The sequence below is a fragment of the Passer domesticus genome, chromosome 3 (genome assembly GCF_036417665.1).
Source record: "Passer domesticus isolate bPasDom1 chromosome 3, bPasDom1.hap1, whole genome shotgun sequence".
Classification (NCBI taxonomy): Eukaryota; Metazoa; Chordata; class Aves; order Passeriformes; family Passeridae; genus Passer; species Passer domesticus.
Window position 1 is genome coordinate 31537574 of NC_087476.1, and position 536140 is coordinate 32073713.

Consider the following 536140-nt stretch of genomic DNA (forward strand, 5'->3'; position numbering starts at 1 on the left):
TGGGGTTCTAAAAGCACAGTTGACTACACTTTCTTAATTTACCATGTAGTGGAATGTCTAGGTATCATAGAAGCATTCTTCCAAAATGAAAAATATTTTAATGAAAGTTATGGTGTTGTAAGTTATCACAAAACCAATGTGTTATATCCTGACCTCCGTACATTTTTGAAGCCTTGACATACATGCACAAAATCTTACAAAGACAGTTGACGGGTAAGAAAAATAAGGGAGATTTGCCTTTTTTGATCACTTCTAGGTAAGATCTGAAATGAAGCTGTTCTTGCATATGTCCATGCAGAGGGTTTTTACCTCTTCAGCATTTCTAAGTTCAGTTTGAATACCACCATCTCATGAGACCATCTCAGCAGTATTTTTAAGTAGCAATGAATAATTTTGAGATCTCAAGAACCCTTCATTTACTCCAATATGCAAGATGGATCTATTAAAATTCATTATATTACTGTGCAGAAAATAGGAAAATCTTGTGATACCTAATCATATGTGTATACACACCCACACATATATATATAGAGCCATAATATTACCCATTCATCTCTGAATTAGAGACATAGAATGATTCAGAACTAAGAAAATAATTTTTTCATTTAAAAGAAAAATTTAAAATTATAAGTTGCAAGTCTGAGTAATGCATTTATACTGAGTTTGAGACATCAAAAATGGACTGAGTCAGTCACACAGCTGAATGAGCAAGGTTGTTAAAGAAAATCTTTGTTTCAGGAAATCGGCAATATCACTACCGACACTGTCAGTGTTTGGCTGAAAGATTTATCATTTATGTCTCCTTTTAATGTCTTTCCATTTAGAGCTAATTTCAGTGAGAATTGTCTAAAATATCTATTTATAAAAACTGTGACTCTTATCCATTCTAAATTTCTAGGAATATTTCTGTATACTGTACATAAGGCAGGATATAGGTATCATTCCCATCTCTAACATGTTCCCTTTTGAAAAAATATCAATCACATTCTGCTTCCAATTACTGTACTTTTAGAATATGCAGAAATTGTGTCTGTGTATCGTCTGCCAGAAAGGGATGGTGAGTGCATTTATTTTAAAGCATAGGCCTCTTCTATTTTTATATTTCTGTAGATCATCAGCTACAATCTTCACTAGTTTTTCCCAGTAAGTCTCAATTAATCACAGCACAAAGCAATGCCTTAAATATTAACAAGAAGATTTGTGAGCAAAACTGTGGGTTTTCTTAAATTTTACTTCTACTTCAGTGTCTGTAATTCAAGTATTTTATGTGCAATATCTCAGTTTTTAATTTATTCCACTTCTCTGCTTCCAGCAAAGGCCTCATTTTCATCTTTGTTTAGTGACAAACTCACACTCTTCCATCCCTCCAGCAAGACTGAGCTGTGCTGAGTCACATTCCAGCTACTGTCCCTCCTAGCACACCTTCAGCCTTAGTAGGAGCAGCCCATACAAACCTGTCTTAAGGGAGAGGTTTTGTACACTTTTAACATCCAACCCAGTGAAGGAATAGTCTCAGTGACAAACATTTAATGATTTCCCAAACTAAATATTGTTAAAACACTGCATGAGCAGAAAATAGTATTTTCAGAGATAAATGCTGAGCCTGACTGTCCTTTCCAAATAAACATGGGGACCTCCTCACCCTCCTATGCTCCAGGATGCCACTTCAGCCCAGCCTGGGGCAATCAGCCCCTGCCCCAGCACTTGTTATGAATCATGACAACACTTTAAATTTGTACCACTAAGGAAAGCTTTTAATCTTTACTATACATTTAAACATATTTCTCTTCAATTTTCTTAAGGCTTCCTATTTCACTAGGAAATTTCTTGCCTCCTCTGTAGAGAAGCAAGTGCCATAAAAGGAAGACACATCTTTCAGAGTGGACAGAAACTGAACAGATATAGGAAATGTTTGGTGCTGTTTTGACTTTTGTTGCTACTGAAAAGAGATCAGTTCAGGAGACTGAGAAATATAACTGCAGGATACTACCTTAGAGGATGTACTGGCTGGTATTTTACAATCTACAGGCATTTTCTGTCAAACATACTGTACACAAAGGCATTGCCAAATAACAACAGAGAGTATTCATGGTATTCTGAGGAACTGCCAAAGAAAACAAGCCTGCAGATTACCCTTTATTTGATGTTATGCTGACATTTTTCACATGAACAGGGTTTCTGGATCTGAAAATTAAAGGATGAACATCTAAGAATGGATTCTGGGCCAGGATTCCTGCTTTCTATTCAAACCCTGGTTATGGTTTTATCTCTTCGCTTATTTACCCATAATGCAAACCAATATTTAGATTAAAGCCTATTGTAGTTAAAAGACTCTTCTTTTCCACTGTTTTCCAGTGCACCAAAAAAGTACTTTTGTTCCTTGGAATTGCATAGAAGTAATAGATTTGGGTTAAAATCATGTCTTGAACCATCTCACTTCATTGCTGACAACTATGTAAAGCTACACATAAGAAGAAAATAATATTATCTACCCAGAAGACTTTCCACTTCTTAATCTATCATAACAGGAGTATAAAAGCTGGAAGAGGTCTAACAGTTCAAAAAGATACAGGGAGACTTAGAAAGGCCGATACTTATAAAAGTGTCACCTATAAGAAACCCTGAAACTCTGTGTCCAGTCCCCTGCTTTGGAGTTCTGGATGCAAGACAGGCAATAACAAAATGCAAGTCACATGGAGTACATGACTCAGGAACCCTAGAGACTTCTTAATCTTTTGTCCATGTACTGCCAGAAAAATAGCAAGTGCTTGGAATAGCAGGAAGGCAAAGGGAGTGGAAGAGAGCAGAAATATTTCTTTTTGTCAGACTTTACTTTGCCAGGCTAAACAAGCCCAACTCTTGCAACCAGCAGGTGCTCCAGGCCCTGGACCCCTTGGTGCTCCCCAGATGAACTAGCTGTAACATGCCCTTATCCCTCACATTCCCCAGAGCTGAACAGGCAGGAGGCCTTTAGAGTGGGGAACAGCACATCAGCCTCAGGAAGGAAAGAGGGCATGGAAGAAGAGAAGGAACACCATGCCAGGCACGACACGTTGGCAAAGCATGAGATACAAAAATGCTCCTGTACAATGTACAGTAATTTTAATTACTTTGCTCTGTTCATTGTCATGAACAGAACCCAAAGCTGCAAACATTGAATAAAGTGTTGCAATTTTCCAGTAGAGGTTGCTATAAGGCAAAAATATCTGGGCACTAAAACTGATAAACTTTTTTTTTTTTTTCAGTTTGGCAGCAGCAAACCCGGTATTACTCAAGGTATTTATCAGTTTTATATACTTCTGCTTATCCCAGACAAGAATACTTTTTTTTCATAATGCTGGCATTCTGTTTCTTGCTCAGAGACCAATAATTCTGGTGAAGTTCATGACAGTAGGCCCTGGATATGTTCCCTCTCTAATGGAAAAAGAGACAGCTTTTGTTTTCTTCTTTCTGGTATTTCCTGTGCATCTGAAGATTTTCTACTTTCATTACAGATGAAGGAAGAAAATACATCTCCTTCAGTATTTTTAACTTCAGAACTTTACAGGGACAACACACTCTAAAAATGAGAAACAAAGTATTTTATTTCTTCTCTATCCCATTTTCATTGATTTGTTCAATATTTAATATTATAGAAATATCTTTGTAGTGACTTGGAAGGTAACTCAAGGTTGGTTAAAGAGGCCAAGTTATTAGGGCAATATTGCTTTCTGAAACTCAGAGATCAATGGGTGTCTCAAAGTAAGCACCCAGAAATGTCCTGTTCTTAAAACTTTAGGAACTCTTGAAAATCCAGTGAGTAGCTTCCATCAGCCCAGGAAGTAATAAATATGAGCTTCACAAATAAAATGTACAGTGGTAATGAATAAAAACCTCAAGACATCCTGGACTGCCTATAAAGGAATGGGGGAGTGAAACTGCACACAAAACTATTCTTTACAGACAGTCCAGAAACAAACAGGAGTGCTCAAGGATGAAGAAATTCATAACCACAAAGCTGACACATAAATGAAACTGAGACCAGTGCTTGTGGGACAGCTCAATACAGTCTTGCTGCATTTCCTCATCAAAAAGCAAATCTCTGATTACTAGGGCTTCTAAATCTCCAAGCTTAGGGAACAGATTTGGTCACTCAAAGCCGGAGGAAAAATGCAACCTCATTAAATTTGGTGGGAAAAACATAGTTGATCATAAAAGAGAATTTCATAATCACTGTCAGAAATGTAACTGTCACAGTTAGATCAATGACAGCACAAAATAACAAAAACAAAAAGGTGGAAACATATTAAACATAAATCAATGAAAATACAACTGAGCATATTTTTTCAGATGCCAAGAGTGTATCAGCACTAAAATCACTGGTGTATTCTATTCTTTTTAGCTGAGTGTCATCTAGGAAATATTCAGATCTGGAGAAGCATTCAAGAGAATTTCTTTTAATCCTCAAGTCCTTTTCCAGAACATGAAAGTGATCAGTAAGCATTCTTTAACTAGTTGGTCAAGGCAAAACTGTGAACCCTTCTGCAGGATACTGAAGGTAATAAACCCTGTATTAGAAGCTGTGTTTTCTTGATGGCTATAAGCTATATGAGGTATGATCTTCTTTACTTTGAAGACCAGAAATACAATGATCTTCATATCAGTACGTTCAGTGGTACATCAAAAATAAAATTATACATGAGGTGTTCATTCTCATTTAAAAGCTGACATGAAAAAAATTTCTATTCTCACAGTGCAACATATTCGCAATTTTTTTCCCTTTCATAGCTGTGATCTGAGCTGCAGTCAAAAAATGCCAACACATTATTTCATTTCTTAACAACAAGGGACAACCTCAAGGATTATGTGCCTTCTTTAATGTATTTTCCACAGAAGAAAATATTTTGACACTTGCTAATAAGAATTATTGCCTTTAAGATCCATAGAGATTGATCAATTTATGACTAATATATATATTTTAATTTGTTTTACTACAAAGAGGGGCCTTCATGGGAACTTCAACTGCTTGTGTTGTTTTTGAAACCCTTTGTGTCTGGCCAAATCAGTTATTTTTCCTGTATCATCTTCTTTTATAAGTCTCTCTGTGCAGTCAGCACTAGAGAATTCAGCAGAGTACTGCAAAACCACAGCAAAAGTAAAAATTAAGGACAGCACTATTACTTCCTTTCCTTTGCTCCATTTTTGCCCACTATTGCACAAAGATTTCAGCAGAGATGCATTGCCACAGTATTTAGCCTCCATCCATCAGTAACATTGGATATTTTTTCAGTCTGGCTATCCATGCTATCTATCAGAAATGCTAAGCCCTTGCTCTGTGAGCAGGGGGCTTGTCTTCATTCAGCTCCTTTCTGCAAACATGGAATCAAAATCACAGAGTCACAGAAGGGGCAAGTTTCAAAGGGATCACAGTGGGTCATGTGGGCCAACCTCCCTGCTCAAACAGGGCATCCTAGAGCATATGGCACAGAATTGTATCCAGATGTTTCTTGAATATGTCCAGCGAGGGAGACTCCACACCCTCTCTGGGAAATCTGTTCCAGTGTTCAGTCATTCACAAGTAAAGAAGCTCTTCCTCATATTCAGATGGAACTTCCTGTACAAGAGTGCCCATTGCCTCTTGTCCTGTTCCTTGACACCACTGAGCAGAGCCTGGAAACATCCCCTTGGCACCCTCCCTGCAGGTACCTACAGAGTTTGATGTGTTCCCCTCTCAGTCCTCTCTTCTGGAGGCTGAACACGCTCAACTCCCTCAGCCTAGCAAGGGCTCCACGCTGATTGCAAGCAAGCAGCAGCCCTTTCCCACCTGCTTGTTGGGATCCCCAGCTTTTGCCAAAATGAAAGGAAATGTGTATGCAATTAAAATTCTGCTTTCAAACAATTTCTTTCTTTCAAACTGCCAGTCTATGTAAACTGCTCAATTGTATATGAAATATTCAGGAACTGAAATTTGTTTGTATTTCCATTGAATCTGTATTTTTCCAGGATTTCTTTGGTTCACCTTTCCAACAGCTTTCCCAGAAGTGTCATCAGTAGCCCCTACCACCCCCTTAGAGCCATACACCTGAGAATTCCTGGAAATAAATTTTCTTCTTTGTTGGCATCAAACAGTAAACACTCATTTATAAGCTGCCCAAACATCGAAACTATTTTCTTCATATTCTGGATGGCCCAGTGAAAGTTCTTTTTGCTTCAAAATGTAGTCAGAATTCTGACACATGTCAAACAAGTGAAAGAAGTGTTACCCAGCTTTGGGGATTATGGGGATTTTTAAATTAAATATAAACACTTATCAGCAGATAGACAGATGCAAGATCAATGCAAGATGTCATTATTTTCAAATACAATTCTGATAAATCTTTTAATCACTTCTCCAAACTTCTACTTTTTCTTTTTCTAACTGACACATGCCTCTCTTTATTGTATGAAACTGCAAAACATGTTTTTGATATTCAACTCTGAACACTTAGAAAAAAAGCATAAAGAATTAATAGCTTTGATTCTCCTTCCTTAGTTTGACCCAGAATTTGTCTCTTGCAGTCAAAAAAACATGTGGATGCAATCAGGATCACTCTTTGAAATGCCACTTTTTTGTATTTCATGTCACTGATAACAAGTCAGGCAATCTAAGGAGTTGTGTAATTTCCATTTGTGGACACTAAAGTTTGCCATGCAGCTTCCAGTGCAGATTCAGCGATCAGGAAGCCAGCCTGCACATCTAGCTTCACTTCTGTGACAGACGTCTTGCATGAGGAGAAATACAGCTCCGGCTTTCCCAATTATCTCAAAAGGCTTTGCTCCAAGTCCTATGGCAAAAGCCATTTCTACTTATCAGGAGGACAGTGGAGATGCTGTGGAAAAGAAGGATCACCACAATCCACTCTTTCCTCCTCAGTTAGCAAGTAACTCCCCTGGCTCACTGCTGTTCTCTCCCAAATCACTCTTATCACCCGCTGCAGGTAAAGCTCCATCACAGCCACCACTGGTGGCTGCTGTGAACACAGCTCCATTACAGCCATCAGTGCTGGTGTGAACAAAGATGACCTCCCAAGGAGGGAGGAGCCAGCTCTCCTACAGTCCCTGAAGGATGGAACTTGGCAGACACCACACCCTGCTTCCTCAAGCAAGCTGTTTGCTGGTGTCAGCACTGCCACAATGCTCACAGCACACCAGTCACTAGGCTCTCCCTGCAGTTCAAGTAGCTCCTCAGGTGAAAAGTTCTCTCTCCCTGCATGTGTAACCCTAGGCAATCCCTGCAGATTGAGTAATTCCTCAGGTGGAAAGTCTCTCTCCCTGTGGCAGCCATCCTCCAGAAATCCCCCCAAAAGACAGCAATTAATCCTCACAGTCAATCTCAGTTTCCTCGCCAAAAGCCTTGCAGACCGAATTTCCTAAAAGTTATTCATACCTCAGACAGAGGAGGCATCTCCTGCTTTCATCCTACCATGTCTAGCCACCACAGCCCAAATACCTGTTAGACTATTCCCATCCTAATTGATTTTTGATGCCTGGCATTTCCAGATTGAGTAAATAACACTAATACAATACAAATATATGTCCCACAATGCCTTTCAAAAAATGAATAGACACATACATTTTCAGTAGTTTTATTGAAAAATGCCTCTTTCATTTCAGAAATAAATAATATAAGGCAGTGAAATTCACAATTTGCAGTTAAAATATAAAAGCAGCAATTCTATATCCATAGTCTTGCAAACAATTTCCAACTGCTTTTGGTAACTAAGAAACATTGTATTCTGAAAAAAAAATCCATACTAAATATACAACATAAACATGCAATTCCATCTCTGCAGGATTGACTGCAATTTGGCATAAATGTAACTGTGTCTACAAACAAGGAGATTTCAGGCATTATTAAACTGTATCCAGTTGATACAATGACTTCAGCTATTTAATGTTTGTGGTGTTTAGAAGAGATTTATAAGAGCGGTATATGCTCTGCAGATTGTAACTCAGAATAGAAGAAAATTACAATGATACTGGAAGGAGAGGGAAATTTTGGTTCTTTTTAACTAGATATTGCAGACCTGTGATCTGACTGAACTGAAGACATGCATTTGAAAAAGAAGAAAAATGTAGAGCTAAAGAAGTCCTTAGAAAATTTGCAACAGCTCTGTGGTAATTTTTGTTTTGGTTTTTCAGTTTTCTCTTTTTTTTTTAATGTATTTGTTTTTACATTGTTTTAATGAAAAGGCAGCACTGGGATAACTGAATGCACACCTTAATCTGTATGCAACCACTATAAGCAACAGTATTTTACAAGCATTTCCAGAGCAACATGAAGTGTTTGGGTACACACATTGCTATCCCCACATAAGCATGATACAAAACAGGGGTGCGTCTGATATGAAAAGACCAGAAAAGCCATATTGCAAAAGGAATTATGCACTCTCCTGTGTGTATCTGCAAATGCAAGCACAGCAAAAAAAAAACAAACAAAAAAACACCAACCAAAAAAAAAAACCAAAACAAGACACACAGATCTTTTACGGTTTTGTTTTTGCATTTCTTGACAGTGACCTTTTCCAGCGCATGTGCTCAGGGTATTCTGGTGAATGCATTTCAACTCCATAGTCCTCATACTCGTCCTCTCTCCTTTCTGACTCCATAGGTACTATAAAGGGTTCACCTTCAGGCTGATAGGGTCCACTTTCAGGCACGTATGGTTCTGGTTGAAAATAGTTGTCCGATTGAACATAATAGTTATCGCATGTCTTTGAATCCACATATGCAATGAAAGTTAGTCTTTCTACATAATGTTAGTTCAACCTTATTTTCATATAATAAATATATATAAATAATTAGTTCACTGGGGGTATTTCTCAGTTTTGCTCATGAATGCTTTTTTGGCAGCAAAATAATAAAAGGTTTTAAATTCATCTTGAAAGACTTTGTATTTATAATACACAAAACAGTGCAGAAAGAGTCATAAATTAGGCAAGGGACAAATCATGGTAAAACTATTAAAAAAAACCAAACAAAACCAAGAAAAATCAAGTAAAATTACTATTTTACAGCTGCTTCAGTAAATCTAAGCATTGGTCTTTATTTTAAACTGCATAATTAAAAGACATGGAGCAGGTAAAATGAAGAGATGGGTTTGGTATATGCTAATTTTCTCTGAGAATGGGAAAGTAAGTGTAGACATAACTATCACCAGCGGCAATATACAGTACATGTCATTTTGTCGTGCTGTTCCTCGTAACAAACCGAGTTACAGCTGGTGCTTCAGGAACACCAAAAACTACAGCAAAACAGAAGAAAAATTATTATAAAACTTTGGTATTTATAACTGCAGTTACAGATCCAACAAGATTACACATAAAAAAAGGTATATGCCCCAATTCAGTCATGTTGGTAACAAGCAACAGACAGGTAGGTTTCATAAGTTGTCAAAGATGTTATTCTGGCATACAGCAAGCAGCAGCAGGCTTTTATGCAAAAGTATCACGTAGAGTTGTTAACAGATTTTAGTGGATACAGTCCCATACAAATCATCTACAAGCCACAATTAGTTTACTATTTACATAAGTTATTTCTCATTTTCCAGGTTAAATCTGTCTCTCTTCTAATGGCATTACCTTCGCTGGTTAGTAGTTTTACAAGCCTCCTTCGCCACTGAGGTTTTTGGTGGTCTAGGTCTTTTTTAAGAAAGAAAGACTGTCTATTTTATTATTGAAATGCAATAGGCTTAATGAATTGATGTCACCGTCCTTTATCTCATTCATGAGTTGTGTTAGTAAAAGTATCTCCCCGTTCTATGAGGTCAACATGGTTCAAGAACCATATCCGTGGTGAAATATCCATACGGACTCATTTTCTAATAAGCACGTGCGCAAACATCTCAGAAACAGGATTTTCATGTATTCAAACTGTAAGCAGCACTGGCGACTTAGAAAATGTGTTAGCCGAAACCTGAAACAGGTCAAAGATGATGTTAGTCTTTTAAAAAGTCCATCTGAAGTGCAAAAACATACTTTCATCCAACTAAATACATAACAGTTAAGTCTTAGGCATATATTTATATATGTATACATAGCTGCTTGCTAGAAAGAACACTGCTGAATCACACGCACAATTTTCTTTATTTTTCATTTAAATAAGAATTTTTTGTGAGATCTGCACAACCAGCTGGCTCTTTAACCAGTATCACTGAGTCTGCAAGTGTGTACATATATATATATATATTTTCTTTTCTTCTTCTTTTCATTGATACATGCACAATTACGCTAAAGGCAAACCACATCCAATAGTAGTATCACATACACTAATTTTGAGATCTGGCAAGGCATACATATTAATTTGTTAACAATACTGTGGTCCTGCAGGATCCCCATGTTAAAATATATTAGAATCTTTCCAGTCAAAAATTGGTGGTCACTGGACCCTTCATTTTGACTCCAGAAGCAGCCTACTGCTCTGAGTAATGTCACAAAGTGGAAGGCTTATATAACTCAGGGCTAATCAGAGACTCCATGGCATTTAACTTGGTAGATATTGTAGGACAGTGGTGCTTTTCAGTTGTCTGCACTGATATTAACAAATGGATTTCCCTTGTGGAAAATTTTTATTTCAGAAATCAATTTTGTATAAATCCTAACATGGCTCAAAAAGAGACACATGGAAACTGCCAACCACAGCATTCCTTTTATTTTTCAAGAGAAACATGGAGAATTCAACCTTGTTCTGAAGACGGTTGGAAGGGGTGGTGATAGAGGGGGAAAAAAGAAGAGAAGAAATTGGTCACTTAAATCCTATGAGCAACACTACCAGCTAGTAACCATCTACATTAAATAAATAAAATTTAAAAAAAAAATTAAAACCACCAAGACTACAATATTTACGCACTACTTCCTATTTAAAACAAATCATGCATAACATCAAGTAATCCTAGACCAAAGTCTAAATGGCTCCTCATATACTTGAACATTACAATGAGGCAGGCCTGCTCACTGACCCATCTCCTCCTGACTCACTGTGCTCAGATTAGCAGGACTGTCTCATGTAAAGCAGCTCAGTAAGAACAGCCACACCGTGAAGGCTATTTAGGGCAAGGTTAAGGTTAAGTTGTTCATAACCTACCTGGGAATCCTTGGCCATTGTAAGGGATGCTAGCACACTGGGATGAATCACAATATCCTGGTGGCCCTGGTGGACCCCGAATACCCGCATTTCCAGGACGGCCTGGCGGCCCTGGTGGTCCTCGTGATCCTGTGGAGCCTGGTGGACCAGTTCTAGATTCTCCTTGTGGACCTAATTTTAGAATTGAGAGGTTGGTTGTTTTTTTTTTTAAGAGACATCTTGATAAAACAGCTAACAATACTTCTGTCTAGACTACACAGCCCAGGCTGTCTTCGGTGAGAAAGCACTCGCACTCTGTTGCTGTATGGGGGTCAACAGAAAGAAATACAAAAGAAATCTAAAAGTGTGACTCATCATGAGTTTCTTCCCTGTGTGTGGCTTACTTAAGTATTTATTCTTAGAAACTAATTTAGTAAGGTTTGAGCCAAGTAAGAAATGCCAATGCATTCTCTGGTTAATTTCCCCTTTGTGTAAGATATGATGATCTCAAGGGAAACTACTAGATTAGACAAGCACACTGGATTTCTATTAAAATATAGGAGTACATCAATTATACTGCCCAGTAGCCCCAGGATAGATGAGGTAATGTTGTTTTTGGAACCAGTCTTATTATGGTTAGCAGAAAAGTAAAGCTTCAAGTAACTGGGGCTACAATTTGCTGCCAGCATATTATGGTTCCTGTAATGAGTAGCCTAGTAAACTACGAGCAGAAATAAGTGATGCAACTGATTTATGCTAAGGCATAAACAAAATTTCATGACACAAAAACCAAAACTAATAATCAAATAATCTGTCTCTATTATCCAGTAACTCTGCATTTGGGAGTAATTTGTAGTCCAGCAAGTAAAAAAAAAACCTACATACTACAAAAGAATCATCTGACAAGACTTATGAAAAATATCTGTCAAATATTTGGATAATGTATTTTATGATACACATTTTCACATTAACAAGCATGTCAGATGACTAAATTAAAAGATAAGCACCTATTAGCCATGACCAAATTCTTTCTAAATTGCTATTTTTGTGGTGATTTCCTACAAATTTATTAGAGTAAACTCTAATATATGTCAAAACCATGAAGTGGGCAAAGGGTGTTCATTCACCATATCAAGTCTAGTTCTCTTTGAAGAAATATTTGCTTTTCTCTTACTTTTCCGTAATCTGATTAAACAAAAAATATTTACCAGGTGGTCCTGGCAAACCTCGTGGTCCTTGGGATCCAGTTCCTCTTTCACCTTTCTCTCCAGGGATTCCTACAGAATAATAAAAAGGCAATGAAAATCAAAGAAAGGAAACCATACCAACAGATATTTCTTCACATTCTCTCACTGACATTAATTTTTATTACCCATGATTTAATACAACAAGAGTAGTTAAAAATTATATTCTGCAGATGTTCAAATGCGAATTTGTGAAAATAATTTGCATATAAATATACTAATCCAAGAATAAAATAGGATGTAGATGTAACTTAGCATGAACAAACTCTCTCAAACATAGAAAAGTTTTGAGATAGTGAAGCACCACAGAATCTTCTTATTTTAAACTACAATCAGAAAGGTATTTTCAGTCTTGCATACATCTGCTATAAAGGATGGTTTACACTATCTTAGGAACAGTTATAATCAAAAAAATTTAAGAAATTCTTCTGAATTCCTTGATTTATTCCTAGCCTTTTTAAAAGAGTGTATAAAATATATCCTAGAAAACATAGCACTGAGTCTATACTATAGTAGAGTAGTGGAAATAAGTGAAGGCCACAAAAGACTACACTACAGACACCCCATGTGATTGCAGTGATCCAAGATACATGTGAAGTAGGTTTACTCATATATTTATTTTCAGTTCAGTTGCTTCCCTCCCTCAGTATATTGTAAAGAGCTAAGGGTGTTGATCTAAGTCTTTAATGGTCTACATTTATACTTGTTAATGACTCATTTTCTCTCTTAATCAGTGTTCTACTTTGCAAAGAGTTGTCTTACTCCAAACAGCTTTTCAAGCTGCAGCTGTATAGTGCCAGAAGAGATCTGAGAACATTTACTTTCCTGGGATATTATGTGGAAGTCTCAGACAGCAGCCAAAATGTTATACCAACTTGTATTTCATGAAACCTGAGCAAGAGAGAGACAGGAAAGCACTGATCTATGTAACCTTGCCCTTCAGCACACCAGTGTCCCTCAGGCAATCCAACTGGCCTAGCAGGGCTTCCTAGTCTGACATGGTAAAGGGAGCAGGCTGCTCCTCTGGCAGCCTCTGCACTATGTCCACACTACAGCTGCCTTGGAGTTTATTTACCTCTTTCACCAGGTGGTCCTTGAACCCCAGGAGGTCCTGGGAATCCTGGTCTTCCTCCAGGTCCAGGTTCTCCTCTTGTCCCAGCAGCTCCCGGGGGACCAGGTGGACCTGGTGGCCCTGGCTGGTTTCGGTTTGAATAATAATCATTTGGAATTTGATTCAGCATTTGATTGAACCGGCTCATTTGACCTTCAAAAGAAAAAAATGTGAAATGAGTGAAAATCTTTTGTCAGAGTGGGAAGGAATAAAATATTAGCTCTCTTAATTAAATCCTATTCTTGTTTCTCTTCAATAAATTAGTACAGATTATTTAGAAAGATTTAAGATGAATGTCCAATAAGAAAGCTGAACATAAATGGCAGAGGGAGCGGGTCAGGGAGGGAAGGTAAGGGAGCTTCTGGAAGCCAATGACATTAAAACAATTATCATAAAACTATTAAAATCAAAAAAGAGGCAATTTTTTACAGTGCTCTTGCTCTTGGAGTTCTATTTAGAGGTTGGTTTAACTCTGAAGAACAGAAAGGATTTGCTCCACTTCTAAAACAGTAGTATCACATTTCTCTGTGCTTTCAGACCTCTGCAGCTACCAGAGGCAGTATAAATTATTCATGTGTAGAGTTAGCAGCACAGTCGATGAAGTCATTTTCTTAAGCCTGTAGGAGGCACAGGCTTGTACCTATACCCTTTCTGCATATGGGCAAATTTCATTTCCAATAAAAGGATTTGTGAACAAAAGCAACACCATTTTGAAGCTATGCAGGAAGGAAGTCTTAATGGACACATCTGATTAGTATAATGTGTCAGTCCTAGCATAACACTGAAGAAAGAGATCAGCTGAACATGAAAAAAATAAGGCAAGAATGCTCTAAGAAATGTTAAAAGATCTTGGACATGATATCCTTGTTCATAAACCTAACACATTCACAAATGTACTTTACTTCTTCTGTGATGGCTAATAGACATGTTTGTATTAACAGCCCTCACGGACCATACAGTCCTCCTCCCTGTACACAGGCGCTCTTAAAGACCAAAAGGTATATCTGTTTTCCTCAGTCAGCACTTAACCTTGTAATAGATATAATATTAAAAACCAGTTTGCCTTTGTCTTTCTTGGCAGGTCTACTGATGGCAAAAGTGCTAATTCAAGATCAGAGAGAAAGCCTCTGTAAAGAGCAACTTCATGGGCTTTAGAGCTGCACTATGTGGCAGTAGAGGACTGAAATTAAATTTGAAGTCCTTTTCCAAATGTTTTTCAAAATATTGCTTCTACTTGCATAGGACTACTGATTCTGTGCAAGGTGTTTAACCATCACTCATTTGAGTTTCCCTGCTGGCAAAGTACCTGCAGTAAGTATCCTTTTTCTTACTGATTCCCTTCTCTTGAAGATAAGACATGTTTAATGAGAAAATATATACTGAATTTTTTGCAAAGATAAAGTAATTTTGGACCAAAATGACAAAGGGAACCTCACCAGAATGTTAGGATTGCATGTGTATTTCCAAAGGCCACAGATTAGGTCCAACTCAGCTTATTCTGTTATTCTGTGACTATCCAGCTAGCCTCTGGATCTGGCAAAAATTTGCTGCTACATTTTTACCATCAAATCATTTGCATTGGACAGCTATCAGATTGGTCAAGTCCTTGCTCTGCTCTGTGGCCAATATCTGTCACTTCAAATTTGAACCATTGTTTTATCTTTTTAAGAAAATAGTTAATTACTTGTATGGGATACAAAGCAAGCAACACTGTTTACCATTTATCAGTTGTTCACAAACTTGTCTTGCAACTGCTCGCATCATGTTTTGAGAAGCAATATCACCCTAAATAATCAAATCCAAAACAAGTGTTTCATTAGCACTTTGTACTTTTAAATACATAGTCTTTAATTTTAAAATTATGAGAAGAATTGACTTTTAAGCAGACTTACTCTGTCACCTTTTTCTCCCTTCATTCCAGGTGCACCCTAAAATAAATAAGTAAAAAATTAAGCAACTGAAGGATTATGTTATTTCATCCCAACTACAAGTTTGAGATGTTCAATTCTAGAAAAAGTTTTGACTCCTTCAAGAAGATCTGGTTCTTCTTGAACTTCACATTTCAGAGATGCTAAAACAGGTACCAGAAAAGAGTGGAGAAACAATGATCTTTGGTGTGTCATCAAACACACTAATAGATGCAGAAGAAAAAGATCTGAAGGAAAAATTCAAACTAGGACAAAAAAATGTATGTATTCTGACACTTGGATCACACTGTCAATTTCAAAGTTGAATTTCTAGCATCATGTTTGTGTAAATGATCAATGATCTTGTAGGAGTATATTAGTTCTGTAATACAACTTATTACAGAAAGCATGTTAGGAAGAATAACACATGTCAAGGAAAGGTAATTGTATTCTTGAATCCATATAAAAAGGATTCTATATTAAGTGAAATAGAGTTATGCAGAGATGAAACATAACATGGAGAGAGTGCTTATTCTATTTATAATGACAGTTTCCCTCTTAATTCTCAACCATTTCTAGTCTTTAAAATGTCTCATAGAAGTCTTACTTTGAACTCCTTTATAATAACTAACATTTGTCAACTTTTCTCTAGCAGCACTTTCCATTTGCCTTTGAATAGTTTAGTGGTTGTGGGGTTTTCAGTTTTTGAGAGTACTATGAAAGAAGCAAACCAGGAGGACTGATTCTAATTTTGATGTATGTATGTGCATGTGAAAAATACTGGGAATAATGATAGGGCTAGCATGACTTCACATGGATTTTGATTTCTAGACCAAATTACTACTTAAGCATAAGGCATATTACAAAGGTGAAAGATCAGTTTGGTCATCTGCTGCTCTGCATGGCTCTCCATGTAGTAACACACACATCCTGGGTGTTACTGCTTTTTGCAGTGCAGTATTTCTTTAAGGAATCTATTTATCACCATTAACAAAGCAAAGGCCAAGTGTGGGCTGCAGCTGTTTCTCATAACATTCCTACAGTACCCGCAATTAATCTCAACAACACGGAACACCAAATCATTCCACTGAGGTCACAACAGATACCTCTCGAATGTGGTGACACTGTTTCACAGACTTCTGTCGAGGGCTTGGGCAGACAAATGCCCTTGGGGTATGTCAGGGTGTGAGCTTAGTGTGGTCTCGGAGCTTCTCTGCTGCAAAGCTGCACACACCTACCCCATGACATGCCACAGAAAATATGAGACAGTTCATCCATCACCGAGTTAAGTAGTTGTCATACGCTGCATTTGCATCATGAATAACAGATCGTTCTTGCAAAATTAATTGTACAGACTCAAATGAAAGACTTAGAATGGTGACACCATAAATGTGCCATTGGAATAAATTATGCCACCACTGAGGCAGCTGCTAATATGTATAAAATATACCCATGAAGCTGATGAATATCCTTTCCCTTCTGTCCGTTGCTCTCCATCTATATTTTTCTTACTCTGAAGTCCACAGGGAAATGTTTGTCTTTTAGTTTTGGCTTATTACAGCCACATGCTGAAACAGACTATGGACTTGTAAATGCCATTCCATAAATAAATGGTAACAACTAAAACCACCAGGAAAATATGACATTTCTGTCTGTCATTCTCCAATAATTAACATTGTGGTAAATGATGATGTACTGAAACTAAAAAAACCTTAATTTGACTCCCAAATAAACAGACATTAACATCTCGTTCATAAACTATTACATGTACCTGAAGCATTAATTGAACAGAACTGTAGGTTTTTAATTGCATTGGTCTATTACATGAAAATCTGAAGGGGAAAAATGGTAAAGAAACTATTCATGCTTCTCTTTCTGTTTGAAACTTGCCAATTTTTCTATTTCCTGCAAGCATATTCCTTTGAAATTACCTGCTGTGTATGTATTAATAATACATGCTTGTTTTATTCTCATTCTTTCTATGGCTTTCATAGTAAGACCTTCTACCAGAAGCAGTCATACAGTACATCTTTTGTTTATTCACTAGGTAAGAGGAGAGGGAGGAGGCAAGGCAGGGCAAGACAAGGAAATGAGGTCCCCCAGCTAGGAAAATGCAAATGCCATTTACAGTCAATTTTAAATTTCACCAAAATAAAATGAGCCTCGTTCCATAATTTGTGACCTTGCAAACACACACTGATTCAGCCTTGTGGCTGGAAGTCTGGAGCCTATTTGGAACTAACTTCAAAATTTGAAGAGTAGAGGATGACTGGCCATGTTAACAATAAAGTGCATTTTCCACCTAGATATTTTAGAAACAAATTTTAAAAAAATAATTACAACTGCAATTACTGAGTTACTATTTGCGTCTTCTTCCCTCCCTTGTTATATGCCTCTTAAATTTAACTTAATTTTCTTTTAACAGACAAAAAAGTGCAGTTTAGCCTACTGCTTGACAGCATTTAGAGAAAGAGCAGCTGCTGCTGGCATTCTGTTTTGTTGCTATCCTGCAGTGAGGGAGTCACTTGGGGTCAGTGCAAGGAAAAGCTGGTTTATGCTGCATGTGGGATTTTTCTGAGCTGTGGGATGAAGGCTGGGGCTGCAGCATAGTTCTACTGCTGAAGGAGGACAAAACAAAGGAAGTTTTGCTATTTTTACTTTTAAATATAATGTGTTCAATTGTTTTTTCCCAAAAGAATGTTTGCTTCCCTCAAGAACCATCAGCTCATTGCTCCCAAAGCAGCGCTTTTTTGAGACTTCATCTGAGACATCTGCATAGATGGATGCAACAGCAGTGAACACATGGCAGCAGAGAATGCAAAATTCTCAAAACCTGCACATAACTCACAACAGACTTGGACTACCCTTAAAAGGTTTTCACAATTTATTTGGTCCTGGAGGCATCAGTTTAATAGCACCTTACTTATAAAATTTAAATGCCTTGCATTTTATCCCAGGAACTGTCTAAATCAACAAAGTCAGACCCTGTTGTCAGAGAGTCTGTTTTATAAACAGGACAGCTCTACCTTAACACAGATTGGTCTGCCTACCCATTTTTACTGTTTTCAGTCTCACACCTATAAAACAAGTACTGGAACTTTTCCTCTCTAATAGTCCAACATCTTCTATTTCCCATTATATTTATTCATAGAAAACATATCCCTTTCTTCTTGAACCAATATCCTCTTCTAGTTTAATGAGTCTTACTGTTGATGGTTGTTACCTTATGATATGTGTATGAACCAATATGGAATTCTCACTCTCTGACCAGACAGACAACAGATATTTTAGTCTCCTCTAGGATAGTCTGCATACAGTTCTCAATAAATTACCAACTCATTTATGTTCTTACAGTTCCTTTTTCAGTCATTTTGTTGCTACACTGGAAAAAACAGCTAAGTTTCTCTTGGAGGTACTTGTAAGCAGACCAAAAAGCCAAATTTCCTATTTCCATGAAAATTCAGTTAACACTTCTAGGATTTACTTGTTCTAGTATAAGTACACAGTGAGGTAGAGAAATGTTTACAGTGTGGTCTGCCTTCAGCTTAGCACATTAGTGGTATTGAATACACCAGGAAAGAGCTCCAGCTGACCACATTCACTGGGAGCAACTTCAGAACACCAAAGCTGCTCATAAGTTGCAGGTAACTGTATACCTTTTACCTGGAATGCAATATCCCTTGGTTTGCAGGGGTCTTTCTCCTCACTTTCATTTAACAGTACTAGCAATACAGATTGTTCAGCTAGAAGAAAAACTGGCAGGATCTGGTGAAAAATTATTTATTCCTTGTATTTACCAAAGGTGAAGTGAAGCCTCATTATCTTTCTCTTCAGGCAGAATTATTATTTATGACAGTGCAAGTTGCATTTGGCTGTCAGGCCGCACCTTTGGCAGCTGTAATACTGCAAACAAAGGAAGGCCTTGAAATTCTGTCCACCAGGAATCTGATAGAACATCTGTACAATGTACAAGCCAGAATTCCTGCTGGGATCTGTTCTAGAAACATTAGAAATGGTAAATATGATGCTCAGTGTCCCATTACAAAAAAGTGCAATAACTGTGGGGGAAAACGTTTATTTCTAATTGAAAGGAACTCTTAAGAATTTGAGTGCAGGAGAATTTAGACATGGTGCTTGGACAGGAGTTGACTGTCTTGCTTTGCAAAAGCCTTTAAACTGGGATTATAGCCAGATTTCCTTCTAAACACATTATTTATCTGCAGAAGATCTTCTGAACTGGGTCAGCTATCCATTGTCCTAGGTGAAGGAAAAATCAGATACACCTGACAATTTAAAGCTCCCTCGTGAACAAAGCACAGCACTTTGTGTTCCAGCCACGTCTATTCAACATGTAACCAAGCACAAATATCCCAATAGCAATGTATATCTAAAAGCAGGAAAGTTTCAAGATTTTCCTAAGACACTCCATGTCCTCTACTACAAGGAGAAATGTAATTTATAGTCCAGCAAACACAAACTGAATTCAACATGTGTATGAGAAAATGACTCAGCTTCCAGGTGCTCCTGTGAGCTTCCACTTCATGGACATCAAATTTCCCAGCCTACTACATAGTCTTTCAAATTGTCCAGCTTTTTTATATACAACTACACTGAGGCAGGATAGAAAATTCTAGATGACTGCCATACGTTATTCACAAGTAATGAATGACTTCTCATTTCACTTGCGGTCTCCGCTCCTGACTCAAGCACAACTTCTCAGAGATCCTATGAATGAATCAAATTAAATTTCTCCTGAAACTGTTGGTGGGAGGCAGCACCTCCTGCTCTTTCTCCCTGTTCAGGAAGCACTTTAAAAGTTTGAATAGAACCTACAGAAACCACTCCTAAATAATTGTGAAATAACATTGTAAAAATAATGAAACATTTGCAAAAGAGAACTGATTATGTAATATTATCAAAGATTGCCCACCTTCAGCAGTTTATCACTTTTTTACTACACACACATGCACTAGTGTAAAGACTTTACAATCATTTTGCTGACCTAGTTTTCCATGCTTATGCAGTATAGGGATGAATATGTCTTGGCACATAATAGCCTACAATCTTTTTAGTGGAAACCAGAGACCACAATTTCCAGCCCCAACTATTAAACTCAGCAAAATGGCATACTGTAAAAATAAAATTATTTAAAAAAAAAAACTTGTGGGTTTAGGTCAGCTCCACTGTATTAACCACCATCATAAGTGCAAGACAACTATTTCAAGCAGCAGAAGTCTCATGTTCATCAACAGACTGTAATTTTAAATTTGATATTCTAAGTGTATCATTATCTTACTGGTGTCCCACGATCTCCTGGTTTCCCTGGTTTTCCACTTGGACCAGCAACTCCTGGAACTCCGGGAGCACCCTGCAACAGAAGACGAGTAAAATGAATTGTGGAAATACACAATTACCTAAGCACTAATAAGAAATGTGTTACTGTATTGAGTACAAAGAAATATTGAAAGTAGTTCCTATCAGGTTTTTTTCTGCTAGATACATATTAGGCTTGAAAATTTTTTTACAGAATAAACAGTTTGTTTCCTCTTAGAAATGTGTTCTTTTATGGAACGCCACGGTTTAACACGCGTTGTGGCACTGAAAGATGCAGAGGGGGTGTATATGCTTTTGGTACCATTCTTAATGACCGATTCCTAAAGCAGTACAAAACAGTTGGGCCTTCTAAGTTCACCTAGCAGATCTGTTATCCATGTAAAAATCCACAACTAGAAGACCATAAGCCGTTCTAGTGATACTAGATAAATAAGAAAAATTAAAGACCAGTATCAGATTATGTGACAAAAGTTCATTTGCACATTCACAAAGGAACATGAGGAGGACAATTGTGGGGGCATGGGGCCAGCCCAAATACTACCCTGCCTCAGAGACTGCTGTCTATATATATAATGCAAATATGTGTTCTGTGTACATCTGCCTTCTGGAAATGCACATTCCAACTTGCTATAGGTTGGACCCAGTGTCATGGCGCTGCAGCACTTGCCTATCTCAGGCTGTGTGACCCAACACAGGCTTTTCTCTAGCAGCCAGCCTCTTTTCTAGCATGGTCCCACAAAACACAATGAAGCGGCTCTGTAAGCAAAAACTAATCCTCAAATGGTATTGTCAAGAAAAACTAGTATTAGCAGTGTTTGTTTTCACCAGGGTACAAGTAATAAGCCAATTGGTCCTAGCTATGCATTTAAAGATCATGGCTAAATAACCAGATAAACTGGTTCTTCCCTTATTTACCCTGGCAGAAATCAGTTTCAAAACCACTGTTATGAGCATTTGTGGATATATGGTTTGCCCAGCTCTCTGCTCACCGTCTACCAAGAGTTTTTCTGACTCATTTAGGAGACTGAGCAAAGGATCCATTTCATATTTGACAGAAATTGAAAATGTCAATGTGGCCCTCTCTTGGTTCAGGTTTCTTAATTCAGAGTATATCAAAGACAAAATTATATTTACCGCTGGTCCTGGTGGGCCTCTGGGACCTGTGGGACCATCTTTTCCTGTGAAACCCTATTCAAAAACAAAAGCAAGATTAGAGAAAAGTGGTCTTTACAATTATATAATTGTATATATATGATTACTACTGGCATTTCTTTTAAAACCTATCCACAGTACAAGTTATAAAATAGCTATCACAAATCATGCTGGAGAAGGCTATGGAACAATGAGCTTCAGACACTTTAGATGTTCAGCTGCTGTTGATTAACTGAAAATGAAATCAATATTTCTTAATATTTTTAAGAAAAGGAATCTTTATTCTATCCCAGAGGAGCAAAATCTCTCTTCTCACTGTACTCTCATTCATGGTTTAACTGGACCATCACAGATTTATACTTAACTGGAGAGCAAACTCCCTCTCAGATATTTCCCCTGCAAGAATGAAGACTGAGAAATCCCATTTCAGTAATCCGACATAGCATTCACAAGTGGATGTTGATGGTCCATGACCCAGCAATCCAACAGTATCCTCTTTGGCAACTGGCTATCACACGGTCATGTTTTCATTTCCAGCTATGAATTCCCACTAAAGGATAGCTATAAATGCATGTGTCAGCTATTAATTATGACTGTAAAGGCAAATAATTGATTCAGTCATCTTAAAGGCGATATTCCATTGCGACAACCAAAGAGATTTACTTGACTCCAGTTCAAAGAAAGGAATTGCAACAACTCCACAATGAAATACCTGTGTATGTGCCCTTCATTAGGAAGACATTTCAGAGTTCTCCACCCAAAGAAGCTCCTGACAGCCAAAGGTTTAGGGGCAAGCCTAAACTTCACAGCAAGTTTGGCACAGACAGATTCCTTACCAATATGGCATCTCCCAGATGTTGACATAAGCAGAGTTTCAAAGGGATTCCCTGTAGCAGCAACAATGTGGGGAAGACAGCAGGGCTGAGTCCCTTGGCAGAGCCCTGCCCAGGGGACCTACTGCTCTAAGGGTGAAGGCAGCTGAGAACCTCATCAAGGGAGGGAGCAGGGCAATTTTACAGAACCTATCTGGCTACCAACAGCTGTCTGGAGAGGTTTTCACCCCTGAGGTGTTTCCAACCCTTCTGCTTTTTTCTCTCCAGAAGGGATGCTGATAAAAGGATTCCTCTTGAAAAAACATTTGAAAATTGAAAGATCTATAAAGAATGGGAAAAAACTGACAAAACATAAAAATTACATTACTTGGTCTTTTCAGAATATAAACTGAGGAAACCTTACCCTTTCTCCTGGAGGTCCCACTGGTCCAGGTGGTCCAGGTAAACCTGGTGTTCCCTGCAGGGAGAAAGAGTGAGAAATCGTATCCATGACAGAACAAATATCACTGCTATGTCATCCCATATATCACAAGTATATATGTCCTTCCTCCTTTCTGTCTAATGTCATTGTACACTAACATGTAGCATTGCTTCCTAAAAGGACATTACCACTCCCTAAAATTATACTGCTCAGGGTTATAAGGACTAATGAAACAGATAAGGAATACAAGGCCCTTGGCCCATAGCTGACCTTATCTGATATATGAAACTAAGTTCACAACAACACTTAAGCATTCTTCATGTAGTCTTTGTATCATCAGTAAATTAAGGACAATATAGTAACCCAGGAATATTCATCATGCCAGGACACGTGCAGATCAATGACCTTAGATTATCTATAAATTGGGCCAATTAAAAAAGATCCTAGTTTTTTCTCCTCCTTGTAGAGTTTACAATACAGAAACCTGCATGTAACTGAACTTTGATATTGTTTTCATCTTTCAGAAAGCATACAATTAATGGCCCAAGGCCATTTGAATTCCAAAAGTAGAAAGTAATTAGACAACATTGCTAAAGAAGGGTGCAGCAAAGGCTCTACAATCTTTATTTTAGGAAGACATTTAACTGCAAATGGTCAGAAGATGACAGACCTTCCTGGGGAATTATCAGAGCACTCTTCCTAATCGAACAGTCTCTCATTGTGCATTCACAGCCAAATGGACATTTGGCTTGATCAAGCACAGCTGGTTTTTTCACGTTTGCCATTTTGAATGGTTTACTATTACCTATATTTCCAATTTCTAAGTGTAAAATAACTGTGTTTGCAAAACTGTGGCCCAAGGAAGTATGAGAAGAGCCCATGACTCCTAGTGATGTCAAAGACAACTGTCCAGCAGCCAAGCTGCATCAGGAATAGTGCAAAATGACATTACCTTGTCTAAGTGCCAACTTACCGATCGCCCCGGGAGTCCAGGCTGGCCAGCATCCCCTTTCATTCCTTGACGGCCCTACGGTTTTCACAAATGGTTACAGAATACATCATACTTCTAGGACACAAGGTGTAGGAGCACATAAAGGAGCAATCTGCTGCCTTTTACAACTAGCTTGTCTTCCATATATGCTCCATCACTGTAGTATAAATGCACAGTCCAAACCCACATGAGCTAAACTTGGCAATATAATGTTCATTTTTTCACAGTGGCTTGCATTATAATCCAGCATTAACAAGTGGTACTTATCAAAAAATTTGTAAACACGGACTGAGAACGTGGTCTGCAATTGATACGAAAAACAAAAGTACATGACTCAAAAGTGCCCTAAATTCATGTTAGCTAATGAGAAATTCCACAAATGTTGGTGTTTTCATTCTTCAGACTTTTTCAAGTGAATGTGACAAAAAGTCTTGTTTGTATTACACAAATTATCTTATTATGTAAGAGGAATGTTTTTCTTTTCTTGCTGTTTGATACCTCTAGATCTTCTTTAATAATTTTTTCCTCACAGTGTATATAACCGAAAAAAGCATGAAAATAATCTGCACAGGGTAACAAAATCATTCTACTCTGTCCTTACAAAACAGAAGGTGTTCCTAATGTCTATCTTAAAGTGCATTTTGTTTTCCATTTCCCAAATTCCATTACAGATGGAGCAGGTAACCAACTTTCAAATGAAAAATGACACAGCATGCAATTAGACATCATTTCTTCTTTCCATAGACTTTCTATTTTGATCAAAGACTCCATAAAAAATCTCATGAATATATGAAAATTCAAGTTAATCCTAAACAGAGAACATCAGAATTATATTATTGCTTTTAGGGTGCTTATTAATTGAAATATGGCAAAAGCAGCCTTAATACATTCACAATGCAGTGTTATGCATGCAGTCTTCTATAAAAACCAGAACACAGTGAGACTTCAATAGTGTTAATAAGAATTACTCTGGCTTTGAAGGTATGCACATGAAATCAGAAATAGCATCTTGCTAAAATATGGATGCTGTTGCCAAGAAAACCCCTAGCTACTGATTTAAGCCAGAAAATAGAAGTTGAAAATGTAAGTCTGTGAAAAAGTCTTCAAAATAATAGTGAATGCTTAATCTTCCTGTACCACAGTTTGATAGTTTTGAGTCCTTAAACTGGAATGCCTAGCAACTCTACAGAAAAGCCATTAAGACTGACAGCAGAGAAGCACAACTTACATTACTGCACTCAGACCTTGTCCCTTCATTAGAATCCCATAAGTACACATAGCATTCAGGGCAGAAAGTGCTATTTTATTACGAGACTTGTTTCAGAAAAATATGTGCTTCACAATGCTACTGCATTGCAGGGACAAATGAATGCTCTGGCAAAGCTGCCACCCTCTTCCCAAGGCCACCATCCCCACGGGCAGCTCTGGCTCCACACAAGCTGATGTCACTGCCTGCTGATAGCACTCAGAAGGGCCACTCACCGGTTCACCTGGGATTGACAGCCCATTGGGACCCTGTGGACCTGGGGGACCTTGAGGGCCTGGAGGACCTGTCTCACCACGAGGACCAGGAGGCCCCTTAAAGCAGAAAATTGAAGCAAAATTGTAAATCACAATCTCATCTGAAATCCATAACTGCAAAATGCTTTGGGTTAGACACTTAAGGTAACTCAGAAACCTGGAGACACATTTAATACTTCAGAACAACAGTAGAAATAGCTGTTCAAGAGGCATACTCTTTCATAAGCTATTCTCTGATTCATGTTGGCAGTCTCAGGCCAATACATGTCCTCTGACAGTGCCAATTAGAAGTATTGCCATGTCCTCTGTAGAGATGACAGAACAACAATGCTGTAGAGTGTGTATTAATACTCTGATGCACATAATCCCAGTATCATGATGTGTGGTCAATGCCTTTGGGGCTATATAGACTGAGATATATAGTCTCAAATAGATAAGGTACACATAAGTAACAAAGGCACATTTTCAACTAAATTTTTAATCTACATTCTTAGACTAAAGCATATACTAAACTAAGCATAAAATTTTTCATACAGGTAAGCCTGTAGTAACAACATTATAGATGCATTTTGGGAAACATACTTACAGATGATCCAGTCAAACCCCTTTCACCTCTGGGACCTTTAGCGCCTGGGCCACCCTATATTAAGTATTTGGAAAGAAAATGTATTTAATACACGGAAAGCAAAGGTGCATAATACTTGTATGCATTATAAATTCTCTTTAACAAACTCTTAAGTGAAACCCTAAAGTTTTGAAGTGTACAGATCATACTGCTAAAAAGAGTAGTAGAATGAAATATGCATCAGGAACTCAAGGAAACCACATCAGGTTCAGCCTTGCCAATTCAGCCCATGAAAAATTATTATTTTGATTTTTGTCTCTGCAGACATAAACTTCAATTTATATTCATCAAAAACTCTGAATACCTCTCTAGTAGACTACCAGACAACTTAACTGGGCTTTAGATTCCTCATGCAGCACTTTTGATGGTTTCAAAGTATGACTACTGGGCTGACTATAACTCCCTAATATTCAAAGCAATTGACAGGACTATGTCCATTCCATAAATTAGTATCTCTCTCCATAAAACATAATTTATTTCCCTGACAGAGTAAAGAATCTTTCCTTGGACTGAAATCTTGACTCTGTATTTAGGAAAAATATTTTTTCAGTCCATTAAAAATTCCTTGTACATGATGTGCAAGAGAGTGGGCCAGAGTCTTTCAGGATATCAAACAATGAGGAGCTAATCTCAGTGATCACACTGGAAATATAGGAAAAGATCATACAAGCAAGTAAATGTGGTAGGAGCTGATGAAAAAGGGAGGGATTACCAACAAGGGAGTTGTTAAGGATATGTTGATAGAAACTAGGTCTCTGACTGACATTTGTTTCACAAAACCACAGACCTACACAAAACTACTTCCATAAATTTAAAAATCAGAAAATTTGTCTATTGTGAATAGTTACAGCTGGCAACTTACAGCTGGTCCAGGAGGTCCTGGAGGTCCCACACTGTCTTGAGTACAAGTGCAAGCATTTGGAAGAGCTGGGCACTTTGCTTCATCTCTCTGAAAATTCAATCACAACTTATTACTGTCATTTTAAAGAAATGTACTCAGTGGCAGCATGCTTTTCTGAAACAGTATCAGGAGGATTCTCTGTGATCCTGTTTCTAAGTAAAACTCACAGCTAAACTGTGGTTTCCAAATGTTTCTACAGGATCTTTTATATTTTTAGCAAATTTTCTCTGAGCTATGCAAGGCATTAACAATAGAGGCACAAGTAAAATGTTGTTCTAGTATTTATATGCCTTTGACAATCAGCTTGTGCTGAGAAAGAACAGTTACTTTTTAAAGGCCACTCCAAGAACAGGTGAAATAAATAAATAATAATTTTCCCATTTATAGTACCTAGAATTTGAAACATCACTGGAATACAAATATAACAGAAATTTTTTGCAAAATTTCTAAGGGGCTCGATTCTAGCATTACAGCTTTACTGTCTCAGACACAAAACTTTGAAATAAGACTGGCTGCTCTGACAACTGTGATTTAGATGAGTTGTCAGTACACAAGGTTTAATAAAAGCCTAATAATAATATTATTAAATTTACTGTCAATAACATTTTTCTGGATAGCCTCTAGTTCATTTATACTTACCATAGAAGGGAGATCACAGCATCTGTCTCTGCTAGTCCAAACTGGACTGCATACAATGTCAAAATTCTGGATTTCTAACTGTAAAAGAAAGTAATACTCTTGAAAGATCATTAAATTAGGCATGTTGTAAAGTATGAAATGTATCAACTTTATCATTCAAAATCATTCCTCCATTTATTTCTAATGATTGAGTGTCCACAATATATGCACTCAATCACTATCAGCTTTCCCTATTAAAAGAAAAAAAATTCCTACCCCGATTTGAATTTACCTGAGTGCAACTTCCAGCTACTACATTTCTGTTCTTGCAATTCTGCTAGAACAAGAAGCTGCAAAGAATAAACTTCTCAGTTAAGTACACTGGGTTTGACAGTACAGATGCTTGAAAGCTTTGGATGATGCAACAGTGGTTTCCCAACAATCCCTAATCTCTATCCTCAGAAAATGTCAAGGTCTTGGAAAAATTCATGTTTCTTGCTTACTGTTGCTGATCTTCGGTCGCCTTTTAGAAGCTTCCCAAGTATTTCATAGCCATCAGTTGTGATATTGCCAGCCTCCTTAATTGGTTTTTCCATTATTTCACTGCAGTCAATGTAAATCTTAACATTTGATGAAGTAACAACAATATGGACCTGAAAAAAGTTTAACAAAATATTAAGACATGGCACACAGACAGAGTTACTTTAACGCCTTAATAGTATTTCACTGATTCAATAGTACTATTTTAAATTTTGTTCCCAGTAATCCTGATTTACTTCCAACTGGTGGAAAAATTCAAACTCAGGGAAAGTCTATGACATTTATAATCTCTTTAGAATGTGTTGAAGGTCAACAAGATGAACACACAAGCACAGCTAAGAAATACTATTTAATGTAATAGTTGACTATTATTAACTATTTTAAAAGCTTTCCTCAAAAAACTTTTAAGATGGCATAAAATAAAAAAAATAAAAACTTTTGAAAGGAAGTGAATATAAGAATTTCTTGTTCTCTTCTGATGGCTGGGACCACACAAGATGTTTATAAGCCTGGGACTGCCCACTGGCTAACAGACTCTGTAGCTCAGAGAGTGGATTGTTTCAGACCCAAAGATACAGAGTTCAGTTTCCACAGATGACTCAGCCAGAGGCATTAACTGTATTGAGGTCCAGGAAGTAACCAAGGAAGCCTGCCCAGAGCAAGACAAAATAATGGAAGAAGCAAGAGAAAAATTCCACAAAAGAAATCTGGTTACACAAACATATGCCAAAACAAGGGGAAACAGGGAATATGAAGGGAATTAATTCCAATTAATTATTGGAAATAGAAGACACTTAGGAGGGAGAAAGGAATTATTGTAATAAAGAGAGAGTACATTTACCAGGAGACATGAATGAAGAGCTTGGGGGAAAATAGTAAACCTTAAACAGAGAAACATACAAAACCTAAGCGAAAATTATCTTTCCCAACATTTAGAATATGTATGGCAAAGGTTACAGAAGTTAATTTTCAACATTTCTCTGAAAGCACAGAAAATATTTAGGGGTCTCTGAGAAATAAACAAGGGCTATTTCAGTACATCTAATATGCAGTTGATGCAAGAGCATTTCAGGCAACAGAAAGTTTTCAGGGGCTTTATATACCTTACCAACAGCACATATTTCATATACATCATTACAATATCTACGTAATTGTTAAAGTATCAACACATTAAGATCAGAAGTAAAGAATCCCTGAAGCACGTATTTATTTTTTAAATCTTATCACAGTACATAACCATACAGAAGCATATTGCTATTTGATGACTGCTTTAAAAACTGGCATAAAGTTGAGAGATTCCCCTAAATGTCCTGTGTCAATAAGTGCCTGAATAATCTCCTGGGATTTTTTTCTTTTTTTTATCCCTTTTGAATATTTTCCCATGCAGACTTGTCTCCAAGGCATCAGCACAGCTTATCTAAAACTCTTTTTTTAAATTATGTGCTTACATTTTATATCTCAGTGCTGTGTATACAAGTGGGGATTTTAATTAAAATTCCCAACCGTATTCATTGAACAACTAATAATAATGAAAAATTATTACTGCATCATCCAGTTTAAACACACCACGGATGTAATTTACTAGCTCTGAAAGGTATCTAATATGCAAGTTCTTCTACTGGAATATTAAGTATTTGTCACAATTTAAACAAAATAAAACACATTGCATAGCAAATATAGATTATTTTCATCAGCACTAAAAACCAATTTAGTAAAAGTAATTCTACATCAGAATGTTGAATGAGATCAGCTTGAAAAGGTTCAAACAGGAATAACTGCTAAGCATCACCTATCCATCCAAAGAAGAAGCAATCCCAACAATCAAAAATAAGGAGAGCTCTCCCAAGTCATTAACTCAGTCACTTAAACACTGATTTACTGCCAGATCTGCATTTCAGCCTGAATCTCATGGCCTAGGCAATAAATCTAATTAAAGGAGGCATCTGCTGTTTACAGTAAATAGCACGTCTCTGTATTCAATTCCAACACTTTGTTTTCAACAGTTTCTAACACACCAACATAAAGAATCTGTTCTGACTATTTCATTTATGACATTTTAGGAAAGAAAACATTCTTTAATTTTTCTCTCCAGCTGCCTTATAAGACAAATTCTGATGGTGTTCTGATCTGCTGCTAAGTGAGTCTCATCAATAAGCCAGGCAAACTAATTTCCCATATGTATATCAGCAGAAAGATATACACTCATTATCAAATTTTCTCTTGCTAACTACTGCAAAATGGCAAGCTAAAAGGAAGTCTAGTGTGGTAAGAATAAGAAAGTAGAAGTTGTCTGTCTCTCCAAAACATCAGTTAGAAATTTAATGACTGTCTCAGGCAGTCTGAATTTTTCCTACCAAACTTGCCAGATTCAACAGCTTTCACCATGGCTCTGCTGCACAGAGCCTTCAAGTCTGCCAAAGTAAATTTCCCCTCAGTTAGGTGTAGTTAACTGTATTTCAGTGAATAAGCCAGTAAATCATCAAATGAAAGCCACAAAAACCTTTAATATTTTGGAAAACCTCTTCTTGCATTGTGAAGATTTGTCATTTCTTTGAAACTGGACAGTAGGAGAAATTGCAAACGTACCTTTAGAAATGTGTTAATCTTACTTTCCTTCCTTCATTCGTCTGAAACTACTGCTATCCCCTATTAGGAGCTAAACAACACAGGTGATGCATAAGGCTTTTCCAGCAGGTGGGCTGGGGAAGCCCACTATGCTATCATTAACAACTCGACTGAGACAGCAATTTTAGTAATCATCTGGAGAGAAGCCAGAAAAGTAATCTTAGTTTCATGGTGAAAAATCCCTAATATTGCTTTAAACCAAGGCTCTTCCCGCTACTTTAAATATTATCAAAATCTGAACTTTTGATTCCTTTCTGGGGAAAAAAAGACAGGGAATTACACATTGCATTAAGTAACTGAGAATTTTTTTCTTAGGAAATAGTCTTTTCAGCAAGAATTCATAATTGTAAAGCTTTAAGATAATTTGCAAATCACTAATAATCCTGTTCATTTTTTGGCATCTTAGGATCACTTTCTCTCCATATGTATTACTGCATTTAGCTATTAAAATGATACAAAATTTTTGATTTTTATTTGCCCTGTAATTTTATTTTTTTTTTTACTGTAAAGTGTAATAGACAATTTTACATAACTGCTACTTTCTGGCAGCTAGCAGGGATCACAGATTTTTATCCTTTTGTTCTGATAAATGATAGAACATCACTGTAAGGGCTGTCAGCTAAGTTTGCTCAGCTCTATCACATTTAGAGAAACAAAGGGAAAACATGATTCTAAACATCAACTAAATTAGCAACAGATATTTAAAACAGACTGCTGGTAGAACAGCATGTGGAGAGCTCCACACCACTAGACAAAATAAAGGCTGTTGAATGTAGGTATGATCCAAAGCTACTCAACTATCAGTTACAAAGTCAATGACATAAACATTTCTTCGTATAGTAAAAATAATCAGGCCTAAAATCTAAACTAACCAGGCATAAATTCTAAAACAAGAATAACTGGATATAAGACCAATTTGGGAAGTTACTGCAGATTCTGAGGAAACCAATAGCTTTTATAGCTATTTTTTATTTTCATAATCACCTGTGTTTTAAACAGATGAAGTCACAAAACATTATAATGGTAGCACCAGTTATCTTTCCTGGCTTTCAGTCTAGCAAAGCTCAGTTGATGATCTGGCCTCCAGTGTCTGGAAGCTGAAAGACGCAACCCCTTATCAGTATCCTCAAAGGAATGCTGGTAGTGACAAGTCATGTAGAAGATGGTTTCATAAAGACAACAAATGCTATACTCAAGCCATATTTAGTCATCAGATGAAAACTAAACTAAGTAGAAGGGAGATAAATGAAAACATGGGAATGTGAGTTTCAGCTAACCAAAAATGTTGCAATTTCAGCTCGCTTTCTTGCCCTAAACATATATACTTAACACAGTAAGAAAACATTTTTAAACTATTTTTAGGCGTACGTGTAGTCTGAGTCAAGCACCTTCTGATGACTAGAGGCGAGGAAGCTTGGGAACATCAAATTTTCATAACTTGGTGCACAAAATTAGAAAAGCAAGCACAGAGCTATGACAAGTGAAGGCAGATGCAGCAACATGTAAAGATTTCACTAGCCATTTTGTCAATTCAAAACTGTAAGTTTCATTCTAAATTATAATGTGACCTTTTATGGGCTCTCCCTCCTTCTTGTTGCTTCCTCAGTTAACATGACATTGGAATACTTCAAGCCCAGTGTTTTTAAGTGAAAAACAAAAAAAAAAATCATAAATATATACATACACATGTATTATGCTTGTTAAACATACAAATCTTATTCAATATGTTATTTACCTCCCAACACTGGTTCCCTGCCTACTCACTTTCTCTGGCCGTATCTTCCTCTGCTCTGAATGATTTTAAATCATTACACTCCCACACAATCTTTTCTCACCACAACTTCCTTTCCTTTCTTTCTTCCACTTTAACTTTTATTCTTCCTCTTTCATGTGGCAGGAACCAGGCTACAATTTCTTCTTCAGATATATCCCTCCACTTGCACAATCTTAAATTCCTAACAAGTCTCTTACACTGTACTGAAGAAGACCTATAACTTCAGAGATCTTGTTTGACATGATCTGCAGGTCCTTATGTCAACTTAAAATACTATCCAAAAACCAGATACAGCCACCTGACAGTCACTTGTGCTTAGCTTTCTTCTATTTAAAATAACAGTACTTCAGAAAGCAACATCATAATTTCAATCCTTTACCTTATGGAAGCTTCCATAAAAGATTTTCTTTACGTCATCATTATCAAAAGCTACAGTTTGAACCTCTCCTCTTGCATCCTTGTTAAAGAATGACAGCACTTTGCTGGCAGCTGCAATAATAAAAATAACACATTTCATTTCATACATACTACTGAAACCACCATACTAATATAACCTTACAGATAAAATCTAGCTTACCCATTATTGGGTAAACACAAATAATAGATTATCTTAATGACCTGTAAGTATATAGATGTACTTTCCACTGATTTTAGAGTTAATATTAAAGTTGAAGTACAGTTCAGATTAATTATTCTTAGCTGATCTATAGATGTACAAAGTTTAAAAGAAATTTCTTAAAACTAAAAATGTATAATCCTTTTATCATGTAGAAATGCTTTGGGTTTGGAAATATTTGGTAAGAACACATGCAAAGTAATGTAACATGTAACTTCTCTATGCAATAATTATAATCATCCTTACGATCAAGCACAACTCCAACTTGTGGTTTGTAATCTCTGTCTGTAATCTGCCAAATTGCAAAAGGCTCATTGGGGGATTCAGGCAGAAGACGGAACAACAGAATGATAGTGTACGCCTGTGGCAACCCCTCCGGGTGAATCTCCCTGTTAAGACAATATAAAGGCATTTTTTCACATGGAAACACATGACAAAAATAAGATCATCATTATTTGCTCTTTTTCAAAGAAAAGACACAAGAGTAACAGGGAGACCACAGTATTTAATGGAAGAGAGCATTTTAACTACTCTCTCAAATAGAAAAAAACATTGTGATATAAAAATATAGTTATTTGTTAAGATGAACTCACAACTGTCTTCAGTTGGTCCCAGCACCACAATTAGAGAGGTTGCCAGTATATGACCAAGAACTCTTGGGCATGTATTCTTGTGGCAAAATTCTGTATAAACTACACATGTTTTAAATTCCTTGTTGATAAGTACAGAAAAGAAAAGACCACAGCTTTACTAATTTTTTTTCATCTGGCCTGCTTCAGTCAGGCAACAGCATTTAACTATTGCTGCCCTTCAAGCACAGCTACAGTGATGGAATATTTAATGTCTTCTTTGCAACTGGTGATGTGTTTGGGCTCCAGCTCATCCTTTAGTGGCTCAGGTTTAAATTTCTGATATTTGGACTGTTACACATTAAAAAAGCAGAGAGCCAAAAGTAGGTAAAACCATGCATGAAACAACCTCCAGAATTTTCTGTAGGGGAAAGGAGGGAATGCAGGAAGAGAAGGTCAAGAAAAGAGGTGATCACTGCTTCTCATGAACCATTATAATGGAGCTCAGAAGTCACATGAACATAAACATAAAAACCCTAAAATTAAGAGAGGAGCTCCTTTGCATGTTGGACAAAGTTTATGAATCCATACAATTAGTAACACTGCAATAAAAACCATATCGCTAAGTCAACAACAATGAAAAATAAGTTCCCAGAATTCTCTGGGAAGTGTATTCCACCTCTTTAGCAAACATTAGACTGTGTACCACAACATTTCTAAAAAAATGAAATAAATGTGAAGCCTATCTTTTTATTATCTTTTCATCAGTTTATCCTAAATCTACCAATGCAAGACAGTTGCAAAACTGAGATTATCTGTATAAGACTGCAAAAATCCATGCTATCATAGACCTATCATCCCTATAGGTATTAATGGCATGCCAATGAACTTAAAAATCCTCAAGCACACAACTTTTGAACCTGTGATCTCAGAAGGCTAGCAAAAATAAATTATTTCTTTATAAACTTCAGCTTCTGTGCTTGTGATCTTTACCCAATCTGGCAGGACTGCAGGCGATTTCAAAGGCTTCCCTGAAAAGAAAACTAAATTTTCCTAAATGTAATGAGAACAATGGGCTATATTTAGGCATCTTGTCTGAACCAGAACAACCTTTTTTGAAACTTACTTAAATAAATGGGAGAGAAACTGAGAAACTAATTAAAAAAAAAAAAAAAAAAAGAGGGAGAAAGGTACTGCTCCACTTCTAGTAAAACTAACTGCTAACTAAGTCCTTTTTCTCTTTGGGAAAAAATGTTGGCCATAACCATCATATTACCTATCTATAACCAAGCTCTAAGACCACAGGCCCTTGAAAACTCTGCTCCATTTGCCAAATAACGCAAGACAAGTAGAGGAGAAACTATCCCAAGTCAATGGCATCAATGTGCTGCCTACTGCAGTAAGAACAATGCTTCTGGAAAAAATGATGCTAATCCTTCCATATTGAAACCATTTCTGTTCAGCAACGTGGAATTCATTGTACTAAGGGGGTTGCTGTTCAACTGCCTAGGTATAAACTGTGGATTATATGCAACTTGAATAATTAAGAGGCATAATTTCAAAGAAAAATAAGCAACTAGATTAATAGTGAGCTATGATCACAGTGGAAGAAATAGATTAACATTTAATGAAAACAATGATAGATGTGCTTCAGAGTGTATTTCTTGAAGCTCAGTAAAAAGAACATTAAATTAATGCATCTTCCGTAACACACAAATGCTATCTATAAACTCTGCTAATCCTTCATCACCTGGTCACCCTAAATATAAGTCTTGAGGTTTACTTACCGTATTGGCTGGCTAACAAAGGCATTTTTGTGGAGTTTATATGCTACATAGCTTGGGAAAGAGCCTGTTTCCAGTGAAACTCCTTGTACAGAAGCAAAATGCTTCTCTGTTAGATTGTATGATTCCAGCATCTTGAAACCTTTAAGTCCAGAAAGAAAATAAAAAATAACAAACACTGTAGAGTTGTAAAAGACACAAATGATCCTATGCCAAAATATTAGACAATTACTTACCAGGTGAAGTGTATCCCTCCAAGTAAATAAGGGGACAAGCTGAAAGATATGAAACAATATATAATTCAAAACTATTAAGCCTAACAGGATATGAACATATGTATACTTCAGAAAGTTTTATTATCAAGAAGTCTATGCTATTATTAATTCTGGGACAGTCTTTGCTACATTTGTCACACTGTGTCCTGTGATAGATGTAATGTCAAAATCTCTACTCATCACTTTTAGTAGGGTATTTCTACTCTGACAAATTATATGAAATAACAAATGAACCCCAAATATTTTAAGATTATAATTCATAAGAAGAAAGGAGGACAATGACACAGTCTTTCCATTAATATTTAAGGCATGAGTCAAGCTGCATAATAGCTGTCAGATTCTCAAGAAATAACTGCAAATTTATGTGGCTCCTCAGGAGCCAGCAGATGAGGCAGTTAGAGAACATGCAGTTGCACATGACAGGCCTGAGAATTTCTGGGTTTTGCCATAGAAGGATCTCACTTGAATAAACAACTGAGCTTTACTCAGATAATTTTAAAACAATGTCACACAGTAGAGCTATACATCTTTAGCACTTAGTCCAGGGGTGAATAAGAGACTTGTGCCCTGCAGTTTACATTAGGCATCATTCTACTTCTTAACATTGTCAGTGACTGCTAATCTTTTCTTCTTCTAGTAGTACTTTTGAAATGCAAGATTAGATTACATAAAACACAACACTCACTTCAAAATTTTAAAAAGTAACTTGCTTCCTTGAACTATATCCAGTTATTCTGAAATCTAACTTTTTAAAATGAACATATCTTCTGATCTACCAGATCTAATTTTGCCACCTAATAAGGTGGCAAATTGTGTTCAGTTTGCATGGCGAGGCTTTGCTAATGGGGGAGCTACTAATGGGTGATTTCTGTGGGAAGCTGTCAGACACTTTCTCCTGTGTCCAACACAGTCAGTTCCATCTGGCTCCAAGACAGACCTGCCACTGGCCAAGGCTGAGCCCACCAGCAGTGGTGGTAGTGACTGGGGAATAACACATTTAACAAGGGGCGGTGGCTGGGGTTGAGGGGTGTGTGTTGGAACAGCACAACAGCCTGCAGCTGGAGAGAGGAACGAGAATGTGTGAGAGAAAAAACTCTGTCAGGCACCAGAGCAGAGATTCCAGTGCATTCCTGGTCTTCCCTGTGGTGAAGACTATGGTGAGGCAGGCTGTTACTCTGCAAACCGTGAAAGTACATCCAGCCAAGGTCAGCCCACCACTCACTTTCAGCAATATATAAACAAACATATTAATTTGGGAAAAATGAAACCAATGTCTTCTACTCACTTGAGGTAGCTGTCTCACACACAAAGGTGACGAGGTTATCTTGAATCTTCTCAAAGGCATCAAAGTCATCAACAATAAATACATGACGCTCACTGGGCTTGCTAGCAATCTTGGCTAGTTCATTGTAATCCACATCAGCCACACCAACCACAAAGACACTGAAGCCTGTAAATTAACACTTGTTACTTGAAACGCAGTAAACATAGATTAACACTTTTAATGTTAATATTGCACAAACCATTGACTTGTGATGAGCACACATTCCGGATCTCTTTTCACCCTGTCAAAGCTCTGAAAGATATTTCACATCTTTCTTTCAAAACTTTCTCCTCATTCATTGTTTTTTGGGGCATTATCCAATCTCATGCGCCCTTGGCTACACAGTCTCCTCACTCTTGAATACAAAACATACAATTCTCTCAACTCTACAGTATCTTAAATCTGTTCTGCAGCCAAAAACTGCATACAGGCCATTAGTTATCCAGGTGTCTATCTGTTTCCATCTCTTGCATTTCATGCCTCTTGGTTTCTCTTTCTTAGAGTGGCATTCACCTCAGCAACTTCTACTTTCTATGTTGTCTAATTTTTCTCTATAATCACCGGAGAGACATGGCCAGATTCAGAAAGCAATTCATCTTAGCTCCCTCACATGCTGAATTCAGGATAGGAAAAGTCATTGTCTATAGACGCCTATCTGTTCCTCTCTTCACCAGTCATAAAAGGTTCCTACATGATGACCTTAGACTAGACATTTGGTTGTCAGATGTCTTAAGTTAAATGAGAAGAACCAGACCATAGAAGTCAATCATAACACCAGGTGTAAATTTCATTGAAGAGAAACTTCACAGACATTGGAAAAGCCAGTTGGAGACTGAAACTGGGATTCATATTTATTCCAAACAATAAAAGTAACTTTTTTTTTTTAAAGAAAGTAATTATTCCCCTGTAGCCAGTTCTGGTGAAACTTTGGCTGAAATACTCTGTCCAGCTTCAAGCATTCTTGTAGAAAACAAAGCAAGTAGAGAAGAAACTAAAAATGATGAGGGGTTTCAAAAACAGGACCAACAGGACATTGAAGGAAAAATAGGTTCATTTGGTCTAGAAAACAGAAGACAGAAAGAGGAAATGAAAACAAGTTTCAAATACAAAGGCCCATTACAGTGAACAGTGATCAGTTTCTTTCCTGGTTAACTAGGTAAATGAAGACAACTATCTCACTAGCATGGAGAAAGACTAAGTGAAATGCAAGACAAAGGTCTCCTACCAGTAGGGTAGTTAAGCATTGAAGCATATTGTCCAGGGAGACTGAGAAACCATCTAGACAGAGCTAATTCTTCCAGATTAAAGAGACAGAGAAGATGACCACTTGTGCTTTACATGCATGTGATTCCCATAAGGAACATCCCCCTGCTCAGAGATCAGGACTAGGTGGTTCACGCACTGAAATGCAAAATGCCAAGTGCTGGGACAGGAGCAGATTACTGCACTCACATAAGCCACAATCATCAAATCTGGTGAGGAAATGATTCTTAGCTTAAAAGGCAACAGAGGAGTCTATTAAGACTCAGCTCCTTCAAAAGCAGTTACTTAAACTGGAGATCCACTAGTTTATACCAGATAAAACATAAACCTCAGCAAACCAGGCTCATTAAAACATAAGCTCTAGTATGGAGTACACTTCCCAATGATTTCTGGGATCCAAACATCAAAAAGAGGAAGAAGTAACCAAAAGCTACATCTTTGAAGTAATATGCATATGAAATCTTTGGGAAGCTGCATCCTTCCCCAGAGAGAAGGCTTAAGAAAGAAAATGTAAGACTAGAGAGCACAAATTCTTTGAATAGTTCTGAGGTTTTCCCAAATACTCCGAATATATTTCCGAGTCCATAAAGGATGAGTAAATGATTCCCAGATAATTGAAGCAATACAGAAAAGAAAGAGCCAGGTGCTGTGAATTGCTTACCAGAATGCTGTATGACTGTCGCTGCTTTCCTCACCTCATCCTGAGACCGACCGTCTGTGACAACAACAAGTACCTTGGGAACACCTCGCCGCATGCCACTCTCCCAAGTCAAAACCTTTTCTTTGATAAATGTTAGGGCTTTGCCTGTGGAGTGTACAATAAACAAGAAATCATCCATATTATCCACAAAAGAAGAATTCTTTTACTTCTTAAAGGCAACAGCCACAGAGCTAAAACACCACAGAAAAACCTACTTTTTCAGTCATGCAATATTAAGATAATTACATACTTTCTGAAAATATTTTATCTTAAATAAATATAATTACAGCCCAGAATTACCTGTCCTTGTGTTTCCTCCTCTGTATTGAATGTTTTGAAGAGCACCTAGGGCCTGGGCTTTGTCATCAAATGTATTCAGCTTAAATTCAGATTTTGCCTCATCACTGTACTGCACAAATGAAACCTGAAATGGAATGTAACAACAAAGTGTTCAGTCTCACACCTCCACATTCAGGCCAACTGTCTCCGTTGAAATATGTAAGTCTGTATATAATAATTTTTACATAATCAAAAATTATTTTTCAAATATGTCCGATTACGCACACATATACATATTTCTAAATATAGACATCACACCAATGTGCACACAGCTATCTTTTTTTTCTTCTTTCCTTCTTACTTTCTTTCTCTTCTATATATAAAATGTAATATGGCCTAAAAGGCATACGATCAAATTCTTCCTGTTATTATGGTGAGATATATATGCCCATTTTCTACTTCTGAGCAGATGTACATTATCTACAAAACTTCTTCCAGCTTTTTTTTAAGAATAAAAAAGAATTCGTCAATAGGATGTCAATAAAGTTGAGTACACACATAAGTGCATACTCGCTTGCCTTAAGCACTGAAATACAATCACTAGAAATTTATTCCTACATAATCTTTACTTTTATTTTTTATTTTTCTCCTTTTAATATTCTGTAAAATTGCAATATTATAGCATTCTATTTTAATGCTGAATATAAATACTTCTGTTATGTATATATTCACATTTCTTTAGTAAATTCCCCTTTAAAAATTATTAATTTCAATTAAAAACCTCAGATTGTTGCATCTCAAGTGGTATGTGACTTCATTATTTTACTAAACATTAGTCTTTGCATGTGTCTGTCACCTTTATTGTCTTCTCTACTTCCATATATATTAGCAAGAAAAATATGTGAAACAGAAACTAAATGAACAGGAAAACTACCCAGTGTAGATTAGAGCTAAGAATGATAAACATTGACACACAGTGACTTTAAGGAGTGTCTTTCCTTTAAAAGTCTAGAGAGTTAAAGATAGGGAATCAAATGACTAAAAATATGCCTAGAAGTTGAAAAGCAGACCTTTAACAATGTAAATATCCTGTCAGCCTTCTAACGAAAGAAAATGCATTGCACCTGCAGCTCTCTGCAACCAGAAATACCATGTAAGAAACCCCCTTAGACCTCATGTCATTAATTTCATCTAGTGAAAGGGAAGTGGTTATGGGAACCTAGACATTGATTTCATCCAGCTTCCTACCAGCAGAAGAAAACTGATAATGGTGCAACACTTACAGTAAGAAGCCTGACAGGAAGTTACTTTGACAGAACTATGAGCAGCCCAGGACTCCTGAAAGTCTATCCCTCATTAGCTATTTCTGTTTACTCTCTCAAAATGCACTAATTCATTAAGAGGACATTTTCATACTTTTACTATGCCCACTGTGGAGTGAACCCATGTTAGCACAGCTTGAAAAGGTTTCTGTGAGCACCTTTTTTTACAGCATGCTGCTACTTAGTGCAGTGGGATTCTAGGGAGCTCAGCAATGGCAAGCCAGCTGGACCCTCCAGGCACAGGACTCCTCTTTTACACTGAGAATTTAAAATGTAGCCCTCAATCAAAAGTTAGAATGTCCCTAAAAAAAATTTCTGATACAATAGAGACAAAACCTAGGCTATACAAACTAAGCAGTGTGCCAGTGGATGCTGTATACAAATAAGCAAAAATATAAAATTGACCATAAATCGTCCCAGTTTCTCTACCTGGAGGACTCCCACAAACTGTAACTTTTGTATTTCAGAATATTAACAACTCAAAATAGAGTGGATTTCCCTTGTATTTATAAAATGCCACATATATTTAATAAATAATAGGCTTGCACACCCATATACATGTCTTTTACAGCAATCTAATATAAAAAATGACAGCATTCTGAAAGTAACAATTCAGTTAATCTTCAATTTCCCTCCAAAGTGTGCCCAATGGGAGTAATAAACCTACCTGGATTCCAGCAGGATTGATTAAATCAAAGGCTCCTACTGTACTGAAAACAAATTTCACTACTTTGTTGAAATTATCATCACCAATACTCCAGGAAGCATCAGTCAAGAATACTATGTCTGCTTTGGCACCTCTGCATACTGAAAGTCCAAGAAAAGGAACCCTTAAAATACATCAACCATACCACCATGAAATAAATATTGCTTCAAAATTTGAAAATTCAAGAATGACAAATATTCAGTAAATGTCCTACTACCACACATTCAACCTGGCACATGACTAATGCACTCCACAAAAACATTTATTAAAATATATCAAAGAAAACTTCAAGAAAAGTGAAAGACTTCAAGACTAAAATGTAAATGTTGTAAATTACTTTTTTTCCTTGATCAGCTACATAAAACATTGTCTGCTGAGATCAGATAATCTCATAGATTTTCTGCAGAACTCTAGCATATCAATAATATTTTCCCCAAAGGTTTGCAGCTTGCTGTTGTAAACCAGGAAATGCTGAAGTCTAGTAAGCTCTAGAACAAAGGGATGGCATTAAGAAAGGCCTGAATCTTCATTTTGCTAAAAGGCTGTGCTAGTTTTAAATCCACTTAACGTTATGAAAAATGGAGGTAAACTATGAAGTAGTACAGGAACTATACAAAAATATTGAATAATTCTAGAAACAAACATACCATCCCGAGCTGGAGGGATTGTGGGAGGTGGAGGAGGTGTAGGTGGTGGAGTTGGCGCCTCTGTAGGTTTGAGGACTGAAAAGAAATAATAATTTTATTCCACAGCTGAAAGAAGACAAATTCTATAGCTAAAACTTAAAGGTCATTGTATCTGTTACCTACCCGTATGCTCCCTCATAGAGACTGGAGGTCCCTCAAGGTTAGGGGTCTGAACAAAGACAGTAGCATTGTACTCTGTGTCTGGTGAGAGGCCAGTAAAACAGTGGCTTGTTTCTGACCCACGAATTGTGATCTCCTGTCCTCTGGAACCTGTCAAAAAAAAGCCCAACAGAAAGAAAGTTAAAACCTATTACTTCCCTTCTAATGCAGCAAGTGTAGAAATGAAGAAACCTCTTGAGAGGAGGCTGGGACAGCACTCTTATTCTTGTCCCATAACAACCTTTCTAGACCAAAACCTATGGTGATTTTGAACCCTGGAGCACACTGGAAAGTACATTTGCATCCCACATGTGAAACCAGGCAACTGGTAGATGTAGGTTCACTTAACATAAGCAGTACTCCCTCTTTGCAGCTTTTTCACCACTCAAGAAAAACAGGTTATATTCAGAGCTTTAAAACTCAACCAGATGTATCATATGGTTGGTGCTTGCCAGCAATCCAAATAAGTGGTGCTGTCACGGACATTACACAACTATGTTTCTAGAAAATGCAAAAAATAGAACACACTTACCATCAGTTGGGTTTAGCTTCAGTCTGTAGGAAGTTGCTGACCGATGAGGTGACCACCGGATACAGAGAGTATCCCAACCCACTTTGTAAGTTTTTAGGTCAGTGACATTCAAATATACTGTGAAGAGAGAGAGAAAATTTTCTCTGGAAAATAGTATGTAATAGGTAAAGCACATCAAAATGAAAATTATATTAGCAGTACTGGTTTGGAACTTGATTTTTAAAAACACTTGCAGAAAGAAAGAGCAGTTCTAGTCAAATCTCTTTATTTTACACCCTACAGATCCCCACCTAGCTATTTGCACCCAGATCCCATAATGGATAACAGCCCACTTTGAGTTTTCACATGAAGATGATTTCTTTACAAAATAAAATACCTCCAAAAATAAAAATTTTACTCATATATATAGCAGCATGAAAATAATGTACTTGATTCATCATAATTAAGAAACTTTTAGAAGTTTCTTAGCTGAGGGCATCATCAAAATCACTGGACATTCCTATGAGGTAAAAGCAGAATATCAAAAAGCCTATCACTAAGCCTGCTTAGTAACATGGTTAGATTCTGTAGTACCCTGGAGACAGGTAAAGATTGACTGCAAGTATAGTATAACAAAATTTTAGGAAATAGACTAGAAAATTTTATTTCATCATGTCATTACTTCAAAACATATTTTCATTACTCTTTCCAAGATTAGTAAAACGCTAATCTTGGAAAGAGTAATGAAAATATGAAATACAAATATCTACCTCATGGACAGATGACAAGTATTCCCTATGAGAGGGTGCTCAGGCTCTCTAGCAACCAGACATTAAAATCTTCTCTTAATCAATGTTATTTCATACCAGCTTATGTATCTAGCATGACTACAACAAAATTGTTCTGACTTACATGTAGTGCCTTGATCTGTCAAAGGTATGCTCATTCCAGAATCATACTGGGCATAAACATTCACATCATAAGTAGTACTGGGAGACAGATTATGCAAAATATAGGAAGTCACTTCTCCCACAAAAAACTCCCTGGGCTCATTTGAACCTTGAATCAACGAAGCATTAAGAACAGAGAAAGAAAGAATCATGATTACATGAGCTACAAAACTATTCCATCTCTCACACATCAGTAAATATTAACTTCATTTTTTTTTCCAAAACAAAGCATATTGATTTCTTAAATTTTAGCATATTACAATGTTGCAAACAGAACATACACAGCTTTACAAACTATTGTGCAATGTTTGTGTTCAGCTTCCAAAAATATATGTATATTGTTGGAAGGCCACATAAAACAAAAGTTCTGCAGGCCATTAGTAACCATATACCTGTCCAATATCATCTCATATATACCAGTTCATAGCCTTAGAAGGACAAGAGGCATTAAAGAGGCTAAAAACAAATCAGGTCACTGTATAAAGTTTTAAATATACAATTCAATCCCTGTAATTGAATGTATGAAACTGCAACTGATAGTTTGTGTTTATTATACAAATTGATCATAAGACTAAAGTCTTCATGAAAATTGGTAAACAGATGAAATAAATAGCTCCTTTAACACAAAATGATATATATGATTTCTACTGTGATCTGCTATTAGCTACTCACTGTTCTAAGAGTAGTATACTCAGAATGAACAAGTTTTCTTACCCACAGGCTTGTATACAATTTTATAGCCAAGAACAGGGGATGGTGAAGGATCCCAGGAAACTCTGAAGCGTGTATACCATTCATCAGTTATATACATATTTTGAGGAGGAAGCAGGCCAACTAAAAAGAAAGAAAAAAACCCATTCTAAATAGGCTAGTAATTGTTTTTCAATTTTTAGAAATGCAGGTTGTTACTCACTCTGCAGGTAACAATCACATCAAGAACATAATTACCTTAATGAAACCTTTACAATGTTGAAGTGTTCAAGGAATCTGTCTTAAACTTAAAAAAGAATAATCAATATGAAAACTATGATTACCAGTTCTGCCATTTCCAGTCAGTTGTCCACCATCTCCATCTTCATACACAGCAACAACAGTAATTTTATATGGCGTATCTGATTGTAATGGTTGCAGTATCACATTATTCCTTATGCCAGGAACTGTTGTCTAGAACACAAAAGAAACAGAGGTAAATACATTCACAGTCTTGCAATTGATCAGTAGTGACAGTAGCTAGAAAGAAAAATTTGTTCTGCCATTTGGCACACTATGTTTTATGTCCATCATAGAAAAAGTCATTCAGGATACCTTAAGGGTTATAGCCTATAAACAATTATCAATTTTTATTTTGAAATACAAAACACTGTGGCCATTACAAAAACATTAATCAAATTGGTTCTTCAGTCCCAACACTCACATCAGACTGAGATGCTGCAGTTCTCCATCAAGATTTCAGTACTCTTCCCTCATAGAAATATAGAAGTCATAATGATGTGGGTTTTTTTCTTGGCAGAAACAAGTTATTCTGAGAGAGAAGCTCTAAATATATTGACATACAAAAATGTCCCTAGTTATGCATCCCTCAATCTCAACTTCCTTATGCAGCCATGCACTCTATCTCCTTTCTAATGAAAATGTCGGTATAAACCCAAAAGTGATCCTGCTCCATGAAGAAGATATAAAGCTCTGAAACTAAGGGAAGTAACTTGAGGTATCTCTCTCAAAAGCACATGCCTGTCAGCACTTGCTATGAATACTTGATTAAAATTTTCAGTTGTTTGAGACTTGCTGTTTTTATGGATTGTCTAATCTTTTCTGCAAAGAAGATATGTGCGTTGACAATACGTGTGTCCTGATTAATGAGTCCAGTAGGGAATTTTCAAACAGTGAATTTTCAGCATATGCTATACAGTAATATAAAAGCAATAAAAATATCGTTTTGGCTGGTGGCAGTTGGCAGGAATTCTGCCCTTGTCCTCTATAGGATCTGAGCTTAGCTTTGCTATAAACACTCTGAATTTTATACTCTTCAGAATAACTTGTGCTATCATTAAGGTGCAGGAAATGAAACACAATTCATACTGAAACTTAGAACAGCAAGTTACATGCTGAATCAAAGTTACCATTGCTGTCTTATGAGACTCTGTGAATTCTCTTCAATTTATGAAACACAGACTTATGTTTATTCTGTATCCTAGAACACTGACTTTGTAATGAATACAGTATGAAGTAATAGATGGCTATTCAATCCATCACACTTCAATGAAATGCCAGAAAGCAGATTCTGTTCAGAATCTTCTGATTAATGCATGACTCACATATTTAACATTATTTCACACACATATTTCTTCAAGAAACCATATATAACTTCATGGAAAAAAATCCTGTTTCATACAAACCATGGCTTCCTAACATTGACAACAATGACCCAAAAACCCACAGAGCTTGCACAGTGTACTACATGTAGAACACATCTTTTCTGTAGCCTAAAGAATTAACTGAAAACATCTCAGTGCTTACTAAGGAATTACAGAACTTACATATTCATCAATAGGGTCTCCCACAGTGGGTGAATAAATGATTCTGTACTGCTGGACTGGCCCATCAGCATGGTCCCATTGCACAGAAAGGCTGTTTGTAGTCTCATCAAATACTCTCACATTCCTTGGACCACTGCGAGGCACTGAAAAATGAAAATACAGAAGGTTGTATGGGGCATGATACTTCTAGATCTGTGTCACCCTCATCAATTCAAATGTTGCCCTGAAGCCAAAGTCAAGGGCCCTTCCTGAAACCCTGAATAAATGAATATACATGGGCAGATTAAGTCAATGTTCATGCAGCAGTGTGTGAAGGTCTTAAATAGAAAGAGAGCCAAATTGGAGCAGTACAAAAGGGAGAGAACATCCAGATGTGCAAAGTGAGCTTCTACACACATTCTGCTTCTCAAACTCCTGCAGACAAGTATAACTATAGCCTGTCATATCTTCAAGTTTTAGCTGAATATAGGGATGTTACAGGGAAAACACAGAAGCAGCAAAATTATTTTTGTTGACAGGTTCTGTACCTGTTACTTCTAGTATGAATTTTAGAGTTTAAACATAACCCAACCAAGATCCTGTGAGATAAGTTGTAACAAGGAGATTTTGGTGTTTAGGTGTGGGCAGCAAAAAACAAACAGCTACGGAGGCCAACACGTACAATTACTTATCAGACCCTGAACATGAAGCCCTTTTTTTAGTTTTGACAACTAATTCTACCCATCTTAGGCTATTTTTTTTTTTACAAAAGATAAATTGTTATTCACCTGTAATTTGATTTTGAAAAGAGCTTTTTAACTCTTATGCATTCAAATTAAGTTTATTTCCCAATTGAAAATTACATTGCTAATTACTCAAGTACCACAACTGACTGACAGCATAGCAAAAGTCCCCTGCCAGAGAGGCCAATAATTGCTGCAGGCATAATTCAGATGCATAATTCAGAGTTGCACTAAATAGCTTACGTTATTTGTAATTGTAACTAATTTTATACATTCTTCACACATGAGTTGTGATGTATATTTCACAACACAAGTAATGTCTCTTACAGGTTCTTCCTTGTGCTTGGCTTGGATTTCCCTCTCCATCTGCATACAGAGCTATAACATTTATTGAGTAAGCAGTGTCAGGAGTCAAGCGCTCCAGAATCACATCACGAGTGTTGCCTGGCACCACAATCTAAAAGAGAAACAACAAGCACCTATATAAATAAAGTTTCAGCTTATACCATCTCTTTTTAGAAAACAACTTGAATGAAATACAAAAAAATTGGAAACATGACCATGCTGCGCGCTAAGAAAAATAACACAAGTTTAAAATAAACGTGCAATATTGATAAAAATTCAATAGCAGGTGAAAAAAAGAACAAACAGTATAAGGAGCTCTCATTCTGCAAACACAATTGTTACTTTTTACATTTTACATTAAAATAGTTCAGAAAAAATAAGAGAAACACTTAGAAACTAAAAAAGTCATCTGTCACAGTTTACTGTGTATAAAGGACATCAAAAGTCCTTACGATTCCTTACATAAAAACATGTACATCTACATTTACAATAAGGGTGTACATTTTATGTTAGTACATTTATAGTCGAAACTTTAAAACTGCACTTATTTCTACAGAAATCCAAGAAGTCTTACTTCACACCTAGAGGGTACTTTTTTACCCATATCCAGATGTCACTGGCCACCAACCCTCACAAAAGAGTAGTAATTTAGGGTAAGCACATGGCATCTGGATTCATAATTACACAAATCCTAATAAGCATTTATTATCTCAGACTCTCTTGAAAAAAAAATTATTTAACTCATATTTACCTGCAATATGATAAAGGATACTCAGCCACCAATACAGAGTTTTAAATGGGAGAGTCTTATTTCTTATTTCTCTCATTTTACCAAATTAAGCCTCTTTTAACAATGGACTAGGTTCCTATAAACACTGTGCTTTCCGCAGAGACTCTCCTGGGCAGACACAGTTGGCCTGAGTTTACTATTATTTTTTACACTCATTGAAGGAAGCAGTATTCTCTACACACATTTGACTAATAGTATAAAAGCTAAATTACTTACAGATTCTGATGGCCTTGGGCCAGACAGTGGAGCATAATTAATTCTGTATTGCTGTACTGGACCTGGAGCAGGTTCCCAACGAACATTCATGCTGTTTGGTGTGGGATTGTAAACGTGAATGTTTCTTGGTGTTCCTCTCTCCACTAGATCAAGGATAATTTAAATTAAGTTTTACAAAGTTGCTTGTGTAAGTTCTAGTCCAAAAAGAATATACAACAGCACTCAAAAGAAGCTGAAAAGTACCTCAGCCCAAGATAAACACATTACTTTTGTTAGCCCAAAATTTACAAAGCTGACAATCTCCATGTTCAGGCTTTCCAAACTTCCATACCAGGCAGCAAAGTACATGTCCGTACTGCAAATTGAAATTATGATCATAACACTTTGTTTTCCTGTTGTTGATCAGATATGTATGAAAAATTACCCCAAACTACACATTTTAGGTCAAGCTGACTGACATTAGTAGCCCAAACTTCCTGGAAAATTTTAAGTACATGCATGGACATTGGCATGGATTAACACCAATATTCACTCTTTGTTCACAAGTATTTCTATGAGCACTACAATTAAATTGTTACTGTTCTGTGAAGTAAACACTAAGTGTGCTGCACAACTTTTGGAGCTAAGCTTGTCTGAGTTAAGTGGACTGAAATCCTCCACACAAATAAGCAAGGGAAACAGAATAAGTTACAAAGCTGCAAAAATAAACAGGTAAACTTTTAATGCAAAATCAATTTCTAATGATCTGAGGCCATTCATAAAAAATTCCTAATATTTTCTTGAAAAGGGCTATTTTACTTACAGGTGCGTCCAGTGTCAGAGGTACGTCCACCATCCCCCTCTGGGAAAACTGGAACCACAGTCACAGTGTAAGGTGTGTTGGGTTCAAGAGTCCTCAGGATGACATAGTTTGTATTTCCTGGTACTGTGGTCTATAAATTTAAAAAGAAAGGGTCAAGAAACTTACAAAAACATGCCAAAAAATAGTTTAAGCTTTTTTTATTTATCACTTATTCCCCTACCATATCTAATTTACAGACTGGATGCGATAAAAACTTTACAAAAGGTGAAACTCAAAATAACATGGTTTGTGGTATCTTCTAAAACTGCTTTTCAAGAACATTCTCTCTCAGACTTAATACAAAGGAGTTCCATGCATTCCTATATAGCTCCTTTACAGCTCTCTCCACTTTTGGGTCCAGATCCTGCTGTACTAATGAAAGTAGCAGAATCTGCCATAATCTCTTTAAAGACTACTATTTAGCAGCTCAGATGCATTAAAATATCACTTTCTAAGTTTAAAAAAAACCCATTACATAGCACTACAACATGCTGATGACAAGAAGTATAATGAGCAGCTCATCTTAGGAAATAAAACTCCACAACACTTAAGAATATTTGTCATCAGTAGCACCTCAGTTCCTATTGAAACAATAGCATTCACGTATGACTCATTTCATGCGCACATTAAATTGCACTGATGTAGAAAAAGAAACACAAGTGGGAAATTATATTTCCCAGTCTGCAGCAAGGGTTTCCTATTTTCAGGATTCTTTTAGCTCTTTAGTAATTAAAAAATTTTGGGAGATTAGAATGTGGACTTTTCTGCTTCCACCAATACCATTGAAGCCTACAGTCACATGACTTCTTAGCAGTAAAGATGGGTAGAAATGAAGTCTCCCAACTTTAGAAGCTTTTGTACACCCTGAAGTCAGCTTTACATTCACACACAGTGCCCTAGGGATAAAGAAACAAAAAACTGTGTGTGGTATTAAATCCCACGCTAAGAACTAATCACTGATGGTCTACTTTATGAAATCAAACATCTGTAATACATATGGGAGGAATTTTCATGGAGTTGCCATGCATTTTCTCCAGAGGGGCTATGAACAGAAAAAAAAGCCACTGCATAGGCAAACACGACCTACTTCACCCAGCAGCATTTCTCTCACTACCACCATGAGCTGTAATTTATCTGAGATGGTTAGTGAGATCCACATGAAGAATTTACCATTTCTTCTGCACCTCCAGCTGTAGGTCCATAAAACACTTTGTATTGGCGAGGACTGCCTTCTGCATGATCCCATCGAACATTCAGAGTACTAGTGGTTGGGTCATAAACCAGCAAATTCTTCACAGTGGTGAGAGGTTCTGAAACAGATCAATAAGATGTCAGAAATGTGGAACCCTATTCTCTCCTTTTTGCTGTCAGATCACATCTCTGTAATGTATCCTTAGGAAATTTTGAAAATAGGTTTAGTAGCTCATGTTAAATCTTATTTATCTTCATTGCTCAGAACACATCAGCTCTATCCAACACCACAAACAATGCTAGTTAAAAAATTTATTTCTGGACACTATTTTGGAATTATGCAATAATTTCATTAGGATTTTTTCTTCATTCCTCACCAAACCTATTGCTGTGTCAGACTTTCCACTGCAAGCCCGTAATTAAAGTAAATGCAACTGAATTAATAATTTTACAATTATATAATTATTTAAGTAAATACATTGAAATGGGTTTTATACCTGGAGTGTCTCTGATAGCAAATCTCTCAGTGATTTCTATAGCAGGATCAAAAGAATATAAAATAGTGCAGTCCTAAAGCTCACACTATGAAGGTTAGCCTCTCAATTGAAGATGCTTAAAAGCACGCTAACATGAGAGTAACATGCCCTCAGATGCTTTAAGGTTATTACCAAATTATGGCATAAAACAATTAAACAAATTTAAATTAAGAAGTTCCATAGTAAGATTTGGGTTTCTCTCAGCTTTAAAAACTGGGCATCCAGTCAAAGGCAGTGGTCAAGGGTTCCTCTACAGCCAGTAGACTGACAGGTGTTCTTACTTCAGAAACTTGAAAGCCACCAAAGGAAAAATGACACATACATTTTCACCACAAGAAAGTTTTCTCAGCTCTTCTGAAAAGCAATATATGGATATTGTCTTGTATCTATAGGTCTTCTTGTACAAGACCTGAAGATGTTACTCACTGGTTCTGCCTCGTCCTGTCATTCGTCCCCCTTCACCATCTGCGTACATTGATGACACAGTAATAGCATATGGTGTGTCAGGCTGCAGCTTCTGTATCACCACACTGTTCTGTCGTCCCCCAACAGTAGTCTGCAGCAAAACAAAAGGAAAATATTAAAATCCCTTTTACACCCTCTCTTTTGTGCTTATTGCTACAGTAAAGAATGCATGTATTTGATGAAGAGTGGAAAACACAGTGTGTATCAATGCTGCGATTTTCTTGTGACTGGCACTGACAGTAGACATTGAACAGTAGTAATATTTAGTACATATTGGTTTTAGCAAGTTAAGACTTTAGACAAAGCCACTGTTCTTTAAAATCTCCAAACTTGAATACAACTACAATTATATATAAACTCCCAGTTCTGTACCAGCACAAATGATATTGTAACTCCTATCATTAATTGTACTTTTAAGACTATCTGCACATTTTCAAAGCCTATTCAGCTAACGTGTTCAGCATAACATTTCCAATCATCTGCTGTTGAAGAACTGACAACGAGCAAGCATTTACTCATCTTCACATTTCATAGCAGTAGATTATTTTAATTTACAAGCAGACTATTTTAACTTACAATCAAAGGGGGTTTTTGTACTCAAGTGTACAAAGCTCCTTTCAAAGCACAAATGCTTTCATCATCCCATCATGGCTGCTTCTACATTTTAGTATGTGACTGCCTTTCAAAACCTGACACTAAATGATCATGATGGTCTCTGCAGTTCTGTGTGCAGTTATGGCAGACCTTTTTTTCTGTCTTCAAATCACCTGTGATTCCTCTTGGTGCTGAAGCCATTAAAAGTCAGACAGGGCAACCAAAAAAAATCCAGAAATTATATTTTAAATACTTTGGTGGGACTATTCTACTGCCTACCCAGCACCTACAGTTTAATAAAATATCAGAGTAGCAAAAGCAGACAAGGAATTATAATCATATGACTGCAAGTCATTTGGAAACAGACATTAAATGCCATGAGCAGAGCAGGAGAGTTCTGTGTGCTCTCCTTAAATAGAGGTGTTTTCTCCAACTGCCACTGCTTGACTCTATCCAGCTGTAAGCAATTAAGTTTATTAACCATATTCTTTGCACAGATTTCAAGAGAATCATTATAATTCCCTTTTTACTCCACTGCCTGCAATTAATTACAGATGTTAATTAAACATATTGCTGTTCCTCCTTATTCCTCTAGAGGTTTCTCACTAAAATAGTGTCTGCTCAAAATACTTTGCAATTACCTCAACTCAAATGCATGTTGTGCGGAAGAGATTTAAAATGGGCGTGTAAATATCCAACTGATTCTAAAGTAAATATTCCTAGATATACTTCTGAACATGGGTGATCTCCAATTACAGAGGTGAGCTAGATGAATGTGGTTCTCATCTGAGACTGTTCCTCTGACTCATTTGACAGTAACCACAACAGCCTCCCACTACAGAATAGGGCATTTTTAAGTAGCACACACTTCTGATAAACAGCCTGACTGAATTACCATTCCCAGGCTGTGTTGCATAGGCTGCCAGTAGCCAAAACTGTTCACGCTGACAACACAGGGAAAACTGGCTGATTTTAAAGCACTGTCTCTTCATAGCATTACATCTTCTCATCACATTAAAAGAGTCTAAAATACCTTCAATACTTCATCAGCACATGTTTTGCCTGTATTTCTCTTTGCAATTGCTACCTCTGTGTGTTTATTCTGACCCTAGAGCAGTGAGAGTCTCAACTGTTCACAGCATGTTCCATGGCAAAGTCTTCTGGTAACATGGGAACTACACTATGAAAATGATGGCAAACTCTGGACTATAAAAGTAGTCATGGTAGTTCATATTATTGATTGTCCTGACACCTCTATCTGTGAGTTCCAGCCTTAGATGCTGATTGACTTATTCCTCAACACATTTTATTTTAGTTTTATCCATGGATAAACAGTGAACTCAAAAGATCTTTTCCAACCTATGATTATGCGATTTTTGAGATAACAGGATTCATCCAAAATTATTGCTGCTAAGTTAAGAGTATTCTAACTTGGATTTGAAAGGGAAGAAAAAAAAGGTAGGATTATATACTTATTCACTACAAATAAAAAATCTTCATGTAAAAGGTAATTAATATATTCAGTATTGTGCTTTGAAAAGAAATTCTTCCAACGGATTACTTTGCAGAAGGTTGCATTTAAGGTTGAATAACTTTAGCACTTTAAAAATTAGTTACCGACTGTTCAGGGCCATCCCCACTGATAGGCTGGTAAATGATCCTGTATCTCTGCACCCGACCACTGGCAGGATCCCATTTGACAGTCAAACTGTGTGAAGTTGCATTGTACACCTGAAGGTTTCGTGGGCCACTCTTTGGGGCTGAGAAGCATAATGAAGAGGAGAATAAATACGTAGCTCACCAAAGAGCAGAGACAAACACTTAATTCTTACTTTTAGGGCTGCATAAATGCCTGATCAAGAGGAAAACGTATTAAGTACAGGGGAACATAAACTGTAATGTTTGTAAAATAATAAACATGTGGTAATCTAGTGTTTAGTATTCTTCCAAATACACAATAATATTTATTAAATGATCTCAGCTTTTTAATGTCAACATTTGTCACAGTTTAGAAAAAGAGAGTTATGAGTTTCCTTCAATAAAATGGTACCTGGAAATTCAGATTCTTACCTTGTGTAGTGATAGGTACCAAGGGTACTAGGAAAAAAGTAGAAAGAATTTTCAGAATTCTTGTATGTGTATGCCTTCTCTTTCAATAACTATGAATAACAACATGCAGAATCTCTTTATTTACTTACATGTTCTTTCACTGCCAATGAGCTCATCACTTTCTGATTCATCAGGATAGATGGCAGTAACTGAGATATCATATAATGTATCTGGATTCAAATTTTCAAAGACCAAACTATTCTCTTCCCCATTTAAGATAGTCTTGTGAATAAATTTAAAAAAAAAAAAAGGAAAAGGTAAATAAACAAAACCAAAACATACAAATGAAACAGGCAAACAGAGTGGGATATAACTGAGTTTTTACTCAGTAACATTACTGGACATGCTGTAAGTATGTGTCCTACACCTTCCCACTGAATTTCCAAGTTATAGGCCATTTATCAATTACATTTGAGTTTAAAAATACAGCCTCTGAGATACTGCCCACAAAAGTATAGGGTGGCTGATTATTCTTACCTCCTGTTTTTCTCCTCTTCCATAGGGCCCCCATGTTATTCTATATAGAGAGACATCTGGAGCTCCATGATCCCAAGTACCTCTGAAACTATTCGTAGTTATATCTGTGATTCTGAGATTGACTGGTGCTGGCACAGGCTCTATTATGAGAAAAGGAAAAATATTTCACAAAATGTAAATACAAAATAAATACAGTTAAACAAAGGAATTACTCAGACAAATAATTTAGAAGATTATGTAGAAGATTCATCTCTCAGCTACCACACTTCTAATGACTACAATCAAACACAGTAGTATTACCTAGTCCACAAAGCAAATTATCTCTCATAAGGTCACATCATTAGGTCATTGTCTGATAAAACAGACCTCAGCAGATGTCACAACTCACATGCCTACTCAAACAATTGAAGCCCTGGCTGTTACATTTTGGAGTTACATGGAGTGAATATGAACTCCCATAGACACAGGTCAAGTTCCAGCAGGAGTTTCTCACAAATCTTAAAATTCTTTATATAAGCCAAATAAGTCGCCACTTATTTAGAAAGAATTCACAGAGGTTAACTGTAGGTTAAGGAGGGAAAATATTATAGCCACTGGGAAGAAATATGTAAATAGGTAGAACCAGAGAATTAAACTTGAAATAATTTCTTTGGCAGACCTTTCCTCTTCTTTCCTTACAAACACATTCACACAAAACCACAGTTACAGAGCAAAGACTAGCACAACAGCAAGCAGGAAATCTCACAAGCATTTTAAAACACATAAGACTACCAAATGAAAAATTCAGAAGAAAAAATGAGAGAGAATATTAATGGGATTTTTACCTTTTCACTGCCCCCCAGATGGAGGGGCAGTGAAAAGGTAAAATTACTCTTTTCTACTGTAAGTTTTCTGGTTAACTATATTCTTAAATCCTGTGCTTTGATGAGGATGACAACTTGCGTGATAGCTGCTTTCTCCTTTCAGTCTGGCACATCTCTTGTATGGAGATCAGCTCCTACAGCTTGTGCAGCTCCATCTCCTTGCTTTTATTTGTTGAGGTTATTCAAAAGCCACCTTTATGACTGTCTAAAAGTAAAGGCTGCTTTAGCATTCCATGATGCAAAAACTCTCTTGCATCAGAGGCAGGATTGTGTCTCTCTGATCCTCTAGTATATGGCCCAGCTTCTGACTCACTTGCCTAGATTTCTGCAAAGACTTGCTAAACCTTTCTTCTATTGTCCTTATATTTTCTAATAGATTCTACACCTACACTTCTCCTTCAGTCTTTAAAGAGAAATAGTTTTACTTTAGTGGCTCTTCACCTCTCTGCAGACTTCAATGCTGTGTTCACTGCAGTAGGACACAGCTCATCTAAGATTTTTGCAGTTTATTATATTGCAAATAATGCTACAAGTGCAAATAAAGTATTTCTCAGATTAAATTAGAGCTTCACATAAACTCAGTAGCATATTGCAACACATACCATTTAAATCAAACATAAGGCAAAAACAACCACAGGAATGATTATTAGGAAACTTACGAGTAACAGCTTCTGCATTTGTTGGTATGGATTCCCCTTCGTCATATACAGCAACAACTTTTACATTGTACAGTGTTTGGGAGGAAAGGTCAGAGAGAGTAACGCTGGTTTTGAGTCTGTCAAGTTCCACCTAAGAATAAAAATAGTGACTTAAAGGATTGAAAATTGCTCTATTTCTTACTCTGCATTTGGTCTAACGGCAGAAATCCCTGCACTGAAAAACAAAGTATTCTGCAGTAAGTTTTACCATTTGCCCTTAAATTTACACCTAAATTTTGAGTGTACTCTACTAATTCCTTTGCAAAACATATTACATCAGAGAAACATAGTCCTTGTGGATTATTCACTGATTTATTCATTTAGAAAAAAGGATGCAGACTGAACCTTTGGAAAATTCTGGTTCCTTTAAAAAACAAATTTAATTCTCCAAGAGCTGATTTATGCCTAGCAGCACAATTAAGAAAAACTTGTACCTAACTAAAAGATATCTCTAGCAATGCTCACACATGTTCTGTCAGTAGGCAAAGGGGTTAACATACCTTTATTCCACTATCCTGTCCTCTTAATTGTAAGCTGTTCTTAGACCTTGGCAGTACAATATTTAAGCAGAGCATATATATGGTTATTTACCAAAACATATTCAAATTCTTCAGCCAGTTTGAGGATTTTTTCCTCTCTGGAGGAGAAGGAGGAAGATGAGAGTACCCAAGAAATCTATCTTGTGTTCATTCAATTTCCAAGAAATCCATACACTTTCCAGACTGCAATCACTACGAACTGATGTTCTTTACTCTCACTGGTGAGTTATAAGACTACCTTTATTGTTATTTTAGTAATCTAGCTTCTCAAAATAAAACTTTCCTAGTACTTTAAAAAATTTACCTCCTTTACATCGGCATCATCAGCTATTTTGTATCTTAGGATGTATCTTCTAACTTTTCCTGGGGCAGGATCCCAAAGGACTTTCATGGTGCTGTGAGTAACATCCTGAATTGTTAAACCTCTGGGTCCAGGCAAAGGTACTGTAAAAAAAATTATAATAGTAAGTGAATGCTATTCATAGCAGAGGTATAGGTCTCTCACAGATAGAAGTGAATTCTCTTCACGCCTTTCAGTTAAGGTCTTTTCAGTGAATGGAGGCAACCACTTTCTGACAAGTTCATTGTCCTAGGCATTAGATGAGAGAGTTCAGAAGTTTATTTTCCCAGCAATGAGTAAAATAGCTATAAACTATGGTAGTTTCAACTTTGTAACTTATGAGCACAATACTTCCAAAAGTATCAGGGATTAAGACCATAATGTTTGGTTACAATAGCCACTTTTCATCTACGGTTAATGGTTTAAAATTTTTAAGAACATAAAAGTAGCCATGCTGCATGCATCTATACCAGAAGCATGACTCTGTCAATAGGAAAATTTTAAGGAAAGGCATAAAAAAGGAAGCCAATTTAGATTTTTTTTTTTTTTGATATAGCATGTTTCTTTAGTATTTTCTATGCTTAAGAGGATGCCTGAATTTGGGAACAAGGTTTTTAAATTAATACAAGCAAAATTGAAACCTTTTAAAAACACTATGATCTCGAGATTTCCTTCATTTTTTAAGTTTAAAATTATATTGTTCCCCTTTTAGTAATTGGACCCTTCTCATTGAAATTGCCTTTGAAGTCTTTGGGAAATGTGTAAGTGTTAGAAAATGCATAAAACATGGTTAAGATGGTCTTATAAATGAAACAGATTATATAAAAACTGTTGCATGAAATATAATTAAAATTAGGTGTTGCTGAAGCAATAACAAAGCAAAAATCAAGATGCCCATACATGTCACTTCCTGTGTGGTGAGTGGGTCACTCTGCATATCACCAAACAATACGTAAGCTGTTAAAGTGTACTCGGTGTTGGGGATGAGATCTACCAGCTGCACCTCATTCACTGATGGTCCCACACGCATCTGCGCATGAAAAATAACACACCATGTTTAAAAACTGAAGAAAGCAATGGCAGAAAAGCAAACAATGATTTAACTTCAAGGGAATTTTGTTTGTGAGATTCACAGTATATTTACAGTTTCCTGACTGATGTCATTGTATATAATATCCCAGTAAGTTCACTGCACTTCAAGAAGCACATGCCAGTCTTTTGACTATTATGATAGTCTAACATTTTTTCTTAATTTATTTTTGGTATGGTACAGGTAGCAAAGATAAATTCTCTTACCTCTTTCTCTGTGGCTGGGACTGTGGCATTCACAGGTTCATATGTTAACAAATAACCAGTAGCTCCATTGAGAGGTTCCCATCTCACTCGCATGTAAGTTGATCCAATGTCATAAACATTCAAATTTCTAACTGAAGAGATTGGCACTGTCAAATAAAAAATACATATTAATTTATTTCGTTCAACTTCTTAATATTTTATATCACAAGTCATACTACTGAGAATATTGCATATGGGTATTAGGGCATGTTATGGGTAGTAGAGAGGTGATCTGCAAACAGTGGTATTTAAATGCCTAGTTTAAGAATGAGGTAATGGTAATACTGTTTTGAATGTGGCCACAGATTTTTTACATACACAGCTAAAACTCTTACAAGTCTGCACTGAAACATGTTAATCTTGTAAAAAGCAACATTAACTCACTTGAAAATTCTAATATGAAACAACATGACTGGCTTGCGATCTATACAGAGAGGATTTTTGTCCTTTCTTTTTATTTTCTATATTTCTCAAATTACTAAATAAATGAAAAGTTTCCATGAAACCATAAGAAAAAGTAATGAAGACTTCATAAAAGTTATATATATTTTAAGGATTTTTGACAAGCTTAATACAAAATAAAGAAGTGAAATGAACAGCAGACATTCAATATTATTAAACAGGTAGAAGAGTCACCCTATGTTGCATACAGCATAAATATACCTGAAATCAATGTAGACAGCTCATAGGAGAAACATAGCTGAGTTATAACTCACAGAAGTGGCATAATTGTGTTAAATTAGCTTGTGTTAATTAGAAATAATTCTGTCTGGTAGTTGAAGGAATTAATTACGTAACAAACAATTTGTTTATTATCAGATTTCAGGTATTTATAAACTCTGTCTTGTAATTCATGTCTGTTGTTCTAGTTTTGTACAGCCATGCTTTATGAGTCTAGAAAGAAGCTGGGACCAATCTTTTCTACCCCACTGCAGTTTCACTTTGTTGAAGTCTTCAAGACAACAAGGTCTGAACAACCAGAGTAACACAATGCAGTTTGGTAATTCAAATTAAATATTTTACTTCTGCTAAGAAGAAAATCCATAGTGCTGAAAATTCTACTGGACAGCTCCCCAGATGCCAAACTGGCTGTTAACATGTTATTCAAGACCCATTCCTAACTTACAAGTTGTTTCCCTGCCGATCAGAGGTTCACTGCTTTCATCTTCTACCACAGAAAATACATTAACCACATATTCTGTTTCAGGCTGCAGATCTTTCAGAACTGTTGTTCTTTCCATCCTACTTACATAAAACTGCAAGAGAAGCAATGTTAATCACTGTAAGAAAAATATGTTTGTAATCTTATCTCTAAGAAAAGCAATCATTCCTTGTGAAACTGCAGAAATCAATGACAAAGAGATAAGTCTGGTCCTAATTTTGTATACATTTTGTCTGACAATATAACATTGTTTTTGCAAAGCAAGCTGTAGGGAAATCTCAGATGGACACTTATTCCAAACTGTGCTGGATCTGCTTAGCATCACTTACAGAGCATTCTGATTTCACACATAGTTTACACTTCTATATTACTAAAAAACATAAAGAAAGGACCAGGAAAAAAAGGGCCACTTCAGGGAAAAATTTCAAAATCTGGGATAATCTAGATGGTTACAGCACAAGGCATTGGAAACACCTTGTAGAACAGAAATGCCTGGAACAAGTGAAATTGTAAAGTCAATGTGCACTGGAGCAACAGCTCAAACTTTAATCAAAGGCCAAATCTTGAACTCTCCATGAGCCAAATATAAGATTTAAAGCCACAATTAGAGATGGGACTTTCAGAGCTAGGTACACAGAGGGACCTAACTACTTTCTTCTAAACACTTAATTTTCCTAGATCTTATTCTGTTTGGTTAAAAACAGTAATGAGCAATTCAGATTTCCCAGGACCAAGAGTTGCCAGCCACTAGCTCTCTGTGTAGAGAAGTAGTAACCACAAGTTTGATCCTGTGCAATAACCAGTTTGGAGTCACATAGTGTTAATCTGAGCACTTCTTACAACCTGTATCCTCCACTGTCTTGTTCTCTAAAAAGCAGGAAATGCATTAAAAGGACAGGGGGCCTACCCATGAGTATGGTCAGAAAACTTCTGGTGCAGACATATTTCAACTAATATATGACAGTGGAGAATGAAAATAAAGGAGTTACTAGAAATAAAAGACAACTCTTTATAAGATATATATTTTACTTCTGGATTCATGACATTAAAACAACCAAAGTAATATATATGCTCCTAATTTTTGTAATTTGTGTAATATTTACCACGGCATGATATTCTTGATCTTAGCAGCATTTTTAAGTTGCTGTTACACCCTACTCAGCACAAATACAGAATTATATTACCATGATGTGGAAGTCCAGGGTTATACTGGACAATGTAAAAGATGAACATACAATACTAACCTGTTTAGGACTACCTCCAGAGGTAGGGTAATATTCCACTCTGTATCTATCAACACTCTCAGGAGGTGGGCTCCATCTCAGTCTGAAAGAACGAGGTGTTACTTCTGAAATAACTAAATTTGAAGGAGGTGGCAAATCACCTGCAAGAGGGAAGCAAATTAAAAAGATATGAATTTATCTTGTCAGAAGGGGAAAAAAACCACTTTGTGTAGTTGCTTATATTTCTTTTTCCTCAGGAATTCTTAAAACAACTGCATGAAGAGATAGCTTATGATTAAACTCAAGATTAAACAAGTTCCCTGTAATTCCTATTCCACCTTCAACACCTGTGTTTCACTGAAGAACCATCAGCTAACTTTACTTTTTTTTCATGCTCAGCTTTGGTTTTGGGCTGTCAGGCATTAATACTTGAACAGGGCTGCTAAAATTTTCCTTATTGAATGAGTAACATCAAAAAACGTGCCACAATGAAGAAAAAGCTGACACACTAAGAAAGATACTTCACAATTCTGGGGAGAAAAAGAAGACACATCCAGGAACGTCATGCTGTGTTAGTTATAACAGATTCACTGTTGGAAGGAAAGGAAGGACCCCTGCAGGGTAGTCCAGGTGGTCTGCACAACTTCCTCACACCAGCAGCTGAAAAAACAGCCCACAGCTAACACAGTGTTCCCAATAAGTAATAAAAAGGAACTAGCGGTGCAAGCACATAAAAGGATAAAGAATTAAATAGACTGAAAATGTGATGTACCTGGACCTTTCACACTGTTACACAGATTCGTGGTTACATTATCAACAATGGTAGACAGGAAGGAGAAATCTGCAACATTGTAAGCGTGGATGTCATCTGGATCTGTTGCAATCTGCTTCAATTCATTTTCATCTGCATTTTTAATACCTTACAAGAGAAGAAGAAAGAAAAACCTTTTAGAAATGATGGCCATGAAACACAACAACATGCAATTAAGTCCCTAAACACATTCTTCAAATAACCTTTTATGTACTTATGTATGTGGCCACTTCTCTGAGGGTTTAGACGAGCAGGAGGGGGTTGCTGCAGGCCATGCCTTCATAGAGTACTTACCAATTGCATACAGTTCCACTCCCTCATCTCTGAGCTTTCTTGAAGGGGCGACTACATCATCTTGTGATTTGCCATCAGTGATGAGAACACCAATTTTGCGAGCTCTGGGCCTTAAGCCAGCAACTGGTTTGAAGTTGTTTTTTAAGATGAAATCTAAGGCCATTCCTAGCATGACGCAAAAAAAGTAACCGTCACTGTAAACTATTCATATAGTAGTCATGGTAAAAGAAATTAGTGCATCCTACTGACTTCACTCTGACAACATAGTTCCACAGCTTATTTCCTTCTAGAAGCATTTTGAATCTAATTGCAGCCCATCTTCTACATCTCAGCACTCATACTATTCAGATGCTCTCCTACCTGGTGTGCATCTCCCTCCTGACTTCCACTACCCCTCCTTCTGGTTCCTGGTTGTCTTCATCCCAACCCTGAAATAGAACTAAACTTTCTTCTTCTCATAGGCTCAACAGCAGCACAAGCTCTTCATCACCCAAAACCTCTTCTAACACATTTCTCCTGAGTTTATAACCTATGCTGGGCCTCTTCCAACTATACTGAGCTGAACTGTTAAGTCCCTTTCATCATGGACACATTTGAGTTCCCTGAACAATATCAGGGTCAGCTACTAGAATCACTTTCACCGGAGTTAAAGTAAAATCCTGGCACTGTGACATACCTGTCAGAGTATTGCCTCCTTTGTATGGTAAATTTGCTACAGCCTCTAACAAAGACTGTTTGGTTCGGTAAGCATTGAGATTCCATTCTGTCCTGGGATCACCACTATACTGTGCAAGACCTGGGAAAAAAGCCATCATTTACTCAGTCGTTATGTGTCTCTGTAGCAGTTATGCTCCATTTTCCTTCCAACATATGAGAACTTACCAATCTGTACTTTGTCAGGACCAATATCAAAAACTTCAACAATACGGGCAATGAAGTTCCTGATGGTTTTAAAATTTGGCCGCCCGATACTCCATGAGCCATCCACCAGCAGCACAATATCAGCTTCTGCTCTGGTTCTACATTCTAAACCTGCCGTGTCAACCAGAAAAATATAGCCTTAGCATGATGGCTTTCTTTCCCCATCCTTTTAGATGACATATGTCATGAGTTAGCTTCCAAAATAGCTCTAGTTTTATTCACTGGCACTCCATCAAGTATGACCTATTTGAGAGCATTATTCACACTAGTCAGTGGTTCCATGGCAAAAGCTGTCTAAATTCCTTCATGTATGTTTCCTTTTAAAAATAAGTCTTTGCAAATGTCAAGGCCAGTGCTCTCCATTGTCATGTCACTGTCTGTTTTGGCCTTTAAATATGGCTGATTACTTGATTTCAGAAGTTTTGTACAAGACTACTAAATGAACCACTGATATGGCAGTAAGCACTATTAGATTATACAACTTTATGGTATTGTAGTCTGCCACATATAGCTAAACTACTGATTAATTTTCAACCATGTAAAAGTGGGATTAACAGCATGTATTACAATCACTTTCAAATAAATAGCATTCTTCAATTTTCAGGGGAAAAAGACATAATAATACATGTGGTATAGAAGTTCACATGTACAGAAAAGAAAGAGCACAATCCAGAGAAGACATACAAGCATAAACATAGGTCAAGAGATATAGAGGGAACAAGAACAAACATTCATATAAAGCTGCAATGTTTTCTAAAGGTAGGAAGTTATTTCAGATATCTTCAGTTTACAAATTACAAAATAAAATATGCATCATATTGTTCTCATCACAAGGAAAATCACAAAATATTTATACAAAACAGAATGACACAATTTTATCCACAGCCATTTGCAAATTAACAAAAAAAAAAGCCAAAATCCTCTCTCTCTTTTTTTCTTGTAGATTTTGTTACCAGCTGCAAATTTTCTGGCTTCCTGCCATCAGAGCTTCTGGTCTTTATATGGAAGAAATCCCATTGAGAAAAATCATCCACACTCATCACAGTTGAAAGATATTGTGATTTCATACATGTTCCACAGAATTGATCCAACACTGTAGACTCATGAATATAACTATTCCATGTACCTGGGGGTTAAAAGCATGATCCTCTTCTGCACAGAAAATATAGATCTAGTCTTTAGTCAGGACAATAAAATCAGTTGGGAGTAGGGTTAAAGTCAAACTATGTTAGTTCAAAAAATTGCATGCATAACTTTAATATGAAAGTTAAAGTTAATATAATGTATTTATGTACAATAAAAAAGTTAATCTATTTTGACTTTTAGGTTTCTTCCAACATACTGTAGTCCCCCACATGGAAAATTCTAGTAAATGTGCCAGATCTAGGGTGACTTTTTCCCCCATTAATAAATAATTTACTGTTACATTTGCAGTCCAAGACATAAATTAATTTTTCACATTAACCATGACTCAAATCTATGCATTAATAAAACTAATTAGCTTAAAGAGTATAACATTGAAGACAGAAATGAGAGCTGCTACAATGAAAAATAACAAATCACTCTTCATGCAACTTTTTGTTGCCAGCCTTATTAAAGCTTTAGTCTAATGCCACTGATGGCCTGTTTTAGGGGATTTTTTTTCAGTTTTACCCTCTATTATTAGACAGAATAGGACACATTTCTAAAAATGTTTCAATAAAGTCAGATACAAGATGAGTATTTTTTATATAGCCTAATGTGAGCCAAGCAAAAACAATACAGGCAGCTGTCAGAAACCTTTTTTTCTTTATTTAACTCTGGAAGATCTTTGCAGTTAGGTTCTTTCTCCTCACCAAATTCTCTCTGATTGTTACCCAAGCATTGAAATGGCAGAGGAGAAAAGGCTTTACCTATTCATGTATACTTGGCTATTCAGAAGCAGATCTGCTTTTTTTATGCTTTCCATGAAGGACTGAGCCCTGAAACCTTCTTCAGGTGGTATAATTGAGAGTATGATGATCACAAATATTAACATGCAGAGGCCACACCAAAGGGAGGTAAATACCATCATATTCACAGAAATCTTGAAAGAAAGGTTTAATAGCTGCAGGTTTACTAGTGAGAAGCTCCCAAAGAGATACTGGAGAGCACTCTGCAATTGCCTCTGTGAAAAAGTCTCCTCCTACTATAGAAAAAAACCCAAAAGACTAAACAATGACTATGTTGAATATAAACTTAAATAATATACATTAACACTCATTCCCAACTATCAGATCTTTGTTTATTATATCATCTTAGTTTTAAAAGGAAAAGTCACCATGTAAGGACAAGAAAAGGGCAAACAATCTGCTTAAAATTCCTTGTTCTACTCCTGTGAAGACCCCTGTAGATGAGCCATGATCTCTGTTCAAAAATTTGACCTTACACGATCTAACACAGATGTGGACAGCTTGAAAACGCAATGCAGATGGCTTTGAATAATCAGCAAAACACAGATTGCCTGCATTATCATCTTTGTAAGATCATCTGGAGGGTGCAGAGGACTAGAACTGTGAACTGGGTCATGCTTTGTGGTCATTTCAGAACAGGGTTTATATCATCAGGGAAGGGAATATATTGAATCCTGTAAACAAGTATGTATGTGCATTAGGAAAACAAAAAGGAAATGTAGTCAACTTTTTATCTTTTTTTAATCCAAAATACAAGACTGCCTTTTTCTCAATTCACTTATGTTTACCTCTAGATAAAAATGGCTCTGTAGTGGTATCTGAAAGGGTGGTCATCTCTTGTCCAACCAGAGGGTTGCTCTCTCCTCCGTCAAACATCCCAAAAACATTTACCTTATAGGTAGTTCCTGCCCTGAAATAGTCAAAGAGGTGTACTTTAACTAAAGTCATTTGGCTAGTTAAATGCTAAACACTTCACTTATTAAATTCTCACAGGAAAAAATAGCTCATGGAAAAGAAGGTGCTCAAACATGAAGCCCAAATACTGGCTCTTCCACAAGACATTGATGTTTCAACAATTTAAAAGCTGATTTTACACTCTATACTTAAATGTATAGCCTTCCTCATTCAAGTTATTTAATTCTGTGAAGAGAAATTGTCCAGGCAGCCAGAGATGAGGTTAGGAAAGCTAAAGCACTGATAGAATCAAATCAGGCCAGAGACACCAAGGGCAACAAGAAAAGTTTCTATGGTACATCAATGATAAAAGGAAGACTAGGGAGAAAATGGGCACCCTCCAGAAGAAAACAGGAGACCTGGTTATCCAGGATGTAGAGAATGCTGAAGTACTGGATTATATTTTTGCCTCAGTTTTCACTGAAAAGTGCTCCAGCCACACTGCTGAAAGGTCACAGAGGGAAAATTAAGGGACTGGGAGTGATGCCTGGGCTGCAAGTGACCAGCAGGTCAAGGGAGTTCATTGTCACCCTCTATTCTGCTCATGTGAAGCTCCACCTGAAATACAGTGTCCAGCTCTGGAGCCACCAATATAAGAGCTTGGACCTCTTGTGATGAGTCCAGAGGATGATCAAAAAGATGATCAGAGGGATGGAATACTTATGCTATGAAGACAGGCTGAGAGTTGGGGTTGCTCAGCCTAGAGACGAGAAGAGTCTGGGGAGACCTTGTGGTAGGATTCCAGCACCTAAAGAGAGCTTAAGGAAAGCTGGAGAGGCACTTCTGACAGGGGCATGTAGTGATAGGACAGGGAGTAATGGCTTTAAACTGAGACTAGATTTAGATCAGATAGCAGGAAGCTCTTTACCGTGAGGGTGGTGTGACACTTGAACAGGTGGCCCAGAGAAATTGTGGGTGTCCCATGCCAGGGCATGAAGACCAGGTTGAATGGGACTTTGAGCAACCGGATCTACTGGAAGGTGCCCACAGCAATGAGGTTGGAACTAGATGATCTCTAAGGTTACTTTCAACCCAAACCATTCTATGACTGTATGATTCTTTGACTTGATGATCTTATTTTAATTATATTTAGTATACTTGCCTAACAGATTTTGACTTGGTGTGAAGCTTGCCTTAAAAATCCAAGCCTCTGAGAAATTGAATCAAGAGCTAAACTAAGCATCTTTTGAGAAACATGAGACTAGAAACTTTTGAGAGGAAACTTTAGAAATCCCAAATATCCTTCATTATTCCATTATCTTTCTCATTTGTGAAATACAGAACACAGTTCCAGCTGATATCTTTGCCTCCTTCAGTTCCTGTGAGAACACCACAAGTGATGTAAATGGATAATCTTAGAAAGAAACCTGCCAGGTACCTTTCAGAGATGCCATAACAGGATTTTCATAGCTAATTGACAAAATTACTTGCCTAACTTACAGTAGATATTGCCAGGCATTTCAATACCAGATCACAATTAAACAAAATCCTAGGCTAAAGTTATTTAAAGGAAACAAAACAAAAACCAATATGAGGGCCAATATGAGGGAATAACCATACCTCAGCTCCTCCAATACTACTGTGCTGTCATATGGCCCCACTATTAATTCTCCAAGGCTCCCATCATCTTCAGTAGGGTGGAAAGTTACTTTGTAGCCCTTCACTCTCCCCGGGGCTGGCTCCCAGGTTACTCGGAAGCTTGACATAGTTGAATCAGAAGTTCTCAGATTTCGAGGTGGCTTAAAGGGAGAGGCTGAAAGGGTGGGAAACAAAAAGAGTTTAGATCAGGTCTGCACATGTCAAAAAATCAACAAGTATGCTTTTAGGTGTATATATATATATATGCAAATCTAGTATTAATGACAGTCCTAAGCTCTTTGCTCCTTTCTTTAGACACAAAGACAAGTATTAAGAGATGAAAGATGAGATTCCTGACACTTACTTTTAGCTATCTAACCAATAGGTACGTTGGCTAAGTCTCTTGTCGAGGCTCCCTCTGCAGTTAGTGTACTGAGGGATAAATTGCCTGGCAGCTAAAGCAACTTCACCAACCACAGGTGTGGCAGTGTGTCAAAAACCAATTCTTCTGAGGAGTGCCAGCCAAACAGCTTGAGGTTTTTAGGTCAACAGCAACTTTCTCAGAAAACAAACAGCTGCCCACTGCAGGGCAGTACTCACAGACAATGGTTAACAAGCTGTTGCTAACTTCTGCATTTTGTGCAACTTTTGCTTGTGTGCAACTCTGAAGTGCAGTCATGGAAAATAATTCATCAGTGTAAGCTCAAAATTTAAAAAAAATAAAATGGGAATTAGAGTAAACAAAATCTACCAGTATAGCTTTGGCCTGAAAGACAGAGGAAAAAAAATGCCCTCATCCCTTTGAATATGCAATTGTCTAGCTGTAGGCAAAAGATCATAGATGTCCTCAAAATGTGAATTTTGCTGAGAAACAGTAGATACACTCCTACTCACAAGGAAAAGTACAGATTCCCTGTCTCATCTCTCATCATACTCCCTGAATTATCATAATAACTTCAACTAAAAAGATGACTCAGGCCTCACTTGCTTCCAAAGAGTGATTACCACCACAGCTATTTAGACTGAAAGCAGAGGCATATCTGTATCAAGATGAAAAGTTCAAAAATCAAAAGCAGCTGGATGATCTAAAATTTATCTCAGTATAATTTTCAGCATTAAACAACCACATATTGGTCAAGAGCTGATCAAGTTCTCGTGACTTCTCTATATCAACCACATTTTACGTTAAGAAGAAACCTTTCTTCAGTAACTGAGGTGCTCATATCTCCACTGTTAGGATACCTTTATCTTACTTCCTGTCGTTCAATATAACATATATATTCAGAAAATAGAGAATGGCATGAGCTATATTCAGAGTACCTCAGTGAATGGCACTAGTGTCAGACTGGCAGAAACATCCTGAAAAGGATTCTCTTTAGGTAATAGCTTTCCATCTATGGAAGCAGAAAATTGACACTAAATCTGATTGATCGGAACACATAAAGAACATTTCCTTACAAAATATAAGACCAGCATCACATTCCTACTAAAGGTAGAGTAGAAAATGAGTTTTGCTTTTTTCCACAAATATGCCTTCACTGAGACTTAATAAACATTTTAAATTTTCAGTTTCTGAGGGAGAAGACAGCCTGTCCAAAAGACTATGAAGTCAGACTTCCACAGATGAATCTTCAAAATCATCTACTCCCCCTTTTTAGTACCTTGGGTGTTCCACAGAAAATATGGTGACCAGAGAAGACAAATCTAAATTACAGGATGCTGGGTAGCTATTTAATCAATACCCACAAGCAAAAGGCAAAATATGCAACAGCTGACACCACTCAATTAAGTAGCCTGTCTTCCTCACAAAACACCTTGTTTGAACTTCTGATGACAGCATTTCAAAACAACTCTAATATTTTTAAACAGATTTTACACTGTACTTACACCTTTTCATATCAACAGCAAAAAGCTGTGCTCAGGCTATGCCACAGTGAAATTCAAACAAATCAAACTCTCTTCTCAACTCATAATATTTTCTTCAATTTTCCTGTCAATTCATGATCTTGGCAGACTCCACCATGCTTTTCTGTGTTACCCATTTATTAATTTTAAGCACAAAACTTGCATTATGAAATCCTGGTCAACCCTGTGGTACATACCTGTTGTTCCTTCTCCTTTTCTTGATTTCCCATGTCCAAAATCATAAATTGGAATAACAGTTAGGTCATACGTAGTGCGGGGCTTAAGTCGCTTCAACACTATGCTGGTGGCAGGAGCATTTACTCTTCCAGACATTTGCCTTCCTCCGCTGCGTGCTCTGTAGTTCACACGGTAAGACAAGACTTTCCCAGGCGAAGGCTGCCACTTAAGTCTCATTGTATTTTCTGTCTCGTTGTCTACTGTCAGAGTCCTGGCATTTGGTGACACTTTTCAGTGTAAAAATATGGATAAATTTTTATTTTATCATATGCAGATATATTCAAATGCATGACTACAAAATTAGTTCTGCTGTGCTAAAAAATAAAATTGCCCTTTTAAAAATTACAGTATTTGATTGTGAAGAAGACACAGAGGAATCTCACAGGCCATTGTTAATTATTTTTTAATGATAATGGACTAAACAAACAGAAGTGTGGTTTTCACTGCTAAGACCAAAAAAGGGGAAGTATAAATCACATGATGACACAGCATAATTGGGAGTTTTATTTAGTCATGTTTTTCAGTAATCCATTAAATAATGGATTCAGCACTTTCAAATGAAAGTGATAAATTATAAAGCCATTGATTTGCATGAACACAATTGACTTTTCATGACATTGATTTTTCGTGTCCTATAGATTTTCTAAGTTTTGACTTTACAGGTCTGATAAGGTACTGGTGAACACCTAAACAGCTGGCAGTTGAACCCCATGCATACTGTCCTTCAAATAGAGGTGAGTGACTTTCCAAATGCTTGGAAAATCACTCATCACAACATAGCATATGTGCTGAAATAGGCCGTTGAACTAATAAAGCATTTTCTCGACAAATTGCTGTATTCAGCTTCTAAGAGATATTTTCCAGACTGTACAAATGGTATAATATAAATAATCCTGAGTGAACTGACAGGTATGCAATGCTGGCTGTCAGCCAAAATAAACCATCTAGGTTTTGGGAAAGCTGAACCCTCTTGGCATGGTGGAATTGGTCAGTATTTCAACACACAGTAAGGTAAGCTTTGTAGTTCCTAGGAACTGGCAATTTCTAACTGTGTGTATACCAGAAAGATACAATAGTTTCAGGCTATCAGGCCCAGGTCTGGGGCTATTGGTAGGCAAGTTCCCTCAGCACAGAGAGAGTCAACACCAATGATAAGGCTAGGCTACCCACCTAACCTAGAAAAGCTAGAATAGCTAGTGTTGCTGTGCTTGAACAAAGAAGGAAGCCATGGGACAGCAGTCTGCTTTGACTCTGGGGAGTCAGCTCTTACTAACAGCAGCAATCACTACTCTTGCAAAACCTTAAGAACAACTGCACTGGGTCAAGGACAAAGGTTAATGTAATTCAGCAGCCTGTCTCCAACAGTAGTCAAAACAGATGCTTAGGACAGAGCAGAAGAACATGTAAACACACATGATGCTTCCCCAGAGCCCTCCCTCAGGCTTTGTCTTCACATGGCCCCTTTAGGCAAACAGAAATGTCAAGCCTTTTCCAGGACATCCCTTCATTCATTCTGATTCCTTTACTTGCAGTTCCTGCTACACAGAAACAAGCCATTCCTGGTCTCTGGTTTTTTCACTTTGCCTACACTGGAGAGGCTTGAGCCTGCTTTGACAAATATAACATAGTGTTCGGCAAATAAGAAAAAGAAGAGCCCCAGAAAGGTAAATAACAAATATCAAAATCACCCAGTGAGCCTCAGTTTGAGGACTGTGGAGATTGGAAGGGTAATAACTTGGAAAGGAAACTCATTGATTCTGTGGGAATGCATCCCATCTTTCCTCCTTCCTCTATCCATATTTCCTTCACCTGATTTTCAGCAGTCATACCAAACCTATAAAAGGCTGAATTCAGAGTAATATACAGACCAAATAATATCTTAACTTGGAAGTAATTCTTGCTGTATCCAAACCAATATGACATAAAAGAGATTTTTTGTAGGTTTTTTATGGTCCAACAAAATGTCAAAATTGGCTGAGCTGAGGTGGCATTTTGGTTTGGGGAAACTTTTCATCAAAAAAAAGGAAAAATAAGGTCAATTTTTCTAAAAATTATAATTTCATCCACAACACAACATTACAAATGGTGGTAATGTACTACACTTACCATCAGTAAAAGCCTCTCCTTCTACTGGGTCTCCTTCTCCACTGCTGTAGGCTGCATATACTGAAATCCTGTATTTAGTCTCTGGCTCCAAGCCTTCTATCACAGCATCCACTGTATTTCCAGGGACTCTCTTCTCTCCCATGGTATCATCATAATGTGATTTCCATACTATCCTGTAATGGTCAACTGTTCCTGGAGCTGGTGTCCATGATAACCCAACTGTAGTGTCAGTTATGTCTGTGGTAACCAAATTACGTGGTGAACCGCGTTCTGCAAGAAAGAAAACAGCAAATTCTCTCTTAAACACAAATAGCAAAAGTTAGCAAAGTACAAATATAAAAGTTCAATGATCTTAAGAACTAAACCAAACTTTTCCCATCAATATTATTTTCAATAATATACAATGGTAGTCCCAAGAGAAAATATATTAAGGTTTCAACATAATGCTTAAAGCAAACTTTAGATTATGAATGATCCTATCCTTACCATGTAAGATACTTAGCAGTCATGCTTTGCAATATGAAAAATAAAAATGGAAGTATTTAAAGGCATGGAATGAAGCCAGTGCTTAAATGTGGTGCAGCTAACTTTGGCAAATTTTAACTCTCAAAAAAAGATTTTATTTCATTCATTCATTTTCATTGTTATGTGTGTAACTTTTTTCCTAGGGTTAAATAACAGAGACTTTTCACAGAATCACAGAATCTTTTGAGTTGGAAGGAACCCAGAAGGATCACCAACTACCGGCCCTGCACAGCACTAACCCCCAGGAGTTACATGATGTTCCTGAGAGAATTGTCCATGCACTTCTCAAGCTCTGTCAGGCTTGGCGCTGTGACCACTTCCCTGGGGAGCCTGTTCCAGTGCCCAACCACCTTTTTCAAATATCCAGCCTGAACGTCCCCCCAAATTCAGGCCATTCCATTGGTCCTGTCACTGGTCACCACAGAAAAGAGATCAGTGCCTGCTCCTGTCTTCCCTTTCATATTCAACTCTCCATCAGAAAGGACTCGCAGGTCCCTTTCCCTGACACTGCTTTCCAGCATCTCAGGCCCTGCTCGGTCCATACATCCAGGTGCAGAATCCAGCACTTTCCCTTACTGAACTTCATATGCTTGATGATTGCCCAGGCCTCTAATCAGTCAGAGTCCTTTCTCTGACAACTTTATTTTGTTATTTATTAGTACTAGTATATTCTAGAGTCCCACTTACCAGATCAGCTATTTCATTTTAAGTTCACATAAAATTTGCATGTGTTTACATCATCCCAAACTTTAGAAAACACTCTCCATCTTTCCATTCATAAGACCTGTACCTCTTTCCTCCCTGTAGTTTGTTTCAGCCAGCTTGGAACAGAGGAAGCAGCTCATTAGTCTGTGAAATCCAGTGTCAGATGGAAATGTAAGTCTCACCTAACACACCAGACTAATTCCTCTGCCTAAAAATCAAACTCGTTGGTCTAAAGTTGTGCAGTGAAAGGAGTGCCTCTGCTTAATGTTCAATGTACATTTATAACATATGTTCAATTTTCCTGTTGCAATGGCTTTCTTTTGATAGCAGGAAAGGAGCATTGACTGGTAGATTTAGTGCTACAGCCTCATCACAGAAAAATCTGCAAAAGGGCTCTATGAAACCAGATCCACATAGACAAAGAAGTACTCAGTTCTTTGGTGTGTATTCTCTGTGGGATTTCTCACTCTACAGGACATTCCTGAGTGGCTCTTACTTAGCAAGATGACTTAAACACTTGGGGTGGCCTCATGGCATCCCTGATGTTTTAACCTCACTGATAAAAATATATCCTTATACTAATCCATAGCAGTCACAGGAGCAGAATCAAAATTCTTTGAACACAGAGGAATTCAATACTTATCCAATTTCCACTACTTAGTCTCATTGCAAGAACAGACCTCACTACATTCAGAAGCCTGAAGCAGTTTCAGGCTGAACAGCAAATTGCTCATAGTCTGAGTTTTCACTTTTCATATTAATTTGTCTTTTACTTCCACCACAATCTGCAACACTTCCAAACACAATCCCAGTGGAACAGAAAAATATTATCTGTAGAAAGTTTTGTTTTAGAAACATCTCATTGCTGGTGCAACTTCATTAAAAGTGAGCCAACTAATCCCACTTGACTTAATGATGAATAGAAATGAATGTCAACCTATCAAAGATTCACCAGCTACACAAAATGCATAATCAGAGAGTACCATAACAATCACAAAGATTACTCCTAAATACAGCTAACAGAACATGTGTTGTTGGCGGGGGGGTGGGTTCTGATTTTAATTCGGTGTTAGGGACATTGCATCATGAGTTTCTGGACACAGTTCTTTTTCTTTATCCTAACTCTGCATCAGTTCTTAAAATTGTACCCTTCAAAGTGAATTCTAACAGCATAATACAAATTACCACAATTTATGGCATCTTCTCTTCAAATAAAGGTTAACATACAGAGGGATTGGTAAAGTTCAGTTAACATTTCACAATAGTGATTGCATATACTGAAGAAGTTATAGTGAAAAGGCACAATTCAGCTCATGCTTCATGAAGTCTCACCAAATTCAGTGGCTGCATTAAATGAAAGCCAAGGCAGAATCTGAGCTCCAAATAACAATTTTCCTGGAAGCCTGAAAAAAAGATTTGCCTTCAAAAGTAAATTACAACAATTTTTCTGTCTGCTCTTAAGCTCCTACTCTCAAATCTTGGCTTTTTCATACAATAAAAAAAATATTAAGGCAATCCAAATGGAAAAAATATGGAAAACCTAACTTGATAGAATGCACAGATGTCTCACAATAAAAACCTTTCTTTCCATATTTTAATGTAATATAAATATACAAGTCACTTTATTTTGGCTACTTTAAAACACGGCTCTGCCACAACATGATTTCAGTATTCAAGTATCTGCTACCACAGCACAATTTTTTGCAAGTCTACTCTTGGATACTACAGCTAATGATATATGTTGGAAATACTGCAAAAATAACCTCTTATTTAAAACCCATATTGATTAAGTCATTATTGAGGTCATTAAATAACAGAGGAAAATAATTTGTTTGGAATGGGTTATAATGAACAGCAGTTACTGCAATATGTTGGTTCTGAAAGAAATATTCTTTGGAACTAAATGTCTTTTTTATAAGTCAAGGTAAAAGAGGGAAAAGGAACTGGGATTTCTACCAAACCACTAGAACTAAATGGAAAATTTTTACTTCAAATAGTTGGAAACTGCTGACAAGACAACCTACCTACCAAGGGAAATTGGACATTTTATATGTTACTCTGCAACTGAGAACATTTCTTCAACATAACACGCTAACTTGGTTTGCACCTCACAGGTGAGGTGGAAGTTCACTCACAGCTTTTTTCTGCTTCACTTATCTCCCACAGTGTTGTTTTTGTTGTTTTGGTTTTTTTTTTAATTTATTATTAGGAGAATACCTATGTTTAACATGCACTCCCACACTAAGTCTTAAACTGTTAGGATTCCATAATATAATATGGAATAATATAATAATATCAATGCTGCTACACTCAGAGTCAAGAAATACATTTGTCCTCCATAATAACAATGGTATAATGTGGCCACTAACACACATACAATGAGACCTATGAAATATTCTTCCCTTGGATTAAAACAAAATACCTAGAAATAGGGAGGAAGTGGCTCAGGGTTGTAGGGTTGTAGGAAAAGGGCAAGGAGCCAATGAAGTCTTAACAGATTTTTGAGGGAAGCTTCTTGTGTCTCCCTCAACCAGGAATGCCCCACAGAGTCTCCACACCTAGGTAACTTGCTTATATCTCATGTACACACAAAAATCTTCAAACTGTAACATCTGAACCTATTTTTTTTTGTCTGTGGTCAATGCATTCAGAAATGCTTGTTGAACATCCACTTCTTGCCTCCTTGTTTAAACAGGATAGTTGAGGAGCATGGAGAGACAATGCACATCATGAGAAAGAAAAGTACTGGCTGGCTAGCAAAGGACTCCTGCTTTTCCTTGACTGGAAATGGAAGCTAATGTATGTTCATCACTTCATACAGCCCCCAAAACATCAGCAAACAAAGACAGAGCTGTTTTTTTTTAAATTATTCCCTAACAGGCATGAGTCCTATGACACTCTGGAGCATCAAACCAGCTGGTGTAAGCACAGCTGCAAGCCATAATGAGTACGTACACAGGAAAACAAAGTGCTTGCATGGACAAGTCATACCCTTGCCTGGGAGAGCAAGCCAGGCACCAGATTCAGGCTGTCAGATTCACTTTGGCAGTTTTTATCTCAGAGCACTTTTCACTGCCTGCAGTCCCCTGTACAACTTTACCATCACTTAGAGCAGACACACTGAAAAATTCACTTGGTAACCTTCAGTCAGGTGCTTTAATACCCTATTCTGGACTTCTGAAATGTCCAGTTTCCATATTAAGTTTTTCCACTGTAGTGTGCCAGAGACACAATATGATATTAAAGCAGTTTCCCTCTGTCCACTTGGCATACTTCCCATAGCTCTCCAGCAATCACAGTTGTTATTGAACACAAGACTGAATCAGCTAAAATTAAAATGTTGACATTCATAAAAAATCAAATGTCCCTATTCAAATGGCCTTTCCCCTCAGAGACATTTACACAACTCCAGCTGATCTCAGTGGGATTTTTACATGCAATTTGGGCCCAAATTGTAAACATCTTTCTGTCTGTGTTTTTTTAGAACTGGGTTTCAAAATCAATCTGCAGTGGTAAATTTTGTGCAGAGCTATGTTTCATTTAAGTTAAACATAGGATTTCTGTAAGCTAGCATCCTAAAATGTCAGAATCAACAAAATAAGCCTTCACTCTTAGAGGAATAGACCAAAATGTTCTGGCCTGAGTGCTGCCTTGCTTACAATGGGCAAAAGTCAGGAGAATCCCATTGAGTCAGGAGTATCGCATGGTGTCAGCAGGCTAGATTGCCACAGGCAAGGATCCAAGTGTATGCATCAGATGAGATGATAGTAGATGATACTCTAGATAGTAGATAGTACTCTAATGGTCAAACTCCTCTCAGCACTGGAGGAGGCAATCACTTAGGTGGGCTGATATCCCTCCCTCCAAGACAAAGCAGTTAGCAACCAGCCTCAGGCAAGTAGAGGGGGGATGTGGCCATGGTGCAGGGGAAAGCCAAAGACTTACTACACAGAGGCAACCTCACATGACCCCATGAAAGCAGATTTCTTCTCTTCTGCAGAAAGGCAAGAAGATGTCAACCAGGAGAGTTCTAACTCAAAACAATGAGTCCCTGATGTAGGATAATACTAACAGGTGTTCACATTCACCTTTAATATTCTGTCTTTTCCAAAAGTTATTCAGTTAACACTATGAAGAAGTATCTTCTTATTATTCACTCAACCTTTCCCTGCTGGGATTTTTTCCTGATACATACTTCATTTCCTAGAAAAAACTAAGATAATTTTCCAGGGCGTCCACAATTTTCCTCAGATTATCAAGTCTGTTTCAAAGGTCAAACTCAAAAATCTTGGAATGTATAATTTTAAAAATGCATGACACAGCATTAAATCTCCTGAGTACACTGAGTCCTTGTTTGTGTCAGGATGGAAGCAGCACTATGCTGTCTGACCATTACGTAAAGTGCCTGTGATAGGCTAAAAATCTCATTGTAAGAAAATGTCACTTGAATTTGTACTATTCTGTCTGTAGGAGGCCATTCATTTCTAAAGCATTCTTATGTTACTACAGAAACAGCAAAAAAGAATAATTTATTTAGCAAAGAGCTGCTACTCATTTTCTGACCAAAAACAAGACTGCCTCCAAAATCCCCAAGCCTAAACTATAAGAAATATATACAACAGAAAATTAATTCAAACTGAAAATGACCCAGTTATGACAACATTTTTTTCATATCTTCTCTTGGTACAGCCTAATTCTCACAACACAAATAGCTACTCCTCAAACAGGATGGAAGGCTTGGGTCCTATATCACTGAAACAAAGATTCTCATTCTAAAGCAGAAGACACAATGACATAATTATTTCTCAATTTTATTTATACTCTCCTGAATATAATGCATCTCTTTTTGCTTATTCTAAAAAGCACAAAGATAAGAAACAAAACAGCCTGACATCTCTGCTAATGGAGACCAGCAACTTCACATATGCCAAATTGTTCTTTTTTACCAACAGCGTGTCTAGCCTAGGATCTTCAGTGATAATAAGTGGAAATACTTGGAAATTTCTCAGTGCAAGGAAGATGGAAACTTGATTACTGAATATTTTTCTGGGGAAAAAAATGAATCAGCCTTTTTTCTAAATTTCTCTGAAATTTGTATTTAAAAGTGTAATGACTTCCCTGATTACAGGCAGTTACGCAAATATTCTTAAAACTTTTCTGCAAACCATATATCTGCCAGCAAAAGGACACATAAAACAGATCTTCAGCTTTCAAGCTTTTAAGACATTTATTAGGATTAAGCACTTCTGTATTGATTGCTTCATCTTGCAATGAATTTTTTAGTCTTTAAAACAACTGCAATTTATGAAAGTTAATCTGCTTAGCAGCTAATGTGCAGTATGTTCTTTTCATCTGACAGCATGCATTTGGGCAGAAAATCAAATTCTTGCCAGACTTAAAACCACTTCTCTTATTAAAAAACAGATTAGAAAAACAGTAGCTCTCACAAACTGCCCGCCATCTGCTGCATTTAGACTCTCTGCCTTCACCATGTTTCTCAGTGTATTTTATTTCTGGTGTATGAGGACTCGCGTAAAGATCATACGATCCCAAGAAATATTGAAAGCCAAATGGTTTGTTTGGAGTGTTTGGAGATAAGACAAAGACTTTTCCCTAAGACATTCCATGGGTGTTTCTTGCTTGTTCTTCAATCTGTATTACATAACACCAAATATAACCACCAGGGCAAATTTTTTGAGTTCCCCCAGCTGCCACAAGCCCTGTTCCACCCCAAGACCAATGGTAGCATTCACTGATTGCATTTACTTTAGCAGATTCAACAACTTTGTGTGAGCTGAGGGGAATCATAGCCAAAAAAGTATGTCTGAGGAAAATTTTTCCATGGCACCTTTATAGAAGTGCTCCAAGCAAAGCTGCCCAGTGATGGATTGCCATGCACTTTTGAAAGTGAGAGAATAAAAGTGGAGAGTTTTCTACAGCACATATTTTGCACATGCAGTTATGTTTAAAGCAGTATGAAATATAAAGCTCCAGAATTTTCACCTCTGGATGGTACTTCATAACTGTAGACAAAATCAGCCAATGACTGAAAGAGGTCATATAAAAGATGAGTACATTATAAGTTTTCTAAAATCTGGATTAGTGAAGAAGGAAAGCATACTTCTTCGACAAAGGGGCAAATACATTGTTTCCCTTTTCCTGCTCAAAAACTACAAAAAAAAAAAGGAAGAAAGAAATCAATTCTCTCTGAATAACAATTACCTGGTATATGGAACAGCACTCTCAGAAATGAGTCATTTTCTGATTACTCATTTGCTAAACTCTCTACACTATGTTGTCTGTGAACAGTTCATAAAATGCTGATCCTCTGGCATGTGTTTATCTTAGGGCTGGACCAGAGAGCTATGCAAACAGTTTATAAAAGAGATTATCTACAGTTACTTGGGGGATATTTGCCCTCTCTGTGTTATGCAGAGAAGCAATAAGGGCAAGCATATGCTTAGCACAAAAAAAAAAAAAAACACAAGGAGAAACTGAGATTACCCAGATGGTAAATTATATCAAGTACACAGAATGGTTTCTGGGTTTTTGTGGATCAATTTTCCCATGAATCCTGAAACAAACAAACTACTTCAAAACACTGCAAAACTACCATGCAGAGCAAAGCAGAGGAATATGGGGGCAAACTGTAACTGCTCCAAAATATTTTGGAGATAACAAATATAACTGAAGGGCCTTCAATGAATTCCTGGCCAGACATGTCCATGCAGATCAGATTAGAGCAGACTAAAAACTTCTGGTCTTTTCCTCTCTGCTGAAGGATATTCTTGTCTGAGAGTAACTGCCCATGTGGGTTCTACTACTACATACAGAACAAAAGAAATCATTACTGAAAGCAGGAAGAATGCTTGCCTACATCCTTAATCACAGGAGACCATTTAGTGATTCAGTAAAATTCCATAAACATCTGAGAGTTTGGATTGTTCATTTCCTGCCTCTTGACTACAAGAGAGTTGGAGAAGGTACTGTATCCAGCTCTTCTTTTCTCACTTTGCTATTAGTGCTGAAATGTTCTCTACACTCAAATTCACTCCTCTTAGGCTACATATCAATTCCATGAACTAGTAACCATACCAGTCTGAAAGGCAATCTCAAGCCTAGCTCCTGATATGATGAGCAACTATGGCACCACTGACTGAATAGGTTTGGTGAGAATTCATATGGTGAAGACATCAAGTAAGCCCCATAGGGATTCCTGATACAGAAAAATACTTAAGTGCTCACTCTTTCTGGGTTGTTGGCAATGAAAAACACACACCACACTATTTTCTCAGACACCATGGCTCATGGAAAAACTAACTAAAATACTAAACACTTTTTATGCTTCCTTTCACAGCTTTTTTGTCATTACTGTTGATAAGTTTATTTCTCCAGAAGTTAAGACCTGTCCTATTTCCAGCCTCAGTCAGACAAGTTATTTCAGCTACTCATTAGTCAAGTATTCACTTCACTGACCTATGTAACTTTTCATCCTGGTCCAACCATATTTATTTTAGCTTCCCAGCCAGCATGACAACTCTTTTTATGTAAATTTCTATATTAAGCTTTGAAATTTGAATGTTACCTTTCAGTTCTAAAATTGCAACTCTTTATTCATAATTGTCTGGGTTTCTTTAAAGGTTTTGTTATTTTATTCTTCACTGTGGTAAGATAGGGCCATACAGTGAAATACTGTCTTTTATGCTGCAACAAATATTCTGAAAACCTTTCATACTGTTAGTCAGAGAGTTTTTTTAAAATATCTATTACTATGTTCAAAGAGTCCTGGCCTAATTCAAGTACTTTTATTGCCCCATGAAACCACAGATATGCTGATTACTGAACTACATGATAGATATTCCATGAGGAAATATCATGAATTAGGTCTTTGCTGTCATGCAAAAAGAAATTTGTATTCTGTTGCTTCCCTGTTGCCGTCTTGCTGCAAAGGTTTCATACCTTCTTGGAGATTTTCATGAGCAGCTCCTCACAGCACTGGCTCCTTCTTCTCAGCACAGGCAACAAACTCCACCTCACCACTCGACCAACCAACCTGCTCTTTTATAATACCCCTCTTAATTGGATCCAGCTGTGGCCTGTTAAGGGCAGGCTTGTTCTTAATGCTTGATAATTAGCACAGCTGTAACTCTTTAGGGGCCAGATTACCTTCACCACTGTCTCTATTCTCCTACCTTTTATCTAACCACAATTCCCCCTTTTCTTTCAATTACAAAGTTACTTTAATTCATTGCCCAAACTTGCATTACAGACCATCAGAAACTCTTCTACTGATTCATTACCCAAACTTACATTACATATAATTAGAAACCATTATATTGACAATATCTACAGCTGTACAACTTATGCTTATGGAATATCACAGTTTGGGGTTTGGGGGGTTTTTTTGTGTGTTTTTCTTTTTTTTTCCCTTTCCACATATATCAAACAAACAATCTGTTCAGCACTCAATATGTTATTTCTCATTGTGTCCCCAGCGGCTCACCTGTACCTCAGGTGTCAAAATCTGTCCAGTCCAGATCAGGCAGCTTCCCCTGCTGCTCTCATTGCTACGCTGGGCTCCATCTCCGGCTGCACCTTGCCCTACAGCCCACTCCCAATCACGTTGGGTTACTGTGGAAATGGCCACTATACATTTTTAGAAGGCTTCTCTTACATGTTGTCTGTGCAGCTCTGACTCTGCCTCTCAGAGCTCCATGTTGCTTTTGTTCCAGTGCTCGTGTTGAAATGACTTAGCAAACCTTCCCCCATACTCCTCAGGGGCCATGCTATTGCTGAGGCACCCCCTGCTGCTGTGGCCTGCCATTTGCCACTTCTGTCACACAGCTCGTGTCCTGCTGCACACACTGCCATTCAGGGGGAACTCAGCACCATCCTGGGTCCTTGATCACGTCGGGGTCACCAATTGTTGTTGTCTTGCTGCAGAGGTTTCCTACCTTCTTGGATATTTTCATGAGCAGCTCCTCACAGCACTAGCTCCTTCTTCTCAGCACAGACAACAAACTCCACCTCCCCTCTCGACCAACCAACCTGCTCTTTTATAATACCCCTCTTAATTGGATCCAGCTGTGGCCTATTAAGGGCAGGCTTGTTCTTCGTTCTTGATAATTAGCACAGCTGTAACTCTTTAGGGGCCAGATTACCTTCACCACTGTCTCTATTCTCCTACCTTTTATCTAACCACACTTCCCTTTGATCACTCAGTAAGGATTGACATCTCTACAGTGCTTTTACTAACATTTTATCTAACCAAGAAAATTTAAGAGACAGCTTTAATATGAAGAGTAATGTTTTCTGAAGAACACCCTGAAAGGATTTTCAAATCCTGCTGAATCTTCAAAGAATTTACACTTGAGTCATAAAGCTATACATGTAAAAATAGTAAGTAATTTTTAATTTGGTTTCCTCCCAGCTGAAGAACTGGATAAGAAGTCATTCAGTTGAGTGATAGGATGCTCCTTTATTTATATTTATCCCAAGAAGAAATCTGTCACTGAATTTTAATGTAATGTTTTAATTCAGTTACTTAGAGCAAAATATCTTACAGAAATGCTTCTGTGACCCTTTAAGTCCAACACCTATTTTAAACTTCATCTGGTTGCATATAAGCCTATTCTTAAGATAGAGGAAAATATTCTTTCAAATTATTTAGCTCTTTAAGCAATGTTGAGAAAGTTTTTCTTCTTGTTAACGATTTAGCAATGCAGAAAGTCCAAATAAGAATCAGAGCCTTTGAGAGAGATACAGGGCAGGGAGCACAAGGACAAGACAATCTGTACTTGAGACTGAATTCTGTTTTTCTGATGATTTTGGCTTTTGGATTCTACTGTATTTCATTCACCACTCTCTCTAGGATGTGTTTTAACTGCAGTTCTGGGCAGTGCCCTAAAAGATTTTTCTTTTGCTCAAGTTTTATGATAGGATAAAATGCTAAGCTTACTTTATGAATTTGAAACACACTTGGTGTCTCCACGACTCCATGTTAATAAAGGAGCTCTCTTAAGTTTACTGCAAACATACGCAATGAAAATGTTTCTACCAAATGTAAACAGCTAACTTGGTCAAACCTTTACTAAAATTTGAGGTATGTCCCTAAGGAAGTGAACCATTCAGTCTGTTTAACAGTGAGACAGAGGCTTCTCAAGATTTGCAAAGGAAGACTGAGGCATTGCTCTACACACTGATAGCACAGAGCAGAAAGCAGGGCTGTCAGCTTCCTGTGTCTGCTGGGACCCAGTTTGTTTTTGTTCCGAGGGTGAAATTTGATTCCTGGATGGACAATGGCTCATGTTCAGTGGAAAAAATAAAGGAGACTCTTGCCCAATATATTCTGCAGTATTGTGAACCTGCTGGGGTGTGGAGGTGAATTCAAACTCTCCCACACAGCACAAAATCCACATTTTCACCCTCCCTCTTCCTTCCAAAAATTTTAGACCTAAGAAATAGCAGCGCCACCACCAACAGGCAAGTTCATTATGTCCTGATCATCTCTGGCTTTTCTGGGGATTGTGGGCAGAATATTCATACCTGATTTCATTTACCTGGATCTCAGCAATGTTCTGAACAGGAGACAGGCTCTTTTCTCCTACAAAAGGATCTCTTTGGACCTTGCATTTGTAGAGAAAGCAAGGCAGTTAGGAAATTTTCAGCATGAACTGCAAGGTGCCTAATTCTCTGACAGCTGCATCCATCAGAGTAAGCGGGTCTCAGGCAGTGGGATGGGCAGTCAGTATCTAGATCTCCCACTTACTCCTGTATAGTCAGTGGACTGAGAAATGCTCATTTGAAGGAAAAATTATATCTCAGATGGACTATCTGCCTACTGGAAATATTTGCCTTTCTTCATCAATCACAGAAGAATCCTAGGGAGCCCATGCTGCAAACAGCAGTGTTCAAGTGCCTACATTTTAGTAGGAAGAATTCAGCACACTGATGAATCATTGAAAGTGATTTTTTAAATGATTTTATATTTTCCTATTTAAAATACGTTTTCTGGATTTTTTCATAACCTATGTAATAAACAAAAAGTTGAACTGGTGGAGATACTGAGAACCAAATATACTCCTACTGTAACTTGACTAGCATCAAGAGACAAGATTTAATTCCACATAATTCATCCATAAGATGTTTTCAAGTGTGGTGCCTACACAGCTGCAGTGCCAGATTTCAGCAGTGCATCCCTGGCCAGCACAGAGCAGAGTCACACTTCCTTTCAAGGCCTACGAGGAAGCTTTCCCTATCCTCTGACAATCTACAGATGACATTGAGAATGCTCACAGAGAATTAGTCTGGGAAATTATCTGCTCAATGTCAGAAAAAGAACAGCCTTTCCTCCTTATAAGAAAGCCTTTGGGTCTGACTTATGCTTTTGCCAGCATTCTGTTTATGGTTAGCTTCAGGTTCTTTGTTAGAAGCAGAAATTGACTCCATATGCCTAAGACTATGTGTTTCTCTGATGCCAAAATGGCTCCTGAACATCTTTCAAACTCAGTACTGTAGAAATGCTGCAAATTTTCAAATGGATGCTTTAACCCCATTAATTAATCCTGTTACATTAAGAAGAATATGCCAAGAACAGCTTGGAAGATAATAGTTATAAAACAAAATATTTAATGGAGGCTGGTGTGGAAGTACAGTCAGTTGTGGTTGGTGCTTCTGGCAATAGCTTTTTCAAGAGACACAGAGTCATCTCCACAACTAGTGATTTAACCCACTTTTCTTCTCTAAGGACAGAAGGTTTGGAAAGTCCATGCAAAGTAGGAGAGTGTCCACATCTATTTTTCATTTAGATATTTACTTCTACAGAAAACTTGGAAAGACACTTTAAGACACCATAAACATCGGTCTGATAATGAATAAATAATAACAGAAACAATAAATAATTACCTTCAAGTGTTTCCCCCTCTCCAGAAAGGGCATCTCCTGCTCCAGAGGCATACAAGGCAGACACAGTCAGTGCATACCTAGTGGCTTGGTCCAAGCCTTTCAGCACTTTAGAGGTAGTGTCACCTTTCACAGTCACTTCCTTAGTTTCACCTCCTGCGACTGGAGTGTAGGTGATAAAGTACTGCTGCACTTTGCCAGGAGCAGCACCCCAAGACAGCTTCATTGTTGATGTTGTAGCATCAGAAACTCTCAAATTCCTTGGATTTCCTCGGACTGCAAATGTGAAAAGACGTTGAAAACAAGTTGAAGCAAGCTTAATTTCTTGGTTTATCTCTTAGGCTAACACTACATAGGATTTTATGCTAAAATATAATTATCTAATAGGCTGGACCAACACTGCTACAGTGTACCTTTACTGTAATCAGGACTGTACATTCTCATCCCCACCCGCCTTAGGCAAAAATGCACAATAAGGTCCACTTAATTTCTTTTTTCCCTGTTAAAGTAGGCTCAATCCTGGAGCACTTACACATACTAGCACCTCTAGATATGCTCAGATTCAACAAAGATCCATGTTGAAGTCACTGTCTTCAGAATCAAGTTGAAGATGACAAATGAAATGTGAAATTAACATGTTTTGATTTCCTAAAGAGGTCTTTTTGATTATGACTTTGATGGATCAGTGAAACTTCAACAATGATCAGGACAGCCATACTTTCAGTATTCTCTGGATTTTGTTTAATAAGGCATGATACATGTTAAAGGATCATGGATTTTCACATATATTAAATCTACAGTGATAACTTGAGAAAATTAAATGTTCCATTAATTTATTGCTAAACATTCAGCACAAAGTGTAAACAAATTTTCTCAAAAGGTATATAATTTATATCATTGACTATATGAAGAATCATGGAGACAATTAATTAAACATACAAGTAGATTCTTCACACAAATTACCTTGCCGTATCAAGTTCAAAACACTGTATTTTAAAATGAAATATTACAATTTTGATAAATTCCATTGTCTTACATTATCTCTCAGCTAAGCTTGAGCAATATTATAATTTTCTGTGCATTTATGATAATACATATAGACTATATGGCTTATTCTCCTTTCAGTATGAATATGTCAACATGCAGTGAGTTTTTCTCATGCTTACTAAGTTCAAAACATTGATCATGTACCTTCATCAGTTTTTGCATATCCATTCAATGAATTCCCAGGCCCAGACTGATACTCAGGAACAACAGACACTTCATATCTTGTATCTTGGATCAAATTCTGCAGAGTAGTTGACCTATCATTTGCTGAGACAGTCACTTGTCTCCTTTCTCCTCCAGTAAGTGGTCTATAAACAAGCCTGTACCGCAGAACATTTCCTGGAGCTGGAGTCCAGCCAACTACGAAGCTATCAGTAGTTTCATCTGTAATCCTTAAGTTTCGAGGAGCACCTTTAACTACAAAAAATATACACATGTAAGTTGTAAATATTTGCCTTTAATGAAGAAGTATCTGAAGCAAAACCACGTCAACCATTCTGTTAGTTCATCCAGCTTACCAAAACTGCTTATATTGCCCTACCATTGCTTTAGGGTACACACACCTTTAGTAAGTTCTGAAAATTTAGGATCATAGTTACATTCAGCAGTGGAACGAAGTTGTCTCCAAAAGTACATTCATCCCAGTTTATACAACTGCTTCTGAAACTTAAGATAGTCTGACTGTGTTTAGTGGTAACAGTAGAACTGAACAGTCTAAGGGGACATTCGGGCATAGTGAGGAAACTTCTTAACACAACAAATGGTACAAGTTTCCTTGCTGTGGCCCTTTGCTTCTGCACCTCTTCCATTTACAGGTAGAAAATGGCATTTGTCAGATACACCTGACTACACACTCAGCTATCCTATTTGCAAGAACAAACAAGGAACAAAGGGAAAAAAAACCCCACCAAACCAATTCTATTTCTTTGAATATTTCAAACAAAAAAATATATTCATTGAAATATGAATTGCATCTAATATTTAAAAAAGGTTTCCTAATTTAGTCTCTAACTCAAAGAAATGGCTTGTTACCCTAAAAAGTAAAGAAAAAAAAAAAACCTGTGGTTAATCCTTTAACCTAGCCTGCTCCTTGACAAAAGATACAGCAGTTCAGATGAGCTCAGTGAGCACAGCAAAAAAGGCTTGACACTTCCAACAGAAATAAAGATCTACTGTACTGCATGCTGCCTAGCAGTACATAGCACTGTCACTTAGGAGGAAAAAGTTCTGGTTTTTTGTTGTTTGCTATCTATATTCCATAAGTATTGTTCTTCAAAGTTAAGAGTGGAGTAATTAATAATCCCAGTTTAAAAACAAGAAACTTGTTTTCTATTAATCAGAAACACAATATTCAACCTCAAATCCTTTAAAAGCCTGAAACCAAAGTTAATTGCCAAGAAAGCCATCTGGCTCAAACTGTCAGCTAGATCTGCATGGAGAGCTGCTGATGTTTACGTGGCTGTAGAAGAACTCTGTCTTCTGAGATGTGCTGGGATATCATCAGATCACAATGTTAATAATTATTTAAGGTAGTATCAGTTACAAATGGGAAGGCAGATTATTTTTATTAAATCTTTTCCTTCTCCTGTCCCTTATGCACACAAGATACATGTTCTATCGGCCAAGAGTTTGTCTGTTTTCCTAAGGGAAAATTATGTGTGGCCAAAATATTCTGGTACAGTCATGGAAATGTGCACACTGACAGTGAAACCTGTATCTTCCAAACTTAACATCCAAACTAAGCAATTTTAAAAGTGTTTATCTCTATCAGTCTTAAGAGGAAAGAGCAACTAACAAATCTTCAAGCTGTTTCTTTTGCTCTTTGGAACCATTTGTGTCACCAAAGGTCACGAATGACAGCATGGAATAATGAAAAAGAGTAGATCAATATCTTTAAAAGCATGATTTAAAGTAGACTGAGTGTTCAGCTACTGGAATAGACTATCAAATCTACTGCCATGCTGCTCTTTTCAATCAGGAGAAATGCATCATGGCAACTCTATCAAGAGAAAGTAAAGCTACCATGCTTAAATTTACAGCCACTGATCACATAAAAGACATACTGACATCAATGGAAGTTTTGAACCAGTTATTGGATCAGACCAATTAATTTCTGATAAAAAAACAGTTAACTAAAACTCAAGGCCTTTTAAGCCTATTGTATATAGAACAAGATTTCTATTAGTGTTATATTAGTAGACATAGCAAATTGCATAGGCACATATTTGTGTTTAAATGGATAGAAGTCAGCATGCATTCCTGCATCAGTCTCATAATTATTAAATAGAATAGAATAGAATAGAATAGAATAGAATAGAATAGAATAGAATAGAATAGAATAGAATAGAATAGAATAGAATAGAATAGAATAGAACTGAACAGTTCCATTGGAAAGGATTTGCAATGTTCATCTAGTCCAACTTGAGTCTATATTGACAATAATTCATGCCATGGAATTTAATGTTGAGAGCACACTATTTCATTTGAAAGCAGGCCACTGCAAAGGAACACAGCACAGGAACACATCCAACCTCAGAAAAATTAAAGTCCAATCTTAGCAATTTTGCTTGCATATTATTGGAATTTTAAATCTTCACTGAATGCACTGAGATACAACAATGTTTGTTCTCATCCTGCACAGCTGTACAGCTTCTCGGCCTTCGTTGGCTGTTCCTCATTTCCCCTTTCTCCAGTTAAGGAAATTCTTATTTGAACATATGGCTCCCTTGTGTCTGAGAATAATGGGAATCCTACCTTCTAAGGTGGTTTCCTCTCCATCCAAGGGAGGGCCATCACCATCTTCATATTCAGAAATCACACTGACTGCATAAGTAGTTTCAGGTAGTAAGTTGGTGAGAACTGAGCTAGTACTTGAAGCTGGTACAGAAACAATGAATTCATCTCCACCGACTGCTACTTTATATTTAATGAGATAGGACAAAACCTCAGACCCAGCTGGAGACCAGCTCACTTTGAAACTCTCCGATGTTATGTCAGAAAAAACCATGTTCTTTGCAGGTACGTAAGCTGTATGGAAACAAAAATGTGCATATGAGACAGACTGGCAAGAATATGTTAAATACAAAATTTCTACAACAAATAATTAAATGTTCCTCAATCATTTGACTTATTCTAATTTAACAGATTTTTTTTTGCATGCACACAAGATTTGTTTTCTACACTTGCTTATATCTATCAAATTTCAAGAACATCATATCTAGGTTGCCTAAAATCATTCACAGTAAGTAGAAGCACCAACTCAGTGATTTCTAGATCAAATGAAAACAGTGACTCTAAAAAAAATATATAGTTATGAAAACTTAATTTAGAATCTGATTATCAAGTTGGGTTCCCGATTTCATGTGTCCAATGAACAGCAATAACATTATGTCCTCAATGGAAACTAAAAAGTGTTGGGGTTTTTTTCAGATCTAGATTAAAAACAAGACAAAATAAAACCCAGTATTTTTTCAGGAGTGAAGTCAAAGGGGGAACAAGGAATTTGACACTAGGCACAAACACAAATCTGACATCCTGGGCTTGTTTTGCTTGGCCTAGCCATCCTGTCAGTGGGGATCTTAAAACCGTTCAAGCCCTCTAAAACAAAGGCTGCTTTGCTGGTTTGTTCCTCAAAGCTATCCTGAAACAAAAGGTTTCATTTTAAAGAGAACTGGGCTTTCAACAACGGGGACTTTTCAATGTTAGTGTCTTGCTAAGCATAGGTAGGGACGTTATGGGTGCAACTATAAGTAACTTTATCTGACCAAAGTTGGCAATTAAGAAAACTGCTGAATGTTAAATATTATCCATGCTGGCCTAATTTGGATGCATGTGAAGGGTTTCATGTGCTCTTCACTTCAGTCTTTACCATTAGATTGCAATCACTATCACCTAGCATCTTCTATCTCAAGTTGTCTTGTCTAAGCCTGTTCCAGAGGGCCATTAATTTTACCCTAAAACTTTATCAAATTGCCCTTTAGAGTTGTTGGCCTTACTTCATTGCCTTTCAGCATCTAAAAGACAAGCCTAGACTTGCCACCTCTTTTTGTAGAGCTAAAAAAAGAATGCTCTGGTAACTGTTTTACTCCAGACATTGAATGCAAAAGCAGAGCATATGCACTAAGGCCATTCCAATAGACACACATTTTATTAGCTTTTTAAATACCTAGCAGGGGTGGGGGAAAAAATTCTCTAATATTTTTTTCATTTCCATTTATCCATTAATTTCATCTGTTGCTTTTAATATATTTGAAAATGAAAGCAAATCCCCGGTTATTAAAATTATCATTTGTATATGGACAATTTCATCAAAATAAATTCTTAAGGTAACTATAAGCACAAAACATTGGTTCAGATCCTCTTTTCATTGCATTTTCTACATTCCTCTAAGTAATAGTAGTTGCTTACATTTTCTCCTTATAGCAGCCAGCTCCTGCTCAATTCGTAGGCAGACAGACTGTGTAAGTTCAAATGATATTCTTTGAAAAGCATCAAAATCTTCCACTGTGTAAACATGGGTGTCCGCAGGAGGTGATGCGATAGCTTCCAACTCCGTACGCACTGCATCCTTCACACCAACTGCAAATATTTCTACATCTGCATCCCTCAGCTTAATTGCAGGTTCTTTAAAAGCATCTGACGATTTTCCATCAGTGATAAGAATCATTACTCTTGGCACATTTGGTCTTGATCCTTTGCTGGTAACAAACACTTTCTCCCTCACATATGTCATTGCTTTGCCTGTGTTGGTAGATCCACCTCTGTAGGGGAAGGTGTTAATAGCCTGAATTATGTCTTCCACTCTGTTGTATCTGTTCAAAGAAAACTCCATATGGGGATCTCTGCTGTACTGGACAAGACTTATCTGCACTTTTCGAGGTGATATCTCAAAGCTTTTAACTAACACTTCCAAAAAGGCTCTTACTTTTACAAAATTGGCGATACCAATGCTGTAGGAACCGTCCACTAAAAACACAACATCAGCTTTTACATCCACACCACGTGAGCATTCTACAAAGAAAAAGAAAAACCACTGTAAATGCATTTTCAATAGCCACATAGCATTACAATTGTATCTGTAGTTCGTGTATCACACACAACTGCTTATAAGCAATGTAAATGATGCTGAGCAAAGCTGTTTCTCAAAAATAATAAAGGTATGATATTAAAACAAGCATCAGAGGTTCCATCAACAAAGAGCTACAATTTGAAAATAAGGTGGGTCCAGACTTACCCACTTGAACTTTTACTTGCTGTGTTTTTTCCATTATCGTTATTGGCTCACTGGGGGTCAGTCCTTTCATTGCATAAACATTAATTTGGTACTCTGTGTCTGGAGAGAGATCTTTAACATTCAGAGCAGTTGTCTGAGGACCCACACTCAGTACATGTTGTTTTCCCCCAGCTATCATTGGAATGAACTGCAGACGGTAGCCAGTTATTTGGCTTGTGGATGGATCCCAAGTGATTCTAATAGACTTTGAGGAGATTTGAGTTGCCACCAGATTTGAAGGAGGCTCCACCACTGAAAGAAATCAAATGCAAATCCAAAATATTAGTTACAATTATAAACATATGTTCTTAACAGTTTTTATTTCTGGAATAAGTTTAGTTATCTTTGCTTGATTTTTACTGAAATCATTTTTGGGTTTGTTTTTTTTTTAGCATAAATAGACAGAAATTAACTACAGGACAGTCCAAATGAGACATCAGTGAGAAGGCAAAAATATGAGCAATGCATTTGTGGTCCTTCAAGTATAAGTTCCAGGAGAAGTGCTGCCCAGCTCTAAAACTGCTTCAACCAAAAGTGAAGGAACCACTCAAAGGAACACGTTAGAAAGTGTGAAAAAATGCAGCTTAAGCAGAATACAACAGCAGAGTCATCTCTACTGCCATTTTTGCCAAAAAATAACTAGTTATTAAAACTTTACAGGGCAAGAAATCTGCAGTGATACAGCTTCATGTCTTTGTTTTCTTAGTTTTCTCCAGTTTTCATGCTTTGGTTCTCCATCCATTACATATTTTGACCCTTCACCAAGCAATTTTTTTCCCTTTAACACATTTTTCCACAGAAGTGATACCTGTGTCCAAACTGCACATCACTGTGTTGCCTTTGAAACTAGGGAATAATGGAGCTAATCCAAATCTGCTACATCACATGTTCTGTTATCCTGCGTTTAAAGACACAAAACTGAAACCAGTTTTCCACACTTGCTAAGTGAGGCAACGGATGAAACTCTAGAAATAAAGCAAAGGAAGTAGGGATAGCCTCCTCAATAGACATTGGGATAAACTGAAGCTACAAATACTTTTTTATAAAGTATCTCACCTTCTTCCCCACTAACCAGTTCACCTAGTTGTTCATCAACACCAGAGCACACTTGCAAGATAATTTCATTCTGTATATCCACAATTCCATCAAAATTAGCCACATTGAACACATGCTTCAGTGATGGCTGAGATGCAATTAGCTTGAGTTCCTTTGCATCTGCTGCTTTGATACCTAGAAGTTGTAATAGACAGGGCTATGGTTAAGTAGCCTTAAAATACATACACCTTCAACGTATTTGTGAAGTATTAAAACATCCTGGGTGTAAATCTGAGTTTAAATTAGTTCTGCCTCTGTCATGATCAACAATCAGACTACAAAATAATGATTAATAAAATGAAGTGGCAGACTCAATTTTCAACCAGGGAAAATAACATGGTGTAAGGGACAATGAGGCCAAGGTTGAAACCATGCTAGTCAGTCATATTAATCTCAATGTAGAAGCTACATATTTACCATCAAATTAACATAACTGGTGTGTTCCCCTCTGGAGGGCACAAATGACCCATTTCAAGGTGCACACACGAAAAGAGGGGCATAAGGAAATTCTTCAAACTGTCTGCAAAACTTATAAGTTAACTTTTTATGAAAGTTAATCTCTCAATCATTAGAAAAACTCAACATACCCAAGGAAAAAACTTCAACTCCTATGTTACGAAGCTCTCTTGCAGGAATTTCTACGTCATCTTGAGCTTTTCCATCAGTAATGACAATGGCTACTTTGGGAAAGCCTTTTCTTGCTCCAGCAGACTCGGTGAAGGTGTTTTGAACAAGGTAATCAATAGCCTCACCTAAAATCAACATCACAAGTTGTGTGTTTTTAGACTTGTATGAACTAGGATTTAAAGCAAATTTGAACTATGAAATCAAATGCTGAATAAACATGTATGTGGGAAATCTGTACCTGTCATTGTGTTGCCACCTTTGTAAGGTATCCTTTTAATTGCATCAATGAGATCACTTCTTCTGAAATACTGATTTAAATTGAACTCTGTTCTTGTATCTGAACTGTACTGAACAACTCCAACTCTCGTTTTTTCTTCCCCAATATCAAAAGCTGATACAAGGGCAACCATGAAGTCCAGAATATATCCGAAGTTATTTCTTCCTACACTCCATGAACCATCTACCAGGAAAACTAAATCTGTCATCGCACTTATGGAGCATCCTGAAACAAAACAGGGAAAAAAGGAAAACCAACTCTATTAGCAAATTGGCAATTACATTCTTACAAATCAGTGAGAAATGTCTAATGAAACTTAGTAGGTAAAAGCCAAAGCAATATTTAAAAGATTGATCTTATCTGGGATGCTTTGCTTGGAGAAACATTACTCACATAAGTGAACACCCATATGAGTTTTCTAACAGCCATTATCAAAACGGAACTGCTTTGAGACACCTTTCACGCTAATCCACAAGATCCGTTATGCCACAACAGATGAAAACACCCATAGAAAACTTTTTGCAATGATTTGATGTTACAGAAAAAATTTATTTTTTTACCATTTGTGCCTCACATCTTTATTTCCCCATTGTAGCTGCACAGGCTCTTTTGCAAAGCCTTTTATTCACAGCATGACACCTTTTGTTGATAGGACCAAGACACTCATGGGCTTGCTCAAGTTAGTTGCATGAAATCCCTAGTTTCAATGCCAACTTTGTACCTTAATCTTTAAGTGCAGCTTGTCTTTCTATCACAAGTCTCTTCACAAGTTTTCTCAACTCTGCACAACTTTACAAGTTAACTTCTTGGTAGGTAGCACAGAAGCACAGTTTAACTTTGCGAGCTAGACTTCAGATAAGATAAATGTCAGATAAGTCGAAAAGCAAAGCACCTTACTTTGTAATTGAGCCTCAACCTTCTTTTCCTCTGGTATCCCTGGGCCGCCTGTCTGAACTACACAAAGCACAACATAGACAGAATGAATGGGGGAAACAGAGTTAAATTTTTAAACATCAAAGAAATGCACATAAGGAATTAGAGACATGCATCTAACAAGCCTCAGAACACAAAAACATAAATGCAGATCCTGAATATACCACCTGTACTTCCAGATTTGACAACGTAGTATTCGGCATGACACAAAATACCAAAAATGTAAATATTTAAGAAACTTCTGTATTGGTACATCTTGTAGATGTACAAAATTCCTGAAAATTAACTGCAACATGCCTGGAAGAAATACCAGTATTACCCGTCTCTAACACCTAGGGGAATTGATAATTTCCCCATGGTTCTTTGTGAAGCCTGAGACATGATATGAAATGTGTCATAGAAAAGAGTCTGCTATGCATATTTATTTAATTAAATTTATTTTATGCTTTTTAATTATTCATATAAACTATTAAAGCTTAAATTCCATATTTTAGTATGCATTTAGTTATATTGTGTCACATTTTATTATTATTTGATTAATATAGTTTGCTTTCTCACACAGGATGCCAGTTCAATTCATTTGTTTCTGAGGTCAAGGATTGTCTTCCCTTTGAATTCAGCAGATGCAATTTATTGGAAGTAGGTATAGCTCAAAAAACATAGTGGCCTCCTGCCAAGAATTATGTAGGGTTGGCAGACACTATATCCATGTTAGTGTCCTTTGATCTCGTGCAAATTTTCTCTGCTTCTACTAGGACTAATGGAAAAAAGCTGTTCAGGCAGCTCCATTGAAGGAGAGTTTAGATATGTGGCAATTTGGTTGGAGAATTGAATCAAAGCCAAGTTTTGTGAATGACCGCTCAGTTTTCTTAATTTGCATTCTAATTGTACTGCAGCTACTTACTTGTCAGCTGGCCAAAAACAGGCAGACTCTCCTCTCTGTTGTCATATGAAGCTATTGATACAATATACTCTACATCAGGTATAAGATCTGATATGACAGTTTGGGTAGTGCTAGGTGAAAGAGTAAATTCTTTAGTAGGTCCATCTGCAATAAATATATAAAACACTCAATGCAGCCTTAAAATCCAGTAATATTGATAAGCTGATTGTGAAACAAAATGCAACAGGCAATAACCTATCTCAAACAAAATAATAATTTTAGAATTATACACTTTCTGTTTTCATGAAGTATAAATATTGAAACATGAAACTTTAGGCCAATGTAATTTTTTTATAGTGAAAAAATTGCTAAAGTGTTTAATAAATTCCAGGAAATTTGAAACTTGAAATGTGCATACAAAATGTACTATCATCTAACAAATCATGTCCTGTTCTGATTCAATATAATTTTTATACTGATTATTTCTCAAAGTGAAATAGAATAATGGCTGTCTTACACGGCATAATACAATTCTTGAACTTTAAGGTGAAAGCATAGAAGAGGAGCAGAATGATGATTCAACCTTCTTTTGCCACTTACAAAGCAAAGGCATCCAAAACTTGTTACTTGCAGTTCCAAAATGGTAAACACTAAGGCAAGAATAGCTCTAACTTGGAAGAATAACTGTTTTTCCTGTATGCCCTTTGCTGCTACCCAGGCTTGATCACTAACTTACAACAGATTTTAATGGCTACTCTCATACCTAAGTTAGATACAGGCAAAAATAAACTCAACATTTCAAAGCTTGTAATCACATTAAAAAATTATACAGAACTCACCATTTGTTGGAACCACAGTTATTCTGTAACCCACTATTGCATCTGGTGGCCTTTTCCATGACATTTGAACATTATGTTCATCTATAATTGTAAAATTCAAGTCTGATGGTGGGTTAACTGCAAAAGATTTATATCAGGTAGATGTTTAAAATCTTGAACAATTTTTGGCAAATTAATAAATAAGACAATGTTGAGCAAAGCTTACTAAAATTGTCTTTGCATAAATTTGTTTCCAACAAATATAAATATATATTGTTGGAAAAAGAGTAAAATAAAAGCTGACAAAATATGACAAAACATCAGAGTATATGCATTACAGAGGACAGCACAGAACATATGTTTCTTGAGTTGCCAAGACATTCAAGAATGGCCAGCAAAATCAAGCACAATAGAAAACACATTTGGATACATGTACAATGAGTTCACAGATAATCACCACATATGCAAACATTTCACATAACAATTAAAGGAATTTTTTTTACATGCTGGGTGCAATCCGTAAAAGCATGCCAAATCACAACCTGCTTACAATATCATGAGATCATTAAGGATGTGGAGAACACAGTACTCTTCTTAATTAGACATCAAGGAATTTATCAGTTTTTTTAATATAGTCTCTGCGTATTATATTTCTTAACAATTTCACTGAAACTAGAAACTTGGCAGAGCAAATAAACTATTTAAAGAATATAAGAAAAGACTGGGCATTTTATGTTCAGTAAAACAATTTCTGTTAGGGTCTAGATAGGAATATACATGCAAAATGTATATCAGCAATAATGATACACTGATGTATCATTATATTACAAAATATGGAGAACTCCACCCCTTTGTTCCTAGAAGCCACTAAAGTGACACACTTTGCATATAGCAACAAAGGATTTAGGAACTAAGGGAATAATAAATGGCATTAGTAGTGGTTGCAATTTGCCAAAATATTCAAGCTGATGCGAAGTTCTCAAAAATAAAATTCTACCTGTTTACACCAGATTTCTGTACAATTTCAAAGGTGCAAACTATGTTTTCATGTTCCCTTTGCAGCAGGTGTACCCATACTAATAGCGGCATTTTAACATAAAATGCCAGTATGGTTCCAAACAACACAATGGTTAATTATGAAGAGACAACATCAAAATATATTTAAGGACATTTATTTTACAGAATTTATAGGAAACGGCAAAGAGGGCACCAGTGAACTGAACAAATGACTGCAAATAAAACTTGTAGGAGCTGATGACAGAAGTAACTGAACAGTACAGAAAGAAATAGTTTATATATGCTTATTTGCAGCATCATGCATACGTAAATGAAATGTTGATTATTGTTTTTTTAGCTTCCCACAATGGACAAAGCCTCCATGTACAAGATTCATTACACAAAGACATTTAATAAATATTTTATAATGATATTCTCTTTTTAAAATTGTCATGCTTATTCATGCAGTATTTTACTGACTCACTGTCAGTGCATGGTAGGTGTATTATATATTATTGTTTAAATAGGTCTACAAAGTAAGATTAGATCCAGCCATACTTTCCTTAACTACTAGTGAGAGAGTTTTGCAGGCATTTTTAAAAGACAGATCTTCTGTTTCATAGAAGATGTCCATCATATGTCAGATTTCATATCAGATTTGAATATAATTTTAAAAGCAGATAAAGTAGTAAATGCTACAATGTTTAAATATGAAAAGACACTGTCCAATTACAAAAAATAAAACTGAGCTAAAAATAGATGACATTTTTTTCCTTTTAATTTTCTGTAATTTCCAACCATAGGATAATATGGCTTTATAATATTGATACAATAGATAACACTAGTACTGAAGTAAATGTTATGTTTCCTGTTGTCCATACACAGGCAGTGAGATTAGACCATTAACCTGCATGCACAGTTTATTCATCATTCAGTTTATGAGTATCACAATGCTAGAGATGGCAGGGTAGTTACTTAGTATCAAAATCATGCAACATGTGTTAATAGTAAAATACATTTAGATTATAAGAATATCATTATAAAATATTGTTTCAGTAGCAATGGCTCAGGACAAATTTAATGCAAAGGCAGAGACAACTGACCTGAGCATGCTTTTAAAAAAAATTCAGTACATGGAAAAAATAGCACCACCAACCTTGCAAGTAAATTGGCATGTTGCAGCAGAGACTTTAGGCTTTAACTGCTGAAGGACAGCAGCAGCCCAGCTTGTTGATATCCAAATGACCGGATTCCAGATAAACTGAAAAAGCTGACTGTGAGGAAAAGTCTTTAGCATTTTAAAGGATGTTTTTCTGTTTTATGAAAATTCAGATGTGGGTCTTGGCAGGTAACAAGAATAGTACATTGACACATGAGTGATGTATCCATTCATCCAGGTGATCATAACAATGGCATTGCAGGGGAACTTGAAAGCCCCCTTGTCCATCCCATGGTCAAGACAAGATTGGCCACCTTGTGTCATTCCTGACGTTTTCCTGAGATCATTCTTAAAGACCTTCACTATTGTCAAGACTGACAGCTTCCCACAGAAATTACACCAAGACCTCAATGCCTTTATCATCATATTTATTTCTGACACCTAATCCCTGCCTTCATTTCTGTACTTTAAATCCATTCATTCTCAGCCTATGGCTGGCTTATCAAACTCAAGCACTGAATACTTCTCCCATAGAAATCCAAAAAGGAATCTTTCTTGAGTGGAAAAAAAAGCTGTTTGGATCCAATGTCATCAAAATGTCTTCCAGATGGCCTGTGAGCTTTTGATATTCAAACAGAATCTCCAAAACATCCATGGACCTTCACAGGGGTCAGATTTCACCCAAGTGAAACCAGCTGTGGGGTGAAGACCAAACCATGGTCATATGACTGAAAGTAGTAAGCTGATCTGAAGTACAGAAAAATGTTTAGATTATAAAAACCTTATTGTGATAATAAAATAGGGCAACTGTTACTCCATCTCATTAAAATTCTTCTCCAGAAAGGAATTCATAAGTGGAAAAATAATACATTTGCAATACTGAATCAAACCAGACTCTAGGAAAAAAAATGCCCCTTGTTGTAGTTGGAGTTTGCCCCTTTACAGGGACAAACCTTAAAACTTCACATAACTAAATCTTATGTGTGAATCCAGCAAGCAGTCTTGATGTCAGGCTACTTGCAGCAGTGAAGTTGCACCTATTCTTATTGTAGTGACACTGCTGATCCTGTGTCCATCAAAATCCATGCCAAACCTCTCACTGACTTGTCAAGGTACAGGATCATGATCACAACACGTCATGGTATTGTGGTATTGCCTTCATACAGTGATTCAGCTGTTGATGCACAGAAATGCATGGGCTCCCCTACAGGTTTCCAGAGTAGCAAAAACATATCCTGCTGTACAACAATCATGTTTCCATGGCATTAATTTTGACCATTTGTGTAAATTACGATTTGTGTTATGATAATTTCCTTAACTGGATCTTCTATATTATGCATCACAAAAGAAAAACAAAAGAAAAAAAAATCATACATAATATACTTAAAATATTGCCAGTTTTTGTGTTATATACACATGTAATAAGGTTATGATTTCTGAAAAAAAAAAAAAAGAGGGCAAAGCATCTTTCTCATGCTATGCAGGTCTTATATGTCTTATATTATCTTGTATTACTTCACAGGAAATATGAAAATTTTACAGCTTTTTGCAGATAACACAATGTTATTGGTATCTAGTGGATCCAATTAATACCTTAGCAAGAGAGAAATAAAATTAAACTGGAATATCAAGTAATTTATATCTAGAACCAGATTTGGAAGTGATATTAAGTTTGAAGTAGCTGCCATCCACAATCCCTATGTGAAACATATTTTGTGATTCTATCGCTGGAAAGGACACACTATAATTAGCATATAAAATAATGCATTAGCCCATGCTAAGATATCATACAATCTACAGAAGCTGAAGAGTAAGCTCAGCCTAACCATCTCAGTGATAAGGCCTGCTGAAGCTGGAAGGTGCCAGAACTCTTTATTTACTATTTTTTTTCAGAAATGGCAGGAATTTGGTACAACTAACTAGATCATGACCCCAGTTAAGCTCCTCTGAAGCCTGCATTGTCAACGTGACTGGAATGACCTACAGCCTAGAAATGTAGTAAAGAGCAGCTTCTAAAAAGAGCAGTTATTACACTTGTTAGCTATTCATTGCCAATCATAACACAGAAACATTGCCATCAGTATCTCTGCATTTTTAAATATTTTATATGTTTATGCAACTTCTTCAAAATTGAAGATGCATAGCTCATAAATGTACTTTTAAAAAGGTATATAAAACTATATACCTATACAAATAACGACATACATATCTCAACATAACCCATATATATATACACACATTGTATGTATGAATATTTACCCAATTTTACACCAGTGTGCATATATATGTATATGCATGTGTATATACACTTACACATACATGTATATTTTGCTTCTAATTAGCAGCAGGAAAAAGTATAGTCATCTTCATGTACATAAAAATTCCAATGCCAATCTACATGGCTCTCTATTTAGGAACTTTGAAATCAACAGATTCTTTCTCAAAAGATATTGCCATCAAAAGACAATAAAGTAATGGTTCTACCAACCAGTTTCAAAACTTCAAAAGTTTTAGCTATCCCAGATCACCTCTGAATCATTCAGTCAATGAAAATTAATGTACTCAATACAGCTTTATTACAAGCCAAAAATTCCAATCCTTTGCAACTGCTATGCTGCAATTATTTGTCACTTACTATACTGGTGTTCTGGTAAAAAATTTTTCGGCAGACAAACCTTTTTATGTGCAACATAAAGGTTCCACACCTGGATCAGTGATGCCCTCCTTCCCTACCTCCAGCCTAGAAAACAGACTTTTCCAGGTCTGAACCAATCCCTGAAAAACTATAAAGTCAGCACTTTCAGAAGCTCAGTTAGGCTACACAAAACCAATGATTTCCTCATTTCTTTCCTGTGCCTTTGAAAATCCCTCTATATTAAGAAACATGATATGCTACAGAAGCCATGACAACAGCACAGCAGCAACTGGAGGTTATAATTAATAGATTCTTCACATGCCAATGTACTTAACTATGACTAGAATAAGAGCCCTTGGCTCTCTGTGATCACAGATGAATAAAATACTCTAACAGAAAGAAATTCTGACATGTGGACAGACATGGAATGCACTGGAATATTGCTGTTCTGGACTAAAAAGGCACAAAACAATTTTATGTTTAAACAACTTTATGTGTAAGTATAAAATATAGAATCACACACAAGGAGTTTAAACTGGGAGATATCAGAAGGATTGCAAAATAAAGCAAGAATTTCACTGTAAAAGAAAAGAGCAAAAATGCTGAGCATGGAAACAGATTTGCTTCCTTGACCACTGTAAACAAACAACTTCCCCAGTGAAAGGCCATGAAGGCATTTAGACTATATGTGGGCTTTCCCCTCTCTACTCCTACACTGACTGCCCAATTGGAAGCTCCTGTTCTGCTGTACCTCTGTAGAAAAGCTCTAATTCCATTACTGCAGCTCACTTACTGCTCATTGCCAAGAGCAGCAGAGCACAGTCCTCACAAAGGACTTCGGAGCAGCTGTGATGCTGATGAAGAATCAGTTTCATACTTGAAAGTTCAGGAATCTGTGGACAGCAACATCAGATAAACACCAGATCTGCTCCCAGGGGAGACTGAAAAATGAAAGCTGAAGGAGGGGAGAAAATAAAACTAAGCTTTTTCTTTCCTCTACTATCACCCCATCTTTCCACATCATATCAAGAATCTTCATCACATTAAATGGCCCTCTCCTTTATTCTGCTCTCACTTTTTCATCCCATCAAGTGTCTACCCACATCTTTGGGAAAGAAATTTTAAAATGCATGTCCTGTGAATGGTACATGGAAAGTCAAAAAGAAGCAAGAAAAGAGAAACAGGACTGACTGACTGACTGACGGGGAAGATAGCTTTGCCACAGTGATGTGAAAAATTTGTTCCTTGGTCTTATTTGGAAAAATAAGACCAAGGAACAAATGCTCACAGGACGAAGTCAGTTCAGAAGACAGGATCTAAGTTGCAATGACACCAAAATAAAGTAAATAAATAATTAAGGAAATAACTTGCTAAAGTAAATAAGATGCAATTTACAAAATTATGCAAACTTCAGCACAAAATTAAAACAGTACAGAAGAATGATCAGTATAGTGCAAACAAAAACCCCACTGTAAAAATCTCTGCAAAAGCAGTTCCCACCACAGCAAGTTCTAAGGCACTCCTAGTTTTGAACTTTCATTTTCAGCGCCACTATTTCTCACTCTGTTTTCAGCACCACAATTTTTCACCCCACACTTCCCTACTCTTACTTCAAAACTCTGGAGCTAGGAGAATTTTCTCATAGAAATATGATCACTGTAAATTAGGTATTTTATTTATCAAACATTTCTGAGTGCAAAGTAATGTAAGTTCTGTCCAAAAGCCCTCTACAACTCTCAAGATCAGGTTTTATCCACTCTTTTGCTTGGCAATAGTGCATCCTCCAACATCTAATCAAGGTCATCCAGCTATGTGTCAAGATTTGCTATTATAACTCTGCTGCTCCAAATATATTTCTGTAGCTTGCTTTAACAGTACTAAAGCTATGGCTGGTTTAGTCTACACTATAGCTAAATAAAACACCTTCACTTATGTTCCGAAATAACATACACCACATATGTAAATCATAGTGCAGGATAACAGCAATATTACTCCAGCTCTAAGTGAGCTCCCTTCTAAGATGGGGAAGAATGCACAAACATATCCACTCCCTTCCTCCATCAAAAATGTACACTTTCTCTGCTTTCTCTGGCACAGCAGTCCTGCGTTTCAAATGCAACTCTGAAATGAGTTCAAATGACCTTTTTCGGTTCCTTTGCCAATAGCAACACAGCACGAGAGGAAGGCCGTAGACTGATTCACTCCTAGGATGACCAGATGTTGCACTACTGGCCAAAATGCCATCTTTTTCCAGAAAGCCAGTGCATTTTACATCTGCATGCCCCAAGCAAGCACTATTACTAATGCTTAGGGGGCAAACACTGCAGAGGCATCTCTGACACCCCGTGCTTTTAGAAGAGATCAGCCAAGGTTACCAGGTCCAGACAAGGGATCGTGTGGCAAGCCATGATCAGGGAATTTGTTTCAGTTCAAGACAGAAAGAGAAGGAAGGCAAAAAAATAGAATTATCAGTTGCTGGTTTCTTTTTTTTTCCGGTAAATCCAGAGGAGTTCACACCTACGATGGAGTCAGGTCCCAGAGGTCAGATCAAGTCATTTCAGTGCAGGACGTTCAGCCTTTTTATTTCCCCTGGAAGCCACTGCTGGCAGAAATGCCATGACTATGACCACAAAGCCAAGCAGCTCACACTGAGGGCACAGGACACAGCTGCTGTTAGTCCACTGGAGAGCAAATGCCAGGCCAGGCCATGTTGAGCCACGCTGTGGCAAGTGTGGCAGTGAAGATGGGTCTCCCCATGTCTTCAGCTGGAGAAAGGATGCTGCCAGGGCTGCCAGGGGCCTCAGCCTCCAGAGAGACTGCACTGAGGAAGAGGAGGAGAAGGAAAAGGAAAGCCTTTTTGGAGGTGACAGTACTACATGCCTGCCAGAACCTTGGAGCCCTGGCTGCCACAGCAAGGCCTGGCCCAGCCTTCCCTTCAGCGGTGCCCAAGACGCGTGTCACAGCGCTGGCAGCACCTCCCCAGGCGTGTTCCCCGGGTCAGACCCACCACAGAAGCTGAGGTGTCCCTGAGGGAGGGTCCGGCCACCCCGAGGCTCAGCCGGGGGTCGCCCCGCCGAGCAGGGGAGGCCGATGCACCGGCAGGCCGGAGGGGCAGGGGCGAGGCGTCCAGCTGGACAAAACACACAGGCGCAGAGAGCCAGACTGTTGGAGCATTTTATTTCAAAGATGCAGGTTGTTGAGTAGTAGGTTTTCCGTTTCCTCTCTCAAAATTACTAAAAGAGACCAGCCCTTCTTGGTCCATTCTGGGGGCAGAGCCATGTCCCCGGCCACGCCGGGCTGCCCACCAGTGGCAAAGGGCTCCTCGGGGCGCTGCGCCTGGGTGGCCACGGCAGCTGGCCCACGTCCTGTCTGTGGGGTGGTGTGGACAGCACACCAGAGGGACAGAGAGAGGGAGCTACGGTCCGGCTCACTAGCCGGGAGAAACAGAACACAGAAGGAGCTGGGCAAGGAAGGAGAGGCGTTTCTCTGAAGGAGAGAAAGAAAGAAGGTGAAGTATTCACACTCAAAAACAGAGAGGGAGAGAACCAATAGCTCAAGGCTGATTGGGAGGTTTGCTGGTCAGCAGGGCACCGGGGCAAGAGGGCAGGGAGGAGAAGGTTACCTTCAGCCTCGATGGAGGAGAGGAGGGCGGCTGCACACAGAGCAGCGACTGCCGAGCACAGCGCTGTCTTCATTTCTGCCCTTTCAGATCACAACAACATGAATGAATCTGCAATGATGGGGAAGGGAGGAAGGGGGAGAAACAAGAAGGAAATGATACATATGGATTAAAGGATTGCGTGGGTGTATTCATGAAACATAAAAAAGACAAACCGTGGATTTCACTTTGTTCCCTTATCCCCAGCCCCCCACCCACGGGACCAGGTTGAAACCTCTAGACTTGAAAGCTGTCCAAGACGACAAATGATTTGTATGACTAACTGGAGAGTCTCGTCTCGCAATAATGTGCCTTTTGTTGCTGAACCCTTTCCAATCACAGTAAGCACATGAAGCTTTAACCTAGTTAGGGTTAATTTGATCAGGGAAGAGCAGTGAAGATCTGTGCCTCCGCACAGGCAGGAGCCAGAAGGGAGCTCCATGACTTCATCGCTGAATGTGATGATAGCTAATTCAGAGGTCATTCCTGCTTTGGATCAACTAAATGTCTCTTTCAGCTGGGGATTTTAATCGGCTCCTTTTCATAACTGTTGAACCACTTAGTTAGCTTTGTTTTACTGGTCTCAAGGCAGTTTGGAAACTGTAATAAAACTTTTTTGAGGAGTTCTGCCTACAATTGCGCTATTCTTCATTTCTTGAAAGTCTGAAATAGGTTATACAGAAGTGTGTGTAACACACATCTGAAATTTGACACGTCTGTCTAGCCATGATGTTTCAACATCTGATAATTCATTTACATGTCCTGAGAGAAAATATATTTAAAATTCGCTATATAAAGCTGACAGGCATAAGAGTCTCACAACCACTGCAGGTTGTCTAGAAAAAGAAGTGGGATTAGGCCAAGTTAGTGGCTCTTAATTGCAAACAGCCATACCTTCATAACTATATGCTCTAGTTCATGTAAAATTACTGCCAATTACTCCAGCAAAACTTCCAAATTATTTCCTTGTCTAAGTAAAGCCTAATGTGAACCTACACATGCATGTAAGTGTTTCTATAGTTTCAGATTTTCTATCTCAAGAAGTAGGAGAGTGGCAATTTGTATGAATAAAGTCATACATTCTTCATATATCATGATTAGGCTGTGGGAAAGAGAATTCCAAAAGCAATTAGGCAACAGATTTTATCAGGAATGTTCCAAGAGCAAAACAAAAGGAGAAAACCTATAAATCATTAGTCCGCAGAAACAACTGAAAGGGAAAACAATATTCTTCTACCATCTAAAGAACTACCCAGCAAGGCACATTTGGTGGGAAGACGCTATGGAGATCCAGGAATTTCCCAGTTACTGACTCTGAGCTTAAAAGGCTTCATTTCAGCAGCTGTATATACTTGCCTTAGCCAAATGCCTTAACTGCACACAAAAATACCAAAAGCTCAACAAAACTCTAAGCAAAGGTTTCAGTCTAATGGCAGCTCCAGCAGCTAAACAGAAGAGTAATATTGACCATAATATCACTAACACAAGAAAGGCCCAGGTTAGTATTAAAATGCTCTGAAAGCTTCAAAATCATATCACTGCTCTGCGTGGGAAACGGCTGCCCCTGGGCAGATCTACAGCATCCTGCAGTGAGTTTAAGGATTGCCTAAATTCAACGCAAAAGGACATTTTGTCCTGACAATCTCGTGCGAGCTTTGACTGCCATCTTTTGATCATTTTGAAAAGCAACAGAAATTAATCATCTCACAAAGGCATCTAGGAATTCTCCACTGCTGCAGGTCTACCATTCCTAATACACGTTTTGATTTCATTAAATACACCACCTCAGTTAAAGCATTCATGTGCTAACCTAAAAACCTGTTTCTTTCTCGCGAATGTAGGTGTGAGAAAGAAACCCTGGAGGTGGCAGAGGACACCTCCTGGCTCAGCAGGGACACAGCAGACTTCGTGTCAGGACTAAGGGTTTTCTCACTGATCTTTGGAGACCACTTAGAAAAAGTCAAACCCGAGCTTTCACAGTGCCAGTCCCATCTCAGGCTAATTCAACCTACAAAACCTTAGCCAAAGCATTTCTAAACCACACAATGCACGACATTTAACACTTCCAAGAAGAAAAAACTAAGGTAAACGGGAAAAGAAAAAAAAACCGCAGGAAAAATCCACTACCTATCAAAGATATAAAAAACTGGAAGCAGCATAAAGCATCACCGGCAGCTGCACACACAAGGGAGGGAAGCGAGAGCTCCTGCCAAAGCCGCAGCGGTAGCGTGCCTGCAGGCGCCCTGGGCGCTGACAGCCGGCTCCGCCTGGAGCCTCCGGCCGCCCCGAGCCTCCGTCTCGGGGACACCGCCGCCCCTGACCGCCTTTCTGCCCAGCACCGCCGGGCAGCGCTCGGGGCCGGCATCCCGCCGGGCTTCCCCGTGCCTTTGCCGGGCTGACAGCCAGCAGCCCCGGGGCGCTGTGCCCTGAGCCTCTCCGCCCGCCCGGCCGCACGCCTGCAGCCGGCTCTGACATGCCCAACGCGCGCACACACGCTCCCTGCTAATCCCGTGTCAGCTTCCAGCCCACGGTGCACTGGCAGGGGCTGCGTGCGGACGGAGCGGGACACGGGCCGGGCAGGGGACCCCGCTCCTGCGCGGGCACACACAGACCTTCCGGGGTGGCCGCAGGGCGCCGGGGTCCGTGACGGGACAAATCCTCCGGCGATGACTCCGGTGGTGCCCGCAGCGGCGGGAGCCGCACCGTCGGACCTGGATAAAGGGAGGAGGATAAAGGATGAAGCTCCGGGGGCACCTTGTGGAGGGAGCAGCAAGTAGCAGCAGCGGCGAATGAGGAGCAGCAGCAGCGGCAACAGTGAGCGCAGAGGAGGCGTCTCGATTACTGTAGCTCCCGATGCGAGGGGTCTGTCTGGGAAGACTTGCCTTCTCCAAGTGGGAAGAGCCTCTTCTCAATCTGCTACTTAATAGAGGGCTGTTCCCAACTCTCAATTTACCCTCGTAAGCGGTTACGAAACTTCAGGGAAGGTGGACTGCTGCCACCGGGTGATATATGCGCTGCTGTGCTCCAGCAAGGAAGGGGATCCACTTCTGGAAACTGGCGCATACCTCCGCGCATTCCTGCGGCATGAGACGGGAGCCGCGGCGGCAGCGCGCCCGGAGGCAGGGGCCCGGCCCGCCGCCCCCTCCCTCCCCTAGGCTTCCCAAACGGGGAGGACACGGGAGGGCAGTGGAAAAATTGAGTCTTCGGGCAGGCTTCGACGGACGGCGGCGCGGAGGGTGTCCCCGGGCGGGGGGTTCCACGCAGCCCCCGCCGCCCCCGCGGAGGACCCGAGGCTGGGCTGAGCTCCCGGGAGCCTTGAGGGCAAAGGTGATAATAATCATTGTGACACGGTTCAGGTGTGTCTAGCCTCAACGCTATGCAGCCATACATACATTAAACCTGCATTAAATACACACTCCCTCCGACAGCCCTCCGCCTGCGGCGGGGCGGGTACGGTTCCCCGGGCTGAGGGACGGGGCGCACGGCCGAACCCACCCTCCCTCGGACCCCGCGGAAAATCCGCGCCCGTAACCCATGTCTGAAATTCTGTGCTTTCAGGAACTTCACCTTCCAAAATCAGATAATTCGCTGGGGGACAGGCTCCGCGAGGGTCTCTCTCTAGGGTGCCTCGCGGGTCACCCGACGTGTTCCGGCCTATGCAGCTCGCCGTGCCAAAGAGTGACACGGCGAAATAGCCGGGCCCTTCTCTGCCCGAGGGCCCAGACAGAGCATCCCAGGGGGCCCCGCGCCAGCAGCGGGGCTGCTCCCACACCCGTGGGGAACGGCATCCCCGGTAACGCTCGCGGTCCTCCGGGACCACTTCGGGCTAAAATACGGGATGTCACCGTCCCCTCGGAGCGGGTGCGCACACTCGGGACGCGGAACAGAGATAGCGAGGAGCAGGGGTAAACAGGGAGGGGGAAAAGCTGCGGGTTTCTCCCAGCCGCAGCGCCGCTCGTCCCGGAGCCCCAGCGCCGCGCCGGGGCCATCCGTGGTGCCGGAGCGCCCCCCGGTGGCGGCAGCGGGCAGGAGCGGCGACCGACAGACCGACCGTCTGACCGTCTGTCTGACCGTCTGTCTGTCCGCCTAACGGGGCTGCCGCTGGGCCCCGGGGCCACCACTGTGGGGACGAGATGGAAAACAGGGCCGGGAGGGACGGAGAGAGGGAGAGATGGGGCCATGCCTCAGCGCAGAGCTTGGGACCTGGCGCGGAGCGGCCGCGGAGATTGCAGGGCCCCTTCGGCTCCGGGCACGACGTGACTGGCGAGTCACCGCGGGGGCTCCAGCCGGGTGGAAGTGACCGATAGCGGAGATGAATATTTTATCAGTGGGCCGCTCCTGGGCACTTTTCCGCAGGACTGGGAGATCAAGGACCTGTCGGCAGGAGGATTTCTGTCTCCTGAGCTTCATTTCTGCAACAGACCTGTCATCTACACATCAACCCAAATGCTGGTGATAACCAGAAGACATGTGCTGACATTTCCAGACACTTTGGAAGCGAGTCAGCTCCTCTTTAGGACACAGCACAGTTTCAGCTGTCTGGTATTGATAGAATGCACTTTCCAAAAGCAACATCTCCTCCACTGATAAAACTCTTGACCTGTTAAACCCCCTTGCCCAGCTGCTGAGCTGGGTTTTCTCTTTTGGCATCATTTTGGCATAGGGAACTGGATTTCTTCCTGTCTAGCTCTAATATGGAAAATAAATATTTCTAAGAAATAATGTTTTTTCAATTGTAGTTCCCTGAATGAACACACCAAGAATATGAGTATAAATGTGGTGTGGAAAATAGTTTCTTAAGAATGGACATCAGGGATTACAATGAAATATCCTTCCACAGGAACTGAATTAATGCAAATGAGGTATTTTTATCACTTGTGCACTACAACGGTATTTTTTTACAATATACTGTGGATTTTTTCACCATAGGATAACTAAGATTTTATGTTAATAGTTAAAAGCAATTAATGCAAAAATGAAGCTGGAAGAAAATATGCATTATTCTGTTTTAAAGGTCAATCGCTCAGAAATATTGTTTAAATAATTTGGTGTATTGCTACAGGTGGATGTACATTAGTGGAGACTTTGAAAGCAAGGGGTCTCTCAGGTCTGCAAGAATATCATACACTCTCCCTCACAGCCCTAGATGCTGCTGAGGGGAGTATCTCCCCTTCCTCTCAGCTGACCAGTGTTGCTTAATTTCTTTGTGTGAAATAGATTCAGAGCTGGCAAGAGCAAATAATTAACTTCAAGGGCAGCAGGATTTTGCTCTTATCCTTAACTCCTTATTCTAACTCTTCTAACCATGATTCTCCTAAGATCATTTACGTGCAAAATACACCAACAAATTGCATTTAGAGTGTGTGCTTCCATATATCACAGTAATTAAATGGGTTGTTTTCAATCAGCACTGTTGCTATGTACATTCATAGTCTGAGTACATAGTATGTGATGCAGAAGGCATTTCTGAAATGCATAAACATTTACTAACACTCTCCTGTCTGCTTGTTTCTTAGACAAGTGTTAAACACATTAAGACCATTGCACTCCAACTCCACAATTTTCTTTGCTATCTAATCTGAACATACTGAAACAGTGGCAGATTTAAATACAAAAATCAACATTTAAATTCATAATTTTACTTCTAATAATGTTGTCCATTTCTGGTGTAGGTGTGTAATAGTGATAGTGCAGGTAACCAGGAATTTCTTAGACATTTTGAAATGGTTTCAGATCTAGAGTAATTCAGGAAACTTTGCCTTTCTGACACCTCTTTTTTTTTTTTTTTTTTTTTTTTGTTACCTTAAACTGCATTGTCAGGGCAGAATAAAACAGTATATTCTGCATTTCAGCACTGTAAACCTTGAATATCATTTCCATGTGGCTATCACACTAGATTTGGCCTCTGTATTGTCCTGATAGTTAGTTGCATCTGCTTTACATATGAATATGATAAATGTGTTATTCATATGTATATATGCATTTGAGTATATGTTTTGCACAGAGGAAGAACAAAAATAAAAAAAAAGTGTCAGCTCTTTGAACATCAAACAATATAAAGATTAAGTGCTTTTATACAAGCAAAATTGTGGTACTGCCAGCGACTTGCAGTCAGCACTGTACATCTGCCCAGGAAGTACTTTGCTGGTCAGTCTATCACTGCATTTATCACTACAGTGCATCTAAATTAAACACTGTCCTAGTACAGTCATTTAAGAGGCCCATTTTTTCCTGACTGCACAATGGACAGCCTTTCCAGCATATTTTCTATTCCCTATTAAATCAGTCATAGGACTAATATTGCACAGGATTCTATCTGCACTCATAAAATGCAGAAGGACAAAACACATTAAACTGCTTCCACCAAGCTCTTCCTTATATGAGAGATTTCCAGTCAATGGCAGGAGAAAAACTCAGTCTGGTGTTTGTTTGGATAAGTTAATTTCAGAGCTGGAATTCAGAGAGCAGAACTAGTCTGACCTCTCATAATGGGGATTGGCTTCTTATATTCGCAGTGTTCAGAGAGGATTTGTTGTATCTGAAATCTGCTCATTCAATGGAACAACTACAGAAGCAGCATCCCTGGAAAGTGTGACAGCCATGAAATAATTATCTGCCTTACCAGGTATGTTTTCCTTAGCAACTATTTATTTCTCTAATTTGTGTAATTGTTTTTTTCCCATCATGTAATGTTCTGAAAGTTAATTATTGTGACTCCAGATAAGTAGAACTGGAAAAACAAATAAATCTTTCAAAAGCAGAGTTATAAATAGAAAGAAGCTGGTATTTAGTGGAGTTTGGGAGTCTGAGAAAGTCCAGTTAATTTGTAGGCAGTAATTTTTTAAAAAAATAGATCTTTAATACTAAAATTGGAAAAAATAGATGCAATGATCTTAGAGTCACATATATATACATAAACACACTTTATATTGTAATATTTCTAAATAAAGTTGCTTTCTTTCAAAGAAGCTGGTTCATTATTTCATAACAGAGTCCTGATCTATTCAGGAAGCATTCCTCTATAAAACCAGTACAAAATCTTGCTTGATTAAAGAGGACAAGAAAATAAATTAAGAACATTGACTGTATATTTTTCAGGTATCACTATATGTTTTAACATAATTGTTCCTGTCACAGCAATGGACTGGCCACAAAGAATTGTGAATGCAGATCTAAACATTTGTCTTCATGTAGCTGAGGGTTTCTTGCTGAAACAATGATGATTCACTGAGAAAATCCATAACTTTGAAAAATTAAAATATTTTTAGAAATCACTAGCTGCTACTTGCAGAACATTATAGTACAGTGCTCACTGAGTACCTAACTGGATTCAACATCTGCTGAAGGGTTAATAGCCATGGGTTTCCCTATATTTGGCAGGACTTCAACTATTGCGAAGTAATTTCTTCCTATGAAGAAGCTCTCGATATTAATCAGCAACAAATGCTGAAATGGCACAGTGCCAAGGTCTGAATAGGAACATTTTGCTAATTCTTCTTAGTACTTCTACATATGAAAAAAGTCAGAATCTATTGGGACAGCAGGGTCTGTGTAGGTGGTAGGTAGTCTTATAGAGAAGAAAAGCTTGTGTATGAATGTAAAGTATTCAAAGCTGCTGAAAGTTCAGATTGCATTAGCTAATGAGTGACCTGATCCTTTTGTTGCAGACAGTGGAATAATTAATGATGGAGGCAATTTTAAGACTCAATATCTTGTCATTAGGCTGACTGCTGATGCTGGCCTTCTCTTCCCCACAGACACAAACGACGCTGAGGATGTGGTGATTCCTCCGACTGAAGAGCAGGTTGGAGGAAAGCTGTCAAGGGGGAATAATGAGCTGTTGCTTCACTCTATCCCAATACGTATCTTTCCAAGAAGGTTTAGAGGATGTAAAGGTCAATCCCAAATCCTCAGCTCACCAGGACAAACATTCAAAACTTTAAGCATTCTGACAAGTGAATCTGATGTGAATGCACAGAACCATAGTAAATGAGGCTGGAAAAGATCCCTAGAGGCCATTTAGTTCATGACCTGTTATTTCAAGTACCCCAGGACTTCAAAGAGAAATTCTCCATACCGTACTTAGTACTAACAGCATACTTTGGGGAGCTGTTTTGTAGCAGCTGACAATAGATAATAACGTGTTTTAGGTGAGTTACAAGTTGTCCAGAACATGACTATGAGCACAGCCATCAGAAATAAAAAAAAAGCCAACTACACCAGAGAAGCCTCTATCTTTGGATCAGAGAATCATAAAATGGTTATGGGTTGGAAAGGATCACCAAATTCCAACCCTCTGGATTCCACAAAAATAGCTTTGGTTTATTGTGAAAAATTGCTTGCTTAACTGGCATGTCTGCAAACTCTCAGAGAGCAAAGAAGACAGACTGGGAGAATCCTTCTTGTATGTGACTGCCAGAGGTACAGATCCCACCAGTCTTGCTAAAACCCCTTCTACTGTTACAGTATGTCTGCATATGATAGTCACATAATTTTTTCTAAACTTTGTGGGAGGTGGACTTCATGGTTACCACCATCCCTGCTCCTCACTCCCCCCAGCTTCTCAATCTGAGTGCCTTCATATTCAAACTGCTAGACTGTGTCTTTCATCACAGTTTTTTCCTCTGCAAAAGAAAGTGCACCAGAGGCAAAACTTGGGCTAGGACACAGCTAGAGAGTGCACCAGGCCCAAGGAGCTAGATAACCTAAATTATATACACTTTCCTGGGACATACCATCTGGGGATCTCATCTGCATATCACCTGTCACAGATATTGATGGACACTTGGACACTTTGAGGGTTTGTGGAAAAAAGAGTCAGGCAAGAGTTTAGCTCAAAGGCATTGAAAACACAGCCTAGATATCACCTGTCATAACATTTATGAGTTCCCCATAAGCCAGCTTTGAAAAAGAGACTGGTTTCTTTTGCAAAAGTCATAATAGCCAAGTGACTAAGGACGAAAATACATGGACCAAAACAATGCAGATCTACATCAGTATTTCTTAATGCAGCCTTGTGGCTGCTGCTTCCCAATGTGTTGAATATGGACAGTTCCAAATACCAGAACACAAGATTTATTTGGATTATAAATAGATGTTGCCCTGTGCTTCAGTATCAGAAGCACTCTATTGTGTAAACAGAAAACTATTGGCTTTTGTTTCTACTTTTAAAGGTTACTTGAAAGCTTCCATCTACTCTTTGCTGACAGCCTTTTTCACCTGTTGGAGTTGAGTCTCTCACTTGGGTATCAACACCTCTACAGCCTGCTGAGAGGCTTCACTTGAAGCTGTTAAAATATCTCCTCCCATATGCCCTTTCCTCCGATCTCTTGGATGCTCTCCAGCTGGCCTCACTACTCTGTTAGTTTTTAGTCAGCCCAATTTAGTGAACATGTCTTGGGTTTGGCATTGTTTTGATTTCTGCGCGTATTTTTTTATCCAGAGAAATGTGTTTGCTACTAGCTCCAATATCTCTTATTTGTTAAAAAATAATATTTTTTTAAAATAATAAATAAATAAATAAATAAATAAATTTATCTGCTTTGGATTTTTAAACAAATAGGCTTTTGGCAAACGACCTGTTGCTCCTTTACCCTCTGCCCAGTGCCCTTTGAAATGTATTTAGGGAATTTCCTGTTTAAGGTACATCACAATATGGGGCTTTACCACATCATTATCTTCTTCCCCAGTTAAGAACAGCTGCTGCAAGATGAGATCCCTTTATGCTAGGAGTAGCTGTCAGGACTTTGTTTTCTTATAAAAACTCTGGAGTCTGCTTCTCTAACCTCCAGAGCGGTTGAGGAGGGAGGCAGATGACCTGTACTCCTTGACACTGGCCCCACCACTGCAGCTTTGCCCTTTAGGAACATTGGCTGTGCCCACTGCTCTCTCCTGCATGGCCAGTTCAGGTGCCATTTGGCTCTGGGTTATGGTACATTTCATGCCTGACATGAGCCCAGCATCTAAACTTCTGCAGTGGCTGATGAAGCCCTGAGTTCCTGAAGTCAGCAGTGCCTGAGCAGTTTGGCCGCCCACCATCCATGGGGTTTGGATCAGTTGCTATCACAGTGGGCTCCAGAGCCATCTGCAGTGTTCTGCAGCATCAGAGATCTCTTGTGGAGCTGCCAGCTACAGACAAGGACCCACATATGCTGACACATCTCAAACTGTTCTGGACCACCCAGGAGGCAGAAACAAGAGGAATGCTGGTGCTATTTTGGGTATTACAGACCTCCTGATAGTTCCCCTTTGCTGTAATGCAAGTGCATGACTCTCCTGCAGGTCCTGTGTTGTATTTGCCAGCTCCAAGCAAATGCCTCAGGTGTAAACTGAAATGGTGTTGGGCACCCCAGTTGAGGCATTGGATCAAGCACTTTTACTTTCCATCTCCAGGCCTGGAGCTGATGAAAATATCTGATTTTCAGGTCCTACTCATCTGTTTTTCTGCTTTTGGATCTCAGGCTCAAACAGAGAGGTACAGATTGAGACAGAGATTCCTGCCTAGCTCTGTAAAATGCATCATATACAGACAGCCATAGTGTTGAGGTCTATCCTGCACCACAACCATTTTGTGACTTTCTTTCAGAAACTGCATTTACACCCCACAATTAATTAAGATGGGGAAACCAAAAGTTGTGGTTCCCCTCTTCTTTCCCATATATTTGAGCACTATTTCCAGAAATAAGAACATCTTTCCTTCTTGTTATAAGACATTTTTCTATTTTATTATTTTAATAGAAGAGAATTTCTTAGTATTTATTTTCTGAAAAATCAGGCTATTTATGCAAATGTCAGAGTATGGATTTAGTAGTCTAAGTTTAAGCACTTCTTTCTGAAAATCTCAGCCAAAGGGAGGTGGGCTAACATCCCATGCACTGCACTCCAGCTCTGTGGCACAGTGATCCCAATGCAATGTTCCACATGGAGCACTTATTAGCACACCATACTATATTTAGCAAAATGTGCCCACTGCTCCTAAGAGATGACTGAATAAACCTTGATAACACAGTTGGCCTGACTCCTGTGGGACTTGTAACTGCCCACTGAGCAATAGAGATCATTATAACGTTTTAATGATATAATTCCCTTTTGCATAGTGCTATGATAGATAAGATTGTGTGTCAGCCTTTCCATTATAAACTTCAGGACCCTGAGCATTAGTCATCAAGAGTAAGTGTTCATGCTGAGATGAAACAATGTAGAACCATTTTTATATTACACAAACATATATAGCTCAATTATTATTAAGAACACATTAGTAACCTAAAGGTCCTGATGGAATTACAAGCTTCTCTTTGGAACCCTGTAGGAACAGAAGCTGCTCACAGTTTTTCAGAGCAAACTGTCTCAATACTTTCAATAAAGTGTAATAAAGCACTGAATCTCCCTCGCTCTTTAATTCCCAAAAGAATTTCCAAATATCTATGAATCGTGTTACAGTCACACTGATGAGGATGATACCATAAGATTTACATGGAAACTCGTAGAAGAATCCTAATCTGTAAGAAGGAACATTTTGGACAGTTCATGTACTTTGGATCCAGATTTCTTGGCTAAAAGGGAAAACTTCCACAGAAAGGTAAGACAGCTATCTAAAAGTATTAAATTTTTTTCTTCTCTTTCAGATATTGTTAAAACTGGACTATGTCTCTTTGGGCCTGAGAAGTCCTCTACAAAATGTTTAATTCAATTAGTACATTTTAAGTATCTCCATTGAACATCTCACTGTTCCTTCCAAGGAAAACATTCTTCTGCTGCTCCTGGTGAAATCACAAGGAACTGTATCTCTAGGTGAGCTTCACAGGCAGCCTCAAGAGAGCTATTCCACAATATATCTCTAAGGTAAAGAATACAATTTTATTAGATTGCCATATCACAAGACACTCTACTTCTCTCTTATTTTACAACTCTGTTAGCAGTCAAACGTAGTTCACAGAGGAGAATGCTTATGCTGAAATATACTTTTAAAGCAATACTGTCACCTTGTTCATTTCATACTTTCATACAAAAGAATAGTTTGCAACAATTCTTTTTAGGAAACCTTAACTTCAGTAACTTTAAAACTCCAAGCCTCTGTGGTCTTTTTTATTGTAAGTCCTTCCATGTTCTTGTGTACATAAAGCTTAAATATTACTGAATCTTACCTCATCATCACTTTCCAATTTATTTCCATGTCCACCAGACAGCATCTGGCCTTTTCTTGCAGAGAGCAGAGACCCAACAAGGCAAGAGACAGACATTTTCATGAATGAAAATACTAAAGCAGGTTAATATAATAATAAAATAATGAAATACCGTGGAGGCGGAAGGAAGACAATAATATTGCACCTGATAAATCAGACTGAAGAAGCAAAAGATCCCTGTGTTTCAGACAGTTCACATTTGTGGACTCAGAACTCAAAATAACACATAAACAAAGGATAAATTCATCTCTTTGGCAGTTTTCTCTAGGACACAGCAGACTATATGCAATGGGAGAGAATGTTTTGAGAGCTTAGTGAGCTACATACAGACACGGGCTTTCTCTGAGGATCTAAACTCAGAACTGCCTGACTGGGGACTCAGTGGGATAACCCCTTCTCTCAAGTACCTCCCCAGCCCCCTGAGAAGGAATTTGGCTTGTCACAACATTTAAAAACAGGAATCCCAGCCAATGACCATTTTTGACAAGGATGCATATTTTTGAGGAAATAGGTACAAGTGTGCTTTTAGATCTAGATGTGTTTTGGGGGAGGCTGTGATCAGTAAGTCTAATGGAAAACCTGTGAATAATAACAACTCTTCAAAAATACTGACAAGACCAAAACATGTATCACAGACTGTATGGTTGCTGTCTGAGTTTGAAGACTTGGATATAGGCTGGGCTTCATGATCTCAAAAGTCTTTTCCAGCTTAGTTAATTCTGTGATTCTCTGAATATTTCCATGCAGAAAAACTACAGTCCAGCCAAGAGACTCTCCTCAGATGGTGTTTCTGGACAAGCCATTATTTTTACAACAGAATTGACTGAGTACTAAAAAAATAAATGGAAAGGCTCGGGCAAGTTAGATTAGAGAAGGTGGTGTTATTGCTAAAAGGAACTTCTTTAAAAAAATAATCGCACAAGCATGCACATGAAAAGATACATTAGTTCTGACTTACTCATCCCCTAAATACCTTATTTAGGGTCAAGTCAGGTTGATCAGATTGATTTTGCCTCTGAGAGTCTGATTCACCCTAGCAACTGTGAAGATTAATCTCCAGCTCTGATACTGAAAAGAGCTGAGAAAGAATGGGAGAGTAAAGAGTGACAGCACAGTATGAAAAAAGAAAAAAACATTCATCATGGTTTCTCATAGTTCAGAGCAGTGATAACTAAGGTCAGCAACATTAGAAAAGTGATATTTTTACTCTGGGATCTGGAAAAAGGAAAAAAAAAGAAGTAGAATGAAGATCATACTCTTAGAGATCTCCCTGGTTTGGTTTTTTTTTTCTTTTTTTTACTTTAGAGAGTTTTCACAGTGTCTTTTAGGAAGTCAGTGCTGTGTTACTGTGGTATTATTAGTACTCAGAGTTTTACTGGGGAAATTTTTGTGTGTGTCAGGCTAATTGGATGTCTACATGTATTCAGCAGCCAAGAAAAAAGTAGCCCAGGGCACCATTCTAAGAGTTGATATTCTGAGCTACCTTCCAACTGGAGAAAGTAAAACATGGTCCGTACATCTGGAGTCTCAGACAGGATTGTGGAACTTGGAATTGCAGTAATGAGGATTTAATGTTCTGTTTCATCCAATTATTATTTGAATATTACTTTCTCTTACAGGGCATGAATATTTTTTTTTCATTTTGACAAAGCTGGCACACTTCTAAGCTGAGGATATTAACTGCTAGAAGCCCATGAGTTCATATCAGTGACCATTTCATTCGTTTATAGTTACAGCTTTTTCACATTAGCAAGGAGTAATGGATGTTGCTTATTTTATTATCTGCTCCTTGTATAGTACCCATAAGAAGACTGAAGTTAAGATCTTCAGATATTTTAGCAATAGAGAAGTACATAGCTCTCTTTTTGTATTTTCCTAGAGAGACAGTATATGGTACATAATATATATATAATATATACAAAATATATATTTATATTTTTATGTATATATATATAGAGAGAGAGAGAGAGAGAGAGTGTATATAATATATAGTATGTAGAGAGATAGTGTACAGTATACCTCTCACAATTTGTGATGTGGTTGAGCCTCCAATGAAATACATATATAGACTGCACAGCAGATGGGAATTTCCCTGCTAGTGCTGTAATGCAGTCCCATAAAGTGGTGCTGAGCAGCTGACGGTGGGTTTTGTTTAGTTCCCTCCCGCTCCCGCAGCAGCAGAGCTCCCGGAGCGCTGGCCGCCCCGCGGGTGGCGGATCGCGGGCGCCTCCCTGTGAGCGGCAATGCCGCCCGCTCCAGCTCCAGGGACGTATCCCGGCGATACTGCACCCACTCTGCCAGAACAAGTTTTTGCCATTTGATATTCATTTAAATAACACTTGAAGGCTCTGACTAGAAATGGTGATTGCTCTGTAGGATGAAACTTTTTCCTGGCTTGCCTTTTACCCGACCATGCTCTGCCACCAGGGCTGCTGCCAGCCCCACACCTCACAGCCTGCTGCAGATCCCGGGGACATTGACTCTGAGACACAGCTCAGTGCAAAAACAAGAACAGCTGCACATTCTGCTTTGGTTGCACATACAAATGTACACACAAATTTACTGCCTAGCTCATCACAGGATTTTTATAGTTTGGACAATTACTCCTTTCAAAATTCTTCATAATCCCTGTAGGCAGGAAAAGATGTGGGCTTTTTAAACACGTTGAGCTTTCCTTACGCTGCCTTCCAGATGCCCATCACCTGGTCCACATCTTGAGGGTAACACTGGCATGTGATGGCAGCAGAAGCCTTACCAGCATTGCACAGAGCAGACTGATTGCTTCACATTCTGTGCAGTATAGTTTACTGTGCCATGAGGTGTCTCTTTGTAGCAATCAATGTTCATCCCCACTTTCCAAACCTTTTTCCCACAAATCCATCCAGGTATTTCTTATTCTTTTAGTCATGCAGTTGGCCAAAGCCACCTGTGCAGAGAAGCTACCATTGAGGGGCATTCCCCCATTCACCTTTTTTTAAGATTTTTGGTTCTACTAGAGTCCCGAGTACACTCGTCCTTCTCTTCCAGTTTGCTTCAAGTTTAACAAGTATACTCTGGTTCTCCAGGATAGCAACAAAAAATTGGAAACAAACTTAATCCACAAGAGGCTTAAAATAGCACTGTAGTGGGAGGCTAGATGTTTGAGCTTGTTTTCACATTTTGAAAATCCCACTGTTTCCTTGAGAAGAGAAACAAAAGGATAACTTTGATGAAATTGTTTGTGCTTTTTTTAGAAGTCCCGTATTTGTTAGAGTCAGACTTATTATGCCCAGACTTTGGGCATAATAACACACAAGTAGCAACTGGACAGAAAAGTAAAAAAGGCACAAATTCTATTAGGAACTGAACTAGGAATGCACAGGAAACACAATGTGTTTCCATTATGACCTTCCCCAATAATTTGCAATCAAGCTAGTAAGAGCCATCACGGTACCTTACAAGTGCTTATGCCCTGCTGTGTTGTCCCTCCAACAGAGACTGGGGTGAAGTGTCCCATGAGGCCCAGGGCTACTGAATATGAAGCTGCTTCTGTCTGTCTATTAGATTCATACACTCAGTCCTCCTGGCTGGGGGGCCAGCAACAGGCCCCCACCACAGACCTGTCCCTGTCCTCCCTTTAATCCTGACCCATAAGCTCCCTGTCAACTCCTCATGCATCCCCAGGCAGAGTTCCACACACCCTGGCTGTTCACTGACATGAAGGGTAGCACCTCATCATCCCTGCTGGTCCTTCCATCCCATCACTTCTCTGTGATGCCGCTGAGTCCGCAGCCTTGCCCGCATCAGCACGTCTCTAACTCCTCCTGCTCATTCCCTATGATGCGTGCATTCCCACAGAGGCACTCCTGTGCTCCTGATGAGACAGAGTTCCTGGCTGGAGTGTCTGTGGGTCCTTTGTGCTGCTCTGCAGGTGCTCCTGCTGACCTGTAATCCCCTTCCTGGCTCTGGGCTGACAGTGGCATTAAACTGAGATGAGGAGTGGGACGCACTGAGGATCTCCTCTGCCAGCAACCTTAGTTTAAAGCCCTCTTCACCAGCCTGGCAGCCCTACGATGGAAAATGCTCACACACATAAACAGATGATACAGTCCAGACACCCACTACACCACATAAAAACTGCTTTATTGATTGCAGTTTACATGTTACAATTAACGTATGATTCCAATCATTTAGCCAGCTGCTTATAATAAGCTGCCACCACAGTCACATGGGAACTGGACAAAGAGATGTTAGTTGCTGAGGCATCCTCAAATGGAATCAGTTCGGCTTCTTGGGCATTGAAGAGACAAGCAGATAATAAACAGCATACATTGTTCCTGAATTAAGAGACAGAAAAGATATTTTCAGATTAGCACACAGAATTCCTTTGAAGTCAGCTTTCCAGTTTGTTCCAGAAGAAATACTGACAATAAGCAGCTGCAATTCAGACAAAATACATTTCCACAGCCAGGTCTCAATTTTTTTTGGTGATTCATATTTTAGAGAAAAAAAAAAAGCTTAAATACATCTCCACAGGCTGCACAAAAATAAAGAGATGGGGAAAAAAAGTGGGGAGAGGCACGTCTGTGGAACCTACACAACCATGAAGTAAGTTACTCATTCTTGAAGTAGCTGAACTGAAAATCCATGCAATCAACACATTTAAGAGCTTATTGCAAAATTAGGTAACAAGCAACATAAAGATTATATATACACAGTATTAGGAACTTTGGTTATAATTCTGCTAGTTTTCACAGCACATGAAAACTCAGTACACTGAGTATCACCTATCACTAAGAGTCAGGCTAGTGTGAAAACTGGTTCATGTACATGCTATAATTACATTTTACTCCTTTGCAGAATAAATTAAGTAGTTCTGTTTTTCTCTAACACCATACATAAAACCTGAAGTATTCAGACCATGGTGCTTAGTCTGGGAAAAACCCATATGAAAATCTAAACCTGGAAAAAGCACAAATGAATACACAGTATGTCCAAATGTGGTTTTTGCTTCTCTACATAAACTTTGCATGTTATAAAGAAGAGACTGAAGACACTGAGTAATTATTTTACAGAAAAAACACCATCCATGTTGGAGATTATACCAAAGAAAAAATATTTTAATATTAGTATTAGCCTTACCAAACAGCGTCAGACCCGCAGTGGTTCTATACAACATAGAATCTTTTGGCCCACCTTTAAGATGCACTGGGAGGCCATTATCTTCCTAATGGAAACAAGTGACAAAAATTAACTATTTATATGCAGTTCTTGCAATATTGTGTTAATATAATTACAATTACCCAGCAGAAGAATTACTACCCCACATTATCTTTCTGACTCCCAAAAGACACTGAACCTTATTTAGATCCTGCTCTGTCCTGACAGTTTCCACTCTGCCACAAGGTAATGACTCACTAGGGGAATATAATAAATCACAGTTTGTATCTAAAGCAGTGACTGGCAGATGCCTGAACGCTTCTGACACCAGCCAGACCCCTCAGGTGCACGGGATGTGATTACCACCCCTAGAAACCTCCCATCCATCCATCCCAGTACAGCCAATCCCTGCTACAGGAAGCAACAGAGTCTGTATTGTCACTTGGCAGCATACAGGAAGTTGTTTTGCTCCACCCAAAGTAAAACTCCTAAGCACCAGATCCACGTGATCTTTAGCCCTGTCAGCAAGATGACACTGCTCTGGATTTCAAGCCAGCCTCCAGTGCTGGTGACCTGCACCTTACCCCAGCTTAACTTGCTGTCCCACAAGAAAGGAATGAAAGGAGGAAGAGATATGCCTATAGATCTCTGCCAGCAGAAACTGAACCTCTGACCCCCTCCCATCACCAACATCACCCTCCCATTCCCTTCCCCTTGGCTCACAATGAACAATGTGCTCCTTAGTCAAGTGTCTCAACAAGACTGGCTTTGTCTTTCAGGGAAAAGAAAAGCAATAAAAAAGTAGAACTATTTAAGTGGGGCTTCTAATATACTTGGTCCCTTTCATTGAGCTGAAGCCCAGTTTATTCTCAGCATGAAGTTACAGCTCCAGGCTGTGGCTCACAGCTGGGATTACTCTCTTGAGTGTTCTCTGCTTTTACTACTTCACTTAGTGGCCCTATCAATCAGGAACAGAGTAATTCAGAAATTATTTTTAAAGATTCAATAATTTTCAAGGAATTAATATAATCATTTAAGATCCTTACAGTTTTCATAACTGAGAAATAAGGTAATACCACATCCTCATCCTAAAAACTATGGGGCTCATCTATGAGCTACAGAAAGAGATGGAAAATTTCAGGTTTACTTTTTCACTGTATTTCGGTCTTCTCGCTCTTTTTCTCTATTTGTTCATTGGACATACTCCCCCATACCAACTAATTTCAGAGTACTTTATCTTTGTACCATGCCTAATACTTATAAGAAACTCCAGTACAAATAATTTCATGGGGTAAAAAAAAACCCCTAAAGAGTCAGCAAGTCAAAAATGCATATAAAAATACTCAACCTCTGCAGAAAATAACTGCTAATTGCAAATACTCTAGTCATACAACTGATTTTGAGAGCTCTCTTCAGATTTGAAGGCGAGCCTGACCAAACGTCTTTAGAAAAAAACATGCAGGTATGATCTGCTAAAACCTTGTTAATCTACTAACATTATTCAACTCATTCATACCTGAAATAGTTTCTGACTCTCAGAAACTCTATTTTCAAGCTGCCTGCGTGAAGCAGTGCTTATGGTTCTCTGGGAAATCTGGCGAAGAGCCTGAAATAAAAGATAACAGTGTTTTAATAACAGTGGCATTTTACAGCTCAGTCCACACTGGGTAGAAATGGCTTCTTCGAAAAGCAAGACAGAAGTGGGACAGAAAGGCTTTTAAAAACAAACAAACAAAACTTCACCAAAGAAAAGAGAAAGGATTATAAAAAGAAAGGCTTTTAAAAACAAAGAAATACAGAAAACTTCACCAAAACATGCTAGTTTTGAATTCAGTAATTCTTTCACCAAACTATGTAAAGAACTGCTTAACTAGCTACCTGAAAAGGAGAAACTCGGAAAAATTACTTTCAGTAAGATACAATGGATTTATGGATCTGCAGCATAACCTTCAGGTTCCCTTTCAGAGGAAATCTCAGCCTGTGCCCCCCAGACCTCAGTTTTAGGCACCATTTTCTGTGTCTGACTAGCAAAAGGGACAATAATATTTTTGAGAAACGTGTTTGTGAGGGCAACGAGTTCCCGTCACTGCTGCAGTTCACTTATGAGCCACCAGCACAGGAGACAACCTTGAAAGTGATAAGGAGACACCTTCATCCCACAACACAGACAGCTTAAATCACCTTGCTGTGTCCTGAGCTGGAATCTGTTTCCACCGTCTGATCATATAAGGTAGCCTACCAAAATCAATGGCCTATATACAATTCTTTAATCTGCCTTGGCTAAAATGTCAAGGCTCAAAGCGCGGTACCTCTAAGCTGCGAGCGGCCTCGGCCTCCTTCAAGCAACACTGACAACACATCGTTCCCACACAATCACCACCGCAGAAAATGCAGCCACGGGGCGAGCAAACATACAGGTGATGCTGGTTGCAAGGAACGGGACCAGGCATCTGCTCTCCTTACCCACCCCAAACAAAGACGCTATAAAATATATCTCCTTAGAGACGAGCTAAGCGTACCCGAGGCCCTCGACTCAGCCTTATCCTCTCAAGTTCCTGCAGCTCAGCACTACACGGACCTTGCCCCGACCCCCGCAGGTCGCTCCGCAGCGCCCGGCAGGGAGAGCGGCCACGGCGGCCGAGCCCCGCAGCCGGGCGGGCACGCTGGGCGAGCCCCACACAGCGCCGGCGGCAGCGGGCCGCCCGCCCCGGGCCTCACCTGCACGTTCCGCCACATCGCGGCTGTTGGTCCTGTCACCTCCCGCCGGCAACAAGGGCAGCGGAAGGGGAAGCGGCTCCCCCGCCCACGGCGGACACACCACAGAGGGAGCGGCCCGGAGCGCCGCCGCAGAGCCCACAGCGCCCCCCGCCAGTCCGCCCGGCACGGCTGGGACCGCGCGGTGGGGCCGGGGCCCGGGAGCCCGGGCTGAGAGCCCAGCGCCGGGAAGGGGGAGCGGTGACCTTCAGAGCACGCCGGGCCGGCAGCGGCTGAGGCACACCGGGAGCGTTCGATTGCCCACGCCGCACAGCCCCGGCGGGGAACCTGCTGCCGCGGGATTCTGTGGTTGCGGCCGCCTCCCCGCGCCTTCAGAATTGCCTTTGGGCAATCCATGAAACGTCCCCCCGAGCTCCTACACACCGAATTTTAAATCTCCTTTCGTTGAAAAGTGTAATACCTGCAGAGGGCGGGATGCGTGTCCTGGCACTCGCTGGAGATCCCCAGGGGCCGCACTTCAGGCAGGGACGGCGAGGCAGGGCCTGGGTCCAGCTCAGGGGAGGGGTTCTGGCACCCCTGCGTGCACGCGGCATCCTTTGTTGAGCCGCTACACTCAGAAAACCCCAAACCACCCCATGTAGTAGCTGCCCACTGCCTCAAGCTCCGTTAGTTGCTGGGACACAGAGTACTCTGCATGTGGGGAAAAAAAAAAAAAAAAAAAAAAAAAAAAAAGAAAACCCCCATCCAACTTCAACTTCGTGTTTCACAATGTATAATTATATAGAGCAAAGAAATGCCAGAACTGTATGAAATACAAACCTACTCGAGTCTCAGGAAAGAATGATTTGCCCTTCAAGAAACTACTCTGAGAAGCCTGTGTTTTTTCTGCATTGCAGATCTAGCCCCATAATTGCATCTTCTCATGCTTCATCCTTATGCTGAAATACAATGCTGTCGAATGCTCTTTCCTGGCTTTGCTGCAGTTGAAGTGCACTTAGTTTTTGGCATTATTACTTTTGCACTGGTGCCAAACCTCATGATGAACATCGTGTGTCAAACATGACAAATTAGTGCTCAATTCAGTATGAAAATAACAAGGATCATATCTCAAAGCACTACACTTCTTAATCTTACGAGCCGTCCCAGAAAGAAACTAAAAATGCAATGATAAAGAAATATTTACAGGTACAGCCTTAGCTGTGCTAAATATTAAAAAAAAATTTAGAAAGCAGAGTTGTGGGCAAATAGGTGCTTTAACAGAGGAGGAAATTGGATGCATTATTTAACAAATGGTTTTCAAACATTGAAACATTGAAACATTTCAAACATTGAAGCAGTGCTATCGCAGAATAGCACTTAAAAACACATCACTACCACTGCAAGACAGATTTCCATTCATTCCTCTTGCAATCTTATGAGTGCATAAAATATTCTATTCTGATTTTTATACACTCAGTTGAATACCAGTATCTCAATTGAGATACTGGTAAAAGGATCATCATTCACAGAGAAGTTATTAATCCTGATTTCTGTTGCATGGGCTACTTTCTGGTATATCTGAATCTAAATTTCAGGGATATTTTCTGTAAAAATACACTTTACAACAGAAAGGCCATACTTAAGGATTGGCATGTAAGTTACCTACTGATGAAAGCTACGTAATAACTGCTCAGAGCACGCCCAGCTGGTCTCTTCAGTGTTGATTAATTCGTGAAGAAATGAAAACTTGAGGGAATGAGAAATGCAACTTACTGCTTTAAGGATGAAGATGTTTCATTAGAAACAAACACACTGCTTCTTCATTACTGAATAGAGCAACTCTTGCATCTATTGCATTGTATAACAAAAATGTTTCTCAAAATTCATTGTTGAACAGCTCTGTTTAAGCCAGAAAGAAAGCAGGCCTGGTAACCCAGATGTTTAGAAGCATTAGTCACAAGTGTTCTACCTCTTCAACCAGCAATACAAGGGTACATAAATCCTGCTGAAGGGATAACACATATAATTAGGCCTCAGTAGGCAACCCTAGGGACAATATTTTCCTTTCTTCCAAGAATATCACAGTTCAGTCCTTCCCATTTTCATAACAGAACTAATGAGGTTATTAATTACATTCTTACACCTCTAACACAAAGCATCTCTCCATTTTATTTTACAAAATTTGGGCACAGTCCTCAGGTAAAAGTTCAATTAAATTTGCATGTAACTGGTATTCCATTTGCTCAAATTGTTTATTTTACATGATCTTTATCCAGGGTCTAGTAAGATCTCCACATAGTTCAATTTATACTTTTTAAAAAACTCCTTGTGCTTCCTTAATAATTGACTTACACTTTTATTCCTCTTTATTGCATCCCTATGACAAAAATGAGAGATAATCTTCCAACTTCAGACTTTGTAGCAGCAGTTGTAGTTGATATAACTCAGGTGGACAGTATCACTTCACTTTCAAGCACAGGCTAAAGATGTTCAGACTGGGAGGCTTATGGGGAGGTAGTTTCTTACTTGAGACTCAGGTCATGTAAGGACCTGCTAATTCTTATCAGGCCACTTCGTAATGGTCTTCAGTCTTAATTGATACTGTCAAGTAAGATTAGACTTCACATGTAGGCACAGAATGCAATATGGTGATCGAACATTCTGTGAGCTAGAAGGGAGGGAACTTTTACAGGAAAATACTCCTGGTGCTCTAAGGAAAATTTAATACTACTGCTAATCAAACAAGTAAAATCCCAAAACTTTTAACAATTGGGCTTTCTGAAAATAAACTTCAGAGTCTATTTTTAACGCTGCCAGAAGCAGTCTCTTCTATATACTGGCCACATTGCTAAGAAGCAAGCAAGCATAAAATTGACTTAGATTTTCATAAGTTTTTCTTCTCCTTGGAAAGAGAGCATTTTGGGCAGGTTGTTCAACACAGACAAGCCTTTTATACATGGAACATTTTGAGGTGTTGAGAGGTTTCATGTTGTGTAATTGAATTAAAATAAAACAAAAACCAACTTATGTAATACTTAGGGTAGATTACATTTTCAGGAAAGATCAGAAACCCTTGTCTTGTCACAGGAACTTTGAAGATCAGATTACTCTGTGTTTATGCAATGTTCCTTGTCTTCCTCAGCAGTCGCATTCCAATAACTTTTAATTTACTGTAGGTACCTGATTTAGACTTAAGTCACCTTTTCCCACTAAGCACTCTCTTCAACACAGTCTAACTGTTCTTTTCCCACTGCAAGTCAGGTATGTGAGAGAAGGCTGCAGTCAATAACATTTCCAACCAGCCATGCTCATTGCTCTATTTGCAGATGTTACTTGACCTACATTCTCATCGTCTTTCCTCCCCCAGAGATTTCTATTAAAAAAAGACAAGACTTGCATACTTCCAGATTTGATGTTCATAATTAATCCTTGAAAGATTCCACGGATCCTTCAAGGATCTCCATTGTTATCAACATGACTTCCAGACAAATGAGCATGAGTGAAGGAAGAGTTTACAAATTTGACCAATATTTTGCACTCTTATAAGCATTTTAAGCTCCACAGGCACACTGTCCCATGTATTTACTGCTAAAGGCTCTCAGAGAACCCACTTAATTGCAATAAAAACCAGACAGCAATTCTCACCCTGGTGCACTTCATTGAGATTGAAGACACAATGGCAGCTATAGTCAGTAAAAATAAAAAGAAAGGCATTGAAAAATATTACAAGGTGAACAGAGAAAAATACTTCTTTTTTAATTTTAAGCACAGCCCAAAAAGCAGCCTTTCCCACTTGGAAAAAATAGGAATTATGAATGAAGCAGAATATATTTGCATTCCAAATAACAAACACAAACTTTAGAAATCAAAATATTTTAATAACCAGTAATTTTGAGACATCCCCTTGCTCATTTACTCTATCTTGGACTAGCAGCTACCCCACAGCTGAAAGCCGTTTTAACACGTTCTGGAAGTTTTCAAGGGTACGTTACCCTTATTCTGAAACTCCAGCAACATGAATACAACACTGTAAATAAAATCTTAAAAGGTACTATTTGAAAGCCCTGTTCTGCCAGGCTGTACTACGCAAATAAATTATTATATGTAGTTACAGAAAGCTAGCACACTGGAAATGCTGCCTCATTCCACAGTTTTTCCAGACTTACACATTTAAACTCTTAGGCTACACAAGTAACCAGTTATGTGATTATCTGATAAATAAATAGTTTTGTTTAAAGTTGCCTGTAGATTAAGCTATTGGACCATGCATTTTTGTAATAAATATGCAATCCCAGAAATACAACTCATTTAAAACTGCATTTACACTTAATGACGTCTTTTCATCCAGATAAAAATAAATACATGTTCAAGAACAAAACCCAAATCTCTTATTAAATGGTTTGCAGAATTTATTAGGTCTCTTTTAATATACTCCATACTTTATCAAGCTAGTTGCATATAAAGTGATCTCCACCATATACATTAGTTTCTGTGCATTGTCTAAAAAAAAGTCACCAAAAAGTAGTATTTTGCAGTTAACTTTTAATTAACCTAAAGGTGAATCCTTCTGTAATTTAAGACACTACCTTCACACTGCGTCTTAACTGCAAGATTTAAATTACGTTTCACAGCAAGCTAAACCTGCATTTCAGGGAAAAATGTCACTGCCCTCTCAACTTCTGAACTCTTAGTTTACTTCCTAAACACCACAAAAAATTAATGTGGTGTTCACTCCAAATAAGGAAAAAGTATACAATTCCCTTAAAACAAAGCCTGCTCAGAATACATATGCTTTAAAAAAATTAGGAAACTCCTAGAGTAAAAGGAATTCACCCCGATGTATGAATGGAAAAAAACCTTTTAAGTTCTTCTTGATTAATGCTAGGTGCTGCTCATAAAAAGCAAAACCAGCAAAAAGTGAACTAGGATTGGATATGACTTAAAGTGAAGAAAATCAGAAGATTATATCTGCAACAAACATGTCCCAATTTAGAACAATCTTTTAAAGGGTCTCACGCAGATAATTAACAAATAGGTTTTCTGGTATTTTCATAGGATGCTCATTTACTGGCCAGGCACATATATTGTAAATATACAAAGAATCCAGAGTGCTGAAGTTTATAGAGCACTTAAAGGATTTAATATAATAGAGGTGGGTAGGACACAGGAAAAATATTTAACAACTTGTATAAATATATTAAAATCTCAGCAAGAAATGTAGGAGCCCATGCACACAAGACAGTAAATCGAAGAAAACATTTAAGACTTGACTTCTTCCAACAGCACTGACACCTGAATTCTGGTAAGTCAACAATTTACAGTATCTTATAACCATCTTTCTCCACACAATCTAAATGTACTGAATCATACCAACATTACATAGCACGTGAACAAGCAGCAGATGCATCAAGGGAACAGGAGCTATATGCATCATGTGGCCTGCCCAGTTAGAGGCAAACATCAGAAAAACTGTTTCTGACATAGGCAGAGATACAATCAATAGAGCTAATTGTATACCCGTCATTTTCAAGAGTTAATCCACAGTATGGGAAAGGGGAGCTTTAGATAAAAATTATGCACCCAGTCTCAGAAATGACAGAAGCAGAGATTTGTCTTTCAAAAACTGGGTCCATTCTGGACTGGCCTTGATGCACATGCAGTACATTTATTTTCAGAATGCAAGATTAATTGGGAATGTCTGCACTGGTGTTTCGATTGCCGTATTTATGATGAATGAACAGCAATACCACTCCTAAGAAGAAGCATATGGACCCAACAGTGATGTAAGCAATTCCCAGGAAGGGATTTTTGCCTCCCATCCACGAGATGGTGCTGAGGATCATCCTTTTTCGTCCATCAAAACTGTGTACAGGATAATCTGAAAAAACATTTAGGAAAACAAAAAGCAAGTTTCTATACCCAGTTTGAAGTGAGCACATTAAAATTTTGGGTGATTTCAATCAGGTTCCAAATACTAACTGCTGCCTCTGGAACTGGAATTGCAAATATAGAACATTCAGCTTTTCTTTTTGGATAAAACTAATCTGGGCATTGTCAGCTACTTCAAAACAAAAGCCATGTTAGGAGACACTAACCCTGAAGAAGAATAAAATGCACGATTTTGTGTGTTTATGAAAGTAGTTTCAATAAAGTGAGGGAAATATAAATTTTAGTCCTTGTGTCTATTTTACTACTTTTTTTTTTACATTCTCTCATTTACATACACTCCCCACAGTTTTACAGCAAAGAAGAATACTGCAGTAGCTATACAAAAAGTATCATTAAGTGCTTTTGAATTTTAAGAATTCAGTAACTATGACAACCCTCCTTCTCTAGTCTCCTGCATTTCTACCTAATATTTAGTCTCCCTAAAAAAGAATGACAGACCTTCACCTGATCCACAGCTCTGTCATTTTTGTGACCTTCAAGGTCAGTTTGCCTTTCATTACATAATGTCATTTCATCTTGAAGTTACAGTTCTTAAATTCCTTGGCTACCAGTTGCCTTTGTTCTTTCCACTCTTCCTATGCTTTTCTCAATTCCTTTCCAGCACCCAACCAATCTGATTTCCTGTCTCTATGAAGCTATTAATGCTATAAAACTAGCACAGAGTTAAAAGATGTAACAGTCTATCTGGGTCTCAGTGCCAGTTTTCAACCACAGCTCAACACCATCTCTTTTTAGAGATGGTAAGAAGGAAGGCTAGCTCCATGCGATAACTTGCAGATATGTATTTGCATAATCCAGCTAAGGCCTGCTTTCAAAGGATACTGTATGCAATATCCAAAGAGTATTTTCCAGCCTGTAAGGTAGGCTGAAAGTTGTTCTTCCTTTCGATGAGACGATAGAGCTTGCGGAACGTTGGCAGAGCAGCGGTGCGCATCCACACGATGAAGTCCTCATTGATGAAGCCGTTGTTGTCAGGCTCTGAGTCCAGCATATACACTGGCTTGGGCCAGTTCACAGGTTTTGTTGTGCCTAGGATTAAACAAAAATAATACAGTATTTCAAATACAGGACTGAGTAACACACTGCCTCATCAAAACCCATTCTGATGTCAAAAAAACTCACATTAACTTCTAAACAGTATGAACAGACAGGCTGACTCGCTACTACTACAACACCCTGGGCTGTTTATTTTGCAGTTTAAATAGTCTGAATTCTATAAATAAATAACACAATTCATAACAGCACTGTCCATTTGTTTAAACAATTCATGCAGGTGGGAAGTTGTGTCTCAAAACACTGCTTGGTGGGTAATTCTCCATTATGATGATAGGCACTCTGCTCACTTGGTAGAATTTGAGAACCACAAGTATATAATACTGTAAATATCATTTCAGATTATGTCCAAATGCTTTTACTGTTATTGGAAACAATTCCACGTTGTATTAAGGTAAGGCATCTGCTTTTCCAAGGGTAGCCATCACACTGACAACACGTAATTTGGCTATGACTAAGCAAGAAACCCACATCAGGTTGAGCCTGAAGTTATTATATACCTTGCATAAACACACATGCTCTTAGAGGCCTAAGAAGGGGCTTTTTCAGACACAGTAGCCAAAGGAAACTTTTATTTGCCAAACTGTGTATAACCTAAAAAATGAGACACATAAGTCACTTCTAATAACAAAAAAACAAGAATCAGTTTTTTTAGAGAACAGCACAGCCTAGCCAGAGAAACATTTAAACAAAAACTCCATATGAAGAGTTTCATTTAACAACTGCAGGATTTCTTTGTAAATTAAATCCAAACACAATATAACTTGTACTGGTCTTGACTGGAGTAAAATTAAATTTCTTTACAGTGGCTGGTATGAGACAATGTTTTGGATCTGTGCTAGACACAGCGTTGATAAAGAGTCATGTTTCTGTTATTGCTAAGCAGTATTTGCCAGCATCAAGGCCTCTTCTGCTCCTCACCTCAACCCACCTGTGAGGAGACAGGAGAGGTGTCCAGGAGAGACTGGGAGGGGACACAGAAGGTATAGCTGATCCCAGCTGTCCAAAGAGATATCCCATACCACAGAAAAGGGCACGCAGAGGTAGGCAGGCCTAATTTAGCTCAGGTACTCAGATGGTGGTGAGCAATCATTTTCTTTTGCATTACTTGTTTCTCTTGGGTTTATATTTTCCTCTCTCCTTGCTGTGTTTTTGGTCTGGTTGTTTGTTTTTAATTACTGAACAGTCATTATCTCAACCTATGTGCCTTCTCACTTTCAGCCTTCCAATTCTTCCTTCCACTGAGCAAGGGCATGGTTAGTTGCCAAGTGGGGTTAAACCCCAGCAGCATACATTACACATTTTTTAGTATTCAGGGTACAAAAAAAATCCCAGAAATTAAAAACTACCAAATTAATGATTACAGTAAAGGTAAAAATCAAACATTATCAGAAACTTGCAGCTTTTATTATTTAAGACAACCTTTCAAATAGCAGAGTAGTCCTTAGCTTGGATTTCTTCAGAGAACATTTATTTAGCACATTCAGTAAAATGTCAGTAAGGCAAAACTCTGAAATCAAAATGTGTTTGAAATCAAAACTGAAATCAAAAGGTGTTTGAAGCATTTTGCTGTTCTTAAAATTTCACTTTGTCTTTTTTTACCTTGGAAAAGTGCAGTTAAATTGTTTCCATCTCCTGTAGGATTCCTGAACTTTACATTTTTATCTGTCCACCATGCAATGCCTTTTTTGATCAAAGGGATCGGAGTCCTTGTGTCATTATCGATGCGGTATAACTCCAGTGTATCTAAAGACAAAATCAAATTAGAAGATCAACTGCAGAAACATTCATTATACAGATGATGTTGATAAGCACTGAAACAATTACCTCCAGGAGAAAACAAAACAAAAATAACCAGACAAGGCATTTACTATCTGCCTGACACAATAACAACCTGTTGTGTAAGAATCAGTGTATATGAGATAGCAGTTTATTATCCATGTATAATATCTATGTTTCTACATCACAGCAGCAGCAGATTCTCACAACAGTTATTTCCATCCTTTGTGTGCTATGAGATTAAATTAATTATCCTAGCAATTTTTAAACAAATACAACCAGTACAGGATATTTATTTTATTCTGAACAATGAAAATGTGTTAATTCAAAACCAAAAAAGCCCATGGTATCCTTATCCAGAATAATGTGCAACACAACAGAAAACATACACTAGATCACAGACCCATATAAATGAGAACTTAAAATTGTGACCATACCATTAAACATACTGTTGGCAATAGCTCCACAAGGAGCAATGGGTTTGTCCTCGTTTGTGCGGTAAGGCTCACATTCCTTACTTGGATTCTGATAGTTAGAAAGAAAAAAGGCAGATGAGTCTGTGCTAGTTTATACAACTAACTTGCTTTTTACTACATTATCAACATGAATTATAATACTTTACAGTTATTTTCAGTAAACAAAATATCAATTCCTTATGGTTGCCTACTGTTATACAAAAATTCTAGTACCTCATTATCATGAAACAAAATAATTGATGTTGTGCTTTATGCAACAGACAGAAATTAGATGCTCATTCACATCCAAGCATTAATACCTACAAGTAGTGAACTGTTGTCTCCATTTAGCTGGCTGTCATCTCGAGATTTCACGTAACGACGGTGGTTTTGATAAAAGTTGGAAAGTCCATAATACATGAATACATTGCTCTACAAAAAGAAAGATGAGGAAAGAGGGATTTCATTCACACAAACCTGCAATTTTAAGTTCTTAAACTCTTAGCTTTATAGCAACATTCATAAAGCAAAAACCTCAAACTTCATACTGAGTACATAGAAGTACTATCCTAACAAGGCTGAAGTCAAACAATATAAACATGCTACCAGCTATCAGAATGATATTTGGCCAGCACCAGTCCCAATACCTGTCTTGTCCAATGTAGAACCCATAAGCCTCATTTGCCTCCAATCTGCCAGAAAGCACTTATCTGGCATCTCCAATTCCTGTTAAACTGAGATTTTTTGTATTATACAGGAATAGCTCATCTACTCTCCAGCTGCGTGACACATATGGTAACTCTGAATGTGTCAAACACAAGGATTCCACTTAATGTTTTACATTTCCAGATAAATAGAGGCATTAAGAAACATCTCATCCCTCCTGATGAAAAAGAGAACACAAAAATCAGATCCAAGTTCAAAGGAAAACTAAAACTAATAAAAATACTTTAGTGACAAAACTTTCATTTTCAATATGAAATAGATCATATAAACTGTTCTGACTTCATCCTGCACACGGGGCAGCATACCTCAAATGAATGTTCCAGTGTGAAATTGATGGTGCATGTACAAGGGGGTGTGCTGTCCCAGGACACATTTAAGCATTTGTTGCAGGGACTAGAAGGTTCTGTTCCCGTATAGTCAATCTGTAAGAGGAAAAGCAGTCATTAATTTACAATGGGAGAGTAAAGAAAAATTATTAAGCAAGAGAGTTGCTGTGGCATTTATTTTGCAATCATATCTCAACACCAAGAGCATATTCAGGCCTATCTGACAAGAAGTCTTTTCCAAACTTAACCATTCTGTAAATGAGTTTTTGATTCTGACCATATGCTTGATTTCAGATGCAAACAAATTGAACACGGAGGTGAAGTTACTCCTGGAGCAAAACCAAACAAAACCAACAAGCCCCCCACACAGCTCCAACCCCAGCCCAAACCAAGCAACCAAAAAAACCACACCAAAACAAAACCAGCAGACACTCCACACAATGTGATGTTGCCAAATACACACGCTATGAAAAGCAGATCAGTTTTTACATGCTTTCCAGAGAGATAAAGCTTTTAAAAGTCTAGCTATTTAATAAAAACAGATCTGTGTTAGAAAACTTGCTTTGTTGACCATTTTTAGCCACCCAATTAGAAGAAAAAATTTAAAAATTACTTAATGCCCAAAAATTGTCCTAAAACGGGAGAGATTATTACACCAATATTGTTTTGTCAGGAATGGCAAAATAATCAGTATATGGATAAGAAAGATGATCAGTATTTATCTGGTTTATACAGGATATTCTGTCTTGAATATTGTAGACCATAGAAAGCATTTTTTACAAATCAGTACATTCAGCCTTAGCAGCCACAAGCTCACCCTGCAGTCCAAGCCAACTCAAGTAGCTTGACCACATCAGCTCTCTCTCATGTGTAGCTCCAGCAAGTGTGGCAGGAGAAAGCTTACATCTGCCTACAAAAGATGTATTTCTACACTTAACATGAATTACCTACTTAGAATTTAGACTCAGATTGGTGAAATATATACCTCACTGCAAAAAAAACTGTGCAGCAGCAGTAGCATTTAAACTAGAACATCTGTACAGTTATACGAAAGGCTGCTGCAAGTGGTTTGTCCTGATTTATGTTTGCAGTGAAAGGCATAACAAGAACTAGTGATTTATGACTGGGCCTAATACCCGTATTAAGGTTAGCTAAAATAAACGCACACGGTGTGTTCAGGAAAGAACTGAAGCCTATTTTCCTCAGCATCTTCTTCAATCTCTCTTCCTGTGATTTCTTCAGTATCTATTAAGCTGCAACCAGCTCCATCAGCAAGCACTTTTATTGATTGGTATTTGCTCTGCTGCCAGATTTCTGACAGACAAAACCTACACGCAAATGAGCCTAGCTGAAACTAGACAGCTTCAGAAGCTATCACCTGGCAGAGAGAGGGACATTGAGAGAGGATCACAATCTTTACTGCTCAGCTAAATACAATATTAAGTTTATGCTGATCTAGAAAATAGCACTGCTGCAGCAGCCATGACCAGCTTTGTTTAGCTACAGCAGACAGACCCTTCTGCTGCTCTCAATAAACAATGCATCTCATTTGTTGAAGGCTAACTCAGGGGTGGGTGTGTTCTGCTAAAGTAAACTGAAGCAAGCATTTCCTTTAGAAAGATCTTGCCAGTGTGAGAAGTTGTTTCAGGTCAAGAGCACACACTAAAGACTAAGATTGCAAAAGACCTAAAGACTTCACTTTTAAAAATGTAATGGACTGAATTCTATGGAGCATGAAATTGATGTATATTGAAGCAGTACCATGCTTTGATGCACTGTGGTCAGCTTGCAAGCTATCAAAGAGCTTTCCTGTACAGAAACTGCCAACACAAGTGTATTTTTCTGCATCCACATTTACAGATTACATTCAAGAGAGTTTATTTAAAAGGATGAAGGCATCCATCTTCACCTCTTGACAAAGTAACACTTTTGACTATGAGAGCTAAGAACTGACTATGGAGTCCATGGCAAGAACCTGCCTGACCCCACTGTTCTGTCCCGTGGGATCAGCCAACATCCGACAACCAGACGCAATGAGCCCTTCCAAAAAACTCCGGATTTAAGGGCATTGGGTATATCCAAGTTATTCCACACCAATGCCCTTTCAGGCTTGTTGGTGTCTGTCAGCTGACATACACCTACAGAAATAACATAATTATTGTATACATATATTCTCCAAACTATTTGTGGTTTTGCAGACTTCTCTGCATAACCATTTCTTGTATAAAAGGCAATCCATAAATATGGTCCTCTTTGCTGTTCCTCTTTAAAGGTTTTATTAATTTTTGTATCATTCCTGACATGGGGCTACAGGAACTCAAGGCTGAAGATGCAGGCAACAGTAACGTACTTACTTTCAGTTATCCATTCCTAGCCATGCCTTTAGTTAATCTGGCGTTTTATCTACCATTACGCATTTCACATCAGCAGTCACAAAGATCTCTTTCCTACACATTTAATACTTTGTATATTCCTCACATTTTATCATATATAAATATGCTCTGTCAAAGCTTCTTATTCACTCCATATATATTACAAAAAAAAAATCTACCTCCAAGAAATACAGAACTCTCTCATCCTTTACTAACAGGCAAAAAGACATTTAGCTGATTAATTTTCCACCCGAATGAATATTTTAACGACAACTCAAGATAAATGACTGATTACACCCTTTTGAAACCATGAAAAAATGCTGGAGAAAACACAACAAAAACCTGATAGTTCTAGTACACTTAAACTGCTGGAAATCTTCCACATTTGAATTCAAGACATCTTATAAAGGAAATCAATGGAAGAGGTACATTCTGCTGTTCAGTCCTTGCACCTGTAGAACAACAGCGCAGTCCACAGAGATACTAATGGCTACCATACCTTGTTTCAGGAAAAAGTGACTTGAACCTAAACATGTATTCAGAGTCACAAATTATACATCCTAATCAATTCCAATACACTAAGTTTACAGGCACATACACACAGATTTGAGAGGTATGCTGTTGCCTAGGAGGTAGGTGTAAATCACCACCTGTGACACCTCCCAATTACATTTCTAAAAAAGCTTAGTCACTGCATGTAGCTTCTGGACATCTTGTCTCCCACAGCTAAACTTAAAGCTGTTTGTGAGTAACTTTTGGAGGTTATAACAAAAGCCAGCATTCTAAGCAGGGATGTATGTGATCTAAACTTGATTGTGATAGCAGTGTCTTAAACTGCACCCCTCAGTGGTGTTTAGAGCCCAGATGTTGGTCCTAATTGGTAAAATGCTTTATCTGTGTTTTGCAGCTGCAACTATAAAGCCTTTTTTGATTTAAGCCTGCTTTCTTTTTGAAATTCAGCTGCCTTTAGGATGATAATCTTACTTGCAGAGCATCACTTCATAAAATAAGTACGAGGATCGGGCAACAGAACACAAGTCTCCCCCTTCTGACTTAGCACAGACTCCAAAGTCCCTCCTGTCCTCACAAAAGCCTAACAATTGGATTTTTGAGAATTTCAAAAGATGAAAGAGTAAATCCATACAGTAAAACAAATAAATGAAACTTTTCAGTCTTGAGTATCTTGAAATTGGAGAGGAATGAGGGTTGTGCCTGCCAACTGGTCTCCACAACAAATGGTTAGTGCTGCTGTATATACACAGCCTGACTGTGTAGGGGAGCGTTGGTGGTGCTTCCAGCTCACCTACAACTTTTGTGCCAAATGTTAGGTGGGAACAGCTGGTTTTTGGGTTCTACTGGAACTTACCAGGAGTACCTGACTGAGCTGCTCAAGCAACAACAGAATATAAAAATCCTGTGTATGCATACAGCAGCAATATAGGCGCAAGAAGTCATATACATTTTTGGACTTATGAAACTGATCCACTTCTTGTTCCCATAGATCAATGCAGATTCAGTCATAATGGGAAAAGGATGTATTTGTCCAATTGTAATGATCGAAAACTTTGTACTGCTTTACTATAGAAATGGCTATTTTAAATGCAGTTGTCAACAAAAATCAGAGTTAGCAAGGGTATTTTTATACTTCTCTCCAGGGAGTCTTGAAAACATGCAATTGTATTTACCTTAAATATGCTACAATGTGACAATTCAAAAATCTTTGTGCCCATGACAAGTAGGCCATGTTCTCTGAAGCACCTGTGCCAATTTTCAGGTGTTCAGCACAATCCCAATACTTGTTATAAGCAACTGTTTCCTAAAAAATATGCTTGCATACAAATTAGAATGCTGTAAGATACACTTCAGCTTTTGGGTTTTTCCCTTCTTCTTTTCTCCTTAACTGTAAGCATAGATCTTAACATAAAAGGGGATAAAATTTGTTTCATTGTAACCTTATTCACATTTTAAGAGAAATATAGAAACACCATTAATTCCCTACGTCATGATTTCTATAGTTAATTGGGCTTCAGTGACAACTTGCCACCAGCCAAACTATTGTCTTAAATGCTACTTATTTGAAAGTGACAGCTTAGTCCAGTAACTGGAGTGATTTGATCCACAGAAATTCATACTCTCCAATAAAAAAAAAAACAACAAACAACGACACACCTTCTTCCCTATAATCAATCTCAGTCATATAAGCTCACCGAAACTAATAATAGCTGTCAATTGCTTCTCAAGGCTGGCCATCCCTAAGCCCTGTGCGTTACTTCCTTTCAACACAAACTGGTTCTGTTATCAAATGGATCTAGCTGTGATATACAGTTCAGTTTTCAGCTAATGCTCAGCAACTTTTCACAGCAGTAGCATGGCTGATTATCAGATTTAAATCTGATAAAACTGTAAATCTGATAAATTCAAGTTTTGTAAATGTTAATTAGAAAAAGCCATACTCTTTGATCCTTGTTTCCAAGCTTACTCTGGAAACCCTGGTCTTCGATAGAGCACCTGCAACATTAAAGCATCAGTGCAGGTAAGAGTAACAGCAATGCATTCACCACAGAGCTTTGTCCTGAAAACACAATCACTTTTGAACATCTGGAAATAAATAATGGACTGCCACAGGCTATCCCACAGATGATGCGCTTACTGTCTGTACTGCTGAACGAAAAAACTGGGCAGTGTCGATTAAAGGCAGGCAGTAACTTCCCTGGAAGCTCCCTGGGGAGCACTGACAGAACTCACGGAAGAGCTACAGCCTATGCGGAGATGACTGTCAGCCCGGCGCCTGCTCAGGCTGATTAATGGACGCTTTGCTGACGAGCACGGACGCTAGGCCGGATCGGAACCACCCGGGTGCCGCCTCCGCTCCGCACAGGAGCCGCCTGGTCCCGGCAGGCCGGGGGGTTCGGCGTTCCCGGGACTCGCAGGGACAGGCGATCCCCGCTCGCCCTGCCCGGCCCGACCTCCCCGAGCGGGCCCCGAGCGCTCCCAAAGCCCCGGCCGGGCACAGCCGCGCCGCGCACCTCGTACTCGCGGATGTTGTTGGAGGTGACGAAGATGCCGATGCCGATAGGGATGAAGATGAGGCCGATGATGAAGAAGGCCGGCAGCACCGTGCCCGCCGTCAGGATGGGCTGCCAGGCCGGCAGCCGCTGCTGCTTGAATGCGGTGTTGTCGGGCTTGCGGGTCTTCACGGCGCCCCCGCCGCCGCTGCCCACCGCGCCGCCGCCCGGCACGCCGACGCCGCCCGAGGGGTGCCCGTCCGCCTCCTCCTTGGCGCTGTAGTTCACCGCCATGGCGCCGCCGCCGCCGCCGCGCGACACGTGACCGGGGGCACCGCGCCTGCGCACTCGGCCGCGGCGGCTGCAGGAGCGGGCGCGGCGGGCGGTGACGCGCCGCGGGAGCGCGCGTGCCCAGAGCAGGGAGCCCTTTGACATGGAGGAGTCGCGGAGTTAGGGAGTCACGGGGTGGTCAGGATTGGAGGAGACCCGCAAGATCATCCGGTCCGGTCATCCACCCGGCACTGCCACTGTGACCCCTAAACCACGTTACCCAGTGCCAGATCCAGTCACCTCTTGAACACGTCCAGGGATGGTGACTCTACCACCTTCCTGGGCAACCTGTTCCAATGCTTGACCACCCTAATAGTGATTTTTATTTTTTTTTCCTAATATCTAATTTGAATCTCCCCTGTCTCAGTTAAGGGCACTTCCTGTTGTCCTCAATGCAGGCACGGCAGAACAAGCCAGTCCCCCCCTCACCCCAGCCTTTCCTCAGGGAGTTGTAGAGGGAATGGTGTTCCTCCACAAAGCCTCCTTTTCTTCCAGCCGAACACCCCCAGCTTCCTCACTGCTCCTCATGGGACATGTTCTATGTGCTGGCCTGGCAGGCTCTGCTCTGGTGAGGATCAGGATTCCAGACTTTGGGCAGGGGTCCTGCCACCTCGTGCCCAGGGTTGAGGCAAGACCCAGACCCGCAGCCTTGTCATCCCCGCTCAGTGCTCCAGCAGCACTGCCCTTCATCCTCCCTCGTGGCATGTGCTGACCCAAGGCAGCGTCCATTGGGTCAAAAACGGGGAAATCAACTTCGGCTTCCTACCCTCATAAATAGGATTAGTGCCACTGCAAACATATAACAATGCATGACAGTTTTGAGAGCTTCTCTTGATGGAGCCATGTGTGCCAGCCACCGCTTTTGGGAGCTGTTCTGCTCTGTACACCTGCTCTGCTGTCAGGAGGTGTGAGTGAATCAGTGCAGTGAATACAGAATCACAGAGTGGGTAAGGCTGGAAGGGACCACAGAGGGTGATCTGGTCCAACCCCCCTGCTCAGGGTCATCCCAGAGCACATGGCACAGGACTGCATCCAGACAGTTTTTTAATATCTCCAGACAGGGAGACTCTGCGGCCTCTCTGAGAAATCTGTTCTGCTCAGTCACCCACACACTGAAGCAGTTCTTCCTCATATTCAGGTGGAACTTCCTGTGTATCAGTTTCTGCCTGGTGCCCCTTGTTCTGTTGGTTGGCACCACTGAGAAGAGTCTGGCTCCCTCTGACTCAACACCCACCCTTTAGGTACTCACACATATGGATGTTGTTGTTTCCCCTTAGGAGCTAATCTGACTGCACTAAATAGAATCACAGAATCAGTTAGGCTGGGAAAGACCTCTGAGGTCATTGAGTCCAACCTTTGACTGAGCACCACCATGCCAACTACACCATGGCACTTACTGCCATTTACAGTCTGTACTTAAACACCTCTCAGAACAGGGACTCCACCACCCCTCCAGGGCCACCTGTTCCAGTGGTTAAAAACCCTTCTGTGGAGAAGCAGTCATCTTGTGGAATGCAGTGTGGGAGTATGTACCTGTATCCCAGAATACCTGCTTTAGCAGGCATTGCTCAAGCTAATGCAACCTTGGAAGTCCATGTTTCTCACTTCATTGGCACTTCTGCATTAAAGTGTTTTGTGAGGACTCTCCAGTCCTTCCTATGCAGGACCCCAAGAGTGCTGCCAAATCCACATCCAGCAAATATTCATGTATTTACTTAATTTCAAGGAAAAAAGAAAGTAGAACTATTTCATTAAATAACTTTATAATGTAGTCCAATCTGAAGACTTTTTAGCTGGCAGTTGAACAGTTTATGTAAAATAAATGCCTTTTAGTTCTCTGGAGCACCAAGAGCATCAGCCAAGACCACTGGGGGGAGCACCTGACTTGTGCAAATGTATTTTGCTCTGGAGGCACAAAAGGCCTCCTTGACATAGAGTAGGAAATTCATATATATATATATATATATATATATATATATAAAAATGTAGGTATTAATTCGATGCCTAAATAATTATATAGCATACAAAAGTTAATCATATTCCTTTTGGCATCTGTGCTAAAACTATTTTTCTTTCCTAATTTATCTTTTCCACTATCTTGTGGACCCCAACTTTTGCTGCCCTTCCCCCTAAATAAGCCCGTTGTCTCTAGTACCACCCTTTCCTTTATTGTCTTCTGTTTGCACTTATTACCTTCAGCTATAGTAACTTTTATTCTCACAGCATCACAGAGAATCTAGACAGATGCAGCCTGGGATCCCAAGGGTAAACCTGTGGTGAGAGATGGCAAGAAATTTCCCTGGCAGCAGGATAATCAAGGGGCAATATTGGGAAGCTAGGGGCTGACGCTCTCAGGTGTGAGATGAGTGGCAAGAAAGAGTGTGTTAAATTTGTCTTAATTATGTTTCACAACAAGACAAAAAGAAATCTCACAGGCTGTAGAGTTTATCTCTAGAAATCTAAGTATTTGAGATTTTTTCATGGATTGAGACTTTATATTTTATCACTACAATTATACTACACAGGTCTTTCAGTCCTCTTTGGACAGTAAAAGATCTCTAAGGGAAAAATAGATATTTCACTGGTTTTTTATTGCTTAAAAACTTCTGATATCTATAGCATATATATATATATAAAATCTGTATTTCACATTATCTTAATGTGAAAGCTCTTCCCAATTACCTCTTTTAAAACTACATTACTTGAAGAAGTTAATCACATCTTTAGTCTATATTAATAGATTTCTTCCTGAGTGACCCCAAAGTACAGGCTAATTATGTGGCTAATGCACTTTTTTACATATTTATCTTAGATTCATATCCAAGTTAGCTAATGTAAAAAATTGATTAGGAACATAAATGCAAGATGAAATCAGCGGTCTCCTACTCCAAAGTGTTGCAGTTCATCAAAAATATTTTAAAATACAAATTATTTCAATACACCATGATTCTATGTATGCTTTAAACAAAGCTTTATTTTGGGAAGCTTTAAAACTTAATGTAAGTGCAAAATCATAAATGTTTATGTATTTGTGTATGAATCATAAACTTACACTCATAATGAATTGGCTTTATATTAAAATTTAGACAAGGAAAAATATTTTCTACTTCAACTGGGACCTTTTAAATCTAGGCTCAATTTTGGAATACCATTTTACTTGTATTCTACTCATATTTAAAAGCTGAAGTTTATTTCAGGCATGTCATCATCACTTTCAAATAGCCAGGAATTTCAGTCCAGCTGAGCTTAGTGTAGATCTTAACATGGATAGGTTTCAATTCCCAAGTAATGTTTTGAAAATAGAAGATCTGGGTCACTACAATGTTCATTCTGCCGCACAGTAAACTGAAATGTGGCACACACTAAACTTTATTCACCTCAGCTGTATTGCTCTCTAAAAGCTGGAATTTTTCTCAGCTTGCACTAAAATATGATCTACAGACACAGCTATGTTATTGGCATATACTGTCTGTTGTACAAAAAAAACAAACCACTCCTTTTAAAACATAAAAGTTTGGTCTACCAGCTAAGTATAAGCTATACCAATGAAATTACTCTTCTGCCAGGATAAGCAGCACTTAATTTTGATTCCTCAGTATGGCTGTATTAATAAACTCTTCACAATGGAGATCAGCTCCACAAAACTTTATACAGGTGCCAGAATATCCTGCTTCTTTAGAGTGTCAGCATTTGCTGCAGAACTCAGATGTAAAAGGAAAAACGGCTCCCGTGGCTCCCATGAAGACCTGATTGACTACACAGCAGTGTGATATTCCAGCTCCAAAGATGGACCAACCTAACCATCCCAGTGGGATGCTGCATTATTGCAGTCTTTCTGGCATCTCACAGCACATCTCCTGCAAGCAACACTTTTCCTTTCCAAAAAAGTAATTTCTCCCAGTAGCTTCTGCAGTTAAAAATCTGCAGTATTTTGGGTATGTGCCAATGACTTAGAATAAAAATCATTGGTTATGAAACGTAAAAGAAGAAAAGACCCTTCCTGGATTGCATGTAGCTTTATTTATTATTCATTCAAAAATCATCCTAAATACAGCTGCCACAGAACTCTCTGGATGCTATTTGAGAAGCTACAGCCAGTGTAAGAGGGGCTCTTCAGTGTGTGGAGAGTGCCTGGTGTCTAGTGCAGGTGCTAGTCCAGGATTAAAGATTCTGACAGTACCAGTCAAATATCTGTGCTGTGAAAGCACAAGGTTAGAAACAGTTAAGTCATTAAGGGCTTGGTGATTGATCCATCTCTGTATCTTCTGAGCCTACAAGAAAGATGGAGAGATTTGCATGGGCATGTAGTGACAGGACAAGGAGGAATGGTTTCAAACTGAAAGACAATAGGTTTAGATTAGATACTAGGAAGAAGTTTTTCACTTTGAGGGTGATGAGACACTGGAACAAAACATGCCCAGAGAAGCTGTTGAACAGCTTTCCTGGAAATGTTCAAGGCCAGGTTGGATGGGGCTTTGAGAAACCTGATCTAGTGGAAGGCGTCCCTGCCCATGGACGGGGGATTGGAACTACATCATCTTTAAGGGCCTTCCAACCCAAACTGTTCTATGATTCTATGAATCAGTTTCACCCTGTACGTCACTGTGACACCAGTCACAGTATGAGACACAGTCAAAAAAGGGAACTTCCAAACCCGTATTCTGTCCCCATAAACAGATACATAGATGAGCACTGCCAACCTTGAAGAAACTGGAGTTTAAATGCAAACACCTGGTTACAGTTGCATAGTTGTGAAAATTTATTAGTTACAGTGTAATGAAAATCAACTTTTTTGGTACAGGCAGAAGTAAAAACATATTTTATATAGAAAAAAAATCACAGCTTTAAAAACTGACTTACATAGTTTAAAATGAGTAAATTTGGTTGTATTTCAAGGCATTGGACTTTAATACTTAATTTTATGCCAAACCCTCACACAGTGCAAGAAATATTCTGCAACAAATTCCATACAGCAGTCTTCAGAGTATTTAGTCTCACAGAATCTCATGGTGGCAAAAAAATATACTGAATACTTTTCCATTTAAACAGAAAACATTGCTGAAGTTACATTTTTCTTTCTTCACATACTCTCTATTACAAAAATATCAAATTGCAAATTTGACAGTGTATTCTACAAATAAATGTGTCATAAGCAACAGGAATTGCAACTTTGGCACAGCTACTTTACAAAGTGTATTATAAAAATAAATTATATGGCAAATATCAAACAAAATCAAGCACGTGCCTCAGGCTTTGCAATTAAGAGTGAAATTCAGCTGGCAGAAAGACTGCTGCTCTCCCTCTGATTAGATACTTTTAAAATACCAGCAAGGCCATTGGTTTTTAAAGAAAAAAAAATATATGTAAAACCTAAGGGAAGCACTAATACTTCCACAAATAATCAGTAGCACAAGTGACCCTGGTGTTGGCGGCAGAGAGCTTCTACAGTGATCCATCCACAGGCATGGAGGGTAGCGCACACAGAGAGCTCTAGCGGGCGGTAACTCATCTAGAGTTCACGCGTAACTGGTGAATGATGACACTCTCTAAAAGAAAAGAGAGCAAAACATTCGGGTTTATGAAACTACAAATGCAGTGCAGCTTACTTTAAAGAAGAACAATTACAATGGCAGTGCAAGGCATTTTTCTAAAAAAGTCTCACAAACTCACTCTCACATCACTGCTTGATAAAAGTGTCCTGGCTAATGCTACAAGGGGAAACTAAATTAGTAGCTGTCAAGGGCTCAGAAGGCCTTGGCTTCCACTTCAATGTCAAGAGCATCATTTGGTTGTCCGTAGGGAAAAAGGAGTAATACAGTTGAATGGATTAAAGCAGAAGGACACCAAAGTTCCAGTTCCACATCCAAACTAGGTAGAGAAAGACTTGGAGTTGGGCGTCTAGTGTATTGTCTAAGCAACTTCATCACAAATCTGGTGGCAATTCATAAATAGGGATGAGGAAGAACTATGGGGTCATTTTTCATTTTTTTAATTTAAACTTGGTTTATAAACCTATGCTGTGTTTATTCAGCAAGTCGTCGTGAATTTTGCTACTGACTTTAATGGGGATAAATTTCAGCCATGGCATGCAAAACTATGTGTTGGCATTTTCTTTAAAAGGCTGGATTTAATTTTGTCCTGTGTAGTATCAGAGGTCCCTGGCCCTGATTAATCTACTGAAGTACTAATGGCCTGGTCTTCTGTTCTTCTGCCTATATATTCAGCTCTTAAAGGCAACTTTTTTAATATAACAATTTAACTGTCAATTAACATTTTTCTCCAAAAAGGTGTATTTTATGCATTTCAAATAATGTGACTGTACCAATACTAATTCAAGCATACAGTTATACATTTTCAAAAATATTCATCTTTATTGAAATTACTTTTGTTACCCTCCTTTCTCAATAGCCAGAAGATTTTTCAAAATTTACAGGACCCAAGAAATGACAGTATTGATATAATTTTTGCCTTCTACTTTTGTGTATCTTTATCTGCTTCCTAACTAATATTTGCAATGTGTTTAATGAAGTTATATTCTAAGAAAGAAAAATGAAAATGTTTTCCATGTACTCTTACTGCCAGAACTTTGCCACTAGATGGCAGATCCCAGTGCTGCTTTTCATATGTGGTGAAGTAAGAGCAGGGCTGAGGCAACGTCCAATAAAATACCTTAAGGCAAATGAAATAATAGAATTTCCCGATTTAAAAGTATTTCTTTTCCATAAAATGTATCAATAACAAAATATTTTCAACAAGAAATGTACACCAGTTCCACCATATTTGAGCAGTGAATGTGAAAGAACCACAAACTATTACATGATTTTACCTTACTGTTCTAACTGTGCTGTTCTAACTTGAAGCTCTTGTGAAATATGATGTTAAAAGCTACATTTACAAATTATTTTCTTAATATCAAAAATATTATTTTTAAGGAAAAAAATTAATATTCACTGTGCACATTTCATAAGGACACAAAATTCTAAAAAAATGGGCAGCAGAAAAACATCATGCTCTTTGTTAAGGCTCAGTCACTCAATAAACAGCAAAACTACAGTTGATGTCTGAATCAGACACCTTTCTCCTACAGACCTAAACAGTAGCTGTGCAGAAAAGAGTAGGAGAAAATTTTTTTTTTTAAATCAAATAATTTCTACTGATATTTATCTTTCATTCATTTCTCACACACCTAGAGGACACACACTCTAAGTTTGTCTCAGTTGTTCCTATTTGAAATCCTTACATACTGATTTGTATGTATGAATATGTATATTAGGTACACACATGTACTTACGAAAAGAGGTGTCTGAATAGTTACTAAGCTAAAATTAAGAGCAGGGCTGATTTTGTCAGTTCTTTTGGGTCACCCTCTATAGGAATGTGATTATATTTAAAGGATATGATTAAATAAATTTTTTCTAGGGTTCCAGATTGGAATATTTCAAGGAGTTAAGTATTCGCTTAAACAAAACAATTTATTTTAATGACAAAAAAAGAAAATGAAGTTAATGTAAAACAGCTAATTGTGCTTTCAAGTCCTACCAATGTAAAGCAGAACTTCTTGAGGAAACATATCAGGATACCAGTTATATAATGAAACACATCAAGTGACATTTTAACATATAAAGTTTAATTTCTCCTTACAATATATACAAGTATCACCAGATAATACAAAAATAAATGTACCACAGACAATGCACACCCAAGCAACAGAAGAGAATCATCCATCAGTATTTCTGTTTTTAAAATCCCAAGGAGAGGTTTTTTTGTTTAAAGAACCATTCACACCTGAGTGTTTCATACCCTCAGAGCTGATAGCTCTGCACCTGACAGTAGTTAACCCTGGTTACATTTTAAGGAAAAAAAGCCATGGTAAAAGCAATGTGTAGGGAGTAAGATTCAAAGTGAAGTTAATATCTATAATGAGAAATATTGCATATAATTTTGCCCAAAAGAGCTCAAGCAAAATAAGAAGAGGATAACTCACACTGACACAGGGGAGAAAACCATTCCCCTAAATGAAAGCAAGTTCAAAAGATGAGCTCACAAAAACTCCTGCCAGCAAACTATGTGTTACAAAGCAAGTCAATGAAATTGGCCACTGATGTGTGATGGGAACATATAATTGGTCTGAAAATTGTCCTGACTGTTGCAGCTTATGCCAAGTACCTAAAAGCCAGCTGGACAGCAGCTTACTCTATTTAAAGACCTGCTGTTCCTCATTTGATCAAAATTACTGAATATTCATGTAAATATTGAGCATATTTTAGAATCTATATGGCATATTTCAAGCTGTGGCATATGACTTGGTATCCTGTTGGCATGGATCAACATATTAATGTGGCTTCAGAGATTACTCCCATAGTGGTAATTAATATGTGCTGTAAGTGATTTGAGGTTTAAATACAGTGACGTGTTCTCCATGGGCATATTACAAAGAGTCACAAAGTTTGGTTTTTGAAAAATCACACTAATGGGTGTCACAAAAGGAAAAAAGGTGAGTAAAGTTAATCAAAATCTCTGTTTTTCTTCTACCATTTGCTTAGGATGTTTACTATTCTGAGAGAAATCTCTAGGCATTACAGTTGAAGCTCTGTGCTCCTTTTTCAGTCACACTTACTCAAATGTATTGATCTACTAATGACTACATTAGCAATACCCCTATGTAGCAGTAAGATGGGATGTAACTCAGGGAACACAGTAGAAAACTTGCTAGGAACTAGACTTAAAATTAGAGACATCATCTGGAGAACTGAGGGTGCACCTTCTCAATCCATGTGTGCTGCTCATGAACGGGCTGGCATTTTGCCTGCTCTTTCCCCTCTCCACCTTTCTACTGGTGCTAAGCCATATATTACTACTGCTAGGCCTGAGTTATCAAAACTGCTTGCATGGCCACGTGATCAGGCAACACAGGGCTTCTCTCCAGCTGACACTGAATATGACTAAAAGTGCAAAGATTACTCAGTCATCTTAGTTCCTATCATGATTCTGAGGGCATTATTTTGCTACTGAAATTGTTCTGCTTCATTACAAAAAACCCAAACAAAATGACAGAAAAGTTAAGAGAGAGAAAGCATAAGGATGAGTGATTCCAAATGATCATTTAGGAAGGCTTCGTTTATTACGCATTATAATCCAGTAATGTAGAATACACAAAAGCCCTAATATTATCCTTTGGATGTGTCAGAGATTGATTCTTTGGTGCCTAGTAAAATCTGAGGTCTGAACAAAGCTTGTCCTTGTGGCATTTGTGACATCACTCTTGTGTTCATTCTTTGATGCTGTATGAAGGTGAGCTCATGCCCTACTCTTCCACACAGTGAGGCACTGCTAAGGTCCTGCTCCTCTTCTCTGCAGTCCTTTTCATTAAACTGGAAAAACTTCTTATTCTGGAGATCTCTATTGCTCTGCTGGGTTTGCATGAAATTGGTTGGTTGTTCAGTGTTATTCATTAGGGAAGGAGAGATGGAAGGATGGATGAACACAGACACTTCATCTTATAAGCCTCCTTTTCAACAGGGCCAGGCTTAAAGGCAGCCTTTGGAACAGGGACACAGATCTGTGGGGGCTCCCTCCTAGTTCAATATCCTCACCCCTCAACCACTCCCTTGTTTCTACTCAGTGAATACTGAAGCATTCCATGCAGAACGGCACAGCCTTTCCAGGAGGGAATGAGAATGCCACCTTCTTCCTCAGCTGTCAGTGCCACTAGTGAACCTGCCTGCAGCTGATGTGGGTTTGAGTCTCCTCAGATACTGTCTCCTACCTTTGAAAAAAGGTTTCAATCAAAAGCTTTTGAAAATAAGCAGCACTACCCCTGCATTTGTGTGGTATTTGATCTACTAGAAGGCATTCATGATCCTACAGTCATTTTAAAACACCAACTGGTTTCCTGTGCCCTCCTTCTTTCTTTTTCTGGCCTGTGAGCCTGGCACTAAGTTATGTTAAAGCCAGCCTTTACGCTTTTTTGCCAGATTCCTTTTCATTCAGATCAGTTCCCCAGTTAAATTCAAATACTTGTGCCAGCTCAAAGGACAACTACATAGTCAGTGAGTACTTTCTTGGCTGGAGGTGACAAAGACAGGACTAGAGCTTTGCAGTCCATTGTGGAGTTATATCCTGACTTTAAGTGACCATGAAATTCTGTCTTAAAAGCCTCAGAGGAAATACAAGAATACCTGCATTATGGATCTCAGTGAGGTACAGCAGCTGCAGTGCTACATTTAAGTCATAATAGAAACACTGACTAGATAAGGTCTGTGGAAGAACAGCAGGAAGATCTTCAGGATGCCTCTTGGGCTTCGGCATTGTTTTTAGATTTGGTTGTTTAAATTGCCTTTTGGAGCTGACCTACTGAATAGAGTGTCTTACTGTAGTCATTAAACATAACTGTCTTCAGAGGTAATTTCAGTGTAATACAAATAGTTAGGCTTGAACTTTTAAGACTTCTGAACTATAGGCTTTCTTTTCATCTTACCCTTCTTCTACCTTCAGGAAACGAGAATATTATGTCAATTAAAACAGATGTCAAAAGTTTTCAGTATAACAAAATACCTCATTTTAGCTAATAGTTTAACCAGATGCCTGATTCCAACTCTTTAAACTTCATTTTTCTTTAGACACATTTTTGTTGTGCAGCCCCTGGGGAAAAATAACAGGATCCTAAGTCTGACCTCTCTGGAATTTCTGAAGTCTGTCTCATCAAATCGTACTGACCCTACAGGAGCAACTCCCAGCCTGTGCCTGCAATTCTGGCTCTAGCTGTGCCAGTTTGTGTGCTCTAGATTTCAGGTACTGTGAGGCTGGCTTGTTTCTTCAGGTGAATTAGTTTCTTAGACCTAAAACAAAACCAAAATTTTCAACCACAGGCACACATAGAACATTGAATATGGCAACAGTTAACTAAGGACCTAAGTTTCTTTGACACAAGGAAGGCTTAAGGCAGCTGTATCAAGCTACATTAGCTTGGTCATATTTGCAATATTGTTTGACTGCTTTGACCTTACAACTTCCTTCAGTAACAGTATTTAGAGTGAATATCCAGAAAAAACCCCTTTTTTTTCTTTAAATATCTGTTAAAAATTCTGTTACAAAAAGAACAGTAAGATCTCAGCAACAATTTATTGACATACTGAGGCTTTTAAGTGATAAGAATTCCTTGAGAGGATCCGATGTATTTCTAACATATTAACTCACATTGCTTGCTAATTCCAGTTTTCAAGTTTTATCTGAAGTACTGCGAATAGGAGTTATGAAAAAATGCTACTAATACTAATCTGATTTTTGGATGTCATAGGAACTAGAACCTTAAAATTAACAAGCATTTCAGGTGCTACACATGTAAAAAACCAAAAACTACTTTTTTATGTGGCACAGAAAAAATGCCCTTCATGTGAACAATAAAATGCCAGCTTTACAATGGGATAATTGTCATATCTGGATGTGAAATTAGAAAGCAATGCAAAGCAGATGGAAAACTAAACATTGCTTGGATTGAATACAATATTGTTGACCTTTGGTGACAGAGTTCTTCCATCAAATACCTTCTCTCAGACCAAATTTCGTATTTCACCCACCAGTGCATTTTCCTTTCTGTGAATTTTATTTATAATTTATTGGTGGTCTTCCCACCTTGCTCTCTGTTTTGACCACTGGGCCCTTCACAGCTTGCTGAGGTGGCTGAAGCATTATATAACGTTAAACCCATCATTTATTGGTCTCCTCAGCTTCATTTCTTTTGGTGGTGACTTTCTTCTGTGAAAATCGATCGCTTAATGGAAATGTGCTTTAATAACTCTACTGTTATTAAATAAACAATCATAACAATCATCAGCATCCACACTTTTTCCATGCTGGAAAAATTCATTAAAACATGCTTAAAAAATGCAAACATACAGATGAGGAAATCACAAAGAGGGAAGGAAAAATTATGAATCACCATGGTATTGTAAGGCAGTCTTCATTTTATGACAAAATATTTTAAACAACTGAAAAGTGAGGGTAATTTCCTTACCAAAGCCTTTCTCTTTCATTGTCTGTACCTGAGCTGTGTCTTTAGGTAGCAATTCCTGCCACCAGCAGGCTGTGCTGACTTACCCTCCAAGATGTAAGGATGCGTGGGAAGTAAGGTTTAAATGTAAGACCCAACCAGGAAAACTGAAAACCTAGTCAGGTCAATGGAATGAGTTGCTTCATAGCCATTAGTGGTCTTTGGAGCAGGCACAAATGAATTGTATTGATTTTTACCAGAGAGTGTTTCTCAAGCTTTTGCTGAAGACTAAACACCTTCTGGCTCATAAGCCTTCATCTGAGCCCTGAGCTAGCAGTATTCCAGTGTGTGTAAGAGACCTGGTTCTAAGTGTTGTCTACAAGTGTTGACTCTCTCTGGAGGAATTAAATTGCTGCCAAACATTGTGCAACATCCCTATGCCCCTGAATTTAGTAACTATCTTGAGAAAGCAGCTCACCGCTGAGAAATGGTGATTTTCATGGGAGGCTCCTAGAGAGGCCACATGGTGCCCATGCTTCCTCTCTTCCCCTCCCACACACGAGGTACTGGCTTTCATTAAACAGGACCTCAAGTGTGCAGGCAAGTCTTTTGGCATTGCTTCCCTAGGCCATGTGGCATTTCAGTAATGTGATTACAACAGGAAGGAAAGTAGACCATGCAGCAGGAAAGGTGGAAAACAATCTAGTTAAAGTGACAAAACCTCCTTTGATCTACTAAAAAGTGACCCAGTCTATCATTAAGAATTCCCAATAATTAATAACCTATTTAAGTTACCCATTCTCCCCTCCTAGACTGAAAACCTTTCTGGCACAAAATTGCCTTTTTGACACCTTTATTTTTTTTAAAACTTGAGTAAGAAAACAAAAGGATTTTGTTATTTAAGTAGTCAGTGCACACACTTATTAGTTTGTTGTTAAGTGACAGCTGCAGGACTTTGTTAGTACAGGCAAACGTGAACAACTACACGGACAGGGTAGCTGACTTCCATGGCAGCAGTAACACCTGCAGAACGTACCCCCTGAGCCACTGCCATCAGCCCTGACCCCCGCCCAGGGAGGCAGAGCTGCTGGCTGAAGATTTCTTCAGTTCTATTTTCATAGACTGAGTCTCAGCACGAGGCTCGAATTTTGTCACATTTCCTGCTCCTGGGGCTGCCACTACTGGCTTTCCTGCTTTCATACCTTTTGAGACAGGAATGCGGGTGGGTGTAGGTCTCGGGGATGACCCATCCTGTCCTGTCTGCAAAACAAAGAGCAGAGAAAAATGCAGTGAATTAAGGACTTTTTCTCATACATGCTCATCTTATACTTTTCTTTGGCTCTTCATTTACCTCTCAAACAACAATATCCCAAATCATGTCTATTAGCAAAGTAATATTCACACTTGGAATGTGGCCATACTGCTAGAGTAGGGCCAAAGGCACAGTTGCAATCAAAGAGTTTCCCAGAGGTGAGAACCAGGGTTTTGAATCAAGATATCCTAAGGAAGGGAATTTGTGCAAACCTCCCATTCTACAGCATGACACAGTTCAGGACGGCCTTAGAGGCTACTACAACATTGGCTTAGCTGTCAGGACAGGTAAAGTATTAGCATCGTGTATAGACGCTAGCACGGGTTTCAGAACAGCATAGTCAGGTGAGGCTAATGATGAACCCAGGGTAACTGCCAAATTTTAGGAGCTGGGGCTCCTAAAATATGTATGAGTGATCATACTCAGCATTGTAAATAAAACTGAATTTTACTTCCCAAAGTAAAATGGGAAGTAAAATGGCTGGGGCCACTTATTTCTGCACTGGGAAGAGCTGGGGGTTGGGAGAGAAAGAGACAAAGAAAAGATCTGGATTTCCTTTTCCTGTGGCTGTGGCAGGAGGGATGTGGGAAAGGGCTTTCCCAGTCCAAGCACAAATCACAGCTTGAGAAACTCTGGTGAGGGTGAAGCTGTTAACCCAGACTTCCAAGGATACCTCAAGGCAGTGTGGACATGGCCATTTTACTATCTCTACCAGTTTTCTGCCCTGAACAACAGCCTAGCAAGCACACTTATCCTCAAGTTTGAGTAATTCAGAATTTTTTTTAAAAAAAGAGCAGCCTAAGTGGTTTGCTTGGGGCTGGCAGACCCAACACAGCTGCTGTGTCCTTCTGAAGCCCCAGCTGGAGACCAGGCCAAAGCTATCCCATGTATCCCAATGGAATGAGTATCCAAATGAATATCCAATGAGTATCCAAAGCTATCCCATAGCTTTGGACAGATAATGATCTGCATACTCTTCAAGGTCAAATCTGGAGCTATCCCATATAAACCATGACTTAAAGAAAATACTTATGAACATGACAATTCTGGAAGGAAAATGGGCTTTATCTCCTGCAGTGTGCAATACAGAAACAAATGATAATGGTGACAACTTCAGTGTCTCGGCTGAATTTCCTATATGACTGACATTTCTCTTCACATTATGGATTAAGACTCTGATCTGACAAAAAAGAACAATTCTCCAAAAATCCTGAAATCCTAGCTACACGCATCTGCTAAATGACTAAACTCTGCAACTTATGATATATAAGCAAAGTAAAACTAAACTGGTGAAATAGATAGGACTGGGGGTTCATGTCAGCTGCAACATGCATTTGTACATTTACTTAAAAATGCTCTTGATGTTTTTTAGCCAGTGGCATCAGAGCTTTCTGTCTGCATCCTGAGCATGCAAAGGAAAACCATTCCTTAATCTTCTAAGAACGGTTCAAAACCCCATGTGTACACTCAAAAAAAATCACAATTGGAAAACTTGAATGCTGTCTGCCTGACAGGAAGGAAGCCATTCTCAATAACTAAAAGCAACATTTACAATAGCACTCTAAAGGCTAATATGGAACTCACATGTAGATGTCAAAACAAGTTAGGCCCATACAATTCTGTAGGGCAAAACATGCAAATGCATTCCATCAGCCTTGGAAAATATGTCAACATCCCAGGGAACCCAAATGACAAACATCTTGTACTCCCTGAAAGAGTCCCACAGTGAGTAAACATGAGGCAATCAAATGGAGTAGCTGGAATCTCAGGCATTTCTTCAGCTTTATTCACATGTAAATTATTAACTAAGGATTTGGGCTCTTTCAAGTTACTCATTTCAAGCCTAAATCACTCAAAAGCACTTTGAAAAGAACTCTAACTTGCTTTAAATTTCTTAGTTGCCTTCATTCCAGCTACTAACGTGTTGATGGAAGCTAATGCCTACTTCCCAGGCAGCTGCAAAAGCATTTTGTGTTTGCCAAGTGAGATGGCACAAAGGTGCCTCCCCAGCCGGCTGTCCCCTTGGGCGCGGGAAGGGGCAGCAAGCAGAGAACACATCCAGCCCACGCCTGTAGCATCTGTGCAGAGAACACACACGACTGCCTGTCTCTCCATCATTCCTTCCAGCTGTTTGTCTGTAGGCTGCTGTCTTCTGGTTGGTCCAGGAATGTGGCTCCAACCAGAAACTAACCCTTACACAGCTGGAATGGGGTGCCCAAGATGCTGCCCTGAGAGACACTGGGTGATGCAAGCTGGATCTGAGCTGGCAAGGCAAGACATGGTGCTGGAACAGGGACCCAGTGAGGTCACACAAGACATTACTGGGAGCGAGATGAACACAGGCATCTGCTATGGTGCAGTCATAATCAGCTCTCACTGCAGACACAGGTGTATTAACCTGTGAAGTTGCAGAAAGGTTAGGCAGTCTCATTAAAGGAAAAAAGCAATCTGAACATACAGAACACGTAGCATGTTTGAGTAGTTTGTAACAGATGCTGCTTGGTGCATTTTATTGACACACAAAAAGACTGCTTTCATGCACACACTGGCTTCTGGAATATTTTAAGTTAAAAAGTGCTTTTTTAGCATTTGTTCTCAACCTGATCAGGCCCCAACTTGCCCTGGACAGAAATTGTGGTGTTCAGTGACCAACAGACACCTTGTGCAATTTGAAATGCCCTGGGCTACTCAAGCAATGTACAGGGCTGGTAGACAAGACAGATGACCCAAGGAGACCTAAAACTTCTGATAAGCAGTTGGATAGTAGATAGCACTGAAAATGGCACTAAAATAAAATATGTTTAGGTAACTTTATCCTGAAAGGCTGGGATTTGAGATCTCAGCAATATAGTCAGAGGAGCCAGTGGGCAATTCAGCTCACACAGAAGCTAGCCCTGTCTCAGCTGCATCACCCCCCAGTCACCACAGGCCAGCACACAGGCCTCAGTGCTGCCATGGGGAGCACACAGACTACAGACTGACTCGGTTGCCCACACTGAGGCATCTCGTGCCATCTGAGGTGTCCCATCAGCTGCCACTGCAGAAAGGTATGGGTCATTTATCCCTCCCAGCCTCCCACACGTCTCAGCTGCCACAGGCACACAGCCAGCAGCACAACGCCTCTGCGTAGGCAGGTGAGCTGCCCTCTGCACCTCCAGGAGCTCCAGCAGCAGCTTAGAGCAGACATGGGACACCTACAGAGCTACATTTAGATGCCAATCTCAAACTAAGTGCTGTCCAATTGCAAGTGGCCTTACAGCCGCACAAACACTTGTCCCCTTCGCTCTGGCACCCAGCAGCTTCTCAGCTGGGCCCTCGTGCCGTGGTGACAGGATGCCCTGCATGGTTGGTGCGGTGCCACCGTGCTGGCTCTGCCGCAGCCGGGATTCCCTCTGCTCCCTGCAGATTTGCATGGCACTGGAGTCACTGTGTACCCTGGCAGCATAAACAGCTGGCACTCAGTGCCGGGCTTGTAGGAGGTGGGGAGCACAGGGATTAAGTGATTATAGGACTGACACCCATGATGGTAGCCAAAGATCCACATTCACCAGCAATCCTATAACCAAATGTAATGCCTAAATCAAACAGGATGTAGGCACCACTGTTTTGGGGTTTTTTCCCAAAGAATACTTGGGTTTATTCTGTGGGATTTTTTCTGCAAACTATATGAACTGTCCTGGGAACAGAAATTTGGGCCAATGTGCTAAGGGAAGACTAACAAGCAGGCTCATTTTGGTCTCCATATCCTCTGGTCTCTGTGGTCCATTTGCAATTAAAAAACAGTCATTTCCTAGGTCTGCTAGGATAGGCCAAGTATTTTCCTGGGAGTGAGTTTGACTGTAATCAAGCTAAGGAGGACTAAACACCATTTTTTCTGTTTCTGTGGGAACTATCCAAATCCATAGGCTGCCATAAAAAAGACATTAATACATTGTACAAAGCATCTTGTGTGAGGAGAGTTAAGACAAAAATTAAAACCAGTGAGCTAAGAAAGGAGCTGTGTATCAGTTTGTCCTGTTCAATTTTATTAACTTAAACCCACAAAATTGTATCTGTTGGTTTCATCTAGGGTTACTGAGTAAATGATCACTGCTTGGGTTTTCTGACTAGGGGCAGTGAAGTGTGTTTGTGAAGTTGTCATTTGCAAAACAGATGGTGAATACACTTTTTTTTCTTTCCAAGAGGCCGGGGAGGAAAAGACATATCTGAGCTTGTTCGAAGTTGCCTGCTCAGCTGACTAGGGAAACTAAAAACCAAAGGAAGGCATAAGATAAAGTAAATCTTATGGCTGAACTATTTTCCTTACATTCCAAATCAGGGAGGATGAAGTGAAGAAAGAAGCCAGTTTTTAGCCAGAAAAAAAAAAAAAAAAAAAAAAACAAACAAAAAAAAGAAGTTTTGTCTGCCATGGTTCACTGCATCATCACAGTAGAGACAGACATCTAGTTAAAAGAAAAAAGTTTAAAAAAAAAGTTTTCCAGGCTTCTGAGAGACAAAGGAGTTTGTAAATTAATTCAAGACTTTAAAAACTGAACAGTTGCCTCTAATATGTAAGGAAACACTGTATAATAAAGTATTTACAATACTTTATATAGGTGGGAAGAGAGAGCGAGCGTATGCGCAATCCCAGACAGATCTGTGTGATGAATGCAAGCTTTCTTAATTCCAAAGTCTTAAATGGGAATGGCAGCTTCTCTCCAGAAGTGTGAAAGTGTATCTTAAATACACTTCGACATTTCAGCTTGGGAAGAGATGGCTGACGAGGCGTGTTGTAGGGCTCTGCTGACTCCCGAGCAGCACAGACAAATGAGTAGGGGATGACTATTCAGTATTTGTCAAGATACAAGAAAGAGGCTGTAACCAATGAAGGTATTGCATAAAAGGTAGCAAACAAAAGAGCTTTTCCCAAAGCCCACAGCTGAATTCACTGCCCCCTGATGTTGTAGAAACAACAGTGTAAATGAGTTCAAAAAGCAATTAAAAGAATAAATAGAAGAAAACTCTGCCATGGTTTATTAAAGACAAAGATGTGGCTACAGGCTCTGGTTCAGAGAGAAATACCCACCTATTGCCAAAAACTGGGAACAGACGCTGAGGGAAACATTACTGTGTGTTTACCCACTCAAAATAATATTCCCCTAAGCGTCTGTTGCAGACTCTGTCTAGCTAAGTAAGTTTTTGGACTAATACAGTACTGTTGGTTTTCTGTTTTGGTCAAATTCTTCTTTCCCAGGGTATTTCCAACTCAAGTAATAAAAACATATGTCCAGTACTAAACTGGGAGAGGACTATCTATAAATACTGCTCACTATGGTTAAAGACAGAGATGAGAAGTCTTTCACTATGAAAAAGCTGGAGTACCACCACAGAAGCCCAAAGAGAAAGCAAAAAAAAAAAATGCTACACAAAGCTCTATTGTAATACAGCACTTACAGAAGTTCAGAGGAACAGAAAAAGCTCTACTATTCACTGGCTAAAGAGGCTTGAAGCTGTAAGCAATGATAACATGTCTGCTTATTTATTTTGGAGTTCAGTAATATAGCAGATATTAACTGAACTATATAAGGATCATGGGATTATATCAAAGAAATGCCACCCTGCACATTAGAGTCTAAAGACTTGCCAGCTGAGCCAAAAATCCATGAGGTATATTTTCAAAATTCAGATATTGCACTCATAAAAAATAAAAATACAGTTTCCTGCTCTGTCATGCTCATCATTGATGTCCCTCTGTCTCTCACTTGTAATTTTGCTGGATTTTGCCATTATGAAAATAACTTTGAAGGGACTTCCTCTGGAAGTTAACTGCTTTGGGAGATAATACCAAAAGTGTACCAGCATCCAACACCAGTACAAAAATACATGAATTGGGAAAATTCTGATTATATAATTAAGCTTGAGCCTGGAAGAAATGTAGGGAAGACAAGAGTTTCTCCTCACCCCTCCCATTTTCCCTGCTGGTGTCTCAAACTAGCTACGGTTTGTCCTTCTCCCTACCATGAAGACCACACCATGATATCACACTGCTTACCACTGACTGTGTTCCTCGTGTGGAAGATGTTGTAACAGGCGTGATGGTGATAGTACTTGTCACCTTGCTGGCTGCAGGTCGTGGGGACAGGTTGCTTCGAGGTGATCGAAGGACAGTACCGGTGACCACCTCCTTCTCTGCCGCGATGTTCACCGGTCGGACTGTTATCACAGGGCTCGCGCCGTCGGGCACGGCACTGGGGGAACGTTTGAACTGGGAGCCCAGGTGGATGTGGATTTTGTTGTCTTCTGTTGTAATAATGTTGGCGTTGGCATTGTACTTGCGGATTGGAGTCGGGACGGTTTGCTTTTCTGGCGTGACTTTGAAGACAGCCCTGCCCATGGTCATGTCTTGTGACTGAGGAGAGACGGAGATTTCTGCCGGCGCTGCAGATGTCGATACTGTCATGATCTGAATTGGCGATGCGGGTCTGTCAGCAAAGGGTACTCTCCCTCCCTCTGGGGACTTTTCCCTGGAGAATGTTGTTATAGTGACTGGAGACATGGAGCGATCTGGGCCCATGGGACTTTCACTGCCTTTTCCTTTTTGTGGCATGACATTTGGAGAGGGAATGATGGTTATTCGTGGCTTCTGATTTCCCAAAGTAGGAATGACAGTGGTACTTGAAAAAAATTCCTCTGCAGATGGACTGGTTATCTCCAAAGTTGCTGTACTGTTCTCATGGTCTGGTGTCACCCGAATATGAAGAGGTTGACCCTGCTTTGGTGAAAGGACAACCTCCCCGGGATGTGCTGGACTACTGTGAGTTCGGGCTCCTTTATCAGGAGTTGTCTGAGCCCCAGTTTCCCTCTTTTTCATCCATGGTATCCAGGATTTCCTCATAGCAAGTTCATTTGCTGCCGGAGGATATCTCTCAAGAACTGAAGAACGTTCCATGGGTTTTTTCAGACCTACCTGTCGCAGATTGCTCATTATATGATTCTCCTCCTGGAAGGATTTCCTTATAAACACTGCTGGAGTTTCTTCTTCTGCTGCTTCATTGCTTAGAGCATCTGTCTGCACGCCGGTGGACGTCACGGGAACATCAACCATTCTTCTCCCGTTCATGCTGGGCCTCAGAGCACGGCTGTAACGCTTAGAAAGCTCCAGCTCTCTTGTCAGGTTCAAAACTTCCTGCCCCATGCTCTTGTTTTTGTTCTCCTCTTCCACAAACCTTTGCTGTAGAACTGAATAATCGACTTGGAGCTGAGAAAGCTGGTCTTCTTTGTTCATGAGCTCATGGATTTTTTCCTTAAGTGCTTGAACTTCTGCTTTCAAATCTCTGCTTTTGGCCTCTTCTAGACGAAACCTGTGTCTCAGCTCTGCCTCCTGGCTCACCACTTCACCTTTTTCTATTGCTTTCGTTTTGGCAATCTGGAGTTTCATCTCCTCCAACTGTTGAGAAAGAAAATTAGCTTTATCCTGTTCAGTCCTAAATTTCTGCTCTAGCTGATCATACTCATCTTCAGTCTTCATCAAATCTCCTTCAACCACTTCCAGTTGTTTGAGACGTTTTTTCAATCTTTCGATTTCAATGGTAAGTTCCTTAATCTTGTTGTCCTCATGACAACCATGCTCTGCTCCTTTCCTAGTTCGACCTCTTGTAATTTCTCTTTCTACTTCCTCCATACCATCAATTCTTTTCTTTAACAGGTCAACTCTACAGCTTAATTCAGATGATTTTTCTTCTTCACTTCTCAGTTTGCCAATTAACTCATCCCTTTCCTTTGTCAAACTAGATACTTTTTCTTCCATTTCAGATTTCAGTTTCAAAAATTTCTTACTTTCTTCTATTAATTTCTCTGTTACATCCATAACTTTCCCTTGTTCAACTTTAAAATTCTTGTTTAGGCCCTCAACCTTTTTTTCCTCCTGTTTTATTTTTTCCATCATATTTTTTCGCTCATCAACCAACATTACAGTAAACGACTTCAGCTTCGTAAGGTCATCTTTTAAGCTTATTTCAGCCTTTTCCAACTTGCTTTCAGATGTCTCAAGGTCCTTCACTCGAGTCTTCACCACTTCCAACTCATTTATCAAATCCTTAGTCAAATTTTTTTCTTTCTCCAAGTTTAAGTGTAGCTGAGTACATTCCAACTTGCTTTTACTGAAAGCCTCTTCCAGCTTCTCTAATTCTGACATTCTTTTCTGCAGTTTTTCCACTTCAAGTTTCAACTCTTTGCTATGATGCTCTTCCTCTTGCAGTTTATTTTTCAGCTCTTTGCACTGGGATTCGGTTTTTGTGATCTCTTCATCTTTCCCCTCCATTTCAAGCACGCGCTTGCGGAGGTTTTCCACTTCTGCCATTAAGCTAGAGTTCCCACATTCCCCTTTGGCTATTTTATCTCTTAATTCTTGAAGTTCCTCCTCAGTTTTTTGAAGATTTTTGTTAGTTTCTTCTAGCTCCTCTATTCTGCGAGTCAACCCCACTAGCTTGAGCCTTAGTTGTCTATTCTGTGACTCTTGATTAGCCAGTTTAGCAGTCATCTCCTCATGTTCTTGACAAAATGATGACGTTTTGTGTTCAAGTTCTGCCTCTAATTTCATCAGTTTTTGTCCATCTTCTTTTGTTTTTGCACTAATAATTTTAAGCTTTTCTTCTTCTTCCTTTAGTTTTTGGGTTAAGTCCTGTATTTTCTGGCTTTGCTGACCAAGTTGTTCAATATGCATTTGTCTTTCATCCACCAGCATGAGTGCAAATGATTTGAGCTTGACTAGTTCTTCTCGTAGTTTATTGATTCTCTTTGTATGCTCCTTCTCCTTCCGGGCTTGATAGATCTTCTCCTGCTCAAGAAGTTTCTTCAACCTGAAACAAGTTAGAAGAGATGCATTAGACTAAGATGTATATATATGTCTGTGTATCTCTCTATTTTTAAAATCACCTTTATTTTCGCTTATTTTTTATTAATTAATAATTAATTTATTAATTTTATTCAGTCTTTAAGAAATAACTACCTACTACAGTTGTGTTCCCAAACCAAGTATTTTGAATTACAGAAGTTTAAAAAAAATACATAAAATCATCTAGAAATCTGAAACACAGTACAATTTTCTACGTGTACAGGTAGCAAATACATCAGGTTTTAATTTCCTTACATTTATTTCTCTGTTAGGATGATGTTGGTAAAAGTATATGATATCCCAACAGGACAGGTATTGTCTACTCACTAATACATTTATACCAAATTTGTTTTACAAAGTGGATTCCTCTTTATGTCTTGCATACAGAAAAATCTGTAAAATAAGGTAAAAGATTTAAACTAATTGTCATATGCAGCCACACATAAACAGACCAATCCTGGTTACAAATAAACCAGCAGGACAGAAGATTACAGTAGCACACAACTGATAACCATCTGGGCATCACAGGCATATGAAATTAGCAGGAAGATAAATTTTCCAGCACAATGACTATTATGTTAAAAGGTTTCTTCTTCTGTATTTCACTTAGTAGATGTTGTGAACCACAAGGATCAGACTAGTCAAACCTTTGGCTATAGCTGCCCTCATCTAGGAAGTGTTCTTCTCTGTATGGCCTCTAAAGCTGCGTTTTCATACAATATAAAAGCTCACCATATATCCAAATTAGGTCTCTCCTCAGAAAGATAATAAAGGCATACATTACCCAGCCTTAGCCATGCAACATGGAATAATATAACTATTTTATACTGTGATATATTCAGAATCTCTTGACACCAATATAGGAAGTTCCTGCACGTGTTCTAAACACAGATTTATGAGGCTGGTGATCCTCAATTGAAAGAGTACAGACAACACAGGGATGCATCCCGACCAATCTAAGAGCCTTATTGTAAAAGAAGCAGTCTGACTTAGAAAGATGCAGGTATGCACACTGAATTTACTGTGAAATAATATTTTTTTCAAACCACTGTAATAGCACCTACAGTTCCCACATCCTCTAAAAAGACACGAGATAATTCAAATCCGCTTGCTTTGCTTACCCTACGTCTGAAGTTTCTCAACTTCCTTTCTATAACTGAGATGCACATCCAGGTGGTAATAGCAGAGCAATTAACGCCTGGCAATTAACTTGCAGTAACTGGAACATCCATATCTTAGCAAAAATCAACTTTTATCAATTTTCTTCTCTTACATGTTGGATTGTAGATGACAGCAGGTGGAGCACAGATATACATTCCTCTCTGCTACTCCAGCAATGAAGTGATGCCAAGGGCCCCGGGGCACAATGTCATACACAAAGGCTGTCTCCCAGAGCCCTCACCTGAACTCTACACTCCTAGCAAGAGCCAGATTAACTCTGTACTCAGCAACTGTTAATGTTTCACTCCTTGCTCCTGGGGGACCAGAATCAAAAGGAACTGGAAAGAAAAGCCACAAGAAAGAGAAGGAAGTCAGAAAGCAGAACACAGGATGCAGTAGGTAGGGAAGGAGAAGGCTGAAGAATGCATTTGAAAACAAGACTCGGATAGGATGTGGGAGTAAGAGAATAGTAGGAACCAGCGGTAGAGAGAAAAACAAACAAACATTGCAGCCAACCTTGCTGGGTCACAGATTATTCTCAAAAGAAAAGTCTCTTTAGTTGTGGCAGCTCTTTGGAAAGGACTGAAAAGGCAAGCTGGTGGATGCCTCATTATTGGTCAAGTTAGAATGTCAAAAGGTAAAAAAAGACCCACTGTCACTCACAAAGCATGCACTTTTCACACTGAAGAAGGAACTTTATTAGCATGCAATATATTCCCTGGCTACTCTGTCTCAGTGCTTCATGCAAATGTTTCAGCCAAGAACTCTTCCTCATCTCCCCCAGACTACGTTTTTAAAGGAATAGCATGTACCCTTCCACAAAAATACTGTTTGCCATGACAGAACAGTGTAGTCGAACCTGGTGGTGTTCTAAATGACATCTTCCAAAGTCACAAACATAGGAGAATGCTTCCAGCCTTCCTTCCTTGTTCCACAAGAAAATTTTAAGGTGACCCCTATAAATTAAAAAACCCCAGAAAACCACTTAAAAAAAATCGTGACACCCAAAAGCCTAGAGATGATTAGAAAACTGTCTTTGATTTGTAATTCCTAGACCTGCACATGTGATTTTCACCCAGCAATTGCTCCAGGCAGTACACCCCAGCGAGGCTGCTTAGCAGAGTGCAAAATAATGCACTGACCATACGTGGTTCCACCTGATTACCTGAGAGTCTGCTGGGGAATACTGCTGAGAAAGCCACTGGAAAAAATGCAAATATCAGTTAAACTAAGACAAGAAAATGCCAGTCATGAGGCTGAGCAAGAGAAGAAAGCATATTAGCCCTGTCACTGCCTTGCAGAAGTGCTAGCAGTGGGGAATAACCAGCTTGGCCCTTCTGGGAAAATAAAGCAACATTCAGCACTTCATTCTGCCTCAGCTTTAGCACAGGGAAACTACATGTCTCAGATGTGACAAGCCAACTTTCAGAGAAGATACTTAACAATACTTCTGGTTTTCATGTCTATGGGAACTGCTTCTAGTATCTGGGTCTGTGGGGAGGAATTGGAAGGCAGCACACAAATATATGTGTTAATTGCCAAAGTAATTTAAAAATCTATACCTTTTCAGTGTTACTTCTAGAGACTAAAATAAAGCTGAGTTTAAGCTTCTCCCGCTTTTCCATCTTTGTACAACTTTCATACCTCAGTGGTTAAACTGGAATTTCAGCAGGACTGCAAGGTGAGGTTGTCCCCTCTTGACCCTCACAGCACATTTGCTTCTATCAGGCTTCTCATCTGACTGCCGCTGCTCATGTTTGCTAAGTAACACCGATCTACATGGGCTCCTATGCAACACTAAAAGCCCTTCAGACTCCCAGCACCTGGTCTTCCATGTGTTAGCCAGAGCAACTGCATTCTGGACTGTCAAGAGGCTGAAAGCACCTGCATTCAGGATCAAAATCAAAACAAACAAAACCTTTAATACTGAAACATTAGGTACAGCCAAAACACTGACAATCCAACAATTTGATACCCCCCAGCCCAGTCCCCCCTGTGGTGTCTTGGTTTGTGATTTTTTTAGAAAAAGAAATGAGAAATGTTTGGATACAACTGGATAACCTGCATTCATCAGTAAGAGTCTCGGGGCTTTGGCTGAATGTCCCCAAAATGAAGCATGCAGATGTGATCCAGTTCCCTGCCCAGAGAGGGACTGTACTCCCTGCCCTTCTGCTGCAGCCTGTGTGGCATCTCTTTTACCCATGCCAAAGCCTGCAGCCCGAGTCAGTCCCTGCATACATGCTGCCATGGAGGTCCTGGTGCTCTCTCCCTCTCCTTACTATCCGTCCTCCCCGCAGTATTTGAGGAACAGGTCCAGTACTCAAGACAGGTACATTACCCCTTGCAGAACTGTATAAATAAGCAGGAAACCCTCAGGTGTGATGACTGTGTGCAGCTGTTAACTGCCTAAGTTACAAACAAACACCCCAGGATGCTGCTGCTCCGACTTTGTTCTACAAAGAAAGAAGCCTGACTGGCATGGTGCAGGATGCTGGAGTATGGAAGCTACTGCTGCAAGCTGACATGGTCCCTGCTGCATAGGGAGCAGCCTCTCCTGGATCCCCACCTTAGCTGTTCACAGCCACACCAGGCAGTGCTGGGGCAGCAGGAGAGCTCTGCTGGCAACCGTGCTGGGGAGGCAGGAGCCTGAAAACTTCCAGCAATCAATCTCAGTTGCAGAGAAAGCAGACATCAGACTGGAGGAAGAGCAACTATAGAATTAGTTTTAACAATGCTCATGAATGGTGTGCTGGTAGTAGCCAGCAAGGAAGAATGTAGGAGGATATGGGCAATAACCAGGCTCTCCCTCTCCTCCTGCCTTTAGGTTTGGTGCTGAAGTGTTTTCACTGCAGAGTCTTTCTGCTTCCCCTTCCCTCCTCCAAGCTATGAATCGATCAATAGAAGTGCAGTGGGATGCTGACAGCTACAACTCTATCCCTCCAGTGATGTGCCTTCATTTCCTTAGTCATGGCTCCTCTCAAAAAAACATCCACTTCCAAGTGGAACAGAGCATGCAAAAGCAAATATCCCCCCAAACATTTATTGATAATCATACCAGTGTGTGTACCTCCCTTTCTGTTTGTACTTCCAGCAAGATGAGAAAACATCACAGGTACAACCTTTTCCACTTCTAGCATAGAAATGAGCTCTCACCTACACAAGGAAATCCTGGGAAAGCAGGGCAAGCCAGATGATGCCCTGAAAGGCCAGAAGCTGCTCCCATGGTTTGCATACACACCAATATTTCAGCACCATAGTTCAGCTGTGTTGGCCTGTTTTAGCCCCCCGCTCTGCAAACAAACAAAGCCAAGGTTCCCAAGGTGTCTCCCACTGTTTAATTAAGCACTCAAAGGAGGGGCTAATGTAGAGGCCAATGTGGAGAAGTGGAGAGCTATTTCTCTCGCTAGCAAAACTGGCAGCAGGAGGAACAGCAGTCAGAAGAAAGATGATGTAAAGGAGGCAAGCAGGTGAGGTCTCTTGGGGGTCTTGTTAATTGAGTCCCAGCCTGGAGACCCACAGAGTTTCTCACTGCTGCTCTAGCACAAAGCCATGTGACTTCCCACTCCTGTAGTACCTTACTTTGCCATTTACATTCCAAAAAGTCTGTTGCTATGGGGTGTAATGACTTCTATCCCATTTCACGGATGGCCAGTAAGTGGGGGTTAAGGCAAATACATTAATGAGGACTTGGTCACTCTAAGGATCAGCTGACTGAGGGCTCATGAAGGCTGCTTCCTCCTGAGGGGCCAACAGCATTTCTGTGCCACTCACACAGCAATCCCAGGGGAATTTTCACTGGGAAAGCAAATGTCTTTGCAAACTCATCTTTCCACTTCAAACCCAAAGTTTGCTACTGTACATGCAGAGTTAGAGAGACTGGACAACTTCCTAGTGGTAGCTAGAAAGCTGCTGCCCATTAAGTGATGCAAGAGTCTGTAATCCCAGGACAATGAAAACCAGCAAGAGATGGTTTAACTCAATATAGGAGTTCCCTTTTTTTTTTTTTTTTTTTTTCCTCTGTTTAATGTACAACAGCTGATTTTGAAGATTATTTCTACAGCCACTGGGAAATCCTCCACATGTCAGGACTATTTCCCAGTGCTTCTATGTTTGGGGCCAGGCTGAGATACCCAAAAGGCTGAACTTTGCTAGTTCTGAGTACTTACAACTTGAGCTGAAGTCAAAGAGAAACAAAAGACAGTCAGACTCTCTAGGAAACAAAACAATCGGGCCTAAGACTTAAATTAGGCGATTAGGTCACACTTTCGAATCATCAGCTTCACTACTTCCCATATATCCATCTCAACTGGGAGAAGAAATATGAAAACGAGATCAGATCCCATGGCAAGAAAAAGAATAAAGCACATCTGTGTTACTTTCTCCTTACTATCCATTACATTTTAAATGTAAGTAAGGAATGAGAAAAATGTCTGAATGACTTTACTATAGAACTTTCCAACTTCTTGTTCAGTTTAGCACAGGGTCAACTCTGAAAACAAATACAAACTTGTTTAAAAAAGTTCTAGTAAACTTAAAGACAATTTTTTGTGGGTACCTAACATACAAACTCAAAGTGCAAAAAAGTTCATGTTCTTCACTGCTGAATTAACTTTTGGAAACTGATTGTATCAAACTATATAACAGGCAAATTAATATTCTTGCTGCTTCTAAACTGCATGATAGTTTCCAAAATATACTGAAAGTAAATGAAATGTTTTCTTCCTTAGGAGAACACATTGCTTGTAATCCACAACAGTTTATCTTCTGTTTCTTACACTGATTTTGTAAAAACTGAAATCCAGTTTGCAGTTAATTTGTATTGAAAGGGTCTTATTCCAACTGAGCAGTGAATAAGGTAGTATTTTGGAATACGAACACTTACTAAACTCAGCGTCCCCCCACCTTTCCAGCACACTGGTCACGTAAGAAATACACTAAAGATCTTTAAGAACAAAACCCGACAGACATCCTTTCAGACTGCACAACAGTATCATCCACATTAATTCCGGGGGTTAGAGCAGGGGAAAGGGGATGCACAGAAAGCAGGCACACAGTATCTGAGAGCGAAGGCGAAGCAGCGTTCAGCTGAGAGATGAGAATTGCCAAACCTGTCTCCGGGCTGCGGTTATCCTTCCCTGACCCCTCGGTGCGCGGTTCGCGAGGGAAAGCCGCACAGCACAGCCCCACCAGGTGCACCTTCCAAGGCTCCAGCCCCCCGCTACCTCAGCCCGGCCCCTCAGCGCTGTCCTGCCCGCCTGCAGCCGGGGCTGCCGAGCATCCCGGCGCTCCCGCTCCGCTCCAGCCGCGCTGCGTCCCGCCCGCGCCTACGCCAGTGCCCGGTGCGCTCCCTGAACCAGCGAATTGCGCATGCACGCAGCAATTAGCCGCGCTCAAATTAAAACACAATTAAAAAAAAAAAAAAAAATTCTCTTACCTTATGACTAGACCTATTTTTTTTCTTTCTCTTTTGTTTTTTTTTAAGCACGCAGGACAGCGTGCAGGGGGGGCGGTGGCGGGGCCCGGCCCCGCGGCGCCGCTGCCAGGTGAGGCTGCGCCCCGCGCTCCCCCGGGCTCTGTTCCTGACAGCCCCTCCGGGCTCTTTATAGGCACAGCTCACAGGTGAACGATTAAGAAATAATGGTTTGATCGCAGAGAACCGCTGGGAGCTGCTTTTGCCTAACTGGACTGGGATGCACGAAGCGCTGCTGCTTCCCAGTCCCAGCTGCCGATTCATTCCGCTGGCTCAACAAAAGCTCCTGTTGCTTTCCTCTTGTCTTCCCGGTGTTTGAAGTGGCGGTAGTACTGCTGGTACGCGCTAGCTGATCTTAAGATCGGCTGATAAAGGCATGAATACATGAAGAAAATCCCCTGGGGATTTAGTATACGGGCGTGTTTGTTTTTGAAAATCCATGCATAGTAGCAAGCCTAACCAAGTCTGGTGAGGTCTGAAAAGCACCATTCTGCTAGCTCCCTGCTTTAAAGAAGTCCTAAACCAGCCCTTTTGTTCCCAAAACAGCATAAAAGAATTTGAGGATTCATTCTATTTCTCTAATGATTCCCCGTATTGCTCACAGTCACTTTTTCAGACTTTGTGAGGGGACCTAGGAAGAAGGCTTCCCTTCCCTTTCCTTTTTGCCTTGGCTTTCCTCTTTCCCTTCCCGTTCACTTTCCACTTTTCTTAGAAAGCTTTCAATAGCAAAAGCACTGAAAGCATAGAATTTCAAATATTATCCACTAAAAATGGATGCGAGTTTACATTTTTGAGAACCTATCTAATTTAATGATCTTTAATTCTTTTTCCTTAGGACCCTCATTCAGCACATAGACTGGACAGAGCTCATTTGACAAGCAGGTGCTTAGGGGCTGAATTTAAGCTTTTTATTCAATATGTTATTTACCTCACCCTCTTCAGACTCTGCTGAGAACAAAATATTAATTTCTGGGAAGTATAAGTACAAAGGGGCCAAGGTTTTCCTTGGGACACCTGCTCTGGGGTAATTGGGTGTGGGTTTCAGAGTGCAGCAGGGTGGTGGTGCATGCTAATCACGATCCCTGTGATTCTGCCTGTGCCCAGGAATGGATGCTCCAGACTCCTGCACATCTGAGCCCAGATCCAATATGCTCCCCAAAATGAGAACCATTCTTAGAGTGAAAAACATTCACAATCCATGTAAATTAGCTTCACATGACTTAACTAGCACCACGTAGGAAATCCGTCGCACCAATGCAACAGTAAAGTCACATTTTCCAGAGAAATCTAAACAAGTCTTAATCATTGTCTCCCATTTCACATTCCTTTACCTCATTTACTAAATACTTTCCAAAAGATGAAGCTGGGATCCTACAGAGAAATTGTTGCTTCTTATATGCAAAGCTGATGCATCTTGGTATGTTTCTATTTTTCCTGTGTCAGAGGAAAGGTTTCTGTACGAAATGTGTTTGATTGTGCAATTACAAATGATCACATGCATTGAACAGACCAATGTTCTGCTTACTCTACTTACTGTGTCCTTTGCAATCCCAACAATTGTTTGGTAGAGCTAAATATTCTTTAAAAAGAGGGTATTGCATACACAATGGCAAACATTAAGATATTGACCATTGAAATGTAATGATGTAGCATTATACAGGCACTTTAATAGATCTTCAGAAGAGTTTAGATCCTTTGTATGGCCTGCATAAAAGTCTGCACTCTAAGTTAACACAATAATTTATAGCAATAGCAGGGTGTCAGCCTGGAGGCAGTTTGATACTAGAAAGGCTTAGAGCACTTTGCAAGCAAGTTTCAAAACTATCTGCTGACTGATGGGTTTGGCTGTGAGCAGCAGCCAGGAGCAAGGCTCTGTTCCACCGGCGCTGCTGGCTCGCCAGGAGGATCTCTGGTCACACAGCCCATCCCAGCTGGCTCTGAGCTTTGAGCTCATTGCACAGCTCATCCAGTCCCACTGCACCCGCTGCTGAGTCCCAGGTTCTCCTCACCTCTGCATTCTATTTCTAACCCCCGCCTCTCCCAGGTCAACAGCCCTTCTAGGTGTCCTCTCGTGCCTGCGCTGGCTGTCCCTTTGTCTGTGCTGCCACGCTTGGGCCAGGCACTGCAAGCGACACATCTTCCCTCATCTGTGTTTTCATGGTCTCAGCCCTGAGCAGAAAGGTCAGGGATGGCAAGAGGATGTTAGAGAAAGTGCAGTGTAGTAGTGGTGAGCCTACACACCTGCACTGGTTAAGTCTGTACCACCAAGAGATTTCATAATTAAAGTATTCTCCCATCACCCTTTCAACTACTCTGGGTACCCACCACTACGCTGATACCAGACCTATAGGGGATGTCAGGTAGGATGTCACAGCTAAGGTCAAGCAGGCCTTTACTATTTACAGCTTTTCGTTTACTGCTTAGAAATCACATTATGTGTCTATATAAAAATAGAAAGGTACTTCGTATGTTGTTATTTCTCAAGAGTACGTCAACTTTAAGTCACTTCAAAGTCTGGGAAAATTTAACTCACTCATGAATTTTTTTGTTCATACTTTCATTGGGATGAAGTAGTTTAAGAAATGCATTCCTGAGTAAATGAGCACTTGCAACATTGTGAGAGCAGATAAGAAAAGCAACAAGAAATAAAAGCAGCAGAGGAAATAGAGAGGAATCCCAAATTTCAACTCATCTCTGAAAGTCAGAAATGATACTTTGCATCTGGCATGATTGCCTACTACAGAGGAGAGTAACTGGGAAGCAAAAGGTGGAATTGGAAATAAATAAAAATTTAATTATGTGCTAATAGACTACACATTTCTTTGATAAGCTGCTCTCTTTAAAAAATTTCCTAAATATGCACAGCAATAGATTCCTCTTGTGGATCTTAGAGACTTGTAACAAATTATTGCCTGATTATAAAATTCTCTGTAAACAGAGTTTTGTAACCTTCCCAGCAGACTGCCCCTGCTCTTGGTTGCCTCTTTACCTTCAGTGCAGAAACACATGCAACATTTATAGTGAAAGCAGAGAGCTTGCAACTCTCTCCAAGTTCTCAAACATGTTACAAAAAACCCAAAAATTTCTGTTTGTGCAAAGCAAAGTTTTTCCTAAATTTGTGTTTACTTACATACTTGAAAAGGTACATTGTGTGCTTGCCAGACGTTTTTGCTTTTTGTTCACAAAAGCTTCAAAGCAGTGAAAATCTTCCATCACAATTTTGTTTTTCTTTTTTTCCCTTCTCTTGTTTAAGTCAAACTCATTTGGTAAGTCAGACCTGACCTCCACTTTCTGCTTGCAGTTCTCTGCTCTGAGTACAACAGATACAAATTGATTGAGTGACATCTTGATAGAACGAGAAAATTTTGAATATTTAGGGAGGGAAGAGGCTGATTTGAATTTGCTGCTGAAGATATAGTGAGCAAGGTGATCCATTGGGCCTTTTGGAGAAGAGAAATAAATAATGAAGATAAATACAGTAAATTCTTGAAACATGACTTTGTAGGAAAAGCCTGAGAAAAATACTTCAAGTTGGACTCTGTGCTGTTTTATCTCAGGCAATACACTTTATATGGCATACGTCATGCACATTAAAAAACTTCATTTGGTGAGCTGCCCTGACAACTGGCTTTGTTCACCTTTGTTCTTATTTAAAACAGGTTGTTCCATGCAGCTGTTAAAGAAAATGTGTGCACACACACACGTTTGCACACAGGCTTTTTTATTACCCCTCAGATCTTTCAGAATAAGTCCTGCTGCCTAGGTTTTAAATTATTTTTCTGTTTCTTACAGCATGAAAATCACCCTATGTTGGGATCTGCTGCTTTTTGTCAAAGCATGATTCAAAAGTTTAACAAAAGCATTTTTGGCTCTTTTTTTTTTTTTTTCTCCTGTTGCACTCTACCCCCTTCCTTTTGGTTTTCTACTTTCTTAGCACTTGTGTGTATCCTTTTGCTAGCTGGAAAGCTCAGCATCTCCAATACTGCTGGGATTATTTTCAGTAAAAGTGATCACAGCTGAAGCAGGACCTGCCTGTGTAACGATTATTGCTTCATAGTATGATTTGGTCATATTTTGGGAATAAGCACCAGGAGTCTCATAGAAGCCTGTTGTGGCCCTGCAACAAGAGCATCTTGGGAGCCAAGGGAAAAGGTGTCCTGGAGCTTAGACAAGGACACTTGGCAGGATGCCACTTTCTGCCCTCTGTGCACCCCCCGTTGTTGGTGCTGGCTGCTTCACCTACCTGTGCTCTGTCAGAGCTCCTCACCAACGCTGTCTGCCTGCTCTGGGCTCCACCCTTGTTCTTCTAAGTTACTTGCTCTTGAGGTGCTAAGTGTTCATGAGGAAAAATTAGATGGAAGAGTGAGCTCAAGTCTTTAAAAGCAGGGAGAGCCATGTCTATTCTCAGTTTACCCAGAGAGAATTAGTCTTTTGGGACTGTCTTGGCCTCCTTTGCTCCAGCTGGATCTAGGATGTGAAATTAATCCTGAATGATTTTCTCCTTTCTGTTGCTTTTGTTCTCTTGGCCTAAACCTGTCTCTTTGCTATTCCTCATTTTTTACAATCCAGGTCCATCAGTTCAGTTCTTGCCCCATTGCTCTCACTCCTGCTGACCTTTCCTGGACATTCTTTTCTTTTGTGCTTCTTCCCACTGACCCTTCCTTCAAGCAAGGTAACCCAGTAACTCACTGGGATTGAAAGGCACCTGGGTCCTACACCTAAAACTAAAGGTTGTCTACCTCACTGCTCCACTTTTGATACACCACTGGAACACAGTATTTGATGGAATGAGTAAATCTAGTTGGCAGGAAAAATGAAAGAAAACAGGATTCAAAGAATTCCTGCTTCATTTTAACATCGAACCATACAAGTGATGGTGTGTCTGGAGTCACCATGAGGGGGTTGCAAACATTGGAAAGTGTACCAAAAAAAAGAAAAGAGTGACAAAATGTAAAATCTGGATTTAGGAAATAGCATCATTAATATTGTCATAGCTTTTGCATGCAATTGCACGCACTGGGCTAGTCAAGCATGGAGAAGCTCACACAGCAGTACAACAGCAATGCAGCTTGAGAGCAAGTAATTCTTCAAGTGGAGTCAATGTAGAAACTCATCTCTGTCAATGCATCTCAGACTTTTTTAGAAATACAGCCTTTGTGTGCACTTGTTCATATCATATTCAGCCACCTTGGTCACAGTGACATAAGAATAATACACACCTATAAAAGCAGAGAAAAATAACCTAATGAAGATTCCTTCTTGATTTTTAAATTACTTCCTTGTGTCATATTATTAATGAGTTAGCAGCCAGCAGCTGCTTTTATGATCTAGAGAGGGACTGATAGATTTTAACAACATCAGCATCAAGTAATCCTGGCTGTCACACCACATCCTAATATGCCATGTCCCAACTCTCAGTCTGAAAGGCTGTGAAGGTATTTCCATTATTTTTGATGCCAGAACCCTCAGCTCTTGCCCTGAACACAAAATACCACACACTTGCCCACCACATCCATCCCACCTTTGCTACTGCTTTTTGCCTGTGTTCCAGAGGTGCAGCATAAATGGGCACCTCTCCCCTCAAAAAAAAAAAAAAAAAGAAAGAAAGAAAAAAAAACCAAAACAAACCGAAAAATCCCAAAAATACAAACCCTTCACAACTGTGAAAAACCACCAAATAAACCCCCTTACACCAAAACGAAGCTTTTTGATTACCACATAGCTATTTATTACAGCTCATGCAATTCTAAGGTTTACTGGTTGCATTAGATTTGTGTCTGTCCCCACAGCTCCCCTCCCCAGCCAAAACACTCAACCTAGACTCACCCAAGGTTTGAGCCTGCAATTTTAACCTTTTACTTCTAGTTGCTTAGAGCAGAATCCAAAAAATACTCCCATAAATATCTGGAATGCAATCAACGAAGAATTTTAAAAGGAAAAGATAAAGAAAACAAAGAAAAAAGCCTCAAAAAAACCCCACCCAAACCCAAACCAAAAATACACAACCAGTACACATATAAATATGAATGGTCACAGGCATCTGATTTTTGAGCAGATCTGTATTTTAGTTGCCCAGATTTGGATGTTTGTTGCACATCCAAGGATTTGTTGCCCACCCTTGGTAGTCCTGTCATCTTGCCTGAACTGAGCATCATTCTTCAGCTGAAGTTATTTGGGCCTTATGAAGTACATGTCTTTAAAAGCCAGGGCTTTATTCGGAGGACAAGAGAGACACGAGCTGACCGTAGTCCTTGCACAAGTACAGGAGCTGTCAGTGCTTCCATTCAAAGAAACACTTACTTGCACCAGCCCCTGTGCATGCCTTGCCACAAAAACAGCATGTGTGGTTTTATTTCTCTCCTCAGTCTGAAATATTTCTAGTTTGCTCTACACCTTTCTGAGATCATGTCCTGACTGTAGCCTGTTGAGTATATGAACAGCACAAAAAAAAAGGACAGGGAAAACTCAGGTTCCGAGATGGAGAGCAAGCAAGGAGAAACTGGGCCAGTTTCATACAGTAGGTGGGAATTAGAAGGTGCTGTACTTGCTTTTGTCTTCAAATTTCTTTCTTCCATATCTGTATTGCCCTCTGAATAACTGAAGGGCTTGTGCAGTCTGGCTTTATTCCTCTCCAATCAGTTATTCAGTCGTTAGCTGTTGACTTCCACTGAGCATCCTCACTTACAAATCACTATTGGTTTTTAAAATCTTTTAGTGACATAAGTGCAAATGATGCCTCATGCACAAGGAGGCAAAAGCTTACAGCCTCCTTGATGGAATCAACAGGCAATACTGACCAAAAACAATGCAAAACACAAAGGGATAATTTGACTGTGGAAAAATGCAAAAAATTATAGTCATTAAAATGATTGCTATTATTATTGCTGCTATTATTGTTGTTGTTGTTGTTATTATTATTATTATTATGTTTCATTATTATTATTGTTGTTGTTATTACTATTGTTATTACAATTGGTATGATGAACCAAAATGCATATATAAGTTATATAAAATATTATTTTACAGGAAATATGTACTGCTGACAAGTTAATTTTCTGGAGAGCAGACTCCCATGCAGAAGCTATAATTCCACCCAATAAACTGCTGTACATAATACATTTATATATGCATGTATAGACTTCTACAGGTACAAGTGTACACACATTTCGGAATTCCTGCTCTGATTCTATTAATCCCATTAATCAAGAAGAGCTCTACTGACTTCAAAGGAATTGCAACAATGCCAACTTCATGCTCATAAAATCCAGCATTGGGATTATTTCCTAAGACCTGAAGAAGATGGATGTAGAAAGCTTGGGTGTGCTAATGGTAGGCACAAGGCAATGGTGCTTGTCACTGAAAGCGAGTTGGAGCGACAGCCCTTGTTCTGTCAGGTGAGGACAGAGGCAGTGGAAGCAGGACAGACTCTCCTCTGCTGCAGGATGAGCTGTGCCCATGTCACATGAGCTGTTCACACTGCCTTTGGCTGCGACAGACACCGCTCTGCCCCTGCTGGTTTTGGAAACCAGGGCTGTATCCCAGGCAGTAATTTTCAAAATGAAAAAATGTTGAAAGCTATGCATCATTTTAAAACAAGTTAAGTCATCTAGGAAAAGCCTGACATTTAAATGATGAAAGAGAATACATCTATCCCTTTTTGGTTTCTCTGAAAATGAACTATTTAAATGGAATTGTACAGGAACTTTCATTCTATGATATATGTACTTGTCACCAAGAGATACTTTTTCAGCTATTACATAATTGCTATCATCAGAAAAACATTGCTGTCATTCTGCTATAATTTAGCCTCATTTACTGCTCATTTCTTTATCTTTCCTCATTAAGGAAACATGTTCAGCTACGTTACTATTAATTATTCCTTAACATAAGCAACTGCATAACAAAGCTGTGTGAGTAATTGATTTTTCAGTTTCAGAGCTAAACCAAGAATTAAAAAATATATTTTAAAAAGCTTTTCCTTTTTCTCTCATTCAAGTGGAAAAAAGTGTTTCATGTGCATTTCAGTGAAACATTTGTTTGTTTCAGATCAGTAATTTCATTTCCATTTTTGTCATTTTGAGAAAAACAGGGGATAGAAAGGACTGTAGCTTGGCCCAATTCACCAAACCAACAAGCAAAAAATCCTCCCTTTTTCAGAAGATCAAGTGATCTGCCTGGACCAGTGAATTCCTCTGTCTGGGAAATTTGAATACTCAGGCCCTGACCTTCAAGAAGATTTTCATCTCTTTGGTGAAAAGAACCCAAAATTATTTAAGTGACTTGTAAAATAGAACAATTTTTCCCAAGAAGAATGGGAACAGACAACCCAAGGAACCAGTGATGTGACCAGGAAGGCTTCCTCTGAAAGGCATATTCAGGTCCCAACAAGTTGACAGAAGGATTAAAATTCTATCGTGATCCAGGTGAGTGGCATAATCACAGGGTTATTTGATATGTTTTTTGAGTAGCTGGCCTTGTGAATTAGGTCACCACATTTTCTTTGCTGACATTAATAATAGTCTTACACACAAAATGGTATGTCTTAATGAGTTTTTTAAAAGTTAGTTGAAATGCTACCTATGGCAACACAATATTATAGTCAGGCACCTACTCAAGTACCTTACAAATAGGTGGTGAATTAGACATTTTGCATTTCTCTGCCCTCACTTTTGCGCAGGCCTTGGCAAATTTCACAGGAACGCTTTGTCTGGATATTTGCACCTCCTGGATTTTTTTGTTTCTGCCCTAAGGTTTCTTCACGTCCAATCCTTAAAAAGAAATGAAAACTGAAATGATGGAAATATAAAACTCATTATTTCTAATCTCCACTGCTGCTGGAGATGCTGCAGGAATGGGAAGAGATGCATGACTTAGCACCGTTTTGGGGAAAGAAGATGGAAAAAGCATTACATCTGTTTAGGGTTAGGAAAGCTTCCATATAGGCTCACTGATTCAGAAGTCACTGATTCAAACCCCCCTAGTCAGATGATGTCTTGAGGTTCTTGATACAACTTATGGAAGTTATCAGACCATACAGAACATGGACATTAGTAGGGTGTAAGGGCAGTAGGTCATATACTTCACTAATTAGACTGCATCTCTGCACAGGTAAACTTTCATTTAAACATAAAGGAAATATCCAACATGTTCAAGCTCGAGAGCCTATTATGTATTTATACTTGTAAATAAGTGGTATCTATTTAATTTTTTTAGAAATCCACTGAAACCTGTTTCTAATCTTACTGAATGAGGAAGCAATTTTCCCTACATGACCCTGATTCAATTCTTGTTTTCTTTGCCTAAAAAACGACAGCTTAAAAAGATGGCCTCAGTAGAGCTGCGAACTGATATTTATTTCAGTAGTATAATAACTCTGAAACATGCCAAAGGCCTCCTAAATGTTCAAATTGTTACCTATTGCACCCTGGACAGAGATTGAGTTCGTGAGTAGATTTTGAATGAAGTAATTTTTTCCCCCTGTCTGACCCTGGGAGCATTTGAATTGATGATTTTAGCAAGCAAACTTGCTAGGAATAATGAAGTACATATAGTTTTGTATAATAATTCTCTCTCAAGGGCTGTGAAGCTGATGCCTACTTAGAAAAAAATTTGGAAAAGTAGCTGAAACAACACATGATGCCATTTTATATAATCCCAGAAGTGACTGAAAGACTGGACAGTTTTGAGGGCTATCCAAGTGTAAAGAGATGGATTTGGATTAGTCCCAGCTCACATTGTGTAAGACTTGCAATACTTTCATATTGTTTCTCCACAGTCAGATGTAACTGTTTGTTCTCTCCTTTTCAAATTACCTTTGGAACCATTTTTTTTTTTTGGAAGCTGGGACCAGATTTGTTAGTTAAAACATAAACTTTGAGTCGTCTCTGCCTTTCAGTCAGCTAGAGCTGTAAAACAGGACCTGCAAAATGGATGGCCTTCAGATTTACTTAACTGTGCAAAAACTGTATTTGTCATTGCCAGGTTTTTTAATTCATTTCTTTTAATAGACTACCCCAGAATTTCTGATCTGTGACCCTGTGAATATATTATATTGACAGAAAATAACCAGCTTTTCCAAACCATGCCAATGGCATGTCAGCCTGAAAATAACAAAAATGCACTGCTGCCCTTGTCTTCTACATTATAATATTAAAAGTTTAGAGATGCATTTACTGAAAAGTAGACAAAGTAGACTCAGTGCTCTAGTAAGGCCAGTAATGTGTGGTAAAATGAGTAACTGCTGTAGGCAATGGTGAAGTCCCTTTGGGATGGCTTTTCCTTTTTTTTGGTCACAGTTTGGAAATCAGGACACAGAAACAATCTCCATATAAGAAAAAAAAAGCTAGAGTACAAATATGGCTAAAAACTCTTGGGGGAAGAAAAAAGAAGATAACGAAAATGTTTCTTTAAAGTAACTTAATTTCCAGACTTTAGAAGAATCACCAACAGATTGCAGCTACAGGCCAAAATCTGTGTGATATGTTTGGATCTTATACCTCACCCCAATACTTCTGTATGGGCCTATTATTACCACAGAATTTGCCTTTATGGTGGAAAATAACAGAAATTTATTAGTCCTGAACACTTTATATTTTTGGCTTATTCTCTAAACAAGTAATTGACTGATGGATTCTCTGCCCTGCTATCTTCCTGCCAGATCCTTTCTTTTACAGTCTTCATAAAAATCAAGGGAAAACACAAACTGGAAAGGCAACACACACAAAATCTCCAATCTATATCACATTCCAGCCTTTACACTTGTTTGGATCCATAAAATACAGGGAAACAAAAAGGCAAGCACTTCCCAATGGAAGGCTTGGTGCTGCCGTCTCGTGGGAAAAGGGAGAAGGGAAGCTTTGGTAATAAAAGCAGAAATGCAAGAAGGGGAGACAAGGGAGTTTGAAAACTTGTTAACATCAACACTCCCATTTTTGTTTCAAGAGGGCTGTGTGCTTTATTGCTCACAGATCAGTTTCCTTTGCAGGTGATGTGGGCCCAGAATTACATCACCAGCAGAGCAGCCAAGAGCATCTCGGTGCCAGCATGACTGAAGTCCAGAGGAATGTATTATCACAGACCTCCGAGGGCCTTGCCAGTGCATTCCTTGCTGGGGGTGCTGCAATGGGGAAGGCAAAGAGGAGACAATTTTACGTGAAGGCTGAAAGGGAACTTTGTGGAGGAAAGAGCTGGGGTCACAGTCTTGCTGTCTCCTCTAGGCAGATCTAATTATGGCCATGTACTTCAAAAAGAGGGTTTAACTAAAACCAGATTTAGCAGGGCAATGCTTAGGAAGTACAGACTGAATCTTCAGCCTTGCCCTTGAGGAAAACGTGAAATCCTTCAGTGCACTGAGAACACTCGCAGTGGTTAAAAAGAATAATTTGAAGCACTGAGGAAAGCAAGAACCAATATTAAATCCTCATCAATTCAGTAAAGTCTTAAAAGAAAATATTCTATCCTTTAGCACAGACAACGCTGAGATACTGGGTGTATATTTCCTGATCACTGTGTGGTGGGGTGACAGAGTGTCAGCAGTCTCAGGGATCGTGCTGGAAATGACCAAATGACGCACAAAGCAGTACACAGATGGATCCTCTGTAACAGCTCCAACAGAGCCTTTCTGCCACATCACACCCTCTGTTTGGCAACTCACATCTCATCCATACAAAAGAAATTCCCTCCTCCTCCCATTTTTGCAGGCTTTCAGGCTATTTCTTCTGTCCATTCTGGATGGCAGGACTGGCTCAGTGGTCTTCACCTCAAGCTTCTTTCTGAACTTTTAAAATCAATGGGACCTTTCCAGTGCTTTTAATAGGAGCAAAATGTGCTGTCAACCAACAGGATTAAAAGAAGGGCACAAGAAAAAAATTCCAGAGATTAGCACCTCTAAAAATGTCAGCATTTTAAACCTCATCTCCTAGGTAAATCAAAACGTCAAAGAAATGCTGAGATTACAAAGATCTCCACCCTTTTCCACCAGGAAAAGAAGCCCTGCTAATCAAATGAAAAAGTTTATATTTGATAAAATAAATATTTCCCCCTCACCCTGCCCCCAGTTCCCTGAAAGGGAAGGCAGGAGGGCTGGGACTAAGCAGCACAGAGAACAGCCAAGTACCATTTCATGTTAAGCCTGCTTTATACAAGAATTTTTGGGGTCATGAAGTACCAATAGCTGGTTTAGTTGTGCCCAGCTCAGCCCAAAGTCATGCCACCAGCTCCCTCCCCAAAGCACAGCTGAAGTTCATGAGGGTGCCTGTGCTGGGAAGACTAATTTTATCCCTGAGGTTGCTGATGCCTGCTCTGCTGCTCTCCAAGAGCCCACTGCAAGCCACAGCATCAATGCAGTTCTGACCAGATCCTTCATTCTCCACCTCTCAGACCAGAGACTCCTTACACCACCATCTATCATCCAAGTCTCTGAGGGGGCCTGGGGGCCTTCAGCTCCTCTCCATATTCCTCAGCCTCCTCAGGAGGCTCCAGGAAGATGTCTGCTTCAGCATTCCCCAGAGTCAGAGTTACCCAAGCACAACTTGATGTTAGAGGAACAGCAGCAGAGGTAGGCAAGCATTGAAAAAGGAAATTTGATTGCACAGAAAAATAGAAAATACTGTCCATAACTTTCAAACCTCATTAGATACTATTATAGCATACTATAGGGAAATTTGCAAAATGCTTCAGCCACCATGTCCGTAGAAGCACCTTCCACTAAAAGTACCAGATTTCTTTCATCTCCACCTGGAAAATGGTTATCACTACTCTCTTCCTGTAACATGCAAACCTTTTCACAATCTTGCTTCAGGTCAGTTGCGCTTGGTCTTGCAGAGCCAACAGCAACAGTGAGGCCCTTCAGCCTTCTCCATTTACCCCCACGTCCCCAGCTGTCTGCATTTTGAATATCCCAGTGCACAATTTTCTCTTTTTCATACTTTCCATGTGTCATTATTTTTGAGAAATCATGTTTTCCTGTTACTTCCTTCCTGTATGAGGCTGGCCTAATAACTAGTTACTCATTGGAACTGTTTGCTTTCATATCATGTTATTGTAGATAGATTAGAGATAATGTATGAAAGCGCATGTAAAAAATATTCCAAAGTAAATACATTAAGAGAGTGTTAGACATACATTAGAACTGAGGCATATTTCTTTCTTAAAGAATCCCCTTTTTGCTTTGTTCAAACTTTCACAAGACAGCAAAAGCAGACGTGGCCTGCAAAAGTTGATGTAGACAACAATGGTTAGGGAAGATTGATAAAATCTTCCTTGTGAGGAAAGAAACTGCTGAAATTACTTAGAGCCAGTATAGAAATTATTACTTCTCCCATTGTAGCAGACTGCTGTGAGATGGCCATCCTGCAGCACTGTTCTTCCTCTGGCTCACCCTGTCTCATTAACATTATAACTGTGAGTGCTGACGGGCAAAGTTCAACTCTGTGTCCCTTTTCATTTTCATGGAGACTACAAGTCTGTTCAGCTCTTAATAAAATAACTCTCAAAGTACCACAGTAAAATGAATTATATGTATAGTGATACTTATAAAACAAGAATGCCTATGCAGGACCTTGAAAAATGCCTTTGGGCAGGTCAGTTCTCTGTCCCAATATGTAGACTGAGTATGAGTTCCTTGTATGCTTTAATCCGTTGCAACTTAATTTTTCCACTTCAAACTCTTTCTTTTTGAAAAAATCTATTGCCACTTTGGGGCTTTCCTAAGAAGGCATCCTATTACCCTCTCTTTCTTTGTGAATATAGCTGTCAAACAATACTACTTCTAGTTTTTAATATCTACAAAAATGTGGGTGCAGCCTCAGTTTCATATGCACTCTGAAAACAAAGGTAAGAAATAGAGATTAAGACTTGATGCTTAGCGTGTGGTTTCCAGCCCATCCTGCTTTTGCCAATCTGCTCTGCAAGTGATCTGAGAGGAGGAACCTAAGAGGGAGGTACATGCATCTTGGTTTTCTATGTTTAGCTGCACATCATGTTCTCTCTGCTTGGTCACTACTATCTTGAAACAAATTAGTGTCAGAGACAAACAAAGTGGATTAAAAAGCAAACATCAGATTTCTGGTGTTACTCAACATAAATCAAATGGGCTCCAGCACTGCAATTATTCCCTTGTATCCACCAGTACAGAGGCAGTGGTGAATAAAGCCAGTGGATTCAGATGTTCTTAAAGATCTGCTTTCAAGAGAAATTCAAATTCAAATTTTCCTTTCCTTATTGCTGTTTTTCCAAGAACAGTAGAATGTAGAAAACTTGAAGTTTGAGAGAGCAGGAAGGGTAAGAGAAAATGCCCACAGATATGGGACAGGATATATTAGTGGTAAGACAAAAAGCTCTTTAATCACTTCATTAAAGGAAGTCAGTTCAACCCAGGTCATAATAGTAGACTATTTAGTGACTTTCACACATTAAGAGGGAATAATAAGAAGGCAACAATTGTCAAATTAATGTGAATATTAAAATGTAAGAACAAATGTAAATGGTATTTTAATACAATTTTTTTAGTGGCTGCATGTCCACATATACATGGATATTCAGCATAGAGACAAAATGTCTTCTATGAGAATCAGATGTGAAGTTGCTCCTTACTTGAAAATACATCTTTTATTTCTTAAAACATATTTTTTTGTCTTGGGTTTTACATTTTTTCTTTTCTACTGTGAGAATCAATTTGCTAAGATGCAGAAGCATTTTTTTTTCTTTAAAGTTTGCCAATCAACCCAGGAAAGCAAAGACAGAACAAAACCAAAACCTATTAAACCAGGAAATATGGTCACTGTAGCTCATGTGCCACCTACTCAAAGTTGGCGCTGAACTGAGTTCAGGAAATACACTAAACAGTTTTGCTCCTGGCTTTTTGCAAATGTTTGCCACAAGCCTGTGGTTTCCTCAAAAGCATTTCTTCTTTGAACTTGCCTTAAGTATTTTTCTTAGAGCCCTTTTTTTTTTAAAGAAAGAAACAAAACATGGATTAATTTCAAGCAGTTTGGTATAAGAAAAAAAATTTCTTATTGAAAAACTGAGGGTGTTACTGAGTGCTCAGTCTTCAGCTAAGGTAGGTGATATTTCTTTTCTTAGAAACAGAACAAATTAGTCGTCCAACAAGCAGGATAAACACTCAAAAAAAAGAAATGTGGCTGAAACTGTGAGATAAACATCATAGATAGTCCATCACAGGCTGGGCACATTTTGTAATGCATGATAATATTTTCTTCCAGATAACTTGCCTGAGGCATGCGTCTTCAAAATATGAAAAAGAATGCAAATGGTTTGTGACTTTGCAAGCCTAAACGCAAAGGGCATGGCAAAGTCCCACCACTTGTGTGCCAGTATCCTAATGTGTGTTGTGGTTTTCCTTGCCTTGCCCTCCTGCTGTGACAACAGTGCTCTGTCCTTCACAAAACTTGGCGCTTAGCTAAGCAAGCCAGTCCCAAACTTAGCCAACATAAATAACATCTGATCAAAAGCTACCTGGAGGTGAACCCAAAACGGGCATGACTAATTCAAAACAAATTTGTTTCTTAAGTCAAGCTCATACTACAGGAACATTCAGTGGTATTCCTCCAGCTCCAGACTTGCACAGTAACGTACTTACGAATTACATGAGTGGACCGACATTTACAGATGTTTTACACGTAAGTTTAATGTCATTTAAACACAGAAAATACCTGGCTCTGTCACTGGTGAAAGGACAAGCACTGGGACACTGGGGTTGGTCTTTTACTCACCTCTCCCGCTCCTGTTCCAAGAGGTTGGTAAAGTCATCACTCTTGTTCATGTAGTCTGTATGTTTATGTTTCTCATTCTCTAGCTCGTAAACGGTGCGGCGATGGCACTTCTCTGCCAACAGGAGCTGTTCCAGCATGCGCCGGTACGTCTCCTTCTGCTTTTCTTCAAGTCTGTCCAGCTGGAGTGTAGGAAAGGAGAACAGACTGTTTTAAAGGTCTCCTTGCTTACTTCATCTGATTTATTGACCAACAATGTTGTGTTTGGTAAATGCAAGTCCCATAATTTTATGTCTTGGGTTTTACATAAAGCAGCAACTAGAATTAAGAATAACCGTCCCGTGAAAGTAATGATTTATTTGGATGACATATTAGCAATAAATATTTGCACAGTTTCCAAATACACAAAGGACAGAATTTCACTTAGCTTTAGGGTAACAAATAATATTGTTGCAGTGCTGTATTTACCCTGTGGTGAGGTGCTGTGCACGCTTTCTTCATTTCACTGGGAAAAAGCTGTAGCTCATAACTCAGAGCCTGGGAGCCTGAATTCACACACCTGTATGGGGACTGGACACTTGCATGTGGAGCATGAAGTGTAATCTGAATGCTGAAATTTGAGTTACACATCTTTAACACACCTGTAAGTCTGCTGAGATAAAGGATCCAAATTATTTATATTCTGTCCAGGTTCAGTTTTACATAAATACAGATAAATATAAGCCTCAGGATTTTCCCCTCAGCCTGTTTTTTGACAGAAATACTCTTTATTTAATCACAACCATTTACCCATTTTGTCTTCTGCAGTTTTTCTTAATTTAATATGCCAACTGTTATTCAAACAAACATTAAACCCAGGGAGGTGTGTCTAAAAAATTGCCAGGGCACTCTAAATCCACCAAGGCTGTTCATGTTGCTCTTTTTGCTGTTTCTTGGGTGTAGATGACCAACTCCAGCCTCCTCCCTGCTGAAGCAGCCCTCAGCCTTGGTATTTGTCTGGTTGCTCTGCCTACTCCCAACCCTTACCCTGTGGGAATCTCATCTTCCTCAGCCCCAGCTGCCCTGGGCTGCTGTTGTTTCACAGCACATCTCAGTAAACTGAGAGAAATAAGGGAGCAGGAGGACCATGGCAGTTTGCTCTCCAGAAGCTGACCATAGCAAAGTGAAAAAGTCATTGCATTTTATAAACGAGCCAGGTTGGGTTCAGCTTTTCAGAGCAGATTTTTGCAATTAATTTTTCTATTTTATTTCAATGTAAGCCTTGTGAATCTGCACATGACAAAAGTTTTACATTGAAATCCTGTCAAATTACCAGCTTCTTGGGAAAAAGCTTTGCTAAGCTCTTTTAATCTTGTTTGAGAGTATTTTATGTATGCTCCCACATACTACGGTTTGATTTCCTTATTTACTAACATCCCAAAAATTCCAGGAGATGCTTCAATGAGAATACACAGTACAAAGATATCACATGGCAGACAGAACTGCTGGTGAACAAATTAAATGTTCTAATTGGATGAACTATGTTGTTGCATGCTCCTTCCCCATGACCTGGACTGTTATGAAAGTATGAACAGGAGCAATGGCTGTTTATTTTGGCATTCACTCTGGCCTCAGACATTTTCAGGTCTACTCTAATTCTTAGGTCTTCTTGACATTCATTTATTGCTTAAATTTTAAAGTAAGGAGTCCTATAAGTCTCCTTTAGGGTCTGAACTGATTTTGCAGTCCTAGAGTTTAAGTGATGTAAAATGAATATAGATTTATTATCCCATAAATATGGTCAAAGTCAATCTCCAAAGGTCTTATTTTCTTAACTACCCTCATGACAGTGTTCCAGTGTTCCAAGAAAATCAAGGAGCAGTTACCAGTGCTGTGAGCAGTAGAGGTTGAAGTCTGTAATTGAAAAGAATTTAAAAACTAGAAATTTAACACCCAAAGATTTTGGTCTTGCTTAACACTAACAACCCTAAGAAGCATACAACCTCTTTATGGTTTGTGTTCAAATCCAGTGACTTCACTTAAAAATTATTCTGCATATGAGTGAAAAAGATTTTATTTTCAGTGTACAAATTCTGTGCTATCCTCTTGCATGCTTTGCATACATCCAAAATATATGGAGTCTCACTTTTGCTTAGGCTTCCCCCTGCACATACATGATGTTGTCAATCAAGAAGTTGTTACCTCTGAAATCGGTTTCTCGTAGACGTCTTCCCCTACAGACTTCTCTTGGGCAAGGATGGCATCCCTGTGTAGCACTCGAAGCACGTTCTCTGGAGTTGCAGACCCATAATGAGCTTCTAAAACTTCAGGTTTGGTTTTCTCTGTCTTCAGCATGTGGATCACATCCTCTCTTGCCTGTAATATTGCAAATCACTATCATGAGTCAACCTGTTAACCAAAAGGGAACCTGGGGAAAATAGGGGCATTTCATATGTACAGACTGCATACAAAAATAAAATAAATTTTAAAAATGACAGGCTGTCAATGCAAATATAAAAATTTTGGGAGATCTCAGATTAAACATGATCTGTCCAATACAAATATTGCACTTTAAGGGATGAATTATTCTGTTCCTGCATGGCATTACATTTGAATATTATGAATTTTTATCTGAGTTGCAACTATAGGCAGGGAACATAATTATTCTTCATACACTGGATCTTAGTTGCTGCCCATGCTGTTCCCTGAAGGAATAAGAAAATGAGGAGAACAAGCAGCACAAGTAAGCTGAACTAATATTTCTCAGACAGCTACTTCCTAGTCACTCCCTAACTGAATTTGCAACTAAATACTCTTTTCAAGTAAATTTTAAAATGAATTTTTATTGTTTTTTTTTTGTTTTGTTTTGTTTTGTTTTGTTTTGTTTTGTTTTGTTTTGTTTTTTAACAAAACCCTAGACATGTTGCAGACCCCAGTTAACCAGACAAGGAAAGTGTGAGCAAATCCTCCCAGCCATGGAGGATGGCTGTGCTGCTGGAGCCAGGGCTGGGAGCAGGGGTGCCCCTGTGGCCAAGGGCAACCTGGAGCTCCCTGCCCCAGGTGGAAGCCCCCAGCATAAGCAAACATCTGGGCATGACCAGACAGCTCTGTGAGGCCACCTGGCTATGAATAAGGAGCATTTTAGGGCTATGCTGTGAACAAACACTTAAGCCAGGGCTCTGTTTCTAATGGTACTTGCCAACACCTGTTAAGCCATCTGTAAAATGGGGGCAGGGCACCTGCATGTCTTTCAAGGCATGTTTATGAGGCCATAGGCCAGGGAGGGACTGTAAAACTTACAGGTTTTTGGTGTGCAAAGGGGAGCTCCTGGATTTCCCTAGAGAACATCTTTCCCACAAGTGCAAATGGATGGGGGAGCAAAAGAGTATGGGCAGCTTTCTCTTGCCTGACTTCCCAGCTTAGGAAGTAAATTAAGCACTAAGGAAAAGTTCAGACATTTAAGAAAAAATCCTTTACAAATCCTGCCCCTATGTAAGCAATGACTGGTTTAAGATTTATGAACTGACCGACTCTTCATGCTTTTCCATGCCGTTCATAACAGCATTTAGTTCATCCCTGTAGCAAATCTTAAATCTTTACCCAGAACCACAGAGGCACCACAGCTCAACAAAATGACTTTATTTCAAAATGAGTAAGAAAATAATTTTGGGAAATGGCAAAGACCCTTTAATTTATTTTATTTTATTATTTAAAACAGTTTAACATGAAAATAAATAATGAGCTTCTGGCAAAGATCATGCCATCTAATTAAGAACTATCCCAATATATGTAACCTTACATATAACATTTTGTCATCTGAAGTAAAATCTTTGCACTTGCCTGCAAGACACAAAATGCAAATTGGAATGGTATTAATCCTATATCAAAATGAGACTGGGAAAGGTTCATCACTCATGGATATTATAACTAAGTGAATTATGTGAGCTAGTCCCAAAGAAAGGCAGAAGCCTACATCACATCCTAAGACTGTGCCATTCTCAATACAGGAAAGATATTATTTTAGGCAGGTTCTTGACAGGTTTGTGAATGTATTACTTTTCTCTATCCCTGTAGAAATAACAGATGTCTTAGTGTCTTCATCACCATGAGGCCAATACTTCTATATTGAAGAAAAAGCCTTTAAAAGGTCTAGTAGGATAGCATGGGAGTATGGTGGTCCTAAATATCCAGATTTTATGATGTGTTGTTTTAAGCCCTTTTAGGAAGAGTCAGTTCTGAGGCCATGAGGTTCATCCTGTCCCAATGAACTAATTTGGTATCCTGCTGTGCGCTTCCCAGCAGTGGCCCTGTGCCACGGGCATGCCACTGTGCAAAGGGAGCACCAACACAGAGGGATGAGGATGAGGGAGCAGCTCCCTTCTACCCTCTGCACCAAGGGACACAACCAATCGTGTTGAAACGTCTTCTTGTTTTGATTCTGTGCACACAAAGCTTCATGCCCCACACAGCTCTTTCCTCAGGGACAGGCACACCTCAGACCCTGTTTGGGAGGAGGATGAGTTCATTCTCTCACGTTGGAGCTGTTGCACCCCAGATGGCATAATTAAACACTGGCAGGGCTGGGCAGAGCAGACAGAGACAGCTCAGGATTTAACACTGTGAATAGGCAGAGCAAAAGGCTGGACTCCAGCCCCTGCAATGGTTATTTGATACAGAAATAGCTGTGGAGGCAGCTGCTCTGCCCAGCAAGTGCCCCAGCCTCTGTTCAGTTGTGCACTGCCTGACTTTCCTTCAGGCCTCATTAGTCTGTCATCACTCACTGTTAAAATGGAGCAACTTTAGCACAAGGGGGTAGGAGTAAGAGTCCCTGAAACAGCTAAGAATGTCCCTGAGAATGTCCCTAACTGAGAAAGGCTTCTGGATGCTGCAGGTTTGGGTCCCCCAAAAGCCAGAGAGAGTCAAGCCAGAGGGAGCCAAGCCAGGGGAATGGATGATGCTGAGTGGAGAAACTGACACTCCAAGAAGGAAAATAGGTGCCCAAGCACAGTTCAGAACTTTGAAGAAAAGACCCATTCATTGCTTCATCTCTAAGTGGAAGCAGTGACACACCCAAGGGAACAGGGTAGGATGGTCAGCACTGAGCACCCCTGGCTGCAGCCCCTGGTAGGGGGTACCCAGCCCAGAATCAGGCTGAGTGGCACCATCCCCAGGGGCACAGTCAGCTGCCCTGTCCTGTACCCTTCTTGGGTACCCCACACTGCTGGCCCTTGGGATTTGGATGGCATTAATGTGGCAGGCTGCCTTTTGCCTTTTCTGGGCTCAGTCATTTCTCCTGTCCTTATCTTTTCCAGGGTATGGGTTAATTCACTGAGTACTTTGTTTCAGTTGTGATAACAGCTTGTGAAAAACAGATGACAAACAGACACACAGGTTGCTAGGAAGCACTGGACCAAAAAGGGAACCTAATGCTAATAATAAACTGGAGACAAATTTGTTTTTATTTGGTCAGAAACAAGCTCCATCACAGAGAGATTCTGAAGGGCAGCTGACCTAGGTCAGAGAGACATCCAGGCAATATCCATCAGCCTCAGGGTTTGTGAATTCCAGTTAGCCTCAGGATAATGTAGAGGGAAGGAGCTGAAACAGCATCCCTGCGTATCTTGTGATTTCATATTTCTCCAGATGACCAATTTTCCCCTGAAACAACTAGAAGAGAGGTCAGACAGAGATGTTTTCTTCCAATGTATAGTGATCTGCAGGAAACAGATCATTTTCAGAAAACAAGTCAGAATAATCCTGCAGAGGAGCGCTGGGGCTGCTTCAATATTCATGCCTGTGAAGAGGCATGAGAGGCTCAAAGTGGGGGTCCCTAGCTAAGAAGAGAGGACTTTGCTGGCAAGCTGTTTCTACTGATGGACATCTACTGCTGGTGCCTCTCTTGCCCCAGAGCACAATGCTGTTTTGCATAAATCGTAATCTAGGAGACAAACACAAGGAAGCTATTTCAAACGGCAAGTAAACTGGCGTATAAATCCCAGAGAACAGTTTTTAGCTGTTTTGGTAGAAGGAACATGATGTTTGGCACAGGCAAATAATCTCTCAAGTCCTGCTTTTTTTTTGTTGTTGTTTGTTTTGTTTTGTTTTGTTGGTGCTGTGATGAGAAAGAGCATCCAGGCTTGAGAAGACTGCATATTGCAACAGTTTGTAACACAATGAAAATTATTTGCAAAAGTCCAGAAGACTGCAATTAGTCAGAGAAGCTCTTTAAAGTCAAAATACAGAATTTAAAAAATTTACTTTTATTAGTTTTTCCTTACTTCAGTTGTCCTACAGAAAACACTGAGCTACCTTTCTGTCTATATTGTTAAGATTGTGAGTTCTTGAAAAGAAAGATACTTTTCCATTAATAAAGTGTCCCAAGTACCAGATTCTCTAAGCAGTAGGAGCAATAAAGATAGGTTAAAGAGGTGCTCATTTAACTCCTTTGGTTGCCCCTGCTGATAGAAGAACTGCAAAAGTTGAACTATGTCTAAGCTTGTTTTATGCTTACTGGAGGCGCCAAAATATAAAGGCTGATGACCTCAGTTCTTGAGTACGCCCATGGAGGGCCTGAGGTGCTGTGGAGCACTGCTGTCCCACAAAGTTTTGCCTGACCTCCTTTCCCTCCCCTCTGTTCCTCACTCATGAGTGCACTTACCAACGAGGTGGGGTCTGTATTACTACCTGGGAAATGCAAGTCAATGCTCTCCTTCTCTCACAGCGCACACTGCTTGCCCAGATGGAAGGCTGTCATGAGCCCACTCCTCACAGGGCTACCCTGAAACACTCACTTTTTGGCAGAATAAAGTAGAAGGACTTTGTTTTGCTCACCGACTTGAGCAGAGCAGGGGGCCATGCTCCAAACCTCGCTTTACTACATGCCTAGTAAAATATTTAAAAGATATAGAAAGGATGTAAAGAGGTTCCTGCATAAAATTGAAACCATCTAGGAAACAATAGCATGACTCTGCTGCTTGTAAAAGGGGTCCGGCAGCCTAGCAACCAGATTCCTGGTCAATGGAAAGACTGTTACACGAGCTGGGCGTTCAGACGTGCTTCTTCCTCATCCCTGCCCTGCCAATTTACTACAGCCCTCTCTCCCCATTCCCACAGTCTTTGGCCTCTCCCATGAGCCTGCCGACAAAACTCAGCACCCACTAAACAGGGAATTTTTGCCACAGGCCGTTTGTCACCTGGGAAATGGGACTGAACTGATCAAACTCGTTTCATATAAGGCATCTGGTAAATCGGGGGATAAAAATCAGTTGTATTCAAGATGGGTTGAATGGAGTCGAAGTAATCACTGCCAGCTAGGAGTAAAACCCAAGTCAAGATCATTTGCCCGTACATGTCCTAAACCCTTGTCCTGATTTTTTTTCCTAAGTAGCCTTCCTGCAAATTCATAGTTTGTCTCTCTCAAAATCAGTAACTGGTAACTTCATAGCTCCATGTTTGGAGGCATCTAACTACTTTGCGCCTAACTACTTTAGAGAAATCTCAATATTTCAGTAACATGACAACAATCCTCTTAATTAGATGACAGAAGTTTTGAAAATTCAGGAGCAGGAGTAGCGTTTACAAGAAATGCAATTATGTAATATTTTAGCTACCTGATATTTCCAGCTTTTTAATATTTATTTTCTGGTTATGAAGACACTTTATTATACCTACACAAGGAAGTGCACTAAGTAGCAGATGTTTAATACTTATGAAGTTGTATTTTTCTTGCCAGTGATTAATGACAAAAATAACTATGAAACCACAGACAGGAACTTTTATTTCTACTTGTGTTGTTGTTCCTTGCATTGCACACAGTTCAGGTTATTTATAGCACAACAGCTGCTCTGTTCAGCATCCGAAACTAGATAAGGTCACAGGTTATCCATGTAATGTTGGGGTCTTACCAGTGACTGATTTCCCAAATGCCAGTGGGCTTTACAAATATTTCTCCTAGAGTTAATAAACATCACACTCAAGGCATCCAGAGGGAGATCCAGGAGAATGTTCTCACTGCTTTCCACGCTATCCAGAACATAATGTGTTGCCATCAAGGCAGGAATAGCCTTATTTCTGAAAAGTTCCATTACAGACCTCAGAAACTGGATATCACTAGCTTAGTTAGTTGATTTTAATGAAAGAAAGCACCTTCAAGCAGAGGTACTCAAACACCTGTATCTGAAAATGTTTCCTAACACTAATCCACTAGTCCCTGTTTAAGACCAGTAAGTTCCCTTTGTTCTTATCTTAGGAGGAAACAAAAATCATTAAAAGGGAAGTGTATGTTCTTAATTTTGTCTCATAATACTATAAATATGTATTCAGAACAAAATAAAAACTACTCCTGACAGCTAGAATGACACTTTTGTTAAAGACCTGATTGCTCACCCTACCCTTCATACTGCTACAATGACTGGGTAGCAATTTGCCTTCCAGAGCAGTTATACTTATTGTACAAAGAATGTTTCAAAGCAGGGCACTTAGATGCTCTATTGCATATTGCATCACACAAAGATTTTTTTGCCAAAAACTCAGTAGATATTTTTTTTCTTCTATACCAGATATCTGAAGTAGCCTTGGTTGTATCACTCACTAAGTGAGGCTAGCCATGCAAAATGCTGGCTAATTACATAAAATCATAGAATCATAGAAGTCCTGAGTTGGAAGGCACTCACAGAGAAAATCAAATCCAAATCCTGGCCCTGCACAGGACAGCCCTGAGAATCACATGTGTCTTGAGAGCATTGTCCAAATACTTCTTGAACTCTCTCAGGCTTGGTGCTGTGACCACTCCACTGGGGAGCCTGTTCCAGTGCCCAGCCACCCTCTGGGTGAAAAAACCTTTTCCTGATATCCAATCTAAACCTCCCCTGACACAACTTCAGGCCATTCCCTCACATCCTGTCTCTGGTCACCACAGAGCAGAGATCAGTGCCTGCCCCTCCTCTTCCTCTCACGAGGAAATTGTAACTACAGTGAGATCTCCCCTAGACAGGACAAACCAAGGGACTCCAGCTGCTGCTCTATGGTTTCCCCTCTAAACCCTTCACAATCTTCACAGCTGTCTTTTGGACATGCTCTAATAGCTTTATATCTTTCTTATATTGTGGCACCAAAACTACACACTTGATTCAAAGTAAGGCTGCACCAGCAACATGAATACATTGGGGTTTTTTGCAAGGAAGAGTTCATGTACAGCAAAGGTTTTTTTACACCTTTCATCTTAGCTTAATTTCCTAATACTTGAAACTGTGAATTTCACTTGCATTAATTTCTTTTAACTTTTCTGTATTCAAGTCTAGGTACATGATTTACTCTGGAGGTAGAGATTACTTCAGTGATGAAAAGTGACCATTTTGTACAAAGGGTAAGTGAAATATATATCCAGAAATACAAATGATCCCTCATGACCCTGCAGATGTTGAACAGAACTGTCCTGTCTTCTCCACACCGTGCAGAACTTTCTGTTCTTGTAGGATTCCTTTTGAGCTCTACACTGTATTTAATTTTATTGTGCTTTATCTTGTGATAGCTCAGAAAGTTCTTCTAAAATCAATACTGGAGAAGAGGCACATGATAGACTAGCTCAGCCACTGCATAAATCTTCTGAAGTGGCTCCAGAAGAATTACATCAGAAATTAATTTGGCCTCTTATGTTTGAAAAAGTCCCTGCTAAAGATTGCAGAGCTGAGAAGAAGCAGCACTGAGCAATGTATTACTTCTTCCAGCAAGCCTTGAAACAGATCAAATGAGCACTAGAAGACATCTGTCTGTTATTTCCTGCCCACACAGCTTTGTTCTGCTTTATTGCCAGAGCGCTCCATGGATGATGTCACTTTTTTCTGAAGAAAACAGGCCACCAGAGCCTTTCACTGACATAATTAATTATCTGTAGTCTGGGCCACAGCCAACAAAATTCCCATGGCAAGACCCTGAGAAGTATTAACTCCGCACTGCTTGATGTTTTCAGAATTATTATGGTCTGGGATACCCTGTCTTGTCTTTTCACACTGAAAGAGTGCTTTGCTTTATATTATCAAGCCGTGGGGCAGTTACTGCAGCATATAGAATTACAGTGTCATGATCCAGTCAGCACAGAGACACCAGGGCAAGGGGTCACTGTCAAGTTATGTGCGTGACTCTGCATGTTGGGATATGTTCTACATGCTCCTGCAATGCCTCACAATGGCTAAACACACTGGTTTGGGTTTGCTGTATCCGGTCATAGAGTTTTTGTCTCAGCCAACATTAACTGTATAGTATTTTTCACATGGCCTGAAGCCCAGCAGCAAGCAGAAACTACAGACTGATCCAAGTAGCCATCAAGTTGCCATGTTCCTTTTGTAACCAGAACTTATTTTGTGATCTGTTAGAAGCGCTTTAGGAGAGGAAAAAAAAGTGACTAATGAAAGGGCAATAACAGGAAAAGCATTTATTTTCCTCTTTCTTCTCTTATCATCTGGCCCTATTAGTAAGTCTGGACCAAGACACAAGAGACCCATAGATCATGAACCTCTTTCTTATGTTTCACACATAAAATTAACCCCACCATGCTCCAATTTCCATTCCATAAAGGAAATAATATTTCTAATGAATGAGATTTAATTCCCAAGTATATAGAAGATCTAGATACACTGTGAATGCTACAAAAAATATGGCACTCTGACATCAATATCAGTGTTCTCCTATTAATTTCTCCCCACTTGTTAAATTTTATATCCTTCAGGTACAGGTTCTTCTGTACTATCATCCAATTTGTTGAAATCCATTACAAACTAAAAAGTATCTTCATTAGATGTGTAGCTCATCTTGTCTAAATTGCTCTTTACAAGTGCTACATTGGCAGTATAAAGAACAGAAACATCTGAAATTAGGTGCTCTGACTTGAATTTCAGGGATGCACTTCAAGCTGCTGCTGGGAGTACCCTGTCTCCAAGAGGAACAAATCAGCCCAGGCATTTTTTTTTTTTTTCACAGTGACCTTGCTGCCTTCTGGCAGGAACAAGCACACAAGGAGCAGGATGGAGCAAGACAAGCTGGAGCCAGCAGGGCTGTAGCCACCAGGATGATGAAGTCAGAGGCATTCCTTCTGCCTCCTCTGTGGAGACAGGAGCGTGTGGGACACTAACAGACCTAAGTCTGTGTACATGTGTAATAAACTGTATACACAACTTTCTCTTGTCCAAGCATTTTGTTGGCTTCAACAAGATGGTTTTGAGTACTCTGTGCTGCTAAATATGCATCCGAGTTACTGGTGGCTGATGAATGGGCAAGAACAGTAGGATGCATTACAGCAAGCACTCTCCAGCACAACCAATTATTCGAACAGAGGAGCTGTCAGAGGAAATGAGGGAAGTGGCCAAACTCTGAGTGTGAAGCAGCTAGGGTGGGTGGGCAGTGAAAGGCGCAGAGTGAGAGCTCCCAGCCATGCCCATGATGCCCTCAGTTGTCTCCAAAATCCCTCTGATTCCCCCCAGTGTCTGTCCTTCTCTTTGCCCTCCCCAAGCCCCACTTGGGGACATCCTTTCCCCTCTCTATCCTCCCACTGCATTACAGGAATGACTCTGAAGCCCTTCAAAGTGCTGTTTTACCTGAACTGCTGAGATTGCCTGAGCCAACACTGGGGAATTGGGGTTTTTCATATTCACATCAATATTTCTGGGTTTGATTTGTTTAAACTTGAAGGTGACAAATGTCTGGAAGTTACCATGCAACTGTATTTCAGTTAGTTCAGTTTCACTCATTTTCTGGCATGGAAGAGTTGATGCTAATTTTTTACAAAGAAAACCAATAATTTCCAGGATAAGTAAGACATCACTTGCAAAATCCAAACACTTCCTGCCTCAGGAAAGGATTTCCCTTCATAGTCCCTCCCTCAGCAGTGCATCATTTTGGGTGCCACATCTGCCCAACCTCTGAAATAAGTCAGTTTGCTTCATTTTGGACATTACACAAACACTCAGAGCAGCAGTTTTGTAAGATATGGCAAGACACAGGATGTTCAGTAGGACCTGCAGTTTTCTATGTGAAAATGTTACATTTCTCTCACTTTAGCCAACCAATAGGTGGAGCCTTTAACCCTAGAAACAAGACATTTTCTCAGCCATGTTATCACAATTATTATGTAAAGATTTATATTTGCATTTATTAAAGCTTGTTTTGGATGAAAAATAATCTGTTTTGCTCTCAAGAGCTTATCTGATCCTCAGCTAGAGGACAACAGACAAAAACTTAATAAACACAGAACTGGGGCAGCAAAGTTAATAAAAACAGGTTCATCTACCACTGCAATGTTAAATTAACAAGTGGTGACTCAGAGTACTGGACAGCATTATGACACATAAGACATATGCTCGTTGCAAGCACTCCAAAGAATCCCAGATATTTTAAAGCCAGAAAACTCATGCATTTAACATTGATTGCAAAATGATCAGCCATGTGCTCTCCCACAGAGTGAACTTTCAAGAAAAATGAGAAAAGATACGAACTTCTTCATTACTGTTCCACTGAATATACAATTTCCAGTAAGTAAATGTAAAGAAAAAGAAAAAGAAAAAGAAAAAGAAAAAGAAAAAGAAAAAGAAAAAGAAAAAGAAAAAGAAAAAGAAAAAGAAAAAGAAAAAGAAAAAGAAAAAGTCAAATTATATCATTATTGAAAATTAATTTTTAAAAGTTTGCAAGAGAAGATCAGTTTGGAAAAAGATCAAAACTTAAAAAGCTGGTTGTGGGCAATTCTGTTCTGTTTTGTACAGAAGACCAAGAATTTGGGGGAAAAACCCCAAACTGTTCATACTCTTCCTTCCACTCTAGATGAGATGTTCAATGGATCAGAGACACTTGCCAATTATTCCTCCCTCTTCTGATCCTTCAAGCCTAACTAACACAACAGATACAGCTCTGTTAAGTACAGCTCAGGCGTTACTGGAGAAGGATGTTAAAATATCTTTGTGAAAGAGGTCTTCAGCCTACAGCTGTCCAGTGATAGTGACAGTTTACTGAGGACCATTACTTTGAAAAGCATATGTGTAATTCTAAAGCAATTTTAGTACAGAAGAGATGGATGGCTATCATCCCTATAGTTGATAGTACCTCTGCCCTTTATTTCAGATGGAGCAGGAAATTACCTAAATAGCACAATTTAACTATATTTCAGTATGCTGTCTTACCTTTGGGGTTTTTTGGGTTTTTTGTTTGTTTGTCTTTTGGTTTGGTTTTTCTTTTTTTTTTTCCCTCACAAAACAGACAGGTTCAATTTTAAAACTGATGATTTTGGGGCTTGCTAAACAAGTTCTTCTTACCTCCTATGGTATGTTCTGCACTTTGCACAGCAGCAAATGCAAGCTACACAAAATAAACCATACTATTCTGGACAAAATTAATCTCTGGTTATAAATTATTCAATAAAAATAGAAGAGAGCATCTGTGGTCTGAATTTTTTTTTTTTAATTTTTTTTTTTGGTGCTGCAAATGCATTCTTTGCCAGGAAAACACAAACAAACAAGGGGTTAGTAAGAGAGGAGAGAAATTTTTTTACTCATTGTGCTGATATGCCAGACATTTTTAGGGTTTGTTTTTAGGCTCTTATTTTGCTACACTGTGGATACCATCTATCCCTTCATTTTCTTGTCTTTTGTGTGCCCACTTTCCCTGTGTCTAGCTTGGCTCCATTTATCTCTGTTGTATTCCCCTTTTGCTTACACTCTTTTTCTTCTATTGCCCAGCCTCTTTCCCCTCATTCCATTCTGCTTAAGTCACCTCTCCCTCCTCACATTAACCCTATCTTCTCTTTTTCCCTGTAGCTCTGTACTTGCCAAGGTTTTTCCCATGGGGAATTTGTATTTCATCAATGATATGCTCATAAATCCTAAATTACTTCAACTCAACCAACAAGACTCACAGATACCCTGCATGCACTTTTCTCTGGCTTTACCTATTCTTTCTGCCTTGGCTCATCTGCTGCTTGTTAATCTGTGCTATTTTGTTAATGACCATTTGAAAACTCCCTCTCTTCACTGCTTTCTCTGATGCCAAGGCAACTTGCTCCAGCTTTTTCTTCTGATTTCTGCACAAGAAACACATCTGGTTTCTACTCACCTATCTATCCCACATTCCTCGCTTAAGCTTTCAGGCAGATCCATATTTATTAATATTAATACAATAGTATAAAAAAAAGGCACTGAAGAAAAATATAGAAGTTTGTACAGTGTTTTTAACTAAACAACTAGGTGGCTCTCCCAGTGTGGTTACAATATCTTGGAAAAGTCAATACAAAAGCAGTTTGAGGCATTACACACAAGTTTACAAATTGCAGCAAGAGGAAAAAGAGACAGAGAGAAAAACATCACAACCACAGCTACAGAGTCAAATTCTCTTGCTTATACTAGTCAGACTGACAAGTGATGGGAAGGCCAAGTAATGCCATGCCTTAAGAGAAAGGCAAGTATGAACCCAAAGGCACGAGGCACGGGGAGCTCTCTCCTACAGCAAGCACCACATGCCACTCCAGCTCCAGACCCCAGGAAGGTGAACCCGGGGTGGAAGTGCTGCTGGTCCAGGGGTGGTGAGGACATGGAGAGCCTATTTTGCCAGAGGAAATGGAAAGGATGTGGTACAGTAGCACAGCAAAAACAAAGGCTATGGGGATGCAAGGATGCTACAAACACAACAGGCATTAAAGGCAGGAGGGAGAGAGGTGGGCTTTCAAAGCAGAATCCCTGCACAGCAGAGTTTCATAAAGGTTTCACTAGACTTAATTAAAATTGGGAGAAGTCAGATAAACATTAAAGATTTTTTGTTCTGGGATTATTTTCCAATAGGAGCAGTCAAAGTAAACAACCCACCTAATCTTAAAACACAGCTTTCTAAATTAACAACAAAGGTTAAAGGAAGCATTTGCCAAAAAAATTAGATGATGGGATTTGATATAGAGTAGATCTTCTACAATTTAATCTCCAGATTTCCCAAGTCAGTCAATGTATCTGCATTATAAAGATGAGGGAAGCCTGAGCTGGGAAGTGACAAAAAGGTAGAGTAAGAAAAAAGGTAACAACTAGAAAAATAAAGAAGGGAAGAAAAGTGAATAGGAAAATTTAGATACTGGGGAAAAGAGCTGAACAGAGCAATTATAGAATAAAAGGTATTACATAATATGTAATGCTGCAAAAGGGAAAGAAAGTAGAAAGCAGAAATATAGAAACAGGAAAGAATTTTCCTTTCCTTTGCATTTACAAAGCATAGTTTTCTGCTATAAAGACAGAAAAATACTAAAATACCTTTTAAAATGTTAAAATGCAATAGGTAGTTTATCACCTATACGCATGTGAGTTGACTTTGTCAAGAGAGAGGATTATTGTGGTGGCAGGATGTGCAGCCACTAATACCAAAGTGTTTCATAAGGACCAGAGAGAACGAAACACAGAGTCCTCTGCTACCCTGTACCTGATCCTCCCAGATTGAAAATAAAGTCTTGCAGTCCACCTGAAGGTGAGCTCCTCTGTCTTTGTTGGATGAGAGAGCTCCTTCCCCCATGACTGTCTTGTTTCAGCCACCAGCCTGCCACACCTGACCTTCAACAAGCTATTGCTCTGGCACCTCCTGAGAGCCCTCAAATTCAATGCAGTCTTGATTAAATACTTGTAAGGAAGGGATTTCTCAAAAACCAGAGTGATTTGGTCTCTCCCTTTGAACCAGGGATGCTATATAAATAGGTTTACAACTGAATATCTGCTACACAGCGTTTCCCTTCAAATATCAAACCAGACCAAACCCAGTGCTACATTAGACCATTTGAGGACTTATCAGGAACCATCTTGTGATTAATTTATACATCCCTTGTATATTACACACACTGTTCCTCGGGACATCACATTTCACATATTGCCCACCTGCGCCCTCAGGTCTGCAACAGAGGAAATGTGCGGCTGACAACTTAACTTGCATTTCCTTTACACCCCATGGCTTCGGGGAGCTCTGCTCCTCAACAGTGCCAGGCTCACAGGAAACATTTCCCTCAGCCCTAAAGCATGCAAGGGACCTCAACAGCAATGAGGGGCTGAGCTGCAGGGCATCAATGCCACATTGGCACTGGAGAAAGGCAGTAAAACATGGGCTATAATAAAGGTCTTGAGTGGAAAAGTTGCTTCTTTTTGAATTGGTGTGAAATATTGGAAACTGTCTCCCAAGCTTAAATTGTTCTCCAGCAATAGGCACAGAATCTGGATAAGAAATTATTTTTCTTGAAAACCCAAATGATTTGTAACGGGATTCTGTCTTCATAAATATTCTTTTATTATTGTGGGTTTTTTCCCCAAACACGCAATAAAAGAGTGAGTCGTAAACATGTAGGAATACTGCTCCTCATTTCCTTTTGGGCCCCCAATCAGGAAATGTTGAAAATCAGTGTTGGTATTGTTGAAGATTAATGGCTACTGCTCAGAAACCATACAGAAAGGGAATATATTCCTGCCAGGACAAATACATAGGCCATTGGACAAAAATCTGTGAACCACAGATAGTATTATATCATCATTGTAAAGATCCACACTGCCTGTCTTATTCTGTAATTAATAATATTCACATGTGGGTTTGACTGAAATCACTGCAACAACCAGGCAAATTAATGCCATGCCTTCATGGTCCAATTTAATCTAACAGCATTTGAAGTTTTCTTTTCAAATCAGCTTTGCAGTATTTAAAAATTAGATTTTTTTCCCAGGTATAGGAAGCAATCCTTCATGGATTTTTTGCCACTATATGTTCAATATGGGTTTAGAGACCATGTAATCACTACTCTTTTTATATTAACAGATCTCACAAGAGAAAACATGCTCCACTGAGCTGCAGGGACATTAAAATAATCCCTGTCATCAGTTCATTTGCTTCCCACTCTCCTTCAGACAGGCTGTACTTAAGAGCTCTCCTGCCATGTATATTGGGACACATTCTCATCACCACAGCTTCTGTAAACTTTTTCTTCCCTTTTGTTTTCTTACAAAATAAGGCATAGACTATGGTGACCTCAGATGTTTATGAAAAGCTTTCCTTCTCTATATTCAGTAAATGTGCAGGGTCCAGCCAGGAAACGTGAAGACAGGCAGAGCTGAGTCCAACTTGGTTCTAGAAGCTAAAGCACAGGCAAGCTACCTGAGGGTATTATAATTTTAAAAACCAATCAAGGTAAAAATGAGGACACAAACATCATTTCCAGGGTACTTCTCCATGGTTTTCTGCAACGTTTGACTTCAAAATGAAGAGATGGGGCATCAAGTTGTGAAGTCCTCAATATTGATACCAAGATCAATGTGGGATGGGTCTATGTTGTCAGATATTAGCTCACTGTTTGAGGGTTCCAAGGCAATGTCACCACAATTATGGTATTTTATCCCATTTTTTTAAATTTAAAAAATAATGCATCTCCCTACAGGTACAGCCCGATGTTATTCTCAAAACAAATTCTTCTTACATATGCCTAGATAATGCTTGCTTTGCCAGCATTGAAATGGCTTCAAAATAAATCCTAATATGATTTGTCAGTCCAACAAAATGCCAGCCAGCCACCAGAGATGTCTGAAAAGATCTGAAAATAAAAAGCCATGAAATGACTCAGTGCATTAGGTCACTGTGACAGCCAGGAGGTAATACCAGAGTATTTGCTTTGGCTGGAGCCTTCCTTGGCTCATCTTCCTTTGTAGTGTTAAAGCCAGGCTCTCATCTCAAGCCAAAGCGCTGTAGCTTGCCCACTTCAGAAATGGGTCAACACAGGTACCAGGGAAATAACTAAATGGGGGGTTGGACATGAAATTAAAAACTTGTGTGGATTAAAAATAATTATTCTCTTCCCTGCCTGGCTGCAAGGAGCAGGAGAACAGATGCACTCCACAGCTACCAGTGTGGGTATCCCCATACCTTGCTGTCATGCCAGGAAGCTTCCGCAGTGCCTGACATCTCTTTGGGGTCTCTATGTATGAAAACCCCCAAAAGTATTGTCCAGGATCTATTCCCATCATTCCCACAGGGAAAATGAGAACATGGGCAGTCCTTCAAAGGTTGTGTAACTACCCCACAAAGTAAAAGACTACGGTGAAGAACGGGAGAATTACTCAGGCAATAAAGATCGCATTTATTGCCACACAGGAAACATTAGTGACTTTCTTCACCTCCCCTTTCCAGACCACAAAGGTGACTTCAGGGTAAATCTTTGTGAACAACACGACCATGATACATTTCTGTTGAGGTTTGGCTCTGTTCACCACAGAAGCTGCACGCTAGCTCCTTCTCTAAGGAAATTACATACACAAGATTTTGAATAAAGTCAAATGAAGCACAATAAAAATGGTTACTTTTCTGTAATGGTCATTTCTCTTTTCCTCTGCAAGATTGCATTCAACATATTTTCTTCCTTTTTTTCCCCTGCAGGTTTTCATTGTAAAATGACCATTCTCCATCTTTGGCAAAATTATTTATTTTGAATGCATATTTCTTGTAACTTGACAGTAGTTTCTGACAAACTAGAGGTGAATTATGTGCAGAAAAAGTGATAGTGATACTTAGTGAGATGGAATCTCAGAGTTGTGCTAATGGTGACTCATGTACCAAAGAAATTAACAGAACAATTGCTTCTTGCAATCAGATAAGATGATAACAAGTTCGACATTAAAGTAATAATGTTATGAATGTGGGTTTCAGGGGAAAAGTAAAGCCTTCTATGAAAAGCTAAATAGTAATGGTTAATTGGAATAAAGGGATTAAGACAAAATGTTTCACACAGGTCGGGTGGCTTTTTTCTGCTTGTCCATAGGTTCCATTAAAAAGGTCACTAAAGTACAACCAAAAGAATGTATGATTTGAAAAGCAGTCCTACTACAAAAGGGGATAAGTTTTGAAAAGCCACAAGTCTTCATATTGACTTTTTGAAATACTACATTTCAGTTTCTTATTTTGAAATTCTCTGGAGGTTCACACTAGAGAGAGTTCAATGATGTATTAGCATTAAAGAGAATCTCAAAACTGGACAGACATTTGGGGACAAGTTAAGTGTAAAATTAGGCTGACTGGCATCAAGGACTTACTACTGGGCTGAATTAACCTGCAAACCTGGACAACTGAGAAAGCTTTCAAGCAAGCACTACTCCAAGTAATAAAACTAATGGATCTTTGAAAGGCAAGGAATGTGCAAAGCACCGGACTCCTGAAATCAGACAGGACAAGCAGAGCTTTGGCTGAGGCCTCAGTAACATCTAAATATGCAAAAATTCCAGGAGACATCCTAAGTCCATTTTCAGTATTCCTGACTTGTATATTTGCCTCTTGAATATTTTCAATAGTGATTGTAATTACATTCCCTATATTTACTTGTCTTCCCCCGCTCCTTCTTCCCACCCACCACTGATTCCCCTGTGGTTGTTTTCAGCCTCACCTGCAGATTCATATTTGTTTGTCAGGTGTTTCTTTGACAGGTGTTTATAATTTATCTTGCTTGGGTAGCTGCAGTGGTAAATAAAGCATCACTTAAAACTACAGCTGTTAAACACCAACTACCACTGCTCTCTCCTTGTGGTCTTTTGCCTTAAATATGGATGTTCCTGTTAGTTGAGCCCTGTGCTCTTTGGACAGCCTAAAAATAGATAGGTACATAGAAAATATGGTTTAGAAGATGTTTCATTTACCTGCAATTCTCCTTCCATTATACTGAGTAGTTTTATCAAGTCTTCTTTAGAAAGCTCTATGGACTTCTTGTTCTTTCGCTCACTAGGACCGGGTGATTTTGAGTGCCGTTTGACAGTTGCTGAAACCATGACCTCATCTTCCTTCCGATGAGGTTTGTTCTTTTTCTTGGCATCCTCCTGAAGTTTTTCATTCTCTGCGTGGCTGATGACAGGCTTGGAACTGGAGAAGTGCCCGTTAGACGAGCTTTCTCCACCTTGGTTTCGGGACCTCATCCCTGCCTAGAAAGAAACAAACATAAAGATGCATTTGTAAACAAAATTACTTACAAATAAGAAAGCCACAGTGGAAATACTGCCTGTGGTAAGAACAACAGTCTTCTAAAAACTGAAGAACACTGTCACACTCAAGAGACTGTGGTAGAAAGCTCAAGCATTTTAACAACTCTGTGTGTGGCAGAAAAAAAGTCCTGAGGTAAGGTTAGCCATCTTTTCCAGCAAGCCAAGTGCTGATATGAGTTTAAATGTATGGAACCTAAAATTGATGTGGGACAACATGTTCCAATGTTTCCTTTTCTTCAGCTGACATGTTGATCATTCACAATTCAACACTACAAAACAAAGCAGGTTGTCAAATAGATCTTGTTTAACATGTGGCTTACTTGAGAAACAGAAATGCAATTAAATTTTTGAAAGGCATATTGCTGGAGTAGAAATTCTCTATTAGAGTGGAGTGCCAAAGCATGACCAATGTCAGTCTGCCATTTCTCTGAAATAAGCAATGATTTTATTGCAGGTAACCAAGAAAAATGGAGAATGCAGAGTAAATCAGGTGGCAAATACTGCACAGGATTATTAGACAATAAGTTCCATAAAGGAAAGCTGAAAAGAAGTTTGAAAAACAAGCAGAAATGGTATGAAATCACTAACAGGTAAATGAGCAATATCAACACACTCTTTCCAGAAGATTCAGGGTTTCTTCAAAAGTTTCATGGTTATTCAATGCTCACATTTCTGTCTTCTTAAGCACCCACATTAAGTCTTAGACTGTGACAGCAAACATTTCTCAGTCCCTTGACCAACTGTACTGCTAAACTTTTATAGCAATAAATCTAATGAAAAAATATTCCACTGCTTCCAAGTATTTCCTCTCATTTAAATTAATCTCTGGTATTAGTTTGCAGTTTGTTCATTAGTCAAAGGGATGCTTTTCAACACCAATAACATCACACACACTTCTGATAAGGAGGTCAGAGCAGCAGTTCACTAGTGAGGGAGCAAAACCTAAAATACATTGACTAATCAGCTTTGCTAAATTACACTGGGTCTGCAGTGGCTTGCCCATGTACTTGACTCAGGCCAGCATTATAAATCTCTTGCCACAATTATCCTTGCACTTTTGTAGTTTTACACTCAGCATGAAGATTGTCTTTTTATTATGACTGGTTACTCATGTCCTCACTAATTCAGTGGAATTCATCCAGCAGCATAAACAGGGAGAGAATTAGACCCTATATTTTGGAGTGAGAGAGTTTCACAAAGAGATTCCTTGCATTGTAGGCCTGCTCTTATCCAAACAATATGTGATACAGGTATACAATGGCCTTTAGCTTCCTGAATGCTTATGCAGGGTGTTTTTCATCAAACAGTTTGGATTAAATACATGAATTACACTTTCTAAAAACAGATCTCCATTATAAGCATGAACAATACCTGAGAACCTCAGGAAATCTTTTAGGTTTCAGATTTATAATGGAAAAATAAACATAGTACTATGTTTCCTCTCAGATAGGGCTTTTCAATTTGTTTAACTTTAATGGGTTTGAAACTTTCCAACCATGCTTCCTCTCAGGAGAGAGCACTTGGGATTCAATCTGTCTCTATTTTCTAAGTGTTTCCTTCTGAGTCCCTGTGGGTCACAGCCTCCAGCTACTTTCATCTCTAAACCAAACCTATTTTTTATGGCTTACAGTGAATAGCTTCATGGATCCAGGACATCCCACATGTTTTAAGAACAAATATTTGAAGACTGTCTTGTATATGTTTTGCAGTAGAAAACAGATTATTGTATTACAGTATATTCTGCCTAGTAACGTGCCATTTTAGGGATTTCTCTGTAGTAAGGTGACTCAACTTATAGACATGAAAGTGCACAATTAATGTTAAATTTAACTTATGTCTAGTTGAGACACATCATCAACCTGAAATATTGTATAATCAACCACATGCACTTAGCTGAGTATGTTAGACTTCATGAAAGGTGGTGTGTCACCCAGTCACATCATAACTCAAGACAGACACTTTGATTCATCTGTCCTTGTGGGAGCTGAGATAACAATTCATGAGGCCACATAAAGACTGAGCAGTTGACTATAGGCTTATCAACCTGTTAACAGAGAAATTAGGAATGCATGTTTCAGGTGTGCTTATGCTCAGTGTAAATCAATAGAGGCCCACCAAGGACAAATGCAAAGTTATGTTCATTAAAATGGCAACAGAGAGGCTTAACCAATTGACCTGGTGCTTCGTATCATCTGGCTAATTAGCATATGATTGCTGTTAGAGGAGATGGAACTTGGCCTCTGTCAGAATTTCTTTAAACTTGTGGATTTATTTTGCAGCAAGCCTTACCTGACAGTAAGTGTGGCAGACAGTCTGCCACGCTCAGGGACACTGCCCCTAACAGCCTTCCTTAGTGTGAAACCTGCCAAAATCAGAGCAATGCTAACACTTACTCTGTCTTCCCTTATGATGTTGATACTTTTTCAACACATTACCCAAATGCAAAGGTGTCATGTGCTGAAGCCAGAGGTGCAGGTGACAGCAGCTTAAATGGTGACAGAAAAGGCCAAGGTTTCGATATTCACACAGTAATTTCCAAGGAGTTTAAGGGCCAAAATCAACGGCATGATCCAGCTGTTGTGCAGTGCTCTAGGAACACAAAGCAGCTGTAAGGATGACTGAGTTTTAATTACAGCAGCATGAAATAGCCAGGACATACCAGTGATGTTGGCTGAAATACTGTGTGCTGGAAAGGAGTGCTCATCATTATCATTTTGGATATCCGTCTGCATTTCTGATGGCATCACGATAAAGAAAAGTTTCTGACTATTTGCATGACATTATTTCAGTATGCAAATATCCAAATCCCAAAACTTTGCTTATCTGTTGTTTCACCAGGGTTCCAAAACTGATTCTGGGGACACTGCCAGTCCAACACTGGTAACAAATGACCTCCTGCTGTCAGTCCTGACCACATCTCCATATCTTACAGCATTCCTGATCTGCTGAAGGGATTGTGTTCCCTGAAGAAATAGCTCATATGATTTATAGCAACTTTAGCATTTAACTCTACTTCTTTTTTTCCCACTCCTTATCATATTGCATATTAAGCTGGAAACCTTTCCTAACAATTTCCAGTCAAACAAGAAGACTTTATGTGATCAGTCACCTTGATTTTGACATTTATTGGCTATTCATTTCAATATGTGCTCACAGCATTGGTACTCGGCATGGGAACTCTTCAGCCCCTCCTCTGATTCAGTCATTTGTTAAGCTTTATGCACAAAGGACAAATGCTATGGTTATTTTACATGAGCCTGTATTGTTGTTCTGGGCATGGATCCTTCAGTTTTCACAAGTTAGAATCCACACAAGATTTCATGAAATAACCTTTATGTTACTGACATCAGGAGGAAATCTGTGAGGAATTTGCTGAGTAGGATGTCAGGAGAGGACAGGCTGCATGCTATTCCAAGTCTTTCCCCCGCTGATGGCAATTTGTTCTCCCTCAAGCTCTTGAAATGGAAGGTTAGATTAGGCCCTGTTACTCGTTCTGTTGGAGTCAGATAACGCAGAGGGGTTCTTTGAACTTAATGTGTAGCCCCTCTTGCTAATTGGACATGATGATTTTGGCTCCACAGTACTTTCCCTTAAAATAATAATGATAATGTTATAATACACACACACACACACACACAAAAGTTGATTTAAAGCCATGATATGGTTGTTGCCGTTGGCAAAAAGTTTGTAGTCTGGATCTCAGTTGCAGATCTAACTGATTAGAGTATGACATGAAAGTGTTGGGTTTCTGACAGGCTAACAAAGTATTGCAGGGACAGTGCAGCTGGGTTAGTGAACCAAAACTGGGATTTGTTTCTCTGCTGTGGCTTTGGGAACTGTATCTTTCAGGGGCTCTGCTGTGCAGGAATTTGGAGTGGAGCACAGTGATGTGCAGAAGGGCCTGGGTACACAGCATTGATTGAGGAGAACTCAAGCACTGAGCAAGACAAGTTTCTGATTATGGATCAATATATAGGACTAGGAATGAAAAAATATTTAAGTATACTCAAATGGGAAGCCAAATAATATATAACCTCCATCAGATCTGAAACACCTCACAAATGATGATGAGAGCTAGAAAAAATTTTAAATAGTGTCAGTCTGTATCTGAAAGTAGTAGGTACCAATTATAAAAAAAAATGGGAAGGGAAGGGAAGGGAAGGGAAGGGAAGGGAAGGGAAGGGAAGGGAAGGGAAGGGAAGGGAAGGGAAGGGAAGGGAAGGGAAGGGAAGGGAAGGGAAGGGAAGGGAAGGGAAGGGAAGGGAAGGGAAGGGAAGGGAAGGGAAGGGAAGGGAAGGGAAGGGAAGGGAAGGGAAGGGAAGGGAAGGGAAGGGAAGGGAAGGGAACATTTTCTCAAATGTCAGGAGGAGAGGGTGATGGGGGCATCAAACTGACCATGTTGGCTTAGAAATCCTCAGCAAGGACCACCCCAGATAGGAATGGATGGCTTTAGCCTAAGGGATCTGGATAGCCACAACTAAGTTTACCCAGCTTCAGTGGTGTGACTTTCACAGAACAATCATGTAGAGATACAACTCCTCATACCACCTCAGAGACTGATTAAAATTATTAGTTTTCATATTGGTTATTCCAGGTCATTTTCCTGGGCTCTGAAGATGTTCATTATTTTGTCTGGCTGGAAGAGATTAAAAGGAATCACATTTCCAAGAGGTTGTGATAGGAACAGTGGGAGCTGTGGCTGCACTGAATGAGCAATGCTGTGCAGTTGGACTCCAACACTGTGTGAAGCAGACTCTGGATGTGACAGACTCTGGACTGTGAATGAACTAGGCCAAGGCAATGCAGCCTTCATTCTTGCTTTTGCAGATGACTCCTGTGGCTTTTTCAGTCATGACAGTCAGAGGAAAGCAATAAACCTAATGACTAATACAATGAAGAACAGAAAAAATATCTGACCTTAGCAATCCTGGGGTTTCCTGAATTTCTAAATTTTCAATCCTAAAGTACTAATCTGTTGTGCTGTCTAACCCCAGTCTCTTGTCCTCATATGCATCATGATTTGAGCAAACAAGAAAAGGTCTTTGTTCCTTTTGACAGTGTTATACTTTGCCAATGTGAGAGCACATGTTTGCTGCTTGCCCTTCTTGTGGGACTCTTGGCACGGAGCTATGGATACTCTTTGAATCAGGACAATTCTCTATTTAGTGAACAGCTTGAATAACTGAACCACAGGGCTGTAATTCCTGTACAGGCTGGGAGAGGGCCTGTGGATAGTCTGGCTATGTAAAGCATTGCTGCTTTCGTCCTTTCACCTGGTCTGCTTGCTGCCCTGGAAAAGTATTTGTCACACAAGTGTCAGGAGGAACAGCACCCCAGTGCTGAGCCTCATGCACTGAAGAATAAATATTTGCTTCATCCTGTTGACACTGCTGCCATAGTGGGGTTTGCTGTTTGCAAGTACTGTAGAAAAGTAGCAAAGTTAAAGCAGACATACTTGCTGAGGTGCAGCATGGGAATCAGCAAAGCCTTTTTGCTTTATCAAAGACTTATTTTTTTATTTTAAAATTGATTCTTGTAACAGTGGTGCATAGTAACACTTGGGCTGTGTTCACCAAGGACTATATCAACAATAGTTCCCTTGTTTGGGGAAAAAAAAAAAGAGGAATAAGCATAAATGTACTCTCAGGAAGAAAACAGATTTCTGAAAATTCCATATCCAGGTGTCTATCTAAATAAGTATAATCAGCATGAAAGCAGAAAAGGATTTCACAAAATTAAAAGAGGAAACACAGTCATCACCAAGGCAGATTTATACCACTTTAACTCCATTTTCTTAATTCCAAGGTAAACTCTTCTCTAGCTAAATTATGGCACTCTTTACAAAGAACAGAGTTTATGCTGGTATAATTCCATTAATTTTGTCATTTTCAGGAAAACTCGTGGTTTCATCTGGAATACTTTTACATGAGTAATGCATGCTGACCAACTAAGGAGTAACATAGACTTGTTTCACAAAGATTCATGTTTCCCAGGCTTCATCTGGAAAAACATCTTGGATGCATGAGGAATGATAAGCTATTAGATCATAACTGAGTCAAAAAAATAAACTTTTATGTATCACCCTACCCATGTTTTGATTACTGTGCTTCCCAGCTGCCAGAAAGCACAAACAGGAGTCACAGAGGAGACAGTTCAAGTAGCTGACACCACTAGACAAACATGCCACAAGGGCTGATGAGGGCTGAGACATTTATTCTCTGGAGTGGCCATGTGGCTGAAAGGGACTAGCCAGGAGCAAGGAGGGTGGCAGCAGGGCCAAGTGCCTGCAGTGCAGCCTTTCTGGCCCATTCCAGCTGAGCTGGGAGAGGTGTCATCCCTCTTCCCAGCCCACTGGGGTATCCCATGCCCAGGAGGACCTCTGATTTGAAGGAAAATGAATCTTTGGAGGAAAGTAATGCTGCTGCTTCCTGGGGCCTTGCACCCAGCTGATGAAGCCTGTCGAGACACAGCCACTCTCAGAGCTCTGGATTGAGCACTGTGCCCTGTCATGATTCCTCACATATTGTTTTACAGCTTTCTCTCTTTTGAGTCAACCCATTTCAAATCAAACTGTGAACTTCACACGAAGACAACACTAGCAGTGTCACCATTAGTTCCAGTCCAAACCTCCTAAACATTTGTTTTATCACCTGACAGCCAGAACGTGCCTGGAGAATGGTAAGAGAGGTGATGCAGATTAGCTGGCCTACCAAAGATTTTTCACTCCTGCAGTTGGGAAATCTCTGGTGTTAGGTAAGCACTGGTCATTTCATTTTCTTGGCAGCACAGAACCAAGCTGATAACCCACAAGGTGAAATACACTGTGGACATAGGAACAACACTCTAGTATCTCTAGTAAGTAGTTTCTAATGACCACTGCTGCTATAACAATGCACAGTCTCCTGCCAGGGTGGTAGAAAACTGCTGAAAGCAGCAGTACACAGGAGCAGGCTGAAAATCATCACAGGTCTTGCCTTGTTTGTATCCTCACTATGACCAACCAAAATACCTAAAAATGATACATCACTGAGGGAGTACTGCATAGTCATTCCCTGAGCCTTGCAAGCCTGCTTTAACCTAGGAATGAACCATGGGGCAAATAGCAAATACAATTAGGAAATTATGAAGCCCTTAGCTTTCTACAAAATAAGTTTCCACTTTTCACTTTGAAATTAGTTTTTATTTCAAAATTAACTTGTATTTTTAACAAGTATGAGATGAGACAAAAAGATTAATGTCCCAAAATCAAACTCTCAGTTTTGGGTAGAGGTAAACATTTTGCTGTCTCTTTCTGACCTGATGTGGATCTTGAATCTCTCTTCAGTAGCTGTAATTTACACGGCTCTGATTTTCCTGAAACAGTAAACTATAGCTACATTTTACATGAGACTAATTTATCTTTCTTTTGTTTTAAAAAAATACGAAAAATAATCACAATGTAAATACCGTTACAGATTTTACGGCAAAAGGAAAAAAAAAAATTAGACAGAGGACCTGTATCTTTGGGGACAAATATAGTTTCCAGAGACAACAGTGCAAAAAAAAGCCATCTGCAGCATCTCAAATTTCAACTGTCAACCAAAGCAGGGAGCAAGTTCCAAATCTCTGTCAGTGACTCCTTTGTAGGAAGTTTCAGTTGTTGATAGACACAGAGTACCAGCTTGCACATGAATGCCTTGTCATCTGGTGAGATATGAATTTAACCCCCTCCATTAGACTGGGCTGCCTTGCACCTCCCAAAAGGTTCCTCCTCTGTGAAGTTTAAGTGGTTTCAAAACAAGGAGTTAAAAATAGTCTCTGATACTAAACCTGCCCTTGGGTTTCACTATCAATTTTGGTGGTTTTACAATAATATTTTTCCCACTGGGGAAAAAAAAAAATTCTCTGGCTACATGTATACTGGAGATTAACCATGCCCAGGACTCCTCTCTGTGAGGCCAGCTGTCCTGGAAAATACTTCAGGCTCTTAAGCCCTCTTAGCATCCATAACATGTTGGCTGCATCCACGCTGCCCACTGGGAATTGCTCCTAGCCCGTGCTGACTCCTGAAACGTGCTCTCACATGGGTTGGGAGGGTGTTAAGTGGCCTGGCCAGAAGTGTGCCAAGGACCACTGCAAGAGTTTAGCAAGAGTACTAATTCACCTGCCAGTATCTGTGCTCATGCCCCTTCACTGTTTAATTTACAACCTTTCCTTTCCACAGCCTTACAAACAAAGGACATGGAAAACTAATCAGCCGTGCTAAGGGAAAGTGCAACTCACCATAAATACACAGTCTGGAGAGAGAAAATAAGCAGTGGGTGGTGGGAAAACAGAAAAAATAATCCAATTTTTTCAAGTTAGGTCAAAGCATGCAGAACTCTAGTACTTATTCTAGAGGCATATTTTTAAGTTGCTACTGAGGGATATTTTGGTGATAGAGAGGTTCAGCAGGATCAGGAAGATAAGGGAAGCAGAAGCACAGAGAGAGGTTGTACAATATCCCCACTTCACACCAGGCTTATCCTGGCTTTTGCTGGGTTTGGTGGCACAAATTTTGAGTTCTTCTGCTTGTGTCACTGATAAAGGGACTAGTACTGTGAGGCTCCAGAGTGGCCCTTGCATTATGCAAAGCCCTGGCCTTCACTTGCCATTACTGTTTGCAAAGAGGTAAAAGGAAAGGAGAGTCTTACTTCATTGCTGGCAGTGCCAGCCCAGTGACTGTCATCATTTCCCTGCAATCCTGCAGGCTTTCCACTGACTTCAGAACTTGTGGCAAAGAAAGTAAAGAAGTAAATGTCAACCTAAATGATTTAAATAATACCAATATCTCATGCTGACAGAGAGCAGCACAAAAACCTGCAGATGCCTCACCTGGGCATTGAGAATGGCCTCAACCACTTTAATGGTTTTCATTTTTAGAAACCATATTTGTATGCCTCTTCTAATGTTATGATTTCAAAATCCCTAGGCAACAATTTCTTCACTTGAAAAGAATGAAGTTAAAGAGTTATCCTGCATGTACAGGTCGAGCTGGTTTTGATGGGGTTTTTTAAACAACCTTTTAATGTTAATCTGCTTAAATCTTCACCTGGCCTTTCAATTCAGAGCAAAAATTCAGGCTAAGCTGAAAATACAGCATAGTTACTTTGAGTAAGGAAGGAAAGGAGAAGGAAGAAGCAAATAAATATTTCTGCATGGGCTTGGTCTTGCATTAGCATTACTAGGATTACCTGTTGCCAGATTCTTTAATGTCTGTGACATCTTTAAAATCCAGTTTCATCAGGGATAAAATATAAGTTAATTGTGTTTGTCTTGTTGCAACTAGCCAAACCTTTCTTAACCTTTCTTAACTTCATTAAGATGGTTTAATTTTATTTATTTTTTTTTCCACTAGGAAGGATAGAGAAAAACTTTCTCAGCTGCTTTTCTTAGAAAGTAATTTCAGTTCAGAGCCATGGAAAGATATTAAAAAGATATCCAACAAATGGAGTGGGTGTTTTACAAGCCTGCATGATGTTAAAGTTGTCTGCACTGGTATAAATTCATAATGCTCAGCTTTAAGTATTTCACTTGTGTGACTTAGGTAGAAGTTTAGGTTTCATCCATAATCTGCAGTGTCTGAAATGGAGTCTGAGCTCTCTGAGGCTATGCTAGGACTGCAGGTCTGTCCTCCTCCTCAGTCAGGCAGTTCCAGTGACCACTGCTAAAGCCCACCGCTAAAGCCTACCATAGCTCCTATTTATCAGGGAAAGCATCCCCTGATTATCTTCCCGTGGTAAAAGTTGCTGGGTTGTTCCAGTGGTGGTGTTGTTCCAGTCTCCCTGTGAGAGGACATGGCTGGAGGTCTCCGTTTTGCCCCTCTGAGTCAACCCTAATCTCACTTTGCACCCTTAATTTGGTCACATCAGTGAATAAACTGGGGCTGGATCCAGAAATGCATCATCACAAAGGCCGATTTTGCTGATGGGTGGGGAGGCAATAGCAGGTATTTGGCACCTCGTTATCAGCACCTGACACAGTGCCACACTTGGTGGCAAGTGTTAGGACATGGCAGAGGCTGTGGGACTGTGCCTGCCCCTCTCAGTCCTGCTATAACCAACCTGCCAACTTTGTATTAATGAAGTCACAAATTGAAGTGGCTTGTGCTGTTGGGATGGGTTTTCTACAAGGTATCAGACTTCTGCTGCAGGCATGCTTTTGCCTGAGAGGGGCAGAGGACAGAGTGTTTCTAACAAGCACTGAAAAGAGTCAATAGTGACCCTTACTGAGCTCTCTAACTTGGAAATGAGCTCATTTGGTACTCCAGCTACAACCTCTCATGCTAAACTCTTTTCTTAGGAGGAAGAGTGGGGAGAATTTGGCTGTAATTGTACAAAACAACTAATTTAAGAAAGAGCAATGAAAATGGATCTAGGTTAGCTTATTGTATTTGCAGGCGCTCCTGTGGCATGGAGGGATGATGAATCTGACTCCATGTTCTCAGAAGGCTAATTTATCTCTTTATAATACTACGTTATATTATAGAATACTCTACTAAACTATACTAAAGAATACAGAAAGGATACTTACAGAATGCTGAAAAGATAATAATGAAAACTCCTGGCTCTTTCCAGAGTCCTGACACAGCTTGGCACTGATTGGCCAATGAGACAAAACAACTCACAGCAGAATCCAATGAAACAATCACCTGTGGGTAAACAACCTCCAAACACATTCCAAAGGAATGTGCAAAACACAGGAGAAGCAAATGAGATAAGAATTCTTTTCCTTTTCTCTGAGGCTTCTCAGCTTCCCAGGAGAAAATTCCTGGGTGAAGGGATTTTTCCAAAGAATGTGAATGGCACATTAGCTTTCAGTTAGGGAAGGTGACACCAAAAACTAATTTTTATTAATGAAAAATCTGAAAAAAATTGATCATAAAATTTTGAAGTTCCTATTTCATATGAGGAGCTGAATGACAGAAAAGCAGTGGGGATCTCTGTTGCTGAAGGGACTTGGTGGGATGTCTCTAAATATTAAGGCATCACTGGATCTTGGAATACAAATTTTCAAGAGTGATTTGACATTTCACGTAATTTTGGTCACCATCAAAAAAAAAAAAAAAAGAGAGAGGGGTGCATATACAGATGGCATATTATTGATAGATTAGGTAAGAAAGCAGCATATAAGTACATTACTGGTTTTCTTTATTTAGTGAAAACCTGCCTGACCCTGCAGTTATGTAGTGTCTCAGCATTCATTATTTGTTTCTATAAATATTTTTCATCTGCCTTCAAGGAAGTTTAGGTGGCTGAGGAATTACTTTGAGCTGCTTCTCCTGTGTGGTGGAGCCAGGCCCTTGGCAAGGACCAGGTGCTGTTGGTGCTGGCAGCTCTGTCATGTCTTGGCTCTGCTGTGACCAAGCTGGACCAAGCTGTGATTGGGAAAGGGAAGATTAGCCAGTTTTCCTCCTTTGAGGAAGCAAATCCACCTCCTGCCATATTCAAGGCACTATACTTACTTATCTTAAGAAACAAGATTTCATTTACTGTTTTACATTTCACATTTTATTTACTGTTTTTCTCCCAGGTTTATATGCCTAGTGAAAGTGTCTAATTGAGCTCTAACTACCACTGCTTGCTGTGGTATTATTCACTACAGACACCACAGATAAGAGCTTTTCCTTATCTGCATTTGTCCACATGCAGACTGCATGTATTGCAGAGGTAAGAGGGTTTTTTCAGACCTGCCTGGATGAAAGTTAAAGGGCAGATCTCCAGAGCATCCAACAGCCAACTGCTAAGCACAGCTGTGCCAAAAAAGCAAGCTCAAACTAAACAGCTGAGCCTCCACTGTATATATACTGAAAATATTTCCCAAGATTTTCAGAAAAGTTAGAATGAAGTCCCCATGTTGAATAAATATTTCCTTACTTTTACTAATTAAGAATACTTTAAACCTTTAAACCTGAAAGACTGCTAAATGAAATGGAATTTGAGGAATACATACACCCTGTGCTCCTATATTAAACTACAACTCATTTAATCAAAGTAAATTCAGAAACATTGTAATTCAGAAACATGCTATCCATCTTTTCAATTCATCCTGCACAACACCATTGATTGTAAAAAAAACCCCAACATAAATTTAAAATCAAAAAATTAAGAAATCAATCAGCAGTTTGTCAGTGAATTCTAGGCTTGCAAAACCACCCTGCTATGAAATGGCCAGAGAGTTTAGAGATACTCTGTGCAGCTGGCAGATGGCCACGAGCTCAACCTGAGGTGGCTGTCATGCTTGCAAAAAATTATCTTTATTCTGACTGCACTTACTGGTACTGTTATTTCTTTTTGCCATCAAGAAAAACCAAAAGCCTGCATGGAAAAGTGCTCAGCAGCACATCCCAGTGTTGTGGGATGACTTGGCTGCAGCACCAGATTTCCAGGAATTAGAATTCACCCTGTGGAAGCAGCAAACATCAAGGATTCGACAAACCTTGGACTTGTTGAATAAGCATACATGTCAAAGACAAAGGATTACAATCAAAGAGATAGGAAAGCCTAGAAAATAAAAATATTGGCAGAACCCGACACTTAGGATTATGGTACAAAAGTCATGAACTGGTGTGGCAAGTCCCCTGTCCTCTGCTCAGCCAGGGTGTGACACAAGCTCATACAAGGATTTCTGCAGGTAGCCAAACAACAATTTAAGTAAGCAAGAACAAGGCTGGGGAGCTCTGTGTAAATATTTGCCACTGGCTGATCTCTTATACTTTGAAGATGCATTTCTAGAAAGGAAAAAAACCCTGAAAATTGTTTTCCTCATTGTGTATTCAAAAAAGCTGAGAAGAGCCATTATATTAGTCTTTTTCAAACCTCAGAGAAACTTTTCCAAATGTCTATAGAGGCAAATATTAAATAAATGGCTTGCTGAAATAATGGAACAGTTGTTGGACTTTATAACACATGCATATTTTTAAAAGAAAGAAAGAAAATACTGGGAGAGGGAGTAATTATTTTTTGTTAATTGTTTTGAAGTCCATAACTAGAAACACATTGTTACCAGCTTATACTCACATCAATTTTATATCAGAGAAAAATAAAGTTTTGTTTGTATAACATTGTTAGATAAAACAGTAACTATATAAATTTAAGAAAGCACATCACTTATGCCAAGTTAGTGTCAATTAGCATTATGGATGACAGTTTAAGGAGGATTATATGATGTATTGCAGGTTTGAAACAACTAAAAATAGAAAAGCTATACAAGCCATAAAAATTGCACAATGTGCAACTTTCAGTTCCAGGAAGATTGTGTTTGCAATCCTTGACTACAAATGGAGTTGCTTTCTGACTGTTGGGATAGATCTTCTGGGGCCATAATTAATACAGACAGTCCTGAGCTTTCCAAATGACTCAGACATTTAAAAATATGATATTGGGCTTAAAGCAGTGAAATTTTTATAAAATAATTTAGTGTTTGCCTTCCAGTTTCTGAGCTGGGTTCACAGTTCCAATGTTCTAGCACCTTGAGGAACTTTAAAACTGGAAATAAAGTATGCTGTATAACCAATGTGATACAAGCAATGGGGCTTTTAAAAGACAGAAAAAATCCAAGATGAATATTGTAATGTATGCAATATGGTCAGAGGATTCCGTGGTGCCTGCTGCAGAGTTTCTCGTTACGCTAAGTCCTTAACTCAGGATGCATATTTTAACTCATTATGCTAAAAAATTTCAGAGAAGATAATGTGCATTGAGGATGTCCTTGGGAATTGTCAACAGTCCCCGAGAGCTTTAACAGCTCTGCAATTCAGATGAGCCTTTGAAAAAGTCTTGGTTTTTGTGTTCACATGTTCTCGGTTTGAAATAAGTCATTTTGGTCACCTCCTGGAGCTGACATCTGCAGAAAGCTCAGGTATTGCTTTCCAGCCATGCTATTGCAACAGCATGTCCTGAATGTTACTTATTTAGGAGCGTGGCTCCACCTGGGAGCTGTGTCAGCAGGGCAGCCCGTGCTGGTGTGCAGGAATACCTGTGTCGAGGGGTGCTCCCAGGGCAGGGGCTTCACTAGAATCTAGGTCCAGAGTGGGGAGGAGGGAGTCGAGGGTGGAGGTGTCCCTGTGCCATCGCTCTGCTGCTCCCACCCGAGGCTGCCTGGGGTCCCTGCTGCTCCCTAGAGAAGAGATAAGGCTCAGGGGCCGCATGCCAGCACAAAGAGAGAAGCAGCACATTCTGCTTGTCTGCCAGCCAGCCAGCAGGCCAGCTTCCAGACTTAAAGTGGCTTGAAAATACTTATATTTTTATTTAGAGACTCCTGTTGGCTTTATCCTTGTGTTTCCAAAGCCATGACAGTGCGCAGTGGCCTGAAGAATCCAGGAGGATTTGCAGGTATGATACAGTACAGCAATTAGGTGGTGAAACCTCACAGTCCCTTTGCCTCCAAAGAGCCATCCCACAAGTCACAGCTTTCTGCTGTCGTTTGGCAATCGACACCAAGAAAGCCCTCCATCCCAAAAAAAGCAGCCGTAATGAGGGAAGGAAAAAGCTGGTAGGTGGTGTGCTGGGTTCCTCACAGAGTAGAGCAGTTCTGCAGAGTATGTACAGGGCAATGCCACAACGTGGTGACAGGACAGCAGAGTATCAGTGACACTGCAGGCAGCCTGCAGAGTCCTGCCTGCTCAGTGGGAGCACGGGGCTCCCGGGCTGGCTGAGCTGCCAACCTGCAGCACAGCAAGACATGCAGAACAGTTCCTCTCACAGCCCACAAAACAAAGGAAGACTGGGGACGTGGTGACAGCTCCAAATGCTGTGGAGGTATAGAGGATGTGCAGGGACCTAGGAGCTTTGCTCCAGGAGAGCTGGGGATGTTGCTGGGCATATAGGGATCAGAGCCATCAGACTGGACAAAGGCAGGGACTCATGCTGATAAAAGCTCACTTATGCATTTGATTGGGTTGCCTAAACAAACAGAATCGTGGAGTCCCTGAATTCTGCCGTGACCCTCCTGACTGAGCAGCATGGTCATGGCATAAACAGAGTTCTGCAGGTCAAATACACTCCAGACACAGCTGGCATGGCAACACCAGAGCCAGTGGGTCTGAGCAATGCTGTCCAGGCAGGCCCAGTGGAGGGCTCACAGAGATTCTGAGGGCTGTGAGACCATGGAGGCCTTTCCTGGGCAAGGAAATCATGGTGTTCTGGGAAGCTGCAATCTTTTTAAATAAAACAGTAGCAATTTTGTTCAACTCTACAAAATGACTGTTATTTAAATAATTTATATAGTTCTAATAACAGTATAGTCATACAAGGAACATTACCATTCAAGGAACAGAGCAGAACTACTGCACTAAGTCAGTAGAAGTCAGAGCAGTGTATGACCCATTTACCTATTATTTCTTAACAAACTATATGTGAATTCTTGCAAAATAGTAAGTATCAACTTGGAATTCGTATCTTTTTTCCTTGCTCTGAGTGCAAAGAACAAGACCTATTAGATTATGGGCAATATAGGGAGAGATAGAGTAATGAAATCTTAACCAGCTGTAATTGGTGCATACATATTAAGGAAAACTTAGCTTTAGGTTATGTTACTGATAAGTATTTTCATTTTCTAGAAAATTTGCTTGGAGAACTTCAATCTTGAGCAGCAGCTACTTCTTGGAAAAGATTGAGCAATTACCTATTTATTTATTTATGAATAGCAGAAAACATTTCCTACATGTGCAAGAATTCAGGTTATCACACTGCTATAACCACAAGCCCTGAATCACATCTCTCATGACAATCCACAAGAAGCAGAATAGAGATAACTTGTATGAGGCACATGGGATTTACAGCAATTAATTCTTTGGCCTGTGAAAGGTTTGTCCTTCAAAAAAAATTCAGTGAGAGTTTTTTTCATTAATTTGAATGGAGGAAGGATCAAGACCACTGTCTTTAAAAGTATCTAAACTTAAAAAAGAAAATCAGTCATTTTTTTGTAATGAAGAGCTGAATTTGCAATGCAATTCACACAATGTAAGAAACAAAGAAGAGTTTGCTGTCAACAAGCACATATTAGTTATTAAGATACAAAAAAGGTGGACCAAGGCTTAGAGGGTCAAATTATGACCTCATTTGCTTTTACTCTTCAGAGTTTAAAGATGTTACTCTGGATTTTCATCACCCTAAATGAGATTGAAATCTGATGTTCTGTAAGCCAACAAAAGTGGCATTATTCATGATTTGCAGAAACCTTGTTCACAGAAGACATTGTTTAAAAATAGGCTCTTAAGAATACTTTCCTTCCTTTATGTACTGTTTTAAAGTCATTTTACAAGTGTAGTAATGACACCTATATCTTCCCAAGAAGAGACATCCTGGAACACAGATAGAACTTAAGTAATTTTCATCCTCTGATACTTGACCAAACAACAGGATAAGGTAGACATGGTATACTCTTTGGAAAACTTTTTCTTCATTAATCATTAAAATATCTCAAGATAATATTTATGCCTATACATGTCTTCTTCATTTTAATTAAGTGATTACACAGTAAATATAGTGAGCAAGAGTCAAGGTGAATATCACTGTAGTAGTTAAAAGATTTCCCATTATACAACATTGTGTTGTATTAAAAAGCCTATGAGATTTTGCTGCTGAGCTGAATACAGTTGATACTTCACTCACAGACTTCACACAGGTGCATCAAAATGCTCCTTAACCCCCGTTAGGTTAATGAAAGACAAAGCTTTGGTTGCAGACTTTCCCTCACGAGCAACTTAAACGTAGCAGGGCTACGATAACAGGGCTGCCTTTTCCATCCCGGCTGTTGAGAGTTTTATCATTTGCACTAAACAGAATAATTTTTTCTTTGTTACTCTCAGCAGAGGAGAAGAAGCTATTGGTTCTCTGTAGATTAGTTTTGGAGAAAGCCTCTCATCTTTCCTCGTTCACATACGCATGCTCCCTCTCCCCCAGTGAAGCATGGATCAGGAAACCAAATGCAGCAGAAAGCCGAAGTTTTCTTTGGCAGGTTTGCCAAGAAGCCCTAATGAAAGGGGTCAGTGAAAGTCCCCATATTCCCATTGACCTACAAGCCGCCATTCCCAGGACTTTCAAAGGAAAAGCCAGGGAAAGCAAAGAGCTCTCAAAGCTGCTTTTCACTCCAAGCTCCAAGCCCCAGCAGCTACACTGGGGATCGTACAACAAAGGGCAAGTCCTGGGCAGACAGTCTGGTGGGCTACTGAGAAGGTCTGGCTGTGCACATTTAGTCAGAATGGACACAAAATGAAGCTGATTTTGTCAAGCACCCTACACCCCACCAGCACCACTGGACAAGGCTTTGGGAGGCAGGAAGGGGCACCTCCTTCCCATGACCCACAGCCCACCACGGGGGCAGGAGGTGTGTGACGGCTTCCACTATCAAATCAACCCTTTGACCATCACTGTTATCATCATAAGTGTTTGTTACAATTACAGTTCTATTTAATTTATTATCAGTGCCCCTAGTACCCAGGACCCCACATCAGTCCCCCTGGGGCCACCAGCCCCAGTCCCAGGATTGCCACACAACCCCACACAGCCCAACCCTGCCCTGCCCATCCGTGGAGGCCACCATGCTGGGCCCACAGCCCATCCTGGGCTCCTCCTGTCTCCAGGAATGTGCCTGATGCCAAGGCCTGGGGTTGTCCTCAGCTGTCCCCCTCAGGTCTCTGTTCCCCAGGGGATTGCCATCCCCGGTCCTCAGAAAGCAGCCACTCCTGCAGTACCCTGACATGTATTTCTTTAAATATCTACTTAACTGCTTGTATTCACAGTTGGGATTCTCCTTGCTCTTGTTCAAGTATTTTCAAAGTTTTTCAATTTCATTGATCTTCATATGTGCATGTAGTAGTTAAATTTGTGCTTCCCTTTTCCTACAGTATATTACAAAAGCTCATTTTTGCCTTCTGCAACAGGGCAGAAAAATGGAAATCAGCCTGTTTATTCCTGAGAAAAGGACTGTAGAAACAAATGCTCCCCCAGTATCTCTCCTTTACACTTACAGAGACATCCTGTTCTGCAGTGATCCTGATGCCAAGCACTGGGATGTCAGGCTCAGAATGACTGGGGAAAAGTTTCTCTCTGAAGCTCCCCTTGAAACTTGATTAAACAGTAAGGATTACAAGTAAAACAGCCAAAAAAAGATTGCTGTCACAGTCTTAATAGCTGGCAGACAAGAGTGTCATGGAGTTCTCCAAGAAGCTGTGGCACAAGAGACCAGGGGATACTGGATTTGACCAAACCTCCTTTCTCTGTGGTCCTAGGAAGTGGTGGGATCAGTTGTACCCACATTCTCTTCTGCTTTCCATTGGCTCACACCAACAGGAGCACTCTGCAGAGGTAATTCCAGGGTAATTCCAACCATCTGAACTCTGTAATTGAGATTTCTAAAGGGCAACATGTGAATACAATTGTGCCTTCTCCAGGAAAGGTTCACCACATATTGTACAGTGTTCATATGAATTTTCCCAGCAAATAATTTTAAAACTTTGCCAAACAAACTTTCAAGATGCCAGACCCATTTCTTCAATTATCATTGTCAGAAATCTAATGAACTGCATACAATGGTGGCTGAAGGTCTCAACCAAAAAAAATTTTCATTGATTTCCCAGCTTTTGATTGGAACCCTATAACCCTTTCATACTGCAATTTCAATCAACAACTTGGGGGGGGGGGACCCACATTATTTCTAATGAAGATCCCCTCAGAAGATCCAAACCCTTTACTTAACCTCCTAAATATTTGGCACAGCACATCCTTGCAAGCCTGAAATTATTACTCCGTTCGCTATGGTTTCTTTTATTGTGCTATTATGCAAGACTGTTGTACTTTGTCATTTGTAGCACATTACCTCAGACTTGTCCAGGTACAAAGATGGACTTCTGCAATGATCAGGGTAATGGAGAGCCTATCATATGAGAAGACAGAATGAAGAGCTTGGCTTGTTTAACTTGGCAAAATGATGGCTGTTAAGGGATCCAGTTGCTGTGTATAAATATATCACAGAGGCAAACATTGGGGAGATAGATGGGAGAGCCATTTCAACTAAATGACAGTGTTGGCAGAGGAACCCAATGGCATAGATTGGCCAGAATTCAACTGATGTGAGAAACCAAAAACAGGCTCTCACATGGCACAATGAGATTTGGGAACAATATTCCAGCTGGAGAAACAGCAGCAAAAAACTCCTAAATGCACTCACAGTGGAACTTGGTAAGTGCATGAAGAGGATTATAAAACATGATTCCTGCAATATTATAACAATATATTTGATTACCCATTAGATCCTTTCCAGTCTTGTGCTGCCATATAAAGCTATAACATCTCATGCAGATTCTGTACACTTCAGTCACGTATGCTTCAAAACAAGATATGCCAGCATACTTTATATGTTTCAAGCTATTTAAAAACAAACCAAATCAAACCAAACCAACAACTCTAACCAAATAGTTCAGTTTAGTAAGTGTATTTGTTCAGGGTAGGGATAAAACTTTAAATAATTTTCTCTCCCACAATGACAATAAATTCAATAGAACCCAAATATATTACAAAATAAAAATATTTTACATTCAGTTGTCCACCACCAACATTCCTAAGATTATTGATAATTAGTTCTACTTGTCATCTAGAACTGTTTAAGCTTTATTACAATTTTTATAAAATATTTTATCCATGGATTTAAAACCTTTGCAGCTGAAGTTCAACTGTTATTTATGGTATTCTGCTCTAAGCTATAAATTAATTAAGGACAAGAACATTTTTGTGCTAATGTATTTTTTGTTGGAGGGTATCCAAAAGATATAGCCAAGGGAACAGAATTATGATTGTTTCTAATTTATGTTGGTCATAGCATGGGTTGAACACATGAGAGGGAAGACTTTTTTTTAAAACAGAGTCGTCTGGTTTTAGAGATACTTTTTTTTCATGCTTAAAACGTTTCTTATGCTGAGCTTGAAGTAAAAACCCATGAACGCTACAAAGCAGCAAATTTCTTGGGTAAAAAGAAACAGTTTGTAAAAGTCTACTTCCACCAAAAGCAGTAAAATGATTACATAAGATTTAATCATTAAAGAAAAGTTCTTCTTTCTAAATGCAAACCCACACACATACACACAGAGAGCTCCTGTGAATGGGACCAAACTATAGCCATGACAGCACTACACATATTTTCACTTCCCTGTAGCTCCTTCATGAAACTTTGATGAAAATACCAGCATGCTATCAGTGAAGGCAAATTTTACTCTGAAGATGCCCCAAAATTACTGTAATATCATATCTTAAGGTAATTAATAATATCAAATTCTGATTCACTCTACTCTCAACTAAGAGGGTTTCATAAACCTAGCTTGAGGTTTCCTGGTTTTATTAGCACTTCACTTTCTGAGCCAGCATTAAAAATTAGTTTAAAATATCTAACCACTTTCTTGACAGCAATGCTGAATTCAGGAAGAAAGGATCCAGATGAATGGAAAACATGTCTCCATTGTCATCAGTTAATGGATGGCTTAGGACCTGTATTACTGACTTCTAACATCTTTTCCTAACTTTTGTAAAAATTCTTCTGAAAGCATTCTAAGTTTCTGACTTAAATTGAAGACAGTGAAAATCATTTTACATATGTCTACATAACTTTTCATGCATTTCTTAATTTTAATTTTTTTTATCATTTGCACATTCGCTTGTATTGTGAAGGAACATCCACCCTTCCATCTTCTCTAACCTCTTGTTATTCAACGTCCTTCTTCCATGCCTCTTCACATCTTTTCCTCTCAAGTAAACAAATCAAAATTTCACTTTTGACTCTGTCATTGCTGGTGATCTTCATCATAGCCTGATGTTCATAGCCTCATCTGTTCCTATTCCCATTTGTGCTGGTTTTGGCTGGGATAGAGGTCATCACAGTAGCTGCTATGGGGCTGTATTTTGGATTTGTGCTGAAACAGGGCTGATAACTCAGGAGGTTTTCCTTACTGCTGAGCAGAACTTGCACAGAGTCCAGGCCTTTTCTGTTCCTCACCTCACCCCACCAGTGAGGAGGCTGGGGGTGCACAAGGACTTGGGAGGAGACACAGCCAGGACAGGTGACCCCAACTGACTAAAGGGGCATCCCATACCATATGGTGTCACCTCCAGTATATAAATCTGGGGGAGGAAGAAGGGAAAGGGGGGATATTTGGAGTGATGGCGTTTGTCTTCTCAAGTGACTGATACCCATGATGGGGACCTGCTCTCCTGAGGATGGCTGAACACCTGCCTGCCCATGGGAAGTGGTGGATGAATTCCTGGCTTTGCTTTGCTTGCATGTGCGGCTCTCATTTTTTCAGCCCACAAATTTCCTCACTTTTACTCTTCTGATTCTCTCCCCATCCCACTGTGGGGAGGAATTGAGTGGCTGTGTGGGGCTGAGTTGCCAGTTGGGATTATACCATGACACTGTTATATATGATTAAGGATTAAATCAGAAGAGATAGGCATTTTTCAAGTTCCTGATTTGCCTCAGCAGTCCACATATATATCAAAGCAGCCATGTTTCCTCCTTAAACTGCTACTTTTGTCTCGAGGAAAATTAGTTCTTGATTTGAACAGAAACTGTCCACGTACTTTGAACTCTTTCAGAAGCAAATTGGTCACGAGTAAATAAAGAGTGATCAATTTTCAGAAGATTGATATTCTGAAATATTTTCTTTTACAGGAGAAAAATGTCCACGCTAATTTTAAGAAAAAAACTTTATTCATATTCAAAAGAAAAAGTTTTACACATTCTGACACTAGATTCTGGATTTACACATTATTCTGAGAAATTCTGATACGGGCCACATTATTTTGCTCATGTTTGTATGTCAGAAACAAGACATAGCTTCACCAAGGAATCTCCAGCACTGTAGGTTTTAAGTCCCTGTTGTGACTGGTCAAAGTATAGTAGAGGCTCTGTAAGGACTGCTAGTTTCTGTGCTCCTCTGAAATATTAGTGAGAAACAGTGTAAGGATGGTCAAAAAGTGCATGATACTAACTCTAGGTTCAGAGCCCTGGACAACAATTTTATGTGGTTATGTGCTTCCTTTTTTGATTGTTTGTTTTCATTTCCTGTGGAAGACAAATGTGTTCTCAAGGATCTCTCAGTTATCAGATGATTTCTGTGCATCGCAGCAGCCAGAGAGCATTTGCTTTGGCCTTCCTTGGTCATCCACAGCTCAGGGATCTGAGCTCTGCAGGGCTCTGGCACTGACTGCCTTCCATCCTGGCTGTGTCTGGGAAAAGAGCCAGAAAGGTGAGTGATGCTGACATCTTTCAAACCCATAGAGTTCTAGTAGAAAACTAGTCTATCATATTCTGGCACCTGCTCTCTTTTGCTGATTGTTGTTGCTTTACATGCGCTTTGAAGCAGTCTCCACCAACTGGGAGACAAAATGGGATGGTTCTTCACACACTGAAGAGCAGAACTACAGAATTCCTTCTCCACAAATGCAGAAGTTAACATGACTTGGGAGGAGACATTCTTGGCAGAAATACTCACTTATGGTTGCTATCCAGATAAACCACATCAGGTTAGGGCAGTCTCTTAAACTGAAAATAGCTGGAGACAGAAAAAGTGCTTTGGGGAAGTTTCAAATCCTTGCCATGCACTTGCTTTCCCCTGCTGGCAGTTTTCAGCTGCTGGTTTGTGTGTTGGTTGGTTTGTTTGCTTGCCCAGAGTGGAGCACAAATGCAATCCCCAGCTGCCACTAATTATGCTGTAGAGTTCCATGCAGCTGATTGAATTTCAGGGGCTCACACAGAGAAGTCTTGAACCACACTTTGGGAAAACCAGTGGTGGCTTACTACTAATTCAGTAGACTTCCCTCTCTTCATCTGATTGCTTATGACAAGACATGAAGTAAAACTGAAGGACTTGATGCTCAGCTATTTTAAATTACTGTGGCTTGGCTGGTACCCTTGAAAGCAGGCTTCTTTGTCCCACTGTAGTTCTGACATGAAGAACATACTGTTATCTCGGCAAGGATGGTTTATTGAACTGTTTTGTTCAAATACAAAGGACTTCTACTTTTAGAAGCAAAACTGTAATTCATACGCCACAACAACAAAAGCCAACTGTATCCTGAGCTGAGGTACACAAAAAATTATAATACCTCCCGGCAGGTATCTGGAGCTGACTTATGTTAGTCTTAAACCACAAAAATTTATTGCCATTACTAAGCGGTTCAAATGTGAAAGCTATTCTTGCAAAACAGTTACTAATGAGCCTGCAAATAAGAACAGAGCAGCAGGGAACTGCAAAACGTTATCTCAAAAGTACTTGCCTCACCCTTAAATGAAATCCAAAAGCTACTCTTCCCATGGACAGAAAAGAAGGGCAGAGCACGTTGCTTGTTGCTGAGCATGTGAACAAATTGCATACCATAGCTCAGATGTCACAGCACTTTTTCAATAACACTTTTAAGCTTTCGCTAATGCCTCAAGCACCTAAAATTAAAGGTGAAATATCTTGGATAGGAAGGATCTCAATCTTATATATATTTAGATATTTATATTTATTGATGCAACAGTTTTTTCTGAGAAAACAACTGTTCTGTTGAATTAGTGCTGGAGCTGCAAGTTTTTAAACAATCTGTGTCCAAATTTTTGTAAAGCCAAAAAGACGATTTAAGATAAAAGTACTGGAAATATAAATTATGTTTTCAGAGCTACAATTTAAAAGTGTATTGAGTTGCTTCTTAATTGCTGAACAATCTTATATCTGAAATCATTAGCAATGTTCATGGTGCATGTCAAAAGTAAAATTCCATTTAAGCATATTTTTAAAATTATCTCTTCTTTCACTTAGCCATTTTGTTCAAGAATCCCTTTCTCATGGACGGGTTGGTAAAATATGCATCACTCAAAGCTCTCTAAAGAATGCAGCCTCTGCTCTGCTTTATGTCAGATCATTTCATCAGCTCTTGGAGAAGGATTTGAAAGGCATGTTGGCAGATGAAAGTCTCTTGGTTTGCTCTAAAACTGTGATATTCAAACTTTAACAAAACATGCATTGAATACAGGGCATTGAAAACTTATGGAAGAAAATGGGTGGTCATTTTTACTTCATGCTATCATTTCAGGATGGAGTTGTCTCTGAGGTTCTGCTTCACTTAGAGGAGTGAGCAACTCCTGGGGTTCTGAGGCACTACCACAGTCCTTTCACAGGAGAGGAAGGCCAAGGAATACATCTAGTCAGTCCTCACAAGCTGCAAATTCCAATGCTCTACTTCTGCATGGAACAGTGTAGAAGGCCCGATAACCCCACAAACATAAGAGTTGTGTGCTCTATTCTGCTGAAGATGAGGGCTCAAAGTGGTGCTTTGAGTATCTGGTTGGTTTATTGGCTGTTTACAATTTAGTTGTTGATGTATCAAGAAGTTTTGGTGGGATTTTTTTTTTTTTCTGATGGAGCTTAGAATTGCCTGTATGAGTTTTTTGTGTTACTCATTGAACTGCTGTTCAATATAAAACAGTCCTCCAAAACCACATATGGTTAAAATTAACTTCTTTTATTGGCTTTTTTTTTCTTGCTTACTTCTTGTCTTTTGAAAAGGAGACAGTCCTGTGACATCAGGTGCCCAGTTGTGCTTGTAGCTGTAAGCACAGTTTGTCCATAAGGAACTAAGAAGACCCAATGAGGTGTTATTAGCTTCGACTCATCTGACTGAAGTATCATCTGCTGTGCTCATTAATGAAGGTAGTTCAGGTGGAAACACTGATCCCTGAGCTTTATTAAAATTGTCTGTGTTGTTTTTACTCATCTAATGAAAAGAGAAAAAGGAAAGTAGTACAAAAAGATGCATACAGAGGATATATACTAAAAGAATGCCTAAGGAACTAAATCAAAAAATCAGTTTAAACATGTGTCACAAAATTTTTTCCAATGCTAGAATTTTCCAGTGTTAGAAGTTCAAAATATGCTTGGAAAAGAGTCTCTCTAGCTGTAATCTTAGAGAAGTCTGATTCAATAATAATAAAGTATAGCTTTATAATGCACAAATGTTTTATGCAATTGTTCAGATGATCCCGGGCACTTGGTGTTTTCAGCTGAGTGTGACATGAGGATTACATCTAAACTAGGAGATTAAGCAGTGCCAGGGCTTGGTCAAAATTTTGGCATGCACTAACCAGGGGTCTTCCTGGAATGGTTCAGGATTTAGCTCTGCCTGGGGATTAGCTTAGCCAGAGTTTAGCAGCCTGAACACAGTGAACCTGTTCTGAAGTCTTCATTTAGCAATGTAGGTATGACCAGCCAATGGCTGAGGGTCAGAGAACCAGCACTGCCATTGTTTTGTGTCACCCACATATTTTTAACTGTTTCTGTGTAGCTTTCAAACTGTGAGAAGTGGAAACACAGATTTTTGCTTCACAGAACTGCAGCAAAACTGCAAAGCCCTGGCTTTGGAGAGGAGGGCAAGCAAGTGAGGAGCACTGAGACAGATGGCACAGTCAGATGGAATGAATTCCTTGGGGGGAGTGCAGCAGGGAGAAGAGGAACAGCGAGCATGATAAAAATATGGGAACAGCAGCTGGCATAGCTGTTTCTACAAGAGTAAAGCAGGTAGAGCAAATTGCCTTAGGAGCCTGTCCTGTGCCCAAATCCAAAAAGAAGAGCTAAGAAGACCGCTTTGCAGAGAAGTGTGGTACCTTGCAGATGGGTGAAGTTGGAGAGTTGCAGCTACTAGAGAGGGATTGGAGATTGAACACTTCCAAAGCTCACAGCTGGAAGATGAGCTGAAGTGGATGCTGGGACCCAGAGAGAAGTCCAGCTTTCTTGTCAGGCAATGATGAATGCCAGAGAGTGCAATAGCACAAATCTTACACCACAGAAAGACATAAACTGAGAAAATTCTGATTCCAAATGTGAATCAGCTGAAGATTGAGATAAATTCCTAATAAAAGCATATTTACACTGGCAAAGTGTCAGTATGATTGTTGATTATTCTCTGCCTTCCCAAAGGCAAGAATTCCATCCCACAGCAAAGGTGATGACCAATATTTATTGCTGGCAAAGAAATCCTGATGGACAAGGCACAACAGTATCACAAAAGGACTTATCACTGTGCTGTTCCTCACCAGTGACCCTCCCCAGGAGCTAGAGCAATCATGCTAACCACACATCTTTTGCCACTATGGCATAGGCTCTGCTGAGGATGTATTGTTGAACCAGAAAAATCAAGGACTTCAATCTCATTTTGTTTTGAGTTGTAAGCTGAAGCACCAGGGGAAGAGGATTACTCAACCCAGTGGTGCACAGAGCTGCTCTGGAAATGGCACGTGCCCAAGTCACCTGCAATAGGTGAGACAGCAGGAGCTGGGACAGCTTTCAGCATGTGTGGGCTGTTCTCTGAAGTTAGTTACCAGTCTCTACCAGGTATCTTTTCACAAGATATCCTTGGTGAAATGCTTTGTTTAGTGGCTCTTAGCCCAGCATAATCTTCACAAGAATGGCAAAAGTCAATTTGCTGCCATAGAGCAGATTCCTGGCTGAATTTCAGTAGATCACTCTGGAACACAGAGACATTAAAACCTCTTCAGCAAAATCGTTATGGGATTGTTTTCACATGGGCAAACAAGAATTTTCTCTCAACTAATTCTTGGAAATGCTCAAAGCATTCTAGCTGAAACTTCCAAAAACAATTCAGACTCAGCCAGACATCCAGCCTGAACAACTGAAGTTTGGCAAAGCTGTAAACAACTGGGCTTCATATAAGACTAGATTTTTAATGAAAAGTGTCAGGCAAACTGAGATAGGACTTTGTTATCAGCTTGCTCTGTAGTATGTGTTCTCTTCTTATATCCCAGCATAACATTTCATTTGTAAATCAATTGTCATGACTGTTATATATAGTGTTTTGATATAGCATTTAATATCTGCTCACATTTATACTTCAAATTTTCATATATCGTGACTTGCCAGTTGATTATATATATTTTACCAATAATAAAGCAAACCTTCAAACTAAAAGAAATCCATCAAATGCCACCATTAAGAGAGTTTCAGGTTATTGTCTAGATGAGAGGAATCTGTCAGATGCATAAAAGTATCACATGGAACACCTTGATTTTTACCAGTTTTTTCTTGACTTTAAGGAAGGATTTGCAAAGAAAATTTAAGAGAAATCCACTGAAGAGACTCAAAATGTACCTAATATTGATAAGACTATCAACAAATCCATTCCTTCCCTTCTGTGTTCTAAAAGAAGTATTTTTAAAGATGCTAAAAATAAAATCAGAGATTTTATTTAAAAAATTAATATATTCTTGTTTGTAGTCAAAACATCAGAAGGGGTGTCTGATCTGACTTTCACTATCTTATTTTTGGTTGATTTTATGGTTTCTTAGAGAATACGTGAAAAAAGGAGATGATCACAATCTGTGAGCTGATATATACAGCACATTCTCAGACATGCTCTAAGAAATTTCTAAATAGTCCTTATTACTGTTTCAGCCAAACTTGCTAAGTTTTTTTCTGTATTTGATCTGCAAATGATGCCTATTTTGGCAGCACTCAAAAATATGTAAAAATAATATAATGTCTGCAGTTTGTGTTTTCCTGCCTGCAATGCTCTATGACAGCTTTTTTAAGATGAACCAGCCTGACACTGCCAGACTTTTGTGCAATGTCCTTGGGAATTTTGACCTATTAACTACAGCAGATTTTTAATGCAAGCTGTTTCAGGCAGGCTCGTTTCCATAAAGAAAGTATTTTGATCTGAGGGGTCACACAGATGAAATGCCACTTGTCAGAGTTAGAAACCAATATTATCAGATTATTCCACTGAACTGCAGGACAGAATTGAGAATTCCTTAAGAAACCTGTGGAAAGGGAGTTGCAGCAAAGAGAAAATGGATCCAATATAACACAACAGTGCCTATATTAGGTATTTCTTGAACTGTCAAAGATTGCATAATCTAACATCATCATCTGACACAGAAAACTGAGGTTCGCTGCCTTCTTCACAGTATAGTGACACTGCATTATTTATTTGTGTTGGCAGGTATGGTTTTCAGTCGTGGTTTTGTGCTTGCTTAGGTTCTCTCTCTGCAGAGAAATGGGAATATGAGGTTAATACCAATATTCTCCAGCCATAAACTGGGTCCCATAGGCCCTAGAGAAGGGCTGGGACACCTTCACACCACCTGTAAACGTTCAGGGATGTGCTTTTCTCAGGCCCTGGTGTTACAGCAATGCAACCATCCTGCTGCTTGCCTCTTGTGGATTCCCACCACAGGGAACTGGAAGCACAGCAGTCTGATTGGAGCCTGCAGCTGAAATTATGCTGGGCAGTTTCTTCTAGTAAACAATACATTCTGCCTAAAAGAATGGGTTTGGGTACTCTGAAGCAGATTTGGGTCAAATTCAGCATAAAGTTGAAAAGGAACAAGAAATGAAAATGGAATATATGAACTGCAGAAACAGTTCCTTTTCCTATTCCTGACATTTTTTTCCCCCACACTAAGATCACAAGAAGTCAGAGGTACTATGGAAGGGAAGTAGAACAATTTAAAGAAACTTATTTCTCTGCCTTCTTTTACCAAAAGTTCCAATTTTCCGTCAAAGCCCAGTAGTGTCTTAAATTCGCACAATACAGAAACTGTTTTTCAAATTGTTTTCAATTCATACAATACAGAAACTGTTTTTCAAATTGTAGGATTCAAAAATGGGTATTTGAACAAAAATGTATGAATTTTGGGTCACAGGGAGCCAACCAGCTCTATCACTTTGCATGTAGCTTTGGGTCTTCCCAAGAGCTAGCTCTTGCTCCATAAATATTTAAAGATTTCACACAAAGTTGGCATTTTTTCTGTGAAGTGAAACAGTCAAAGTATTTTCCTGGGAGATGTTTTAATGTCTATACTGTAGTAAAGAAGGTACTGTAACCTTTTCCTTTCTGGGTTGTTTTGGTGGGTTTTTTTCATGGTTGCAAACTCCCACTTGTTTTCCTGTTCTGTAATTTTTGATAGATGATCCCCATAATAAAAGCAGTATTTTTAAGTCTAGTAAAAGATTAAAGCCAAACAAAGGCTAATGGATCTCACTGCAAATCCTGAAAAAATAAAAATAAAAAAAAATGAACAGAAAACATAGCAAAACATTCATTTGAATTTCTTTTTTTTAACTCTGTCATCAATCAAAAAGGTACAGATATATCATAATTAATTTTCCTGAGAATTTCTCTGGAGGACTAACTGAGCAATGCCTCTTTCTCACTTTTCTTTGTCTCTCTTACATATTGACTGCTTACCTGTCCTCCAGCTTCTTCTTTCTAACAGATATGGATGTTCAAGGACAGAACTGGGAGCACTGCAAATGTTCTTGTATCCTCTCAGGGAGGAAAACAGTCCTGCATTTGTGAATGGTTCCTGTTGTGGGTGGATCACCATAGTATTACTGAGTGCTTGATTATGATATGAAAACTCCTATGGACCAAAAAATCAAGGCCAGTTTGCTAGGGAATTATACATTAAGATGGATAAAGTAACTTTTATGTTGGCTACGGTAACAAATATAATTAAAACAAAAATATAAGGTGACAACTAATGTAAAATATCAGTTGACATACTGCAGAGCTATATATGCAAAATTATTTTTATTCTCAGGCTCAGGTGCCTATTTTCTTAGGACGTGGGAGAAGGAATGAAGGGAAAGAAGAGGAGCTGCTGCTGCACCATTGCCAGATGAGAGATGGGTGATGTGCTCCCCCAGCACATGACCTGCCTGCAGCCCTGAGGCTGCTGCTCCATTGCAAGTGACCAGTGGATGACTGCACGCTTGCAGAGTTGACTGTGATGCAGGTAAAGCCACAAGGAAGGCAGCGTTTTCAGCCTCAGGGAGCCTTGAGACACAGTTGATGTTGGGGTGAACTGAAATGTTATCTGTCAGCTGTAGCTGTCAGCAAAAATATTAAAGGAATAGCAGCTGCATCATGCCACAAGCAGGGGAGTGGAGCAGCCGTAGCTCCAAAATAGATTTTAGAGTCAGACAAGAGTTTTCTTTTCATGAACTCCAGTAACAGTCAAGGACCATTTATTTTCTAAGCTGCTTTGAGCCAGTTGATAATGCTACTGCTTTTAAAATGTTTTAAATGTTTGAGATGCAAGTAAAGAAGAGCTATTTAGAATAGGATGTATTGAAAGGTATGTTACTAAACCTTTAATCTGTAATTTTTCCTACTAATTGTTTTCTGCTTCTGTAGCTTTAAATTTGCCCTCACCATTTTATTCTGTAAGTTCTGATACAGCAATAAAACTGATATGACAATAAAAAAAATCATAACTATGTTTCTTAGCTGGAAATAAAATTATTGGCTTAATATAGATTCTGTAGCATTTGTTCTTCCTCTTCAGATAATATATTTAATAAGATACTAAGTTACCCTGAAGGTATTTATTAAAGAATAGCATCTTACCATTTTTTGGATAGTCATTAAAGAAAATAATAATCAGTGGTCTCTTCAGGATCTTGAATTCCAAGATAAATGCAATAAAGTTTGTGGCAGTGTGTTATTATTTACTGCTTGGAAAAACTTACACAACAGCAGAATATTGCTCTGATTTTTGAGCTGCTGCTAATGAAGTACAACCAGACAGGGTACAGTTGTTATGAGTCAGGAAATGTGGATGTTCCTGGACAGAGGCCAGGGGGGCTTAGACACACAGAAATGAGATGTATATGCATCCTTTGGAGAATATACACTAGGCTGTTTTGAAGCATCTCAAGCTGCCTGATCCAAGAAGCAACCAAATGACCACCCAGAAAAGAGGTTATTACCTCTCCATTTCTCAGGGACCCTTGTTTTTATATCAGGAAAACAACAAAGAAGTAGGCTGTCCAGGGGAGCTTAGAGATCAGATATTTCGTTCAGCCATGAGACAGTAGGCTCAAAATCCTGAGGGCTTAACTCTGTTCTTTCACTAAGAACAGAAGAAAAAACAATCCCACAAAAACCCCCACCAATCCCATACTCCTAAATTAAAAAAACAAAAAAAACCCACCCAACAACAGCAACAGCAAGAAAACACCAACCAACCAACTAACCAAAAAGCCCCCTCATGTGCTACAATTTGTTGTGATACTTTAAACAAACCATTTGAACTCATATTCTGCCATAGTATGGTGTGAGTTTTTTGTAAGAGAATGGGTGTTACCACTCTACACATGGGGAGAAGCTCCACTCTCCACAATGACAAAGCATTTGCTGAAATGCTGCTACATTTCAGTACATGGTACAAACGCAATTCCCTTTCCTTTTCTGAGCATTCTAAATGTGCTCACTGTGGGTCGCTATTTTTTAAGTGAAATTAATTAGGATCATTTAAAAAAACCTTTTTTTCCCTTCCACACCTCTTTCTTGCATCTGAATATAACTGCCCCAGAAGACTGATTTTTTCATTCTTTTGGTAGATGACTTTTCCTTATCTTCCTGCAAACCCTCCCTGTGTCACTTCCCAAAAGAGAACTTCAGCTTTCACTCCTCTCCTAGCAGAGCAGGACATGCAGACTACTTTTCTGTGCTGGTAAACACAGGGTGTGGGTGGTTGCTTGGACTTGCACATTTCACACCTTTTTTTTCAGGGGAACCCTCACAATAAAGACCTGAGCTCCCTTTCATGAAATCCAAGGAAGGGTCATTTATTATCCCATTTTATCCTCAATCTGAGAGGCTCACAACTAAACTAAGAAATCATTTGCAGACCTCCTGCTCTGGTCTGGGCTAGTTTTGAGCCAGCTGTGCAGTTGTCACTGCTGTTCCACCATGGCAGGGCACAGTGTGGCAGCCCCACGCTGCCCTCGGCCGTGTCCCAGCAGCCGTGGCCTCTCCTGAGCAGTGGCACATCCGTAAGGGTGACACTGCCCTGCTCCCAAACTCACTGTCCCCTCTGTTCACTGGCACTGCCAACCACACAGATTCAAAACCTCGAGAAAATCTTCCACAGTTGTTTTCCGGGACATTTTAAAACATCATGGCACCAGATCATCTAGAGATGAGAGACTTCAGCTTCCTTGAAGACATCAGAACTGTATTTTCTTCTAATTTTCTCTGGTTTTAATTAAAGCTGAGTACCATGTTATGGTAAATCCTTATCAAAAATCCCAGTCAGCAAGAGTCACTTGAGCTGCCACCATTGCTTTAACAAAGCAGGCACAGCTGGAGACACTGGTTACCTGGCTACAGGCAGCCCCACAGGACATTTCTGTTTTCCAGGTGCTCCCTCTTCCTCCCTCCCCACAGCCCCATAGTGGCTCCAGAGCTGCCAAACACCAGCTAATTTGGGCAGTCACATTTGGCTCACACCTTCTCTCAAAGGTTCTTTTTCCTTCAGGATTATTTTTTTTCCCAGTGGTCTCCTCCTTGTACTAGAGAGCTTGTCCTCAGCATTCTCAAAATAACAACAAGCTCACAAGCTGACAGCACCCTGTCTGCCCTGTGAATTACTTCTGGTACAACTGAACCTGAGGGAATGGTTTCAATTTTCCTGAAACATCTTAGTATTGACATTAGTTTGGTTTCTATTATGGTATTGTTTTGTTCCTGTTCTGGTCACATCCCTCCTCCTTCCTTTCTTTGCTGTGCTTCACCAGTATGGCTGGTTTATTGTGACCTACAACTAAGGGCACAGCTAAGCTTCCCTCCGGGGAGCTCCTCTAAAAATACATATTCTTGTCACGCAGACTAATTCAACTTCTATTCCTACTTCTCCCTGCAGAATCTGGTTTCTAAGGAGGGCTATTTAAGTCTTCTTATTCAAAGCTGTTGACATGATGTTCAACACTGCAACATCTCAGAGTGTCAAAGTCACTACTGTGTTTATTCTTGTAACATTCCAGGTTATTAAAAGTGGAAAAATAACTTGCTGAGAGTCATGCAGGGAGTCACTGATGTGAAAGCCAGCAATTTAACCAGCATTTTTCCTCCCTGGTATGACAACTATCACCTCACATTTTAAGGTAACATTGTTTTAAACAACAAAATTCAAACATGATGTGAATATTTTGGAGAGGGAACCTGAATTTAGCAAAGTGTTTCTGGCAAATAAGGAATCTATGAGATGTGCTGCCACTCTTACAGCCTTGCAGTTCAGTCACACTCTTGCAGGGTGATTTTGGCTTTGTTTACACAACTAGTGCTGGTGGTAAGTAAACTAGCCTTCCTTGTGTGCAATTATGCTTGCCTTATTTCTAGACACTCACTGCTGTCCTGGGGGTTTTTGGAGCTGACACCAAGAGCCTGTAGAATTGTTGCCATTCTACCAATTCCTTAACAAACAGTTACAAACTGTTGTGTTATGATGAGTGTATTCACTGAACACTTCTCTAGATTATTGAGTTTATTTCTGTTTATTTTCCTAGGCTTCTTTTGTGCTAAGATGAGAAACTCATTACCCTGTCTACAGCTCTCACATGCTTCCCTAGCACTCCATTAGTTCTCATGGACGTGTAGTGATAAAGGTTGTGTGGCTGATAGTGATACAGAACAGGGGCTAGAAACTTGTATCACTGCAGGGAGTTTGTTTTCTTAGAATGAGGCAGCTGTGCCACTATCATAGAGAGGGCTCTGAACAGCTCCTCCTGGGCCCCCAAGTCCCACAGCACTACAATCCTGTTGTGTATGTTCTGTAAATTTTAATTTGCAAATAGTTGGGATTCTGTACCAAAGATACTTATATTGCACCCCCTCTATGGTTCTAATAATAAGCTGTTCCAAAATAATTTGGGGTTTTAGAACATGTTCTCTGAAAGCAAAGGAAATCAGTTTAGGTATTTTTTCTCAAACCCACTAGCTGCTTTTGAAACCTCTACCCATATGGATACAAGGCAGGGTAGTTAAAGATATTTACCTGGTAATTCATGGTTAAGAGGTTTAGAGTTTAGCTTTAAAACACTCAACTTCCTGGCCTCCTGCTAAAGCATTTCTTGTCTGTCCTAGCCTGTTCTGGCGTCTTTCAAAGCATGAGCTCTTCTTCCTAAATCTCACTACCTTTCTCATCAACTTAACCCCACTGAAGCTTATGGCAGCTTTTTTTATTAAAAAGGCTGCAAGGCTGTATGATGAGTGTGTGTGTACCAGCTCCTCCAGTTCCGCTCTGCAGCCAAAGCTGGGTTTGTTCCAGACAAGTGCAATGGGATCTGAGACCTCTGTACACCACCAGCAGCTATGAGAATTCCCTCTCCTTTTTCCCTCCATATGTACAGATGATGACAATATTCTAGTTAAAGTTCCAGTTTTAGAAACATTATTTATCTACAGAGAAGACTACCTGTCTTCAGTGATTATTCTTATTAGGTATAAGAAATCCTATATGGAAGGACTGCCTGCCACATCCCTCTGAGTGTCACAAGCCCCCTGCTTTGTCCTCGTTTCATGCTACAATAGTCACTAACAGGTAATTTTAGATGCTTCCACAAGTTGGGCTTTTTTAAACTAGCCTAAGCTAGTCTCAGTTAACCAGAACTCCATCTAGGAATCCTGTTTGCCATATGTGCATCATACTCTGCTCCTGATTAGGATACAATTGGAAAGAGATGTTCAGTGAGAAAAGGAAACTCAGCAGTGGAAACAGTGTCCAGACTTTCCTTCCTCAAAAGCAGCATCTCTGTTATCCTTTCTTACATAATTACTTTCTTATTGCTTACATTCTCAGTGCTGGCCTTGCAGGTTATTGGACTACCTGGAGAGAATATCCTTAACATTTCTCAGAATTGTTTTTGCAGAAAGATGGCACCTCAGCTGTGCCTAAATCAAAATGTTTGGCTTTCAAACAGAATGTAGCAGGCAGAAGGAAGAGGGTGTGCACTCTGAAAGCTGGAGTAAACTCAGATAAAATATTACATACAAGATTTTTTGTCCTTATTATTCCTATTTTAGGACATAACACATCAAACACAACAAAAACAAACAAAAAACCCAAAGAAGCAAACAGAAAAAAAAACCACTACAGATGTGTTTTTTGCAATTTTGAAAGTGCCAAAACCTGTGATTTGTTACTATCAAGCCATCTTTTATTCAGTGTGTTATGTATTTTGATATACTGATGATCATTTCTTGCAAAAATATTTCATAGCCAGCCATGTCCAAAACTTTCTGATCCAAAGATCACAAAGATGAAAGACCTTAGAATATTTATAAATTAAAAATACTCAAGATATATGAAAGTAATCAAAGCCCTGAGCAATCTGATCAGAGTCTGGAGATGGTTCCACTTTGAAGGAGACTGGGTGACTTCTGCCAGTTCCTCCCACCCAAGTTATGGTTCTGGAAATAAGTGGCAGAGGACATGCTACTGTGACCCTGCCTTTTACTATTTGCTCTGATGCCTTTTGTGCCTGGGATTCCAGCCTCTGTCTTGTGCCACTGAAGCAGCAGTGGTTCCCACAGGAGCTGCCTGAGAACACGAGGCTCCCCTGGCGCTCAGGAGCTCTGCTGCCATGTGTGTCCCTCTGCTCACAGGGACATCTTGTTCTGTGCTCTGTTTGACATGCCTGAGGACAATCCACATGGCATCATTCCCCTCCTGCCATCTCCTGCCCAGAGTCAAGAACTGGGATGGATCATTTTCCCTAAAGAATTTTATCAGACTGAGGAACTGAAATCCATATCTACTGGAATAAAATGTATGTTTCTTTTTGTTACAGAAGTCCTTGATGAAAAATAAAAGGAGAAATAACACTATAGAAGAACTACTGTAGCCCTTACCTTAGAAGTTAGATCCAAGAGGCTTTGCAATTAGAGATGGTGAGACAAGTGAGATTTTCAGGATAAGTATGAATGACAGACACAGGAATAGAGTAATTCCAGCATGAGAAATATATGCTTAATTAATTTTTAGCCAGCCCAACACTAAACCAGTCATCATTAACCACATGTTCTTTCCTACCCTTTTGTTTATGTCCTGTATTATGGCTTTTAAAGGGTTATTTTTTGAACAATCTGGATTATATATTTTAAAAGTAAGAATGTTCTTTGGGACACATAACTAGATAGTGTGAGATTTTATGTATGCCCTTTCTACTATGTTCACCACTTTGAACTTGAGGATAAATTGTGTATGTTTTTTTCAGTGTATATTTGTTGTCACAGTAACTGCAGTTTTCCCAATAAATGGAAATTGCATCGTTTCCTTAGCATTCAGGTTATTGCACTGAAATAGCACCATGAACTCACCATTACTTCTCCCTTCCTGTTGTCAAGTTAGATCTCATTTAGTTGTGGGAGCAGGCACTAAAACAGGTTAGTTTAGATTTGTGTGCATTAGAAAGCTGAAGCAAGTCTGCTTAGCTGCATTACATCCTATGACTCATGCCTGTGTGGGAAAGACCTTATTTTCACAGAGATCTCTTAGATAAACAAGGCAAGTTGGCAGCAATTCGATTACACTGATGCAAGCAGTCTCTGCTTTCTGTTGCATTCATTTGCTTTATATTTTCTGAAAAACACAAGCAGGCTGATAAGCTCTAGTTAGAATTCTTCTACCAAGGACACATGAGCTTTCATTTTCAATTACTTTTTTTTAATAATAGGAACAGCCTTAAACCCAGTTTCTATTCTGTTACTGCAACAAAATCCATTTTTTATCACTTGGTTTTTTTTAAGGTTTGTTAGCGAAACTGTAGCTATTGCTGTGGACAACCATAACACACTAGTCAGTTAGATACCTCCCTCCCACAAACACACAAGCCTCTAAATACTGTGGACTTCTGATAGAAAATGGATTTAGATTCCAAAATATCACTTTTACATACGTGCTGGAACAAATTTTTGAACAGCATAAATCACAAAACATTACACTCTTTGTCACCATTTCCCCAAAAAGGAAAAGTGAAGAAAGTAATGATTACTGTATTACAGAGCTCTAAGAGCGTGTAAATAAAACTGGACAAGTTCAGTGCAAATTCATCGAGGTTTCTGCTCTTGTTTTGAAACCCCACCAGTATCTACCTGAACGACTTTGGCCACATCTTAGATAATTCGGATTTTAATTGTCATTTTATCATCTTTGAAATGAAACTCACTTGGAAAAAGTGCAGCAATCTTTTGGATTCACACCCCCCTTTGCCTCTGTCAGCACACAGCAACCAGACGGGTTGTCCATTTAAGGGAAAAAGTACAAGCTCCAGCCTATTTCCCTGTGCTCTGGATGTGTTTGTCCCACTCCTTCAGCAAAGCATTCTGTTGTGCCAAAAAGCACTTCCTTCCTTGCAAAAGTCATGCTCACATGACCACATATACTCCCATTTCTGATGAAGGTTTAATTAAGCTTTTAATTGTATTTTCTCTGTATTTCTGAGTGTGTAAAACATTGTGAAGGATGCCACAATCTGTGTAATGTTACAGATTGCCTTTACAGCTACAATTTGCATGCTTTGCTTGTAGAAAAGGTTTAGAGACACAGTCCAGACAAAGCAGAATGAGAATCACAGGGCCAAGCCATCTTGAATTAAAAAAAAAAAAAAGCACAGCTGTCCCAACCTAGGAAGATTTTTCTGTTTGCACTGTTTGCACTTATATTAATCTTATTTTACTATGATGCTGAGAATAAAAAGTAACATACAAAGTACAGATTATCTGCAGAAGCAGGAGGAGTAGGTGCAAAGACCCAAAATAAAAGGGAAGATCTAATCAAATGTCCTAAAATGCAGGATTTTCACAAATACATGAGGCATCACACATTTTCAACATGATCAGAGACTCCCACTGAACACTGGCACAATTGTTTCTGCCTTCACCTCAAAGCATAACTGCAGGGCCATGTTACAAGTTCTAGTGTCACTAGCTTGGTACAAATACTGGCTACTAAGTAGAAAAGAGAGGTCAAAAAAAAAAATCTTGATATTTTATGAATTGATTGTTTTCTCAGTTATCCAGTATGCTCCAAAATGAAGACAAGCCTGTCGTCCCCAAATAATTACCAATATTCTGTGTAAAATTAGGAAACAACTTTCAGTAGAAAACAATAAGAGAAAGGAAAACAGAAAATACTAAAACTGAAAACTACCACAAGCTGAAAAGTTTAGACATTTAGGCCTCTTGTAAAGAAGTATGTAAACATTTCTATACAATAGAATATTCTTATTTTATCTTTTTAGCTTTCAGTTCTTATCCTAGGTTTTATATACTAAATATTTTGGTGAAATAGGAAGTATGAATAGATGGAGTTCCTTCTCATTTGTAATGTTGGCTTCTAATTTGTAATCTGGCTTCTTCACAAATATTCACTTTATTTCTCCAATTGTCATTTTAGATATGTAGCAGGACAAAACCCCTGCCCAAAGTTCAGTTTATACATTTAAATAACAGGGCAACCTGCAACAACAGACCTTTGAGAGAGAAAAGAAGGGAAGAAAGAGGAAATTGGAAGAAAAGTAAAATGTCTCTTAGAAAAAAAATATTTGAACAGAAATAGAGATGATCTGTTTTGTTAAATGCTCTTGAGGGGACTGGAAATTTATCTGCTAATTCCTGAATACTAAAACCTGATCTTATTAAATTCAAAGGAAATCTCACTCTGAATTCAGTGGCATAAACCTGACCTTTGACTGGCACAGCTCTGAGGCACATTCTTAATTTCTGCCTGGGGATACCTGAACTGAGTTAGATAAAATTACCAAAAGCCTTGAATTAAGTATGTGTGGAATGTCTGCCAGCAGAAAGATCCTGTATCAGGAGGAGTTTCACTGATCACCTCTATCAATAGGAAGCCTTTATTATGAAAATAGCCATAGTGGTGAAATTGAAACCCAGAGAAGCAAAACAGGGCATGCCAGCAAAACAGAGATTTCCTAATATTCTAATGCTTAGTCCACAGGCTGCTTCCAGGAAGCACATCCATTTTTTCAGGAATCCTACTTTGGCCGACACAGTTCTATTAATATGAATATTTAGTCTTTCCATTTGTGTCAGGTGTGACAGTGAGTGGCACTGCAGAAAACTCAGATGTCATGAGGTGTCATCAAGCTCACTGAAACCAGTAGCATAAAGGATGTACCAGTAAACACCAGGGCCAAAGGTCAATCATCTACCACATATGAGCAGGAGGATCTCAGGAAAATAAGGCATTTGTAAGCAGGGACAGAACAGTGCTGAGCTTTGAAGATGAATTTTAAAGTCCTTGAATTTGGTGTTAAAAATAATCAGATCCTCTATAGGGAGACTGAAAGACTGAGGTGATGAAAACACTCCATTAAGATGGTGACTTTAGCTAGGCCTAGATCAGCTACAATGAGAACAAAATTAATATAATAATTAATAATAATACAAAATAACCATAACTATGAAAATATTATAACAAAATCAAAAAAGCCACAAACATGGTCTGGAAGTGGGTTCAGATTGGAAGGAGTCTTTAGCACCAAGAAAGGCACCATCCATTCCACAGTTATGTAAATATAAACAAAATTAAAATTATGCATGAGGGATAAAATAAATGGGTATCCTATGTCTACTTGTCTCCCACAAAAATCACTATGTATATCACCAAAACATACATTTTTATTTGATATAAAATCAACCTTGGTTTCACTGTAGTCATTAGAAGAATTGGCTATCTTTCAAATAGGAAACCATCTGTTGAATAGCCACATTATATATTCCACAGATTTGATTGGAAAATCCCAGAGCCTCTTTGTGGACACCTGTTGAAAAGAGTAATTTTAGCCTCCTCCTCCATTTTGAAGTGGAAATAGATGTATGCAAAACCACAACTCCATGTGTTAGAGTTTGAAGTTGCTATTAGACTGTTCAAATATTACTTCATTTGACGGTTATCAGGCTAATAATTTGCTTTTTTATTTAAAAAACCTGACTAAAACTAAATTGTGCAAAAAAGGGGAAGTTGTATAACCACACATTACACTGAGCAACAACTAAACCAAAAAAGGAGTCAATATGGTCATAGCATTTTCCCAGATTTTGTCATCCCTACATTTTCAGAAGGTCAAATTTGTCATTTCTCCGCAGTTTAATTTGCCACATATTTCATTAAAGAGAAGAGGCAGTAATTTTCACTCTAATGTCAAGATGACAAAGAATGTATAAATCATATTGTCTCAGATTTATTTCTCACTGTGTAGCCTTCTTATGAAAAAACAACATTCTCAGGATATGTCCTTATTAAAAAGTAATTCCAAAGTTTCCTTTTGAGACTTAGATTTGGGATACCATAGTGCTTTAGTAATTCCACAATAATGATTATCACATTAAATGATAGTTGCCAAAAAGTATTTCTGTTTAGTGCTTTAGTGTGCCCCTTGCTATGAAATAAAATGTACACTATGTAACGTTTTACTTTTAACAATTTCCTTCCATCCTAATACTTAACTTATTTTATCATTTCACAGGCAGTTACATTCTCATTCACCAAGTACAAGTTGCTTCAGAGTATTTTAATTCCATCCAATCTATCCACTGCTAAGATGTGGTATTGATGTCATTTATGTAGTATGCAGGGATGCAACTAGAATTATTTCACTAAAGCAAGACATTCTCATCTCCCTGAGGCAGTCCCAGAGTCCACAGACTAAGTGTCAAACACCACAGACTCAATTAGTTCATTCCTTCTTTAGGACAAATATTTTTCGTCTGAGACAATTCTACATAAATCTGTGAACAGGGTTTTACCACAGGATAAGTGCATTCTTTAAATCTCTGCCTTCATAACTGAATTAATATTGCATATGAACTTACAATCAGTATGTCTCTTAAAAATTCATGCGCACTAGATTTTTTTGTTTGCAGAAAACAGCTTTAAAAGAGGTGGCAGGGAGGAGTGGAATTCATTCTCCAATAGATCAAACAACTTTTGTCAGTTAAGACAAAGTAAATTACACTAAGCAATTCCTTCCCTAAATTACACGGCCACTATGGGGCCATGGGATATGCATTTCCAACAACAAACAGGCTTCCATCCTGCTGCCAGGGTAAAACATCTGAGAACTGGCTTCTCATTTATTTTGCTGATAGAAACGTGCACTTCAACAACAATGACCCAGCTCAAGCACACTTAGGTACAATGCACATAAGGTCAGTCCTTAGGACGGTTGCATTATGCTGCTAATCAAAACAGCAGAAATTAATATTCATTCAATGTAAATAAGCACAAGAGCAGCTGTCACAAAGGTAGTATGAAAGGCACCAGGTGTGTCCTAAAAGTTAGCAAGGAAACAAAAAGTAAAAATGCGCTGGGCCACGAACTATTTAGTTAATTCTGTTCCCGAATGGCTGTTTCCTTTTATTTATCACACAGGTTGCCACTGTTTTTAATAGCTGCTGGACTATCACTGGTCAGAGATTATATGTATTCTATTATTAAACATTGATTTGTCTTCTGTCTGCATGTAAGCGGATATAAACAACATACATGTCAAAATCTATGCACATTTTTTCATATTACTACTGGCTAGTTCATTATGCTTGTTCTCAGAACTGCAAAAATTATCTAAGCAATGATTTTCTATCATGAAAACATTAAAAAAAAACCTCTAAAAGTTTTACCCCAGCTTTCATCTATTGCCATTTTCAAATCATTCAAAAGATTGTTCAAAGAATGAAAGAGACAATAGACATTAGAAAATAAAATTTTTGCAAAAAAAGACACTAGAAAATAAAGGTTATTGTAAAAAAAAGAAAAGACAGAGTGGTTAACTCGGTCTTACCTGTCAGCAACACGGACCTAGGAATATATCCTTCACACTGCAAGATCACAGTAGCCTGTCCCACAGCACTACCACAGGAGTAGAATGATCCAGCTCAGGAGAACACAAAGACAGAAACTTTCCCCACTTTTCTGAGTCTACCAGCAGCTGAAGTAATGAAGGAAACAAGGTAGAGAGCAGAAGACCGGAGCTGCTTCTCGCAGAAATCCCAGGCAGGAGAAGTAGGAGGTATACTCTGTCTGTGTCTCACCCAGACTTTTGTTTAAAAGTTTTTTCAACTGTTGCTAGGTGGTGTTAGGCTTTGGCAGTTTAGTTCTCAGATTGTATTTCCCCTCTTCTGGTCTCTTCACACAGTGTTACAGCAATGACTTTGTTGAGCTCAGCTCGCTTGTGCTATATTTAACCAGTGTTCTCAGCAAGTCAAGCCTGTCAACAGCTGAGAGAAGTTTGGAGCGGGCTTTGCTGAGTTCCTCAGCTGCTGAATTATCAGTGGATGTTGCACTGCACAGCCCAGCTACTACATTCACTGAAAGATTGTGGGGAAACTGTCAAATCCTTTTAAGGGCTTCCAGTGACTTCACAGGAGTAATTACTATTTAAAGCACTAAGTACAAGATGTGTATTTAGGCATATATTTTAGACTGCTAGAGAAAGAATACTTGTGTTCACTGCAGATGAGTTCAATTATTTATACAGTGAGAATTTTCCTAGGACAAGTAGGAAGTTTATAATTTGAAAGGTATGCACTTCACTTGAGGAAAAATTACACGTGGGAAGAACTTTCTGCAGCATAATTTCTTACAGAGTTTAAATATACTAAGATGACATGGAGAAATTAATGAAAGCTTAGGGTGGAAAGTTTTCACTGTGATATTTATTCCAAAGACAACCTTTTTCTCCCAGACCAAGAGCTTCCTGCAGTTATTCCTACACTGTCCCTCACTGAAGAAAAGGAAAGCCACATGAATCACAATTGGTTTGACAGGAGTATTCGGAACACATTTCTCCAGGGCTGTATGCATTCTGATGTATCCACACTTGCTTCTGGATCTAATTACTATTCCTAATTCTAAGCCACAAGTCTCTTAATCAACAGACCAGCAGTAACATTGGACAGCTTTCAGCCCACAAACTGTCATGATATCAAGACTCAAAGATGTTGCAGATCTCAGATTCTAGAACAAGGTTCTACCATCTCATGGCAGAACAGCCTCTGTAAATGTCTCTGGCAAGGAAAATTCCCTACCCCAATAAGTCCATTCTCATCTGAGCAGTACTTTAGAGTAAAATGCAGAAAGAGCCTCCTTTTGGAAGGCTTTTTTCTAGCGATGATCTGAGGTATTGATCTAGGGCTAGATGTGGAGGCAGGGAAGAAAGACAGGAAAGAAAAAAAGTAAAACAATGCTAAAAAATTTGCTTGTTGATATTTTTATGTCACCACACACCAACCTTGCAGAGCAAAAAAATATTCAAGCGGGTCATAACTGCAGTACCCTGAAGTGATGCTGGGTCTCTGTGCAAGGAGTAGGATGGGGAGTGAAAAGGTATCACACTGTGGCAATTTCAACATGCAGGAGCATAACTGGCCACAAGGATATGAGATACCAGAGGGTGAGTACAAGCCCTTACGGGAAGCTGCTGTGGGATTAGCTGCAGCCTGGTGCTCTAGCCCTGTCTCTGGAATGACTTCTGCTTGATCTGTGCCATTATCTAAACAAGCAAGGAACAATGAAAAAATACTTTCATTCCCAAGTTGCTCATAAAGAGAAAATGAAGTAAATATTAGGTATTATGTCAAGTAACTGATATTTAGACATTGATGACACGTTTATGAAAGCCCCAAACACTTCCATCATGTCAAATATATTTTGTTTTGGAGACCAAGTAATAATCACTAATTTCTATTTGCATTTCAATATTTGACTTGGACAGAATAGTTAGAATGTATAAAAAAACAGGAAAACTTCTGTTTTTCAAAAACAGTCATTTAGAAGATTATTTTAGAGACACATAATATATTGGCATAAAGTTTTCTGGTATGTGCTTCCACTTTGAACTCAAGTGAGATACAGATATCCACATTCTAAAATGAATCTCTCACTTAGTTCTCTCATAAAATTTAGGTGCTCCAACCAGATGAGTAACTTTTTGACTATTCTGGCTTTAAATTCTTGCTCAAAGTGCAGTACTAACAGCACTTTATTTGTTCAAGTATAACAAATCAGGCAAACAAAACAATTAACTTGGCTTATAGATCTCAGAAAAAACCAAGTGATTCTCAACATTTCTCTCCCATTAGTTGCTGGCACATTCACTTAGTGGAAAACAATAGAACTTCTTAGGAGGCATTCTCTGCTGCCAGCCCTTGTGGGTGAGTTTCAATAGTGACCTGCTGGTGCGAATCTGCTTATTCTTGTACACTTGCAAACTCACTCCCCAGCTGTGCACCATGGATATAATTCTCTAACACCAGAGCAGTTCCAGAAAAAAAAAAATTAGGTAAAATAGAATAGATTCGGTTTTGCAAGTGAGTCAGAGAAAATATAAAGACTGTATGGGAAAGGGTGTAATTAATCAGCAGTTCTGGAAGTGTAAAGTTTTTAACTTTGTGCACTATGAAAATGGTTCTTATCTAAGCTTTTCCCCTACTGAATGATGAAAAAAATATTTATAAATACAGAGGTTGTGGAGGGTGGGAAATAAAAGGAAAAACAAAACTATGAAAAAGACTTTTTAGTTTAGCATCCTATGTTAGGTCCTAATGTCAATAAAGAGTATCATCCAAAGTCTTAGTGACATCCTTCAACTATGTCTAAAAAGCAACTTCCTTGTAATTTCTGATAATTATGTAATCTCTTAGTCAAGCAACCAAGATAATGGAGTCCAAAGTAAATAATTCTACGAAAATTTGTAATGGAAACCAAATATCTCAGTATTATTTCAATCAAACCACCAAAGGCCAGAGCAATGCAAAAAAAGGGAACAAAATGTGGCACTAGAGAGAGAAGAAGAGCAGCAGCAGGACTTGTTGCCATTTTCAAAGGCAATGCTAATCACAAATACAGATGAGGACCTGTCACTGTTCACACAATCATATTTCTTTGCACTTACATTGCTAGAAAATGAAAGAAATTTTTTTATGATATGAGCTGTTCTAGAGAAATTCCAGGCTTGAGGCACAAATTACTGGCAGAAAATCTATGGTTTTTATAGAGAAGATCAAAACAGATGTCTTCTTCTGACCTTACTGGTTTCTTCTGACCTTAAAATATATGCCTGTAAATAAGATTTTTCTGGAACACATACAATAGTATTACTATGTAATTTTTATCTCAGCCATCCATCACTTTGATGTACAAGTATATCTCATTCTCTTAGTCATAAAGGCATTCAGAGATACAGACTACTACCTTTGTCCTTTTGAAATATTTTACACGAGCCGTAACTGAACCAATATACTGGAAAAAAAAAATCTATGTGAATAGACTTAGAGTTGCTTAACTGTATGTCCTGAGGAGCTCTAGTATTGTATAATTCTGTGTGAGCAACCACTGTGAGTTCTTCATTAAGCTGCTCCTTAGAATGCATTGAAGTAAGTCATCAATATTTTAGTTTCTAACAAATTATTTTTTCATTTGCTTGAAAGGTAGTGCACCACAGTTTTGTGATAACCTGCTTTCATACTTATTGCTCACTTCCATAGATCTCTATTAGTTTAGACTATGCTACTACTTTTAGCTTTGTTTTGGCTCTACAGTATAACTTCTGCTTCCTTACAATCTTCCTTCTGCTTCCTTACGAAATTAGTCGGAAGGGAGGGTGTTGAATCATGTTTTGATTAATAAGATCTTGGCTACACCCCCTCAAATCTGTATTTTGGGAAGGGTAGGTATTGATTTTTTTAGTTTTCCAGATATTATTGTCACCTTATAAAAGCCAACACTGCCTTTTAGATGTTAGGTCTTCTATATTTTCATCTCAGCACCTGCTTTTTTTTTATAACCAAAGAAAGAAACATATTGCTGCATTTAGTTCATAGATTCATTTTAGTTGTCTATTTTATAATCCTGCCAAAAAGATCCCCATCACAGTCACAAACCTCCAGGAACACTTGGAATGTTATAGTATTTTCTGTAATAGTTTTGCATGCTTTATCAGTGAAATAAAACCAGGATGTCTTTCATTTGAATTCTTCATATGCTGTCTTGATCTATACACTATCTTCAAGAAATATTTTTTTGCGTTTCTTAAGTTGCAATTTGAATGAAAGAAACATATTAAAGGACACGTCCATTTCAGTTATTTTATATTTATTTTTCCATTGTACAAAGAAAAATATTGGCATCCCATAAGGTGTGTTCAAATGAAGTGAGGTGTAGATCAAATACGGGGCAGTTAGATACATAGCCACATCAAGAACATCAGATGGCCCATTGGACTTAGGCAAAACCCTGTCTCCAAAACGGACAGAAAAAATAGTGATAACTTTAGAATCACGTTTGAACACTTCTGAATCCAAAGCCTGAATCCAAAGAACCTGGCTCTCACTATAGCTGGGTCAAATGGAGACTGCAGGAAGCACCAGTTTGTGGGAAAGTGCCAAATCAGACCTCTGTAAATGGAGTAAATAATTTTATTAGCTTCACTGCCACACCCCAGGAATGGTATGCAACTTGCCCAAAAACTGAGATAAAAATGAGCTGAAAATGGACTATTTGCTTTTAAAGGCCAGAATAAACTATTTTCATAAACTAATAGAGCCTCCTACGCAGGAAAGATTGTGGAATTTTCTTCATGCGAAATAGCCAAATTCGCAAAATTGCAGCAAATTGCAGCACATCTTTGAGAAAGATGACATAAATCAAACATGGATAATTTGCCACAGTGATGTATCAGTCCAAGAGTAAATTATGCTTCCTGTTTCAAGCAATCCCAACCTTTGCAACTTATTGCAGTTTGATGTTGAGCTGACTTGAGCTCCTACACTGGTTAGTCAGTGAAACCTGTCTCACTTGGTTCAATTCTAAATAAGTTCCTGTGGTTATTAACAACCCTGAAGAGGAAATCTCTTTACCAGCCCCCCTGCCCCGCCACATACAAAATAATAATTTTCCAGTGAAATTAAGCACTCCGAGGTGAAACGTGCTGTGTAAACTAACGACATTACAAAGAGTATTTTCTCCGAACAAAACAGATCATCTGAATTAATTATTGAAGCTGTGACGCCTAAGGGTCAGCTCCCCAAGAAGGGAGCTGGATGCGCAGCCTGGCCGGCCATCCCCAAGAGCACAGTGCCACCTACCAGCGCCGGGGTTAACTCGTGGCCGAGGGACAGGACGGCCAGAGGGAGTTCTGTTCTCTGCACCCAATTCTGCACCATCCCTTGCTTCCCTGCCTGGTCTTCTGTGGGCTGGGGGAGGATTCTTCCATTGCACATCCCCAGACTGCAGCTGTGTTTCCTATAAACACCGGCTTCTGTCATGCACTCAGTGCCATGCACATGGTTCACTACAAGCTCAGACTGGTTACATCCCACTGCAGTTAAGACATTGTAAGCCATTCATTAGTGCTTCTCCAGATTTTACTGACAGGAGCCTAAAGTCATTATTACCTTATCTGTGGGTCTGTAGGACTTGAACTGCTGTGGAGAAAGAAGTGGCTAAAACATATATAAGCATCCCAATAGTTTAAAAATAAGTACCTGCCCGGAGTCCTCTATCTAGGAACAACTAGGCTAGGAAGAAGTGGTCTTTCCCAGTTTTGTCTCCCTGGAAGCCTCAGGACAAGATGCCTCAGACATAAACCATAGATGTATTCCAGATGTAAGCAGTCCAACTAACTTTTTCCTGAAGAGCGGTTTCCAGTCCCATGATCAAACCGTACACAAACGCCTCTCAGAGACAGTCACAGCATTGGTACAAATCATTTGCGTGCAACTGAGCAGCAGAACAAGAGGGAATGGGTAAGGTGTTTAGATTCAGGCAAAATCTGGGCTTGAGGAATATTTCTGCAAGGGAACAGAGGCAGAGTTTTGCGATTCAAGATTTTAATCTCTATGAAGTATCAAACACATGCCATTTTCAATATAAAGAAAAAGAGGATATATGCAAAATAACCTTATTGGATATAATTTACATTTATTGGACATAATTTACATTTTCTGTTTTTACTTTCACAGATGTGGAGAAGAGGAATCTGATTTCTTCTTTCCTTTATATAAAATGTGGTGAACAATAATGAAGAGGGCTGAGTTAAATTGGTGTTCCAGTAACTTGCTTATGAAAAGAAATTTCTTGCCAGTGATAGACAAAAGTACTTAAAAAGGACTTGTTTGTAGGTAGTGCTGTTTAGAACAATTCCCTAAGCACAGCATTTACTGGGGAGTGTTAGGAGAGATTAATTTTCCTTTTTTATTGACTGTTGAAAGGGCAGGACAATATAGATAACAAAATATTAATAGTAACAAGTGCAGGTGAAAATAGGAAATTTGGGGGGAAAGAAGGCTCTATTGTTTAGAGTCAGTTTTGCCCATACTAGCATACAAACTTTCTGTATATTTTGGCATGAAAACTATAAAAACACTTTTGTTTTGGTTTGATTTTGGAAACAGCAGAAGGATTTCTATTTTTAAATCATATCTGTTGGAAAATATCCTCTGTGAAAAAATCCCCAAATGCTACTCCTGTTATTATCAGTAAGTCAGCAGCTGGAATTACAGAAAAAAGTTTAAACTATAACATGTTTGGACTGAATATAAAATCTGCCACCTACATTCTGACTACAAAGCACTGTGCTGGAGCACTACCACCTGTGACTTAAACCACATGTTCATCGTGCCAAAGAGCAAACAAAAAAATCTAAACCCCTTCCTTTTGTATGTAGAGCCTATGCAAGTGCTTACAAAATTTATCTGAACCAAAACCTGCAATGAATGTCTGATAATCTCAGTATGGACTGGTGTCCAATACCTTTCTACTAACACAAATTACTTAGATGAAAATGCCTCTAAGTTGGAAGAAACTACCTGAGACTCCTTAATCCTCATAATTAGAATTCAATTTTTTACAGAAATAGCGATAGGAAATGAGATGGGAAATCCACAGGCAACAGGGAAATGTTTTAGTGCACAATGCAGAAATCAAGAAAAGGGATACAGAGGAACCTGAACCTACAATAGCAAGAACATTACAGGAGACTTCCTCATAAGTAATCTCTTCCTAAAAAAGGAAAGGGAAATAAAGCAGGTACCTTAAACACTCCTCATTCTCTAAACTACTGCCTTTCAGGGTATGAGAAACCCCAACAGAACAAGGTACTTATTGAGCCAAAGACAAGCATCAATCACCACTGACAACTGTGTAAGTTTCCTTATTTTTCATTACCTGACTAATTTAAGCAGACTTATATTCAGTCAGTTCCTGAGGATCCCCACCTGTAGTAACCAAAAGCATAACATCACAAAGACTGCTTAGCAGAGAAGCCATAGACAGTACTGCCCAAAGAAATTTGTAAAAAAACTACATCATACCATTCATTCAATTAGGTCACCATTCTCTTTACAAATTAACATATTACTACTTTCTACTTACAGTGTCTTGGTTTGGTTTGGTTTTGTGGGTTTGATTTTTGTTTGTTTGGGGTTTTTTGTTTGGTTGGTTTTGGTTTTTTAACATATGTCACAGAATCAGACCACAGCTGAGATTCAAAAGAACCTCTGGAGGTCATCTCATCCAATTCTGCTCAAACAAGGTGACCTAGAGCAGGCTGCCTAGCACCATGTCCAGACGTCTTCTGAGTATCTCCAAAGATGGAGTCAGCACAGCAAATGAACAGAGCCTCAGAGCACATCTGGCTCCCCTAAATCAGCCATTAATTAGGTACCCAGTCTGAGCTGCTTGCTTTTGCTTCCTCTGTAATAAATCAACATCAGTCATTGAGAGGAGATGATTGACCACTCATTTTAGGACAGTAAAAGTAATCTGATAAGAATCTAGTCTGCAGCACAGTTCCACATCTTATCTTTTCCCCAGAGTAATGATTTGGGTTTTTTCATTAATGTGTTTAGTAGTATTTCTCATGTGTTATTTTATGTAATGCATTATTAAGAAGTAAATAAAGTTTAGGCTTCACAAGAAAGTGAAATAACCAGATAATTCTTTGGGTTTTTTCCCAGAAGTTTAACTTCAGAAGCCAGAGTTTAACTACCTAAGAAAAGTCCAAAGAATATCTTGAACTCTGCATTTCAGTAATACTGAGAAAATTTACAATTCAATTCATATTCAGAGCTGATGCACTTTATGCTACTTCTGTTGTATTATCCCTAGAATCCACACTAAGTCTAAGATTTCTTTAACCAAAACCAGATCTCTTTTTGGCAAATATTACCCCCACATTCCTCCTTTACAGAATGTGGGAGGCCAAGATTTTTGAGTATTTTGTGCTTCCCTCCCACATATATAACTCTAAAAACTGAGGCTTGCTTTATTTTGTCATGTTTTTTTCCCCCAACTCTTTCATATTAAGCAGATTTTCTTTCTCCCTAAGGTCTAAGTAAATCCTTCTACAAACTCAAGAATACACTCAGGCATCTCAAACTATTCTTCTGTATATCTGTCAGAAGGATGGCCTCCAGATCATCCACTAAGTGCTTCTGCATTGCTTGTGTTTCATTAGTGCTGCATCTGTGATAGGCTGGGGTATAAAAAAATTTGCAGCCAGTAACAAATCTCCAAGGCATCATAACTAAGACTCTTTTAGGGACAGTTTACCCTTCAGAAAACAACAAATTAAAAACAAAAAACAAACAAACAAAAAAAAAAGTCTCCAGACCATAGTGACATAGTTGGGAATTAAACAAAATAGAATAACATGAACATTTTAAACTAAACCCAAGACAAATCAGTAAAATAATGCAAAACAAATAAAATAAATAATTCTCAACAGAGAGTTACAAAGTACTGAAGCAAAACCTGAGCACCTGAAGAAATTATTAATTCTGCTGTAGCTGAAAGATATGGCTGGTTTGTCACATATTGCTGTAGTGCTCTATAAGACAAAAAAAAAAAAAAAAAAAAAAAAAAAAAAAAAAAAAAACACCCAAAAAACAAAAACACCATCCAGAATTGCTTACTAGTGAAAGAAAGAGCTAAATTTGATGCAGAAGAGATCTCTATCCTTCACTGTTAGTTAGTAGGAATTGTAACTTCTCTATTCTACAATAGGCTGATGGAAATAAGAGAAAAAAAGCTCTTCAGATACAGACAAATAATCTAGCCAGGAGAGGGAAGAATATAGAAGAATGTCCTGATGCAAACAAGAGAAGAAAGCAGTGAGAAGGTGGGAAGGGCAGTTTAGTGCACCCAATATATTTTAGCAGGAGTGCAGAGGTTTCAGTGGTGAAGCAGTCTAAGAAGCTACCTAGACAGAAAGAACTGTTTTGTGCAATCAGCTTGGCTTACACTGCTGGCTGACACACATTGTGAAACCCAGGTCTTTTCAAATCCAAGATTAACAAACACTTCTTACAGGAGTGTGAGTTTCAAACCTTTACCTGCATTGAGGTTCACTTCTACCATTCATAACAAAAAATAGGAGGTGTCACATAGAGCAAGGGGTGGCCACCAAGATAGAATCTGAGCTGCAAACAAGGGGATTTGTTAGGTTTTTTTCATACCTACATATAAAGACACATAACAAAGCAATTTTCCTTCAAACATTTAAATAGATTTCAATGATCATGGATTATTGTAATGTCAGAAGAGAAGTATGATAGAAATAATGAAATAAATTAGTGAGGGATTTTAACTAGCTTCCTGTACTGATAATAGAAGCCTGCTAACCATTGCATTTTAGGAAGTAGCTGCCTGTGAACACTGACTACTACAAAGACCTTAGGTTTCCTCAGGCCTGAGGAAAAGACTTTAACTCAAGAAGCTGAAATGCATCTGAAGGCACCATTCATCTCTAACAGGCCAAAATACTGTACAAATATTTTGTTTCTGGAAGCCACCAATAGAAAGGGACGGGCAGCTCATCCCCATGTATAGTAAAGGTGAAGGGCAGCCAGAGTGCTGGTTTTCCATCTGATTCCACACATATAACCATGGTATATCCTGTTAATCACTGTGCTCAAATCACAAAAGAAATATTCTCTACATTGCTTCAGGAAGTAAAAATAAATTAAAATAAATTAAATTAAAATTTCTCTAATTAAAAATAGAGAAAAAAATACAGAAAATTATCATTTTGCATTTGCTCATCAGCATTTTTGGGGGTAGGTCTTAGGGATAATGGAGTGCACCAGGCAGCAGCACAGTCAGAGTAGTGGTAAGTGGGTACAGCAGCATGTCACAAGCCTTTCACACCTTGGGAAGACCTAAAACCGATGGGACAAAGCAAACCTGGACAAACACTGCCCTTGAATGTAGTTGGAAAATCTATGCAGCACTCCTGGGCAATCAGATTACTGATCTCAAATCATCAGGATGCCGCAGGTGAAACTGAGATGGATGTAGAATGAGATTTACATATGAGAAATTTACATAAGAGAAGGCAGCAGAATAAGTTTGACATATTTTTAATAATTCTTCAACATCTTTGTATTCACAAATTAGAATTTTATAAATATTAAAAGAATTCCTTGTAACAACAACATAAGCACAAGTATAGCAAACTATATTTATGAAGAACAACTTCAGAAACAAAGACAAATTTCTGTCTTCTCTACTGTTTGAATAAAATAAAAATAGAAGGGATGAAGCATATAGAAGGAAAAGAAGGAGCACTGAAATGTTGCCCAGAAAGATCACTAATGAACAAACCCTCCCAAATTCCTCTTCTTTGACTTCACCACAATCATAACATTAATTCCTGTGGAACGTAAACAGGTTTGTCTTCTGTTACCAGCTACCAACAAAATGAGGTCAGCCTCTGCCTGACCTTTGCAAAAAATAGAGTCACAGAGATACACATTCCCCAGGACTGCCCATAGCTTCTCAAGCTTCTGATTCTTTCTGTGGTGCCCCTCATATTAAAACAGCAGTGCGTTATTTGTTAAAAAACCAGCATGACACTTCCTTGGTCAACTTGTGTTACTTGTCTAGTTCCATCAATTTAACAAACTTCATATTGCAACTTTTCAGTGAATTGTAATATGAAAATGTTGCTTCAACTTTATCCCACAGCTCTGAGACTAATTCATGAGGCTCACAGTGGTGACACAGAAATACTTAATTTTAATACTGTTCAGAAAAAGAAACCGCACAATCACCCTTCATACAAGGAGTGCATCTGTGAGAAATCTGATTAGATACTCCCATCTAATAAAACCTCATGGCACGGTTTGTGACTTTGGGCTTCAGCCAATGAACTTTACATTCAATGGGAGGAAAAGACAACCACAATGAGCTCAAGATATCTGTATATTATATGATATGTAGAGAGATGTCAAGAGAGCCACTAAAACCTACCTTATTTATTTATTTGGTATCAAACACCTATCAGTTTTAAAAATCTTGCAAGCAAAGCTTGAGGAATTTCTACAGCACGGAAGGCTAAGGAGGCTCTTTCCCCCACACTTTAATTTGAGCTGGTGTGACAGTGTTATATTATGACACCCATAACACAGGTCATGTACATTACAGTCACCTTAGGATTCAGCTGAACTAACATACTCTTGAGTTATTTACTCAGTCTCCCTGTGCTATTGAGAGATAAAAGCACTTCTAAAGCAGAGCTCCTCTTCTGCTAAACACCTGGTGAAATCACTCCCCAGAAGTGTTTTGTTCTCTCCACTGATCATAAGATACTGAGTTTAAATCAGGTGCCATGACATCTGAAAATAGGTTACATGACTCTCACCCTTCCCATCTTAACTTGTTGCTCTGGGATCCCAGGTATCTGTCTCCTCTCCAGGTATCTGCAACTCCTTCACAGATATGAAGCTTTCATTCAAACAGCTAATTTTGTGTTCTCCATTTTTATTACATTAGGCAGCCTTATGTTTTCCATTTTTTCTTCAGCTTTTCTGTCTAGCCAGAAGATCACGCCACAGACAGCGAAGACTACTGAGACCTACTGACTAGATCAACAGAGGTATGGACTTAGCTGATCTGATCAATGTTTTTCTCCAAGTTTCAACCCATCTTTTCCATTTGAACTTGAGCCTGATGTAAACTATCTCTGTGGTCATGCTTATGTCAGCTGAGCTCATAGCACATAGCAAATGGCATAGAACAAAATACCAAAACCTCTTGGAAGCATCCTCATTATCTCAGGAAAGTTTAATTACTCTGATTCAGGCCTTATTTACATCAGGTCCTTACAAAGAATGCTACATCATACTTAGTGTATGTAAAAAAAAATCCCAAACAAAACAAGAAAAAGAAAGAAAGAAAGAAAGAAAGAAAGAAAGAAAGAAAGAAAGAAAGAAAGAAAGAAAGAAAGAAAGAAAGAAAGAAAGAAAGAAAGAAAGAAAAGAAAGACTACTTCAGACAGACCTAAGTTGGTAGTAGACAGACGTACCTATGAAGGCTAAATGGAATACACTTGTATATTTTATATATATATGTCCCAGTACATTATATAATATATTAAGCTTATTCTATTATGCAGTGTAGAGGGAGTGAGGACAAACTACATTTATTATACCTCAATTTGAAAAAAAAAATTGTTAGATTAATCCTTAAAATAATTACATATATTTTTATATCTTCTGCTCGCATGTTCTAGTGACAAATATTAAAAGCATACAGGATAGGAAGATTTTTCCTGTAGTGATCTACTTCTGGGTTTCACTACTCAGGCATTCACTAAAAAAACTGCCTGCAAACTTTGACAGCCTCCTGGATCTGGAAGAGACTGCTGCCACAAATTGAGGTTTTCCACCATGACCAGATCTGAAGACCCTCCACTCCCTGCTGGCACCATTACCAACAGGAAATTTAATGACAGTAAGAAATAAGATTTTTAAAATGAACTTCAAGTAAAAACATGCCTAAACAAGACTCACAGATAAGTGAAATTTGAATTTTTATCAAAAGTCATTAAAGAAATTTAAAAACTAATTTTGCTTTAATTTACAAAGGTGAATCAGCAAAAGCTCTATGCCTGTAGAGAAGTAGTCAGAACTGGGGTAATTACTAACAAGATGAGCCTTTGGGCTTTGTTTGCAGAACTGAAACACTGGAAAAGTAGCTTCTCATGGATATTTTCTCTCATTACAAAGCCATCACAACAAAGAGCCAACTGAATAGGTTTTGTCAAAAAAGTCCCAGTGACCACAGAACTCTTGGTAGAGATACACTGAGGCAGCAAATTTTGTATCTGAGACTGGATTTCAAGCACAGTAAAAGTTATGAATAATTGGTCCCAGGAGTTAGTCTCATTCTAAACACGGGGAACATTTGCAAAATTCCTAACTGAAAATGAGTGTTGAACATCACCAGACTTTGGAGTTATTAATCTCCAGGGTTTTAAGTGAAACCCATCTGCAGCAGTAAATCAAGATTGAATACAAATGGTGGCACCGCAGAAGAAACCTTAGATTGTATGACTGCACTGCACTCACAATGCCTTTATCATCTGTCCCCTTTCTTAATATTGTTAAATACCCCTGAGATCATTTTAAGTGTGTATGAACTGCTAGTCTGAGTTAATAAACTAGCAATTATTGGTGTGCTGTTACAACAACAATATGCAAATGTATCTTAGTTCCTGGACTTACACTGATACCTTTTAAAGTTGTATGAGATGTTATTATTACGATTTTTAACCAAAAATATTTGTTGTGGTGCATCCATTTGCAATTTTCTACCGATTTTCAGGTAACATGTATGGGTTTTTAGGAGTCTGCTCCTTTTTAGACATCCTCAATGACCACAGGATGACATCTAGTGGTACTAGAGGGCTTCAGTCTTTGTTTACTTTAAACTGCTAAATTTGAATTAAACACACATTACAGTTTCCAGGATGGGAACTTCCTTCACATATAGGAACCATAATTCAAAATATGAAAATAGTTCTTGAGAAAGAGAAAAAAACCCCAAAAACCAAAACCAAATCAAATCAATTCAGTTTTGTGCTCTCTGCCTTCTTGTAGAAATGTATAATCTTCTGCCACAAAATCTGTGAAACAGTGATAAAAATACTTTCCTAAAACTCAGAAGTGAAATTATTTTTTCTAACTGTAATAAATTTACAAAATATCTTACTTTCATTAAACTTAAATATATGCATATATATATATAAGCATATACTTCTAAAAAATTCAAGTCAAACAACATAGCTTTTAACAACATCATAAATTACATCAGATCTTCTTTCATACTGTATTTGACATGAGGACAATATTTGAAAAGGTATTAATAAATAGATTCTATTTTTTCTACTGAATTAAGATTCAAAATTAATTTTGCAACATTTTAATTCTATACACACTATAATATAAAACTGAATTTTAGAAAAACACTTCCTTACCATCACCTTTGTCATTGTTTTCCAAAAGTTTCTGGTCATTCTACTTTGTTACTGAAAGCAAAATCAAGGAGAAAAATCAGATACACATCCTAAATGATGTTTTAAAGTCTGTAAGAAGTAAAAAGTCCATTCGTATCCAGAAAGATTTTGAAGGGCACACTGAAATTTGCAAACACAGCGTGCTGAATGTTTGCCATCTGGTCTGTGTTTCTGGTTAGATTCTAGAAAACGTCTTAAAGAGGACTTTGATTCTGTTTAAGTGTGGGATGTACTGTCCACAACAACATTATGCACATTTTTCCCTTACATAATGTCCTGAACAGAATGAATAAGGTCAGTACACACCAGATATACAAGTAGGAGTAATGGTAGCATGGAATGAATATTTGGCATAATAAATACATTTCTGTTTCTCTCATTAACTATTACCATAGGGCTCTTAAAAATACAAGAGGTATACATAACAATTATGGAAATGTATATAAGGCTGTTGTTAAGAAGAAAAAGTCAAAGGCAAGTTGACATCTCGCTCTTTTAAAAACAAAGCATACATTTCAACAACAAGGCTTTGTAATGCCTTTCACTTGGTCTTAGAACAATGACCACTCTGTACTTCATCCCACATACATATGACCTGCAGACTGAGAAAAGAGATCTATGACATTCACTCATTTGTACCAAAGCCAGACATTTGAGGATGTGTATTTATACATATGAAGATACATCACCCATTTAAATAACTTGTGTTTGAATTTGTCATCGGAATTTAATGTCACATATTTTAATCAAATGCCATTTCCTTTGACAGTTTTTATTACCACATCTATATATTTTACACACACACACACACACACACACACACATATAAATAATGTGAAATTACCAGCTAGATTCTATTTCCTATTCTTTCTCATACCTTAAACATCTGAGCTCACATCTTCTACTTGTGATCTCAGTTTCAGGCTCAGGTTATTTTTATTTGATTTGAGATGTTTTATTTCAGAAAAAAAAATCATGCCATCCTCTTGTAAAGATTAATTGCCACTCAGCTAGAAATAAGACTTTTTCTTTAGTCTTGTCTTACATAGAAGTCCTGATATTTCTGAAGATGGGTTGCTTTTACATTGCAAAGCCACTATTTGTTATCAAACTATAACCTTCTGAACGATCTCATTTTGCACATGCTTAAGAGGCAAGTGCTTTAAACTGTTCCTGCTTGTTAAGAGTTCTGCAGACAGAAGATTCTGTCTGTAGAGACCAACCTCCATACTGAGGGAAGATGGAGTATTTTGGTGAAATTCATCCCTGAAGTGCATTTAGATGTACTTAGATTCATCATCTCTTGTCTATTTTCTTTTCAGCAGGCATCACTGCTAGCAGTTCTGTTACATGTGGTTAGAAGTAGAATTCTATGGAATTATTACTGGTTTTCTCTGGCACACAAAGCAAACTTTTGTTTATTTTCTAGGTAAAAATCTGGGAGATTCTTTAACACCTCGTTTGACTTAGACACTAGCATGTACTAAGTGTTTAAGATCTTGAGCACTGACCTATCTTGACAAATTTGTAAGCTGGAGCACTATTTCTTTTTCAGTAATATGTAACATAGGGAAGCCTAATTCTACCATAAATAATTTTGGATGCTGTTACTTTGAATTCCATAACAAGGGTTAAAAGAGACAATAAAGATTTTTTAATGTTTTGTGAGGTTTTTTTATGTTTATGTTTTTTATTTATGGAACTATATTTCTACTGGTTTATCTTCATAAATACATTTTATTTTTAAAGGATACTACATAGTGTTAACACACGATTACCAGAAACTGTGGCTTGTGAGTCTGAAGTATTGAAAACAAGCTTTAATTAATCAAATATTTCTCACTTGCCTTTTTAAATTATAAAGTTATGAAAGTAGTATTAACTAATAATTTGCAGTGGTTGACTGAACACTGTGTGAGTATTGAGTAGAATGGAAAATCCAATGACAATATATTGTTTAATTTCATTTCTTGCATTAAAAAATTACAAATACAATCCCCCAGAATGAGAATTCATTTTGTGACTGGAATATTTGAATAAGCCCCTTACCAGTCAATATTGATAACGAAATCAAACTTCAGACAACAATGTATTTTCAGAATTCCCAAGTGATGAGTCTGCTGGTCCTGCTCACTGCTGGGGGCAGCCATAGAGCTCAACAGCACTGATCTGACCCCTTGTGGCAGACTAGCAGAAATTGCTAGGTTAAAAAAATCCTGGAGTTCTCCCGCTAAAAAAAATTAATTAGTGGGTGAAAATGGAATAGTTATCTATAACTGGAAAAGTTATCTGGCTAGCTCAAATGTTCTCCATGTTATTGTTGAAATATAGCATAACTAAATACAGACTGCTAAAAGTCACCAGAGCTATACCTCCTGATGCCTTACACCACTTTGGCTACTTTTATCCTAATACTGTGGGTCCCTTGTGTGACAGAGTTTACTGATATGAGAGGGTATTTTACAAGATTTGTAAATTATTCTGAAGAGTGAAAGGTTCATACATGCTTTCATGGTTAATTTCACCTGTTTTTAAGACAAAGACTGTCAAGATGGGAGGTTTTTTCTTCTATGTTAAAGGCACAATCTGTTTCTTCTGTTAAAGGCACAAGCTAGCTTCATAAAAAATAAATATTTTCAGCTGGAATTCATCTGCCTAAAACTATAGTTCTAAAAGCATGATTTGAAAAGGTGACAAAGTAATTTTTAAGGAGATTTTCTCTTTTATTATTGCACATGTGTAGTTTAGAAAGCCAAGACTGTCTATTGACATATTTAGGAACTGTTCCTCAGCTCACTAATTAGAACAATCCCTCAAAAACTTGAAGGGTCATTCTTTAGTTTCAACTTTACAAGGGAATCAAAAATCAAATGACCATAATCCTTTAATTTAGTAAACATCTTGTGGAAGGACGGTCTTCCACTTTACTCAAAGCACAGACAAGTAAAGTACAAATTTTTATGTTAGCTTAAAATTTTGTATTTATATTCTTCAAATGCATCGGTCAGCATTATGAAACATTGCTATAACAACACATTTTCATGAGTTGAAAAATTTTCATTCCAAAGATGACAAAAGAGAGAAGTCTTAAAAAAATTGATTAAAGCTTCTGCTTCCACAAGTAAAATGATATCTATATGAAGCAGGGTACAAAAGAATTTGGACTAAGTTCCCTGTTCTCAGGAGATAACAGTTAAGGGAAAATGTCATATAGCTGTTTCTGCAGTAAGTGATGAAGTTAATAAAAAAGGAGAATGATACTGTGGATGCAATGATTATAGATGCAGGCTGCATGAGGTGTAGCTGTCACTTGAAATTCCTGAGGAGATTAACACATCACTTCAGTAAAAGCCAACTCAGTGGAGAATTTAATCTCACTGTACTCCAATGACTGTACATAATATCCTTTGCCCACTATAGGACATCTAATCTTAATTAGTCTGATTGCAAGTTTAAAAAAAAGCTTATTAGTTCCTTGTTACTCACACCAGTGTAACATCAAATTTTGATTCTTCTTATCTAGAAAACTGGACAATCTTTTCTTTAGAGTTTTAGATTCAATCAGCTGATATGGAAGAAAGAATGAATAGCTTTAAAAATTCAAGGTATCATTCTGCCTTTTCTCTTTTACTTACCTGCAATGATCTGCCCTATTACACAGATATAATCCTAGTAAGGTGAGAGCAGACTGTGAACTGCTCTGCAAAAAACCAGATGGAAGTGTCCTGCAGCCCTGCCTACATGGTTCCTTTGGATGGGCCCCCTCTGCCTATCTTCTGTGCTGATCAAGACACGGGTGAGTGCAGTAAAAGTCGTGCCATGCCAGGGCTGAGCAGGCTGCTCAGTGACATGGTTATTTGGCCAAGCCAGGCCCTGGACTCAAGCACTCTCAGCTGGCTCAGAACCCTTGTGGTGTGAGGCTGAATCAGCTTTCAGCACTGGCACAGAAAGACTCTGTCTAATCACAGCCTGACATTCAGGTATATTCTGAACATTAATCTGAGTCCAAAAGCCTTCGGGCACAACCTGTTGTTGCATTAAGAGCACAGAAATATTGCAGAAAATAAACCCTCTTGCTTTCCAGCTAGTCCTGGAAGATTAAAGGTGTTTGGGTGAAGCTGAGCTTAATTTATTATTAGAATCAGAATTGCTGGTGACAGATTCACTAGATTTGCAAAGTATAAGAGCATTGTGCTCAATACGAGTGCTCAGGAGTATACTCCCACACAGTCAGAGGTGCAAATTTTAACAGAGGCATCACTGCTTTGGGGAAGACAGAGGAGCAAGCTTATCAATTTGTCTGCAAGGTGATCCTATTTCTGTCCCTTGACACGGAGGATTTCAAATGCCCATTCACACTTTTGGCAGAAGTGGAGGTGAGACTGTAGTCAAATATCCTCTCACTGCCATTATAGATGGGAAGGGAGGGGAAGACTATTTATATGTAAAATAGTTACAAAAAGAGATTACATATCTGTGGGTCTTACTCAAGAGTGTATCTGTGACAAGTTAGTATCAGTCTCTCTTCCATGGCAGTGATAAGGGTCATTAGGCCTCAGCCTGATTACCTGTCAGCCCATCAGAAAGCCATCATGCCCACGGTAATCCCTTCATGTATCTCATGGCATGTTTCATGGCAGTATGCCTCATTCCTACAGCTGCCCAGAAAAATCAGTGAGGAGAGGAATAAAAATTTAAATTAATCTGGAGACAATTGCAGAGGGCACAGAATTCTAACATTATCCAGTATTTCCTTCTTTAAGAGTAAGGATTTATATGTGTTTCAGGAAGTCAGATAGCCAGCCTGTATTTTCTGCTAACTCTGTCAGGATACAATTCATCTATTCAAATAGGGACTCCTACACTATAGAAATCTGCATCTGAGCTAGACATCTAGATACCCTTCATAGTAAATGAAAAGAAACAGGAGATTTAAGGAAGCAATTCATCTCATTCTAAAGTAGATAGCTAAATATATCTCAAATGAGTCATACCTCAGAAATGCTTATTTCTCTGCATTAAACATAAAAGAATGACAGAGCTCCTGCTTAGATGTAGACTACAGTTCTGCGTTCATCTAAAAACATTGAAGACAAATCCTTTCAGTGCTTATGTTTCTTTAAGTGAGGGTTACTGTATTTCTTAATTGTTAAGAGAATTTTAAGGCATTAGAAGCTGTGAATAGTTCAAAGACTGATTTCTGAGATGGGCCAGGGAGATGTAACAGACATTTATTTCTATACTGGAATTAATAGGAGAATTCTTACTTCTAAGGACAAATATTTTGAAATTACATATATGTGAGATATTTTGTTCTTAATAATGCCTGGCTTTATCCACACATTTCACAAACATCAGTCAATATTATCTGTATTATGCAGCTGTCTCATAAAAACATAAAGACCAAGTACTAATTTTCTGACTTCATCTTTAATTGCCCAAATAAATTGTTCAGTTCTCCAAAACATTCACTAACTGTTCCAGATGAAGGCCTTAAAAGCTTTATTTGGATCTCTTGGTCCTCTGTCATTCTTGTTATCTTTCCCCTCACAATTCAGGATCCACTGACTCCTAGCTCCAGCTATTGAAAGAGTTCAACCACTTCTGTCTGAAACTTGAATGAATTACCTCTACCAACTTCTTTCAAGATTTGGTACTAGTGATCAATTTAAAATTAGGTTAGAGTTAAACTGGATTTTCCTCTCCCCTGCTGACTGCTGGTTCTTAGTCACAGTATTCTTAATTTATCTCATGATGCCAGGTTAATTTATCTTACAGCACTGATACCTCATTGCTAATCTTTAGTGTTTCGATCTCTGTGAAAACAACTTATTTAACAATTACATCATTCTTACAAAGAGAATAGTAATTATTATACCAGCAGATCCAGTTAAGAAGTAGGCATGCCCCAGACAGTCACTTGATGGTGGATCTCTAGCAAATTAATCCCAACCTCTGCCTAAGAAAGGCATCCACAAATCTTTACCTCTGAAACTTAAGTTGCTAGTTTCTGACTTCATTTAAGGAGAACCAGGGGTTATTGCTTAAACCAAAGAGATCTGTACCAGAAAGCCATTACATTATGGCTTGCTAATGTCCTGCGGATGGTACACCCAGAGTGCAAAAGCATCATGAACATCATCAGGGCCTAAGACAGTCAAATGATGACAATAAAGTTAACAATCTCTTTGCACTTACCTTTGGCAGTACTACATCTTACAGGTACATATAAATTATGGGTAATTTAAAATACTCTTCAGTACAGTTTTTGTTTATGGGTTACTACTGTTTTATAGAAAATGAAATATTGCATTTGTTGTTTGCAATACCAGTTCCATATACATATCTGCACCTAAGTGTTGGGAGGCTAACATGTTTATTTATAGTAATCTAAGTGCTATGACCAATATGCTTACAAATATCCTACATGATGAATAATGGTAGGGAAATGTTGATGCTTATGAAGTTCATAAAAAATAGCTTGAGTAAAATAAGAATGGCTTGACCAGCTGCCTAAGAAAAAAATGAAAAGGCTAGTGAGTTTTCAACTAAAAATAATGCTTATGTTTGCTAGATTTGCAAACTGCTCTCTTCAAGTAACATGGCAACCAGTAACACAGTGTCTATATTTAACCGTAGCAGTAACCCCAGGTTTCATTAGACAATTGCAAACGCATTTTTGCACTCAGCTAAAGATCTTTCCATCTTTCCTCCCCCTTTGCCACCAAGGAGAAACAGCCAGAGCAGAGCAATACCAGAGCCTTTCTTTGAGGCGTGGCTCCACTTTCCAGCATTTACAGGAGGGGAGGGAGGCAGTGCTGTGCCCACCCAGGGCTCTCGTGCCCCTCGAGCTGGCAGCACCTGTGCAGCAGTTGAGGTGACATTGGACAGCTGCCAGGAGTGGACATTACCTGGAGCTGCTCCAGAAAATCCCAGCACAAGGCTCTCCAAACAAGGGATTTTTGTAAGATATTTCTCTGTCCTGTTTCAAAATTCACTTTCTCCAGGCAGTTACTATGAACCTGTAGGTAATCACACACTTGAACACTTTAAACTTTCACACTTTTTTCCCCATTATGTTTCTACTTATGTGTTTTCAACTGAGCTATTTCCTCACTTTGCCTTACTAAACTGTCTACATGAAAGCTGCTCATTCTGGCCATTCAGATCCTTAGGTTCTCATGTTTTGCTTTTTTGTTTGTGTGAAAAAAACAATCTTAACTTTCTCCCACTACTGTCTTCAATGAAGATTTTACAATTAAATGTACTAGTTCCAACAAAATTTAATCCATTAGAGCACAATGGGATTACTGCTTTGTAGCATTCCTGTAAGAAAGAGGGTATTATTTGAATAGTTCCTCATTACAGTATCTATGGGGAACTGTTCAATATTTCAGATTGCTACCCACCTTTATTTGGACACATTGTCTCATTGCTGTCTATTTATTATTACAGGAAACCAGACACTTCAGGGATTTGCCAGTCATCTAATTGTCGAGTGTCAGATTTCTTCAGAGCTAACAGTGGTTAAACACTAGCAGTATCCATCCACTTCACTTCTAACAACCTTCAAAACATTAACCAGATCTTTGTAGGTCTTTTTTAATGGAAAGACATATTTTGCAGCCAAACTGAGGAAATGGATGGCATTGCTCTCTTTTGTGTTGGTAGAGTTTTTCTTCTTTGTATTATCCTTGTTTTAAAATTCTCTCCAAATTACTAGATTGCCATTTGGTTTGCCACAGTTTTATATCAGTGCCACACAGAACACTTTGAATTCTAAACATACATTTCAAGGGTGCAGAAGAATTACCAGGGATCTCAACTTTTCATCTTCATCCAGAACCCACAAAAATTTAAGGTTTGATTACCCTTAAGCAGCAGTACCCTGGACACAGCATCCTGAGTAGAAATCAAAACTCATGAGCTGAGTGCTGACGAACCTTAACCAATGCCTGTAAAAATATATTTCCATGTTCTCTGAGACAATCTTGTATCAAAAATCTCACAGCTGAAGAATGTAGAGACTGGAATCAATGTTAACTGTCTCTACTGGTTCAAATACACACATAAACAAAGTTAAATTCTTCCAACAGTCTTTATACTTAAATCAGGTGTTATTGTCTGCATCATTTCAATACTAGGTCAAATAAGGTATAATTTATCTTTCTGCAGTCAATGTAAACTCTGAATAATCAAAGTACTGTTTTGTATCTGCTCAAAAGAGGTGGTCTGTGTTGTCCTACTTAATCCAGAGCATATCTGTATTGTCAAGTGAATGAGAAATCATTGATTAGACATCGCTGTCGGTGGAGTCTGGGGAGACTCCTGGATCTAACCCATAGGACACATGATTACTCAGAATTATCTGAAAATCTCACTTCTTTTCATTGGACAACATAGCTTGGATTTATCTGACTTGAAGCAACAAAATAGGCAAGGAAGGAATCTCGACTGGTATCTCTGGGCCTACTGTAGAGTCAGTGGAAGAAGACAGGCAGAGGGCAGATCACACCTCAGGAGGACTGGATCGTTGTTTGGAGACACTCTTCCAGCTCCCTAAATTGTAGAGAATTGTGAGGTGTACATTTAACTTTGGCCCCATTTTTAAGTGCTTACAGTTAAATGCAATGATTTCAGGCCCTGAAGTCTGCCCCTTTTGAATTCCCACATGCTTCTATGTAGCTGCCTACCCAGAAATATAATTTCTTATAATTGGTCAGTCTCCTTGTATTATTTCTTAAGAAATACCAACAATTTTCTTCCCACAACTACTTAGCCATTATACACAGGCAAATAGATAACTGGGAAACTGAAAACATGGCAAAAATTCACTTGCAGGCAGGATTTATGTTAATGATGTTGTGACAACATGTTGCAGCTTACATATTTTTTTTTCTAGTATTTATATATGTACAGTAGCTCTACAAGCCAAAATGATATAACTTCCTTTGAAGACACAGAATTTGACAAAACCTTGTGCAGTTAACTCACCTATTAAACTGATGTTCTATTTATGGAATAATACAACCCATTCTCTAGCAATATGTGGTCATGTAAAAAAAAAGACCCTATCACACAGACACAGGAGGAGACAGAATAAGGTTGCTATGGGAACCTTAGCTCTAAATGGTCTGGCTTTTGTTGGCTTAAAATCTCAAACATTGTGTTGCATTAATTATGTTTTGGTTGAGCTTCTTTGCACTGTGTATGAAATTTGTTTTGCATGCTGTTTCAGTCTTACATGCATGTATGCAACATTTTTAAAAACAGAATTACATGTGTTAGCTAACACATAAGAGAAGAATGTGTTTTATTACCAAACTGAGTCATGGCATTGAGAAAAGTATTCTCAAGAAATAATGGCAAGATTTTGTTTTTAGTCATCTAGCTAAATCTCAGATAACACTATCCTCCATTATTGAATATGGACCATGGATCCTAACAAACTAATATAGCAGAAGCAGCAGTGGGAGGGAACCACAACAAAAGGCAAGAATGAGGTGGCAATTGTGGGAGAAAAAGGACTGGAGAAGTCTCTGTTGGAGGCATGGGAGGGATTTTGGTATGGAGAGATTAGATGGAAAGAAGCTGAAAACAGAAAATGAATGAAAGGAAAGAGAGCCAGAGGAAAGGATTTTAGGGGAGACTGAGGGAAGGGAAGAATGAGCAATGACAGAAGTTGAAGGACTGCATTTAGTGCAGGAGCCACAGGGAGGAAAGTGGATAAAAAGATTCTGAAAACAAGGTTGAGTCTGTCTGTTGGGGAGCAGAAAATGGTAGCTGACAGGTTGCTGTAAAATAAACTAATTTGGATAGTAATATAACTCAAAATAACCCTAAATTATTAAAATATTGTTAATCAGTCCTACAAATGAGAATAGGCAGCATATATATTGTTCCAAGGCATCTTAAAATCTTCTGCTGTAAGAAAACAACAAAATTTCATGCATTTTTAAAACTAAAAACATTTTACAACACTGAATTTCTTCACAGGATGTTTCAAGTGTCATGATGATGATGATTTCAATGACAATTTTCCTCTTGTAAAACTAGTTGTGGGTCATGAATAAGATTTAGTTTTCTTTTCTTTAAATTACATTATCTATTCTTAAGAAGATTATATTTAACTTGCTGACTTTTCCCTAGAATGATTACAATCTTTATGCATCTTTATGGGTGGTACAGTCTGGAATTTTTATGATGAAAACTGATACAGCACTTTAAAACTTTTCTATGCTGAAAACCAATACATTTAATTTCTATACTACCAGGCAACAAACAGGACAGACATTAATAATAGGTCAGCTCTACTTTAATGTTCTCATATGGTAACCATAATTTAAACAGTCTGTTAAAAGTTTCACATTGTTTTAGCAACCATAGACCCTAGGTCAAAATACACATATCTTCAAACTGATTGAAACTATTTAGTTTTTCTACCTTTATTTTTTTGAAAACAAAGGAAAACAGTGCTTATGATCTAGATGATTTACACACAAATTTACAGAGTTCCATGTATTAAAGTAAGCAAATTTAATCAAGTTACGTTTTCTCAAAAAGAAATAGAGATTAATGTCTTCATAATATTAAAAGGAACATTATCTTTCTTCTGAGCACTAAACAGTCTGAGTAATATGCTTACATATGTTCACAATATGCTTGCAAGCTGATGTGGACCTCAGGCTCCTAGACAAGACAAGTAACTACTCAAGTGACTCTCAAGCATTTTTAGCATAAAATGGTCAATAACACCAAACATAGCATAAACCACTCCTGTAAAAGTCTGCAGGCCAGTCACATAACAGTTATGCTTGCAGCTCCCCTTAGCTTTTGATGAAACCAACAGCAGTACTACTGATATTTTAATGTGAATGACTGTGTTATTATAGGGGGCTCCACTGTGACAGGACTCACAGTGGCAGCAGCCACTCCCTGGCCCCAGCCATCTCTTAGCTTCTTGGCCTCCGACTTGTAACAGCTACATCTCCTTGAAGAAGAACATGACCTAATGGTATCCATTAGGAATAACACACCAAGAGTAACCAGATTCATCTTGTTTTTATACAGGCAGCTAATGATAAGGATTATACATGCCTGGAATGAATCAAAGACAGACACTTAATGACTGACATCGTCATTTATCAAAGAGCATAAAGACTTGGAGAATCTTTAAAGTTAAAACAAATGCTTGTGATAGGCCACTTTACAAATTGGTACAGCTTGTTAACAAATACCACAGATCTCACGAGTCACTGTGAGTTAGAACATCCCCTCCCACTAAGATGTCCTTATACAGTATAACTTTGGGCACACAAAGGTAACTCTTAACTTCTTTAACCTCCTCTGTCTCAGGGCTCATACTGCTTTAAATCAATCAAGGTTCTCTGCACACTGCATCAGGGCCACACTCTACACCACGAATACTTCTTGTATCTTATTTCATAGGAGCTAACTGAGTTATAATTCTGGAGAAAACTTCTTCTTGTCTGAGACTTCCAAGCACACCTTCTGCCATTTGACATGCATATATAACAGTATTTCTGACTGGTGCTGTTAGGATATAACTTCATTAAAGAATGTAAATGACATCTTCAAAAATAGCAGTGCACATCCTTCTAACAGAGGGTAATAATGTCACAGAAGGCCGTTCTCATCTTGAGGAGAAACACTGAGAAGATCAAAGCACTCTGGACTTCTACACAGATGTGAATGTCTTCTTACAGATTTCTGGGACTTGTATTGCAGTCTCCTGAGAATCACTGAAAAGCTCTGATGTCATGCTACATCTCTGTCCATCTACTTTGGAATAGCTGGCATGAAGGAGCAATGGGGAGAGAAAGCAGGTGATGCTGACTACAGTAAAATATTAACCGTTGTGTACAACTTCTTAAAATTGAACCAGGAAAAAGCTGGAAAAATGCACTTTCAGTGTGCTCCCCTGACAGTCTGAGAGAGGCACTTGATCCAGGCTTATCCTACACAGGTTTATCCTAGCTGTAATTCTTTTATTTTCACTGTCAGACCACAAGCGCTGCAAACACCTAACAAGGGGTAAAGGACAGGATTAGAATTAAGAGAAATTACTTAAACCAGCAAGATGACATGCAGCAAAAAAATGTGGAAAATCAGACAATTTAGATGGAGAAATCACATGAAGTAATACAAATTGAGATACAGCTGCTAGGGAACAACACTACAGAAAAGGACAGAGGATTTATACTAGATTACAGATTGACCATGATCTGTGGTTTTGTTAAAAAATATTTTAGGATATATTGAAGGAATTGCAGTATGTCAGAAGTAGGAGACAGTCACTCCACTCTATTCAGTTCTAGAGAGAGCTACATTAGCACTACATTCAGTTTTGAATGCCCCACCTTTAAATACAGACAAGTTAAAGAGACTCCAGGGATAAATGAAAGAAGGCTGAAGGACCTGTGGAAAAGGCTGAGATAACAGCAATCTCACAGTATAGAGAGGTTACTAAAAAGTGCACAGTGAATTCTGTGAACTGAAGAAGAAGAAAGCTATTTCTAGCAAAGTTTGTTTAGGTTAATATGGACATTCCCCACCCCCCTTGTTCTAGTATACTATCTGTGCAGACTGAAGATCAATCTTAAACTGAGACTTTTAAGGGCATACACTAGTGACATTTTAAGTCATAAATCTAGGCAGAAGGACACACGAAATTATCCCTTTACCTCCTTCAAGTCCTGTATTATGTGGATTCTACTACTTGCAATATGGTTATTGTTATCTATGCTTTAACTGGCTCCACTCCCCAGATGAGACAGAGCCAGTACAGTACTTCACCAGTGCAGTGCACTGACAGGAGCACATCCATCTTCCCAGCCCAGACCTCTGAACTCCTATATACATTTAGAAAGAGGTTTCTGAAGTTCTTCTGATTAGAAGGAGAATTGGCAAGGAACAAACTTGGTGTCTTCACCAGCAGCGTAAGAAATAAGGGAGTAAGCCATGCAAATTGAGAACAGGGAGGATGTTGTGATTTTTTTCACCTCTGCTTTCATTATGATTGCTACAACCCCATGGGGCATGTTCATTAGTACAGAAATTCCACCTTTTTCTGTGCTTTGGAATGTGTTTTTGCTTGTATGTGTACAGGTTAATATTTGCCATTTTATGAGCCCTTGGTGTAGTTTATTTTTAGAAACATAATTCCAATATATACAAAGGTATCCCATATGAAACATGTAACAACTTTTCCTAAAAGATCCTTAACTGCTTTCAAGAACAAGTATTCTTAAAGCTCCAGACACATAGGCATCTAATTAAACAGGCAGGAAAAAGGTGATCGCCCTCGAAAAGGTGTGAGTCTGCTGAAATATATCAATATATCATATTTATTATGATATATCTAATTATGTTAAATATTTAACATAATTAGATATGTTCTGTTTATTAAAGGCATTTGTTTAAATAAGCCATCTCTAGTAACAAAGTTCTTAAAGCCAATGGTTATTGACGAAGGATCTCCAAGGCTATCAGCTACAAAACAGTTTCTCTTTCTAATGGTGAGACCATTTTAAAGGAAGGCCATCTGCAAGACCTGCTAGCTGGCAATTAAGAACCTGTATTTCTGTCCACGAGTGATCATGACAGCGACTTCAGTAAAACATCATACAAAATAAGTTTCAGTGTCTATTAAATGTGCTTAAACATACTTTGGAAGTTGACTTAAGACATATTTCCCATTGATTTGAAAAACAAGAGATTAGAGAGACAAGAGCTGACCCCATGCATAAATGCATGCTTTGTATCCTGGATGTTTTTGGATGCCTGACATGCCTTAAGTAACAGTCTGAGTCTTGCTGTGCTTTTATTATTTATTTTAGCACTTTGTGGTGTAGATACACTTTTTTTTGTTGTTAGTAGATGAAAGACTACATTGTGGTCATGCCATACTATTTAGGATGACAAATTAAACATTTTCTATTTTTCCTTCTTTAAATCAGTTAGAACTTCTCCTCTTATCAGTAAAATAATGAAAAGAGTTACACTGAAAGACAAATAAAAATTTATGCTGTTGCCTAATCTTAAAGTTGAAATGCAATCAATAAATGTATTTCATCAGTCTGCTGGCAAAACCGTATTTCCCTTAGACCATACCAGAAAGAAATAAAAGTTAATTCAGATTAACAACACTGTTGCTACAGGAAACTTAAGAGAAAATATGATAAAGCAAGTTAGATATTCTGAGTACACACTGGTAAGAATATTCTATGTATCTTAAATCTAACATATTTTTCTTGAGCCTTTTATATGCTCCCCTTTTAACACTTAGAAAACTATCAACATTTTAGTCTTTCGTTAATTAAAGATCAATCTTTGCCTCAAAGATTTAATGTACATTTACCTTTTGCACATCACCAGGAAATAATTAAAATATGAAAGATTATCCCCCATTTTTCCAAAAGAATATTTTATACTTGATTTATAACTGGCTATTTCTTCTATAGCATCATTTCATGCATATATTTGAAATCATTCTCCTTTATAACATTTTATTTTTCCTCATTGATCATAATTATTTTCCTATTTAAGAGATGTAAATGATGTAATGCTTCTGGACTATGCAACAAATTCTCTAAGTTTGGGTTTTTTTCCCTATAAAAATAACCTCCCAAATGTACCCCAACCCTGCAAAAAGAAATTTTTATTTCCAAAAGTAATATCTAATGCTATGTTGTAGAGAATGATGTTGACATATGCCTCAATCACTCTTTTATACCTATAAAACTCACTTTGATGCTTAATTAGTCGTTATGCTTTTTAACTCCAACACAGTTGCTTTATCTCACTCTCCAGTAAGAGAACTTGCAGATTTAAAGCAAAACTGTTTCTCTTTGAATAGGTCTAATGCAATAATAACCAAATGCAAAAGATACTTAACTGAATAATGGCCATCTTAAATTTCAAAATGTTTATAACAGTAGCAGAAAACCTAAAAGGTATTTGTTTATTATGGTTACTTTCCAACAGCACAATGTTGAGTTTTGAGGTAAATTGGTGAGATTCAAAAAACAGGTCTCCTTCAAGGAAAGAATTAGGAAAATAGTTTAGACAAAATCCCAAGGATCTTAAGCAGTTCTTTGTTATTTACTACCTACTGGACACTCTATCTTTGATACCAGAGTTAAACAAAAAACCTTTTCCACATCCTGATGTATCACTGTAAGTCCTAGCACACAGATGAATAGTACTCTTCCCTCTGGAAACATTCCTGAAGAGCTACCTGCAGTATGCCAGCTATCCTGGAATAGTATGAGAGAACCCCTGAAATTAAATCAGTAACTTTAATAACGAGAACAAGATATTGCAATGCAAGAAATAAATCTGATTTTGCTTTGAAAATGCCAAGGAAAAAAAATTAGGCAGCAGGTCATGAGGACAGCAAGAAGGCAGTTACTTTTTTAAAACTGAGAACACAGACCGTTTCATTAACATGTTCAAGAAACAGTTCTAAGAACAACAATGGAAAACAGTGAAAACTAACTTCACCCCACAACACTTACTTCCTGAAAGATGGGACTGTTAAATAGAACTTATTTATAGTCTATAGAGCAGGTTCATAGGTTGTAAATAACAAAAAAAAATATTCAAGGTGCCTATAAATTCCCTTAAATGTCTACGTTCAATTTATATACCAGTACAAAAAACTAAGTAATGTACATTACCACAACAGAAGCTGTAAAACTGCAATCCCAATTCCATTTTATTCCTTAAGCAAGAAACTAGTGTTTATAGGGAATAGATACCCCCATTTTCTTGGCTACCCTTACAAAAACATAGAGATAACAAGAAGTAACTGGAAAGAATCAGAAATACAAAGAAAAAAAAAACAACTTTTCCATTTCTGTAAAGTAATTTTCAGTACTGAATCATCTAAGTCACATTCATTAATAATAACTTTTTCATAGTGGGAAGAAAAGGAAAAAATAGATTTCTAAGATGAGACAAAAATTCTTCATCACTCCCTAATGCAGTAATCATCTTTCCACCCTACACAGAGCTGTGCCAACAGAGCTGAGCACAGGCAAGTGTTTGTAAATTCTGGATTTTACACTGGCCTGTGATTGTCAACTACCCACAGTGGGACTGGTCAACTTCTAGGGGATGCTAAAGGCCAGGCAGCAATGACCTGATGCATGTCATCCCTGGGCTCTTATTCTGTGAACACAATTGAATTCTTCCTTCAGAGAGAAAGAAAATTCAGTAAATTCTGTAAGATTTCCCTCAGCAGGAAGGAGAACGCTAACTTTCTCCTTCTCATTGTTCATTCTGTTACATGAAGAAAATCTTCTGGTTCCAGGCAAAGTTAAGAGGATCTGAAAAGATTTTGTAAGACTTGAGTGCTCTCAGTATTACATTCCCTCACAAATACTTCTCAAATGAAAAAACAAACCACTCCAAGGCTGAGAATAGACAACTAATAAAAGTTTAATTAATAAGAATTTTGAGTATATTCTATTCTCTTGCATCCTTAAAGAGCTTCAAAATAAAGGAAAAAAGAACAGTGCAATGAGATGTAATTCTGTAAGACCTGTAACACAGGTCTTATCCGTAAAAAGTATATGTTAAATTATCAATCAAAAAGTCCAAAATCAACCATGCTTCTAGATTAACACTGATAGCTTATTCCCTTATCCCTTCCACTTTAAAAGGGTATTTTAATCTATACTGCATCTCAGTTCACTAAAACTCTGAAGCTGTATTTGATACCTTGGTCAATGAATCCACTACTGTGCATTAAACATTTATTCCAGTAACTCATAACTCTAAATCCTTATTTTTAAAAAAAATTCTGTAGAATTGTGTAGACCTGGATCAGTCTAGTCTTGTTTTTGTGGATTAATGCTGTAACCTCAGCAGTAAATCCTCTAACTGGACAATGCCCCTCTGAAATACAAGACAGTATTTTTGAAAATTGGATTCTAAATTTCTTTTTTTTTTTTTTTAACTATTAGGTTTCTATTGAACAGATGATTTTCTTGGTTTCTTTGTAATTAGCTGGGGCCAATTTCTCCTAATTGTTTCCTGGTAATCTCGTTACTAATGAAACAAGGATAGTTTGTGATCTCTCTTTCAGGAAGCCTTTTTTTCCCAAGGAAATTTTGAAGACAGATTTGCAGATTTGCCAGCAATGTTACAGCTTTTGGGATTCTTTCTAAGTACTTGTAAGCTCTGGTGGTGTGACGTAGCACTTGGGGAGCAGTCTGACATCTCCTGCTGTCTTCCAGACTGCTTTTTGCCTCTCGATTGCATAAAGACTGAGCACTCTCAGAAGTATTTTAAACACGCTAGGTGCGTTCAGGAACAAAAATACCAAATTTACAAGACTTAAAGGAAAACGACAATTTTCCTCTTTCTAGCATTTGATCTTCATAAGCACGAGGTGCTTTAATTTACCTAATTCAGGATTTCAGTCTACAAACAAGTCTTCAGTTCAAGCATTTTTGGAAGCTCACTTTTCAGGGATTAGAAATGTTGGGAACCCAGGTACCTTAGACATTAGAATTCCCCAAACCTGCAGTAGAGTGGGAGGGGAGGGGAAGTCAATAGGATAACCTGTCGAAGAAAGGAGTATCTGGTTTTCCCTAGCTAGAGACTGCCATAAACTATCTTTTAGTTTTTAAAGGATGTATAGTTTTTTGTATTTTGGCTTCACGGGAAAGCTTTTTAAAATGTAAAATCCATACAAGCTAGAGGTCAAATGCACCTGAGGCCATGACTTGCAATTTCACTTTAGTTGGCGCGGTAACGCTGTACATTTTGCAAAATCCAACTTTTGGATTTGAATACGATCAGGCCACAGAAGATTTTAAGATCAATAGGAATCTTTGAATCTCGCGAAGACCTTCTCCCCGAGCTTGAGCGAGGTGAGAGGCCGGCGGGCCCAGCGCTCCGCCATGAACTTCCGCACTCCTCTAACTTCATTCATTTTACCCGAGCCACCTCCTCGTCTCCCAAAAGCTGCTGCCTCCAGGCTGATGGAGGAGGGAGCGGGAGAGCCTGAGGTACTGCGGGGCGCAGCGCTGCTGCGGCCATTTTATCGTCCCGGGGCCGGGAAAGCCGGCGGCTCCCGCGGCGGGCGAGCCGCGGGTCGGGCAGGCCAGCGCCGTTCGCGGCGGCGGCGCCCTCCGAGCCCTCGCCCTCCCGCGCTCTCGGGGACGCGTGCGGCGGAGCCGCGGCCAGGCCCGCCTGCCCCGACGGGCGCCAACGGGCCCGGCTCGCGGGTGCCGGCGGCGGGCGCGCTGAGGGAGGAGCGGGCGCGCTGCCGCCGCTTCCTCCTGCGCGGGGGCCGGAAGGCAGCGCGGCCCGGCAGCGGGAGAGGGCCGGGCCTCGGCGGTAGTGCCGCCGTTGCGGGTCAGCCACCCAGCCTTCCGCAGTGGGGGCGGGCAGGCCGGGGGAAGGGCCGGGCCCCGCCGCCGCGCTGGGCGATGGAGTGAGGGAGCGCTGCGCGGCAGCGGGAAGATGGCCGGTGGCGGCGGCGGCGGCTGCAGAGACAGCTTGTTTCTGGAAGGTGCGTGCAAGGCTGCGAGGAGGGAAACGTGGCCCGCGAGCCGCGTTTCCCTTCTGGCGACCAGTAAAGGGGCACGGCACGAAGTGGGGAATGGGGGAGGGAGCGTGTGAGTTCATATGGGGTGGGGGGTGGGGGTTATGGGTCCCCTTTGGGTGCGACGACAATGAGAGGTGGCTTCGTGGTGGGGGAAGGGTGGCCGCCGTGGTGAGGTCTGGTGAAAAGAGACCTGCTTTGCAGGGAGGGCTTAGTGAGGGCGATTTGGTTGGTTTTTCTTTTTTTCCTTCTTTCTTTCTTTTACTGCTCCGAGACGCTGGGAGTGCGGTGTTTCTTTCCTTTGTCGGGGCAGCGCCGAGAGCAGCCCGGGCTCGGTGCGGCGGCAGGAGCGAGCCGCGGCTCGGCGGGCGGTGGGCTGGGGGCGGCGGGCAGGGTGAGAGGGGAGGCCGGGGCTGCATTGCCCTGCCCTCAGTCCGCTCCCAGGCCCCGGCCTAGCCCGTATTCTTTGGCCCCACCATAAAATAAGTCTTCGCCTGCTCCTAAAAGGCTCCTGTAAAGGTTTGGGACTGAGTTTAATTTTGTGAGGGGGGTAATGCTTATAATTGTGATACGAAGGGGATGATGAACCTTATTACTTGCATTTCAAAGAAACCTTTTGCGTTTGTAAAGCGCTGACTTTTTTTTTTCTTTTTGTTTTTTCTTTCTTTTTTTTTTTTTTTTTTTTTGTTACACGGTTTTGGTGTCTTGAGGGGTTTTTCGTTTATCACTATAAAGCTTTTAATTAAAATGCAAAAAGCCTCCTGAAATGGGGATATTTTTAAACTGTTGAGTCTTTATAGTTTCATTGATACATCAAAAAATTTCCTGCTGTAGTCTTGCAAAATTGCTATAAGCACATGTTCTGATGGCATAGACCAGTAGGCTGGTAAATTCTGCCAAATTACCATGATGATGACAAAGAAAAAAATAATGAAATTAAATACTCCTCATAAGCAGAGTTTTTCAAGTCAGGAATAAGTTTAACATGGGAGATTTGCAGTACCTGTATTACACAGAACATAACCTCTCGCAGATTTTCTCTTGCTGCAGGGTTGGAAATTGGCTTTTTATTACAAGACATTCTGGAGTAGATATACTGTGTGAACAAAATACTGCTTGTTTTTTTGAATAATTAATCTGGAATTTTGATGTTCAGAAATTCTGGTTAATAACCGCTGTCATGTTACCTCCCTTATACCTTTAAAGGATTTGGTGGTGAAATGCAGACACCCCATTTTTTTCCTGAAGTCTCCACAGACTATGGTGAGGTTTGTGCAGACAGCTAAAAGTGTCAAGGTGATGACTAGTCACTGTCTTCTATGTGCACCTTGAGTACTTGCTGGCTGGTCACATGGCTAAGAGAATATGCATTTCATATGCAATATTCACACTTTTTTTGCTTACGAATTTTTATTCCAACAGCAGGAGCAATACAATACTGGATAGCATCTCCATTTGAAGCTTTGGTGCCACAACGGATGAACTGAGCTATCAGCTGGTTTTGTGTTTCCCATTGTTTGGAGACACGTTCATTTTAGGACTGATGATGTGATAGAAACACTTAAGAGTGCAGCCACATGTGAAGAAAACCTAGTGTAGATGGTGGTGACAAAAAATTTATGGGGGTGGCCAAGTCCTAGTGGGTCAGTCATGCTTGGGCAGATTTAGTAAGGGCTGGTAAAATCTGTACTGATTTGAAGTAAAGGGAAAAGGTTTTCAGATGTTATTTGATAGGTACTTACTAGAGATATTTATAGAAAAAGTACAGGCATAGAAAATCTATAAATACATATATATACATGAGATTTTTGGCAATCTGCAGTCTGGAAGGGTAGCATATTAGATCAACCTAATGATGTTGCTGTTACCCTAAGGCTAGACAGGAAAGAGAGTTCCACATTTGTGAAACAAGTATAGTGGGGACAGAAAAGGGGATTGAAGTGTGCAGAGCAGGAAATATGGCAACTTCTATTGCTGGATGATGGTTATTGATACGTGAGCCTAGAGCTGTATCTATAACTTGTCTGAGTGTGTATATTTTATGGAGTCCTCTGTAGGCTGTGTAAGCAGCAACCAAAAATTGTTTACTTAATGTTTTCAGAGGTGTTTTCTCAAAGGCTGGCAAAGGGGAGGGGCAGGACTCCTCTGTCCATCCCTGCCTTAAATGTGCACAATAGAACTGTGGGTGAAATGGATGTCAGCTCTATCACCAGTTAAACTCAGCCTGAGGGACACTGTGCTGCTTAAATACATACCTGTGTGTGTGTGTACTTGCATGTACACAGACATTTCTGGTGCTGTCCTGCTTATGTTGACTATCAGTCAGACTTAAGAAAATGTACAGTTAAGTGAAATAAATTACTTTTCAGTATGACAGTTGTTCAGAATTTTGGTTTTGATTCCACATGTCCGGTGGGATACTGCTTTTCTTTCATTTAGTGTAACAGATGTTACTGTGAAGAAATGTGTCTGTCATTCTACTGTAAAAGTGCTTCCTCTTAACATTTTTATTATTCTATTCTCCGGTAAAAACAAAATGGTCTTTCTGAAAGGGTGTTCCTTGAATGATTGATTTGTTGCCTTTCTGGTAATACCATTCTTAAACATAGTGATTCATAGTAATTCATGTTTTTTGTCCAGTTCTGTGTATCTAATGTGCATAATTTTTATGCTGTATTATAAAGACAATTTAATGGAAATGTGAAAAAGATCCCTAGGACTATAATGGAGTCTTTTTAAAGCTGCATTTGTTACCATTCTGAAGCAGTGATAATAGTTGATTGCGTATATGTGGATATACAGGGCCTGTGTGATTACTTCACTTGAGGTGCCAGGACTGTTAGAAGCGTGGAAAGTACTCTATTTTTGTTATTTAATCTAGATGCAAGTGAAATTAGTAAAACTGTTCTGAATTTGCTTTTTTAAAGTGATGTTTCAAAGTTATGGGCCGAACATGGAGAAATTGCACTAACAAAGTATTTTTCTTACATAGAATTCTTTTCTGGTGTGGAGGAGGAGAAGTTTAGTGATTAGAAATTTGCGTCTGCAGCAGTTCCTGTGTTTTTAAATTGATAGTCACGTCTAAAATATAAAGAATGGCAAGCAAACTCATTTGGACTTAAGGTAGGAGGCATGTTAAGGATGTGGGACTGGAGAGTACTGTTGATCATTACCTTGGAGAAAAATTGCAGGAACTCTTGTTTTCTGACTCCTTCACTATTACTGAATTGCAAGGAAATTATAATTTCTCTTTTCCAACATGAAATTTAAAGTTTACCTATGTTTGTGCAGTAGATAATAGGTAAACTTCAAAATACTTTCCAGAATAAAGGAAAAATATATTAGTCTTTCCTATTATTTTGGTCTCGTGGTGATTACAGTAATGATGCCGAGAACCAGTATTGAATTTTCTTTATGAGGATCTCCTGTCTAAGGAATGTTGCCAGTCTCTAGCTTCAGAGCTGTTGAGATATTTAAGTGCAGTCGTGGCAGGAATTTGCTCAATTTTCATTCCTATTTCTTGGCTACAGGTTGCGTAATAACAGTAAACAAAACTATGTGGTCTACCTGTTAGCAGGAGTAGTATAAACTTCACAGTTGTCTGCCAGAGGATTCCAGAAGACAGCTTTGTTCTTCTTTCAGTTCACATGTAAAGAATTGTCTCCACCAAAGCAAGAGTTGTAGACTTACGTGTTTTCTTAAAGGTAGCTGAGATTCTGGGGTGGTAAAGAATCGTGCAGCTTTTGTGTATTAGTGTAGAGTTACAGACCTACCTTTTGAAGTGGTGGTAAGCCCCTCCTCTCTTTTTTTGTTTCTGTTTTTAATCATACCAAGAGATCTCTGACTGGAATAATACAAATTAGGAGGGTAGAGTGGAGTTTATATTCAGGTAGAAGACTTGAAACATTTCTACCTGCCAGACTTTTCTACCTGCAAGACTCTTCTCTTTATTTTCTTCTTAACAGTGAAATTTGATTATTAATTGTTGTAATTGTCTCTGATAAATCTCTGGTGCTTTGTTTGTGATCTAATGGAGATTGTGATTAGCTTGAAAATGTGGAGAATAGTTGTTTCAGTTGTCATTGATCTTCTGTGTCTATATGAACTCCTGCTTTGTGATGTTGAATTCTTCTCTGGTTTACATCTGTCCCATCAATGTCCAGACAGCTTCTGTTTCTTCTGTTTTTCTTGTGAGGTTTCTTTTTTTTTTTAATGAGAAAGTGTGAAGCCTGTGACTTCCACAGCTTGTTTATAAATCCCAGTCCTTGGACCCATTCAGACTTTTTTTCCAGTACTGCACATATATCTTCTTAGACTTGAAGAATGTTCAGCTGTCCTGTCCAGTGGTTTTGAGAATAGGAAACCTTCTGGCTTGAGTAACAGGTTGTTTTCTATGAATGAAACTCACTTGTTGAGAACTATTTCTCAACAAAGTCAAATTGAAAACATTTCTTACTGTCTTATTTTTTTATCCATGCCAGACTAACTTGGGTGATAGGTGACATGAAATAAAAGGAAAGACAGGGTGCTTCTTAAAGTATGTAGAAAGATACTAAAAATAAACCTAATTTATTTATTACTGCTCTATAACATATGTTGCAATATGCTTGGGAGCACATTCTAAGGTAAAAGCCTTTGTCCCAGTCCTCTTCCACATCATCACCTCCTTAGTTTTGAGACAGGATTCTAGGAGCCCAGGCTTGTCCTGAGCTTTCTGAAGTGTAAAGGATCTGTGCACAACTTTCTGGTTTTCATTGTGGAGGCATTTAGTATTTGGTAGTTTTTTCCTGAGTAACTGTTGCTATGTCCCACTTTGAGAAAACTTGCTATAAGTTTTCTCAAAGTGGGACATAGAAGCTTCTGGTGTTTGGGATGTCTCATTCACTATTTTCTGGCTCTTGGGTTTGGTAGTAAAGCGCTACTCTTTCCTCAGAAAAAGTACAGAATTTCTAGTAGGTTTTAGTGGCAAAAAAATTAGTTAAATGAGAATGTTCCTAAAAGACATCCTTACACTCTTCTTTATGTAACTATAAGTAAAAAAGCAATAGTACTAACGAAAGTAGTAACATTAATATGTGGTGGGATAGCAGACATTAAACCAACAGTTAGCAGATGTCATGCTTGCACAGATATGAGCCCGTTTAGATATTTCAGTCTTTCCCTACTTGTTTTATGTACAAGGATAAAACAAAATGGATTATTTATTTTAATGGTTTCAACAGCAACTTTGTTTTTTATTACTGTTGTTTCTGGAAGACTTGGATTTGTACATGGATTTGGTGCAGTATCAGACTCCACCTAGTCTATAGTTTTAGCTTTGTCTCATAACTGAGGAGTATCACAGTGTTTTGTGTTGTAGCAGATCCTACAATATGAGAATAGCCACTGAACTTGCCACTTTTAAATACTGCTTTGTAAGAATATGAAGGTTTTTTGAGGCATCTCATAATTTTGCCCCCTTCCTTCCCAGTAACAGGATCATCTATTTCCAACCCCCTGCCATAGGCAGGGGCACCTTCCACTAGACCAAATTGCTCAAGGCCCCATCTGACCTGGCCTCAAACACTTCTAGAGTTGGTGCATCCACAACCCCCTTGGGCAACTTCTGCAAGTGCCTTGCCACCCTCAGTGTCCTTGGCCAGTGCTTTCTTACAAGTAACAAACATGGTAGCATAACTCTTGTTTTTCCAAAACTTAAAACCCTCTTATTTACAGAGATGTAAAGGTAATTTTTTTTTTTTTTTTTACTTTTTTTACCTTACAGGTAAAAATACAGAAGTTCTGTGAAATTTGCTCGCTCCATTAAGCAGGGAAGTCAAAATTAGTGTCCCTGAAGTGAAGGTTTCAGTACTGCCTGAGCATGGTTCGGTTTGCTGCTCACAGGTGTTAGTTCCTTCAGTCAGGGGTCAGGGCAGCGAGAGGATTTGGCACAGGACAGCATATGCTTTCATCTGTGTGTGCTGCAAAGAAGAGTGTGCACAATAGGTTAAGATGCTGCAGGAGGCTGAGAAACCGAACAAAAATGGAACTATTGTGGTGGAGGATATTGTAGAGATACCAGGAACAAATCTGGGTTTGGGGAAAAAGGACAAATGTAATTTTCTTATCTTGGCAGCTCTAAAAGGCACTTGCGTTGTGGGTGAGGGGAGCGCATGTGTTAAGTTCCTTTCTTTTGGCCCATATTTTGGCACTCACTTGGTTTCAGTTTGGAAGTTTTTTAAGGTAGTGGTAGTTTTACATAGATTGAAATCTGTCTAATGCTCTGTACTTACTTTCTATGAAGAAAATTAAAGCATTAGTAAAATATTATTTTTCTTATTACATAGAATTAAATTTGTTGGCAGCTTTATCTTACACATTTAATTTTTAAAAGCATGTGTTCCTAACTTTTGTTTCTGTGTTCAGCAGCCTAGGATGCTTAATGCCTAATATTTTCAGGTTAAAATGACCTTAAGCTGTAATTAAGTCAGAATTGGTGTTTGAATGTCACGTTAGTGGGTGCGACTCCAATTTGGAATTAGAGCTGCTTGTACTCTCCACCACCCTGGAGACTTAACCACTTTCTTGCCAGAGAGATTGAACTTGCTCTGTTCTGTCTTGCCAGGTTGGCACTTTGCCAAACTTCTTTTGAATTTGCTCAGTGAAAGGTAATTGGTAGATGCAGGACAATGGCTTGGATGGGGGAGAGCATACAGCCACTCTTTACATGTGAGAAGAATAGGACATTTCCTGTTCCATCTCTGCCTGGTGATCTGTTAAGTCAGGCTAAGGTGTATTACATAGCTTAAACTTTGTAATAAGTGTTTTAGTATAAGAGCAGCTGTATTCTGCCCAAGGAGACACAATTGTTTTGAATAGCAGGTTATCTTCTGTGAAGAACGAGATTATGGTGAAGGCTGGAGACTGGAGGGAATAAATTAACAGGCTGTGGTTATTTCTTCCCAGGTTGGTCAGCAGGCCTTTAAAAAGTTTTTGTTAACAGGCAAGGGATGTAAGCACTGCATGAGGCAAGGAAACATTTCTGCATGTGTGTCACAGTAATTCCTATGAAAGAAGAATTTGGAGTGAAAGATTTTGGGGTATCTTTCTTTGAGTTAATCTTGAGTGATTATAGATAAAGAGCAGTGATGATTCAAAACTCTGTGTTAAGCCCTCCTGGCTTTTTGTTTGTTTGTTCTCAGACCATATGAGCTGAAAGCAAAGTCTCCCTGCTCATATCTCTGTGAGATTTAGTTTGTTTGTTTATTTTTATTAGAAGATTTGTCACAACAATGTTTTAGGAATGAAAAATACCAATAATACTCTGCTGGTGTGGTTAAACATATTGCTCTACGACATGATTAATATGTAATCTTAGAAATTTATGGCTGTAAGAAACAGCTGCAAAATATTTATTTTATGAGTATGTTTTTGTTCAGTGTCAGACAGTTGTTTCATTTGTACTAAAATTCATTCTACTGATGTATTTTTATTAATGTCATAGGATATAATGTTGTATTTGTTTGACATGTACAATTTTTATGGCTCATTTAGCAAAATATGAGTATCCTGCTGATGACAGAATTTAATACGACATTCTAACAGAAAGATTATTCGAGGGCCCATTAGATGAGAATTTGAACTATGCAGTAGATGTTAGGTTTCATATTTACAATTGCCTTTGTAATTTCTGAGGCTCACTTGTAGAAACATTTACAAGAGTTTGTTGTACTTTTATTTCTACCAAGGCTTACTGCTTAAGAAACAACTTAAAAGATCCTTTACAATTGGGAGTAAACTTTCAAAAGTGAACTTTGGGACTACGCTGGCCCAGGTCATTGTGATTGCATATACCTGGCCCTGGGACAGCAAAACTTGTGTGGAGATTTTACAGCTCTGCCATAAGGCAGGTATGTTGTAGCTGAATCTTTACTTGATAAATACCACAGAAAACTATCTGTCATTGATAAAGTAAAAAGTTCTTTGTCATGTAGCAAAGCCTATGTTAGATGAAAAAGCAATGCTTCATTAGGTGGAAGAAATGCTCTGTGCCCTGTGATAGAAAGAAAGAACTCATAGATCAAGGTAAGCAGGAGTTTCTTTGGATAGAGGTGGCTGAAAGGATGGTCACTTAAGAAGTTCAGTGTTTTGCTTTAGCTGTCTTTGGAGTGCTGTTTCCTGCAAAGTACTTTATAACTAGGTTCAATTAGCAAGCTGGCATGTGTTATTTTATTAAAAATGAATTGATAACCCATCTTCATTTTTATTGCTTTTATGAGTAGTTGCTGAGAAAATGTTTGTTTTTCATGGGATGTTGAAGTGATTTTTTAGCTTTTTAAACAATGAAGCCTACTTAGTGGATCTTAGTATACTGTGTCATAGTTGTCAGTTGTCAGTGCTCCTCAAACTCATTGCTGTTAGGTCTGGAGAAGTTTGGTACTTCCGTTACAAAGATTTCCGTGATCTTGATGCAGTACTCTAGTTGCATTATTTCACACCTTGCTGCATTGATGATTGCTAATTGAAAGGGAATTAAAGTAAATAGCGTATCTGGTCTGAGCAGAAGGTTGTTGCCTATATTGGTCTTGCATTTCTCTGATTTTTTTTTTTAAGAGACATAATGTACAGAGATCTTAACTGTCTGTGAATTTGCAGAGTCATAGCAAGACCCTGTGTGTGGGGCCATCCTGTATGGCCATGCAAGGAATCGTGCCTGCAGTTGACAACACAGCCAGGCCCACTGCCGGGTGCCGCTCAGAGGGACAGAGCTCTGCTGCCCCTCCCAGAGACAGTGAGCTCCAGCTGTGCTGCAGTCAACACTGGCACTTCACTGGCTTCCTGGCAGGTTGGCATTGACAGAAAACTAATCTTTGGGGTGAGGAGAAGTGTTGGTGGAGCTAGTCTATTCCTTTCCTGCCATGTTAGAAATCCACCTCAGCTGACTGCCGCCTTGTATGAGTATGAAAGCTTGCCAGTGTCTCTAAGAATTGGAGAAAACTCCAGGTATTTAGCCTTTACAGAAGGGCAAATGCAAATATTTTTCTTGCCACACAGTTTAACTAACTCTTTCATCATCCTTTCCCTACTCAATTATTTTCTGAAATGTGCTTTTTTCATGTGATCAAATATTTGAGGTTTTTTAATTGAGATTGTTGAGCATTTTCTTTGAATGCTTTTTTTACTGTCTGTTTCATGTGAATTTTGAACAATTGATAACATCAAAGAGATGTCTTGCTCTTTTTTTTGTATTTCAATTACATTTAGAGTTTCTTCTTATGGAAGAAACATTTATTGTGGAAGTGTTCAAGGCCAGGCTGGATGGGGCTCTGAGCAGCCTGGTCTAGATGAATGTCTCCCCCCTGACTCATGGCAGCAGGGCTGGCAATAGATGATTTTCAAGGTCCCTTCCAACCAATACCATTCTGTGATTCTTCTGTCCTGCATATGCAAGTTAAGTTCTTGCAGAGATTGTGGAACCTTTCTGGACTTTTAATTTCTGTATGTTTTTATAAAGGGGATAGTATCTATCTGACATAATTTATGAAACTTTACAGGATAAAACCAGAAGTATTAAATATTACAAATTCTTTTTTTCTTTCTTCTTTCTCTTGGTATGTAGATACAGTGCTTTATTTCAACCTGATATTCCAATTTCTGCAGCAAACATGGAAACTTTCTTGAAGTGTCAGTTGCCTGATTTCCAGGTAGTTTGTCTAGGTTATTAATCTTACTCTGTATGTAACCGCTTTTCAGCACTTTCTAAAAATAGATTGCCATTTGTTTAGTGCTGCTGTATTCTCAGTTGCACAAGCTTAGGTTTTATGTGAAGATGGATCCCATGGTGCATAAAAAATTGTGCAAATCACATGCATAATATACTATAAGATTTCATGCTGTGTTTTGCTCATCTTCTAAAACTATTCCAGTGTTCAGAATTTGAGGTCATCTGTGATTAATGTAACATACTGATTTGCCACAGAAAGTATATTCTGGAATTCTTGTTCAGCTGTCATCTTCCTCAAAATGGCTTGTTAGCTTTATATAATTTTTCATATTTTGAATGAATTGGCAGTTCAGAAATTGTTCTTAGGCTAACCTCACCTTTTATCCTCTATTTTTATCTATAAAATAGGAAAATACCTCTCTTAGACTTAACTTTCCTTAAAACAACAAAACTTTCTTCCTAATTTCTGAATTTTTGGTATATCTCCAAGTCTAGCAATAGAGGTCTTAGGTAAGTAAAGACTTCATAATGCTGCAGATGAAAAAATTACTTTATTGTTTGTTTCTCCTTTTTTCCCTGTTTATTGTTGGCTCCTGCTTTTGATGTTACTCAAATTATTTTACTTGTGTAGAAAGTTTGAGTGGGATTCAGATTTACTCAGAGAGGGAAAAGAAGAAAAGTGTCTGTTGTACTCCTTTTTGGAAGTTCTTGTGATGGTGGTGCAGTTGCTCTAGGGGTTACTTTGTGCCTGTGAACAGTCACTGGTTTTACGTGACTGGCTTCAGATGGGTTGGAACATCCTGTTCAAGACAGACCCAGTTAGAGCAGGTTGCTCGGGGATTTGTCCAGTCTCTGCTGCCTCTCAGGTCAGTGTGGTCCGCTCTTGAGCACACACGTGGTAAAGAGTAAGTTCTGTCTTTTGCAGACTAGCCTGTACTTCACCAGGTCATCCTAGTTGTCCTTCTTGAAGGGCAATGATGTTTTTCCAGACTTTGGGTACAACTGGCTGAAGTGTTTCTTAATCACATCTTCCTTGACAGTGGGTGATACTGCATTCTCACAGATTCTGCTGATAAATGTGAGGAACTGTGAAGTCAGAAGACAGAACTTAGCAGTGAAATGTGGGATGACAAAAAAATGGATCATCTTCTAATTATTTTTTTCCTGTCTTTTGTCATTAGGTTTCTGTCTCATTGAGCAGAAAATGCCCACAATTTTCTGTAGCATTCCTTTTGTTGGTGGTGCAGACAAAGAAGGCCTCTTGAAGTAGTTCTGCATTGTTTTCTGATGTTGTCATAAGGGCACCATTCTTGGGCGGGGTAGATACCTCTACACCTCTGTTGAGAGAATCAGTAGAAAAGGTGAAGAAGCATTAGTTGTCCATTGTGTGGTTATCATTGCTGTCTAACCAGATAAACTTTCAAAGGCATCACAAAGAAAAGGTTTAACATACTTCAAAGCTCTAGCCTTTCATCCTCCTCTCTTACTCCTTGTTAATACTTAAAAAAATGTTAAGCAGTTCAGCAAATGATCAAACTTAGGCAGTTCTGTGTTCTTCAGTCCTGTCATCAGTGCAATAACCTGCAATGTAAGCAGCCCAATATGCTTACAAATCCTGTAAAAAACCCAGTCATTTACCAGAATATGCAGATGATTTCCATCTTTAAACTACTTAACTTTCAAAAACACTTTTGCTTTTCAGGGGCATGAACACTTGTCCAGGAATGAATGCTCTGTATTTATCATTTGTTTTCTGTGGACATCAAGTTCTTGGAAGGGTGTGGGTGTTTTTGTTAGCCAGCTAAGAGATTGAATTCCCTTCACGTGCAAAGGAATGTTTGTGCTTGATATCCATTACACTGGTATCATAGAACTTCATTATTAAACTCTCTGCTTCATGTAATAGCTCGGCTCCTGTGAGGTTATGATTACAGCCTGTTAGTAGAGGTGCTTTTGACTGGTTTTTTGCCTCTGTAGCTAATTTAGGGAGTAGAAAGTTAAAGCATCTTTTAAGCACTAGATCTTTAAATCTATACCTATAAATGTAGATTAGGCTACAAATCCATAGAAATTTCCTTGGTATCCATAGTACTTAGGATAGTTTCAGTTCCTGGATGGACCTTACCGCTGCTGTGCTATCACAGCTGCACTGTGTTAGGGTGTTTGAACAGGAGGAGGGACCTGATATGGTTGAAAAATAACTTTTCCCCTCCCCTGCTGCTCAAGGGGTTCTTGCCTGAATTTGTTTCCTTCCCCAGCTTTTCTGTCAGTGCTGACATATGCAGGGTGCAGGACAAGAGCGAAAATCAGCAACTCTTAGGAGGAGTGGGGGGCCTGTAAAACTCTTCATGTAGTGCTGCTTCAGACTGTGAAAATGCAACATCACTGTGGTTACACAATTGATATAGTAGAGCTGATGGTATCAAAGCTGGAAGATAAAAGGTTGTTTTGCATAGAAGCCTGTCTGGAAGAATAATGAAGCAATGGGGAAAGTAAACCAAAAAATATTTCTGTGTCAGAGTTTTATGAGTACTTGTATCCTCTTAACAATATATCTGATGACTCTAAATGAGCAACAGATTAGAAAGCTTAGAAGCATTCTTTTTCATTTATTTAAATATGCGTCTGGATGAAGGCAATGATTCTGAGTACATTTAAATTAATTTACATTTTCTGTGTGAGCACTGCAGTATCTGATAAGTTGGTTGCAGTTGTGATGGTGTAAGCATTTGTGTGATGAGGCTTGCAGTGTTTCTTTACCAGCAACTGGGGAAAAAGAATGTAAACTTCAGGTCTTCCTGAAAAAGCATCTGGGTCCTGAACCTAACCTTTTTTTGACCTAGATTGTGTGTTTAGAATTGGTTCTTGTACACACAGAAATAGATGAGATTTCAGCAGATGAAAGACAAAAGTTTCTACGTGTGCAATAGAAACCTTGAAATCTCTGCTATAGTGTTGTGGGGGGTGGTAGGGAGTTATTCTTGCAAACCAGTGATCTATATGAAAAGGTTACTTTCCTAGAAAAGTTGATCTTTGTATGGACAGTAAATGCATCTGGTTCCTTTGGTGAGTTGGTCTGAGAGAATCATGCAACTGTTAGGTGTGAAAGTGATCTTAAAGAGCATCTAGTTCCAATGGCCTTCCTGTGGACAGGGGTGCCATTCACTAGATCAGGTTGTGCAGGGCCCCATCCAACCTGACCTTGAACACTTCCAGGGGTGGGCATCCACAGCCTCTCTGGGCAACCAGTTCCAGTGCCTCACCACCCTCCCAGCAAAGCATTTCTTTCTCAGTGCATCCATTCCAAACCTGCCCTCTTTCAGTTTAAAACCGCTGCCCCTTGTCCCATCACTGTCTGTTCATATAAAAATCCCTCTCCCTCCTTTTTATAAGACACTTAAGGTACTGCAGGACTGCAGTAAGGTCTTTTTTAAGTCTTCTCCATGCTGAACAATCACAGCCCTCTCAGCCTGTCTTTGTAGGAGAGGTGCCCTCACCCTGTGATCATCTTTGTCCTCCTCCTCTGGACCCACTCCAACAGATCCATGTCTTCCTTGCATTGAGGACCTCAGGGCAGGATGCAGTACTCCAGGTGGGGTCTCACAAGGGCAGAGTCATCTCCCTCAACTTGTGGCCACTCAGCTTTTTATGCAGCCCCGGGTGCAGTTGGCCTTCTGTGCTACCAGTGAGCATGGTTGGCTCATATCCAGCTTTTCTTCCATGAGAACACCCAAGTATTTTCCAGAGAGCTTCTCTCAGTGATTCTTCTCCCAGTCTGTACTGGGAGAAGAAATCACTGGGATGTCCCCAGAAGAAATGCCTGGGATTTCCCTAACTCAGGTGCAGTACCTCACTCTTTGGCTTGCTGAATTTTGAGGGAAAGCCCACTTCTCAAGTTTGTCCAGGTCCCCCCTGGATGGCATCGTGTCCTTCCACTGTATCAGCTGCACCCCTCCAGCTTGGTGTCACCTATCAACTTGCTGAGGCTGCATTTGATCTCACAATGTCATTGATGAAGACATGGAAGAGAACCAGTCCCAGGAGTCAGGAGAGACCTGAGTGATGCCGCTCGTCCCCAGCTGCCACCTGGACATTGGCTGCAGTTCTCTGGCTGCATCCATCCTTACCCACTAAATAGTCCATCCATGTCTTTCCAATTTGGAGATAAGGACATCATGTGGAACCATATTAAAGGCCTTACAGAAGTGTAGGTAGATGGCATCTGTCAGTCTTTCCTTGTTGACCATTGCTGTCATTCCATCATAAAAGGCCACCAGACTGGTCAGGCATGATTTGCCCTTAGTTAAGCTGTGGGCACTGCCTTGGGTCACCTTCTTGTCCTCTATGTACCTTAGCCTGTCTTCTAGAAAGATCTGCTCCATGATTTTCCCAGGCAGAGGTGAGGCCCTCTGCAGCTCCCCACTGCTACCAAAATCTTGCCACACAAACCCAATACAGCATCACATACAAAACAATAAAGCAATAGGGATGTTTTTCTAGTGAGTTGCAGTACAGATTGGTACGGAATAATTTGCCTTAGAGGCACAAGGTACAAGACGTGAAAAAAACAAAACTTCCAAGGTGATGTCTTTTGCTGGACACTAACACTTTACTAAATACTGTGTATGTCACATCTCATTTAGTGTTTCAGGCAGAATTTTAACAGATTCTTTTTTTTGCAACTGCAAAATTTTACTCTTATTTCATGGATATTCACTATGAATTTTTTTCCTTCCATTCGGGAATTGCTTAGTGACACTGTTGAATAACAGTAACTCCTGCTGAAGGAGTTTAAAAAAGAGTGTCCAGGCACAGTAATTTAAATGTGTTGATCTGCTTGCTGACATTTTCCTACAGGCATATTTTGCTTTCTCATCCAAAATGTGATAATTGTGTTTTACACAAAAAGACTTTGGGGATTTTTAAAGTCTGGCTTCAGGGTGTGGTTAATAATGACATAAATGTCCTAATGAAACACACTTATTTTTTCAGGAATTTTTTTTAATTGGCTGGTTAGAAATTGCATGTAACTGTTGTTTAAAAAAGCAGTGCAATTTGTCGGCTACACCTGTGTAACTTCTTTAGTTAAATTCCAGGTACTTTCTTGGGCTCGGAACTGAAACCTCCCGTGGTGTAACAGCACAAAAAGGGAGTTAGTAGTGGGAGGAAAAATGAGAGTGAAATCTGCCTCCAGCATGCTGCCTGTCTTAGCAGAGGTACAGGGATTACCTTCTCTTGACATAGTATCTTAGGGTTACCTCTGCTTTTTTGAATATATTCACCTCTGGATATGGATGTGCCTTGTTGATTAAAAAGACCTTGAATAGTGCACATAATGAAAATTGTATCATTGGGGTTCCAAATTTAAGTCTTAGTACGAAACAGTCAGCAGCTTAGCCTTAGTAAAAGATTACTTGTTATCCACTTAAAACAATTAAAAATCCTATATGGAATCAGATACCAAGTGGCTGTTCAGATCAAGTAACTCAGGTGAACACTCTGGCTAACATGGTGGTATACTTCTAGATTTACATTTTTGTTAGGACCAAGAGTGCTAGAGAGAGTGCAAATTGATCCAGAGTTGAATGAGCAGAACTGGGATACTGAGACATTTTCCATGGATGGCTGCACTGATCAGTAGCAGTGGATGAACTGTCCAATGCAAAAATTCTTAATTAAAAGAAGAATTACAGAAAATACTAAGGAACCTTTTGAAACAGAAAGAAAATATGCAGCTGGAGTGTAAAATACTTGTAGCCAGCTTGGGATTTATTTAAAGGTATAGGAGGCTTAGAGCATGCGTGCTATTGTTTAAATAGATTTCAAAAGGCTCCCCAAATGCTAAATGCCTGGCTAAACAGCAGAGTAAGATATAATATCTGAAATAAAACTTCATAGTTCTTGAATCAGATATTTTATCTGAGTAGTGACACTAGAGAATAATAAAAAAGCTGGTGGATTTAACCTGTAATTATAGTGAGGTGGGAAAAAAATTGATTAATAACTCCCAACAGACATAAAAAGTATTGTTAGGTATTTCTTCAAACTCAGCAGGAAAGTTTGAGGAGTGTCTGGAGGATCAGTAGACAACCCAATGGAAAAAGGTGGCTTTGGAGTATATAAGGTCAGAGCTGAATAATGGAATTGCTTGCACTCACTTTGGCAACACTTAGAGAGCTCTTCATGCCAGAATGTTTCTTAATAAGGAATGTGACAGAGTGTACAACTCAAAATGAAACATCAGTGGAAGAAATTGCAGTACATTGAGCAAACTGTGAACAAGGCAGCATGATCAAATGGCATTCATCCAAGTGTTGTAAGAGGAACAGGGGGATAAAGGAGCTAATGACTGCAGTGTGTTGCTTGTGGTTAGCATCATATTTCTGCTACAGGTAAAGAGGGTAGCTAGCGTGATATCAGCATTTTAAAAAGGCAGTGGTGGTATTTGAGGAACTTTACATCAGTGAGCTTTGTGACCATGGAACCTGAATACATGGAAATTATAATGGAGACTAGAATTTATTTCATTGTTCCCTCTGTAAAGTCATTTATCAAAGGCTTTGGGTGAGGCTGAATTACCTCTGAATAAAATGGAAAATTTTATGAGAAACAGTTGGGAAGAGTTAGAAAAAGAGGGCAAAAAGGGTTTGTTTTGTTAATAGGAGAAACCAGTTGAATTGCACAAGGATCTCTAACATTGGTAGGCAGTTATAAGGAAAAGGTTACAATAGCCAGGTGACCAAATCAGTAGATGTTTAAATATACTTGGGTTAGTATAATGTCTAGCTATTTTTAAAAAGTTGTAAATGCTCAGGTTTTGAGTTATGTGGGTTGAAATTGTACATGAAATTCTGTGTAGGTAAATGTAAAGCAATCTAAGCCAATGAGAAGTAAAAAGGGGCATTTTGGAAGGTAACAATTGGCTCTGAAGTGCTTCTTCACCAGTCATTAGTGGAAGATGGAATTACCTGGTACCTAAAGATCAATGCAGTTGTCCTTTGCTGTAAATCTTTACAGCAAATCCACTGTAAAGATCTACTAGGAAAGGAACAAAGAACAAAATAGAAACAACATTCTGCATCTGTAGAAATTAGTGAGATGTATGCATTTTGGGTATTCTTCATTCGGGTGTGTGTATCCTCTTGTCAGCAGGGTACAGTAGACTAGAAGAGGTTCAAAGAGAATCATAAAGAGGGATTTAAAGAATGGAAACAGCTTTCATGTGAGGAAAAATTAAGCTGACTCATTTTTTTTCTTGTTCTGCCTGGGAAAGGAAGACCATGGAAGAACACAACAGGAATCTATTCAGTCATGAGGGAATAGGGAAGGGTTACTTATTACTGTCTTCCCGAGTACATGGACTGGAGAAATAGGGTACTAAGAGCAAAAGGTGCCAGATTGAATCAGAATCAACAAAAGGAGATAACTCCTGTAATTAAGCTGAGGTGGTTTCTGCTGCAAGATGTTGTTGATTCTGTATGGCAGTCTTGATTAAAAAACAAGCAGGGAGAGTAAAAAGGTAGGAAAAGCTGTTAAACACAAAAATATGTATTTAACTTATTCACCCATGGCTCAGGAAGCCTGCAGTAGGTGCAAGTAGTTGGAAGCAGAGGTTGAATATGCAACAAATATTTCTGTATGCATTGTTTATACTTTATCCTAAACATATGTTGTTGGTTGTGATTTTCTTACTCCTTTCTATCAGAGTATATACATTTCATTCATTATTTCTAAATGCATTTTCAACAGTGTAAAGACAAATGTAGTAAGAAAAACTACACTTAAACCATAATCAAAGCAGCTGTATAGTTTGTCTCACACAGAATTTGTGTGAGACAGCGCTTAATTGCAGTATTCAGGGCCCAGGGGGAACAGTGCCTTGCTTTAATGAGTGCTGTCTCCAGGCTCTGGAACACCTTCACTTAAGATTACCCCATGCCATGATATTATATGAAAATCTCCATAAGGGTGGATATTGTAGTAGAGAGATCTGAAATTTTATGTAGTATGACAGAAGGTTTTTACTTAGTTGATGCTAACACTGAAATTTTAATTTGCGTTGTGTGTTAATTCAGGTCAGTGACAGATGTTGAATTAAAAATCCAGAATATTAAGTTGAAATTGTACTTCAGACAGTTCGGAAGTGTTGCTTTTATATGGAAAAATTCAGTGTATATTTGGTTATTAGTCATGTAAGTAATACATTTTAGGACCCTTTCTGTGTGTGGCATAGAGTTCATATCAGAGAAACTAGCCTTAAATTTATGGGTATCAATAAAACTGTTGAAAAATAGTTACTACACAATCTCAGGTCATAATTTTTAATAGCTTGCTAACTTACTGCTAATAAGATGTTGACAGATACTTTTATTTATTTAGGGAAATAATAATCACCACTGCATTGATGGACTTACTGATCAAATGATAGTTAAACACTGACATCAATAAAATAAATACTGGGGGAAAATACATGCATCTGGTTTACTCCTCTAGTTTGTGTTGATTAATAACTCAGCTTGAAATCAAGACTTATCTTAACTTGTTCTCATTTCAGCTTTGGATAGATCACAGTCCAAGAGAGATGGAGGTTTTAAAAGTAATTGGAGCTTTGATCATGCAGAAGAAAGTGAAGGAGATGCAGAGAAAGAGTAAGGATGCTTTTATCTAGGCTATTTAAAGTATAAATGTGTATTTATAATTAAATACTTATTTTTAAAATTTATTAATAAGAAACAATATCTAATATTTTAAAGTTTCAGTGATTAAGAAAGAATATTTCAAATAAGTTATTATTTTAAATAGTATTGCCAAATAGGAGTTTATTATAATGTAAGCTTTATTACAGAGAATGGGGCTTACAACATGGGGCACAGTAGATTTCACAAGAGTTGCAGTTGGCTTTGGAGCTTCTGTGTAAGTCTGAGGAACACAGACAAGCAAGATGTGAACATGCAGAATAATGAAGTTGGTAGGTAGGGTATCCAAGCAGCTTCAGCCCTTCCTTCCTTTAATGATGATGCTACTCAGAACTTGACAGTTATGGTTCAAGTACTGCAGTAGTTTTAGGCCTTCATAAAGTTAAACTGAGCTTAAAGATTCTAGGTTTTTCTTCCTCTCTGTTATTTCACTGACTGGAGTTAAGGCTGGTTTTTTTTTCCCTTATAACTTAATCCTTTACTTGGTATGTTTGGATTTTGGCTAAAACTTTAATCCCGTGTGTATAGTTTGAATGCATACTTTGTCCTTGTGACATTTTATTGTTACTAATATGTTTTCTCAATATGAATGTATTTATTTCCAAAATGACTAATTAATTGTTAAAAGAACAAGTGTCATACACAAAGAATTCCTGTCAATTTATTTGTTGTTCTTAGATATTTGGTGAGTAAAACCTGCAAATTTAAAAGGTATGCTCTGGTTCTCTAGTAAGAAGTCGCTGAATCCTGTGATTAAGTACAAAAATAATTCATATATGAATTTGTATCATCTAATATTCTGCCAAACACTATGCGTTGGAAGGGAGGTAGGAAAGTAGACATAATCACAGAGGCTGCAGCAGCAGTCTATGCTGTAATCTTAATAAAACATTAAGAAATGTGAAGTTTTAGTAATTAAAAAATGAATGCAGGAGTTCGTTAAAGTGTGAGAGCTCTTGTCAAAACAGAACTATATTGGAAGTTAAAAACACTTTTTAAAGGGTTCACAAACTAAGGGCATTTTAGTTTTATAAAATTAAGGTCGTGTTGTTCCCTAGCAACTTTACATCCATTTGTAGTGCATACAAATATGTTCTAAGGGCAGTACATACCATACAGTTACTGTTTCCATTTTACTTGCCTTCAGAAATAAGTCACATTTGAAAACATAGCAGCTTTTTTTTTTACTAGTAATTTACTGCTGTTTTCCATCAGTCTCCAGCTGATGTTGACTTAAGAACATAGAATGAAAAATGTATAGAGTAATGATGCTAAAAATAAAAGTTAAAAAAATTATTATGAAACATAATCTTCATGTAATTGTATCTGATTTTAAGATTGTATGTCTGGGTGATTTTTCATTTCTTTCAAATATTCTCTACAATAAGCAGTTTTCCCACAGCTAGAATTGAATTTTTATTGCCTACTTAGATAATTTTTGATTTGCTTTTATATCTGTGAATTATGCAGAATCTTATTCTGAAGCATAAATAGAAGAGTAGTTGAAAATGGATTTAAACCAGAGATCTTGTCTTCTTTACTTACCCATTCTCTGATACCATTTGAGGCAATTTCTTATTCCCTCCAAACTGCCACATGTTTTAAGCTGCCCACCTATTTACTTTTGGTAACACCTGGGTTTGTTTATCTTAAAGACACAGCAAGCTTTTAGCATTTTGAAATAATTTGTGTTTTTTGCTTTTTTAATGCATTTTTATTTCATACAGCAAAACATTGACAGAAGGGAATCTTTAGAAAACAAGTAACAGTAAATGTTTCTTCTTCTTTTATTTGTAAATTTCCTTTACCCTTAGTAGAGCGTTTCAAAGATTAGCAGCTTTAATTCATGTAACTGTTCCAGAATAAAGCTTTGTGTCCCTCCCAGTATTTTGAGTATATTGTGCAGTAAATAGGTATTTGCTATGGTGTGCTGATACTAACTACAGTGTTTGACTCTTACATGGTTTCTTTGTGGAGAGAGCTGTGAGTCTGAAGCGAGCAGATGGATGCATCCCCTGCTTGTTGTGGATGCACTGGGGTTACAGTGCCTGACTTTATCAGAATTTTTTGCCTCTTAATGGGAGAAACACAATAGGTTTGTTTTGAACTAGCCTAAGAATAACATCTCAGCACTTAAAGGAATGGCTGTATTCTTGTATTACCCCTTGAGACCTGTGCTAATGATGTTAGTCAGCACTGGATGCCTGCTTGGATGATCTTTTCTTCAGTGAGATGAACACAAAGTATTGGTTAATGACCTCCTACCACAGCAATTTTTAGAACTGGTAGACTGTTTTAAAAGAAGGGTGTCATTTAACTTACTTCAGACGTAGGTGAGATGAGTCATTATGTTTAAGACATCAAATAATGAACACAAAAAGACTAAAGAATATTTGTGAACTGAAGAAGGTTTGGAAAAACAATGATCACCCAACACTATATAAATTTAAACTGATGCCAGAGTTGATACTCAGCGTGGAACAAGAGTTATAGAAATTGAGAATGGTAATTAGCAAGTATCTTATCCCATAGTAAATGCCTACAGATAATACTCCATCCATTTGAAAGAGTAAAAGTAACATTTGTAATGTTCTAAAAGATTTGATCTCCTCAGGATAGTAGCAAGTGGCTTGAGACTTTCCTTGCTTTATATTTGGAGATCGCATAGGAGGTCTACCTTTATGGAGAACAACAAAAGAAAAGAGCAGTTGGTCAGCTGGGCACACTGAAACATGTGTAGTCCACCACAGAATAAATGGTAGAAATTAAGCTGATCTTATGTAGCAGAAGATATGAAAGGATGGCAGACTTAAGCAAACCTGGCCAGAGTAATACATTTCTGTGATTCATGAAATTAACATGTTATAAGATGCTTTCTGGGGTTACAGATAATTCTCTTGATGTGTTGTGGATAATTTAGATTTACTGCCTTTGCAATATCTGTGTAAATGTTTTTGAAATATATCAGTATGCTCCACAGTGGTTTTGTAAATGGATGGGCCCAGATTTCTTTTGGCTGTCCTACTGTTTTCTTTATAGTCTAGACTTGTGCCTTCCACTGAGATAACAGTAGCCTTATCAAAAACAAGGAATACAAATACATGGGTGTAATATATTTGCACTACAATGTCTTTCTTTAACTACAATTTTCTTTCAAAAAGCGTTATTTTTTGCCCCTTCCATTTAGAGGAATAAACCTCTTTTTTCTGTGTGTTGACAGATGAAAAAGCATTGTACTGTGTTATATATTTACATTGGGCATTGTACTGTGTTAAATATTTACATTAAGCTTTTTTACACTGCTTATAAAATTTGGATTACTTTGTCAAAAAACCCTCCCATAGTTATATAGATGTTTTATACTTCTTTTTTAAGCCCATTAGTAGGGCACTGTAGCTTTTAAATTGATGGAAACTTTTAAAGTTAGGGCTAATTTTAATGGAATGGCACTGTAAATGAGTTAATAATAATAATAATGATACTTCTCTTGTGCCTCTGATAGTGCAGCTTTTTTAGTGTGCTGCCTATCACTATGTAATTTAAAACAAAGAATATACACAGTGTGCTGTGAGGGCAAATACGTCAGCCTACTGGTTTTACATGTAATCATTTTCAGAAAGAAATTCCAATTATGTTTGAAATGTGACTGGATCAGTTGATAGAAATGTGCTTGCAGCTTATTAGAGTGTAACCTCAGTGGTCAGCAGAGGTTTAAATTTTGGGTTGCTTGTAGATAGTGAAAACATAGCTGTCTAACTAACTGTTGCAAAGTTCTTAATGTTTTAAAACATCAAACAAATGGCAAGTGATTAGAGGTAAGTAAACAGAAATTTTTGTTTTCTTGTTCAGTGCCTAAATATGAATGTGTAATTATGAACTTGCCTTAAGAACTCTTTGTAGGTAAATTACTTCTATTTTTTCCCCCTAATATTAGTAGAGGGATAACATTCATTTGTTACAAAATTTTAAGGAATGTATTTAAAAGGTAGAAATTATATTCCAATGTGAAAATAGCCAGGAAACCCATGGTTCTCTGGTTAAAAGTGACAGAGTGTGGAGACCTCCTCCCAGCAAGACAACTGAGGTTTCATTTCAGGGATGTTAAAAATATTACTGACTGGTATGTCGGGGGAGTGGTACAGTGTTTGTTTTGGGTTGCTTTTGGTTTTTTCCTGCCTGTATAAATTGCATCATTGAAGCAGGCAGCAGGAAGCATGTGATACATGAGCAAATAGACATTGCTTGGTTGCTATGTATTCTGCTCTCTGAAAAAACAACCTTTCTGGTTCTGATGCGTATGCTTCACATTCCTTGAGATCTAAATGTATTGGTTCATTTAAAACTTCCAATTTGCTAATACTGCTCTAGTCATGTTGCAGGGTAAGAGTTACTCTTGTTCATTTTGATTTGAGCCTTGGCTCAGTGTTTTGGTCATTTGCAATGTGTTAACCTTCTCTTACCTCCCCTCTCAATTGCCCTTGGTTAAAATGGTTGCAGTATTGAAGCGTGTTGAAATCCTAAAAGTATCAACGCAGTACAAAGGGGTTTTGAAAATAGCCATCATTTTTGTATGAACTGAAGCCAAAGAGCAAAAACATTTCTAGAGGTGAAATTATCTGACTAGGGCAGCACTGTAGGCAAATGCCAGAGCTGCAGGTACTGTAGGTTGCTGCTCATGTCTATGCTGCAGGGTTTTGTTTATTTTTTAGGATGTGGAAAATTTCTGAAATTGTTAAACTCTCTGTCTACTCATGAGTGTTTGAGAGGGCTCCATGAGCATCCCTTGAAAGGATGATTTGTTCTGAAAGAGAAATTTTAAAAAATGTTGCAGGATGTAAAAAATTTAATATCCATATGTAGTGTGTACAGAAGTACAGCTGTACTCTTTTGCCTTTATTTGAAATTAGTGATGAATCTGCTACATGGTTTGTTTTACCATTGAGCACCTAGAATCATAGTGCTCTAAATGTAAGTGGAAGGAAAATACAATAGTGCCACTGGCTGTATGTTCACATTTACATCATTCTTCCCTTTCCAAAATCAACTGTATGCACAGTCTTATCTCCTGAAGTTTCAGATTCTGTAGATCTCACCCAGCATTTTTATTTTATTTGCTCTGGGGATATTTGTATTGCCTAAGATGGAAGAATAAATTGTAACATGAAGGGAAGTATTGTGCATGGAAAAAGTTGCTAGGAACTTGAGGGATGGGGCACTGATTAGTTTATTTATAAATGAAGAGCTGAAGTCACTGTAGGTATTGCAAAGCAGCATGTCAAGCTGACACAGCTAAGAAAAGTTTGTTTCTCTTGTGTAGTTCTTCCCTTTTAACACCTGGAATAGCTGCTTTGATTTTGAGGAATTTCTGCCTGAGTGATGTTGATTAAAACTTTTCAAACCATGCAATTACAAGTTGGCTAAAAGTTGTAATTTTTTGTTGCCACCATGGGAGTAACCTTATTAGGATTGATAAAATGGGATTGTCTGCAGGCTGCTTCTCCTGGACACAAAAATATGTTAGACTGATCTAGCTGCTGTCAGTATGAAATATGTGATTGGGGTTTCAATTTAAATACTTAAGATTACTTGAGGATAACTGCCTGTTACTGAAACGAATGTTTTTAGAGTGTCATGGAGTGGCTTTCTTGTTTTTTTTGTCATCTTCCCCATTCTAATGGTTGGGGATTACAGATACTGAATTGAAACACATTGTATGTAGTAAGCAGTAGAACAAACTGAATATATTCTTTTTAACAAGGCATGCTTTGTTACTAATTGCTGTGGGGTAAAATGTAGTTACATTAAGTTCTTCTCCTAAAGCACTATGAAGTTTGCAGTTTTAAACCACATACTTGAACATTGGTAGGCATAAGCAAAGTCAGATCATGTTTTATAGGTTAATGAAGTTTTGGACTCAATTTATGCAGAGTGTAGAATCATTTATAGTGTCAGTAATACTGTTGTAACCATATTGAAGGTTCGGTAACATTGTCTGTTTTGGATTAATCTTTTAGTTTTGCTTTTTGCAAAATAATTTGATGTACACTCTAAGTTCAGGTTCACATTTTGCATCTGATCATTCTGTTGCTCATTTCATGTTCCTGTTGTTTTATGCATATTTATACAATGTGTATATGGTGCATTTAAATGTAGAGGGAAGGGGATAAAAAAAGGCCTTTTGCATTTAAAATATTTGTGTGTGCTCTGTTGGATTACAGTGTATGTGCTTTTCTCTCCCACACCTGTCTAGCGAGGCAAATCTGCTCAGTTTAGATGACAGTGATGGGTCTTTCAGTCCCAGTGAAGAAAAAAAGGTAAATAATCGGTTTATCTTTAAAGCTTTTTAGGTTCTTAAACAGTATTGCATAGCTATGTATGCAGTGTAAAGAAATGAAAGTTTCTGTTGTGTTTTAGGAACATATGCTCAAGCTGTTTATCTGTCTACGCTTAAAGTTTTTGTTCCCCTCTTGATCTCCATAGTATTCTGAAAAATATGAGCAAGAGTAACTAATTCTAAGTTTAGAAAGTTATCATAAATACTGTGCTAAATATAAAATAGGTATTGTACTTTGTTTAGTAAGATGTCGTAGTATAGGTGTAGACGGTGTCTCTTTTCCATGAAATTTGGTATGAAAGCAGTTTGAAAATGAAGCCAAAGTAATATTTATATTAACATTTTGCATTCATTTACTCCTTCTAACTTCTACACAATTACACAATTACTTTAATATATGTGAATTCTGTTGTGACAGTCAGTTCGTTGTCGACCTGGAACTATCGGCGGCAGCAGCGATGCCATAAAAGCATACACAAGGCGAGGCAAAGCTGGAGGTTTCAAACTTCTAAAAGGGAACGCAATCGGCCTCAACATGATGGGAAATAGCAAGAAACTGAGGTAATACATTTAATTTGTGTGTCCTTGCTTTGATCATTGATAAAAATCAATACATGATAAACAGAACTTCTAGTCCATTTACATTGTGTGCTGTGCATTTTAAGAAGCTATACTGTACTGTGCTTCTGAGTAAAGAGGGAAACCTAGATTGTTAGGGTCTTTCCTCTTACAAAATGTTTAACACCACATTAATAAAGTACCAGAACACTGTTAAAATGGATTTAGAGCATTCAGTGGCATATTTGTTAGTACCTTACCCATGTTGCCTACATGTGTTACTCTTCCCTCTATACAGTGATAGCAGGTGGGAAAATAGTTTTTACATCGCTATCCAGATTCGCTTCTTTCTGTGACACTGAATTGCCAAGGTTGACTCAGGATGTGTTTTCTGGTTTTCTTACTACAAGATACAGTTTGATTTTGGATTCACAGACTTTTTTAAAAGGATTCAGAAAATAGCCATACTTGTGTAGAATAGTGTAGACTGTCACTTGCATTTATGGCGGATAAGAACAGTTTTTAAGCATTCACTGTTGTACTTGCTTGTTGCTATTGTCCCTAACTTGTAAGAGACTGCTTTCTTTATTTAGTGTATAATAAAAAGTGATACATTCACCTGACTTTCTCAGGGGGTATTTCATATTGCTAAAGTGCCCTCACTTTAAAGGTTGGTAACCTTTGCAGGAAGGAAAAGTTTGCAAAATACCCAGCTATAGATGGGCCGGTCATCAAATATCCAATGTATATGTAGCTACATGAGGGATGTCCTTGTCTTCATTTGTGGTGGTTTATCACTATCTGGAAACTAAACTCCAAATAAGCCACTTTCCTTCTTCCGCCCTCCAGTAAGAGAGAGACAAAGGCAGAGACTATGGGTTGAGATAAACATTTACTGAAAGCAAACAGCCGTGGAGTAAGAAATGCACAATGACAGCAGCAATATTAATAACAAAAGCATACAGAAATAAAGGAAGGTGCTTTATGCACAAAGGGTGTTTGCCACTTTGACTTAGTTCCATGTGGCCAGTGTGAGAAAGACAAAAGGTGGGCACTCCTCACAGCTAGCTCTCCCCCTCCCTGAGCCTGAGACAGTGGAAAGCAGTGACAGACAAAACCCTGGAAGTGAGATCATCTATGCTGTACTGCACCACTGCTCCACTGCACTAGGCTTGGGTTGAGGCTTAGCTCAGGCTCACTTCTGCTGCTGCTTTGGACCACTCTGCTGGGTTCAGTTCCACACAGCTCTGCTGCTTTTCAGAACCACATCCAGGGGTCACATCTCAGAGGAGTGGGAAGGTGGTGAGTGGCAGCAGCAGAAGATGGAATCTGCAGGGCTGATCCCAGCAACTCAGCCCTGATGAGGAGAGTGAAACAAAAATGGCACACATTTGGGGATGTGGTCCATCCCCAGCCATGATTTCTGAGGGGCAGAATAGCAATGTAGTCGTGCCCACAATATAGCCCCAAGCTCTGGCGCCTCTCTGAAGTCAGGACTCTTGTATGCTGTAAGCACTATTAGTTCATGGGACCATCTTACTACAGTCACTGGAAAAAATAAATCCTCTCAGTTCTGTGTGATATATACTCTCTCCTGCTGTTTCCTTCAAGCCTTATTTCCTAAGATAAACTGCTGGACTGATATGTGGAACTTTAACAAGTTTTCTTAAAAATAAAATTTATTTACTAATGAAAAGGGTTTTTTGTTATAGGTTATTTTTACGTTTGCACAAATCAGCATGGTACTTCATTGTCCTTGATTTATGTATGCAAATAATGTTTTGTCTTTAGATTTTTTTTTTATTGTGTACACAAGAGATTTGTAAGATGAAATCCATATTTCTGCCTTGCACATCTTCCAATTCACTGGTTCTTACAGAATCACCCTGGTCATTTCCATTCTTTAGTATTCTGTTCTTGAACACAGATTTGTAATTGTGACTTATATCTTTATGTGTGTCAGGCCTCCTTTGCTCTGTTTTACTATTGAGGAAACCTGTGCATTTACATTATACTTGTTCTTTGTTTTGAGTACACATTTAAAATAAGATTCCTCTAATTCATTATTAGCTAGAATTTTCCTTTGTGTGGCTATGGACTTGGTAGTGAAATCTAACCTTACCATGTAATTTTTTTTTTTGTTGAAGCAGTCATACCTGACTGTACATGTATGATTATACATATTGTACATATATGGTTTTTTTAAGTTTTTGTTTTAAGGTAAATAGTTACTGAGGTTTTTTTAAATGGTCTGTGCATGTAGTTCAGACATTCTGTTGCCTGGTTTGGAACTGCTTTCTATTGACAAATAATAGAATATAAACCTAAGATCTAGTAGGATTTATAAAATTCAACTAAAAAAGTAAAATCTGTTGCATGTAAATGGGCAGCCACCTTTTGTCTAGTACTGAGCTGCATACTGAATTTAAATGAAAAATATAAGCGTTCAGCCTTTTCTTAATAAACTGTAATTAATGAAGGATTTTGTTACGAATAATGGATGTGTATAGGCCACTGTGACTGCTTCTCACATTTTGGTCACTGCATTTTGTGGTTATGCTCCACATGATTGTCTCGGTTTAATGACATTGGGATGTTGTTGTACCTTTCATAACGTGTATCAGTACAGGTTTGGGATCTAGTCGCTTTAGTGATGATTGCTGGTTTGTTCACTTTGATATGCAGAATGGAAGATGTGTAATAGTTACTCTTTCAATATTTAGACTGCTCAGCTAGAGAAGATTCTGAAAGTTGATCATGCAGATAAGCTGCTAGATTAAATACAAGAAGATCAGATACTTGATATTCTTTATCTGTTTGTTGTGACTTTTACCACAGTGGTGGAGTCTTTTTTTTTTCCATCTAACCTGCAGACTAAGGAGTAAAAATTTCAGATCAATGGGGCTTGACTCAAATGAGTATTATTCTGGTAGAATAGTCCCTAAAATTCAGAGAATAAGAGATAGGAAGAAGGGATATGCAAGGATAGTGAGAAGAAATATTTGCTGTACTTGTCAGAGAAATTTAAACCAAGCAAGAGGTTATCTGGTTGAACAAATCCAGCAACAGACTATTAACCCAATTAGTTTTGGTTGTATTTTTTTAGTCATGAGGACGTACTTTAAATAGCTTCATTTTTGCTAGCTTTCAATATTTGTATCAAGGCTCTTTTAGATTTTCTTTGATAATGTTTTGTTAAAAACATTATTTGAAAAAGAGCAGAATTACATAGTCTGTAGTTGTGTGTTTTTGAAATGTTGTTCTTCCTTTACTTCTAGCTCCATCCATTTGCCCGGTGCAAGATTTTTTTTGTTTTGTCTCTTGAATATGTGGTGTTAAGAATTTCCTATCAGCTGATAGCACGTGATAGTAAAATCTTGTTTTTGTCCGAGCCTGGGCTTCAAATCATTCTGTGGTTTCCTGAGCTAACATTAATGATACATTTGTTGTTAAAATACTCGTCTTTTGAGAACATTTGTTCTTTCAAGGAACTTCCTGGCCATTACATCACCCTGCTTTTAGTGCGTTGTAATTTTCAAGAAATTGTGCTGAAACTTGCAAACTCGGATTTCAGTTCTGATGTGCCTGTTTTGCAGCTTGCTAGGACTTCATGATTGTATTCTCTGTTGTTTCTTCTGTGTTGGGTATGTTCCATTGAGAGAACAAGATTATAGAGCAGATTGTGTTTTAGAGCTGTTCTAGTTGGAAACATGTCTGACACCATATGAACCATTTAAGTGTGCCATCTAGAACAGTCTGCTTTGACTCAAATCTGATCCCTGAGCAGTCTGTGATACTCTATTCCAGCACCTACTGGAATTTTCACTATGTGAGTGAGGCAAAAAGCAAAAGTGCTGCTTAACAGTTTTTTTCTGCTGTGGGGGCACACGACGGAGTTTCACAATCATGATAGTTTGGCAAAGGTCAGATCCAACAAACACAGTGGTAAAACAGGAGATACATATGCTTGCTTGTTTGAAGTCCTTAGGTCTTAAGTATTTGAGAGAGCATTCCTGCATTCTGCTTCTGGTTGTTTTTTTTTTCCTAGTATCTTTTTCAAAGACATTAAATGGGAAGCCAAAGAGGATTTGAGACTTCCTGAAGTATTTAGGGCAAGTAGCTGTCAGCTTTTTATTTCTGAGGTAGCAGTTTAGATGGAAGGTTCACTGGTGGCTGACCAGCTGGAGTTGCATAGCCTTGACTTAGAAACATGTGAGATGAGTGTGCTTACTTTGAGGAGGTTGGTGTTTGCATGGATACTGTTAGTTTTCAGGATGTTGGACTGTTAGCTCAAATGGCTTGTGATGTTTTTAAATTTCATATTTTAGAAGAGGATTTAACCCTTTGGGTTTGATAAGTCTTGTTCTGTTATGTTTGTGGTTATGTTAGGGGCAGTCAGAAATGGTCTGAAAGCTTCTCATCTTGACTTATGTAAGGCTACTAAAAGGGTTTGTAATGCTAAACTGAAAATTAAAAAGCACAGTAACAGTTTACTCATTTTCTTCTTTTGGGGGGAGTGTGAAGGAGGGATTAGGAATTGGTTGCCAGCTGTTTTTGAATTGTGGTACTTCGGGTTTCTTTTCATTGTTCATAACAGAACAAATGGCAAGTTAATATTTCTGAGAAATACTATTAGTAGGAATCATTTTTCACATAATTTTCTCTATTGCAATTAATATTTCCAAGCCATTTGAAAAGCACAGTTTAGGCACTGTATTTCCATAGTTTGAAACAGTTTGCATCATCAACATGCTGTCTCTTAAAAGTTGTGTGATTTTTGAACATTTCAAGCATAGCATTGTGTGTCCTGTCACAGCAGTGTGCAGGATAATTCTTTAGGTTTAATGATCTCTGAAGGAGGCACTGTATTATTGATCTACTGTATCCTAATGTCAGCTTTTACTAGAGAGAGTAGTGGTAAGAAATCTTCTCTCTATAATTATGGTTTTACATAATAATGAGATAAAACTCAAAAGCTAGCAAATGAAGAAACCCAAGAAATGCTAAGATATATTGGTGAATAAGGGTCCTGTTGAGATATCAGTACCTGAGAATCCTTCATTTTTTCTTTTTGGAATGTGTTGATTTTTTCCAGTTACAAGTCATCTTGCATCCATAAATTTGCTGTTCATATTACAAAAGTTAATATTATGCATCAATAAAATCAGAGATTAAAGTATAAAATTAGTTATAAATGGTTACAAGTCATTAAAAAGGCAGTGTCTTTTCACAGTACAGGGTTGAGTAAAAAAATCTTTACCTTTTTTCCCAGGAAAGAAAAATTGTGTATATTTTTATATATCCATTTTATTATAAGGCTGAATGTTTATATGCCTGTAAAATGATCCTAACAATATGTCTTATTCATTCAAAAGTATTCAGAAATACTTTAATACTTGGTCTTCTAAAATTAGGGCACCACATGTTTTACCTAAGATGGTACAAACACAAGAGTCTTTTCTTAAACTTTTTCTATGTGTTTACAGTGAAAATGCTCAGAATATATCTGGTCCTGTAACTGTGGTACATGGCAGACGTTTTCACCACGCACACGCACAAACAACCGTAGTAAAAACAGCAGCCCAAAGGTAAGACTAATTGCATTTGTTTCTGCAGGTGTTTCAATTGTAAAAATTCTCCCTGGTTTTGTGTGCAATGATTTTCCTTATGCTGTGAAGTGTTTTAAGAAAATGATGGGTGCATTCTTGATTATGACCTTTGACCTTAATTACTAAAGTTTAATAAAACCATTTAGGAATTACTATTATATAATAATAGAATTTAGTAATTTTAAAGAACATTTGCAGGTAGTAGAAGAGCACCTGCTAATACAAATATTTTGAGAAAATATTTTGAAATAGACAAACATAGTTTCCAGTAGAAATTCACATACCTGACAGCATGATCACCATCTTCTAAGTCGCAGCAACTTCATCTTGTGTAAGATCCATGTAAACATTAAATCATAGATCTGAAGATTGTATATGATCTGTATATATAGTGTAACACATAAAAATTGGAACGTCTAACAGAAGCAAGGTTTTGCATCTATGTAAATGATTTTTAGAAAGGATGACTGGAAACTTACTGAACTATGCTGAGTTGAACTAAATTGATTTGAAATTTAAAACCCTTTCACATTTCTGTAAATTGTAGGGTTGGTTCTAGGTGTTTTGTACACCTAATATGTTTCACAAACATGAGATAGCAACTGTTTTAAGGAATTTTCTTTCAAAGTTTATCCATTCAGAGCTCTTTTTGTTTATGAGTTCTGTGGATTTCCACCATCCTTCATGAGTGCTTTATCTTGTCTGCATTTTGTAGCTTCCTTCTTCTGCCACCTTTTTTTTTCCCTTCTGTTTTTAAGTATAGATTTTTTTTGATCATATACAGGCATTATCCTTTTTTCTTCATCCTGCTTCCCTCAGTTTGATTTGCTGACTTCACAAAAAGAAAGCCCATATTCTAATGTGAATGAATCATGTGATCCAAACTTGTATTAGAGTAATCTGGCATTGAATAAACAGACTGAAAAAGGAATTTTTTTCAGTCGCAAAATAATGGACTCATAGAACAGTTTGGGGTGAGAGGGACTTTAAAGGCTATCTAGTCCAATCCCCCTGCCATAACAGGGATATCTTCAACTAGCTCAGATTGCTCAGAGCTCCATCCCACCTCACCTTGAATATTTGCAGTGGTGGGACAACTAACACTCCTCTGGTCAGCCTGTTTCAGTGTTTCACCATCTCATTGTAAAACACTTTTTCTATCTAGTCTGCATCTACCCTCTTTTAGTTTTAAACCATTACCCCTTGTCCTATTGCAACAGGCCCTGCTAAACTGTTTGTCCCCATCTGTCTTTTAGGCCCCCTTCAAGTACTGAAGGCCACATTAAGGTCTCCCTGGAGCCTTCATTTCTCCAGGCTGACAACCCCAACTCTTGCACCTTTTCCTCATGGGAGGGTTGCTGGCTTATCCTGTCCTTGAGGACTTAGGCTTTGCCTCTTTCTGTTACAGACAACAGTACTGTAGTCTGTAAATGCATATATATATATGTGGTATATAGGATGGCTATTTCCTTCCCCTTAGTAATAGCAGATGCAGTAGTAGGTATCTCTTTTCAATTCTTTACATTTCTTCCCATCAGTGTGAGGCTGAGGACTAAAAAGTATTGGCAGTTTTTACCATGATTTAAGCTGAAAGATGGGGTTGATGGTATCACTGTGGTTTAGGCTGAATCAGCTGTGCTTTTGCTTGCATGAAGTCCTTTTTAGAATATTTTTGTTCAGTGTCCCATTGAGGAAAATGTGGGGCATCTTTAAGCATTTACACTCTTACCTTTCTGGTAGGTTTTGTTTGTGTGTGTTTATGCTTGCTTTTGTTTATTTGTGGGGGAGAAGTTGTTTTGTTTGTGGGGTTTTTTGTTATTCTGAAGGATAAAATTTCGATTTGCAGTGCAAATGAAAATTATTTGAAGTAAGCAAAATCATACAAGACTGCTCTGATTGTTAACTTGATAATTCTCATGCACTTGATTAAGCTTTGTTGTGAAATAGTTCTTCAAACAGCCAGTCAGAATGGATTCATCTTAGCAAGTTCAGTGCCTAAGGTTTCTTCAACCTGCTCCAGAGATTCTTAATCTTCAGTGGATGTTAGATTTGCCTGCTTGCCTTTCTTGCCTGTGGGATTTACTTCTTTATAAGCCTACAATATAATGTGAAGGAAAAAATGTAGTGACTTGGCATGTGTGACACACAGAAAACTAATGTGTAACATAGGCAAGCTGAAGATTGTATGAAGTAATTGGATAGTAGTCATCTTGAGCGTTCTAAATATGTTTCCTCTTAGGATTGTTATTGTAGTTCATTTACATTAGCAACAGACAATTAACTCTAATGCTAGGAATATTTTTGGAGTTTTCAAGGCAGGAAACAGTCATAACAGTCCCAGCAGTGCTTTGTTACTGGAGGATAGCAGAACCAGCGTGATCCCATTGACTGAGGCGTTACATAGGAACTTCGCAATGATGTTTAATTCCAGTAGCTTCTGACTCAACTGACTGCTTTCTAAAAAGCTCTAAATCTGTTTCTGAGTTAGAGGATTGAAAATTACTAAAATGTAGCTTCTTGACAAACTTTTTTTTTTTAAATAAATAAAAGAAGAGAGATTTCAGGGCTACTTGATGTTGAAAACATAGGTTTCTGAGTGAGAAGGCAATAGTCAGGAAAAAGCCAACTAAAATAGGACTATTTAAAACTGACCATAATACAAAAATTCAGACCATATAAATTTGAATAATATATTTTGGTCATATTTTCACTTGTGTAGGAATTTTTTGATATCTTTTTTTCCTGGTCTTCACTGACAATAGGCAATAGTTGAGTTTAAAAGTAAATGCTGGTGATGATTCCTCAAAAAAGACTATTTGCACAAAATGAGGGTGGCAAACCAAGAATAAAATTCTAGGTATATATCAAGACAGAAGAGCTGATAGCATGGAAATTGAGCTCTAAATGTTTGGGGTTTGTTTTCCTATGCTAATTTGCAGGTGACACAAAGTTGTGTTCTGTTAAGTTTTTACATTTGTAGATTGTTTTATGGTGTGGTGATCAGTAGCAAAATAGGGCAAATAATTTTATCTAATGTATTCCACATAAATCAATGGTACATTCTTGAAAGGATAACCAAAAATAAAAACATTATTAAATGAGTTGAGCAATTTTAGTCTCTGGCACTGATGTAACAGATTCTGTGACTTACACTGAGTTCTTTGGGTGGGGTTGGTGTCACATGGAGGAAGCTGATTATGAACTCAGTATAATCTCTATCACGTTGAATTTGTGTATGATTTGCACTGCATTTCTTATCTCCTGCAATTTTTTTGTACATACATGTTAATTTAAAGTTTGTCTGAGTGTCTGTTGCACTCATATGTAAAATGAGAGTTTCTAGCACAACAGAATTTGGTATTTCAAAATAAGATTATGATAAATATTCACATTTTTTTCTAGTGGAATCTGGGGATTAAATTAAAATTTGTTAATGTCTGATACAACAGATTTTCAGATATAGCTTGCTTTAGTGTTGTAGTTGGTTCACACTATTTTGCTTCATTTCAAGCATAGTTCTGTCTTACGCTATTGACTGACTGTTCTTCCAGACTTGGCATTGAAATAGCATGTATGTACTGCATGTTTAACAAATCTTATGCATGAGCTGCATGAAGCAGTTGGTAGGGACAGTGATCAGTCCAGGATTCTCATCTCTTAATCTTCCAGAGGTATAAAAATGAGAATTCCTTTAAATGCATTATATAGCTGAGGAATTTTAAAATAAACAAATAAGGCATCTGATGTAATGACACTGCATAGTATCAGGCATTCTGGAAGTTTTTTTTCGTGCCATTAAGTTTCCTTAGCATTAGGTAAGTGTTCCTTAACAGAGTAACTCTGTGAAGCTAACTCTGTAAACAGTTAATCCAAGTTACATACTAACTGTGCAAAGATACAGGATATGGCTCCATCCAGACATGATTAGGATCTGACTGGATTGATAAACTGGTGTGTGGCCTGCACAAAAGCAGTGTTTATTGATAGTAAAGGCTAGCTCCAGCTAGGAGCAATTCTCCACCCTCACACGGGACTGGCTCATTTCCTGCCACCCCAGTTGTGAGTTGCCACGGTAACATTCACTTTTACCCTCTTCCCAGAGCACTGTGGAGATGGAATGTACTTTCATACTTCATTCTGTAGGATTATCAGAACTGCATTCTTACCTGCTTTGCTTCTACTCCTACTGTTTTCTGAGTAATAAGAGAATTAGTTTGCTCTATTCTTGTGAGTGTACTGTTTGCAAAAAGGAAAGGAGGATGAGTTTTTATTACTGTGTAATATCATTACTCTGTTAAGTTTGGCTGAAGTAAAACAGGAAACAATTTGAATTTGTTCTGTTTTAGAATGCAGTTAATGTAATGCATGTATGTCAGATGTTTGTTAGGCTTTTGATGTTCGGGAGAAACAGTCGCACAGATTAAAAGCTTACAGCATTCCACATTGCAGATTTTGAGAAGACAGAAAATATGTAGATGCTATTTGCAAATAGTCTGTGTGCTAAGGTTAATTGGATTCATTTTTATATTAGTCTTGGTGTACAAAGGACCAGGATTATGAGCATCGGCTACAGTGATTTCTGGGTTAACTCATGTTAATGGGGATGCTTGTAAACTAGTGGCCTTAGTTCCTAGGTTCTTTTGGGAGATTTCTTTTCTTAGCCTAAACCTCAGAAGAAGTTTCCATTTATCCTTCTCTAGCCTTTCCATGTGGTTTCTTAAATATTAGAGGACTGTTGCTGAAATTTGTTTCTCAATTTAAACACTTAGATATTTTTTATTCGTTGGAAACAAGTTCTTACATAATTTTTTTCTCTTTTGCATGGCAGTCAGGGATTGTTTTAGTGGTTGACCTCTGTCTTAGAAGTCTTTTCCAACTTTAATGGTTCTGTGGTTGGAAATGAGACTTGATTATAATTAGTGTGTTAGAATTCTATCTTAATGGCTTCTGAATTGTAAGTGAATTGAGATGACCAGGTTAAGTTGAGAGTTAATCAAATTCTACTCATTGAAAAAGAGTCAAGTCAATGTACTATTTAGACCACTAACTGTTGCTGTCTGTGAAGTAGTGTTTGTGCATTTCTAATTACTTTGACAAAAATGTGGTGAGGAAATTATAATGCTTGTTTTAAAAGTAGACTGGTGAGTGAAAGACAATGAAACAGTTACAATTTATATGTAATAACTTTTGCATTTAGTGATGTGCAACACATGTGGGGCTTTACATCTTATGTGTTTTTTTCTTTTTTCATATTTTAAGCAATCTGGACCGAAAGGAAAGGTAAGCTTACTGTTGATCAAATGAGCATGGCAATAAGCATTAAGAAAATTAACTGATTGAATGTTGTATTAATGCTGGTTAAAGAATATTCAATCCAGTTAGTCATATCTACTCATATGTGATAGGGGTTAATTGTTTTTAGTACTGTTTTTATGATTCACTAACTCACTTTTATTGAAAAATGACCATTACATCCATCTCCAAGAAATGCTGTGTTACTGTGAATTGTGGATAATTTTCCACTGGAAATTTATTTATATATCCAGTGCAAAATTGCATAAATATTCTCTGGATTTTAAGAATTCAGTGCTAATTCTTTTTGTAGAGCAGCGAACTTTGTGTTATAGAATGGTTCTGAAGCATCTTAGTAAAATGATTCTGAAGCTCTTACTGGGCTGTTTAACAGCTCTCACTCCATCATCTCAGCTTGGTTTGAATTGCATTAAAGGTTTTTATTGCATTACTGTGTATATTTTGTTCATGAAGTACATATATTAAAGCAGCTAACAGAAAATGTAAAGCAAAACCTGACACACTGGCTTTTTATTGTTCATTTTGGGCTAATTTCTCACTGGTTTTGCATATGGACAGCAGTCTGTTAATGTTTTGTTAGCAGTATGAAATACCATACATTTATTTTTCTTCATATATAGCTTAAATTTATGTTAGTGGAAATGTTTTCTTGATAGTAATGAAGTCGTTGAGTTTTTGTAAATATCCCATCTGTGTAGGTGGCTTTTGGCAGTATGAGCTTGATACCAGGTTGAATTGTTTAAAAGTATATATAGTGTTTAACTGGTAATGATATAAATAGCACGGATCTTTCTGAATTTAGGATTTTCTATATTTATTTCAAATTCAGAAAATCAAGCCTTTCTATTTTACTGCCTTTTGTTACTTCTTAAAATAACTCTCAAATAGATACTCATCAGCCAGTTAGTGTCACTGTATGGCATAGAAGAAAAGGTTTGAGTTCCATGCTGGTGTGATCATAATTTTCTCATGGGGACACCTGCTGCTTCTTCATCCAGTACTACTGGATATATTCCTTTTTCTTTGCCTGCTTTTTGTTGTTGTCCTAGCAGGGGAAGATGATGTAGGCAGGAGCTGCTAAATTTAGCTTTAATCATTACTGTCATGATAAGTGCAGCAGCAGCTCCTGACTTTCTGGGCCAAATGGGGTTGCTGACCTGTGTTCTGAAAACCCTGTTCCCTGTGCTGCTGCTTCTCTTTTCAGCCTTTGGCTTTTGTACTCTGCTCTTCCTCTAACACGTGCTGAAGGTAAATCTCACCTCAGCAGCTTTGTGCTTCAATCTTATTGTGCTTTCCTCTCTTTTTGTGTAATGATGTAGAAACCAACAGCCTGCCTGCAGTGATACATCTCCAAATAATCCATACAGAAGCAGAGGAAAGGCTGGATAAGGTGGCCTCTCAAAGAGCCAGACCGTGCATTAAACACAGCTCTTGTGTGAGCCCTGCACCTCAACAAAATTAGGAGTGGTCTTTTTGATGTGATTTGTACAAAATAGTAGGTAGCACTCCCTCCCAAATTCTCAGATCCAGATATTTCTCCATGTTTACTTGCTTTCTGGCATAGACAAAAATTGTGGACCTGCCCCTTCCCCTCATTTCCCCCACTACATTTCTGTTTTTTGTTTTCCTGGAGAAGAAATTTTAAGTGAAACTGTCACTTTGTCTGGAAAATTTCATAAATGTCTGTCTACCAGGCTGGTGTGAAGACGCTGAGGTCCGATTCCATCAGCAAGAGAACATAGCAGTAATAATGAATGTTTGCTGAAAATACGAAATCAGTGACACCATTCTGTCTGGGCAAAACACACTTACTCAAGAATATTGTGGCATCTAGCAGTTAAAATATGTCAAAAATTCATGATGCTGCACAGTCTAGACTGTCTGAGTATTTCAGTCCAGTGTGTTGTAGGAAAACCTTGATCTTTCTTGCTCCTGTAATCAGTGTTTTGCTGTTTGATGCTTTACTACTTTCTGAGATTGCTTTTTATCCAACACTTGTCTACTTCCCTTGTACTTAAAGGTATTAGAAGTTCTTATAATCTTGGACATAAACAAGATGCCTAAAATTGTTTCACCTCTGAGCACTGTTTTTTTAACTGTTCAACACAGTATATAGGTAACCGTGCATCACGATCAGCTCAGCTGTTTGATCCCTCAATTATTCCCATTGAAATGGAAGACTTAGTTTTGATCAGGTTGTAACAGCAAGAAGGAATTTGTTTGGAAGTGTTGTATGTTTTTAAAGCTCTTCTGAGATTTTTTTTTTCTTTTCCAGATAGTCCTTTTGAAGGTAGATATAATGTTTAATTTAAAAAACAACCAATTTCCCCTTCTGTTTCTGCACTCACACACATTTAAATGGTTCAGTGTACTAAGGGTTTTACTGGAGAAGGTATTAATGGATCTGCAGCTGTTCAGGCAGCAACAAACACTATGCTCAGAAGGGCAATTTTGTTTTCTAGTCTGTAAAAATTTCATGGTGGTGTGCTATCCCTTTCTCTTTGTGGGTTTTTCAGGAAAGGAAAGTAGTAGAAGGTGCCTAAAGTTGCTGCCCTCTTGTGGAAGAGCTGTCACTGTCTCCAAGAAAGCATTATTTTTAAAATTTTTTTTTAGCTGAAATCTCAAATTAAATAGGCTTCAAAGTTGTCTTCACTTTTGTTTCTAATTCAAAGCAACTTCAAGCCTGACCTTGAATTGCTAACCACACTAAAGTGTGTTGGGAAGCCTCAGCTGTGTTGGAGCTGATTTTTTGTGCCTTGGGTTTGGGTGTTACTGGTTCATTGTGAGTGTATGAGTTCTGTATTGTGGGAGAGGAAAGACGGACTTTTTGCTACTGCTTCTGTGTGCTTGCAAGTGTTTGGCTGTTTAATAGCTGTAACCATGAGTCTATGCCGCTAGCATAAAATTCAGATGGGGGTAGATAATGCTAGTGTATTCTGATTTGTTGTAAAATAATTATTTAGCCTTATATGATAAATAATGAATTTATCATCTTAATAAGATAAATATATTTTGCATATTAAAAATGTAATATAAGTGTATGGTTCTAAGAGGAAAAATTCTAAGTTAGAAATGTCCAGAGACCTTGAATTGTAAACTACATTTTAAAAGAAATTTTAGTACTCTAAATTTGCCATATGATTTGCTTTGTTTGCTTTCAGTTAAATGACAAATAGTTTCAATATTGTTTCTCTCAGATATCATTTAAGTTTTAAATATTTTAGACGTCTTATAGAAAATAATTTTTCTAGAAGTATGTTTAAAACAAGACTTACTGTTGTGAAATACTAGTGAAAGATAGTTATGACGTGTGACACAACAGCTTGCACACACTTACTGCAGTGTTTATATTTTTCAAATCTAAAATGATGTTAAAGGTTTTTTTTTACTTCTTAGAATGTCACGAGCATTGGTTTTGATAGTACAGCTTCTCATAATGGCGAGTTTGAGCTCTGCCTTTTATATCTACTAATTCTGCCTTAGAGTAATTCCATGTGTTTGAATTTTTAAGGAAAATTATATAAAAAACAATGCATTAAATTTATTAATAAATATTCATACTGCATTTCCAATTTCCATTTTGATTTTAAAAATTCTGGAGGAGAAGGATTGTTTCAGAAACACATTTGACACAATCAGTAAAATAAATTACCTAATCTGTCATCTGTGATATGTTTGCCAGCAGTCATGATAAAGTACTATGACATCTCCACATTTTGAGTAGCCGTGCTTGTTTCTCAATCCTTCTTTCTGCCAGAATTTTCTTTAAAGCTGCAGCCTATCAACACAGTCAAATATATTTGATATCAGGTAAGAAGTCTCAAAGGACATTGTAGATTCATCTTGTTCCAAATATATTAACTAATAATGTTTCCTAGAAATGCAGAAAATTCAAAGGTTTTATAATTTGATGCATTAGGAAATGCTGTGCTGAAAGAAATAAAGTCCTACAATTGAAGCTAAAATCTACTTCAGCCATAGCCAAATTTTTGTCAGATAGATCCTCAAAATTTAGGTGTTAGTGGTGATATTACTACCTGCAGCTGTTTGCTTTGCCCTCTTGCTGTTGATTAATGTCCTTGTAATCAGAGGTAGCAGTATGGGACGTGTGTGACCTATTTGCAGGCCAGTGCTTAACTTGCCAATAAAACCAGTTTCTGGTGAGTTTGTTGACAAGGCCTCCTGTGTTTCAGATGTGTGCCATCCTCTTTTATGACAAGAATAGTAATCTGAGCTGCAGTGCTCAGAGCACAGAGAAAGACGAGTGCTACAAACAGTAACCCACATGCACTGAGCTTCAGGAATCTTAATTTGCTGTCAGCATAATTTGACACACATGTGTGTAAACTGAAAATATCTTTCAGGAGACTCAAGTCTTGATATAATGCCATAAATTACATGAATTTGCACAAAAATATGTGATATCTATATTATGCAAGTTATATCAACAAAATACGTACTATTCATTAATTTGTCTATATTACAATATTTTAAAAACCAGTGTATGGGAACCATGTCTGCTGTGTTGTTCTTTCTGGGTTTTGGCCACAACAGTTTTTGACATTGGATCTCCTTCCTCTGTTTTGCATCTTCTCTTCCTGTTTTTTAAGTTATGGAACTTGTGGAATCTATTTTAATATTAAAATAATAGTTGTAAAGTGTCTGTGTTGTATTTCATGAATGAGGAGGAGGAGAAGATGCGTGCTTCAGTATTTGGAAATTTGTGTGTAAAAGTGACAGACTGCAGAACTGTTGATTATTATAGAGCAGGTTTAGATCAGAAACACTTCCAAGGCATTTATTGTGGCTGTTTGTATTGTTCTGGTAATACCTTTTTAAGTGTACAAATAGCATATAATAGGTGAAGTTACTTACTTGTAGCTTTCAGATTCATTTCAGGTTTGTTTTGTTCATGTATAATTGTGACTAAATTATAATGGTGTCTGTTAAAAGAACAACCATACGTCTAATTCATTTTCCAGAAAAGAATACCCACCTCAGCTTCAGAAAGTGGAGGCAGACCACATTAGATTACCACGGTCTCAAGGAGTGGGTAAGTTATCTTTAGAGTTCTCATTTCTTCTAAGCAGAATAATTTTTTTAATACCTGATTTGGGTGGGTGTGTTTCCAAATCTTGTATAACCCTTAGTATATCTACTTACAGCCTTAGATCATGTTCTTCTAGTTTTGTACAAGTTTGTGCATGAAAGGATGGTTTTGCCCTTCTTGACAGTTTTCTGCAACTAGTTCAGTCATGTAATAATTTTAAATTAGGCTTCAGTTATTTTAAAAGCAACAGAATAGGGAACATTTGGGATCATAAAATTGGAGGTGGAACAGATCTCTGGAGTTAACTAGTCTGAGCCCAAACTCCCCGCTTGTTTGTGAATTATTGTTGAGGAACTTTTGTATCAGTGTTAGTACAAGAAAAATGCTATGTAGTAACCACTTGGTATGAAATGTATTCATACACAGAGGGAGTTAATAAAAGAACCAGCATCAGCTCTGTACCTCAACTGAAACGTGCTCTTACACTGTTGTTAGATGCAACAACCTTGCTGTTGGACGTACAGTAGAAAAATTATAGTTTGGTTTCAGGTGTGGAAATTGTGAAACTGGAAAAGAAAATACCCTGTGTTTTGTTAAGCTTTGTTAGCATAGATGCAGTCTGTAAACCAGCTGTTCAGCTGCATAGTCACCTGCACTGGCAAGTTGATCTGCTGTGCCATTTTAGGTTAACGTTAGGTAGATCTTCAGCAGTACTACTCTAAAGTAAGTTAGGGAAAAATCCCGCCTATTATTAATTCTTTTTCGAAAATGATCCATTCTTTAGTTTTGAAATGTCTTCTCATAGTGGGATGTTTGTGAGACCATCAGAATGGATATTGAAAAAGCATTCATATATATTAAAAAAAATAGAGTCTTAAAAAAGTTCTGTGGTATAATAGCATAATCTAGCATCCTCTCCTATTTTTGGCAATAGACCCTCCACTTGATTTGCAGTGAAGTTAGCACAGATTTGCAAATCCAAAGCTTCTTGCAAAGATATAAGATAAAATTGTCAGTGAGTGACCCTGCAATAGTATTACTATTTTGAAGTTACTTTGGAAAATGTTATTTTTTAGTCGTACAACAAATCATGAAACATTTGAAACAGTGTAGATTTTTGAGATTTAAAAATGTGTTTATGTTTGGTTCAAGTTAGTGTATGTAAAAAAGTAAGATGATCATAATTATCAAAGTATATGAGTGGACATTTCTTGTTAATGTTTTTGCATCTTTTCCCTTCTAGACAGTGTAATGGAGAACACAGATGACTCAGAATCAGAATCTGATGTTAAAAGAAAGGTGCGACAGAAAGGTCATTGCAATTCATATCAATCTGACTTGAGTCCATCTTCTGCTACAAAAAAATGCTTAACTCAGTCAAAGGTGGGTTATATTTTAAAAATATGTAAACTCTTGTTGAATTTTAAAAGTTGTTGCATATTTCAAAAACAGACGTTCAGGAGTAAAACAGGTTGAGGTTTTAAAAATCCATAGAGTTGGGAGGAAGATTTACATAATTTAAAAAAAAGTTACAGTGATAGAGATATTTAAATGATCGTATTGCTGCTGGTTGTGAAATACTACTTTTCTGACTTGAGCAGACAGAAGCTGCACTGAAAATAAAAGAAATCTTGATTTTATTGAATAGCTGACTGATAAACCAGAGATTAATAATTTTAATTTGCTGAAATAGAGGAACAATTTTTTGCACTTTGACAGATTTTTTTTTCAGTGTCATGATTTTCTGTACTCAAAAGAGTAAAGATTAAAGTGCTGCAAAGATGCAAGTATTTTTTATTAAGTTGCTCACTTTTTCAGTGAGAGTAGTTCCTTAGTGGCATTCTCTGGTCTACATGCAGCCAACCAGGATGTTTTTGTCAGGACCTTGTTTGACTGTCAGATGTAAGATACTGTGGAAATTGCTTTAAGGCTCTCTCTGTATTTTTATCAGCTTCCCAGGCTGCTATGGAAGTCTCATAATGCACACATACAGGTCACATAGTTTCACTATCAAAGCAAAACTTCCTGTAAGGAGATCTGGGTTAAAAAAAAAATAATTATAGATCTATGATTTTTATATATGCTTAGCTTTTGTTTGAAACACCTGGTACCACTCTTTGGCATTTCCATTGCTCATTTAGTTAATTAATATGATGTTAATAAAAAAACTGGTTTTAAAATTTTTGGCATGTGGTTGAAGTAGAGGGTGCAATTACTCTATCCTTAAGATCATCCAGGTACTCTTGGTGCCTTCTCTTGAATATTTTTAATGTCTGGTTGAAATTCTTCAATGTGATAAGCAGTATCTTTCTAAGAACTATATCCTGTAAAAGCACTGAGGCACAATGCTGGTTTACATTTAACTTGCTGTCATCCCACAACTCAGATTTCAAAGGTCTGATACATTTTATACGCTTGGGGTTTTTTCCTTCTGTTTCTTTACAGTATTTGAAGCTTTGTTAAATTGCAGAAAATTGGTAAAAATAATATGTTCTTATTGTATGATTTTTGTCTTTAAATTTGGGGCTTGAAATTCCCACACCTGTGGAAGTCCTCTTTTGGAGGCGTGTTCATGGCTGGGAGTGGGGAGAGGTGTAAATTGTGAAAGCTGTGTTTTCAAAGTAAATACTGAAAGTTTTTGATGGGATATAGGTATTTGTTGCCTTCAGTAGTTCACAGTACAGTGGTTATACTGTTTGAATTCAGTGCTCCAGGAGACAATAACGTGCACAAAATTGTAATCTCTAGAGATGTCCTGTATTTACTTTAGTACTCGTTCTGTAGTTTATATGTTATAGAAGTCCAAGTTCTACACTTGTAATACAAAATTAAGTGGGACCTGGTAAATGTGAGAAAAACAAAAGGCATCTATCTATCTTTGCAGTGAGAGGATACATTTTCCCTTGTAGCCCCTGCCTGCATCTTGAAAGTTTGGGGAACTCCTGTTCCTCAAGTCCTGTTTTCTTCTCTGTGACATATGACTCTAGAACAATTTATGCACTTTGCCTTTTCTTAGTCTCCCTTGAGGAGTGAATTTGCCTGCATGCCTTGCAGGGCTGTTAGAAGATACCTTGGAGGGACAAATAAATTGGACCTACAAGGTTTCCTCAAATCCTCTCCAGTACTGCTCTAAGGAGCAAATTAATCTGTAGGTTACATTATTTTGTCCCATGGAACTGTTTTTACAGAAATGGTGTAACTGGACCATCTTGCTGATGGATATATGTATCTGAACAGTGTGCAAGGTTTTCATTTATGGAAGAAAATGCAAGAAAAAAAATCTGAATTGTCCAACATTAACCGCTTAAAAAAATTGTTACAAATGACATGTGTTCCTTTTAGAACATTTTTCATTTTCTTAATTTAAATAAAAAATAAGCTGTGTTTTACTATAATGGCTAATGTAGTGTTCTCAATTTCCACTGGATGCTATGAAAAATTTTTTCACTCTTCCAGAAGGGTTTTCAAGCATTGGAAGAGGATGGCCAGGCATGTGGTTGAGTCACCATCCCTGGAGATATTTAAAAGACATGTAGATGTGGCTCCTGGGGATATGGTTTAGTGATGGGAGTTCTGTGTTAATAATTTGACTTGATGATATTAAAGGTCTTTTCCAATCTAAGTGATTGTATGATTAATTCTGAACAGAAATCAAGTACAAGTTCTGAAAATTGTGTCTTTCTGCTTACAGTTACTGATTGTGTGTTTGTTTCTCCTTTAGCTTTTGGAACAGGTTGATTATTCTACTGAATGCCCAAATTGTGGGAGGGCAAATGAAAATCAGACCAAATGCCGACATTGTGAAAGTGCTTCTCTAAAGGATTTGCAAAGAGTCTCCAGACAAACTGTAACGTTGAGTGAATCTGTGGGACCTTTATCACGTTCTTCAATACATCAGAATTCAGCAGGGCAAAAATCTTCAGGTACAGGGTTCAGCACGAAGAAGTTTTATAGTTCTGCTGTTGGAAAAGGTCCAGCGGATATTCTACTGAGTAATGAGGTTGTAGGACATTCTATGTTACGACAGAATGGAAAAATTGGTCTTATAACTGGCACAAAAAATCCTAAAATTACAGGCGGCTTAAGACAGAGGAGTACAAGACCATCTGAATTAAATGATCCAAGTAAGTACCTTTTTATGAATACAGCCATTAGCTGGAAACATAGAATATTATATAGTGAAAGAACTGTTTGTGCATGTTTACATGACTGATGTTGCATGGAATATTTTTGTGTTCTTGGGAAAGAGGGACAGAACTAATGATTTCCTTTTCATATGCAGAGGTACTCTTCAAGAAGGGTGAACATTGGGAAAAACAAAAATTATTTTGTGACTTTTATTTATTTTGTTTGTTTTTTAAAAAGATATTTACATTTAGGATATGTAGGGAAAAACCAGTATTCTTAGCAGAATTCCATCATTCATTCTCCCAGGAGGAAAGACAGTATTTGAGTTTTATTTTGTGTTTTCTTTCCTCTTCTAAACTATTTATCTATTTAAATGTAATAATTTGTAAAATGTTAATTTCTGTGCTTTCTCTTTGTAAACTCAGTAAGGAGGAAGGATGGAGTAAAGGAAGTTATGTTTCTGGTTCTGTGCTTAGTTTATTAGACCATGTTGTCCTACTGATTTGGATGATTTTAGTCATAATTTCTATTGTCGCTTTTTAGATTGTATTACTTACTGTCAATTCTTGACTGAACCAAGTTCACTTCTGTCTAGAGATGGATTAATGTTGCTAATTTTTTGTATAGTTAGTTATAATAAATCAAAAACAAGGCAGAGAATGCTTGCAACCAGATTCCAAATAAACATTAGTAAAAACATAGTATAAATATACATGTGGATTTTTTTTGGCACTGCAGGACAATTACATAAATTACTTAAAAGGTATTACTTGAAAAGAAATTTCTGTTACAAAAACATATAGTGGTTGAGAATGTAATATTTTCTGTTTAGTTGTTTTGTCTAGTGATGAGGAGGAGGAGAATAGTGGCAGCACTAGGAGCATGGAAATCATTTCACCTGGTCTTGCAGATTCAGCCCACTCCTCCCTATCTCCTTCTACAGGAAAGGTGGAAGCAGCATTAAAGGAAAACAGTTGTGGAATAGAACAGAGAATAGGTAGTATAACTACAGAAATTGCCGTCACACTAGCAAGAAAAGCCAAAAATGAAAAAAAGACATTTTTTACAGAAAAATGTAGTGGTTGAGAATGTAATATTTTCTGTTTAGTTGTTTTGTCTAGTGATGATGATGAGGACGAGAATAGTGGCAGCACTAGGAGCATGGAAAGCATTTCACCTCGTCCTGCAGATTCAGCCCGCTCCTCCCCAGCTCCTTCTACAGGAAAGGTGGAAGCAGCATTAAAGGAGAACAGTTGTGGAATAGAACAGAGAATAGGTAGTATAACAACAGATACAGAAATTGCAGTCACACTACCAAGAAAAGCAAGAATGAAAGATCAGGTACTATTTAATGCTTTGTTTAAAGAAAACAGAATCAAATAATACATTGAATATGTAAAGGCTTGTTTTGTGTTGTCAGAAGTTGACTGTATTTGATTGTTTTTCTTACTCAGCAGCTCATCAAGTAGTCTCTCTGCATACTTAATACTGGAAACATAAGAAAATGTGTTCATTATGTTTTTAAAAGCATTCATAATGATTTTAATTATGCTGTTAGAACAAATGCTTCTGTGTTGAATGTTTACTCTTTGAGACTGGACAGGGATTCTCTGAAGCTCAAGGTCTCATTTTGCAGCAGAATGTCAGTACCAGCTGTTGCCTGTTGAGACTTTCTGAAGTTAAACATGAAAAGAGACACTGGGATCAGTAATGGTCCTTTAAAATTAAAATGCTTCAACAACTGTCCCAATTAATAGCACTTATTTTAGGACTTTTGTGGTGGGGCTTGTGTTTTTTTAGTTGAGTACTGCTGTAAGAATTGGATAAGCAAAGACAAAAAAATCCATGAGCATACATTAAGTGTGGCCAAAAGGGAGAGTTTTCATACTGTTTTAAAAGCCATCTCAATAGTGAGATGAGTAAATTCCTTGTGGCAATTGGTGGTGGAATAATAGTGCTGATTAAACCAATTCTTGATTCACTTGTCCAGTTTCACTATTGAGAGTTTGATTCAACAAGAGAAACTGATCAGATTTCAAATTCTTTGAGTTAGAACACTAAAGTACTGATGCCAAAACCTTCTTGCTGTGTTGAGATTCAGAAGCCAGCATTCTAGTGCTGTAGTTAATGAAATTATGGATGTTTATAATATGTTGTATAATTAGTCACCACTATCAATATGAAGCTGTGAACCTGCAGCCTGCAATAAAGCTGCAAAGCTCAAAGCTTGGATTATAAATAGTTCATGAATTAAGTTATTCTGGCAGTATGTGCTGAATTAATTGAAAGCATTGCATTATGAAGGCACTGATGTCTGACTTCTGAAACTCTCCCAAATGTTTTTTTTGTATATCCATATGTTCCTGTTCACTAGTCTTTACAAACCAGTTGCAATACTGTATGTTAGATTATTTTAGAGTCCGAGCTTACTTTTGAAAATGGGCGAAATAAAAAAATATTTGTGAAATATAACACAAATTTTATATTGATTGAATTAACCTGCCAAGATTTGTAGATATCACAGCAGTTTTCTTAGATATAATAGAAAAAGCTTTATTCAGCTGTCTTTCTCTCAAAATATTCATTAATTGTTTACTGAAGGGACTAATTGAATATCACTTGAGATTTTGCTGTTTTATTGTTTGTCTCTGATTTGTTTTGAGCTTTTAATAACATTTAGCCAGTCCAGCAGACAAAAAGGAAAAGCTCTTTTCAACAAGAGGCCTAGAAGAACCTTTTAATTAAAGGGATTTAGAATCCCTGTCTTCTCCAGTGTGTAAAATAAAGGAAGCATCCAAAACTAGACTTTGAATAATTGCCAAGATAGGTTGGTGATTCAGGACTTTGAAATAATTTTCGAGATTTAGTCTTAACAGAAATCCTTTAGAAGGAATCATTTAGAATGTTTTTCTGTGGGATTTTAATTGCATTTTGTAACAAAAAAGAATGTTTATTTATAGGGCAGCTTTATGAAACAATATAAATACCAAAGAAAAGATTAGTGTACAGAAAACGCTTTAACAAAATAGAGCTAAATAAGCAATACAGCAAATAAATATATTTGTAGGCTGGCTATCAGCAGGCTTTATTTCATTGCAATAGGTTTTTTGGTAAGATTATTCTGTTGGTTAACAGGATACTTCATTGAGATTACAGCTTCAGTTAGCATCTAGAGACTTTTCTTGAACTGGAGCCAAATACCACATGGTCTTCTTTCAATGTTTAGTCTTCTGACCTTGGACTCTGTCCTAAATCCATCTTAGTTCTGTAGAGATGCCTTAAGAAAGTTTGATTTGGCTTATTTATTTATGTTTCTTGAAGACTGTACTCTGCTAATGTGGTGATGCAATGTACTTCAAGAATTAGTCACCAAAACCTTGGATTAACAAAAACTGAAAGAAAAAAATTAAACTAGCATTGTGGTGGTTTTACAGCATTAGTGCTTTTTTATCTAAATAAAATGTATTAAAAATAACTTTGCTTTGCTAGACTGCATAGTGTTTCCAAAAGATAAAAATTAATTGGTTTTGGCAATTTAGAAGCACTATTTGTGTTTTGGAAATGTCAGTAAAATGTCTACAAGTGTGAGGTTACCTTTTATTTTCTTCTTGAATGTAGCAATATTAACATCCTCAGGTGTTACAAAAAGTCTTTTAGGAATTATCTCCCTTCTGTATTGTATATGTTTGAGATGGATGCTCTAGTAAGTAATCCTGTTGACCAACAGAAAAGCAGCTAAAAATTTAGCCATTAGTTTAAGCGAGCTTGGCTTGGCAATAAACCTTGGTGAGACATTCTGAAACCTGAAAATTACTTTTCAGTTTGGGAACATTGTGTCTAACACTCCAATAAAACGGCGCAAAGTTATTTCTCAAGAGATGGTAACCGAGGCTGTACCTCTAAATTACCAAAACTCCTGTGAAAGTGTCATTCTGAACTGCCGAAGCATACGAATAGGAATGCTGCGCAGAATGGTCGTGGAGCCTGTGATTGTAAGTACCCTTGCTCTTTCACAGCTTTCTTTTCAGGTTTTGATGGATGTTGTATTTTTGTATTTGAACAACATAATATTTTGCCTTTGTCTGGGGAACAGTAAGTTTGTCTCTAATTTCAGAGGCTGTGATTTCCAGAGAACCTCGAATTACTGCTGTGCTCTAACACATGCAGTCTGGCTCTGATTCTTAATAGAAATGTTGTGCTGCAGCCCTCTGAAAGAACGTGTTTGCATGCTGGGGGGAGGTTATGGGCTAGAATGCATTTGTTAAAAAAGTTGAAAACAACAGCTACAGGAAGTTGATAGGTGCAAGGAAGAAGCACTGTCCTAGAGGGGAATAATTGTTTCTTGTATAGATTTTTGTTTTTGGTCAGCCTTGTAAGTTACATGGAGTTTTCAAGGAGTCCTTAAATGTTAGTTGTATGCAGTCAGACAGCATAGAATAAATACTTCTTGCCCAGGTAGCCACACAAAAAGTGTGTTGTTACTTGTTCTTTCCACCTCTCTACAAAAACACTATTGTTTGATTTACCTAAATGCTGATACATGACATTTTGTTTTGAAGAAAAAGAATTTGTGTATTTTTCAGGATATTGTAGAAGTTTTTGAAAACTGAATACTTCAGAGAGATCTAAAGTTTAAACCATCAGTATGACTGAAAGAGACTAGAGTAGCAAACAATGTGCTTGCCTCGAGTTGTGCTGAAATGTACATTTTGTTTTAAAACTTGCATTTTAAGTATTAATTTTTTAATGTGTATTGCTTACATTCTAAGTCCGATGAAATGTGTTTGCTAACAGTTTAAAGGCTTTCAGTCAATTAAAATTTGCAGAAAATATGAGATCTTACAATTGTGTTGTCTTTCAGTTTTGCTTGGATTATATCAAAATACGCCTGGAGAGTCAAGAAGGTGAGTACATTTTTCATTTATGTTAGTACTCAATATATTTATTTTGAATTAAGAAACTCTGTCAAAGGTATTAACAAGTGAGTCCTAATTTAATGTTTATTCTCGTTTTGTCATTTATGTAATAAATTTTACTGGATGTCTGTAGTCAGATAAGAGAAAAGAAAATGGAGAGTACAAATTTGACCTGCCCTTTAAAAAGTGATTAACAAAAATAAAAAGCAAGAGCAACCCTCCTGTGAAATGTTAGCTTTTAAAAACTTTATTAGCTTTTTTATTTCAGTTGTGTTAAGTAGACAGTAAAAGCCACACTGGTTTCTTAAACCTTTCCTGTCTAGATCTCTCTTGATAATTTTGTCTCTAGTGTGAAAGTTGTAGATTTCATGTCACTGAAAGAAATAGTGACATAATTTGGAAAGGGTGAGTTACAACTCCTGCTGTTTCCTTTCTTTTCTTTCGTTGGGTTTTGCTCTGGGCCTGAAAAGCTTTGTTACCTTTTGTTAATCTTAAGTTGCATTCTTAAGATCCAGACCTGTTGAATGTTGATGTTGTTATTTGTAAAAGAGAACTATTGTATTTTGTAATTATTACATGTAGAAAAATGTCTCACAACCTGTAAAGATAAGTGTAGCCTTTGCTTAGTCAAGTATTTAAGTTTATGTTGCATCTAAAATACAGATGCATAGAAACTGAGTTTTCATGCTTTAAATGTATTTAAAAAAAACAAAACACTGAAGGGCTTACTATAATTTGTAGAAAATAGCTATCAAGTTTTATGTAAAACAGCTGTATGGTGCAGTTATTTCCACGGCACCTAATTTGTCAATAGCATAAAAATGGTGACTCATTAAATACTGTGTCTGTTGGGGCACATAGCACTTTTTTTTCTTTTTTTTTCTTTTTTTTTTAAGTTTTGCATGTATATCCACTTATATATCAAATTTTATAGTGCAGTAAAACCTGTGAAAAACTTGACATTGGCATTGGCAGCATCAGATGCAGCGTTAAAATTCTACTGTGTTACTGACATTTATTTTGGGGAATGAACTAGGAGTAGTCCTTTGTTTCCTCAGGCAATCAGATCATTTCTCTGCATGTGTTTATGCTCTTCATATGGGACCTTGGTTCAAAGATAAATGTACAAAGAAAATTTTACAAACTTACTGTAAAATGTGTCATAGCAATAGTTGCAAATTTAAATTACTAGAAATTGTGGGGATTTTTTTCTGTGGAATAAAAAGAGTTAGTGGGCAGAAAACATTTTGTTTCTGATGCCTTTCTTGGCAAATGACATTGGAATTTAGCCTTGGAATTTTAATATATGAAAAGCCATCACTTCTTGCATGTTAATTTTAAAGTTTTAAGTACTTCAACAATTTAGTGAGCACATAGATTTAACATGATTACTTGTTAAAATCAAGGGGGAAATTGTAAAGGAAACTTAGAGACATTTATTATATTTTAATATGTCATTATTTTCTCATAGAATCAGAAAGTGATATCAGAGAGATTAACCTGAAAACTTCAGAGCTTACTAAATGTGAATGGTGTAGTGTCCGAAAATTGCCAGTAGTTTTCCTACAAACAGTACCTTCAACCTGTAGCAGTCTGAGAGATCAACTGAAAATGAGTAAAGATAATGTCTGGTACGAATGCAAAGGAGACAGTAAGTAAACATTTTTAGTCTACTATTCACTCCAAATTGTATTTTCATGTTCTGGGTCATGAAGGAGTGCATTAGGATTAAAAGGGTCATCACTGGCTGCTGTAGGTGTAGTGTTTTTTTAGACACTACATTGCCAGGCTGAGAAAGAGTACAGTTCAGAACAGCTGGGCATCCTCTTTGTCCAGAAACATGCTAGTTGCCACACTCAGTCAATTTAGTACCATTTTTTTCACTAATATTTGTACTATGTGAAACCAGTTTGGTTTGGTTAGTTTTTGTATAGGAGCCTTTACATTTATATGGCAGCTTCTCCTATCTGTGCTGTTCTGCTGACAGACTTTAGCTTTAGTAGAAACTGTTGTATAGGTTGCCTTGGGGATTTTTCCCCTCAGAATACTTGTCATGATGATGTGAGATAGACAAATACCTGCTTAGACAATATGTGGATTATCTTCATGTATATTAAAATTAAATTTAATTTCTACATATTTTTCAAGGTTGTAGCATCTTAATATGCACACCTGTTAAATGTAACACTGAGTCCTCTTTCTCTTCAGTAGGCTTTTATTCAGATAAAATTTCGTGGTTATTTTTACTTACTCACGGTTTTGTACATACATGAATGCATTCAAATGGAGGAAGAATGCTTTCAGCAGTTTCAGAATTGAGTGCTCCCATAATACTGTGTAATAGTCTCATCCATGTCCTGTAAGAAGTATGAGCTGTAAGGAGTCTTACAATTACAGAAGTAATTGGAGAGCATGGAGAAGACCTGGATGCAATTCTGGGAGCAGGAATTAGACCCCAGGTGGACACAGGTGTTCACAAAAAAGGAAAAAGCTTACCAGGATGTCTGTGTAAGAATGGCTCTCTGCAGTGTCCCCACCCAGCTTTACTCCCTGAGGCTGTGGCATGGAGAGTTTTACATCCAGCTGCTTTATTGCATTTGATATGCAGGAGCACTGACACAGTTGCTCTCTGCTTTGTAAGCAGTGAAATTAATTTAAGCCTGCATCCAGAGTTGTGTAAGCAATTGTATGTAGATCCCTAGCTCCCAAAACAGAACACCCAAAAGCCAGTTAGATAGCTAAATTCTGTGTGCAGTGAATTGGGGATTTTGCTGCTGAAGAGTTATTTTTCACAAAAGTTAGCGTGCTGGGCTAAGAATGACCAAAGGGAAATAGTTATGCTTGTGTCTGATACACCTCTTATGGAAAAACAGGTCCTGGCAGCTCTGTGTTGGGCAGCAACATGAGACTGAGATTTGCAGCCTGAATTCTATTCCTTTTTCTGACTGTGTAAAATAATTCCTTTTAGTGCAATTTACTGCTTTTTGATTTTTCAGATCATATAAGTGGATGATACTTATGTAACAGCTGATTGATCCAAGTAATTCTCTCCAACTTCTTCAAAAACAGTGATGTTTTATAGCATAGTCTTCTGGGATCAGAGAGGAAATTATGCTGAATATACAATTTTTGAAATGGTAGTGAAACAATAGGGTAGGAACTGCAGTAAGAAAAAGAGAAAGTATTGGTTACAGTCCTTCTCTCTGTAAATGAAGATGTTATTTCAAAATATGTTTTGGCTTTGCATTAGTGTCATTAAAAAATTTACCAGATGTAATATTTAACGTTTCTTGATTAAGGTAGAATTTGAATGCACTCTTTGCAAATGCAGATAAGAAAGGTTTGGCAGTTAGTCCTTCTCTCTTGTCTGCTCACATCTGTATTACTTCTTACATACATTATCAGCAGTGTGTACTTGTGTTGGCCTAAAATTCCATGAAATTTGTTTATAATTGCAACATGCTGTATTTTTTTTTATTCTCAAATGAATAATTTTCTCCCTCTTTTTTTTGCAGGTCAGGAAGAGCAGTATATAATTTTAATTTTTGAAACTGGTCTTGATCCTCATGCAAATTCAATATTTGAAAAAATAATTATGGACATTGGTATTAGAAATAACATTTCTGACTTCTTTGTGAAAATTTCCTTTGAAGAAGCCAATGCCAGGCTTGTTGCATTTACTAAGTGCTTGGAGGACAATTCCAAAGGAAGCCCATCTCACAGAGAAAGCAAAATAAAAAATGTAATTATGTTTTTGTTTTCGAACTAAGTCATTGTATTATATGGGTTACAGATACACTAAGGATAGTGTGTTAGTCAGCCAAAAACAATTTCATCAACTTTTGATGGCTTTTATATGAAAATTCGCAGACTGGTGGATTATGAAACTATGGGAAATAGTCTGTGCATTCACAGTACTTTTTAGGGTGTTTAGTTTGATTATAAAGTTATACAATGGTCTACAAGTAATGTTGTTACTTAAAAATTATTAAGGGATGAGAAATCTTTACTATAATCAGAAAACAACTTTTTCCAACTGGTAAAATTATGGTATTTCAAACAAGAAATTAAGTTGCACTGTTATGGTTACAGTTAATTAATGCTTTTATTAAACAAACAACTTTTTAAAGAATTAGAAAGTTTTGTGATTCTGCAAGAAATGTTCAAAGACCTAAATGTAATAGACGTGGTAAGAAAACCCACAGACTTGAAGTTCTCAGAAAAAACAGATATTACACTGCTGGACTTCACAAAGTTTTATTACAATTTCAATAAAATTGAGCACAGTATTCAATTTAATATTCACTCTATTCTCTTAAGGTTGCTTCTGAGTCCAAAATGCAGCAACGAAATAAACAGTTACCATTTTTTGATGATGATGAAGAAATTGGTGAACCACATACAGTATTTATTGGTCCTATAGAAAAGTAAGATATTTATTTTTGCCTGTAATAATTCTCTGAGGGGTTTTTGGCATTTCATACTTCTTATTGAATGTATTTTTCTTCTCAGGTTGATAGTTTATCCGCCTTCTCCAGCTAAAGGTGGTATTTCTGTGACCAACGAAGACCTCCATTGTCTAAATGAAGGAGAATTTTTAAATGATGTTATTATTGATTTTTATTTAAAGTAAGTTTTATTTCTCATCAGTTTTCAGTCGTCTTTTACTTTGAAACTTGAAATGTTTTGCCATTAAAAATTCCTAGGTCAATTGGTAACACTTGGTCTCCAGCCATGTGTAGCTGTAATTTTAAAGGTTGTTTTTGATCTTGCAAGAAAGTTTGGTTCTTTTCTTGTCCTGCTTTACAGTGACATTGTTCCTACCTGGATAAAAGTTCTTTGAACTTCTTAACTTCTCAAGAGCAAATTTAACTGGGGGAAAAAAAAAGCTTTTTTAAAGTTCAGGTGTTCTTTCCACAGTGTCTCTGTTTCCTGGAATTTAATTTGTTTTGATTAATGTAATACATAAGTTGATTTTGTGCTGTCACTGAGGCTACAGATGTTAGAAGTATATTAAATTGTTACATGCTGCTGGTTTTATGCTACACATAAGGTGTGTGTGTGTGTTTCTCGGTCTATTAAGGTATTTTAGAAGCAAAAATCAAATGAGTGTGTCACTCTTGGGACTGTTTGGAGATCTGGAGGCTCAAATACAAAATACAGATCTCTTAGGTTTTCATGTAACAAATTCCTTGAAAATTTGTTTTCCTGCCATGAAACAAAAATAAATACAAGAGCAGCAGAACTGCCTGTTGATTGAGCAGAGCAATAACACCTTGAAATGCTAATATCTTAAAATATTACATACATTTTGCATTAATTAGTTCCTGTGGATAGTCAGCTCCAAATAGCTATTCTGTGAGATGCTGCTGCAATTTGGTGGAGAGCACTTGTTAACAGTCCTTTTTACTCTGTTGCTGAGTACTTTGAGTTCAAACCTCTATTACTTTTTCTTTATTTTCTTTTTTTTTTAAACTAATTAGGTATTTGGTACTTGAAAAGCTGAAAAAAGAAGATGCTGATAGAATACATGTGTTCAGTTCATTCTTCTATAAACGCCTTAATCAAAGAGAAAGAAGAAATATTCATGAAACTTCAAACCAGACGTAAGTCTGTTGATAAGTCAGTTTAACATACAGCTAAGTGCAATGAAGACTCTTAAAAACAGATGCTTTACAGAGAGCAAGAACAACAACACTCTAGGGAGCACTGAGACCTGTAGCAGATGTAGAATATCCCTTGAAAATCTTAACAACCCGTGCAGGTGAAAATATCTGGAAAATGCTCCCTCAAATAAAAGAAGCCACCCTACAAATTATATGTTGATTTCTTCTTTCAGAATACAACAGAAGCGACATGGCCGAGTAAAAACGTGGACACGACATGTTGATATTTTTGAGAAAGATTTCATTTTTGTTCCCCTTAATGAAGCGTAAGTGAACATACTTTTTTATCACATTTGGTAAATGCTTAAGCTTCATAATCCTGAAATTGAAAGTTACATTACAATAAGAATGGAAGTTAAATATTAAGAGAATAAACATCCTTTTCCAGATGATAAAAATTAACTGGTTATGTAAGACCTTTAAATGTTGTAGTATAAGAATTATCAGACAATATAAAGACAGCAAAAATTAACTTCTCTGAGTACTTTTTCTAGGTTTTACCTCAATCTCTTGCATTCTTTCTTCTAAAGCTTCTGACACTGATAACTTTTGGATTTATCTTTTTTAGTTCCTCCTAATGAGACCTCTCTCGTATAGATGGGATCATCTTTAGTTACAATAAATGGATATTTAAAGAAAACTTAATTGAAAATCACTACTGCCTTGAGAACTTTATTATTTTTTCTTAATATCCCTTTGTCCTGCTGTTTGTTAAGGATCAGGAAGCAGACCATTAACTTTCTAATGTTTGCTAAGAACTTTGTTGATGCTTGCTTTCCTTAAGGTCAGAGCAAGTTGTCACAAACACATTCCTGTATTTCACAGAAATAATCTAAACAGTTTTTAAGCCAAAATATTTATGAAAGTTAAAGTACTGTATTTTAAACATATGCAATAAAAAAAAAGTAAGGACAGATACACAGGAATTTTCTAACTAACATCTCATAGGCATATCTAGCTGATATTTAAAAAATTTTTAAAAGAGATTTTTTTTTAATAAAACATCTCGGTACTGTGCCATTGTGCAGTGGGAGGCAAATTTCTAAATCTTCTCCTCTCCAGCTGAGTTCTGAGGCTATCAGTATAGAGGCAGTTATGAGATAACTGGCCATACGTAGATATGTCCTTTTTATAAAGTTGTATTTCCCCAACAAAGGTGTTCATCAGCACTAACTTTAGTTTTTAATGTACCATGACCTCTGGCAAGGCATCCAGATCTAGGGGATTTTAATGACTCAGGTGTAAGGTCTACTGCAGGTTCCTGTCCACTGCAGACTTCAACCTTGCCATCCCTCTCCCATGAAATTTCAAGTACCAAAACTTTGAATTGTGTGTCATTTTAAGCTGCCTTTGCACTTGTTATATAGTTCACTTCCCACCATCCTCTCTTGTGTCATTCACATATGCACAATGGGTTATGCGTAGGAGAAATGAGGTTATGCAGAGGAGAAATGACTATGAGTTAGAAGTCACCTGAAAAGGAAAACAAATAGTTGTGTGGTTTTATAAGAATTATTTATGTTGCTAGTAACTTAAAGCACAGTAGTTTTCAGTGTCTTGTTCGTTTACTGACAAGGAACTAAAGCAATGTCTTTCTCAGCATGTAGAACATGACAGTTCATACTGAAGGCATAGCATGGATGCCATGTGTGAGTTGGTGATTTTGGGTTAGAGTAGCTTGGTCCCGTGGACTCATCCTGTTGTGATTAGAGCATAAGTGTACTCCTGGTGTGCATCTGTCACCTGGATATAATCCTGCTCATACTTCCCAGAACTGTCCCTTCACCATAAGCTGAAGCTTGTCAAGTGGTGACAAGGACATTCATTTGGAACAGAGGTTTCCTGATAGGTACAGTAAGAATATTGCAGAGCAGAAAAATAACCAGGTAGCCAGGGAGATGAAAGGGGTGGTTTGATGGGGAGTTGCTGTGGGTTTTGTTGTCTAGTTCCAACAAGTTTTTCCAGACTATCTCATAACCACTAGATTAGGGAATGTAGACTCATCATCTAACCAGCTGTCAAACTGCAGTAAGTGGAGGTGGGCAGGTTGGCTCCAGGGCAGAATCATGTTCAGAACAATGTGTTTTGATTTAACCATGACTACATCTGTGTCCTTTGGCTGTACAGTCCTTCTTGTTCAGGTCTCCAATGAAAATGGGTTGTTCTCTTCAAAGTAACAAGCTGTTCTCTTTTTACATCCAGGTTAATATGCTAGTCTGCTGACATAATTGGTACATCAAGTCTCTGTTAATAAAATACACACACTTTCCAGAGTTGGGCAGTACTTAAAACCTTCATTTATTAGCTGTGGTGAATCATTCAAGACAAACCATACCACACATGCTGCTTTCAGTAGCCACTTACTTTAATTGCCATTAAGTTTTGATGCAGTTCAGGCTTCATAACCATCCAATTATTATTTTAGCATGGCAGTTAGACATGCATTTTTAGCTGCTGCTTTTTCTTTTGTCTCCTAAAACACACTGAAATGTGACTTCTCCTGTATAATACATAGCTAGCTTCTGTTATTTGCTGTACACAATCAAAGATCCCTCGCAAGATTTCTTAATTGGACAATGAAAATCCACTTGTAATGCCTCAGTTCCTAAATTTGCTGCTGCTCTAGTTCTGATTGAGTGGCAAGTCAGTGAAGCCTAATGAAGCAGGAAAATGGGAGGAGACTGTTGCAAAACTTACACTTTGTGTTGGGGGATATAACTGTTTTTGATTGGAAAAATTAGAATGTAAGTTCTGTGAAGGGTGAGGAAGACAGAAGAGCAATTGTGATGGCATTAGAAGCACTATTGTTCTTCTCCTTCTTTAACTCACTGTTGACAAGATTTCTTTAAAAATGTGAATGTTAAATACAGTTGGAAGATCACATAGGTGGGAGATTATGGGCAGTTCAGCCATACCATTAGATCTGACTACTTATGTTGCTAGTCCTGAACTACTAGAAAACTTCAAACAGCCATAAAATATGAACTCTACAATCTTTAATTAATGCATTAATGAAGAAAATGTTAAAAAAGAAATAATCTTAAATTCAGAGAAATTTAAAAAATGTATAAAGTGTGAGGAAATTGAAAGAAATATTTAAGACAGCACCTGTTTTCAGCTAACTGCATCATATTAATTAATTTGTTGGTGATTATTTGCATGGAGAAATTGTACTTTTACAGAAGCCTATGAAGGCTTGAGTAAAACCTGGTCAGAAAAGTGAACAGCTGGTACAGTTTATCTTTGAATAATTATGGGGGCATTAATGTAATTACCAGTTTTTAATATATTTGTTTCATTGCAGCGCCCACTGGTTTTTGGCTGTTATCTGTTTCCCTGGTTTAGAAAAACCCAAATATGAACCAAATCCCCATTTCCATGAAAATGCTGCAATGCCGATGAAATGTTCCTCTTCAGATGGAGAGAGCAGCACACCATCTCCTTTGCCAAATGAATTAGATGCACAAAACTCGCCTTCCAAGTCTACAGCAAAGAAGACATTTACCAAAAAGTACAGTACAGCTTTAACCGACCCAAACACTGAAATAGAGGACAGTGAATCTTCGTGTTGTAGAAGAAGTCCTTGTAGGGTGAAAAGTGCTTTCAAAAAACTGAATCAAACAGACAGTGATGTGGAAGAACCTAACACTGTGGAATCAGCATGCCATAAACTAGACCATAGAACTCTGGATGAAAACGGTATACAGGGTGAATTCACAGCTGCTAGCCAATCTATGGGTATGTAAATGTAAAAATATGCACATTTTAATGAAATATTTGGAGATTTTAGATCTGTTACTACTTCTGATACAATACAGTGGTGTAAATAGTATATGGCTTAACTTCAAGTGCTTGCAATATAAGTAATTCATTCATAGCTGGATTTTAAAAGTTTTTGTGGCTGTTAACATAACTCTCATGGCAAAGGGCTAGAGATAAAACACCGTTTTCCTAAATCAGATTAATTTTTCAATTCTATGACCTTTTTTCAAACAAAAATAATTTTGTAGATACCACTTTACATCCCTCAAGATTGTAGTTGTTAAGAGAAGAATAGTAGTTGATCTTGGATTCTTATAATGTATGTGCAGGGGAAAGCTGACCTAAGATTATGTGAACAGCCTTAATATCTGTGTCTTTTATCATTTGATGTTTTGCTTCGACACTGTTAATTTCTTTAATGTCCTGATAAGAAGGTATGTAAAAAGAGGAAGAAGAAAATAATTCTAAAAACAAAAAAAATTTCCTCCACTGTGTTACATGTAGGGAGGCTTTCTCAGTTCATTGCTGGTGTGGAGGCTGAGCTCACCAAGCTGCAACAGAGTTTGTACCCAAGTGAACAAAGGAGCTGGCATACTTTTAAAGGCAGGTGAAGGAATTAGAAAAGGGTTGTTTTCTCTGCTCACTGCAACATTTGGATCTCCTTAAGGCATAGAGTAGGAAAATGACTATGCAAAAGCTTTTACTTTAGTCACCAGTAGTATTCCTACTGACTTAGTTTATACAGTAAGGAATTGTATACCTTATAGTACAAGTTCTGAAACTATTACCTGTTGTATAGTTTAATCTGTATACTGCAGGCTATTACAACTTCAATATCTTTGTGGGTATAAACAGTACTAATTTCTATTCTAAATGTATTAATTTGTGATAACATTGTCACTGTTCCCAGAAGGTCTTGGAGGGGTGCTGGTGGTGCATGTAGATGTGTTCATGTTTGAGTTGATTTTTCATTTCATGTATGATTGTTACCATTTACAATATTGCTGCTATATGATGTGGTCTCATATCTTGGATGTTGCTACTGTTGCTTGTCTGTAATTAGTTGGAATGTGCATTATGACAGGTTTTTGCTAGGATTACATTTCTCATGGGTTTTTTTCTGGCTGCATTGTGTTGGCAGCTGATGGTCATTCTCTTTCTAACTTGAATGCTCAGATTCTCTTGCTCAGCTATTGAAGATGGTGCACCCTTTCATTAAAGCGGATGTTCTCAGGGGGCACAGTCCTGATTTAAGGGTGAGATTGACCCTAAGGATATGTTTAGGCAGCTAAATTTAGATGCACTGTATTTAAACTCCCCTTTCAACCAGATGGAAGGTAGGCATTCTGCCTTGGGTTATCTGAGCAGCCTTCATGTGTTGCTCCAAAAGGGTGTGGATCTTGACTGTGCCAAATCCATCTGTAAGTCCTGGATATCCAAGGATATCTCAAAAGATTGCATGTGCCTCTGATAGTGTAGTCAGTTGAAGCCAAGAGACTTTTTCTTCTCATCCTACAGCAGATATCCACTTGCTGTTCAGTTAAGTAGCTCTGTGCTCTGATGATGGGTTCCTGTCCTGGAGACCCTAGGTGCTAACTATACATGGGAGCCTAAATTCAAATGGCTTGATCTCAAATCCTGGTGTTGAACTTGTGATTCTGTAGAAGTTCATACCTAAATAACTTTGAAATAATCAAAAATGTATCTATTTTTATTACTTATCTAATCTTTTTTTTTGCTCAGTTTTTGAACAAGATGTGTTTTATCTCAATATTAATACTTATTTTTTTGAAATCTGTCAGCAATAAGCCACATTAGTATATGACCTACTTCTCATGCTAAGGTCTTTTCAAAGGTACTGAGTAAGACTAATTCCCAAGTTTTTCCCTGTGGAGCTTCACTGGTGACCTCTTTCCAAAGTGTTACCTTAACATCTCTTTTGGAATGTTCTCAAATGTGTATGTTCTCCTTTTTTTCCCCCACTAGCTACTTCGTTGCCCTATTTACTGTTCTTACAGAAATCCTAGTTTCCATTAATAGGTAATATGTCCTCCAATGACACCATAACCAATATTATTTTTGTCATTGTTTAGACGTATTACAACAGCCCATTTCTAGGAGGATTTCAAGTTTTGCTGGCATGAATTACTTACTTCTAATTTATTTCCACAGTTTACTGTTTTTCCCATAAGAATCTGTTCTGAAGTCTTATATGGTAGTAGTAAGACTGGTGAGCCTGTAGCTGTATTTGCTTCTTTTAGAGAGGTGGAGCTAGAACATTCATTTTTTCTTCTTATGTTGTTTCCTACTAATATGTGACTAAATAGATAGAGGTTGTTGCGAATGAATTTACAGATAATCTTTTATGTAACAAACTGAAATATTTCTAAGCTGCTGCTCCCAGGCAAGCTGATCCTTCGTTCTGCCCTCCCCACTAGTGTGTTCCCAAGCTGCCTTTCCCCTTTTACCAACACAAGTCTTCATATAACTGCAGAGTGAATTGGTGGAAGAAATTATTCCAGTCAAAATAATAAGCTAGTGACTACCTTTTTCAGTGTGATCCACTGTGTGTATGGATGTGTTTGGTGTTATGAAAGGAACCAGCAAGGGATAAGAGTAGATGGTCATTTTAGAGAGCATATCAGAGTGGCCGCTGAGCATATCAGAGCAGTACCAGTTTAGACTGTTATAAAGGCTCCATGGAACTATGGGGAAATTTTGGAGTGGGTTTTAGTCCAGGTGTTTCAAGTTTTTTTAGGTGTTTCACACAATAAGAAACAGTTTCTGTTGTGTTCCTTAAAAAAAGCTTTTCACTTTTGTTCATATGCATGAGTAAATTACTATATGTTAGCTGTGTCACAGTTACTGTGAACAATCCTGAGGAAATTGGAGGTATTTAAAGGGAGTTTGGTCTTCAGTGATGACATAGTATTTGATATTTAAATATTCTGCTGTCTGTGATTAATGCAGATGGATTGCACAAAATCAGACTAAACTATAGTGAAGACTCAGCTGATGGCAGTAAACTAAATGAAGATGAGCTTATAGATTTTTCTGAAGACCAAGATAACCAGGTAAAGAATTTAGTAATTTTATTTAGGAAATGTGAACTGTTGTGCTGTATTTTGAATGGACAGCTTAAAAGTGGTGTACAGATTGTGAATGGGCATTATCTAAAGCTACTTATCTTTACATGTGTCAAGTGCAAAGCACTGGTTACCTACAAAAATCTGCAGGTTAGCTGACAGTGGATTATACATTTGTTCATTTAACTGTTTAATAGAAAACTGTTGTACTGATCCTGCATTTAATTTTGTGAGTCTTTTGTGTAATGACAGTATTACACAGTGATTTTAGTGGGAACACTGAAAGTCAGTACACTTCTATCTTTTGTCTTCCTCACTCCATGTTCTACCCAAACCCAAGAACAAGTTACTCTTCTTTTAGCTGCATTTCCTGGCTATAACCAGACACATTTATAAGTATGTGCTACTCTGTTGTTTTGTTTCATTGGTGCTTCTCCTAATCAGATTTACACAACAGGGATTTATAATCAAGTACCATTCTTGTTCATATTGGAAAACATTTAGATTTTAAAGCTGTGTGAAGACTGAATATTAAAATGTCCATGACTCACTCAGTGCTGGGTATTGAGGGCATTATTCCACAGCCCTGCTGCTTCTGTAAGTTCAACGCGAGCAGGCCAGAAGTTACAGGCTTGCTCTTCCTAATTGGCCTGCCTGCTCATCTTCCAGGTGTATGACCTTTTCTGGACCTCTGAGTCCAGAACAAATGATTATTTTTCAATCTGCAGCTCTCTGCAATGACTTCCAAGTAGCTATGTATATGTGTACACATAGCTTTTATATGCATATAAAAGCTCCAGTTGATGTTGAAACGTAAACCAGCTGTTGTTTTCAGCTGGACTTAACCCATGTCTCCTGTCATGCCACCTGTGCAAACATTCTGAGTTTTGCCTGGTGGAACTGCCTGTCTGTTTTGTAGCAGATAGAGCTTCCAGAAGATGGAGAATAAGTAGTACAGTATTTCCAGTCTGAAATACATGGCATGAAGGCAGGGATGCAAGTACATGGCCAGCTACATTCCTTGAGGAAAGGAACAAATTCCAAGCTCATTAGTTCCCGTGTAGCTTAGAACTTCATTCAGGCAGAAGCTGTCACTGTCACTATTTTCTAGAATGCACAAATCAAGTGTAGAAATGACCATGACAAGCTGAGTGGACCAACCTTTTCATCTGCAAAAAAGGACTTGAGGCTGCAACTCAAGTGTACGAGGAGCTAGGCAGTAGTTACTAATATGACAACATATTCATGACATAGCTTGAGGATTTCAGTGCCAGGATCCCTGTGTGTTAATGAAATGTACACGATGCACACAAAAATGTTAATAAATCATGCTGGTACAGGGATTCCCATTTTTGGAAAGGACCTCCTTCCCCATAATGCAGTGATCTGTGGAAGTAATGTTGAACTCAATGGAAGGGTGAGAAACTATGGATCACTGGGATTCTTTTACATACAACAACATAATGCTTTTGTTCATAAAACTTCCATATCATTCACAGCAATCAGTATTGAAATTGAAAGGCCAGAGGATATTTCCAGGCTTGTGATATGACTGTTTTTGCAATCCATAGTCCTGTGTATCTTGGATTAATTTTCCTTGCCCTAAGAACCAAGCTGTTGCATTTGGAGCAAAAATAGAGATTTATTTCTCACCATGGTGCAGATCTTGTCTCATTTCACCTAGAAGAAAACATTTGAAACTGCCAAGCAAGTTTCTAGTATTGACTGGCAAGGAAAAGTACTGTTAATCTGGATTAGAACCAAATAATGGAGATTTGCCTCTTCTAAGTCAGAGGTGTTTGGAAAATGTCACTTGCATTTTATAGTTTCACAGTGCTTAAATAAATAGTAGCATTCAATCCATGTCATTCTAGCATGAATTTCAGAAACCACATGACTAAAAGTTGGTCAACTTAACAAACAGTAAATAATTTCAGATTAAAGCTATCATTTCTTTATTAAACTCAGTTACTGGTCTTGAATGAAAATGTTAAATGTAACAATAAATTCCTTTGCATCTGTTTGAAAAAACAGTATTAGCTTCTAAACACCTGTAACAACATTGCTTCTGTAGGAAGACAGTAGTGATGATGGTGGCCTTGTAGATGATAACTGTAATTCAGAAATGGGACAGTGGCACCTGAAGCCAACTATCTGCAAACAGTAAGTATTAAAACTGTTAAAATTGAGACTTCATAAAAGTTGATGAAATATAAAAGATAATAATTTTGAGAAATAGTCACACATGAACATTAATCAGCATGCTGTTAGGGTTTGAGAGCGAACTTTATATTAAAATCTTCAGTGAGCAGAAAATTTATTGAATGAAACTACTAGTGAAATAATAGCTTTTATGGTTTCTGTTAAACCTGTGTGCTGCATCAGGCAAATGAAGATTGTTTGTTCCAGTAAGGCTATTCTTTGGTATTTTGCACTTGGATTCCTGCAAAAGGTGCAGAAGCATGTTCAAATGTATCCTGTATTAAAAAGCAGATTAATGTTTTTAAATTAAATAATTAAATTATTAGTGAAAAAAGCCTTTATCACTACTTAAATTAGTAAAGGAAAATTTGAGTAGTTTTTAACTTCCCCCTTTTCTTATCTAAATAAGATAGCTGTTCCTCTTTGTCTCTCTGTCATTTTTTCTCTAATAAAAGTGTTCCACACTTCTTAAAAAATTTTTGTCTGTTCTGGATTTGAAAACTTTTCTGTTTTAATTTGCTACCCAGGAATAATTTCTTAGTAAATATTTACTGCAGTTCTTTGCAGTATGGTGTGACAGATGCACGATTCAAAATCCAGAAATACTGCTACTAGTATTGCTGTCTTGACAGTTTTCTTTGTATTTTTTCCATAATTTATCTTTTTTTTAAATTTCCTTTCTTGTGAATACAAGGTTTACTAGAAAGTTGAAGACTTTCACAGTACACTCACAGTACATTCTTAGGATGCAAAATAGAATTACAGATTTATATATGTTATGGAACATATGACTTAATATGTTTTCAAGGAAAAGTCCATCTGTGTTGTATTTTAAGAATATTTATGAGCTTCTGATTATGGCTTGGTTAAATTTGTCCCATTTTGATGACAGATTATCTGTACATAATGCTTTCCAGCAGGCAGCATTTTAATCCAATGTGAAATTTCATAACATCTTTGGTGCTTAAATATCAAAAGTCATTAAGAACACTTAAATACTTTACTATTAGCATATTTTAAAATTACTTCTATATAAAATAGAAAATTACCTTGAAAAGGTTGTCACTTCTTCCCCCTGCAAAGTACTTTTTTAAGAAGAACATTTTAAAGAGCATTTAATGCTTTTTAAAGAGCAGTACCTATACAAATACTTCTATCAGAAATTAAAACAGGTACAAGCAAATATTATTTAAGTGATTATCTGCTTATGCCTAAAAAATTGCATACATGTAAATTAGTTTATAAATGCAAACACACCTCTGTGCATAAATATATGCAGTTATTTTGTCTGAATTTCCTAGTTTGAAGGTTCTTCAAATGATACTTTGAATGTGTATGTGTTATTGTTAGTTAAGAAAAAACAGATTTGTGCAAAGTAATTGCATTTATTTATCCCTCAAAATACATGCTACATATAATGCTGAAATTCTGAATTCTGGTATGAGTTAGCTTTGATGTATAAATCCAAATTGCATATAAGATTGCTGTGCTTGTGGCTCTTGAAAAGGTAGTGTGCTTTGGATTGAGTGATAGGTTACCAGCATCTGTAGTGTGCAGGAGAGGAGTTGAGCAGATTTGGTTCTCTGGAAAATACTGGTTATAGATACATTATTTTTTAAAGTCGTCTTAATAGATTTGGTGGGTGTTTTTTGTATAACTACCAGCTAGATTTCATATCCAGACTGGAGTCACTTCTTGAACATGCTTTCCTAATGCTTTTCTTCTAGTGTGCTGTGGAGTGTCCTGTCTGTCCTCAAGCTGCTACTCCAGCAGGACGTTTGTGGGCTCTGTGCCTTACTTCCTCTTGCCAGTGTACCTTGTGCACCTAAAAGAGCATTAGACACCTGAAGGTGTTATAAGCAGCTGTAACAAATTGTCTGACAGTACTATATTTTCTAAGTACATTCCTAAGTGTACCTAGTGTATGGTTAAATATAAAGATAACTTGCTAGGAGGTTACAGCAGCACTGGCAGACCTTTGCAGTATTGATCTAGTTTTGTTAATGCCACCCCACAAACTATTTCTCTGTAACATTGTGTTTTTCAAGCTGCTATAAAATACTGTGTACTTAAAACTTGTGTTCTTCTCTGTTAGGCCCTGCATTTTGCTTATGGACTCACTGAGAGGCCCTTCCCGGTCAAATGTTGTGAAAACACTAAGGGAGTAAGTTTCCTGTCTGGTGCTTGGGGCTTCTTTAGTTTGGTTTGGTTTTTTGGGGGGGGGGTTTGGGTTTTTTGGTTGGTTGGTTTTTTTGTTTTTTGTGGGTTTTTTTGGGTTTGTTTTTTTTTTTTTTTTGGTTTTTTGGGTTTGTTTTGTTTGGTTTGGTTTTTTTAAGTTTGGTTTGAGGTTTTGGTGGGTTTTGTTTGAATTTTTTTTTTTTTTTTGGAAAGTCTTCAAGGAATAAAAAAATATTTAATTTGCATCGTCTTTTATTGTAGATATTTAGAGGTGGAATGGGAAGTGAGGAAAGGCAGCAAAAGAAGCTTTTCCAAAGATGTCATGAAAGGTTCCAACCCAAAAGTGCCACAGCAGAACAACTTCAGTGATTGTGGAGTGTACATCCTCCAGTATGTGGAGAGCTTTTTTGAGGTATGTATGTTCTTGAAGCTATTTTTGATTCCTGCAACAATCAAATATAAGCTGTAAAAATGATTACAATTATAAAAAGCTCCTAGTGTAGCTCAATACCTATCAATGAGATTATGCATTCTAAACTAATTTATGCATAAGCACCCAGAGTCACTTTTTTGAAAATAAACTAATTAACCTTTTTAGTTGCACGTACATATAAGAGTTGTAAGCCATGAAATTTTCTGAGAGAATCTAAAGAAAACACATTTAGAGTCTTCCTTTCTGTTCTTCTGCTGTGTACCCTTTAAAACCATCCAGTATGAACTTGAGTTCAAAATCTAAACTAAAAATGCACTACAAAAAGCTTAATTTTCCCCTGAGAACTGTGACTGAATAAATTCAGAAATGTGACAGAGGTAGGGGATTTATGTTTCTTTTGGGGGTGGTTTTTAACTTGTAAGAAAACATGTAAGTGAAATTATTACAGTTGAATGCCAAATCTTTTTTCCCTTGAAGGAATTGTTTGAATGCTTACTTCCTTGCAAGCTGACTTGGTTTTCAAGTTACAGCTCCTTTCACAAGAGGAGGCATTAGCACCTTCTGGTCTAGATTGGGAGGAGAAATGATGGTCAAGTGAGATGCTGCCTGCATGGGACTGTAACTCTTTAGAATCCCTGGTGCTTTAGAGCATTTCTGAACTCTCCTGTAGCTAACCTTTTCCTGGAAAAGCTGGCAGCTTGTCCATTCCTCAGCCCTCCCTCCCTCCATTCATACCTTACTCAAGAGCAGTAAGGCTTTAGCAGAATGCATTCTCATGCAAATGGAGGGCAGAAGCTTTGCTTTACTGACGAGTTCCTGAGAGCTTAGAACCGTACCCAAGTGCCTCCTGTTTTGATCACTGGGGGTACGAGGAGCAACCAAGTTTTGTTAATCCATTCCTTTTTGGAATGGTTTAATAAAACTTTTCCAAGTTTTACTAGTCCATTCCTTTTTGATAATTGCTAGATTATGCCAGGCTGAATCCCTTGTCCTCCCTAGTCCAGCAGTGTGCAGCAGCTTTGTCTGCCAGAGAATAGGCACAACACATACATGTGTCAGAGGGCAAATCACAGGATATTCTCAGAAGTAACTCAGAAGTAACTCCAGTGGGGAGGGAAAGCCTGAGCTGGCTGCACAGTACCAGACTGTCTTGAAGTTATTCAGCGAACAATTTCAGCTTCTTTGTGTTTGGAAAATTGCCCACAGTCTCATTTTGCACCAGCTCCAGGAACTTGGAAGGAGAGCATGTGGGAGCGGGTGCTGATCTGATGATTGCGAACATCGGGGGCCGCCAGGGGCCGCTGCCGGAGGGGCAGCGCGGCTCCCCGAGGACCTGCGGGGCCAGGGGCCGCGCAGCGCAGCGCAGCTGGCCTCTCTCCGTGGCACGGCCTCTCCTCCCCGCACTGAGCAGACACAAAAAACGTTGCTAGTGCAACATTAAGCACTGACATGTCCCTGTGAAGAATGTCGGTAGTTTTTTTCACAAGCAGTCTTGCTGATTTTACCTCATTGATGAATGTAATTCACTCTTAAAGAACCCTGATGATGTAAACTGGAGTACAGAAAGGGAGGAGTTTCTTTGAGAGACAGCACTGTTCCCCAGATTGTCATTTGGTTAGGGTGGAATTGTTGTACAGTATCACTGAAGAGGAGTAGAGAATGCTTCATTATAATAATTATCCTAATTATTTAGATGAATGTTAACCTAACAAGAAAACAGAATGTAAGTATAATAAGCATTGGTGAGGTAGGAGCTTTGCTTTCTAGGGTGAAGTCTAAATCTGTCTTGCCTAGTTGGTCATGATTGTAAAGGCTGTTTATAAGAAGAGAAATGTTCTGGACTCCTGATCAGCTCTAGATTTTGATGCTTTAAAAATGTCCTATATCTTTGTAGTAGTTTTCTCTCTCACTCAATCTTTTTTTTCCTCCTTTTTTAAAATTAGAATAGTTTTACACATTTATGCAGACAAATGCTTAGTCTAAAAGTTGTAGCAAACACAGTAGATTGTTCAGGCATTCTTATAATCAAGAGTGTGATCTGGATGGATTTTAGTCTGTAACATACTGAGCCATGATTGATTTTACCGTAATTATACATGTACAAAACATGGAAATTGTAGAAATTTTGTTCCATGCTCATGGAATGAAGTGAGGAAGAATGTAGTTTTCCTCATTATAGTTTCCTTCAGTCATTTAGGTTATAACTCTTAACTGTAATATCCAAATGACCTTTTTTTCAGAATCCCATTTTGAGTTTTGAGCTACCAATGAATTTAACAGACTGGTTTCCACGCCCAAGAATGAAAACCAAAAGAGAAGAAATACGACAAATAATCCTGACACTCCAGGAACAGCAGAACAAGGACAAGAAGGGACAGAAAGACCCAAATTCAATTTTGCAGGAAAAGACAGAACAACTTACCAACAACAACTCAGACTGAATGTTGTATCTGTTGCATGTTAGCTCCACAATCAAAAGTGAAACCTACATTACTGTCTGCCCAGACTAAAGATTTGGCGTGTTCTCTGCTCAAAGTTACTTGGGAATGTTTAATGCCTGTATAAATGTGTGTCATAAAATGGTTTAATTCCCACAAAGATGTGTATTAAGTGAGTCTGTACATATGTTAATGAGGCCAACTTTTTCAGCATTTGTAATTACTTTTTTTCCACTTGATAGGGAGCTTTTGTTATGTATTTCTGTTAATAGAACTTCAATAGCAACTTCTGAACATAAAGGAAATAAAGAAAATATAGGATGAAATGGTTACCTTTTTCTTTTTCAGTTAAGTTTTAATGTTACATGCTTAAGTAACACATAGGGAATGATTTGGTAGTGAGATAATTAATTCATATTTTGACCCTATTTAGTTGCCCTTTACAAAATTATTCTGCTTGCGCTACAGACAATAATATGGGTAAGTGTCTCAATGTACCATGGCCTCCGAGAGGGTGATTCCCATCCTCCCAGGATCTAAGTGTAGGCAGTGTCATAGTTCATAGGACTGCTTCAGATTTGGGGGTTTAGAAGATGTGCATTGCAATTACAATTCCACCCTTGCTTTAGTGGGACAGGCTAGGGAAGGGGGAGAGTGCTCTTTGACCAGAGGTAAACTCTTCAAACAGTATTATAAAAGTGGTTTCAATGAAGTGATCTTGAGTGACTCTATTAAATCATATTTTGTGGATCCCAGTTGTTGTACAGGTGTATTTTGAGACTTTCTTCATTATAAAATTGTATTTTGGTAAGTGTACTTGGAATAGCAGATTGCCCACATTACATTTTCTATGTTACAATTCTGAATGTTACATTCATATGTGCTTTATCTAAGTAATGAACATTTAAAAAGAAAAAAGTGTATGATTACTATTTTTTCTAATATCCATGCAAAAAACCAAAATACCAGTGTTCATTGCTTGCTTGTTTGTTCTTGGCTTTACGTAGCATCCGACTAATGTAGGGACTTGCTTGGATATTTCCAGTGTATTTTGATTTTACAACAATCTAAAATGTCATTGTTGCTTAAACTGCAAATGTAGCCTTTTATCCCTGTTCTAGAAAGGCTTTGTCATTGAAGTGAGGAAAGTAAGAAAAGATTTGTGCAAGAATATATTATCTCCAGTTTTCTACTTATACAGATATCTTTGAAGGGAACCAGAAGGTGTCACTTCTCAGGAAGGAATTTGTGGGAGTAGAGAGGGATCTTCTGTCTCTCCTTGCAGCTAATATTTTCTCTCCTGATTTTTCTGCTGGAAGGTCATTTACTGTTCCCTTCTCCCAAAGAGAAGCAGCAGAGAGTTCATTAGCAGAACTCTGAGCCCCTTGAGATTTTATTTTTGTACACAACATCCAAGTCTAACCCAGTGCTTCATGGCCTCTGTGAGTTTTCATTCTCACTAAACCCTGAAAATGCAGCTGCTAATGATGTTACTTCCAGGGCATGCATTCCTGCACAGAGGGCTCTCTGTGACGCCCTCTGTTTACAGGGGGTTCTCTCACCAAGGCAGAGTGGTTGCACATAGAGCAATACAACTGTGGGCTGCTAATCTTTTGTACAGATAACCTGTGGGATTTAGGGGAGTTGCTCATTCCCTGGTTTCTCTCGCATAAACCCTGGGCCCATGGAGATTATGTAAGCACCACATATATGCGTTCTGTTAGAAATGACTCCTGCAGTTTTTTTGTTGAAAGAATGTGGGGGCAATTTCCTGGACTACAAATTAAATACATAATGTGCACACCTCTGAGTTGTTTCCTCCTTCAAGTTTTTATCTAGTATTCTTGCCACTGGTGGGGAAAAATAGGGATAAAATAGTTCTGATTTTGGAAATGCAGGGTTTTGTGTATCTGACTTTAGTGCAACTGACATATTGGAATAGTAGTTTATACAAGAGAGGGAAGGAAAATAATTTCTTTGAAATAGAGGAAAGAGAATTGCAGGTAGAATGTATTCCTTCCTAGTCTAGGCTTTCCCAATGGTATGTTTTAAGTATATGGAATATATCCACATTTCATCGATACAGTAGTTTTCCTTTTTCTGATATTTGTGGTGCAGGTTCATATTTTGATGCTGTAGAACTATTTGGTTCTCTTAATGGGAATGGCCTGGTGCTTCTTCCTTTTTCTTTCGCTTTCCTGTCCTCCTTTTCATTCTCCCTCCCTTTTTACCCTTTTTCAAAGCTGTGAAGAAAGTGTTGGATTTACTATCGTTCAGTGTTAAAGGTCTCAAGATCTCCAGTCACATACAGCAAGCTAATATACATGTTAAATATAGGAAACTTATTTTTTTAATAAAATGTGACGTTAATAGAAAAAACCTACAGAATTAAGAATGAGTTATTTAAGACCTTCCTGATTTGGTAACAAGCTCACTACTGCATGTGCTTGTTAAGTGTTTTTTATTAACATGATGGTGGGCAATGCTGCAATGTTTTGCAATCCTAACAAGTTTTACCAGTGCCTTTTCTGAATCAGATTTACTCAGTGGAAGCTAGTAGGGTGGGGACTCGATAAGTGTATTTAATAATTACATGACAACACGTGCACTCTATGGAAAGTATATGTTGTATATTTCTTTAGAGGATCCAGGCTTACAAGTGCTTTAGGAGTAGCCTGACTGCATTCTGCAGTGTAAGGGATCAGATGGCCACCTAATTAAATGTATCTGTTTGTATTGTTTTTCAGGTTGGGTAGAATAACAGTTAAGAATTCCTATTAAGGTTTTAGATTACTTAGCATAAAAAATGCATGTACTTGTGGTGCACATTTGCAGGATAGCCGCAAAAGCAGAAGAGACATCTAAGTAGTCCCTTGTGACATTTCTATTTTTCCTGCTGAGAAACTGAGCACACTCTAAAAACTAGAGACTTTGAACAGACTTGGTTTTTGAGATTGCACTACATTCTTGTCTAGAAAGAATCTGACTTCCAAAACATTCAGTAAAAAAGAGAGAAAAATTAAATAAGCTTTACAGCAAGGTGAGGAAACTATGGTGTTGATTTTTTTTTTTCATGTCTTGTATAGCAAATGAGTAAAGCAGAAGATGTATGATTTTTAATTTCTATTAATATAGTACCTCTGGAAACTGAAACACTAGACTTCTTTTAAAAACAGCAGCAGTTTCCTTAATTTAATTTTTTTTTCTTCTGGTTTTTAAATAGAATTTATTTTTGGTCACTGGTTAAAGCTTTACATTGATAACATGACACTTGTATTTTAGCATATGAACAGAAGTAGGTATAAAGATGCTTGCTCTTTGCAGTCATGATTATTTGGAATAGTGAGAGGTATTGTGGAGGTATTTATCAGTGGAGTCTCTGATAAAGGATTTTATTTTTATTTTGGTACAACACTTTTTATAACAGTCTTTCTTCAGAGCTGCATACTCGGTACCCCTAAAGAACCTCTGTGCAGTGAGCTGAGTTCACAAAGGTACTTCTCCCAGTATTTTTACTTACCCCATCTACTTCTGGACATCAAAGGGAAGCTGATGTTACAAACCACAGCTTTGAAACAATAAGAGTGAGGCAACAGCCATTTTACTTACCTCTCACCACCATATTTTTTAAGTAAATCCATTCTGCTTTACTCAATAATGCCTGCTGAAAGATGAAATGAAAGATGTCTGTTTTCTAGGCTCCAGTCTGGTTAAGGGAGGATGTAATCCACAAGGTGATTGTTCTCTCAGTTGTGGTCTCTTGTAGTTTTCTGACAGCCTTAATCTTGCTTGTTTTTAACATATTTGCATTTGGAGTTGTGCATCCCTGTGGTTACAAAAGGAAACTGGGTAATGTACACCATTCCTTAGGGATTCCTTATTCTATTTTGACAGTAATTGCTAGCCACAACCTAGATTCAAACAGCCAGCCTGTTTCTTTGCTAGTGTATATTTTCCCATTTGTTTGTTTGGTTTTTCCCTTAGTTTTTTCTTTTTTCCCCTGTGAGATTCATAGTTGATGTACGTGGGGGAGAGTAAGCAGTGCTATTTGCAATGCATGATGCTTAAGAAGATAGATAAGCTACGTTCATACATGAATATATATGAACAGAAGATTATCTGGATTTAAAAGTATCCAATTTCTAGTAAATGAGACAGACTTGACTTACCTGCCTTTTTTATTTTTTGTCTTCCCTTCTTCTGTCTTAGTTGTTAATGTTTATTAGCCATTATGTAACTCTCTAGAGCTCTTTAGGGTATGACTTTACCCAAACAATCATCAGGTAATTCATTCAGCAGTGTCAGGAAAGAAAAATTTGCAATTTTTAAAATAAAAGATTCTTGTATATCTGCATCAATAGGGCTGAAAGTATGTTATAAATAGATGGTTTGTTTTAATACAATAGTCAAATACACATCGTATATCTGTCTGTTTGCACAGTGTCATAGTTTTAGATGATACTTAAAAGTTCAGTTTTCAGGACCAGGTTCTCTTTTAGTGTAACCTGACTGGATAAGGGTAATGGGAAGCAGACTAGTTTGACTCAGCTGAGTATTTGTTCCCCATAAGCTGTGAGGATCCACTTAGAGGAAAAGCATCGTGCTCCAGGCAGCCTGAGCTTCCTGCCTGCAGTCTGTGTAGACTCTGGCCTAAACATCAGAGATTAAAGCATGTGAGATTTCCTCAGTGGTGTACCTTAGGGAAATTTATCAACTATTTACACAGAACTGTATCTGTTTAGAACTGTATTCTAAATTTAGGAACTTAGTTTACTTTTGCACATATACTGATGTCAACTACATATACTATAATTAAAGATACCAATGTTGTCTCACAGCAGTAGTTTGCAAATTGTTAGCAAACCCCTACCCCATTGTTGTCCAGATGTAACTGTTCAAAACAAGCTCTGTGACAGCGCCTGTTTACATCAGGCTTCTTCCTAACTTAAATTTTGAAAAACTAGCCTGTTTCCCATATCTTTTTGTCTATGTTAGAAATGCAGTGGTAGCTTTGACAGGGGCATTGTTATACATTGGACCAAACCTATGACATTAATTATAGGAATTCTCAGGAATTCCTTTCTTTGGAATTTCAAGTTTCTAGGATCTAAAGATTTAGGATCATAGAATGGTTGGGGTTGGAAGGCACCTTAAAGATCATGTAGTTCCAACCTGGCTGCTGTGCACAAGGACACTTCCCACTAGACCAGCTCAGAGACCCATCCAACCTGGTCTTGATGAATGCCCTGTTTATGTAGCAGATTGAAAACAGTAATTATTTTAGTCCTAGAGAACTTCATATTTGCATGTTCAGGCCAGGAAATTTATTTCATACTATACATCAGTGATATGGGTTATAGTGTGTCCATTTTTTAATACAAAAAAGTCCGACAGGCTAACCCCAAAAGAGCACTATTACAAGATGGCACTAAATCTTTTTCACAGAAGATGGCACTAAATTGCTCATAAATTGTACTGGAATGCAAACAAATGGAGCATGTTTTTTACTTAAATGTTCCTCAGTCCTGAAACTTAAACTGCTTTGTAAACAATATTGTAATAATATCTCCATGTCACAAAAGGGCATTAAAAGGCTGTGAGAAGTTGCACAGCTTCCTCCCATCCTATCAAACCACTGAAATTTCTAGACTTCCAACAAAATTTGTACTGCAAATGAATGTTTAGGTTCCACAATCAAGAAGACCTTTTTAAGCAAATGTCTGCAACAATGTGTTGAATGTGTTCGTACGGACAGCTTATGATTCAATATTTAATTAAAAAGTCATACAGCTTTTTAATTTTTTTTCCTTCTATGGAAGCCAGGTCTTTGTTTTGCAAGGACAGTGTTCTGCGGATGAATTTATTACCTCATTTTTTGCTCTACACCTTACTCTACAGTCTTTGAGTGAGTTTTTCATTCTGCTCTGTTATTCTCCGCCTTTCATACATGGTTAATGAATTGGATGCTGTATATAGTTATCCTGATTTCTAGCTTGCTTTCTCACTTGCATCCCTGAATCTTGGTTGTCTGTGTAAAGCAAGTAAGTTTGTGGAGTCAGTGGAAGTTCCCTATTTCCTAGGGACATTATTGAATTCAAATAGTTTCTTGAAATTTTTTTCAGGCCAATGAGATGATAGGTGGGGTGAACTTGGTTTTGCTCTTATTTTGTCCAGTCAGAGTTGCTCCATATCATTGTCTCCATATTGTAGGTTAAGTGCTGGATTTCAGGGAAAGACGTTAAAAACAGTTTAACTAAGCTAACCTACTCTAAACTGCTGAAATTCATGCTTCAGCTACTCTCACTTGTGAGCATTGAAAAGTAAGCTTAAAAAGATGCTTGCTGTTTATTTAGCTGCTTGAAAGAAAGCAGTCTTGTGGTTAGAACTGTTTGCTTACACTGAAATTCTATTGACCTGAGATTTATCTGAAGCCAATGTTGAAGAAGGTGTTTAATTGTCTTCCAGTTTCTTGCTCTGTTCTTTACACAGTGAAGTGCTTTCAACTGTACTTGTATAGAGCTGTTGTTTGCCTGCTCTGGGTTTGGAAACTCTGGCAAATCTGACCCTAAACATCTCAAACTGGGCACCTGAAAATAAGGATGTAGCTAATGATAGCTGGAAAATATTTGTCAGTAACTTGCCAAATGGATAATTTTTCTGTAGCAATAGGTCATGTGCTTGTGTTTGAAAAGCATTACTTAAGATGATTTTAAAAATGATACTTTTTTTTCATTACATTCTCATGAACAATATGAATCATATTGTTCATAGTTGTCTTTACTGTGGAATTTTAAGTTCCCTAAACACTGTTAAGTTCCCTAACAGACTTAGCTTCTGTTAGTAGTATCTGAAGAAAGTGTGATCACAGAAGTGGACTAAATTATGACTCCTTATACAGTCTAAAAGTTTTTGGATGCTTTCTACCTTCTTAGTGCTTATGTTTGTCTGGCTTAATGTATGTTTTGCACTGTGCACACTTTGATTTTTCTGACTTCTATTGTCAGTATATGATGGCCACTCCTAGAACTAATGCCACAGTTCTCATTTTTGTTTCTTCATAAGCAGTCATAGTGTGTTGTCATTTTATTGCTTACCTAGATGAAAACATGTGAGGGGAGACCTTGTTCTGGTGGTTTTTACAGATTTTACCCAAGCATCACTTGTCCTTTGCCATTCTCCCTCCTTCCAAATCCCTGATGAGATCCCTTGTATACTGGCTCTTCTCCCAGTCTCTCTTGGCTCTTACATCAGTTAATCTTTTATCATGATCTCTTAGCTCTGTTCTTCTATCTACACTCCAGAAAAAAGGCCACTGCTATCTTTTTCCCTCTATGATCCTGTGTTGCCAACTTGCTTAGCAGAGAAGCTGAGGAAGTATGGGCTGGATGAGCAGACAGATGTATTATGGGCTGAATATCTGAACTGGAGGTGTGATCTATGGTACAGTATCTAGTTGGAGGCTGGTAACAAACTGAAACAGAAAAGGTTTTCTCTGAGCATCAGCAAACACTTTTTTACCCTGAAGGTGACCAAGCACTGGCATGGGTTACCCCTAGAGGCTGTGGAATCTCCATTCTTGAAGGTACTTAGAAGCTGTCTGGACATGGTCCTGGGCAGCTGGCTCTTAGGGTCCCTGTTTGAGCAGGGGATTGCACCAGGTAACCTTCAGAAGTCCCTTCTGACCTCAGCCACTCCGTGCTTCTGTGAGTTTGCTCTGAGTTCCTGCACGTGGTGTGACAAAGCTGGCTGGTGCTGCAGAGGAAATAGCAGGCAGCGCTGCTGTGGGAGTGCTGCAGTTCCAGGTGTGATGATCTGAGAAAGAAGCTACAGGGGTCAAGGCCAGCCCACATCTGATGCTCATCAGAAGTTCACATCTTCACAAAATCTGGTTGCATTTCAAGACTGTGGGCAAAAGGCATGGCTCTGGCATGAAACACAACTTGCTTGCCAAATTTAAATCTATGCTACAAGTCTCTGGGCAACTTTACTAGAAAGTATAAATCATGTTACTGTTCTTTAACTATGTGAGCTTCTGCATTTTAGCTAGCATTCAATTTGCAGCAAATACCTTAGAAAACTTTAAACTGGGCAGCCAAAGGTTAGTGAAGGTATTATAAGCAACTGAAAGCTAAATGCTGCAGGTTTTGATACTTGCTATTTTTCTGAAATAATTTGAGTAGTAGTGCAATTCCTAGAACTGTTTGTGAACAGATAGGGGATTCAGATTATTAGCATATTTAGTAACTGAGTCAGAACTGGACAATTTGGCACTCTCTGGGCCAAATAAGCATGCCAGGAGAGAATGTCATGCTACAGTGAGTGTGTAACTTCTCAGTGAAGTTTGCCTTATCTTGCATTTAAAGTCCTACCACAAGGAGTTGAAGAGCTGGTGGTGGAATTTAAGTGTGGGTGTAAAACCCAGCTCAAGGGCTGCTCACCACCAGGAAAGCACTCAGGGTGAGGGTTAAGATAATCTAGTTATCCTGCATATGGGAAGGGTATGGGAAGCAACTTGAGTCTGTCTGTGCTTTTGGTAGCATTCAAGTGCATGTGTAACTGCACTGCAAAGAAACAGAGAGAGCTGAAACTATGTCCTGCTTTGGCAGCCTATTTTTCTGGCAAAAGAGTTCATACAGCAATCAGGGGTCCCCCAGCAAGCTTGTTAAGTGGTTTGCCCAGATGGATAGCATCAACAGAGTTCACATCTTTGAGAGTGGATTTATTCAACAAGCAATGTAAATTAAACTCTCTCTGTTCTGTATAATAACCCAACAGTGATAAGTGAAGGCTAGACAGGAGGGTGGTGCCTGCAAGAGCTTTGCATTCCTACCTTAGTAGCATTAGCAATCTTCCTTTTCAGCATTTTTCTCATCTATATTTTTTTTCTTTTCTTGCTTCTTACATCAATATGAAGCTTAGGACAGCTACAGCTGGACCCCCATATTTTGTGAATTAGGTTATTGCCAGACCTACTCTGGTCCCCACCCAAAGGTGTGTTAGAATTTCAAGGGGATTACTTATTTCTCTTAAACTTGTCTTTCCCAAGACTAGCTCAAAACCTAAAGCTAAAAATGCCTAAAATGAACAGTCTGAATGGGAAAAAAGTCCTCAAGGTATGTTTAATAGGATATAATTGTTCAGGAACACTCTAGATGAACAGTGGCTTTTACAGAAAGATTTACAAATTAGCTAATAAGCCCACAGAATTCCCTTTGCCAAGAAGTGTGAGAAGCTCTCAGTATCAAGATCTCAGTACTGAATCCATACTGAAGTTCATTTAACTGCAGGTGAGTACCCCCTGCTCCATGAAGGAAGGACAGCCCTATTCTTGACATCTACAGGTTTATTTACTACTTCTGTTTTTCAGATGAGCCTGTGGTTATTTTATTGGCAGCTGCTGTTCATCACTGAAAAGGAATTCCATGTAGGTGATCACAGAATGCATCGAGGGGGAGTGGGGGCAGGAAGATAAAATTTAAAAAAAGTCAACTCTGTGGTAATTGCTACTGTGTGTTATCTGAGCGGCTTTTCCTGGGTTCTCTTTCCTGCACTGGAGCTCCTCCCTGTCCTCCAGATGATGTATCTAAACTGGTGGGGCCCATTCTCCTTTTAAATATGCATGAGAGTGGGCCCATGATATCTTTGCCAAAGAAAAGCTTCTGGCAGAAACAAAAGAAAATTCTTTCCCCAGAGACATGGGGCGTGTTCCACCAGGAATGGAATCCATCTGTCTTCAAACACTGGGATGGCTCCAGGAATATCGTTCAGCTACCCTGGGGTACTGTAATCTCATTTTCCTGTCCTCACCATTTGAGTTTATAGAATGAATTCACTCACAAAAGTAAAACAAAAAGCAGTGGACTTCTGAAGGATTGCAAGTTCACAAGTCAGGGATTCCCTTTACCTCCTTTCATGCTATTATTTGTGCAAGCTTTATTCTTTGGATCTACCCACAATTCAAAACAATCTATTTGCTTAATTGAATTATCCTTTAAGGAGAGGAAATTGAAAAATGGGGCCAGTCCAAGAGACTTACTCTCAGTCAAAAAACAGCCTCAGAAACCAGTCACACATTGCTAGGGGTGAAAATGCAAAACCATCGATCTTCCTAAACTAACATGTTTTCCAAGAAAAAACTATTCACGAATTGAAATGAAACAGGAAGACTTTAAATAGGATCTCTTACTTTAAAACATAATGTCTAATTTTTTTTGTAACTTGTAGGAAGCTGTTGAAATACAGAAGGCCTGTGGAAAAGTTAGAATACTAAAAAATATTCAGGCATAGTCAAAATAGATGTTTATGTAAACTCTGCCAGAAAGAGGGAAAAAAAGAGGATCATTTCACTACTGTCAAAATTGGAGAATTATGTATGTGTAAATAACATTAAGTAAAAGGGAGCAGATAAAATAAGACTTACACATTTATTTCCAGTAAATAATTTACATGATAAGGAAATGAATGGTGCTTATCTAGAGTAAGCCTGCTTGGAAAGAAACCAAAGATTGATCCTGGAAGGAACGTCATCTACTACTGCTAAAATCCCAGCAAATTTTCTTGTTCTTTCTCTGAACATAAGCTGCTCAACCTTGAGCCAAATTAGAAAGGTTCTTTTGCAAACATATGAACAAGCTATTCTTTATCCAGACAAATAATAGATAAATTGTGCTGGCAGCTTCAGTAGCCACATTTGCAAACTGCATTGGTAAGTCCAAAACTGTTCTATAACCAGTGACTTTAGTTTTTATCAGAAACTGAGTGTATAACTATAAAATAATTTTTGGGGAGTATCTAAGTGCTAAACCAGAATATTCAGCTCTTAGGAAATGCCAAGAGTTGCTGCTGGCAAGCTGTGAGGTGTTTTACCGTGACCACATTACACAGATACAGTGTCATCACATCACACTCATGTACACTTAGAGTATGCCAACAAAACAGTGTAAAGCAAATGAACTTCTGGCCTCGCATTAAGTCGTCAGCTGTGACTTAAGTCAGTGCCCACAGACATTTTTACAGGCAGAACTTTACCATTACATGTGATGAGTAAAACAGTTGTAGCTATGTGGAATCCACAGGGAAAGCTAGCTAATATTAACATGATTCAAACACAAGCATTCCACCTGGATAGATGCATACAGTATAGGCTTGCAATCAATGTCAAACCAGACTTTTGCATTTAATTTTTCATCATAAAGTATGAGGAGAGAAACTGGGCAGTCATGATACTAAACACTTAAGAACAACCCTCTCAGGAGTGAAACTTTTAATGCAAGTATGAGAGAGCCTTTACCTTTTCCTATTTATATTGAATAGTCTGAAGTTTGATCCACTGAGTTACACACAAGAATTCACTTTCATTGAAATTTAAGTAGGACATTGTATAATATTCTTTGAAATGAAAACATAGGTAATATCCTCTCAGGGTTTTCTGAGAAATCACCTGGAGTCCTTTACCTGCCCATCCTTTCAAACTACCATTCATCAAGGCCAGGCTGGACAGGGCTTTGAGCAACCTGGTCAAACAGGCGTCTCTGCCCATGGCAGAGGGGCTGGAACTAGATGGTCTGTAAGGTCCCTTCCAACCCAAATCATTCTGTGATTCTGTGAACAAAAACCTAATAGCCTCTCAGGGTTTTCTGAGAAATCATCTAGCGTCCTTCACCTGCTCATTCTTCCAGACTACCATTCAACAGCTCTGACAAAATATGGTGGTTCCTACAATAACACATATTTAAAAAAATATATGGCAACTTTAATGACAAAAGCTGATTACTATCCATAGCAACCTGGATTCATATTAAAATGTTCCATTTTAATATCTGGGTGAATGAAGACACCTTGGACATCTGAAATATTGTCAGTTCTTTGTGGCAGGGCTACAAGAGGTGCATGCCAAATGTCAAAATGTCCTGTGTTGTACTATTGATCTTTCTGCCTTTGGAATGCATATGGAATTCCTGGCAGGCCATCCAGAACGTGGACTTTGCACATTGAAGACAGTGCTTTTATAGCTCTGGCTCCTCACGAGAGACCCTCTTGCTGTGGTGTGTACCATGTGAGCCTGCCCCGAGTTCCAGCAGCGCTGACACACCCTTTGTGTGTCACACTCAGCAGCAGAGGCTTCTCCACTGCTGTCTGCCCTGCCTGGTGCACCGAGGTGTGGGAGGAGCAGGGTGATGCTAAAGGCACTCTGCCCTCCCTCCCAGCCTCAAACTGCATCTGCTCCTGATACAGCTATTGAACAAAGACTGCCTGGCAGCTCCATCCGCACTGTTCCTGGTACTCTGAAAAGTAGACTGAAATTACAGATGTTCATCCAATTTTCCTAGGAATGAAATTGTAAATGCTTCCTACATACAGGCAATGGGTACAGTAAAACATGTTTTGCCTTATTTTCTCTTTCCACTTCCCCCCCCCCCCCCGCCCCCCTTTGCTTAGGTTGAACTTCTTGCACTCTGATTTCACTTGTGAGTCTTCCTGTATTTTCCCTGAAGATTCACAGAACAGATGTTGCTGTGTCTTGGGTTATTTTTAAATTTCCCAGGGAGAAAAGAAGGGAGAAAGTAGAGACATGCCTCTTCCGATGAGGGAGAGGCACATCAGAGGGTAAGATAGTGCTCAGCACTGCTTGGATTGTTTACACTGGAAGTATTTTGTTGGTCGTTTCCTGACATTATATCCTGTTTTGCTAACAGAGGTGGTTTTAGCCAGTCACCAAATTTACATTTTCATTTACTTGTCCATTCACTTCTTTTTTCCCCAGATAACAATTATCCTTATCTCTCTTTTACAAATAAAAGTAAGGCTGACCATACAAAGTACTGAAAGGTAATGCCAAAGACAAGCTTCCGTGCTCTAGAAGTTATACAGTGTTTTGATTGTCCAAATTGTCAGACATTCTAAATTATGTCAAGTGAAGATGCAACCATCAAATTCACCTTGCCACTTTGCAGACAAGTGGAATGTTTTAAAGACCAAAACAAGTCCACAGCACATTTCAGGAGTTGTAGGAATGTTAATCTGGACACAGGATTGAACTCCACCCATGCTCTGCCCAGGATGCAGGATTACTCATGCACCTAATGCACTGCCATTTTCCTTCCATGTGTACGTCCACTCTGATCCTTGACAGAACCCCCTGAGTTCTCCCTAGAGAAGCCCCTGGGATTTCTCTTTGTCCTCTAAAAGAGGCCAAAGCATTGTTATGAGTATCATATCTACATGGGCAGCTATGGCTTGAAGAAATGTATGTAAATTATTTATGAGCTAGTGGCTGTACCCACGATGTCCCTGGTGTTGTCTAAATACTCAAAAGGATGCTGTGAAACATATCCTACTTACAGAAGGGCTGCAAAATCAAGGAAAACACAAGATTTTGAAGTATTAACTCGTTTGTTTTCCTTTTGTCAGGAAAAGACATATGAACGAACCATCAGGTGGAGAACGAGGAGGGTTTGCACGTACAGCCGGGGTCATTGTGCTGCTCATGAACTATTGTGGGGAGAGAAGCGCGATGCTATGGGAAAGCTGACAAACCAGCTGGTGATGCCAGGAATGAATCGTGGTAAAGCCAAGGGACAGGGAGGTGACACAGAGCTGCGGCACGGGAGGGGTGGCTGTGAGTAGCACCAGCGGTGTGACACCCGGGCTGAGCATGATGCAACGCCGCCCATTGGGGCCACTGTCCCCAAGTCACAGCAGCGCACCAGCCGCAGGGATGAATGGCTGGGCGAGGCACACGCCGGGGCATTCCCGCAGAGCCCGGGCTGGCCCTGGGCTGCCTCGCAGCAGGTACAGGGGCACGGCGCTGGGCCAGGCCCCGTTCTGCCCTCCAGCAGCGGCTGCGACCGCCGCTGCTCCCATCCGCCAAGGCAGGGCCCTGGGGACACGGCAGGGACCGCACAGGGCCAGGGAGAGGAACGGGCTGAAACAGCCTCTGACCTGCAAGGTTTGCGCAGCAGGAGAGCCGCCACCTGCTTGGCACCCTTCTTTATGGGACGTTGGTCGGTAAAGACAAAGACAGCTCCCAAAATTGCCCTTTATGTAACCGCATCGGTAAAAAATAAAGGAAGGGACCCAACTCACACAAAATAACCACGAGCCAGGCCCTCAGCACCGCGTCTGCCGCGGAGGGCGCGGGCTGCGGGCTCGGTGCGCCCGAGGGGCGCCGCGGGCCCGGGGCTCCGGGCCAGGCAAGCCCTGCTCCCAGAGAAGGCCGGGCCGGCCTCCCCGGCCGCCGCCGCCCCGCCGGCGCTGCCCCCGCCCCCGGCCGGCCCTGTGGCGGTGACGTCCCGGGCCGGGCCGGGCCGTGCCGGGCGGCGGGGGCGGTGCAGAGCAGCGCAGCAGCGGCGGCAGCAGCAGCAGCAGCCGGGCTGGCAGCGAGCGGGGCGCCGAGCGCAGCAGCACCACCTCCACCAGCAGGTAAGGACGCGGCCTCTCGGCCTCCGCCGCCCCTTCGTACCCCCGGCGGGAGGTGCCGGCCTCCGGCCCGGCCGCGGCGCTGCCCCGGCTGCCCCCGGCGCCCCTCTCCTCTCGCCCGGGCAGGTGCGGTCGGGCCGGGCACGCGGCGGGGCAGCGCTCCGGCCAGCGCTCCGCGGGACGGACCTGCCGGAGCCGGAGCTTAGAATCCCTCTGGACTGGGCTTTACTTCCTTAAATTAACTGTCATGGAAATTCTTTCCTTTGTGGGCTTGTTTGGTTTTTTTTAGTATCATCCGCTGTGAAATTCCATCCCTTGCTTCAGAAACATTTCTGTGCTGGTGGGATTGTGCTTATAAGCGAAAATAAAATTTGTATAGGCTTTACTGGCCGGACGCAGTACGACTGGTAGTTCAGTGGAAAAACATCTTCTGGAGTATTTCTGCTTGAAGTACTTTTGCAGGCTGCGGTTTGGAGAGCAGCGTGTGTCACTGTGATGTACAGCTAAAAACCAATACCCCATTCCTGTAACTTGCATCCATTACTGAATAGGAAAGCTTAAAAGAGTTCATCTCCTTAATGGTCTAGAATATGACTTGCAGTGCAGCAGTTATATTTTTGGTGCTCATCTAATACTCGGCTCTCAGGTTCTGAACTAGTAAATGCCACCAAGGCCTGTAGGATGGAGGTAGCTGAATTAATAGTTGGCTGGTTCTGTAAAAGGATGGTTGTTATCTGCGGTTTCAGCGAACACTGCTGTCTGCCAGCCCTGTTTTACAAAGGTGCAGAGAAGTCGTATGTCGTGACTTGTGCCCTTTGGTGCTCCCGGAGGGAACAGACCTTTGAGGCGACCTAATTCCTTACAGTTCAGTTGGCATCGCCGGGCTGCGGGCGGCCTATGGACCGGGTTCACAGCCAGCCGAGTACAAAGGTTGCCCATGGGACTGAGTCTTCCTTCTGCTGCAAGTGTGACAAATTAACAGGGTGGAGATGAACTCATGAGTTGAATGTCATCTGCGCTTTTAAACTTTATTTTTTTTTAGTGGAAAAAAAAAAAAGCCGAACAAAATTAGAAATATTTTAATTTTTCACGTGTTAATTTTTAAAACTTAAAGGTATAAGCAAATGTCTTGCTGTATTTGTTTAAATACAATAAAACTGCTAACACACAAATTAACTCTTAAATGTTTATGGAATAACTGCAAAAGAAAGATCTCGGTATTATTGAGGTGGGAGAATAAATATCAGAATTATCAGAGCACAAGTTCCAAACCTTTGTAATGTTGCTTTTAATAACGTAGAAATTAAATTTAGTTTGATAGTATTTTTAGTGGATGGGTTTTTAATGTGTCTCAGTTAATAAACTATTTAGTGAAGGCACAGTTATGCCTTTGACTGTAAAACTATAAAGCCAGCAATGCAAACATAAAGGCAGTAAACTTTTCTGTGAGACTGAATAGCTTTCTGAAATAAAACCATGTCAGTATTAGTTTGCAGAAATTCTAAATTGAACTAATTTCCCCACCCCCATTATTTCTAGTCAGAGGGGACATTGCTCTATAATCTGCACTAAGTACTGTGTCCTTCAGCCTCCGGCATTGCCATGTGCCTTTGTTTTGATACTGGGTCAGTATTTTGACCCATTAACAATAATGTTCTCATAAGGAAGGTGAACTAGTGCTTCCTTGTGCCTGGTCTGCCAGGGTGGAGAAGGCTTTGTGACCCAATTTAACCTTTGTATTTTTGTGGTATTTGATAACACTGGTCTGAGGAAAGATTTGAGGTTTTAGAAATTTTGACAGTCTTATGTGGCAAAGTTGAGTAGGGACTTTTTATCAGAACAAAATGTGAAAGCATACGATTAAGCTGGCAGGTTCAAAATGAACAAAAGAGGTGTGGTTTTGGTTTTGACCCAATGTGTGGTTAGTTAAGCTTTGGAAATCCTTTCTGAAGTATGTGGATATTTAAAGTTTACAGGGACTTGAAAAGCAGTGGGATGAATTAATGGAAGAAAAGCCCACTAAGGCTGACTTGTGCAGACTACCTGAAGTAGCTCAGGGAGTCACCAGACTGAGCACAGAGCTGGAACAATAGACTGGAAAAGTACTGTCAATTATTTATAAAATTTTTGTATTAATTTCAGGCATTGACATAGTGCAGACAACAGACCTGCCCGTCTGTCCCAGCAGGGGTGCTCTTAGGAAAATTGTTCAGTGAAGTTTTTGAGAACAGCTGAACCAAAGGGACCAGGTATAGAGATAACGACTCTAAGTGATAATTCTCAGGAAATGATTATGAGTCACCATCAAACATGAGTTTAAGTGGTGCTGGGGGCACTTCTGGCACCTTTGTACTTGTTGACATGGATATCTTTGATCAACAGAATTGGCACAAAATATGAAGGAGACCGAGTAGGGCTTTCAGACTCTGTTTTTGATGCACTGCTTTGGAGGACAGGAGATTTCTGATAAATTCCAAGGCAGTATTTGAGTACAAGATACTATTTTCAGGAAGAAGATCCCATAATGCAGATGGGTAAAGTCGACTTGGCAGCAGTGCCATGGAAGCAGATCTGAGGGTTATGTGGGATCACAAGAAGCACAGGGATGCAGTACTGTTGAAGTTCAGCATTTAGCTTTTTGTACTAGTGCAGCTTAAGTTAATAGAATAATGTGTCCAGTTTTGGCCACAGCCTGTTAAGGAAGATAAATTCAAATGTGTCCATCTACCAGAAATGGTCACCAGGGCTTAGGAAGGTTTTGGAAAATGGATCTGCAGAGAATATGTGTGTTTGGAAAGTGTGTTCCACAAAGCTAGACAAGCTCATTTCCAGCAGAAGGAGATGAGATGAAGGAACAGGAAGATGCTAGAGTATTAAAATTAGTGAGAAGTGGTTTGTGTTCTGCTGTCAGTGACTGTATTGAAAAAGATGAAACTAGTTTGCACCAAAGACTTGATGAAGTTCTTAAAATCTGTTATGCCTTAGGGAAAACTGAAAGAAACTAAGGTTGTGCAATCTTATTTCTGCAAAGGTTTTTGAAAGTCAAATAGTATTTGTGTTAAGGATATATTAAAAACACTCCTCAAAACTGTTTTACTTGTTCTCATGCAGGGGCTTGAGCTTGATGATTTCTTCAGGTGCCATCTGTATTTGGGCTTGAGTTTATGTAGAAAAAAAGTAATTTCAGTCCTCAAAAGATGAACAGTTTCTCTGATAAAATCCTATAATCTTTGAGTTGCTGGTCATCTCATGTTACAGCTTAAGGCACTTGGTTTTAAAATAATTAGTGTTGAGGCAAACTACTGCATTTGACAGCAAAATGTTGTGGTTTAGGAGTATAGCCTGTAATACTGTAGGAAATGTAGGTGTACAACCATACTGTGATTTAAACCAGGAAAATCAGAGGGATAGAACCTGAGGTATTCATCATCTACTCTAGAATATACTGCGTGTGGCTTCATGACTTGTGTCATAGTGTTATAGTGTCTTTGGGTCTGAAACACTTTCAAAAAGGGCTTTCTAAAGATCTAACAAAAAAAAAAAATTGCCAAATATCATTTTGTATCCACTTTTTAAAGTATGAGAAGGCATTTTAAAATGGCAACATTTTAACATAGCTCACTATCTATTTAAGTTTCTACTTTGTTATTTCTTGGAATGACTGTTGTAGGTTTGTAGTAAATACTAGTGACAGTGACTTGTGTTTCTGAAGTATTGATAGATACTGTATCAATATAAAGAACACAGAAAATTGTCGTTTTTGAACTGACAGCTGTGGATGAATCTTCCCTTCCCCCCCTGAAAAACAAAACCAGCAGCTTTGCAAAGCTGAATGAGAAGCATCAGCAGCCTTCATGGTTTTTACTAAGGCTCTGATGTCAAGAAAAGGACAGATAAATCCTTGGGCACTTTAGTCTCTGGTAGACTGATTTCTGTAAGTAATGACCATATAAATTTAATATATGTATTTTATCGGGGAAAGCATGCTAAAGCTGCCTTTTGATGGCATCTGCCTAAGTGGCCATCTTAGACTACCTATTCAAAAGTCTGATTTAGCCAAAGCAAGTTCTTGTTTTATTGTTGTTGTTGAGCTGTGTGTAGAGACACAGCAGAGGGTGATGAGGCTGGGGAGGGCTGGGTCTGTTTGGTTCTGCCACTGTTCCAAGGTGCTGCAGCTCCAAGGCAAAGCCTGTTGCCATCTGTGGACAGCATAGCCTGGCCTTGAAAAGGTAGTTTGGGACTCCTTGGTGCACCTACACATCCTAACTTCTTCCTGCTGCCAAGGGAGTTGCAGCCAGATGACATTTAACCTGCAGATACAGTGCTGGCTGCTGCTCCTGTAGGTATGTGTAAGCTCTGCGAGCTGAATTGCAGCTACTGTCAGTAGCAGGGCATGCATGAACGGTCGATTAAGTGTGGGTTGGTGTCTGGCTGCTGTGGCTGCACTGCAAGTCATACCCAGGCATTGTGTCACTCCTGAAGCACTTCTGTCAAGCCAAGGGACCTTCCTTGCACAGTGAATGCTTCCACTTCCTCTGCACATGTCTGAGTGAAGGACAGTTCCTTCTTGCTCCAGGGAACAAGAGATGGATGAGGCATCCAGAATTCAACTTCACTTTTTGTATGCACAGCTTGCAGTGCTGCTGCTGTGCAGAATGTGGCCAGTCTCCAAACTGGGATACGGTCCTGGCAGCGCCATGAGCACTGCCAGAACGGGGGTGATCGCATCTGTATGTGCATCTTTTAGGGCTTGTTCCACTCTCAGAGAAATCAATGAGAAATTCTCAGTCTTGAGCTGAAAGTCTGAATGAACCCTGGTTTTGTAAGTGCTCAACAGAAGGCCTTATTTATCATAAAAGAATTTCTTTTGTGTTTTTAAAGCAACATCTCTTAAGAGAGCTTGCTGAATTTATTTTGCAAAGGTAGTTAAACAGACAAATTAAGAATATTATTTACATAGTGGATAATTTTTTTCACAAGCAAATTTGTTTTCCTTGTAATTAACAAGACTTAGTGGACTGATTTGAAATTTGTGGAGGGAAAAAAAAAAAGAGAAACAGAGAATTTACCAAAGCCAGTTGTTCACAAAAATCTCTTCAATATCAGCAAGATCTCTGGCTGTATTTCACAAAAATAGCAGCAACTTTCTGAATTATATCTAAAAGTTTCTATGGATTCTTCAGGCCTGAGCTGAAGCCACTGAAATACTGTTGCTTTATGCATTTTGAGCAAGTTCAGATTTGTATGGCCCAGAGCTCTGTCCCTCTCATCTGCTATATTGTCTTTGTTGCCATGCACTCATCAAAGTTTTGATCATGTCAGGTGCATTCTCAGTGTTCCAGATGCAAAGGAGCCCAGCTATGAGGTGATACTGTAGTAGCTATGTTTAGGAAGAAGCTGCCTGTGGGAGAACAGCATGTCCTTCTCCAGTCCTTAGGTGTGAACTGTGCAGGAGGTCATGCCTGTGGTGAGCTGATTACACCCCTTCCAAGTTCACATCTCTGTTTTGCTCTCTGCTGATTTCTTCAAGTGCATTCCATCACCACTGCTCTATAGTGAGGGAACTGCCAGCAATAAAACTCTTTCACCAAGTCCTCCGTGCCAAAGAGACACAGTTTTGCTGTGTTTCCTTTTGCCTTGTCGAGGTGAGCACTGTGTGCAGGCACACCAAACCTGCTTATCATGGCACTCTGCTTGTTTGAGGGGAGGCATTGGAGAGTTTTGGGGGAAGACGCTCTGTAGCTGCTCACCCAGTTCAAAGTTTAGCCGTGTGCAGTAAGCTTTTGTGATGTTTGCCTTGCTTATGTACTGCAAACTTTCCAGGACAGGCAGCAGAGCATTCAGGAGTGAAGAATCTGACAAACATTTTGATGACTTCAATTTTAACAATTCTGTCGGGTTGCAGTTTTGTAAGCAGTTGGGCTGAGGTAATTGACTGCTGGACCCTGAAAGGAGAAAATCTTAGTGGCTGCATCTTCTTGCCCTTGCCAGCAGTGTGGATGGTAATGGGGCTCCTTCACACCACAGTGCAAATGGCTGGCTCTGCAGAAAGCAACAAATCCCATCACCTTTCTCTTTTCCATATCTGTGAAAATCCATATCCATATTTCCATTTCTCTCTGCAGAGGTAGAGCAGCAAAGAGGAGGGGAGGCAGACAAGGTGTGATCAGTCATTGTTGTTCAGCTCACCCTCTCTCAGGAAGCCACAACCTATTTTGCAGTCTCTTAGACCTGTGTAACCTGCACTGCCTCTACCAAAAGTGAGACAAATGCCTCCAGAGCCCTTTGCATAGAGAAACAGAGACATAAAGAGTATATGTAGGGAAATTAAACACAATCATAGAATCATGACCTGGGTCAGAAAAGACCCTAAAGATGATCTAGTTCCAAAACCCTACTGTAGGCAGGGACACCCAGGCAGAGTCACATACAAGAACACAGTCATAGAGTAGGATGGGAGAGGATTTTAAAAGATCATGGACTTCAAAGGGCCCTAGGATAACATGGACTTTTATTACTGTGTAAAGATAAAAACACTTGGGTTTAGTTCATGTTTTAGGGCTGAGAATGAGTTTGTTTTGGGGATGTTGTTTGTTTGTTTGTTTTTGGTTTTTTGTTTGTTTTTTGTTACCTGGGATACTTTACAAAGACAGAGAAACTGGTGATATAAATAATTGTCTCATTTTTTAGGCTCCTACGGAGTTATTTTTTCAGTGTTTGCTGATTGCTTTAAAGCCTTGGCAGTGTTCATGCAGGCAGCCTTTATGGCAGGTGCTTGTGTACACTAATGGCATTCTGCAGTGGATTCTATCTCTCTGCTGTACAGCAAGGAGTGTTACTTATGTGGACTTGCCAGGAATGATACTGTTTCTCCTCTCATACTTGTTGGCTTACTGTTCAATGAGAGTACTGCTGGGCCTGTCAGTCCTCCTCTTCCAATTTTTTTTCCAAAACAGACCCTCTAATAGTTTTTACAGATTTTAGTAACTGATCTTCTTTTGGCTGTGGTTAAGAGCATTGCTTCAAATTTCAAAGTTCTTGGGAAACAGGAGAGGTGGGCTGTCATAGTTGTGTTGAATTGGGGCTGTTGGGAACAAAGCATTCCTGTTTCTTCTGTACACGTGCAGTTTTGCAGATGGTGGGATGATCTCTGTCTTCAGTTGTCATCCCTTTACAGTACTCTTGCATCTTCTCAAACACCTGAAATTAGTATGGTCAGACACTTAATCTTGGATTATTTGGACCTTGAGATAGTGTTTGGTTCACTGCATGAGTGTCCTCTATTAATTTTTTTTTCTTTGGGTGTTTAGACATCCACTATGGAGTTTTGAAAAAGTCTTACACCTTAGTATTTTTTTAGATCATTTATGCAAGAACAAATTTTAAGCTTTGTTTAGGGAAAGGATGTTTTTTGAAATACCTTTTATGTCATATTCTGATGGTAATCTGAAACAAATTTTAGATCTTGTTTTATGTTTTGCTGTAAAGTTCTACATCCTTTCAAAGGAAAAAGATTATTTCTTACTAACCCAGGGAGAGGAATGTTAGCCATGAAGTTTCTTAGCCTTTTATCATGCTGTACAAGTCATGTCTTGCTCAAAAGGTCAACACCCACAGAACATGTTTTTTTACAATTCAGTGGTCTAAGTAGCTGCTTTTATTGTGGCTGTATGAATCTTTCCTATTATCAATGCACATGTAGTCTTTTGATGGTATGACATCTGATGCTATGGCTATTTTTGGGTTGTGTGCTAAATCATATATATTCAACACCAAAGCAGCAATGACAAACATAAATAATGTGTTGACCATATACTCTTACAGATTATTCTTTCAGTTTAAATCCTTGCAACTTTTCCCAGTTTTGCATACATGTATGTATTTTTGTGAAATATTACATCAGATTTCTTTTAACTTAGAACTAAAAATAGTATATTTTAGCAGCTGTTGGAGTTTAGCTTCTTTGTTTCTGTTGCCACAGAGTTCTGTGTCTGTTCACATAGTAGTCAGCCTAGCAAGGGTTCTAATATATAAAGCTGGTTCATAGACTTTCTGTTTTTTTAAATTGCTCTTTGCAGCTTCTCTTACAGCCTGGGATCAGTTACTGATCTCTTTCTAAAGAGTTGGTTTTTATTTTTTTAATGCCTTGGAAAATGCAGTTATATTATTTCCTGATATTTTGTTTGTTTGTTTTTGCTTAATAAAAGCTTGGGATTTTGAGTGACTAATAAGTAATGACTGCTTGAGAACATAGGATAGAAGTGGAAATTTATATGGTTAAAAAAAAAAGCCAAAACAGCTGTTTGAGATAAGTTGTTTTAGTATTAATCCTGGTCTCTTTACAAATCTCTTTGGGAGAGAAGAGGGCAGACAAAAGGCACTTCATATCACTGGTGTGTTTACTGAATGACTCTGCTGCTTTAGCCCAAGGGAGGAGGTAGAAGCAGGGAAGCAGGGGAACAGGAAACTACTGGGAAGAGGAGGAGTATTTTAGGTGAGCTCCTTCTTAAGGAACAAGTGAAGGGTGATGCCTAGGTGGGAAAGTATGAGGAGTTGAGAGGACCAAAGGGACTGCAGCAAGAGGAAACACTTGAAGATTGTAGTAGAAGAAAAATGACTGCTTTTGTGCAAAAGAGGTTAGCATCCGGGGCTGCCCTTCCTACCGTGCCTGGGCAGGACTTTGAAGCCATGCTTTCCTCATCAAATGTAAAATGCTGCCTGATCCCTGTACATGTCCAGGCACTGACCTTGGGTGTGCCTGCTGTGGGTGTAAGAGCACGAGACCTTGCAATTTGGGCTAAGTATTTCACCCCAAGACAGGTAAAGATTTTGGAGTGACATCTGAAGGTGTGCTAAGGTGTGGTTAGTGGTAATTAATGAAAGCTAATTGGCTTATGTTTTTCTAGGACTCAGCATGTTCTCTCTTGTTTCCATTGGTCATCTTGTTGGAAATGTCCAAGTAGTTTTTAGGATCCAGGTAAGACAGGAGCCTTCTCGAAAGGAGCTGTTTCTTCCTCACTGTGCATACTTAAGGGAGAAATTTGAATGGGCAAGATGCAGCTGTGTGTGAGGCTGCTGTAGCTTTGTTTTGTTCAGTTTGATCAGCTGCTTAATTTTAAATTTATGGCTTAATTTTGTGTGGAACATTTTATAGGCAGGCAAACCCACAAAACTCTAACAAGTAATCTCCAGTCTGACAATGAAGGAGGCACATCTGTGTGAGGACTTTCTTCCCAAGTGTTTAATTTTATTTTGTTTCAGGTCTTTGTGTAAGGAAAAGCAGTGTAACTTGCACACATGTAAAGGCAGAGGAGAACTGAGTTGAATGTGAAGTAATAGTCATCTTTTAAGAAAAAGTAGTTTTATGTTGTGAAAAATTAGCCTAGTAAACATGTGAGCAATGTTTGCTGATTGGTGAGGGTGCTGTTTATTTTTGAAGCTTGTGTTTAGCAGACTTGAAGTTTCTACCATTGGAAAGCAAGGATGGCTTTTTTCCTTTTTTCTGACAAATCACTTCCCTCAAGCATCTCCTGCAAATGTTCAGACTATGCTGTATTTCTAACATGAGCGAAAAGCTTGTACTAATACGTAGGGAAGTAAAGGAAAATTACTGTGCCTTCTCTATTATTATACCTCTGTCAAGGTCTTTGCATCTGTTTCAATACTAACCAGAAGAAAATGTGGGAGGAGAATGAAGGGTTTTTTAAAGTCGTCCCTTAGCTGAGGAGAATTCCCCTTTTTTCAGGTACCAGGCTGTATTCCAAAGGCTTCCATCCAGCTGGGACAGGAATGGCATGGTGTGGAGCTTGGGCACTGCAGGCTATAGCAAATAATGGGATGCAGACCTTGGTTCAGTGATAGCTGATATCACCTCTTTGCACTGTTGAATGTAATGGCAGTCAAATTTTGACCCAGATGCATGTGATAGCATTCATTTGGAGCTCAGCAGAGTGTAGAACATAATGAATGCTGCAGTGGATGTTGTTAGCATGTCACCTGGATTGGCTTCCTGGGTTGCATTGTGTCTTGCTCATCATTCATCTGCCTAGATCACTCTGGTGCAATCTGGATCCTGAGCTGATATTTGTTGACAGCTTCACAATGTGTCTCCCTCTGGATCAGACTTCTTTTTTCAAGATCAGCTTCTGCCCCTAAAGAATCTCTGTGTGAGTTATTCCTAGGACACATGCCTTTTTTTTTTCCATTTATGTTACACTACTTCCAGGATATCCTGCCTTTTGTGTTTCACAACTTGCTGGCAATGGGAAGGATTTGCATGGCGTCAATCCTACAGATGAGCATGCAGCTTTGCAGGCTCTTTGTCGACTGCCTATACCAAATCAGATTGCAAATGGAGTTTGTACAATCGAGCAAGTAAAACTTGCTGCATCAGTGTGGTTTTCTGAGGATGAAAGAGATGCTGGCTTTTGCTTTGCCTATCAGCCAGGCTTGGTGTCTAGTTGTAAGGGTAGTGGAGAGATGCAGGGCAGAACATCTGGTAGAAGCAGAATTTGAAGATTGGGAAGAGAATTTAATCAAAATCTGTGTTTTCTTCTTTGTTTTCTGCCTTCCCTAGTGAGGAATGACCAGTGTCATACCAGTTAGAACTGGATTGGGAATGGCTGTCAACCAATTTCAACTTGAAAGCTGTCAACCTACAGTTAGCCCTGCTCATCAGGCTGAGGTTTGGGGAGTGATGTGGAGGACACATTTGCTGCAGGGAGCATTCCTGTCATGGCAAGCTCTGCTCATGTGTGCCCAGCACTGCCTGGGAAGCGCTGCAGTAGAACGTGCTGGCTCTCCATGTGAGCCAGCCGGAAGGAATACTTTGTGTTGTTGCAGGCTATTGTGAGTTGCTGCTCTGACGGGGACTCCTTTGGCTTTTCAAAGTGATCCTTACACCAGATGATAACATGCTGAGCTTGTTCTGGTCAGCAAAGCCCCTTGTCACCATGCCAAGAGCACCCTCACAAAGAAAGCCCTATGCCTTTCACCTCCTAAAATGCATGTGGATTCACTACATTCCTGGATCAAAGTAGAAGTCAGTCTTCCTGTTTTGAAAAAAAACGGAAGTGTGGAGAATACTGTTGCTTTGAGATGAAGATCTGCTTTTCAGGCTAATTTTAGGTGCAGCTTAATATGTAAGGAGGAGGCAGTGTAGAGCAGAATGGCTCGACAAGGGGACATCCAAAATGATGAATGCTGGTGTTGAGCAGGGTGGTGTAGGCAGAAGCTGCCACATGGGAAAGCATGCTCTGGAGCAGTGGCTGCTGAGCTGGGTGCATGCTGGACAGGGGAGGCTGAGCACATGGGATTGACCTTTCAGGCAGAGCCTTGCTGGCTGGGCTCAGAGGCTCAGCACAGGGCAGAATTAGCACAGCTCCACTGGTAAAATGGACAGCTGTGGGCCTCTTGCGTTCCCCAAAAACAAAAAGCAGTGCAGAGCATTGCAAGGGGTTTTTTAAATTAGAGTTTCAACTCTAAATGAGAGTTTCTTTCTAGAAAGAATTTTTTTTAAAGGCATTTTGAGGCTGGGAGAAAAGATAAGCTAAGGGATACCTAGAGAAAGGGGAGATGCCAAGTATTGAAGAAGATGAAAATCATTCACCACAATCGAAGCCTATCTTTTATTCCACTGCAACAGTAGAAGAGCAGGTCAGGCAAAAAAATCAGATGTCTGTGTTATACCTCTCTCATGCTTTTCAGTATAAATCTGGTTCAAGAGACCTTTAGTGGTAAAAGCTTACAGGAAGGCTGCTGTAGTTATTAGAGCACTTCCTGGGTGGCTCAGCCTTCATCTCTGAAGCCACACCTGGTGTATTAGGGTTTCCTATGCTGTTATTTCTGTTATGCTGGACACATTCCCAGAATTCTGTCAAAAGCTTCTGTATCAAAGGAGGATCATCCCACAGCACAGGCTACTGAATGCGTGGAGAAATTAGGTAACCTACAGCATCCAGTAAAACTTGAATGAGTTTTATAGAGTGGAAGCTGAAAAACTAAATGCTTTTTTTATAACCTTTGAATTATAATTATGTTTCTCTCTTGTGTTTGAATGTCAGCAACTTTTGCTGACTTGTCACTTCTAAAAAAACGATTATTTCTTAACAGACATGCAGTGATATTTTTATTTTAGGAACTTTAAATTTGTATTCTTCACAGGTCATAACACTGGGCAGTTAGCCAGCATGTTTCACCCTTGTGACTGAAGGCAGCATAGAAACTGGATGTGCAGGCATTTGAGATGGCATTTGATTAATCTTGCTTCCTTTATTGTTCCCAAGTTATTGGAGTTATTCAAGAGGCATGCATTTTTTTTTTTTTGAAGTTAGAGTAAGCTGTAATAACCAGCAAGTTCCTTTCATTAATCACCCAAGTAAAGCAGAAACTGTGTAAGCTGTGAAATTCCTCTGATACCAAAATGCAATGGTTTGCATTGTTTTTTATATATTAATAGAAATAGTTTTTATTATGGTTTTCATTTATTAATAGAAATAATAAGAATTCTTCAGACTTTGTGTTCTTCAGTCAATAAAAGGAAGCACATACCTCCCTGTAATTGAAGACAGGTATGCTATTGTGGAGGGTGGAACAGGACTCTTCGTAAAGAGGGGTGGAGTCTCCATTAAGTGGTGTGATGGATACTGATTCATACGTTGATGCATTTTGCAAAATAGGTCTGTTGGTTGGTTGTGTTTTGTTTTGGCTTATTCTTTAGTTCAGTGGGTTGAAAATTGTATTATTGGGCTGCTTGGTACTACATTTTACTCTTTTTGAATTCAGTTGTTCTTGAGTTCTTGCCTTAAGACTTCACGTAGGTCACTGGGAAGAGGCTGAACCCCCTGTGATTGTTGCTGTCTCAGCACCAAAGGAACTGGAGTTTTCTGGGTTCCTGAGGAAGCACCTGAGTTGTAATAACCCCCCAGGATCTTCATTGTACTTACATTCTACACAATCGTTTCTTTTACACTGTTTTGATTTTTTTCTAAGATGACCTTAGAAGATCTCTAATCATGTGATGATGTCAAACAACTGTACTTAAAAGCTTTTAGTTTTTTAGTTCCCATGAACAATTCAGACCTAAAAACTCATTCCCAAGGAAGACTTTTTACTTTAGAAAGGAAATACAGAAAATCTATGAGGAGTTTACTGTTAGCTTCCCCCCGCCCATCCAAGATGGGTGCTCAGGTTATTCAACCATGTGAAGAAATATCCATCATGAAAGCAGATTTGAAACATTTCTATTTGCAAGGAGGAATTTGAATTAATAATATCTAACTTTTGTGTTGAATTCCTTATCACTGTAGCTTAAGCTCACACGGAGCTCAAATTTTGGGTGAAAGAAAATATATGTGAAAAAAAAAATCTATCCGAAATAAAGAAATGTATTTGCTGGAATATAGGAAGTGCTGAAGACTTCCAGACTGGAGTTCTAAACAGAGTGCTTGAGAGAACTTGGCTTCCTGCACTGTAGACCACAGGTCGAGGAAGCTGAAGAGGATGCTTTGTAAAGCCTTGAGAAGGAGAGAAAACAGGTTGCCTTGTTGTGGGTCCACTGATGATAAGTTTCACATGACCTCACAGTCTTTCCTTCAATAGCAGTACAGTCTCTTCTGCATTGTATTCCTTGTCATTTAAAATCTAGTTATATATTATTTTCCATGAAAAAAAAACAGGGACTGTTTTGTGGTTTGCTATTTTGTAATCAGTGGGGTGAGGGTCTTGCTTGTAATCAGGAGTATGTCAATTAAATGTTTTTGACCTGAGGACTTTGCATGTGACTTTTTGACCTGTTTTCTAGGCTTTTTTATTGACATCATTAGCATTTCTGAGTCCATGGAATATCTGTAAATGCTGAAGCCAGCCAGAAATCTGCCTGGTTCTCAAGTGTTTTTGTCAGAAGGCGTTAGTGCTTACCTTTGGCTGTGTCTGTGTGTATAGTGAAAAAAACCCAAAAAATTGCTTTGCAGACTAGGTGTGAAAACTTGTAAATCAGGCAGAGAAATATTAAAATAGAAAGAAAAAAATAGTCTTACTTTAAAATCTGTGTAAGTGGTTAAAGTAATTCTCCAAAACATTTTCAAAATTGTGTTTAAAATAGTTTCTGTTTCTAGTCTATGTGGTCTCTGTTTCCACTGGCTGAGTATTACAGCTTTTTCTGCTAGATTGAAGTATTCTATAGTTTGTTTTCCATGTAAATATTACATGTACTTAACCTGTCATTACATGACCCTTACTGTTTTTTTATTTGGCAAAGAGTTGTTTAAAACCAGATAGAATTTTTGTGTGGCTGGTGCTGAGCATTTAGAGGAAAGTTGTGCAAGGAGATGTCTTGCCTTAACCTTGGAAGAACAAAGGAATGTGTTTTTGAGGTTAGAAATTAGTAATAATGTATTTTCAGTGGGAAGGATTGTGAAACTAAACTATTGATTTAGATTGCTCTAGAATTTGAGGAAGGCTTTAAACATGCTGCTTTTGATCACAGAAGTTGTTAGAATTAAAAGAAAAAATATAAGAAGATTTAAATATCTTTGAAGCATGCTTAAGAACTATTGCACGTTATCCTCTTCTCTAATTGATTAACTGGATAATAGGTTTAAATGTACCAAATAACAAAACCCCTGGATTTCATAGCAATTGATCTGAAATTATCTAATTAAATTTGGGTTTCCCTCTTGAGTCACCTGGGTGAATCCTAGTGATTTATAGCAGATGGCATTAAATTGGGTTGTGCCTGTTTCTTGGAATTAGTGTTGAGAGAATTAGAAATTTCTTCAAGAATGGCAGTTAGATAAAAGTACTGAGTGGAAGTGTCTGTTTGATGCTTTCTGGTGCTCCTCACTCATATAGGCAAATCCATTTGATTACCTTTCTTGATGGTTTTGATATTGAGTCTATTGACAGCCTGTGGTATATGTAGGCATGTAGCTGAGATATGGTTTGAACCTGTGATGTCAGTTTTGTCCATTAAAAATCATTTAGTCTTTGATTTGTGGACCCCCTGCAATTTCTGCTGAGCACCATTCTCCTAAATTTCTGTCATAAATTTAATACGTGTGGGGTCTTTGAAATATTACTTTTTCTTAATCTCATCTTCAGGGGCTGCCAAACCAGCAGTTATTTTTAACTGTTCTAGAGGAGTATTATTTAAATCCTAAATTTTATTTGGGCCATATCTCTGTGATCTACAAAAAGTGCCCTACTTTAACAGTTGAGAAACACAATGAATGTGAACCATCCTTGACATGAAATAGCTCAAGGAAACTTTGGTAGTAAGTTCCAGAAGGTTTGCTGATGGACGTTCTGTTACATTTTCCTTTTTTTCCCTTTATGTTGCACAAACACAAGAACCAAAAATACAGTTGTTTGGTAAATACTATATGTACATTCTTCTTTTTGAAATGTTAAAAAATTGTATTTATTTTCTGATGATCAAAGTAATGATTTTCTAAATTGGCCTTGAATATCAGAAGTTAGGTTGTGTCCAAATAATTCAGGCCATGCTTATATGTATTTTAGACTTATTTTATTTTTTTTTCTTTTTCTTTCTTTTTTTTTTTTTAATGTTGTAGCTGATATCAGTTGGGAAGATAAGAACACTTGCTGAACAAAATTTTCTAAGCTGTGGAAAAAAACATTGGGTTTGGGAAGGTCTGAGTTTTAAACCTGAATCTTGAAAATTTTATTCATGTTTTGGACATGACTGTATTGCTGTATCAAATATTTTGTTTTTAATAAAGGGAAACTTTTATGTCTACAAAAGGATTGTATGCTCCTTGAGTCTACCTGTAATTCAAAGTTCATTCAGACTTACTTTGTTTATTTTTAACACAGAATCATAGAATGGTTTGGGTTGGAAGGAACCTTAAAGCTCATCTAGTTCCAATCCCCCTTGCCATGGGCAGGGACACGTTTCACTTGACCAGGTTGTTCAAAGCCACACTTTCAGGATGGGGCATCCACAAGTTCTCTGGGCAACCTGTTTCAGCAGCTCCCCACCCTTGTGGTAAAGAATTGCTTAGAAGTACAGATCATACATGTTGGCAGAGATATTTTTCTGTTGTTGCTGGGACTTGTATTGCCTGTGTTGGGAGGAAGGACACTAAGAAATGGGAAATGTGACTCTTATCCTGGGTACCCCTTATCCTGGCAGAGGGATGAGAGATCTTTACTTGGATTTTTTTGGTGGTGGTACCTGTGGTTTTGTGGGGAAGAGTTAACATTGCACTAGTCTTGTATTTGGGAACTATAAGCTTCTGTGTGTGAGCCTTTTGCACTCCGTTTGAGAGTATTTTTAATAGTATCTTTCAGTGTGGTTTTGAAACAATTTGGATTTGTGTTTTATATATTGTCCATAAATGAAATAAAAGTTTACTTTTTATAATGTGATGTTGGAACAGGAGCAGAAATTTTTTCACATGGTTAGGTCTGCGCAATTGCAAGTGCTAGCTGTGCTTTTGACTTAAAGCCCTAATTCAAATCTCTCCTGTCTGACAGGCAGCAGTAAAATTAGTTACCAGAGAGAGGGATCTATACCCCAGTTTTAGACAAAACACACTGATTAAAGTTATTTGTAGGCTGAGTAAGTACAAGCCTTTGTTTGGACTGCTGAACAGGGTTATGTCGAAACGTGCAGGAACAGGATGTACTCGCATTCCTGTTGCTGTTGCTTCCACATTTCCAGTCCACAGCATCATCGGATGGGGAGCCAGTGGTGAGTTACTAGATGAGCATGCAAGTAATGTTTTACTTTGAGACCTGTTTGATTAGACAACAGTAACTCCGTGTGTCCTTCCGCAGGTGGGGACAGGGCTGCTTGACAGGCACTTGGGGTGCAGTGTCCCTGGGTGGGCTGGGGAGAGCTGCCTGTGGGGGTCTTGCAGGATGGCGACTGCCAAAGCATCTTGGGACAACTGAGGTGGAACTAAAGATAATTTTAATCATATTTTGTGTTTAGAGGGCGAGATCACTACAACTATATAAGCTCTAAAGGGTGGAACTTGTGCTTAGGGGGTGTTTGAACTCTAAGAAGCATAAATTTAAAGCATTGAACATTGGAGGTCTAAGGCAAAATTTTTGGGTTGTAGTAGCAATAGTCTGTCCTCGAGGAGGAAAGAAGGAAGAAAAACATAGTTTATGTTACTTAAAATAACTATCTTTGTTTAAGGCTGGTTTTCCTGGTTAAGTGATGATGTGTGGTTGGTAGCTAGATATTATATGATCACTCATGCCCAGTATTAAAGAATAAAGCCTAGATAAAAAAGGCAATAAAGCTGAAGTGCAGATAAAAAAGGGGGGAAAGTACTGTAAGTTGGTTTGTCACTATGTTAGAGCAAGAGTCTTTTCTCATGCTGGTAACCATCAGCAGCTGGATAAAGAACGAGTAGAGGTGTGTCTCCCTTAGTGTTTTAGTTCATTTTAGGAGTTTACTGTTGTACTGAACCTCCTGGTTGCCTGCATTTATGGCACTGCAAGCCCAGGCACCGAACTGGATCCTGTTTGGATGAAACCAACCTGGAAGATGCTCCTTAGACAAACACCTGATAGTCTGCAGCTGTGAATTCATATTCAGTCAGGGGGACCAGACTAGAAATATGTGGTACAAACTAGAATTAGTAAAACTGCCCAGATGTGCAGAGTATGGGCACTGGTCCCTCGGTGCTGCTGTTTCCCTGTTATGCACGTTCTCCTATTGTACTGTTATTTGCTAACAGAGGTGTATCCATTGAGTTTAAAACTTGTCATTCAGATTTATGTCAGGGAAAGTAATGACTTGGAAAAAAAAGTGCAAATAAATATGCTCTCTGTTCCTGAAATTCTCCTTTTATTGACACAATGGTTATTGTTAAAATCTTTACAATTAGTAAAAAAGAAAAAAAAATCCAAACCAGAAATATCTTAAATTGACCATTCAAGTCTTCTATAAGATGTCTTTGATTTTGAATGCATCATATTTTGTTTGCCCTACAGTATGTTCAGTTTAATTAAAAAATATTGTAGGGAGGACTAAAAAGCAAGAAAATGAAAGAAGTGTGTTACTTAGAGCTGAAAATAATATAGGTGTTTTCATTTATCATTTTGTTTCTGAGGTGAAAATTATTGTTATATGCTCTTAATCCCACCGCAATGTTAAATTATTGGATATTTGTTAAGAGAGGAAAATGAAACTTAAACTAAATATCCATGTAATTGAAAAAGAGAAAAGTGCCCATGATAATTGCAATGTGTTTTATTTATCAGAGCTTCACTTTGTTGTCTGATCTTAGATCCACTACTGCCTTAAAAATATCTAACCATCAGATTATCACTGGATTGACAGTTCTTGAACATCTAGATTGAAACCATTGCATCTGAATTAAATAAAGACTGCATGGGCAGGACTTGGTGACCTGGTTTTATTTCTTAGATGAGTTTCCTACCCTCTGAGATTCATCTTTTGTATAAAATATTTTGCATGGTCTGAAATGAAGGCTCAAGTGCCACAAATAAATGCTTTGAGCTGCTGACCCCAATTGGGAAATAGCAGTGGCAGCATGACCATGCTCATTCTCCCAGCTGAAATTGTTCAGGAAGTTTTGAATTTAAAAACACCTGAGCTGCATCTTTTGTGTCTGAATTTACACCCTGACTAAAGGCTTTCCTTAACTCACTTCTTGCTTCTTTGCCAAAATAAATAGGCTGATCTTATCATGTGACTGTGGTGGTTTGTCCTCTGCATGAGCTTCTGTATAGAATTTGTAATTACGCTTAAGGGCTGGTCCTGGGAGCTGTGATTCTGCATAAATTGTTTTCAGTTTACTTTCACATCAGATGCATTGAGACTGTGTGTGCCTGTTCGCAGCCCCAGGGGTGGTTCTCTTTGCTTGCCTGTGCAATGAGAGTGTGTTTGCTCTGTTGCCTGCCCAACGACATCTGCTATTGAAAACCTTAAAGCTATCCCAGGCTTCTTCTAAAATATGCATTTGGCTAAGCCTGGTTTCTTGTAACACTTGGGCAGAACATTTATAACCATTTTTGTTGTGTTTTTGCTTGGTAATTTTTACTCTTTGTTGACTTTAACAGAATCTTGAGCAGGGATGCACTTTCTTGCAGCATGAATGTTAGATTAATAAATAACATTTTATACATGATGGGGATTGGCAGTAACATTCAGGTAATCTATCTGAGATTAAAATCAGTTGGTGAAATGCAGTTGGACTTTGATCTCAATCTTCTAACCATTTTCTGAACAAGAAGTGAATGTGATGTTCTTGAGCTGGATTTCTTGTAACTCATGGTTCATAAAAGTACTGGGGCTACGCAGCTGCCTCAGTCCATTTGAGATTCTGAATCAGTAGTGAGAAAAACAATCTGTTTGTCTTTGGCTGTGGCAAAATCTGGGCAAAGATTAGTCCAGAGTCTATAATCTGCATGACCCTGTACCAAGGTTTAGGGATGCCTAGAACTTTCTTAAACCTTGTAGAGAGCAGTGTCTTGCCAAAAAATGAGAGTTGAGCTGTGGTCAGGATGTGGCTAATGTGGAAGTTGTTATGGCCTGCAGTTTTCTCTGCTGCCAAGATCCTGTCAGTGCTAATAGCAGATTTTGTCTGGTTTGTTGCTGCCAGATGCCAAGTCTTTACAGTACTTGGCCTTCTGTGAAAATACAAAGTATTTGTGAACACTACAAGAATTTGAAGTTATTTTAGAGTCACAGAATGGTTTGAGTTGGAAAGGACCTTTAAAGAGATCAAGTCTTACCCCTCTGTCCTCACTAGGTTGTTCAAAGCTCCATTCAACCTGACCTTGAAGGTTTCCAGGGATGGAGCATTCACAGCTTCTTCAGGCCAGCCTCATTGCAAAGAATTTATTTTTTACATCCAGTCTATATCTATCCTTTTTCAGTTTAAAACTGTTGTCCCTTGTCCTGTTACTAGGGACCTTGATAGAATGTCTCTCTCCATCTTAGAGGCTTCCTTCATTTATGGAAAGGCCACCATAAAGTCTTTCCTGGAGCTCTCTCTTCTTTATTCTGAACACCCCCTACTCTCTCAGCCTTTCTTCATAGGAGAGATGTTCTAGCCCTTTGAAAATTTTTATGGGTTTTAAGTGCATTTTATTCCTAAATCATATATAACAGAAAATTTTTTTGAGATTGAGATGATGTAAATTATCTTTATATTTTGTTGTAATTACTGTTTTTTTTTTCTCATAGGAATGGGCCCATTATACTCATCTTTCCAAGGAAACAAAGGAGTTGCTGACATAACATGTCATTTCTTGGAGTAGCTTTCTTGTCTTTGCTATTAAAATTGTCTTAAATGACTCTCATGATCCTTTATGTTAAGAGAAAGCTTTCAGTCACCTCCCTCAGAATTACTGTTATCGATGTGATCTGTGAACTTGGCAACAGGTTCAATTTATTTATTTATATATATATATATATATATATATATATATATATATATATATATATATACAATATTTGAGTAGATTTTGACAAGAATCTTCTTTTTTTAGTTGCATGTTTCTGAAGGGAGAGTTTCTCCTGAGTTCACTGGTCCATAGCAGATTGTCTGTGTTTCAGCTCATTGCCTATAAAATACACCCATACTTTTTGTAATAAGTACAAGCTGATACAGAGAGAGGAAAAGGAGTTTGAAACAGGTAATGTAAGTGTTTTTAGGAACTAATTCTGTCTTGAAAGAGTTATGGATTCTGTACAGTGAGGGATGGCAATAAACAGTTCCTGGATTATACCTGTTAATTCACAGATGCTGATTGTCATTAGTTTCTAGTGTTTTCTCCTCTAATAAAGTGGCCAAATCAAAGTAGTACCATTTGAAAACATCTGATTTATTTGCTGTTTGTTATATTGGTAGTAAGTCAGAAAGTACAAATATATTTTTTCCCTGCCCAGGCTCTTTGTATTGGTTTGAGATCAAGCATCTGAGGTTTCCTGCACATCCTCTAGCACCCTTTGATGCTGCCATCTGAAGTGCTTAGTTTATTTGATTTGACTTGGCTCCTGGCTGAGTATGTATTCTTAGTTTTCTAAAATATCAGTCCAATTTACACTGATACCAGGAGTTTGGCAATGTTCTTTACAGTTGTACATTAAAAAAACTTACCAGGCAAATGTGTCTCTGTTCAGTTATTTATACATATGTATTTATCAAACTGATAAAACTCAGTGCAGGTTGGTTGGTTGCTTATTTCTATATTTATCTCGTTTCATTTGATTATTTTGCAGCAAGAGGGTTATATAGCTGAAGTTCAAAACTTGACAAGACATGGGTTCAGAGAAGAGGTCAGAGGTGTGTTGGTCACCCTCAGGAGCCCTTGGGGTATTTCTGAATTATTCACGGAGGCAGCCATAAAGAACCAAGTTACTGATAGGCTCTGGCTTATGATTCAGCTCTTGACTTTCTCTGCTGGAATTGTAGAGCTGCTTGAATGTCAAGGGCTTAGCATCACTCATCTAAAAGTATAAAATAGATGGTGTTGTCACTAGGTAGTGTAGGCTTTCTACTTCAAGTATTTTTCTGAAAAAATATTTAAGTTGTGCAGAGTTCTTGAATTGCTGATGAATTAACAAAAATTCAAAATCCCCCAGTCAAAAGTGGGATTTGTTTTGTGGTTTATGTTTTTCTGTTTGGTTTGGGTTTCCCCCCCTTAAATTGGTGGTTAGGAATATTCTGATTTTTTTTGTATGGAGGATATGAGCTTTTTTTGGGTTTATCTGTGTTCACATGAGTTAGAAATAAATTACTGGGATTCAGTCTGCCTCAGCCTCTTTTTGAATCAGCTGGACAAAAGCTGGTATAAAATGCAATATATGCTTGCTTTAACTGGTACAAGGCCCTGCTGTCTGCACCAAGATGTGCTTTTGCTAGCATTGATTGTGGTCTACAGAGGATTAAAATTCTGGTGTCCTGATTGCTTACCATAATGGTCAGCTTCTGCAGTCCAGATTATGGAAGCCAGTGGTATTTATATGATAAATAACCAATATTTTTAAGTGATCCATTTCCTTTGAAGTATTTGTGAATCAAATTAAGGACTTTCTTAGTGGTTTGTTTTTTTTTTTTTTATTTGCATAATTAGATTTTCTACTTTTTGTGCTGGAGGTGAGGCCCCTTGTATTTGGTAGACTTAGGCCAATTGGTTGCTTTTGTTTTGCCTTGTATACGAAGCTCAAAGAGAGACTGTTGGGAGCATAGGCTTAAAAGAGAATAAACGTATCAGGTCTTGTATTAGGTCACCTGAAGATGAGCAATAGCTTGGCAGCAGCACATGCTGGGTGGGGAAACAGGGCACTCTAATTTGACAGTAGGAGAGTATGAGATGTAGAAGATGAATGGGTGGGGAAGGCTGAAAAATGACATAACCGGAGGAGAATTTAAAGTGCATTAGCTTAGAGAGAGTCATCCTCAACCTTCAAGAAGTATTTGCTTTTTCTCATGTTTACACTTGGGAAAAGTGGCACATGAGGATATAAACAAATATACTGTTAAAGTGATACCTGAAGGGGTTTTGAAGTTACTTGACCTTGTTGAGGCTACTTATGGAATATGATTTAAGCCATTATTCTTGAGCACTGCTGCCAGTGCTATACAGCACCACTACTGCCATGGAGATAGTTAATTCCAGAGTTCACCTTGTCTGCTTGAACTACTCCAGCTAGATCTGCAGGAGTGCATCCTATGTGTTCTTTATATATGATGAGATGGCTTAAGATACTTTTGATTTTTCTTTGATGCCTTTGTCTGTTTGGTGACTTCTGCCTTGCTGGTTTCACTAGGGCTGACTTGCAAAGCCTGAAAGCGTGAAGTTGAACAACCTCTTTCAAAAGTGTTTTTATAGCCTTGTTAATTTGTTTTTTCTAGTCCTCATTTCTCTTTTGTAATGCTTCTGAAGTGGTGTCCAGACAATATCTAAGGAGCCTTTTCTTTAATTTTAACATTGCTGCTCAAATTTGATACTGTGTTTTGTGTTTTGCTACTTTTCCTTTCTGTTTGTTGCTATTACTGGAGCAGGCATTGCTGTTGGTTGAAAGTGCTTATGCAGGTCCCCTTGGCATACTTAATTCTTGGTTTGTCAGGAAGAAAATAACTTAGGTTATTTTAATGAACAAGAACTGGGACAAAGACCTCTCTATTTTCTTAGTAGGAACTAAAATAAGAATAATGTTTTTGAGAGAACGGTAACTTAAAAAGCTGTCAGAAGAGCAGGAATTGCAGAGGAAATAATCAGATCTTGATTCTAAGACAAACTGAGTTATAATTTATCAGGTTCATAGTCAAAAGACCACAACCTCTGTGGTTAGAATTTTACAAACTTACCAGCTGTACAAAATTCATCTTGGTCTTGTACAACAGTAGTTAAATTGGACAAATATTTGCTAGTTAACATGACATATATGTTGCTGTCTTCCTTTGCTAAGTCTCATTTGATCTTCCATCTTCCCCACTCCTTGTCATCTTCTCACTTGTTACATTTCAAACATTTCAGAATGTTTGCTGTTTGTCCTCTGCTGGTGTACCACAAGTGATCTTTTCAGATCACTTGTCCAGCCTCTCTTGTGGGCTCATTTCCTCTGCCACATCTGCAGAGTTGGTATGTTTGTTAAAATTGCCTTAAACTCTCCTTCCTCTGGATTTTTTTGAAGCTTCCCTGTAACCTCCAATAGCAGATTTCCTTGTCCATGTGAGGTTTATTTTTATTGACAATACTGAGAATTTTGCACTTAGTAAGCAACACCTGAAAGACTCTTGACCTTTCAGAAATCTGTTCAGTTGATGTACAAATTATTTTGGATAAGCTTCCTACAATAGGTGCTTTTTTAATGGGCTACATTTTTGTTATATTAAAGGTGCATAGACATTCACAAGTGCTGATTGATTCAATATCACGCATTTGAAAAAGCATAAAATACATGTATTTCAAAACTGAGGGTTCTTGGGCAATGCTTGTATCACCTCATTTTCAGGATGGTACCATACATGAAATTCAGCTGCTGTGGGGGAAGCTTCCTACCATTAATAGAATTCCTTCCTTTTAACAGCTTATTTTGATGCAATAGCCATTTAAATATTTGCAGATAAAGTAGTGTGGGTTTTTTTTTCAAAGTACATGTTCTTGCTCAGACCATCTCCTGCCTGCATCAGAACTTCTCAAGGTGGTCAGGAGGGGAACAGACAGAGCAGGGAGCAAGACCAGGAGGGCAGCTGGGGTGAAATGGCTCAAGCAGCAGTTAACACACAGGAAGGTGAGATGGTTTAGAGGAAGCTGTACAGGTCTTTGGCTAATCCTGATCCTACCACGCCCCTTCTTCTGCTCCTAAAAATTTGTTCTTCCAGGAGCATGGATGTTCCAGACAAAGGTATTTTCAGAAATGATATGGAGTATTGCAGTTGTGTTTTACTGATTGGGAATTGCCATGTTTAGTGTAGAGAAAATAAGCTTTCCTCCTTTGCTTAAAGCATGAGGGACTGTCTTATCTTTTCTTATTGACTAGTAAACACAACAGCAGAGAAGGCATTTCCTATGTGCATGTTAAATACAAGTTAATACAAATACAAAAGAGTGGTTCATCTGGAAATACTACAGAAATCAGTTTCTGCTGCTCAGTATTGAAAACATGCAGATACATGCAAATACACAAATAAGAAAATGAGCATGCTATGAGAATAATTTCATCAGCTGTTGTGCTCGAGTTGTATCAAGCAGCCAGAGGAGGCAGCTTTAAAAGAAATTTTTATCTAGTAATTCTCAGATGTGAAGTGATTACTCTTTGTTTTACATGCATACATCTACAAAAGGTAGTGACAATTAAAAAGTTGGAGTTAAGATTTTCAAAGCAAGTTGGTTTTGAAGGTACTTCTGGGCTGTGCTATATTGTCCAGTTTGGCAGAAGTCCCTGTGTCGCAGAGTTACTTTGCTGAAGTTATTTTATGTATGAAAAAGCTGCAGTGTGACGTGGATAAACTAGAATGTGTTAGAGCAGAGTTTTGCAGTAAATTGGAAGAGTAAAGAATAAAAATGGTATCAGTTTAATACTCAGTTAAACAATGGAGCTATAACTGTATTGTAATTAGTTCAAATAAAAATAAATCTCTACTATAGCTGCAGTTCATTTGAAATACTGTGTCACCTGCAGTAGAATGCTGCATGCTGCCTGAGCTTTGATTTGGAGAAGTTTCAGTTGAGCAGTAAACTAAGGTTGCAAAAATAATTTGTCTGACAGTAAGGTACCACTATGTATGAATGTTTTTCTCTGTCTAGTCTCTTCTCTGTGTTTATAGAACCTTTACCAGAGCAGTCTCGTGTGCCTGCTGTAATCAGCAGAATTTTGGGCAGCTCTTAAAAACATAAATGCAATGTGGTTTTAATATGAAAAAAACCCTGTGTTTTACAATGATAATTTACTACTATACGTATTTTAATTAGTTTATTTTCCTTGGACTTAGCCATTTTAGTGAGTTACTGTTTGTTGTTTAATGAAGTCTAATTTTTCATTTGTTTTAATTAGTTAATTGAGCAATCAGTACAGTGCCTTGGTATAGCAGACTGTTCATAGGATAGTAAGTAGGATCAGATCATGCAAATGCATGCCTCTGGGCTCTGGCAACAAGTTTAAAATTGCATTAGTATATTTTTCCTTTCTAGTATTCTTTCACCAGATGGTAGGATTTGATTTCCTTTTAAACAGTCTATAACACCCAAATGTAGTTGTATTACATTCTTTTAAAATCAATACTACTTAGGTAAAAAGAAGTGGGAGGAGGATAGTGTGTTAACTTTCAACTGAGAAATTCTTAGTTGTTTCCTACACTCAATGTGTTGTGTAGATAACTTTTTGAGAAAAAAAAGTCATTAAACATTCTCCAAAAGGGGGATTAATAGTGTAGGAAAAAAGTTACAGAAGTATTGGTGGGTGTTTTTTCTTGGAATCTGGGCAGTGATTTGTCTTGCAAGTTGTTTGAACACTAGTTCTAGAGTTTAGCCTGTGCTGAATTTGATAAGTACTCTTATTGATAATTAAGGAAAAGTCTATTACTGCGTACCAATTATGAAGAAATAAAATCTGACATTTGAAGGAAGAGCTATTAAGTTTACCAGCTTCAGGCAAAGGCTTATTTTATTACTATCTCTCTTGTGCTGAAGAGAGAGAAAAACTCCAGTACCCCCGAGGTCTTTCTATGTAGAAAGAGAAAAGGGCACCTGGCTTCCCAGTTTCAAGCATAACCTTTGCAAGTTCTCTTCATTTTGGAGATATCTTAATTGTGGAGACCAAAATGATCCAGCAATAAAACCAATTAATGCATGTTAAGTGCATTAATTGGTTTTATTGCTGGATCATTTTGGTCTCCACAATTAAGATATTATCATGCATATATACAAATATGCATGATAAATTATTTCGTCTCCTTTTTTGGAAGCATCGTTCAGCTTACTGCTTGTGTTTCATGGTGTTGCTATCAAATTTGTTGCCTTAGAGCTTTTAGCATGGGCATGAGTCTTGTTGCTTTCATTGTTTTCAGAAATTATGTGCTCTTTTAGCAGTGTGATGGACTGTGCATAGATTGGATTTAGATGGATTCGTATCGGGAAAAAAAGTTTGTTCCCACTGGTAGTTTCTGTTCACTGTAAAATGCTGGTCTATAAACTGGCTATTCAAGAGCTTGTTCAGGGATTGGCTTCCTGCACCTGTCTCAAGGCAACGGCACAATACATCAATGGGGGTGTAAATAATAGAGCAGATAATACCTGGTACGTTTTGATATCCAATTTCAGTGTGCTCCCTGCCAGAGTCCCAGCTGACAGAGATGGAGTATTAAACCCAAAATGTTACAATTGGTTACTCAGCTAAAAGACTGTATTTATTAAAATTAATTGTCCCATTAATAACTGACTCACTTGTCTTTAGATTCCTTTAATCCAGTGGTATCTTTGATGTTTGCAAAGTCTTGGGTACTTTTCTTAAACTTGCATTTCCTAGTGGTGGCTGAATTCAACCACTGCTCTGTCCTTCAAGAGGATTTTTTTCAGCTTGTGACACTCCTCTGTTATAATTTATAAATGAAGAATGAAGTTGTCTTAAGAATATGTAAGAATGCAAAAAGCCCTGTCAGTGAACAAAGCAGAAGCATCTGGATGTGAACTGGGGAGGTTGGATTCCTTTTTACTTAAAATTACTGCCAAACTTTTGCCAGAGTTTTGGCAGTAATTTTAGGGTTTGTTTCTCATGCAACATGGTTGTGTCCAGAGCCCTGACCATGCTACTTGGAGTGTAAAAGAGAGCCTTGTTTTTAGTGGTTGTGTGACATATCGTTTAACTACTATTTTGAACTAGCATTTTAAAAGCAAATGATAGGTTTGTGGAGAAATGAAGGCTTGGTTATATCCAGAAATAAACTCAGCTGTTTAGCAACTGTGCCCACGATGGCAGTTGGATCTAGAGGTAAGATCTGTCTGGAAAAAAAATTCCTTTTTCAGTATCATAAAATAAAGAAAAATGGCCAACAGCCAGTTGTGAGTGAATACAGATGTTGTTTACAGGATTTATCATATAGTGGTGGCAACACACGATGAAGATGCTGTTTTGTAGAGTTCATGTGCTGTGGCGAAAGGTGGAAGTAAATAGAATGTGACACTGGAGGTTTTAGAACATAACTTCCTGTGTGTAGTTAAAAGAAGTTACTATGTTCTGTTCATGGCAGAATAGTAAATCACAAGTTTTCATCAATATTTCACATTAAAGTTGCCAAGGAATAAGACAGCTTGCTGTTAACTAAAACCAGCAGCATTCTCAAGGAGATCACAGCCAGCCTTTTCCTTCCTTTCAAACTTTTCTAACCTGTCCTTGGAGGCAGTAAAAAGCAGGTTATGTGCAGCATGTGCTGACAGATCCTCTGAGGGCAAAGATGTTGTTTTCTGCTTCTAGTTGTACAGCTTTCTGGTGGGCCAATCACTCCTTTTCCTGGCTGCTGATCATGGCAAAGGGATCAGTAGCCTTCATTGTTCGTGAGAAATTTTGGATCTGCTTTTTCCTTCAGATATGGGAAGAGAAAAATGTGGGACACTTTCCTGGGCTTTCCCTGGAATTCTGGAGTTTGTTGCCAGTGCTTTCTTTGCTGCTTGGCAAGCTCATTTTTTTCATGCTGAGAGAGGCGAGTTACACCTTGGTGGTATGAGATCACTTTTTGCAAATTTTGGAATCACTAAAACATGTCAGTTTAGTATGTGAATGAGTTTTGGAGGGGAGTAAGGGACAGCAAGGAGAAGTGAGCCTTTTAAGCTGAGTCTATTCTTATTAGGGTAAGGACTATAAAGTAGGTTTAAAAGAAACCAAAACTAAACCAGCAACAACAACAACAAAAAAGCCACTAAGAAAGGGACCAATTCAGCATATTTAAAATGGCACCATTAGGCATTCAGAGTGTGCCAACCTTGGCAATTTTCCTGGTTAGCTCAATGAGTATTGCATGCAATCAAGTACTCCCTTTTAATTGGGATCTTATTTAGATGTATAACTTGAGGAGCATAAGGTTTGAATATATTGGCCTTTGCATCTTTTTCACTTGCAGATCAAAATTATTTCAGAGCAATTTTCATGTCATTTTTTAATAGAAAATAAAGTTCCTTAAGAGAAAGACCTGTAATGTTATAGTATCAGGAGGGTCAGCCCTTAAAAGACTTGCAGGATGATAAATCAAGACCAAATATATTTGTGGGTTATTTGAAAGCCATATGCTCAGTCACACAAAAAGAATGAACACATTCATTTATCTCAAATGTCAAGAGACTGGATTTCTGCTCACATGCCTCAATGTGTGCTGTTGCAAAAATACAAATATTTGTACACCAGCTCAAGTACAGACAAGTATCCATTAGTCATATGACCCACTGCATGCACGTACATATATATGTGTGTATCTTTACATGTGTACCAATATATGTATATATACACACTCCTAATATAGTCTTGGCTTTGAATCTAACTTGCATTTCTACTTTGATAATGAGATAAGACTCCCTTCTTGGTTCACAAGTTAAGGAGGCTGGATAAAGAGCTTCATGGAGCAGTGTGTGAATCCTATAAAAAATGATTCTGGTCTTCAGTCTTCTCCATGGTGAAGTCCAAGGGGTGTCCTCTGTAGGCAAAACATTGCGAATTGGAGAAAGGCTGGCTCCAGTCTACAGCAGCTGTCTCCTTTCATACTGAATAATAGAAATAAACATAATAAACTGAAGTCTATGTCATAAATCCCGTTGGTTTATTCAGTTTGTATATAAAGTGTTTTGATTAATTTTAATTATATTTTTTCTTACAGGAAATACTGGATAGATCCCACAATGGAAGACGGGAAGCCCGTTTGGGCTCCACACCCAACTGATGGGTTTCAGATGGGGATGATTGTGGACATCGGCCCTGACAACTTAACTATTGAACCTTTGAATCAGAAAGGCAAAGTAAGTGCGTCACAAACAAAGGAACAGAGAAAAAACATACAAAGAAACCACCTTACCTGTAGGCCAGGTCTTTGCCCCTGTCTTCAACTGCACACAGCCTGAAGGTGATGGAAAATCAGTTTTCTGCTCTAAGTTTGGCTAAGGATCTTTGTTCAGCTTTAGCTTGTATTGCAATGGATCACTCACACTGACGAGATGTGCCTACTTTGTCAGTTATCTGCACGTGCATTGAGTATGTACTCTTGAAAGAGAAGAGGTTTGGATCTCTGTAGTAATTTGATTCAGATGCTTTATTTTTCTTAATTAGACACTGATTAAGAGCCTGCTGTTAAGATTAGCTTCTCTCTTTTTCCTTACATGCATAGGAAGGGTCCTACAGGGGTGTGCTGGGCCCTGGCTAAGATTAGACACCATTAGGCTGATGAAGACTGAGAGATGAATCCTCTTAACTCAAGTACCTTGAAAAGTAATATGATGTCAAAAAAAAAAGTCCTGTGGAATTGCTACATCAAATTAAAGTCAAAATAAATGTAACTTTTAAAATGAAGACATAATTCATCCTAATTAGTGTGTTCCAATGGCTTGATTTATCATGACATCTTTCAGACTCAGTATGTCGTAACTAAATGTCAGTTTTTACAGGAAGTACCTTGAAGCTATCAATTATGCTAATTCAAATGGTCAGATTCCTGGGTTGTACTAGCTAGAATAAGATTAGCACTGCTTTAAAAGTTGTGGTTTCAGTCTTTTTGAATATATTATTGTGCCCTTTCTAATAGTTTTGGTTTTTCTTATGTTCAAGGATGTAAAAAAAACAACAATGTGTTTTGTTGTCTTTTTTTTTTTATGTCAGCAGTAGGAGAGAATGCCTTGTCACAGGTCAAAAGGTTATGCAACAGTCCTTCCTTCTGGGGGAATGTTATTTTTTGTGCATCTTGGAGAGGAAGTTGATTTTGCCTTCCTTAGAAATACAAAGTATAACAACTGATTTTTGAGTGAGAGAGATAGTGTATAGGTTTAGTAGTAGCAGTAGTACTCGTTTGTCAGTTTGAGGAGGAGCAAGATTATTCAGACAAGGATGTTAAATATTTCAAATCTATGGCTAATATTAAAATGATTTAAATAAATTCCACCCCCACTTCTGTTTCTGTTTATATTCCCCAATGGCCCTGATGCCATAAGGAGCAAAAGCCTTTACAGTGAAACAGAAACAATAATAATGATATTTCTGAGTCACTATTTATTTCTAACATGTGCTCCTTTCAGGGACCATAAATAATTTAAAATAAACAACAAAAAAACCAAAAAATGATCCTAAAAAACAAATAGTTTGTTTCATGGTTTTCTCAACAACAACAACAAAAATCTCTTTTGTCTAGGGAGTTTGTTATTCTGCTGTTGGCTGTTTTAAATTAAGCAGATCAATTAAGAGCCTAATGTTCATTCATCTAAGGGAACAAACACTTCTCAGTCTAAATAGAGATGATGGTCCTATATTTTAAACTATCAAACTTAATTCATTAACCATATATTAATAAAGGTGGACTAAAAAGTTTTCTTGGTTACCTTCTCAGTCATTTCAAGGTGTCATTGATTTCTTTTTAGAGAAACATTTCTCATTGCTTTTTGACTTTTTAAGACGACTTTGTCCTTGTGCGCTTAGACCATTCATTTGAAGTTGTCAGCATTAACACTCATTATCACTTTGTTTCTTTAAAATGGTAGTTCAACAGTGCTCTTCAGCAAGAATGCATGATCCAGCAGCTCTGGAGTTGCCCATGATAATTACAGGGAGGAGAGGAGTAACCTGATCTTGTAAACATATCCTGGCAGTGTAGCTTATTATTATTTTTTAATCTGGGTCATTACCATGTCATACGTATTCTCTATAGGCACTGGTAGCTTACCAGAGGTCACAGTCTGAAAAGGAAATGTGTATACATGTGTTTCATTATTGCCTTTTATGACACTGTTGTCAATAACTGCAGTATATGCTGCAAGGCAGCAGTTTCACCGCGTCTTCAACCCCTCCCTCCCATCCCCATCCGTGGCCAGCTCTGGCACTGCAGAGTGGCACCCTCCCAGCTCCGCCTGCCGAGCTGTGCGTGACATCCCAAACCAGGTCAGAGAACAGATCCTACTGGAAGAAGTGGAAAGTTTTCAGGATGGCAGCAAGCAGTGGAAGGGGGGGCAGAGGAGCTGAAGCCATTGTGGTGGCAGGTTGCTTCACATTATGAAACCAAGTTACCCAGTTCAGGCTCTGTGGAGGTCCAACACACCAATTCACTTAAACCCCAGCAGTAGCAGTTTTGGGCACCACAGCCCATCCCCAAGTGTTTACAGTTCTGTGCAGAACTGTGTGTCTAAGTGAGGTGGGGATCTGAGTCACCCAGCCTGCCCTGCACGAAGGAGAGTACAGCCAGCCGCAGGAGTGTTTTACTGGAACAGAGGATGCATGTGTTACGTGATGGGAACCTCTTCCCAAAAAGTAGATCATTGGCTTGCAAGGCTTATAAAAGCCAGGACTGGAAAATAAATGCCAGGGAAAAAAAAAGCCAGAGAAACTGGAGAGTGCTTTGCTAATGAGCAGGGTCACACCTAGAGCTGGTGTCCTGCCCTGAGAATGGGCTTCAGACTGGATTGGTTGTACCAGAGCTGGCAGTCCTGGCCCATGGCCCACCAGCAGTGATATGCTGGTGGTACAAGGAAGGAGACAGGTAGAGAGGGAACCAGCTGTTGAACTCAGCTAGTATTGTGCTTTCATTTCTCCTTAAAGTGTTCTTTTCTGAATGCCCTGGGATTTGTAATCTTGGATCCTTTTGTTCTTCGAGGCTAAAACAAGGAGAAGGCAGTTGAGTGTGAAATTTGAAATTTACTCTTTTCTTGGAGGTAGCAAATGTAAATAAAGTGATTAGGAAGAGATGCACTGGAAGGGCTTGCACTTTGAGATGCTATTCTGGGCACCATGGGGCACTGAGGAGTAGGGGGCAGGCACTTAGAGCATCAGCAGTCATGAGTTTCTGGCAGTCACTGGGAAGGTGTGAGGTGCTGCAGGCACTCGGTGACACTCCTGCTGCCATCGACTGAGAGACACCTTATGGTTCTGTGCCACTTCTGAAGGGTCATGGAAGGCTTTATGGGCCACCTGCTCTGGTATGCTGTGAATAACCAGAAAGGTATTTTTCTCAGCTAGGTATAAAGGAATAAATGTACTTTGAAAGTAAGGATCAGAATGTTCAAAGTTCAGGGCTTCAAGCTAAGGGGTTTTTTTTGTTAATTTTTTTTTAACAGTGAGCACAACTTACTTGCACAAGTGGGACATGCTCTTGTCTGTCTTACACATGGTTTGTACTGCTGTAAGTTAGTTTGTGAAATAAGCTGAGAGTAAGGATGTCTCCTGTCTGTATTTGGAAGGTATAAAGGAAGGCATGGTTACACATATTGGATTACATGGTAGAAAGAAGATCCTGCTTGAATGGAAAGATATCTTTTTTCACTCATCTAGTTTCTGGGAGAATAGTTAAGATTGCCATTGGATTTCAAGGGTTGCTTCATTACAAAGACGACAAACAAAACTCCTTCAGAATGCCCTAAACCTTGTTTTTCTTCCTAAAACCATTTTATTGTCTCATAAGATTAATACACTCTCCACTCCCTTAAAACATACTTGTGATAAGTTATGATTAATGCAAAAGTCTTCTCTCAAGTATCTGAAGGGTTTTTTCCTTAAAACAATTGTTTAAAAAATTAAAAAATGGGACAATATAGTAAAGAATTTCTTTGGATATTTTCTTATTGATATATTAGATTACTATCTTATTTCCTGTTTAAATTACTAGATTTTAATACTTGGAGCTGTGCACGTCTAGCTGTCATACTACATGACAAGTACCTTACTTTACATAAAGTATTCCAAATTTGAAGTACAGCCGTGAATTTTTTTTTTTTTTTGGACACAGTTGAAACTATACCTATGTTCTTATCTAAAAAAGCCCAACAGGAAAACATTAACTTTCAGATAGGAGAAAAGCAAGAATTTTCTGAATTATCTTTTTTTTTTTGGTTTTCTTTTTTTTTCCTTTAAATTTTCTTGACTCAGAAGGTTTAGTGGTGAGTACATTGAAAAAGCCATTCCTCTTCTGGGATAGTTCTAGCATGGCTGACTTTAGCTCCAGAAATGTTAAAGTTCAGAAGTTTATGAACAGTCTCACAGAATAGCTGGGAATTGTGTTCATTCTCTCCTGTCTTTGTTAGTGGTTAATGGGTTTACACATCAGCAGACAAGAACAAGAAGTGAAGTTATATTTTTGTAAAGCTGGTCATATTTTTAAACTTTCCCACTGTTTCATGCACAGGGAACTGATCATGTAGGGAAGTGTTATATTCCAATACATCTTTGTCGAACAAGATTTACCTTCACTGTTGACAAACTTGTAGAGAAAATTATGATAATAATATGTAGTTACAGTAATGCTGTGAGAGGGAGGAAAGGGTGTGGTGAATCTCTGCCCTGCTAAAACTCTGAATAGCAGCAGGCATCTTTCTGAGGTAGGTAGACATTGAAGGCTTCCATGGCCCTCACAAACTCTGATAAAGAATATTTTGGAGGAAGTTGGTGTGATGGATGTTCTGATGTTCCAACGTCATCGAGCAGCTTTGTTTCCCTTAGGAAAACATCTTGTACATATTTTTTTACATTAGATCCTGATAAGGGGATGACAAAATATATTTTATTATGGCTACAAATTGCATACTTTATGATAACTTGGTAGGGAAGGGATCTTGTAGATTTAATGCTTTCCGTCTGGCAGCAATTAGTTCTGCTCTGAGACATTTTTAACTCCTCCCACTTCAAAGAGAGTTGCAATTTGTGGCTGTTAATGATGGTATAAGCCCCAGGACCTCTCATACTGTTGCGCTCAAGCAAATGTGAAACAAGTTGCTGTCTTTCTCCTAAATTTCCCTGTGAGATGTTTCTCATGGGACTACCTTGCTGACTACAATGTTAAACAAGCAAACATGTTTGTTTATTAAGTTCATTCTTTAGATCCAGTTGGTTGCCTTTTCAAATATTAGACCAGACTTCTTGTCTCCATTTCCATGGGGAAAAGGAGCCTGTGCCTGCAGTGGCATGGTGGCTGTCGTGTTTAATTGGTACAACAGGGGTTTTGTTCATTCATTGCTAGCTCAAACGAGCTGTTACTACAGTAAACAAAAAAAATGTAATTAAAAATCTCCTTTGTACAATAGGTATTTTTGTGCAGATGCTGTAATGCATGCTTGCTTGGATGTTTTTCCTTCCTTTTTACAGCAATATAAATTATGATTTCTGGACATGAAAAAAGAAACAATGATGCTTTTGTTATGAGTTTTTCCAGTTGGATGTGAACACTTGATAAATGGTCGTTTTGTGTAACTGGAATACAAGGGTTGAAGGAAGGTCTTGTTTTACTTTAGTATTGATTTATTGAAGAAAAAAACCCAAAAAAACAATAACCAAAGATACAGTATTTGGTGATACAGTGGATGTTATATATTGAACATTAATATTTTAAGTAGGAATATTTTAAAACAGCCTATCATAACGACATCACAGTCCTTTGACTGAACTAATGATTTGCATTTTATTCTTTCTTCCTTGCAAAACTGAGGAAATTGTGTGTAATTTATAATGCTGTTACCTTTGCATTACTTTTTTTAGTCTTATTTTTTGTATTGCACAGTATGACATGCAATTTTTCACCTGAAAATCAAATATTATTGCACTAAAATATATATTACAGTGAATTCATTTTTATAATGTAGTGTAGTAATATAAATGCAGCACTTTTTGTCTGCATCTAGTAACTCAGTAAAATTTCCAATTCTGAAGTGTAAAGCTGGTGACTTCATTTGAAATCGTGCACAATTACAGTGCACTTACTTGTATGATTGCATGAGATGTCTTTGAACTATATTTCTACTTTATGGAATTCTGACAATGTTAATGTTTCTTATCTAACAGACTTTCCAGGCTGCTATCAACCAAGTGTTTCCTGCAGAGGAGGACAGCAAAAAGGATGTGGAAGATAATTGTAAGTTATTTAAAAATAATTTATGTATTTGAAAAAAAATATATGCAATGAAATGAATATTGTTTCCTTACAAGTTTCCTCTTTCTTCCTTGTTGTCTTTGTTTGAATTTATGTATGACCTTTGCTAGTCCTTTAAACTTCTTAAAGGAAGCCCATTTAAAATATAATTTATTGTGGGTTTTAGTTTTCATTTGAACACTTTAGAGAAATGGATGCATAATTCCCATATAAAACTGTTGTTTGACTTCCGAAATACTCCATTCAACATTAGGGGTGTAACTGTACTTTTTATAGTGTGACAAAAGACTTGGTGTCTTTCTCAGCGCCTGTATTTCTATAGCATTTTCCTCCATTTAAGGAATTTCTCAGATAGCATTGTTGTGGAAGTAGAAGTAATGGAATATAAGTTTTAAGATTACCTTCCCAAAACTGGGAATGGGAATCTGGACCTATCAGGACCACTGAAAATGACAGATTTGAATTGGATATAGGAGTGCTGGTGGAGAAGGAGTTTTGAGGTGAGCTTGTGTAACAAATGTCACTGTTGATCTGCAGGACTTTTATTTTATTAAATATTTTATAGTTAGGTGGATGGAAACAATTGTCAAATCTGGGGAGAGGGGAGAGGATACTGAGAAAGCTGAGTGAGTGCTGTGATCAGCTTTTAGACAACCGTTAAATATTTTGCTGTTGCTGCACTCTATAAACAAATCACAGAGTCTCTCCTATCTTGAATACTGATGAAGGCAAGTTTTTCAACATTTCCTGTAGTGTTACTGCTTGGTGAAAATACTGAAGACTTTGAAAATAGTGGCCAAAAATACCTTCTATTGTTCTTGGTTTAAAATAGAGGCTAGGGGTCTGGTCTAGGTGATGTAACCTCAGTTCCTGTCCTGTAATAGGGTTTAGTATTTACATCCCATGACAGGAAATACAGCTGTTACAGCTTCTCCATAAGAAACAAAAAGATGAGATCTGAATCTTATGATCTGACTTAGATGGTGCAGTGTGGTTAGAACCAAGCTGGTAGCCTTGCTCCCAGCTGCTTATATTTTTGCAACAAGGATGTGGGTTCAAACTTTTCAAAGCTGTTATCTGTATTCTCTCTCCATGGTGATTGTTAGGGAAATGCACTTAATCTGTGGATCTGTCCCAATGATTTTACTGAGATGTCCTGACACCTCCGTGTCCTGGTCAGGGAATTGAAATCTAGAATGAGATTATGGAAATAATTTGGGATTCCAAGAAAATACTATTCAACTAAGTTAGTCAAAGAAAATATTTTCTTTGGCTTCGTGAGAAGATAACAGTTAAAAATCCTTTGTTCAATAAACCCTTCTGTATCAAACATTATTTTAACTTTCCAGTATATTCTAACTTGCTGCTCACAAGTTGCAGTTCATTTGAAGGATGTGTGAATCTCAAATTCAATTTCCTTCTCTGTCAGAGAGCATTTGTGTTTGGTATCATTGATTTCTAAGAAAAACAACTATATTGAGTGCTTATAAAACTGTTCTAAAAAATTCTGAAAGGACAGGGTATTGGATACGACTGTTAAAAAACCCCCAGTTCTACAGATGCAGAGCCTTGCAATTAATCAATAAAATAATTTTCAATAGAAACCCTGCTTCATAGTATGGGCCAGGAGAGCCACTGTGAGTAAATTTGGCATTGGCATTTTCTAGTTTTTAGTGCCTCACTTCACTTATGTGAACTATGTGTGTGTGTAAGTAAATATATGGAGAACTAAATGCACATATATACACTGGCTATATTTAGACATGACCATATGAATATTCAGAATTCTCTCCCTCTGATGACTTCCTTTGCCTTTGGATATGGATGCCTCTTCTAAAGGATTTCTGCTAAAGAAGATGCATTTTGAATTTGCTGACATAAGCCTTAGTTTTTATGTCTTGAGGTGGTGGAATTCCCTTGGGGAGCAAGCTCCTATTGCACACTGAGTATGCAGGTATAGCTGCTTTAATTGCTATGAGGGCAATGAGGACACAAGGAAATCTGGGGTCCTTTGCTTTTGAGATAAGCAACCTAATAAAAAGTTGATGATTAACTGCTTCCTTTAAAATACTGCGAATGCAGAGAGGTTCCTACAAAGATATGGTCAAGGGTGTTGATAGACAATTACTATGTAATAATTTCTCATCTCAATACTGAGGATCCAAATGACTTGAAGTTTGCTAATTTTTTACTATGCTGTCCCCTCCCAGGCACACAGAGGGCCAGAAGGAGACTTCAACTTTCATTAGAGCAAGCAGGAGTTTCTGTTTCTGGCCCATTTCCTTTTAATGTATCTTTCTCTAGGGATGACCCCAATAAAAGAGGTGAAGGCAGACTTGTTATTTGTGGTCCCAGTGCCATTTTCTCAGCCACGTGAACTGAGAATGCCTGAGGAAGGGAGGACAAGTCCTGCTGTGCAGTGAAGCGCTGGGTATCTGTGCTTGGCTGCCGCAGCTCCCGGTGACTGTGGGGGAATGCATGTCTGCTATGCTGGCAGAGGAGGAACTGTGGGCATGGGGGCCAGCCTGTTGTTTCATGAAGGAGTTGTGTACAGCCACAATTTCAAGGCTGTTATGATCCAAAGGGAGAGTTTACCTAGGGTAAAGCTAAAGCATGCCTTGTGTGCCTCTGCCAGCACAGGAATATGAGCACAAGGGGTTTTGTGGAGGAAGGTGGTTTCTTCTGAACAAACCAGAAGCTACGAGGTCCTTTGAGAAGTGTAAATGATTCCAGATATTTGAAACAAAGCTGTATTTAGTCATGTAATAGAGGGAAGGGCTGTTATTCAGCAGAACTATGCAAGCCAAAGGCAAGCTGTAATTTGCTGGTGAACCTGACTTTGTTTCGGGCCAGTCTAGTGCAGATAAGTAGGGAACAGAGCCACCTCCACTCCTCAGTCCACTGCAGGAGGAAGGGTAAAAAAAAAACCACAGATGTTTCTGAGAAGCTCCCATTTTCCTTTGCCAGTATATTTTGGTTCAGCAGGAGGAATGTTGAAAGAGATGTTAAGAGCTGCTTACTGAACTTAGATATCTTTATGGGGCAAGGTGGCTGGGCAGGTTGACTTTAGGTCATACAAACTGACAGCCCTTTTTGCACATTTGTGTAAATAAGTTAGAATACTTTTTTGCTGCTGCAGCCCTTGAGAAAGGGTGTCAATTCAACATAAAACAACTTTGTTGGTCATTATAGATGAGGTGTGTATGTGACCCTTGTGTGAGGTGCAAGCTAGTGGTTACTCTTACAGAATCACAAAACCAATTAGGTTGGAAAAGACCTCTGAGATCACTGACTCCAACCTCTGACTAACACTACTGTGTCAACTTGACTGTGGCACAAAGTGCCATGTCCAGTCTTTCCTTAAAAAGAAAAGATGTTAATGGTACAGTGCTTACTCCATCTATAGTTGGATGTGTACAAATTTTTATACTGTATTACTATGAGGTTTATCAGTGTGGCAGTCTGTCAGTTGTCACTACACAAAATAGTGTTGTACATTTTGATTTGAAGCAGTGAGATACAAAGGATTGAGCATATTTGAAAATAGAGGCTGTGTAATGAGTAGTGCCCTCATTTGGTTTAGGGAAAATATTTTTTACAGTGTTATAGGGGGAACTGGAAATTACCTCTATAATTAAGGCTGCTGACACTTTCCAGTGCTTTGTAGCTGAAAATAAGGACCAGCTTTGTCAGAATTTGAACCTCTACAGTCTGAACCTTTCTGTGGGTGCAACCACCCTGTAACATTTCAGCACTTACAGAATCACAGAATGTTCTGATCTGGAAAGGACCCACAATGATCATTGAGTCCAGCTCTTAAATAAATATTAGCCTACACAGGGATCAAACCCACAACATTGGTTTTAGTAGCACCATGCTCTAACCAAATGAGCTAATCTCTGGCTCAGGTGTTTTATCTTAAAGAACAAAGGAGAAAAATACAGGTAGGTTTTGGTGTGTTAGCATTTTTTTTCCCCCGAACAGTTTCTCTGAGGAGGCCTAGTACTCACAAAATTCAGAATTGAAGCAGGGATGGGTTAGTGCCTGGTATTGTGATGCTGCTGTTGCTGCCTCCAGATCCAGATTAGATGTTTATATTCATCTATTCAAAAATCACTAGAACCCAGCTGTTACTCCGAATGTCAGTTGGTTGGCATTACCCTGGGGGCACTGTGGCTGAGATTGGAGAGGGGAACTGGAAGGAAGGAAATAGTCATTGGTAGGGATTTTGGTAGGCAGCAGTTTCTGTGCTTAGAGGCTGGTGTGAAGGCAGATGCACTGTGTTTGACTGACAGGCTGGTTAAAGAAGCTTACACTGAGCAGAGCCTGTATTTGAAGCTTCTGCAGTCCAATTCTTTGTTCAGCGGCTTTCTGTAACTCCAAATGTACAGTTGAGAGCAGGTTTGTAGTTTTAAAAATGTATATAGAGTCAGTACTCCTGTCTTAAGACAGTGTGAAAAAAATGATAGGATTAAACTGCAAACAAAGAGAGGGGAAGAAAATTATCCTTAATTCAAGATTTCGGTTTTTTTCTGTACTTAAAGGTAGTCCTGAGCTCTTAATGGTATGTGATTGTTTTTTACTTGCAGGTTCCCTGATGTATTTAAATGAAGCCACTCTCCTTCACAATATCAAAGTTCGGTACAGTAAGGACAGAATTTACGTAAGTATTCTGTGTCATGACAACCAGTCTAATAGAGATGTCCTTTCAAAAATTCACCAAGTGTTTCCACTTCTGGGTTTTTTTTTCCCTATAACAGAACTGCTAATGTGAAAAGGTCGAGGTTGTAGACCTTTTCCCCTTGTTTTGCTTACATTATACTTTTAGATCAGAATCCCATCTGATTTTTAGCAGGCAGAGCAATAGATTTTTCTCTACATGACTGTTTGTGTGCAACCATAGCACAGCTTTCTATCACATACGTTCCTACAGGTAACTTATTTCACTGTTAACAAAGATGGTTTTCTTTCTTCATTATTTTTAAACGAAGCAAACAGGTGCTGTCTTTGACACCTCCTAGCTCAGATGTCCATCTTAATCTTTTATATTGCTATCAAATTGCCTAATTGTACTTAATGAATTCTGACTAAATTACATTTTGTCCTTGCCATCTGCCCAGATACTGACAGCTGTGAAACAGAAGATAAGAGTTTTCTTTCTTTCTTAATTTTTTCCTAATAGAAAGCTGGCTAGGGATAATACAAAACAGTTCTACATATTTTAAAGTGTCTGTGTTAAAATAATCAATTTTTCTTTTAGCATATATTATAAAATTAATTTAGCTAAACTCTTTTGTATAAATGTAAAGAGAAAGTATAATTGTTTTCTTCTGTTGCAGTTAATTTACATAGCTTTAAATTTTTTATGGCTCAAGATCAAGCACTAGCTTTAAAATATAAATAAATAAAAATGACCATTTGAATGTTGCCCTGGAAAAATATTTCTTAAAGAAATCCAACCAAACAATAAAACTCCTCAAGGAAGTAAAATTCGGAATAGGAACTGATCATGGGATTGAATAGTATTTTCATAAAGTAGGATAGTAGTTCATAAAACCTTTCTTCAGTGTAAACTGAAGAAACTGCATGTTCAGTTGTCCAGAATATATGTATTTTCTGAAGGAAAAAAACCAAACTTTTTTTCAGTTTATAATTTAGCTACATTTCCCTTGTGAACAGTTTAATGCATTTTTAAAAATCCTGGTTAATAATATTTATCTTGTTATTAAAAGGAAAATTAATATTAGTATTTGCAACTCTTGAAGGAAAGTTTTCCTTTGATGAAATAAGTGCTGAAAATAGAACTATTTAAGAAAAGTCATATATTGTGTGATCCAATTTTCTATTAATGTATCACATAGTAGTTTCCAAATTTCAGTTTTCTAGGGACATTCTCAGTAACAACAAAGCAAATAAGTTATTCAGGATGAAGGTTTACCTAATTTTCTTCAGAGCTTTTCCTGCAAATCTGATTTTTAATTTGATTCTGACCCCTCTTCTTTCCTATCTGTAACCTGGCAATTATAACTAAGCTATAAGAATTTCTTTCAGAAACATTAAAAAATCCCCTCTCTTCAGTCTTCCTTGTCCTGTGGAAAGGTAAAAAGCAGCCTTTGTCTGAGATTCTTCTCAAATTCCTTCTCTGTAAAAGAACATTTGCATTCTGTATTTCTCTCTGTAGAAGCAGCTATAGCTAATTTTCTCTTGGCTGAATGCTTTTATTGCCTGGCTTGAATGCATTCCCAGGCAGGATCCTGTCAGTCCTTCCTGCTGAGTTGCTTCCATTAGATATTGAAAAGCTATCCTCCTCACTGGAGGACAGTGTGTTATGCTATCCATGAGCTTAGTTTATTCGCTTTTGAGCAGCAGGTTTTGGCGTCCTGTCCTTGGTCCAGTAATGCAGACAATAGGAAATAATTACAAGGAGACTGGGAGAAAGGTCAAATTCAGGACATACTCCACAGCTTGGTGGTTAGGAAATTTTCCCAGGATAATTTCATAGAAATGCTGAGAAGATAATTAAAGGAATATATAAAAAATATATCCTGTCTTGTGTTTGCATTAGCTGGAGAGGATCATAAATGCAATTGTTATATGGAGGTTATAGCCTGCAATAGTAATAGACAATTGCTGTTAACCACTTGCTTGGATACTGCTAGTAATTTGCTGTTCATTGTTTTCTTCACAGACCTATGTAGCCAACATTCTTATTGCAGTGAATCCATACTTTGATATACCGAAGTTTTACTCTTCAGATACTATTAAAAAGTACCAGGGTAGATCGCTGGGAACATTGCCACCACATGTTTTTGCAATTGGTATGTATTGAGCCTGTATTTGTCTCTTAAAAAACCAAACATTGAATAATTCAGAGTTATCTGTAAATTGCCACCTGTAGCAGTAATTAACTTACTTTGAACTATTATAAAACAAAATCAGTACTGGCTAAAATTGCAAATCTTCTCATCTTTCTGAAGAACTTGGAAATGAACAACTGTGACAACTCTGTTAGAGTTATTCTGCACTTCCAGTGTTTTAAGTCTAAGTAGTGTAAATATAATTTGCAACCATAAAAAAAAACAACAAAAAAAACCCCCAAAAAACTAAAAAAGAAATTCAAATTTTATAAGTGAAGAAGGTGTAATAATGATTTATACTGTCTTTCAGTGTAATAATTTTCTTTGCCTTAAATTATGTTGACAGAGCACATGCAATGTTTTCTTTTATATGCTCGTGTTACAGACAGAAAGTACATTCCAATGTTATTTATGGCTTACATCTGATTTCAGTCAGTTTTGAAAAAAAAATGGAAACTATGATCAAATTTTGACATGTTGTAAGTCTTCTCATTGTTTTGTATTTTATTTTGAAATCAAAAAGATAATTAGGTGGGGTTTGAGTACCTGTTGCATAGCAAGAGAGATTTTTTCCAAGCTTCCTCAGATGTTACTTGTAGCAAAGTACAACTGAAATTTTCCCTTTTAAAAATATATGAAATTAACACTGAAAACTATTTTCTAAATACATTTAATTAAAAAGATTTAGCTCTAGATGGTTCATTTTGTTTTGTTTTATTCTGGATATATCTGAGTAGGCCTTTGTTTCAAAGACTTTGAGTTCTTTCATGTCAGTGTTGGAAGAATTACAATTGTAGTATAAATTAAAGGGAAACAGAATTTAATAAACTGTAATTCATTCAATTGTAAATATTTTGTTTCTATTTCTGAAAATGTTACATTTTCATTTTCTGCACTGCAGCTTAACTTTATCCTTGCATTTCTGCCAAGTATTAATTTTTTTTCATGTTAACCATATTCTTTTTAAGCTGATAAAGCATTCCGTGACATGAAAGTGCTTAAGATGAGTCAATCCATCATAGTCTCTGGAGAATCAGGAGCTGGCAAGACTGAAAACACTAAATTTGTTTTGAGGTTTGTATGTTTGCACCAAAGTTAGTATGTGAATCTCGTGTTTCTGCATTTGGTTGACATAGAGGCAGAGCAAACTAAGCTCATCAGTGGGTTTAAGATAAAATTCAGTAAGATATGTATTAGTTTCTACATGCACTTTATTACAAGAAATTTAGTTAAATGCTGACATGATAATGTGCAGAAATAGCTACATACAGAGACTTTAACTCAGTTGTAGTGACATCATGTAGTTATTATGGTTTGTGATACAGTCAGTTTGGTATTGCACATCTGGTATTGTGGTTGATAAAAAACATAACTAGACATATTGACTGTATCTTGCAAGACATTGTTGGTTTTGCCATAAATGTGTATTTCTGTGTTCTCCCTGAGGTGTTTTTTTTTCTTTGCTTGAGTATCTTTTTAACTTTAACATACTTTACCCTAGTTTATTGAATAAGACTGAATAGTGGAATTTATTTCTTTATTTATTGATGTTCATGTATGACCAATACTAAATCAAGTGTATTAAATTACATGGAAAGCCATATTGCTGATATATATCAGCCTTGCTTCCATATCTGCATTATCTTTTAATGGCTTTTTATCACTCTGGAACACTGTAACTAGAAAGAACTGCTTCTTTAAATATGCCTATGCCATAGGTGGCCTGATGATGCAGGGAAGCACAGTGTGGGCAATGTAAATATGCTGCCATGCCCTGCCTTGGACTTGTTTCCCTCTACAAATATTTAATTCCCTTTTCCCTAAAATCATGTATTTTCTAGTATTTCTCTACAGTAGAGGCATTATTCGTGAAGAATTGTCACAACTGCCTGTCTGCCTGTTCTTACTGCTCCACGCTGCCCCTCTGCAACCTTTCATAGATAGCTGTAACAATTACTGCAAGGTGCTGGTAATGATTTTTTACACGGGACATCTGACTCTATTCCTGATAAGAGTAACAGACAAAGACAGCAGGCACTGGAAGAATATCTCACAAGAGATGCTCTTAAAGATTATTCTTCCACTTCTCAGCAAAGGAAGAGCTCATTATACAACAGGCAAATATCATTGCTGTTGCTTCTCCCCACCACCCTCCACCATGGAGTCCCTGTACAAAACATAACTGAGTTTTAAAAGCTGGAAGATTTACCCTTGTGTTTTTAGGAAGTAAAAGGTACTAGTAGAGCTCTTTTAGTGCTTCTAAAATTTTTTTGAAGGCTCCATTTTCAAGAGCTGTTTTTAATTTGTCCCAGATTCACCTGTGAATTTTCAGAAAGCATGGCCTGTGAGCAGGGAAAAAAATTTTTAAAAAGACTGGAACTTTGGAGCAAGTAGACTGTGGTTTTATTTTCTAATTCTTTCTTCAATTGCTAAATTGAATCTTGCCTTAATTGTACACTTATAATTTCTTATCCTCACCATCTCCATGTGGATTTTTATTAACACTGATAGTTATGAATACAGAAACAATATGGATGGCAACAGTCCTAAATTCAGGAAATAGACATGAAACTTTATGTATTTAATAAGATTATTAATAAATACAGATAATACAGTAATAGTTTGATTATATATATAACTGTAATTATATAATTACAGTTTCTACTAAACTGTAATTTTCATATGCATGTTGAAAAAATATTTCTAGCAGGCCTTGGAGTATTGAAAAAAAATTGAAGTGTGCAAGAATATTTTTGTTTTAACAAAAAAGAAAAGTTAAAAGTAAAGTTAACGTTTATTTCAAAGTGCATGGGTATTTGAAACTTAAAATCAGAATGCTTTCCCTATAGTAATTAGTTATTATATTTGTGCACAGCCATGTTAAAACCTGCTTATAGTGAGGAAATCTCATGTGAGATGAATGATATTGATATTTTTACCTTCATTTACAGGTATTTGACAGAATCCTATGGCAGTGGGCAAGATATTGATGATAGAATTGTAGAAGGTATTGAAGTTTCTTTTATTTAACTAAAGGTTCCAACATTATTTTTTTTTTCAGAAATGTGACTCAACAGCAAGTGAATAAAAGTAGCATAGAAATACTGTCAGACTTTCTAGAGCATAATTTACAGTTGATCTTGATTCTAGGTTTTGAAACATTTTTTATTTGTGATTCACTTTATTTTTATTTATTACAGTATCATGCTGTCATTTATCCAGAAAATGTTTATGTGTGTGTTTGAATTGAACTTTACACATATAATGTACTTGAGATGGTACCCAAAATGGAATTTTAAACTGCTTAAAATCTGCAAGGACAAGATTGTTTTTTCACTTCTATCTCTTAGTACCAGGAAAATATAATTCCTTCTCCTCACTATCAAGTTCTCAAAGCCAAATAAAGTAAAGAAGTTCTTTTAAATTATTATTCTGTATCATATTTCTGTTATATAATTTTTTGTCAGAAATCACATAATTCAGACCAGCACTTTGACTGTATCTAACTTTACAGTAGACTCCCAAACAAGGTGAAGAGAGACTGTGTTGATCCTTCTCATTGAGCCTCCTTAATGTTGCATGTACTTCCTATATGAACAGAAAATAGCTTTTTGAGAAAATAGAAATATCTGAAGAGCAAACAACCGTCAGCCAATCTAATAATTCCTCATACATCAGTTTTAGTCCTCTATAGCACAGCATAAATTTATTTTGAAATTTCTTGACTCTTTTTCTTAAAAAATAATTTGCTTTAAATTTTCCTGTTTTCAAATTTGAACCACTTATTCAAGAGAAGCACTGCAGGCTTTAATCTCTTGCTGCTGTAGGTCTGCTTAAACCAGTTCCTTAGTGAAATCCACTGTGTGCTAAAGGAACTCAGAAAGTGGGCAAGAGTTAGATAATACCTGATGCAAATTAATTGGTACTTCTAGGTATTCCTCAAAGAGTTTGGGCTTTTTAATTTAGAACAGCATCTGACGCATGAATTCTGAAGGTTTTCAGGCATGGTTTTAATGAATATGCTTGTGGCATATGTATTACTAGAGGAACCTTTAGCCTAGCTGAAAGACTTTGTGCAATTTGGTTTTATTCATAATCTTTTCTTTAAAACTTCATATCACATAAAATGCCTGAATAGTTATCAAAGATCTTGTAAGAAGTCAGATTTGCATTTTTATGAACTTTAATTGTTAAAAAATGAAAATACAGCCAAACAAAAAAGTTAATTCTCATGTCCCATTACACGATGCATTATCACCCATATTTTATCCAAGCATTGATTTCATTCCTTCATTCTTTAATTTTTGTAGGAGCACATATCTAAATGGTTGTCAGTGGAGTTTTAAATAGGAGTTTCTGCTCACTTAGTTTCCAGTGCTTATTTTTAGCTAGAAGCCTTAAAATATCTTGCCGATATTTTAGTAGTTTATTGTTAACGTGATTTAGTAAACTATTTTTCTTTGATCTTCAAAGCTAGTAAAAAGAAGTCTTTCAGAGGCCTTTTATTTGATAATTAATAAGCAGTTTCAAACTGTTTAAACTGTGCATAATATTTGTATGAGTGTGTATATATATATAGATATGAAATTAGATTGCTTGCTGCCACTCTTTCTGTATGGGCTTTAACATGCTAAAAAGCAGCAGCCAGAAAAAAAAAATCCGTCAGTCACTTAATTGACCTAATTTGAAAGGACAGTGTTATGTGGTTTTTGAAATCAACACACTTTTCTAATGTTATATTTATTAATCTTCAAGTCAATCTAATACATTGCATGCATGACATTTAAGTGGCATTTTTGTCTGTGGAATAAGTGGGTAGTTTAGATTTCATGAATAATAAATAATTGGGACGTGTTAAATTCTGTGCTGTCTCATGTAGTTTATGTATCAGTTATTTACCTACTTCCTACAGAAGAACATCACTGAATAACTTTTGGTATTTGTCTCTGAATTTCTTGCAGTATTGACACAAGTACATTGCAGTGTTATGAGACACTTAAGTACTTAATTTTATGTTCCACCACAATATATCCAGTATAATTTGCAAAATATATTATTCCTAATAGGTAATATTTTTCCTTTAATTTTCAAACCTTATTCCAAATAAGTTCCCTGATTAATTATATCTGTTCTCTCTTTCTTTTCGGTAGTTTCCTGATTGAATTTTAACACTACAAAAATTAATTTTTTTAAACAGCAAATCCCCTATTAGAAGCTTTTGGAAATGCAAAGACTGTTCGCAACAACAACAGCAGTCGTTTTGGGAAATTTGTTGAAATTCACTTCAATGAAAAGGTACTGGGATTTTGTTACAGATAACCAGTGATGATTTTTTTGCCACATAATGGAAACGCTAGACTGGCAGGAGGCTGAACAGACTTACTAGTCTTGCAGCAAATAGCCACTGTCCTACTTACAGATTCGATTTGTATTGTGTCACCTTGAAAGAAAAACCAGAGCCACACTGTACTGTCTCATTACTGGAAGGCAGTGGCAACTCAGTAGGAAAATTGCTTCCACCAATAAAAGAATAAAAACAGGTCCCTTCACTGCATGTGTGAGTCTTCTCATATGAAGACTAACTCACTTGCTGTTAGGTAGTCGTCCATTCCTTTAATGCTCAAGTAATTGTAAGTTGTGTATTAGACAAAAATGTATTTCGACTTCAAACTTTTTTTATGTATTTGCATGAAATTTTGGGACCTTACATAGTAATCTGTGTGTGACAGAAGTAAAAGAATTGTTTTTTTGATAGAAATACTATTCAACTGTGTATCTTAAAAAAAATTTTCTTTGTTCAGGTGTAGTTTTGTTTGGGTGGGATATGTATGCACACATTCCACAATTAAGAATGGCTGTATGGTTGGTCAGTATGTCCAAGTTGAAGAATCCTGTCAATGTTTTCTGGAGATTACATACATGCTTCCTCATCTTTCTGACTGAGGACAGACCAACTGCAAGAATTTGTTTCTTCTCCTGCAGACTTAAAGCTCATTTGTCTGGTCTTGAGCTTGCAGTCTTTTCCTAAGTTTTCATCACTTGGTTTGTAATTTAACTTCAGAGCTTTTGTTAATAGTTTACCTAGTAATTAACCAAATTTCTTTGTGGGGAGAGGGACTTTACCTGTTGGTCTGGTTAATTTTAATAAAGTTATGGAAAGGATCAAAATTTTTACTTAAAATGATGAATTCATGATCTGATGATGGATTAATGATCTGTCCATCTACCCATCTACACGGTGGTTCAGTTGAATTACTTCAGCTGAAGCAAAAAGCTCTCTGAGTGTCTTCAGAAACTGCTTCAAAGCTTGTTTCAGCTTTCCACTTCAAGATTAGCCTGTTTACTTGAGTCCCTTTTTTACAAAGCATCACATCTCACTTTGTGGTCACCTTTTTAAGTCTGGTTTCTCAAAGTGACATGAGTACAGACTGAGACCTCCTGAATAAGGGAACAAATGCATAACTGTAATCAAATTTGTCAGTCAGTTAATCCTTCTTAATTCCTGTAATGGCCATTAATTTAAGGAATTTCCTTGCTGTTAAGATTTCTCTAGGCACAGGGAATTTTATCGTAGGCCGGATAAGAAATAGCTCTCAAAAATCTGTGTCAGAATTCCTTCTCAATAAAGAAGTGCAAGTGTTGGAAATAAAATGTTGTGTCATAATTTTGCCTAAGATGCTGTCCAAATATGTACTCTATAATTTTAACCCATCCTTTTATTTTATAAGAATCTCAGTGAAATGCAGCTAAAGAAGGTTGTAATAGCACTGTCATACAGAAAGTGTAAGGATGGCTGTAGCAATGCTCTTTGCTGTAACTCCTGAGGTTCTGCTATGGATTTCTGCTTTTTGGGGTGAAGAAGACCTTTCTTTTAAGAAGAGTGTATGTATATGCAATATATGAGCTGGGAAGAGAAGTAATGGTAAAAGCAATGTTTTGGGTTTTTTTTCCTAGGCTTAATATGTATTAGGTATAGATAGCTTTTAATCTTTTTTGGAGAAGTTTCTACTGAGCGAGTCAGGATCAGGCAAAAGTAAATTGAAAACCTGAATCTTAAATAATGCTACAGATATTCAGATAATCACAGAAATATTTCTTCTTCCTAGAACTCGGTGGTTGGTGGATTTGTGTCACACTACCTTCTGGAGAAATCTAGGATTTGTGTGCAAGGCAAAGAAGAGAGGAATTATCATATCTTTTACAGGCTTTGTGCTGGTGCTCCAGAAGACATTAGGGAAAAGCTGTATTTAAGCTCTCCTGACAACTTTAGGGTGAGTAGCAGAGTCAGCATCTGTAAAGCCTGTCATATCCATATATGGATTTTTCATACAGATCAGATTAAAATCTCTATTTATTATCTTTGACAGACTCGTTGCTATTAATAACCCCAGATTTTCTTTTTGTTAAATCTATTTGATTTTGGAATCAAGACATTTTTCTTTACTGGAAGAACTCCTATACTTTTTCTCTGTCTTAAAATTCATCATTCTGTGCTTTTCCAGAAAATGTACTGTTGCATACCCAGCTGTTAGTAATGTTGTTATGGGCTGTTCTAGAGATGTAAAGTGTGAATTTCCTCAGTGCAAATCAAATCTCCTGGTAAATACTAGTTAGTTCTTTGCTTGTGTTCTGTCATTTGTTTCCATCTCTCACCATTTCTTGCCTTATATTTGGCTTGGAACATTACGGAAGCAGAATTTTGTGTATTCCTAAAATACACAGACCAAATCTCTTGGGTTTTGAAGGGTTTTGTAATACAACAATGTGGAATTAGAAGGATATAAGCTAAATGACTGTCATCTCTTTAGACTTCCTTGATCTTAAACAAGATGAGAAGCACTGCAAACAAAGAATTAAGTTATTGTGCTGTTTTCTTTGTTGGTTGATCTTCCTACCTGGAGTTCTAAATAAAACTTGGACTGTGCTTATCTGTTATTTTCCCTTTCGTACTCAGTTCCATCAAAATTCAGCAGAGGGCTAGAAGCTTTAAATATACAAATGTCCTGCCAGTTTTGTGCACAGGCGAGACCGAAATCAGCGCACTTGCTGTGGGGAAGGTGGGGTACCCTGCTCACCAAACAGGGAGCTGCTGCCTCTTGGCTTGGCCAAGTCAGTCTCTCCTTATGGATGAGCCAGGAAATGGGCACAGAGCTGCACTTCCACATTGTGTGCATTGTACACTTGTAGTGTGGTATCAAGGTGATCTCGCTCTCTAAAAGCCATGACAGCATTCTAGGAAAAGTTTCCTTACTTTCTCAAGGCATTCCTATGGGTCTTATGGGTCCTATGGGCCTATAGACCTTACATTATTTCTTTAAATACTTAGTTTGTATCTTTTTATATTTTGTCTATTTGTACTCACCTGTGTGATGGAAACTTGTTCTGATGCTTATTAGGTCCATTCCCTAGAAGGCAAGTTTTTCTTTTGAAACACTCAACAAACACAATACTTAAGAACACCCTACACCATTTATATTTGTAAAATGTGGAGTTAGTTTTCAGAACTTTCTTCTTTACTCTGCAGTTACTCTGTGCAGTATTCTCCTGTAAGATTTAAAGCTAAAATGTTGAACAGATTTTCAAGTACATGTTTTTATTGTGCAGCCACTTTTCCATTAAAATTTATTTCTTGAAGTTAATAGAATAGTAGTTTCTAGAATATGCTTCCTACCCACTCTTGGAGTTTTTTTGAAAATCAAGAATTCTGCTCATGAGAGAACCCAAGGTTGTAGATGTCAGGGTCTGACTTAAAACCTTCTTAAAATCAGGCTGATGCAGGATAGTACTTAACAGCCTTTTACAGATGATATTTTCTTGCATATTTCATGTATAAAGAGTTTGTAGTCACACCAGCCTTGTCATGCCGTGACCTTTTTTTTGACTTCTACTAAGACTATAGCAGGCACTTTAACTTCCATTAAGGATTTTATTGCTTTACCGTAAGTTAGTATTTGTATTCTGAGTTTCTTGCACGTGAAAGGTCCACTCTGCATGTTAAATTATAAAAGTTTAATGCAGCTTTTTTCTCTCCCTTAAAGTACATTATCTTTAATTAAAAACCAACCAAACAAAATCTTAAGATATTTTTCATCTTTTGAAGCTTGTAAATGAATTTAAATATTCTTAAAGTTTATTACCCATATTGCACTACATTTTTACCAAGTATTTTATGGAAGATTTTTAGGAAAACAAAATTGTAAAAGATAATTTTCCTCCTAAATTTGCATTTCTTTTGTCAAGATGATTTTTGTGTTCTTTGTTCTCATTTGCTACTTCAGTTTTCATCACAAAATGGTTCTGAATAAGCACACTTGTGTCATTCTTTTTTTTCACCATGTTTTGTTCACTGTATGTCTGCATGCCTGGCTCAGAATTCTTAGAAATGTCATCTTTCAAGCTTATGATAATAGATTGTGATATTACACAAGTCAAAGTTTGATGATTGATTAGTATTTTCCAATCAGTACTAATTTTTTACAAGAAAGATATTAATAAAAAATTCAAACTCTAAAATTGGTTATTTAGAAAAGCTCAACACTTAAGTCACATTGCATTGTCCCTATTGCGCCCCTTGTCTTAAGCCTTATATCTTATCAAGTCAAAGTGCAAATTAGGGCCAGTTTGAGTTCTAAGACTCAAGTCTGGTTTCTTTAAAGTACATTTTGTTAGAAACAGGACCATCTCAAATTTAAGGGGTTTTTGTTTTGTGGTGTTTTTTGGGTTTTTTTTTTGTCTTTTTTGGTGGATTTTTTTGGTCCTTTTTTTGTTTCGTTTTTGTTTTCTTTTTGTTTTTTTAAAGAAAAGCAAAACATTATTAAAAGATAAAGGACAACTTAATTCTGTTTAATCCTTGGGCTTGCTTCTCTTTGACTTAAGTGATCCCTTGGAATCTCCTTCTCATCCATTTGGCCTTCATGGCATAGGGACACATTGCTCTGGGCATGCAAACCACTGCATTGACTGCACCTGCCTGACCTGTCCTCTGGATTGCAGCAGCACTGATGGCCATTACCTCTGTATTAGTTCATCCTTCCCCTGCAGGTTCCCTGGGGAAGTGAGAATTTACTTGGCCAAGGATTATGCAAAAAGCCCTGCAGTTCTGCAGGTTTCTTACACACCCATTCTCCAGCACAACCCACATGAAAGCGTGCAGTCCTGGGAGCTCGTGCTTTAGGTTGCCCTGCAGAAGTTTTCAGAAATTCAAGGTCATGAGGAAATCCTGTGCTGAACCTTGTAGGTCTTTGTGCCTTGGACTGAATCACATGGCTGGGAAAGCAAAGCTGCACAATAAATCCGTACCTGGAGTAATTCTATACCTGGAGAACAGGAGATGGGGAGGAAAAGCCAAACTTCTTTTTAATCTAAATTTCAGGAAGAGAAGTGAAATTGCCTTATTTTTGGGTCATTGAAGTTACAATGGTGTGTTGTACTTCACTAAAAAAAAAAAAAAAAACCAAAAAAACAAAGGCAAACTATACAAACCAAAACCCAAGTTCAATGGTATTTAGACGTATTACATACTGTATGATAACCTGAAACTATGTATTTGTGTTCTTTCAAAAATATAATTTCTCCCTAATTTAATATATTAATTTGCTCAAAGTTTTAGCTTTCAAATGAAAACCATTACCTTGTGATTAAATGTCTTTTATGTAGGTTATCATTTAATACCATGCTCGTTCACATTCTCAACCTGTCAGATAAGTTTCTGTGCTCTCTTTTTCAAAAGACCTTTTTCACTTTCCATCCCCAGTTTCTGAGACTGTGTTACTAATGCTGTAATACAGGGATATGTAGTGTTTAAAATACACTGTGATTTGCATTCTTATTGGCTGGTAAAGAAAACTTCTGTACTTTGTTAAACACTAAGCTAGCTTTCAACAGTTGTCACTTTGTTTTAATATTATATTTGTCACCAAGTTTTCTTCTTGTTTGGAATGCTTTGAAGAATATTTTGAGGTTTTGGAATTTTGCATGTAAATTTTAATCAGAGAGTAGGATTGTCTGTGTTCACCTATTAGAAAACATCTTTGTTCAACCAAAGAGTAAAGAATCAGTTCACTTCCTTCAGACAAAGGGCTCTGTCCAAACTTTTGGACAGAGTTCTTACATTCAGATGAACAAATCAGAAAGGAAAAGCTGGTGATCCCATTTTGCTGAAACCAACAGTAATTATTTAAATCTAAATTCAGTCTGATTTACTGAACAGCAAATCTGAGATTGCTGTACAACATAAGGTGGATATCAGAAGCCAGCTTTAAAATAAGGCTTCTGCTTAGACCATGCTACAAGCTTTAAATATTCTTCAGGCTTTTTAATACACTATGTCTCCTAGTACCTAAAGAAATATTTGGTGAGGAAAAATTAGTGGTTTCATATTACATGCAGGCCAGAGAATTAATTATTTTGGTTCCTAATTTTGGTTGTTGTTTCTGTAATCCTGGACTTGAATAGGTTTAATAAAACAACAAAAAAAAGAAAATATTGTGTAGTTTAATGAATATTCCATTGTGTCAAAAAGTGTTTTAGTTGTCAAAATCAAGAAACCTGCAATAGAAGTTTGGTACTGTTGCAGTCATTTAATTTTGTAGATGAAAATAAATACATTTCCAAGGAATTAATTATGAGCACTTATAATGTTTTTTGTATCAAATGGTTAAATCAAGCTGTGGAGGGCAAGTCTTAAATAAAAACATATGTTTTCCTTACTTCTATATTTAACTATGTGTTTCTACTTTTTTTATTGTTACAGTATTTAAATCGAGGCTGTACCAGATTCTTTGCTAACAAAGAAACAGACAAGCAGATTTTGCAAAATCGCAAGAGTCCTGAGGTATGTTTTTATCTTCAGTTAGTTTATATTGTTAAGTAATGGAGATAGAGTTGAAAGTGATTACAGTTTTATAGTGTGGAATGAAATGTTCATTTTACACATCTTTATGGGTCTAAGAGGATACTCTTAAAGCTGCTGTATTATTCAGAACTCTGCTTTGGAGTTCAGTCCTAGAAATACATTTTAACATGCATCACAAAATCCATAAATGGAACAGTGTATATAAAATGGTTTCCTCTTCATTCTTATAATAACATAACAATGATGCTGCTTGTCTTCTGTGGAAAACAAAAATCTAATACTTTTCTAATTTTCTTTTAAAAAATCTTAACTACTGGTAGGAACAGGTCAGAAGCAATGTTTTTCTGGAGCCATTTTTACTACCTGGAGTTTTGAAATGATGCTCCAAACTGTTCTATAAATCAATAGTGCAGCCTCACTTCTAGCCATGACTATATTCTCCTCCTCAGTGAACTTTAAAGGTTTTTGTTTTCCCCTTGCTATTAACTTCTAGTTATGCCAGAGCATGGAATTTCCCGGATGAAAGTCTGAAGCTTCAAAACATTTATACCTCTTTGCTCCATCTCTGTTTACATTTTTTAGAGCTGGAATTACCAGAATTCATAGCACTTAAACCTTTGAGCTGTTCACATGAGGATATGAAAGAATTTGTTCTGAATTGATAGTATATATGAATTGGAAGTTGTTAAAACATTTCATTAAACTTCTACTCTGTTCTCTAATAAAAATTTCATCAACTCAAAGTATGAAATTCACATTTGTGTAGCTGGAAGGTATTTCAAATATTAATAAAATCCACATTTGCGATTCAGTAGCAGGGTAAGCTGTATATATATCTGACAAAAATACAAAAATAACTTAAGAGCCTCATTCCACCAGTGGCCATGCCATCTCTTCTATAACTTGGTCTCGAAGCTCGTGCTCAACTACAACAGACTGTTTAGATAGTTCCTTTCCTTAAGTCAACATTGTCAAGTCTGCCCCTGGATTTCTAATGGTTGTATTATTGTAACACTGAGCATGTAGTCCTGTCTTCTGTTGTTAAATGTAGGCTATTTTCTATAATCAGGGATGGTGGAGAGTCAGATACAAAAATACTTATTTGACATCACTGTGAGGCAGAAAGCTGCTAGATACTTCATTCTTGTCAAGCATATAGGCTAGCATTGGGGAATTTTGCCTCAGTTTACCCAATTTGCTTTTCGTGAAGAATTGTAGTGAGTAGGCATAGAGTATCAACATTCACTTATTTTTTCTTCTGGAAGATGAACCTGTGCTCATCATACATGTGTATCTTCTGTTATTGATGTGATTTACTAGTGGGTGTTGTCATAAAACTTGCCCTCTGATGGACTTGAAATAAGAGAAGACTTGATTTGAAATAAGTGTTTGTCTAAATTAAAACTTAGAGAATAGTTCTGAAAATATATATGACATGAAGTAGCAGAACATATGATACCATAATACTTATATGTAACTGCCATATCTGTTTGAAGGCTCAATAAAGGATCAAAGTTAAATGATATTTAAAGCTAGTATAGCTGTTTAAACAGGAAATATATTGCCTTGTTCAGGTTTTTAAATTGGAAATTTAGTATTTGCTGTCATTTTATAAAAAATATTGAGATTGTTTTTTGTATAAAAGTAGCTGGAATAGTCAATTAATACTTCAATTATTTTTGTGTTTTCCTTATCAGGAAGATGAGGTGATCATTTTACATAACTAACATGTAGTTTAATGTTATTGATGTGCCTACATGTTGTGTGAAGTGAATTTTTCAGATGCATGTGGTGTTTTGTTTTGATAAGAATCATGTTAGCTTATTTGACACTAACAAGGCTTTTAATTAATTAATTATTCTTTTTAATTGAAAACATTTAAAAATAAGTGTAAAAACCTAGCTCAGTCTGTGCATGTTCATGTAGTTTCTTGATTGCATGCAGATGTGTTACTTTCTACTCTTGAAACTGGTTTATAGCTAAAATAGCTTTCAATGTATTTAAATTTGAAAAATCAGCAAAATGTGAAATTAGTATTTCAGAACACAGCTAGTATTCTTCTAAGCCATAGACCACTACAATCAACTTTACTGTTTCTTAATTACACCAAGAAGTTAATTAGTATATTTCTCTAAATAAGCCTCTTTATAATAGGGATAGCTCTCCTGGTTCTGATTTGTCCTGTTCTTCTGTCTTCCTGTTGCAAAGATCTCCATCTTCTTTCAGCTGCTTGGGGCTAGAAGGATTCCTTTGTATTAAATGCTCCAATAGCTCCCTTAGCCAAAGTCTTCCTTCTCCCTGCTCACTATCTCATATTTCCTTGTCCTTAGCAGTCACAGTCTCTCTTGCTTCTGCTTTCTGAAGGTAGTTTGAAGTTTGCTGTGAAATTTAAGTTTGAAGATCATGCTTCCAAGTATCAACAATTTAAAATAAATAAAGGTTCTTGCGAAGCGTATATCGTATGAAGAACTTGAATCTCTATTTAGTTTGGCATGCTTTGTATGCATTTTGGTACGACTTATTCTTGACTGGAAATAATTGCTTACGTTTACTCTAAAGCACTTACATAGAATTTTTGGTTTTTCTTGTTTTATAGTATCTTAAAGAAGGTTCCTTGAAGGATCCACTGTTAGATGATCATGGAGACTTCAACAGAATGTGCACAGCAATGAAAAAGATTGGACTGGATGATGAAGAAAAACTTGATCTTTTTAGAGTAGTGGCTGGCGTCCTTCACCTTGGAAATATCGATTTTGAGGAAGCTGGGAGTACTTCAGGTTAGATGACATAGAAATTGTTTTTTGTAAAAATACTGAAAATGCCTCTTGATTAGAGACATTCCCTTTGCATGTGAATTACTGCTTTTGAAAGCTTCTTTGTGTTCATGGGTAATTCAATCTTAATTCACTCCATTTCGAAGTCAAGTTCACCTGTTTGTTTTAAAGTTGTACTTACGTGCTCTGAAAGCAAATAGGGTTGCACTGAAATTGTTCAAGGACTTGTTCAGTGAAAAGTTTGATATAAAGAAAAGAGCCATTTTGTGTCTCAGAACAATACTTGTATTTTAATGATAGTTTTAAAGTCCAGCTTCTCTCTAATGTCAGGAAAATATCTTGACATTAGAAATTAGCAACTCCATCTGTAGAGAAAGGCATTATGTTATTTGGCTTCCAAAAATAACATCATGTTAGTATTTTGAGAGATGAAGAAAAAAAAGTTACAGCAAAAACCTAAGTAAATATAACTTCCTAATTTTAAGACGTTGCTCACAAGATGAAGCAGTGCAAGTGTAGTTGGGACTTAATTGCACAATATGCATGAAGGTTGATGAAGGAGGATTAATGATTTGGGAATTGTCCTCATTACCTTACTACTGAAATCAGCCTGTCTGTCCATATATTCCTGAAGGACTGATTCCTCTGAGTCTCGAGGTACTACAAGTACAATTATAGTAGACAACATAGGTATGTAGGTCTATCTTGAGTTGCAAGACAGAGTGAAATTGGTTTCTCGTGGTCCTACTTCCAGTATGTATAGCTGTTGGTCCAGTTGTATGGAAGAACAGACCAAAGAATATTTTAAAAGGTGTTCTGAATGATGAATTAAATGAGTGCTAACCTTACAGGTTTACTACCTTCTGACTTGTACTTGGGTACAGAATCAGCACAGTACTGTACAGAACATCTTGTTCAGAAGAGATCATGGGTGGGCTCCAGTCCCCATATGTCAAATCAGGGCCAGTGCTGAATTCAGACTGGGTAGCTTAGGGTTGGCATAGAGGTGGGTTGTTTTGTTTTTGTTTTTATTTTTTTTTTCCTCTCTCTACTCTGGATCAAATGAGAACCTCCCCAGTGTCAGTTCATGCTGTTGCCATCTTCACAAAGATGAAGGAAATGAACATGATTAATGAGAATGAATCTGGGCAGATGCAGGTGTAGAGATGGGTAGTGGCTTTGTGTAGCTCAAACCAGTAAGCTTCCCAGAGAGCTTCCCTGTTTGGGCCTTTTGTGAGTTGTCACTTAGGCATTGACGGGGTTGAACAGTGAAAGAGGTGCAAATGTGTGTTTGAGGAGGAAATGCATGAGAAGAGTGGGAATCACAGATGGTAAGGAAAGTCTGGGTTTAGAGAAGGGAACATCACCAGAGATCTTAAGTCCTCTAAATACTGAAATTCAGACCCATTTTTTTCTGGAATAAATTATAGATCTTCTAAAATGTAAACGAACTTTAAAATGTAAGTGAATGTATTGAACGTCTAAATTCCAAATATATGTTTTGTTTTCCCCTCACCTTGTGTGTCTACACACCGTGTGTGCCTGTGTTTCAGGCAGTCTTTTACCACAGACCCTCTAAAGTTCTGTTGCTGCTCTACTGCAAGCATCAAGAAATACATGTAAATAAGTGCTAGATTTTACTAAAGTGGGTGGTGTTCCGGTTGGAGATCTCTGCTGGCCGAGCCCTGGCGCCGAGGCAGCTGCAGGGCAGCAGGGAGTGCACCTCTCTGCTGTTTACCCGGGACATGTACACAGCCTTATCTGAAAAATCCGAGTGCCGGGAGCCTGCCCTAGCAGCCACTTCTGCTGCATAGCAAGGGAGCCCGGAGGATTACAGGAGCATCCGAGTTCAAAAGTTTTAAGTCACTGTACTTAGTTTGTAGGGGTTAGCACTTCTGCATTTTGGGATAGTTCTTCCCTACAAGCAGCCCGGGCTGTGTTCTAGAAATACAGAATTTCATGGGTAGTTTTTGGGCGAGGGGTTATTTTTGTGTTTGTTTTGAGGGGGTTCCGCGGGTTCTGAGAACTGCCTCTTGTCACCGACCTGCGCTGAGGGCAGAGGTGCCTGCGCTGAGGGCAGCTGCTGACGCTGTGTGTCCGCAGGGGGCTGCACGCCGCGCGCGCGGAGCCAGGCGGCGCTGGAGCGCTGCGCGGCCCTGCTGGGCCTGGACGAGGACGACCTGCGCGGAAGCCTCACCTCGCGCGTCATGCTCACCACGGCAGGGGGCGCCAAGGGCACGGTCATCAAGTGAGTGGCGGCGGCGGCGGCGGCGGCGGCGGGAGGGCCGGGCGGGGCCGGGCGTGAGGGGCCGCCCTGCTGGGGTCGGGTCCGTGCTGCCCCTGCTCACCCACTGTGGCACAATCGAACCCAGCTCCGCTTACCCGGCTGCCGGGGTGAACTGCAGTGCGCTCGGACCCAGCGCGGCTGTCCAAAGCGCTTCTTTTAACGCCTCACCGGGCACAGGTGCACCCCCGTGGTGCTACAGAAATCGCAGTGCTGGAGGCTAGCAGGCTTACAGCGCTTTGAATAAGTAACTCCTGTGTTGTATAAAATCTGTCGTGTGTCAGTGAGTACACTGTGTGGCCAAAGAAAGTATAGCAGGCAGTTAAATCCACAGCCTGCACAGCAAATTTGATGTGCTAAAGGATTTATCAGATACACTCTATCAAGGAATGTTAATGTGGTGCCTAAAGTCTTTTCAGAAGACGCTTGAATCTTTCTCATGACGGCTGCACAGTGCTCCTGTGAGTGCTGCCCTGTAATAGTTAGGGCTGGGATGCTTTAATTAGGGGGCAGTATATCCACTCTTAATGTCTCAGTGATCAGTGTCCTTGTGTTTGTCATCTGTAATTCTTCTGAAATCAAGTTTTAACTTTTAAAAACACCCCTGCAGACGGTAATCCAGAAATGTGCTGCTTTTTTTTTGGCTTTGGTAAACACACATTTAATCTTGACTGTTAATAATGTTTCACAAAAACATGGATAGAAAGTGTGTTATTTTGCTTTTCTTTATTTTTTTTCTGAAGCTATTATCCAGGTAACTTCCTAGGCACAGAAGCAAGATAATGGTTCCTTTCTGTATGCACACGGGGAAGAATTAAGGGCAAAGAAAATGTATGGTACTATATGGTATCAGTGATAACATTTGAAAACCATGAAATTTATGACTCTTGCAAAACAGAGTTTTATGAAAATGACAATGCAGTTACCTTTTATTTATGAAAAAACTTCTAGCTTCCACCACAATTCTTCTCTTGCTGAGATTTTTCCTAGCACACAAGCTGTCAGGGATGCCAGCTATGATGCCTGCAACTGAATTGTGTGTTTTAACATTTAGTTTTCTATGTTGAGTATTTTCTGGAGTTCACATCAAAAACTGAATTTGGACTAAGCAGTTTTGAGCACATTAAAGTAATTCTCAGTGTTCAGCTGAATGTATCAATCTTTAATTAGGAAGCTAATGAACATTCACTATTTGGAAGAATACAGATGTGCTTTTTATTAACCTATGGATACAATCAGATTGTTTTAGTGAATTAGAAATACTTTATTTACATTACACCGAATGTTTAATACATGAAACTGTATTCATGGGGTTTATTTAAGTTCCTTACATGTTTTGTCTTTGCAATTTCTATGGAAATTTATTACATACATTATTATAATGGAAAAAGTTCTAATGCAGTGACAAATGGTAAATAACATTGGGGGGAGCAGGAGAGGGCAATGTGTTACTCTGCATTCAGTTAAAATCCCAAGATCTAGATCTCTTAATTGTGTATTCAATAGTCAATTTCTGGAGAGTAAATTCTTCTCTCCCTGCCCAGTGTAAATTCCTTCTCTCTCTCCCCCAGCAGTTACTAGAAATTGGGGACTTTGAGTCATTGTCATCTTGCTACCTTATCAGATTATATGGAGTGTTACAAGTAATTTTTCCGTTCATTACAAGCTTAATGTATAGGAAGATGTCAGTCTTGCAGGAAAAAGTGTCTCCAGTGGAAAAATATTGACCGAACTTTTACTATGTGCTCTTTTTCAGACCATGTCTAAAATTGACCGCAAAATCTTTTATATATTCAACCAGGAGAAGCTTTATCAGTATTGTGGATAACAGAGTAGAAAATTACTTATTGTACAGTACAGATGGCACTCATAGTAATTCATGGCAATGTGAACATTGCGGGTTTTGAAAGTCAATAACATTTTTTACTTAATTCAAGTTGGGATGCATAATAATTGCTGATCTTTCTCTGTTGACTTACTGCTTCCGTGGTTATTCTTCATCTTTCATTTGCATTTTTGAATTCTTCTCATCTTACTACCACCCACTTTCCTTTACTGAAATATATCTTGTGGATTTTTACATTATGAATTTTTTGAAAATAATTTTGTATGCTAATCTTGTTACCAAGATTTTCTGCTTTTCTAATTCAGTATTATTAGAGCCTATTTTTTGAGAATACCCTGAATTTCACATTCTTTTTAAGTGAAAGTGTTAAATAGAAGCAGAAGAGCTTTGAATGAATTGTATCCATGTCAGATTCAGATGGCACCCCACTGGAAATGCTCTCAGTGAACTGCTGATTTGTTTTGGCTGTTGTACATGTAGCACATACCTAAGGCTTGTTGTTGTATGTTCCTTTTGAGAATATTTGGTGGGACATATCAAGCTACCTCCTCAAGAGACACTGTCAAGGAAGGTTTCTTAATTTTTGTTACAGCTTTGAGTTTACTTTGGATTAAAACTGTAAAGATTTTCTGATCAGTGAATTTATCCTGATAAGCCTGTAGCGTTACTAGCACTGTGCAGTTTCAAAAGTCTGCAAACACAAGGAGCTATGTTTTCATGCCAGCAGATCTTATTTTTCCTGTGTTTTATTTTGGGGGTATCAAAAATTAGTTCAGCAGACTCCTTACAACATCTCAGTGATTAATGCATTAAGCCTCTTTTGCTAGCACTTTTTAAATTTGTGCATCTAAAAGCAGACATACTCTAATAAATACACCTTATATCATCTTCTCACATGGCTTACTGCATGTAAAAGTGGATTGGACTGTTTTAGGTGTTTGTTACATAGACACAGTTTTTTCCATAGTAGTGTTTTTTAGAAACTACTTGGCTGCTATCAGTATTAGAGATTTGACAAGTCGTTGTTTTTTTGTTCCAGCAACCCAAAGAGCTGGTCATTTCTCTCTCTTAGGGACCTTTTGTGTGCAAGTAGATCATGTGAGTCCTAATAGGTCACAGTGAATAAATAGCTCAGCTGAAATCACTGTGCTCAGAGTATAACAAAGGCTTTGTTCTGCTGGGCACAGTGGAGCCAACAAGGAGCAGTAGGAGGGTGATGCTAAGTGCAACCTCTCTGAATTTTATTAAATAATCATGTGCAGTGAACTGCCTGGGGGACTTGACAGCTGCACTACATCTATCCATCCTTGTCTCCCAAAACCCCATAATAATTACCTTACTGGATGATATTTTTGCCATCCATGTGAAGTGTATTTACAGAGAGAAATAATGTGTTAGGATTCAAAATCTGGTGCTTCTCTTAGACTGTAAATGTGCTACTGTGCTTTTCTCTTGCTCAGTTTCTTCTTTTCCATGAGAACTCACAGAGTACTCCATCATCACAAACTAAATTATTTTACAACATGAAAAAAATTAACTTGCATCATTCCAGGTCCTCCAGCTTCTTTTGCAGTACATTTTCTACCAAAATGCTTTTTTTTTAGTGATGCTACTGAAGTGTCCATTGGAAAAACTTTTTCAAAAAATACTTTTCTACATTATTTTGAACTTTAGCTTTTTTCAAATGACAAATGTGCTGCTTAAATTCTTTAATTATGTGGAGTATTTAACTAGGTAGGGTTACTTAATCCAGGCTACTTTATTTATGAACCAGTAACCATATTGGATGACAGTAATTGATGGATATTGCTTCACCTGCTCTCTCCCTCAGTTGTTGTCAATCATGGGCAAATTATACATGTTTTCAATTAAAGTTAATTTGTTCTGGAATATATTTGGGAACTAAATCTACCCCATCCATGCTTTCCCCTAGGTCTCAAACTCTAGATCATTGGAAACCTTGCTGAACAAATTGGCACGAAGACCAAACAAGGGTTTTTCTTGCAGCCTTACCAAAGTGCTTAGAATTTGGCAATTTTTTTCCTATTCCATTTAATTAGCTGATAAATTCAGGAGAGGGAAAGAAGGTAAAATGGAGGAAGGAGAATTTATCTTTTCCTGTTCAGGCAAGAAACAAGAGAAAGAAAAAGATTCATTTGTCTTTGTGCAGACCAAAGAAAGGAAGAGCTGAGGGAAAGCGAGTTCAATGAGAAGAAAGCTACTTGTTCTGAACATCAGTTCTGTGATGGGGCTCTTGTGTATCTACTGTCTCAGGGCATTTTCTGCATTGTTTAGTGGTTCTGAACTTTCAGTTGTGCAAAATTAATTGCAGGGTTACATTTTCTTTCCATGTGTGTTTGCTGCATACTATGAAATTTAAAAACAAGGGTTTGTGCAGTCTATAGAATTGCACTTAACAGTGGCAGAATTTGCTATTTTGAGCACTAAGACCATTTTGTAAATACATGCTCTAGCAGTACAACTATTTGTCATGTTGTTTAAAAAAGTAAGTGAAAAACATAAGTGATTTTAATGTATTGTATTATGTAATAGGTCTGCAGCTGACAGGAATTAGTATTCTGATCTCTTAAACGTATCAGAACAAAATGCAAAGGTACCTTCCTTCTATTTATAAGCTGAGATTTCTGTCAGTACTCATTACTTTAAGATAAGATAGGTACTTAGTGGAAGACAAGATTGTGTGTTAAAGCTAATTACTATCAAATGTGATGTCGCTGCAAGTGTCCTTTGGGAATGGAGACTGGTTCTTTGCCTTACCAGTCACAGTAGAAAGTGATCTCCATCACTGTCATGATTCTGCATCAGAGGTATTATCCTTGAAGAGATAAAAAAATAGTAATTATTAGTTAGTTTAGTGCTTGTGAATTCTGGGAGGTGAAGGAAATTACGCAATATAGCTAAGCTGTTATTGTGATCTAACTCCAAGGGGCAACTCAATCCCTTGTAGCCACTCACTCCCTGCCAGTGGAAGGGAAGGCAAAAGGGGAAGAGTAAAAATGAGAAAACACATGGGTTGTTGATAAAGGCAGTTTAAAAGGTAAAGCAAATGCTACATGTGCAAGCAATGCAAAACCAGGAATTCAGTCTCCACTTTCTGTTGAAAGGTCAGTGTTCAGCTCCCCAGAACAGCAGGCTTCATCAAGTGTTATGGTTTCTTAGGAAGACAAAATTTTAAACTCATCATTCTCCTTTCCCTCTTCTTCCTTCAGCTTTTATTGCTGAGCATGATGCCATATGATAGGGAATGTCCCTTTGGTCAGTTGTGTCCCAGCTGTGTCCCCTCTCAGCTTCTTGTTCACCCTCAGCCTCCTCACTAGTGTGATGGGGTGAGGAGCAGAAAAGATGTCAGAGCAAAAAGCTGAACCATAGGCTTTATTCTAACATAACAAATCATAAGTAAATAGTTTAAATATTTTTCAGTGGCGATGCATATATTTTAAATATCTTTCTCTGGAAACTATCAGTAGAGTTTCTAATTATCTAATTAACAATTATGAAAGCATCTGAATCTCATTTTTACTGATGGTAGCAAAACGTTATTGTTTTTTACAGGTAAGATAGTCTAACTTGGCAAGGTTATTTCCTGCCTTGGCCTAGAGATCGGAGTGGGGGCGGAGGGTTAGGTCCTAATTTATGGCATTGGAAAGGCTGTTTTTAAGTTTAGAGCCTAATCTCAGCATTTCACAGTAAGGAATTCTGAGAAATAAGATCTGTATCTTGTTTTTTAGGGTACCGTTGAAGGTGGAACAAGCAAACAATGCTCGTGATGCCTTGGCTAAAACTGTGTATAGTCATCTGTTTGATCATGTAGTGAAAAGGGTAAACCAGTGTTTTCCATTTGAAACTTCTTCTTTCTTCATTGGAGTTCTAGATATAGCTGGTTTTGGTAAGTATACCTAAAATAATTTCTAGTTGCCACTTTTTCCCACCAAAGATTCAATACCAAATTTTGTAATGAAGAGTGGAAGGGTTTTGTTTTTGGTCTTGATTCTAGTAAAGCTTTTGCTGTCTTTGACTCACTGAAAATTCAAAACAGGGCATGTTTTGTGATGTGCTCTAGTCCTGCCATGGCTGTCCAGGGGAACAGCCTTTGGTTTTCAGGTCTTTAGAATTTTGATATCTACTGCCAGCCTGTTGTATCATAGATGTATAAGGGTGTATTGGTACAATTTCACTGTCTGGTGGCATCTTGATTTGGTTTGCTGCCAACTGTCTCTCATTTATCTTATAAATATTATCTGCTGCAGTATTTTTAGATGGCTTGTGTACAACTTGGAAATCTGTAAGATTTCATTTTGCTGAAAGAAATGGCTATGGATCTGAACACATCTTCAAATATTAGCACTGTGAAGCTTCTCTTATTTACTATTTAATTTAAATTCTTGGAACACTGTTTTATCTTAAAAGTTTAACTTCTGTCTTTCAGAGTACTTTGAACACAACAGTTTTGAACAATTCTGTATAAACTACTGTAATGAAAAACTGCAGCAATTTTTTAATGAAAGAATTCTGAAAGAGGTATGATATATTTAATGTTATATTTGAGGATTTGTTTTTTTAGTATTCTATTTGAGGAATTTTTTTCCTGAAGTGATTCTTTAAGAAGCACTGCTTTTCATAAGATTACACATTATGTTTGGAAAAAAAAAATCACTTGATATACTGTTTCCATATTATGTGACATCTGGTTGTGTCAGAAAAGAATGTGGATTTTTGAAAAGGAGCAATGAGGTATCCAGGGATTGGATAATTGCTAATATCTGATGAAAATATTGAGTTGAACAGCCTTATCATTACGGTGTTAAAGTTGGACTATATTTAGCTGTGTAAGGAAGTTCTCAAATGTGTGTTGATTCATGCTATATTTTTTAAAATTGCTTTGTGTTTATTAGAAAAAATAATTTTTTTCTTGATTTTTTTCAGTTAAAAAAATAAATTAAGAATTTATTAAAAAATAAATTTTCAATTACTTTTTTTTTGCAACTTCAGGAACAAGAACTTTACCAGAAGGAAGGCCTGGGTGTTAATGAAGTTCGTTATGTAGATAATCAGGACTGTATAGGTATGTACTTCTTGAATTGTCGAGCTTTTTGTTACTGTCATGGGGAAAAAAGCTTTAAGCAGAAGAGGTGAAATATGCATAGCACTAGTAATTATATGGTTTTATACATAGCCTAATTCAATTCACAATTGTAAGAGTTCATAGGCATTTCTGCAGTATAAGCATTAGCAGTTTCATCCTTTCCACAGGAAAAAGTTTGCAGTAAAAATTCCTCTTAAAAGAGCACTTTCATAGAGAATGGAAAAAAAGTTGCAAAACTGTGAGTTTGTGTCTAATAGTTTCAATAGCATGAATTTCTGTGTCAGCTTTTAAAGGCTTTGGAGAGTATGTATGTGAGAGGTCAAGGCAATTCAGTTGTTAAAAGTTGTGAAACCACCACTGTATGCTCAATTCTGGTCTACCTTTCCTAAAACAAATTGTTCCTTCTCACTGGATCATGTTAACAAATGGAAATATTAACCTTTTAGTTCTGACGTGTGGTGAAATGTGGATGAAAAGCTTAAAAATCTCCCCCAGCAATTGAAGCTAGACCTAGGATTATACTGTAAGAAGACTTAGGCTCTTTTGGATGACTAATTTCAGCTTGAGACTAAGAGTTAAAATTAAGCAATCAGTTCCTGATTTTTTTCCCCCATGTTCCAGAAGAGTTAGAACTTCTAGATTTGATGGATATCCTATACATTCCTATTAAGATACATAGAATTGATTTGCCATGACTTACTGTATTTTATTTAATGGCTTTCCATAGGTACTTTTGTAGAGAATCAGTCAGCAGCATTTGGGTTTGTAATGTTCAGTGGTGATACAAGTTGATATATTCAATTTCCATAAATATATGTTTTTTAATTAACAGATTTGATTGAAGCAAAATTAATAGGTGTACTGGATATTTTGGATGAAGAAAATCGACTTCCCCAGCCAAGTGACCAGCATTTTACTTCAGTTGTGCATCAAAAACACAAGGACCATTTCAGGCTCTCGGTAGGTTTATTTTTGTTGTCTGTCTTGTTTTAATGAAACAGTCTTGGTACAGTTGATAGTAACACTTCAATTTAATGAAAATCTTTCATAAGAAATCTCATACCACCCGGTCTGCACAGTCTGTACTACTTTTTTAAGGACAAGTTTGGTTATTAGATTTGATGAAAAGTTCATTGAAGGCTTCAAGCAATTCTAATATCCTGTTGAAAATAAAGCCATATTCTTGAGTTGGATTTGAAGTTTTTTAACATGTAAAACATGAAAAATAAGTAAAAACACATTTTAATTTAGATTTGTTTCATATCAGATGAGTTATTTTGTTATTTGAAAAAATTTCTTGCTTTGGAGAACATTTGACTCATGTCTAGTGTCTAGCTAGCACTTCAGAGATGAATATAGGAATCATATGAGGAAATTTTTTTTGTTGCTTGTTTTTTAACATACAGCACTGTCTGGAAGATTAAGGCAAATTGTTGCAATTTATATCTATGAATTGTGTTGGAATAGGAAAAAATGCTGAAAAAATGTGAGCAAAGAAAGCCATCATTTATCATCCATTTACCAAAATTGTCATCCATTTACCTTGTTTTAAGTTTCTGTGTTAAGTTAATCCTGCTTGCCTCAATTGGTGTGCAAGAAACGTTCTGATGGTGTGTGTGTGATCAGCTGGGTGCTTGCCTCTAAAGATATACCATCTAAAGCCATGTCTTGAGCTTCAGTCTAATCCTATTCATATAACAAGGTTGTTCAGCATCTGTCAAATTTATGATAAAGAAAGTGTTGATTAAAGGCAAAACCAAAATCAACTGGCTGGTATTAGCAATCCTGGTGACTTGTATTTTGAATGCAGTGTATTTAAGAGTGTGGAAGAGTTTGAAATTAGGTTTTTAGAACATCATGGTTTGGACAGGAATGGTAACGATCAGCACAATTGTATTTACAGGAGGTGTGATTTTTAACACTTAGTGGTCCTGGCAGATCATGGTGGTGTTCTAAAAATAAACTTTTTTTTTAGTCTCCATTGCAATACTTCTTTGTAATTCATGTTCTTAATTCCAGATTCCTAGAAAGTCTAAATTGGCTGTTCACAGAAATATCAGAGATGATGAAGGCTTCATTATCCGACACTTTGCAGGAGCCGTATGCTACGAGACGGTAATTTTATCTATGGAACACTATGTTTATTGTGTTTTGTAGAACATTTATATTTTTGCAATGCATATAGCTTAAATAACAAAATTTCTTGTGATCAGAAGTTCAAACATTGGTATGCCTTAAGTTTGAAACTAATTTTCTGCGTATTTGACAGAATTGACAGTTTTTTTAACTTTTCAGCATACAGCCCATTTTAATGACATGTGTTTTGTGTAAAAGTTTGTTTCAAATCTATAGGTAATGGTGCCAGTATTAAATATATTGATTCACAGTCTGCATTCGATACTGCAAATTTTGCATCAAAAGATGTTTACAACCTGGGGAGAAGAATATATCTAAAAGTGTTGTTAGTGAATGTTGCAGTGTACTTTTTGTTTTATTAGTAGGTTTTATTTTTTGATTTGTAATTTGGTAGTTTTTGGTGCTGTTTTCTCTTTGCCCCCACCTTTTCCCAGAATTTATGTCATCTTTTTTGTTGTTAGTTTCTAGTTTCTATTTCTCCAAACTCTAGCAGTTTACTGAAACTGTTCTCCTGCCTTGGAATTTTATGGTTCATCCATTGTGGTTGCCGCCTTGTTTTTTACTCCCAATTCTCCTGATTTGTTAAAGATTGTACCCTCCCCTGGAATGTGCCCCAAATATAAGTGCCCTTTCCCCCCCGACTGGGGTCCCGAGGAGGAGGGGAAGTTTTACCATAAAGTAGAGTTACCCGGGGGCCTGTGTGCTCCCCTGTGTTTTATGATGTGCCAACAGCTGACACTTGGGATTCAATGGAGCTCCCGGGGGTTCTGCCGCCCCTCCTATGATCAGCTAGCTGGGGGAAGAGGAGCGGCAAGTGAAGCATGATTGTCCTTGTACACAGTCCCCATCATACTTTGTGTTTTCCATTTCTACTGGCAATGAACGCATTTGTGTAAAAATACAAAATACTTGAAATTGCTACCCTCAAAATACATCCCGGATTCTTGTGCTGTTTTGACTATTACTTATTCTACAGAAACGCTGTAAGACCTGAAGCCAGTATCTAGACCATTAATTTTCAAAAATGAAAGTTTAAGATAAAATGAAGATTCATAAGGTTTTGTTGTTTTGTATACCTTCAGCATGCTTACTGCGCTGCTTACTCGGCTGCATACGTATTCCTCTCTTGTGTCTTCACGGCCCAAGGAAACTTTGGAGGCCTGTGTTAGTCCTTTGATTCTTATCAGCCTTTTATGGGATATCTGACAAATTGGCATTTTCTTCAAAGTAGTCTCAACATCTTCTGTTCATTAATATCAAAGTATCTATTAAGTTGCACCAAAAGCTGTTCAGGATTTTGTAGATGTGAAATTGGATATTAATATTTGATCTCTGAGTTTTAATTTAATTTATTGTTCTTCTCAAAGTTAGTGATCCAATTAAAATAAACCAGAGATGTAAAGTTTGTAGAAAGTGACATGTTTTATTAAATCAAGTGTTCATAAATTGTCGTAGTACTTCTAAAATAACCAGGTTTTATTTCATTTTCCAAACTGTGTAGGTTTAAGTGTGCATGTTAATTCTCATTTCACAATAGATCTTAAGTGATATTACAAGCAGCGAAGAATTAAGCTTCTCAGAACTCCCAGGTGATGATGATGTGCTGAGTGGTGGAAATGGAAGGAGGATAGTCTTTGACAAAAAAACAGCTGATTTCTTTAAAGACACCAAACTTTTCTTTGGGTTTCACAATTACATTCCAGAAACATCCTTCAAATTTAAGAATGTCTTTTCTCTCTGACATTAGGGTTTTGTGTATCTAGCTGAAAAGTTGTTTGAAATAATATATCAATACTTACCCCATCTATTCTTTCTGATTTTTGAATTAAGTATGTAACTATGTTTCCTTTAGTTTTCTAAAAGTTGACTTGGACAGTAAAACAAATGTGCTTTTTATCTCTTGGGTTGTCTTTTCAGATGCAATTTGTGGAAAAAAACAATGATGCTTTGCACATGTCTCTTCAATCTCTTATATGTGAATCCAAGGACAAGTTTGTTCGACAGTTGTTTGAGGCCAACACTAACAACAACAAGGATCCCAAACAAAAAGCTGGGAAACTCAGTTTCATCAGCGTGGGTAACAAATTCAAGGTAAAATCATATAGTAAAGAGTCCTATCTTCTTGTAATCTGTGCTAATTTTTTGTTACTTGAATTGAGTGGAACCTAAGGTTGGGAGAACTAGCAGTAACTTGAGATTCAGAAGAAAATTTGGTTAAAGAGATGGTTTACTTCTGTTGAGTGATAAGAAACTAGCATTTTAAGATACATGTTATGCATTTCTGTCAAAAGTGTCTTCCATAACAGTCCTTACAGAGATTATACAGTGATTTTTAGGTCAGAATCTTTCAAAGTCACATAGAAGTCTTTATTAAAAAGGTTTTGAGATTTAAATTTTGATTCCATGGACTTGAAAATGCTATAGATGTGACAAAATCTGTTCTTCCATCCTATTGTGATTATACCTTCTAGGAGATGTACTGATTCCCTACAGAGAGTTGGCCAAACTCTCAAAATTCAGTACCTAACCTAACCTTAGTTTTTCCTTTTCTGAAATATGTACTTAGTCATGGCTTACACAGGAAGATATTCATTGTGCTGAATGTTTCCTTTCTCAATAACTGATTCTGATGCTTCTCCTCATTTTCTCCTTTCTTCTGATGTTATAAAGCTGACCTTCAAACCTTGTCTTCTCCAAATGTTTTCTGCATCCTTTTCTCATACAGCAGTTTTATTTTAGCTGGACTATTCCAGCTCAGGATGGCTAGAAAGAGAACAATAGGGGAATTAAGAGATGAAAAGCAGGCACATCGTGGGCTGCAGGTAAATTTTTCAGTCTCGTGGATTTACAGTTGGTAGAGCTGCAGCAATTTCGGCAAGAGCTCTTTTCAACACATCTGGGCCAGATCCAATGAAGGATTTGTATGCCTTCAAGTCAAGTGCTGAAACAGTTTTGGTATACTATCTTACCTAGGGCCACCAAAAACCCACCTCATATTCCTAGCTAGACTTCTTACACAGTCCCTGGAGAATGCAAGTATGTTAGATAATCCAAAAAACCTGCACACAGAGTGAGACACTGCCAGTAGCAGAAGAGGGTTTCTGCATTTCTGCTCCATATCAAGGTTAAGTACTGGATCAGGACTGCAGGATAAATTCCTTCTTGCATAATCATATTTTGTGGCTAGCATTTGGAACTGTTCTCTAAAGATGCAGGAGCTGAAGGAACAGGAAGTATATGGTAGCAGCACACTTGCTTTTTATAGCAGTAGTATTCTGCTTCAAGTCTATACTGTATTCAGTATTCTGTGGCTATTTTATTTCCTGTAGTGAGCACCAAGATACTGGTCAGTCTGACAAACAGTGTTCTTATTACACCCTTCTGGAGTTGTTTGGTTAGGTAGCCAGAAATAAAATTTTTATGGGGCCAGGAAGAGTAGAATATGGAGCCTTGACTTGTAAGGTAGTGGTTTTGGCCTTTAGCTTGGAACTGGGCAGACTGCTCTCTTGAGTTTTGCTGTGATGATTCTTTTTAACTGCTTCCTGTTCTATACCGGTTGTTGAATTAAAGTGCAGCAATTGGTTTAATATAAAATACATGATCATCTGCTAGTCTGAAAAGTTGCATACAGATAAGCCATGTCCTGAGCAAATCCTGCAGCCATGAGTCTGCTGTAAATGAAGCTAGGATCCATGACTTTTTAGAACTGTGTTTTTAAAATAAAATCAACTGGGGGATCTTTTGAGGCAATTTCCTCTTCCTTCCATCTGTATTTTCAATTTCTCTTGGGTTTAGCACCCCAGCTTCAGGTGATGTGGTCTTGTGCATTGTACCACTGCCCACAGAGAGGTGAATTAAAAGGGAAGCATTTTTAAAGTGAAGCAGAAACTTAGTGGGGAACACTTTTGGATTTCCTTTTGGTACTTTGGTATTGACCTCTCCACCTAAAACACAGCTAATGTCCTCTTTGGATCTGGCCCATCAATCTATAATTCTTTCAACGTTTTCAAGTTTCATGGCATTTTGAATGTATGTGTTACTTCCAAAAATTCATTTAGTGTTACCTTCCCAGACACAGCATGTGATGCTGATGAACACTAATAGCCTTGAAAATTTCACTTCAGATGACATCAAAATAAGGTCTTTTATCTTACTAGATATTTTATCTCTTTAAGAATAAGAATTCTTAGTGCATTAATTTGTAAGTCAGTCATCTGTACTACTGAAATTAGAACTTCTTCTAATGATATCAATTACTAGATTATGTTGGAGGGACTTCTCTTTATGAAATCCTTCACACGTCCCTTCCTTATAACTAATTAAAATTAATTCTCATTAATCAGTTGAGAAAATAATGATTAATTTATCATTGGATCTGTTCAAGATTTGATGATGAATTAAATTGTGACAATTCAAAGAGCAGTAGCTTTAGCAATATGCTTTACTCATATACATATTTTGTTGGAGAAATTCACCTGAGAATGTCTCTGGCTTATTTCTTGTCAGATCACAGAGTATAAGGAAGGGGTATTTTTCCTCAAGCAAAAGTGTATTTTGTTGATGGAAATTAGTCTGTCTCTTGCAAACTTAAGTGTTTCTGACTTGGGAAAACATAATTATTATAATCAAGTTGAGATATAAAGAGTATGTGTAAGTCAGAACTGAGCAAGAGGTTATTAGTGTTTGTCATGCTTATTGTGGCACTCTTCCTAACCATATCCATGTTAAGTTAAAAAAATCCCAAACCAATTTTATCTACCAGAGGGACAACTGGCAGCTGTGGGTGATGCACACTACCCATGCAAATCTTGTTTCTTGGATTCAAGGTAATTGAAAGATCTGGCTAAAAAAAAATTAGTCAAAAGTCAGATCCTTTGAATTTTGCTTCTAGTGCTGAAAATGAATATATTAGGACATACTGAATTTTGTATTGCTGCAGTCTATGTACTTAAAATTTGCTAATAAATTTTAAGAAGAATCAAGAAAGGCTGGCCCAGCAGTAATTCATGTGGCAAAACAGTCACACCTCTAAAGCAAAAATATTGGTATTTTTCTGATGTGTTTTTTGAGTATTTTAAGTCCCTACCAATTGCTTTCAATAGCAACTCAAAACTGTTTTCTCTGATAGCTTTAAGTCTCTTCTTATTCTGAAGACTTGATTCCAAATAATAGTAATATTGCAGTCTTTTCTCATCTCAGTATATTTAAATGCAACCTCAGCAAATGTAATTTTAAAATTGTAGTTTTTTGTCATCAATAGAGAATTAAAAAGTTGGAAGTTTGGAAATAAAAATAGATTATTGCAGGTAAATATTGACATAACTTAAAAAAAAAACCCAGAAGAAAAGCCTGAGAATATATTTTGTGTTAATTATGTAACACACAAATAATGCTTTTTATAGATTAAATTTGGGATTTCATAAATTTTCAGTGTGTTTTTAAAAAATTATTGCTGATCGGTCTCATTTTTTTAAATATAATTTTATTACATAGTCATTATTTTTATTTTCCCAAATGGACGTGCATGTTTTTTTTAATAACTATGTTGTAATAAGTGACTAGTCCATGCAGCATTATTGTACAATTAAACACAAGCAATTTCCTCAGGACCATTCATGCACACTTGCATGATTTTGTCTATTAAAATTGGTGAATGTTTGGTTTATCAGTTCTGTCTCACTAACAATGAACATGCATGCAGTAATGCTGTACCTCTGTTTGGTGTGTATTTTTCTGTACATGCCATGGTAAGGCTCTTGAAGTACCTGTTTTCTTTTACAGACTCAGTTAAATTTGCTTCTTGAGAAGCTTCACAGTACTGTAAGTATATATACAGGTGAAGGTTCACAGTTTTCTGATGTAAGGCAAAATAGATAATCTCAATATTAGGGCTTACAATAAATGTGATTAGTAATTGCTTTAGAACTTGCAGCTACATGGCACTTTGGGAACATCTTCCTGTGCATGTAATGGTTATTTATTTACTGGAAAAAGGAAAACCCACCACCTTTAAAAAAGTTGTGGAATGAAAGTTAAAAAATCTGAATAAGCAATGTGAAATCTGTCTGTGCTGCAATCTCCTTTTTTGTCACTTGTACTTCTTTCTGTGCATTGGTTATCATTGATGACTAATTTTCAGAAAATTTAGAAATGTTTCTTAGAAGTAAGTTATTTAAGAAGTAATATATTATTAATTATTGTTTTAATGTTCCATGAAGTCATTCAAAATTTATTTTTTCATTTTGCTTTTTTTGATAGGCTGTAAATGCACAGGTGGTCAAAGAAACTGAGTCCCCTAATGAATATTTGTTAATTTGGCTGATGTAATTAGATAGTTTGTGAAATTCTCCATGTACAACATGCCATTTTATTTTAGAACTTGGAGTTATAGGAATGCAGTGTTGTTTCTCTTGACCACATGTTCTAACACATTACAGATATTAGGTTATGCTCTGTCAAAAAAAGAAAAAGGGTAGAAAATCAAGGGAAAAAAAGCAGTGAGTTGCTTGGAATATAGCCAGCATATAAGATTTTACTGTAGTCATGAGGCCAGTCTGAAGGGTCATCTATTTCACCCAGAACATTCTGGAACTGAAATACAGTCCAGAGAAAAAAAGTATGTGGCCAGGCTTGCTGTACTCTTGAGTTTAGCTAACCCATGATTCAGGAGATACTGTTTATGTAGAGCTCCCTTGGCAGGTGCTGTCTCATTCTCAGCTGAGAGATGGAAAAAGAGAGAATATTCTAAAAACTGTGATTAATACTACATTTTCTCAGTCCCAATTTTGTTTTAGTATATGCAAAGTTGTAATTTTCAGTCACCTGTTACAGGAAAATCTGAATAATTGGATGGTGCTGGGCAAAATGTTATCCTTGATGAATGTGAAATGATCAGAGAGAGCAGTGGTCAAAACTGTACCTCACATGGTCATAACAGAGGAACAGACTGTTATGACCATGTTATGACCATGAACAGCATCAGGGAAGGGAGACTGAAGCTGTGAGCCAAAGGAAGTTGTAAAAAGTAGAAGTTAAGGAAGGTCAGGTTCATCTGGCATGATTCTGATGTCAGGAGTCTGGTAGCACGTTAGCTGATGTGAACTGTGGGGTATTTTAGTGTCGTGACTGTGGAAGATATTGAGGGTAGTAGGATCTAGAGTCATAAATCATAGATTGTGTACATGTTAAGGAGAATAGTTGAGTAAAAATTCAACAGAATTGATGGATCCAATTAACAGCTTGAGCGTTGAAATTAGTTACATCAAGATCAAGGTTACAGTGCAAAACTGATATATGAGAGAAAAAGAATGGGGCTTGGACTTGGTTATCTTTAAGGCCCATTCCAACCCCTTAATAATTCTATGATTTTATGATAATGTCAGAATTTCTCTTTTACAATCCTATTATTTTGTATCTTTTATTCTCCCCACCCATAAGTCTTAAATCATAAACTGTTATTTTAGAAGTTTTAAAAATCTGTGTTTTTGCTAACTTCTTGCTTTGGTCATAGGGGTCGAGCTTTATTCGCTGTATCAAACCTAATCTAAAGATGACAAGTCACCATTTTGAAGGAGGACAGATCCTCTCTCAGCTTCAGTGTTCAGGTAATGTCAGTGTTCTGGTATTCTTCACTCTGATTTTTACTGTGGTGATTACATATTACCCTAAGTTTGAAATATGTGGATGAAAGCAGTGTTTCTTTCCTTGAACTGTTTTCGAAGGTAGGTTATTTATGCCTTATAAACAGCTATTTAGATTTTTAGTAACTTAGCATTCATTTTGGAAGTAATTCATCTGAATTGGTGTAAGGGATCCTGTTGCAAAGAAGAGTTGCTCACAGTACTAATAGGGCACCAGTTCAGTCTGGAACAATAGAATTTTAAATTTCTGTGGTAGTTGAAGTGTTAGAAACTCCTGTGTGCATTTAGAGGCAGTCAGTGTTAGCTGAGATATCTAATAATTTAAGCACACCAGTGTTCTTTTATTTAATAGATACTATGATCGAGTTTAATTATACTTTCTCAAAAGTTTCTTTTTATCACTATTAATTTGATTTGGAGCTGTACATGTAACATGGATGAAATGCTGCAAGTTTGTTATTCTTGAAATGCTAGATGCTTTCCAAATTTACAGCTTTATTTGCTCATGCCCCACTCAACTTTTTGAAAAACAAAGACAGTATAAACAAATTAAATTTCTGTTGAAAGCAAGTATGCAGAAGATTGAGTTTTGCAGCAGCAACCACAAGTTAAGGTCCAACTTGAAAACTTACCTGCAGCCTCTGTGGATAGGGTTATGTAAAGTAGTGGGTAAAAACTGGTATGGCCTATGCTGCTGAAGTTATTTGAATCTTACTGACAGTGTCTGGGCTTTACTGATGTCCTAGTTGCAGCCAAAATGTAGTAACATTATTCAGGACATTGGAGTTACATCTTAGCAGCTGATACTTTGTATATCAAGTGCACTAAATGTTCTAGCACTGCATATGTGTTTGAGGTTGTATCTGCCCCACATCTCACAAATACCATTCACATGATTAAAATAAAAGCCTGGGCATTATTTGGTGTTTGGATGTGGAGTTGGGTTTTTTTTTCCTTCCCTTTAAAAATGAAAATGTCAAATCTGCTGAAAAAGAAAAAAGGTTTTAGAAGAAATATTAGAAGAAAAATCCTATGGATGATTGAGTGTTACTTAGCCTCAAATAGGGAGAAAGCTTCATGGGCTTTTCTTATGTGTTCAGTATTAACTTTTTGTGACTGATCACATAATCAAAAAATGCTACAGGCTTGACCAAATCCCACCTGAACTTTATGCTTTAGTCTCATAACAACAAATGTCTTAGAGACATTGTTCAATCTTTATTATATAAGACCCATGTTATCTTATATCATAAACCTACTGGTTATCATAAAATTCACTGCTTAATTTGCATGTTACTGATCCCAGCTTTTGTGTATGTGTCTCTTTGAATTTAGGGATGGTGTCAGTTCTGGATTTGATGCAAGGTGGTTTCCCATCACGAGCTTCATTTCATGAACTCTACAATATGTACAAGAAATACCTGCCTGAAAAATTGGCTCGACTGGACCCTAGGCTTTTTTGCAAAGTAAGAGAATAATTCTTTTGTCCAGGAGAGAAAATATATTGTGATGTTGGCTTTTGTGTTTATTTGAAGGAGGCAGAATATAATCCTTTCTGTTTTCTGTGTTTCAGGCCCTATTTAAGGCCCTGGGACTGAATGAAAATGATTACAAATTTGGACTAACCAAGGTGTTTTTTAGACCTGGCAAGGTAATCTTTTTCTTGGAGTTCATGATTATGAATCTTAGAATAATTTCAGTTAGAAAGGACATTTGAAAGTGGCATTGTTTAACACATTGAGAAAAGTGTGGCCAACCTAAATAAAGTTGCCCAGGATTTGTATAAATAATTTTGTTCATTTTCTTTGAATAAACCACAAAATTTGTATGGGATACAATTGGGTTTATAGTCCTGTTGCTGATGCTACAGTGTTTCTAATGCAATGTTTGTTTTCCAAGAATTATGTTGACTATTAAAAAGAGGAAGTCACAGCCAAGAACTATTTTCTAGTAAAATCTGTTTATAACTGAAATCTCTTTCTGTGATTCTGAGCATTGCTGCTTCTCTTCAGAGTAAGGAGATGAAGTTGAGAGCTATTGTGATGAGAAAGGAAAATTATTGTAATCCCAGAAGAATGTTCTTCCTGTCCTATAATTACTGAAAAGCAAGTGCAGTATTTTCAGAAAATGTTGCCTGCGATGGGAAGCTTATACAAAGGTTAAAAATTGAGAAGTGCTTTCAGCTTTTGTTTTTTTCTACAGATATATAATTAGATTACATCTAATTATCTTGAAGTTGTGGAAGGCCAGAGTTCATTTCCAGGATGTAGAAAAAAATTATTTTTAAAAATTTTGACAATAAGTATTTTTGGTGATTAGTAAATGGATATATTATTCAAAATGCCAAGTGTTGGACATCCATAAAACAAACATATAAAAAATCTGCACTTGTGCTTTCTCTTTTCATTAAACAACAAAGTGTAATAAAATTTATCTGCTGACTTTAATTGAAAGCTGATATAATGACATACAGCTTATGTTAAAAATTTTAATTCAGCATGATCTCAAATAATAATGTCTAACATTCTCTGTCCTCCTAATAAGTAAAACTTGTTTTAATTATCATTTAGTTTGCAGAGTTTGATCAGATAATGAAGTCTGATCCGGATCACTTAGCAGAGCTGGTTAAACGAGTGAATCGCTGGCTTATCTGCAGTCGTTGGAAAAAAGTTCAATGGTGTTCTCTCTCGGTGATTAAATGTATGTGTTTTGTGTTTTATTAACTCAAAATGTTTGTGAAAATACAGCAAAGCAATTATTAACACCTTGAAATATGGCCAAGGACATGTATAGCAGTTGGTTACATACTGAAGTCTGAGTAATTGATTTTAAGGTTGTTGGGATTTTTCTTGAAGTTTACTGTGCAGAGTAGGAATAAGGTGGTGTGGAAGAGAGATTGGCACTTGTGGTGTGCTTCAGAAAAGCTGTCTGGGAGATGGGGAAGGGTCTGATGCAGAATGTCAGCAATCTCTAATAACATGGAGGGTGAAAACTGCATTAGAATGGGGAAGAAGAGCATAAAGGCCTTATGCCAGTGCACACATGGCTGTGCATTTGGGCCAGCACAGTATGTCACAGATTGATTATTATTTGTTGCTTTTTACAGTGAAGCAAATAGAATTTATGGATTCTTATGAGATTTCAAGCATCAGATATTGTAACACTAAAATCTTGGGTTTGACCTAGACATTTATGTTATTTAGTCTATTTTTTTCAGAAAGACAGGACAGAAAGTATGTCACCATGTGCAAAAAATAGAAACACAGGGAAATAATATGGATTATTATTTCTTCGTAGTATTTTATGGGAACTTGAAACCTAATTTTATTCCCGGTACAGAGTTGAGACATATAAACAAGAAGTAGAGTGCATCTTTGTGACCACCTAAGTCCAATAAGCGAATATTAAACATCACTGTGTTCACAAACCATGTGCTAAATCAGTCTGGATCCACAGGCATCTTCATGTTCTCTAGTAAATCTGTAAAAACTCATTTATTGTTGTACTTCTAAAATACTCAGCACACATGCATGTGCCAATGCTGTGATTCTCTGTTTATCTTGCCTCCTGTTATCAATCATTTAGTTAGAGTCTTTAGATGAAGTCTGTATTAGAACAAAAGCTAGAGCTTTTGTTTTTTGTTCCAGGTTTTTTTTTTTGTCATTCCAGTATTGTACAGAAACGCGCATTGTGTGGCAGCCACTTTATTATCTCTGGCAGATACTGGATTTTACTCTTCAACACAGGACTAAGACTTCAAGCTGAGTGTTTCCTGCTTGCTAGAGCCTGTGACTTTTAACAAAAGTTACTGGTATCTGTGAATCTGGAGGGGTGTGTGAGTGTGTACACGTTTCATTGTTCCTGTTGGATTTGGGTGGGAGCCTCTGTGCCTGACCCAAGATTGTGAATGCCACCGTTCTGTTTCTTCAAAGTTGTGGTTCCAGTATCGAAAAAGCTCTCAAGCACACATGGTCTGCATACAGTTTTGAGACATCAAATGTTGAAGGAAGATAGAAATTGTGTTAAACTGTATAAAACATTAAGATTCTATCTTCTGTGTGCTTACAGTGAAAAATAAGATAAAATATCGAGCCAGTGCCTGCATTAAAATACAAAAGACTATTCGTATGTGGCTTTGCAAGAGAAAGCACAAACCACGGTAAGAAGATAGTCCTTGTTTGAAGAAAATATATTTTAAATTATATTTTCTTGTGACTGTAAGAATTTATTTAACTAAATCTGTCTGAAGTCATAGAATGATGCTAAGTACAATTGAAGGAGACTGAGGGGTTATGTGTTCCTTCACTCTTTCCCAAGGATGAATAGACTAAATCTGAACCTTTCCTATAGATGTTTCTTTTGCTCTTTGTTCATAAAATCTTTCAGTGACAACATTATTTTTAGAAATTTTTTATTAAGTCTGTCTAATTTAATTTAAGCTCATTAATTGTTGTCCTTTACCCATTCACATCTTCCTTTGTAGGCTCCCTTTCATTTTTATCTTAGAAATAATAACTGTCTTGTCTCCTCTTGAAATTAATTCCATTATCTGATTGGAGGGAACACTGATGAAAAACTACTTCAATAATTAAGCTCTGCTGACACCTTAATGTTCTTTGACAGAGATGCAGCTCTGTTGTTGTTGTGGGCTTCTCATAAGTTCTTTTACATCCTTTGAGAATTATGTTTCATTTTGAATCTTGGCATTTCTGACATTTTTAAAATTTTTGAGCTAGTTGGTGCTCATCTTTAATGATTTGATTTAATTTCTACTTTTGTGTGTTGATTTGCAAATCCCAGTACAGTGATTTCTGTTTAGGAGATGGTCTGCAGAGTTGTAACTTCTCTGTGGAGCCTTCAGTAGTGGTTCTTAAAAAAACTCTTGAGTTTTCCTGAACTCTTCCCCAGCCTTGTTTTCTCACTCCTTTGGGGTGTAATGACTGTGTTCATTCTGGGGTATAATGCTGTGTAGTTGAGTTTTATCTGACTCATTCCCTTATGAATAAGTAGCACCACTCAGCCTTTATCCCTTCCAGTTAAAATCCTGTACTGGATACTAATGATTTATTATTGTGGGGGAAAAAAAAACAAACAAAAATCCAACCCAAATTAATTCTCAAAATAATAATGAATTTTTCCATTTTGAGTCACTGTCTTCTAAGTAATTTTACTTACTGCTTGAAAAAGGCTCCATTGCTTAGTTACTTGACGTGATAATGTTTGAATTTCAAAAAAGAGGGTGAGTTTTGTCAGAAGGCATAACTTCTCTCCCTGTTTACTTTTTTACATAAGTGACTAGTGGAGTTTTAAAAATACCACCCTCCAAAATAATTTCAGTTAAGCAAATAAGCTGTCTTACCTTCACAGCATTGATGGCCTGATAAAAGTACGTACACTAAAGAAGAGACTTGATAAATTTAATGAAGTAGTAAGTGCTCTGAAGGAGGGGAAAGCAGAGACAAGCAAGCAGGTCAAGGAGTTGGAGGATTCTATTGATGCTTCAATGACCAAAATTAAGGTATGTGATAATAATGAGAGAAATTGTATCTTGGTACTGGAATATTTTAAAAGCTTCATTTAAAGGAGAAAGCCAATGCATTTTTATTAATAGAAAATATACTTTAATATAGTGGTCTTAATTTTCAGTCATGGGTAATTCCTGTTTAAAATTATTTGTAAATCTAACTGAAGTGAATCCTGAAAATAGGTGCATATGTCTAGACTTTGGTATCTGCATGTCAAAACTGGCACTGAAGGTTTTAAAGAAAAAATGCATGTTGATAGTATGAGACAAGTGTTTCAATAATTTGTTTGTTGCTTTCATTATTAGAATACCGATTACCATTATGACCATTATTGGAATACCAATTAACATTACCAATATTTTAACTTAATAAGGACTGAAACAAGGCATTTATCGCAGAATAAAGACTTTTATTATGGAATAAAGACATTTCCAGTTATGAGGTTTTTCAGACTTGGTAGTAAAAAGAATTCAGCTTGCTGATATGCTTCAGGTCTGTAGTCCTCTCTTTCTTACCGCAGAAGCACAAAGACAAAATGAAAGCACACTGGCATTTATTAATGTTAGAAAAAATTTGGCTTCTTGAATTCTTGTTTCATGCAGGTGTACCATATTAAGACTTCTCTATTTAAAATCACTGTTGAAAAGATGGTAGAGTTAACCTGTCACCTTAGGGTTCTCTTTTCTAATAAAGATGAAATAATTTGATTATCATCATGATACACTATCAGAAAAGGTCAGCAAACCCCCCATATTGCAGTTTTATTAGTAAGATGTGAATTATAAAATGAAATTAAATTGTACCTGTCAATAAGGTTTGAAAACGTGTCTCTAGCAAACGCTATTTTTGAAGCATTTTAACCTCTAATTTGTTACTAATAACTTTTTAGAAAAAGTTAGTCACAACACAGTGCAGTATTTTTTCTGAGTGCTGGCAGAAATATTAAGAAACATTATTTTATGCTATGACATAAAAGCAGAGCTGTAAATAACCACTAAAGAAGATAAGAACACAGTTCAAAATATACATGGGAAGGCCTTAATTTCCATCCTAGCATGTTAAGAATTAATTTCTGTTGCTTAAAATGGCAAGATTTAAAATATGAATGTATGTTTTGAAAAGAAGTTTATTTTAGTGATAAAATGGAGATGATTTTGTATGGTTTTGTAGAAGAGGGGAGAGGAATGAGTCCTCAGGATTTTAGAAAGAAAGGGAAGAATGGACTTAAGCTTCCCAACCCTGAGGTGTATATATGATTTATGTATAGTGCTCAGTGATCTCATTTCACTTAATATTTTTTTAGTATATTCTTTTAAAAGTGAAGTAGAAATAAAAAATAATTTCCCCCTTTTTATTTTTACAGACCACTATAATGACTAGAGAACAGATACAGAAAGAATATGATGCTTTAGTTAAAAGCTCAGAGCAGCTTCTGAGTGCACTGCAAAAGAAGAAGCAGCAAGAGGATGAAGCAGAGAGGCTACGACGCATCCAGGAGGAAATGGAAAAAGAAAGAAAGAGACGTGAAGAGGAAGACCAAAAACGAAGGAAGGAAGAAGAGGAAAGACGCCTGTGAGTCTTAAATTTAAATAAGTTGGTGTTTACAGAATGAGAAGAGAACAGAAAAGGCACTTTAATGAAGTTGCTTTTGATATACTCTCACTTACACAGTCACTTGGATTGTATTCCAGGTGTTCTGTACAGTGTTGAAGCATTTCCTTTCCCAGTGATTTTAAGGCAAGTGTCAGAAGAGCATATGGAAGAAAGGATGCAGCTGGAAATACAGATGAACTTGAAAAAGTTAATGACTTACATGTAGTATCCTGTCATCAGGACTGTACTGACTTGTGGATTACCATTCAGTTTTGTATTTCTTACAAATATTAAATGTATTTATTTCTTGTTCACTTGTGTCATAATAACACATTTTCATTTCCTTCTCCTCTTATGTAATAGGAAATCTGAGATTGAGGCAAAGAGAAAACAGGAAGAGGAAGAGAGAAAAAAGAGGGAAGAGGAAGAAAAGCGTATTCAGGTTAATGATTTAGCTGTGTGTGGCTTTGGGGGATTTCTTGTTTTTGTGGTGGTTTTAGGGTTGTGTGTTTGTTTTCTTGTATTCATGTACTTACTTATAAATGTTTTTTTTAGCTTATGTTCTCCACTGATTCTAATGGCTTCTTTCTATAAATGCATTTCTCAGAGTCATTCACCAGTGCTGCTTTATTAGTAAATATAAGGCAAATGTCATGTTTAGGGCATCCCAAGATGTATCACCTATTTCTAGTTCCCATGCAACTTTAGGTATTCTGAGTGGAGGTGCATCTTTTTTTAAAGGGTTTTAAAAGTTATTTTAAAAATATGCAACACTGGAGAATCATAATTTAGCCTTTGAAGGTTTTCTGCATGGTCCATGTCAGGCAAGTTTAGTATTTTTTTACTAAAGTCATATCTTGACTTGGACTGTGTTGTTTACTTGCTTAAGTGCAAACACTTTCAGAATATTGGCAATAATGAGAGGATGCAAGACTGTCCTTGGTAGCTCCTTTGGCTACATCCATGTATACTAAATACATGCAGCTCAAACCCCACTCCTCCACCTTGATTTATGGCAATTCTTACTGATTTCATAATGAGCTCTCTTTCTGAGGTGTTTGGCCCCTATATCCCTCTTTTCCTTTTTTGTTGGAGATTACTTGGATGTAATTTACACTTTTAGTTTAAAATGCTGTGTTTGGATCCAAGTGGATATATAATCCAGTAGGGTGCTTCATTCTCCCACATACAGTGAATTTCTCATTGTCTTTCTTCCTGGTGGTTGGTTTTATCAGCTTATCTAAAATGAGATTTATAGGGTAAAGTCACTGGTGTAACTGTACAGTTTTTAGTGTTTTAGTGGTGCAACTTCACAATGGTGAGTGGGAGGCAGCTTTGTTTCCTTTGTTAATTTTTGGGCACGTTAAAACTTGATGTATGTGCCTTTTGAAGGTATGAATTGGATGGTCCTGTTTTATTTACTGTGTGTGCAAGGCTTTTTGTGGAGTAATAATGGTAAACTGCTGCTGCTGTTTGGCTCTGCAGAGGCAGTATATTTGAATTGCTCCTGCACTGCACTAAGTTGGAAGTTTTACCATTTGCTTAAATTCAAAGTTAGATCAGTTCTGTAGAGAATACCAGTGTCTGTCTTAATCCCTTTTCAAAATGAATTACAGACCTACATCCAAAGTACTGCCTATTACAAAGGCCTGTGATGCCAAGAGCAGAATATCAAGGAAGTATTCTGTTAGTGCTATGGAGGAATAGCCATAGTCTCTGTTTCATTTGAGTTTTAATGAACTGAACACTAATTTTTATAATACAGAACAAAATACTTCATATATTAAAAAAAAAGAAATAATAATTACTTGGCACTTTATTAAAAAAGGTAATATAAGTGGTGGACAATATATGATAAACTATATGAATACCAGTATTCAGTTTGTGTTTCATTTTTCTTGGGTCAAACTAAATATTAATGCTGTTAATTTTTCAGTTCTGTAAACTTGTACATGTTTTCAAAAGCTAATATACAACATAGCATTTTTTTCTAATATTGTTTATGTAGCAGTTTGGTTTTTATTGGGTAAGGCTAAAGGTGTCTTATTCTAAAACAGGCTGAAATTGAGGCTCAGCTAGCTAGAGAACGAGAGGAGGAAACCCAGCACCAGGCAGTGCTTGAACAGGAGCGTCGTGACCATGAGCTTGCAATGAGAATTGCCCAGAGCGAGGCAGAACTCATCAGTGACGAAGCTCAGCTCGATTTAGGATTGCGCAGGTATGGAGTTAAGGAGTTACGTTTTCCTCTCTGTAGGTTTTTTCTCCCTATCCTGATCCCTTTGAGAAGACTATGCTCTTGTTGGGTTTATGGAACATCATGTTCATTAAATGAAGCTTCTAAGTCAGTGTATTAGAATGTTTTTCAAATTAAATTTTGAAATTTGTTAGATTGTTTTTTCTTAGACTTTCTTCATTTTGCGTCTTTTGACATCAGTAATTTTGTAGGTGCTTGTGGATACAACTGCAGTTCTCTTTCTTTTTTTGAGTTCTAACAAGGATGGCAAACTTAGAATTCTGATTTTTATGACTCATTTAAAGTAGGAAATAGAATTTCTTCAGCGGTAAGTAATAATAAAATAATCTTTGCTACGACTTGATGGTTCCATTTGTACAATGAATTTGTGTGAGATTTTTTTTTAAACAATAAGCCCTTCTTGACTACAGAAATAAAAGTAATTTCTGGGCCCTGACTGGTAAGTTTTTTTCAAGTGGAATGAAAATATCTAACATAGATGGGTGAATGTTAAGTGTTAGTCTTGTTTTCTGTCAATTTTTGTTGTGCGATTAGAAGAGCTTAACTTTGGATGCACAGAACAGATACTTGCCTGTCTTCAAACAAGAGCTCTTCTTATGTGATGCCTTAGAAGCAACTTAGAAGTTCCAGTAAAAATGGTACTTACTGGTTGCATAAAGGCACCTATGAACATTATTGGTGACTTCGTTAGCATGACTCTGCTCAGTTTGTTGTTGAAATGAGTGCAAGAAAATCCCCTATGTTGCCATGAAATTTCAAGCTCCCAGATGTGTTTCTTTTGCTACCCAAATTTCATCTAGATGTATACTTTTTCTTTAATAGCTGTACGCCTGCTTGAGATAGGTGGGTGATTTTTTTATCACGTTCAGTACTGACTTTTAGACATAAATTAGTCTAATATAGACATGAAATAGTTGTGGTTTTTCCCTCAGTTTTACAATAGCTGTCATATTGTCTCTGATGAGACTGACATGCTCCATTCACAGAATCATGGTTTGGTTTGGTTTGGAAGGGGACCTTGAAGATCACCTTGTTCCAACCCCTTGCCATGGTCAGGGACACCTTCCACTAGACTAGGTAGCTCAGAGCCCCATCCAAGCTGGTCTTGTATACCTTCAGAGATGGGGCAGCCACAGCTTCCCTGGGAAGCCTGTTCCAGTGGCGCACCACTTTCCCTGTCTGGATTTTGGTGTAATACCTTGAAGGTAAACTCAAAGTCACTCTGGTGTTGTGATCTGCCAGAGTTCTCTTACTTTTCTGTCAGTGAAGTTCTACTCTCCATTCTGTTTCCTACTGCTCATAGGTCACTTTAGCATTGGTCTTTCTTGCATAATCCCAGAATGGATGTGAGCCACCCAGGAGCAGGAGGTGGAGCTTCCTTGTTCTGGAGTGCCCCATTATAGGTAATACTGAACAGGTGTGGGGCTTTGCTTTGCTTTGTGAGCCACCCAGGAGCAGGAGGTGGAGCTTCCTTGTTCCGGAGTGCCCCATTACAGGTAATACTGAACAGGTGTGGGGCTTTGCTTTGTGAGCCACCCAGGAGCAGGAGGTGGAGCTTCCTTGTTCCGGAGTGACCCATTACAGGTAATACTGAACAGGTGTGGGGCTTTGCTTTCTGAGCCACCCAGGAGCAGGAGGTGGAGCTTCCTTGTTCTGGAGTGACCCATTATAGGTAACACTGAACAGGTGTGGGGCTTTGCTTTGCTTTGTGAGCCACCCAGGAGCAGGAGGTGGAGCTTCCTTGTTCCGGAGTGACCCACTAGAGGTAATACTGAACAGGTGTGGGGCTTTGCTTTGTGAGCCACCCAGGAGCAGGAGGTGGAGCTTCCTTGTTCCGGAGTGACCCACTAGAGGTAATACTGAACAGGTGTGGGGCTTTGCTTTGCTTTGTGAGCCACCCAGGAGCAGGAGGTGGAGCTTCCTTGTTCCGGAGTGCCCCATTACAGGTAATACTGAACAGGTGTGGGGCTTTGCTTTGTGAGCCACCCAGGAGCAGGAGGTGGAGCTTCCTTGTTCCGGAGTGCCCCATTACAGGTAATACTGAACAGGTGTGGGGCTTTGCTTTGCTTTGTGAGCCACCCAGGAGCAGGAGGTGGAGCTTCCTTGTTCCGGAGTGACCCACTAGAGGTAATACTGAACAGGTGTGGGGCTTTGCTTTGTGAGCCACCCAGGAGCAGGAGGTGGAGCTTCCTTGTTCCGGAGTGCCCCATTACAGGTAATACTGAACAGGTGTGGGGCTTTGCTTTGCTTTGTGAGCCACCCAGGAGCAGGAGGTGGAGCTTCCTTGTTCCGGAGTGACCCACTAGAGGTAATACTGAACAGGTGTGGGGCTTTGCTTTGTGAGCCACCCAGGAGCAGGAGGTGGAGCTTCCTTGTTCCGGAGTGCCCCATTACAGGTAATACTGAACAGGTGTGGGGCTTTGCTTTGCTTTGTGAGCCACCCAGGAGCAGGAGGTGGAGCTTCCTTGTTCCGGAGTGACCCATTACAGGTAATACTGAACAGGTGTGGGGCTTTGCTTTGTGAGCCACCCAGGAGCAGGAGGTGGAGCTTTCTTGTTCTGGAGTGCCCCATTACAGGTAATACTGAACAGGTGTGGGGCTTTGCTTTGTGAGCCACCCAGGAGCAGGAGGTGGAGCTTCCTTGTTCCGGAGTGACCCATTATAGGTAACACTGAACAGGTGTGGGGCTTTGCTTTGCTTTGTGAGCCACCCAGGAGCAGGAGATGGAGCTTCCTTGTTCCGGAGTGCCCCATTACAGGTAATACTGAACAGGTGTGGGGCTTTGCTTTGCTTTGTGAGCCACCCAGGAGCAGGAGGTGGAGCTTCCTTGTTCCGGAGTGACCCATTACAGGTAATACTGAACAGGTGTGGGGCTTTGCTTTGTGAGCCACCCAGGAGCAGGAGGTGGAGCTTCCTTGTTCCGGAGTGCCCCATTACAGGTAATACTGAACAGGTGTGGGGCTTTGCTTTGCTTTGTGAGCCACCCAGGAGCAGGAGGTGGAGCTTCCTTGTTCCGGAGTGACCCACTAGAGGTAATACTGAACAGGTGTGGGGCTTTGCTTTGTGAGCCACCCAGGAGCAGGAGGTGGAGCTTCCTTGTTCCGGAGTGCCCCATTATAGGTAATACTGAACAGGTGTGGGGCTTTGCTTTGCTTTGTGAGCCACCCAGGAGCAGGAGGTGGAGCTTCCTTGTTCCGGAGTGACCCACTAGAGGTAATACTGAACAGGTGTGGGGCTTTGCTTTGTGAGCCACCCAGGAGCAGGAGGTGGAGCTTCCTTGTTCCGGAGTGCCCCATTACAGGTAATACTGAACAGGTGTGGGGCTTTGCTTTGTGAGCCACCCAGGAGCAGGAGGTGGAGCTTCCTTGTTCCGGAGTGACCCATTACAGGTAATACTGAACAGGTGTGGGGCTTTGCTTTGTGAGCCACCCAGGAGCAGGAGGTGGAGCTTCCTTGTTCTGGAGTGACCCATTATAGGTAACACTGAACAGGTGTGGGGCTTTGCTTTGCTTTGTGAGCCACCCAGGAGCAGGAGGTGGAGCTTCCTTGTTCCGGAGTGACCCACTAGAGGTAATACTGAACAGGTGTGGGGCTTTGCTTTGTGAGCCACCCAGGAGCAGGAGGTGGAGCTTCCTTGTTCCGGAGTGACCCACTAGAGGTAATACTGAACAGGTGTGGGGCTTTGCTTTGCTTTGTGAGCCACCCAGGAGCAGGAGGTGGAGCTTCCTTGTTCCGGAGTGCCCCATTACAGGTAATACTGAACAGGTGTGGGGCTTTGCTTTGTGAGCCACCCAGGAGCAGGAGGTGGAGCTTCCTTGTTCCGGAGTGCCCCATTACAGGTAATACTGAACAGGTGTGGGGCTTTGCTTTGCTTTGTGAGCCACCCAGGAGCAGGAGGTGGAGCTTCCTTGTTCCGGAGTGACCCACTAGAGGTAATACTGAACAGGTGTGGGGCTTTGCTTTGTGAGCCACCCAGGAGCAGGAGGTGGAGCTTCCTTGTTCCGGAGTGCCCCATTACAGGTAATACTGAACAGGTGTGGGGCTTTGCTTTGCTTTGTGAGCCACCCAGGAGCAGGAGGTGGAGCTTCCTTGTTCCGGAGTGACCCACTAGAGGTAATACTGAACAGGTGTGGGGCTTTGCTTTGCTTTGTGAGCCACCCAGGAGCAGGAGGTGGAGCTTCCTTGTTCCGGAGTGACCCATTACAGGTAATACTGAACAGGTGTGGGGCTTTGCTTTGTGAGCCACCCAGGAGCAGGAGGTGGAGCTTTCTTGTTCTGGAGTGCCCCATTACAGGTAATACTGAACAGGTGTGGGGCTTTGCTTTGTGAGCCACCCAGGAGCAGGAGGTGGAGCTTCCTTGTTCCGGAGTGACCCATTATAGGTAACACTGAACAGGTGTGGGGCTTTGCTTTGCTTTGTGAGCCACCCAGGAGCAGGAGATGGAGCTTCCTTGTTCCGGAGTGCCCCATTACAGGTAATACTGAACAGGTGTGGGGCTTTGCTTTGCTTTGTGAGCCACCCAGGAGCAGGAGGTGGAGCTTCCTTGTTCCGGAGTGACCCATTACAGGTAATACTGAACAGGTGTGGGGCTTTGCTTTGTGAGCCACCCAGGAGCAGGAGGTGGAGCTTCCTTGTTCTGGAGTGACCCATTATAGGTAACACTGAACAGGTGTGGGGCTTTGCTTTGTGAGCCACCCAGGAGCAGGAGGTGGAGCTTCCTTGTCCCGGAGTGACCCATTATAGGTAACACTGAACAGGTGTGGGGCTTTGCTTTGTGAGCCACCCAGGAGCAGGAGGTGGAGCTTCCTTGTTCCGGAGTTACCCAGTATAAGAGACCTCTGGGGAGCCTGATGAACAGCAGCAGGCAAACAGGGTCACAGCAGTTCGCGCAGCAGTTCGTGCTGGCAGGGTAAGCAGGTAGGGCTGCAGGTTCCAGCTAGCTTGGTGAAGTATTGTGTTATTGGTTGATTGATTTTGGGCTTTCTCCTAAGCAATGGTTTTAACCTGGTCAAAATCTGTGGTTGGTACAGGTGTACATGACCAAGTAGAGCCCTCCAAAAAGGATGCATCCGTACAGACCCATTCCTGCCCAGAGTGTTTGAGCTTATCAGTGGCTTCAGGGGATGTTATGGAGAAGGCCTGCCTGAGGTGTGAACACGTGAATGACCTCCTTTTGCTCGTGGCTGAGCTTAGGGAAGAAGTCGAAAGGTTAAGGAGTATCAGGGATAGTTAAAAGGAAATAGACTGGTGTAGTTCAGCCCTTATATCTTTAAGGGAGGCCCACCAGGAGTCAGAGGGCTCATATGTCTTTCACTCTCAGGCAATAGAGGGGCAGCTGGTAGATGAAGGGGAGTGGAAATGGGTCCCTGCTCAGGGTGGTAATAACAAAAATCCCTCCTGCCCCCCATCCCCTAGCCAGGTGCCACTTCAGAATAGGTATGAGGCACTGGATCTAGACAGCCAGAGAGATGATTTAGAGGAAAATCATCTACCCAGTGAGCCTCCCAATTATGACTTGCCTAAAAAGAGGATTACCACCTCTAATGTCAAGAAAAAAAGAAGGGTAATCGTGGTGGGTGATTCCTTTCTGAGGGCCCCGTATGTCGACGTGACCCATCCCCCAGGGACGTCTGCTGCCTCCCTGGGGCCCAGGTACGAAACATCACTGAGAAACTTCCTAGGCTGATTCAGTCCTCTGATTATTACCCACTGCTGATACTCCAAGCTGGCAGTGATGAGAATGAAAAGAGGAGTGTCAAGGTGATTAAAAGGGAGTTTAGGGCACTGGGTCAAGTGGTTGATAGGACAGGTGCACAGGTAGGGTTCTGCTCAGTCCCTTTGGTGGCAGAGAAAAATAATGAAAGGAATAGGAAAACTTATATCATTAATAAATGGCTCAAGGGTTGGTGTTATCGGCAAAATTTTGGATTCTTTGATCACAGAGCAACCTTTATGGCACCTGCTCTATTGGAATCAGATGGGGTACATCTCTCTGTTAAGGGTAGGAGGTTTTTAGCTCATGAACTGGCAGACCTTATTGAGAGGGCTTTAAACTAGGTTTGAAGGGGGAAGGGGATGCAGCTGGGCTGTTTGGAAGCAGACCCAAGGGTGGTAAGACTGTGTTAGGGGAGAAATCAGCAGCCCAGCTGAGATGCATGTATACCAATGCATGCAGCATGGGTAACAAACAAGAAGAGCTGGAGGCCATGGTGCATCAGCAGGACTATGATGTAGTTGCCATCACAGAAACGTGGTGGGATGACTCACATAGTTGGAGCACTGCACTGGATGGCTACAAGCTCTTCAGAAAAGATAGAAAAGGGAGAAGAGGTGGAGGGGTGGCCCTTTATATTAGGGAGGTTTTGGATGTCACAGGTATTGAGACTAATGATGATGAAGTTGAGTCCCTATGGGTAAAAATTAAGGGGAAGGCCAACAAGGCTGACATCCTACTGGGAGTCTGCTATCGTCCACCCAACCAGGATGAAGAGGTGGACAACTTATTCTATAAACAACTGAACAAAGTCTCAGGATCATCAGCCCTTGTTCTTGTAGGTGACTTCAACCTACCAGACATCTGCTGGGAACTCAATACAGCAAAAAACCAGCAATCTAGAAGGTTTTTAGAATGTGTGGAGGATAACTTTTTGTCACAACTGGTGGGCAAACCCACCAGGGGAGGGGCTGTGTTAGACCTATTGTGTACAAATAGAGATGGACTGGTAGGTGATGTGGAGGTTGTAGGCCACTTGGGGCATAGTGATCATGAAACTATAGAATTCTCAATAATTGGTGAAATAAGGAGGAATATCAATAAGATCTCTACACTGGACTTCCGGAGGGCAGATTTTGGCCTATTTAAAAGACTTATCCAGAGAATTCCTTGGGAAACAGCCCTTAAAAACAAAGGAGTCCAGGAGAGATGGGTGTGCTTCAAAGCAGAGATCTTGAGGGCACAAGAACAGACTGTCCCTGTGTGCCGAAAGATGAGTAGACGAGGCAAACGTCCAGTCTGGATGAGTAATGAGGTTTTGAAGGAACTTAGAAATAAGAAAAAGATGTATCATCTTTTTAAGGAGGGAGTGATTTCTGAGGAATTATTTAAGGGTGCTGCCAGGGCATGTAGAAAAAAAAATTAGGGAGGCCAAAGCTCAGTTTGAACTCAACTTGGCAACTTCTGTTAAAAATAATAAAAAAAGTTTTTACAAATATATTAATGGTAAAAGGAAGGGTATAACCAACCTCGGTTCCTTATTGGATGGAGCAGGCAAACACTAAAGATGCAGAAAAGGCGGAAGTGCTTAATGTTTTCTTCACCTCAGTCTTTAGTGGTAAGACAGCTTATCCTCGTGACAACTGTCCTCAAGGGTTGGTAGGTGGTGCCAGGGATCAGAATGTTCCTCTTATTATCCAAGAGGAGGCAGTCAGAGAACTGCTGGGACACTTGGATATTTATAAATCAATGGGACCAGATGGGATCCACCTAGGGTGATGAGGGAGCTGGCAGATGAGGTTGCCAAGCCGCTCTCCATCATTTACCAGGAGTTGTGGCTCACTGGTGAGGTTCCAGATGATTGGAAACTGGCCAATGTGACACCTGTTTACAAAAAAGGTGGGAAGGAGGATCCTGGTAATTACAGGCCAGTTAGCCTGACCTCAGTACCAGGTAAGATAATGGAACGGTTCATACTAAGTGCTATCACACAGCACTTACAGGATGGCCAGGGTATCAGACCGAGTCAGCATGGGTTTATGAAGGGTAGGTCATGTCTGACCAACCTGGTCTCCTTCTATGACCAGGTAACTCATCTGATGGATGCAGGAAAGGCTGTGGTTGTTGTCTATTTAGACTTCAGCAAGGCCTTTGATACTGTCTCCCACAGCACACTCCTGGAAAAGCTGGCAGCCCGTGGCTTGGATAGGAGCACTCTTCGCTGCGTTAGGAACTGGCTGGATGGCCGGGCCCAGAGAGTGATGGTGAACAGTGCTGCAGCCAGCTGGCGGCCAGTCACCAGTGGTGTCCCTCAGGAGTCTGTACTGGGACCAATTCTATTTAATATTTTTATAGATGACATGGATGAGGGCATCGAGTCCTTCATTAGTAAATTTGCAGACGACACTAAGCTGGGAGCTTGTGTTGATCTATTGGAAGGAAGGAGGGCTCTGCAGAGAGACTTAGATCGGTTGGATGGATAGGCAGAGTCCAACAGTATGAAGTTTAATAAGTCTAAGTGCCGAGTTCTGCATTTTGGCCACAAAAATCCCCTACAGCGTTACAGGCTGGGGACGGTGTGGCTGGACAGTGTTCAGGCAGAAAGGGACCTGGGGGTGCTGGTTGACAGCCGATTGGATATGAGCCAGCAATGTGCCTTGGTGACCAAGAAGGCCAGCGGCATCCTGGCCTGCATTAGGAATTGTGTGACCAGCAGGAGGAGGGAGGTCATTCTCCCCCTGTACTTGGCACTGGTGACGCCACATCTTGAGTACTGTGTCCAGTTCTGGGCCCCTCAATTTAGGAAGGATATTGAGATACTTGAGCGTGTCCAGAGGAGAGCAACGAGGCTGGTGAGGGGCTTGGAAAACAAGCCCTACGAGGAACGTTTGAGGGAGCTGGGGTTGTTTAGCCTGGAGAGGAGGAGGCTTAGAGGTGACCTTATTGCTCTCTACAACTTCCTGAAGGGAGGTTGTAGACGGGTGGGGGTCGGTCTCTTCCACCGGGCAGCAACTGACAGAACAAGGGGACACAGTCTCAAGCTACATCAGGGAAGGTATAGGTTAGATATTAGGAAAAAATTTTTCACTGAAAGAATAATAAAGCACTGGAATTGTCTTCCCAGGGAGGTGGTGGAATCACCATCTCTGGATGTGTTTAAAAAAAGACTGGACATGGCACTTGGTGCTATAGTCTAGTTGAGATGTTAGGGCATAGGTTGGACTTGATGATCTTAGAGGTCTCTTCCAGCCTCATGATTCTGTGATTCTGTGAACTGATTGTCATCATAACTCTTTGACTGCCAGTTTCTCTCTGCTGTGTGGCTAGCACAGTTCTGCTGTGTAGCTGATAGGAGACTGAAGACCCTTCTGAGTGGTTGGAAAATGCTGAATGGTCTGACCATGTTAGCATAGAGATGAGAATAATTTCTAGAGTATAATGAAGTTATGGTCTACAATCTTCTACATTTGAGACTGTCATATTAGCACGTGATAAACTAAAATCACTGACTTTTCTATAAGTACAGATATATATATATATATCTTCCCTGTTAAATTTTTCTGTAATAAGATAAAGCATGTGTGCCTTCATACTGAACTCATGCAGTGTACTGCTTTTGCAGTGTTTTCACACAGTTTTGTAAAAAAATGTTTTCATGCTTACATATTGTGATGAATAAAAGCATATTTTCATTGTATGGTTGTAATTGTGGAGTGAAAAGAGGAAGAAAAGGGTGATTTTATGTGCTCAGTTTTAAGAAATATGTGACGCTTTTGTGTTGTCATATTTGAATGTGAGTGCCTGTAGTTTATTTCTTTTTTTCAAAATGCCTTGCTGTATTCACTTTCATAGCTTTCATAGATATTTCAAGGTGCATAGTATTAGCCATTTCCTAAAAAAATATATTTGTTGGCTTCTATCAAAGAAGAAAATTTGTTTGTTCTGGCAGCAGATACAGCATTTTCATTTGTGCTTATTCTGTGCTGGATCTGCTGGACCTCTTCTAGCTTTATCCAATTTTGCTACTCATCCACAGTTTGAAAGGATGTGTAATACGTGAATTACTGCACCCGGGGGTAAATTAATGGTAGTGCTTAGCACTTAAGTAAAAAAAATAATTTAAATAATAGGTATCTGCTTCCAACTAGGCAATACTTTTCATTTATGTGGCTTATTGAAACATATAGTATGTCATATAACACCAGAAGAAGCTAGTCTTAGAGAGTGTTGTGAGTGTATCTGTTCTGAGTTTTGCATTGGAACAACGCAAAAAGTCCTAATTTAGCATGGTTAGTGCTGCACGTGTGCACCTGTGGGTTGCCAGTACAGCAGTTAGACTTGGGGTCTGTTCACAGCTTGCAGTGAAGAAGCACCCATCCTGTTCCCAGAGCAGCCACAGGAGGATTGCTGTAATTTCTTGTGATATGCTTATCCAAGCATGAAATAGAGCAGTAGCATGTCTCAAAGTCTCTGATTTTGAAAGATTGGACAGGGGAGAAAGGCTGAGGAAAGCTTTCACTTGTACATTTTTTCCCCAGATTATAATTTAAGTCATTATTGAATGAGAAAGTTTGTGGGGGAAAAAGAAGTCTATATAATCAGCTAAAAATAATAATTAAAAAATTCATTTGATAATAAAGAAGATGTGAGAGAGTAGGAAATGCTATGGCCCACATTTTCTTGCTTCATATTATTAGAATATTAACTGGGCAGTAATCTCTAACATTAAATGTCTTCTATTTGCAGAGCCAATGGAACAAAGCCACAAATGACTGCGTATGGCATTTTTTTCCATTTGAATGCCCTAATAGATAAAAGCCTCACTAATTAATCAAAATAAATTGGTATTGTCCTCTTATATACTAATACCCCACAGTAATCTTTGTTAATAGGCATCTGTAATGTCTAAATCAGTTTGTAATACCTTATATTCACTACTTTGCTTATGTCTAATAAAACCTTTAATAATCAAATATACCAAATAACATCTATTCAGAAATTATTTTATAATTGCTGTAAAGTTTTTCACATACCATCCATTTGTTCACTGCCCTGTGTGATTTATTGCTCTTTACAGAATCAGGACCCTGCGTGCGTGTGTGTGTGTGTATATATATATATATATATATATATGTTTGTTTGTGTGTCTGAATGGAAGTAATTTAAAATAAGTAGCCATTTCCTGTGCACTTCATTTAACTTCAGTTTGATTGTCAAGGCACTTTCACAGTTATAAAGGCTGTTTTTATTTCCATATATTTAGTTTATGCTCATTTACCAATTTTCTTGTAGGGAACAAATGGCCACAGAAATGTCAGAAATATTGTCTAGGTAGGTGAGAAGGTATAACACCAGTGAATCAATAATTTTATAAAACCAAATCACGCATGAAATGGGTTGAATTATTATGGAATTAAAAGTAATAGAATCTGGGGTTTTTTTCAAGTGATAAGCAGATAAGTAAATTATTTATTTCAGATAAATTATGTTTACCATTTTTTCAGCACTTATTTCTTTGCTATTTTAATTAATTATATTGAAAAGAATGAGAACCATTCACATACCCTGTAATTTCCTGTAATTTTGTTATTGCTTCTCAAATTTTCTTCTCCTCTCACCTTTGTGATAAACGGAACACAAGGCTCCACATCTTTTAAAGGCATATTTCTACAGATTCAGCACAAAGTTAATGAAGTCTTTTAACAGTAATGTAACTGTTGGTGCATTTAATAAGGAAGTATTCTAATTAGAGTTCCCTTAAAAGCAGTTTTGAAAATTTCCATGGTAAGACTGTATTAAAAACCCTCTTAAGATATCCAAACAAAATCCCCTTCTGAGATTTCTTGAATGGTAATGCAAGATTTTATGCACAATGCAGAAAGAAATATAAATACAGGTTTTGGTCTGAATATATGAGTTGGTAAAATACTAATACTCTGTTCAAATAAATTTTTGTGATTGTCTTCCATATCAGCAACTTGAGGGCAGAAATTATCTTTGACATTGATTTTATGAAGCTTACAGAAGAAAAAATATTTAGAGGTTTTGAAAGTGAATCTGTTCTTTAACAAGTTGCTAAGGTATATATAGTCTGAAGATGATCAGTCTCATGTTTGATGGATTTTCTAGTAGTATCATGGATTATTGGAATGAAGCTAGTAACTAAATTTTTCTCCCGCAGTGTTATTTTAAGAATAGGAATAAACCACATCAAATGTAATTAAGGTAGCATGTGAATTTAAATGGCTATATTGTACTGCATATATTGACACAGTGGCCAATTTTTAATATACAAAAAGATGAAAAATTTCAGGGCAAAATCAAAGGCTCTGTGTTCTGGTTGAATTCAGAATGCAATACCTCTCAGTATCTGCTTGTTTAACTAAATTTGTCTCACTTTTCATACACTGGAAACTTTTGACATGAGACTGATCTTTTGTATTTTTAGTCAGAAAATACTCTCATATGGAGCAGTGAAGATTGAATGTCCTCTTACTGCCAGATTGTTATGGTTGAAGTCATGTAGAAAACAAGCGATGTTCAGAGTAGTACCCTAATAGAAAGACTAAGCCATTCAATTGGATTAGCATTCTTAAAGATTACTAGTTTAACTAGAGAGGGTACAGCCTAGCTCTGCTGTGCTAAATTAGGCAGCAAACTCTTAGAGTGGTGGGTAAGGTTGCTAAATAAGGAAAATCCTTAGGATTTGTCAAATTAGGCTCAAGAAGGTTATACACCAGGCAGTGTAAATTATTTATCAGGAATCCTTAATGTCCTACAAGTATGCCAATAATAACAAAATATTAAAGTATATATTTTGAAGAAGTTTGTCCAGTTATTTGTTTTGCAGTCATGAGTAGTTCTAAGTCAATTTTTTAAGTCTGATTTCTCACACTCCAACTGGAAGCTGCATGTGGACTCGGATTAGTAGTATGAGTAGGCATTAAGCTGCTATTCTAACAGTAAGACTCTGTAGTTTTAATTATACTGAAGAGATGGTTGTGTTGTTATTAAGAAGAACATTAGGTTTATTCAATGAAATTTAAATTGCATTTGTTATCTCTGCTTTCAAAACTGCTGTATCTCCATAAATAAAAAATTCAGGTTATAATAGTTTTTTATAGCCTTCTAATTAAAAAAGGAAAATAAACATAAAACTTCACAGTACCACATGAGACCTTTGTGGAAAAATAAACGTTAAAGTAATATTCACTAGATTATACCTATTAATAGTGTGCCTGTCCCACAAAGATATTACTGCACAAACAGACCTTCCAAGAAAAGGCCTATTTTTTTCTTATTGCATCAAGAACTTTGCTACCTTGTTAAAGATCTAGTTTCTTTTAAACAAATTCCCTTAGATTCTGAAAGAATTCAATTTTTTTTTCTTATTCATGAGCAGAGGCTGGTAAAATCATCTGTCTGCTCTTGAATTCCTTAGTGTTTGAAAGGTGTGCTGATCATCACTGAACATTGCAGTGTTTTGAATTTATTTTATAAGCAAATAATCCACGGGAAGTTTGCTGTTCCTGAGGGTGGGTTCTTCCACTTATCCATATTGCATTTGTTGGGGGAAAAAAAATTTAGGCTTATGTTTATATCTAATGTTTGTTTTGTATATGGAAACCTTGTACATTTCCTAAAGATGATCGAGATTTTAGTAATAATTTCTCACTTGCATTTGCAGTTGACTTACTTGTGTATTACCTACATGGTGAAGAACTTTTGCCTTTGTAAAACACTGGGTTTCAATGAGTGTTTTTTTACTGGTCAGCCTTTAGTCCGAGTGGTCTTTTTTGCCTTGATATTTCTTGATGATCAATATCATCAACCCCAACCCCTGAATAAATATTGCTGTTATTAGATAGCCACTATAGAATTAATTCGGCTTCTTCTCTCAAGTTAGGTTTTTGTCAAAGACAGAATATTTTCTCAAGGTTAGGAACAAGGATTTTGTCCTAGACCAATTTTAAATAGCAGAGGAAATGCCTTTTCTTCCTTCTCCTTGTTCTACTTCAGGAATATTTTTCCTTGTTTGTTTTTTGAATGGAACTAAAAATGTCTGCTGTCAGTCTTTGTTTTCTGCATCTTGGTTGGCTCTAACTAAAACGTACATCAGTGTGGGATGAGATAAACAGAACATGTGTCTTTCCACACATGAACGGCATTAATGACAATTCCTTTTAATCTTTAGGAGGCCAATCAGATTATTATATGATTTTATGCATAAAATATATTTTAATTTTATCTTAATAATTTGAAAACCTTGAAAATATTTTGGTATTTTGTCTCAGAATTCTGTGTGGTAATAAGTATGATACATTGTCGATCATGGGATCTCTTCCTCTTCTTAAAACAATTCCTGTTTAATACTTGAAAAAATACATATATATTTTAAAAATAATTGCAGGGGTCCTGCAGTGCAAGCCACAAAAGCTGCTGCTGGTACTAAGAAGCATGATCTCAGCAAGTGGAAATATGCAGAGCTTCGTGATACAATCAACACATCCTGTGGTAAGTGGTTTTTTTTTCTGAGAAAGAGTTCAAGTTGTAGTTATATGAAAAGTGTTATTTTCTTCCTATAACAAAGATAAAAAGTTTACATAAGTTTGAGTGAATAACAAATTCATTAAAAAAAAGTTCTCTTACCCCCAAAAGAACAATACACAAAGCTATTTCCATATTAAGGAAACATAATTTCCATTGTTATGTCTTTTAGGGATTATATATTTATGATAATAAACATCTTGGGCCATAAAATGCATGTTATAACTTCTTAATTAAGTTCACTCAGTTTGATGTACTTCCACAGGGGGAATAGTAGTTATTATGCTTTACCTAGAATTTGCATGTTCTAAAACTTATTTTGCTATCATTTCTTGCTGTCACTAGATCACAAAGAAAGCAAAAATATGTTCTGTCTTAGATATTCCTATTATTCTTTAATTTTCAAAATGTGTAACTTCTTTTTGGAAGCTTACAGTGGGGCATTAATCACTTTCGCCTCAATGCTGTGAAGATAGATACAGATAAAAATTATTCCTCTTTTATATATTACTGTTTCTTCCTGCTTCTTATTGAAAGCAGTTGGTTAATTTGTGATTTAAGATCGCTCAGAATTTCTTCCTGGATGTAGAAATTGGAAACTAACTCATTCTCTTTTAGTGTTTTTACATATGCAAGACTGGAGCAATGTTTTCAGCTATGTAGATGGTGCAGTAATAAGTAGATTTCTTTCCTCATGAAACCAACTTGGATACTCTGAGATAACTAATAAAAAAGCCTTGTCATCATTCAATCTCTTAGCATAATGAAATTCAGAAAAACTAAAATACATACATGAAAAAAGAATGCAAATCTAAGCAGTCAAATTTCTGTTTTTCTTTTTTTTCAGTTGCAGAAATAATGTTCAGCAGTGCAATTTAATCTTTTTTTAAACATTTGTTTCTGTGCTGCTTGCATTGTGATACTGTCCACAGAAATATTTTACAACAGTAGCATTTTACTGCTCCAAATGTCCCAGTACCACAGCTACTTTGGGGACTGCCTTTAGTAACTAAAGCAGAAAAGGATTCATCAGACTCTCAGGGACTTTTTGGGCCATAACACACAGGCTCTGTGCTTCCAAGAGTGAGGGGGTTCATGTTACATTTTATCATATTAGTGTCACAACTTGATCTCCAATCATATATCTTACCAATATAGAAAAGCATTTAATAAATAATTTTTCTGACTTTTCTCATTCATGCCTTCCCTTCCTCCTTTTCTTGGGATAGATATTGAACTCTTGGCAGCTTGCAGAGAAGAGTTCCACCGAAGGCTAAAGGTGTATCATGCTTGGAAATCCAAGAATAAGAAACGCAATGCAGAAACAGAACAGCGTGCTCCTAAATCAGTCACAGACTATGGTAAGGAGAGATAATTTTGTGTTTATAGTAGTTTTGGTGATAATATTCTAAAGAAAACATTTCTGGAATGGATTTTAGGTTTGCTGGGTTGAAGAAACTTGGTGTTTTTAGGAGGGTTTTATGTTGATTTAAGGTAAATATTTTGGTAATATTGAAACTGGCAAATTCTTCACAGAAATTAAAACACTTTCAGTAGACCCAGCTACTTATGCTGAACAGCTCTCTCTTAAAACCATTTCTCACATCCATATGACATCTTTTAAAAAGAGGTCTTGACCTACTAATGCAGGTGCTGTTACTTTTGTTAAATGTTCATTGCTGTGCTGCTTTAATATTTCATAATATATAGCTAATGTAGACATAGATGTAGATACTTTTAAAAGGTGCTACAAATTCTGTTATTTACATCACTGCTTACATACATCATATTATATCCATTTTTAAAAAATCTGAGTGTTGATACTACAATTTTGGCTCATGGGGTGACAAATTTTGCGTAGACCCTGTTTTCTATTTAGACCTCTCATTCTACTGATTTCACAGGCAGGTGTTTATTGACAAAGCAACACGCTAATCAGAGTAAGTTTCTTTTGCATTCATCAATCAAGTGTGGGAGTTTAAGACTGCCAGACCTGAAAATTCCATACCTGGTTTCTGGAGGGATATTTACAGAGAGTACTGTTAATCTTTTCCCAACATCCCACCTCAAAAGTCTGGTGATTGTATAAAAGGAATCTAAGAAATTTATAGAATCTCAGTCAATGCATGGAAAAATTTAGTCAGTTGATTACTTTTGTCTTTTGATTCCATGATATTTGTGTTCCTGCCACACAGTTCATGGGAGAGACAAAGGAAAGGGAAGATGGGGAGAAAGTGCTCTCCCCAAAGTCACATGAGCCTGAGATGAAGGCATTGTCCTGGGACATGGAGAATAAACATCCCAGGGAAATCCAGGAGCCCTAGCTGATCTCAGTCCATGTACAAAGGCACCTTTTTCCCCTTGATTCATTTACTTAAGTTATGCATTGCTTGAGCATTACCTGAGTATGAGGTTCTCAGGGAATTTTAGTATGGATATGTGGCAGGCAAAATTTGGACCCCTGGAGAAGATATTATCAAAGAATGGTTCCTTGTAGCTGAAATGTGGTTTTAGCTGCTTAAGAAGCTTATGACTGAAATGGCAGGAAAAGACATTAAAAGCACTTCTGCAAAGTGGTAAATTGCTTTGAATGTTCTCTCTGGAGCTAAATGGGTAAAATATTCATACACAGTATTGCTGATGGGAAGTATCAAAGAGCAGATGATCTTTGGATTTTTGCACACAAAGCTGAGAATATTCATATTCTTATCACTTTTATCGAGACTTTTCCTGCATTCTTTTCAGTGTTTTTCATTGTATTTTTTTAGCTTCATTGAAATATGGCATAATATTTCTGAATAAGAGAACCTTGCAGTTCAGAAGAAATTGATAGTGACCTTTAGAGACTCTTAATGTTAATGCCAGTATAATTCTTTGCATTGCAAATAATTATACCATATGGGCATTTCCTATATCTATATCTATATCTGAGAAGGTAGTAAGAAATTCTGATTTCTTAGGTGTTTAAGCTAAAAGTCTTTCTGGTGGATGTGTGCTTCAAGTGATGTGTTTTCTTTACATCTCTTCATTGATTTAATGTAGTTTTCTAGTATCCTTTAATGTAATTTTATAAGTATCCTTTATTTAAATTCATACATTCAGTATAGAAGCTAAGCATTGGTTTGTATATTATAGGTATTGATAGAGGTCTGGAAGTTTTTTCCTAGCAGAAATGTCAAAAAAGAAAAGTACTACATTAACTGACTAACAGATTTGTCAAAGCAATTTGTGCTTAGCATGTATACCACTGAAGCTTTGTAACAGGAATTACAAATTATTAAGGTGATTAATTTTGAAGTTTAATTCCAGTGAAAATAGAAGTAGAAAATGAATAGAAATACTTATAATCTGCATTTATGTTGTAACTAGAATTTCCATTTGTCTGTTATCAGCATTGGTGAAAAATGTTGATGTTGTAATGAAACCATAACTTATAAAGGATCAGTACTTTCATGTTTTGTTCAACATGTAATATTTGTTCACAGATTTTGCACCATTTTTGAGCAACTCAAGTAAGTGAGGGGACAGTTGTTTAAGCTAACTTTGAAGAACAGGAACACTTGAGAGCTCTATACTAACATTGATTGATCCAGTGTTTTGCTACACGTGTACATAGAAGTTAATTGTAAAAAAAATTAATTTGACAATGTTATTCATCTGATGGCAATTGTTCATTATTCTAGTAATTTCAAAATGTACTTTTCTTCATGAAATCCTACCCATTTGAGGAGTCATGGGGAGTGTGAAATAACCTTCTTACATAAATTATTAGAATATATTAGAATATATTTTTTTACATACCCCCAACCCCCCCAAAAAATTCTCATTCTAGCGTTTTTTTATTGCCTGAACATGGCTTTTTGTTGTAGCAAAACTCTGCAATCAACATAATATAACAACTATTTTCCTAGCACACAAACTAACATTCAGGTGATGGTTTCTTCTGAATAGAGAGCCACAGTTCTATGGCACAAAGTAGAGGCTCCATTGGCTGCTTAGCATTCCTGTTCTCTACATATGCCCTTACATTTAGATATGCCTAGGGGTAGAAATGAGCCTTAGCAATTAGCATTGAAGTGCAAAAAGTATTCAACAGTACTTAAGCACTGATCTGCTGGGGTAAATGTTCACAGGATTTGTAGAAAATTGAATTAGTTTTTTATATACTCTATCTCCCTGTAAGGTGTGTGTTTTATCAGAGTTGATCTATAAAAAGTATCATTTACGTGTTAAAATCTGGGTGTTTTTTCTTCTGTGTTTATTGTTAATGCACACATAAAAAAAGAGACTCAATATGTATAACACAAAGGGTTTTTTTAAGGTTCTGCTCTTCAGGTTTGAAAAATTATTCTTGCTTGAATCTAAGCAGAAGAAATTTCAAGGTGCACTTGCTAGTCTATATTAGTCTTGTTCATGACTGTAAAAATAAGTTATAAAAAGTAATTGTCATTTTTCATATTATTAAATGGTAGCTCAGAAATTATCTTCATTGCTCAATAGACAAGGAAAAAAATGAACTCAGTTTTAATTATTCCTTTTATGCTGAAATATATAGAAAGTTAATACTGATTTTCTTCTGTAGAGATGGCAAAGGTTCTTATGCAGGGTATCTGTAACAATGGTGTAAACCACTAAAACAAGATCAGTAATAAACTCTTGCAGTTATTAAAGGAAAGGATGTTGCTTTTAAGATGTTGCATTTACTATTTAAAACTAATTATGGTAGTGTATATGTAAGATTAAGAAGGTTGATCATTTGATGAATTAAAGTAGAGAATATGTGCTTTTATTTGAAAGCAAGTTTCTCTCCAGAGTCTGAAATATGGGGAACTCAAAAAGTCCAAAAATGCATATGGAAAATATTTACCAAAAATATATATTAAACTTGAAAAAATTTCGGGTGACTTTCTCCTTTAGGAGTTTAGTCAGCTGATCTTAATGGTCTGAAATAAAGAATTCCTTGAAAAAAGAAAGCAGCCAGAAATTGCTTCTAATGCCAGATTTTGACATATAGAAATCTAGGCAGAAAATTGTTTGTTGGCAGCTTTGTAATAAGCAGTACTTATTGTCAACATTTCTATTAACAAATTAGTGATTTCTAACAGTATTATACATCCTTTTGTGTTGACTGTCAAACATCAAGTGATGATTTGTATGTTTGTAACTGAACATGCTTCTGTGCTCTGTGATCTTTTTTTTACAAAGAAAAGGACTAAACTAAAGCAATTACTGATAAATGTTTCTGGTTGGTAAGAAATTTTATATGGATAGTTTTACCTTAAATATTGATCTAAAGCAGAATGTGTTATTTTATTTATTTTGTTTTGTTTAAACATGCCATTGGGCAACATGTAGCTACAACAGTTAACATGAGCCTTGTGTTAACTGACCAGTGTTTTAGCTGTTGCGATTAACAGAATGCACATTATATGAGATGGGAGTACTTTTTAGGTTTGCTGAGACTTCAGGTGACTTTGAGAGAGAATTTCTTGGGTTTTGGGGAGGGTTTATTTGTTTTCCTGTTTGTTTTGTTATTTTGTTTGTTTGCTTGCTTTATAATGTGCTGACTAATAAAGCAAGTAATTATGGCTTTCTTGTTTTCTAATAATTTTGTTCACTTATTTTTGGGGGGATGTTTTGTATGATAGCACAACAGAACCCCACAGCCCAGCTACCAGGCAGACAACAAGAGATTGAAATAAACCGGCAGCAGCGCTACTTCCGCATTCCCTTCATCCGCCCCGCGGACCAGTACAAAGACCCCCAGAACAAGAAGAAGGGGTGGTGGTATGCACACTTCGATGGGCCCTGGATTGCTCGGCAGATGGAGCTCCACCCTGACAAGGCACCCATTCTGCTTGTAGCGGGTTGGTATTGAAACTTCGAGAAGGTTCAGAATTAACAACAAACTTTAGAAAAAGAAGATGAAGTTCCAAGTTCCCCAAGTTGTATCCTCTTTTTTTTTTTTTTTTTTTCATCATCAGTTCTTATCTGGGCAGAATTTGAGGATTTGGGACTGCTGTTGATGGTGACCAAATGTTTCAGAATATTATTAGGACATGTAACTGGTCCTCTGTTTTACTTGTACATGTACTTCAATTTGGGAAGCCAAAGACAGTTTAGGAAATCAAATGGAAAGGGTTCTATTATTGCAGGTCTTGGGATTATTCATTGATCTGGAGACAGTGTCAAGATAATACATCACAATGTATCCAGGAAAGGTCTACTCATTGTTATTCTGTTTTTTAGTTAGCTGTAAAGAATTACAAGCAGTTTGTGTCAAAGCAATTTGTGCGTATATGTTACATTGTCTTTCCATAGCATGGGGCTATTAGAAAACTTATGCTTTTACCCTATTTATGCTACTTAGTATGGGAAAATAGCTTTTAAATCTTAAAAATTTAAAATAAATGTTGCAATGGATAGGTAGACATGTATCTGGTAGTGAAACGTATCCTCCTTTTCTGGAGCATAAGGAACAGGGGAGAAAACACTGGAGAAATGCTGCTTATGCTTCTGGTTTCGAGATTTTGTATTTAACTTAGAGACTGAGGAAAGGCCATAGCCAATTTGTTTCACTTCAGGATTATGCTTTACTAGCAACAAAAGTTTGTTTTCTGCAAATTATTTTAAGTAGAATTCCTTATACCAACTGTTGCTGTGCAGTGCCAAAGCCCATAGCTAAAAGTAGCACTCTGTCGTGACTACCTGTTAAAAATAAGACTAGAATTTAGTTTGTGAGCTACACATATAATTTCACTGGATTGCCTATGTTGGTCCCATTTGGTAAACACTGCTTGTTTTGGGTGGTAGGCTGACAGATTAGCTACTTGATCCAAAGTCTGGAGTTTTTAGTTGCTTTGCTACATTTAACCATAGGTAAAGCACTTCATTGTGAAGTGGCCTGAAACTGAAAGTATATGTAATCTGAATGTGGTTGTCATCCTGTAATGGGTTTCAGAAGAATATATGGAGATGATGATCTTTCAGCTTCTTCCCTTTATTCCTTCCTGCTTGCTGTTTAAGCACAGCTGTGTAAATTGCAGTATCTGATACTAGTTTATTCACATGCTGTTTTAGTGTTCTCTGTGTAACAAAAAAACGGGATACTGAAAAATGCCTGTATCTGAGGACTCCCTCATAATCTCTGAAGTTTACTAGCAAACCAGATCTACAGAGAGGAAATGTAATTAGCAAGGATCTAATTTTTATTGATGGGACCATTGAATGATGTAAAATCTGTTTTCTTTTTCCCTTTACCATTTCAGGTAAGGATGATATGGATATGTGTGAGCTTAACCTTGAAGAGACTGGCTTAACCCGAAAGCGAGGTGCTGAAATTTTACCGAGACAGTTTGAAGAAATTTGGGAACGCTGTGGAGGCATCCAGTATCTCCAAAACGCAATTGCAAGCAGACAAGCTCGCCCCACCTATGCTACGGCGATGCTGCAGAACCTGTTGAAATAACTGGGCGGTCGGCACAGGAGCGCTCCAGATGAGAGCCTTGCCCGCGACACAAAGGGAAGAGCTGCTCTGTGCTGCAGAGGGCCTAAACATTCTGTAATCAGAGTAGAGATGTTTAATATAAAGTGAACAGATTTTATTAATCATGTGGTTTGTTAATTTGTACTTCATGATGTTTAATTTGTGTAGTGAACTTTACTAGGTATGAGGACCCAGTAGAAACTTCAGTCAGTGTAGTTGGCTGCATTTTGTTTATATGTTGCATTTTCTTTAACAGTTTCTGTTATAACTCTTAACACTTTTAAGCAATCTGTCTATACTTGGGTACATATTGCAAAGAACTGCACTGCAACCACCTGTTTGTAAGATTCCTTCTTTAAAACATTGAGTAGCTGGCTTCAAGTGGTGGCCTAGTAAAGAGAATATGCTATTTCTAATAACTGGAATTGTGAGGCCTTAGCTTTGACTTCTGTTATGGAGAAGTTGGAGTGTACTTTTTTATAATCTGAGACATTTTATGTCCTGATTTGCAAACTGGTTAGTGTCTGTATTTAATGATTTTTGTTTTTCCAGAAACTGATGGGAAATCCTCCTGAACTTGAGACCTATAAACCCCTGTTTAATTCATTCTCTGTCTTGGTTTAAGAGAAACGGTTTTCTGTACATTACAAGAAAAGCATTCATATTCATCAAAATAGTATAATATTGGAGGTCCTCAAAAGAATGTACTGCTCTTTAGGGCTTATACCACTTCTCTTACAGATTTTTTTTTCCTTTCTTTTTAGTACAAATCTGCTTTAGACTTTATTTTTCTGACCACATTTCTATTAGCAATTCTTGGACAGTTTGTTTAGCCAGGTAGTGTAATTTCAACATATTACACAAAATTGTCCAAGCTTTGTATCTGAAGGTATATACGATTAAGGATAGCATTAAGGGAAATATGTTCAGCTTTTTGCTGGCAGTATAACTTAACTGAATACTGTGGCCTGAGCCTCAGAAATCCTCTTTATTTTAACTGTAATGAGATATACAAGATCTATAACTTTTGTTAGACTGTGTAAAAAATTGGTCCAATAACATAATGCATCTTAATACTATGTGCTGATGAAATAGCTACAATTTTTAGTGTACTGGAATATCATAGTGATTTGGATGCTGAGCTGTATATTAATCTCCTCTATCGAGTTTCACAGCTTGTAACAGTCCCCTTATTAAGCCATTTGTTTAAGGAGTTTTTGTGGGTGGGAATCATTAATTTCATACAGTTATAAGAAGCATCTCTTTCACTTATGTGAACATTGCTTTATCTTGCTGGCCATTATTTCAACAAATTAAACATGACCATTTGTTACCTCTCTGATAGAAATCCAAAATATAAGTAGCTTGATGTCCAATTACATAGCCTGATTTAAAAATTTTTTTTCCCTTTTTAATTGACAGTTTGCTTACAGTATGAAATAATTTCCACACTCCTTGGAGCATGAAACCTTTTGGAAATGTTCATTTTAAAATGCGTAAATATACTTCATTTAAAAGAGGGGTTATTGTGTAGCACAGAGAAAGCTCCTTGCTGACCTTAGACTGTGGTTGTGTGCCACAGTCTGCTTGTTGCTATAAATGCACTCCTTATGGGAATAATGTGTAGATATTCAAGTGGTATTTAACTCTTTACACACCCACTGCAACAGGGAATCTTAGCTTCTGCTGTAGACCCACTCTATACTTCCTGGTCATGTGATTGCAAATGAGAAAATTATTTTCATTTTACCCAAATTCTTCATTGAAACAGTTGTTTTTGGCCGGAATATGAAAGGAGAAGTGCCTCAGACTGCTGGCTGGAAAGTTGTGTGCAAACCTGTACAGTGTTGCATGAGTTTAAAGGTGCAGCTTATAAAATGTAGATTACTTGTTTAATGTGCTGCTGTATTGGAACCAAAATGTGACAACTTCCAGTCCCCAAACACTTAGCACTGCAAGAAGCTGTGCTCATTCATGTGACCCAAGGAAGAAAAGTCACTGACATGACCTGTGTTTGTTTCTGTCTGGGTTTAGCTGCTTGACTTAGCACATTCCACCTCAGTGTATATATCTCTAAAAATCCATGGATCTTATGAGACTGAATGCTCTAAGCAAAGACCCTCAAATGCTTACATGTGTGTGGGTATATACACACATATGTGCTTAAATATTTTAGTATGAATGTGTGTAAACATACCTGCAGGGAACTTTAAATAAAATTAACTGAATTTTTCCACTCTGTTCCTTCAGTCAAGTCAGGATTTCCTTGACTGGCATTGGAAAGAAAATTTATTCATCAGAATGGGGTGTATGGAAATTTTTCTTTACTAAGTGACTAACAAATATGACCTATCATGAAAATAAAATGGACTTCAAAATAGTGGAAGAGGGTCTGGTGGCTGGACGTCTCAAATGATATGTTCCCACCTCCCAGCATTGCTCCAGAAGTACACCTGATGGAAGCAGAAGATGCATTCCAGAAATCAGGGTATTCTAGTTTGCACATTAGCAGGCTGCTTTTTTTTCCCCCTTTTTTTTTCACTCCACACCAAAAGCAGCTTTTGCTCTTAGTTTTACTTATCTTTTTGTGAAACAAAATTAATTTTTGGTTGGTTTCAGATTATTTTATTTTTTTTACATGTCTGGCAATATTTAACTGCCTACCAATTGTTTCCATGGTCCCTTGTAGTGTGTCAGATAATTTTAGTTGGTTGATTTAGCGAGGAAATATAAAAGGAGGGAAGAGGGTTGATCTTTAGGAATGTAGGATGACCTGATGCCTATCTGATTTTTAATCATAGAGAAAATTATAGAGGTTTTTAAAGCCCAATTGCTTGGTTCTTTGTGTGTTTCATTAAAAAAAAAATCTTCCTACCTGTCAGTGAAACTGTCCATTATAGTTGAGATTGCCTAAAATGCTCCACAAAACAGGATAGGAAAAGAATCACCACAATAAGCTACATTCCTGACTAGGTGACCCAGGAATATTAATTTTCTTGAGAATGCTACTCTGAAGATCCTTCAATACTGACTCGGAAGGTCATTCAATACTTGTCTTTTATCCACTGATGAGATTGTGTTTTTCTTTACCTAGTTGAATCCTCTGGGTTTTTCTTCAAAAAACTTTATTTTAAGTATTTAAATGACCTCTTAATACTGTACTGAAAATTAAAAATAAAAATAAACACATTCCATGTTGAAATCTTACTTGTATCTTCTTACTGTTTTGTCTTTGAAGAGTTGAAGCATAAGGGTTAATGAAGTTATGAGAAACATAAAAATATTCCTTTGCTGGTTCTGTCTGCTGCTTTTCTGTGAGATATTTTTGTTGCTTAAACCTATTTTTAAAGCTTTATTCTAGTAAAAATTTATTTTCTAAGGTAAGTGCTCCTCCAAAATAACATTCTCATATTAGAAAGTTCTGATTTTGTTATCTTAAATCTCATACTTCATTTCTCAGTATTTATTGAAATAAGTATCTTTTTGCTTTCAATACTTTTTTTTTTTTTAACATTTATTGCTATCACTTCCAATATGTCTAACATTTGCTATGCTATGTACTCTGCATCCTTTTAATTTTAGATTGTGTCAGTCAGTGACTGGTGACACCAACTCTGCTGCTTGGAATGTGTGTGCTGTGGGGGAAGCTTTATGTTTGGGATGGAGATGTGGTATTGCTTTTGCGGGGGTTTTGTTTGTTTGTGTTTCTCTTAGAGTCTCGGGGAACTTTCTCATCTTAAGGGCCAAATCACAGTGATAATTTTTTTTTTAAAATTTAAATAGATTCAAACAACTCAGACTTTATCTAGGAAATGTAATTTTGCTTCAGTATCCTTATGGCTTTTATACAAATTGTATAAAACTGTTACCAACTATAACTCTACATCAGTTTTAAAGTAACATGATGAACTTTAGTGCAATATTAGGCATCACTTCAATTCCCTGTGACATTTTCAAGTAAATAATTTTATTATGTTTTATTGAAATACAAAAGGTTTACGTCAGCAAATATATTTGGTAATTAATAGTTGAGAGTGATAAATACAATCATGAATAATCATTATTAAAATACACATTTTAAAATTACTTATTTTTTTAATCTGGCTAATGATAACTAGTAGAAGTTGGAATATGCTAAACACATACAAAAATACATTTGTAATGGAAAAAAATGGAATGCTATCAGCATTCTTAATGCATTCTTAGCTTACATGAGCAATAGTGAAAAGCTAGCATTTGTAGGCAAGGATGACTTCCAGTACCTTGCAAAAGTACTTTTAAAGTAATTTTATTCTGAAGTGTTACTGTGTAAAAACACATCTTAGGTTTCTTCTTTATTTTTCTTTCCTACTTAAATAAAGTAAGTAAAAACACTATTTCAGCTGTAGAAACTCCTTGGTGCACTGCCTTCATCCGTACGCAGTCACCAGTTCCGGTGGTTTTGCAGGCAAGCCCGTGCAGTTGTTGGGAATTCGTAAACAGTTTGTTTGAGTGGACTTGAAAAGGGAAACCAAAGTTCAATCTTTGCTGTGGTAACTGCACGGCACGAAGTAAGAATTGTCACCAAAGTCAGCTGCTGTCCTGGATACACGGAAGTTTCACATCTGGATGAGGAGTTGTCATCCAGGATAGTCATGAACTTTGTAGAGGCTCAGTTTGAGCTGTAAGTACGACTTCTGGTGTGCACCAAGCAGCAAACCAGTGTCTGAATACAGCACTGGTGCAGAATATAAATAGAGATACATACACAAGAAAAAGATACTCAAGGTAAAATAATGCTCCTACTTCAATCAGGACTGTGGATTCATAGTGCGTAAATTAATAAGCCTACAAAATACTTAATGGCCACCTGTTGTCTGATTGGATTTCTCCTACAAAAACTAGCAGTATTGTCTCAAAATTATTTGTGTGGATACTGACTCTAAAGTGTAGGTTCTCATGTGCAATTCTAATTTACTCACCACCAGGAGGGTGCTTGTGAATACAAATCTCATGTTCTGAAAAGATGAAACTCCATATATTGTACCTCAGCAAAAAGTCTTAGGATAACCTGATAGTTTCACTGTCACCAGAATTAAACAGTTAAGTGAATATGTACATATGTAAAAATGATGTCTTTATTAACAGAAAAATAGGAATCTGATGTTCATAGCAACCCTTGAAAAATTGAATCCAACTTCTGTGTGAGCATTCAGGGAGGGAATGAAGAAGTTCCCAAATGCTTTTAATGTGGCCTTTGGTCAATGACAGCTCTAATTTCCATTCACTATTTGCATCAGTGTGTGTAAGGAAGTTTAATAAAGGGGTATAGAAATGCACTGAACCTCCACTGACATTTTTACCAGAATGGTTGTAACATACAATGTTGAAAAATGTCACATCTCAGCAAAATCTGTTTCTAGCACTCAGCTCTTAAATAAAACAGTTAAGATGTGTAAGCACCAGAAGCTTAATGCATGCATCTTAATAGTGGGAACTTCCTACCAGGCATTTTAGACATGCTCAAAAGCTGCTCAACTTGGTAATTTGTTTTCCTTCAGTAAAACTAATTTTTAATGTGCATTGATTTTAGAGCCAAAATACTGTATCTTTAGGAATCCTTTATTTTTTTTTTTCATACTCATCCCGAAGTTCAATCTTGAATAATGCAGACCTTCTTTCTTGAATGCCTATAAGAGAAAGTCCCATAAGACATTTGAAAAGTATTCTTGAATTTGAAAGTGTAGTATTTATCTAATAGCTAATAGGCAAGGTGACACTAAAATCTGATAATTGTAGTTCATCGTAATAATCGAGCTTCGAGAAGAGAAGGCTTCAGTGAGACCTGCTAGTGGCCTTTCAGTACCTAAAGGGGGCCCAAGAAGGAGGGAGAGAGACTTTTTGCAAGGGCAGGGAGTGATAGGACTAGAGGGAATGGCATTAAAGTGATAGAGATTTAGATTAGATGTAAGGAGGGAATTCTTAACTGTAAGGGTGGTGAGGCACTGGAAGAGATTGCCCAAAGAAGTTGTGGATGCACCATCCCTGGAGATGTTAAAGGTTGTTAGTTCGTGAGTGACTAATTGTGTAAAACTCCACTCAATCAAAATCCCCTCGGATAAATAAGTTTTGCAATAATTTTCCATGCAGTCATTCTATAACTAAACTGGAAACATTTTTCATATTTGGGAAGGGTTTGAAAGGTATTTTAACTTCTACTGGAACTTTACACCTATTTTCATATATGCCTTCATAAATACAGAGCTGTACTTACTCTAGATAATATGTCCTAAAAAGCTGTCACTGCTGTCATTACATATTGCAAACCAGAATTTAAATACTGAATTTTCAATTTGGCCTACAAGTTCCAGAGAGCCACATCCTGAAAATTCAGTTCAAGTGCCATATTCAATTTAAAAAAATTTAGCCCTGAAGGAGTTTTCTAGACTGAGAAATCAAAGTACTCCTCTTAGTTTCAGCTAATGAAAGGTGTTCTACCTTTATTTTCTTCTGCCACTGACATTTTTCAAATAATTAAAAACATGTTGAGTCTAAGGGTGATGTAAACATTCACTGTGAACTTGAGTAACAGTGAAAAATAGCCACCTAGTTTTTTTAAACCCATTTCAATTTTGTGGTTGCTGGATTTCTCACTAAATTAATTTACTTAACTAGATCTTGAGAAGAGCTTTGTCAATGTGCTTTTGGCAATTCAAATGTGGTCTAGATGACACAGACTGTGTTTTCTTTCACAGATGTGCCATTTTATTACTTTAATAAAATATTAATTATTTTCGAAGTAGAAACTTCAAGTAGTTTAGCTATTATGAAAGTTTATTGGTCTACAATTGCCCACAGGCACATTTCTTTTAAGGTGGGTGTAAAATACTAATTGCAAACATCTGTGCTCATGCTTTTATGACCAGTGAAGTGAGTTCATTCTTGAGCTTTTCCAAACTGCTACTCCCTGCTGCTTTGTCCATCTCTATCTTTGCATTCCAGTCCCCCCATTTTCAGCTCAGTCTGTAACTGTACTTGAAGAGACCAGACCTGGGTATGATGAAGATCAGTGGTAATAAATCTTTCTATATGGTATCTTTGCTTGTTCCTTTATTTACATAGCAACAAACATAAGATTCATGTAGTTGGTATTCTGTCTTCCAAAATGTCCAGCTAGTGCCAAGAGCAGTCCTGCACTGATATTCCCCACAATAACAATGGGTGCTAACAGCTATAGCAAAACCTTTTTATTCCTAATTGGGCTGTAATTCAGAAAAATGAAAAATGGCAAAATAAAAGCTTTTTTTTTGTACCTATCAAGAGGACATACTCAGATTCATCAGAAACAGTCTGCCAGTTTTAGAGGAAGTTTTACTGAGCTTTTCTCCTTTCTGTCTTTATTTCCCCCACAAAGATACAAGGGGTTTCAAGTAGCAAAACTTGAAATAATACTTGAGATATTAGCATATTTGATTATGCTCAAATTAGATTTCCTACTTGTCAAACTCTATGTAGCTTAACCAAACGGAGTGATCTGAGATTTTAAGTGAGCTAGTACTGCTATTTAAACCTTTTCTTTGGATTCCATTTTGTGTTAATTTGCCATTTCAGGTATTTCTTCTTCCTTCACATCTTGCAGTGACTGCCACATTAGCACATGGTTATACAAAATAGAACTTTGTTGCATAAAAGCATTTAAGAAGAAAATGTAGTTGTCATATCAAGCGTCAAAAAAATCTGAGCTTTTCTTTGTATGGAGTTACTACAAAGAGGCTCCCTGGTGACATAAACAATGGGACAAGACAGATTTTTAAGGTTCTTGAAAATAGTCACAAACCTTGGTTTTGTCTGGCTGATGCTGGAAACGAAGAATTCCAGACACTAACTTGTCAGTCTTGGTTTTGTAAACTCATCTGGTGACCTACAAGAGTAAAAAAACCAAACCACTAATTATTTCTCTAAATGACTAAAACCACTCAGCTAGACAGACTGCCAGAGCCATGCAAGAGAGCTGTAAGAAAAGCAGTTCTAGAGTGCTGTTATGAAACCTACACTGCAATGAATGCATTAGTATTTTCAGTTCTGAAATTGCCAAGCAAGAGAGTAGCTTCAAGTTTGATTTAGTTGTGGAGTTAATAGATGAAGGTGGACCTGTTATTTCAGGTGGGGCTGTTTGTTGGGGGATGAGAAAGGGATTTCCATGCAGTTTACCTCCAGGCTGAATTGTGTTTTCAAGTTCATGTAATGCTTCGTGATCAAGGATCTCTGAGGAACTGAGACAAGCACTTACACTGCAAGCCGTGTGACAAAAGCTAGATAGGGATTCATCGTGTTCGAAAGCAGGATTAATCCTTACAGCATTTTCTGAATGGCAGCTGCTGAGAGTAGGACTTCTAAAATGCAGAACATTTTTGTTTAGGTAAGATTTTAAATTGCAAAAGAAACAAAAGGAATATTTTGAAATGTGAAGGAAAGGATTGTGAGTGGCTTACTGCAAATTAGAGTTTCTTTTGCATTTTCTTCTTATCTTAATTATTAAAATGATGAAAAGAAAACCAAGGCTTCCTAAGCCAAGAATGAGAGGTTTAAAAGTGAAGGGTTGTGTGGGTTCTGGACCAAATTTTGCACAGCGCTGTCCTTGGTAAAGCTGGTGTCTACGTACAGGGCATCTAAAACAAGGAAAGGAAGAGAAAAAATGTACAGAACTTCAAGGCAAAAAGTACTGAGTATCTTAAACAAAAAAAAAAAAAAAAAAAAAGAGGAAAATCTGCAATGTAATATAGACTCATTATCTCCACTACAAATAATTATGTGTCTCCATGAAAATAATGTGATTGATCATATGGAAAGATAATATTTTTACATTCAAGAGTGATTTTTAAATGAAAAGACACTGACATATTCCTTCATGACCTACAAATTTTAAGGAAATCATGCATTTTAAATATCTCTGACAAATTTCTAACCCCACAGGTAACATTTGTGGTTTAGAACTTTAGAAGTTCAGGTATGTTTTAAGATAATGTCTGAACACAAGTTTGAAGCTTATATTCTGGTGATTTCACTCTGGGGAGTAAGGTCTGAAATGAGAGTTCTACTACAAAAAGCAGAACTCTACTCCTCCTGTAACAAGGGGAAAGTGAATTTACGTGGAGCACAAGGGCAAATAGTAGGCCATAATTTTCTCTCTGACAGTACAAGTTTGCACAAGCTGTCAGTCTGACACTAGTAGGAATTTGTGACTTGCTATACTTCACAAAAAATTTCATGTATTGTTTTTAGTACTTTTATAATTCATCATGATGGTTTGGTTAAACCTGTGCATTCAGGGTTTTTCTGGATGGGGAAAGTTTTTTTTTCTTGGAGGAGTAGGTCAGACCCCTTGCTACCTCAGCAAAGTTTTGAAGAGGACCTTTCTAGGTCAAAGGCTGATTTCCAGTACTAAATGCTGCAGCTGCTCTATTGTGACTCTGCAAGTCAGGAATTTGGCAGTAACTGTGGTGAATTCAATATAATTCCTCTGGTGCCCATTGAAGAAAATTAATTTTGGTTGTTGGGTTGTTACAGTGAATAATTTGGATAATTTGTCCAGTGGTCTTAATTTTTGATGTTAATCCTAAGTAAAGTAAAAGATGTATTGTTATTCTAGTTAAAGTATTGAAAGAAAATAAGCAAATGCAAGAATTGTGACTTGCTTCTCACTCATGTACATGGCTGGTCAGCTACTGTGTGCCAGTCAAGTATACAGTTTCAAATAATGCTCTGAATTGTCTAGTCTTACAACAAGAAGGAACTTGATACTTTGGAAAAGGGAGTGAATATGTTCAAGTACTGTGTAGTTCTCAGTATTGACTTAAGATAATTTCATTTAAAATCCTTAAGAAATATATTTGCAGTAAGGAAGAGCTGCTAATCTTCAAGTCTATCCCAGAAATCCCTGAAAGCAGCTTCAGCCTTCATGTGCTTTATCAGGTGGTCTGGAATCACAGTCTGTATGTAAAAAGATTTCCTTTTTAATATATCTTAGAAAAATGTAACTTCTTAACATGCTACCCTGTAATCAGTAGCAAAACTGTGAATATGTTATTTCATTTTTCCAAAATGTGTTTGGAAATCTGAAATGAATGCATGCCTTTGTGTGTGTCATCACTGCCAATGATGGTGAATTTCTAATAAATTTCTGAAGCATCTTTAAAAATAGCTAGATCACAATGTTCTGTGTATACAAACAGGCAGAAATGGATTTATCCATGGTGAGACTATTTATACTTCAGAAGGGTATTTGCAGTGTGACTTACAGCATCTGAATGTCGAGCTTTTGGCTGATTAGCGTGGTTTATGGGGCTGTTAACAGAATTCATCAATCCATTTACCTGCAGACAGCTCCTCTTCCTGGCACCAGCTCACATTTGCCACCGTTGACACAGAGCTGGGGCTGCAGCTCGCACAGGCTCCGGCAGGGCAGCCCATCCTGGCTGGCATAGCCAGGCTTGCACAGGCAGTCGGCCTCTTTTGTCCACTCGTTCAGTACGCACTCGGAAAACTTGTCGCAAGCCATGAATTTGCAGGGGTCTGCCTGATCAGCTGTAAAGGATGGGTAAATCATTAACTGAAGCATTGCCCCAGAGGGCCTTGGCAGGGCTTGTGGCAGCCAGAGAAAACAGCTCGTGTTTACTGGCCTGCCACTCGGGCGTGCTGATGGGAGGATGTTGTCCAGCATGGAAGGACACACAGCCTCTTCCTGTACAGGACACAGCCAGTTCATGTTGACATCTGCACTAATTTACCCCATCTCTGCTAAGCACTGAGTTTATTTTCATCTCACTGACAAGGATTTTCACATTTGGATGATTTTACCCTGTTTTTGCTGCGAGTGCTATCATCATACTCATGGATCCTGTGCTACAGCCTTATGTGAGAGAAATAATTTCAACTCTAATTATGTGTTCTTAAACACATAATTTAGGACTGAGGAATGGAATTAGATTATTTAATATTGCACAATACTAAGACCTGCAATGTAGAAATGCTGTCATATTCCAAAGAATATGCTTACAGGCTTTGTAGTGTTAGGTTTTGTGATGGGTGGGGTTTTTTTGTTTGCCTGGTATTTTTTTGTTTGTGCTGTTGTTGTTGTTTTGGGCTTTGTTTGTTTTTTGGTGTTTTTTGGTTTTTTTTTTTGGGTAAGGTTTTTTGTGTTGTGGTATGTTAACATTGGAAAAGCCCGCTTGGTTTTTTGTTTTGTTTTTTAAATATTAGTGAGGGATACCTCTGTGAGATTAAGGAAAAAGGACCCTGCTGATGTTCATGGGAAGGCCCAAATCAGAGACAGCTGTTACACAAGTCTGCTTCTCCTTTCCCATTCTCTGCCAACCCAACTTGTACTGATGGGGTGATGAGGAGGAGGGCTGCATCCACCTGTCCTGTCTCATGGACTCTGCTTCCTGTGTACCATGGGCAAAAACCTTAGAAAGCAAAAAGTGAGAAGTATATCAGGGGATACAAATCTTGTTCATGCTATCAAACAGCCCCAGTAACATGTATGAATCCAGAAAGGAAAAGGAAAAAAAAGTAGATGAAATTAGGAAAAGAGAGCAGACAAGGAAATGAGAGCAGATATACAGGTATGAGCTGGGCTCTGTGGCCCTTTACAATTATGTAGTTTAAAGGGAAGGTTTGTACTGGATATTGCAGCTTGCAGCTGGGATGAGAGTTTTCTTCTGCAGCCATTCATGGTCTATATACCAGATGCTCAGTAATACTAATTTAAATGAAAAATGAGGATTGCATTTGTTATAGGAGTACTGGAAATCTCAGACACACACTGGGATATGTTTCAGTGGTAGAAATGAATCCATCAGGGCTGTTCACTTATGATCCCTTGATAATTTTATGGCTGTTTCCTGTTTTGAATTCTCAGCTAGTGGGTTTTAGTGTGCACCCTTTGCTATATGCAATGTGCATGTTGGCTTGACATGTCCTTTGCTCCTGGACTGGGAGGGTGAGCACATGGAAACTCCAACAACAAGGTAGAGCTTGGCTCGAGCATTTGGCTGGGATGAGTTCTTGTGATAATCTTTCATCTTCCTTAACACACACGTGCATACGTTCTGTTTTCACAGAAATCAATTATTAATGAAAAATTTTTAAAATCAATTATAAAATAATTATTAGTTATTAATTATTAAGTCCCAATTAAATATTTAGTGCAGGTATTTTAAAAAGTTCTTCTTTATAGTATTATTTATGACCAGTACAGTCAGCCCTTTGCAGCTGCTGACTCTTGATATAGATTTTGGACTGTCAGTTCCCATCCATGTTTCACTTTGGTAGAACATCACTACCACTAGATGGCTCCCAGTTTCACAACAAAGAGGAATTTGCTATTACCTTAACTTGAAACACAGGTTGGGGTTTATTTTTTTGTTTGTTTTCTGAAATTAAAATGCATCAGGCTTTGACACACCTGTACTGGAATACAGTGTCTTTGTGAACACAATTTCTTCTATTTTGGTTCTATACTACTTTGTAAGCCTTGAAAAACAGTTCTCTCCACAAACTCTCTGTAATGAACTCTCTGTTTTCTTGGATTAATGTTGAAATACCACATCAGTAAAGCATATCAGATGAAGATGAAAGATTTAAATTTTTTTCTGAATTTGCATTTTAGGATCTTTCTTATTTTAATTTTTATTTAATGAAAATTTATTACTAAAGCAAGGAACATATGGCAGCCCAAAGTTCACTCTTTAACTAATTTGATACTTTATTCATCAAACATCAGTTTATCATGGTTTATTTGAAGGGTAGAATACTGTGATTTTGTTAGTTTTCTTTACCACAAGCTACCTCTGCTTTTAGTGGCCACAAAGACATATGTAAAATGAAAACTGTTTAGAAACTGAATTGTGAATGGATTTTTGTTCCAGAATTGTCATAGATCTGTACATAAAAAGACAGCTTAACCAAAATTCCTTGAGGCATCTGCATAGCTTTGCTATTGTTCTTCTCCATAACAATGAAATTAAATTCAACCCTGAAATAAGTACCAGAGCCTGAAAATAGATTCAGGCTTCAATATTATAAAATAGTGTAGTTTTTGAAAACACTAAGTTTTGGACATAAGAATAGTGTCCAGATATGTAGTTACTGAGTTTCTACTGTTTAGCAAAGACTATAAACTTATTTGAAAGATATAAATCCAGAGGGATTCTAGAATTACAAATCTACGGAGTACTACATAAAATCATGCCCAATTACTGAGTGTCTGTAGAATCCAATTATTCCTACACCTTGTCTCCTTTTGTTTTGAATGCTGTATCCCTTTAAAAAAAGATCTAATGATGCTCTAAACCATGGTTTGCTTACAACATTGCAATAATCATCAGAAATTATGTTTCCATTCTCCAGTGGAAGACCTGCAAACTGCACATGAGCATTTCTTATATCTGTCTTCACCCAGTACTTATTCTAGAGATCACTCTATTTGTCTCTGAAAAGCAGCTGGTGAACATGCACAGCCCGACAGCTCCACCCAGATTTTCATTACAGCATGAAAATACATCTGCAGAGAATTTGCAACATCTTTTTTTTTGTCTTATTACCCCCTATCACTGGGAGTATATTGCTAATGTGGTTGTTTCCAAGACAGTCATACTTCTGAAGCTGTAACAGTCTGAAAAAAGATTGATTAGTTTTGACTTAGCACATACATTAGTAATGCAATCTTACCTGGCTCAATATCCAGGGAATAGCTGTCAATCTCCAAATTGAGGTGCTGGGCTGCAGCATCACAGAAATCCTCCAAAACACAGTGTACTGCTTCTGTAATATTGTATGGCACTGTCTTGGCAAATTTCATTTTGCTGTTCACAATCACACTTCCGTTCCTGAAGTTGAGAATTTCCAAGTGCTTAAAACCTGTGAGGTTGGACTGAAGGTATGGAAGTAACTGCAAAACAGAAATTTGCCTTTATTTTAACTTATTGTCAGTATCTACCTGCTATTAATTTCTCTTATACTCAATTTTCATTATCAAGTACACACATCACAGATTTATTTCCCTGAGTTTAATACAATTGTTAAGCTCCATGAACAAATTAACTTTTCTGTTTAGCAGTATCTTCTTCTGGATTTCTGCTCTTTTCTCAATAATGTATTGAGATGGATGGGCAGCAATTTCCCCTGTAATGAAATGCATAGCAGCTGGGAAGTTTATTCATCTGGAAGAGAAAAAAATTACCTCACTCAAAAGCCAACTTTAATTATTTTCAAACATTCAATCCAGGCAGGTTAGGGCATAGTATAATAGGCATGTTATAGCTGAGCTGACCTGTGCCCTATTGTACCAACAGAAAAAATCCATATCTAATCACAGTCTATGCTATGATATATTTTTAAAAGCCTATTTTTAAATGCAGCAAGCAGACACAAGTCTCAGATATAATCAGCACTGCTATACTGTTGACGTGGATCTAAGAAAAAGCCAAATAAATTACATACTAGGCATATATCTGTGTTCTCTTGATCAAGTAAAATCTTTCATCACTGACTTCATAAGCTCTGTCTTCAGACTCTAAGTGCATCCCAGGCTTATGGATCCTTTAAAATACAGCTTATCAGACTGAACTCTAGTAGGGTTTAGTATTGTTAAAATACTGTGCACTTCAGTGTATTCCTTTAAACTGCACCCAGCTACCCCACATGCCGTTCAAGCTGATTTTCACCCACCAGCTGCATGAACTGTTGCTCCAGCGCTTTGTACTCTGTCGAGCTCCTGTTGAAGAGGTCATCAGAGAAGTGCATGTTGGTTACCCTCAGGCTGAAGAAAACCACGAGCTCTTTGCCTTTGGCTGCAGTGGTCATGGAGCTGGTAGTCACATACTTGAGCACGGGCGCTGGGGTGGTTTCTGCAGGCTCTGTGGTCAGCACGGGGATGTAGCCGCTGCCCTGCTCCCCCTCGTCCAGCGCGGCCGTGCTCGCCGCGCCCACCTGATCCAGCTCGGCAGCGATGTCCTGCACGCCCATCCCGGTGACATCTGCAGGAACGACCTCAGGGGCTGGAGCTGAGGAGCCTGGTAACTCAAGGGACTGCTCGATGATCTCAGAGGGGCTGTAGGATGGGCTGGTGGCTGCAGGCAGCGGTGCTACTGATGGCAGCACATCTGTACTGACAGCTCCAGGCTGCGCGGTAGAGACATCACTTGGACCAGTAAAGAAAGGCAACCCTTCATAAGTGCTGGCTGTAACAAAAATGTCATCACCTGATGATTCTGGTTCTTCCATGATCTTAACTGCTGCAGAAAACATGATAAAACCAAATTAGCTATGCTTAAAAGCAAGCATAAAAAGCATCAAGCATGGAAAATCCCGCTGAAACATTTTTAACAATAAATTTAACTTTATCTAAATATGAAAATGTTAATGCCAACACCAAGAAAGTCTACTGGAACAAAATACCTCATACACCTGTTTGAGTGATGGGATTTCTGCAGGTTCTGTGTTTAATAGTTATGCTTGGCAAGTCTTTCCTGAACTCTACAGCACATTCTTGTTCTGAAGGTACATAATTGCACTGTCAGTTTACATTGTCTGAAAGGGAAGATTGGAGCTTTGAGCTCTCTGCTCGAAACACTTGCATGCCAGAGTAATTCTGATTCCTTCTGTGAAAAGTTAAAGCTATTATTTGGCAGTAATCATAAAATGTGATTACAAAAACAATGCAGCCCTTCTAGATGCAAACTGTGTCAATTTACCCAAAAGACAACAGCAGCAATGAAAAAATATTCAAACTTTAAGAAGCAAAAATATTCAAACCTTAAGAAACCTTATTACACCTGAAGCAGAATTTTTATGATATTCCCATTGGGGCTTGGCATGGATCTAGGATATGTGATAACTGTACCTGAAATCCAGATCTAAAGTGTCAGTGACTCTCTGAATCTGGCTTGCAGCTACCTGGCAACAATGACTTCACAATAAATGACGTCCTCCACCAAGCCACCTGCCCAAACTGGTGCCTTTGTCCTTTTCCAGTGATATAGAATTCTTCACGTGGAACTTTTAGCAGCACCCTTCAGGCAAAATCACTTATCAGCAGTAAGGAAATAAATTTTTCTCTCTTCCTTTCCCTATACCCTAATTTCCTCCCAGTGGCCATTGAAAATATGAGAGGAGAGCAAAGTTTTGCATTGGAAATTTCCTTGACTGAATGAGGTGGCAATTGTCCTGCCACCTCATTTCAACAAAAGCTTCAGATGCTCTTCTCTTGCCACGTCCTCCTGTTTCCTGTATGATTAAGGATATGGACAGATTACAAAAGCAAAGCCTAGTGATGTTCTCTGTTTACAAAGCTCTTGCTATTACTTGTTATGCTGATAAGGAGTGAGAGTCACTTATCAGTTAAGAGAACTCAGAACAGCTTTGCTAGCATTAGTGCCTGAGGCATTAATGCAGGATGATCTACTGATGGGATGAGCCTGCAGCTCCACAGACATCTCTCAGCACGAGAGCACACACTGGAGCACACACCATTGTGATGGCATTTGTTAGGCAGATTATATTTTAGAAAGATAACTACAGAAGAAAGATACACTGGCTTTGAAATTGCAGCAAATTTGAAGCAGAAATACACAGCCATATATATATTGCATGCCTGGCATATAGCTGTGTATATATATACATATGTCTATACATAGATTATAATGGTCTTCTGGCATCCTCTTATTACAAGCAAAGTAACTTAAAAGGCCTTGAGGGCATACCAAGGTGATCTCTGAGCATGTATCACCTGTTTTCATAAACTGCCAGTTCTCAGCAATCACTGTGTCTCCAGCTGAAAGAGACAGACAGCAAGTGACCCAACAGTTTGTGTTGTTAGTAAATGGGCTCACATCAAGGGCTGCTGGGCACCTACTGTGGCACAGCACCAGTCCCAAACCCAGGGACGTGTTCTTTGTCTAACAGGTGTCGTATTACTGCTGCAAGACTTGCCTACTCAAGTGACAGGTTGAAATCAGCAGTACATTGATTTGCAGCTGGTTTTTCCAAGGTTTTCCTCTGCCTACACAAGGCTTCAATAAAATTAAATCCTAAGAAGTTAGGAACTATGGATGAAACAGAGAAGACGAAGACATTTCATAGAATCAAAGAATGGTCTGGGTTGGAAAGGAACTAAACATTATCTAATCCAACCCCCCTGTCATGGGGAGGGACACCTTCCACTACACCAGCTTGCTCAAGGCTACATCTGTCCTGGTCTTGAACTTCTAGGGATGGGGCATTCAAACTTGCCTGGGTAACCTGTTCCAGTGCCTCATCACCCTCACAGTAAAGAATTTCTTCCTAATATCTAACCTAAATCTACATACTTTCTGTTTAAAGCCATTCTCCCTTGTCCTGTCTCTACACGATTTTGTAAAAGATCCCTGTCCAACTTTCTTGTACACCTCCTTTAGGTACTGGAATGTACAGTAGGGCTTTCCCCAGAGCTTTCTCTTCTCTAGACTCAAAAAGCCCAGCTCTCTCAGCCTAAGTCCATAGGAGAGGGGCTTCTGCCCTCTGACCATCTTCATGGCCCTCCTCTAGACTCCCTGGTCCTTTTTGTGTTGAGGAGGGGAGCCAGAGCTGAACTACTCCAGGTGCGTTGTGACAAGAGTGGAGCTCAGAACTGATTCACCTCCCTTGACCTGCTAGCCAGTAAAATGAAAAACAAAATCCCAACCCTTTGCATTTAAAATGTTGGGTTTATATATAACATCAATATATATTGATTTTCAGGCTAGATGTAAAGAAGACACTTTTTTTTATTATGAGATTGGTGAAACACTGCAACATGTTGCCCAGAGAGGCAGTGGATGCTGCATCTCTGGAAATGTTGAAGGTCAGATTGAATGGGACTCTGAGCAACCTAATCTAGCTGAAGATGTTCCTGTTTATTGTAAAGGGGTTAAACTAGATGGCCTTTAAAGGTCCCTCCCAATCAAGCTTATTCTATGAATCTGTGAATCCATATGCAGATAAAAATATGTATAAAATTTTGCAACAGAACACAAAATACACTTACGTTGTTCATCACAAAGGAATTATTTGTAAAAACTTCACCAATTTGCTTTGTAGATGAGATTTTCACATCAGAAGACAATTATGTTATGAAACCTCTATAAGTACAAACTCGGAAGATTTAGACACTCAATCTCAGCATATTTCATTTCAGCATAAAGTTTAGTTTATAGAACTATCATTCAGGTGTAAGGAATCCACAGAGGGCACAAAATAAGTCAATGAAATCAAATATACTCCCAGAGTAACCACACTGAAGGTTAAACAATACAATGGAATTAAAAGCTGATGTCTGCAATAAAAACTGCAACTCCATTTTCAGCCACCTCTTATCCTCCCACAAAGTTGTTCACTGAACTCTCCAGACATTTTTTTGTTCTGAATAGCCAAGGCCGGACAGTATTGTACCGAGAGCATTATAATGAAAATTAAACACCCATTGGCAAAAGTGTGAAAACACTAAATTAAGAGGCAATTTCCTGTGCCCATGCTATATTAAATCTTTGTAAAAGGAGTTGTCCATGTAGGCATTTATCCCCTGCTGAGGGAACGAAATACATAGATTTGACTTATCAAAAAAAAATCAACTGCCATTTCAGCAACTTTATTTTACGTATCTGATTAGTTGGTCCTCATATTTTTTTAAATGAGGGAAACCCTTCTAATTGACCATGAATAAGGAGTAATTGTTAGGGAAAGGTCAAATTGTCATGAGACATTTTCCTAGTGGGTTAGCATTAATGAGCAGACCCAGAATGTTATACTTTAAGAGGTCCTGGCATTTCCTTTCATTCATGAGCATAATAAGCACTGACATACTTTCCAAGTCCACTAGTGGGTATTCTACACATGTTCTGCGTATGAAAGTTACAGTGCTACAATATCTATGTATATATCTGCATACTTGCTGGCTGAAATAAATAACCAAAGAAGGGAAAAGTGTGCAGTTAAGAGATTGGTTCATAATACAGAGTAAGAATCACCTTGTGTGCACTCTGCTGATGCCAATACCAGATGGATACAGAAGGTAACTGCATTCAAATTTACATATTTTGTTGGTGCCTGAAATGTCACTAAATCCCTGGACACAGGACTGCTGCGTACAGACAAACTGCTGAATTTATGTTTGAGGCCTTTAATTTTTAACTAGTGCACAAGTAATATGAGGATTAAGAGAATTAAGAGAAGAGGATCATTAACCTAATGTGTCACAATGAGTGTCTCCCAACACATGATTACTGATTACATTCATCTTTCTAACTGCAAAGCCAAACCAAAAGAGTCCCAATGATCTAAGACTGTCATTCTGTCTGTCTGTTTGGACCCTCCAGAAATGAGGTTCAGTATCCACTAAATCCATAGAACTCTTTTCCCACTGACTCCAGAGAACCTGAGTTCACCCTCTGCCCTCCATCTTCCAGTCCTAAAAACTCTTTTCTCTATTAATCTTTTTCCTTAGCATTCACATTGGAGTCTTTGTCTAGTCTAACTTTTCACAGGACAGCCTGAGAGCACAGCTCTAGCTCTGCTACTCACTCCACTACTGTGGTGTTCTGTGTGACTTACAGAAGCCTTCATCTTATTTTGAAAATTTCCATACCTTGCAGCTGTGCTTTATTATCAACGTTCTCAGCCTCCAAGATAAATGTCATTCTCACATGATGTCGCAAGAAGAGTATTTTCTGCCTTAATAAAGATATTTTCTATCTTAATAAAATACTGCTTAGTAATGGTAATCTCTCATTATTCTCAGGACTATTCACTTCTGCCTGACTCTGAAAACTTAAGGAGTAAGATAAAATTTGTGAAATCTAAGACCTGAAAATCTAAACTGCTACAGAATTCAGGGTATTGGGTAACCAAAGCTATCTCCACATGGATATCAAGGCCAACCTTCTGTTCAGTACCAGACAACCCTGTCTTACTGACTTTCCTGCTTAGCTAAGTAATTTGTGAAGGGCCACGGACTGTATGCTTGATTTGGGATGTTCTATGACATTGCTGTCATCTCACTGGGATCTTTACCATGAACTCTTTTTGGGAGGTCAGTAGTATTATTTACTTCTGCAATGAATGAGGAAATAAAAAGCAAAGAACTCTTCACTTGTTCCAATGCATAAAGATTAAGAGCAAACCATTAAAAAAAAGCCAAGCCCTGCCTGCTTTTATTGCTCTGCACCTTTTCCCTCACAGTAGCCAAGTCTGCCTGAGAGCAGCAGAATGATGCAGCTCACTAAGTCTGACTGTCCATAAACATTTCATTGGTGCAAATCAGCCAGTCTTACTCAACTCACTCAAAATTTTCAGTACAGGTGAAGAATTCTCTTTATGTAATGCTGGAGGATCAGTATTTTTATTGATCCATCTGTTCTTGGGAAATGGAAGCTCCCCTAGACTTTATGGAAGTCAGTCTGTTGCAGAAGGGAGTCACATCTGCCTTTAACAATTCCCTATTTGGTCACTGTACCTGTAAAAGCCCTCTGAAATATCAGTTTCTAGTTGGATTAAAAATTCATTCTGTCTTTTATTACTGTTTTCACATGCATTGGCCATAGCGTGGCTGAAGATAGTCATTCAGCTTGCCATTTGCTGTTTCATAAAGAACTCCTGTTACTTCAATTAAAAGTTTTCTGAAAAAGACTCTAAAGTTTTGAAACAATGAAATCAATACATGTAATACTTTTAAAAAAAATATTTGACTTCAAGTTAATAATTTAAGTACAACAGCTGGAGATAAAGCAGGTAACTATTAACTGAGCAATCTTACTTTATAGACCTGTGTCAAATTCATATGCTGAGAAACCTGATGTTGAACCTTAAAAACTGTCTTTGGCATTCTCATGTTTCAGCAGTTTTAGAGGATTAAGCATTTCAGAAACACAGATATAATTTAAAAAATACAGGAATAGCTGGTGTTTAAAGCATACCCAACATTCTGAGTAGAATATAAGAATATACAGAAAGGTGAGGTGCATAATCAGATACCTTGTATGGATAGCAGGTCAGTGGTAGGTTATTTCCATAATGTGACAAGACACTTTCACCATTTACAGAACTGTTTACCTCTTCTGCTATTGAGATTGCCAGATAAAATTACATACTAGTGCTCAACCACTCTGAAAGTCAGTTTTCTGAGTAAAGTCCTTCCTAAAAAATTATGCAACCAAGATTAAAATGCTCTTGTGAAGTAAGGGGATTTGTAAGTACATTTATATAAAAACATGTCAAAAATACCAGGGATACCATGGTTGTTTTGTATTGTAAGATATTTTACATTGAAGTTCTGCACTATTTGCTACCATAGTAATATATTAAAATATATATTAAACAAGAAAGGTACCATGCTAATCTTGGAAGGAAACCCAAGCAGCAGTGAATTTGCAAAAAGAAATGCACTTCTACAAAGGAACAGAATCAAAGACAAATAAGAAAACTCTTGCTTAAAACAATAGCTTCAGGAAGATTTAATATCTCTTATTCCCATTGTTGAATGTTCTCAATTAAATTTGAAAAATTCCTTTCATGAATTTAAAATAATGAGATCTATGTGAAAACAGCCTGAGTCTTTACAAACACCTGGAAAAATAGAGACATTCACCTAAATGTTGCAAACACTGCTGCATGACACTATAAGAGTTTTAGGGCACCCCAAATGGAGAACCTGGAATACTCCTTTTGATTTATTTTATTTTGGAATGTTTGAAAACAAAATCTGACAAGTAACAATGCTTATCCTTCAGAACGTAAAGTGCTCTCCAAATTCCTGCCCATTTTCTCTATTTTTTTCAACTGTGCAACAGGAAAAAATCAGAGCAAATTTTTGTAGAGGATGGGACCATCAGGCAGTTTTGTGGTATCAAAGTTTATTAGTTTACAAAATGGTAAAAACAAAAAACAAAATAGAATTTACATGATACATTTCAAGCAATGTGTTGACCAAGGACCTAAAACAGAAAAGAAAAACATGAAATTAGCAAGTTAAAACCAGTGATTCTATTAAAATTTCATCATCAGATGAGCACTTTAAGACTTGCCAAGAAAAATGAAAACACTGAACATACTTTTCCCCCTCCTTTTACTATGTATGAGAAAATAGTTCATAGAATGAAAGTTACAGAATGAGGAGTTTTGGTCTTCTAAATTGTGCCTTGGATGTAGGCAGTCTGATTTTTCTCAAAGTTTTGAAATGGATAATGTGACTCTGTTAGAGAGAGATAGAAGGAATTATTTAAGAGGCAAGATACTTCTTGCTTTATATTTCATTGTAGGAATACATTTCAATCTTACTGATATTGAAAAGGACTTTGGGCCAGATGCCTTAGTACAGGCTTGGCTTGTTAAATGTGCCCATCGTGCTTGGATTGTGGACCTGAGCAGCCCAGACCAGCCAGAGCACTCTGTCAGGGGCCAGGCAGGATGCTGAATGTTAAACCCACAGTGCAGTACAATTGTCCCTACAGCCATTGGCCTCAGGTTTGTGTGCAACCCCTCAAGAGACCTTCACGTAACACTGGGGTGCAGAAGTCTTATGCCACAAGCTAGTTTCTCAAAAAATGACAGTTAAATTAATATTAGGGACTGTTCTCACATAAAATGACTGGATTAAGGTACATGAGTTTCATTTAACTTTTCCAATTGCTGTTGAGTAGCAATGACAATACCAAGATGAAACATTGCTACTCTAGCTGCTCATAGAACTTACAGGTACATTGGGAAGCTAGCAATAGGAAAAAAAATAACTAGCGAGCTGTCCATAAAATACTCTCTTCACTCCCCAAGGAAGAACTACTAACTATTACTAACACTAACCTTCTTGCCATAGTTTTTAAAGGAATTGTTCATGAGAGGTCAAAGCCTCCTTTTAACCAGCAGGGGAAAAAGAAAAAGAAATCATTATTTTTTGTAACTGCAGCTGATGCTGACTTTATTCTCTTCTCCCCTGCCACATATCACCATTGAAATCATCTGCCTTGATGCTTTCAGGCAGGCATTTTCCTCAGGCCACACTTTTTGTTTTATTATTACTATTATTATTCAAGCTTTGCAGTATCCTGTAGGCATATTGTGAAGTTCTTCAAGATTTATTTAGCATAATTTTGATTTTTATTGTTTCACTTTGGAGTGTCAGTGTCTGATTCTGAAATGGTGAAGAAGATACAGGGATAGCTAGGTGTAGATATAGATGGTATAGAATAGGGATGAGAATGGAACTTCGAGCTTATTTTAATTATTTAAGACAAGTTTAACCAGGGCTTCAGCCACTGCTGTAGGCTATATTTAGGAGAAAGGACTGAAATGTGCTAAAATATTTTCCTAACTTCATTCCTTTCAATCTCTGGAAAGATAAATTAAAACTGTGGCAATTGTTATGGGAAGATGGACCTTAGGAACTGAAATCCTCAGCTATGAAGATGCCATTCTTGAATAATATTTTCTGTTTTTTTCAGTCAACCCCAGCAGGCTTTTCTGTGCCAGCAATTCCCTGAAACAACTCTGCTTGAAAGCCCATTATTCCAAACTGCAGGGCAATAAAGATGGTTATTAAGGAATGTGTGACCCTGTATAAAATTTTGACTGTAAAACTCTGTTATTGGCACCACTATTCTACAAATATTGTATACTACAATAATTTAATTTTAAAAAGTCTACCAACTGGCGAAGAATGAAAGAGCAGGCCAAACATGTAAATACAGTAAAAAGAAGAAGAAATGAAATATTTGGCATCCAGGCTTGGTTTAATCATGTTCTTACTGATGCATGTAATGATCTTACCACTCTACAGAATGAAAGTGAAATTTCTGTGTCCTTCTAATTTACACCTGGATGTCATCGCCTGAAATTGAGTTTAGTTTTTTTCTCTATAGAACTTCATAGAAAGTTTAATTGAGAAAGAAATGTTAAGGACCTCTGGGAGAAAAATTGCATGTTATCTTCAACTAAAAGTCAGAAATTACTTGCACATTGCAATAAAAACCAAGACATCTATGACACCCCTGACAGGAGTTTAAGCTGTAAATATTCATAAACATGAATCACATTAAATTTAATGCAAACATTATTGCAAATATGTCTCCATTTAAGACTTTAATGTATTTTTGTTTGTTAGTTTTAAACACTAGTGTTTTCCACACTGACTAACTAGCAGCTTAAATTGATATTAGCAGCAGTGCTATCTATGTAAGGCATCTCAAGATGGCTGAGGAGATCAAAGCTGGAAGGCCAAGCCCTGTCTATAGACAGAGATACAAAATTCCATTGAGATATGGAGCAGATGATTGAGCAGAGATGACTCACAGCCCTGAGTTACAACTTGTTTGTAACAGTCCAATGCAGGGGGCATGAGTTTTTTCTCTAACAAGGAACAGACTAAAAAAATTTCCAGTCTGAGGTCAAGTGTGGACTCTTCTATGCTGGAGAACATTGAATTCTCCAAAGAGAGGAGATTAATAATTTAGAAAGTCAAAGTTTTAGTACCATTTGATCATAACACTTTTTTTTTTTTCCCCAAACCCAGCATTTCTAGCAAGACCAAGGATTTTTAATAAGTGAGTAAAATGTATTATTTAGGGCATGTTAGTCTCAGCAGTGCCATTTTGCCTAATATTTGTTCCAACTGGACTACATGACACGTAAACTTCATTAGTTTCATTCATTTTTGACATGACAAATGTTAACTTTGCACTCTCAGCACAGAAGTCTGTATTATTTGTTTTAAAATATCTTTCTGATTATACTGCTGCAAAGACCAGGGGTTTTAAATTAATTTTATTCAGGACAATAATATATTTAAAATACACATTTAAAATTATCTGTGATACTGGCCCTTCAAATTCTGAACTTATTTCCACCTTTTATATTTTCCTTTATTAGACAATTAGAATTATTGCAGTCATGTCTAAAAACTGTAAACTGCCTCAAGTTTTTAGCCCTTTAGTTCTAAAGAAAATTAATTTTCTGGAACAAAGTGGAATTAAACCACATGCAGCAGCACATATATATCCCTCCTGGAGGGAGAGCTGCTTCATGCACTGCAACAAAGAGGAAGAATTATGGGTGGTTTGTAGGCTTGACTACAAAGTGTGACTGAACAAGTGGTGGAGCACTGAGGTCTATCTTCCTGCTATTTTCATAGGTGCACAACATTTTTTCATTATGATACATTATTCTACATTTTTTCATTATGTAAGGAGAGTTGCATCTAGATAAGCAAATTTTCTTAGCAGCAATATAAATTGTTTTCAGTACTTCACACAGTCATTTTAATGAGTCTTTGGAATTACCAATTGAGTTTAAAGAAAGTGATCACTTGTTTTGGTTCATTTGTGTTGTATATTTGGGGGGTCATGAATAAGAAATAATTGAAGGAAGACAAGCTTAGCCTTAAAGTAAAACAGAAGTGGTTGGATAGCTTAATAATTTAAACAAGTCATGTGTTAAATTGGAAAAATAGATAGTGCTCACTTTCTCTCAAACTTTTTTGCTTGGATTAGTCATTTCATTTCAGCATTTCTAAGTGTGTTTTGAAGACGTGATGTAGATTTTGTTCTATTCCAGCACAGAGACAACTGGGCAGAATGCTGTCATTAAATTCTGACCAGATGCTAATAAGTTATTTTAATATGTTTAGGATTCCTTAGGAATACTCTGAGTAGGCAGTGCTAACTGATCAAAATGTTTCCTTCGATCCAACATATCCTCATATGGGCCTGCTGGAACTCTTCTATTCACCCTCATTGTCAATTTATAGAAAACTTTCAGACTGCTGAATATTGCATAAGTTGCTTGAGAAAATGACATTGCTAGACCCACCTGTTCACTTCTCCAAACGTCAGGCAACCTTCACAAAAAACACTCTGCACATCTGAAGCAGCAGGAGACAAGTAGAAGGGCACAGAGAGAAGCTGATGGGGAAAAATGTCAAGAAAATCCTGTCAGTTTATGATCCAAGAAGACATAAGGAAAACATAAAAATATTCAAGGGAACACAAGAGCTCTTACCCTCTATATCCATCGATGTGAAAAAAAATGGTAAGCATTCCTGGCACAACGAATGGGTGGATTCCAATCCTGGGAACATCTGGAGAGGTTCTTGCAAGAAACAATGGGGTTTTCTTTTCTGTGACAAGGCTGGTTATGCTAAACAGAAAACTGTGCTAAGCAAAGACAGTGCTTAGGCAGCTGAGGTTGGACCAGAGGCAGAAAAAATCCACAAATATGCAAAACCCTGAGATTTTTTTCCTAGTGATTACTTGGAAATAAGACTGTGCCATGTAATTAACTGCTGGGTAGCAGGATAACATTAATGGGGACAACTCACAGAGGTTTGTGTGAACATGAGATTAATTATGGCAATAATTAAGGAGGCTTTTATCAGTTACACATACAGAGATGTGACCATTGTGTACTCCTTATCAGTGGTTTCTTCTCACAGAAAAAAACCCTGCAATAAAACCTGCAGAGTCTTTGTCTCCCAGAGTCCTTCTTGAAAGCCTGAGGATGACCCAGGCTTCTCAAGCTGAGATGCAGTACATCTGAGTAGCTGAAGGATTTTACTGCAGCTTTGTTTTGTTTTGCAATAACTTCTCCAGAAATAATGCCTCCTCCATGACGGCCAGGATTTTGGGATAAACATTTGCCTGGACTGTACAATTTGTTAGTGGCTACAATTAAAACAAATTAAAATTATATTTCTTCTTACTCTTTAGGAAGCCAAATATCTAGTTTGTTTTACTGCTGAAATTCTCTTGGTTTTTGAAATAACATCTGCCTAATACATTACATAAATTGCTTCCCTTTTGGATTGTCATGCTGTTTTAGACAGTCGCAGGAGGATGGCAAAGAGAAGAAATTCAACTGTACAGAAGAAATGTTAATGACCTTTAACTGCAGAAGGAGGAAATATGAAGAAGAAAGAAGAATGCTGGAGAAAATATGAAGAAAGATGAATGCTAGAGAAAAATGATCAGATATCATCTCAGACAATAGGGGGAAACCCCTTTTTTTTTTTGCACTGGCTGTAAATGGAAAATAGACGGCATTTTAAAGGTGCTACAGCAAAGAAAACCTTTCTGAGGTGTCAGATGTTGAAATAGGCTTTCAGAACACTTTAAGGACAGCCTGGCATCTTCCTGCTGTTTCTGGACTGATGCAAGGGGTGGAGCAGGTGCCATCACCATGTGGCCAGCACAGTGCTGCAATCCCCACTGGCCTGGTGCTGGCTGCCCACAGACAGCTTCGCTGGGCAGAACTGCACCACCACAGCACTGGCTGACAGGGGCCCACACCTGCTCCTGCCTCATCCCTCCCACTGCCTGCTCATGCCTGACAAATCTCATTCTTCCATGGCTTCAAAGGACATATTTCTGCTCTCCTTCTCTAGGTGTTGTATACAGAACTTTGCCTGTATTTATGTGTCTGAGGCTGAGGCTGATGATCTTTTTGGGAGCTATGAAAGAAATTATTTTTATTACTTGCTTGGTGACCTCAGGCAGGCACCATTAAAGTAGGTGGTGTAGGATATAGACATTCAATATTCAGGAGTCTGTAGTGATGTCCAGCCCACAGCGCACACATGTGACAGCCAATGCAATAAAACCCATCTCTGAAACAGAGCTGATACCTAAAAGACCCTCAGACTATGTTATTTTTTGTAGCCAATTTTCCCTTTCATGGTAAAGAAGAGTGAATTTATATTTCTAAACATATGATGAAGAAAATGTGCTCCATCTTCTGGACAGTAGGGAGGGCAAATGGCTGAAAATGAATACAGTAGAATTTCAGACAACTGTTTAGACCCTAATCCTCTGCCCAACCTTATACAGCACTGTCTGAGTAGTTCCTGCCATTTCACACAAAAAACATTTTAAAGATTTTTTTTTTTTCTTCTTTAATGCTACTTTAAGAAAAGCAGCTATGAAATGCAGCCAGGAACAAAGTGTGAAATATTCTGTACCAGGTAGGTTGTGCTTGCCATATTAAAATTAATAGTACTAACACTGCTGACTTTAATAAAACCTGAATTTCCAGATTGAATTCCATCAGTTCCCATGAAATACACAATATATCAAGAAATAAAAGACTACAGGAAATACTGTACACACAGGACTCTGCCAGAATTGAAAAAGGCTTTAAAAAGGGAAAAAGTTTTAAGGAGTAAAGAGTATATATTTTAAAACTCAGTAAACAGGTTTTCAACAGCTCTCCTGACTGTTAGGCATGCAGTATGCCTTGTGTACTATAAGCTTTTAAGAAAATATAATAGCTGCAGCTTTGAGTCATTGCTAACACAGCATCCCTACTTTTTAGACAGGGAACAATTATTTTTTTCTTCTGCTACTCAGCTGCAGAAATAATGATGGAATTCTTATACTCTGATGCTTGTTTCAGACATAACTTTTGTTCAACAAGATAGGATGCCTTATTTTGGGGTAGGCTTTTATTTACATCTCTAGCTTTTGTTCTATTTTGCAGCTTGACAGGTTCTAACCTAAATATGCAGCAAACAATTTCTTAAGGGGTCAGTGCAAGTGATTTAAAGATCCTCTGCTTCTTCCCTTCAGTCATTTGGAGCTCACAGGCAAGAGATGCTTAAGAAATTGGGAAATAGACACGTGACTTTATGCAGTTTTTATGACATCAAGTCCCTAATGCAATGAGTGAATAGAATGAAAAATGCATGACTTTGCTTTCCCAGCAAATGTAACACTTTTCCACAGTTATAATGAGTGTTATTTGATGGTATGCTATGCTTTTATCAGTAGCACTACAAGACTTCTCAGCATGCATTTGAAAATAGTTGTATGTAAGACTTTTCATCATAAACATTATTTTCAGGAATATTTGACAACTGATTCTTGTAAGAAGTGATTTTTTCTAAACTTTAAGTCACTCTTCTAATCATAAAATATTTGTTTTTCTCTCATTTCCAAAATCTGTGTATAAAGGCAAGATTATAGAATGGGATGTTTATATTCAGCGCATTAGCTACCATGCAACAACATGACCATGAAATGTGCTGTGCTCTTCCCAGTCAGGAGCTGATGGCTGCGTGCTCCCAAGTGGGGTTGTGTGCTCCCAACTGGCCCCTTTTACATCCTCTAAAACACTGATGTAGTGATTTGCTTGATCCAGAAGAACAATCCTACAGGCTGTGCAATGAATGAACATTCCCCATCCCACGCTTCTGCCAGGCAGCCCATTGTGAAGGATTGTGAAGGATGTTATCACCATGCAGGGAGTGTTTCCAGTCAGCTCTGCAAACACTCTCTGTTTGCCTTAGAGGATGTGGCAGGCAGCAGGGATGAAGGTCCCTTCCTGCTGGCTTTGGATGTGCTGGATAAGGAAGAACATCTTGAAAGGAGGAGAAGGGTTCACTCTTCTCACTTCAAGAGTACTTTTGGAGAGACATGAAAGGCCAAGGTATGGGCAAGGAGGGAGCTGGTTGAGCTGGGACAGAGTAGAACAGGGAACTTTCCTGCAGCAGGGAGCAAACCTACAGGCTTTGAGCATGACATTCTTAGACATCCAGAGTGTTGAGTGTTGTTGTGCAAGCTAATGCATGTTGTTGCAATTGTGCCCTGAATTTGCCTTTTGTTTGTTTTCCTCTGCAGATTTTTTAGTATTGCTTAGAGATTATGTGGGGACAACAAAAAATCCTGCTGACTCCCATGATGTGCTTACTTGCCCTCTGCTCTTCTTTTGAGAGAGTCAGTCAAAAATCTGAGACAAAGCACATATGAATATTCATCCAAGAATAATTCCTCCCTTGTGCCTGTAGTGATCTCTTGCATCTTACACGGGAAGCACAGGCTTTGAAGTGTAAATAAAATTCAAGTTTGCTGACCTAACACTGAGATGGTAAGGCCAGGCCAGGGAGCAGGATTGGAGAAGGAGCAGACAAGAGCTGGGACAGATGGAGGGCAGCTCCTCCTAATCATGGCTATTCCTGCTTTGCCAGTGGAGGGTCCTGTCCTGCATAATTCAGTTACCTGCACACAGTGGCTTGTATGGATTTGTAGCTGCTGGTGGAGGTGATTGAAGCAGTAACCTTACAGATATTTTGCTGTTCTGGGGGAAAGGTTAAATTGCCTGTGCCCTAAAGCTGACCCCACTATCTTTGTCTGAACTTTCTTTAGTTTGCAGGGTCAGCTGTGGGAAATGTGTCTATCATGTATTTTTCATTTGAAAGGCTGCATTATCCAGCCTTTTCCTTTTATGTATATATATTATTTTAATTTTATATTTTTCCTCATGTAAATGGGTGCCTGCATGACTACTGCATGGATAAAATGGAATAAACACAGAGAGAAAACAGAAATTTAAAAAAATTTTCACATTAATCAGACCAGTAGATATGTAAGCTTTTCTGAGCCATGGTACTCTTTGCTTGGAAGAATTATGTCATGCTACTCTTGCTGCTATCATCCACAATTGTCAGTAGAGCCCAAAGTAATTTACTTTCCATGTTCTAAGTACCAAATATTTTTATGTTAATCTAGAACTTCTTTTTTTTTTTTTTTCTGACATGTCTTTTTGAAATTTTACCATAATACTCTGTACTAAGTGTTCCTTATCCTTTGGCATTTGTTGTTGGGTTTGACAACCTTGAACAGATGTGCGTTACGATTATGCTGAAGAGCAAATGTACATTTTTCACCTTTGGTTGTGAAAGGAGAATTTTCTGTCACAATGGAAAGGATTGCTTGCTGCTCTGACACGTGACTGCATGTGTCACAACAGCTGCACCTCTCCTACTCTCTCTTACACAAAAATCTCTTGTGTCTTACCTTGTCCAGACAGGCTGTCTTGGTCCAATTCCTTGAAAGGAGGCTCTGCTATGTCAGTCAGTTCTTGCTTCCCTTCAGCTCCCCGCTCCGCGTCTCCGGCGGGCAGGAGAGCAGGTGTGGTGGAGCTGCCGGCGGTGGCCGGCACCACCGGAGACTCACTGCCAGCCGTGGGTAAGTCCTTGCCAGCAGAGTCGTCTGCTGGGGGAGGCAAGTAGGAATCCTCTGACTCTGGAGGGCTGCTGGTGCTACCCAGGGCACTGAAAGGCACTGTGAAACTTGGGCGGTAGGTAGCAATAACTTGGGTGTATGGGTATCTGTCCTGAAATGGTTCTCTGGAAGGTTTGGTAGGAAAATCAGGTTCAGATGTAATAAAATTATTAAATTCTTCAGGGATGCTGATTTCTTCACTTAGAGCAGGGCTTTCAGTTGTAAATTCAACAAATACATCTCCTCTTTGGTCCACTGTTGCTGGACTGGGATAACCTAGTGGGAGTTCCTCCTAAAAAAGTTTCAAAAAAGTAGCTTTCATTATTATGTTTGAGTTTCAGTGCTAACAAGGCAATAACCTTTAGCCACATGAGCTAGAAAATAGCTAAATCAAGAAGGAATTATATGAAGGGTTGGGTTGGAAGGGACCTTAGAGCTCATCTAGTCACAACTCCCTGTGTCATGGTAAGTGACATCTTCCACTAGACCATGTTGCTCAATGCCACATCCAACCTGTCCTGGAACACTGCCAGGGCTGGGACAACCTTAACCTCCACAGGCACCCTGTTCCAATGTCTCACCATCCTCACACTACTGCATAGCTGACTTAAATTTCCCATCTTCCAGTTTGAGCCCATTTTCCTTGTCCTGTTACTACAGATCCTGACAGGATCTGTCTGACAGAGTACCTCTCCAGCTTCCCTGCAGGCCCCTTCAGATACAGGAAGGCTGCTACAAAGTCATGGGATGTGTAAAATGTTTGTCATGTGCATCTGGTCCTGATCACGGTTCCTGTAATTTTAAAAGTGGTGGAAGAAAGATGACCTTAACTAGCCCTGTAAACTGCCCTCTTTCTGTCATTAAGATGACTGAACTGAAATGATGAGATGCTGTTTGCTTTGTAATTAAAACTGGAAAACATAATCAAACAGTAATATTCACCTGTAAATGCTCTAAATAGTATCGCTGTTGCAGTAAAACAACACAACATTCATTCTTACAGAATGTACAAAGGCACATATAATTCCAGCACAAGAAACTTTTTGTATGTTTGTCTACCACTTAATACTTTTTAATTTCTTTTCCCATGGAGAAATAAATAAACACCAAAAACGTTATTAACCTACCAATTCAGGGCCTGCCAGAGGAATAGTGACCACGCCTTGGATATCATTGTCTAAATCACTAGGTGATATAATAGTTTCTGCAAAGAAAATCATAAATATTAGAAAGAGAGATAGCACAGAATACTTCAGCACCAGCACATTGAAAACTATCAAAACACATAAATTCAATTAAAAAAAGTACTAAAATGTTCTCCATCAAAAAATTGTTTTTAAAAATCCATCTAAAGACAAAAAAAGCATCTTTACTTCAATACCCATTCAAAAAGGCAATTATGAAGAAAACCAGTCTTTATATGCACCATTCTTCATGTGCTTTATTTAGCATAAATGGGATAGGTCTGCAGAGAGCTGAACCATGGAGGAATGCTTAAAATCACCCGAAGTGTGAACCCCTCAGTTAAATCCACATGGACTACAATGACTCATTATATTGTGTTCATTAAGCCTCAAGTCATTCCAGTTTTACCCTGAGTCCACACCGTTGTTAATGTTGGTGTTTTGGCTTTAGTGCTCAAGTTGCTCCTTTCACCTCTCAGAGCAGATCTTAGAAGTACTTGCATGCAAACTGTTTTTCTAAAATTGGTTATCAGAATTAACTACTGGGAGAAAGTTGATTAAAATATTTATTATTGAAGTGTTCTATGTAAATTTTTTCTAGGAACTTTTTATCTACGTTAAAATATGACACTTTATTCTTACAGGAAGTATTAGTTCAACTGGATAAATTTTTTTTAGCAAGAAAATGCTGCTGTTCGCAAATGAAACACTGTAGCTAAAATTCAGTATGGGTTTTGAGGTTGTTTCAGTTGTTTATATGCATATAAAAATATTTTAAATTATTTTTCCCCCTTTTAAACACATCTCTCCAAAAGTAGTTTGCTAGCTTTGCAAAAATCATTGATGAACTAGGAAGGGATATTTAGTAGCTGGATTAATGAACAGGGTGCAGACCTTCAACTTCTGCTGGAGGTTTTCACACCCAGCTTGTCTTTTACACTCCTTCTGTGTTTCAGAGTGTGAGTGAAACACATCTTTACTGATTTTATCTTTGGATCAAATGCTGTTTAAGGTGTCAATCTCTCTGATGCTGCTGAAAGGTTAGACGGCTTGCTTACAACCAAGACAGCTTTCAGAAAGCTAATCTGATGTTAGAGGCATATTTCACTTTTTTTTTCTTTTTAAATAAAGGAAAATGTCCACACTAGAAGTTGAAATGATACAGTGAATACTCATAGTATTTATTTTATATTTCTCCTCTTAATGATCTTAGTGTGCAAAAAAACCAAAAAAAACCAAGAAAAAAAGTCTAATATTGTTGCAAGTTAGGCTGTATCAAGACACATTTTACTATAAAACTTATCTTATTTCAACACCAAGGAGAATGGACTATGTCAGATGAAAATAATCTGTTAGAGAAGCAAAGAACACCTTACTGAAATTGCATCAGTATGGGAGGGCAAGATTCAGGCCTGGCACCTGGCACCTGCTTTACCTACCATCAGTAAACTGAAGTGTTCCAAGGTCCACTGGCAGGGACTGGTCTTCATGGAGTGCAGTGGCAACCAGCTGCTGAAGGTCTGTCACTGTCAGTTTGGTTGCTGATATTTCCCTCTCTTCAACTGGAGAAATTGGTATTTTTTCGCTTTCAACCTTATTAGATCCAATAGTGGAGATGTCATCTGCTGTGCCTTTGGTTTCTGAGCCATCTCTCTCGAAGTTCACCACGTATCGTGCTACTGTGCTGCTGGATCTGCAAGGGGGAAAAGTAAAAATGCCCAGAGCAGCAAAATCAGTCACTGGCTGAGAAATGATTTTCCACACAAACAAATCTGCAACCATAATGTATTCTGTTAGGGTAATGCAAATTTACTTCTTTCTAATGAGACTGTCACCTTCAAATTACTTTTCCTTCACCTAACTTTTTTCCCACGCATAACTTTTAATAAAAATTCCCACAATGAAGATAATTGAAAAAAAACTTTTAACATAATCTGATTTAATCTGACTACTCAGAAATCTGTAGAACTGGTAATATAGTCTGAAGTCCTTGACTACTGATTCAAACAGCTATAAAGGCACACTGGGGTTATTAGAACCCATAATCACACATTAATTATTCAGGAACCTATGAAAAGGGATTAGATAGTTCATAAAACTGCAGATAAGCAAAAGTCTTATCACAAGAGACAATTTTTTAGCTCTTTTTCAAAGAACAGGAAGCTAATGTGGCAAGCGAATCACTTTTTCACAGTGGGAGTTAGCTTTTCAGAGCCCAAATGGGTGTGTATGGCTTCTCCCTAGACATTCATGCTTAACAGAAGTCTCAAATACTCACCATTTTTAGTACATCATTTTTATACATGTTAAATTCACCTAATTAAATGAAAAATAGTGAGTATATTGTAAACCTTTCTCTTCCACTATGTTACTTTTTTTTTTACAATGTCAAATAACAATAGAGAGAAGAATTTCACTTTTATCTAGTGTGTGCTATATATTTGCATTTATATGACATCGCAAGAATTCAGGAAACTCATTAGAAAATTCTTCCTTTTAAAGCATGAGCAAAAGATAAATTCTGGGAAACTGCTAGACAAATTATTCCCCAGTAGCACTTTTAAGCAGCAACAACAATAGACTCTGTAGCTGTTTGTATTACCAGTGAAAATCTCCCTGCATTTTATCAAGCTAGTAACTGGTCTCTTTGCTATTCTATCTGGCTTGATAATGGAGATAACAAATCAAATACCACATACTTATTGGAAATATTGTGTACATGGGAATACAGCTAGGAAACAGCAGATCAAAAATGAAAATTTGAATATAAAGTTTTCCTATTTATTTTTCACTTTCAGTATACAGCTGGTTTAAATCTTTAGTCATATAAATGTATATTTTCTTAGGTCAAACATTTTCTTTTCTTCAGAGACATCCTGACAAAATTTGATTACATGAAACATTCAGATTAAAGTTAAAGTTGTCCCTGACACTTTATAGCACAGATTTTGTGCCTAGGCGGAACACAACCAATTCACTTTGTCACATCAAGATAAAGATATTTTGTGATTTATCTATGTACATAATAAAATTATTAACAATCATAATTATAATTATTCTAGAAAATTATGAATGACAGATTACCCATCTTTCTCCTTCTTCTGTCTTCATTTCATTGCAGAATAAACAATGTGAGAAAGGAATGCAAAAGAAAGAAAAACAAGGATTCATGTTTACTGGTAAATCATTGTCACACACATCACAACCATCTTTTCACAATTTATTTTCTATCTGTCATCTATAATTTTTATCTCTGTGTGAAAATGTCAGTCTACTCTCCATCAGTTCACTTTTCCCCTTCCAAACAATGGGAATCACTGTGGTTTGTGTGGGGAAACAGGAATTTTACTTTACCATGGCAGTCTGAAATATCAGCCTTCCTATTTCCATGGTCAAATGGTGCAGTTTGAGCCCTGTCACTGCTAATCTCTGTGGTGGCAATGGGCACTTGTGGCAGTACTTTCCATGATCATGGTTACTACCCATGATGTCTACTCAGACTGTAGTCACAGGGGTGACTTGAACCATTAATTACCTCTGGAAGACATGCCTATGTTGACCTTTTACACATAATGCCCAGTTATTTTCCCTGGTGAGTTCTCCAGAATACCTATGATGTTGTCTTCATCGCCTTGTGGGAGATGCTGCTAAAATATGTAGTACTATGGCCAAGGGAGAATGGACAGCAATACCCCTCTTTGCTAATCTGTGACTGCCAAAGCTGACTAAATTACTGGATAATGGAAATCAATATCATTTTTCCACACTGGTGAATGTTCTTTCATACGAGCTAAGTCCAAGATATGTAACCAAAATGGATTCCAGACCTCCTGGAGTCATAACTAAATGAGGTTAGGTACTGCAAGCTGTAACTGTGAGATGCTACTACCGATTTTCTCTGCTTGTACTGCAGTAGGCAGCTTTTTGTTTTATTAATTTCAATATAAAAATACAAGGAACTAATTTTCCGACTATTTTGCTCTCCTCCTTTTCCCAGGCAATTTTTGCAGAGAGAAATGCTAGGAAGAAGGATGTTCTTGTCTAAAATTGCATTGCAGTGAGTGTTCTTTAACATGTATTAAATATTGCTAGAAGTACTGAGTGTTCCTGATGCTGTGCTATAAGACCGCATAAATTTGTCTTTTTCCCCCTGCTCTCTTTCCTTTTTGCAGTTTCTTACTATTATTATTTGTTTTTCATTTGATTTTTTATGCAATGTCTTCCCCCTCCCCTATAGACTCTCTATTCTCTGAAAAAGTACACAAGAAGTTGTGTTAGTAGTAAATACACAAGGAAGCTAAAACTAAAACAAATGGCAAGACAGAACACAAATTTACTGAAAAAGTGAAACTTTTAAAATTATTTGAAAGGCCTGAGAAAGAACTACTGAAAAAGTTTTATATGTGTGAACACATATCCTCCTGCAACCCTCTCTTGCCAAGGCACCTTCACTGGGACTTATGAAGGGCAACCAAAAAGTTTCACCTAAATAATCGTGCTACTAACTCTATCTTGTCATTTAAGAAAGTTCTTAATAGAGGGTTGTTGAAAAACAATTCAAGGAATTTATTGTGTCCTTCAAGCTTCAGCGGAATCAAAGCTACTCTTGCTACTCCAAAACCTCATAGTCTCACTTGGGATGTGTTTGCAATTCCTGTCATATTGTCCCTATGATATTCCCATAAAATTGCTTTCTCTTTACAGCAATACACATCCTACTGTTCTACAAGTCCCTTCCTTTTTGAGGATGAGAAGGAAGAGGAGAACCCTAGGAGCCAACAAAAAAGAGAGCCCCACTTTTTTACTTACTTGAATCCTAACACGCGGATTTCTTTGAATCCTGGAAGTTTCTCAAATATTTTTTTCATCTATAGAAAACCATAAAAAAATTCAGCATAAGATCTGTAACTAAAAGGCAACCACAAGGTGACTACCTAGACAATATTTTTTCATATTTCAGAAAGAGCTTTAGGAAACAGTCTTGACTGGGCTCTTTTGGGTATCATAATTGCTCAGCTCAAATACAATATTTGCTTTGCTTATACTTATTGTATTATCTGTTAATAGGCAAAAAGAAGTACAAAATATTGCTTTTCTTAGTAATGTAATTATGCAAACAAGTGATCATCTATTTCATAACATGGCAGGTAAAACAACATGAATCAATTTTTTTTTCATTTTCAGTAGTTTAGTTAATGAACAATTTTGTGATTCAAGTCACCTGTAAATTGTTAATTATTTAGAAATGTTAGGCAACTGCAGATGGGTTTAGATTATCTGACAAATCTTTTAGAAATTAAACAGTTTTGACTGTCTTGTACAAACAGAATAACAATACAGTTTTAATTCTAATGTTAACATAGTACAATTACATGGTTCTGAATAGAAGAGGCATTACATGTGTACTACACAATGTCTGCAGGCACTTCTGTCTGAGGGTAATACTGAAAATCTAAAGAGAAACCATGTTTTTGCCAGCTCTGCCAATGCATCCTTTACCATTTTTCTACACATATCTGGAACTGAACCAGGAAAGAGAAATAGCTTCCACTAAGGAATGCTCATGAAACTAATGAGAGGCTTTAGTTAATTTTACTAAGAAAACCTTTTGGGAACCTCAAATCATTAACTGCTATCAGTTAAACTGATAGCTGAACATTCAGTTAATATTATTAACTGTATGAAAATACGACAGATGTTCCAATCCTTACATAAACCACGGTAATGCACAATGAGTGTATGTCCTTTGAAGAATAGTTCAGACAACAGTAGCTAATTACTTTTAACGTTTATATTACATTTCTCATTAGGTTTATTGTAGAAATTAAATTATGACAAAGTGCTGCCCATGAATTCCTGATTAAGTCTGAACAAAATTCCTAAAGTTATTCTGTTCATCCATTATCTGAGGCTTCTACTGATGTCAAAGATGTTGGCTTGTTAGCTTGCTGGCTGAATAGATGGCTTAAATGAGGGGCTAAGCTGATACTACACATGAAGGAAATGCGAAGGTTTTGAGAAAACAGGAATGACCTGTTTAAAGTGAGAGCAGTAGATTCTAATCCTATTTTGTGGTGAAGATAATTTCATAGTATGAACCTCAGCCAAGGTACAGAGACAACATTTTTTCCATTCATGAAGCATCCCTACCTGTAGCTGAAATTTGGCAGCTAGTTGTTGGTACTCTGGGGAGTTGGGGTCACTAAGTTCAGCTGTGTACTCCTGATCAGTGAGAGTCACACTGAATTCCACCATTTGCTCCACAGGCAGTTCAGGGACTGCATTTGTTCCCAGCTCCTGGAAAAGGCAAGGACAAAAAGAGAAGAAATAAAGCTAAGAGATATTTCCCCCCACCAAAATTCAGTATTTAATAGGTAGAAATGTTCCTGTTTAAGCCCATCCCCAAAATAACTTTATGAACTACATTCCACAAAAGGTGAAAGCTCCTAGGTATATCTATTGGCTTAATTCTTCTGTCTTTGCAAACATGTTTCTATTACTTTCTTGCACTAAGACTGTTACCAAGTCTTAGTTCCATCATCATAAAGTCACAGAGCTGTTTCATGTTCATAGGTTTGCATTTGATTTTTTGCCGATAATCAAATGGAATTATCCCTACCCATGATACACCTTTTTTATGCAGTTGACTTTGCTGCTATTAAAAGCTGTCGTGTTTTATTTGCTGTTTCCCAATAGTGTTTGCAGCTCTTCCCTCCACTGTGAGGCCACATGTCTGTGCTGAGACCACAGAAGCCAGGACAGGGAAAACAACAGCCTCTTCCAGCATCCCTCCCTTTTCTCAGAGGTGTCTCTTCCAGCAGGTGCTGTTAGTGTGCAGAGGGGCAGTCCCCACTGCCCTCCCTGCTGCATGGCTGCTCTGAGGAGGCAGCAGTGGAGAACCCTCTGACAGCTGGCTGGGCAGAAAAGGGTAAGGAAGGCCCAGTCCTACTTCTTGTGTCATGGAAAGCCCAGCAGGTATTCTTTTTTGGCATTATTTAATGAAGGGCAACATTACAAATGGTGCAAAATAGGCAACGTTCCTTAAAAGAATGAAAACTGCCTAAAAGCTGGTTGCCATGCTTTTGTACTTTCTACTATATACTCAAAAAGCATCATGCACTACTCCATTATTTAACAGATGCTAATAAACAGAGCTAGCTGAAACAGAGGGAAGCCCTTCTTTTTAAGCACTGTTTATAAGGTTTCTCCCTCTTTCCTGTTAGCTGAGCTCAAAAGGAAAAGATGAGTGAAAAAGTAGGTAGGAACACAGGCTGCTCTTACCTTCACAGGAGTCTTTGTGTCATTGAAAATTTCATTGAGCAATGTGCCATTAGGTGCATATGGAGAGGGGGATGTGCCAGGAGAGCCTGGGGGAGAAAGAAAGAAAAGTCAGGAAAGAACGGTTTGCACATCAAAAGTCTTCCCCTTTGTGTGTTGGTCAGGGATCAGCTCACTGGAGCAGCTTTCCCTCAGGAGGTGTGCTTGAGCACAAGCCTGTGACAGTGGAAGGTGGCCATGACTTAGGGAATGGGTAAAGCTGCTAAATTTTGTATAATAGACAACCTTTCTTCCAGGTCAAACCATAGTAGAGTGGCATGTGTGAGACTGAAGGCAAAAATAGCACTTATTTGATTATGCATCAATGAAATTGTGTGAGTTAATAATATTTGGTCATTTCCTGTCATGCCACATCATGTATCACCACGTGTCTAGGCTTAATTTTGCCAATTGGGATCTTGTCCCTATAACAGCCACTTATCTTTAGGGCTCAATTTAAGGTAACAAGAGATGTTGACAGAGTTTTCCACCTAGAGGCCAAATTACCATGCTGGAAGTCCTTCCCAATAAGATTCTTTTATATTTCATAAGACTATATGTTCAGGATGGTTTCTCCTTGAACCAAAATGATCATATTTACAGATTTTTATAACTGTGTGAATTGCTAACATTATTTTAAAGAATTGAAGTACACAACAGACCTAATTGTAATAATTGGATCAATTCATTGTCTTGGCACCACTCTGACTTTCTTGCTTGTCAGTTTTTATTTTCCTTGCTTGCTTATTTTGGTTAACAAAATGCAGCAGTTGACATTCTACATGGTATTTTTAAGTGAAGAAAAATTAATGCTGTATTATCCAAGTTTGAAACTAGGTAAACAAATACATTTGAAGACAAACTGAATGCAACATTTGAGTAGCAAATATGTTGTAAAGAGATAAAAAAATTCTTCTCAAATATTATTTTGCTTAAACATTTTCACTCCACTGAACTGTTGTAGAAGCATTCTACAACATTAATTAAATTATAGCCTTCTAAGACCTAAGAATCATTTGCCTTAGCAATTTTATTTAACAGGCAGACACAGATGAAGATTTAATTTTACCTGTAGAAATGGAGGGAATGTCTTCCAACTTTTTGCCTCCTGTTTTCTCTGCTGATATTTCATCTTTCCTATCAATCAAATAGAAATGAGTGATTTAATTATCTGCATATTGTACCAGCAATGGTACATTACCAAAACTGTAAAAAACCAAAAACATATAGAAATTATCCCTATAATAAGCGAAGAATGAGAGAAGTTATCTCTAATAGAACATTTTGTGACCTGATTTAACAGGCAGTGGACCACCATAAGGTCTACCAATCCTGTCATGAATCCGCTCATGAGGTTTTGTGACAGATTTTATGAATGCCTCCAGAGGGATGGGATCACAGAGATTAAATCAGTGCACTGTGTCTGGTTTTTTTTTTACTCTTGGAAGTCATTGAAGGGTTGTGACCACTGTCTAAAATGGAAGCAAGGCTTCTCATACATCACCTAAATCAGCCTTTGTCTTCTTTGCTATTTCTCATCCTATCAAGGTAGCTCAGTGAGGGCTTTGGGATTCTTCTAATTTTAGAGCCAATGGACATTTCAGGTTCCAGGTGTGTTTCATATGGTGTGGTGTGAGAAAATAGTGTGTGGACTTATTTTTCAGTTGTCAGCCTGCATTATAATACCATAAGGATGCTTCCAAATAATTATAGCATCAACTCAGATTCCTGAATCCAGATTATTTTGAGATGTAGGAATGTTAGTGTTTGCTTCTGGATGTAATAATCACAGGTTAATGCCTACTATGGTCCCCAAGGAGGACAGCTAAAAACTCAAATAAGAATATGGTGGGTATGATGTATCACAGAATTTGGTTTGGTTTTGTTGATAATTATTTTCTGGTTTGAGTTTTACAGTCACATGGTGATGAACACATTTTTAATAGCTACTGTTAGCTTGCTTGAAAAACAGCAGTAGTATCCATCTCTAAGTACATTTACAAATAAATAAATATATTAAAGAGTCTTTTACTTGGAATAGAAATTGTTCTATAGCCTTAAAACCAAATTGTTATTAATGTGTACCTTTTGGGAAAATTTAGGTTCTTAGATAAGAATCTTCTAAAGAATATTTTGAGAATTTTCTCTCCTGAAATTGGGGAGTAAAGTATAATTCCTCAAATTTTACAGTGCATACAGATGGAGTATTTGTGAAAACTGGTATGAATGAAAGAAATAAGGGCACTGCAAATGTGTAGTGTGGTGTTAACTGAGACAGCATAAAGCTTGAAGCACAGACAGAAAAGGTGTCCTGAGCTACAGGAACAACATAAATGCTTGATAACATAAATAAAGAACATGAATGAATGACAACTGATTTACCACCTCCCCTGGATATCTTGTGTGGTGAGAACTAAAGTATTATTTGTAATGTTTTCAGAATGTTAACTAGTTATGTGTTGGATCTATACTTGGAGACTGATTTCTCTACATGATATCTACAGAAGATACAAAATATTGTAGTAAAGGTGAAGTCCAATTATGCATAATCATTGCTGTCTGTATTTCCAGCTAAAATACAAGAAATTTCATGGAATTAAATTCACCTTCAGTATTGTGTCTAGGGAAAACAGTGCTGTTCACAGAGAACCTAAGAACTCTGAGATCAGTCGCTTCACTTAATGCCTTGCTGCTGCTGCTTGCACCAGGATGAATGAAAAGGCCTCCCTTTGGACTTCCAGGGGAGTTCAATTAGGCCCTGCATCACTAAAAATATGTCAGATCTCCCTTGTCAGAATGAATTAAGACACAGAAGGCCTCTGTGATCAGGAGACAGGGTAACCTATGAATGGAAAAGATTATGTGCCTGAAAATCTCTTGAAAAACAGAGAAAACTTGAAGGAAAAAAACATAAATCAGAAGTTGTGGACAGTGATTTTTCTGTCTGCACTGTAGTATTTATATACAGGGAACCAGAGTTCAGTATGGTAGCTCCAATCCTGCTATTCTCCAACTTCTGAGCATTGCCAGGAGCATACTTTTCCCAAAGAGTTTACAGAATAAAGTATCACATCAATTAACACTGTTATGATTTACAAAAATACAGGAGAAATCTTAAGTGAAGGCAAAGAGTTTCCATGTTATTATTTAAAGTAGCCTCTCAGCTAAATTTTTATTAAGCTGACTTTCCTTTTGAGAATTACAGCAAGTTTTGTCACACTGCCAATCAACACTAGCCTAATGTAAAGCCTCTGTCAGGGTTTAATGCTCACATTAGTCTGAGAAAACATTCAGGGGTGTCTTGAAATGAACAGGTAACTCAGACATTTGACCATATCCATTAATTATGAATCAATTACAGTGTCCTGTGATCTATCCAGTATACACATCTCTCAAAGCACACACCAAATACACCACAGTGCTATCTGAATATCTGCTCACATCCACACACACATCTACACATATCTTTACAAAAGAGGCAGTAACATCAAGTGCAAGGTTCTACTTGTGCTACTTACCTTTCCTGGAAGGTTCTATGTTTTACTCGCTGCAAAAAGATTAAGAAAAACAGCATTTTACTAGTGGGTGTATCCAAATATTGAGCCTGTTAGTTCTTTTGTTCACTACACTTTTATGTTTTCCTTCTAAGACACACCCCCTCCTTTTCCTGAGTAATACTTTGCCCTTAAATAAGCAGGTGGGGAGGGACTTGGAAATCTCTCCCAGTTTCTAAACAGATGTCAGTAATCCTTACCCGTTGAATTATTTCCAGGTGCTCTTGGGAATTGCTGAAGTTTTTCCCAATGTCGAATATGCAAAAGGTTTCTCTCTGGCAGGCAGTAACCCAGTTCTGATATTCAGAAGTGTCAGGAATCCGATCCAGAAAAATACGAAAGGCTTCCCACACAGCTTCCTGGCAGACTGAGTAAGAAGAAAGGGGCTGGGGATAGATGCTTTGTACCAAATAGTAAACTTGGAAGCCTTTTAACAGTGATTTAGTATTTGCACATTATCACTCAAGATGAAGGAACACACTTCTTCAAAATGTTGTTTAAAAATTCTTTTAGAGAAGGGGATTTTTAAACTTTTCAGAAAAACCATTTTAACCAAAACTTGCTGGTAATTTAAAAGCTGTTGCCTTTAGCACTTGATTTTGCAAAGCTCATTACTGTGAGATGGGACATTTATTTTCAGTACTTGATATCTACTTTGGCTTAGAGTGAGTTCATTATCTGCATTATCTAAAATATGGGTGTCTCTGAAATTAGAGCAGTAAGTTTACTCTAAACTTGCTGTAGGCATGTACTCACCTAGCTGTGTTAGGGCCCCTCAATAATACCTCAGGAACGACCTGCCCTCCCAGTAGAGCAGCTGCATGTGGAGCAGATGTGGTCAGGTTATTAAAAAGGAACAGGCTATCTTTTGAAGAGATTTATTTATTTATTATGAGCTAGCAATTAAAGCTACTTTCTATCTCCTTTTTCTTGCAACTCTCTGGTATTTGTTTTTCTGAGCAGTTACCGCTGAATGAAAATATACCATCTGATGATAAGTAATCCAGTTACCAGATAAATGTGACACGTGACCAGCTGAGGAGGCATTGTAGTGTGTTCTCCCAGTTTGCCCCACGTAAGGGGCTGTCCTCATGGTGACCTAAGCTATGATGTGTATCTTCAGAGTTGGTATAAGGTCACAGGAGGCTGAAGTATCCTACAGCAACTGTCTGAGCTCCTACATCTGAGCTGTTTTGTGTTGTGTGCTCATCCCTGGAAGTACGGAATACATATATATGTAAAAAAAGGATAAAGTTGTCTAAATTTTCTTAGCAGAAAAATTCTTTAGATGACTGATATGATCCACAGTGCTTTTTCAGTTACAAATGTGTCCTGGAACTTGAAGTGGGAGAGGTCATCTCCTAGGCTTTAGACACATAAAAGAACTTGAAAGTATGTATCTAAAACAAAATGAAGGTAAGATTGTCCCACAGAAGGGTCCTGGTTCTCAGGCTCCAGCACGGGTACCAGATTGCCTTTACATAAAGGATTATACTGTGGTTACAGATTCAAGGATTATTCTTGTATCACCATATTTGCAAGTGTAGCTCTTTTTTGTTTACATCCATCAGTTTTGTCAGATAAATTATCATGCTCAACTGGGAGGGCAGAAGTCTTTACCAGAACTTCTGGTCTTGAAGGAAAATTTTTTTGAGGTTTTGATGAAAAGACATTGTAATGGAAAATATGCAATTGTTCAAGGGAAACACCTTTTTATGAATGAGTGTACAAATTACTCAGCTGCAGAGTGTGTTTTGTTGCTTACTTTTTGGGAAGCACTCCAGTTTCAGTTGACGAACTGGACGACATCTGCTTTGAAAATTTTGTGAGTGTATGATACTGCTGGGGAAAAGGAGTATTTAAGTTTAAACCTTCCTGCACTACAAGACTTATAGAGTCCAATATCCCAGCTGATGTGCTGATCTCCAAAAAGCTACTATTACTGTCATATTCAGGTTTTTTTAAATGAAAGGGTCACAGTAATATTTTTTTTGAGTTCAGGTTAATGATACCTGAGCTGTTTTCAGCCCAGTCTGAGAGGTAACCAGGGAGTTTCAGGGACTTTGAGGATTAATTTCTATTTAAGAAATGCTTTTTGGATCAGCCTCTGTGACACATTTCAGATTTGTGTCTAATGCCCATTGGATGCTACAATGAATATCAAATATTTTTATATCTATAGGAATAGCTAGAGATATTAGTGTATATCAATGCTGGGCAACCCCACCACGGGTAATAATGTTCTCTGACTCAATGATTCAGAAGGCTGAACAAATGCTTTATTAAGCTACATTATATTACATTACATATTAATACTAAACTACACTAAAGAAAAACCCATGACCCTTTCCAACAGTCATGACACAGCTTTGAACTAATTGGTCAAACAGTCCAAACAACCATCACCAGTGTCCAATTAACAAATCCCTTTCTGTAAACAATCTCCGTAACACATTCCACATGTGCCAAACAACAGGCACAGTGAATAGAAAAAATAATTGTTTTCTCTTCTCTCTCTGAGCTTTCTCACTGCCTTCCCCAGGAAAAATCCTGGGAGAGAGAATTATGTCTCACTCTCTAGTCAAAGAGTATGTGAATACCACAAGTGTAGTTCTCTCACGCTGCCTATAGCAAGTGGGTGCTGGAGTAAAAATTTTGAAGCTTTACCTCCAGGTCTCATTTGAGAGGGAACAAGTTGGTTCCCCAAAAGAGAGCTGAGGAGCAGCCAGGTTACACAGATGAATGTGAATGGATGGTGTCAGGTAAAGAGGAAAAAATAGATAGGGAAAGGTGATTTAGGGAGTAGATGTTGTCTTAGATACTTGTATCCCAGAAATGCTGACTATGAGGTTTTAGAATTAGCTTTGGACCCTCCATCTGCAGTGCAAACATGCATTTTTTGAATACAAAATAGAACAGCTACAGGATGAAAGACTGGGAGGGGTAGATGAAGGAAGAGAGAAAATTGGTGAAGAGAGAACCTATGGTAACTCAATAGGCTTTCTGTAGCCAAGGGAAGTAAAACAAAGAGCTGGGAAGTGACTGACCTAGTTGAGCAAGTCTTATTTTTAAAATGTCTCAAATATTTCTTCTTCCCTAAGCTTTTTTCACGATTTGCTAGCAAGTATCTTAGTGTTTATTGTATACCAACACTGCCATAGACTTAGTATAACTACAGATACACCAACACTATTGTGCAATGACCATTTAATAATTCTAATACTTGTCCTAAACTGGTGCTATTGATTTTGCATAGCAACGATGGTACCTGCTCTTTTGAGAAAGGTGGTGCTTCTTTCAACACTAATGCAAGCACAATCTGTTCTTCATGTTCAGCCGTGCTAGAGCACTGCAATTACTCTGAGTTCATTAGTCCTTTGAGTGCATTGTTTTATTTTCTCCTGGTAACTGTCTATCTTGAACCCTGCTGATGCACATGTAACATTTGATTATCTATGTAAAAATAAAGCATAAAGTCAATAGCACATACACTGCCTAAAGGTGAAGAACAAGATTCTGGAAAATTACTGTGTTTCCTTAGTTGAAGGAAAGACTTTGAAGGAGGAAGTACATACTACAATAATCATCTTACCTCTTAATCTATAGTAAGCTTGGTGACTGGCTAAAATCTGCTTCACTGATTCTTGTGGGCAAACTTTCACACCAGTTGAGAAAAAGGATGACCTCTTTGTTCGGTGTTTTGCCATGTCAAATATCCGCCTTATGGTTGATATCCTGGACCGCTTTGTTGTTCTTTCTGTTTTGTCTGACCCTGAGGTGACTGCAAGATGTTTGGCTTCAGCACGGTTTATTTTATCAGGAATTTCTGTAAAAACAATAAAAAGAAAGTACATAAACATGCTTTGCCTAGGCAGTAGGTATTCAATGCAAGTTTATGTCTTAAAAATGGACATGAACTTGAGAATCCTTTTTGCTACATTACAGAGGAGTCAATGCACTGAGGAGTAATTGTGCTGAGGAGAAGCAGCCTCTGACCCCTCGGGGGAACGGCAGCTCAAGTGGCTTGGTAACTAATTTCCTTGTATTTCACCACGTGAACCCAGGACACACAGGGTAAAAGTTTCAGAAGCTCTAAATCCTGTTTTCAAAAGTGACTTTGGATTAGATCCACAAAAGACACTTAAGTGCTTGAACTCTGTGATACAGCATCTCATTTGTGAGCATATCGCCCTGTAGGGAAATTTACAGTACAGTGATAAGTAATGTCTACACTAGCAGATAAGTAAAATGAGAAATTGTTGTACCTTAAGTCTTTAAAATCTTATCTTTCCTTTGGGCTTCAAGGAACATCTCCCTTCAAATCAGGTTCATAACCTTGAAGATATCCCAAGAACTAGACCCTGAAACTTTCAGAAGTTGAACAGGAGTTTTATTACCTTCGGGAAAAGAAAGGCCTGTTTCCAGTCTCTCTTTTACTTCACAGTGCGCTCCTCTATCCTCCCCTCACATAAACTGAAGTATTAACCAGAAAAGACTTTGATTGTTTCTTTGCAACTGGATGTCAGATGTTGTGAATTCTCTGGCATCGTATTTCAAAAACCCTTTAAGTATTCCTAGCAAAGTGGAACAGTTACAGTAGAAAATAGTGAAATCAGTGACTAGGAATTGAAGGCCTAGGATTAAATTTTACTTATGAAGTTATTCAGTTATGAAAAATGGAAAAGCTTCCAGGGTGTCAAGATAACCTCAAGCAGAGGAACTGCCATCACAAAAATTCAGGACTCATCTGGTTCCACTTCCTAAGTATTTGTGTTGCAGTACTACTTGACATAGCAGCTAAATGTAATGTGAAAAAACTAATTTTAAAATAGTGCATAAATACAGATTTAAATGAGATGAAATACAGCCTTTTGCAGGATCATGTGACAGGAGCAATGAGTATCTTTTAAGTTATCTTCCAAAATTTTGTATATATGTTAATAAGTTGTTAAAGCAAATTTGGAAATACCCTTTTTTGTTGTAATTTGATACAGTGATTTGATGCAGTAATTATAGATGAAAAATAAAGAAAAATATAAGCAGAATAGAAGACAATTTGAAAGAATTAGAAAGCTTTAAGCAAGGTATATGTGTTCCTGAATCCTGATTAATCAAGTGAAAAAATTAGTTTGAAAAATGGTTTTAAAGATTCTAATGAAAGAATAAGGTGAAAAAATAGGGTTAAAAAGGAGTAAGTTCAGTAGGAGTAGCACTAGCAAGAAAAATAAGAGTAAAAAATTATCAGTTTGCTGGAGAAAGAAGTGTCATGCTGCATATAACAAATACTAATTATCCTGTTCTTAGGCAAATCAAGAGAAAATAAGGAAGGTTAAAAACACATTATCTTGACACTTTGGAGTAGTGTTAATTAAATGTTTAAAGAAAAGTGGGCAGATAAATGATGAGAGAAAAATAATTGAAAAACATACTTTTATAAAAAGAGCAGTATATGAAATGAAGAATAGGGAACGTTCTACTATGTGTGTCAGTAGACACATATATGATAGATATATATCATCTATCATATATATGATAGATATATATATAGATATACATATCTACATATCTATGCATATCATACGTCTCAATTCTTATTTAGTTCCAAAGGAACATCCATTGTTTACTGTGTAGAAATGATAGTACTAACATTTATATTTTGAGATAAGTGCTACTGTGATATAGAAAAAAGTCAACTACTTGGTTGTGACAAATATTGTTTGAAAGAAAGGAGGTTATAAAACAAAGGTAATAGGTCATTGTTATTACTTTTTAATGCATGGCAGGGACAGTGACCTGCAGACCTAGAACTGCCTAATTGTTGCAAGGTAATTTAAAACAATGATGTAGTCATATAATGTTTGACATGAAATTAAATGGAAGTAATTTTTCCACATTAAAGTCAGGTTCTGAACGATAAACTGCATAAAGAGAATTTCCCCTGTGGAAACATCATTGGGTTCAACAGAATCCCCAAGTGGCCAAACACTGAGTCAGCTGAGACAGAGTTATTTGAATGTTATATTCAAATAACTGAAATCCTCTAGAAGAGAGAGTCAAAAATCCACGTGGAAAGTAGCCAATTGTAAGTCTATTACTTTTCACAAGGTGTATTAGCTGAGATAGACCAGCTGCCCAGGCAGCCTGACCAACTGGGGCAGAGGATTTTGTCACTAAGCTCTTTGATAGCTTTTGTATGGAGCAGAGGCATTTCTTGAAGGATTTGCTTCTTCTCCAGGATTTACCTCTAAGTCTTTAACTTGAATTAAGAATTATACTATTCATAAAATTGACAAAGGACATTCCTCTCAAATGATTGTTGTAATGATTTCAAAGTCTCCATGTTAGGGTCCCTATTTCGCTTTTCATTCTGAGAAGTGACCAGTTGTTTTCTGCTTTCAGTTTGCACTTTTCTGCCATCCTATTTAGAGTGGGTATACATTTTTAAAATTATTTTTCTTTTCATTCTTTCCCTTAAATGCTTTTTTTTCTTTCTTTTTTTAAAATTTATTTTAGGGATCTCTTTCTAAAGTTTATCTATTGCAATAGGTTTAATTTACTTTATATCTTGTGGCTAGTAAATTCCTCTTACTAGAATAATGTTTATCATCATAATTCTTTGAAATCACTTTTTTACTAAAGTAAAATTTGAATTGGAGAAAGCATCAGCCTTTCTCTCCACATGATTTTCCAGTATGAATTTCCTAATATTTGCTGATTGTGATTGGAAGAAAACTTGCCTTCTGGCATAAAAATTTCCTCATAATTCTTCAGATCTGTGTTTTACCCTGTGTCTGTGGAAATTCTGAACTGAGAAATTTTTACCTAAGCTTCACAGATGTTTCATCCATGTACTTTACTAAAATATGCCTCCATCTATACCTTTTTAGATGCTTTCAAAAAAGCATTTCAACCTGGGTTGAAAAAAATGTCAAAAGACACACTCTATTATGAAATGGAATCAATAGATATTAGTTGATCCCTTTTATTTTTACTATGCAACATAGTAATTGAATACACAAGAATGATGCAAATATTACAGGCACATCATTTGATCATCTAAATAATCCAAGTACCACTAGGTTGGTTAACTTTTCATAAAAAAATAACACCTCTATTTTTTTTCTAATTCTTTTTTTTTAATACAAGCACATGTAATTAAAAGGCAGTGTTTACTGCAAACATACCCTGTCCAATTCGACTTTTTATTATTTAACCTTGTTGTTTCACAGAGATGACTGTTTTATTTTTTAAAGGTATGTTTATGTTTTTTAGTTTTCTTTGATAGTTCTAGGGCAGAATGACAGATAACTGTAGAAGTCTGATAATGCTTTAGTCCACTTCAGCTAATCTCCAAGATGAATTAAACAAAGGTCTAATTCTCCTTTATTCTCACATAAAAGAATCTACACCATGTCCAAATTTCCACGTGACATATTTGCAGAAAAATATTGAGGTAGTTTTACCAAGGTTATCTACAGAATCACTGTCAGCTGTTATTAAATTCTGGAGTTCCTGACATCTAGTCCTGAACTTAGACAAATATAACAAATTGTTTTCAAAACACCATAAAGCAATTTTCCAAATATGGTGCAGCAATCTAATTCATATGGGATCTAATCAAAGTGCTTTGATATCCATACCAATCTCTCATGTGCACAGTACTGCTCTTCAGGTTTTGGTTTCAGGCAGATAAATTGTATTCATTTCACATATTAAAAATTTGAAATTCTTGAAATTAGGCCAGGCCTCTTCTCTGTGTCTCTTGAGACCTCCATTATCAAATTGATACCCTAATGAAAACAACAAGGCAGGAAGAGCAGATTTCAAAAGCTCCTATATGTTCTTAACAATCTGCATGTCGAAAAAAGGAAAAGTACATCACTACTGAAATGGATTCTAGAGAAAAATAGTTTAAAGTTATTCAGATAATTGGTCAGCTTTGGTTGTTTTTTAAAATTTGCTTTTATAAATATAGGAGCAAGAGGGCCTTATTCATAACTTTTTGTGTAAATGGAGCAGATGTTTCTCTATATAGCTTTATTAATTTCTTTCTGTTAATAGTACTAGGTTTGGAAAGCCTCAAATTTTGGAGTTTGTAGTTGGAGTAGGAGTTGAAAAATTGCATTTTTCAGCAATGTAGATGATCTCTGGCTACAAACATTTATATACAGTATTATTTTGCAGGTAAACATTTATTTTTATTTCACCTGAGAAAATTTAGATGCCATTGAATACAAAGAGAAGAATTAAAAATATGGTAACTAAAGATTTGCCAGCAAAATTCAAGGTGACAAAATTGTTGAAGTCTGAATAATTCATCATTAAAATCATCAAAAGGTTTGAAATATGTGAAAAAGATTAGTCTGAAAAATCAGTGGATCTTCTTAGGACAGACAGGAATTGATTAATAAATGAGACATATTGCATGCATGATAAAATAATAATTAAAAGATCAGGCTTATGTAAAGAAAAATGTTAGAAGCTTATCAGGAAGGTTAATTCAGCAAAGATCTATAAACATGTTGAGGTTAAATCTATAGCAGGGCCAACATTTTGTTGATAATTGAGCCAGTAACAAAAGCATGGCTAGTGCTTTTCACAACTAGTCCTGAAAAGTTGATCTGGAGATTTCTGAGTCGGCTGATCAATGTAAACACCAGATGGAGCACAGAAAGTACACAGAGGTAATACCTGGACTCAGAGGCACTCTCCTCATGGCACCAGTGAAGATCCCACATTCTAATGGCATTTGCCAGTGACAGACAGGGTGCCCATGACATGTCCTCTCCTCATATTCCTTTTAAAATATTTTTTTCCATGGCTTTTTTTCCTCAGGTCTGTTGCATGGGAAGAGTCCAAATGGATTTGAAGGGGCTTAGATGAGCAGGGACAGATTAAAATATGGCAAGGCTTTATCCACAAATGCTGCCTGCACCCTTTGTGCAGCAATCTCTATCTTCCCATGCAGATGTGAAAGTGGAGGTTTCACTCTTGCTGATGTTCAGGGCTGCTATGCCAGTGCTTTGTCAGATACTGCTACTTTGACTGTGTTTGCCTTGCATTTCCAAGCGTGTTTTCACAACTATAATGACTCACTGTTTTGACAAGTTTAGGGTATGGAATTCCATACTAGAGAAATTAATACTAATATTTAATCTGCTCTTGTCTGAGAGCACAGTGCCCTTAAACCCAAAGTTATATGGCTTGCTTGAACTTATCTTCACGTCCAATGTGTTATTGGACTGTTTTTAATGCACACAGGGAGAGAACTTTGAAAGGAATTCCTGAGGAACTCAGACATGATGATTGCTGCATCCTGGTGGGGCTTATCTGGTCTGTAATGAGTGCAGCTGAGGCACAGGGGGGAACTCACTGTGGATCTCACTTCTTCAGGTTTGGTGCGCTTTGCCAGTGAACTGCTGAGTGAGAAGGCAGTGTACACTACTCTGGGGGAGTTTTGCTGAAAGATAAGCTGCTGATGCTTAGCTTCAGTAGAAGAGGAATTGTGGCTGAGAATGCCAACATTTCCAAAAAAGGAAAGTGGGCTAAGACATATATATTAAAAGTAAGTAATTATAATTTCTCAAAATGAATATAGAAAATGACAAGCTTTGTAATTCCTGTTTGGTACTCTGGCTTTGTAAATTCCATTCTTAAGTGTGACTAAACAGTAGCATTCCCTGTGGAATGAGGCTGGATCACTAATTTGGCAATTCTGCATCTACAGGGGAGAGGTCCAGGCCTCCAGTTTGGAAGATCCTGTGTCTAGCTGGCTAAAATTCACTTGTGAATTTCCTGTACAAGAACCACAAAGATGATGGCTACACACTCAGCACTGTAGAACCCTTCCTGTACCTACTAATATCTTGTATTATGCAAGACTCAGCATCACCTTTACATATCAGGGAGGTGCCAGGCTCTGCTTGTGCAGTGGAGACTTTATACAAAAGGCAAAATATGCCTGATCCCTGTATCTCTTTCTTGGTTTCAGCATGACAAAACATCACCTTCACTTATTCAGAAGTTGTGCTCAAGCTGTCTATGACACAGGAGATGAGTCCCAGGCTTCTGCTTAAAAGGTAAGTTCTATAATTTTCAACCTTTTAAAGGCTATGTTAATTTTTAAAATTAGATCTACACCAAGGAGTTTACTTCTCAAGAATCCAGGAAAATGGTGGGTTTTAATGCATCCTGCTTCTTGTCAGAAACACATGATAATTCTTCTTTAAATGTCTGTGAAAGGTGAAGAATTTGGTACTGTTAACATAGTGCTCTAATAAGCTAAGTCTCCCATGAATCTTTGTTATACATTCCTATTGTAATCCTTATGTTAAAAATATGAAATGTTTGGTTATAATGAAACAATCTACACCTCAGAACATGTATGGAAATAAATCTGAAGAAGAATGTGATACATTATTCTGAAATATACGATATAAACAATGCCATTAGTAAATGTTCAAATCAATAAAAACTCCAAATGTTTTTGTTTTAATGGTTTTATGTTCAAAGCTAGAAGGCATTAGGTAATAGTTCTTTTTCAGAACCCTTCAAATTAACATGGAATTATATTTTGGTACCAAAGATCATGGCTGTCATCAGCTAATGTGTTCTTGGATTTCAGTAAGTGTGGAGAATTTAATTTCTGAAAGTCACTAACACTGGGAAGCTAAAATAGATATCAGAATTCCTCAGTTGTTTCCCTTCTCCTGTGCTCATACATATCTGTGTGGTTTTCTATGCCATGTGGAGATATACAATTGAAAACAAACTTCAGGAAGAAACAAAGAATTTGGAACAATTTTAATGAAATTTATGCATGGGCCTTATAACAGACAAACAGTTTTGTCTCTCTCTCTCTAGAGCAGATAATTTCGTAACTTCTTTGAAATATACTAATTATACAATTCATGGGAAAATAATAGCAGCAAATTATCTACCTATTATAGATGAGAATAGCAAGCATAGCATGTGACTGGTAAGATTTTCCTGCTTTTGTGAATATAGTTGTCATATACAAATGATGAAGCCAAATTCACAATAAATGCTGTCTGTACACACCAGAAATACTGAACATGCTGAAATCTTTGAGTCAACATATGATTTTGACACATTGTCTTGCAATCAGAAAAAAACATAGTAAGAAACTCATATTTTCATAGATGTAATAGGTCTTATAAGGGCAGAAATTTTTACATTCTCTTTCAGACAGAAAGGTGAAAACTTTTATTCATCAACTGTTCTCACTTCTGCTGCTGGAATTTATAAAAAATATCAAAGGCCATCTATGCTTTTATTGCCAGACTGTGAATCTTACAAGTCTGCTTAAAGTCCAGAACCTGGACTAGAAACTGCGTTGAAGAATGACTGGTTTTAATGCTCATGTATGAAACATGTATCTATTTAGATTTCTTTGGCCACCTTAGAAGCATTTGACTTGAGAGGCTGTTTTATTAATTGATATGGACACATCAAAGGATGCAAGAAAATGCCTTAAATGTTTGAGTAGTTCTTGGAGGGATGTATCCAACTGGCAGTGATAAAACACTCAGCTGTGCACCTCTGCTCTTAATTCTCTGATTAATTATTCTCAAGAGGTACAGCCTTCTCTAAGAAAGTCAATGAGACAGCATAAGTTCAAGTTCCAGTGATGCTTTGTCACATATGTCAACATTTCAACAGCTTTGATGGTATGAGTCAAAGAGTTGCAGAGCAGAATGGGTTTATTGAGGTAACTGTATTCACATATGATAAAAATTAGGATGTCTGGTGCATGAAAAGATGGCAGAAGCCCCAGTGTCATCTTTTTCTTCAGCTTGTTGAATTGGAACTGGTCAATCTTCCTCACAGTTTGGGGTCACTCATTCTGCAGTACAATCTACAGTCTCTAGCTAATTAACTCCACCTCATTTTGACAGAGCATGACTGCACTTAACCTTACTTAACTTAGTTATGCATCAAGCTGCATAGACCAAGTTTGGTTTGGAGGACACCTAATCCAATTCTTGATCTATGTAACATGACTTATTAATTTAGTTTTGAGGGGGAAGGAGAAATGGAGAAGAACTTGAATAGAAATGTCTTCATTTTGTGCCATCACCATGAAATCACAAAATTAAAGAGGAGTACATTGCCATTTCCTGCCTGAAACAGATGGGGTTCCATTATCTGTTCTGAGTCATATGTATGAAAGGTATACCTGCAACACAGCCACCAAAACCAGTATTTCAGGTAACAGGGGTACCAAGATTGTCAATATAAAGTTGGGTAAAGTCTGAGGGAGGTATTGGAACATTTGGGTGTCCAGGAAGAAGGTAATTTTGGCTCTGCACTGAAGCAGAACTTTAGAAGCCAAATAGAAAGACAAGCATGGTTGCCTAAGTACAATTAGTTATGTAGCTGTGGGCCTGGGTCCTACTGACTTGCAGATGCTGTGTAACCAGGCAGATGCTCTGAGAATCAGCCCAGCAGCCTCAGCTGCTGTCCTGCTTTATGACTGCAATGCCTCTTACGAGCCAGGACTTCAGTTTGTGTGTCACACCTCAGGCCCTCATGCTTTTGTGAAACTAGGATGATAGTGTTACTCTGCCAGAGCAGGTGTGGGTGAAACTGGTGCTGTGCTTGCCTACAGTGATAAGGTATGCTACAATTATGTAAGGGTATGTAAACACACCTACGCTGTGGCAGGTGTCAGGGTACTCCCAGATGATTGTTAATCTCATGTTTTTCAGGCAGGTTACTGTTCTGAAGTCTCTGTCTAGTAAATAGCAGCTGACAGTGACTAAATGCTGAATAACAAACATGTATAAGAAAGCAGATAGGTATTTCTTTGTTTTTAAGAACTGTGTTATCCAATATCACACATTCTGAAGGGGAAGAAATTGAAACACAGTTGGGCTTACAAAGTACAAATCTCATGGAGTGTACAAGATACTGCACCTACTTTCTGAATAACATGGAAGAATTATGTGACAGAGAATGATCAGAAGAGTAATTTTAATCCCAAAGGGACTAGGTTGGACAGAGGTAAAAAAAGAATAAAAACATATTTAAAATATTTCAAAGCATCAAAATGCAATAGAATGCAATAGAATTTTCCTTTGGGGAAGAAAAACTGTCTTCTGCAAAGAAAACTGTGTTTGCTACGTGATGGGTGTTGGCCATGTCACTTAGATCACTGCTTAAACCACAAAGACTCCAAAATTAGCTGAGATATGAACATGAACAATCTGGATTTCAAGTAGGTTAAGACTTCCAGTTATTTTATTGTATCCTGTTACTTAATGTCCTGTAGAAGGAGAAATCCTCTGATCATTAATATTGATCATTTTGTCCACGGGTGTTTTCTGAGAAAAATCCCACATATCTTGCTGTTCATTCACATGCAGTTCACTAAACCCTATGGCACAGGTGTGACTATTCCTGGAATTGATCTTTAGGATTCAGTGACAATGGTCTAGTATTTATATTAAAGTTTGGCTTTTAGCCAGAAAACAGAAAAGATCAAATCCCATATATAGTCCGGTGTTACATTTGTTTGAGAAAGGAGAGAAAAAAGGGAAAGTCTTACATTTCATAAGTTTATAAGCCCAACCAGGAAAGCCAACTTTAAAATGGTAATTCTTATTTTATGGATGACAGTAGAAGACAATCTAGTGCAAAAAGCAGATATATCTTGTTTTCTTTCCTTGTTTGAAGCTTTATATTCCTTGATTTTTCTTTTCCTTTGGCACAAATTTTCTTAAACCTTTTTCTTTTAAATTTTTTGAGGGCAATTACAGTAATGAAGATCTGAAACATTTATTGTGGAATTAGAACGGCCTAGCAGGAAGGGCTGAGTCAGAATGAATTAAAATGATTTCATAGAGCACACACAAAGCCTTTGTGTCCTAAGGAATGGCTGAGTAAATAGCAGATATTTGCTTGATGAATAAAAAAATATCACAAAACAGCCTTGAACATGCTCTAGGCCCCTACATGCTCAGTATCAAGTGCTAGGATGTACCCAGCATCAAGGCATAGTTTTGAGAGTTCAGAGCTCCTCTGCATTTTGGTATTTAGTCTGGCTGTTCAGTAGTTTACTATTCAGATTGTGTGCACAGACTTCTCACTGTCAAAAAGTTTTAATCCCTCTCACTTTCCCTTTCGATTGGTAGAGAAAATTTTTGTCAGGACAGTGGTAAAATTATGGCCAAAGTTAAGTACTGTAACTCTTATTTTGCTCTCTACAGTTTCCTGTTTGTTTACTGTGGAATTGGAGGTGCTCCAGGAGAGCCTCCAAATGGATGGGAGAAGGACTCTATGGGTCTTTTAATAGGGACAGGGAGGAAGGACCAAAAAACTTTAGTAAGCAGGCTCCATATTTGTTAACCTGCCTTTTGTTAAATATAAATGTGAGAAAATAATTTGAATTTTAGTTTTTCACAAGGAAAAAAAATCAAGTGACTAACCTTTTAAATATTTAGAAATTATGTCTATTTTTTTTTTAAGATGGGGCTGTTTTATGTCTTAGTCTCTTATTTCCTCGTTTGTCACAGTTTATATGTACTGCTAATTTGAATGACTGTAAAGGTCTCAAAATACCCATGTTAGGAACCCTAATGAGTAATTAATACAAATGTTCAGACTACTGGGAGAGCCTATATACTTTAAAAAAATATTTTCTTTAAGTATCTGACCCTAATGTTAAGTCATAAAATAATAGTTCTGGAAGCATCTCTGCTCTGAAAAAGAAGTTTCTTAACACAATCATTAAGTGTTTTGAGACCTGCGTGCATATATTTGAAATCAAATAGTTTAAAAATATTATGTATGGCATGACTAAATGTAAAACTAAAGTTATTATTATACATTTATGCATACCAGCTGCACTTTATAGAACTGGTAGCAAGGAATAGTTCTAGTTATTTAGTATTCCTCTCTGTCAAGATAGTCCCCCATCATTTTGCTGGTCTTTTATGGAAAGTGTTTTGTAGTACACAATCACAATTTGCAATTGGTGAAACTATGTGATGCCACTTTTACCACTGCTGCTTTCTAAGCTGTATTTATAAATAGGGGCTGCAACGATGCCATCAAGCATGCGCGAATTGCCCGGAATTCATTCTGTCTCTTTCCATCACAGAATATCCAACTTAAATGCAAAAACAACACGTCTTCATAAAACTTGTTTTCTTGTCAGACATGAAATATCATCATTCTTTCATTTTTTGCCACATTTCCAAAATATCATTAGTGATTAAATGAAACTATTTGCATAGAATCTAAAAGTAAAATTAAAGAGCCGCAAAACATAATTCTAGTGCTAACTACATATTTTCTCAAGGATTTTTCAGTTCTTTAATTGTCCACTAGAAAAGACTTACATAATTTAACTGATACAAGAACTGTGGTCTGTATTTCTGTATTTCTTTAAGAAAAAGAGGAGTTTCTTTAAAAAACCCAAATAAATAAAATTTTCCAATTATTATTGACAGCAGGCTACATTTCATACTGTCTCCCTAACAAATATTTAGATAACGTTGAGGAGCCTTATCTTTTATAATTTTACATTCTTTGCACTTAATTAACAGGCCTGACATAAAAATAGAAGGTCATTGACTTGAGCACACATAGCAGTTGCAATGTTAGCTTTTAATTCAATTATGCAAATATCAAAGCATAGATGGAAAATTTAATGAGAAATCTCCTCCAAAATTAAATTCATTCCCTAAAGCTCTAAATCTTTTAAATATGGGACTAACCAGGGAAAATCACATAACTGTATTTTGTTTTTTGTTGTTGAAGTAGATTTATAAATGCTGTGGACTTTTAAATGTTTTTAAATAGAGCAAGAGCTAGCTGATGTACTAAGTAGAGAACAGTTCCCTCTATTTCTGTTTTCTTGAAAATAATTTTATAGTTATTATTACATTAATCTATAGTGGTATTACCATTTTTGTATATTTGCCAGTATGGTGTATTCTTACAGAATTTGTCCATCTAGGAGATTTTGAAGTTGTTTTTAATAATCAGAATAAATGTCTCCACTAGTAAATGCAGATATATTTTGCTACTTTCTCTTTATTTCAGTGATGAAAGACCATCTTTAACCATGTCAACACTGAGATGATCTTTCAGCTTTTTTAAACTTTCCATATATTTTTCTCACAAATATTTTTTTCATAACAGAACCTGTTCAGGTAAAATTAAGTTAGATTGCATCTCTTATAGATATTGTAAAACCTGAAAAACACACATAAGGAATATTGCCAATATTTCCTTTTTCAGCTTTATAACAGTATCAGTAACCGTAGTGTCTCTAGTAGTATTGTCAAAACACCACATTCTAAACTAAAAATTCTGTAATATGAAAGCCCTTGATCTTGCAAATATTTTTTTCTCAACACATGCAATGTAAAATTCATCTAAACCTTATATATTAATATATGGACTTACCTCTGCTTCCCTGAACTTGGAGAGCAAGGCAAATGATCAAAAATATTAATCCAGTTTTCAAATGCATGTCTATTGATCATTCACAGTTTTCAAGACCAGTCATGCAGGAAACAAGAATATTTTGGTCAAGTAGAAGAATTCTGTTTTCTTAGAGAACTAAAATCCCCAAAAGTCTTTATTTTTCAGGTGTCTCCAACCTTGGAGTGCATTGAATTGCAACTGGGCAGAGTGCAACAGGTGCCAGAGTGCAAGAGCTGGGCGAACCCCTCCAACGCCCACACTTCTAGCCTGGGGAACTGGAGGGGTAAGACAAGAGTGACGAAGTTTTAAAAAAAAGCAGTGTCTGTTTCTGGAATAATCTGTTTATCTGCTGCTCAGACATAATCCCTCTTACGGTCCAGCTGGAGGAGCTTTCTTCATCTTATTAACCTTCTGGAGCGGCATCTGTCAACCCCAGGAGACTTCAACAACACCACGATAAACAACGGAAGTCTCTTCTAGTTCCCATTGCCTTGAGCATTGATCCTTTGGGCATTCTGGAGGTATGGCATGTGAGCACAGGGAGAGATAATGGTGCTGTGTCCAAACCAGTGACCATAAACCCCAGAGAACTTTCTTAAGATAGCTTTTTCTTGAAAGAACACTCAATGCTCAGCTCTTCCACCGCCCATGTCTTGCAATCCTCCTGTACCACAGGGCTGCTCTTGCAATACTCCTGTGGAAGCAGTGATGATGATGGTCTGTGACAGGGGTGAAGTGATGGCTCAGCAGTAAATTGCAGCACTGTTCAGGGCTGGCACAATCTGATGCCAAACTGTGACTGGGGCAGGGAAAGTGTTGCATGGTGGGAGGAAAAGAGAAAGTGGTGGGAAATGCTGTTTCAGGCACACAGCTCTAACTAGGCCAAGAATTGGCAGCAGCTGAATACACTTTTCAAACAGCTCTGCTCCAGTTTCACAGATAACTATTCCAGTTACATATTGGCAAGTGTAGGTGTTTCACACTTATCCTTTTATTTTCCAATACCTTTTTTACTGTTGCATTACACCTGAAAATGCTACCCGGTAGGCATTTCTAGTGGTCTCTCAGCCTTAAATATTTTTGTCCAAGTGCTTTAACATAAGAAGTATCTCGACTGGCAGCAAGAATCTGTAAGCACAAGTTACTTTAAGAACAACCTTCATTTGAACCCAATCAGTATTCTATTTTTACTTAGGATTTAAACAATGGTAACCTCCCTCCCTTACCAAGATTGTCTGATTTTAAGTACTCAGACCAGCTACTGTGCAGACTGGGCTGGATCCACACAAGATTTGCTTTTTTTTTAGTGTATAAACTCTCATGAACATTGTTTTATTGGTCCAACAAAACAAATTTAGAATACCTTGCCAGCAGCACAATGCAAAGCAACACCGGAGATGATTAGGATTTCTACTGAAGAAAAATGTATTATTATATAAGGATCATTCTTTAGCAGTACCAATATTTGTCTTTACATGTTTTATGTATAATAATCACATTGTATATAATGAAATAATAGAAGTATTACCTGTGTGAACCAGGTAATCTGTAGCAAACATTTATATCAGTTTTGTATTTTGAAGACGAAGCGCCCCCCATATGTTACCTTATTTTTAGTTACTTCAGCTTTCAATCTACAGCAATTGCAAGCAAAGAGAATTTTTCTCAGGGCAGTGGAATTTTTCTCAGGGTGCCATTTCTTGTGTCATCTGAGAATGTGGAATTGGTGAAAGGAAGATTATTTCCTCAGAGCCCTCTAGGTACCAAACTCCTTATGGAAATTGGTAGGAATGTGATCCTTTAATTCCATTAGGAATCTAATTTGTCAGACTACATTTTGAAAATGTGTAATAAAGAGATTTACTTAATTACTCTAGAAACTGGATAGTGAAGCCTGAGCCAGGAATCAGAAATCCTATCTCAAAGCTTTCATATGAAAGGGTATTTTTGAGCCATTCACATGTTGGAGAAGGCAGACATTTAATAACACATTCTTATCTTTCCGAGATAAAGGAAGAAGAAAAATCCTAAAATATGGCACTGCTTTTAGCGTCTAGATATGACTTAAGAAAAGATTGAGCTCTATAGGCAAACTATAATTAAAATTTGTAGGGCAGGAGTTTGCAGACTTTGAGATTATGCTTAAATCATGAATATTTGAAACTGTTTTCTGCTAAGACAGTACCTTCTATGTAGTTCCATTTAATTAAGAAATTTTGAAACTAACCTTGATAACTGCCACAGGGGAAGGAAACAAGAATGATAAACACTCATTAAAACTAAAGCAATATTATCTAGGGACCACTCCATCTCTAAGTACTGCAGGGTTTAATTATAGGTCACTGTTAATTAATCTAGAAGTGTTTCTTCTAGTTGGTTTGCTGTCAACAATAATTATATATTGTTTAAAAGGTGATTAAAAAAATTCTACGGAAACTCAATAGTGCATCACAAACATACTACCAAGACATGGGAAGGGCAAAACTGGAAGCCAAAATATCCATTCACCCAGAACAAGTGCTTACAAATGGGTTAAATTCAAATTGTTACTGGTCATCTGAGTGCATTGCTGCACGTACATAGAATAATCACTGATATGCTGTTTAAATACAACTAAAGCTGTTTCCTGTGGTTGTAAAAATGAAGAAAACTAGATTCTTCTGGTCCCTTCTCTGCTGTTAAATTGGCCAAATCAAGCCTTGTCTCTCAGCTTCCTGATCTGCAGAGATAAAATTGAAAGAAAAATCTAAAAAAAAAAATGAAATGGTGTGTCATACCCTTGTCCGGCAGTAGCAATATTGCCTAGTAAGACTAGAAATTTCAATGAGATGGTGGTGAAAGTTATCAGAAAATGGAAGGGTTTCCCTATAAGGAAATATTACCAAACTTGAAATCTTTGGCCTGAAAGACAAATGACAGAAAGGTTGAGAAAATGATTAAATGTCTCAGTTTTCCTTGTAAAATGGAAGAAAGAAGAGGAATATACCCAATTTCATTTTCAGGCATCTAATGCCTACTTTCTTTCCTGAGTTTTTATATTTTTGGTCTTGGCAGTTTGCTGAGACAAAATAATTTCTAATTTAATTACAACATTATAAAATTTATCTTACTTTAAGAATGACAAGGAATTTGAGACATTTTTGAACAGTAAAACCATCTGGGAATGGGACACACAAGCTCTTCCAGTTGCAACAAAATTAGATTCTACAAAGTCAGTCAAATGCACTGAAGGCAAACTGGGAACTGGGTCACTTCTGCTTTCCTGTTCTTTATGTTATTTCTTTATCCATTTATTTGCCATAAACATAGATGAGATAGGAGATTAACTGAGTTTGATCTCATCCATGACTACCTTTAGGCATTGAGCTCTAGTCCCTAACTCAGACCAACTTTCCATTAAAGTCTAGCTTACTGCTCAGTCTGAAAGCAAACTCTTCTATTTTCTGTGACACTTCTCTCCCCCAAAACAAGGAGCCTGATGACCTGCTGTTCTGCAGTTGCAGAGGCCATGGTGAAATTCTGTTCTGAACACAAAATTGAAGCACATGATGCATGAATGCAGCAATGGACATAACCCTAGACTACTTCTGCAATCGAAAAATATCTCCAGGTTTCTCTGGGACCTTCAAGAATCTTTGCTGTTAAACTGTTGCTATCACATTTGTGAAGTCCTAGAACCCCTTATGAATTAGAACAGGAAAAAGTATCATGTGCCTACATTTACATGACAAGTTACCAGTCAATATATCTCTCAGGACTGCTTGACCTCATTACGTCTGCTTTCTTTTGAAACTTTTTTAGGCTGTACACTCTTAAAAGGATTTACATACTTAGATACCGTTTAGTGTGACAAGGGAGATAAGGGTATGAAAAAAGCACAGTAGTAATTGAGCAATTCAGCATAATTATGAGGAAAATACCTCAGCCTGCTTTAAGATGATCACTGATAAACAAATGATGCTCATGTTGATAGTGATATGACTTGGGTATTTTCTAACATCCAAGTGTAACTAAAATTATTTTTTTTTTCCTGGTAAGCAGTAAAACAGCAAGCTGACCAGCTTCCAGTCAATGGGGATAAAGACTATAGTACATCTGCCCAAAGAGATTATCATTCACTGCTTGCATACCAATACACAACCTTCTGTTACTCATGGGGCTGCCCTAAGCTTCTATCACAGGGAGTCATAAGGAGCTGAAACATGTTTCTTCCTGTGCTTGGCACATTGCTTTTCTCTTGATGCTGGGAAAGGATCTTTCTAGATTTAGCTGATAAACTGGTAAATGTACTGTTCACAAATCTGTCCTCAGCAGGGTAGCAAATTAAGCTGAGCATTGTAGTTATCAGCTTTAAAAAAATGAAGGTATCCAAGACTATGTGAAGAAAGCCTGCAGAGATGGGATCTTTTGCCATGTATTTTCTCTAAACAGAAGAAGAAAGCTGGTGGCTCAGTTTCTTTTAATGGCAATAGGAGATGTTGAGAAGGCAAGGAGGGAGATGTCTAAAGTACCACATGTGCTCGTATCTTTACACTAGCTTAGCTTTTCCCTCTTTGAGTGTAAGAGAATAGTTCCTCTTTCTTGCTAGGCCTAGCAGTGTTCACTTTTTTTCTTTCACAGTTTGTAGCTATTGTTTGGCATCCACAGCATCTGCATTTGTTCATCAGGGTTTTGCTTTCTACATTTACCATGTGGGAGTGAAGTATGAAATGACTTTGTTTCCTGTGCACAAGATTAATCTAGTAGGCAGAAGTTTCTGGAAAGGTCTTGCAAAAAACCCTAGTGTGTGCTCCAGGGCTCTGTGCTACTGAAGCTTTATTAAAATTAAAAACCTACCCAGAAAGATAAAAATGTATGCAAATGTATGGAAATTTATCTTTATTGTGGAAACAGTAAATATTTTTTACTTAAGAGTTTCTTACCCTTGTTTTTCAGGAGGGGATGGATGTTGCTATTGTTTTAGGTGATAGGTGACAGTCAGCAGGACCCCTAAGGACCTGACCTGAAACTTCCTGATCTATATGTGTGGTGATAACTGTCATTAGCAAAATTAGTGGCTGTCATAATTCATAGTCCAGCAGAAGTAAATATAAAAATTTAATTCCAATATTTTAAAACAAAATATAGAAAAGTAGGAGGAAATAGGGTGGAGATTGCCTTTAATTAGGCAAGGTTTGGGAATTTTAAAATAATTTAAACACTACTATTATGTATATGGTTGGAGTTTTTGCTTCAGTTGCTTTTAGTAATCTACTGTGTTTGAACTCAGAGAAATGCTGTGAAAAACCTCTTCTGACAGAGTTGCTTTGGGAAGGAGGTTGTCTATCAAGTGTACAAGTATTGACCTCTCGTCTGACAAGATTATTTTATGCTTTTGATGGAATCCTATCTGTATGTGTCCAGCAGTATCATGCTTGTCACTGTTTACATAATGGATTCTGTGTATGTGCAGAAGCTGGTTTTCCCAGTACTGCTGCTGCTGCTTCCCTCCATGGATTCTCACAAAATTAATTTTGATGTTGTTCTTAACATCAATAAACTCCCTTATGGTTTATCTATGATAAGATTATAACATTGCCACAGTGTGACACTGCCATTACTCAT

At 38.1% G+C, this 536140-nt stretch overlaps 7 protein-coding genes and 3 long non-coding RNA genes across 51 annotated transcripts; 3 read left to right on the forward strand and 7 right to left on the reverse strand.

The window, feature by feature from the left end:
- Positions 1–7588: 7588 nt before the first annotated feature.
- Positions 7589–107076, reverse strand: COL12A1 (collagen type XII alpha 1 chain). 10 transcript variants are annotated; one of them, XM_064412429.1, is made up of 67 exons: positions 106954–107076; positions 106684–106782; positions 104036–104143; positions 95645–95761; positions 94827–94970; positions 93887–93943; positions 92951–93214; positions 92673–92837; positions 92047–92220; positions 90952–91242; positions 90126–90728; positions 88473–88745; positions 85863–86135; positions 84675–84947; positions 71541–71810; positions 69395–69661; positions 67275–67467; positions 65549–65670; positions 62791–62940; positions 62585–62704; positions 61909–62073; positions 61576–61722; positions 60825–60964; positions 59545–59674; positions 58380–58525; positions 57984–58113; positions 57048–57187; positions 56166–56295; positions 54644–54783; positions 54256–54388; positions 54128–54154; positions 53675–53817; positions 51425–51554; positions 50442–50581; positions 49233–49362; positions 48431–48573; positions 47407–47536; positions 46358–46500; positions 44855–44984; positions 44535–44654; positions 43783–43929; positions 42892–43008; positions 42324–42470; positions 42162–42236; positions 41476–41615; positions 39508–39631; positions 39169–39312; positions 37206–37370; positions 35882–35920; positions 35649–35787; positions 33539–33681; positions 33056–33165; positions 28241–28390; positions 27759–27836; positions 27081–27167; positions 26180–26233; positions 25555–25650; positions 24055–24108; positions 23064–23117; positions 21810–21863; positions 20638–20709; positions 15327–15362; positions 15153–15219; positions 13399–13587; positions 12288–12356; positions 11101–11271; positions 7589–8686 (listed from the first exon to the last, which is right to left on the reverse strand). In XM_064412429.1, the coding sequence occupies exons 3-67, from the start codon at positions 104106–104108 to the stop codon at positions 8505–8507; spliced, it is 9369 nt and encodes a 3122-aa protein (XP_064268499.1). In that variant the 5' UTR covers positions 104109–104143; positions 106684–106782; positions 106954–107076; the 3' UTR covers positions 7589–8504. The 10 variants fall into 10 exon arrangements, with proteins under 10 accessions (XP_064268499.1, XP_064268502.1, XP_064268500.1 ...); XM_064412432.1 differs by lacking the exons at positions 106684–106782; positions 106954–107076 and adding exons at positions 97776–98473; positions 102555–103234 and having other exon boundaries at positions 104036–104124; XM_064412430.1 differs by lacking the exon at positions 106684–106782 and having other exon boundaries at positions 106826–107053.
- A 485-nt stretch (positions 107077–107561) lies between these two features.
- Positions 107562–113489, forward strand: LOC135296280 (uncharacterized). The gene is made up of 3 exons (XR_010358344.1): positions 107562–107932; positions 110587–110696; positions 111829–113489. It is a non-coding gene; the product is annotated as an uncharacterized LOC135296280 (long non-coding RNA).
- A 6865-nt stretch (positions 113490–120354) lies between these two features.
- On the reverse strand, positions 120355–124259 carry LOC135296284 (cytochrome c oxidase subunit 7A2, mitochondrial). The gene is made up of 4 exons (XM_064412457.1): positions 124111–124259; positions 122909–122998; positions 121375–121459; positions 120355–120569 (listed from the first exon to the last, which is right to left on the reverse strand). Exons 1-4 carry the CDS (start codon positions 124126–124128, stop codon positions 120511–120513), a joined length of 252 nt encoding a protein of 83 aa, XP_064268527.1. The 5' UTR covers positions 124129–124259; the 3' UTR covers positions 120355–120510.
- Positions 124260–127943: 3684 nt separating this feature from the next.
- On the reverse strand, positions 127944–140079 carry TMEM30A (transmembrane protein 30A). Its single transcript, XM_064412456.1, has 7 exons — positions 139773–140079; positions 134354–134470; positions 133647–133754; positions 133305–133392; positions 132691–132834; positions 130858–131064; positions 127944–129964 (listed from the first exon to the last, which is right to left on the reverse strand). Exons 1-7 carry the CDS (start codon positions 140043–140045, stop codon positions 129771–129773), a joined length of 1131 nt encoding a protein of 376 aa, XP_064268526.1. The 5' UTR covers positions 140046–140079; the 3' UTR covers positions 127944–129770.
- A 4737-nt stretch (positions 140080–144816) lies between these two features.
- On the reverse strand, positions 144817–246761 carry FILIP1 (filamin A interacting protein 1). 15 transcript variants are annotated; one of them, XM_064412442.1, is made up of 8 exons: positions 246249–246761; positions 218588–218728; positions 204254–204532; positions 186795–186968; positions 184617–184795; positions 159414–162219; positions 153107–153330; positions 144817–145627 (listed from the first exon to the last, which is right to left on the reverse strand). In XM_064412442.1, the coding sequence occupies exons 3-7, from the start codon at positions 204524–204526 to the stop codon at positions 153124–153126; spliced, it is 3639 nt and encodes a 1212-aa protein (XP_064268512.1). In that variant the 5' UTR covers positions 204527–204532; positions 218588–218728; positions 246249–246761; the 3' UTR covers positions 144817–145627; positions 153107–153123. The 15 variants fall into 15 exon arrangements, with proteins under 15 accessions (XP_064268512.1, XP_064268514.1, XP_064268510.1 ...); XM_064412444.1 differs by lacking the exon at positions 218588–218728 and having other exon boundaries at positions 246266–246761; XM_064412440.1 differs by lacking the exon at positions 218588–218728.
- Positions 246762–279123: 32362 nt separating this feature from the next.
- SENP6 (SUMO specific peptidase 6) lies at positions 279124–349740 on the forward strand. 14 transcript variants are annotated; one of them, XM_064412460.1, is made up of 26 exons: positions 279124–279309; positions 297600–297693; positions 303992–304055; positions 304494–304636; positions 310120–310221; positions 315502–315522; positions 320538–320608; positions 321849–321988; positions 324327–324729; positions 325566–325730; positions 325842–326074; positions 328555–328725; positions 329595–329637; positions 331121–331300; positions 333165–333391; positions 333970–334076; positions 334162–334278; positions 335133–335255; positions 335489–335581; positions 338620–339053; positions 339582–339680; positions 342048–342151; positions 344238–344326; positions 346461–346529; positions 346805–346955; positions 349217–349740. In XM_064412460.1, exons 1-26 carry the CDS (start codon positions 279261–279263, stop codon positions 349415–349417), a joined length of 3693 nt encoding a protein of 1230 aa, XP_064268530.1. In that variant the 5' UTR covers positions 279124–279260; the 3' UTR covers positions 349418–349740. The 14 variants fall into 14 exon arrangements, with proteins under 14 accessions (XP_064268530.1, XP_064268541.1, XP_064268538.1 ...); XM_064412462.1 differs by lacking the exon at positions 279124–279309 and adding an exon at positions 279380–279415; XM_064412463.1 differs by lacking the exon at positions 279124–279309 and adding an exon at positions 279457–279479.
- On the reverse strand, positions 346863–353349 carry LOC135296287 (uncharacterized). The gene is made up of 3 exons (XR_010358348.1): positions 353024–353349; positions 348482–348681; positions 346863–346986 (listed from the first exon to the last, which is right to left on the reverse strand). It is a non-coding gene; the product is annotated as an uncharacterized LOC135296287 (long non-coding RNA).
- Positions 353350–363691: 10342 nt separating this feature from the next.
- MYO6 (myosin VI) lies at positions 363692–474199 on the forward strand. 6 transcript variants are annotated; one of them, XM_064412476.1, is made up of 35 exons: positions 363692–363835; positions 393148–393286; positions 399291–399360; positions 403968–404041; positions 406067–406196; positions 407204–407309; positions 409187–409242; positions 411433–411530; positions 413342–413506; positions 417988–418068; positions 420686–420866; positions 422967–423111; positions 428743–428900; positions 429441–429532; positions 430004–430076; positions 430930–431057; positions 432117–432212; positions 434151–434324; positions 438015–438053; positions 439744–439837; positions 441209–441339; positions 441447–441524; positions 442444–442573; positions 443942–444032; positions 445241–445391; positions 446762–446970; positions 447355–447433; positions 449049–449209; positions 459706–459735; positions 460252–460290; positions 463370–463473; positions 464736–464867; positions 466992–467018; positions 469155–469373; positions 470775–474199. In XM_064412476.1, exons 2-35 carry the CDS (start codon positions 393170–393172, stop codon positions 470972–470974), a joined length of 3858 nt encoding a protein of 1285 aa, XP_064268546.1. In that variant the 5' UTR covers positions 363692–363835; positions 393148–393169; the 3' UTR covers positions 470975–474199. The 6 variants fall into 6 exon arrangements, 5 of the variants coding, with proteins under 5 accessions (XP_064268546.1, XP_064268543.1, XP_064268544.1 ...); XM_064412473.1 differs by lacking the exon at positions 363692–363835 and adding an exon at positions 380526–380546; XM_064412474.1 differs by lacking the exons at positions 363692–363835; positions 466992–467018 and adding an exon at positions 380527–380546.
- A 622-nt stretch (positions 474200–474821) lies between these two features.
- Positions 474822–530796, reverse strand: IMPG1 (interphotoreceptor matrix proteoglycan 1). The gene is made up of 17 exons (XM_064412478.1): positions 530516–530796; positions 517671–517904; positions 514279–514445; positions 514043–514071; positions 511594–511661; positions 510489–510574; positions 509358–509504; positions 508017–508075; positions 506292–506312; positions 504647–504900; positions 503151–503227; positions 501817–502315; positions 485702–486267; positions 484703–484922; positions 481345–481555; positions 478809–478892; positions 474822–476661 (listed from the first exon to the last, which is right to left on the reverse strand). Exons 1-16 carry the CDS (start codon positions 530580–530582, stop codon positions 478853–478855), a joined length of 2745 nt encoding a protein of 914 aa, XP_064268548.1. The 5' UTR covers positions 530583–530796; the 3' UTR covers positions 474822–476661; positions 478809–478852.
- On the reverse strand, positions 492882–497245 carry LOC135296291 (uncharacterized). The gene is made up of 3 exons (XR_010358351.1): positions 497030–497245; positions 496841–496932; positions 492882–492975 (listed from the first exon to the last, which is right to left on the reverse strand). It is a non-coding gene; the product is annotated as an uncharacterized LOC135296291 (long non-coding RNA).
- Positions 530797–536140: the final 5344 nt, after the last annotated feature.

Bases quoted from the DNA above. Each gene is read 5' to 3' on its own strand.
- COL12A1 (XM_064412429.1), bottom strand. From the start codon at position 104,108: ATGAAGACAGCGCTGTGCTCGGCAGTCGCTGCTCTGTGTGCAGCCGCC. The intron at 69,662-71,540 runs GTAAGTGTAGTA...TACACTGAAAAG, and splicing joins AGGAGAGGCTTTTACTGATG to TGTCACCAAATGCCAGGACT. The intron at 44,655-44,854 runs GTAATCATAGTT...CTTTCTTTTTAG, and splicing joins GACTGGAAATGGCAGAACTG to TTGGCCTGCTTCCTCCTCAA.
- LOC135296284 (XM_064412457.1), bottom strand. The intron at 121,460-122,908 runs GTATGAATGAGT...TGTTTCCATTAG, and splicing joins AGAGTCAGAAACTATTTCAG to GAAGATAATGGCCTCCCAGT. The intron at 120,570-121,374 runs GTAAGGCTAATA...CTCTTAATTCAG, and splicing joins TGCGGGTCTGACGCTGTTTG to GAACAATGTATGCTGTTTAT.
- TMEM30A (XM_064412456.1), bottom strand. From the start codon at position 140,045: ATGGCGGTGAACTACAGCGCCAAGGAGGAGGCGGACGGGCACCCCTCG. The intron at 132,835-133,304 runs GTATGGTCACAA...TTTTGTCTTTAG, and splicing joins TGCCAACAGTATGTTTAATG to ATACACTGGAGTTATACCGC. The intron at 131,065-132,690 runs GTAAAAAAAGAC...GTTTAATCCTAG, and splicing joins TTTAACTGCACTTTTCCAAG to GCACAACAAAACCTGTGAAC.
- FILIP1 (XM_064412444.1), bottom strand. From the start codon at position 204,526: ATGAGGTCCCGAAACCAAGGTGGAGAAAGCTCGTCTAACGGGCACTTC. The intron at 186,969-204,253 runs GTAAATGAAACA...GCAATATTACAG, and splicing joins TAATGGAAGGAGAATTGCAG to GCAAGAGAGGATGTGATCCA. The intron at 162,220-184,616 runs GTGAGTAAAAGA...AACTTGTTTCAG, and splicing joins TTGGAACAGGAGCGGGAGAG to GTTGAAGAAACTTCTTGAGC.
- SENP6 (XM_064412460.1), top strand. From the start codon at position 279,261: ATGGCCGGTGGCGGCGGCGGCGGCTGCAGAGACAGCTTGTTTCTGGAA. The intron at 331,301-333,164 runs GTAAGTAAACAT...TTTTTTTTGCAG, and splicing joins GTACGAATGCAAAGGAGACA to GTCAGGAAGAGCAGTATATA. The intron at 342,152-344,237 runs GTAAAGAATTTA...TTGCTTCTGTAG, and splicing joins CTGAAGACCAAGATAACCAG to GAAGACAGTAGTGATGATGG.
- MYO6 (XM_064412473.1), top strand. The intron at 445,392-446,761 runs GTATGTGATAAT...TTATTTTTACAG, and splicing joins CTTCAATGACCAAAATTAAG to ACCACTATAATGACTAGAGA. The intron at 447,434-449,048 runs GTTAATGATTTA...ATTCTAAAACAG, and splicing joins AGGAAGAAAAGCGTATTCAG to GCTGAAATTGAGGCTCAGCT.
- IMPG1 (XM_064412478.1), bottom strand. From the start codon at position 530,582: ATGCATTTGAAAACTGGATTAATATTTTTGATCATTTGCCTTGCTCTC. The intron at 486,268-501,816 runs GTAAGACACAAG...TGTTTTCTGCAG, and splicing joins AGACAGCCTGTCTGGACAAG to CAGTTAAGATCATGGAAGAA. The intron at 481,556-484,702 runs GTAAGATTGCAT...CATCCTTTACAG, and splicing joins TTCCCTGGATATTGAGCCAG to CTGATCAGGCAGACCCCTGC.